Source organism: Macaca thibetana, chromosome 7 (assembly GCF_024542745.1).
Source record: "Macaca thibetana thibetana isolate TM-01 chromosome 7, ASM2454274v1, whole genome shotgun sequence".
In the NCBI taxonomy this organism is placed as follows: Eukaryota; Metazoa; Chordata; class Mammalia; order Primates; family Cercopithecidae; genus Macaca; species Macaca thibetana.
Window position 1 is genome coordinate 96047782 of NC_065584.1, and position 576716 is coordinate 96624497.

Consider the following 576716-nt stretch of genomic DNA (forward strand, 5'->3'; position numbering starts at 1 on the left):
TATAGCAGGGAGGGCCTTACAAAGTTATAATCACACAGTTGACTCAACATTTTTTTCTCTTTATCAATGTATAACAAGATAGGGAGAAAGCATACAGGAAGAATAAGTATTTGCAAAATGGAAATGGCAAATAGTCAAGTGGGTAAGAATTAGCAAATTACTGTGTTTCAATGAGTTGACTTGGGGATCAGGTAGATACAGAGGCGAGAGTGATTAAAGTATGAGATGAAATAAGAACAGGAGAGATCAAGGATCAAGTTAAAATGATTGTCAGAGTGCAGTACTGTCCCCACATGTTTGGTCACCCTTTCCCTGTAAGAGAATTATACTTTCTTGTTTGTTGCTGTTTGTCTGGCAGTGCACTACCCCTCCCCATCTGTGAGAGTGTACAGTCCCATGCTATTGACTTTGGGCCTGGCCATGTGACTTAATTTGGCCAGCGTAAAGTGAGCAGGCCTAACCTATGTCACATCCCAGAAGAAGACGCAAAAACCTTTGTTCAATCAGATTTTGTGTTTCTGTCTGCCATGAGAATGGTCTATACCAGGGCATAATCCAGATAGGGGCTGCCTGTCAAACTGGACCCTGGAATAAGTCATGTGAAACAGACCTAGAGCAACCCACAGTCAACAAAAAATGAGGACTTTATTTTATTTATTTATTTTTGAGACAAAGTCTCACTGTCACTAGGCTGGAGTGCAGTGGCACCATCTCAGCTCACTGCAACCTCCGCCTCCCGAGTTCAAGCAATTCTGCTGCCTCAGCCTCCCAAATAGCTGGGACAACAGGTGCACACCAACACGCTCAGCTAATTTTTGTATTTTTAGTAGAGACGGGGTTTCATATGTTGGCCAGGATGATCTCCATCTCTTGACCTCATGATCTGCCCACCTCAGCCTCCCAAGGACTTAACATTTTAAAATAATTGGATCCATGAAAATGGGCTGCCTCTTCAGGCTGGAAACTGGACTGAAGATATATAAAACAGAGGTTAGTTATATAAGATAGAAGTTAGAAGATATATAAAACAGAACCACAGTTAACCTAAAATGAGGACTGGAACTCTTTTTATGATTGGATCCAAAAATGTGGAGAACACAAATGTCTTTAATAATAACAGTTTTCATGCTGTAGCAAGGGTAGAAGCAGACTTTAGCAGATCACAAAATGATAAAGAGCTGTTGGTATGGCGTGTCATATATAAAACATTCTTGAGAAATATGGCAAGAAAGGTGAGTAAAATGAAGTAGTGATAGCTGGATGATGTGGATCCAAGGAGAGCTTCCAGGTTTCATGCTTTTTTTTCAAAAGAACAACAACAAAAAAAAACTTTTCTCAAAAAGAGAATATCTAGTAAGCTTGTATACTGATGAGAAGGATGGAGAAGTGATGACAAAGATTTAAGATATTGGGCAGAATGCGAAAAACAAGCTAGTGAATTCTTGGGAGCCAGTGCAGAGGCAGATGGATCTTCCTTTGATAGAACAGATAGGGATGAGCTGATGAGAGAAATTGAATGTTTGCTAGACTTTAATGAGTGCCCAGCTGAAGCAGGTGATTAAAAGATTATGAATTCATAATGATTCTAATCTGCCTAATTATGTTATTTTTCCCCCTAGTCAGGCTCATCTTTTAGGACGGATGTGAGATGGTGGATGCAAGTAATTGGGTTCACCCTAGATTGGGATTTAGCTCATGCTGAATGCTCAAAGTGGTAGCAGAGTTAAGCATGTTTGCAAAAGAGTGCTTGACTCAATGGAGCAGGCACTCTAACCTGCATTCACATCCACTGAGTAAAGGAGAGACTGATTGGTGGAGCAATAGGGGGAGATGAAGATGGGAGCTTCAGGTTGGATAAAGTATTCTAATAGAGAAACTTGAGCAGAGGACCTGGGAGAGCAAAGAGGCTCCCTTGGGAGAATTAGCTGTTTCCACTGGCGATTTCAGAAATGCTGTGGTTACAGCTAATTGCTTCAAGATGTGAGAATGGAAACGGGTGAAATGGAGTGAATAAGAAGGTCATTGGAGAAAATGAGGTCAAGGAAGAGAGGCCAGGATTTCCACTGGTTAATAGGAAGAAGCTGAAATGGACAGAAAGACTACAGACTAGATGCCAAAGTATTCAGTGAATAAGGATAAGTGACAAGGACAACAATACATGTCTGAAATGGAGAGGAAGTGAGGGAGGTATAGGCAAGCAGAGAGTATGAGCCTGAAAGGATCAAGGGTTTGGAGGGAAGGAGGGAGAAAATGGTGTGGAGGTAGCAATAGACAACAAGGATGACTCACACCGACTTCAGACCCTGATGTCTGTGGGGCGGAAGAATGCACAGTAACTGCTTTGGCCACTGCTCTTCTCTGGTGTGTTCTGCATTCCCAAGGAAATTTAAAAGTCCCCTAAATTCCCCTCCTTGAGGCAAATGTGATAGATGGCTCTGTTCTCCTGTTCATTCACTGCTGAGGACTTGTTTCATCTTCAGGACAGTGGATTGTAAAACCGTGAATGGAAAATCCAGAACTGTTGTTTCTAGCCCTTTGAATCTGCTTCTCGGATTTGGTACCTGAGCACAAAGTGGCTTGAAACGGGGGCTTTCTTGATCTTCAGTGTGCTTAAAAGGATCAAATTAGTTGCTGATTAAAGCATAGATTTCTAGAGACTGATATTCAAAAGGCTAAGTACAAAGGAGAATTGGTATTTTTAACCAGCACCTGCAACGATTTTGAACAGGGGCACATGAACCACATTTTGATAAAATCTGAACTAGGGAAGAAGAAAATGTGAACTTCCAGTTTGGGCATCTGCCAGCTGCTGAGGCTGAATGACCATGGGTGAGTCACATCACCTCTCTAAGTCTTCTCGTATACACAACTGCCATGTATCGGTTACTAATAGATGATGCTTCTTATAAGAGTAAACTCCAAACAATGATTCTTAGATTAGACAGAGCTTTATTTCTCACACCATGAAAGACTGGGAGAAGGCAATGTACAATTGTTGTGGTAGCTCTGTGATTAGCAGTGGGGACTTCAGCCCTTCAAGCTTTCTTTTGGACTATTGAATTCCAGAATAATTAGAAAAGTAGATTTTAAAAAAGACAAAACCTCTTCTCCCTTTCTTTTAAGGAATCTCTCTAAAGTCCCCACAACTCACCATACATGTTATTGGCGTAGCTGCAAAGAAGGCTGGGAAATACAGGCATTACTTCCAGTGGCAATGTCTCAGTCAAAAGTGTAAATTCTTTTACTAAGAAACTTGGCTGGGCATGATGGCTCATGCCTGTAATCCCAGCACTTTGGGAGGCCAAGGTGGGCAGATTACCCAAGGTGAGGATTTTGAGACAGCCTGGCCGACATGGTAAAACCTCATCTCTACTAAAAGTACAAAAATTTAGTCAGGCATGGTGGCTCGCACCTGTAGTTCCAGTTACACAGGAGGCTGAGGAAAGAGAATCGCTTGAACCCAGGAAGCAGAGGCTGCAGTGATCCAAGATCCCACCATTGCACTCCAGCCTGGGTGATGAGGGAAACTTCATCTCAGAGGGGGGAAAAATAGAGGCTGGATATTGACAGACTAATCATATTTGCCACATGGATATGATACTTACAGTATTCATTTGCTAGGGCTGCCATAACAAAGTACCACAAACTACATGGCTCAAACAACAGAAATGTATTGTCTCTCAGTTCCAGAGGCTGGAAGTCTGAGAAATCAAGGTGTCAGTGTGCTTAGTTCCTTCTGAGGGATCTAAAGAAGAAACTGTTCCACACCTCTCTCCTAAGTCTGGGGGTTTCCTGGCAATTTCTGGCATTCCTTGACTTGTACATGCATCAGCCCAATCTCCGCCTTCATCTGCATATGGATATGGTTTGGCTGTGTCCCCACCCAAATCTCATCTTGAATTGTAGCTCCCATAATTCCCACCAGTTGTGGGAGGGACCCAGTTGGAGATAATTGAATCATGGGAGGGTTTCCCCTATACTGTTCTCGTGATAGTCAATAGGTCTCACAAGAACTGATGGTTTTATAAGAGGAAACACCTTTCGCTTGGCTTTCTCATTCTCTTGCCATTGTCGTGTAAGAAGTGCCTTTCACCTTCTGCCATGATTGTGAGGCCTCCCCAGCCATGTGGAACTATGAGTTGATTAAACCTCTTTTTCTTTATAGATTATCCAGTCTCAGATATGTCTTCCTCAGCAGCGTGAAAATAGACGTATACAGAGACCCTAAGACTACCATTGCTACGCAGAATATTTTTTAACCTAAAAAAAGCTCTCACTTGAAATTTAAAAAAAAAAAAAAAAAAAGTATTCAACCTTGGCTACTCACATTGCAGCCAGAGTGAATTACATTGTTTCAAATGGCAAAAGATGGCAGCAGGCAAGGATTAAGAAGCCAGTGCCCTCCTCAGAAGTCCAGACCCGCCTTTGATTCACACAATTTCTGGAAATAAGGAAATGAGAGCAAAACAGGGCAACCATGAGAGTCTATGAGGGAAGAAGTGGCTCTAAATTAAATATTTCTCAAAGTTTTCCAGGAGGCATGGGTAGCTTGTTAAATATTAAGCAGAGAAATCTCCATGTGACTGTTACAGGAGTATTGCAACAGGAGCAGAGGCTGGTTTTACAATCTCTGACATGGTGGGAGGGGGATAAGGAGCCACAGAGCTGGGATAATTTATCAGAAAAAAAAAAAAAAAAATAGTGGCTTCCAGCAAAAGGTTCACAGATGCTGCCTTCTAATTAAAATTTTTTTAATTTTAGAATACAATTTTACGGACTCTATACCTGCAAATGAATGCCTCACACCACATGGTGTCTCCCAGTACATCATGAAGGGAAAAGCCAGGGCAGCCTTTAATGACTTATGCGTCACTCCATGCCCCTGGATCTTTTGCTTTGTATTCCCAGAAACCAAAGACGGGGAAACTTAAAACACTAGGTGTCCTGTATGTGATTTAGCATCGTCTGGGTCAGGAAATGATATTGTGTTCTTTTTTTTTCTTTTTTTGAGATGGAGTCTCACTCTGTCACCCAGACTGGAATGCAGTGGCATGATCTCCGCTCTTTGCAACCTCCGCCTCCCAGGCTCAAACAATTCTCCTGTCCCAGCCTCCTGAGTAGCTGGGATTACAGGCATATATACCACCATGCCCGGCTAATTTTTGCATTTTTAGTAAAGACGGGGTTTTACCATGTTGGTCAGGCTGGTCTCGAACTCCTGACCTCATGATCCACCCGCCTTGCCTTGGCTTTGGCCTCCCAAAGTGCTGGGATTACAGGCATAAGCCACCGCACCTGGCTGACATTGTGTTCTTTAAGAAGGCAGAAGTGAGCTTTACAGGCTCTCTCTGTTACTTCTGAGAAATGAGAAGTCAGTAAATTCAGGGGGACTCTGGGCCATGAGCCCACGGAGTTATCGAGTATGGTGGTGTCAACCTCATCCAGAGGGGGGTTGTTTGGAACATGAACAAGAAGGAAAATTAGAAAATTCATAGCAGCTATCACCCTTGACCAAGATACTCTTTTTCATTGAGCCCAGATATAACTTTAGTGATCTCATGACTACATTCCACCAGCTGCTAACAGTTGGTCAGAATTCACCACTTAGATTGAATGCATTTACCATGCTTTGTCTACAGTGGTAGTTTTACTGGGAGACGAAGCTGGTTAGATCTCTTTATATTAGACCCAGAGGATTTGAAATGTGAAGGGATCATACCACCTTTCCTTATGACATAAAATAAGGGTTATTCCTTTTGAGGTAAGGAATTCCTGTTCATTAAAGTAAGAATGCTGAATTGTTTTCATCCTGACCATCAAACCACTGCTACTTGAAACATACATGATGGCTTGAGAAATAGCACTGGAGATGATCTGGGGAGAAAAATCAGTATCTTGATTTATCAGTGCGATCTATGTGGGCTTGAAGGAGGTGAATGGTCCTTGTCTCAAAGGAGTATTTTTAAATTTGGTGCAACACAAGAAAAGTGGGAGCTCAAATTAGGTTTTAGACTGAGGATTTCAGAATAACAGCAAAAGTCAGAAAGTCTTAGGCTCTGGATTTCTGCTAGTATCAGAGGCTGGAAACCCCATCTATAAAACTTCATACTTGTGAAGGGGCTAAATCCAAAGAAATTAGATTTCCTCACTGTAGCCCCTGACTTAGCATCCTTGCTCTATTAGGACTAATAGGAAAAGGCAAGTTCCTACACTGGGTCATATCATGGGCTAAAGGCTGATGGATGTTGGAACTTGGGATTATTATAGAAGCGCCATGTTAGCCAGTGGCCCCAGTGCCCTAGTAATGCCCTCTATCAGCTGGCTCTTTTAACCCAAGTCAGTTTTTCTCTAAACTGGAGCCAACTGTTATAACACTGTTTCCTCCATTGAACATGGAAACTTCATTGCTCCATTTTTGTATCACAGATGTTCAACTTGAGCCTATGAAGCATCCACAAGATTTAAGCTGTCTTAAATATCCCAGGCTCTATTTTAGGCACTGAAACTCCAAGAGAGAATAAGATAAAGGCCCAGGCTTTATGAACCTCACATTCCTGAGGGTGGAGAAAGTGAAGTCAGAGTCGGGACAGAGCCCTGATTAAGTGAAACCTCAAAGACTATGGTGTGGAGTTTGGATTTTCAGCACAGTGGGAAGCCACTTGAGAGTGAAAGGCATGGGACAACATGATCTGATTCACAACTTTTAAAAGATGACTCTGGTTGCTGTGTGGAAATGGGTGATGAGAAAGTGGGAGGATGGAGCCCGGGTAATGTGGCAGTGATATGGACAAATTGATGGCACTTGGAGTAAGAGGATACAGGTGAAGAGGTGAGGAATGGGATGCATTTTAAAGGTGGAGTTTAAACATCCTTTCCAATGATTTAGATGTGCAGGTGAAGGAACAAGGCATCCCTAAGCATTTCCAACAAACTGGTAGGCCTTTTCTAAAAGTGGGCACGAGGGAGTGGAAGTGTCAAGAGGAAGTCAATTTGTGGGAGAGGAAACCAGAATATGGTGGAAACACCCTAAGGTGACCCCCCCAGTGAATGTTACCTTTGCATGATCCCCTTCCTTTGAGTGTGGACAGACATATTTCTTCTAATTAGAGGTCATGCCGTGTCACTCCTGTGTTTATGTTACATTATGAGAGATTCCATATGAGCAGACTGGAGTGAGATTCTCCTGCTGGCCTCAAAGAAATAAACAGTTGTGTTATGAACAGCCCTTGGAGAGGGCCACTAGGTAGGAGCTGTGGGCAGCCTCAAGGATCTGACGCACCCTTCAGGCAACAGCCAGTAAGAAGATAGATGCAACTCTTGGTGAAACAGTCAGAAGGAAATGAATTCTGACCATAACTTGAAAGAGCTTGAGAGCAGATTCTTCTCCACTGTAGTCTTAAGTGAACGCAGTTTGGCTGACACCTTGACTGCAGCCTTGTAAGACCCTGGGCAGAGGACCCAGCTAAGCTATGCCTGAACTCCTAACCCATGGAAACTGTGTGATAATAGGTGTATGTTACTTTTAAACTGCTACTGGTAATTTTTTAAGTATCAGTATAAAATCTGAACAATGATAAACCACACAGTCTTAGCCCTCAAAGAAGAGAGGGAGTCAACATTCAGTGTGATGTGGCTCACAAAGGTTGGTTTCCTGGCCTACGATTCACAGAAGTCTACCAGTCGTAACAGGCAGGGGGAGGAGGATGAAGCTATAGATTAAAATTGAAAGAGTTGTTTGAGAATCATCCTCCTCACTCTATAGCATAAAGAGTATAGCTGGTATCTCAGGGCCTCCAATGCACCAGTAAGGCCCAGTGAACATACTGGAACCCAGAAGAAAAAGGCAGGAGGAATGTTCCCAGCAGAGGTGTCCACCAGCTTCCCAGTGCCCAGCACCCAACTGGAGAAGTCAGAGATACACTTCACCATGAAGGTGGTGGCCCACTTCCTAGTGGTAATGCCCAGGGGAGAGGGAATCCAACTGAAATGCAATCATAAATGAGGTTACCAACAAATGAGGTTACCTCTGGACTGGAAACCAGAGGTAACCAGTTTATTATTAATAAATGGGCCAGACTCAATGTAGTGTACACAGGATGCAATTTTATTTTTCTCTGACCATTTTCTTCAAGCAAACTGCAAGAGATCCTTTGTCCTTGCTCAGTGATATCTCAGACTGAGTTTCTGAGTATAGAAGATTCTTATTCAAGATATTAGGCCCAGTCTAATTTAAGTCATCAGGTGAGGCATTTATCAAATTCAAGTTCATCCCTCCTAATTCAAGCTTGACTCAAGGCTCAGGAAACAGCAGTGGGGAAAGAGGACGAGGTCTGTTTATGAGATCTACACTCCCTTGCCTACTCAGTCTGCCCTTTTTGTCTCTTCCAGGGCTGGAGAAAGAAGGAAGGAAATTAGAGAAAATAAGTAAAATGTTACTTGAATAAGTGGTTTTATAATCTGGAACCGGCATCCTCTGGATGGCAGCAGCTCAATTGTTAGCTCATTCTCTTGAGGATAGGGCATTTGTGGGTTCTTTGGAGAACCCCCACAGTGAACTCCTTTGGGTATAGTACCCTGATGAAGGTGCTGTATGCTCTGGCTGGCCTCTGGCATATACCCTAGGCTCTTGTTTCTGTAGCATACTGGTAGAATGGTCACATCCTGGCAGGCAGTTCTCTCAGGAAGTGGGCTTTTCTTTTTTCTTTTCTTTTTCTTTTTTTTTTTTTTTTTGAGACAGAGTCTCACTCTGTCACCCAGGCTGGAGTACAGTGGCACGTTCTCAGCTCACTGCAACCTCCACCTCCTGGGTTCAAGTGATTCTCCTGCCTCAGCCTCCCAAGTAGCTTGGACTACAAGTGCACACCTGGCTAATTTTTGGAATTTTAGTAGAGATGGGGTTTCACCATTATTAGTCAGGCTGGTCTCAAACTCCTGACCTCAGATGGTCCACCTGTCTTGGCTTCCCAGAGTGCTGGGATTACAGACATGAGCCGCTGAGCCTGGCCGGAAGTGACCTTTTCATAGGACATAAGCCCAGCTACTTTCTTTAGTATCTGTTGGTCCATAGGAAAACCTGTGCAGCCTTGTTCCGCCAAACTCTGAAAGTGTGACACCCCTCATGGAGCTCCTGCCAGCTGCTCTGCTGCTTGGTGGCTGCACAAAAGGAGCCACCAAGACCTGTGGTTTGCACTTCTCAGCCAGAGTCCTTCTGTGGATGGCGGAACAAACTGATCTCCCCAACTAATATGCAACCATGAGCTCAATGAATGGTTCTGGTCCTTGCCATGATGCACCTTGAGGTTGGGTGGGGGAGGGGAAGTTTGCTCACTCTACCCTTTACTCACTCTTCTTAGAGATTTAACTTAAAGAATTTTATTTGATCAATCAGACACTTTGTTTTGAAAGTTGTTTCAGGGTCTTTAGATGCCTCTGGTCATCCTTGGGTATAACTATAACTTTCGAATTGGTCATTAAGGTATGAAAAGCAGTTTTTGTTTGTTTTCTTGAGACAGAGTCTTGCTCTGTTGCCCAGGCTGGAGTGCAATGGCATGATCTCGGCTCACTGCAACCTCTGCCTACTGGGTATAAGTGATTCTCATGCCTCAGCCTCCTGAGCAGCTGGGATTACAGGTGCGCGCTACCACACCCGGCTAATTTTTTTGTATTTTTTGTAGAGATGGGGGTTTCTCCATGTTTCCCAGGCTGGTCTCGAACTCCTGACCTCGTGATCTGCCTGCCTTGGCCTCCAAAATTGCTGGGATTACAGGCGTGAGCCACCACAAAGGCACTTTTTAAATACCCACGTCTCCCAAATGTTTCAATATTCAGTCAACATGAGAAAAAGAAACTTCATTTCTGTACCCCACAGGGGAGTAGAAGCGTTAATCCTCCATTTCAAGGTGCCAGCCTTCTCTGAGCAACAAAGCTCATAATCTCTGATGGAAGGGTGGACATCTGTATAACAAACATATACTAAATAACACAACAAACAGTTTTTAGAGAGTAGACTATAAAAATTTGGAGAAATAAGTTAATTGGCTTTAGAACAAGTCATATCTTATAAATTGTCTACGTAATTGAAAAGCTAAGTATATATTTCACACACCCCAGAGGGAATTGTTGGAGCATAAAAATTAATTTGACTCGCTCTTTTTACTGATAAAACAAAATCAGGTAGGAAGGGTATATATCCTACCACTATAAATGTTAGTGAATAAAATTTCTTAATAATTTTTAAGTGAGAAATCAGTTAAGACAGACTCAAATGTTGCTCACTACATGAAAATAGCAAGAAAATACTCTACCTCTCTCTCACCTAGATAAGCAGAGCATGAATCTCCTAAATTGATAGATTATGTGCTACTCATTAAAAATTCAGAATGAAATGGCAGGTATGATACCTATTTTGATGGCAGTTAAAAGACATACTGACCAACCTTTCTCAAAAGATCCTTCATTTTAATTTTACTGATTTGCTAATCAAGCTAACATAGTGCATTACAGTTTGTTTTGACTTTATGTATTTTCTATTAAGAGCTTCATGTTTTCCCTCTATGATAAGAAGTAAGGATCAAGTAAATTCCTAGAGGGAAATCAACATATGAACATGTTTCAAACTATCCTGTCATAAGCTCAGATATCTCTTTATTTTCATGCTCTCTTTAATGATTTCTACCATTCTGCCCCTGAGGAATCCAATAATTGTGCTGAGATATGGAAACTGTTAGATTCTACCTCTATTCATATTTTAATAAAAATAAGGCTTGACCCTCTAAAGGATGAGAATATACCTACAAGTTATCGTCTTAGGTAAATTGAAAGCTAAATGCATTGTTTTATATGTCTTATGTAATTATATACATATTATTTATGTATACGTCATTATATATACTTTTAAAAATTATTGCTTAGAGTTTATCAACTAGGTTTTCAAAGACCAGCCATTCTAAAAAGCTTACTCACAGTTTTGAGATACAGCTGGCCTGCCTTACATGACTAAAAGACCCAGAGGCTGCAAGCAGGAAGGACAGGAGACCCAATCAATCTGGACATTTCAATGCCAAGTTGTTCTAATCATCACATGGCCATGCCTACTGAGTTCCCAGTCCACACTTCAGGATGCTAGGCCCAGGGGTCCCTCTAGAGACCCCATGTGGACCAACAGGAGAAATCCATTTACCAGAAATTCCTCAGTGCAAGACAAGAGATATTGAGGAGATGACCAATTAATTTCAGTGTTCTCCTAAGTTGAGTTAGGTATAAGCCACATTATTTTTTAAAGTATCCCACTATCTGGAAATTCCAGGGGCATACATGAGATAACTAGCTTCATGTACATTTTTTGCATATATAGGTATAAAACTGTATAACCATGTGATATCCTATATACAGTTTTAAATATAGATTTGTATTAAAATGTTTATGCTTTAAAAATTCTTTAATTTTAGTGGTGTATGACCTTTCTCTTTAAGGACATAGCATCATTTAATCCTTCATTCTCAATAAATATGTATTGAGTACCTACTATATGCCAGTATGAGTGCTAGGAATATAGCCATTTCCAAAGCAGACATGCTATCTGCATATGTGGATATTATATATTCCTCACTAAACAGTAAGAAAGATATACATTGTCAATGGCTCAAACGTGTAAATAGACATTTATAACTCACAGGTATAAAATAGTAAAGGTACACTGGAATATAAAAACACACAAATAGGGGAATTGACCTGGTTAGGGAAGTCACTGAATGAGGAAAAGATTGAGCTGAGATCTGAAGGCATAAATAAAGTGAAGTGGGTGAAAAAGATGGAGCAGATTGAGAAAGACTGTTCCAGGCATAAGGAATAGCATGTGCAAAGCCAGTTGACAAGAAAGATGGGCATATTGGCAGAACTCTACAAAAGACAATATAACTGAAACCCAAAGGCTAAGAGTAAAGGATGGAAGAAAAGGTGGCTGCAAAGGAAGGTAGGGTTCACATCAATTAGGGAATGTAGACCCCCGCTAAGAGTTTCTTTTCATTCTGCAAAGTGTTTTCAGCTTCCAAAGGCAGCCATGCGGGGAGGGATGGCAATGAGTGTGAGCAGATTTGAGTTTCAGAAAGACCATTCTGACTGTACTGAAGAGGATGGCTGAGCACATAAGTGGATGCAGGAGGGTCAACTAGAAGCCAATTTCAGGGGTGCATGCAAGAGGCTGGTGTCCAAGATGCTTGCATTACCATGGTGACAGGGAACTCTTAATAACTAGAAAGTGGGAGAGAGATGGTCGAGGGTTAGGGATTTGTCAGACACTGGAATGGTAAAAATACAGAGGCAGTAGAGTGGAGAGTAATGGGAAAATTCCATTAAAATCATGAGCCACAGAATCTAACTGAAATGGTGAGAGACCGAAGACAGACAGGACTAGTCAGGATTAATACCTTATTGTCAGATACTTAGGTTCTTTCCAGTTTGTTTTTACTTACTAGTCCTGCAACAAACTCCTTAGGTAGAAATCATTTTCACGTCTGGTTAATTTCTTAAGGTATATCTCTTAAAATGGAATTTTTAAAGATTACATGCATGTTGCCAGGTTGACCCTGTAAAAGTCATATTTTGCCTGAAATTTGTGCAGGTGTGCTTCGCTCACAGTTTCAGCACATTAGTTTTTTCTTTAAAGTCTTCACCATTTTTGATAAAAACGACCTTTAATTGCTCTACTTAGCACTTCTTTGGTTAGTAATCTGGTTGATATATTGACAGTGAGGTTTTTGAAAAATACATATATTTCTTGCAAATTATATGTTCATTTCCCTTGCCCATATTTTTCTTAATATTTTAGTTTCCTTATTAATTGAAAATATTAATTTACCTGTGATCAACTCTATATGATAATTATAAAATATCTTTCCTGTTTAATATTTTCTTATGAAGTTTTTTTATATTCTTTACACAGAACCTAGAAATTTATATGGTCAACTATATTGATATTTTCCAATTTTTATTTCTATTCTAGAACATCTCCTTCTATCTGAAGACCCAATCTTTAGAAACCAGCTCTTCTCTTCCAATGATGGACATGGTCTGGTTCCTGCTGACCTCTTTATCTGATAGTACTCACTTCCTCCACCAGTGCCTTCTAGCCACACTGTCTTGCTTTCTGCTCCAAGTTTTGAAGACTTTTTCACTAGCTATTCCCTCTTCACAGGATGGTTTTCTCCCTGATTTATGCACGACTGCTTTTTGTAATTAATGGCTCAGCCTAAATGTCATCTCAGTGTCCACGCGGTTCGTGTAACCCACCCAGTATCTATCACATCTCCCTGTTTCTAATTTTATCTTTGCCTGTTGTTTGCCTCTGCCTTGCCCCCATTAGAGACTAAGCTCTGTGAGAGTAGAAAACCTGCCATTGTTTTTTGCATTTATGTACCTAGAATAGTGCTTGGCACAAAGCAGGCATTTGATAAGAAATATTTTTTGAATGAGTGCATGGATACCGATCCTTGTAATGAAAGTATTTGTTATGAAAATAGGTTTCTTCTTTATAAATACAAAATTCCCAAGAGGAAAAAGAATTATCTTTTCTCTCTTGTTTAATTTCTGCTACTTTTGTTTTACCTTTTATCTTATTCACTCTAGAAATTTTTTTTGATGGTTCATGCTGTCAGGATCTGACATTTTTTCCCAATAATTTTTCTCTAGTGGGTATCCCTGGGATTATCTGTCTGGCACCCTCTGCCCCTTTCACTGAGGAACTTCTAATTCTACTCTGCTGTCACCAAACCACATGGCTACTTCAGTGTTTTCATATTCTCACATAGCCCAGCCCTCCACTGGCCACAGCTAATCAGTCAAGGAGTAAGCCATTCAGAATCTATCACTGAGATTTTTCAAACTGAAACTGGGAAACCAAGTCATTCCTGATTTGGTGGTGAAACTTTTGCAGTGTAGAACATGGAGCTGCCAGTGGCCTTGTGAAGAAAGCTTGTGGTAAGAATAAGTGAAACATACAGAGAAGGAGAAATGAGGGTGTAGACAGGGTTCTGGCACTAAACTGGTACCAGTGTATTGGTGTATTGCTACAGATATGTCTATTGATTGACGAAAAAGTAATTGTAGTTTTGGTCACTAAGTTTGGCCATTAAAAGTAATGGCCATTTGATAAAAAGCCATTGACTTTTGCCAACGGCAAAACCATTATTTAAATAAGCCATTATTTGCACCAATCTAATAAGTCTCCCTGCTACTCACACCTTCCATAAATCTATAATCCTAATTTTCTTCGAACAAATTTGCCTAGTTTGTTTGGCTTCCATTTCCAGAAGCATTCTTCTACTTGTTAGTGTGTGTGTGTTGGGGCGGGAGGTGGGGGGGAATTTATGATTGTTTAACACTTTCTTGCGTTCTTCCACTTGACTTCATTTCTTTATGTATCAGTTATGTTTTTCCTATTCCCTAAGGTAATTCTCCTTCTGAAATGCCATTTTAATGCTTTTTAGCTTTTCATATGAATTCCCTTCTAGGCTTGTAGCATGTAAGTAATCCTTTGTGTTTATGATTCAAGTTTGAATGGAGAGTCCTTTTTATCTGGACCTGTTCAAAAATGAGAGGCAAGTGATGGGGTTGGACCATCTGGACAAATGGTGTTTGGCATCTCAAAATATTTTTTATTTTAATCTTCTGTGTCTTCTGTCCTCAGAATATACCACAGCCCCTCAGCCCATTAGGTTTAGTGAGTCACCTGAGCATCTGTGTCTGAGCTCACAGATCTTTGTTAGATAATTTATCATGAACTAATAGTGTCTGACCTGGTGGATACTCATGAAATACCTGTTGGATAAATATATGGGTGAATAGTTTCACTCATGTAGAAGAGTAGTTGGTTCTAGAAGATTTAGAATAAATGCTTGCATGTTTAGCCATGTAACTTCAGAGCTCTAGTGTCCTTATCTGCAAAATAAGGATAAACATGACTTCCCTGCCCAAATTATTGAATTATATTACAGATTACAAGATGCTCCAGTGTGAGTACTTTGCAAATTATATAATGGTATATAAAGATGAATTGCTTATAGAACACTAACTTCATTTTCACTCAATCATTGGTTGGAGCAGCTTGCAGGAAATGTGGCCTGGGTGCAAACAGGGCAATAATTTTCAAAGGATAGCAGCTAGGGCCCTGGCTAATTAAGATCCATGAAGTCAGATGTCAGAAAAGTACATTCTCAATGGCCACACAATTACTAAAAGTATTTATTGATACTTTTGACTAATTGCTATGGGCCAGCAGAATCGGTGTATTGGGCTGGGTCAATTTTTTAAACCTAAATTTTTTAACAAAAAATGCCAGACTTATGTTTAATTTTCATACAAAAAATTTTATAAGGTTAAAGTTTTTGGTGTAAACAATTCTATGAACACTCAGTCAATGGCTTTTGCTATAATTGTGCCTCAAAAATGTATTCCTGTTATTTTTGTTTGTTTGTTTGGAGACGGAGTCTCGCTCTGTCGCCCGGGCTGGAGTGCAGTGGCCGAATCTCAGCTCACTGCAAGCTCCGCCTCCCGGGTTGACGCCATTCTCCTGCCTCAGCCTCCCGAGTAGCTGGGACTACAGGCGCCCGCCACCTCGCCCGGCTAGTTTTTTGTATTTTTTAGTAGAGACAGGGTTTCACCATGATAGCCAGGATGCTCTCGATCTTCTGACCTCGTGATCCGCCCGTCTCGGCCTCCCAAAGTGCTGGGATTACAGGCTTGAGCCACCGCGCCCGGCCTGTATTGCTGTTATTGATATCTCATCACTAATACCAAGAGTAGATCTATTGCAATAGATACAAAGGAGAACTTAAATAGAAAAACAGAAAATTACAAAATATTGGCAAAAATAAGTCTGTTGGCTTTAGGTTGTACCAAGAACTGGATTTCTTCTTATAAATTCTCTGCTTCATCAAAAATGTTACATATTTAATAATTTTATTGATGTCCACAAAGAAATGTTGGAAAAACCATGAAAAGTGAGGTGAGCTTTCTGAAGTTCTAGGAAAAAAAAAAAAAAAAATCTGTGATTAACATTCCTATAAAGTTAATAAAAGTCCACATTGCCTTGCCTTCAACTCATTAAAATAGTTAATTAGGAATGTACTGAAGCTTCAGGTGAAGCTGACTTTCAGGTTTGCGGCTGGTCTTTGCACAGCATCACAGCAGGGTCCTCCAGTTTACCTGTATTGTGTTCTCACAGAGAATAGCTAATGGAAATTCTGTTTCAATTTTACCCCAAACCTCAGACTAAACCTGATAATCCTGAACACAAAGACTGAAGAAGAGTTGAAGAGTACGGAGAAAGTAGATAGGGTTGGCCTCCCAATATGCTCCCAAACTGCCAGAAAGATGGCAATTTAAAGTGAAACCAGGACACGGTCGCTTCAATCCACACCCCCTCACAAAGGAAGATCAAGTCCAAACATCAGTAATATGGCTCCGATATGGTAATTATAGTCCACATTAAGTAGCTCCAACAAGGACTTGTTTGTAACAAGTCAAATTTAGAAAAGACTAAACCTTTTATTTTTTTTTAATTGATGACAACAGTTCCTTCTTCCTGAAGGCACCAACTTCTTATTTTCTCTTCATGCTTTCCACAAAAGACCCCGTATAAATAATTTCTCCTTTAAAAATATATGAAAAACTTCCAACTATGCAACTTAATTTCCCCTCAATAGATCTTCCACATTTGGAAACTAAAAAAAAAAATTTAAAAAGAGGATAAAGAAGAAAAGGATGAAGAAAATACAGAAGGGAAGAGAAAAACACACAGAAAAAGCTGCCTTTAAGAAACTTCTAGTATTTATACCACTTTGTTTTTCATTCACACGAGGGAAATAACAAGAGGTCCTCTGATGAATGTTGCAGATCGCCATGGTTACGGTTCAGAGATGCAGCAAAAAGCAATTATGGTGGAAGAGAAGAAAGAAATGCACCTCTTTGTCAGAATTTCATAACAGCTGTAATAACACTAGAGGACCCAAATGAATGTAAAATAACTGAAATATTGTGGCATGTTAAATGCCAGCACATTAAAAAATTGTATTTCAATGTCATATTATTTAAAACGACAGGAAGCATTAAAGCATTAATTTCAGCTGCACCAAGGAGCTTGTTAAGAGATACAGGGTGGGGGATATAAACCAGCATTCACACAGGGAAGAGATCTTAATACGATGTATAAAATACAATACTGTTTGGAGAAGGGAAAAAAAGAATGTAGAAGACCAATTTTAATCTGATACTCAGAATTACTTCCATTGTACATTAGAGCTTAGCCCCCATACCCCTGCCAAAGCTTCTTCATCAGTAAAACAATTGCCTAATCCTTTCCTTGCACTGTGAGCTCCAAATATTTATATTAAAAGTTTCCAAATGAGGAATGCTATCTCCATTTCATAGCAGAACCAAATGAGGTAGTATGACCAGATTATTGTTTATACTTTATACTTAGGAGCTGGATTTGAAGAAGTCTTCTGTAGTCAGGAAAGCTTACGAATGCCATTAGTTCTCCGTTGAGGGAGAATTTTTCTCTTTCAACTTAGCTCAAAGTTCCTGGTTTTAAAATGTTGGCGACAGAAAATGTAGGATATAACAATCATGAAATACCATCTCTCTATTCAGTATTCTATGAATATCATCCTCCTTGGCATGAAAAATTGAGGTGGCACCTCAGTCACAAGTGCAGATGGCTCTATTCTGTTGACTTTCAGTCATCTTCCTCAAACTAGAACGTGTATTCACTTTGCAGCTCAAATACTGTCACTCAAAGCAGACTCAAGATGGACCATGAGCAATGCCTCATATGCTAATTGTGTATAATGGCTCTTCTCAATTGTCCAGTGGTTCTGGATGTTCCTGTGTCTCTCATCCTTTCAACTTGAGCTAGAAGACAAGCAATTGTCAACAGGATCAGCATAAAATTATCTTCACCAAAAAGAAAGCATAACCCTTAATAAGAGTTGCTACCTCTATAGTGTCTTATAGTTTAAAGTGTTTTCATGAATGTTGTTATTCTTGTAACAGCTCTGTCTATGTTAGGGAAGGTGTTGGAGTTCCTCTCCTGGTAAATGATGCAACTACAGCTGCATCTACATCCACATATTGTGTCAGGACCCATGCTTTCTGATATCCAGTGCCCATGACATACCCATTCCATATTCCAAGTGGCCAGGGCTAATTCTTGCTCATATGAAAAGAGTCTAGCTACTTTTAATTAAACTTTGATTTCCTTAAGCTCCTCTTCCGGTAGTGTCCCTGCATAAGAAAACTACTCCCAAACTTACTGATATAACCATTTTATTAGACTTGGGGATTCTGTGGGCCAGGAATTCAGCAAGGGCCAGTTGAATGACTTGTCTGTGTTCCTCAATGACTAGGGCCTTAGCTGGGATGACTTGAAGCCTAAGAGGGGGTGACTTACTGGCTAGGGCTGGAGTCACCTGAAGGCTCCTTCATTTATACCTGGTGTTTGGGCTGGAATCACTCAGACTGAAGCACTTCCATGTGGTGTCTCCATATGGCCTGGCTCTCTCATAGCGTAGTGGTCTCAGGGTAGTTAATCTTCCTACATGTCAGCTCAGGACTCCAAGCCCATGCATTCCAATGAAATAGGAGCTGCCTCACTTCTGATGAATCAGCTTCAGAACTCACACAGTACTGTACTGGTCTAAGGATCATAAGCCCACTCATATTCAACAGATGGTACAATAGCCCCAACTTCTAAATGGAAGAAGATGTCAAAGAGTCTTGGAGCCATGTTTTAAAGCTACCACAGCAGCTAACCAAAATCCACTACCTCATCTTTAGATACATGACTTTGACAAAAATTCTATAGAGATTTCCAAATTATTACTCTTTGAATAATTAAACCAAAGATCATAGAGTGTGTGGTGGCTAAAGATGTTTATAGTTGCTTCAGATGCAGGTAGAATGATTGTTGGAGTATAGAGAACTATGCAAAATTATAGAGGAGGAGATTTACTGTTATTGCCTCTACAAATAAGAGGCTAAAGGTTATGGGGGGTTCATTTGATCTAAGCTGGTCATGTTTACTCAGCCCTACTCTTCACCCATTTTAATGGGAAGAACTTCAACAGCACTTCCATACATCTGCTAGCTTTCAAGGAGGTAAATATCTTATGATCTCCTTTTTCATAAATAAGGACCAGCAAGAGAGTCAAGTGGCTTGTGACAGGACCCAAAGTCTCCCTTGAACCCAACCATTAATCTGATTTTCTAAGGGTTTTCCAAGACTGCTATTTCCCATGACCCTAGTAAGGTTGGAAGAAATACAATTTTTTTAACACTCAACTACATTACTCTTGAAGTTCAGACAAGGCTAATAATCTCCTAAGGAAAAACTGAAACATAATAAAAGACACAGCCAAGAAGCAAACAGTTTGATGCTTTTTCACCTAGGGAACACAAGTTTAACCAGCCCTTATGTCAAGGAAAAAAACTTGATCAGAACCTTTCCCCAGGTCTCCTTTCCCCCTTGAGTTGTTAGATATTATAGAATCTTTGTGGCTTGGATTCCTTATAGACTATTACAATGTTTGCAAGACTTATCTAACTTCCTAACTTTTTCCTTAAAATTCCTTGACCTCTTTATATTTGGTGTTTATTAAATTTTATTGCTTACCAAAATTGAGTGATTACTAAATGACTAATGTTTATTTGACAATTCAACACTGTGATTTCTGTTTTCCCTCTTAAAATGAGTGGTTACGCAGAGAGGATTACACTGTCAGGATCAAATGCCAGGTCTAAGATTCTTCTCAAGTATCTAATTGTCTGTATGCTTTTGAGCAAGTCACTTCATCTTTTTTTTTTTTTTTTCTCTTAATATTCTCTTTAGGAAACCTGGTATAGAAACATATAATCCCCAAGATTCTTTTGCTCACTGGAACCCTCTGCTTTTAAACTATTCATACTAATTCCACATCATTGTACATTTATGCCTTTCTTTAAAAATAGTCATATATCTCAAGCTCACTCTCAAAGAAGACTACTAATCTGGAAAACAATCCTCCAGTAAAGTCAGAATATCTGCAAATTACATTTAAAATGTAGGTGCTTGCCTGTTTGTCAAATGTACAAGCGTTCATCTATTTCTGAGTGACTGCAAAATAAAAATAAATAAAAATGCTGTTCATCTGGGCAAATGCAGCAGTGTCAATACAATGGCTGAATGGCTTACTCCTTAGAGTGATTTCCCTTCTCCCTTCAGCAGAATACATGGGGAGAGGAAGCAATTTGAGCAGCAGCCACTGTGGCATCTGCTGGAGCCAGGGAAAGGATTGTCAAGGCTTTCTTTGTGCTCTAGGTAATGGGAATTTCAACAGGGAGGGGATAGAAGACTGGATTTTAGAACAAAGGTTTCATTTCAGAGTGGTGGTGCCTCATCATTTTACTGTTTGCTGAGTCCTCAAGTCAGATAAGTGTGTTTACAAAATACCTTAATTAGAATTGAGGATGAGGCTGGGCCAGAATCCACTGGACAGAAGGCCAAGCTGGAGGGGGCAGAAAACACAGCCTCACCCCCATCATGATACTGGGAAGACATTAGAATTTTACTGGGTAAATGAACTTTAAGCAGCACAGATTTCTTCTGGGTTTTACTTATCCTTCCAGAATCTATTAATAATTATCTCTTCTTTGATATCTGAAGGGAAGAGAATGATCATTGTTTTTGCTTGATCGTTTTCAAGAAGAAATTTGAAGACCTTAGAAGACAAGTATATGATTCCAGAAGCAGTAAATTAAGCCAACTGGAGGCAATATATGTGAACTAGTTGCAAAATATTGCGTTGTTGGTATCTCAAATTGTCATTTGGAATTTTCTCTGGATCCTGTTGCTTCTCCCTAGTAACACTACAAGTATTTATTGATAAAGTGTTTCCATCATGTCTATCATCCTCATCAAAACATAGGCTGCGGAAGAGAAGGATCCTGTCTTTCTGGTTCTCCACTACATTTCTTTCATTTTTTTTTTTGTTTTGTTTTACATTTCCTTTTTTTTATTATACTTTAAGTTCTAGGGTACATGTGCACAATGCGCAGGTTTGTTACATATGTATACATTCGCCATGTTGGTGTGCTGCACCCGTTAACTCGTCATGTACATTAGGTATATCTCCTAATGCTATCCCTCCCCCCTCCCCCCATGCCACTACGGGCCTTGGTTCTAGTACCCAGAACATTGGTCATCTTTGATATCATGACACTTTGGGTAAGAAATGTTCTCTGCATCTAGTGCCACTCCATACTTTAATAATTTATTTATATTGGTTGAGACCAACCCTGCAGGTCTAAAAAGAAACACTTTATTATTTCCTGAGCAAGTTTGTCATGTGCTTATCTGAGTAAGGGTATTCATAGAGATAATACCTGAGGGTGCTCTATAGAGGGACTTTCTTAGATGAACCAAGATATTGGTTGATGCCTCATTTTGGGACTACTCCTAAAATATCTTTGAAAAGACACCACTAAGTTCTGCTTTCATCTTACAAATGAACTTTGGTAGTCTTGCTTTTGTGTTGAACAATAAAAGCTTCCAAGATCTTCATATGTGGATTAATTCTTGTCTCTGGGTAGTAATTATTGAGAGAAGTGAGAGTTGGAAGCCAGATTAGAGAGTAAGATTAAGTAGGTTTTACAACAGTAGTGGTGGCTTGGAGAAACAAAAATTGTTGAGTTGAAACACTGGGGAGCTTGTATGTGACTTCTGTCAGTTCAAGGAGAAGAGGCAAGATGTGGATGAGGGTCTACTGGCTTTATGTCAGAGGGTTCTTCAGATCGCTTTTCTGCACTGCTCTGCAGTAGAGAAGGAATGGGTTTATTAGAGACACACCCAAGTGTGTGTAAGTCTAGTGAGTTCGCATCTCCCTCCCTCCTTCCTTCACTTCTATATCCTCATCACATTCATATTATGATTTTGTTTCCACATAAACCTGGACAGAGAGGCTGTAAAAGAAGAAACCATTCTATAAATAGCTCCAGAGTCGACACCAGATTCTGATATAGAGAACTCAGCAAGATTTGATGAAATCTGGTGAAATTTGATGAAAGCTGGTGGCTGCTCAATTTGATACAGGGAAGTTAAATCTCAGGGAGCAAAGGACATGACATCTTATGTTAAATGCAAATAATTCTATTAATAGCTACCCCCAAGTAAATAAACTTGCCTAAAACCTATAGAATATCATCAAGTTAGTCTGTTTTCTGTAGTCCTAGACTTCACATTATTGCTCCTTAGAATGGACAGCCATGCAACATTGGACAAAGAGACAGAGCTATGTTCTCAGTGGCTGTAGGCTACTGTGGTTTCTTCCTTCCATGAACAGGTACTTAAAAGACACATTCGTACTTGTTCGTACTCACACTGCAATTCAAATACATTGTTGAAGTAAGTACCCTATTAAACAATTTCTATAAAACCATGAGTGGGAGGAAGCTGTTTCTGGCTCAAGCTTTCAGTAGTTAACAGACTGGTCAAGGTTTAGTGTTGAAGCAAAGATAATTGTGTTCTTACTACTGACCTTTCCTTCCACAAGAAGAGAGCTATTTAACAAAGCAAAACTGGGTCTGACTCCTCAGGTCTCTAATCCCTCTCTTGACCAAGGACACACACAAGAGCTGAACGGTCCCTGAGAACCACGCCAGTCGGTCTTAACAATGTGAACTTGGGCTTTTGACAAAAGGAACACTATGAATAGCAACATCAAACATTTTTCTTCTTAAATTTTCCTTTAACTTGTGTACAAACACTGCCTTTATAGCCTTTGGTTAGAAGGGCTAAGAGAGTTTGAACATTGATAATTGGTCAATTTAGTTTGCATTTCTGGATACAATATTGTCTCTAAAACGCATTTTCAAACCTTATGCTAGTATTTGTAGACTTACAATACTCCAGATAACATTCATATCTCATATCGAATTTTTCCAGTTTTAAAAATAATTATCATTTTTAACAATCTTCAATTTTCAGCCCTTATTTCATTACTCACAAAGAACACTGGTTATGTGCCTGAAACCATGTGATGGTGTCTGTTTAAGCACTTACTATAAATAGCAATTGTTTATGCTTGTTCCTCATGAATAGTCTTGAAAATGGGACAGAAGATGTAAGACAAAATTTTTAAAAAGGGGAGGATGTCAAAATCCACTTGGTTATCACTTCTGAGGTAAGAAAATGAATATGTTTCAATTAATAAAACAATAATTTATAAAAATCAATTAAAATTTCTAGCCATAAGTATTCCAAATCCCACCTAGCCCTGTAGACATCTCAGTATCTTAGTAAGTCAGGTCATGTATGATTGTTACTAAAAAGGTCTCCTTTAAACTTATATATTTTTTTCCAGGAAGAGAAAAAAATATTTTAAAAACTCCAAAGAGTGAAGGAGATCTAATAGCTATGTGAGAAATTGATAGTGACAGAAATATTGATTACTGACACAACATAAAGACGATCCTACTTTCCAGTGATGTAAAGAACTGCCTGTGACTGCCCTCAGTGAAATGCATGTTGTCCATTAGGTCTCAGTCTGGATCCTTTGGGTCTCAGTCTGGATCCTTTGTTGATGAAAGAACTGGAGCAGACACTGCCATGCTCCACCCATGGCTACTCTACTATCCCCATTACAGTGTATGCCAATGGTGTCTTTCTCCAAACACCAATGCCCAGGATTCTTCCCAAGAACATTGTCCCAGCATGCATTGAAGGCAGGCCAGAAGTTCTGGGAGTGTCACACCCCTTGGGAGTAGCTCCCAGCCAATGAGGGATGGAAGTTAGAGTAAAAATACCCATTTTCTCACTCATCGCCCCAGGTTTCCAGCAAGATGAAGCTTCAGGTTTGCAGCAATAAATTCACCAGCTCATTAATGCACTTTGGTCAATTTAGTTTGCATTTCTGGATACAATATTGTCTCCACATTTTCAATCCTCATGCTAATATTTGTAGACTTACAATACTCCAGATAACATTCATGTCTCATATCGAATTTGAAGCAAAGATAATTGTGTTCTTACTACTGACCTTTGTGTTGAAGCAAAGGTCTTCCTCCTCTAGTCCTGGTCTCACTATTCCAGTACGCTACCTGTGCCCTTGGGAAACCTCACGATCATTGTCTCAGGGTTTGGTTCTGGCAGAACTGAGCCTGAGACAGTGACCAAGGAGCCCTCTTAGTTCCTTTCTTAACACCTCTGATTTCTTACCAAGTGAGTTATTTGCCCAAGTAGGACATGACCCCAAGTAGCACTGAGGTAATGGAAATAGATTGAGTTGATTTCCTCTACTGTCAGCCTTTCTAGCCAGCTTTTGAGGTGATAGATATAACACTACAAACAGTTCCATGGTGATGGCAGAATCATAAAATCACATGTGCCTCTTGATCTCCCTGGTTCCTCTCATCCTTCAGTGGAAGTTAATTAAGGGCTAAAAAAGACAGGGAATTATAGAGACCTCTTCATAGTCACCAAACTATAAATGGATTAGTCAGTGTACAAATTTTGTATTTAAAAGTGGCAAATCTAATGAGAAATACAGAAAGAAGACTGCGTGATCTCTGTCTTTAGTGAGCCAGAAATCTACAGAAGCAAGAATCAAATAAACGGACAATCACTTATCTGCTTTTTGGCTAAGATCAAATATAGAAAAAAAAACTAATGGACTACAAAGAATGTGCTGTGGGGAACTTATTACTTCATCGGCTCTTAGCTATGTTTCCAAAGTCCACTCTTGTTCTCTAAGATGACCCAAAATGCTGTTAACGTCAAACATAACCTTCACAGAAAAAGTTATGGCATTATAGAGAATTTTATTTTTTAATTTTGCTTCCTTATATTTTCTTATTCCTTTGGCACCTACTACTTGTTCATTCTAAACTTACAAATAGCAGGGATTCTTATTTAGCATTCTTTCTTCATTCAACAATTATTTCTACAGTGCTTGCTACCTATGAGACATTGTTTAAGACAAAAGGCTATAATGGTCAACAAAACCGATGACGTCCCTACTCTTACGGAGTATTCATTGTGTGATGCAAAATGTTAGATAAGCAGATTAATAAATGAGCAAATATCCTGTTAAACAGTGGAAACTGCTGTAGAGAAAAAAGTGGTTTAAGGTAATATAGAGAATGACTAAGGGTGATGGTAATTTAAATTGGATCATTATGGAAAGCCTCAATGAAGAGTATTTAAGAAACAAATGACTAGAAGACAACCATGTGAGGATCTAGGGACAGGTATCTTAGTTCTAAAATAGAACTAAGACATCATTGAGCTTGATGTGTTCTAAGAACATCATGAAGACTTCACTATCTAAAGTTTAATGAGTAACAGGATATGTTTCAGAATCCAAGTCTAAGAAGAGTCCTGCCCTGACACTGCTACAAAGCTACTTCTGTAGCAGAGAAAGGTCTCAGGTGGGGAAAGGCTGGGAGTAGAATTGTGATGAGAAGATCGGTAGCCACATGCCACAGCAAGAACTCCAGGATTTAGGGCTATTCAAAGCATGCCTGTGAACTGTAGCCTCATCCACTCTTAGAGTTTGTCAGAAATGGAGCATCCCAGGCCGTACCTCATACCTCCTGAGTCAGAACCTGCATTCTACAAGGCATTGAGGTTATTTCTATGTGCATAAAAGTTACAGAATTGGCCTGTAATCTATGAGCTGACTCTGAGAGGCAAACCAATTTACAGTGGTCAAAATAGATCCTCAAAAGGAAACAGTTCAAGTAGAAAAACACTGATTTGAACTTAGTACCTGCCAATCAGCGGAAGACTCATCTCCTGAGCTGCTCTCTGGATTCTATCACATCTTCCCATCTCCCTTTAGCTTTGCTTTTTATTCTTATCCCTTTCAAAGTATGTAAACACATTTAAGACTCACTCCATATCTTTAAAACATTACCCCTTGGTTACATTCCTCTTGCAGGTTCCTTCTAGTCCTCAGCTTCCCTTCTCAAAGCTCTTTAAACAATTGCGTATATTTGCTGACTCTACTCTCATTCTCACTCAGTCCTCAGCTCCCTGACTTCCACCCCCATCATCCCACCCCTACTGCCCTATTCACAGTTATCCATCACCTCCAGGTCAGAAAAACCCTTCAACTCCTGCTCTTTTCTTCCTACCTTTCCACTGCAATACCTATCTTTCCTCCACATTATCTTCTTCCAAGGCCCGTTCCTTAAAAAAAAAAAAAAAAAGATATTCTCCAGGGTTCCTCACCAGGTCAGCCTCCTTATCTCATTCTCTGCATTATTCACCAGGAATCTCCTATCTATGCTAATGGCTCCCTTATGTCTCCAGCCCGGACCTTACTCTTGTCCACTAGAGATTTCCACTTGGTTGTTGCTCTTGTTCCTCCAAGCAATGGGTCCAAAGTTACTCACTTTCTTTGTATATCCCATCCACCCCAAACCTAGCCTACCTCTGATGTCCCCTAAGTTAGTGATTTACACCATCCATCTATTGCACAATCTTTCAATCTGGAGCTAGCTTGGAGCCTTCCTTCCTTGTTACCCATATCTAGTCAGTCACTAAATTTTTATGTTTCTATTCCTGAAAAATGTTTTAACTATATCTTCTTATCTGCATCATTACCTCTCAAGATACTGTCACCCATTAACTTGCTTGCTGCAACAGTTACCTTACTAGAATCCCTTAGTTGTGTGTGTGTGTGTGTACGTACATGCTGCTATAACATAATGCCTGAGACTGGGTACTTTATAATGAGTAGAAATATATTTGGTTCATGGCTTTGGAGGCTGAGAAGTCCAAGATCAAGAGGCTGCATCTGGTGAGAGCCTTCTTGCTGCATTATAGCATGGTGGAAGGCATCACACGGGCAAGAGGAAGACAGGAAGGGAGAAGGCTGAACTTATCCTTTTATTAGGGACCTACTCCCATGATAACGGCATTAATTCTTCCATGAGAACAGAGCCCTCATAATTCAATCACTTCTTAAAGGTCCTACTCTCAACAGTTGTGTGAGAAATTAAGTTTCCACCACATGAACTTTGGGGGATGAATAGAGACAAATAGTCCATATTTTGCAGGGGACAGAAAGACTATTTGTCTCCCAAAAATATATAGACTATTGGTCTCTCCAATACCTATAAGAGAAAGCCTAAACTCCTTGATATTGTCTCCAAAGTCAACCGTGACCTGGCCTTTTGAGCCACATTCTGAGCTTTCCCCCATTATAACTTGAAAGAAGACATTCTGTCCTTGCTCTTTCTCCATCCCTCTCCCTTACTCTCCCTCCCTTCCTCCCTCATTTTCATCTGTCATACTTTCCCTCAATATTCATATACTTTATCTCTACTGGCAGTATTCTGCCCTCTTTTTGGTTCTTGGCTAATTCCTATTCACCTGTCATATTTCAGTTTAAAGTATATTCTCTCTGAAAAGTTCCCCTGATCCCCCAATATTAACTTAGTGCTTCTTTAACATTGTGGTTTTCCTATTAAACTTTCATAACACCGCTTTTGTTATTGTATGTTAAATTGTCTCCGTGTAGGCAAAGATTGTGTCCAAGTTGCTCACTGTTTCATCTAATTACCCAACACAGTTTCTGATACACACTCATATATTTAATTATATTAAGATTTGACACTTGTTTTGTGCTTATCGTGTGCCTGTGAGTCCCCTAAATACATTATGTGAATTAACTCATTTAATCTCACAAGGCATTGTCATAGTCACTGGTATTATCCCCATTTAGAGAAAGGCAAACTAAGGCACAGAGAGGCTAAGTAATGTGTACAAAAGCTGGTAAGTGACACATTCAGGATTCAAGTCTAGACATTCTGGTTCCACAGACCATGCTTTTATTGTTGGTTAACCAAAGAATGAGAATAAGCTGAGGTACAGGAGCTTGGATGAAACTTAGAGAGGTCAAATTCATTTCCCTATCTCACATAGCTAGGAAGTGCTGGAGCTAAGGATTCACTCTGTATCTTCTCACTCCACATTTTATGCATTTAGTGACTGTTCTTCTCTGCCCCTTATTTTTAATTGTTTTAAAAGCAAATGTATTTTGCTCTCTGTGGACACAGTTTTAATAAGCCTGTTTAAATATTCATAATTCAAATGCAAATTCCCCTGCTGCAGCCTTCTATGATTCACAGACTTCAGTAAGTGGCCTCTGCTCTTGGTGATGAGGACCTGGTGAACTGACTGGCCCCACGTTTATCCTACTTCCTGAATGATCAGACGCTCAGAACAGACTGCTGAGCCAGGAGGTTAGAATACTCTGTCATTGCTTCCAAAATATTAATTGGATAGTAATATTTTTGCTCTATAGGCAGCTGGTTCATAACCTCTCTGGGAAAGTGCAAAACGGTGATAAAAAGTGTCTCAATTCTGGGAGAAATAATAGTGTTTCAGAATGTCTCAGGAGTTAACTGAGATGGCCATGTTTTTTCTTAATTCTCCCAAATTCACATTAACTGAGCATCATTAAACTATGCAGTAAGATATTTAAACCGAAAACTGATTATCTGGCATTTCTCAGTGTTCTGTATCCCTATCAAAATCAAATGCTGAAGTCTTGGGGTATATTTTTATCAAAACTTTCCTTAACTACCTGAAGTTTGCAAACAAATTTTATATGCTCAGTGCTTAAATTAATTAAATTAAAATAATTCTGAATAAATGCTCCTTTAATGAATGAATCCACAAATTAGTTCTTTTAAGGTTTCATTTTACCCTATTTTAAGCAGAGATTGATAAATATTTGGTTTGGAGCATAAAGTTTTCCACTATGGTCCCTACATGTGTTTGCATGGCATATCAGGAGAAGGCATGATGATCTTTATGAAATACCATAAAATTCAAAATATATTCAAAATGTAGGTGTATCAAGAACATACATTTTTTGATCCTCCCACATTGTTGGCTACTCCTCATTGCTCTTCTTGCCTAGTTCCTTCCTCTCTATTCCACCTACCTTCCATTATGGGAGTGTCCCTATTACTGTCTCCTTCTCTTCTTTCATCTTGCACCATGGTTTAAACATCCTGTACATATCGATGACTTGCAAATTTTTGTCTTCAGCCCTGACCTGTCCAAGTAGAACAAATTCATTCATTTAACTTACTGAAAACTCTTCTAGTCTTCACGATATCAGTAAGTGACCATTACTGAGGCCACAATCCTAGGACTAACATTGCCAATAAAACATAGGACAGTAAGTATTCTGTAAGTGCACAGATGGTAGTTTTGGCAGGAGTGTTGCACACAGGGAAGGCAAATCCATATGCAGAATAAGTGCCTATTCCAGTAAGAGCAGAGCACTGTCCTTTCCGTGATGGGAGAGATCCAATATAATCAACCTGCCATGCAGTCACTTTGGGCTTTTCATGCTTCTGAATCAATAGGCAAAGCAGGGGGTTCCTGTGCTGGCTAGGGTGATAGATCCTGATTAGCAAGTATAAATTGGGCTGCCACTACACAGTGGATCTAAGAAGACTGTCTGGAATACAGGAGATCCCTTCGGGTATCTCTTATTATTACCCAGTCCTGTGACTAAAGTCAACTGGAAACTACAACAACCCAAATCAGGAAGGATTGCTAACAGCTCAGACTCTGCAGGAACGAATATTTGGATCACTCTACCAGGCAAAGAACCATGACTATCTGAGGTTCTTACTGAGGACAAAGGTGATGTGGAATGGAGAGTAGAAGAAGGTAGTTATGAATACCAGCTATGACCACATGATCTGTTGTAGAAATGAGGACCTTAGTTTTAAATATTGCTTACTTTATTATTTAAGGTGTTTGTACATACATTAGATAAATATTTTTATTTTCTCCCAACTCTTATTCCCACATCATCTTAAATAAGATGTATTAATGATATTTAATATTACAACATTTTAAGTAATAGGCTATCAAAAGAGAAGAGTGAACATCCCCATGTTTATCCTTCTGGGGAAAGGTAAACATGTTTTTGGTTGTAGGTAGGATAGTTTTATCAGTATAACATTATAATTGTTTTTTTGTTTTGTTTTTTTTTTTTGATTTTTTGTTTTTTTTTTTTTTGAGATTGAGTATGGTTTAAAAAGATGTGTATGGATGCCAGGTTGATAAGGGGTATAAAGTGATGATCTTTTTGGTATGTCGATTTGACTAGTCAAAATCGACTAATCACTAATTCAGCCAAAGCACTAATCTTATGTTGCCATGAAGGTATTTTTTAGATGTGATTGAAGTCCTTAATTAGTTGACCTGAAGTGAGTGAGATTACCTTCGATAAGTTGTTTTCTAGATATTATAATTTTGGTGGGCCTGACACAATTGTTTGAAAGGGCTTAAAAGCATATCTTAGGTTTCTCTGGGGGAAGAAATACTGCCTGTTGTGTAGAGCTTTTGCTCTTGCCAAAGGTGTCAACCTCCCCATCCCGATGGCCAGTCCTATGAAAGTCATACTCTCCTAGCCAGCCCCCACAATTGTGTAAGCCAATTCCTGGAAATATATTTCTTAATATAAATTTTCCACTGATTTTCCTCTGGTTGAACCCTGACTGATAGACTAAATCTGACAACCCTACATTGAAGTCAGCTTGAATTCTGTCTTTTCATCGTCTACCTCTTCATAGAATGCATCTGTAAGTCTTGTGGTTGCTATCTTCAAAACATACAATAATTTCTATCATGAATCAACATCTCTACCAATAATAATTTGGTCTAAACCAAGCCAGTCTTCTATTTAAAATTATTGAATGACTTCTCACTTCACTTTGAGTAAAATGTAGACTTTTTACTACAGAGTCATGGATGTAGACCCAATTTTTTATCTCAGGACCAAATTTTACATTCTTAAAAATTGAGAAATGTGAAGAACTTTTGTTTATTTGGAATGTATCTATCCATATTTACTGTATTAGACGTTGAAATGGAGAAATTTTTAAAGTTGCTGTTAATTTATTTAAAATAACATCTTGTTAGCATACCATCTTTGTTTATGTTAACTATTTTCAAATAACTAATGAGAAAAGTAGTATTGTTTTAAAATTGCAAATCTTTTTAATGTCTGACTTAATAGACACTCGGGGTCTTTTATCTGCTTCTATATTTAGCATATTACAATATATTGCTTTTTTTCAAGTATATGAAGAAAGCCTGACTTTACTCAGTATGCAGTTAGGAAAGAGAAGAATATTTTAATAGCCTGTTTGATAAGCATGTACCAAAACTTGACAGGTGTTAGTTTTTTAAAGTTGTGATATAGAATCTGAAACTATATGAATTAACATTAAAACCCACTACTTTGTCTTTTAGTTTAATATTTTACCATTTAATGATTTTATAACATTTTTACTTTGGTCTGTGGGAAAATATTGGTTCACTGAGTTAGACAAAACTTCCAAAGCTTGACATGTTTCAGATAGAATAACAATTATATTCATTTAATGTATCTACAGATCTCATAAGACAGCTATTAGGCTCTCAATGGTAGATGTAAGTTTTGTAAAATTTCAATTTTATTTTAAAAGTTTACATTTTATTATTTACAACAAATACTGTCAATTGTTTCCCACTAAGTGACAGGCTCACTTGGTTCACTTTCAAGAAAATGTCGGCCAAGTACCCAAGTCTGAATAATTATTTGTCAGTTCTTTCAAGTAAAAATAGTGTTCTATGAAAAAAACGTGGCTAGTTTGATTAGCAACTCAAATAACTACCACAAGTGCTTTTCCTTGTGATAACCATTATACTTTGCTATAGAACAGAAGCACTTCATATGAACTTCCCATCCTATCACAACAAAAGATAAAATTAAGAATTTTTATAGCTCTCTCAAGGACATTCCTAAATGAAACTGGCTTTTATTTCTTTGCAAGCACATGGTGATAAACAGTGTTCAGTGGCATTTTATTGATTTCTGCTAAGGTGTATCAGTTTAACTCACATCGCTTTTGGTCTATCAGTGTCAATCTCAACACAGTAAAACAGGCCAAGAATATATTAGTATCATCATGACAATTTTGACGTTGTATACCCCCGAAAGGGTCTCAGAGATCCCCTTTCTCAACAAAAGGACAAAGACCATACTTTGAGAACCTGTTATAAGCGATGGATCCTCATTGTTCCCACCCCTACCCCGCGTTAACTTGAATTCCATGGAAAATCCAGCCATTTAGAAATCCTAACAGGCAGATGTCATGATGATCCCTTTAATCTACAAAAATCTGAATGCCTAAAGATTGTCTCCCCTTTACTGAGCATAGATAAATAATGTGTTCTTCCATGGAATACTTTCTGTACATTTCATCTGCATGGCTGCACTGGGTTGGATCATGTATTAGTCAGGGTTCCCAAAGAAACAATCAATATGATGTGTGCACATGAATAAAGGGAGAGTGGTGTATTAAGGGATTGATTTACATGATTATGGAGGCTGGCTAGTCCAAAATCCGCAGGATGAGCCAGCAAAGAAGATCTGATGTTGCAACTCAAATCTCCGACCTCTACTCCCTGCTGGCAGAATTTCCTCTTGCTCAGTGGAGGTCAGTCTCTGTTCTAGTAAAGACTTAGACTCATTGAGTGAGTCCCTCCCACATTGGAGAGGGCAGTCTGCTTTACTCCAAGTCTATTGATTTATTTATGACAACCTCATCCAAAAACTCTCATAGAAGCATCCAGAATAATCTTTGACCACATATCTGAGCACCATTGCCCAGCCAGGTAGACACATACATCACAGACAGTACCCACTAAAATTCATTTCTTTGTCAGGACCTCAGAATGGGGTGGAAGTTGGGAATAAGCCCATTGAAGATGTAATTAGTTAATATGAAATCATACTGGAGTAGAGTGGCCTTTTAATACAATGTAATGTGCGTGCTCATAAGAGAAGCTGCATACAGACAGAGACACACAGAGAGAATGCCATTTGGTGATGGAGGCAAAGATTGGTGTCTGCAAGCCAAGAAAAGCCAGGGATTGCCAGTAACACAAGAAGCCAAGTGAATGGCACAGAACAGATTGTCCTCCAGAGCCTTTGGAGAGAGCACGGCCCTGCCCATTCCTTGATTTTAGACTTGTAGCCTCCAGAACAGGGGGAGAGAATACATTTCTGTTGTTTTAAGTCCCCCAATTTGTAGTAATTTGTTATGACAGCCCTGGAAAATGAGTAGAATTCTGTATTACTATGTGGCTTAAAGTGTGTAAAAGTAGAAACAGAAATCTCCTCTTGGGTAAGAATAGAGAAATAGTTGGACTTTCTCTCAAAATGATGGGGAAAGCAAGGACAAGACCCCTGACTCGGCTCTACTGAGTGACCTGACGTGTGGAAAGAGAGAGACAAAGCTAGGGATTGAGCAAAGTGCCTGGCAGAAAAGAGAGGACAGTGGTGATATTGAACAGAGTCAGCTGGAGACATCTGCAAAATGAAGGATGCCAATCAAGGGCACAGGGTGGAAGGGTCAGAAAGGTTTCAGTCATTTTCTTCTTTGATACAGGTATCTATCCTGGAGAGCTTTTCAGAACGATATCTAAAAGTCACTTAGAGGACCCCAGCTTTGCCTTCTGCAAAATTAGGAGTAAGAAAGAAACGAGAAGAGGAGAGCCAGAGGGGTTGAGGGAAGAGACAGGCCTGCTGTCTCTCTAGAAGGGAAAAGAAATTGTCAGATCGCTGCTGGTAAATAAGATGTTACAGCAAAGCTTGAAAAGCCGGGTTCTTTCTCCTTTGTAGAGGCTCTACCTGCATAACATGCAGGGGCTCAGTGACAGACACATTAAAACACCATTAAACTGTGAAATAGAACACAGTGTGAAAATAGATTTAACCTTCACAGCGTATCGATCTCTACCCCGCGCCGTGCCCAAGTTTTTGGACAACTGTTTTATAATAGGTTTTACTTCTTTTCCTGTTGCTATTCTGACTTCCTCAGAGGAGGGTGTTATTTCTAAAAGCTCCTGACAGCTGAGAGAAGCAGGCTTGCTTCTCAGGGAGTGCCTGGCCTTGAAATGTTCCTGCCAGCTGCTCCATAAACAGAAATCAGTTTTGTGAAAGTGAGGAATGAGTTTGTGGTGGCCACTGGGATGACAGACACTCAAGGATGAGGAGAACGTTGCCAGTTTCTCAGGGACTGGGAAGGAGAGAAGGTTAGGTCCATACAGCTCCAGATGATGGCAGTCATCTGGTGTCTATGACTCTTACAACTTCATTTAGGCACCTAAGGACGGGGAGATATTGCACTGTTATAGAATGGCTCTTGCATTTTATCTTCAAAGTGTACATACACATGCAATCAGAAGTCTTCATAATAAGCAACAAGAGTTTCAGTTTCCTAAAAATGATCACAAAAGGGTAACTCTCCAAATAATTTTCGGAAGAAGTTTTTAACCCACATTGAGCAGACTCACAAAAAGTAACATAAAACTAAATTATTTACTTTTCATGGAAACATCCTTATTTAATTCTACAATGGCTTAAAGAATGGTGCAAATTGGAAGATATATTTGTATATCAGGAAAAAAAATAATGAGGCTAAGAATCCCTGATATGTGGAACTTAACACTATTTTCTTTGGCTCATTTTATTTTAAAAATGAACACCTAAGAAACAGCCCCTTCCTAAACTCTGGCAGAGTCAGAGAAAATTTATAATGAAGAGAGCAGTGGATGGTAAAGCAACCAATAGACCAAGGAACTTGCAAAGTTCCTTGAAAGTCCTTGAAGGACTTGTAGGCCTTGAAAAGTCAATGAGGTCAATACTTCAAGTTCATTGTTAAAGGTGGGGCAAGTGCTCCTGATGGTGCTCAGATTTGAACTCACAGCATTGTTTTCCCAATCATATTTCTTATAGTTCATCGTGTTAGAGAGTCAAATACATCTGATAAAATCAAATGCCACTTTTATAGAAAACTTAGTAAAAGAAGATAAAAATTCTTTTTAAACATGATAATAAATATATTCCAGTCTAGTAACTGCATCATGCTTAGTGATAAAAAACTAAATTTTAAACCTAAAGGTTTATATTTATATTATATTTTTATGAAATATATATAATATCTAAAGTATAAAATTTATATATTTATATTTATATTATTATATTTAAATTATAATGAAAATATTAAATAATTACTGATGAAATAAAATACAATTGAACGATAGCTTTAATAATGAAAGGGATAAAGAAAAATGGTCTTTTTAGTCATATGATTGCCTACCTAGAAAATTCAGTAAGATCTGATTAAAATAATTTACTTAAGTATATATGCTGATTGAAAACTATATGTAAAATACCAGTAACTCCCTGTATTATATATACTTCTAAAATAGAAAAAGAAAAGATCCCTCTCTTTCCAAACTATTGTACCCAGTTGCAACCAAAACCATAAAATAAGTGGGAATAGTCCTTACAGGAAATATGTAGAACCTATGTAAATAAAATATAAAGTATTGTTATATCATGACACATGTTAAGAGAGTTAATGTTGTGAAGATAGCGAGTTGTCCCAAAATAATTTATGAATGTAATGAAGTCCCAGTGGGATATTTTTAGAGCATGAAAAAAAAATTCCTAAAGTGTTTGTAGAAGAGTAAGCTGATTTAGATAGTTGAGACTTTTTAAAATCAAAATTGATAGTAGACAACGTGACCAGCCAGATAGTAGTCATTCATGAAGGAAATACTTGAGAACTTATATTGTGCACCCTGCTTATAGCAGAGGTCGAGGTGAATAGACACAGATCCTCCCCTCAGGGAGCTTACAATCCAGCAGAAGAGAAGGATATTAAAGAGTAATAACAAACATAAATAATTACCAATGATAATAAGTGTTTTCTAAGAAAGCTACAGGTTATGGAGAAGCATTGTCTGGTGATCTGAGTTATCTGCCCCAATTAGAGGACACCACACACATTGATGCCACACAAATGTCACTGGACCTGTGTGCCACACACCAGCACCCATTTGCTTAGGGGAGTGACATTCAAACTGGAATCAGGATAGGAAGGGTAACACAGTTCCCAGTAGAAGAGAAATAGGTGTGAAGGCCCCTAGGAAGATCGACGAAGATCTTGCCACAGTCAAGAAACAAAGGAGGGCCGGGCGCGGTGGCTCAAGCCTGTAATCCCAGCACTTTGGGAGGCCGAGACAGGCGGATCACGAGGTCAGGAGATCGAGACCATCCTGGCTAACACGGTGAAACCCCGTCTCTACTAAAAAAAAAAAAAAAAAAAAACTAGCCGGGTGAGGTGGCGGCACCTGTAGTCCCAGCTACTCGGGAGGCTGAGGCAGGAGAATGGCGTCAACCCGGGAGGCGGAGCTTGCAGTGAGCTGAGATCCGGCCACTGCACTCCAGCCTGGGCGACAGAGTGAAACACCGTCTCAAAAAAAAAAAAAAAAAAAAGAAAGGAGCCCCGTATGGACAAAGGATAGATGCCAGAGAGGGATGTAGGGTGAGAAGAGAGAGACATGTATGAAGTGGCCACAGGCAGACCTTGCAAAATTGAATTGATTTTATCTAAGTACAGGGAAATTTTCCTATAAGTTCTGAGCAGGGAAGTAACATAAACTAATGGTTCCAGTTAATTTTTTTATTGTGTGAATAATTGTTTGGAATGAATTAAGAATGAACATAGGGAGATTAAATATGAGCTATGCAGTACTGTGATTAACCAGGCTAGGGACACTGGAAATGAAAAGTGGAAGGATTTGAGAAATATTTTAAAGGTAGAATTCATGAGACTCGGTGGTTGAGTGAGTAGGAAGTCAGAAGACCTATATAAAGGTAATATAATTTAAATAGTTTTCCATGGGTATAAGAAAAGGCAGACTGCTCATGCCATAAACACACACACCAAAAATCCAGCAATAGGTCCATATATGTTTTTATTGGCAATTTAAAATAGTGAGAAAGAACAGATTACCCATGAAACATCTATAATGGATACATTAATTTAATCAGGTAATAGGCTCAATATTTTGAGTGGTGAGAGAGAAAACAATAAGGTCAATACCTTTCCCACAACTTACAGATAAAAATAAAGCGTTAAAAGTACTAGAAGATGATCACTTTGGGAGACCAAGGTGGGTGAATCACAAGGTCAGGAGATCGAGACCATCCTGGCCAACATGGTGAAGCCCTGTCTCTACTAAAATACAAAAAATTAGCCAGGTTTGGTGGTGCGTGCTTGTAGTCCCAGCTAATTGGGAGGTTGAGGCAGGGGAATAGCTTGAAAACAGGAGGCGGAGGTTGCAGTGAGATGAGATCGCACCACTGCACTCCAGCCTGGCAACAGAGCAAGACTCCATCTCAAAAAAAAAAAAAAAAAAGTACTAGAAGGTGATATAGGTTGATATTCTTTCTTTGCTGTTGGACCTTAGAAACAGACATAATACAAAATACTTCCAGCTCATGGCTCAGTATTGTTCATTGGTCAGTATAACATGCCCTGTAGTCTTTGCATTTGATTTTCTCCCTAGCATTACTACTACTCTACCTTTCTGACTTTGTACCCTGCAACCCCAACAAGCACCTATGATAATGTTCTAAATAATATTACTACTTAGGGTTAATGAAAAGTTTACAGGTAAAAACATGGGGGTGCCCTTTGTAGAATACATAGCATTTTGTAATATTAAGTTCATTATTAATTTGTTCCATCAGAGAATATAGCATATCTCTTCATTTAATCAAGTCTTCCTTTATGTACTGTGTAATTGTTTTAAGATTCTCTCCATAAATACTTGTGCGTTCCTTGTTAGGTTAAACTCCAGTGACTTTACAGATTTTACTGTTATTTCAAAGGAATTTTATTTTCTATTTGCTTTTCTGAATGCCCAGTACAGAAGAATGATATTGATTTTTAAATTTTATTTTGCATACTGAGTTTTTAAAAATAATCTTGGAGTAGGGAGTGTTTTCAAAGCAGAATGCCAAAAGCAGAATGCCTAAGAAAAACATTTGTCTGTTTTCCTGTCGAAGGCAAAAGACAAATGACAATCTGGGCAACAATATTTGCTACCTATATGACAGAAAAGGAGGTAGTATCCCAAATATATAAAAAGTTATTACAAAACAAAAAATTGTCAAATATGGGCAAAGACCATAAAGACAAAATTAGAAGAAATAGAAATATACTGCCAACAAGAATAAATATTTGATACTATATGTAAATCAAAGACCTGTAAATTAGAAGAAAGTATTTCTTTGCACTATAAAATACGAGAGGGGATTTCTATTGTAGTGATAGAAGCCCAACATCATGTAAATATGCAGAAAGGAAAGTTATTGGATCAGTTAATTGGGATATCTCTGGATAGTTCTTGCTTCAGTCCCAGGTCGGTCCAGGAACTCACATCTCAGTTTTTGTCTTTCTTGGATTTTATTTTTCATGCTGATTTTGTCCACTTGGCAGACAAGATAGCTGACAGCCAGTAGCTTCTTCCAGCCTAACAAACTGAGATAAAATCTAACAGCTCTTTATAATTTCTGTGTATGAAACCTAGGAAAGACTTCTCTTGTTGGGGCACTTGCTTATACTGATCCAACAACTGTAGCTGAGAGTTTGATACATTAGGATAGCTGAGCCTAGATCACGCAACTAACCTTGTGGCTGGGTTCAGCCCTTTGCTTGACAATCTCACTGGACCCATGGAGTTGAGAAAGGAGGGCTGCTTTTTTTTCCAGAGTAATGCGTACACAAACAATTTTATATTCCCAGTCATTTGGAACAACCAACCAGTTCACATTATCAGTAGAAATAAAGAGGAACATTGCACAGGTAGAAGAAAGAATGAAGGGGTCGTATTTTTCAATTCATCAAAATTTTAAAAACTGTGAATCATTATGGGCAAACAAAATCAATAAACTGTTTGACTGGGAGAAGGTCCCATCTGAAGTTAAAGAGTTTCCAAGGATATACTTGGTCTCCTTGTAATTTTCTTTTGGGCCCTAGTGGCAGCAAGACCTCATTACACTGAAAGTGACCTCCCAAACCACTACAGGGTACTTGTGAGCTAAAGTGGCTTGCTTTCAACATTATATATTCTAGTCCTTGGAGAAAAAGGGGGCTTACAATTCCAACTTAAGGGACAAAAGCAAGCACGGGAGAAGGCTGAGACGGGGAGAGGAAAGAGACAGTTGATCTAAAGTATAAAAATAGATCTCTCAGTGAACAGTGTGCTCTGTGCTGAAGGTTAGGTACAAATACAATCTCAAGCATGGGAGAGGCACACTAACTTATTTTTTCTCCCAGCTAAATTGATAGGTTGGCAGGTTTTGAGGCCTGTGGCCTTTAGAAATCCCTCTGCAGAGCTCGAAGGCTTAATACAAGCTGGAGAGGCAATAAACAGAATGAAGGTCATTTATAGCTTCTACTATGAAGGGAAAATGTTTTGTTTTATGAAAAACACAAAATGCAGAGAAAATTGAGCCTACAAGGGGATGATGGGAAGACTGCAGAGAAAAAAAATAATGAAATTCTATATTCCCATAGAACTTTACAGAAAATTTGAATTCTTTTTGACAACAATCTGCCATCTTCCAGATTTAAATGCCTTTAAATGGTAAATGGCACTTTTGAAGTTCTGCATGGAGAAGTGAGGCCAGTACAGGGTTTAGGGAAGTTGTTCTGGCTATAGAGTTATATGCCTCCTTCTCTGGATTTATAGAGATCTAAGTAGGAGAGGGGGTGAGAAACTGGTTGGACCCTGCCCAGTCACAAAAGGAGAGGAGCCCTAGGTCCAATTTCCCTTTACTTGTTTACCCTGGATTTGGGATTCTATGAAGAGTGTCATTATTACCTTAATTCCAAGTCATTTAATACTATTAATAAATGTCAGATATGATTACAAAGTATTAGATACTGTTTTCAATTTTCCTATGTTAAAGATAGTGAAATGGCCTTTGCAAAGATTATGACAGAGAAATCTAATATAGCGGGTTCCATCTTGCTTGTAGCCTCACAAGCTAGCTATCTTCACACATTCCTGGGCATAGGCCAACTTTACCATGAGAGAAATTTAGTTTATAGTTTATATAAACTATATAGTTTATATTAACTAAATTTAGTTTATAGTTTATATAAATTTAGTTTATAGTTTATTTAGTTTATAGTTTAACATAAACTACTTAGGCAAGGATAATAGTCCCTCCCTAAAACTAACTTTTTCCTTCCTCAGGGATGGAAAATTAATAAAACCACAAAATTAGGATTATGGGAGTGGCTTGAATTATGCTAAAATGTAGGCATAGTTTATATAATCCCTTACTGCTCAGGAGCCATGTGGCCAGAGGTCATGAGATTTGTGACTTTCCCAAATGCTTCTGTAGATAACATCAATATCATAGAACCTAAGATTGGTATTTTAGGTTTTTTCGAGACTTTTTCATTCTGGCAATTGACTGGCCTCACCTGGACTCTGAACTCATGACTCAAGGGGTCCTGTGGCCCCACCCAGAGGCAGACAGCTCAGGAAGACCGTTTTCCACACCCCTATGATTGCATCCCCAACCAATTAGCAGCACTCATTTAGTTCCCCAACAGCGAAACTATCCTTGGAAAAACCCTAACCTCCCTCCAAGCCTTCAGGGAAATCGATTTGAGTAATACCTTTATCTTTTACCAGGTTAGCCTTGTGTTAATTAAACTGTTTCTTTACTGCAATACCACAGTCTCAGTGAATAGGTTTTGTCTGTTCAGTGTGCAGGAATAGCCAGCCCATCAGGCAACTACAGCGGAACTACGTTGTACTTCCTTTTTGTTTTCATCATACTTAGAAACAACACGTGGCACATAGCAGCCTCTCGTAAGTTTTGACTGAATAACCAACCAAATGAACAAATGGATATAAATGAAGGAAATACATCTAGGCAATGCTCACTTTTTGGAGTGCTTCTTTCCATTTAATATACTTATTGTATGTCCGTGTGCAAGGCCTTTGAGTCAGATCTTAGGCAACATTTAGAGATGAGAATGCCACAGTTCAAGAAGGGATGAAATGGTCATGCACATTCTTCTGAGAGTGAAGAAGGTTACAACTGTTAGAGCAGAGTAAGTAGTTAGGCAGACATAAGCAGGGCAGGAAAGCCCCCCCACCCCCACGCCCCCACTCCAGGAATGTCAGGCGACCCTCAGGTGATGGTCATGCGGTTGTTAAACTTTCTCTCTAAAACAATGATTGGTTGCAGCTGGCACCAGGGACATGCAGTCTCCAAATAAATACCTGAAGCTGGTGATCGGCAGCTTCCCGACAAGATCTCAGGAGTTGTGTGAGGGTGCAAGCATGTTCACTAAGGGGCAAAATGGCAGAGTTTAACAGGCATATAACCTTCCTCTAGGAACCCTCAACTGGTAAGGGAAAATGCCTCAAATGAGCATGTGTATGATTTCAGTCAACACACTATGCATGTGGCCCCTCCAAAAAGGTATATACAAACTTAAAAGCAAGAAAAGTTATGCATAGTCATGGGGATCAAAAACTGTTTCTTGGCTGGGAGCAGTGGCTCCCGCCTGTAATCCCAGCACTTAGGGAGGCCCAGGCGGGTGGATCACAAGGTCAGGATTTCGAGACCAGCCTGGCCAAAATGGTGAAACCCCGTCTCTACTAAAAATACAAGAACTAGCCAGGCATGGTGTGCACCTATAATCCCAGCTACTCAGGAGGCTGAGGCAGAAGAATCCCTAGAACTCGGGAGGTGGAGGTTGCAGTGAGCCGAGATCAGCCACTACACTCCATCATGGGCAATAGAGCAAGACTCTGCCCCCCCAAAAAAAAATTTAAAAAAATAGCCTGTAATCCCAACTCTTTGGGAGGCTGAGGCAGGCAGATCACAAGGTCAGGAGATTGAGACAATCCTGGGTAACATGGTGAAACCCCATCTCCACTAAAAATAAAAAAAATTAGCCAGGCATGGTGGTGGGTGCTTGTAATCCCAGTTACTCAGGAGGCTGAGGCAGGAGAATGGCATGAACCCAGGAGGCAGAGCTTGCAGTGAGCTGAGATCGCACCACTGCACTCCAGCCTGGACAACAGAGCGAGACTCCATCTCAAAAAAATAAATAAAAAGAAAAATAACTTTCTTAAACAGATGCGACATGGAAAAGCACTGAAAAATGGAGACAATTTGACACTGGGAGAAAAAGGTCAAGGCAAGTGTATGTATTTAGGATTGAAGAGTAGTGGAATGTGACTGAAATCCAAATTTCTGAGACAGTAGTGATACATAGGACTGGAAAGCTAGGTTGGGGCCAGATACTTACCATGTAGTTGAGGGAAATCAAAATATTTTACCCCAAAATATATTTTATTTGACACATTTGGAAATGGCTGCCGCAGAGCCAGCAGACCAAAGTGGGGAAAATTTACATCCATAGAGAATCATCATTAATGCAACCAGGACTTTCCTTTCTAGGCATTTCTTGGTGTAGGAGAGATTTACTGAGTCTGATACCTTTAAAGATCTGATAAGAGACATTTGCTGCCTATGCCTTCTGTTCTCTTGGAGGACTGCTACCAATGAGGCTTCGTCTACATAACAAGACCACCTTAGCTAGATAGACCTCTTCATTTCTCCTTCTCATAACCTGTCTTGCCACTAAACCTGAATTACCAGCACAACCTATTTGGGGCCATGCTCTGAGCCCACATTCTTTCTATAACCTCAAGATGGTCTATAAGCTTCTATGCCCTATTGTCTTCATTCTGAAGGCTCCTGTGTACACACTTTAAACAAATTTGTGTCACCTATTAATCTGCCTTTTGCGAGTTGAGTTTTCAGTGAAACTTCAGAGGTCCAAGGGCTGTAGCCCCTACCAAGTTCAAGATGCTCCACTTACTGGAAAAGAAAGTTGGTCACGTATTATTATTGCTGGTATAGTGCTCTGTTTCTAATACTGGATGGTAAGTTTTTTGAAGGCATTGACTCTATCTGGTTTCTGCCTGCCAGGAATATATATGTGTGTGTCTCCTATTAGGAAGGGTCCTTTGCCATGGGCTACTACTCAAGAAGCTGCTATGAAGGAAGTGATGCTAGGGGTGACCCTGATGACCTACCTTCAGTGCCCCCATCAACTCACCACCTCATGCAGAAGGAAGTAGGCAAGCATTCTCAGTCCCATTCCCTCACTTTCTCTTTGAAGTAGGCGTTTTTCTCTGCACCTCTTTGCCCTAAGTCTTACAGCAGCAGGTTATGCTCCCTGAAGGTGAGGCTTGTGGTAGTCAACACTCACTGTGCCTGGCTGAATAAGTCTCATCCCACAGTTGAGTATTAGGAAGCCCACTTGTCCTTATTTTTCAATAGCAGTAACAAAGATGTATTTTCATCCCCATTAGTTTGAATTTACCTCCTGGTTGTTTCTGAACTCAGGTCAACAAAGAATTATTCTGGCCTTTTAAAATCCCATCAAACCCTAAGAGTAGGCATTCAGTAAGTGTATGTTGAATGAAAGAATGAATGGGTGATTTAATTATCAAACTCATGGGGGCAAGAAACACCAACATTGCCCTCCTATCACTTACTGCTTTGTGACAGCCCAGCTGTGACTGGGTACACCTGATAATGGGATCTTACAATGTGGTCATTTTGTGTCAGCATTAGTAGATCACTTTCTCCTGCCTGTTTTTGGAATAATTAATATTCTTTTCTGCTTTTCGGAAAAATCTATTTCTCAATGCTTAGAAATGTTTCTATTCCCTCTTACTCTTTGGACACAATGTCTCTTTCCCTACCATCACTATCTCTTGTAGCTGTGGCCTCACTAGTTTCTAGTCTTTATTTCTGCATCCAGGAATGTTAATAATCCTTGAATTTGGGAGTATTGGTCATCTTATGTCATGCAGCTCCTTCTGCATGGGGATACATCTCTTAGGATATGATGCTTGTAGACTCCAAACTTAGTATGTGTTTTTCTTCTTCTTTCGCATATCCCTCACCAGGTTGTTATACACAGTTGATTGAAGAACAAGAGGATTTTTAAATTTGAGTTTGATTTAGATTTTGTTTCATTTTAGAATACACTGATACCTCTAGAAACCAGGTACTATAATTTTTTCATGAGCATGCCAACTGAAGCAAGAAGTCCACCTGCAGTTCAAAGCTAGCATTTCAATATTCACATAGCTTTGGGAAATGGCCACCACTAGTTCCAAAGTATCTTTGAAAATGGTAAAACCTAGAGATCACTGGGACTAAATGAAGTTGCAGTTTGGGGATACAACTGAAAAAGTAGATGGGATTGAACATTCAGCTCCCACAGACCTCTGGACAGAAGTGTCTGAGCATCAGTATAGAATTAGAAAAAAAGAAGGGGGTAGTAGAGCCCACTGAAAATGGAAAAACAATTAAAAATATATTGAAAGTAGAAAGAAAAAGAGAAATCAGTCCTAATTAATTCTGGTGCCCTCCTCAACCCCAGCCTCTTTGTAATCCTACTGGGAACATCTTTATTGATCTGGGGGTCCTGCAGCATGCTTCTGATGCTTATCTCAGCATAAAAACAGACTCTTGTGATGAGCAGTGATTTAATTACATGACAATCACCGTTAACAATGCATGGCGAATACCAAAAAAATATGCAGAGCAAGACTAGCATTGATAAATGCAAAGAGGTGGCATTGACTTTCAGTAAAGTTTCTGCTTAAACCTCTACTGCTACTTCTGTCATAGAAAAAAATAGTATTCAGTTACTTGAAATGTCTGAGAACTGACCATTGCTTCACATTCAGATAATAATAAGGAAGTTTACAGTTTAAAGTGTCAATATTTAATAGATTATTAGAACCCATTTCTAGAACCTGAGAAATGTACCTAGCATTAAGCTTTTCAACCAAAATTGTGAGACATTTACAAAGCAAAATGGTAACATCTTTACAAAGAGACCTTCACTTGTCTTAGGTGTTCAAGACTCACTCCATGCTTATGCCAAGGTTAGTATTGGAAAATTACGGAGTAAACTTGTGGAAATTGGATATACTCTCCCAATAAGAGCCTTTCAGAATAAAACCTCAAGTGCCTTCATACATGTTATTATGCCTAGGCTTTTATATATGACAAAGTACATTTTTAAGTTTAGACATATGGAAAACAATAAAATAAGTTCCTATCTTTATCACTAGACTAAGTTGGATAAATCAAAGTTAATCACTAATTTAGAAAGATGATGTTAGGATGTTAATTAACACAGATTGCTTAAAAAACATTTGAGAAGGTAAATATGTGAATCGGGGCTACAACTTGTGCTTGAGTTTCTTAAATATGGTTAATTGAACATGGTAGGATGGCCCTTCTGTTATGGGGGACCGACAAAAATGAAAGGATGACACAAGAGAGAATAAATCCATGTGAATTAAGGGAGTGGAAGAAAGTGAAGGAAGAATCATCCTACACAAGAGCTATAGAGAAGTGCATGGATTAATGGAACATGGTAGTGTCCCAGGAGGGGTGGTGCCAAATTAGAGATCACACCGGAAGAGTAGAAAATGGAGCTGCTTTGTCCTTGCTAATCTTCAAAAAGCTCAGCTTGTAGTTGGCAGCATGAGAACAGGGAGAGTCACAGTTTTTACGGAGGCACATAGACAGTATGGTCTCAGTACAAAAAACCAGAAGACTTTTCTTTCAAGAACATCAGTGAAATACCTGAAGAAAGTCAAGGTAGAGTATGTAATTGTCAAGGACACCAGGCCAGACTGGCTGCATTCAGGGCTCAGCTCTGTTACTTACCAACCGTGGGACCTTGGGCAATTTCCTTAACCATCTGTGCCTCAGTTTCCTCATCTGCAAAATGGGAAATAATCACATTACCTCACATATTTGTTTTGGGGACTAAATAATTATTATTTTTAGCTTTAGTGAGGTATAATTAAAAAGTAAATACTATATATATATTCAAGATATACAATGTGATGTTTTGATATACATTGTGAAGTGATCCCCACAATTAGGTTAATTAACATATCCATAATTTCACACAGTTGCCTTTCCTGGATGTGTGTTGAGGCTACTTAAAATCTATTTTCTTAACAAATTTCAAGTTTACAATCTATTTGTAGCAACTGTAGTCAGCATGCTGTACATTAGGTCTCCAGAAGGTATTCCTTTTATAAGTGAAATTTTGTTCCCTTTCACCAACATATCCTCCACTCCCACCAACTCCACCACACACAACCTTGGTAACTATCATTCTACTCTGTTTCTATGAATTTGAGTTTTTTAGAGTCTACATATAAGTGAGATCATACAATATTTATCTTTGCATGTCTGGCTTATTTTACTTTGCATAAAGTCCTCCAGGTTTATCTATGTTATTGCAAGTGACAGAATTTTCTTATTTTCTAAGGCTGACTAATATTCAATTACGTGTGTGCGTGTGTGTGTGTGTGTGTGTGTGTGTGTGTGTGTATAACAGTTTATCCATTTATCTGTCAAGAAACACGTTGTTTCCATATCTTGGCTATTATGAAGAATGTGTCAGTGAACAAGGGAGGGCAGATATCTCTTCAACAAACATTTCATTTCCTTTGGATATATACTCACATGTAGGATTCCTAGATTACATGGTGGTTATATTTGTAATTTCTTGAAACCTCCATACTGGTCTCCATAATGGTTGTACCAGTTTATATACCCACCAACAATGTATAAGGTTGCTCCACATCCTTATCAACGTTTGGTATCTTTTGACTTCTTGTTAACAGTCATTCTAGCAGGTGTCAGGTGTTATCTCATTGTGGTTTTGATTTGCATTTCCCAGATGATTATTGATGTTAAGTACTTTTTTATACACTTCATGGCCATTTGCTTGTCTTCTGTGGAAAAAATGTCTATTCAGGTTCTGTTTTCATTTTTAAATCAGATTACTTGCATTTCTTTGCGATTCATACAATTGAATTGTATGAATTCCTCATATATTTTGAATATTAACTTATTATCAGATATAAGGTTAACAAATATTTTCTCCCATTCTGTGGATTACCTTTTCTTTTCGTTGATTGTTTCCTTTTCTGTGTAGAAACTTTTTAGTTTGTTGTAGTTTAATTATGTTTATTTAATTATAATTAATTTTGCTTAATTTAGCTTGTTTGATTTTAAGTTGTTTAATCCTACTTTTAGTTGCCTGTGTTTTTGGTGTCTTAGCCAAAATTCATTGCCAAGTTCAGTGTCATGGGGCTTCCCCTGATGTTTTCTTTGAGACATTTTACAGTTTTAGGTCTTACGTTTAAATCTTTAATTCATTTTAAGTTGATGTTTGTGTATGGCATAAGATAATGATTCAGTGTCATTGTTTTGCATGCAGATGGCCAGTTTTCCTAGCTCCTTTGATTAAAGAGACTATCATTTCCCATTGTGTATACCCAGTGAATTCTTCCTCAGAGACTAGTTGATCACATGTGTAGGTTTATATATGGGCTTTCTATTATGTTCCATTGGTCCATGTGTCTCTCTTTATGCTAGTACCATATCATTTCAATTACTATAGCTTTGCAATATAATTTAAAATTGAGAAGCCTTCAGCTCTTATTCTTGCTCAAGTGACTTCAGCTATTTAGAACATTTTGTGCTTGCATACAAATTTATGACTTGTTTTTTATTTCTGTGAAAAATGCTGTTGGAAATTTGATAGACATTGCATTGATTCTGTAGATCACTTTGAGTTGTATAGGCATTTTGACAATATTCTTTTGATCCTTGAACACAGTATATCTTTCCATTTATTTGTATCATCTGTCAATTTCTCTCATCATTGTTTTATAGTTTTCAGTGTACAGATAGCTCATGTTCTTGATTAAATTTATTTTTTAAGGATTTCTTTTTGATATTGTGAAAGTATTAATGTTTTTCAAATAGTTAATTATTAGTGTATAGAATTACAACTGATTTTTGTATGTTGATTTCACAACTTGCAATTTTACTGAATTTATCAGTTTTCACATTTTTTCGATTGAGTCATTAGAGCATTATATATAGGATTATGTCATCTGCAAGTGGAAACAACCTCTTCCTTTCCAATGTGGATGTCTTTTATTTCTATTGCTTGCCTATTCAACCTGGCTAAGACTTCCAGTACTATGTTGAGTAGAAATGGCAAGAATGGGCATCCTTCTCTTGTCTTGATATGAGGAGATAAGCTTTCAGCTTTTTATTATGATTTTAGCTATGGGCTTGTCATATATGGCCTTTATTGTGTTAAACAATAAAATCCATTCTTTCTATATCTAGTTTGATAAGAATTTTTATTGTAAAAGATGGCAAATTTTCTCAAATGTTCCTTCTGTACTTATTGAGATGATTATATGATTTTTATCCTTCACTATGTTAATGGGGTATATCACATTTATTGATTTGCATATGAAAAATATTAAACCATTATATCCCTAAATAGATTTTGTTTTCTTTTCTCTCTCTCCTCTTTCTAAAACTTCTGTAATGTGAATGTTAGCTCTCTCAATGGTGTCCCATAAATCCTTTAGGCTTTCTTCATTGTTCTTAATTGTTTTTGTTTTTTCTCCTCTGACTGAATATTTTTAATGAACTGTCTTTAAGTTCACTAGGTCTTTCTTCTGCTTGATCCATTCTGCTGTTGATGCTTTCTGTAGCATTTTTTATTTTATTTATTATACCCTTCAGCTCCAGAACTTCTGTGGTTTTTAGTGATTACTCTTCTAAACTTCTCATTTTTTGTGTGTATTGTCTTCCTGATTTCAATGAGTTGTGTCTCTGTTCTCTTGTAGCTCTTTGACCTTCCTTAAAGTAAATTACTTTTCATTTTCTGTCAGGCAACTTGTAGACCTCCATTTATTTGAGGTCAGTTGCTGGAAAATTATTGTATTCCTTTGGGATTCCTTGTCTTTTCCTTTATGTTATTTTCCTTGTTTTCTTGTTTTTCTTTCATATTACTTGTTGCTTTGCAGTGATGTCTGTGCATTTGATAGAGCAGTTATTTCTTCCAGACTTTATGGAATGGTTCTGACAGAGACAGATCTTCATCTACTGGTGGCTGTGCAGACCCCATCTGGGTGAGATTCAGCAATCCTTGCTCCTTTGAAGGTGCGGCATTATAGTTTATCTGAAGCTCTGTCAGTCGAAGTCAGTGTTGTAAAGATTACAGGAGTACACAGCAGCCAAGGCTGAGTGTATCTGCAGTGATAGTGAGGGCCATTAGGGTCTCTGGCAGTGAAAGGTGCTGGAGTCCTCCTGATCTCGTTTTTCTCCCGTGGGAAAGTTTGGCCATGGATATTATTCTTGGTGCCAGATTCACCTTGAAGGCACATTAGCAGTAGCAGTGGCACCAGTTTCCAATGCATAGTGGTTTTCACACAGCCATAATGCCTGATTCTGGAGTCCAGGCACACATAGAAGAATCATGGCTGTGGGGTGCTGACACTGGTGCCTGGGGTGCAGGTGCCCCTGCTGCCATGTTGGTAACAATGTGTGAGATGCAGGTGCTTGTGGAGAAACTAGAAATCTGGCATCCCAAGAACAGGAAAACACAGAGCTATAGCATTTCCAGAATCTAGGGCACCGATTCCTCCACTGCAATGGGGCTCCAATGTACCAGGTGTGAGTGCTTGTGTATCTGCTGCAGAGCTGGGGTTGAGAGTGCAGGTGTATGCAGAGGTATTGGTATTCCAGGAATTGACACAGGGTTGTGTCTGCTGCAGCAGTGGCTCCAGTTTTCAAGGTTTTAACTGTGTCTTTGAATCCACCCAAGGCTCTTTCTGTTTGTGGTTGACTTTATAATTTTTTTGTGGGGGAGGAGGATAAAGGCTGATATCTCATATCCCTCATATCCCACCATCTAATTGACATCACTTGGGGATTAAATAGAAGTTCTTTGAACAGTACCTGGTAAGTTATGTGTTAGCTGTTATTAATATTAACATTTATAGTGTGATATTGGCAACTGTAAAACAAAGCTTTCCTTATTCTAACATTTGGAAGGACACATGACCCAGAACTGACTTTCTGTACACTCTGTATCAAGCACATACTGCCAGTGGCACATCCCTCTCACATTGACAGAGATCTCCTTCCAAAGACAGGCTTCTTAGGAAGGAGACCTACTTACACATTAGCAGAGGAAACCTATCGCTCTTGCCTAGAACAGTCAATACAATTCATTTCAAAACAGAATCAGTAATGGGTCCACTGACTTTTGTGGAGAATAGACAAGATAAAAGAACTGATGTGAAAGAAATAGATGATTCAGAAAGACAAAAAATTTTTTTAAAAAAACACTCTATCTTCAGATTTGAGAAGATATTAAAGGAATGGACTGTAGTGGAAAACATAGCTTAGAAATTTAAAATATATTTGATCAAATTAAATGATTGAAAGATTGATAGAAAAGGCAAATAAATTTTCCAGCATGTAGAGAAAAAGAAAAAAATATAAGAAAAGAAAAAGACAAAAGATTATTCAAGGATGTCTTACTTCTGTCTATAGTCATCTCAGTAAAAGAGATGAGAAAATGTAAGAAAGGAAACTATAGCTTAAGTAATGGACAACAATTTTCTATACCTGATTTAGATAGTATAGTTTAGCATGATAGAGTTCACTTTAGCTTGAATGGCAACCAGAATGAAATGAAAAAGAATGATGTGGATCTAGATAAATCTTTAGGAAATTTCAAACCAAAGATAAAGAGAAAATTTATCTTTAAAAGATAATGAGAAAGAGAAAAAGGTTGCCAAAAATAAAGAAAGCAGAATTAGATTGTTCGTCAAACTCTCATCAGCCATTGGACACACCACCTTCAGAGCTCCAAGGAAAAATTATTGTTGAAACTAACGCTGAACTTTAACCTTTGAATCATAGATAAGTATGAGGACTAAATAAATATATTTTCTGGCATTAAAAAGGCTCAAATACTCTATGTTCTACGTATTCTTTCTAAAGATAATCTTCATAAATGTACTTTAGCATAATCAGAAAAAAATCAAGCAAGAGGAAGACGTGTGGTCCAGGACCCCGCAGATCTGACTCAAGTGGGTAAGGAAGGGATGCCCCAGGTACAAGGGAGTAAGAGAATAGGAGGAGGTATGGTGGGGAATGGGTGGGACAGTGGCTTCTAGATCTAAACACTGATTGAAATTAAGCCGAGGGAAAAGAAATTTCATACATAACCTAGAATTATTTCGTTATATAGGAGTCTTTTTTTTAAAAACTGTATAAATGTAAGGGGTACGAGTGCAATTTTGTTAAATGGATATATTGAGTAATGATGAAGTGTGGGCTTTTATTGTGTCCACCACCCAAACAGTGTACATTGTACCCATTAAGTAATTTCTAATTATCCACCCTCTCCCACCATTCCCAGTCTCCAATGTCTATCATTCCATGCTCTGTGTCCATTATGCATTCATTGTTTAGCTCCCACTTATAAGTGAGAATATGTGGTCTTTGCCTTTCTGTTACTGAGTTGTTTCACTTAAGCTAATGGCCTTCAGTTCCATCCATGTTGCTACAAAAGACATGATTTCATTCTTTTTATGAATAAAAAGTATTTCATTGTGCATATATGCCACATTTTCTTTAATCTTCCATTGATGGACACTTAGGTTGATATGCAGTAGTGGGATTGCTGGATTGAATGGTAGTTCTATTTTTAGTTCTTTGGGAAATCTCTGTACTGTTTTCCATAGATGTTGTACTAATTTACAGTCCCAATAGCAGTATATAATGTTTCCTTTTTTTCTGCATTCTCCCCCCATATCTGTTATTTTTTATGTTTTAATAATAGTCATGCTGAGTAGGTGAGGTGATTTTTCACTGTGGTTTTAATTTGTGACAAATCTATGCATAAAGCAAGATAGATTATCCTAAATTGTTACCTGTATACTTTTCTTTTTAGTGAGCAACACTAAGAGATAAAGAGAGAATGTATGTGTGGTATGTTCTCTATGTTAAATAAAAGCAAAATGTATCCATTCTAATAATGATCAAAATGCCTTGTACTTTATCAATATACTTGAGCAATAACTGATCCCTCTCCCTCCCTCTCCCTCTCTCTCCCTCTCTCTCCCTCTCTCTCCCTCTCTCTCCCTCTCTCTCCCTCTCTCTCCCTCTCTCCCTCTCTCTCCCTCTCTCTCCCTCTCTCTCCCTCTCTCTCCCTCTCTCCCTCTCTCCCTCCCCCTGTGTGTGTGTGTGTGTGTGTGTGTGTGTGTGTGTCTTTCTCTCATCTCTTTGTATCTAAATGAACATGTTAGATTTTATCCACATAAGAATCCCTATTTGGCAGATCTGAAAACCACGGCTCTGTAAGATTAATTGACTTAAGATTACACAGCTAGGAAGTTAACTTTTTGTCCAGCACTAAAAAGTTCTCTACAAAACTAAGTCTAAGGAAATTTATGTCCTAAAAGATAGTAGGTGGCAGAAGTGGATGCCAACAGTGGAACTTTTATTCATCAAGTATTAAAATGCAAAACTAATGTCCACCTTAGGGACTCACCTTAGGGACATGGATTCACCATGGCGAATAATGACTAACAATGCAGTCCTCCACGTCAATATGACAAACTTATCAATAAATATAATGAATTCCTCAGGCGAACACTTCTCATTAGCCTGACCTGTTGTATATTTGCTGAAAAGCATATGGGCATCCCCAAATGTGCATACCTAATGTCTTCTTAACCAATTGAGTTCTGTGCAGCTCACTGGTATCAATAGAATTAAATTCATAAGCAAGAGAAACGTTGCTAGTTGTTGTTTTAAGTTTGGGCAAAGATACAAATTTGCATCTGCAACTAACAGCTTAACTGGTATGTCTGCCTTAATGATTTCTAGTTTTGACAAAATTTCCTAGTGTGAGTTAAAAATAATGAAACATTATGGTTAAAATGTAAGTATACTGTTAAGATGATTAATTACTTCAATCTAATAATGGCCCAAATCCAAAAAGAAATTTATCTAACCCAATCAATTTAAAGGGATTGAATATTTAGTTTTAGGCTCTATTTTTGAGTGGTTATTCAAAAAGAATTATGTAATTATTGCTAATTTGTGATTTTCTGAAATAAAAGAAGACAAATACAACATGGACAATTGAAACCCAGAATTGAAAAAATAAAAGCCCAAACTATCTGATGATCAATTTCAACATCCACTTTTATTGAACATTGAGGCAGTATTGTTACAGAACCAAATGAAATAATTCAAAGGCAATATCTCCAGAGATACAAAGATTTTATGCACTATGCTAATGTTTAGAGTTCTATTCCAAAATATTTTATCCTATTAATACTTACTGGAGAAACTGAGGTAAGGTATGTCAAAAGTTTGTACTCAACCTCTCAAAGTTAGTGATGACATCAAGGATCTGAACTTTGGAACCTGGCTTTTCTCAGCCGAGATGAGCCTCCTGACCAGAACCAACTACAAAAAAGCATTTCGTTGTCTATTAAAATTAAACTAAGGATGTTCCACTTTCCGACCTTCACCCCCTGAAGATGACCACAAGTTCATCTTGCGATTCCTAAATGGAGTTTTAATGGTGGCGAACACCTTTGAGATAAATAAATGCCCATGACTCTCTACACAGTTCTTTCAAGTACTATTATTACTAATATTTTACCTGAAATTTTATGAAAGGGCAGATTGAAATTGAGAACAGAGAATTTTTGATTCCCAGTTGGTCGTTCTTTATACATACGCTTCATTTCAGCTTTTAACAAGAATGTTTCCCCATATAAATAGGATGTGTTTCTTCATTTATTAATGATTTTAGGGATGCTCTGAATACATTAGGAGCAGTTATGTGTGTATGTTTGCATGTGCATACACGTGTGAATGTAGGGTTATATCACATGCAAGTATAAGGAATTCTGCATTGCAACTAAGTATTTATGACAATCTACAAATCAAAAAATATAGAAATGTACTCCTGCCAACACTGGCCAACTTTTAAATTAGAAAAATCCTAGTAGGTGTTACGTAAGCAGAGTGATGTCTCACCAAGGATGGCTACATTGTAATACCCAGAACCTGTGAACATGTTAGGTCACTTGCCAAAGAGGAAAAAGGTTGCAGATGGATTTAAAGTTACTAATCAGCTGACTTTAAAATACAGAGGGTTTATCTTGGATTATCCAAGTGGGGCCAGTATAATCACAAAAGTCCTTAAAAATGAAAGAGATGGCCGGGTGCGGTGGCTCACGCCTGTAATCCCAGAACTTTGGGAAGTCGAGGCAGGTGGATCAGGAGTTCAAGACCAGCCCGACCAACATGGTGAAACCCCACCTCTGCTAAAAGTACAAAAATTAGCCAGGCGTGGTGGTGGGTGCCTGTGATCCCAGCTACTGGGGAGGCTGAGGGAAGAGAATCTCTTGGACCCGAGAGATGGAGGTTGCAGTGAGCTGAGATCATGCCACTGCACTCCAGCCTCGGTGACAGAAGCTCTGTCTCAAAAAAGAAGAAATTGGAAAAGACAACCAAGAGAAACAGTCAAGTGAGAAGCACTCTGCCCAAGGTTGCTGATTTTAAAGGAGGAGGAAGAGACCATGAACCAAGGAATGAAGGTAGCCTTTAGAAGCTGGAAAAGGTATAAAAACAATTGTTCCCTAGAGCCTCCAGAAGGAATGCAACACTGTTAACCCTTTCATTATAGCCAAGTGAGATGTTTTGGACTTCTGCTCCAGAATGGCAAGAGATATTTGTGTTTTTGTAAGCCATGAACTTTGTGGGTTTCTTTCATTGACACATAATAATTGTACTTATTTATGGGGTACATGGTAATGTTTTGATAATGTATAGTGATCAAATCTGGATAGAGAAGCATATCCATCATCTCAAACAATTATCCTTTGTTTGAGCTGAGAATATAAAAAATCCCCTTTTCATGAAACATAAACTATTATTAAAGTTAGACTATAGTGCTATAAGATGCTAGAACTTATTTCTCATCTAGCTATATTTTTGAATCCTTTAACCAATCTCTTCCTATCTCTCCTTTGCCCCACTTTTCCTAACTTGTCATAACCACTATTCTATGCTCTACTTCTATGAGATCAACTTTCTTAGCTTCTGCGCATGGGTGAAAACATGTAATATTTACCTTTATGTTCCTGGCTTATTTCACTTAATATTCCCCAGACTCATCTCTATTGCCACAAATGATAGAATTTCATTCTCTTTTTATGGTTGAGTAGTATTCTATTGTGTATGCATATCACATTTTCCTTATCCATCCACATATTGATGGGCACAGGTTGACTCCTTATTTTGGCTATGTGAATAGTGCTGCAATAAACATGGGGGTACATATATCTCTTCAATATGCTGATTTACTTTCCTTTGGCTATATCCCAGTTGTGGGATTGCTGTAATATAAGGTAGTTCTATTTGGACTTTTTCTGAAGAAAATCCATACTGTTTTCCATGATGGCTGTACTAGTTTACATCCCCACCAACAGTATATAAAAGTTCCCCTTTATCAAATCCTCACCAGCATTTATTATATTTTATCTCTTTGATAATAGCTGCTCTAACTAGAGTCTGTTGATATTTCACTGTGGTTTTTATTTGCATTTCTTTGATGATTAGTGATGTTGAGGTTTTTTAAATACATTTGTTGGCCATTTGTATGTATTATGAGAAATGTCTGTTCATGTCCTTTGCCCACTTTTTAATGAGATTATTTAGGCTTTTTGCTGTTGAGTTCCTTGTATATTTTGGATATTAATCCCTTGTCAGATGAGTAGTTTGCATATATTTTCTTATGTTGTATTTTCACTCTGTTGACTGTCTTCTTTGCTGTGCAAAAGCGTCTCAGTTTTATAATCCCATTTGTCTGTATTTACTTTTGTTGCTAGTGCTTTTGAGTCTTATTCACAAAATATTTTTCAATGTTTCAAAGCATTTCCTCTGTGTTTTCTTCTAGTAGTTTTATAGTTACAGGCCTGATATTTAAGTCTTCGATTCATGTTTAATTGATTTTTGTTTAAGGAGAGAAATAAGACTCTAGTTTCATTGCTCTGCCTGTGAATATTCAGTTTCCCTAGCACCATTTATTAAAAAGAGTCTTTTCCCCAGTGAATGTTCTTTGTGCCTTTGTCAAAAACCAGTTGGTTTTAAATGCATGGGTTCATTTCTGGGTTCTCTGTTCTGTTCCATTGGTGTGTCTGTTTTTATGCAGTACCATGTTGTTTTTATTAGTATAACGTTGTATTATGTTTTGAAATCTGGTAGTGTGATGCTTCCAGCTTTTTTCTTTTTGCTCAGGATTGCCTTGGCTATTCAGGGTCTTGTTGGTTTATAGCAATTTCTAGAATTTTTTGGTTTTCTTTTTGTGAATAATGTTATTTGTATTTTGACAGGGATTACATTAAATTTGTAGATTGTTTTGGATAGCATGTGAATTTTAACAATATTCTTCCAGTCCATAAAAATGGAATGTCTTTCCATTTTTCGTGTTCTTTTCCATTTTTTTTCCATCAGTTTCATTGTTTTCCTTATAGAGATCTTTTACCTCTGTGGCTACATTTATTACTAGGTAAAAGTTTTGTAGCTATTGTAAGTATAATTGTTTTCTTGATTTTTTTTCCAGCTAGTTTATTTTTGATGTGTAGATTTCTGTATGTTGCTTTTGTATCCTGCCACTTTACCAAATTTATCAGCTGTAAGAGTTTTTTTTCTGCGTGCATGAACTCTTTAGGTTTTTCCTCATGTAAGATTATATCTTCTGCAAGGAAGAACAATTTGACTTCCTCCTTTCCACTGTAGATCCCCTTTATTTCTTTCTCTTGCCTAATTGCTCTGACTAGAACTTCTGGTAATGTTAAATAAGAGAGGTGAGAGTGGAAATCCTTGTCTTGTTCCAGTTCTGTATGATCTTAACTTTGAGTTTGTCATATATGGCCTTCATTGTGTTGTGGTACATTCCTTTTATACTTAATTTGTTGAAAAGATTTTTAACCATGAAAGGATATTGAATTTTATCAAATGCTTTTTCTGCAACTGATGAGATGATTATACGGTTTTTGTCTGTCATTCTATTGATGTAATCTATCATATTTACTGATTTATGCATGTTGAACTATCCTTACATCCCTGGCATAAATCTCACTTGATGATGGTGTATAATCATTTTGATGTGTTGTTGGATTCAGTTTGATAATATTTTGCTGAGGATATTTGCATGTATGTTCATTAGGAATATTGGTTTGTAGATTTTTGTTGTTGATAATGTTTTAGCCTTTTCTGACTTCAGTAAAAGTGTAATCATGGCCTTGTAGAATGAGTTTGGAAGAATTCCCTTTCCTTCAAATTCTGGAAGAGTTTGAGAATAATTGGAATTAGCTCTTTTTTAAAATTTTGGGAGAATTCAATCATGACACCGTCTAGTCCTGGGCTCTGCTTTGATGGGAGACTTTTTATTATTGATTCAATCTTGCCATTCGTTCTTGGTCTGTTCAGGTTTTATTTCTTCTTGGTTTAGTCTTGTAGTTTGTATTATGTAGCCAGAAATGTATCCATTTCTTCTAGATTTACCAGTTTGTTGGTATGTCTGTGTTCATAATAGTCTCCAGTGATCCTTGTGTTCTTGTGGGATCAGTTGTGACAGCTCCTTTTTTGTTTCTGATTTTGTTTATTTGGATCTTCTTTCTTTTTTCTTAGTCTGTTTAATTGTTGTTGAATTTTTTTTTTTGCCTTTTCCAAAAAAAACAAAAAACAAAAAACAAAAAACAAAAACAATGATTAGTTTTGTTGATTTTTTTTTTTGAGTTACAGTTTTGCTTATCTCTGCTCTGATCTTTGTTTTCTTTCCTTCTACAAATTTGGGGTTTGGTTTGCTCTTGCTTTTCTAGTTTCTTGAGGTTTATCACTATATTCATTATTTGAAATCTTTCTATTTTTTAATATAGTATTTTTTTGGCAGTGAATTTGCCTCTTAATACTGCTTTTCCTGTGTTCCATAGGTTTGGTACATTGTGTTTATTTTAATTTGTTTCAAGAATCTTTTTGATTACCCCTTGAATTTCCTCCTTGACCCTCTGGTCATTTGGAGCATGTTGTCTAATTTCTATGTATTTGTATAGCTTCAAATGTTCCTCTTTTCTTCACTTCTAGTTTTATTTCATTGTGGACGGAAAACATACCTGATAGGATTTCAATATTTTTAAACTTTTGAAACTTACTTTGTGTCCTCGTGAAATGGTATATGTGGTCAATCCTGAAGAATGTTTCATGTGCTGAAGAAAAAAAAATGTATGGTCTTCACCTGTGAAGTGAAATGTTCTGTATAGGTCTGTTAGGACCATTTCATTTGTGTTGCAGTATAAATTCCATGTTTTCTTCATTGATTATTTGTCTAGATGATCTTTCTAATGCTGAGAATCAAGTATTGAAGTCCCCAGCTATTACTCTTTTGGAGTCTAACTATCCCTTAAGAACTAATAACATGTGCTTTATATATCTGAGTGCTTCAATGTTGGTTGTATACATATTTATAATTATGTCTTCTAGCAAAGTTAATCCCTTTATTATGTAATGCTCTTTGTCTCTTTTTGCTATTTTTAACTCAAAGTATATTTCACTTTTGGTTTCCATTTGTGTTAAATATCTTTTTCAATTCCTTCATTTTTAGTCTATGTGTGTTTTTACAGGTGAACTTAGTTTCTTATAGGCACCATGTAGTTGGGTCTTGGTTTTTTTTCCATCCATTCAGCCAGTGTCTATCTTTCAATTGTGGAATTTAATCTGTTTATAATGAAGGCTGTTATTGATAAGTAAGGACTTATTCCTGTCATTTATTAATTGTTTTCTGGTTGTTTGTATATTCTTTATTCCCTTCTTCCTCTCTTATTGTTTATTTTTGCAGTTTGGTGACTTTCTCTAGTAATAAGAAAGTTTGATTCCTTTTTCTCCTTCGTTTGATCTACTAGTTTTATAATTTTACATGTTTTCATGATGGTAGCTATCATCTTTCCCCTTTTGGAAGTAGGACTCCTTTAAGCTTTTCTTGTCAGTCTCGTGGTGATAAATTCCTTAGTTTTTGCTTATCTGGGGAATACTTTATTTCTCCTTCATTTTCAAGGGATAACTTTACTGAGTACAGTATTCTTGACTTTTTTTTTAAATTTTAGCACTTTGAACGTATCATTTCATCCATTCCATTCTTTTCTGTTGAGAAATCTGTTGTTAGTCCAGTGGGAGATTCCTTTCATGTGACTTAATGTTTTTCTCTTGCTGTTTTTAAAATTCTCACTTTGTCTTTTTTTTTTTTTTTTTTTTTTTTTTTTTTTTTTTTTTTTGAGACAAAGTTTTCTTGTATCACTTTGGCTGGAGTACAATGGCATGATCACAGCTCACCATAGCCTCAAACTCCCGGGCTCAGTTAATCCTCCCACCTAAGCCTCCTGAGTAGCTGAAACTATAGGAACATGCCACCACACCTGGTTCTTTTTTTCTTTTTCTTTTTCTTTTCTTGTGGAGATGGCATTTCACTATGTTGCCCAGACTGGTCTTGAATTCCTGGGCTCAAGCAATCCTCCCACTTTGTCTTCCCAAAGTGCTGGGATTACAGGCGTGAGTCACTGTGCTCAGTCCTCCCTTCGTCTTTTACCTTTGACAATATCAATATTATGTACCTCACAGAAGACCTGTTTTATTGAATCTATTTGAGGGTTTCTGAGCTTCCTGGATCTGAATGTCCATCTCTCTCCCAAGACTTGAATGTTTTCAAGTGTTATTTCATTAAATATATTTTCTATGTTTTTCCCTTCTATTCCCATTCTGGAATTCCCATAACACAATTTTAAAAAATTTAATGGTGTCCTGTAAGTCCTGCAGGCTCTCCTCATTTTTTAAAATTCTTTTCCTGTTTGCCTAGGTTATTTCAAAAGAATCGTCTTGAAATTTTTTCCTGCTTGAAGTTCTCAATTATGTTTTTCATTTTATTCAATTCCTCATCTCTAAAATACCTGTTTTATTTTTAAATACATATAATATCTCTTTGATGTATTTCTCATTCAGATCATGAATTGTCTTTCTGATTTTATTGAACCATTTATCTGTATTCTTTTGTATCTTGTTGAGTTTCCTTAAGATGATTATTTTGAATTCATTTTCTGGCATTTTGTATATTTTCTTTTGGAGTCTGTTACTGGAGGATTATTGTATTCCTTTGTAGGTGTCATGTTTTCTTGCCTTTTCATGTTCCTTGTGTCTCTATATCAATACTTATGCATCTGGTGAAACAGTTGTCTCTTCCAATTTTCTGGGGTAGGTTTTGCAGGGAAAGATTTATTCCTATCGTTGGATGGGGTGTATTGGCTTTGGTCCTAGATGGACACAGTAGTGTAGTCTCCATAGTGTTTTTTCATAACGTAATACACATTAGCAATGTTTGCAAGCTTCTCAGTGGACTGGGTCTTGGGATTTTGTGGCAGTGATAGCACAGCTTTGCTAAAGATGAGCTTCCTGAACTGCTTCTCAGACTGGGAGCATGCCCATGGACATCCTGGGTTGGCCAGCTCAGAAACCAGCTCATTTGTGTTGATACTGCCAAGCTATTACTCCAGCCAGGGGTGCAGGCTATGGCTGCTCAGTCAGCTCAGGGGTGAGTCTGCCAGGCTGTTTCTCTGGCCAACGGTATAGGCTTATGGCTGTCTGGCCGGCTTGAGACTGATACCACCAATGCTGGGCCCACTGGGAAGTTTATCTGGCTAGCAGTATGGCTCTGCAGAAGCTTGACTTCCTTTGGGGCCTATCTGCTGGGGGCACATTTGCTATTTCTCTGGCCAGAGGTATGGGTATGCTGGCCTGGGGCTAATGGCCCTGCTTTTCAGGGCCAAAGTCACACCTACTTCTGGCTCTGAGCACCTGGGGTCATGGTGTTGCAGCCACTTGTGTAGGATGGAGTGAAATGACAGTAGAGTCCCAAGGCCAGAGAGGTACAGTGGCTGCTGGCTCCTAGAGCAGGGAATATTCCAGCAGTGGCTCTAGTTTCAAGATTCCACCATGCTGCAGCAGCTGGAGTCACAAAAACGTGGCAGGGAGAGGTGGAGGAAGGCAGTAAACTTGTCCTAATCTGGAGCACTACAGCTGCATGAATTCTAGGCAGCTCTCCAAACTAGGCTCGGGGCTTGTGAAGACTCTGGCATTCTCCCTTAGGAAGGACATAGGTGTCCTAAGGGGGCTTGAAGTCTTCTTGCCTTTTTCCCCACAAATGGAAGTCCCTCCTGACTCGGGGCTAATCCTGGCAGAGGAGAAGGAGTGGCAGAGGCAAAGTCCCTCAATTCCCTTTCCGTGTTGTCATCCTGGACTTCTGAGCACCACAGGGACCACACCACTCCCTTGCTGCACTCCAGTGCTCTCCCTCCAACACTCCAGTTGAATTTTAGTTTTTTATGTGTTGTCTTGGTCATTGCTTGTTGAGGGAGACAAATGCCAGTATCCTCTAGTCAGTCATCTTGCTGACGTCTCTCACCCTTACAGCAGCAATAGAAACTAATAGGGCTCTCTTTAGTGCAGCGTATAGTTTTTGACCTAAAAAGGAGATACCACATCAAAACTAAACCTCACTGAATATTTCTGCTTATTAATTTGACTTTTATTTTTTAATGATTCTGGACTTTATAGTTCCAGAAATTGTCAATGTAGTTCTCTTTATTATACTCTTAACCAATGGTGAAGGAAGGGAGAAAAATACTAAGGCATGCAATGTTGAGCCAATTTCCATCAAATGTTTGTTTCTCTAAATAGTCGTTGTTTTTCCAATTCAGCTAATGTGATATGAAAACTCAGTAATTTGTGTGTTCTGTTACATATGAAATCTGGATATCTACAGCATCAGAATCCACAATATGAAAGCAGTTGTTTATAATTTCTCATGTATTCTGATCGTCTTTCCTCATATGATAACAACTGGCTATTATAAAGAAGATGAAAATGATTCTTTGTTTTCTAAGATTCTGATTCTTTCACATAACTAGTACTCAAACATCTTTTACATAATTTAACACACAATGATTTACTGTATCTTTCAAAAAAATGTGCATGCTTAGAAGTTGGAGTGTTTTGAGTACCCCCTAATAATTGTAGTTTTATTTATGAATTATATATTTTTACATGTCTATTACAGTGATATTATGTCTGTTATGAAGCATGCCAGAGGGAGACTTTTTTTAATGAGATAAAAACAACTACAGGCTATAGAATAGCACAAGTTAACTACTGATATAAACTGAATGTGTCCCTCCAGAATTCATATGTTAAAACCTAACCCCAATTTGGTATTTGGTGTTAGGGCCTTTGGGAGGCAGTTAGGTCATGAGGGAGAGTCTTTAATACCTTTACAAAGAGACCTCAAAACCTCCCTCTTGAATATTCTAACACCTTGATTCATGTGTGCATTATATGTAAAGAAGTTCTACAAGTTAATGAAAGAAAACCAGTATGATTCACTTAGGGAAAAAAAAAATGGAAAAATAGTTGAATAAACACTCCACCAAAAAAAAAAAAAAAAGTATCTTAATGGTCAGGAAATAGGAAAAATTTCCCAACTCTTGTAGCCATCAGAAAAGGCAAATTAAAACCACAATGAAATACTACTGCACAGGTATCCAAAGGGTTAGAACAAAATGAATGGAGATATCAAGTGTTGGGGAGGATGTGGAGCCATCAGAATTCTCATGTGATGCTGGCTGAAATGCAAATAGGTATAACCACTTTGGAAAACTGTTTAGATGTTTCTACTAAAGCTTGAATGTATGTGTGTCCTATGACTCAGCATTTCTACTCCTAGAATATACTCAGTAGATCCTGTATATTGACTTGAAACTACATTTTGAAAGGACACATTATGTACCTGGGAGAGTTAAAAAGATCAACATGGAGACGTTTTTCTAGTAAAACTACTGGATAATAGGTCACTTAAGTAATAGAAAATAAGACCAAAATGAGATTTTGACAGAAACCTCCATGACAGAAGAAAACAAAACAGAAATTTAAAGATGTAAATGAAAATCAAGTATTAGAGCAAAACAAAATAAATAGAAAACATAGGTTCCTCTATGACCTATGAATGATGAAAACTTCCTTCTTAATGAATTAAAATTGAGTAGCAAGATGGAAAACTGTAGATAAAATAATTTTATAGGAAAAGAAATATACAAATTAAAACAAAAACACATTTGTTTTTACAAGGGGCACAGTTATTAGGGTTTAAAAATAATGAAGTTTGAAAAATATTTACAGCTTAAATCACATAGGGTTAATATTCTCATATAATTAGTTTCTAAAAATAAAGAAAATACAAGAATGCCTATATAAAAAATAAATGGGCTAGAGAAATGAATAGACAATTCATAGTAAAAGAAATATCCATGGATTTTTACATACAAAAATCATTCACTCTCTCATAATAAGGAAACTACAAAGTAAAGCTATACAAAAGTACAATTTCTTGCCAATCGTGTTGGAAAAAAAACCAAAAGTTCATTAACCTACTAGGATGATAAAGCTAGGGAAAATAGACATTCTCAAAAATAGCTGGTGAAAATACAAACTTGTAAAAGCTCTATGAAGAACACTTTAGTGACATCTAGCAAACTCTCATAAATTTATCTGTTGACCAAAAAATTCATCCTTTAGGAATCTACTCGGAGGAATGACTAGTAAAATTATAAAAAAAGATATATGTGCAAAATAATTCATTTTAGCATCATTTGTAAAACAATAAAAAGAACTAAATATCTACTGCTTGGCACATGTTAGTCTGTTCTCACACTGCTAATAAAGAAATACCCAAGACTGGGTAATTTATAAAGGAAAAAAAGTGGCTTAATGGACTGACTCACAGTTCTGCATGGTTGGGGAGGCCTCAAAATTATGGCAGAAGGCAAAGGAAGAGCAGAGTCACATCTTACATGGTGGCAGGCAAGAGAGCATGTGCAGGAGAACTTCCCTTTATAAAACCATCAGATCTCACGAGACTTATTCACTATCACAAGAACAGCACAGGATAAATCCACCCCATGATTCAATTATCTCCCACCAGGTCCCTCCCATGACACATGAGAATTATAGGAGCTACAGTTCAAGATGAGATTTGGGTGGGGACACAACCAAACCATATCAGTACATCTACAGCTACTAAGCAGAATGACTCTAAAGACTACTGTGGAGTGCTCTCCGGAACATACAAAACATATTGCCTACTTCTGTCTATTGAAAAGAGATGAAAACAATGACAAAATAAGTAATGTTGAGCACTCCTAGCTCCCATATTGTGGTCTAGAAATACAATTTCCCTTTAAAGGAACCAGGGCCCTTGGAAGAAATGGCTGATTCTAGGTCTGCAGTAAAATATGTGCAAGATAAATTTTGGAACACTTTGTCAGATATCAAAGAAACTGTTAAAAACTGCTATGCTTATGTCAAAAGGAATCAGAAGCCAACTTCAAAAGATCTCCATTGACCAAGAATTAAAACAAATTATATATATGATGATAACAATGGCAGTAATTTGAAATGTGAAATTGTTTAAATCCCCTTTTATACTGTTAGAAGGAATGTAGATTGTGCAGCCATTATGAAAGACAGTATGGAGTTTCCTAAAGAAATTAACAGTAGAGCTATCACACAACTCAGCAATTCCCCTTCTAGCTATGTGTCCAAAGGAAATGAAATCACCCCTTTGTCAAAATATCTGTACTGTCATGTTCATTGCAGCATTATGCATATTAGCCATGATATGGAAACAATTGAAGTGTCCATCAGTGGGTGAATGGAGAAAGAAATTGTGGCATATATATATATACAGTGGAATATTATTCAGCTGTAAAAAAGGATATACCACTATTTGCAACAACATGGATAGATCAAAAGGACACTATGTTAAATGAAATTATTCAGACACAGAAATAAAGCATATGTATGTGGAATCTTTAAAAAAGTTGAATACATAGAGACAGAGTAGAACCATTGTTTCCAGGGGCGAGAGCAGAGGGAGAGAGTAGGGAGAGGAGGAAAGGAAGATGTCAGTCAAAGGGTAAAAAGTTGCAGTTGTATAGGATGCATAAGGCTAGAGATCTAATGTATATTATTAGGATTATGGTTAAAAATATTGTATTGTATATCTATAATTTGCCAAGAGAATAAATTTTAGGCACTCTTACCACAAAGGGGAAAAAAAAGGTAACTATATGTGACAATGCATATGCTAATTTACTAGACTGTAATAATCAATGTACTATATATATTCAAGATAAGTATATTAAAATATATAGTATACCTTACAATATACTTTTAAAAGTTTCTGTGTTCCTAATGAGATAAAAGTCTAGTTGATCAACTTTAGATACCATTGAACAAATTATTTTAGAAATTGATAAATAAAAGGATATAATCTTGGATATTCATAAAATTTTTATCATTATGTAGCCAAGTAGTAGAATGGGATATTCCATTTTTTGAAGTTTAAGCTAATAAACACAGGAGAAATACTAGATTTAAAATATTTTTATATTGTAATACCAATGAATTAATAATCTAGGCTTTAATAATTATTGACATTATATGCCTCTTGATGTAGGATACACCAGCACCTATGAAATAGTATTTACAAAGTATCCAAACTGTATCTAAGGATACCTCTTTCCAACTACCAATTTACAGAAAATAATACAAAAGAAAACATTAAATGACACCATGAGGGATAAAATCAGCAAAATTAAGATTGTCAAAAGCAATACAGAACAAAAAAAAGTTTCTCCTTTAAAATTGCAAGAAAAAAAGCTTGAATTATATTTATTTAGAGACACATCAACAATCACAATATGTGAACTTATAACTTATTTGGAATCAGATTAAAACAAATTATAAGCAAGAACATTCATTGCAAAACAATAATAATTCTTAACTTGTACAGATCAAGGAAATATACATCTTATTTTCAGCTGCATCTGCCACTGATATGTTCAGAATTGTTAATATATTAATGTGGTGTATTAGTCCAATTTCATGCTGCTGATAAAGACATACCTTAGACTGGGCAATTTACAAAGAAAGGTTTAATTGAATGTGCAGTTCCATGTGGCTGGGAAAGCCTCACAATCATGGTGGGAGGCAAGGAGGAACAAGTCATGTCTTACATGGATGGCAGCAGGCAAAGAGAGAATGAGGAAGATGCAAAAGTGGAAACCCCTGATAAAACTGTCATATCTCATGAGACTTAACTATTATGAGAACAGTATGGGGGAACTGCTCCTATGATTCAAATATCTCCCACCGGGTCTCTCCCACCACACAGAATTATGGGAGTACAATTTAAGAAGAGATTTGGGTGGGTACACAGAATCAAACCATATAATTCCGGGCCTGACCCCTGCCAAATCTCATGTTCTCACCTTTCAAAACCAATTATGCCTTCTCATCAGTCCCCAAAGTCTTAACCCATATCAGCATTAACTCAAGAGTCCACAGTCCAGTCTCATTTGAGACAAGGCAAGCCCCTTCTGCCTATGAGCCTGTAAAATCAAAAGAAAGTTAGTTACTTCGTAGATACAATAAGGGACTGACCTTGGATAAATACAGCCATTCCAAAGGGGAGACTTGGCCAAAACAAAGGGGCTACAGGTCCTATGCAAGTCCAAAATCCAGTGGGGCAGTCAAATCTTAAAGCTCCAAAATGATCTCCTTTGACTCCATGTCTCATATCTGGGTCACGCGCTGATGCGAGAGGTGGGTTCCCATGGTCTTGGGCAACTCCACCCTTGTGACTTTGCAGGGTACAACCCACCTCCTGGCTGCTTTCACAGGCTGGCATTGAGTGTCTGTGGTTTTTCCAAGCACACAGTGCAAGCTGTTGGTGGATATACCATTCTGGGATCTGGAGGATGATGGCCCTCTTCTCACAACTACACTAGGTGGTGCCCCAGTAGGGACTCTGTGGGAGGGCTCTGACCCCACATTTCCCTTCCGCACTGCCCTAGCAGAGGTTCTAGATGAGGGCTCTGCCCCTGCAGCAAACTTCTGCCTGGACATCTGGTTGTTTCTACATATCTTCTGAAGTCTAGGAGGTGGTTCCCACACCTCAATTCTTGGCTTCTGTGCACCCACATGCTCAACACCATGTGGATGCTGGCAAGGCTTGGCACTTCCACCCTCTGAAGCAACAGCCCAAGCTGTACCTTTGCCCCTTTTAGTCATGGCTGGAGTGACTAGGATGCAGGGCACCAAGTTGCTAGACTGCACATAGCACAATGACTCTGGGCCCTGCCCAGGAAACCATTTTCTCCTAGACCTCCAGGCCTGTGATGGGAGGGACTGCTGTGAAGACCTCTGACATGCCCTGGAGAGATTTTTCCCCATTGTCTTTGGGGTTAACATTTGGCTCTGTTACTTATGCAAATTTCTGCAGCCCACTTGAATTTCTCCTCAGAATATGAGTTTTTCTTTTCCACCACATTGTCAGACTGCAAATTTTCTATGCTCTGCTTCCCTTATAAAACTGAATACGTTTAACAGCATGCAAGTTACCTCTTATGCTTTGCTGCTTAGAAATTTCTTTGGCCAAATACTCTAAATAATCCCTCTCAAGTTCAAAGTTCCACAAATCCCTATGACAGGGGTAAAATGCTGCCAGTCTCTTTGCTAAAATGTAGCAAGAGTCACCTTTGCTCCAGTTCCTAACAAGTTCCTCATTTCCATCTGAGACCTCCTCAGCTTGTACTTTATTGTCCATATTGCTATCATGCTTTTGGTCAAAGCCATTCAACAAGTCTCCAGGAAGTTCCAAACTTTCCCACATTTTTCTGTCTTCTTCTAAGCCCTTCAAACTGTTCCAGCCTCTGCCTGTTACCCAGTTCCAAAGTTGTTTCCACATTTCCAGGTATCTTTTCAGGAGTGCCCCACTCTGCTGGTACCAATTGACTTATAAGTCCATTTTCACACTGCTGATAAAGACATACCTGAGACTGGGCAATTTATGAAGAAAGGCTTAATCGGACTTACAGTTCCACATGGATGGGGAAACCTCAAAATCACGGTAGAAGGCAAAGAGGAGCAAGTTATGTCTTACATGTCATGTCTTACATGGATGGCAGCAGGCAAAGAGAATGAGGAAGATGCAAAACTGGAAACCACTGATAAAACCATCAGATCTCATGAGACTTATTCACTACCATGAGAACAGTATGGGAGAACTGCTCCCATGATTCAATTATCTCCCACCAGGTCCTTCCCACAACATGTGGGAATTATGGGAGTACAATTCAATATGAGATTTGGGTGGGGACACAGAGCCAAACCATATCATGCAGGCTGCAAGTTACTTCAAATATTTTTTCAGTAAAGGCTAGACAGAAATAATTATTCAAAACAAACTGGAGATGTACTGCCAATAGTTTTTGATAGTGTGTGAACCAATTTGTACTTCCACTAGTAAGGGATAATAAAAGCTACGGAAAAATGGCATGAGAAGCAATATATTTGCATCTCTAGGTCCAGGGATGACCTGGATTTCAGGACTACTGGGCAATGAACCCACTCGATAGTAGATTGTACTCAGAAGTTTCTCTCAACAGCAGCTACTGCTGGTAAGTCACCACAGAGGAGAGGAAATGGACAAGACTAAGTGATAGTCACATAGGGGGCACCGTTTGTCTTTTAGGTTCTAGTTGCATAAAAAAGAGTATATACTAGTATTCTCCACTGGGGACAACTTTGCCTACTACCGCATTAACCCCTGGGAATATTCAGCAATATCTAGAAACTTTATTTATTGTCATGACTTGGTGGAGAGGGTACTACTGGCCTCTAGTCGGTAGAGATCAGGGATGCTGCTAAACATCTCTACAACCTTGTTGTCCCATTACTCCACAACAAAGAATTGCCTGGCCCAAGATGTCAACAATGCCAAGTTTAAGAAACTGATATTACCTTTGAGGGTTAGTATCTTAGTCCATTTAGGGAGCTAGAAAAAATAAAATAGACTGGGTGGCTTACAAATAACAAAGTTATTTCTCACAGTTTTGGAGGCTGGGGAGTCTAAGATCAAGGCACCGGCATATTAGTTATCTGGTAAGGGCTTTCTTCCTCTTAGAAAGCTGCCTTCTCATTCTAACCTCATGTTGGGGAAGAATTTAAGGGGCCTCTCTCAGACCTCTTTCATAAAGGATCTATTTCCATTCGTAAGGATTCCACTCCCATAACCTAATTACTTCTCAAAGACTCCACCTCCTAGTACCATCACCTTGGGGGTTAGAATTTCAGCATATGAATTTGGGGGACACAAACAGATCATAGCAGGTAGTAACTTGCAAGGAGTACAGGAGTGACTTCTGGGGTGCTGGTAAAATTAAGTTTCTTGATCTAGGTGCTAGTTTCATGAGAACATTCAATCTATGAAAATTTATTAGGGTGCACAATTATGACATGTATATTTTTCTCTGTGTATATCTATAATTGAAGACAGTATATATAATTATATATCTATTATATATAGTTAAAAGAATATGTTATACACACAGATACATATATATATATACGTACTATAAATCAATAAAAGGGAGCAGAATGTGCACGACACAGTGCTGAATATTTGTAATCTTTATTCAAAACCCCCATAATTTAGGTGCTATTATTTCCACCCTAGAAATGAAGAAAATGGGACTCCAGGATGGTAAGTGGGTCACCCAGAGGCAGTAAGTTAGTACCATAGTATCAAAGTTTAAACTCTAAACTCTATTTTTTCTGGTTCCAAGTCATTGTACTCACCAAACTCCAAGCAAGTAACAAACGCTAAGGAAAGGCTGTTGACGAAAGAACTGGTCTTCATTTCCACAGTGTCTAAAGTTGAGATCAACCAGAACTCTGAGTTTTGCTGTCTTTTCAAATGCATCTTATAAAACATGTAAAAGTTTCGTTGCCTCTGAAGTAGAAAATAGAAGTTGAAAAAGAAAGTGGGTGAAACAGATCAACTAAGGTTGCAATTTTATAGCTTACCAGGGCATTGGGAGAGAAGTATGAAGTTACTAAAGTTTATCACTTAATGGGAAGTTTTAAGACACATAGAATTGCATTCATGCATATTCCCACCAAACTATGAATAACCTAAATCTAGACGAAAAATAAGGGTTAGGAGGAAAGGGCATTAATTATTAAAATGAATGAGACACTATTTGGGAAATCTTTCACAGGAGCAGCCAGTTTAAATGCTAGATACAAATGGACAGTGTGAACAAATAACTGTTTATAAGAAGCAAGGGAAAAGACTGTCAGAAAACCTCCTCATTCAAAAATCAGTCATTCGAAAATTGCCCAAACCTGAGAGTATTCTGGCAACCCCTGCAATCATGACTCTTTTGAAGTGGTTCATGTACAATCAAGAATTAGAGCACACATCAAAACCTTAAACCCAGATAGACCATGTTAATTATGCAAAATATTTTTAATTGACTGAAACTGTGATTTAAAAGTGCCTTAAATACAAATGGTCACAATAAATGGTGGCAACTGGCATGTTTGTAACAGGGCCCCAAGTATTATAAGCAAATATACTGCTATCAATTAGGAAGCTTAAACTTACGACTCTTTGCATGACCAGAGAACCTTTGCCCGGCCATTGCTGTCTAACTCTGTCTTCCACTTATACCGGATCCTAGTCCAGTACCTCCAATTTCTTCCTGAGCCGAGCCCAACATGAAGTACACATTAAATGCAGATTATCCATGCCTCTGCTTTCTGCTTTAACTGAGCCTAGAATGTTCCATTTATCTCTGTTAACTTTACTGAACTACTTCTCCCGCTTGTGCAGGCCTTTTGGGGGTGAAAAACAAAAAGAACCACCAGTGTTTTGGGAGGCTGAGGTGGGAGGATTCTTTGAGGCCAGGAATTTGAGACCAGCCTGGGCAACATAACAAGAACTTATCTTTACAAAAAAAGATTACAAAAAAAGAGAAAAAAAAGCCAGGTGTGGTTGCATGCACTTGTAGTCCCAACTGTTTGGAAAGCTGAGGTGAGAGGATCACTTGAGCCCAGGAGTTTGAAGCTGTAGTGAGTCATGATCATGCCAGTGCACTACAGCCTCAGGGATAAAGCAAGACCCTATCTCAAACAACCAACCAAACATAAACATGTCAAGGATTTAAAACTATTTAAATCGTAAGTTATCTGGTGGATGCATGCTAAGTCAGTTATGCCAGCTACTTATTATGCAGCTAAACAAATGATTCATTTGCTTTTACCTTTCCAACCAGTTATTTTGTCCTAATAATGAGAATAGGTAAGAAGAGAAACTTGTATGTATTATCATAATAAATTAAAGGAATGAAAAACTGAAATCTGAGAATTTCTCAGCCATAAAGAATATTATAATAAAACCTTCCCAGAGAAAAGCTGAACTGACTGACGGATTAATTGAATTCTGGCATTGAGAAGGCTACTGACATTGGGTTCCTAGCAAAATACATTCTTCACATGGAGAATTCCAATGCAGCAAGAGGAAAACTAACTATTTCTCCTGAAAACGCAGGTTATTGGGTTTTTAATTGGAGTCTATGAATTGATTTTTAGAAATATCTGAAGTTATACAGAAACATATGAATATATATGTAAGAGTGTGTGTGTGTGTGTGTGTGTGTGTGTCTGTATCTCCTCCTCTCTGTTTTCCTATGGCAGAAAAAAAATACGTGGCCTTCCTCAGATACTCAAATATCCTATGACCTTTTTGCTCTACAAGCTTTAATGTATGAAAAGGAAAAAAAACTTACTCCTCTGAGAGATGTAGTTTCGGGGTGCCACACTAGTGAACATCAGTATAACCTGTAAAAACAATAAAACTTTCTGGACCATCAGGTTCTGAGATTTTATGAGCCAGTTTGCTCTTGTAAAGCAATGTTATTATGATTATTGTTATTATTTTTGTAAAACAATGTTTTAATGCTTCAGTAGGCAATCAGTTACAGGAAGTCATTTTACTACTCCTGATAATAAGAATCTTTAAAAAATGGTGAATGACTCGTGTGAAAATGAGGATCGAATACTCAAATGCAAAAACATTATGTAAGAACTTTCTGCATTGGGTTTGTTGTTTAAAATGGCTCTCAACCCTTCGAGAAAATCTAAATGTTTGTATGATTTTTGGAAATAGGTTTAAAATGTAAAAGCGGTAATTGGATCATTGTTTTCATGTATAAATACTGCCAGTTGATTAGATAGGTCCCACCCTGATTGAGGGTGGGTCTGCCTCTCCCAGCCCACTGACTCAAATGTTAATCTCCTCTGGCAACACCCTCACAGACACACCCAGGAACAATACTTTGCATTCTTCAATCCAATCAAGTTGACACTCAACCATCACAAGCCCACCCCTTGTCAACTTGAACCCATACATATCTCCTGAAATCATTCATTATCTTCAATAAAAGACAATAATAAAGTTATAATTACACCTAACATAATACAGCTATCCTTTATACAACTGGAAGCGCACTAATCCTTAACCTAAATGCTATTACATAAAGCTAACAACACTTAAATGCTGATATGAAATCAATAAATCTTGTGTAACATGATAAAGGAAAAAGAAAGGAAATAAAACGAAGATGTTTTCTTAGTACAAATGTATACATGCACAAACAAGTTCTTAACAAAATAAGGAGGAAATCTAAATACTAATGACAATTAGAGTTCTCTTTTCTGCAACTGGTCAAGTGGTCATAGCTGGTATTGATGACTACCTTCTTCTACTACTCATTCTGTATTCCCTTTGCCTTCAACAAGCACCTTGGTGGGTCATGGTGTTTTTTACCTGGTGGAGTGACCCAAACCTTTATTCCTGAAGGGTCTGGGCTATTTATAGTCCTTCCTGGACTGGGTTGTTGTAGTTTCCCATTAACCTTAATCACAGGGCATGATAATACTAAGAGACACCCGAAGGGATCTCCTTTATTCCACACACACTCTTCCTTACTTTCATTGTGGAGTAGTAGACTGATTTCATCTTGATAGTCCAGGTCAGTCACCCCAGCCAACGCTGTAACTCCATTCTTAGCCTGTAGACTTAGAGGTGGGGGAGCCCAAAGTGTCCAGGTAACAATGTTAACTTCCAGTTTAATGGAATCATTATGTCTCCTAGTAGCAGCATTCCTCCCTCTAGAACTAAGACCTCTAGGCCAGCAGAACACAATGTCGGGGTAACAGGAAGCAAGAATTTTGCCAGTGGGTCACTAGGGGTGATGGTGAGTGGTGCCACTTTCACTTCCACCCCTTGATTCCTGGACCTGTGAATCCTTGCTATGGGAGAAACAGTACCATATGTTGGATGCTGATTCAGGGCATACAGGGCCTTCTGGAGAACTTTGCCCCGGCCCTGCAAAGTGTTGTCAGCTAGTTGGCTAATTGTGTAGTTAGCTAATTGTGACTTCAAATGGCCATTCCACCATTCTGTCAATCCAGCTGCTTCAGGATGATGGGGAACATGGTAAAACCAGTGAATTCTAGGAGCACGAGCCCACTGCCGCACCTCTTAAGCTTTAAAGTGAGTGACTTCGTCAGAGGCAATGCTGTGTGGAACATCATGGTCATGGATAAGGCATTCTGTTAGTCCACGATGGTAGTCTTGGAAGAAGCACAGTGTGCAGGATATGCAAACTTATACCTGGAGTAGGTATCTATTCTGGTGAGGAATACAGCACAGTTTTCCAAAAAGGTCTTTTCCCTTGCACTGCAAATATGTTACCTTTGATATGAATTAAGGTTATAGTTTGCCAAATATGTGTGGGTCTGCTTCTGGTCTTTTCTACCTTCTATGATCTGTCTATCCTTGTGTCAATACCACATTGTCTTAGTTATAATAGCTTTATAATACATCTTAATATCTTAATGTTAATCCTTTGCAATATTTCTTTGGCTATTCTTAGACTTTTACATTTCCACATAATTTTAGAATCAGTGAATCAATTTCTACAAAGAAACCTTATAATTTATATTGGGATTACATAAAATCTATTCACATTTTCATATACTGAATTTTCTAATTCATGAATCCCTTCACTTATTTATCTTCTTTCATTAATTACAAAAGTTATCCAACTAAGGTACACAGAACACTATTTTTTATTGATACAAAAAATTTTTTACATGGGATCCATGTGATATTTTGTTACATGATAGACTGAAAAAAAGATTAAGTCAGGCTGTTTGGTGTGTCTGGCACCTCAAATATTTATCATTGAACAACTCAAGTCTTCTAGCTATTTTGAAATGTACAATACATTGTTGATTATAGTCGTCCTACTCAGCTATCAAACATTATAACTTATTTAATCTGTGTAACTGTATGTTTGTACCCATTAAGCAACATCTCTTGATTTCCATTCCCTCTCCCACAGACCCATTCCAGCCTCTGGTACCTATCATTTATTCTCTAGCTCGATGAGATAACCTTTTTTTAGCTCCCACATATGAGTGAGAACATAGGATATATGTCTTTTTGTGCTTGACTTATTTCACTTAACATAATGACCTCTAGTTCCATCTATGTTGCTGCTGATGACATGATCTTATTCTTTTATATGGCTGAGTAGTATTCCATTGTGCATATATACCACATCTTCCTTATCAATTTATCTGTTGATGAACACTTAGGTTGATTCCATATCTTCGCTATTGTGAATTGTGCTGCAATAAACATTAAATTGCAGGTATCTCTTTTGATATATTGATTTCTTTTCCTTTGGATAAATACCCAATAGAGGGATTACTGGATCATATGGTAGCTTTATTTTTAGTTTTCTGTTAAATCTCCATACTGTTTTCCATAGTGACTGTACTAATTTACACTCCCACTAACAGTGTATGGGCTTCCTTTACTCTGCATCCTTACCAGCATCTGTTACAATTTTTTGTCTTTTACATAAAAGCCAATCTAAGTAGAGTACAATGATGTCTCCTTATAGTTTTATTTGAATTTCCCTCATAATTAGTGCTGTTGAGCATTTTTCATATACCTGTTGGTAAATGAAAATATCACTTGTGTATCTTCCTTTGAGAAATGTCTGTTCATTTCCTTTGTCTACTTTGTAATGAGATATTTTGTTTGTTTGTTTGTTTGCTGTTGAATTGTTTGAGATTCTTGTATATTCTGGATATTAGTCCCCTGTTGGATGAAGAAATTGCAAATACTTGTTTGTTTGTTTGTTTTGTTTTGTTGTTGTTGTTTTGAGACAGGATCTTGCTTCATCTCCCAGGCTGAAGTGCAGTGGCATGATCTCAGCTCATTGCAACCCAGGCCTCCCAAGCTCAAGTGATCCTCCTGCCTCAGCCTCCCAAGTAGCCAGGATTACAGGTGTGCACCACCACACCTGGCTAACTTTTGTATTTTTCATAGATAGGAGATGTCTTTATGTTGCCCAGGCTGGTCTCGAACTCCTGGGCTCAAGCGATCCTCTCACCTCAGCCTCACAAAGTGCTTTGATTATAGGTGTGAGCCATGGCACCTGGCTGAAGTTGCAAATATTTTCTCTCATTCAACACATTGTCTCTTCAGTCTGTTATTGTTTTCTTTGTTGTAAAAAAGTTTTTTGGTTTAATGTAATCTCATTTGTCTATTTTGTTTTTGTTGCCTGTGCTTTTGAGGCTTTAGTCACAAAATATTTGCCTTAACCAATGTCCTAAAGTGTTTTTACTACATTTTCTTCTAGCAGTTTTACAGTTTCAGGTCTTACACTTAAGTCTTTCATTCATATTGATTTTTGTATATATGTTGAGAGATAGGGGTCTAGTTTTATTATTTTACATATAGATATCCAATTTTCCCAGCACCATTTATTGGAAAAGTTGTCCACTCCCTAATGTATGTTCTTGGTGCCTTTAAAAAAAAAAATCAGTTGGCTGTGAATGCCTGAATTTACTTCTGGGTTCTCTATTCTGCTACGTTGGTCTATCTGTCTGTTATGATAGTAACACCATGCTGTTATAGTTACTTTAGTCTCGTAATACGTTTTGAAGTTCAGGTAGAGTCATGCTTTCATCTTTGTTCTTTTTGCTCAGGATTGTTTTTATTATTTGTGGTTCCATATAAATACTAGGGTTGTTTTTTCTATCTCTGTAAAAAATGACATTAGTACTTTGATAGGGGTTGCATTCAATCTGTAGTTTGCTTTGGGCAGAATGGTCATTTTAATGATATTAACTTTTTGAATTTGTTGAGCATAGGGTGTCTTTCTATTTGTTTGTGTACGCTTCAATTTCTTTTATCAGTGTTTTAGAGTTTTCCTTATAGAAGTCTTTCAACTCTTGGATTACATTTATTCTAGATTTTTTTGGGGTAGCTATTGCAAATGGGATTGCCTTCTTAATTTCTTTAGCAGGCAGTTCATTCTTGGTTCGTAGAAATGCTACTAATTTTTGTATGTTGATTTTGCATCCTGCAAGTTTACTGAATTTATTTATCATATCTAAGCGTTTTTTGGTAGAGTCTTCAAGGCTTCCTTGATATAAAATCAAATCATCAGCAAAGAGGGATAATTTGACTTTTCTTTTCCAATTTGGATGATTTTTGTTTCTCTTGCCAGATTTCTCTGGCAAGAATTTCCAGAATTATGTTAAATAGAAGTGCTGAAAGTGGTATCCTTGTCTTGTTCCAGTTCTTATGGAGAAGGTTTTCAACTTTTTCCCATTCATTATAACATTAGCAGTGGGTGTATCATATATGGCCTTTCTTATGTTCAGACATGATCCTTAAATGCCTAATTCATTGAGAGTTTTTATCAAATGTTGCAAAATCTCAACATTCAACAAGGAATGTTGTATGTTATCAAATGCTTTTTCTGCATCTAATGAGATAATAATATGGTTTCTGTCCTTCAATCTGTTGATGTATCACATGTATTGATTCGCTGATGTTGAACCATTCATGCTTCCCTCAGATAAATTCTGCTTGATCATGGTGTATTATCTTTCTGCTGTGCTGTTAGGTTTGTTTTGGTAGTATTTTGTTGAAGATTTTTGCATCTATGTTCTTCATAGATATTGGTCTGCAGTTTTGTACCAGGTTAATACTGGCCTCATAGAATGAGTTGGGGAGAATATGCTCCTCTTCAATTTTTTTTGGAATAGCTTCAGGAGGATTAGTATTAGCTCTTCTTTGAAAATTTGGTAGAATTTGGCAGTGAGGTAAGGCAGACCTGGAATTTGTTGGGAAATTTTGTATTACTGAGTCAATCTCATTAATCCTTTTGGTTTATTTGGGTTGTCTATTTCTTCTGGATTGAATCTTGGAACGTCATGTGTCCCGAAATTTTTAAATGTTCTCTAGGCTTTTTAGATTGTTAATGTATAGTTGTTCATAATAGTCTCTGATGATTTTTATTTCTGTGGTATCAGTTATAATGTCTCCATTTTCATTTCTGATTTGATTTATTTGGGTCTTTTTTTCTTGGTCGGTCTAGCTAGTGGTTAATTTTGTTTATCTTTTCAAAAACCGAACTTATGGTTTTCTAGTCCTTTGTATTTTTTGGTCTCAATTTCATTTATTTCTGCTCTAATCTTTACAAATTTTTTTCCTTCTATTAATTTTGAGTTTAGTTTGTTATTACTTTTCTAGTTCTTTGATGGGTATTATTAAACCATTTATTTGGAATATTTCTTCTTGTTTTTATGTAGGTGATTATTGCTATAAGCGTTCTTCTTAGCAATGCTTTTGCTGTATCCCATAGATTTCGGTATGTTGTGTTTCAATTTTCCTTTATTTCTATTTTTTTCCTTAATTTCTTCCTTAACCAAGTGGCCATTCAAGAGCATGTTTTTAAAGTATTATGTATTTGTAGTTACCTAAGTTTTTCCTGTTATTGATTTCTAGTTTTATTTTGTTGTGGTCTGAAAAGATACTTGATATACTTATGAGTTTTAAAAATGTGTGAGATTTGTTTTTTTTGTGTGTCCCAATCTATGATCTATTCTGAAAGAATGTTCCAGGTGCTGATGAGAAGAATGTGTATTCTGTGGCTGTTGTGTAAAATGTCCTGTAAATGTCTGTTAGGTATATTTGTTCAAATGTGCATTTTAAATTCACCGTTTCTTTGTTAGTTTCCTGTCTAGTGCTGTAAGTGGGGTATTAAAATCCTGAACTACTTTTCTATTGAAGTGTATCTCTCCCTTTAGATCTAATAATATTTACTTTATATATCTTGGTGCTCTGGTGTTGTGTACATATAATTATTTAGAATTGTTATTTTCTTTTGCTGAATTGATTCCTTGATCATTATATAATCACCATTGTCTCCTTTAATACATTTGTATTAAAGTCTGTTTTATATAATGTAAGTATAGGCAATCCTTTTGGTTTGCATGGCATGTCTTTTTCTATCCCTTTACTTTCAGTCTGTATGTGTCTTAACAGTTGAGATAGATTTCTTATAGCAGCGTCTTTTAAAAAATACATTCTGCCAGTTTATATCCTTTAAGTGTAAAGTTTAATCTATTTACATTCAAATATATTACTGATATGTGAGGGCTTATTCCTGTTATTTATTGATTACTGATTGTTTGGTATATCATTTGTTCCTTTTTTTCTCCCTTAATGTTTATTATTGTCTGTAGTGGTAATATTTGTGTCCTTTCTCTTCTTTATTTTTGTGTTTGTGCTAGCATTTAGTTCTGTACTTTCATATGTTTTCATGATTGTAGATGGCATCTCTTTCTTCCCAGGGAGGACTCCTTTCAGCATTTCTTGCCAGGCCATTCTAGGGTGATGATTTCTCTCACCTTTTGCTTAGTTTGGAAAGATTATTAGCACTTCATTTATGAAGGGTAACTTTACTGGGTATAGTATCATTGGCTTGCAGGGGTTTTTTATTTTCCCCCCCCAGCACTTTGAATAGATCATCTCATTCTCTCCTGGACTGTTAAATTTCTGAGGAAAAAACTCAATGTTAGTTTGATGAGGTTTCCTTTATGAGTGACTTGATGCTTTTCTCTTGCTGGTTTTTTGTTTTGTTTTGTTTTGTTTTGTTTTTTTGAGACGGAGTTTCACTCTTGTTGCCCAGGCTGGAATGCAATGGCGTGATCTCAGCTCACTGCAACCTCCACCTCCCAGGTTCAAGCAATTCTCCTGCCTCAGCCTCCCGAGTAGCTGGGACTCTTGCTGTTTTTAAGAATACTCTCTTGATCTTTGACTTACTACAATTTGATTATAATGTGCTGAGGAGAAGACTTTTTTGCATTGTGTTTGGGAATCTCTAAGCATTCTGTATCTGGATGTTTAAATCTCTTCCTAGACTTAGGATGTTTTCAGCTATTATTTCATTAAATAGGTTTTCTAACTTTTTAATTTTCTCTTTGTCTTGTGGAACACCAAAAAGTTTGGTCCCTATAAGGTATCTCATATGTCATGTAGGCTTTGCTCAATTTTTTTTTTGTCTGCCTGTGTTATTTTAAAAGACATGTCTTCAAGTTTTGAAATTCTTTCTTCTTGAGCTAGTCTATTGTTGAGCTATTGAAAGTATTTTGTATTTTACTTAATAAATCATTCAGTTCAATTTGTTTTGTGCTTTTTGAAATCTCTAGAAAATTTCTCATTCATATACTAACTTATTTTTCTGATTTATTTGTATTGTTTTTCTGTATTCTCTTTTATCTTATTGAGCTTCTTTAATATTGGTATTTTGAATTCTTTATCCAGGATTTCATAGATTTCTTTTTTTAGTTAATCTGTTGCCAGAGAATTATGTCCCTTTGGAAGTACTATCTTTGTGGTGTTTTTTTTTTTTTTTTTTTTTTTTTTTTTTTTTTCCATGTTTCTTATATCCTTACATTGATATCTGAACATCTGTCATGACAATCACTTCTTTCCACTTTTTAACTTGCCTTCCTATGGGAGGACTTTTTCCTGAAGATGTGTGTGTGGTGTTTGTTGGGTATGGTACTTTGGCTTTGATTCTGGGTGCATGCTGTAGTGTAGCTTTCATGATTTCTTTGGCTCTAAATAGCTTCATTGAAGTCTGTGATTTTCCTCAGTGGCCTAGGTTGTGGTTATTAGGGAAGGCTGTGGTGAACTTGTGCTTGTGACAGGGACACCAGATGGGCCTGTCCTTGGGCCCCAGTGGTAGCAGCAGCATGCTAAGCATATCTGTCCTTGGGCCCTAGGACAGTGTATGCTGGCACTGTATTAGCAGACCCAAGCAAGCCAATTCTTGGGCCTCTAGGCAGCTTGTTTGGGTGATGGTAGTGGCCGTCATGGATGGTAGTGAGTGTGTCCTCGGGCACTTGGGCAGTTTGCATGGCGTAGGTGATAGCAGTAGTAGTGGTGGGACTAACCTCTGAGTCCCGAGAGCTCCACAGTGGTGGTGGCAGTGGTTGTGACTGGCTGGGCAGGCCAGTCCCCAGACTCACAGGTGACACGTGTGTGTGTGTGTTGGGGGGGTGCCCATTGTGATGGTAGTGGCAGGTTGGGTGGCTCCAACTTCAGGGCCCTTGTTGGAGTGCTCAGGTGCCAATATTTGTGGACTGGCCTGGGTACTCCCCAGGCCTCCGGATGCCAGGATTGGGTACTAAGGGGTGGGGGTCAGAGCCAGGCCCAGTGGACTCATCCTCACATCCTTCAGTAGTGCTTGCAGATACTGACTATGGAAGGCAGGGGTAGTGTGACCCCAGGCCCCAGAATGTTCATGTTGGGGTGGCAGCAGCCATACTGCACTCCTGGTACGGGGGAGAATAGAGTCAGTTTCAATGGCAGCAGTGGTACGCAAGTGACTGGGAAGTGTACATTTCACTTGCCCTTTGGCCCCAGTTGAGGCAGCCTACTGCTGTGGCTGTCACCTGGTGGATCTGTTGTCCTTAGGGTGATTAAAAATGCACAGCAGCTTCACAGTTGGGAGCAGTGTGGTAGCTGCCAACGGCTCACACTTCAGCCCTAAAGGTAGCGGGCAGCTGGAGTTGTGGCTGCAGGTGGAGCATGTCATTAAGGTTCCAGGGATATGAAGATGCAGGGGCTGTTGGGCCCGGGGCAGAATGCAGTCTGGTGAGGGCTGAGATATCAAAGCGACAACTTGCTGTAGCTGCTTAGGACTTGCGGGTGTGTGGGAACACGTGTGCTCCCTCTCTGGGGCAATGTCATCACATGGTCTTCAGGTAGCTCCCTATGTCAGTCTTGGGGCTCACAATAGTCAAGGGGAATTCCTATGGCTGGAATGTGGGAGTCTGTAGTGGAAATGTTGATCACTAGGAGTCACCCACTTACTCTTTTCTCATCTGGAGAGCCTTTCCTGGCTCCTAGCCTATCCTACCTGAACAGACTGTATTGCTCTCTTCCCCTTCCTTGCTTCAGGTATTTCCTGTCACTCTCTGTAGAATTCCAGTGTTCTTTCTTATATGATATATGTGAACTGTGATTATCCACTCATTTTTTTTGGTTCTTCTTCGTGGAAGAGAATACAAGATGTCTGGTCAGGCATCTGGAAGCCTCACTGATGTTTTCAGTGAAAGACTTTCATATAGCTTTCACAATTTTGTATCTGTCTTCATAAGGGATTTTGTTAAGTAGTTTTCCACTCTTTGTAGGACTTGGTTTTGAAGGAGAGTTATGTTGGCCTCATAAAATGCTTAAGATAGTGTTTTCTTTTTTCTTTTGTTATTGTCTAGAGGAGCTTGTATAAGAGTGACAGGTTTTTGTTTTTTTTTCCTCTGTAAGTGTTTGGAGAAATTTCAATTTTTAGAATTATTTTGAATGAGCGATTATATCTAAAACACTTAGAAAGTAACTGGCATTTGATAAATGCTATAAAATATTAGTATTCTTGTGTGCTTGAATATCCATTTTCCTGTGTAAATCATTACATTAAAATGCTAGGACAGAACAGCTGTGGGCTTTACACAAGGGTAACATACTTGAAGCCATTCCTTTAGAAGTTATCCTTCGGGATTTCAGTATTTATTCAATTATCAATTACCACTCAGTGCATTTTCAGAAGATTTTTATTTTAGTTTTTCAACTGTTCTGCTGCCATAAGATTCCTAATACATAAATGAGAGGCAGGTTTTGATAGAACATAGGTTTTTTTTAAAGTTCAGGGATACCTGTGCAGGTTTGTTACATAGGTAAACTGTGTCAGAGGGGTTTGTTGTACAGATTATTTCATCACCCATGTATTAAGCCTCGTACTCGTTATTTTTCCTGATCCTCTTCCTCCTTTCACCCTTCACCCTCCAATAGCCCCAAGTGTATTTTGTTCCCTTCTGTGTATCCATGTGTCCTCATCATTTAGCTCCTACTTATAAATGAGAACATGTGGTATTTGGTTTTCTGTTGCTGCATTAGTTTGCTAAGGATAATGGCCTCCAGCTGTATCCATGTTCCTGCAAATGACATGATCTCATTCTTTTTTATGGCTGCATAGTATTCCATGGTATACATCTACCACATTTTCTTTATCCATTCTATCAATGATGGGCATTTAGATTGATCCAGTGTCTTTGCTATTGTAAATAGTGTTGCAGTGAATATGTGTGTGCATGTGTTTTTATAGTAGAACAATTTATATTCCTTTGCGTATATACCCAGTTATGGGATTGCTGGGTCAAACAGTATTTCTCTCTTTAGGTTTTTGAGGAAACACCCACCCTGTCTTCCACAGTGGTTGAGCTAATTTACACTTCAACCAACAATGTGTAAGTGCAGAACATAGTTTTAAATAATGAATATGGCTAACTCCATCTCATGTCCATGAAGAATTTTTTTGCAGCTATTAGATTTACACTGAGGTCATGACACATCTGTTTTCTTACTAAAATAATCCCAAATATCTCCTTTCATTCCAAATTCCAGCCCTCTCTCTCCTTTCTCCTCCACAGTGGAATTTTTCAAGGGTTACCTCCATTCAGAGACCCCATATTTTCACATCCACTCACTTCTCAACCCAAACATGGTTTCCATTTCTACCATTCCACTGAAATGACATGTTGCCAGGGTGCTTCCAAACTGTCACATTAAGGTCATGATTCTGTACTTACGTGATCTCTGCAGCATTTGATGTTATTGACCACATCAGCTTTCTTGAAGTATGCTCTGCCACTGAATTCTAGGGTGGTCCATGCTTACTGTTCTTCTCCTCTGTATTTACCCCTGTTTCTATTTACACTCTTAACTGACTTGCCTTTATATATATGACATCGACTGTTGAGTTCTTCAAGGTTTAATTTCTTGAAGCATTTAGTTTCAATCACTTTGATATGCAGTGTTTGCCCTTAACTTGTGTACATATCAAGTACAGTGTGTTACTTCTCTGAGAACTAAATCCATATATTCCATTATCTTGCTGACATTCCCATTTGGATGCTTTTCAGGCACCTGAGATTCAGCGCTAAAACTGGACTCCTGTGGTCCTCTCACAGCAGTTCTTACAGTTCTCTCCCTTAGTGAAAGGTAACACCATCTTCCTAGACCTGGAGACAGGGTGACTGAGAGCCATCCTTGACTCTACTCTCCCTCATCCCATAGCCCAGCAATTGTCAAGTCCTGCTCACTTTATCTCTTCACCGTCTCTCAATTCTACTTATTTTTTTTTCCAGTGCCACTATTTGAAAGTCTGGGGTGTTATTCATTTATCAGGAGTACTCCAAAAGACTAATATTAATAACTCTTCTCTAAACTTTGAAAATTGCTAGGCTATGCATTGCAGCCAGAATATTTTTCAAACTTAAATCTGAGCATGGCATGCTGTTTCTCGAAAGTATCTGTTTAATGTCTGGCTCTACCAAGGGGATGCAGTCTGTTTCGTTCCAGAAAATTATCAGCATTCAATATGGACTTGTTAAATGATAATTTACAAGAAAAAAAGAATCAAAAGACTGTTTTACTACCTGGAAATAAACATTATATTTTCCTCTGATATGTAGGTAAGAACTTCAAATATAAGACATAATTTAAAAGGTTATAATTGACATAGCCAGGGATTATAAATAATATCACACAAAATAAGCTCTTAATGCAAGAAATTAATCTCCAGGATAGATCATACTAATCTGTCCAACCCAGTCCTCTGTTCTGAAAACAGCACATGAAAAGGCAGAGAAAGAAAAATAATCTCTCTGATCTGGCCTCTTAAACAAGTATTTATTTCCTGAGTAACTATTAGGTGCTAGCTATAATGGGCTATTCAGTGGAGGACAGTGGTCAAAGCCTCTTATGATGTACGGCAGATGCCAGAAAGATATGAAAGATGTGAAGGTACAAAAAAGGAAGTTGGAGTCACATCCAGCCACAGGACCAAGCCTCTTTGGGGCAGGAGACTTGGAAGTGTTGAAGGAGAGTAGAATCTATTCAGAAAGAAATTGGGGGGAGGTCCTTCCAGTCTGAATGAAGATTAACTAGGCATAATGTAACTGGCATCATGGCCGTGACATCTGAGAGGTTATGAAGGCCTCCACTTGGGTAGTGGCAATCAGAACAGAAGTGGTCAACGCATTGACACTGGACCTACTAGGCTTTCTGAGTTGGGAGACGAGAACAACAGCACGAGGAGCAAAAAAGAGGATGACCGAGAAATTCTGAGCCCAGAAAATGCCAGTCCCAGCAAGGCAAACAAAGAAGCTGGAAGGAGATTATGAGGGTCGGGGTTCTGAAGACAGGGAGAGACAGATGATGTTTAGTTTCTGACCTGCTGAGGTGTAGATGCCTATTAGATCGAGAGACAGGACTAGAAATGGGAGGATAAAGTTTGAGAAGAGAACCAGGAAAACTTGGCAAGACTTCAGCATCCCTACTTAATTATCATACTGTGAATCTATAATCCATAAATTTTATTGAAAGCATCCTGGAATCTTTCCTAAAAGTTTTTGACAATTTGTATAAATCTTAACATGTCACTTACAACTAACATTCCTTTTTAACATCCAGTGTCTACTTAATTAACTAACAATTGTTTTCTATATACAGTTTATTCAAGGTTGATTCGGTCCTGCTCTTACATCCCAGCTGGTGTTTGGGTCCTAAACTTAACACTGAGAATTTCAGTCGGGCTACAGAGGAAAGAAGTCTAACTAATGATGCCTTCTTGTCGGGCAAATAATTTCATTTTGAAATTCTATAGCAAAAGAACAACAATAAAGTATTGGTTCCACTTTTAAATAAATAAGGGGTTATTTTGCTGCTGAAAGTTTTCATTCAAATGACTGATCAGATCTCACATGTCTGTTTAAAAATGTCTGACTTAGGTCGTTACAAAATGACAGACAGTGATAAACTAGATGATAGTTAGAAGCAAGACAATGAGGCATTGTTTACACAGAAGATTGAGTAACTGGTTTGACAAAAGAGGTTCTTGGGTATCTATTGTATGTACAACTACGAGATTTACTGGAGCTTTTATAATTTCTGCAAGGCTCTTTTCCAGCCAGCTTCATTAACTTGAAGTAAATCAAATCATGCAGAAATCTGGCTCAGCCAGAAAGCAACCCAGTGAGATACAACATGAAGAAAAACAGACACTGGATGATAAGATTTAGAATCTTTGGCATTTTTCGTAAACATTTTGTTTGAAGATTATTAAATTACAACCCAGAGACAAAAAAAATAAAATAGGGAACTCACTATTAAATGAGATCTTTTTACCTTAACTTTTCTTTATAATACATACATATATAAAAACTGCACAAAGTATGTGTCAACAAAATACAATCTTTAAAACTTAAATATCATTTAAACAGTTAACTGCATACATTTTATATATGCACAAAGTCAGGATTTTTACCTGGCAGGGAAATACTGTGGAATGATGAGGTCTGCAGAAACAGATGCTGTCAAAGGAGGACTCTGGGGTGGTATTTTCTAGAAATGGGGTTCTGAAATAAATTTTTATTGTTTGTAGCTTATTTTACTTCTAAGAGGAACAAAAGATACATTTGGGCAGCTGAAGTATTTCTACTTTCTGCTTAAAACATTCAGGCAAATGAAATGATTATAATAATTAGGTAAGCAGCCTTATTAGTCTCTTGGTCTTCAGTTCCTTATCTTCTAAATACCTAGAGAATTCATTCATTCATTTCTCCCCTACCCCCACCTGCCTTTCTGAAATTGTATGTTGACATTTTATAATATTTTGAAAATATGCAAAAAGTAAAGTCAGGAGAAGTGGTAGCAGAAAGCAACCAAATACTTTCACGGAAGCCTCATTTTTCAAGTGAGTGATCTCTAGGGACCTTCCTGGGGCATCCATGGCCAGCAATGGACCACGCTGCAGGTTGACCATCCAGCACCGAGAGGTTTCCCAAAAATTCACATACATATCCTTAATAATCATGGCTGAAAGATCCCTAAAGGTTCGAACTAATTCTGGTAATTATTAAAAATGTCTTTCAATAATATACCGTATTTGGACAGATGATGGCTACCGAAGACTTGTTAACTCGGAGAAGAGACTTACGCCCATGAACAATAATCTGAAAGGAGTGTGGGGATGGGGAGTGGAAATAACTGAATCTTAATGAGAGTCTGTTGGAGGTGTGAAAACAAGTTCAAAGTCACTCTCGAATCCAAGTGGGCTCCTGGCTGTTCTCAAGGAAGGTGGTGTTCAGACCCATGGCTGCAGCCTTGTTGTCTCCTATTTCAGAATGGATGTTAGTCTTTCCCAGTCTCAGGATTGTTGCTTTTTGCTGGGCTGACCCTCTATGCAACTAGGACACCCATGCATGGGGGTGTGTGCACATGCATGTATGTCTGTGCACGTGAAGGAGGAGGAAGAATACAGAGGGTGCCACAGGGCATGCATTTCAGAAGGACACGTTGGGTACCACAGAAACAGCCATAATGTTGGTCTAATCAACCAAACACAATATTGGGTGCTGCTGTCCAAAGTCAGCGTGTGCCCTAGAGAGCGCTGCGCTTCTTCCGCAGGGGGCTGTGGCCGCTGCAGAGTTTCAACTCCGCGTACTGCACCTGTGAAAACAAACAGCCGTGATGCTGGCGGTTAGGTAACCCTAGCTCACCACAGTGTGTGCTAATGGCTCCCCAAGGACAACCTAAGGCAAAGGAAGGAAGGTTCAAAGGTAATGAATCATTTTCTAAACACAGGAACATGGAGGGATTAATTGCAGGAAGGATTTGAGAAGTCATGCATCATTTCTTGAAACCAAAATATTAAAAGCAGATTTTTCTAATGAGATGCGTGGGTTTCTACCTTCTCTGGGCACTGCAAGATGATGTTCGTTTTGTGTGTGCCAGTTTTCAACCATAAGTAAGCTTAATAACTGCCTCTTGGGAATGTTTATCTTAGTATATGATACAGCAACTTAGGATTATTCATTCAAAAATATCTAAAATCTTGGGGAACACATCTCAGAAAATTATATACATTTACTTTGCCTGAGAGGAAAAAATGCTGAAATTGATACCCCAAGCCTTTTATATAGATTTCTCTTAGAAATTAATTTCATTTGCAATGTAATGGCTAAAACATCTGTGATAAATATGAGTACTCAGGAGTCCCCAGTGGCAAACTGTCACTGTGTTATTAGAAAGCGCCCTTGGCGAAACAGGGAGGATCTTACTCGCATACTGTATATCTTCCTGGAATGCTCTTTTGTCGCATCTCTCTGTGTTCATGCCAACTGCAACTGGAATGGCCACTTTGAGGGCTAGTGCCTGGACTGTGCACAGAGAATCCTTGGGGGCTCGATGGAAATTTCTATTCTTCAAGGATACAGCATGAACTCACACTGCGACCCAAGTGATGGTACGCTGCAAACGTATTGCTTTAGTGTATGGGCTTTGATAGGCTGCTGGTGGAATGGCTTTATTTAAAATATTGTATTACAGACCACATGTGCTCCCTATTTTTAGCATTTGTGCCAAATTCCCCAAGGACATTATGCCTGATCACAGAAGTCAGGCTGTACTGTGTCAGAGGCAGATAAATGAAGAAAATACCCCATTCCTTATGGTGTTTTGCGAAAGTGCCCTAAGGGAGCAGAGGATGACATACCTGTCAATCTTCAATGCAAAACAAACAGGGGCCCAGTGATTACTTTTTAATTAAGTAATACAAATGTTAAAGAGTAAATTCATCTTTATAGAATGTGTTTTCACAGCTAATTATAAAATGAAGTTTAAAGAAAGATAGCACCACAGAGTCCATTTTAATTTCTAGAACTGCGAATGAAGGGGGAAGAAACTCTAAGGCCTATCTGCCCCAGATCTTTGCAATCCCCCCTTAGCTGCCAGGGAACCAATTATGCTACAGTGACTCAAATATGAAAATCGATATTTGATTTGGGATTCTCTAAGATATTAAAGGATTGTGTCTTTGATCATCTTGATGATATTTCACGCCATGGTCTCCCCATCTACCTATTCAGTGATCTCTATTCTCCACTAGAGAAATTGCCGCCTGCCCTCCTTCCTCTGGATTTATAGCAGGCTGATCCACAGGGGCCAGGATCGAGCTACTCTACATGACTTTCTAGTATGTTGCCTTCGTTAATCTCTGTGTATCCACAGAAACAGGACGCTGCTGGACTAAGTGACCATTATCTGTGAATAATACTTTGGATTGATCTCACATTATTTCACACTGTCTCTGCCTCTCTGTGTATTAGAGTAAATGGGGGCTGCACCCTCAGCATCCGTAAGTCTTCAGAGGGAAGGGGATAGAAGGGAGGCCTAGGAGATATATCAGGGCAAATGAGAATAAAAAGAATAATCCTCTTGTCCCCTGCTTCCCCTAAAATGCTTACCACCCAGAAGAAGAAGAAGAAAATAAGCAAAACTCCCCGGCTTTGAATCTCATGCAATTCTACTCACTGAGCCCATTTTATCCTCTTTAGGGAGGCAAGCAATCGAAAGGGGACAAGCGTCAGTGCACAGTAGCCACACAGTGTGAGTTTCAGATCATTCTTAAGTAGCTCTTTTTCAAAACAATTTCCCCCAATCACCTCATGCTTTGGACAAAGATTTTTCTGCCACTTCCCTGCAAGCCAGGCCTCTTTAAGGATTTTCTGGTTCCTTATCTCAATTACTCACACAAGTGAAGCCTTGTGCTCCTCTGGCTCCAGGGCTGGCCAGATTTCAGGTCGGGGCCACTGTTGGTGGTGACCATTCATTACATACCTTTTGAACATCAGATGGCACTCTAGAGAGGAAGTCTAGTAGCTCGTTATTGTCGATGGAATAGGGATTTCGAAGCTTCTTAGTAAATTTATTTATGCCTGAAAAATAGAAACACAGGAGATCTCTTTATCAATCAATCGATCATCTATCTATCTAGCATCTATCTTCAAAAACTTGCCTGACTGGGGGGAGAGGGGATATTCACAAGTAAAAATTAGTGTGAAAACAATTACCAGACCTCAAGTCATGCACATGTTGCTGTCATGTGGAATCATTCACAAATGCCTTTTCCTGAAGGCAGGAAGCAGGGGCTGGTGAAGAGGGGCTCTGCCTTCTTCAGCTGTGAAAATCCCATTACAATCCCAGCAGCAGGGCGACAGAAACACACACTCAAACTGGGGAGCACGTTGGCTCTTTTGGAATACGCTGATTAACAGCCTCCTCTGCTATGAAAACAAATGTCCCAGATGGGAAAAGGCCTTCATTAGCCCAAACAAGTCCCTGCTTGGAGGCTCTGGACCAAACATAGCAGTGGGAGGCAGAGGGCGGGAGATGTTTTTTTGTTGTTACAGAGAAAACTGCAGTCATCCGTCTTTCCCCACCTCCAACTCATTTTCACAGGTTTCTCTCCTCTCACAGCAGAACAGAACCTGACATGTTGATTGTACTTTGATGCTGCAGGAAACTGTGAAAAGTTATTATTGGAAAATTATCTTACTATGGTTGCTAACTTAATTTATGGATCACAACGTCGGCGCGTGGGTCTGTCTGGGCAATGGAGAACATGCTAATTTAGGACAAGGACAATGATAATTAGAAACGGGTTCAACGTTTAAGACGTCGACATCCTATAGACTGTCCCTCTGTGGTGGTGGCACCTTGGGCTCCCCCACATATCCAGGACACGCTCTGCCCCTGGCTAACTCTTTAGAGGGGAGTTCCTCTCAACCACGTTTTGTCTTCTACTCTGCTCTTTGGAGCTGCTTTGACTATATCCGGAGCTCATAAGCTGTAGTCTTTTCACCAAATGTCAACCTGCTTTTCATGTTGAGTTTTAGAAGCAGAAAGACTAGGTGGCCTTCTGAAGTTTTGCCACAGGGTGCTTGTTTAACAAGGATCATATCTGAAGGGCTGTCAGTCCCAATGATGCTGAATGAATTCTTAGCTTCGTTGTACTCTGAATGGCTCCTACTCAGAAGTCAAGGTAACATTTAACTGTTCACTAGTCCCCAACACACAAAGGGTTTGATTTTTTTTTGTTGTTGTTCATTAAATATTATTTTGCTTTCATCTGAGGACTAGGCTTCCTGCATGGCATTATACCTGACACAATGCCAACCTCCAGTCATTTCTTTGGAGGGTCAGATTTACATCTGCTTTGCAAATGGGAGCCAGCCATTGTGCCCAAGTAAATGGTGGCTTGGCGGTTGGGCTGGTGAAGATTCCTAGCAAACGATCCCCTTTCCCTCAAGTCAAAGCTGCACTCTGCCTTTTTTCCCTCTACCCCCACAGCAAGCTTCATGTTTCTAGCTAAAATTTCCCCCAGTGTTCCTTTACATTAAAATACTCTCACTGTGTTATTCTAAAGACATTTAATTGTAGCATGGGCTTTTTGGCAAAAGAAAACAGACAAGGCAAAATGATGAAGGGAGACAAAGACGTATTGAGAACAGATATATCTTCTATTGTTAATTATATATGGTGTGCGCATCTGGAGTCTTTACAATGAACACCAAGGCAGGGATAATATCACAGCTGATCAAAACACTGCATTCTTAGTCACTGAGAAGATTATAAACCTGCACAGTAGCTCAAATGCACCAATAAGGGCAAAAGTATTCCACAATGCACTGAGACTATCTATGTTCGAAAAAAACCAGAATACAAATTATAGGGCACTCAGACTGCATGTTTTAAAGGCACACCTTATTTATGAAGGTGTCCAAGATCAAACGTTCCAATAATTCTGCCCTATTAACAACTGTGTGAGACTGACTGTCAACAGGAAATCATAGACTCCTTGGTTATTTTTTGTTTTAAGAGACGGGGTTTCGCCATGTTGATCAGGCTGGTCTTGAACCCCTGACCTCAGGTGATCCACCCACCTCAGCCTCCCAAAGTGCTGGGATTACAGGATGAGCCACCACACGCGGCCACCTTGGTCATTCTTTAAGGGACAAGAAAACAAAGGTTATGATGTAGGAATACCTGGGCCCCAGTTTTGGCTTCATCATGTATTAGCTGTGTAATTTTAGAAAAATCACCTTCCTGTACCTTACATTTCTTACATTAACATTTGAATAATAAAGACCTCCTTATAGAGTTTCTTGGGTAGATGGGAGAATCACGTTGGGCAGTACAGGCAAAATGATACTGTAATCTGAAATTCTACAACAATGCAGAGGACTACCATCATTACTGTAGATGCAAACAAGCAAAGGAGACAAAGGAAGTGAGGATGGAAAAGAGCCTTTAATACTATTAAAGTCAGCTATGATGACATAGACACATTTAGAAATTGTGGCTTCATCTATTGGCATGCTAAACATACCTTAGATTTTTTTTAACCTAAATGGTACAGATGGAGAGTATATCTGTTGTAAAGTTACTTTTAGCAAAAAAAAAAAAAAAAAAAAAAGGAAAAGAAAAAAGGAAAAGAAAATAGAAAAAAAAACAAGTGGGATAAAATACTGAAGAAAAACATTTTGTTGGGAAAGATGCTATGTATTGGTCCCGGATCATAGACTGAATTGATCAGTGGGGTGGAATGAGCCCTACAGTTAAAAAAATATATATCACTTGGAGAAAATCAGAAGAGATGAAAAATTGCATGGCTGCTTTGCACATTTGCTCACTTGAGAATAACCACTTGAAACACAATTATAACACCATTTTTCAGATAGTTACATGAGTGACCAGCAGGTAGCTCCAACTGTAATACATTGGTTGGGGTGAGGCAGGGGTTCCTTGCCTGTTCGTTTATCAAATTCTGAGTGTCTTCCATGTAGAGATATTGTGCTATCAAATGAAGATACAAACTTAAGGAATAGGTCCTTCTTGCAAAAAACTAAAAATTTAGCTTACAGAATTAATATCTACCTGAAAAAACAGAAGTGGTTTCAACTAGAACTGAAAAAGTATAATTAAAACCTCTACGAATAGAAGGAATATGGGAAATCTCTCAAAAGGAAACCCACATGGGATCTAATCCTAAGAAATGCTCTGCCTTCTGGAAATACATACTTCATGTAAGTGACTAAAATATAGTAGATAATGTTTGCTAAAGAAAACTTCAGATATCCTTAAAATCTACTTCTCACTTAATTTTCAAAAATCACACTCCTACACAAGCGAGGTCATGGGCCTAACAAAATGTCATCTATATAGAGCACAGGTATTAAGCTTGCAGGCTCATTCATTCAGAAAAATATTTAAATACTCATTAAAGGTCTATTACATAAATGTGGCTACACTAAGAATTATAGGGCTAAAGAGGAAATAAAATATCTCACCTATCAAAATAATTTTGGTGTGTCCAAAAATATTCCCCATAGCTAATATGAAATTAGACTGTTTTTATGTGCTTATGTGAAATGATTCTAATACTTATACAAAAATATGACTTGAGGATATAGAACATGGAAATCTAGCATATACAGTTAAATTTTTTCAAAAAATTCAAAACATAGAACAAAACATTTAAGGATATTCACCATTTTAGCACTCAATAAAAAACGAATAAGTAACTTAGAATAAGAAAGTCTTCTGATCCTTAAAGTTAGAAAAACCACTAAAACTTTAAGACATATACATTTATCTCCTTTGTGAGAAAAAAATTGCTTCAAATGATGCAGTCATGTAAGAAATCTGCAAAACAATGTCCTGGCCTATGCTAGCTAGGAACTAATTTGTCTTAGGATAAGTCCTAACAGAATTTCAGAATATATTCTAGGATGGCATAGCAGTTTTTACATAATGAGAAGAGGCAATAGATCACGTGGTAATTGTCAAGGCTTGTGACTACATTCACTATGGTAAGCTCATCAATAAACTATGAGCTCCTGTTTAAAATGTAAAACTGAAGAACCAGACATAGAGTACAAAGCTCAGAGGGTTACTATCGGCCCAAGAGAGCATAATAAACTCCATACCATTTAATAACTTTATCCATAAAATGAAAAATAGAGCAATATTTCACTAAGTAGATGCAGAAAGTTGTTGGAAAGCTGCCAAGATCTCGGAGGATAAGATCAGAAGTCAAAGTGATCTAGGTATAGAGAAAGAGGGACTGGAATCTCAAAACTGATGATCAAATGAGAAAATACAGTATTCGGTTTTGTTTGTTTGTTTGTCTGTTTGTTTGTTTTTGGAGATGGAGGCTTGCTCTGTTGCCCAGGCTGGAGTGCAGTGGCTTGATCTCAGTTCCCTGCAACCTCCGCCTCCCAGGTTCAAGCGATTCTCATGCCTCAGCCTCCCACGTAGGTAACTGGGATTACAGGTGCCTGCCATCACCCTGGCTTATGAAACAGGGTTTCACCATATTGGCTAGGCTGGTCTCAAACTCCTGACCTCAGGTGAACCGCCCGCTTCTGCCTCCCAAAGTGCTGGGATTACAGGCGTGAGCCACTGTATCCAGCCAGTATTAGTCTTCTTTGTGGAAGGAAAGATGCATAGAAACAGAACAAGCAAGCACCAGGATGATGAGGAAATCAAGAAGAAGCAGTGTTTAACAGCTGACCATGGCACTCAACTTACATGAACTTAAAAGTGAACAAACCACTAGCCAAATGATTGCAATTTTTAATCACATTCTGGTTAGGGTCAGACAACAATCTTAAGATCTATGTTCTAAACATTATCAGTAAATAAGACAGTAGTACTCATGAAAACATAATTGAAAAATAAGATACCCAGTTGATGTGAATAACATTCAGTATATAAATTATTCAGGAAAATACTTTTTTAATTTTTTTTTTTTTTTCAGAATATGACTTCTTAATCAGTGGCCCTGAGGAGCTCTATGTTCTTTCTTAAGGATCAATTTGCTATTATTGTTGCCAAGTAAACAAAAAATACCAACAAGAACTAAGCACAGATTAGACTTTCCTCCAAGAATCAGGATCATCAAGTATTAAAATAGATCCCTGAACAGTTTAGAGAATAATTGGATTATACTCTCTCAAAATCTCTAAATCATTCTACTTCTGTAACTGTATAAGCTATTCTATTTTTTCCATGACTTTTTTCCTATTGCCCAAGTTTGGCTTTTCTTAACAGCAGGATTCTACCTTTGTTGGATGGTCTTTGAAAAAAATCTATATTTAATGGTTTTTAGAACGGTTGTAGCTTTCATCCAGCATTTGCAGGCTCTCAGCTTTTGCTTGAGAATGAATGCATCTCAACACAGTCTCTTCTCTTTGTGATTTCCCCAAACATCTTAACATCTGAAGATCCCTGGAAGTGATGACCATTGAGAACTCAGTGGCAGTCATAGCTAAGTCATGGAAAACCAGGATTGGCAGATCCTTTACGGAGAAGGGCTAACTGCTTCTCCAACATTTAAGTTACTGCAATTCCCTCTCCTTATATCAACTCAGAGCCCACCCAGGAACAGAAACAAATGTTCACCAAGCTGCTTGCATTTTGTCCAGTCGCTAGTTTGAGTATTAAATCAAGTCATGACATTTATTTCCAGTTTGCCAGTTTTGTTTCTACTTTCTTTTTAAAGCAGCTAAACTTTATATCGGCACACCATTTCCCCTGGTAAATAATAACTTCCTCTCTGTTCAGGCACTGGTTAGGTATTCACAGAATGCCCCCTCCCCTCCCCTCCCTCTCCCTGCTTCTGGATTTAAGAATGGGGTTAGGTGAATTTTTTCCTCCAAGAGAGATGAAGTGTCAGAAGCAACCTGGTAGTGGTCAGATCCACTTTTATATAATATAAAGGGCATGATGCAGGTGTTTGCTCGCTATTTGAACAGTGTTTCCTTAAAGTTACCTGAGTACAGCAATATATTATTCAAGAGGATTTATGATTAGGAAAGCCCAAAGGGAAATGGCATGTACAATCACATTTTTATTTGATTGCAATTATGCAAGAGGCCTATAAATATCTACGCTGATCATTCAAGCAACTGGCCTTTTCAGGGAGGTCCTGGTAGTTTTTGTTCCCTAAATGCTTTCCTTAATCTCATGTTTAATTGCCAACAAGAGCACATTTAAAGTTAATAGTCGTACTTTAAAAATGAGTAATTGGTTCTTACCTGGAATTGATTGCTAGCAAAAGGACCATGCCAAACTTACCCCAGATTAAAATGATGTACCGCAGTGGAATGAAATACAAAATGATGGTGGCTGCTGCCAGAATCAAACAGGCCAGAGATGAAAGGAAGGGGACCGTCCAGTTAAATGTGCTGTAGACAAACCACATAAATATGATTTCCTCTGATGTTTGACAACTGCCACTGAGTCAACTTGTCATGTTTATTTCATGTTCATAGTTATAGAAGTCTACTGGAAAAATTTTGTTACAAACCTCGAGATGAGAGTCTGCCAAAATGATTGGGTACCAGAAAGACATTCTTAAAGAGACAGTCACAAACCAATTGCCATTCAATTTGTCAGAATATTGGTGACTTTATCTCCCTGGAACCTTTAGTTCCTGAGAAGACCTTTGGCTCTCAAAAGTGATTAAAAACTGCAGTGTTACCAGGATGGCTCTGCATGGAGATCTTCAAAACTAAGGATTAGGTCACTTCTAAGTCAATAACCGTCTCAATAAACACATGATTACTAGTAATTATGGTAACCTTTCCTTTACCAGAAAAGAGAGGATTTTTTTTTCTTTTTTTTTCTGTCTTTTTTGAGACAGGATCTTGCTCTGTTATCCAGGCTGTAGTGCAATGATGCAGTCATAGCTCACTGCAGCCTCGACCTCCCAGCCTCAAACGATCCTCCTGCTTTAGCCTCCTTAGTAGCTGGGACTACAGGCAAGAGACACCACAGTCAGCTAATTTTAATTTTGAAAATTTTTGTAGAGCTCTGGCCTCCCTATGTCACCCCAGGCTAGTCTCAAACTCCTGAGGTCAAGCAATCCTCCTGCCTTGACCTCCCAAAGTGCTGGGATTATAGGTGTGAGCCACTGTGCCCCATGGGGAGGATATTATCACATGCCATTGGTGCTTTTGTGTTTACTAATAACTTATATTTAGAATTTCCAGGCTTGTTTACACCAGAAATCTAACAGTGCCTTGAAATAAATGGGGAAGCATTTGACTATAAATTATCACACCACCATTGATAGATACTGTAGGTGATTACACTATGTATTATTTTCACAGAGCTCCTGGCTCCTTTTGTTGTATCTATTGCCTGCTTTGACTGGCATGGAAATGGAGATCTACAAGATGGGACATGGACTTGGATATATTGTAGATGTTCACGTGCACTCCTAGAGATCGAAAGCCCTACTGAGGTACCTAGAGTATTTCTTCTTAATGGTCTTCATCTTCACATACAGATTTAAGCGTAGAGCCTCTTTGCCTTGTGCTAGGAATACAGAATGGTAAAATGTTTTTTATGGGAGGCGGGTGAGAATGGAGGTGGATTTTAGAGGGAATAGCACAAAGTTATTAAGCATTTTCTATGTGCCAGGCATTGTGCTAACATTGTTCACATATTTAGAGTGTAACGTTGTCACTGCCCCATTTTATAGATGAGCAAATTAAGGCTGACAGAGATTGTCTAACTTGTCCAAATAATCACAATTCTATCAACAGTATAGGAGAACTACAGTAATCTCATCCTCTGGTTAAGACTGAGGCTGGGTGTAGTGGCTCATGTCTGTAATCCCAGCACTATGGGAGGACGAAGTGGGCAGATCACTTGAGGTCAGGAGTTCAAGGCCAGCCTGGTCAACATGGTGAAATCTCATCTCTACTCAAATATAAAAATCAGCTGGGCGTGGTGGTATGCCCTGTAATCTCAGCTACTTGAGAGGCTGAGGCAGAAGAATCACTTGAACCCGGGAAGCGGAGGTTGCAGTGAACCGAGATTGCATCATTGCACTCCAGCCTGGGCAACAAAGCAAGACTCCCTCTCAAAAACAAACAAAAGACTGAGTGTTATTGTTTTTAATCTTTGCCTATTATGATGTAAAATATTATATATATATGTCTTTAATTTTTCAATTCTTTAAATTATAAGCAAATTTGAATACCATTTAATATGCCCATGGGTCATTTTAATTTCTCTATGATTTCTAATCTTTTTTTTTTTTTTTTTGGCCTGGGGCTATTATTTAGGAAAGTGCTTCAGAAAATTGATTCATAAGCAAAAACTGACTTGGGTTCAAGTTCAAGCTTTAGCTCAAGTTAAGTAACTCCCAGGCATTGAATCAGTCTGAACCATAATTTCGTCTGTAAAACTGGAATAATAATACCTATATCATAGATTCTGCTAGAATTAAAAAGAACTTGCAGAATAGTTAGCTCAGTGTCTGGCACATTGTAAAAACTCAAAAAGAGTTACTATTTGCTAGTTTTCTCCTGAGCTGTTTTGCTTAACTTTTTCCTCAGTGATTTCCAATATCAGTTTGGATAGTAGAAAACTCAGACATTTGTCATGTTTGTTATATATAACATTTTTTCAGTTTTTTCCTTTATTTTGTTTATAATTAACATAAAAATTATAAACTTTCACATGAACAAATCTATCAGTTTTTCCTTGTCAATGTCTAGATTTGGCCAGGCTTACCAAAGCCCTCCCTGATCCAGTGATGTGACTCCACCAACTGATCAATCACTATATTTCCCCCTTCTTTATTATGCGATCTTTGTTATTCTGAATTTCTACATTTGCATAGCTCCATTCCCGACTTCTCTACTCCAGAGTAGAACTTGTATCAGAACTTTTTGGAGGGCAATTTTACAATATGTGTTGAAATGCTATCTGAACTCCACAACGGATCCAGTTCAGCATGGCAAGAAATTTAACTTGCAGCTTTCCTTGCCCGAAGGCACAGGGGCAGTACATAAATGTCTTCTCCAGGCTGGTTGGTAGTATTTAAATAAACTCAGCAAAATAAATATTGAAAAATCTCGAAATGAAGAAAAATTAATGAGATTTATACTCTGCAATACTATGCAGCTTAAAAAAAAGATGAGAATACACTAAAAACACTCACACTATCCCCCCCACCCTGTGGGCTCAAAGCTACATACAGTAAAAAACTAAACTGTAGAAATAATGTACATATATACAATAAGAAAAGACTTTATATTTCATTGGTTGTATTTGATTATTTTTATAATTGATATATTTATAATAAAAGTAACAACTGTATCAGGTACAACAAATAACTAAAATAAATAAGGAAAAAGAAATTTGTCCCCTTTCCAACTTTTTAAAGTGGAGACACAGTGGATGACAGATCCTGGACATAAATCCATAGCTAGCTGGCAACAAAACCCACTCTTTTTTTTACCCCAGAAGATTACTTATTAACTTTGTAGCCTATAATGTAAAAACAATTCCTGTGCAACTTTTTGTTAGCTGTGTGGCCTTAAGTAATTTACTCCACCTCTCTGTGCTTTTGTTTTCCCATCTGTAAAATGGGAATAATAACTGCATCTACTTTATAGAGCTGCTGAGGGGATTCCATAATTTTATACATATAAATTATTTATAAAAATATATGGCACATAGTCATTATTTAATAAGTGTTAGCTACCCTCATTTTTCTCATTGTTATTGCCCAAAACACACAATACAGAAAGAAAGTTTTTGATATCAGGTAGAGTTGTGAAAATAATAGCTACAAACACGAATAAAATTACTTTTTAAAAACGAATATACTTTATCATTCCTTTTCTAGCAATACCATTCCACTTTGAAGAGAAAGTAAAATACTAATCAACAGAAAAAAAAAGCCATTATTAGGTTGACATGAAAATAGAAATAGAGTATAAAAATAAAATAAATTGGAAGAACTCTTGGAGGGAACTAAGCTCCAATGTCAATTTTCACTCTAATATTTTCTGCCAAATATTGGGATTTTGAGCTTCTTTCTGTTGTCTGCATGGTACAATGGGAGGTTGGGGGCAGAAAAGGAAGCCTAGGAACTCCCCATGGGGAGATTTTAATATGAGACCATCGCATAAAGCTTACATATTCAGGGTAAGAATAAGGAAGGAGGGACATATTGTACCATACAAGAGTGGACATAAATCATGACCTTGGTGCTAAGTGGAGATATTTATCATCTGAGTTGATGCTACCGGTGTTGTTTGAAAAGCCTCAAGCAAAAGAATTTAAGGAAGGACCTAGATTGGTAGGTCCTGGGATTGGCAGTATCCCAAGGTGACTTAAACAGTACTCCTCTCCAAGGAAATACATCATCAACTATGATGTTTGAGTATTCTCCACGTGAAAGTCCAAGGAATATAAGTGTATACTTAAAAATCCAAACCACAAAAGGACACATGACACCATGAGTAAGAGCCAACAAAATCTGAAAGATTTCAGATTTTGAAATCTAATCCAATATATTAAATCATAATGTTTAATATGTTAAAAATCATGTAAGAGACACTTGAAGATATAATCCAAAAGAAAATGAAAAAGAAGAAAAATTGATAAAGCAAATAGAATTTTGAAAAATGAAAACTACAATAATTGAAGTTAAAAACCCAATGAATGAATTGGACAGGATTTTAAACTGCAGAGAACTAATACAGTTCATGATTTTCCAAAGAAAGTATTTAGAAGGCATCCCAAAGAAGAAAAAGATGGCAGATATCAAAGAGATGTGGAACATAGATTAAGAAGGTTCCTGCACTGACTGGGAAGGCATTAAAAGTGACAATATTGGACTGTGGCAAATAAAGCTGTTAACTCTAAGATGACAACTAAAAGAATAGCAAGAGTATTTCAATTCCTAGCAAGTGGAGGAAAGTTATAGAAGAAATAAAAAGACACAGAACAAACAAGTAAACACTACTATTAATAAATTACAGATTTAAATCTAAATGCAATTGCAAATGTCATTAATTTTGCAGGGATTACATGTACATTGAAATGATAGTGATAGTGAGATACAAGAGAAACATTTGAAACAAAAAGACAGGTTGAAAGAAAAGTACAGAAAAGGAGACAAAAAAGGTGAGACAGCAGTCACCCCTTATCTGCAGTTTGGTTTTCTGTGGTTTCAGTTAGTTGGAGTTCCAAAATATTACATACAATAAGATATCTTAAAAGAGAGGGGAACACCACATTCACATAACTTTTATTACATTATCTTACCATAATTGTTCTATTTCATTATTATTGTTAATCCATTACTGTGCCTAATTTATAAAGTAAACTTTATCATAGGTCATGCACGTATAAGAAAAAGCATAGTATATACAGAGATCAGTACTATCTATGATTTCAGACACCCACTGGGGGTCTGAGAACATATCGCCCATAGATAATAGGGGACTACTGTATAGCCATACCAATATTGATCAACAAGGTATTTAGGAAAAAACTGTATTAGCAAGAATAGGTTGCTTCATATTAATGCTCCAATCAACCAAGATAGTATAATAATTTTAACATCTACAAACCAAATAAGGTAGCTTCAAAATATAGAAAGCAAAAAATGACAAAATTCAAGGGGGGATTAGACAAATGTACAACAATAGTGAAAAGTTTTAACACATCTAAGTAATTGATAGAACAAGCCAAACAAAAACAAAAATCAGTACAAATGCTGATTAAATATGGCTTGAATATGATGAGCAAATTTAATCTAATGAATATATAGAGAGAACAATGCATCCAATGATCTACTTTTCAAGCTCACATGGAAAATTGACAAAAGTAGTCCATTGCTGGATCAATATTTTCTAACCATAAAGCAATTAAGCTAGAAATCAGAAATGAAAAGATGACTAGAAAATCTCCATATACTTGGGAATTTAGCAATACATATCTTAGCCAAGGAAGAAATCAAAAGAGAAATCAGAAAATAGCTTTAACTAAATTTGAATGATAATGAGAATATTACATGCCAGAATGTTTGGCATGGAGCTAGAGTTGTGTTTAGAGCCTTAAATGTTTATGTTAAGAAAGAAGAAAGATTGAAAATAAGTGATCTAATTATCCATCTTAAAGAGTTAGAAAAATATAAGAGTAGTAATTAATGAAAAAACAAGCAGGAAATAGAGAAGATTAGTAAAGGCAAATGATGTTTATTTCTAAAGACTAATATAATTGATAAATCCCCGTCAAGAAGAAAGAAGATAAAAAACAATATCAAGCATAGAAGAGTAGACAATGCAACAGATCTTACTGACATTAAATAAGAGGATGTTATAAACAACTTTAAATCAACAAGTAGAAAATTTATATGAAAGGGACAAACTCTTTGAAAATTACAATTTACAGAAACAGAGATGAGAAATAATAGAATGGCTGACTATATATATATATATCTCCAGAATATTCCATCCAAAATCATCTCCAAAGGAAAACTTCAGGCCTGGATGCTTCAGCAGCTAATTCTATAAATCTTAAAGGAAGTAATATCATACTCCCATAAACTCTTCCAGAAAAAAAGACAGAGAACCTACCTGACCTTGTATTATGAGTTTAGAATAACCTAGCCACAAGAAAATTTCAAGAACAGAAAATAAGTCAATCTCACTGATGATCATAACTTCGAAAATCCCAAGCAAAAACAAGTAAATAAAATCCAGCCAGATAAAAAGGGACTATATAACAGCAATGCTGGGTTTATTCCAAGAATGTAAGATCAGTTTACCATTTGAAAACCAATCAAAATAATTCACCACATAAAGCAAAATAAAGCAGAAAAATAACATCATTTCAATGAATGCAGGCAAAAATGTTAGGGAAAGAAAAGCTCAACTCATGTTCAAAATAAAAACTCACAGCAAACTAGGAATAAAAAGTGAACTTCTTTTATCTGATAAAGCATATTTACAATAACCTACAGCAAACATCATTCTTGAGGGTGAAATGTTGAAAGCTTTCTTTCTGAGATCCCAAGAGGAAAGAATGCCTCAAAATACCAATTCTAATCCACATTGTATGACAGCTAATAGCCAGTACAGCAAGTCAAGAAAATGAAATGTGTAAGGGATGGAAAAATGAAGAAAAAATTATTCTTACATGATACATTTATCTAAGAAAAAAATTCCAGAATAATAATCTTCACATAAAAATAAGATAACTAAGTTTACCACGGCTATTAGAAACAAAGCAGAAAAATTAATTTCATGTCTATATGTGAGTAACAGGTAGAAAATGAAATGTGAAAAAAGATGCCATTTAAACTGACACCACACTATCAAGTACTCAGGAATATATTTCACAAAAAAATGTCAGACTTCTATACAGAAAACTCTAAAATAATAATGAGATAAGTTAAAGACAATCTAAAGAGATATTACACTGGGATATAACAAGCTCATCTATTAGAAAACTTAAACATGTATTGGGATATCAATTCTTTCCCAATTAATGCAGTCCTAATAAAGATCCCAACAGTTGTGTGTGTACAAGTGTATTGTGTGTCATGTGCTTTCTAGAAATGGGGTTGGGCGACACACTCACTCTCCCACATAGCCTGTCAGATTTGCCTTCTAAGAGCCAGGTCAGTTGACTAATGCATTTTCCCCTCAGCAACCCACAAGTTTAGATTTCTCAAAAATTTGGCACCTCAGAAGTACAACTTCTGTGTTAAAATGGTTTAGAAGGAGGGCAGGGGACATTCACTGGATTTATTTAAGACACAGAGGAAGAAAGTCAAGTCAGTGGCCAAAAAATAATACTCACAATAATTAATATTTTTATGTGATTACTACCTGTCATCCACTGGTCTAAACTCTTTATATGTACTAATTCATTTAAATTTTATGAAGCAAAACTCATTATTGTTATTCCCATCCTACAGATGAGGACCCTGAGTCCTAAAAGTTAAATAAGTTGCCTAAGATCATTCACTTCCAGTGACAAAACTGGGATTTGAACTCAGAAAATTGGCTTACGATCCCATCTTCACTGCTTCTGTAGTAGGCACTTTAAAAAAATGTAAATAAGCCCATGTTATTCATGTGATCTAGCTGAATATTCCTGTTTATAATGTTGAGGATTTAATTCAAAGACACTCAGTAGCAATACCCCTAACACTTAAAACCTTACTAGACTCTTTCCCCGTGTATTATAGAACATCTTCCATAGAAAATCCGAAGTTGAAGAAGCTTGGTAAATCAAAGCTTTCCCATCTCAAGATAAGACACTTTGTAAAACAACATTTTCATAGATTTCCCCAGTTTTCCTGACTTGAGAGCTCCCTAAATCCTCAGAGGTAATCCCTGACTTGGGCCCTTATGAAACAAATGACTTTAACTTCTCAATTAATGAAAAAACTCAAGGAATCCTCTTCATTCATTCAACCACATGGGCTCACTAATATGGAAGAACATCGTTTTCTAAATCCTCAGCCTCCCGAGTTGCTGGGATTACAGGCATGTTGATTTTGTTGAAAATGTTGTTTTACAAAGTGTCTTATTGTGATTATGACCACATCCCAAAATGTGGGTGCAGGTATATTCTCTGAGTTGCCCCCAACTGGCTGCCCCACTGCACTGACCTTGTGTCAATGAGATTATTTCCTTGTTTCCAGGGCTTAGATAAGTGAGGTCCTCTGACTCTTCTTCCCAGGGAAATGAAAACTACTGGTCATATTCTGCTGTAGGTTCTTATTGTGTCCTGTCTTCTACTAAAGTCTTTCCTTCACATATGCATGGTTCTACATTAGCCTGTGATTGCTTTCCTCACACCTGGCCCCCTCCTTGATCTTTCTGTCCTCACTCTTTGTCCCTTTTGATATGTCACTCTTGAATTAAACACAAAATGCATCTGTCTCTCATTCCCCATGGCCCCATCAGGATTCCAGCCCTGTTTAACCTGGATTCCAACCACTTAACTGGAATCAAATCTGGATTCCAACCCCACTTAACCTCAGGATTGCAAGCACTTAACTTAACCTGCTTGCCCATCTTCTGCTTAGTATTTTTCACATCATTCCTACCCAGGGAAGTTGTACTTCTTATGAATGTAGCTTCTAAGTTTTACCCTGGAACATTTGTAGGAATAACTTGCCTATTTTAGGTCTACCTTAATCTCAGTATCTCCTCTGTGGAGATTTCCCTAGCCACTCAAGGATGCAAGGGTTAGAGCCCTCACGCCATAATGATAGAACATATGATACGCTTCACTCTCCTGCACTGCTCTGCCTACTGTCTAGCATAAATGTTGCATGGTTTTTGTTTTTTTGTTTGTTTTTTGAGACAGAGCCCCACTCTGTTGCCCAGGCTGTAGTGTGGTGGTGCCATCTCGGCTCACTGCAACCTCCGCCTCCCAGGTTCAAGTGATTTTCCTGCCTCAGCCTCCTGAGTTGCTGGGATTACAGGCATGTGCCACCATGCCCATCTAATTTTTGTATTTTTAGTAGAGATGGGGTTTCACCATGTTGACCAGGCTGGTCTCTAACTCCTGACCTCAGGTGATCTGCCCACCTCAGCCTTCCAAAGTGCTGGAATTACAGATGTGAGCCACCGTGCCCAGCCAAATGCTACATGTTGAGTAAAATATTTTGGCTTCATACATACATTCATTTAAAATTTGTGTAACATTAGGGAAGGTGACTAGAGAAGAGTAGGAAAAAAGGAATACAGTTCATTCCACATAAATGCAACACCATTGGGGTCCCCCCTCATCAGTATCAGGGAAGCCTTGCTCTGAGAGTTTTATGTATTTCTATATTTTTGCCAGTTGCCAAGAGTTGAATAAAAGTTTTCCTGGTTCTTAAGCACTGAGTTACAATGGAATTCCAACAGGGTTACACATGACATCCCACTTGAATGCCCAGCAGGGACTTTAAGGTCACTGTAATAATGAATGGCCAAGAATTAATAGGATTTGAGCCTTAGAAAGCCTTCCTGTGTTGCAGCTGGGCAGAACAGTACTCTGTTCATGGGCTGAAGACACATCTCAGACATGGCCACTACAGCTGTGCTGGGCACAACTGCCCCTCAAAGCACTGGAGGGTTGGGAGCCTGTTTAAATCACTCTGCCCTCTTCTCTCCTCAGACACATTTCCTTTTACATTATCAACTGCACAACAGCCACATTTGTCTTTTAGAGATGTTCGAGAATGGAGACAGTTTTACCAAACAACATGATCTTCCTTCCCGGGTCTTGACCCCACTCTGTGTCCTCTTATCCTCCTTGCTGCCAATACGTCCCTCACTGAACTTTCTTCCATTGACTTTTGCCGTCTCCTCAAGGTCTGCATGACATGCCTCATCTCTAGGCATTGCCAACCGCACCTCCATGGCATGGACACACTAAATCCCTTACATCTCCCTGTATCTCCCACACAGTCTTGAGCTTTGAGCATTGGCACAAGGGCTGTCCACTCCTGAATCCCTCATTCATCAATTCTTTGCCCAGCTATCTCTTCCTATTCTCAGAGATGCTGATAAGTTTCTTCTGCTTCAGAATTGCCCGCGGTCTGTCTTTCTCCTACATCTCTTCCTGGGCTGATCAGATCTCTCCCAGAATTCTCTCTTACCGCTCCCTACGACTAATGCTACTGAATTCGAATTGGCTATTACTCTGTTTCTCCCTCATTGAAATAGAGATTCCTTGAGGATAATGACATTATAGTGTAGTAATGAGGAGGACAGGTTCCAATCCAAGCTACATAGCTACTAGTTGTGTGATCTTGGACTACAAATTTAATCACTCTGTGATTCAGTTTCCTCATCTGTAAAATGAGGATATTAACAACCCTTACTTTATAGGGTTGTTTGAATGATGTAATCCTACTCCTTTAAGTAGCTCTTCAAAGTAGCTAGTCTGTTTAAAGGGCTTAGAAGAGTGCCTGGCTGGCATGCGATAACAGTCGGTGTTGCTATCACTATTGTAATTATGGATGTATTTCTCATTCTTAGACCATGTCAGTGTCTGAAACTCAAAAACTGATAGTTGAGTGAGGAAATGAATAAAGAATTATGATACCCTCCTCATTTTACTATTCATGTTTACTTCCAAATATGTTTATAGTAAACATTTTGAGGGTAAATGCAAGAATCTTTTGCCAATTGATATGAAACCTACAAGAATAAAGCATATAGGCATCATATCTGTGAGCAAAACTTCTGTTGTTTTTTCTTAAGATATTAATAATTGGTATAACTGTGTAAATTCAATAAAAATTCATCAACTTTGTTTAAAAGTAGTTTATAACTTATTTTTTAAACATACATGTTAACTATGCTTATAATAAATGGGCATTCAAGGGCAATTTCATTGACTGCAACTAAGAACATTAGTATTTACATAAAGTTGCATATTAACTACTTATATTTTCTGATGTTAATATCATTTATGGATTCCTTGCATTTTAATGCATAAGACTTTCACTTGTTTTTTAGCACCACTTTTAATCTGTTTACCCATGCAATTCCAAAACAATACATTCTTTACTTAAAGAAACTAGAATGATCCACGTAGACACGACCAACAAAGTAAGAATTAATCCTTAGAAAGAACATGGTTGACACCATTCTAGATTAAAGGGGGAAGTAAGTTAATAATTCAAAGGAAAAAAAATTAAAAACCTTCCATTTATTGGTGCCAAATGAAAACTAAGTAATGCAGAGTTGATAATGTATAAAACAAAACAAACAAAACATATGAATCTACAGTCTAATCTTAACTGGAGTTCCATTAGACAGTTTAGCTATCACATCCTAAGATGGGGGTGGCAAGCTGTGGGTAGACTGTGAATCAAATCCAGCATGTTACCTGTTTTTATAAATAAAGTTTTATTGGAAAGCATATCATACCCATTCATTTACCTATTAACTGTTACTCCTTTTACACTTTAACAACAGAGTTGAGTAGTCAGGACAGAGACCATATGTCCCACAAAGCTGAAAATATTGCCAACTTTCTCTAAAAAAGGCCAGAGAGTAGTATCCTGTCCTAAGACATCCATATATGTGGTGAACTAACTTCACATTTATCCATCTATGATGGTACTAGATATGTATCTTTCTTTGGAGAATTGGAGAGAAAAGTTACTCAAGGCATTTACTAAGTTCCGTGGTTCAGATAGAAAAGGCTCCTTTTTAGCGCATTTGCTTCTCTTTTTATTTCTGAATAGGGTAACATTTTAAATATCTATAAGTTATCACCCAAACTGATATATTTTTGAGTGAAAAGGGACACTGTTAATATTTATGCTGGGGTGACTGGAATAAACTAGGCCTTATGGTCACCCCAGTTGTGAGGTACCACCCAACTGTGAAGTTAAGAAGTCAACCGAAGTCAGACAGGCTAACCCAAGAGTGTTGCTTTAGTTCATGTTTGTATTTTCTGACCTCCCTTTCTCCCACCCCACTGCCATAACCCCGCTGTCATTGTGGATAGCAGGTCTACTTCAAACATCACAACACAAATTTAGAACTTACTTTTTAATCCTTTCTCCAAAAGAAGCTATTTCCTCCAAGATGTTTTGAACAGTTGAAACAATATCCTGTACCATATAGATTCTTTCGATCAACCCCTTTTTCTCCGATTCCTGGAAAACATAAAAGCAAGACTTAACTGTGACTTCATTTTTTAACATGCCGACACAGAAAGTATTATACCATGTTATAATAACAAGCTTTTTACCAATAGAGTGACTACAAGAGATAAATCATTGTTTTACAACTTAAATATGGACTCCCCCGCCCCCAGAAAAATCTGTTCACTCACTCAGATGCTACCACTCCTAATGTGCAAGCCTCAGTTGCTACCTCATTGTCATGAAGTGATGAAGGAAAGCCTCACAGAACCAAGCACTTCACTTTTCTGTGGAGGCTGCTGCATCCCTCACAGAACTCCGCAATCCCGTCAGTCTGGCTAACTCTGACGTCCTCTCTGTCTCCACAGGTTTTCTGCAAGATCACCCTATATTCCTCTCCTATCAGAAATGTTCCTGGCATGTTGGAGACAGAGGTAGTATGATTCCTAGTACTGGAACATCTTAGTCAAACTCTGCTGCATTTTTAAGCATGTTTTAAATATATTGCTAGCCTGATAACATTTCATCCATCCTTTGGCAACCACTTCAGAAACAAAGCAAGCAGCTGTGGACATGCTACAAAGTAATCCTACAGTGTACTATTGGGGCGGCAGCCTACCCAGATTATTCCCTTCCAGGATGATCAGCAATTGATTGTGATCTCCTCATGACATTGGAAGCACATATACACTCATCTTCCTTAATCTCCAATGCTTCATGTGAAATGGAATTCAGCTTTCTAACAATATTATCCTTACTTTGTTTATAGAAAACCTTACATGTGTTTTACCATGCCAGGTAACTAACAGTAATGCAGGTTACTCAGAAATCACTCAAATGTCAGAAGATTCCCTAAAGAGTAGTATTTTTACACTATTTTTAATATTCTGATGCTATGTTCTAGCTCTCCTGTGGACTTTGCTGTAATTGGGATGTAGTCAATGAGCTCTCAACTCCTGTCTCTCTGGGTCATTGTAGCCACTACACCTATTGTATGAAACCTAAAACCTCAAACAGCTCTTACAAAACTTTTTTCCCACATAGAATTTTAGTTGGGTGACAATTGTACTAAACTATGAAGCAAACACTTCTAAATTTAAGAGGACATTCCTATAATACCATCTGTGCTGCAAAAGGAAAAAATAAAATCATTTTCATCTTGTATCCTTTGTTCCATCAAATTGGAGCCATGGATGGAGTGAAAGAGAACCCACTGCCAATAGGGATTGCAGGTAAAAGCACCAATATGGCACAAATCTTGAAAAGCACAAATCTCCCTTCTTGCATCTGCCTTTATGAAACTACTTGGCTGAAACAAAGGAAGAACACAGGCTGGAATGCCTCACTGCCGCCCCCTCTCCAGTAAAGGGTACTGCAATGGTTTGAATAAATTCTTACCAACAAGACTACTCCTTTATCCATTCATTCTGTGCAGAAGGAAAACCAGGTTCATTGCTTCCTTTTGCAACATCAAACTTTCAAGATACTTGTACTTGTTTATCCTAATTTGAATTTTTTTCCCTTACTCTAATTCCTCAAGCAGTTTGTGTCAAAAATTAGATATGCTGCCAGAGCGTACTAATTCATGAGTCCACTGACATCTATTAATGGGCACAATGGTGAAAACCCAGCTCTGTCTGCCACATAAGTATTCATGTTTATAAAGGAACATTTGAAAGAACGAGGGAGTTTGACCCAAAGGCCAAAAGTGGCTTCCTCTTTTTGGCAGCATCCAGTTTAGGTCAAAACAATTTCTTGGAAAATGACTCAAGTTTCCATGTCACTCAATTTAATCAAAACTTCCTATTTCAATTTTTTTCCCCCTATGAAACACCCAAATAGTGAGGTTCTGGTTGTGAAGAAAGCATGAGTTAGTATGCCAAAATAACGATGCTCACGAGTCCTGTTACTTTATAATGAATTTGATGTTTGGAGTATTAAATATCCAAAGACTAGGCTAAAGAGTCTTACTATATCTTGAGTACCAGAAGAACTTATCATCTGGACTTGTTTTTTAAGAGTAGAAGTAAACAATTAATTTTTGAAATATGGATGAACTGATAACTTGGTTTTATTATATTGGTGGACCTACAAAACTATTCCATTTTTATTTCACAAATACATTATTTTCAAATAAATAGAATTTTGTGCATTAAATTTGTTGATCATCTGGATATTTTAAAATGACACAAGAAGGAGGATTATTTGTGATATACATTCATATATTTTAGTCAGTTACTAGCTACAACTGTCTACCCACGTCAGGATTACTTTTCAAAAGAACGTACTTTTTAGTGGCATCTTTTTATTTCTAATATTCCATGAAATTGTTATCAATCACCTTCAGAGGTGTCATCAAATTGACACCTTAATTGACTCCACTGTAGACCATAATTTTAATGAATAATACACAGTGGCTCACGCCTGTAATCCCAGCACTTTGGGAAGCCAAGGCGGGCGGATGATGAGGTCAGGAGATGGAGACCATTCTGGCCAACATGGTGAAGCCCCGTCTCTACTAAAAATACAAAAATTAGCTGGGTGTGGTGGCGCGTGCTTGCAGTTAAAGCTGAGGCAGGATTATTGCTTGAACCAGGGAGTCAGAGGTTGCAGTGAGCCGAGATGGCACCACTGCACTCCAGCCTGGCGACAGAGCAAGACTGTCTAAAAAAAATAACACTTTCTACGAGCACTTAAGTACCTTGAAAACTCACAACAAAAATGTGGTACATGGACAATATTCTCGATCTATTTTTAAAATATTGAAATCTGTATATACTTCATCCCAAATATTTTCAAAGGCACTGTATTTTTGTATTCATTCACAGGAACTTTTCCTGTCAAACATTTTTTCAAGACAATATGTTAGAACATTTAACAAAATGTATGCTGAAAAATAAATGCCTTCTAAATTTCTTTCCATTAATGGTCAGAATGTCTATTTATTGTATTAAAAATCACAAGAATTCTTCCCATAAAACAATCTAGGCCAGGAGCTGCAATCCCAGCACTTTGGGAGGCCATGGCGGACAGATCACTTGAGGTTGGGAGTTCGAGACCAGCCTGGCCAACATGGTAAAACTCCGTCTTTACTAAAAATATAAAACATTAGCCTGTTGTGGTGGCACACGCCTGTAATCCCAGTTACTAGGGAGGCGGAGGCAGGAGAATTGCTTGAACCTGGGAGGCAGAGGTTGCGGTGAGGCAAGATCGCGGCACTGTACTCCAGCCTGGGCCACAGAGCGAGACTCCACCTAATAAAATAATAATAAAAATAACCTAAAGTATAACTTCAGAATTGAAAAATTGAATCATGCACAGTATTTGACCTTTTATATGTTGCTTTCATAGAAAAATGAAGTGATTTTTGGCCACTTAAAAAAAAAAATTCACTTCCATTCAGAAAAAGCTTCCAAAAATAGAAGTTAGTACTTCAGTCATAAAAAATTTTGAATAAAACTTTCCAACTGATTATGACCATAATTTAGAGGAGGTTATTTTTTCCACAAAAGAGTCCAATTTTGGAGAATGTTTAAGTTAACTGAGGTATCTTCAAAGGTTCAAACCTTCCTAAAATGATAATGGGTAAAGAAGAAGTACATACTGCCATGCTGATGTTTATTTTTATATGTGATGTATCTTTATCACACAACCTTGTTGATATCCCAACTGTGTATATAAAAAAAATTATAAGTGTGGACACTAGAACTTTGCAAGTGGTGGAAAATTATCACTTGTCTTGATGCAATTAATGAATAATTAGTGCATCACAGCCAACACCAAGTACATTTCTGCCTCATATTTCTTCATTTTGGAGGAATATCTTATTAGTTGCAATATTTGCTCCATCAAAATTTGCATTCATATTATCATTGTAAAGTTAAATAATTCTCGATAATAAATGTTTAAATTTATAGTGGCATTTCTGATATTAGAAATTACAGTATTTGTAGAGTTAACTTGCAAAGGTTTATTTTGTTTTCATATATTAGGTTAAAAAATGAAAATAATTTCACAAAGTTCTCTGATACTGTGCTTGCATCCTTTAGCAGGAAGATTAACAGCTACCTGGTCATTTTTCATATATGTACAATGAAATCTTGAAATGGAAAATGATATAAATTAATGCAGAAGAAATAGTCATTTGATCTAAATGAAAAGTCATGCTCCACAGAGAGAGATATCAACGCACATTTTTAGCTGTATGCATTAAAATAATGTTTTCAGAAACGATTTTCTTAGATACTTCCTCCTGAAGTAGCTGTTGAGGCCTCTTCGGCAGGTTTGTGACTTAGGTTTTTACATGTCAGTGACATGATCAAGTCAAGGCCCCAGGGTAGAGAAGAAATGTAAACATTTATCTACAACTGTTTGAGAAATGTACTATCTCTACATGATTATTCATTAAATATGTAATCTGTGTTTTTATTTACATATTGAAAAAGTAAAAAAGTGCACATTTACTCACTACAGTGAGTAAAATAGTATATTCTAAGAGTGTTCAGCCTACTTTTTATTCTCTTAGTAGGAAGGCTTAAATTATGCAAATATTTAACATACACCTACCCTATTTCTTATCTCCCTTACTAACCATTCTGAATAGGCAATTTGAAAGCTTCCTGAATCTTACAGGCCCTGTGGCAGTGGCCACAGCTTAATGGGCCCGTAGATATCACATGCTTTCTACCACTGCCAGAAGCAAGAAGGGATTAGCTCATGTGAGAGCACTTTGTTTTATTATGGACCATGCAAAAGCTTTCCTTTAAAGCTGGATGTTAGTCACTCAGCCCCTGAAAAGAGTCAGGAAAATAGAGATGGGTCATTCCTGGTTGTTACAGTTAACCTGGTGTTAGTCTTTGAGAACTCTGGTCACAGTGCATGCATCTCATGGGCTACTAGTAATGACCACAGAAACAGCTGAAAGCTTAAATTGAAAGCCTAAGCAACACATCCCACCTTGTTATAGTGGATATATTAAATACAATAGTTTAAAAATGAGGATAATTAGTAAATGAAAACTTTCTGGGAAAACAGGGATCTGTGGTGAACCTGAATTACTTTCCCTTAAATTATTTAGTAAAGAAAAGAACCAATTATTTCCAGAGTATCTTCTAGACAGGGAGAAAGAAGAACAACAACAAAAAAACACGTTTTTTCATGTGTTTCCACCCCTTCCTTAAAATGCCTGAACTAGGCATTTGCTACTCATGTGAGAGAGGGAAAATTTCCATCTGAGTTCAGGTATCTTTATGGTTAGCAGTAAATGTAGTTTTTGCTCTCTGAAAGGCTTTAAAAATGGCCTTTGGACAATGTGTGTTTATCAAGATATGGTAGATTCTATGCTACAAGAAGATTATATTTTTGTAGCTTGGATGCTTCATTAATATCTTCCATTACCCTCTTTTTGGCTATACCCTGCTGGAACTGGGGGATCAACAGATAAGACCAGGCTGTTTTATCTGATCCTGTGTTCTTAGCACCAACAATTGTGGTGGGTCCATCCTCAGTGCTGCTACAGTGCTTGTTTGATGGAGAAATAAATGGATGCAAGACAAAAATAGTTTATCAGGTTTATAGTAGTATTAAATAATTATTTACATCAACCCAAGAAATAAGCAAATGCTTGCAGTTTGAGAGAAGATTCTAGGCCTTATAAATATAGCAGAATGACTGAAAGGCCTAACTCAAGCTTGATGGCTTTTGTGAATCCTCTTCCTAAGGATGCCGGTCTATGCTGACTACTGTCTTTGTTCTCTCAATTTGCATTATACCTCTATCATTTTAATCATCCTAATAGCAAATGTTCTTTTCACTCTCTGTACTGCAAAATTTATCTCTTTTAAAATAAGATACTACTGATTTTATGGGTCTTTTCTCTTTATATCTAGCAATATACCAATGGACATATCACAGGATGTATTACATAGCCGTTAGTATTAGTATTTCTATGTATAGGAAACTGAAGTCCAGGGAAGTTAAATGATGTTATATACAGCAGACCATGGAGTCAGAGAACAGGGTTCAACTCTGGTCCTGTCATGTCATCTACTAGCCTGGTGATCATGGCAAATTCTTTACCCTTTCTGAATTTCAAGTTCAGTATCTGGAAAATGTAGATCATTGTCATTACTCTGATTGGAGTGTGGAGAAAATTAAATATTGTCACATATGTAAATTACCTAGTATATTCCAGGTGCTTCATAAACACAAGTTACTTCCCTTCAAGAAGGCAAAGCTACAAAAGAAGGAACAACCTTTTGTCTAGTTTAAAGAATACTGGGATTAATTTAAGTTTCAAAGAAAATGATCTTCCAGGACAAGTCTACTCATGTTGCCCTGAGTTGTATGAAAGATCATCTGCAGTTCCATCTGCATCATGCTGGCTTTATTTACACGTTTCAGATTGAACCACGGAATGTGGTGATAACACAGTTTAGCAAACACAACATTACATCTGCTGTTGCTACCAAACTGCCTAGGAAGAGTAACAGTGATTCATTCAGAAAGACAGAACTGCTGTCACATGTGCTTCTGTTTTCCCTTAACATATAAGGCTTCCAATTTACAGAGGGAAATGTGTAATAAAAATAGTGAAGGCCACTGGTGTGATTAAATAAATGAACAAGATTATTATGGCTAAATACATAGTTTTAGATTCCTACATTTGAAAAAGAGGAGTATCACTTCTCATTACAAATGTGAAAAAATGTGGAAGCATAAGTAAAATGCACATGCTTTAGGGGTCTACTTTGTGAGCAAGTCTGCATGACCAAATAATGAAGAGATGAAAGCATGGATTTTTTCAAATTTCATAAGGTTTCCTTGTTGTTGTTGTTTTTTTAACACACAATAAAGAGTGGCATTCATTGTGAGAAAAATAACAAACTAACTTGGTAACTTAAAAATATGCATCATATGAAGACGAATACAAGCCCACCATTTTTCATTATTCATTTATAAAACGTTAAAAGGATTGAGTATTTTTGCTAACTTCTGTAAGCAGTTGAACTGAGAACAAATAATGTGTCTGTGTTGTAACACAATTGTTCTTTTTTAAAAAAGAAAAAACATTTTAAAAATCAGAGGGCAAATCTTTCCTTCCTTAAGGCCTTATTGACGTTGTGTCTCCAATGAGTATAGCACTGTAGGTGCAATAAACTAGCTTCGAGCCTCTGGCAGAGAATTAACACCATCAAAATGAATTTACAACTAAGAATTAATTATATAATCAGGGTGTTACTTTAAATCTCTCCTACATGTTCTGATTTAGAAAACTTCTCATTTCTCTATTAATTCCCCAAGCAAAACTAGAGACAGAGTCCTGAAAATTGACCATGTCAGAAAAAATCCTTTTGACATTTTTAAAAACTGAGTAGTAGTTGTCACAGGATGAACAGAATTCTCAGAAGAGATTAACGCAAAAATTTTTATCTCAAAATCCCCCCAGTAATTTCAATCATCTAGACTAAAGATGCAAAAATATACCTTTAGACTTTAAGCAAGAATATGTTTGGTCTGTTTCATCCCACTGAATATTAAAAGGCTATAATTTGAAAACTTAGAAAATTATAAACATTAGAAATAGATTGAGTGGCGTTTAGCATGAAAAAAAGCTTAGCATCTGTCATAACAAAGAACAAGCAGCAATATTTCTGATACATGAAATTAAAAATTATTCTTTGGGAATCCCAGCAATGCACCAGGAACTGTCATTAAGAATTTCTTCCCATGAGGCACTTTTGTGGGCATGCAGGGACGCGGATGTGGACTCGAGTGCGCGCGCGCGCACACACACACACACACACACACACACGACAGTTAACTCCACAGCTCATGCTATCAAAATGGAGTGGGGAGATCTGTACTCTTTCTGGAGTGTACTTCTTTCTCAAGTAGTTCTTTTGCTTTGGGAAATGAATATAAAACAGTATTTGGATTTTGAATCAATATCATTTCTAAGTGGTTTTATATTGCTCTATCTGTTCATTACATAAAGCACTTACACACTGTACTGGTATTTACCAACACTTTTTTTTGTATGTGTGGCCTGCAACATGGATCTCATCTAGTATCAAATAATAGGGTTGAAAAGGTAAAAGGAATAAACAATCAGCTCAATAGGAAGATACTCATAAAATACAACTGAAAAATTGGCAACAGATTAGGGAAAAAAATATTTGGAACCTAGACCCTTGAAAGATTGATTTCATTAAAAGTCACTCTGCACTAAGTGACAGAACGCCATGCCACCACAAGGTAAACAGGGCTAATGGTTTTCTATAACTGTAACTATTGTAGATAAATATACCAGGAGCGGCAGTTGCTGGTTTAGCTGTGTGAATCCTTTAGTTTTCTCCCAGGTACAGTAAAGGAGTGGGTATAAGATAATATATTTATGTGATTCGGCAATGGAACAAGTTAAGTAATTATTATTACTTTAAGATTCAGCTCAAACATCACCTCCTTTTAGCAGTCCTGCCTCACCTAGCATTTCTCCTCTCTTTCCCAACATAGCATTTACAACAACATTACAAACCTTGATGAAGGCAGTAATCTTAGGGCATTGGGGTTATTTACTATGAACACCTTTGTTATGGTTGTAATTTTTGTATTCATAGAGACTCTGGTACAAAGACATCAATAAATGTTGGCAAAATAATGCAGAAAAATGAACCAATAAATTAATGACAGGTTTCCTTCACAACAATGGAGCATGGTCAAAAATAAGATTTAGACCAGAAGAGATGGGTTTGAGTGTTGCCACTATCCTGGCTGAGAAATCTGATATGCTACTGAAATTCTCTTAGCCTTGGTTTGTTCATTTGTAGACAAGAGAATATACTATGAAACTTAATATTTTGTTTTGAGTACTGACAGAGCTACTGCATATAAAAGCAGTCTGCAAATTGTAAACACTCTAAAATATTAATATTTTTATAAATCTAATTGCTTAAATAATTCTTACTTGAAATGGCCTTGTTTTATTATTCTTGTTTTATTTAATATTTTATTCCAGTGATTATTTTTCCCTTGAAGAAAAAAGTGGTATTCCCCCCTTTCTATATCAATTATCTCATAAACTCATTGGATAATTGGGTGAGTCACAGTAAAACGGATGAGGGATTTATTTATTTTGAGATGGAGTCTCACTGTCACCAGGCTGGAGTGCAGTGGCGCGATCTCGGCTCACTGCAACCTCTGCCTCCTGGTTCAAGCAATTCTCCTGCCTCAGCCTCCTGAGTAGCTGGGACTATAGGTGTGTGCCACCATGCCCAGACAATTTTTGTATTTTTAGTAGAGATGCGGTTTCACCATGTTGACCAGGATGGTCTCAATTGGATTTATTTTTAAATACAAAAGACATAGCTACTATTTTCAGAAAACCAATCACTTGTGGATAATCAGGATGCAATGTCCAATGTCTTCTACCTCCTCATGATGTGACAATTCTAAGTAATGGGAAAGAAATATCTAGATGCAATACAGGTTTAGTATCCTTTATCCAAAATGCTTGGAACCGGAAGTGTTCTGGATTTTGGATTGTTTTGGGATTTGGGAATATATGCATCATGCTGGTAGATCATCCCTAATTTAAAAATCAGAAATCCAAAATGTTCCAGTGATCATTTCCTTTGATAATTAGAGTTTAAAAGTTTCAAATTTGGCGGCATTTTGGATTTCAAGTATTTATAATAGGGATACTCAATCTATATAAACTACGAAAAAATCAGAGCCTCTGACGATATTTGGTCAGACAATTGCACATTCGCTAAGAGAAGGATAGGTAATTCATCCGAGTCTAGCATATCACATTTCATAATATTTGAGAATAACATACTATAATCCTTAGAAATCAGAAAGATCTACTTGTACTAGGAATATTAGTGAGCTTGATAATAAGAAGGATGCTCTGAATAATGTTCAAAAAGGCCAGATTGATAATATTTCTGGATGACTTCTAAAGGTTATGAGGTCAAAACATTTTTAAGAATGAGAGTTTGATTTTTAAAAAGAGTATCTGAGCAAGTAGATTTGCCAAAGGACTACAGGAAATTGGGAAGGCAACCCCCTCTCATCCAAAACATGCATAAACTGATAATTAAGAATTGGCTGGAATCCACTTCACTATAAAAGGTTTGAAAGATAGTATGATAAAAATGTTAGCAATTAAGTCACTTCATCACTAAAAACCATATTAAATCAAATTAAAAGGACTTAAATTAGAATGCCCATACACTTTATTCCCCTGAAAATCATCCATAACCAGGTCTTTTACAATATGCCCTGTATATAAATTGTATATCCCTGAAGGTGAGTGTGTGCACGTGTAACTATTGTTAACCATTCAAAGATACTCTCTGGCTTTTTATTTTCTTAAAAATACAACACTTTATCATTGTAAGTATCACTGCTCATGTCATAGTTTTAAAAATTACTAATCTAACCAATTTACTATGTTTTAGACATTCTGAAGAAAGCACAAACAGGCCTGGCATGGTGGCTTATGCCTGTAATCACAGAACTTTGGGAGGCCGTGGTAGGCGGATCACACGAGGCCAGGAGTTTCAGACCAGCCTGGCCAACGTGGTAAAACCCTATCTCTAATGCAAATCTTAGCCCAGTGTGGTGGCACATGCCTGTAGTCCCAGCTACTCCAGAGGCTGAGGCACTAGAATCACTTGATCGTGGGAGGCAGAGGTTGCATTGAGCCGAAATGGCACCACTGCACTCCTGCCTGGGCGACAGAGCGAGACTCTGTCTCAAAAAAAAAAAAAAAAAAACAAACAAAAGCACAAATGAATTATAGACAAAACTACTCTTGTTGTTAGATTGTAAGAAGACCTCCATGAACAAGAGTTTTCTCTGATTAGGATATTATAGATTATCTCCTTTCTCTCTCTGGCACAAGGAAACAGGGAACGAGGCACGGTGGACTTAACCACATCATCCAAAGGACTCTACAGGTTAATTCACAGTGAGAACTCCTTCTAGATACATGCCATGTGCTTCTCTCACTAAGAAGGCCCTGTCTGGGCAATGAGGAAGGGACTGGCTAATCAATTTAGAGGACGGAAAATCATTTTAAACACTGAAATTGATAGTTTAAACTGTACTTAAATTTTAATGACAAACTAATTTGTGAAAATAGAATATAGATACAATATCCATTTGCATCCTTCCATTATAATATGCTCCTCAATCAATCAACAAAAATGGATGTTTCTTATTTCCTTAAAGGAAAATGTCCATATCTGTTTTTCATCTACAACTGATATAAAAGGGTCATATTGTTTTTCATAAACACTGTCAGGCAATTGTGACTTCATTGATGATCCTAAAAGGACAGATCATTCAAGTTCTATTTCTGACAACCTAGTTATGAACAAACCAACCCACAATGCAAGCCTTAGAGCACTGTTTCTTTTTGATAGCATTAAGCAGGGCTTTTTTTCTTTTATTACATGCCCTTATGATTCCTTCTTCCTGATGTTAATAGAAAATGCTGAAATATTCTATGTAAGTGATTGTTGGGCTGGAAAAAGAAAGAAACTCTAATGCAAGTATTTATACCTTCTGTAATGAAAACAAGATATTATTGTCTTGCATGACCTTTCCTAAGTATGGGATACAGCATTTTACACAATAGTTTCTTGGTTCATGCTTCAATTACTGACCTTTACTGTGTAGAAAATTAATGCAATTTTCATTGTAATCCATCCGTACAAATAAGGTCCACATGGAAGGATTCCACATATGGAATCTAATACAAATAGGAAATGTCAACTGATTGCTGTTGGCTGAACTTAGCTATTATCTGTTTGTTCTGGAGTCCCTAGAAAACTAGACTTGTAACAAGCAATTTCTTACATGAGCCATCAGGTATTAGAAAGGAGGGATTTCCTCTCTTCAAAGTTTAGCTTGTACATTTCATCTCCTAAAAGGCAAAAACCTAGTTACCTGAAAGTTCTATGTTACCACTGAAAGTCCACAAAAGAAAAGGCAAAACTGTGAAGTCTAATCTGGTTTCTAATACAAGTTACTACCACGAACTTTTCATAATGCTAAGGAACAAGGGGTTACAGTGATGTCATTTTACAATAATCCCTGTTCCAGACAATAAAAGAATGACAGACCCCAGACAGTGTCCTGGTCTGTGCATGAGAGACAGGCAGAACATGGCAAAGCATTCATCTCCCGAGGAAGTTGTGCCAACAGGCCCCGGCACGCTTTTATCTTCCACAGTCGTCCGTGATGGTATTTGGTGGGAAGGAGCACTGGCAATTAAAGAGTGTCACCTTCAAGATGGATGGTTTGGGTAGAAAGGAGTTTCTCTCCTCTTCTGGTTTTGAACAAAATGGCTGTGTGTTTATAATTTGTAAACAGTTCATCTCTCACTGAGTGTGTTACAGTTCCCAGAAGCATGGTCTGTCATGTCTAACACACAACAGAAGCCAGAAGGGCTCAGTGGATGAGACCTTTCTTCCAGCTCACTATGATGGGGAGTCACCCAGTGACTGTATGTCCTGGTCTATGACAAGCACATCTCAGTGGTAGAAGCTGATCTACACAGAGAAGAAACCAAGTGCTGTAATACATATGTGGAGGTGCACTCAAAAAGTCTGAAAGTTGAAGATCCCTTTAGTTTACCAATCCCTTACAGAAGGAAGAATGAAAAGAGATGGACAAGGATGGAAAAATTTGCCCGTCTTTCCTAACAATAGAAGGGTTGTGTTAAGCAGGAGAGACATAAACAGAAGTCAAAATATCATTTTAGATTTATTCCTCTAGAAGATTTCATAGAAATATAAAATTGGGAAAGCAAAACCACCATGGTTATACTTGTCTATTAAAAAGTGCTATTAAAATACTATAATAAAAACATGTTAAGAATAAATTTTCCCTGGGGGGACTGAGGAAAACCCTAGTGCCAGTGCCCTCAACGTGGGACAGGTGGGCTCAACTGGTATGGGTTGGGCCATGCTGAGATGAATGCAACAGCTCCCAGGCTTATCCCTGTGGATGCTGCCGTTCCAACTCCTTGTTCAGTCATCCTTGCCCAGAAAGGTTTAAAGCACAGACCAAAGGGCTGTCTCTCCAGACCTTTAGGTAGCTCTTGAGGTACATATCAGTGGCAGACTAGACCTTGACAACCACTGGTCTTGACTATGACCTGATTTTGTTGCTTGGCAGTCACTGAATACCATGTTTCCATTCATCTTCTTGTTGGATACTCTCCTTTATTAGATGGGCCAAAGACACATGGTCACAGTTATTCCTAAAGGGTAGAGGACATCCTCTTCTACTGGTGGTTCATTTAAACAGGCTTGGCCAAACAGGAAGAAATCTTCCTTTCATCCAGGCCTGGTTTATAAATATTTAGATTTTTGCCTAATGTGATGTTGTAATATAATAAGAAATGTATGTTTGTTCTTTGTCCCTGGTTCCTGGCACAAAGCTCCTAAAATTCCTGGAGTTTCCTAAGTGATAAGAGAGATATGAACATCTTTGCTATAATACTTGGTTTTGTCCTCACTTGCTAAAATAGCTCGAGCTAGAAAGGTGAGAGGAGCATCTTTTGCTATTCATAACAAGCCCCTTTCAACCACACCTGGATTTCTGTTAATGAGGTGACTTTTGGAAAGCCTCTAATGATGGGGGAGCTGGTGGCTAGGGGAACCAAACATGTGATTAGAAGGTTAGAACTTTCAGTCCTCCCCAGCTCTGGCCTGCAGGGAAGGAAGAGGGGGCCAGAGATTGACGTGAACACCAATGCCCAAAGATTCAGCCAATTATGCCTATGTAATGAAGCCTCCATAGAAACAAAAATACCATATTCTGGAAGCTTCTGGGTTGGTGAACACAAGGAGGTGCTCTAGGGTGTGCCCAGAGAGGGTGTGGAGGTTTCACACCCATTCCCCCATCCATTGCCCTGTGCATTTCTTCCAATTGGCTGTTCCTGAGTTGTGTCCTTTGTAATAATCAGTAAATATAAGTAAATATTTCCTTAAATTTTGTGAGTCATTCTAGAAATTCATTGAATCCAAGAAAGGGGTTGTGGGAACCCCCACCTGATAGCTGGCCAGTCTGAAGAACAGGAGGCCTGATAACATGAAGAACATGTTATCACCTCATACAGGTTTAAAATAATTTCATTAATACTTCTGTTTTTTTGGTAAAACATCCCATTATAAACCTTATTAACTTAGCTTTCCTTTGACAATATTCAATGATTTAATCATTCAGTAACTGCTAACATGAAGATATCAAGAAGAAACTTGCGTCTGTGCAACCCCTTTTCTGAAAAAGGTCATTTTTCCTTTAAAAGTATTATAGTTGATTTTATTATTTTGCTATTAATGATCCTCTTAACACAACAAATAAGATTTACTTTGTAATCCACTCCATTTGCTTCAAATGGGCAAAACCATCTGGTCCACTCAATTAATTTTAAGGCTCTTTGTATCATAGAGCCAGTGTCTTTGAATACATTTCTATTCAATGGGCATTTACCCGGGATACTTACTCTCAAGGTTTCCCCTTTTGCCCTTTTCTCTCCACAAGCCTCCTACATGTTACCATCCCTCGCCCCAGATACCCACAGGTTAAGGAGACTGGAAGTCCATTAAGCTAGTAGCATTTCATTTGGCATTTCACTTGTTTCATTTTATTCCAGAAGGTTTGTCTGAAAGCGTAATGACAACAAAAGCAGCAGATTTGAGAGATTCTCCCAGGAGAAGGAAAAGGACAGATGTACACAGACATATAGCTGAAAACACTGCCAGGAACAGCTGGGAAAATGACAGGCACGGAAGTGGGTGACCACCCCACAGAGTGCAGACATGAGCCGAAAGAAACAGCAATTTCACTTGATTTACTTTTGACTTCCTAGGCTACCTTTTATCTCTGAAGGGGAAGGCTAATCTTGGCTTGCATCCAATAAAAGGCCTCCTATAGTTATGCTTTTTATAACATTTCAATTATTCCTTCTATTTTACCCTTTTCAACGTCACTTTAAAAAATCTTAAAAATGGATATCCTTTTAAAAAGTTACAATAATATTACTATACTGGTAACTCTATAATACAAAAAGTGGGGGGAGAGAGATTCGACCTGGAGGAATGCTATCTGTTGACAACACTAGTGTATTTTTGTGTTCTTTCTTGAACATACGCACCTTGTCATCTTCATCCTCCTCGTCATCTATGTCTGTGCTCTCCTGAAAGGAAATCCCACAACGTGTTTATAAAAACATCAACTGAAATTAACAAATGCAAATTAGACACATTTTAAAGCTTGCCTACAGACTTTAAGCATTCATATTTTTGAAATGCATTATAACCTCTTAAAAAATAACTCTTTTAAAGTTCAGGGACACTGTGGCAGGACTCTAAATAATAAGCATAATCTACATACAACTGTTGACTATAAATAAACTATTAGGCCAGTGCCCTTTGAAGGCAGCCAGCTTTAAAAATGCATTGCTGAGTTGTACTTTCTGTAAACAGTGTTGTTCTTATTCTGACAAATGAACCAACTGCTACGTTAAGGCTGAGAATACCATACTCCACTAGTGCTAGGCTCATTGTTATTATAATGACTGCTGTCTCCCTTTGGGGCCATTACTGAAACATTAGGCAGTATAGAATGCATTAGTCTGAATATAATCAATCTTAAAAATAAGTTACAGGTTTCACTGTGGCATTATTATTTTGCTCTGGGTTTAGGGTTAGAAGGGGCAGGTGAGGGAAGGAAACTCAAGGCTAAGAGCTGGACTAAAGGGTGCCTGGCTTTAGCTCAGGTGCCACAGCACCAGCTGTACTGCTAATGGGCTTGTTTAATGTAAAAATCTTGGCTATTTAATGGCCAGAGTTTGATCATAGCACCACAATGTTTAAAAACTAATATCTGTTGGTACATAATAAAATAGGGTCAGTAGTTTGGAAAGAAAGCTCAGTATTAGACAACAGGTTCTATTTTCAGCTTGAACACTTGCATTTCTGCTTAACCTTGCAAAGGTCAGGCATGCTGTTCAGATGTCATTGTTCCAATAGTAAAGAGAATTGACAATATCATGCTCTTAAAAAGGACTAACTCTGAAGTATCCAGAAAATACTCTGCTACATTCCATAAAACCACGGAGCAATCATCAAGAAATTTCTTCAGGGCCAGTATAGCCCTACCTTCTAGAATTCTCACAAGATGCAGTCAGCAGTTTGTATGGTACTCATGGGTCATCTGGGGAACTAACCTATTCACAATTGGCAGCAAACATGTCTCATGAAAGCCAGTGGATAAACAGGAAGGTAATGAAAACAGGCTATGGGAGGGAAAAAACGCCATATTTAGGAGAAGTCTTTAGCTTGGGACAGGGTTTCAATAGTTTTTGCTTTGTGACTTTAAGCAAATCACTTTATCATATGCACTGTAGTTTCATAAGACATAAAATGAAAATAGTTCTTGCCTCTTTCATAGTTGTGTTATAGAACTAAATTAGGTAATTATTTTCAATGTTTGATAAATAAAGGCTTTATACATACATACACACTTATGTGCACATAGGTATATTAATATGCACATGTATGCTAGTATATGTACATGCTCACACATACCTGCACACATATGCACATACTCTAAACACATATACACAGTGGGCACATAAAACCTGCATAAGCATTGTAAAAATATTTGTTGACAACACAGATATTAGAGATGTTTCTTTGCAAAAATTTCCATTATCTATAACTCTGTGAAACCTAGTCCTTAAATGGATCTATTAAAGTCATTCATTTATTAGCTGGTTCTATTTTCTCACTGATATGTGTTCATGCCTATTGCATTAAATAATTAAAACATTAAAAATCAAACAGAATAGAATTTTGAAATTGCCTCAAAGTAAATTTTGAAATTTTCCTCTTGCCACAGTACTCATTTTTCCCACTTTCCTTCCTTCCTAAGTGAAACCAGAAACCTCCCTTAAGTCCATTATGAGGACATAAGGAAAAATAAACAAAAACAGTCAGGATTTGATTGACTCTTGGGAAACCAAATGTGAAGTTGATCTATCTAGAAAGGAAATTAATCAAGGTTCTTGAATCTGGAATGCCTAGATTACATCATTAAAGAAAAAAAAAAAGCCTACAAATACAAGTTCCTGGCCACCTAGAGCAGAAAAAGATCTTATAGGGTGCAGTGAGGGGGCCAGGGGCAGGAGAGTCAGAATGGAAGTGGGATGAGTAGATGCGGAGTGATGTCTTTGAGAAAGGGTCTTGCTTTCTTCAACAAGACAGGAAGTTTGGGAATTTCCAGACAAATGTGGGCACCTGCAAATAGATGGGTCTAAGCCTACCCGCTCTCTGATTGCCCTGGGAGTTGACAAGCCTCTGGGAATCTCCTGAGCCTTCAAGCCAGAGAGAACACTGCATAAGATACCTTCATGGAAAGGCCAGAGTTAGCCCTGCAGAGCTCTCTGCATGCCCAGCAACGGCCCACAGAGGCAGCAAAGGTCTCGTTGGTGATTGAGGAGATTGTTCACAGGAACTCTACAGAGAATCACATGAGCACACAGACATATGCTACCAGCATGGAAATAATAACCATGAACCAGAGGCTCCCCTCAAGCAGGCCAAGACTCAGGAACATAAGATGCCACAGAAAGAAGACTCCAGATTACACATGATAGAAGACCTCCACTGCAAAATGAGTGCATCTGTAGGACTGCCTCACATCTCAAACGAAATGGACTTGGGCCATGATTTGGTGGTGGTGGTAGTTTGTTGTTGTTAACACATTTCTCGCAGTCAAATGTCAGAACTCCAAATGCTTGCTTACCTGGCTGTCCTGGATGCTGCTGACCTTGCCTTTCACAGGTCTGATGAAATTGTAGACAAACATCAGCAACAATGCCAAAGGGATCATATATAGCTCAAAATTCCAGACAGTGATCAAAAATACCTGATTGAAAGACAAATAAGAACATATGACTGCTTGATAAAACACTAGGGGAGCAATCAAATTCCTACACATTGACATAAGGAGATTCAATTGGGCTATCTCTAGTCACTTTCAGAAACATTTTCAAACAGGTACACACACACAAACACACACACACACAATGATCAACTCAGTTTTAGAACTGGTAGTATAGAAAGAGCTAGTTAGTCACGCTCTGGAATAGACAGATACAGTAGCTTCATACCTGAAAAGCCCATGGATTTTAGTGTGCCAGAATTTATGGAAAGTAGTATGGAAAAAGTCCAAGGTCACAAAGAGGCAGGCCACAGGCCAAATTTGGCCAAAAGTGAGGTTTATTTGAACAGGAGAAAGCCATTACTTTTTCAATTGGCTGCCAATATTGAAAAATCCAAATATTTCAGAGAAAGACTTTGGATTTCCAAACTTTTGTTAAAATCCTTAAAATCTACCAATTTTGAGACTCTATGGACACAAGAAAATGATTGGCTAGCATTGTCTACATCAGAAAAGGTATTCTTTTAGCTGCCCAATTTCTGTCAACCTCTGAAATTTGTGACTCCTCACATAGAAAGGCAAGTGACAATTTCAGACTGAGTCCAACTGCCTATGCTACAATGGTTACTAGAGACATGAATGCAAATGAGATGGTTCTACCTCCAAGAAACACACTAATTAGGATAAATAAGGTGAGAACACCTTTTAATTATGAGGCAGGAGTGAAATCTTGGGTAAATTACTTCAAAATTTGAGTTTTGCTTTCTTTTCAAACTCACAGGGAGTCTAGAAGATGAAATAAGATAATTTGTGGTTATCAGCTGTCTGTAAGTGCTTGAAAAAGTCACTGCTATAACATATCAACTTAGAAAAGGCAAATTACTGCATCTTAAATATGAAATCTTCCTTTCCAAAAGCAATACTGTTTTATTGCTAAAAACTTTTTCTAACATTTAAAAATTTTCTCTTTGTGGCTATCATATATTGCTTTTATATTTTTGGTGCCCATTGTAAATAAAATCACTTCTTCCATTATGTTTTTCAAACTTGTCATTATTTACATATAAAAGCAAATAATTTATATATATGTTTTTAACATTAGCAGCCTTACTGAATATTCTTTATTGTATCAAATAGTTTATTTCATTCCTGTGAGGTTTCTAAGAATATAGTCACATAATCTACAAATAAGGATCCTCTTCTGTTTTCTTTCTTTTATTTTTACCTTTGTTTTTTTCTGCTTGATTTTGTTACTCCTACAAAAAATTGTTAAACTGTTCAGAAGGATATCATTGTTTAATTCTTGGCTTTAATGAAAATACTTCTAGAGTGATAAATCATATCACATTAAGAACACACACACAAACCATTTTTAATACCAGAAAATTTACACATAGGTGATCATTATTCTTTATATCTTTGAAATGTTTTATAAATACTCTTTCATATCTGTTCCAAACCTAATAAAAACATGTTTTAAACAAAAATTTGTCCAGCAATTTTAACAAGGGTATAATTTTTAAAATCAAGAATGGTTGGTAGCTAACTGTTCTTTCAGTATCCTCTGAGATAAGGATGGTTCTATCCTTTTCATTTAAAGACACCAATATGGTGATGTGTTGTATTTATAATTTCATAATTTGAAGCAATCTTGTATTTCTGGGAGAAACTCCTTCACTGAGGTAAAACCGTGTTGTTGTATTTTATTTTCTAACACTTAAAGATGTTTTGCACAGACACTCATTTTTGTCAACCTTCCTCAGTCCTATTCTTCTCACTTCTAAAGGCAACCTTGTCCTAAATTTGATGTGAATTTTTCCCACCTGAGGGCACCTTAGGTATATATTAGGAATAACAAACAAAATAAAAATGTTCCTATTGTTCTGCAAATATTTTAACCAATAGTATATTTTATAGTTCTTTTCATGGTGTATACATAAATCAAGTACATTTATTTTAACTAATATAGTTCCCATTCAAATGAATGCTTTGCAAGTTGTCAACTCTACTCCCTCATCAATGCAAACATGGGCTGAAATAGCGGTTTTATGTAATCAAATATATTAGTATTTTACATGAGGATTTGTGCCTTTAATGTTCAGTGTTCTACTTAAGAAATCATATTCTACCTTGAGTTAATACAGCTATTTCCTTGTGTTTTCTTCTAAAAGATAACCGTGTATGATCTTTATTCTGTCTCAATTTTGGTTTTGCTTTCATTTTTTCTTTACCTCAGGCAATTCAATGTCAACTTTTTCCTTATAGCCATCTTTTACAGCTAAATTCCTGTAACGATCCCCATTTTTCTCGTTAACCTACATTGCTACTTCTGTCAATATACCAAGTTCCCACATGAATGTGTCTATTGTTTCTGAGCCCTCTCAATTCTCCATTGATATATTTTCCTATATTTTACCAAGACCACATTTTTAAACTATAATTTAGTAACCATACAATATCTGAGTGGCCAAGTCTCTTATTACACACTCAAAATGATCTTGGATATTTTTTCACCCTTTACTCTTCCACATGTATTTCAGAATTAATTTGTAAATTTCTAAACAACTCAGAAAAATTAAGACTGAGATTGTCTTTATAATTTAAAGATAATTGGTATCTTGATATTGACATTTCATAATGATTATTTCTCTACATTCAGAACTTCTTTCAGGTATCTCAAAATATTTTATTATTTTCACTGTACTAATTTTCCATGTTTTTTTTAAGTAACTTGGAGTTTAACACTATTATAAACAGCAATGGAACAATTTTAAAGTTTATCATTTAATTGGTTAATGCTGGGTACAGAAATACTAATTTTTATACATTGTTCACTTTCTTTCGGAGCCCTCTTATTAGCTGTAAGAGACTGCAAATACATTCTTTTGTAGATCTGATGTAGAAAATCATATAAACTGTAAATCATGATGATTTTCCTTCACCTTCTTCCATTCTGTACTTTTCTCCTAGTGCTAAACTTTTTTTTTTTGATGTGTAAGTGTGAAATTTTGAAATACTTTTTGGATCAATGAAAAAAATCAAACCACACTGATTTCCTCCAGTGTGACTTGCTCCATCAACTTTCCTTTATTTAAAATTTTATAATATCAAATATATAATCTTTTCCTATATTTTTCTATCTTTTCAAATGTTTCTTTTTTTATAAAATAAAACATAGCAAAAAGTAGAGCCAACAGTAATTTCTTTATTAGGTAAAGCTAGAAATTTTCCTATTTGTTACCTATTTCCCTTTCCCTATTAAATTTTTTTTTGGGAATTGAGGGTTTTAACTATATACTAAATGGTGGTTATTTCTAAATGCCTGTCTACTGGGTAAATGGACTTTATTATTATTTTAAATTGCTAAATGTAACTTCAAGTAAAAAGAGGCTGACATAAAGCTATGGAGAAAAATCAGGACACATCATTTTAAATTTGCTTTCTTCATTTTAAAACTAAATATGTCTTTGAAAAAATTACTTGAACAGCTACCAGTATTAAGGAGATGGTTGTTTTAGGTAAACACCTCATTTGCCATAGCATTTGCCTCTATCAGGAATACTTAAGCAATCCTAGAAATGTTTTACAACAAAAATTGAGTTATATTTAAATATCACATTCAAATAACCTAAAACCCTTTTAGAGTGAGACCTTAGTGCCTTTAGATATATTTTTTAAATAAATGCATAATTCCCATTTCTGTAGTAAAGAACTGATTTCCTAACAAACATATCTTTCAGGAAAAGCAAATATAAACCCTAGAAAAACATTTTATTTTAGAAAAAAGCGTAATTATCTGAGCATCTTCAAAGAAAGAAAGAGAGTTGTAACTTTGAAAGAAGGGATCAGATCTGCATGGAATTAATTAAAAATGTTTGTATCTTTGATCCAAGGGCAGCTGCAGTCACTCTGATAGTACCAGTTATATAAAACTCCAATGAACATTTGACCATTACTTCTGAATGGAGGAAACAGGAATGCACTCAAGGACAACCAAGACCACTGGAGAGTGCAGAGGTACACTGAAAGGAGAGTGTAAGCAAAGGTTAACCCCAAATTCAGTATGTGAATGCCGCTAAAGTTGCTGGCATACATGCAGAGCACACTCAAAGCAGTCTAAGATCAAAGCTATCACCATAAGACATGTGATAAAGTTTGCATTTTGAGTCTAATAAAATTAAATGCCTTCCTTTTTAAAAAAAAAAAAAAAAAAAAAAAAAGTTGTTTAGAAGAATGTAGCAGAATTTAGAGTCTCCACAACATAGAACTGCTGATATCTAAGATACAATTCAAACACCACTCAACATACAAAGAGTCAAGAAAATGGAAACTATTTTCCAGCAAGAGACAATCAAAAGATACCAACTCTAAGGTGAACTTTATGTTGAAATTATCAGAAATGAACTTTAAAACACCTATAAAAATCATGCTCAGTGAGGCAATGGAAAATAAACTCACCATGGGTAAAACAGTAAATATAAGCATAAAATGGAAACATTAAAAAATAATTGCTCAACTAAAAAATACAACATTAAACATTTTAAAAATCAATGGATATTTTTAGTAGCAAAATTAAGAATGAAAAAGTCAGTGACTATAAAGATATCAAGAGAAACCATCAAATATAAAAGACAGAAAATAATAGAAAAAAATTAATAGAAGGTCTGGAGACCGTCAAAATTTCAAAAGTTCTAACACGGGTATTTGGAATTTCAGAAAAAAAGAATGGGTAGAAAAATATTTAAAGAAGAATTGGCTGAATACTTTTCAAATCTAGGAAAAGACAAAATGTACAGATTAAAGAAGTCCAGAGGACCTCAAGAGGAGTAAATTTAAAGAAATCCAGCTTTGGGGATAAATAGCATCACCATATTTCTGGAAAATAAAGATAATAAGAAAATGTTGATAAAAACTAGAGAGAAATGACATTATCATAAACACAACAATTTGAATCACCATAGATTTGTCATCAGAACCCACGGAGGCAAGGGGATAATACAATAGCATTTTTAAAGTACAAAACGAAAACAAAACCAAAAACTTTAGACTCGGAATTCTATATCCAGTAAAAATATCCTATAAGAATGAAAGTTAAAGATTTAGATATGAGAAAATTAAAAGAATTTTTTATCAGTAGATATCTGCACATCACTAAATACTAAAGGAATTCTTCAAGGTGAGGAAAAAATGATACCAGATGGAAATGCAAACTTCAGGAAGAAATAAGTATCAGAAGTGGTAGATACATAAGTAAATAGAAAATATTATTTCTTTTATTTTTCAGAATGTTTATAAATGGTTAAAGCAAAGCTTATAACATTATCCTGGTGAGGTATATAATGTATTTAGGTGTGAAACACAGGGAAACTAATATAAATGAGGTTAGAGGTAGATGGACATTTAGACTTAGATGACATGTAATGCTTCTATGTTTTAGATGAAGTTATACAATATTAATCTTAAATTGACTGTGAAAAGTTAAGGGGAAAATACACACACATACACCTTAATACTCAGAGCAACTACATAAAAAAGGCAGGGAGAAATAAATTGTAAAAGTAAACAGATAAATGGAAATCTAAAAGTCAAAAGAAGAGAAACAGAGTAAGAAAGAGGTAAATATAAAATAATTAAAATCCAACAATACAAAAAATACATTAAATATTAATGAAATAAAACACTATAAACAAAAAAGACAGAGATAAAATACAATGAATAACTGTGGCAAAAAAAAAAAAACAAAAACAAAAACAAAGGAAAAAATGGTAAAATACAACCTAATAGAACTGAACAATATATAAGTTGAATTATTTATCGAAAATGTCTGCGCTAAGAGAAATTTAGGGGCAAATGGTTTCACTGTTGAATTCTACTCAACATTGAGAAAAGAAAGAGTATCACTTTGGAAAGAATACTTACCAACTATTTTATGAGGCCAGTATTACCCTAATATCAAAATCTGACAAAACTGTTACAAAGAAATAAAAATACAGACAAATGACCAAATATGAACTTAGATGCAAAAATCTTCAAGAAAATAGTAGTCAATTAAATCAAGAAATATATGAAACTAAATTATAACCAAGTAGAATATGTTCCAAGAATGAAAAATTGATATCATATTCAAAAATCAATGTAATTCACAATATTGACAGAATAAAGGAGAACAGGTATGTGATTATTTCAACAGATACAGAAAAAGCTTTTGACAAAAATTCAACACCCTTCTACTCTTAACAAATAATAATTGGAAGGAATTTCATCAATTTGTTCAAGGACATCTGTAAAAATTTTGTAGCTACCATATTTGATCATACTTGGCAGGGGTTTACTGTACATAAATTGTACCTTGAGAAGTTGATTAAAAAGACAAATACAAGTTAAAAAAGAAATGACTCATGCATGCAACCACATGAATCTTAAAAACACATGAGTGGTAAAAGCCTTCTACAAAATAGTACCTACTGTTTGATTCCATTTATATCAAGTTCTAGAACAGACAAAATTATTTTACAATGGGAAAACTTGCATGCACCCCTTAAATTAGAAATTAGGCAAGCATGTCTGCTTTTGCTACTTCTATTCGGTATTTAATGGAATGTGTTAGCCATTACAATAAAGTCAAACAATGAAACAAAAGGCGTAAATGTAAGAAAAAAGGTACAACTTTTTTTAGCAGATGACATAATTTTTTAAATGTAGAAAATCCTAAGGAATCTACAAAGCAAATCCTAGAAATCACAATTAAATTCAGCAAAGTCCATGATACAAAATTATTATTAAAATATCAAAATCATTTTTAGATATTAATACTAGCAGCAAAACATTAAAAAATGAAATTTTAAAATTTCCATTTATAGTAGCACCACAAAAGCAACACAATATTTTGGAATAAAATTTATAAAACATGAGCAAGATATCCTCACTGGAAACTATGAAATATTGTTGAGAAACATTACAGAATACGTAAATAAGAAAATAAATATGCCTAGTTCACGGAGTGGAAGATTCGGTATTGTTAAGGTGGCAGTTATTCACAAATTGACCTACCGATTCAAGCAATCCTTATTTTATAGAAATGGACAACCTGATTCTAAACACTAAATGAAAATGCAGGCCGGGCGTGGTGGCTCATGTCTGTAACCCTAGCACTTTGGGAGACCAACACAGGTGGATCACCTGAGGTCAAGAGTTCAGGACCAGCTTGGCCAACATGGTGAAACCCTGTCTCTACTCAAAATAGAAAAATTAGCCAGGTTTGGTGGCACATGGCTGTAATCCCAGCTACTCGGGGGGGCTGAGGCAGGAGAATCACTTGAATCCAGGAAGCGGGGGCTGCAGTGAGCTGAGATTGCACCACTTCACCCCAGCCTGGGTGAAAGAGCGAAACTCCGTCTCAAGAAAAAAAAAAAAAGGAAGAAAGAAAAAGAAAATGCAAATGACATACAATAGTCAAAACAATTTTACCAAATAACACACTAGCTGACTTCACAAGTTATTATGAAGCTGTAGCAAAAATAGAAGTAGTGCTGGTGAAAAGACAGACTTATACATCAATGGAATAGAAGACAGAGTCCAGAAATAGATCCACATAAAAGTGGTTGATTTTTAAGAAAGTTGCCAATGTAATTCAATGGAAAATAATTGGATTTTTTTTAAACAGTGGCACTAGAAAAACCGGATATATGTATGGGGAAAAAATCACCTACTCTTACCACATAACATACCAAATTTAACTCTAAATGGATTATACATCTAAATGTAAATTCTAAAATTTTAAGACTTCTAAGAAAAAAGGATAGGAGAAAAACTTGCCATCTTAGAGTGGGCAAAGATTTCTTAGGATACAAAAAATATGAAGAGTAACATAAAAATAGAAAAAAAAAATAGGCTGGGAGTGGTGGCTCACCCCTATAATCTCAGCACTTTGTGAGGCCAAACTGGGAGGTCTGTTTGAGGCCAGGAGTTTGAGACCAGCCTGGGCAACATCACAAAAATGAGCTGGGTATGATGGCATGTGCCTGTAAGTCTCAGTTACTCAGGAGGCTGAGGCAAAGAAATCACTCAAGCCCAGAGGCTACAGGCTGCAGTGACCCATGATTGCACCATCGTATTCCAGCCTGGGTAACAGAGTCAGACAGCAACCCCCCCACCACACACACACACACACACACACACACACACACACACACACACACACACAAAAGACTTCATCAAAATATACTCCCCTTTTGCTCTTTGGAAGGAAAGGAAAGGGCAAATCACAAAATGAAGAAAATATTTTCACTACATATACTGAAAGGGAACTTGTTTCCAGAAGACAAAAAAATTCTTACAATTTAATAAGATGACTCAATACAAATGGGCAAAATATTTGACCAAATCCTTCAAACACAAAAAGCCATATGAATACCTACAAACACATAGGAAGATATCCAACATGATTATGCATTAGGAAATCACAAATTAAAACCACTACAAAATCTGATTTCACATGTATTAGAAGGGCTAAAATTTAAAGCATTGGAAATATAAAGTGTTGACAAAAATGTGGAACAACTGCAGCTCTCACACATCCTTGGTAAAAACACAAAATGGTACATCCAATTTGAAAAACTGTATGGCAGTTTCTCAAAACATTGAACATATATTTATCATAATACAGCTTTTCTACTTCTGTATAATATGTCTCACAAAAGTCTTGTCCACAAATGTTCATAGCACAGCAGCATTATTCTAAATAACCAAACTGGAAATGGCCCAAATGTCAACCAAAAAGTGAATATATCCATACAGTAGAACAATACTCAGAAACACAACAGAAAAATCACGTATGTTAGGACCATTGCTTGAAGCTTGGTTTCTCTGGCACCAAGGAAACTTCTTACTCTACCATGCATGTCTTCCCAGTATGTTCCATGACACAGGTGCAGAGGTGACCAGAAAGTGTAATTTCAAAATACTGCCTTAAATTTTCAGCTGCAAATATTTATTCACTTTGTATCCTAAAATTTATCTGCAATAGTTTTTATGAAAATATATACATGCTAAATCTCAGATAGGAGAAAGTGACTCTGAAAAGATTATTTTTTTCCTGAGGAAAACCCTAAAGATCAAAATACCTTCAAGAGTCTGTAGCTCCAAGATAGCTGTGACTGAAGAACTTAGCTAGCATTGCCATAGACACTTGAACAAATCTAACAAATCCTCTATGTATTGTTTCTTTAACGAGAAGGATGTTATCTCATGTCACAAAAATTTTAAAAGAACAAATCAGGTTATGTCTATCAGGTTTCATGATGAAGTGGTGATGAATTGGTCTGTAACCAATTAAGTAATCAACCAAGCTATTAACTATCTTCTAAACATTCAAGAGAATGCCTCTACTAAAAAGTAGTTAACTTCAGATACCAAGTTCAATGAATGACAGGGCTGTTCCCCTAAATACTCTGGGATCTCATTTGAAATTATCTTAAGATTCTGTCCTTTTGTCCTTCAAGAGTGAATTTGAGATTAGGAAACAGCCAAATTACAAGAAGCCGAGTCTCTGAATAATTCTCAAAAACACTGCTTTTGTTGAAACAAAGCAAAATATGATTATAGAGATTAGAGTGTGCATCTTATGGCTTACACACTGTCCATGAAAGTAGTGTTTTAAAAAACTGAAAAATGAAATCAAGAGCCTCATTTGAATAAATATATTTCATTATGGTTGTTCACACAAAATCATGGGTTGCTTTATACTTCTATTTTGTAAATAGCTAGGCATGCCACAGACGTTTGGGAATCTAGCCAACATGGCCATTATATAGCATAGAACTTTGACCCAAAATTGGTCAAAGTAACCAGGTAATCTTAAATTGCTCTTCTGTTTTGTAGTCACCTAAGATGACATAAGTACATTAAGTATGTAATAATAAAATTAAGTGTTCTTTTGTGGTAGGAAATCATAAGAGAAGTCTATATGTTCTCTATATTTGCCATCATATAAATTAAGTTTCAGCTAATGAAAAATCTACTTTCTGTTATGTTACCCATTCCTACACCACAAAACAAATATAAGAAAAAGAATAGATGGACCCAACATCCACCTTCCTTCCCACCGACCCAAACTCTCCAACCTTACTAAACTCCTGGGTTAAAATTGAAACAAGAACAACATCCCAGGAAGTCCAAGGAAGGGCTAGTTGATTTCTTCTGGTGTAAGGTACTGCTAATTCAAAATCTAATGATTCTGTATGAATACTTAAGAGGGTTAGAAGCTGGTTCATCTGAAAAGTACTGAAGAAGGTTCTAAATTTCTTTTAAAAACCACGGGAGTGGTCCTTCAGACAAGAAAATAAGAAAGGGCAGCAAACAGACACAGATACTCTTCAGAATATTTTGTACATCAAATCATTTGTCATAATAAAGATAAAATCTAGATATTTGAAACAGTATATCTTTAAATAATCATACAATATTTATGAAAAATCATCCTATTGTACAGGGCATAATTTAGAGGGGGAAATCACATAAGTAAGATTATTTTAGTATAAACATATTGGGTAAAGGTGAAACAAAGCTGTGTTAATTCTGTTCAAAAAAAATCCAGGGTTAAATTTTTAAAAAATTTTAATTTGACCAGGTACACATTCATTTCTAAGGTAACAGATCAAGCCCCTTCTCAAGAAGTTGTAACTGCCTTTTTTTTGTTAAAGCAGGAAAAACATGTCTTACATATCATTATACCAAAGCAAAACAACAACAAAACACGACTAGGTGTTATCATGTGCATCGAACTGATTAAAATATTCCATTTTTCCCTAGCCAACATTAAGACATCCAGACCTCATAATTTAACAGTTAAGACCTTTCATTAACTGGCTCAGACTTGGTTGTACATAATAATCCAACTGCACCATACATTCTAGGTTCCTAATCACACTGCACCATTTGCAAACCCTAAGATATAAAACGATGTTCAGGACTTTGCTTTTGAACATACACCTTTCTCTAATTTAGAAAGCTATTTTCTCAACTGCTTGACTATTTCTTCACTTATAATGTTCTATCCCTGGACCATACAAACTAAACTCATCTTCCTGTCACTACTTTATTTCCTGGATAAATTTATTACTCATTTTTTCTTCAGTACTGATTTGTTAAACACCTACATTGACTTAGACACAAGAATAAACAAAAACAAACTAAAAGCAGCCTTTATGTAGCTTACATTGTATATGAGGGTTGAAGATGAGATAGAAAAATAAACTATGTATATATATCAGGCGGTAAAAGATCCACCATGAGAAAACAAAACAAAGAAAAGGAAGGGAAGGAATATCAGGCAGTGGGGTTGGGTTTGCAATTACAAGTAAGGTAATTAGGGAAGACATCACTGAGAGGGCAATAAGTGAGCAAAGACCTTGGAGGAGGTGTGGGTATCTAGGTGAATAATGTTTCCAGGCAGAAGAAATAGCAAACGCAAAGGCCCAAAATTGGGAGTATGCCTTCTTCCAGTGTTTTGTTTATTTTATTTTTTAGTTTTGAGATGGAGTCTCGCTCTGTCACCCAGGCTGGAGTGCAGAAGCATGACCTCAGCTCACTCACTGCAATCTCCACCTCCCAGGTTCCAGTGATTCTCCTGCCTCAGCCTCCAAAGTAGCTGCAATTAAAGGTGCCCACCACCATGCTTGGCCAATTTTTTTTTTTCATATTTTTAGTAGAGACTGGTTTTCACTATGTTGGCCAGGCTGATTTCGAACTCCTGACCTCAACTTATCCTCCCACCTCGACCTCCCAAAGTGTTAGGATTACAGGCATGAGCATAATCCTCCAGTGTGTGTGTGTGTGTGTGTGTGTGTGTGTGTGTGTGTGTGTGTGTTTTTTAAAAAAGGCAGCATGGACTCCTTGTGTCTGAAACAAAGTGAGCAAGAAGATTGGAAAGAGAAGTGTGGAAGGAACAGGAGTTGGCCACAAGGGGCCTGGTTGATGGCTGTAAGGTCCTTGCCTTTTATTCTAAGGGATTTGTTAGGCTGGCAAGAGGGCAGGAAGCAGAATAACATAATTTGACTCATATTTAAGAAGAATCACTGTGGTTGCATAATGAGAACAAATCATGAAGAGACAACACGTATTTCACGATTGAAAAGACCAGGTTAGAGTTAATTGTGTCCTATAATTAAGGTGATGGCAGTGGAATTAGTGGGAAGTGACCATGTTTTGACTAGTTAGAAACTAGGGACAGAGGAGTTGCAAACAGTTTAGATGAGAAGATAAAAAGGGAATGATTGAGAATGATTCCAAGATTAAGAGCTTGAAAAACTTGGATGAATGGATTTGTCCATGCAATGAGACAAAGTCTGTAGGAAGAGCAGGTTTGGGGAGGGGAGTAAGAGGTGCCCATTGGATGTCCATGTGGAGACACAGAGTAAACCTTAGATACATGGTTTGGAATTCAGGGTAGAGGTTATGGTTAGACACATAAATTTGTGGATTATCAGACTCCAGATGGCATTTAAAGATATCAGACTGGATAATCTTAGCAAGAAAGCAACTAGAAAGAAATGGCCCAGAATTGATTTCGACAAAAGTCCAAATTTAGAGTTTGAAAAGACAGGGGGTCAGAAAAAGAGCCTGAGGAAATGCCAGAAAAAGAGACAAAGAGATACATTAGGAGATGGCTGTATTCTTGAAAATAGATAAAGTATTTTAAAGAGGACGGACACAATATACTTACAAGTAAGATACTGAGATATGGTCATTGGTGACTTGAAATGAGCAGTTTAGTAAAATGATGAGGCAAATATTAGACAAGAGTGAGTTTAAGAGAATGGGGAAAATTGTAGACAGGAGACATAACTCTTTGAAAGGGTTTATTACAATGAAGAGCAGAGAAATAGGGTGATAGCTAGAAGGGACTGTAGCAATAAATGAGGAGAGAGAGAGAAATAAAATTATGAGGCAGGAGATGGGAAATAACAGTTGGAGCACTACTTTTGAATCAGTGTTAAGGGTGGAATCCACTGTAAAATGGAGGGTTGGTCTTGGCAACAATTCAGGTCATCCATAGCTACAGAAGGAAAAGCAGATGACACAGGCATAGATGTTGGTAGGGGGATAGCAGTAGAGGGGCACTTAGATGTTGGTAGAGGGTAGCAGTAGAGGGGCACTTATGTCAATCATGGTCATTCTGTGAGAGTGAGGATAAGCAAAAGAACTATTAAAAGTTCAAGGCAGAAGAGAAATTATGAAATAGTCTAAAGAGTGAATAGTCTAGAAGAGTAAAAAGGAGAGTAGATTATAGAAGTGCAATGGAATTGTCAGGATGTACGAAATACGTGGTTTTTTTGGGCGGGGGAGGGGGGGGAACCAAGCTTACTTGAGGTTCTGGTAATCAAGTCTAATGAAAGTAGAGAAGGCAAGGAAATTATTTTAAAGATAGACTATGTGATCTGAGATATTGGTGAGGAATGGTATAAAGGAGAGAAAATAAAATGTAAACACAATGGGTACACTAACAGATTAAAAGGAGCTGAACAGAAAATTAGTGAACTGAGAGATAATTCCAAAGAAATTGAGGACACAGACCATAGAAGCAAGGTTATAGATATACAGGTGAGGTTAAGACACACGGAAGGTAGAAATGAGAAGGTCTGATAGGTGTCTGGGGTAGAGAGAGGGGTTAAACAGAGAATGGAGAAGAAGCAATATATAAAGAAAAAATGCCTGAGGATTTTCCAGAAATGCTGAAAGATTAATATAGGAAACCCCCTTCCCCTAAAAATTCCTTGTCAGGATAAATTAAGAATGATCTATATCTAAAACTATCATAGTAGAACTGAAAAAACAACTGGGAAACGAGGAACACTTAAAAGCAGCTAGAGAAAAAATAGTTCAACTACAAAGGAAAAGTAATTTGAGTGACTTTATTCCTCAAGGCAACAGGGAAAGCAAGACGACAGCAGAATAATTTAACATATATATTCTTTCAGTCTTTCAATTTAGAATCCTGTATGTCACAAATTATCTGTAAAGGAGAGTAAAGCAGAGACATTTTCAGAAAAACATGAGCTAGGAGTGCTTCTCACCAGAAGACCCACATGAACTTAAATATCAAAGATATACTTGAAACAGAAGGACAACTGCCCCAAATATAAAGGCAAAATGCAAAAATGTATGGTGCTGAAAAACAATGGTAAATGTGTATACCAGTGTAAATAAACATTGACTTACAAAAGTGAAGTATAATTTGTAATGAGACTGTCCAGAATTTAAATAGGGTAAAGCAAAAGCCTACAAATTGGGAGAGGTATGGTTTGATTTAAATAATTCCGATACTATTGTTGTTAAGCTGGCATGTTAAGTACAAGATAAACTTCAGCTTTTCAGTATGGAGAAAATTTTTCTCAATATTCCTTTAAAAAAAAAAGCTGTGAAAACTGCTTAATATACACAAACCAACAATTTGAAGATATCTGAGAATAATCAAGGCTTCTAGGACCTGAGGAGACAGGATCAAAAACAAATACACTCCCTTAGTTTGCTATTGCTTCATCTCTTTCGGGGTTGGTTTCATTCCTATTTGTTTGTTTCCTTGTTGATATGGTTTGGCTCTGTGTCCCCACCCAAATCTCATGTCCAATTGTGATCCCCACGTGTCAGGGGAGGGGCCTGGTAGGAGTTGATTAAATCATGTGGGTGAACCTCCCAGTTGCTGTTCTCATGACAGTGAGTTCTCATGAGATCTGGTTGTTAGAAATTGTGTGGCACTTTTCTCTTCCTTGCTGTGTCTCTCCAGCCCCACCATGGTAAGACATGTTGCTTCCCCTTTGCCTTCCAGCATGATTGTAAGTTTCCTGGGGCCTCCCAGTCATGCTTCCTGTTAAGTCTGCAGAGGTGTGAGTTCATTAAACCTCTTGTCTTCATAAATCACCCAGTCTCAGGTATGTCTTCATGTCAGCGAGAGAATGGACGAATACACTTGTTTTTGTCAATTCCCTGTGCAGGACACAGCAATCAACAGAGTACAAAGTACTAACCTAGAGTTTGCTTCAATCATAAAAATCTGGGGAGGCAAAAATGGAGTGCATGCATGGTAACTGTAGCAGCTAGGACTTAAAAAACAAAAATAAAGAGGATAAAAAAAGAATAGCAGAGAGTCAAGCTAGACAGTCTACATTCATTTCTCCTCAAAACAGTTACTAATTCTTAAGCCATGCATGCTTAGGATGAAGGTTGAGACCAAGCAGAAAGTAGCTGCTAAAATCTTCTGGCAATGTCACAGGGTTGAGAGACAAAATTAGAGGTGAGGGACTATTTAAAAAGAAGGGCCCTAGTAAATACTGTATAGTTTTGTTGAGAATCCTAAATGGCTACATACTAGGCATGGGGTAAAACTAGAAATAGACACATCCTTAAGATGCCTGGAATCCTACCTTGGATCATCTCCATCTATGATGGGATCAGAGTGACTTGCTATATTCTAAATGCCTACTCTATATATTCTCTGGTAGAAGATAACATAGTCCACGCCCCCCTTTAAAATGTTCTAATAAAAATAATCAGGTATAGACAGAAGGAAAAAACAATGACCAAAAATCAAAAGAAAAATGATAACCAGAATAAATGGGTGATTTAGATATTAGAGTTATAGGATATGGATTTTAAAATAATTATAATCCATATGTTCATGGAAACTGGTGAAAACAATACCAGCAGAGAATTGAGATCTGTAAGAGTCAAATGAGCACCTAGAACTTCATAAACAAAATGAAGAGCTCAATAAATGAATTTAATAGAGGACCAGATAAAGCAAAAGAGAGAATTTGTGATTTGGAGTAGGGAATTAAATTAATAATTTGGAGTATTAGTAGAAAATATCTACACTTCAAGTAGAGATAGATATGGTAAAACTAGAAATAGAATAAGAAGAAGTATGGCAGACTAAGAAAGGTTTACTTTATATGTAAAAATTTGACATCCAGAAAGAGAAAGAGAGACTAGGAAAAAGCTATAAGTGATACTGGATGAGAATCTTCCAAAATTTATAAAAGACATGAAGTCATAAAGTTAAGGAATGCCAAATAGGATGACTAAAGAAACACACACATATTCTCTCTCTCCTCTCTCTCTCTCTCTCTCTGGCATATCAGAGTAAAACTGAAAATAATCAATCATCAAAAGCAAGTTTGAAAGGCAGGCACAGGAGTAAAAAAGACACATTGCCTTCCATGGAGCAATAATGAAATTGACAATTGACATGTCCAAAAAATAGTAATAGCCAGAAGAAAAAAAAATGAAAAGTTTGTATAAGATTTACCTAATCCATTAATGTTTGGTAAAACTTGCCTCTAAAGTTGCCTGAGCCTTAGGTTTAGCTTTCTGGGATGACATCAAATTATGGATTCAATTATTTAATGGGTTTAGTACTATTTAAGTCTCTTTTGCAACTCTGATAAGTTGTTGTATAAGCTTTATTTATTTCATGTAGTTTCAACATTTTAAGTTTAAAATTGGTCATAATATCCTGTTATGTTTAATCTCTGCTTCATCTGAATAATCTCCCCTTTCAATGCCTGTTTGTGTCTTTTCTCTTTGTACATTGAAAACTCTGAGAAAAGAATAATCAGTTCTCTAAGTGTTTCAAAAAGATAACGTTTAATTTTGTTTTTTCTGTTGATTTTACACATGATTTTTGTTCTTTTTTTACTCCTCCTAATCAACTTGGTTTCATTCTTCTGTTCTTTTTATAATGTATTCATTTTGAAAGTTAATAAGTTTGCATCTGACTTACTTTCAATATTGGTCTTGTCCTGCTTTTGTGGAACACAAAAAGTGAATTCTACTTCTTGGATGGAAGAGCAAAGAGCCAAGCTTTCTTACCAAGACATTATTGAAGAAGAAAAGGAAATTGGGAAGAACTGTGCTAAACCTAAGTATTTGTGTGATACGGGTACAGGAATAGACAAGAGACCAATGAAGAAGCCAATGTATGTATGTAAACTTGATTTATGACTTCGTGGAAATTGCAGATCATTGAGAAAAGGCAGAATATTCAATAAATGATACCCAGTCATTCGGATACTACCCAGAACACAAAAATGAAATTAAAACATGAGTAGATTTAAAGATGTAATGTAGAATTTAAAAAAAATTTAAAGAATATTTTTATGACTTTGGGCATAAGAAAGGATTCTTCAAACATGTCATGAAATGCACCAACCACAGGAAAAAAAATGAGTAAGTTTGATATTAAAGATTATGTTCATCAAAAGATAAAACAAAAAGAATGAAAAAATAGAAACTTCTAGAAGATATTTTAAGTACAAAGAATGTGTATCTAGATTAAATACTTCTACAAAAAACCAAAAAATGTAGGGGGAGAAGAAAATTAGACAAATTAGGCAAAGATAGAGCAAAGAAGGAGGGATCCAAGTACCCCCAAACATATGAAATGTGTTAGTATTATAATAAAAAATGCAAATTAAGACCTCACCAAAGTACCCCTTCAGAACACACCAGACTGACAAAATTAAGAAGTCAGATAATGCCAAGAGTTTTCTAAGATGCAAAATCATAACTTTCATTTGATGCTGATAGTTCAATAATCACTTGGGAAGTGGTTAGCTTAACTAATTAAGCAGAAAGTGTATATCCCAAAACCTAGGAGTCCTACTCCTAGGTATATATCCTAGAGCAACAGATCTCAAACTTGAGCCTGTATGAGAAGCACCTGGAGGCCTTATTTAAACAAGATTGCTAAGTCCCATCCCCAGAGTTCCTGATTCCGCAGATTTGGAGTGGGGCTCGAGAAACTGCATTCCTGAAAAGTTTTTAGATGCTGCTGTCCAGGCACCCCACTGGGAACTATTGCTCTAAATTCTTACATGTGTCCACCAGATGATATGTATAATGATGTTTACAAGAGAACTTTTGATAATGGCAAAAAAACTCAAAAAACAAAATGAAAATATCCAAATATGTAATCAATTCAAAGGTCTATCTAAAATAGAATGGATAATTTACTCATAGAGCTATATACTATACAGAATGTAAATGAACTACATAGATGAACATCAAAAATGATACTAAGTAAATAAATGCAAGTCACAGAATAAGACTTTTTTATGATTTCTAAAACCTTCAAAAATCAGACAAAATTGAATACATTGTTGAAAGATAGATACAAAGATGGCAAAACCACAATTGACAGTGAGTGACATGCAACATTCAGTATTACCATTACTCCTGGGGACAAAGCAGGAAGAAGGATTCAATTACAAAGAAGTAGAGAAAGAACTTCAAAAAATGTTCAGTTTGTAAGTGGGGCAGTAGGTACACAGATGTTTTACCTTATCAACTTTCTTTAAACTGCATATATGTGTGCATACATCGTTTTACAAACTCCTTTGTACATGTGACATATTTTGTATTTGTTTTCCCTTACAGTAGATCACGTACCACTGGAAACACTGAGTGTGATTCTGCACTGGCCTAGGAATGCTTTCAAAACCCATGATTTCAGGGTTCCCAAGCAGCTACCGTTTGGTTAACAATTGCCATGAAGGACAACGTGCTGATTTTGAAAGTGATAAAGGCCAGGGTGAGGAAGAAAGTAGAAAAGGACAACAGCTACTAACCAAACAACACACACACATCCCAGGTTATGATGGTAACAAAATTGTGGAGAGATGCTGAGGTCCTGACCTTCAGTTCTCACTGTATTTTGTTCCTCTTCACTGATGGACATGGAAAAGGGCAACAGTCTTCTGTCTTCCTGACAGCCCCACCCTTCAGCTGCTGACACCTCCACCCCATACCTGTACAAAAATCCTTTGCAGTCAAAAGCACTTGAAAAGTAATCCATGCCTAATAAATTTATAGACATTGCATAAACATAATAGGGCATGCTACATTTGTGTGTGTGTGTGTGTGTGTGTGTGTGTGTGTGTGTGTGTGTGAGAGAGAGAGAGAGAGAGAGAGAGAGAGAGAGAGAGAGAGAGAGAGAGAGATGTAGTCTCATTCTGTCACTGGGCTGGAGTGCAGTGGTGCAATCTTGGCTCACTGCAACTTCTGCCTCCCAGATTCAGGCCATTCTCCTGCCTCAGCCTCCCAAGTAGCTGGGAGTACAGGCAGCTACATTTTTTTAAAATAATAATGTCACATCCTACTCTTTGAGACTTTGTATTCTGAACTTACCTGAGAAAGGGATACCATTTCTTTTCTCCATCACATACAGCAACCTATGAAACACTGATCATCTTATATCCATTTCAGAAATGTTAGCCACTGCCAAGAACTGCAAATTAAAATGCTTCAAGGGTCAAGTAGTTGAAACGTAGCCCAGGTGGAAGACTATAGGGTGTGGTGGGGACCATGGTAAGCTCAGATTTCATCCCTTCTCCAAGGGGTCTATTTCTTACTGTTTCTTACTCAGTTTCAGCTGACTGTTTCAGGCAAAACTAGATCTGACATTACCCAGGCTTATCGTTTTTCAAGAGTTCACAATAGGAATGAACTATTAATGCACACAACTTGGACGGATCTGAAGGCCATTATGCTACATGCAAAAAGCCCATCTCAAGGGTTACATACGGCATGATTCTTTTTTGTATGACATTCTCGACAGAATTACAGTGAAGAAAAATAGTTAAGTGGTCGCCAGGGTTAGGGTTAAGGATGTGTGAATATTAAGGAGCAACACAAGTGAAGTTCTTTGTGATGACAGAACAATTCTGTATCTCGACTGTGGTGATGTTTATCTGAATGTACATACCGCCACCACTGAAATGCATGTAAAAGCTGATTAAATGTGAATCAGGTCCATACCTGAGTTAATAGTATTGCGCCACTATGAATTTCCTGGTTTTGAAAATGTACTATGGATATGTAAGATATTTATTGGGAGAAACTGGCTGAAGGGGGCATGGGAACTCTTTGCACTATTTCTTTTTTAACTTCTTGTGAGTTTTAACCTATTTTCAAATGAAATGATTTTTTACATTTCGCGATGTGAACCCCTTCCATTTTTAAACACGGAGAACAAATTCAATCACTTTACGATAATTTGTTTACTCTTTCTCCTTCCCCCAAACACACCCACATACACCTCGAGCTGGCCAAATGTGGCTCCACAATTATTTGCAGCCAAGACCCAGATTATTTGAACACACTTCGAATTTGTACAATGCTCATCATACTTTGCTCCAGTGTCTGTCCATTCACACCAGGGTCAAAGGAATCACTCAAAGCAGAGGTCTCATCTCAGTGTTCTTGTGCTCAAGGTCTTTTATTTTTTCCCACTCTCTACAGGCAGTGTAAAACTATCAGTTTGCAATTCCCGGCCCATCAAATCAAAATATGTCTGACCTTCACATATGCAATATGCAATTCTTTCTCACTCTGTTCCTACCATAATTCTTAAATTCCAGGCATATAAATTTGCCATTCTTAAAAACTGCTTCTGTTTTTCTTCTGAATACCTTAAAGTGTCTCTAGGAATGTTCATTTTTCTCCTTTACTGGTCCACCTGGTTGGAGCAAACCATTCTTTCTATAAGATACATGGCATATATTTTGCCTGGCATAATGGTTAATTTTGTTCATATCTATTGAATTCACCAGAATTATTTTGCTCTTTGAAATCCAGAATCATATATAATTCATCTCTATATTTCTTATAAAACATAGTATAAAGTTTTATATGATATAAATACTCAAACATTTGTTGAATTGAAACTGAAGTCAAAATTCAAGCATTTAAAGAAAGGTCTAACCAAATCCCACTTATTGTTATCCAACATTGTAGTTGAGTAATGTCACAGTGAGGCAGCGTGTAGAATATAGTGGCCCAGGAGGAAGACCCTTAAATCAGAATCCAAACTATGGCTTTGGATAATACAAATGCAAGAGGACAGAGCTTGAGAGTCTCCTGAATGCACAATCCCATACATTTCCCTAATGCATCCTCAGTGTGCACATTTGTGAGTGGCTTGGAAAGCCTGAACGTGGAAAAGTTCTGGGGAAGGTTTATTTCCATTCTATACTCTACATCAATGCCCAGAAAGCCAAGGTGATCAAATATATCACAGTTTTTGAATCAACTAAACCCACTGAATTAATCAACCAACTAAAACATTTTTTCTGCATGCACACGTATGTTTATTGCAGCACTGTTCACAATAGCAGAGACTTGGAACCAACCCAAAAGACCCTCAATGATAGACTGGATAAAGAAAATGTGGAACATATATGCCATGGAATACTATGCAGTCATAAAAAAAGGATGAGTTCATGTTCTTTGCAGTGACATGAATGAAGCTGGAAACTATCATTCTCAGCAAACTAACACAGGAACTGAAACCTAAACACCACATGTTCTCACTCATAAGTGAGAGTTGAACAATGAGAACACACGGACACAGGGAGGGGGACATCATACACTGGCGCCTGTCTGGGGGTGGGGGTTTAGGGGAGGGATAGCATTAGGAGAAATACCTATTGTAGATAACAGGTTGATGGGTGCAGCAAACCACCACGGCACATGTATACCTATGTAACAAACCTGCACATTCTGCACATATATCTCAGGACTTAAAGTATAATAATAATAATAAATTATTTCAACCAACATTATGAAACTTTTGCTACATCTGAGGCACTGTGCTGCTAAACTCAGTTTCTTCTAAACTGAGTAAGTGAATAAGACACATTTTTATCAATCACTGCCCTACAGTGAATAAGGCATGGTTTTATTATCCAGCAGCTGCCAGTATGAACTCTGAAATACACATGCACCTATGCGCGCACACATGTCTAAATTCAAGTTCCCATTTTGCCTTATTTAAATGCAGTCTTAAGTACAAATATCAGGGTACCTCATTAGATATGATTCCATAGTAGTCAAATGAATATTTCTTTTTAAATAAGGACATAAAATCATTACTGTTTCACTTCTCATTAAATGTGAATCAGGTCCATACCTGAGTTAATAGTATTGTGCCAGTATGAATTTCCTGGTTTTGAAAATGTACTATGGATATGTAAGATATTTATTGGGAGAAACTGGCTGAAGGGGGCACGGGAACTCTTTGCACTATTTCTTTTTTAACTTCTTGTGACTTTTAACCTATTTTCAAATGAAATGATTTTTTATATTTCGCGATGTGAACTCCTTCCATTTTTAAACATGGAGAACAAGAGGACAGAGCTTGAGAGTCTCCTGAATGCACAATCCCATACATTTCCCTAATGCATCCTCAGTGTGCACATTTGTGAGTGGCTTGGAAAGCTTGAACGTGGAAAAGTTCTGGGGAAGGTTTATTTCCATTCTATACTCTACATCAATGCCCAGAAAGCCAAGGGGATCAAATATATCACAGTTTCTGAATCAACTAAAACTACTGAATTAATCAACCAACTAAAACATTTTTTCTGCATGTTTTAGTTGAATATGGAGTCAAATGCTTTTAACTAATCTGTTGTACTTTTCCCTTTTGTGTTATACCCAACAGTTCTGAAGCAATTAAATTTTCTAACAGTAAATATTTATTTACAGGTGTGTAGAAAATATTCAGTTTGGATCTAAATCATGGCTCTACAGTACTAGCTGTGTGATCTTGGAAACATTACCAAACATTTTTCTTCTGTGAAATGGGAATGGTAATATCTGCCTCAAGGGCTCTTGAGAGGATTAAATTCAAGGATGAACTTGAATGGTTGCCATTATGTTTTTATCAATTGGATAAGTGGTTACATCCAAGTGAAAGGACAGAGATATAATCGTGAAGAAAATCACTTGGAAGACAAAGTTTGTTAGGCTCTATTTCACCAATTATTTTTGTAGAAAAGCACTCAGATAATTCACTGGTTACTACTTTGTCTTAGGCTCAATGCTAGATAATGAAAGTGCTTAGTTAAGACTGACAGTTTAGCCTAGGTGTCATGGCTCATGCCTGTAATCCCAGCACTTTGGGAGGCCAAAGCAGGAGGACCCTTGGAGTTAGAGGCCAGCCTGGGCAACATCATAGTGAAACCCCATCTTTACAAAAACAAAAACAAAAAAACAAAAACAACAGATGATGATTGATAGTAGTAAAAATTTAAAAAGGTTTCACATGCTTGGAGATGGTAAGACATCCAACAGCGCTGGTTCATAGAGCAATGGCTAGCAATAAGGTTGGAGAACTCGGTGGGGACCAGGTCATGGAAAATCCTGTATGTCACAGTCGGAAGTTGAGAATGTGATTTGAAATGAAATAAGAATAATGGATTTCTAAACAAAGAAATGATATGATCAAATGTTTAACTAGATACATCAGGTGACATGGTACCCTAAATTATGAAAATGGGCAAGGGAAATGGGAAACTGGAAAAAAAAATAGAAAGAGTTTCACTGTGACAGCTGCTAGGAAAGGACAAGATTGCTTTTGGCTGGGATGCTAAAGGATGTTTTACAGAGAATATAGGACTTTACTCACTTTCAAAATGTGGCTTGAAGTTTGACTAACTGTGTAGAGTCATGTGGGGAAACACCATGGATGTAGTACCCCTTTTATTCACCCACTCACTAGGAATTATTTCTGAGTCCTGCACAACCCTCAAAGTTATTCTCTATCCTCTTTTCCTTTTTGGTTGGCCCCTGGAACTAGCCCATCCATTCCTCTCCCCATGAAAGCTTGCATGCCCAAGACCCATGGTGTGAACAGGTACACAGCTTCCTCCCAGACTTCCTGCCCTCCAGCCATATACTAGCAGTCATGGAGAAAGGAGACTGAACACACCAAGTGTCAAAGATCTTTCATGTTGCCCACAACATGTGACTTCTACATATTTCAAACTGCTGTCCTCCCACCCACTCTCAGATTAAAATGTCTATAGTACATAACCTCCTCCCTTTTCCCAAATTTAAGCCTCTCACTGAAACACTTCCTATGCAAGAAACCAGAACTTGCTTTAGAAATCCTTATCCTTCAGGAAGCCACATGAATGGAAGACAGGAATGCATGACCTCATTGTGGGAGGCAGAATAATGGCACCCCAAATAGGCACCCACATCCTATTTCCCAGAACCCGTTATGTTTTGGGACAAAGGGAGTTAAGGTTGCAGATGAAGCTAAGTTTCCTAATCATCTGACCTTAAAATAGGGAGATGATCCAAATTACCTGAGTGGGACAAATACAATCCCAAGGGTTCTTAAAAGTTGAAGAGAGAAGCAGAAGAAAGCCCAGAAAAGACATGAGGGCAGAAACAAGGTCAGAGTCATGTGACAGGAGAACTCAACAATCTTCCCTTGCTGGATCTGAAGATGGAGGAATGGCCATGAGCCAAGGGATGTGGGGACAGCCTTCAGAAGTTGAAAAGCAAAGGAAATGGATTCTCCCCAGATCCTCTAGAAGGAATCAGAGCCCTTCCTTAATTTTAGCCCAGTGAGAACAGTGTTAGACTTCCAACCTCCAGCACCACAAAATAATATATTTGTGGCCGGGCGCGGTGGCTCAAGCCTGTAATCCCAGCACTTTGGGAGGCCGAGGCGGGCGGATCACAAGGTCAGGAGATCGAGACCATCCTGGCTAACACCATGAAACCCCGTCTCTACTAAAAAAAATACAAAAAACTAGCCGGGCGTGGTGGTGGGCGCCTGTAGTCCCAGCTACTTGGGAGGCTGAGGCAGGAGAATGGCGTGAACCCGGGGGGCGGAGCTTGCAGTGAGCCGAGATCGCGCCACTGCACTGCAGCCTGGGGCACAGAGCAAGACTCCGTCTCAAAAAAAAAAAAAAAAAAAAAAAGGTAATATATTTGTGTCCTCTTAAGCCACTTATGTCTTTGATCATTTGTTACAGTAGCAAAGTAAAATTAATAAAATTGCACAGGCATGCATCTGAGAACTTGTGAGTTTGGTTCTAGACAACCACAATGAAGCAAAAATCACAATAAAATGAGTCACACAATTTTTTGGGTTTCCCAGTACATAATAAAGGTTATGTTTACACTGTGCTACAGTCTAGTACAGTGTACAGCAACATATGCAATGGTAAGTTGCACCATTACGTTTGCAACAGCATATGTCTAAAAAGGTGAAGTAAATATACTTGAATTAAAAATAGTTCATTGCTTAAAAAAAATACTATCATCTGAGCCTTCAGTGAGTTATAATCTTTTTGCTGGTGGAGGGTCTTGCCTCAATGTTGATGGCTGCTGATGATCAGGGTGGTGGTTGCTGAAGGCTGGAGTGGCTTTGGCAATTTCTTACAATAAGACAGCAATGAAGTCTATCACATCAATTGACTCTTGCTTTCATGAAATATTTCTCTATAGCATGTGATGCTGTTTGATAGCATCTTAACCATAGTAGAACTTCTTTCAAAATTGGGGTCAACATTCTCCAACCCTTCCACTGTTTTATTAACCGAGATATGGAATATTCTAAGTCCTTTGTTATTTCAACAATGTCCACAGCATCTTCACCAGGAGTAGATTCCATCTCTAGAATCCACTATCTTGGCTCATTCACAAGAAGAAACTTCTCATATGTTCAAGTTTTATCATGAAATTATAGCAATTCAGTCATATTTTCAGGCTCTACTTCTAATTCTATTCTTGCTATTTCTGCCACATCTAAACTTACTTCTTCCACTGAAGTTTTGAACCCTTCAAAGTCAACTGTGAAAGCTGCAATTGACTCCTTCCAAACTCATGTTAATATTGATATTTTAACCTCCTCCCATGAATCACAAATGTTCTTAATGGCATCTAGAATGGTGAATCCTTTCAAGAAGGTTCTTATTTTGTCCAGATCCATCAGAAAAATTCATAATCAATGACAGCTATCATTTTGCAAAATATATTTATTTAATAAGATCTGAAAGTTGAAATTACTCCTTGATCCATGGGCTACAGAATAGATGTTATGTTAGCCGGCATGAAAACAACATTAATCTCATTGTATATCTCCATCAGAGCTATTGAGCCACTAGATACATTTTCAATGAGCAGTGATATTTTGAAAAAAAAAAAAAATCATTTTTTTCTGAGAAGTAGATCTCAACAGTGGGTTTAAAATATTCAGTAAATGATCCTGCAAACAGATGTGCTGTCATCCAAGCTTTGTTGTTCCATTTATAGAGCACAGGCAGAGTAGATTTTGTAGAATTCTTAAGGGCCCAGGATTTCTAAAATGCTAAATGAGTATTGGCTTCAATTTAAGGTTACCAGCTGTATTAACCCCTAACAAGAGAGTCAGCCTGTCCTTTGAAGCTTTAAAGTAAAGCATTCTCTGTAGCTATGGAGGCCCTAGATGGCATTTTCTTCCAATAGAATGTTGTTTCTTCTACATTGAAAATCCACTGTTTAGTGTAGCCACCTTTATCAATTATCTCAGCTAGAACTTCTGGATAACTTGCTTTTTTGGAGAAATGGTGCCAATAAACTGGTTAGATGTAGGTTTGCACAAATTTTCAATTTGTAAACAAACAAACAAACAAAACAATATGTGCAAAGTGCAATAAAGTGAAGCCTGATAAAAGGAGGTCTGCCTACATAACGTAAAAGGGGTGAAGGGAAACTAGGAAAGGCTGTTTAGACTGACCAGAAAACCAATTCTACACTTTTGGAAGAAACCAGTGGGTGTAGGAGGGGGCATGTTCTTCCCAATCAAGGTCCTATGTAGAGAAGGGGAAAGGGAAAGAGACATCAATAATGGAAGAATGGCCTTGGCAAATCTCCGCTTCTTGAAGCTCCAGAATCAAAATGTCCTTTCCTGCCCTGACCCTCCCTTTTCTTCCCTGCCCTCTAATAAAACCTTCATATTTCCACCTGTACCTCTAAGTCATGCTCTCGGTGCCATGATATAAAGAAAGGTTACCAAATCAAAATTCTTTAACCATTTGTTTTCCTAAGATCCATGAGCAGTGAAATGTACTATTTCTGGTGTTTATTTGACATTGTCTTTGACTAATTCTGTGTGTCATAGAGTGACCTGGTCAGTTAATTAGGGGAACATCAGACTTGGTGTCTTGCTCTTAGAGACACATTTCCATCAAGTAGTTCTAGTTTGGTGTGGGTATAACCCCATCTGGCCATTTATTCCCAATGCTTTTGTAGGTAGACATCTCGATTATAATGTTTCTCACTTTTACTATCCTCTATGACCATTTAAATAAACAATGCATATCATTTTCAAACTGTCAGTTTCACAATACCACTATACTGAACATTTCTATGAAGACTATGCCTGATCCATTCTAATTTTAAAGAAAGTACATATGATATATAAAATATATTATCTTAATGTTAAATATAAGTTAGAGGCTTTTAGACTCCATTCTTCTAGACATGAAGTTTTCACTGACTTTTATTTTCCCCTTTAGAATATATTAACGGACTTTTTTAAACAGGGGGAAAAGAAGGCTTCTAACCTATATCATACATTCACTTCTTATTAAATAGTTTTTCTTCCCTTAAATGTGAAGCATTTATTAAAATTCGATCCCTTTAATGTTTGCATCATGCTACTGGCCACACTATAGTCTACATTTTGTGATGATTTTATATAAATGGAAAAAAGTCTAACAATCACTTATGGCCCAAGAAAAATCCCCACACCACTCATACAGGCAGAAAAAGTAGTTTAAAAAGTAGAAAAGCACTGAACTAAATGAAAGGAAAAAAGCATCTAATGTGCTGCACTATTGGCTTTTTCCCCCTAGAATGATCATAATTTCAGGTCTAGAATCAGACAATAAATTTCTCATTATGCGTCTTTGCAGAAGGTGGTAATTGAGCAGTCGAAAGTCTGATTTTGGTAAATACATCTTTCAAAGCCATCAGCAAATCTCTGCTCTGATTAAAGGAAGAGAGGAAAAAAAATCTTCACACATTTATTTATTCTCCATAAAGGTGGGTAGATGAAGAGGTCAAGAACAAAATTCCATTAAATGTATCGATAAGTGTCTTACTCATTTCAGAAGCGTAATTTTTGGCACTGTGGGGCCCTCCATGGTAGAAGTCCAATGGGATTCTAATTGGACTGTAAGTGGACAAAGCATTCTCTAAGAATGTTCTCTGACTTTGCTCACATGAACGTTAGGCTGCAATTGTGACTAAAAGCTTAAACATAACACTTACGACTTACTCCTTCATGACTTACTCCTTTATGTTCATAGAAAGATTAGATCAGAATGAACACAGAAAAAAATGCTCTGGGTAATAAAGCAAGTGTATCTAATTAGCATTAGTGCAGTGATAGAGTAAAGCAGTTCACTGTATTAAGTTACTCCACTTGCAGCTTTATTTCTGGCACTAAAAGAAGCAGGCTTGCAGTAAGTTCACATTAAGCCTGCAATAGCTTTGTACATATTCGATGTGCTTAAAACCGACTAAGGTGCCCTAATTCAGGAACCCTCCAATAATGATTAGTGAGTGATGCTATTTATAGCAAAGTACAATTCCTAAAGGAATGTCTTGGATGGTCTCCCGTTACTCAGACAGACTACCTATTTGCTTAATTGAAAAGCAAAATTGTGCTTGTATCAGAGCCACACATACTTGCCACTAAAAACAAGAATGATGCCAAGGCTTGGATCCTCCTTTCCCTTAGAAATGCTGTTAGGAGTCTTGAATTTATTCTGATCAAGAGGAGTTCAAGGAGCTTTTTTACAATGCTGAAACATCACCAGAGCTCAGGAATAAATCCAAAATATGGTCGTAAAACATGTGTGTGCACACACACAAGTACATGTACTCACTCAAACAATCTTTTGTGCACCAAGATAAAAGTTCAAATCAAAACCCAGCAACTACAAATTCAATTTTTGACCTGTTACATTGGAAATCTGTCGCATCTTGTACATGAATGTGCTCTAAAGAAAACTACTGAAGTAATGATTATCCCATTTAAAGATACTTCTAAATTTCAGTGTCTTTAACATCAGATAAAAATAACAAATTTGATGGCATAAATAGAAAATAAAGTCTTTCTTAGCTATTTTAGGATCAGACCCTTTTAAGCACACAATGAAAATATTTTTTAAAGCCCTTTAAAAACCAGGAGGCAGATGTTCAGGTAAAACCAAAGCCAAGGGATTGTTTATTTTAATAAAGCTATTATATGTGTAGCCCCAAATTAGGAGTGGCACTCAGGCCAGGAGATGTCTAAACCATCACCACCTGTTTGCCCTGAAAAATCAATTAAAGTCACACTTTCATAGCAGCCCCCTTCTAAACAATAAAACTTTGCTTCATCATGGGACTTGAGGCGCTCAGAGGGAACACGTTTGAAACCTAAATCCTTAGTCTCACATTACTTATAAACTAACCACAGTAAAAACAGCCTTCGGGGCAGTGGTAGAAATGGGAGGGAGAAGGAGATGACAAAGACGAGGAAGGGGAGAAATCCCTACTTCCATTTGTTTCATACTGAGAATCATACCTCCTTTTGGTGAATTCCAATAATTTCTTCAAAGGCTCTATTTTTTTATTTTCTTTTTTTCTCCTTCACAACAGAATCCTGCTCTATATTTTCTGTGCAATAGAAGAGATCCAACTTTGCAAGTTGAAAGCAAGGGCACTAAAGCCATCGCAAGTGTTTTAGTAATTAAACGAATATGCATAATGAACCATATGCCCAAAGGGCCTGTTCTTCATGTGGGCCAGATTTTTGTTTGAATTTTTAATTTTTATATACAGATGAAACATTCAGTGTAATCTACCAACAGGGTGAGATAACATGCAATCAGAGAAAGTGTGAGGGACAGTCCACGCAGAAGCAGGAACAGGAGACACTACAGAAATGCTCTTCTGAAGATTTCGATTCCAATGTGTTTTCCCCCTCCAGCAATTGTTCTCCTCATCTGCTCAGAGTCTTCAAGAGACACATATAATGAATACACTGACAGCTTTATACAGGATGAGTAAAATACAGCGCTGTCAGCCGAAAAGTGTGAACATCTCATGGGACAAACAAAGATTTCTTTAAAAAAAAAAAAAATTCTTCTACACCCATCAGTCAGACTACCATCTTGAATTACAGGGAATCCTCCCAGGTCCCTTTCGGAAGCTACATAAATATTATATTGCAGGCTGTAGGACACATATATTAGCAATTTGAACTGATCTAAGAGGAATTCTTACTCCTCAATGACGCAACTGTGCATAGCGGGGAGAAAATGCTCGAGGCGGAATGCAAGCTTGCACTCCCCACTCCTTCCTACAGCAACACAGACTATGAATTTAAGGAGTTCATTATGCCCTTTGCAAACAGACAGCTCCCCGATATTTCCTAAACTGCCATTGGGAAAGAACTAGTAAAACCTTTCTTTAAGCTTTTCAGTGTCATTTAGGAAACCCTGAGTTATAATCAAAGCAATATAAAAGATACAGAGTCTGATAAAATTGCTATATCAGCTCTCAGATACACAAGTTTGAGTTAGGATTCTCCAATGCAGAGAGGAGACCTTTTTTCAAATGTGTCTGTGTATCATCTGAAGTTTACAATGATGATCTGGACAAAGTTGTCAGGTCCTAAATGTGGTTGGTCTTGCATATGCCTAATTCAGGGGAAACGTTTCAGAATGGGGGTGTCTTTGGGGGGGGGTGAGGTTGGGGAGATGCACAGAGGAAATCCTAAAGGTCACCTATTTTCTACATATTTAGCTGAAATAACCTAAATACAGAATGCTGCACGGGGTGTTACAGCACTGCGAAAAGATTATGAAAATAAATCTGATCAAAAGTCAAAGTGAAGCCTTGGACCCTTTTCAGCCCCCCTTTGGAACACAGAGATGCTGTCATTTTCACTATGTAAACACCAGAAATGGAATGCAGAGCATTTAAAGAGCAAGTAACAATGGTACGGTAAATAACATCTCTTATTGCTTTCACTCCTAATTCAGAGTTTATGCCTTTGACACCGTCTAGGTTACTTGATCTAGTGGTCTCAGTGGAAAGACAGATAAACTTCAACTGCAGGCAGAAGACAAAAATTGACAAGGAGCATCACCTTTCCTGACTGTTTAAATCCTTTAAGGAAGTGTCTGAGCAATTAGAGAGGGAGTGTAATCTTTGCAGAGTGCATTAACACTCTCCGACCTCCCAGACAATAGATCAGACCTCAGACACATAATGCTTCCCTAAGGCTTTTTAGCCAGTGTATTTGATCTCTTAGTCACTCCTGTGTTACTGTAGGTATCATCCACGTAGAAGGCATTATTCATGAGCGCTACTGTCCACTGACTCTGAGGCGGGACTGCAGTCAAGCAAAAAGCAGAAAAGACACCATAATTCTCTGCAGCATTTCCTGTATCTTTAAGATGGAAGCTGGGGGTAGGTCCAGATCTCTGGAAAATATTCTTTCACATTTATCTTGAAGCTACAAAGTCGGTAATGTAAAAGTGTATTAGTAACATTAATACCCACAGGTCATTAGATGATCACGGGGTGTGAACGGAACCAACCCCCAAGACATGCCATACTTTTTGTTTGTAAAAGGAACTTCATAAGAGAGTCATTGGGAAAAATACCATGAGTGATAAACAACACTGGAATATGCAAAAGAAAGCAAAGGGGGAAAATCAAATAAAATCCTTGCACTGCAAGCTTTTAAATCTTCATCTATCCTGCAGGTTACTCTGCAGGACACACTAGTCAGGCAATAATCTATCTCCTGATGAACACATCCTGTTCCAACTGCTAATCTCACAGTGGAAGCTTGGCTTTTACCATTTATTATAAACATTTTCAAGAACTGCTTACCACGATATATTTTTTAATGGATTAGATTTTGGTCAGCTGCTAACAGAGCAGAGAACTGAATATTTTTTATATGAAGGCTGCAAAATAGGTTTTCAGAGTGTCTGACTTGCATTCCACTCCTCTCCCTCATGAGTAATTGGAAGAACAATTGAAACAGAATATAAGAAGGCCAGAGGTTTCTTTTCTTTCTTTTTCTGCCTCTTCTATTATATCATAAAAAATTCTGGATCCAAGGGTACAGCATATAAGACATTACTGGTTTGAACTTTACTGTAAGAATTAGTGAAATGTTCAGAGGAAAGGCAGAGACTGCAATTCACATAATTTGCTCAAGACCATCACAGTTGTCTGTTGATGACACTCAACATCTAAAGCCTAAAGTGTTTAAACCAAAATAATTACATTTTCTTAGAATCAAGGCAGCTCCCCCTTGAAAATGTACACTGCAAAGGTTTTCTAAATGAGACTATAAGAAAATAGGAAAGCTGAAAATTAGTTTTATCCTTTAGAGTTTACATTTTCAGACTCAAACTTAAAAAACCATAAATGAATATAAACAGTCACAAAAAGCAATTTAAAAACTCTTGAACCTTAACTAGCAGAAAAGAAAGATCTCCTATATTCCAAACGCTTTCACTTTGCTTTGACAATGCCTCATGTCCAAAATAACCAAAAGAATTGAAAAAATGTTATCATATTCACTATGGATTTTCTAATGTTAAAAATATACATATTTAGCCGGGTGCGGTGGCTCACGCCTGTAATCCCAGCACTTTGGGAGGCTGAGACAGGCGGATCACGAGGTCAGGAGATCGAGACCATCCTGGCTAACACGGTGAAACCCTGTCTCTACTAAAAATACAAAAATTAGCCGGGCGCGGTGGTGTGCGCCTGTAGTCCCAGCTACACAGGAGGCTGAGGCAGGAGAATGGCGTGAACCTGGGAGGTGGAGTTTGCAGTGAGTGGAGATCACGCCACTGCACTCCAGCCTGGGCGACAGAGCGAGACTCCGTCTCAAAAAAAAAAAAAAAAAAAAAAAAAACATATTTATGTTTTGTTTTTATCCCTGGATAAAATAGCTTTCAAGAAATTTGTGATCCTAGGCACATTAAAACTAACTGGAAACACGTAGCTAAGGGAGGAAATGGCCTCTGGAAGCAACTAGATTTGATATTATGATTTGAAGGAATGTCTCTGTGAACACACACACACTCTCAGTGTCGCGCCTAAGCCACGTCACACCCAAGAGCAAAGGCCTTCACAGAAGCTAAACCTAGCCAATGGCATAAACATCAAATTTTAGCTGCAGGTTAAAGAAAGTAAAAATAAAACTTAAAAAAGAAGCCTTCAAATGGTTATTTTCCTAATGAAATCTGTACCAACTGGGCAGTAATCTGGATCTTATTTCTTCTGCATAAGGAAGAATGTGCTACAGAATATTCAAGAGAATTATTATAAAAACAGAGCAAAGTACACAACATGAAAATTTGAAATTTTTTTTACTAATGTAATAATTTCTGCTTGTAGACGACTGTATCAAATTAAAAATAAATTGCTGAAATTAAAATCCCCAAGAAGTAGCCCACAGAAATTTACCTTAGGATTTTATCATTTATGAGTTTCTATCGCCACCTGCAGGACTATCTTTAAGTAAACCCAAGCAGTTGTCAAGCTATTTGTTATTTTTCTTTCCTTTTCCTTTTTTCTCTACCTCCTCTTATTCCCCAATCCTGTTTTTGATTAACTTTCTAGGAAACCAATTTTTTGAAAACATGTAGATTATTAAAAATGTACAAATCACCAATGAAATGCAAAATCAAATTTGCCAAAAGAGGTGCAGCTAATGAGGCCACAGTCAGCTAATTTTTTTTAACAGCTAAATGCACTATGCATTTTCCTATTGTGAAAAGTAGAATTTTGGGATGGGGGGTAATGAATTAGCTTATAGAAGTTTCCTTACAAAAAAATCGAGGGTCTCGGTGATTTCCAAGGAAAACTGCTCTTGCTATGGGACACAATATGTTTATAACTGCATGTACCTAGCTTAATCCAGAGCAGAAGCAATGTGGCTATTAACAAAGGCATACTTACTTTAAGCAGCAATACTCTATTCCTTCTTAAAGAGAAGGCAATATAAGACAAGGCTTCACTAAAAGTGTCACTAACGCATAATAAAGTAAGAGCAAGTTTTTATCGCAGAAGTCAAAACTTAAACACCTCCCAAACACAAAAGCACCGTTCATCAACATCATCATCCTTGTCATCATCGTTATCATCTTCATTACTGTCATCACTATGGATACAAAATTCTGATGAGGAAAATTCACCTGTTCTAACAGAAGAGTCAGTCAAGTGAGCACAAGGTAACAGGTAACAATACAGATTTACATCTCCCTACGGTGTGTTGCCACTCCGAATAGCAACTCCACAGACTCACAAACCATTTTTACTCAAATGTAAGACCTGAGGAAAAATGTACCTAAAAATAAAAAAAAGCAGAGTCCAAGGATCCTGTATATATGCAGTTTATACTCATGAACTAAAACCATAATTTCAAAGTTTATGACTATGCAAGCCGCGCATTATAAAAGTAGTATAGGGCTGAGAATCCCCTGTTCAAACAAATGAGGAGGCCTTGGAAAAATCACATGCCCGAAGCCTGCAGCTTTCTTCTTCCCCTCAGACCGACCACGAAAGCCCCTCCTACCTTATTCTATGGCTCCATCTTTTCTAGATTAAAACAACAGCTGTTAGGTCTTGCCTAACACCAATGGGGCCCAGAAGTATATTTCTGTTTTGTTTTGGGTTTTTTGCCTCGACAAAATGAAGCATCCCAGACAATGAATTAAAACAGAAACTTTAAAGAGCTTGGGAAGCAATAGAAAAGTCATTTTAAAAGGCCAAAACCAATATGGATTTAGGTAATAAGAGAATCCCAGGGAGACTAAAACAGTCAGTAAACACTGTGCAAGAGCAAGCTTAGATGATTATACATTGAACCTGATTTTGATTAAATATCAGAATCTTTTCCTTTTGTGTAAGTGAGATGTGGATGATCAGACTAACAAAAATCTTCCTCTAAAATGCATCTGTTATTTAAAAAGCCAATGACACAACCCCAAGAGAAAGGGAGCAGTAACAAAACACACCTTTCTAAATCATAAATCAAATGGCAAAAGTACAACATGCTGTAGTAAACCCTAACCAGACCACAAAGAAGGTTTCTCTCCATAAACATCAGATCAGGCAGCTAGAATGATTACTCGGCTCTCTAGTAACTGTCACCTGTGGTGGGTCTAATTACAGGCTACCCCAGCAAGCACGCCCACATCGCACAGCAATAAAAGGGCCCTCCGCTTGCCAAGCACAGCCAGACAATGGCGAGCACACGCCACCTGATGAGGAGCCCCAAAAGATCAGCCAGAGAGACTAATAAAAATGACAGCTTAGAAACAAATGACAAAGCTCAGACTGAAAAAAAAAAAAAAAGGCAGTATCAAATTAGCCAGATATCTAAGTGCTGAGCATGGCTCTTCAACAGGTCAAAACCTACATAGGGAAGTGGTTATAACTGTTTTCACACACACCAGGTCCCCCTATTTCTAAATATTCTTTTCTGTTTTTGCATCACGCAAAATGTTTGCACATCCAGGTGTCACATATAGAAACAAATGAGAGGGGAGAAAAGGCATTCAGTTCTGAAAATATCAAGAATGGAATATTCTCAGATTCAGGGGCTGTGATGGCACTTAGAGATTTGCCAGCTCTCTTCCTCGTCCTGACTGCCTTTTGGCCATTTTGCTACTAATTAGCACAATCCCTGGATGGGCAGGATCAAGAAAAAGTCAGAAAAATGCGTATCAGACAAGAATATGATGAAGTTGCTAGCTTGTTTTTGGATTTTAGCTACTGATGCAGCCACAGGCTGTTATGATCAGGGGAGATGTAAGAATAAAAAGAAAGCAACATCTGGTAACAGACGGTTTTCACTAGTTCTAGCACCCTTCAAAGCAGCATTGATTAGATGCCTACTGCATACCCAACATTATCCTAAGCAGTAAGGATATGCGCAAAGATGAAAGACTGGGCCTTTGCCTTTCTGCAGGTTACAATATTCTAAAACAATCCTTCAATCATGAGGCTGTGTTATACTGCATAACTATATAACACATGACATTAACCTGAAGTATTAAGTCATTGAAATAAAATACCTCTCTTTCTTTCTTTCTTTTTTTTCTTTTTTTGAGACGGGGTCTCACTCTGTTGCCCAGGCTGGCCTCAAACTCTGCCTGTGTCTCTCAAAGTGCTGGAACTACAGGCATAAGCGATCTATTTTTGACATGAACTGAATGTATTAGGTCAAGCATGAAGAGAATTATCATAGCCTTGAGATAGAACTCTGCTTTGGCATCTGGTGGTTAAATAGACATTAAGTAGTCCTGGAAACGGTCGACTCCTGAACATTAACCACAGCACACAATACCAAGCTCTGCATTTCCACCCTGTCATTGAACAGCTTCTCAACAAGTCCAGGTCCACAAAAACACTTTGCAATGAAATAGCACATGAGTGCGTGTGTGTTTTAATGAGGCCTTTCTCTGATTTTGAAGAATACCATCACCCAACTATAACCAATAGTTATATCAGATAGTAATTCCTACCCATACTTGTAACCCATTCCATGTTTTTAAAATACTTCCATGCTTATGACCTAATTTAATTCCCAAAAAGCACATTTTTCTTATGATATGCCTGAATAATCAAAACACTACCTTTTGTTTTCAAATATAAGGGAGGATGATAGAAGAAAGTTGGGGGAATAAAGTAGGGAAGCCAAGGAGGTGAGGAGGGCTGCTGGAGAGAGGCAGAGGAGAGGGGATAAATGGGGTGAGGAGGAAGGAGAGAGAGAGGGAGGGAGCGGGAAAGGAAGGGTGAGTGGCCGGGCGCGGTGGCTCAAGCCTGCAATCCTAGCACTTTGGGAGGCCGAGACGGGCGGATCACGAGGTCAGGAGATCGAGACCATCCTGGCTAACACAGTGAAACCCCATCTCTACTAAAAAAATACAAAAAACTAGCCGGGTGTGGTGGCGGGTGCCTATAGTCCCAGCTACTCAGGAGGCTGAGGCAGGAGAATGGCATAAACCCAGGAAGCGGAGCTTGAAGTGAGCTGAGATTCGGCCACTACACTCCAGCCTGGGTGACAGAGCGAGACTCTGTCTCAAAAAAAAAAAAAAAAAAAAAGGAAGGGTGAGTGGAAAATATGGGAGGAGGGTAGACAGACTTATGAGTGCTCAGTATGAAAATTCATTTTTGTATTTCCATATCTAGCAGTGTATTAGATACTCAAAACCATCACTGCTTGTGGAAAGGGGAAGGAGAAAAGGGAAGAGAGAAGAGGAAAGAGGGAGGATTGAGAAGGAGCAAGCCTGAAGAAGGGGTAGTCAAGCATCAGTTGCATTAAGGAGCTACATGACCTCTGGAGTCTTTAAGATTAAAGATCCTAAAATCTGGATCAAGTTCAGCAGGGTATCTCTGGAAAACAGAGTGAACTAGACTGCACTACTTGGAATCTGTAAAAGACAAGGAATCCGTATTAGTCAGGGTTATCTAGAGAGATGGAACTAATGGAATATATATATATGCATTTATTAAGTATTATCTCACACAATCACAAGGTCCCACCATAGGCCATCTGCAGGCTGAGAAGCAAGGAGAGAGCCGGTCCGAGTTCCTCAGCTGAAGAACTTGGAGTCCGATATTCAAGGGCAGGAGGCATCCAGCACGGGAGAAAGGTGTAGGCTGGGAGGTTAGGCCAGTCTCTCTCTTCACATTTTTCTGCCTGCTTATATTCTAGTTGCACTGGCAGCTGATTAGATAATGCCCACCCAGATTAAGGGTGGGTCTGCCTTTCCCAGCCCACTGACTCAAATCTCCTTTGGCAACACCCTCACAGACACACCCAGGATCAATACTTTGTATCCTTCAATGCAATCAAGCTGACACTCAGTATTAACCATCACAGAATCCTAAACAGAAAATTCAGAGAAGGCAGAAAATGTGTGCTTGCAAGTGCACACCAACGGAAAGCTCGGAAAAGGCAGTGGTAGTGACGCAGGGTCCCACACAGAGCCTGGACCTATACACAAAAGGGGGAGTTAATCATTTATATCTAACAGGCTATGTGAATATGGCTGTGCTATGATTACAATAATTGAGATCTAATGTTTACTAGTCAAAATTGAAATGCTCCAAAATAATGATAAGTGATTTCAGTCAGTCTATCTATGATTCTGTCTGAAATCACAACTCACAAAATTGAACATATAAACATGAAAATATGCTAAAATAGTTAATAGTGTCCTTTTAAATTTTTAACAGATAATCTTTTTAATGCAATTACTGTAATTTTATTAAATTGCATAATTAGTTAATGCCTGAGAACCTGCCAATAGAAGGTGCAATTATGTTGTAAACATTATACTCACAATATGCAATGATGGATTGTTCCTATTTTTAAAAAGTGCTGAAAAAACTTTAAAATATTTTGAAAGTATATTATATAGTCCTTCATGAAAAGGAAGACTAGGGAAACTATATTACATATGTTAAAACAAATAATAAGATGCCAAATATTTTAAGCATTTAATATAGCTATACATTTTGCATATATATGTATATGGATATGTGTGTGCACTTATATATACACACTTAGATGTCTAAAAACCCCTCTTCTTCTGGTTATTGTAACTGTGAAATTTCGTTTTTCCAGCTTTACAGAAATACTTATAATTTTTGAGCACCAACTGCACACACACCTAGCAAATGGGCGGCGATGTCTGCTCTGCACATCCAGTTGTGACTTCTGGTGGATGTCACAGCCAATGAAAGAGCTTAATCAAATGCAGGTGCGTTTGGTTGTGAGTAAACTGGTGACAGAATTTAAAGTAAATCTTTTAGACACAGTTGACACATAAATATCGAAAGCATCAAAAAGACATTTGACCAGCATTATTTAAAGAGTCTAATCTCAAAACAATGTTGTAATTGCATTTGTCATTTGTACCAAAGCAAAATGAATCTGAATGTTTTTTGGTCCACAGAGAAATCATGGAAAACAGCAGTCCTCAAGGCCTTGCCTTTGGTTTTTACTAAACTGCTTTCACAAAACATTCAACAGAGCAACTTTTAATTTCCCAAATGTCCTCTACTTCTTCGTGTTTATGCATGTGTGTGCGTGTGTGTGCACAAGTACGTGTGTGTTGGAAGGGCTGACTTTATTACTGCTACTGTTGTTTTTAAGTTCTATGTGAAATTACTTCACATTTTCTCAATATTCTAGGATCTCTAAAAGCTAAGAATTCTATATATGTTAAATATGGGATATCACCAAACAAGTGGACAGTTGTATTTTTTAACTTTATTGAGGGAGAGGTTGATTGATGCTTTAATCTGTGTATCATATTTCAATCCTTGTCAACTCTGAAAAGTAAATTCTTTATTTCCCTACACTCAAAAAATCAGAAAAAAGTCACAGATGTTAAAATCATAGCTTTATGAAGATACTCATTGATATATGGTAGATTCAGATTAGTTTTTAAGATCAAACGTCCAAGTAAAAATTTAATAAAACAAAGAATCCATCAATGCCCCACAGACTTGCCTCCCTTGATACAATAGGTGTGTGCCTGAAAGATTGGTGGAAAAACGAAACTGCATAAATGCAATTCTACGTCAAAAGCATCAGGAGAACTTTGCTGTTTAAAATCACCTTCTGATGATGTCATCTGTCAAGTAAATAATATTCTATCATATGAAAAATGCATTTATATAATAATATAACTTTAGGACTTTTAATAGACAGACAACATTGGGATTTATAAGTATGTCATAACAAAACACCCATACGTGATTGGATTTACCAATATAAATATCACAATGCAAAGTTATCTTTTGAGAACAAATTTATCGTCATTATGATCAAATAATATATTTGCACTGAGACATTGGATATATAAAATAGAGATCCCCACTAGAAATGTGGGCCTCTTTTATAGCTATTATTTCAAGATATTTTAAAGGAACATAAGGGATGGTATTCTCTTCTACCCCATCCCTTTTTTGAACAACTTGGAATACTAAAAAAAAAAAAAAAAACTGAAAAGTACAAATGGTTTCCATGAACCCTTCCACTAGTTGTTTTCTGTTTTTACTTTCTTCTCCCCTTGAAAATCCCTCTACATCATCTAAAAGCATTCCTCAAAGGTTGGGAAAAACTAAGTCAGACTCTAATTTGGGACTCAGTCTAGAAGCAAGGCTCTAGGGCTTTTCAGATCATCCAACTGGATCCCAAGGATGCCAAAGGCATGTGACGCCCAGCCACCTTTGGCTTCTTCAATTTTGGTCTCATTATCACTTGTGAATAAAATGTCTGAGCTAAAGAATTATTCCCACCCATGTAATGAGGGTTTCTTTCCTCTATAGCATCACAGCTTGGAACAGGCTTAATCCCCACACATAATATCTAAATACAGATCAGAAATGATCAGTATGGTTGCTCCTGGTGTCATTATCTAAATACAATGACAACAAGCATTGCATCGTGGGCATCAGTGAGAAGCAGAATAGCTGAAGGGTTAAGCCTGCATAGGCTAAAGCAAGATGGCCTGGGTTTCAATTCCACCTCCACCTCATACACACACACACACACGAGCTCTGTCACTGTACTTGACCTCTATAGGCTTATTTTTCTCCTCTGTAAAAAGAAGATAGTAATCACCATCTACATCACCAGGTTGTTGTGAGAACTAAATTTATAAAATCCTTGGGACAGTGTCTAAGCACTGAAATAACATGAACTATGAATAATAGTACAAATAGTCAAAATCTGTGTGGGAATGGCCATGTACACGTCTTGTGTATGTATGTACATGTGTATAAAATACCACATATATTTACAAATCTATTCATAGGGAAATATAGAGGTGCACTTACTTCAAGGCAAAATATTTTAGTTCTATTTGGCCTCGTTCACTAAGTCGACATCTCATATTAATTTGTTTTTCAAATGGGAAAGTCAAGAATGTTACTTTTTGAAGGAAGGAAAAGAAAAAATATCTACTTAATTTAAAACAACTAAGCAAACCTTAGAAAAGGCAAGATACCAAAATGTCTAGAAAACCTAGGGGAAGGAGAAAGACTGAAAAGACAAAATGAGAAAGATTTTCAATGTTCATCCTAACAAGAAGAACTCAGTCTGTAGAAACTTGATTTGGAATGGTCTGACCACCCTACAAAAGCCCATGTTTAATTTCTTATAACAATAAATTCAACACTATGCAGCAACATTAACATAGCAGGCGCCAGTGAATTACTGATAACTTTCTTCTCTCATGTTGGGAATACAACCACCCCTGTAAGTGTAGCAGTGAAAAATCGCATGGTAGAGGAAGCTGACGCTTGGGTCATCTAGCAAGGTGAGTTCTCTCACGTTTGTCCATCCACTGCTGATGAGACACCACGTGGACCTAGATCTTAACAGCCTGCTCTTTTGTATCTGCTGCTTTCAACAGGATATGATTATGTTCATGCACATGTATATAGGCATCCATGGAAAACATATGGTTTGCTTTCATAAAGTCTTAAAATTGACACTGGGAATAAATTAAACATGATTCTACAATGTTCATGCTTGTATCACCTGGAAATAGAGTCCAGAACATAAAGTTAGTATTTTACGTTTTCTCACAAAACAGAAGAAAAACACATCCCTTCGGTTCTGCCCTTAGTTTGTTGTGTTAGCATCACTTCCTGTACTGTCACAGGAAGAAAAGCCCTACCAGGGACTGGTTCAACTAAAATAGCTCCTTTCACATCTGTGCAGTGAACCCTCAACTATCACATACGCTAATTTCAGTTAGAGGACCTGACTACAGGTCATTTAACAAATCCTTGACTTAAAAACCTTGCTTCAGACACCACCACTGTTCTGCCCTGTAATGCCAAGCCAAGCAGCTGGAACATGAACAAAGTGACGAATAAAGACACCAAGCAGCATTCTGTCTTCAACAGATCACAGGAGAACATCCGTCAGTGTGTCACCTCTGACAGATATGGCAGTTGCATAGTGAAGAAAGGCAGAGGAGAGCCTGGCAGGTTGAGGATCCAACATTTTGCCGAAAGACAACCCATCATGAAGCCCCACAGACTCGAGGACACAGCACTACAGCCAGGGTGGCACCCAGGTGTGCACCCCCACCCCCACCAACCCAGTCCCCTACAGACAGCTAACAGGTCTACAGGCAAGGTACATGAATGAAACGCGTTTTCAAAGAAAAGGAAATGAAGGCTTGGCTACCCATAATCTTAATAAAAGAAGAATGAAAGAAGATGAAACTGAGGCCAGGTGTGGTGGCTCAAGCCCATAATCCTAGCACTTTGGGTGGACGAAGTGGGTGGATCACAAGGTCGGAAGTTCAAGACCAGCCTGACCAATATGGTGAAACCCCGTCCCTACTAAAAATACAAAAATTAGCTGGGCATGGTGGTGTGCGCCTATAGTCTAAGTTACTTGGGAGGCTGAGGCAGAAGAATCGCTTTAACCCAGGAGGCAGGGGTTGCAGTGAGCCAAGATCACATCACTGCACTCCAGCCTGGGTAAAGAGTGAGACTCCGTCTCAAAAACAATAACAAAAAAACCTAAATACATTTTTTATTCTGTCCCAGGAAAGCACTTTCTGTATAGCCTCTCACTTTAATAGCAGAAATCGTTTTGGAATAATCACAACAGGAATAACAAAAACAATTTTTAATAAAATTACACTTCGTCAACTTAGGGAGCAGAAGTATCCACTACGTTACGGCTGTGATATTTCTGAGAATCACTAAGGCCAGTCAACATACACATGGTCTAAATTTTTGAAAGCAGAGTTTTAAATTAAAACTGAAAATGAGTTTAAGTGAGCACTTTTATTCCAGTACTTTCAGGACAATCAAATGATAGGCTGTAGGTATATAGCATATCTAACGGTTCTGCATTTTTTTCAATGGTGTCCAGTGAGAAACGTCCCTATACACACAGTCACATAAACCCACGTATCCTTGCAAAATCATACTTTGGAAAACCAGCAAGAACACCACCATCTTGATCTTCCTTGCTGTGGGCCTCAGAGATTTGAGAGTACAACATGGCAGCCTGCATTCTCCAGTCTGGGGGTGGGCTCTGCTCCGAGGCATGAAGCCCAGCAGGGAGGAATCCCTCAGAGAAAAGGCAGTGGAGAAGTGGCTCCATTTCCAAGGCTCCCTTCCTGTTTAGAAGTCCCCTCTATTAGACAACGTATTTCTATTCATCTGTTCTAATCTTTCTTCAGATCAAGCCAGCAGCCCATTAATCATTTCTGTCATCTCCCTACAGAATCCAGGGCAACAGATCTCTGTTTTTCTAAAATCACAGTGCCAGAAACTAAACTCGAGAAAGAGGAAATCCTCTCCTCCTCACAGCGGCTGTCTGGGTGCTGAGTGGAAGAAGCCACCAATTGTGTTCACTTTCCTCTTTTGCCCAGAATTGCACAGAACATTCCATGGAAAGTTTTGAAAGGGAATTCGGGTGGGAGGTGGAGCTGGGGAGGTTGAAGAGGAACCCAACGCATGAAGCCACCAGCTGAGGAGAACGTGAGAAAGGGAAGTAGATAAACAAATGCTGAGACAATGACGGATACAGATTAATAAAACCTTTATTAGTGTTTTTATTAAGGCCAAATGTTTTAGCAACTTCAGACAGCAGAAAAAGTATATGAAAGGTCAAGCCTGCTGGCAGCATGGGTCCTCTACACTGAAGCAGTGGAGAACTAAAATAAACTACACCAAACAAAATACTCCCCAATGGCAAAGGAAAAGCCTCTTTTGGAGCTGATGTACTTGATTGCATAAAGATGTTGGGAGTGACCTGAGCCCATTCACATCTTGGGCTAAATATGTTTTTCCCCCATTTTTTAAATGAGGCTATGCCTGTTGGCTAAGAGAGAACATGGAGCATATGTTGGCAGTAGAAAACAGAAAGAACCACATAACATTCAGAAACCAGATTCACCAATGATCATGACTGATATTCACACTCTTAGAACACTCATACCTCATATTAGTTTTTAATAGTGATCTTTGCACAGGACAGAAATGAATGGCATGATACTAAATATACAGAGATTTGCAGCTGGGAGCCTTGATTTCTCCTCCCATGGCTGACATTACCAATTTGATCAAGGACAAGTCCCTTTACAAATGAGAGAGGATGCCCTGAGATATAAAGGCATGAGGCCAGCTGTGAAGTCCTTCCAAGATTCTTGGGCTCTCAGTGGTAGACTTAGGTGGTTTAAAGATCTCTTGTAGCGCTTTGATTCTGTGATTTTATTATGCTCATAAGGATGAGCCAATGTCACCAGAGAAAAGGGTACATTTCATATAAAGGGGTGGTTCCTCTTTGTGGTACTGAATGAAATTCTAATGTGTAATGATCAGTATGTCCCAACTGGCTTGAAATGAATAAACATCTTTAATACCAAAGTTCAGGAATAATTTACTTAAAATGTAAATTGAACAATTCAGTTATTATTCAGTCACGTGATTCTTCAGATGCAATTTTTCAAAAATTACGGGCAGTCACTGGCACAGAAAGAAAAAAAATAAACACAATGCAGGGCTATACAAATGTAGCTATAGTAACAACTGGAGAAACATTTAAACATATGTATACAACAGTGGTGCTCTTAAATGTACCAAGAGACCGTATATGACTAAGATTTGGGTAATTTAAGGGGTTTCCCAGGGTAAATTTGACCTAAGTACTGTCTTAGACAACCCTCACATAATCACCTATGCTGTAATATATTTCAGAAAGATGAATAGATGTAAATAAGCAGCAAATAATTTGAACATAAGAAAGGAAGCTTACCGCGAATGCTATCGTACTTCTTAATGTAGATTCCCACTGGAAGCAGCTTTTAAGGAATTGCATTGTATTCCATATTGCCATAGTGATTCTTTTCACACGGTCCACATCTCTTGATAAGATCTGATTTTAAAAAATGACAAACAGGAAACGAGATTTAAATACTACAAATATTCCATCTAGATCAGGTACCCTGATCATTTAAAGTATATTCTATATAGATCCCAATTTTAAAAAATGATAATAATAGAAAGGAGAAGGCCTGACACTTCTAAAAGAATTTTTAAAATATGATCATTCACAGAGGAAAAGAGAATCAAATGCATTTTAGCGCTCATCTGAAAAAGAACAGCCTGTTTCAACAGTGTTCAGAACAAAAATGGAAATGGTGAAACTACAGAAGCCAGGTATTTAATGCTGGTGAATTTGTGCGAGAAAGACACATACAGAGGCAGAGAGAGAACTAGAAAGAGAAAGACAGAGAGAGAGAGAAAGAGAGATACAGAGAATGAATGTCTATGTTGTTTAGTTTGGAAGCAAATGAATAGATTTACAATAAAAACATACAAGTATTATAGCTTATCTAGTCCAGAGGTCTACAGAAAAGTATAGCTCTGGGAAGGGGTTGAAGTTCACCTTGGGCAAGTTACTTAATTTCTTTCTTATAAAATAGGGTTGATATTAGTGCTAATCTTACAAGTTGTTGAGAGGATGAAAAAGCTTAGAAAAGTGCCTGTCACAGAGTAAATGCTTTCAAGTATTTGTATCCTAAGGAAATGTTTCAAGTTTATCAAAATTTGGGGGTCTAAGTAGCAAGAGGCACGTGGGGAGGGTCCTAGCACACCCCAGGATTTCAGCCCCAAGTTCCCCGGTGCTCTCAGAGCCCAAAGTCACCCCACATGGAGGTCTTGTTTTGCAAAGGAAATGTCTCTCTCCCAGTTGTAGGCAGATTCATTTCAATGTGCTTGCAAAGCAGCTACCCCACCCACCTCAACCCAGGTTTTAGCTTTCAAGTAAACAGAGTGAAAGGCAATAATAATAATAAAATAAGACATTTACTCAGATTACACAAAATAAATATTACACTCAATGTTATGGCAGACCAAAATGAAATATTTGGAGGCTTCCCCTCAGAAGACGTTTAAGGCCTTTCCCAAGTATGCCCAGAAGTTCATGGGAAACAAAAGGATGATAAGATGTCTTTATATTTAACTGCTTTATGTAATCCACAGCTGCTCACCCCAAAGGAAGTGGTGGAAGTAATAAACTCTTGAAAAAGGGGACACTTTGTTCTTTGTTATACAATTGAAGAGGGATGATAGGTACAAAGTGAAATCCTGAGCTGTGGAGAGTACAACAGGGAGGGACTCTGAAAAAGAAATGTAAAGGTCACAAAAAAAAAAAAAAAAAAAAAAAAAAAGTGAAACTTCCTACCGGGCCCTGAACTTCACCTTTTGTTGAACTAAATGAGAGAGGAATTAAGGGCAATAAGCAGAGGGAGAGAACTTGCATTCAGCATGGGGTGAAATGCCAACACATCCCAAATTTAGACCACACCGAAGTGGTAGGAGCAGTCATGAGCGAAGCCCGGGCTAGAAGTCTCTGAAGATCTGCTGGGTTAATTCTGTTACTGACTCCACACACTGCGCCTCCCTGAAACTTCTCTAAAGGGCAGAGGACGAAATGGCTATGATTAAAGGACGGGTACGCAGAACAAGACATTGACAGTCTTGATGCGAGGAATTTTTGTTTATACAATGAATCAGGAGAATAATGGGGTCTGAGAACTTCTGTTTAATCCAAGAATTATGTTCTAAGTCTTGTCCTTCTTATGGGAGCTGACCGACCTCCTTATTTTAGGAGAAAAGGGGACAAGGAGAAAGAAGTGGAAAGACGGGACAAGAGGGAGAAAGGAGGAATAAGAGGGAGGAAAAGATTCAAGGAAGAAATTATAGGCAAGTGTTAATACTTCAGGTGCTGAGTGTACCAATTAACAAGCCATCTACTGTACCGACCCACCTTTTTGGACAGCTTGCGGCTGTCTTCAACAAAGCGCTTTTCCCTGGGAGTAAACGTCCTAATACTTGCTTTGACCTAGAAAGACATCATTGTTTAAAAAGGGCAGCATTTATAGGGACTTCATCCATCTAGTTTTCTTAATGACTGGGAAAATCATGCAAACCAATAGCTTCTGACTCCGACCTTAGCAGGGAGCAAAGAAATGGTGGATACTCCTGTGCCCTGTATATGTTTCTGGGGGTCTCATTTGATGAAAGTCCCTGGTATGGGTCAGATTGAGTCTAGAATGGTACTGTCTCTACTTGGCTCATCTCTGGGGGTATTTTAAACCACTGCAGAGATTGATGTTCATGAATTTTTCAAACTAACGTCTGTAAAAGATAAAACTTCCTTCTGAAATCCTTTTAAGTTAACCTTCTACCAAAAATGAATAACCATTTCCAGTTTATGAAAACACACTTTTCACAGAGAATCTTATTTCCTTTCAATGACCTGGAAAAATAAGTCAATGAGCCATTTTAACCCTGTTTTACAGGCAATAAACTGAGGCTCAGAGGGACTTATGCACTTGTTCAAACCAGCAGACTGAGTAAGACCCCAAAGAATCAGATTCAAGTCCTTCTCCACATCACATGAACTGTAAAATCCCTTAACCGAAATATTTTCTCTTCAAGTCTGTACTCCACTTTTCCCTTAAACTCAGGTTTTACCAGTATACATACTCTATATACAAACGTTTTCCAGAAGAAAGGAGGAGATGAGGGTGACCTGCTTATAAAATGCACATACGATTTCCTTGAAGGGAAAGGGAAGGAAATGGGAAGCAGCAGCAACACATCCTTATACTGGAGACTGTGCCCAGAGTTCTAGTATTATTGAGAATGTGAGAAATATATATATATATATATATCTTTAATTTACATAATATAGCATTTTATATACTATATGTTATACAATTATATATTACATAGGTTATATTATATACATTTTATATAAAATTTTATAATAAAGAGATTATATAAAAATAATTTTCCTGTTTTTTTAATTTTTTCCCTGACAATTTAGATTTACTGAGAATTAAACAACATCAATTCTGCTGATTCAACAGGGTTAATACCACTTGAGAGCTGGGATGTCCAGCACATTTTATGACTCAGCTTTAAAACACTATTCTTTCCTCTCTCTAGCTGCAAAAATTCTGAAACATCTTACATTGATTTGAGCCTGCAAAAGCTGGTCACCTTCTATTTTAGGTATGGGAAAGCCGGGAAGTATGACCCAGTTAGACTTACCGGATTATATATAAGGTCCATCTCTAAGTAAATAACTCCTTTAAAAGCTTGTTCTAAATCTTTATTCTTCAGTACATAACAATTTGGTTGTCCATCTCTAATCTGTCACAAACAAAAATTAAAAAACACATTGGTGCAAAGTTACTATGTGGTTTAAAGTAAATAACCAAAACTAATTTTGGCAAAATTGGGGATGCAGAATGATCACAGATGAAGCAAACATTAAACAAATATTAATTCTATGATAAATCACCTTTTACTTTTAGAATGCTGTTATAACACGCTCTAGACAGGAAGATAAAGTGACCATCGCCAGGCTGAAACTGATGTGTGGGTGAAAAACATTGGTGCAAATCATAAGTTACGTATTTCCATTTACTCAAAAATGATGAATATTCTACAAAATTCCTGGCCAATACTCTTCAAGACTGTAAAGGTCATGGGAAAAAGGAAAGACTAGGAAACTGTCATCGATTAGAAGAGACTAAGGAGATAAGATGACTAAATGCCATGTGGTATTCTGGATTGGGTCCTTAAGCAGAAAAAAGATACTGGTGCAAACACTGGTGAAATCCAAATAAGGATCAGAGTTTAATTGCAATGTAACAATGTTAGTTATTTTCAGTTTTAACAAATGTATTATGGCAATATATGACGTCAACATTAGAATAAACTGGATAAGGTATGTATGGGGAACCCTGTATTCTCTTTGAACTTCTCTGTAAATCTAAAATTATTCCCCCCAAAAGGTTATTTTTAACAGAAATGAATAAAGGAGCTGGTTTTAATAGTGTTTTACTAGCCACGAAACAATGCAAATTAAGTAAATAAATCAGTTTAAAGTTGAGGTCAAAATCCAAAAACACTCAAAATGTACAATGCCAATAAATCTTCAAAACAAACAAGTTTCTCTGCTGTCCTCTCTTGGCTGGCATGTCGCATCAGTTCCATACACTAGTCTACCTGTGGACCCTACATATAAGTTATCTAAGTAAAACATCTTCAGTATCATTTTGGAAACTAATTGGCTCCCATGAAAGACAAGTTAATTAGCATGATTTAATCATTCTCTTTTCAGATGTGATAGCAGTCATGATTTTTACATAGTAGTAGTATATGTAACTGATTAAACTTCAGGCTTCTAAGAAGCATACCTGTTAACTCTAAAAGGGCCTCAGCAAAACTCAAGTTAATCAAAAGCTCTATTTGAGATTGTAATGATCAAAAATGTAAATAGCATAGGAAATCTAACAGCATGAAATTTGAGCCATATTTTAAATGACTATTGCTGTCGCTACAAGCATTCACACAAGTGTTCTTATAAACAGTGGTGGAAATGAGTTGAATAAGTCATGGGGGAAACAGAGCAATTCCACTTTACAAGGGAGAGGTCATCTTCCTTCCCAAAGTCACCCCACCTCTTTCTGATTGAATAGGTTTGATACAGAAGGATGGTCTTCCTGGCCAGCAGCTAAGAGGAAGGGGGTGCCCCATAAAGACCTGGTTTCCTTCCTAAACGGTGTCCAAACAGGATTCTGAGCTTCCGCTTTGATACACAGTCTCACTTAATAAATTGTGGATGTTAAAGTTGAAAGAAATAAATACAAAAACAGCCTGACAATTTGCCAAGCTGACTTGGGTCCAGTTTAGCTTTGCTTCAACCCACAGTCATTGTACTGTTATCTTAAAATTTCCATGATTTCTTAAGGGCTGGCGAAGGATAACAGAAGAACAAGAGGTATCAGAATAAAGAGAAATATTTTATAGCAAAGGGATTTTTTTTTAAATTTGGTAAATGACCATTTCCTGTTTCCTAACGTCCCTCACATTGTGTCAGCAAAATCAGAACCCACCTAAGGACATGAAAGCAGGCATCAAAGCCTGAGATAGAATTAAACCTATGCATGTTTGGTACTTAACTATCTTAAAAAATAGAATATAAGTTTAAAAACTGCAAAAAGTTTAAAAATTGCTGGAAAAACTGAAGTCCCTTTGAACTTCCACCAACACCAAATTCCGTTCCCTAAACATAAATTAGATAGGAATTTGGCATGCACCCTTTCTAAGTTTTATTGAGATTTTGTATTCATAAAAATAGCCTTGACAGACAAATGTTTTTAAAATTATTTGCCTAAGTGACAAATTGTATGTATTTCGCAATTTTGTTTTGTATCTATCAACATGACTTGGTAATTTGTTTATATTAGTATCTAGGTCTGGTTCATTTTTTATACTGCTATATAATCTTTAAAAAGTGAATAAACTGTAATTTATTAATTCTCCTATTGATGAACATTTAGTTGCTTCCACTTTTGTAGTTTGTCTGCTACAAGGAATATCTTTAGAGAAAAGATAAAAGGTAAAGGAAAGAAGAAACATGCTAGTTTGTATTTGGAATATGTTTGGGTTAAGAACAGGTGAACACATTTGAATAGTGTTATAATTAACATTGAGATAGTAACAGAAGAGACTACTTTTAAAAATATTTTCATTTTCCTCTCTGATTATATAACTGAACTTCTAAAACAAAAATATCAAATAAAAAGTTCCATATCCTCCAACTTGCCTACATGAGAGCATTTATATAATAGGAGATGAAAACCGAAGACACACACACACACACACACACACACACACACACACACACACACTCCATGTCTAAACTAAATTTATTATTTATATTTAAAAGTCTGAAAATTATTTCTACATTTATAACTTTAAAGCTTCCATTAAATAATTAAACAGACATAATTAAAACACAGTCAAAAGAAAATTTAGAGGAGAGAATCTATATATACTTTTCATTAATTTTGAGTTCTCTGTCAGCAAAGGCAAAAAGGAACAATACAGCTTTCAATTTCTGACAAAAAGACAACGCAATTCATTTGGAGAGATCTCCTGAGCTGACATTTGGGAGGACTTCACTCAAAAACGAGTCTTGGATAAAATAATGATGTCTTCAACTTCAGTTTTCCAGGATAAACTCTTCAAATTGACTTACTACACATTTTTGTATACTTGCCTTTTGATGGCCAAATAATGCATAATATTAGGTAATAAGTTGAAGAAACCATCTACGCAGGACAGTAATAACAGATTTAACTCGAGAATGCAAACACCCCTAATCAGGAAAATTGACATTTTCATGTCCCTTATATTATTTTCAGAAATATATCACAAAGCTTTTATAGAGCATGCTAACAGTTGATTCCTGGTTCAATTAGTCAGTAAATAGAAGTACAAGAATTCTGTTTCTGAGTAATAATTCAGGATTTTGGAGCCAGAGCCAAGTTACTGAAGATAGTCTTGCTTAAAATGTTTAATTTGCCCCACACTCATGCTTAAGCTATTTAACTTTTTTTATACATAAAAGAATATTAAATATATCTACCAAGCTGTAAGCACAGTAAATATAATCAATTTTTAGAAGTTGGTTGATAAAACTATTTTTTGCGTCAAATAAATGGTACACTCAATATATTAGAAAACTAAACTATTTTATAATCAGCATATAACAGAGGTGAGCATGCGAGAACCGAGAAAAAAGTTTCTCATCCTGAACTCTTTTAAGAAAACAATAATTATTATGCTTTCCTACTATAAAGATCTTTGATGCAATGAGTTGCCAACTTATTCAATAGCAAGGTTAATCAGAATCAGTATGAAGGAATAAAACCATCAATGGCTTTATAGAGGAAAGATACACACTTAAGATCAAAATCCAAACTAAAGAGTCATATTGACTCCCCATTGTTTGACCTTCCAGTTAGAAACTGAGGTTGTTGCGTATAAATGGCATTGTTCTTTCAGCCATTATTCACTCTGCATAAAAGGGAAAATAACGTGACAACACCATGACATATTAGTTGGTACCAGCTGATGCACATGGAAAGTAGCTCTCCAATAAAATGTGACGAGGACAGACACGTGGCTGGGCAAGAGGAAAATCCATACACTTTACTTGGTATCCATTCACATTCTTGTCGCCACTTGGAATCAGGCCTTGTTCCCATGATGTGAGTTATACAAACAGTACGAGAAAGACCTACTAGGTCACGGTTTGCCTGCACAGAAGCTCAGCTACCAGCTAGTAGAGGCAACATGGAATTCATCACCCTAGACCTCCTCCATTTCTACTTCACTTCTTCCTTCTTGAGACAATCCATTCATCCACTGCCTGAAACTCAAACCAGCTATCCCTAAAATATGAGCTGCTCCTTCAAAATCAATACACATTAATTCCAAAAATCGTGTAAAATTTACAAGAAGTGTTGAATAGAAAAAACATAATGTTAGTATAACTTTTTTTGTTTTTGAGACAGAGTCTCGCTCTGTCACCCAGGCTGGAGTGCAGTGGCGCAATCTTGGTTTACTGCAACCTCTGCCTCCGGGGTTCAAGCGATTCCGCTGCCTCAGCCTCCCAAGTAGCTGGGACTACAGGCACATGCCATCACACCTGGCTAATGTTTTGTATTTTTAGTAGAAACAGGGTTTCACCATGTTAGCCAGGATGGTCTCGATCTCCCGACCTCATGATCCACCCGCCTCAGCCTCCAAAGTGCTGGGATTACAGGCATGAGCCACTGCACCCAGTCACAATGTCAATATTAACATTTTTAAACAAACACTCATATGAAGTTTTTAAGGCATATTCATATTTGATCATTTCAATTGCTAAAACAATGCAGATGAAGGCAATGCCAGCTTACACTATAAGTGCTCACTGCGTGCCAGGGAATGTTGTGCCCATCTCACACTTAACTCTGATCTTCACCATACACCTCCAATACAAGTAGAAGGATACATATCTTCACTCCAGCAACAAAGAAATGCAGACAGATAGGTTAAGTAACTTGTCAAAAATCACACAGCTAGTTTAAGGGAGGAGTCAGGATGTCAACCTAGGTAGTCTGGCTATAGCAGCATTTGCATTCTTGAACATCATGATCACAGTTGAATAAATCATGAGCCATTCATATGTGTTCAGCTATCATGTTTTTTTACTTTTTTTTTTTTTTTTGAGGTGGAGTTTTGCTCTATTGCCTAGGCTGGAATGCCATGGTGCAATCTTGGCTCACTGCAACCTCCGCCTTCCGAGTTCAAGTGATTCTCTTGCCTCAGCCTCCTGAGCAGCTGGGATTATAGCAGCACGCCACCACGCCCAGCTAATTTTTGTATTTTTAGTAGAGACGAGGTTTCACCATGTTGGCCAGGCGGGCCTCAAACTCCTGACCTCAGGTGATCCACCCACCTTAGCCTCCCAAAGTTCTAGGATTACAGGTGTGACCCACCGTGCCTGGCCAATTTCGACTTCTTTGAATGAAGTTTTCTGCTAGGTTGACTTGTATTTTCCTTATTTATTAAAGAAAATGTATATACTGTACTAGTGATATTATCCATTTGTTTAGATACTGCCAGTAACTTTTACCAGTCTATCCTTTGTCTTCAATTTCTGATGGTGATTTTTGTTTTGGCCATACTGACATCTTAAGATTTTTTCTCTCTTATTATTCCTGCTTCTCAGTTTACTTACATAGGATTTCCCCACTATTTTGACATTTTTAATGAAGTTTGTTTCAAGTGTTTGATCTTTAACTCATCTTGAAATTGTTGTGTTTGCTGTCATACACCGACACATTTTCCCCAATGAATAAGCAACCAAATTCCCAGAATTGCTTATTAAGTAGTTTATCATTTACCAGTGACTTCATCCTTCAAGTTTATTATAAATTAAATGATTTCCAATTAGTCTTCTCTCAAGCCCTTCAGTACAGTTCTAGAATTTCTTCACATAAATCTTAGACATTATAATTTTTTGTTTTGTTTTCTGTTACAGTCTTGGATTCTTTTTCACTTTTTAAAAATGTTTTCCCATTGTGTATAGTCATGAATCTCATTTTCATAATGCTGATCTTACTGACATTTTATTCATTCCAAATGTTTTCTATTTTCTTTATGTTCAAGATTAATACATGTTATTATCAGATAGACTATTTATAGATAATATGTTATCAGATAGATAGTATTTGCAAAATATTTCCTTTATTAAAATGTGCATAATTTCATATTTAATTTTGTATTGCTCAAAACTGACATAAAAGGCTTAATTTTTAATTGCTAATTCATAAACATATAAGCTCATTAGATTTTTCAAACAATCCTATGCAATAGGAACTATTATCAATTTAAAGATGAGATAATAGAGGGAACAGCTCTATTTTTTCTCCAAGTTTTTCATTTTCTCATGTTCCTAATAAACGTAATCTAAGAATGGCTTGTCCCTTTAAAGGTTGAAAAATACTTGTTCATAAAATAATTTGGATTTGTTATTTTCTTATTGGGGGGGCGGGGTGGATGCAGGGAGAAAAGGCTGAAATAATTTCATAAATTTTCCTAGTCTTTGGGTAATTATTTTCACTAAACTGTACATCCAAATTGCTACAGTTATACTTTTTGAAGACAATTTTCTTTACTTTTTTATAAACATTTTCCCAAACATGGAATTGTATTATGTTTATCGTTCATACGGAGAGATTTTATACCTTTACAGTACCCAAGTTCTCCCAGGACATGTCGCTATAACTATTCATGTTTTCTCTCAGACTCCTCAGGGAAGTTGAGTGTTCTTTACAGTTCTTTCCTCATCCTTAATCTATTTTTTTCTTTTTCTCCATGAACCCTTTAAATGGTTTGTCTCATTTGTTTTTTGGGGAATATTTGAGTTTATCATATCTGCTATTCACATATTTTCCAGATTATTGCTCTCTGCCTTTATCTCAATTCAAGTTTTCTTTCTTCTATTAACTTGAGTTTTTTGTTATTGTTGTTGTTCAGATGTTTAATTGATTTTCAACATTTCTTGTTTAATGCTAAAACCATTCAAGGTAAGAATTTCCTCTGAATAACACTTTTGGCCTTTATCCATAGTTTTTATGTATAATATTTAATTGTCCATTTCTAAGTAGTTTATAATTGCAGTTTTGGTATCTACCTTAGCTATTTGGGATTTTTTTTTTCTGCCAGCAAATAGCTTGATATGTCTATTACCAATTTCTATTTTTATAATACTGTAAACAAGTATAATTTCTGCTTTTTGTGAATTTACTGAAGTATTTTAGACCCAGAACATGATCAGTGTTTGAGTATGTTAAATGGGTACTGGAACAGAATATTTTCTATTTTTTATGTGTATGTACACATACACATCTATTAGATCAAGTTTATTGCTTATCTTCTCCAAAATTTGAGAACCACCACCTTAGTATGCTTAGAAATCATCTGCGAATTAGTTTTTTTAAAAAAGTGAGAGAGAGAGAGAGAGAGAGAGAGTCCAGAATCTCCTGCTGAGAAATGCAGTGTTTGCAGAGGAATGTGCAGGATCTTCACTGCTAACACTTCCTGGATCTTCCCAAATTAGGGCCTTCAAGAGGCATCCATTCTCAGCCTTTTTTGTTTCTAATTTTTGTTTTTGTTTTTTTTTTTTTTTTTTTGAGGTGAAGTCTCACTCTGTCACCCAGGCTGGAGTGCAGTGGCGTGATCTTGGCTCACTGCAACCTCTGTTTCCCAGGTTCAAGCGATACTCCTGCCCCAGCCTCCTGAGTAGCTGGGATTACAGGCGCATGCCACCATGCCCGGCTAATTTTTGTATTTTTAGTAGAAAACGGGGTTTCACCATGTTGGTCAGACTGGTCTCGAACTCCTGACCTTGTGATTCACCTGGCTCAGCCTCCCAAAATGCTGGGATTACAGGTGTGAGCCACTGTGCCCAGCCTGTTTCTGATTTTTTAAATGCTGAATACATAATATATATTGTTTGACAATTCTAGTTTTATTATTTTCCCTGTTTAATATGCATATCTATTTCTATGCAAAGTTATCCACTTAAAGGTTTATATTTATAATAACCTTTTATTTATTTATTTATTTTGAGATGGAGTCTCACTCTGTCACCCAGGCTGGAGTGCAGTGGCGCGATCTCTGCTCACTGCAACCTCCGCTGCCCGAGTTCACGCCATTCTCCTGCATCAGCCTCCCGAGTAGCTGGGACTACAGGTGCCCGTCCCCATGCCCAGCTAATTTTTTGTATTTTTTAGTGGAGATGGCGTTTCACCGTGTTAGCCAGGATGGTCTTGATCTCCTAACCTCGTGATCCACCCACCTTGGCCTCTCAAAGTGTTGGGATTACAGGTATGAGCCACTGCACCCAGTCTTATTGTTAATTCAATCTTTTTTTTTTTTTTTTTACCCCTAAAACCTGTATCAAGTTTTTGGCCTACCTTTTACTTACATTTGTGTAGGATACTTTCGTTCATCCATTTGTGTATTACTGTGTTTTAGGTGTCTCAAAGAAGCAGCAGTTAGATTTTACTCTTTGAATCCATGTAAGAGGTTTTTCCACTTAATAGAAAAGTTGAACTGATTTAACATCTACCACCATGTGTGATTCACCCAGCTTTCTACTTGCCATCAGGAGACTCCTACAGTCATTCTTTCTCTCTTAGCCTGTCTGTCCTAATCAAATACCTATAGTGTCTACTGCATGGGGCTCAGGATCTATCCAGCATGTTAAACGTATTCTTGCCTAGTTTCTAGGACCAATAGGAAATTTGCGTTATTTTGTCTTCATTTATTTATTTCAATGGACACATTGGACCAGGAGTAGACAATGAGAAGAGTTGAAAGTTTCCGTTCAACGTGACCATTTTCGCCCCGTATTGGGACTCAAGTTTTGTCTTTATCAAATTATTTCCCAGGTGATACATCCCTCTCTCCTTTTCACCCATGTACACTGCCCCTCTACCCTATGGCAGCAACTTGACTCACATGGAATTTCCCGACCAAATCTGTGCCCTGGAAAACCAAATCTTGGCAACAGATTACTTTTACTTTTTTTTAAAGTTTAATTATAAATCAATATTATTTATTTTAATGGCCAAAAATTTCTGTATTAACCTAAAATAACCTAGGATTGTTCAAGTCCATTTCAATGCACAAACCCATCACAGGTGAAACTTGGGCAATTGAGTTAATTGAAAATGCAAATGGAGATATACGTGGCATTTATTTGGTACAAGCCATTATAGAAAATTTGTCCCATAAAACTAATTAAGTGAAGCTGTTATTGGTGCAGCCAGCTATCAGGTGGGCATGGATTCACAGAGAACGCTGGGAATTTAGAAGGGCAGCATAAAGACCCATGCTTCTGATTATACAGTCATGTGTGACATTGGCCTGGCTCACACAAAAGGACTCACATTTGATTCAAATCAATCAGGTCTTCAGCCAGGCATGGTGGCTCACGCCTGTAATCTCAGCACTTTGGGAGGCTGAGGTGGGCAGAACACCTGAGGTCAGTAGTTTGAGACCAGCCGGGCCAACATGGTGAAACCCTGTCTCTACCAAAAATACAAAAATTAGCCGGGCGTGGTGGTGGGCACCTGTAATTCCCAGCTACTCAGGAGGCTGAGTCAGGAGAATTGCTTGAGCCTGGGAGGTGGAGGCTGCAGCGAGCCAAGATGGAGCCACTGTACTCCATCCTGGGTAACAGAGAAAGACTCCATCTCAAAACAACAACAACAAAATTGCAGGTATTCATCAAGCTGCAGACGACTTCTTATTTATTATTAGGAAATACCAATATATGCATGCTTTTCCCATTTTACAGATTGCCATGAAAGCTGATTTTCAGTCTCCTAAAATGGGTCCATTGGGTAATTTTGAGAGGGTAAATGTGTGATTCAATAAAAACGAATGGCCTAGAGGAGAAGAATTGAAGAATCCAGCCTGATTTTCAGGACAGAATTAAGATCACTTAATTGAGGATAAAAATATTAAATAAGTCTTTTGAATCAGTGAATTATCAGAAGATAGTGTCTACCGCCTGACATGTTTTTAGATTCTAAGGTGTGCTTAGTGTTCTCTAATGCACACTTACTATGTTACTGTTTAGAAGATTAGAGAAGCAATGTGAAAATGAGTAAATATTAGAAGTCTTCAGATTATAACACATTCCAATCTCAATTTTCTACTGTTTTGCCCATGAATATTTTATTAAAACATATTATATATCCATATAAATAACTATTTTTTCTGAAAAAGATTGAAGACAAATGAAATATATGGAAGGATAGCCCATTGGCCTGTATTCTTTCAATTATGATAAACATCTAAGCATATATCTATACATATATAAGCCTTGAACAATTCACCATCAATAATGAATATATTTATATGGATTTTAAATGAGCCAGTAGTCAGTTAGCACATTCACCCTGATTAAAAAGATATAATGAATTTAGAACAGGCTCTTTATTTACCAGGCTTAAATGCACTTAGCACATTACCATTTTGAGTGAGATTAAAAATTGAAGTATATTCTATACTTTATACTTAGACATTTAAAAATATAGTTTGTATTTTCTCTAAAAGTATAAATCACGTTATGGTTTATGACCTGATTAGAGATAATGAATTCTCAAAAAATTTATTCACATTCGTCTTCAAGAAACACAATTTCTGTTTTTAAACCTAAAATAAGGTATTATTGATTATGGCTCCATAGCCTATAAAGATCAGAGTGAAACACCAACAAATCAATTTTTATGATTCTCTCTCATGTTAAAAAACAAAACAAAACAGAGAAACAAGTCCTTGTCCTAAGAAGCACACAATATGAAATCTAAGGGTGTTCTTTGATGCTTAATTCTGAGAGTTTCAACCAAGTCTTCTGGGAAGAGTCTTCTGTCTCACTAATTTGCTTCATACTAGAGCCAAAACTTTCTTCCTAGTCAACTGCTCCAATATCTCTACCTCCAGGTCAAAACTCTTCAGTGACTCCCTGCTAAAATAGTAACTGAGACCTCCCTCAACCTTTCCTGGACTGCCCTCAGTGTGTCCCACTTCCCCTCCATGCCCACCCTGAGTTCCTGGAAGCTGGGTCCCTCCTCGTTCCCCGACATGGCCTTTCCCCTAAACCTCTGCTTCCCTCATTCTCTCCCTGGACCCTCTGTTTGGAATGACCTTTATTCTTCACCCACCATACACTATCAACATGCCACTCATCCCTGATCCAGCTCAAACTCCCTGCTTCCTAAGTCTTCCTGAACTTAAACCCATCCCTCCTACTTCCCACTGCCCTTTCTCATTCCCGTGGAACTTATATGTTTATTTGGGTCTTATGTGTTTATTGCACAGATGCCTTCCTGCAGCATATGCAACTCTTCAAGTCTGCGTCCCTCCTGCCACCCACCAACCCTGACCCTGACCGCACATAGCACAGTGGTTACACAAAATGGCCTCTTGATTCTTGCTTTGGGGATGATATATACTTAATAGTTACTCACTGTGGCAATATAACAAACTCTTAGGAGCTCAGGCTTTAGTATGATACCACCTAAATTCAAATCCTGTCTCCATTACTTACTAGCTACAGGATCCTTTCGGTGCTTCAGTATCCGTATTTGTAAATGGGCATAGTATAAAGCCTGCCTCATCCAGTCTTTAGAGAACTGATGATTCAGCACATGCTAAGTGCACGGCACAGAACTTGCTAGTTCACTATTCTATTGTAAGCATCACTCAAGAGAGATTAAAGAAAAAAAAAAACTAGATCTAAATAAGTAGGTTAAAACACATCCTCTAAATCACAAGTTAGAATTATTTGAAAATAGAATGATTCATGAAACAACTTACAGCTTATACTTTGCAAGTTAAATTGAGGGTTACGGCAATTTTAAGATCATATTTATAACTAATATTAGACAGAGAATCAATTCATTTGGAGAGGGAATGTAGCAGGTGGATCACTGAATTTCAGGAAGAGACCACATAGACGCACTAGAAGATGTGATCACTTCCCCAAATTATCAGTCAGGAATTGGAGATGAATCTGGATGGAAACAGAGTGAACAGCAGCAACCGAAGCACCTTATTGAGTGTACCATGCCAGGGACCCCCGAAGTCCTTGAGAGGAGTGGACCAGGCTGTGCTGCTTTACAAGGTGGAGACCTTGCAGATCAGGGGTTATTCCTGGAAGTACACAGCACTCTTATATTAGAAACCAACACATCATGTGGAACAAATCAAGCACTTCCTGGCCTGAAACGCTTTGTGGCTTTCCATTCCTCACTATGAAAAAGTCAAAGTACTTCAATCTTTTTCACTTTCACATCCGCCAGGGTCCTCTCCAGCTCCACCCTACCCCTGTGTCCTTTCCTGTTCGCCACCAGGCACACTTGATCAATCTATACTGGCTGCCCGGCCATCGCTGGAATTTGACAGTCAAGGTCCTGCCTCACAGCCCTTGAACTTGAGAATTTCCTGCCTGGGAGGGATTTCTCAGATATCCACAAGGCTCTCTCCCTTACCTCCTTAAGTTCTCACTCAAATGCCCCCTTTTTCATGAGGCCCTCCCTGGCTAGCAGCTGGAAAAAAGTGCTCTTCCCCACACATATTCCCGGCAATCCTCTCCCTCTTTAGTTTTCACCATCTAACATTCTGTACATTGCTTTTGTTTTGTTTATGCATTGTTTCCTGCTATTTTAATAAAAGCTCCAAGTGAGAAGGGAGCCTCCCTCTGGTCATTATTAGAGCTCTATCACCTAAAGCACTGCCTGGCACAAAGTGGACACTTGATGAACATCTGTGGAACAAATGAATGAACAACAGATCATAAGGCAGCTTATGACCAATCTGAAAAAAGTCCCAATGGAGGACTCCTTGCATTTAAGCCAGGTCGTTCATGAGACATTCTACCTTGTATTTTGAAAGATATGTTTTGAAAAATGCATTAGTTTAGGTCAGCGGTTCTTGACTGGAAGTGATCTCTACACCCTCAGAATATCTGGCAACATCTACATACATATTTGGCTGTTACAGCAGGAATGTGGGCAGGCATTACTGTTATCTAGTGTGTGGGGGTCAGGGAGACAGCTGGACACACTACAATGCACAGGGCAGCTCCATATAACAAAGACTGTCCTGGCTCAAAGTATCAATAGTGCCAAGATTGAGAAACTCTGATTAAGCTGGAGGTAATTTCTTAGATCTTCTGGGGAAGGAAGGAGAGACGGAAGGAGAGAGAAGGAGGAAGGGAAGGAGGACAGGGGAAGGAGGAAGGAGGAAGGGAGGAGAGGAAGGAGAGAAAAAGGAAGAACCACTAACCTAAGCTAATGCTTTTTACAAACCAGATCCTTCAAAATACAAGGTAGAATGTTTTGTGAAAGCCTACTTTAAATGCAAGCCACCACACACCTTGACTTTCTTTAGGTTGGCTACAAGGGGGGAAGAGGAGAAAGACAAAAGCAGGGAAGGGTTTGGGGAAAGGCAGGCAGGCAGGCAAGCTAAGTCAATTGTTGGTACTATAGAAAGACCAAACACACAAAACTTTTGTGTACAAAACAGAGGGCAGTTTAAAAAAAAAAAAAAAGAAAAAGAAAAAAAAAAAGGTCATGTTCACCAAGCAAGGAATAAAAAAAGTGAGATGAGAAAACTGTCAAGGAGAGCCTTTGCTTCTAGTCCCCCAGACCTCTCTAAAGTGTCCCCCACATTCTGGTTACATGTATTCTCACGGGAATAACTGACAAAGTTGTAATAAAAAAGCAGGGGAAATCCCAAATTGCCATCTCCTCTCTGAGAGCTGCTCGACTGGTGCCGATGGCTCAGAGCATGTGGCAGGAGCCAGCCGTACCAGGGAGCAGATGCTCCAGACAGGCTCTCTGAGTAACATCAGGGATATGAAAACTCGGGGAGAAATTAACCAAGCCCGCAAACACAAAAGAAAAGATATTAAGAAGTACAGCATTCCTCCCTCTGCAAACATCATGCAAGTTAGGCTAATCTCATGGTTAAATTACAGAGTGCTCCATCCACAAAAATCCACAGAGAGCTTGGGAAAAATAAGTCTTTGGGAAGAATAGAGTCTCATTGGCTGATAAAGTCATAATAAGCCTAAAACAAATTGTGTTAATGGTTGGATGAAAAACTGGAATTCTTGCTTCTCAAAGAGTACATTTGGTACACATGTTGCTGTCTAATTAAGAGATGAATTCACTCTCCCGTTCCCCACCGCACCCCCCCACCCCATGTAAAGGCATTCTTTGGTGCTTTCTCTTCTGAATTTTGTATTTTTTCCTTCACTGACCCTGGTGCATTATCTTTTAGTTGGACTGCCAAAACACTTTTCCTTCTCCAAGAAAGGCTCTCTGCTTTCTTCCACAGAGCTTTTTTTAATTTTGAAACCGAAAGCAAACATGACTACTAAAAAGACAAATAGAACTTTGGGGAAAATGGTCTTTAGAAGAACTGAGAACAAATGTGCAGTTACCAACAATTAATCTTTGAAGAAATGTACAGTCAGAAGGTATAAAGAAATACATGTGTGTTTTTCATTAATAAATAGAAATTCAGTCATTGATCTATATTTCTTATAACCAAAGACAAATTCCTACCTTAAGATGGAAAGAATGAAAATGAATTGAAAAACTAGTCAAAATGTTTTGGTTGGTTAAATCAATATTGGACTGAAACAGAAAAAAATCATATCCCTGTATATCTGAAACTACTGAAAATATCAGATAAGAATGAGGAATAAAACAGTCGTTTCCTGCTATAGTTAGGAGGATTTTTTCCCCCAGGTTGACAAAGATAAAGCAACTCTAGACCATAGAAATTCATCAACTATAAAATGACTCACAAATTGTTTATTAATAAAGGAAACTTACGGACAGCAAGGGAATGGCAACTTTTCCAAGAAAATCTGGGGGTTTATCTCCATCTTCATCAAACACTGTCACTTCCAAAACATCATGGATATCTTTAATGGGACTGTAACAAAAATACCATGTATTATACACAAAAACACACAAGTGAAGTCTGTTCCATGAAGATCTGGAAACACTGTTTCACTAATTAAGTCTGTATGTCCTTAGAGTATAAAACTACCATTTAATTAAATTCCAAAAATTAAATCAAACTGACTGTATTCCCAAACCTTCCATCATAGAAGATTCAGACATCCATATGAAAAAAAGAAGTCAACTTTTTTACTATGACATTTTTTCAAACAGTATACCTGTACTCAAGGGTAGGACTTTCAAAGAAACTAAAGAAAGGATAGGGAGAAAGCATTAGCAGTGTCCAACCAAAGTGATTTTTAAAAAGCTTCCAAATGAAAGTAGTTAACATTTTTTAAAATTAAGAATTACCTTTAAAATAAAACGGTGATAAAAAATCACTATTTGCTGAAATGCATAGAAAGCCTCTGTTGTTGAAACACAAAATACTACAAATATTTTTAAACTTTTTTTTTTTAAATATTTACCAGAAGCCAGATACCAGGGATAATGAAAAATGGAGCCATGGTGATTGGCAATGAGTTAGGGAAATGAGAGACTCTTACACCGGGCCATTGGCAAAGGTGTAGCAGAGTTAATCCACTTTTCATAGAGCCTTGGGAACTTTCTACTAATAGCATTAATTCCACTCAAAATGAACTTTATTTTTTCACTTATAAGCACAGGACAGAGCACTGATTTAGCTTCGTGGGGGCAGTATATCACCATTTCACCCAAATTCAACAGGGGCCTCCCCTCAATGTTCAGGTGCCTTGAAATCTAAAGCAAACTAAGATCTTAAATATATCCAGCCTCCTAAATGCCTGGGTTTGATAGTGCGGGCAGAGAATCACTGTGGGATGGGTCACTCATATAAACTGGAATATAAGGAACCTTTGGGAGTCTCTAAGGAGTCACCAGAAAATCTGCATTTTCCTAAAGATTTTGGCAGAATACAAGGCTCTGGCATTAACATGATTTTAGAACACATAAGATCCTTGAATTTAAGGCAGGTCTCCATTTCCTTAACCCAAGAATGAATTAATCTAGAAATATGGAAGCTTCCATTTACTCATAGATTAATTTAGTCACTAAAAGATCTACTTTAGAAATGCCTCCTATAACAGTCCCTTGCAGTTCCAAACGGTCTCTTCTATTATTAACACCACACACTATAAAATGAAAGGATAAAATGTTTTCAAAAGAAAAAACAATAAAATTTACTCTTTGCCCATAAAAGTGGACAGAAAATTCCACTCAAGAGCCCCAGACTACCTTCCAAGCATAGCAGAAATAATTTCAGAGGTTAAAGCACTTACAATGTAAAAACTTTGTTCCATTCAGGGTTGAGGTTTTTGTAGACGGTATGCGTCTGAAGTCGGTCATTGCCTAACTCCAGCAAGCAAAATGGGTCACTCTTCCCTGGAAAGGTAACATACACATTGGTCAAAGACAACTGAATCTCAGAAGGGACCAGGGCAAGGTGAACAAGAGTCAGATAAAGTTGTGCTTGCTGCAAGAAGGAACAAAAGACTCCTTTTCCAACGAGTCATGGAGGCCCCGTGTGGGAATCCAGGAGACAGGCAGAGGCTACAAGTGTTGTACCTTTAGCATACTTAACGGGTTAGAACACACCACCTGATATGGTCTGGTTGTGTCCCCACCCGAATCTCATCTTGAATTGTAGCTCCCATAATTCCCATGTGCTGTGGGAGGGACCTGGTGGGAGGTAATTGAATTATGGGGGCGGTTCCCCCATACTGTTCTCGTGGTAGTAAGTAAGTCTCACGAGATCTGATGGTTTTAGAAGTGGTTCTTCTTTCACTTGGTTCTCATTCCCTTTCGCCCGCTGCCATGTAAGACATGATTTCGCTTTCTGCCATGATTGTGAGGCCTCCCCAGCCGTGTGGAACTGTTTTATAACTTACCCAGCCTCAGGTATACCTTTATCGGCAACGTGAAAACAGACAAAGATCAGGCCTTGAAAGCCAGTGGCCACACACATTTCACAGGAGTGGGAATCCGTTTGGCATGAGAGCCCATTTCTTTGTTGTTAAAATGAAGTTCATCTCTGTTTCCTTCCGAAATTCTAAGTCAATCTGTATAATTACAATTCTATAACTGGAAACCTATAACTTACAGGCTTCTACATGGCTATAAGAGGAAGTGAGAAAAAGTGTAAAACTGGTTCTTCAGGAGTTAAGCTCTGCTCCTAAGCAAATGGCCACAAACACTCATGATCCTGTATACTCAGTACATTATGAGAAGACATGAGTTACATTTTTGGTGTCATAAAACAAACAAACAAAAAAGTATAACTCAATAAAGGTCAGAGTTTTTAACTTAACAAAAAAACTAAGCTCATCTTTCACTTCTCACCTCTTCTCTTTCCACTCTATCTCCCATATTTGCACACCAAAAAAGGTAAGAAATTTCCAAATCCAAAGTTAGACCTACAGTGTTACGAAGCAAAAAACTCACTTCCCTTTTGTTGTGTTTGGCGGAAGGATGTGGAATTGGAACTGTCAGAGAAAGAATGAATGGCTCCATAATGTTCATAGGACATTAATGCATTGCCGGCCTCTGCAGCACACTGGCACTTTACAAAGCAGCGCTTGCTAAATTAATTGGGGGCACAAGGACAGATGCTGTTCCAACAAATGGCCAAGGAGTCCCAGACCAGGGCCTAAGCCAGAGAGTGCTCAGGCCTCTTGACCTGCTGGCCTACCATTCAGGTCACTGAACCTCCATCTAATTCGCTTAATAACCAGGCGCTCTGAGGTACAGCACATCAATAGAGAAACTGATACGTGCAGGAGCCTGCATGAAGATTATTGCTTAAAAAGGGAGGAGGAGAAGAGCAGACACATGGGTGATGATTTGTATTAAACAGGAGATTCCGCTCAACTGACTAGTGGCCTGGACACTTAGATCCCTGGCCAAAGCTTTTAAGTCAATGCTACTATTTCAGTTACTAGCAGACAATGATCAAGCCAGACATAAAGGAATGAGTGTGGGTTTTCGACTGTAAACAATGGAAATGGTCCCTGTCTACATGTAGCAGAAAAGAAATTTATAAAATAATATCAAAAAGCATTCAGAATTCCTACAAAGTTTGGAGAATCAGGCTAAAAAATATCACTATAAACCAAAGAATACTTCAGCACAAGAAACTCAGCCCATATCTCACACCCAGGAAAAGTCTGTTGTGGCCTCTGCTTCCCCAGAATACTGCCGCCACAATTCACTTCCAATATGAATTCTCTACTCCTGCTTCTTTGCCTCACTTAAGGCCAATGCAAGGGCCTCCGGAGCCTGTCTTTCATAGCCAAGTACCCAGACCTGAAAGGCCAGAATCACAAAGGGAATACTGCATTTGTAGCCTCTGTGAATGAAAGTGGGCTTTGACCTCTTCTTCAACATAGACAATGGGAAATGATTCAAACACGGAAGGGGTTTCAGATGCTGGGGAGTTAAAATCAAACTAACATAAAAATTCATCTGCACCCACAAAAAGTCTTGTTTATTGAAAGACAGTTTACTCTGGCCATGTGGTTTGCAGGGGAAGAGGCTGGAGTTAGCAGGGAAAAAGCCTACCAATATAGAACAACACCATTTCCCCTTCAGCAATTGTGAACAAGAAGATACCACGTACTTTTGGCTTAATGCTCAGGTATACCATGCTTGATTTCTCAACCCAGGCTGAAACAGCTACTTAACCGTTTGTCAGACTATTAGTAGGTGTCAGCGCTGCTCCTCTGGAGACACCAGCATGACACGCCATCAGCAGTTGCTCCAGGGAAACCGTCTGACACTTTTAATGAAAACCCTGGGGTTACTCCACAGCAGGGCAGAGATGCTGCCTGGTCCTGTTGAGGCACAGGTGGGCTCGTTCTGTGGCTCCCGCTCTCTCAAGCAAGCACGCTCTTAGCTGTCCCAGCTAATGAGGAACAGACTTTCCTTCAGAAACCAGGAACTTCAGTTATGTGTCTCCAAGGGACACATTGTACCAACTCTCTCAAGATAATTCAGTCAAAGCTCATTAAAATGCTGCATTTATTAATATTACAGAATAAACAGAGAGAAGCAAGAAGAAACAAAGACATTAAAATGTTTACAGAGTAATTTACGCACACTTTAAGGATTTCTCTTAAAAAGTTTCAGATGCATGGGGACTTTGAGTAAAATTTAAATAACAAATACTCTTATTTGAGATAACAAGTATCTTTCATGATAAAGGAAATGTCCAAATGCTCACCAATGGTACTGAGAGAAAAGGACAAGGCAGAGTGACATACATGCATTTGAGGCTGTACTTTTCCTCTTTGTATCACGCATTTCACAGGAAAAACATCTAGAAGACCTCCTCTGTGTCCAGATGCCACATCACCTTGACACATTTATGCCACCGACAATTCAGTTTCAAATTGAGGTTTAGCACTTTGCACTCAATAGCCTTTGCTATTTTCCAACATTGCTTTAAAATTTATTTGTATTTCTTGAATGGCAAGTAAGGAAGGTTCACTTAAACAGCTTTACCTTTGTATCAATTACAGAAGTTGAATGACAAATAATAAATGTGTTGCAATAGTCATATCATTCATTTGATAACTTTTTTTTTTTTTTTTTTTTTTTTTTTTTTTTTTAATGGAGTCTCTCTCTGTTGCCTAGGCTAGAGTGAAGTGGTGTGATTTGGTTCACTGCAGTCTCTGCTTCCTAGGTTCCAGCAGTTCTCCCTCCTCAGCCTCCTGGGTAGCTGGGATTATAGGCATGCGCCACCACGCCCAGCTAATTTTTGTCTTTTTAGTGGAGACAGGGTTTCACCATGTTGGCCAGGCTGGTCTCAAACTCCTGACCTCAGGTGATCCACCCGCCTCAGCCTCCCAAAGTGCTAGAATTACAGGCATTAGCCACCATGCCCAGCCCATTTGATAACTATTTATTAAGCATATAGCTTAATAAATGTTCCTAGCACTAAACTGACCCTGACATACAATGATCACCTAAGCTATTACCTGCAAGGGACTCTCATAACGGTCTCTGCTATTCTGAAAATGCTGCCTTTTCCAAGAAAACTTTCCTCACTCTCATCCCACAGCAGACTGAGTTGTTTCCATTTCAGATCTCCAATTGTGTATTGCCCTTACTTCTCTTATATCCCACATTTGTAAATTTCCACTCCACAGTCAAGATGTGTATTCACTTAAGGGTCCTGATGCAGGCACACCCAATATATGAATGCTCTTACCATCCCCCAAGAAGAGTGCCATGGCCTAGTGACAGAGGGCAGCGGTGAAATGCAGATGAGAATATGAAAGTTCAGAGAAATGTAATTCGGTTCAGAAAAGTTCAGAAAGATTTCTTAGTGGGGGTGATTCTTAATCGAGGTTTACAAGGGGAGTGTTTGATAAGCAGAAATGGATAAGTCCTTCTTGTGGAGATGGGACAGGTCAAAGCATTAAATTTATTAGGAAGATATATATCTCATATATATATATATATCTTCCTAATAAAAAATGAGATACATATGTATCTCATATATATGATATATATGTAAGTCTCATATGTCTCATATATATGAGATATATATGTATCTCATATATATGAGATATATATGTATCAATCATAGCTCATGGTACTGTAACTTCGAATTCCTGGGATCAAGCAATCCTCCTACCTCAGCTTCTACGACTAGCTAGGACTACAAGGACATGCCACCACTGTTGGTTAATTTAATTTTTTTTTTTTTTTTGGTAGATACCAGGTTTCATCATGTTGACCAGTCTGGTCTGGAACCCCTGGGCTCAAGCAATCCTCCCTCCTTGTCCTCTTAAAGTGTTGAAATTACGGGTGCGAGTCACTGTGCTTGGCCCTAAATGTTTTCTTCTTCTAACTCCACTTCCCCGCCACTTCTCAAGCCCCCCAACAATATCATCATTCACTGATCTTGTCTAACATCTTCCCATTTTCACTCTCCCCTCAAAACCTTTGCTCCTCACAGCTGCCAGAATAAACCTTTGTAAGTTTATATCAGATCATATCATTCCCTTAATAGTTTTCCAAATTTGTTCACCTGGCCCCAAAGTTCCTAGGTTACCCAGTCCCGCCTAAGACATGAACATCCTCTCCCCTGAGAGGTCCCTTTTGCTTTCTGTCTTCTAGTCCTGCTTGCTTTCTTCCAGACCTCTGAAAAAGCTGGGCAGGCCCTGGAACATTGCTGTTTTCTCATTTTCAAGTGCCTTTCCTTCATCTCTGCAGTGCCACCTGTTTCTCATGTCTCTATTTGACATCTCTGCTAGAACATCACTTCCTGCAGAATCTCCAGTCAGGCATCCCTTCCACAAGAATTAACACCATGTTCTTGACCTTAGCAGTATAATTGAAATTAGACAGCCACTGGTTAAATCAGTCACTTCATATGAGGTCAGGGACCAATTCCTCTTTTCTACCATGTCACCAGGAAAAATCATAAGGTATCACACAGAATAGAAAAGGCATATTTGCTAAATAAATGTGAATGTTACTAAGAACCCACCCATTACTATAGAAGCAATTCCTGTTAATTCATGGAATGTCACAAATGAGCTGAATTCGTTCACCCTCATGGTGCCATTAAGTTATAAACCACTAAGTCATCCATATATTCCCGAACTTTGCATTGACTACAGTCCATTTCTTTGGCAGGTCGTTGAAGCAGACGGCCTGCCAGAGACAGATTTATGTAGTTTTTAATGTGTTTTTCAAAAGTTGGTCTTGATTTGGGCTTAGCTATCCATGAGGATCTCACGAAAATTAAAAACATTCAATCACGACTACTGAGCTTTCTAGAAATTGCAATTATAGTTATCGCTTTGAAAACAGGGCATCTTTAAGAGATGAGGTATTGCTATGGATACAGCTTCAAGAGACAGACAATTAAATGAAAGCATAATATGGGCATGTGGTTTAAAACTCAGTGAACAATAACTGTGAGACTATTCCTTTTCTGACACAAGCAGTCTTATGTTTCAAAACAAAAACAGCAATATAAAAAATCTTGTAGTCACTATTATAGTTTACAGAAACAACTCAAAAGACAGTATTATAGTACACAACAGAAGTATTTTTACTCTATAATGTGGGGTCTAAGTGCCCTATTTTGGTCAACAGTTTAACAACAACAACACAAAGATGAACACACCAAGCTATTTTATATTAATAAAACTATCATCCAGATTATCAAAATGTAAAATTCAAGCACTAAAGTAGTTCAGTATGAGAATTCCTCTACCATGAAGCATATTTTTGTCTTCTTTTTAAGCACTCAATAGAAATAGAAACAAAAAGAAACATCTTAGAGTAGTAACTAGATTTCTAAAAGTGGCTGAAGAGATAAAAGTAGTTATCAGCTTATACGTCTAACATGATCAAAAATTAGGGAAATTATAAACAATAAGTGAACAAAACAACCTATACAATTCTTCATGTATCAAATATACTCTAATAAAATCATTTAATAAAGAATGGGAAAAACAATTACTAAGCACAAAATATGTATCAGGCATGTTCATTTAGGATTTGATTTAACCCTTAAAATACCCACGAGGACATAGAGGCTTAGGGGGAGCCTAAGGCCAGTATGTGGGAGAACTGAGATTAACACATGGGTCTCTGCTTCTGTATGGCTTCTATGTCATTATACATAGGGATTAAAATGAGAGGCAGCTACCACACAAACAAAAGGCAAAAACATAGGCACTAATTTTTATCTTCAATGAATACATCATTGAACTGGACGCTGATTTAGTTAAGGCTGAATCCAGGGCCCACGGAAAAGGCTCATGCACTTACCCAAGGAATGGAATATTTCACCACAGTTACAGCTCAGATCTGTGTGGGGGACAGACCAAGAGCTCCTCCTAATGGCATAGCCAAGGAACCAGTGAACTGGAAATGCAACCCCCGATTTTGAAGAAGGTCTCCATCTATTTCAAAGGTACACACGACCTTCTACACCTGATGTCCTGCAGTACAGGAGCGAAGGCACGGTGAAGACTGAGTCTTCTCTTAGGGATCACAAGCTCTCTAAGGGTGTGTCTGTTAACCAAGTGTGGTGCTCGATGAATATCCGTTGTCAGTTACCAGAACTGCCCCCAAGCTGACTTTCCTGAAGTTGAGAAATATTTAAAAAGTGCTAGAGGAAGCTATATTGGGTTCCCTGGAAAGAAACAGGGGTTCTGGAATTAAATGTATCTTTATTCTCCTGTATCAGGCAATTGTTATGGTCCCTAACATTCCTATTTATCAAATAAGGATACTTTATAATAACCTGGATTTCTTGTCTGGAAACATATGTTTATTTCTCCTCTGATAGATATTTTGAGATCATGCTAATTTGGGAGTTATTTCATTTATTAACAGTGGAAAGAGAAAAGGGTCCGACTGACACCTTTATTACCAAGATACCAAGAGGATCCAGATATATTTGGAAACTTTTCATGATTGATGGCTGGTTTTGTGTTTTTGTTTTAATGGCAAAGAGTGCCAAAAAGTCTCAAGGGTGAAATAAAAATCCCCAGGAGAATTCTGGAAGGCAAGCAACTCCAAATTGTGAGTCAAGATGATATTTCCAGTTTTGTCCCTCCATTGTCTCCTGATAATTCCCTAGCTTCTCATCATAATATATAGATTATTAGAATAATGGAAACATGAAAAATGAAGATGAGTGATATGGTTTGGATCTATGTCCCTACCCAAATCTCAGATCCAGGTGTTATCCCCCAGTGGTGGAGGTGGGGCCCAGCAGGAAGTGATTAGATTATGGGGGTGAATCCTGCATGAATGGTGTAGCACTATTCTCTTGGTGCTGTCTCCCGATAGAGTTCTCATGAGATCTGGTTATTGAAAAGTGTGTAGCATCCCCTACCCCACTGGTCCTGCCCCTGCCATGTAAGACTCCTGCTTCACTGCTCCTGCTTTGCCTTCCGTCAAGAGTAAAAGCTCCCTGAGGACTCCCAAGAAGCAGAAGTCGTCATGCTTCTTGTACGGCCTGCAGAACTGTGAGCCAATTAAACCTCTTGTTTTATAAATAATCCAGTCACAGGAATTTCTTTATAGCCACATGCGAACAGATTAAACAATGGGATTGTGCCATAAAAAGAGAGGATATTGAAGCCTATACTGCATTTTCTGTTGTGCTGTTATGTCACTTCATATCCTCCCACACTGAGCTATGCGTGGAGGGCTGCTCTGATTGCTTTGTTGCTACTCTTGGCATGGTGAGTTAAAGAAAACTCCCTGAAGTTTCTAGTTCCCCTATTATGCCAGGATTCTGAGTGGGTAGGGGGCATACTAGGAGGAACAGGGTAAGGGCCATGAGTATGAAGCAGAGGGAGACTGAAGAATGGCCTCTTGCCTTTGGAACATCCTTTATGGGGAAGGAGGTCTCTTACAAGAATTATTTTAGAGAATAAAACTAATAAAGAGAAAGCTTAAGTAACAGGAAGGTACCTGTATGAACTACATTTTGATTTTAAGAATGTTACGGAAGAATCATTGATTTGGTGTGGAATACTTGACATACGCATCATGCCAATGGTGGCCATGATGTTTCAATTCCTAGTGCTGAATTAACCCTAACACATTATAATCCTGGCAGCTTCTCAGCAGCATCCTATCAATTATAATAAGGCTATCCTGAATAATCTGCACACATGTGCTGAGCATACCAAGACAGTTTCCTACTCTTCATTGGCTGATCTCTCTCAATGGGTAAGATTGCTGTTGTCATGTATACTGAAAGGTGATACAGTCTGGACTGAAAAACATTTCAGTTCTCTAACAATTTTCCCATTAGCCCATTGTTTACTATATTACCTTTTTACAGTTTATGAGATTAAGTTTGTATTTTCTTACAACAGTATTAATTTATGATCAGATGTGCCCCTGGGCAGCATATACCATGACTTTCTGTCTGGGCCTCTACTGTAGATATGAAACCTGTTATACTGTCCATTTCTCAGCATTGTCCAGAATAAAATGTTTCTCTTTCTCAGTTAATCATTCGAATGTGAGTTATTTTCTTCTTAAAATACCTGCATTTTAAGACTAGCAGTAGCTTCGTGAAGTATGTTGGTCTCGTCAAACATTACACACAGCTATTCACCTTGAGCCTCCAAGTACAATTTATCATTTGTTTCATGAATCAAGGCTGTGGCCTAGTTTACCACAAAAGTAATGACATCAGGCTGCATCACCTATCACTTAAAAATGTTAGGTTATGCTGGGCACAAGGAATTTGTGAAGCAAATTCTTTAAAAAATATTTGACAGGCTTTTCTACTAGAATAACTGCTTATGGCTATCCATGTCTAACATTGGCATAGACCTGAGAAAAAACAGCTTTTACCAATTTTAGAGATAGGCTCCAAAGAAGATAGATTACTTAAGATTCTTTGAATAAAGTCTTCCCTCATACACAAATGTCAGAAACGCTAAAAAATGCCAAGATAAATATATATTTAAATTTATTAACAGATAGCTTCAATCACAACAAAATAGCATATTTATTAAAAAGGCACAATTTAAAAACAATAAATATATCTTTTTATACATTAGAGAATTAAAGCCTTTGCCAACTGTAAATATCATAATACTGCTAATATACACAGATTTAGGCTTATTCATATATTTTAACACATTTGAAAATGTATACACTATTTTCCTTTACAGATAAAACAACTTTATGAGAAATAAATTCACCTTAGTATATATATTTTATTCTAATGTTCTAAAATACTAACATAGTAATGAGTATTCAATTTTTCCAAAGTTGAATTTCTTGTTATGCCTATATAATCATAACATCAATAGAAATATCCTTCTAATTTGATCCCAGTGGCTTGAATGACCTATATTTTCTTTTTCTAATGGTTATTCGAAAAGAGGTGGATGGCTTTAAAATTAGGAAACTACTGAGCATAGAGTTTACCGTATGCATTCATTCACTCCTCCAGGACATGCAATCCCTTTGCTCCCAGAACGGTAACTATAACCTCTGCATGGACTACTGCCAAGACTAATCCCTATAGACTTTTGCTTTATCAGGATTCCTGAACTTTAGGTGAAACTAAACTGAAGCATCAATTATTGTGGTTACTTCATGTTGTTTTTAGAAACATGCAATTACCACAAAATAAAAACATATGATAAAAGAAAAGCTGAAAGAACGAAAGGTTCCCTTTTGCACCGTGTCTAAAATGACCATCATTCTTTAGAGAATGTCCCCGGTTATCTGGAGTAAATGCATTTTTTTCAATTTGTGGGTGAATGCTTTACTCCCCTAGCAACTGCAATAAATGAACGCTGATTTATAAAGTAAGGTGACTGGAAAATGAAGGGTATAGAGTAGGAATGGTTACGAATAGTTACTTAATTTCTTAAATGTTCCTGGCACTGACAAAAATGGGTGGTTTCTCTGATCCTGATCCAATGACACTGCTGAGGTCTGTTTTATTTTTTATGTACTATTCAAAGTAACAATAACAATAACAGCAATAACTCCTGATCCCCACTATAGGCCACGATCGCTAACCTCTTAGAGGTATTCATTGCTACCTCACTGTAATCTGAATCCACTTATTTTTTCACACAGAAAAGTTAAATTACAACTATCTGGAATAAGTCCACTTTGTAGCCCTAAAGCAGTGCCTTGGTTGGAACACTCTGGGGGATTCACACAGGAGCCTGACAATGTATAAACATAGACTGTGAAATTCAGTTCTAAAACAAAAACCATTACGGTCTAAACACATGTTTAGCCAATGACAAATCACTTTTCCTCAATTCACAATAGCAATAATTTTCTCATAAATACAGAAATAGTAAAACACCAGGGCATTTAGTCAAACCACACAGCATTATTTCATTTCTAACTACAGTTATTGTTATTGGAATTTGTTGGTACTTACCTTCATCTAGCCCAAAACTATCTACTGAATACCTTGAATGTAAAACAACAAAATGAAAACATTTCTCCCAAAATTATTCTTCCATAGAAAGGGTCTTTACAAAGACTCTTTCTTCAGGTATCCTCTCCTATTCACTTCATTTTAATAGTTAAAATACTCTTTGGAGATGATACACTGGCCTGAAACAATCTTTATATAAACTAGTTTTGGGGGTTTTATATGGAGGTTACTTGATAAGACAGGTTAAATAAATTAAGTTTTTCAAAAGTGTTTCCATTAGCCAGGTGTGGTGGCAGGTATCTGTTACAAACTCAGCTACTGGGATAAGAAGCTACTGAGGCAGAAGAATTGCTTGAAACCAGTAGGCGGAGGTTACAGTGAGCCAAGATGGCGCCATTGCACTCCAGCCTGGGCCACAGAGCAGGACTCCATCTCAAGGAAAAAAAAAAGAAACAAAGGGTTTCCACATAGGGATGTTGTTGTACACAAGCCTTCAAAAAATACTCTTCATGCATTACAATTAGTCACTGGAGATTCAAAAATATATATATGCAAGTTACAGGAAGAATTTTTTTAAATGCTAGAGGCATAAATGAGTTCTTGGGGCTGGAGACATTTCCTGAGAGAACAACAATTGTGCATTCAAAAAGTGCTGTATGTAAACAATTAGACAGAAGTAAAAATAATTTTCTCTGGGAAACTCATAGGCAATTCTAAATGTGCTTTAGGGATGACAGAACCACTAATGTCAAAGGCACATGTGAAATGTTGACTGTTTTCATAAAATATAAGTAAAAAGAAAAGTGTCTTAATTAACATGAGATTACAAACATTTGCAAAAATACTAGTGAATATTAAGAGTAATCATCTGAGTACTTCACCTACAAACATCAAAAATTATATCTTCTATTTGGCCCAAAAACCATTTTTGGATCTTCTCACTAATCAGGATCATCTTATAGAGTAATCATTTCTATTGTTTCATTTTTGAGCAGGGTGAGGAGAATTTTTTTTTTTCAACTAAGTTTATATTTCCTAAAATGTCTGTAATATAATGTGCTGAAAATTAAAGTTCTCTTTTCCAATGGTTGAACTTCCTCAAACTCAGTCTCAGAAATTTAAAGGCTGTACAAATATAGTGAAATTGTTCCTGTCTGGAAGGAAGAAAAACAGTAGCCCACATTTTAAAAATACGGGATATATATTTTTAAAAACCATGCAATCCTGAATCAATAGATAGAACCATGCTGTAGAATACTCTTTGTATTCATCAATTTACTTGGTAAATAGCATCTGTCATGTAGGCGGCTAAATTGTTAGTCAGCACAAGGGGGTAATTTGGCAATGAGTGGGGAGCCGCTGTCAGACACTGGCGTGTCTGGATTACTCTACGTGCGGCAGAGCATAATTCAGCACAAAGCATGTCTGCTTTGGCCTCTTTCTAAAAGTTCAAGTTACAGAAGCACCAACAGAAACTTCCTATAAGACAATGTCAACTGCAAAGTGGTCCCAGGGCCTAGACTCTGGTCATTGTTACAATGAGGTGCCAGCCAGATCTGACTTCAAGCTCAGATTTATGAACCATGTGAACGATTCAGACAGAGAGCAGCGAAAGGCAAGAAGTCGAATCGCTGTCATTTGAGGTTACACAGAAAAGCTTGACCAACAACTTAATTTAACAAATAAAGAAGTCGTGACTCATAATCCACAAATATTTTTGAAGCTCAATAGATCTGAATATTGCTGAATCAGCATAAAATCATTTGGAAAGAAATGTGTAAAAAAGGTGCATTATGTGAAAGAAATTGCTCAAGTCTGCCTCTTTTTTGCTATGACTCTATTTGAAGGTGCATGAATGTTATATTCATACTTCTACTTATTAAGCATTTTGCTTTGCTAGGAGATTGCTTCAAAGCAGGAAATAAAGATAAATTAGAAAACGAAAGTGTCCCGTACCTGAGAAATCTGCCGCTAAGAGATCTGCTGCCTTTAAAACCTTCACTTGTAAAATGCCGACGTCTTTCATATCTTTCAGGGAGTTCCGTAAGCACTGAGGGTTGAAAAGGTGATAACAAGTGAAAACAGCTTTTTAACATACTATTTAATGTCATAAAGTCCCATAGGAAGTGCATCCTAGATTTATCTTCCTTTCTCTCATGAAATCTTAAAAAAAAAATCCCCCAAAATGTATTATGTAAGTTAACAGGACAGTTAGGCGCTTATAGCAGCCAAATTAAAAGAAAAGTGGCTGAGAATTAATTAACTACACATTTAAAATAAACCAATTAGAAGCACATATAATCTACTTTTAACATTGCCCCCTGGTGATAGCATAGATACCCCACCGGGAAAATGTGTGGGTAGAATTACATTGATACTCTTTTTCCCCCCTTCTTTCTCATTAATGCAACTTTTAAATCACTCTGAAACACAACATTATTCTGACCTCGTTAGTACAAACTTTATAGATACCAGAGGACTAAACTTGGACCCATCACAGATACTTATTACCACTGGAAAGAGAGTTGGGGTGGAAACAGAGTAAATTTTCTGGTCTATGTTTTAGCTAGCTCATTCAATTAGAGATTAAGCATCTAGTATCACCCTAGATTCATATTTACTTTAGCCTTGAGTTTGTACGAGCCAAAGTCTGAATCTACATCCACTGCTCATTCTTAAGCACATATAGCAATATTTGGATGTTTATATACATGGCATCCTTAAGAAATCATGCATGAAAGAGGCCAGCAGATAAACTCTCTTCTCATGCCTCCAGAACACACCTACTGAAAAAGACACTGCCTTAAAACCGTTGGATATGCTATTTGTCATCATTAGATAGCTAAAAATCTGTGATAAACAGATCCCAAGGATTTACGAAAGGCTATTAAAATACTTGTTATTTAGGCATTTCAGATAGAATAACACAAGCTTAATAACAGTTTGCCTAACTTAATATGCATCATTCCTAAAAACATTTGAAAGTTGTTTCTCCTCTCTATTTTCAACCTAAACAAACAAACAAAGCAATTAGTTTTTAAACTAAGAGAACACATTTGAAATGAAGTGCTTTTACAATTTAGAAGTGGAAATGCCTTTAAAGATGATCTGTTCTTACAACCTGAAAAACAAATCCGGGGGCTGTAACTTGTGCTTTGAAACAGCATTCGTTCCCTCTAACATGCTGGCCAGCTTGCTAGCTGAAGAAGCACTCAGTATTTCTATTTTGATCATAGCCTCTTCAAACCTCTTTTTGATTACTACTCCTCAAATCCTAAAGCATTATTCAAAGCAGGCATTACTTTATCCACTTTACACCTAGATGTAGATGGTATCTAATGTTACTTTATAAATACACAAAACTCCTCATGAATTTGGTAAATTTGTCAACTTATCCATTGAAAAGCTTGGGGAAAAGTTGTATCCTTCACCATTAAATTTTCATTTGCTTACCTAATCAGAGAGAATGTTAATAGTGAGTTGTGTCAAACCTTCTTCACAGTATGCCAAGCTCACATGCACAATCTGCATTGACAATGAGCTATGTGGCTAGGTCTTGTACTCCCAAAGATAAAGAATTATTCAATTAATCAATACATCTACACAGTGAAGGATCCTGGTGACACTAAAGTTTATGCTGAGAATGATAGTACCATTGAATAGGGATTCATCTTTGCTTCATTTTCAGGCCACTTTCCTAAAACATGCCTTCCCTGTGTGGCACTAAAATAAATATATTGATTTATAAAGAAGATAGGATAAAAGCAGAATGCAAATAAAGGCACCTAGAAAGCCAGAGTACAGAAAATAAATGAAGAGGACACAGCCATTTCATTTAAAAATGCTGAGTGGACTGTTAAGCACACTGTAACTACTTAGAGAGAAATCACACACTGCTCTTATCCAGAGTAGTTCAGAACAGCAGTCCTTCGTGTCCAGCTAGTGTCATTGCTTTACAAGGCACGAGCAGGTTCTCACTTGATCCTAAGAAGTTCTGCAAAGGTATCCATAACATTGCAAACATTAATGGCTGGTAAAGTTATTTGTGAACTTATATTAAAAGTCCTATTTACACACACAGACAGGCTAAGCAGGAGTCTGCTTCCCTGGGGATTTCAACATTCCCTAAAGACTTGCTAAAAGCTAAAAATTCAGAGTATCTTTTTGCCTTTTCAAATAGCAAAACCAACTCTTAATTCTACTGTCACCTTTTCACTAATGCATTAACCCCTAAGTCTGATGTCTTGTTTTATGACGTACAATGAAACTTGGGACAAAGATTTCTTTTGATGTAGTTTTTCAATTCAGGGACTTTGTTTCAATAAAGACTTTGTTTTAAAAGAGAAGGGAGGAGGGCGAGTGTACAATAAGGCAAAACACTCACATATCGCTGGGTAATCTGCTTTCTTTCACTGGGGTCTGCTAAGGGGCAGACACACAGATCAGAGATGGAGACCCCCGCACAGGGTGTAAGTGTGACCAACATAAGGAGAGCCCCCAGACAGCTGTCCAGCGGCAGCTCCAGGCAGTTGGCTTGCTTCAGAGGGAGTGCCGAGATATCCACTTTACACCTAGAAAAGTTTCAGGAATCAGAGAAAGAAAAGTTATTAATTCAAGGCCATTGTGGTACCTCCAAAGCACCTGGCTTTGATTTCATCATCCCCCAAAACTCACTCTGTCTGGTCTTAGGTTTATTGAACAGCGAAGGTTGCCCCAATTCATAATGCTCACTCCCAGCCTAACACATCCTAAAATTAAGGAGAGGAAGAGGTCCAGAAAATCAAAAAGAAGGCAGCATTGGCAGATGGAAAATGAAAACAGGATTAGGATCTTTGCCAAATAAGGTTTGTAGAAAGATAAGATCAAAAATTAGGGAGAAAAAAGTTTGAAAGTTTAAGCCTTATGAGTAATGCTGTATGGCTTCCCTGGGCTGTGTCTCCTATGATTAAAGAGAATAAAGGATCATGGTTCAAAACATGAAGGAAAAAAAAAAAAGATAAGAGAAAGGCAAGTGGGAGAGGGTTAATGGAGAAACCGTTTTCTTCCTGATTAATGCCAACTGGCGAATTTTTATCTTAAACAACACGTTAAGGTGTTTTCCTAATAGGCACAGTGCCACAGGGTTTCCCCAGGTGGGTTTCTTTCGGACAAATGAAGCATGAAGTGCTGTTGATTGATCCCATTTCAGCAGCACTGCCAGGAAAGGCTGTACCCATCTGCTATAAATTGCATGTTTTCCGCCTCTTAACAGCCAATGTTCTGGGGATGTTGAAAACCTCAAACACATTTAAATACAGAAGCAAACACCAAAAAAGGGGACTGAGGTGCTAAGCCATTTATTTGCCTTAACACTGACAACTCTGGGTTTTCCTGGACCACACCTGCTCTGTTTATGTATGCAGGTGGGTGAAGTAGGTGGGGTGGAGTAAAGTGGGGTATGGTATTCCCAGACATCATTTTTATTTTTTACATTCTCCTTTACCCTCCATAATTATAGAATAAGATGAATATTCAAGACTTCAGAAAAGGATGGAAGCACTGCTCCCCAGAATGAACAATAAAGATAGATTCTTTTCCTAAGCCGTCAATGGACTTTGTACATTTGCCGTTAATTACAAATAGGTAAACTTACATACTATATAAAGCGATGGCAATTTTGAGCCATATGGCTATGTGGACGAAAACTTCCACTTTAAGAAATTTGAGAGAAAGGTTGCAATCATGTTTCCAAATAAATATGACATTAAAAGACTCTACTAGACTTTATTACAATATTTTAAAATATTTTACATATCAATATGTGTCCATATAATTAATTTAGGTGGGCATTTATTTCCTATTTGTTTCCTATTTATCAAAAGTGACCCCAATTACAGGAGGGAGTGGCCATTAGAGTTTTTGCATGTAATAAATCCATCAAATATTTCTATAGGAGACAGATTACAAAAAATGTATTTTTAAATAACCCTCTGATTTGAATCAAAACAATTTTTCCGTATCAATAGGGAAGCTTTTAAAGTTAAATTGCATTACTATCTATGAAAAAATATGTTATTAAATATTTTTATTTCATAAGCATGATGTAAGTGGGAAATCAAATTTGCTTGGAAAGAAAGAAATGTCAAGTGCTTTAGACCATTTATTTCTAGAAAAGTAGGTCCCCACAAATTCTTAACCAATATTGCAATAATATTTCTATTTAGGAATAGTTTGCTAAGCATTATTTTACACTGTTACATACACTTTCATTTAATAAAGCTCTTTCTTATGGAAAGGTAAATAATCCAAATTTCTAGAAATTTTCTCTGCTAATCACACTGTTACTAATTAACAATAGCCTATTGATGGCACATTCTTTTTAATACCATTAATAATGGCAATTTAGTTTTGTCCTTTAAACGTTTGCCTTCTTTGTTGGGATGGTAGTTTTGTTGGTTCTTTGAGCAGCCAAAATTTATTTAGATACAAGTGCTCTGACAGCTAATAATATTTGAGGGTCAGAAATAATATATAAGTAAGCTCTAATAAAATTTTTCTTGGATAATTCAAAATGAACCTGATATTAATTCTAGAGTAATCTAATAACGCTGTGAGCAGTATTACCACAATTGGAATAACTGAAAATTTTCCTAGTGACTGTTTAAGTGCTCAACTTATTGGAACAGAGCAGTTTATCAATTTTAAGTAAAAGCTGAACCACATACCAGATGAAATGCAAATTAAATATTGGGTTTCTTCTCAAAATTACACATTTTCACAAGCTTTTCACTCATTTCTGTCTACTGCGAATGTTTTCCACTTATGTGATTAAAAAAAATTAGTCCCTTCACTAGAATGAACACTTTCATGAAAAATAGCCATTTCTAGTTTAGATATTAGAGTCCTATAAGCAACAGGTTGAAGATTCAGGCATCAGCTTAATGGATTCTACATTCTTTGATAACTAACGAGTGAATCCAGCCAAATATTTACTTGTACTTTCTCAGTGACTAGAAGAAACAAGCTAAACTGATATATTAGCATCATGATATTAGCATCATGTCAATCAAAATTAAAACTTAGTCTTTCTGGACATGGGTTATGACCCATCCTCTTAGAGGTCCTGACCCACCACATGAACCGGTATGTTAAGAATTAATTTAAAGCTACCATAGTAGCCCCCCTTTAACAATGACTTTTTATAAACATTCTGCAACTCTTCTACCCACGTCGTGTCCCCATTTATTTCCACATTCTAGAAGGAGGAGGAAAGATGGGAGACAGAAAAAATGTATTTCATACAAAACCTTCTTCAGGCCTCACGGTTAACCTATTTCAACTCCAGCTTATACTGCTCCAGTTTTGTCATAAAGTTTGAAGGAGAACCAGAAGCTCTGGACATTAGCCAGAGACTGAGAGAATTATTTTCATTAACCTCAACCTAGTAAGAGGTTACTGCATTATCAGAAAAGCAGCAGAATATTTTTTTAACAAAAAGACTTTTTTCCCTTCAAATTGCAAATACTGTTAACCACAATACTCATCCAACCTTCCAAAAGAGAAATATCAAATGACCAAAATGGCTTTTTGCATTTTTTCTCAAGTTCAAAGACAAGTCTTTAAGATGTAAACATTCTATAATACATTCATCCAAGACATCTGCAATACGAAAAATCTCCAAAGAAGAAACTAGGCTTCTTCTTTTTCATTATTGTACTGGATTCTTCTCTGAAAAAAATACTAAATAATTTGGTTGGGCTCTTATGTCTTTCTAGTCACTGCTGAAGACCCGTAAATCTTGCTCTTTTCTGTCCTCTCTTTGGCTACATCTTATTGGCAGGGTACAGGATTAGCCTTTCCCTGTTATGGGCAGGTGTGAGGGGCTAATAACTATTTTTGGTTTGTGGGCTATAAGTTTTGTCTAGCAACTACTAAAATCAGCCCTTGTACCATAAAAGCAGTAATAGACAATGTAAACAAAGTTTTTTCCAAAAAAAACTTTATTTACAAAAACAGGCAGCCATATGGATTTCACCTATAAGCCCTGGTTTGCTGACCCCTGAACTACTGAAACACTTGTAATTTAGTGGTGGTGAATTACACGTCTTTTTTTTTTTTTTAATGTAAATTTTTTTAACTCACGACAGCCCAAGAAACTCTGGTCAAAATATCCAATGATCTGTTAGTTAATAAAAATGGATAAAGCAATAAAACCTATAAAAATTGTTCCCTTCTGTCTGATAGAAACAATATGGAAAATACACACTCAGAGCATCTATATAAGGAATTCAATTAATGAGCATGAACCAGTTAGGTCTGCTCCAGTGGCATCACATACGACTTCACACACAAGGGGACTAAATGTCTTTGGACAGTCATTCAGAAGGTACAACACACCGGGCCCTTAGGTAACCAGGAAATTTTTATTCCAACGTCAGCTTTTTAAAAATGTAATTAATAGGAGCTCCATTGCAACAAGATTTACATTATAGAAATCAAAATAGCCAAGTCGCTGCTGTGTTAGTGTCTAAGAAGGACCACCCATTGTTCATCTGCAAGAGATGGAATCCAACGGCTTTGTGCCTTCACCCCTGCCCTCTTCTCTAGCCTTATCATGTGACACCATTGATCTTTCCACTCCATCAAGGTTCTCAGAGGGAATGTGCTCTCTCCCCTCTCCAGGCCTTTGCCTATGTTATGCTGTCTTCCTGGAAAGCTCTTCTTTCTGTCTCCTTGTTAACTACCACTATTCCTACAAGTCTCAGCTTAGACCGCTGTTCTTCAAGGAAGCCTCCTCTTTCATTCTAAGCCCAAATTGGCATCCATGATGCCAGGACCTGCAGTCCTCATTCCACCTACTGCCACTGCCTGCTTACTTGTAGTAGCCCAAGGACAGCAGCCTTTTCTGTATCATTGTCCACTGAATCCTCAAGTATTTTGCCTTCTGCCCAACATACGATGTGCTCTGGATTTGAATAAATTGAATGCACGAAAGAATGAATGTCAGCATTGTCACAAAACTCATGAAGTCAAAAACTCCAAATTACAGTGTTTTTTTGTGAAATAACTAAATCTTCTGCAGCCTCTGTTTCTTCCCCTATGTAGGAAAGGAATTGAAATAAATGTATTTACTAGGTGCCTCTCAGATTTAAAATGCCGTTGTTCTACTCACCTGAAGAAAAGAGACTAAATTACTTTTTTTTTTTTTCCTACAATAGGCATATATTAAAGCCACCCTCTCTAACCCACAGGCAGTTAATGTGCTGATTTAGCATTGTTTCTGACCTCCCATTCTTGTCTTTCTCCATTAATCCCACAGCATTTTAATGTTTTAATTCAACACATAATTTTACCATATCAGTCAGACAAACCTGCTCAAGTTTTACTTGCCATGATAGCTTTTAACCTCTTATTCATTACCATAATTCTATGTTTTATATTACAGACTGGTCAGCTTTTAACTTAAAGGCAAGGGGCAAAAAAGAGTGCTAGAGTTTTAAAAGCTGTAAATCTCAGCGGCTAAGGAAGCCAGGGAACAGGAGGAAAATGGTGAATGTGTCAAGCCTGGTTGTAAAAGCAGATCAACGACATGGGGTGCAATTTGTCCAGAGAAATACTCCAGCCCAGATTTTTCACTGCCTCAGAGCCACTAATAAACTGGTAGAATGTCAGAGCCGCTTATCCAGCACCATCTGGGACTGAGGAGGGACTCTGAGGCAGGCTAGTCCGAATTGGCTTGTGGGTTCCCATTCTCAACGTTTCCAAACTAAATTAAGTCTAGAAAATTCTATAATGAGTTAATCTGTAGAATCCCCTTGAAATATAAAATATACTTTAAGAAATTGGTATGATTACTTTGAAATGGCTCAAAATGGAATAATCTATATTACTCTATATTCATACTCTTGACATTTTGTTTAAAAGTTGGAGCCAGTTAAACTCAGCTTTATGTCTTACTCTCCCCTAAAAGCTCACTGTTTCTATCTAAGATCAGATGCTTTTTTGCTGGTTTTGCCTGTGAACAAACACTGGAGTTGGCAGGCAACACAGTTTCAGGGGATGATGGCTCTTACCTGAGCACCTTCATCTCACCAACCCCAGTGTTTTTAGGAGTTACTTGTGGCTCAGGCGGAACCTGAAGGTAGGTGGATTATGGAAAAAGGGGAAGTCAGCAAGTTCCACATGACTCAGGAGAGCCTGGAGGAGGGGCCTAATGGGCAGGTCCACATTGTAACCATCACCAAGCTAACAACCTACCCATGCCATTGTGATTTCTCTACACATAAGCAACCACTACCCCAGCCTTGTCATATATGGTTACAAAACTTCAGTATTGTTCAGGCTGACCTACACTGCCCAACCCTTCCATCAATGGATGTCCCTCCTACCATGTCCTTGATGATGGTCACTGCTCACTTTTACCAAAAAATATCAAAAAATTCTATGCTGTTTTGGAGGAAAAAAAATACATTGAATTTTACTAGTCATACTTTATTTTCTTAAATTGCATAATTTGAGTTGCCAAGGTGTGAGGACCTACAGTTTACATGCAGAAAAATCTCAAAATTAATAATAAGTAATACCTACCATCAGAGTGCGCAAGGGAATAAACAATGTGAAGTAGATGTTGTTACTGTTAGCCATGATGACCCTGCCAGTTGGCCAGTGAGCCCATTATATAGATACAGAGCCAGACTCCACAGGGAATCCACCATCCAAGTCCCACAGTGAGCAGACAAAGTGATGACCAGCAAGCTCAGGATGTGTGACCCCAGAGCTAATGTTCCTTCCCTCCCACTGAACTGCCTACACAGCTTCCCTGAAGAGAATTTTCCCAGAGTCTATCTAGATTTTTAATTGTAACGTTCAGTTATGAATATCAAGGTTTTATCCAAAAACAAAGCATGAGACAGGCTGTGGAGAGGAGACAGTTAAGATACATTTGCACAGCAGAGAGCCTCCTGATGCAAAAAGGTTTTTCCCAACAGTTGGAAAATAAAATAGCTGGGTCTTAGAATGAAGATCACAAAGAAAAGCAAATATGTTAAAAAAAAAAAAAAAAAAAAAAAAAAAAAAAAAAACACCTTGAAATATTTAAACAATAGCCAGGAAGAAGGAACCATAAGTAGCATGTCAGTGATGTACATATGCTAGCACAATCTTTCAGTCTGAGAAGCAGTCGATATTTTATCATAGATTTCCCCCACCTGCAAGTTCGCTGCAGGGTAAAGCAGTAGCACCAGCTCCCAAGAGATACTTTTGTTATCTTTTGTACTACAGGAGAGGAAAAAGGAAAAGGATACCAAAAAAAAAAAAAATTATTTAAAATTCATGAAGAGGAAGAACAGAATGACCACCAAGACAGGTATATGTCTCAGTTACAAACAGGAAATAGCTAAAATAATAAATGAACACCCAAATGACAAAACATGGATTACAAGGGACATCTTAAATTACTTTTATTGTCTCTGTGAGCAACCCAACACTCATTTGGAAAAGCATTTCCTATTATGTGAAGGAAGCATGACAGTACAATGACTTGTGAAATGCAGCGGCATTATTCTTTGCACCTACTAAAACAACATGCTGGCCATTCATCACAGAAGGACCCTGTTCCCGCTGTTCAGAAAACACTTTGGGACACAGAGTTCTCTACATTTGTGTAAGTGATCTTTGCTCTTTGGGCTAGCACAAAATTTCGAATCCTACTACCATCCGTATTGGCAGGGTCCTGGTATATCAGAGCAGTGACAACATCAGAGATACTGAGAAGTACCTGAGCCTGAGCTATCTCAGTTACCCTGTGTGAGTGGAGAAGAGAGAGACAAGGTCACAGAAGTCATCCGACAGGCCATGTCTGTAAAAGACTGGACCACAGGAAGTGGGTTTGCTCCTAAATGCAAACCTGGCTGGGAGATGGCCATGGAAGAAATGATTGCATTCTAAAAGATAAGCATAGAATTGGGGATGTGCAGATGGTGCAAAAAAAAAAAAGTAGCTTCAAAACAATTATTCTCAAAAGAAAATACTGCAGATTTGTCTGTGGTTTGTTTTTTACTCTTATGCTTAGTTCTGTATACGTGTGAATGCCATTATTTTGAAACCTAAGTGCATTAAAATATTGATGGGAAAAAAAAAAAAAGTAATGCAACCAGAGATGTGGAGGGTGAGGTCAGAAGTCTTAAGTGGGCGCAGTGCTGGTCCTCTAGGGGTGTTTGCATACATGTTATGGAACAAAGGGGTGCTGGGTGTGCATGTGTGTGCATACATATGCTTGTATGTTTTTCACACAACAATCAAGGGAAGTTACTGGTATCAGGTGAGAGCCAGGTTTGCTAAACATATTGCAACATGCCAGACAGTCCCATGCAACAGGGTACTCGTATTGAGAGACACTGGAGCAACATTCCGCAGGTACTGAACCCCTCACACATCTATCTCAGGATTCTGAGGTGGGATGAGCCAATGACAACAAGCAGTCAGACACTGTGCTAAGCATTTGACTGAGAAAAAGCCCTGCACAGGTATTGGGTTAGCTGGGTCTGAACCTGTTTATGCCTCTAAACACCTTACTGATGAAAAAAACATTTCACCTCCTTGGGCCTCCGCATTTCCTTGTTTGTAAAATGAAGGGGTTTTTACTAGATAAATGGTTTTCAATCTTTAGTTTTCAGCAACAAAACCCTTTCTTCAAATGGAATCCCAATATAGAGCACAGGCAAAAGCTGAGATGCTCTGGCCACAGAGGAGAGATGCAAGGAGGCCCTCGCATTCCTCAAGGGGTGACCCTAAGGCATCTCCCTGAACCCAAGATCCAGCTTCGAGAAAGACACACCATAGTGGTTGGGATCCCTTTCAACATCTGTGTTCTAAATTTAAGATCTGCGTACAAACAATATGTATACAGAATGAACACAAGGCAAGTGATTTGATGGAGAAAACTACTTGGTCTTTGAAAACACAAAATCCTGACTCTGGAGCTCATGACTAAGTCCAAGGCCAAGTAATGTGTAAACTTCTGAAGCTGCACTTCATCATTTATAGAATTAGCATGATACCAGTAACTCAAAGGGCTTTTCTGAAGCTCAAAGATGATCTGTGCTTCTGCCAGCATCCCTTTTTTGCTTACTGTATGCTGGTTACAGCACCTATGCTGCTTCATTTCATTCTATTTTTCACTACAACCCTAGGAAGAAGCAATAATATTGATATTATTGTTCATTACACATGTGAGGATCTCAATTGAGAGGGTCCAAAAGTAAAGAAATAAAATAAAATAGATTTGGCCTCAAACTCCATTCCTTGGTGTGCTATAAAGTACATCAAGGACAGTGAAATGCTTCCATCATGGGAACACCTAGCCTTAGATCTTTACTAAATTATATAACATTTCACTAGGTAGCAAAACTAAAATTACAGGGTATGTTGGAAATTTATATAAAATGTTTTGAATAGTCTGAGATAGCAGGTTAACTTTCTTTAGATAATTTCTTACACACATTATTTTAATCAAGACTGAATGACATTTCCCAATTAAACAAACAAAAATGAAAAGCAATCTTTCCCCCAGTTAGGACTGGCCATCCAGCTCACTGCTGGCACTCTGGGGTGAGGGATGCAAGGTAGTGCCCTCAGCCCTAACACACAGAGATCACCTCTCAGAACCAGCCCCATGCAGAAACATGCTCCCGCCACTGGAAAGCAGAGGGGACTCACGTGCCCAGACGCTCCTCATGCTTTTTGCTGTCCTTTCCCCACACTTCAATGTCCAAAATGCCCATCCTGTCAGAGAAGTAGTGAAAGTCAAACTGTTCCTGCCACTGCGGATTTGCACTCTTACACAGTGTCTAGAAAACATGCAGTTATAATATTTATTTTCTTAAAATGTCATTCATTGCTACAGAAGCTACACATTAATTTCATCATTAAACTGCAGGGAGTCAAGATGACGGACCTCACCCCTTATAAAGGAAAACTTCCCTTTTTAGAATGAATGAAAGGGACTTGGTGGGTTCAAGAATTGGCAAAACATTACTACTCTCTTAGCTGCCCCCCAGATCCAATAATTTATCCACCAAGTTACAAAGAATACTGTTACCTCACAAGAAACCATAAATTATGTATACACACACATACACAGTGGACATATATCAAAACAGACACCTTCCAATTGTCTCTCTTATAGGAGATCGTACTAATTGCTCAATTGAATGCAAGTAACAGTTTTGTTGGCATATCCATTCTATGCTAGCTTACCAACTATATACATTAACAGTTTGGGGTCTTAAGTAACATCTGTCAGATGCATTAAATGAGAAACCCATGATTTATATATTGCCACCTATTTTTAAATCCAAAGTTAGTGAATCCAGTCACTAGGATTGGAGGAAGACTAGGAAATTCCACTGCAGCCAAACCTAAAAATTCACAAGAGTGACATGAAAACTCCACAAGTGTTTCTGTGTTCTTCAAAAGTGATTCAAACTGCTTCTATGTTTGGTTCATTGGCAGGATTTTCGTTTTTGTTTCCTTTACATAGAGATTAAATTTGTGAATACAAAGTAAGCAAGAATGTTGGTCCCAGAGTATTAGGCTCTAGGGGTGCAGTGTCATGTATTAAATCCCGGTACCAACTATTCTTGCATAAGAAAAACATAGAGAACTCAGACCTCGGCTGTAGCCAATGTCATGTAAAATTATTTCAGTTGTTTTTCACATCAGGCTTAATATACTGGATCACAAAATTTAGAAACCAGAGAGAGAGAAAAATAAAAAGGAAAACCCTGTTAGACCACAAATTAAATGCAGTATTCCCCAAGGGTGAATGTAGCAGATACTGAACTAATTCTACACTTCAGTCCGAAGGGCTAAGTGTGCTTAGTGATGAATAATTTTTCCATAAATCCTTAGCCCGACCCTGGCAAGCTAAAGGAATCTTAGTAGAGAGATATGGTTATTCTGGATACCCTCACTGTGAGGCAAAGCCTGAAATTACCTGGTTAAAATAATTATCTGCATACTTCCGTCTTAACGCGCCCTCAACTTTCACATTTTTTATAAACTATTCTTCAACATGAGCCTCAATTCTCTACTTTGTGCTAGAGTAAATGACATCTAATATTTGATTCTGTACTGAAAACTGTGCAGTGCGCACAACCTCTTGCCTCCCTAAATCATTTTCCAACTTGTCTATATCTGCTATGTCCTCGATGCTAGAAATATCCTCGGTTATATTTTCAAAAGTGTCCACTGATTTTTTTTCCTATGTGACTGTTGGCAAGTGATGTAACTTTCAAGTACACCAGAGCTCCTTCAATCCATAAAACATAGGAAATATTCCTGTCTGACAGTTATGTAAAACTAATTAATTATCATGGTTTAGGGACTATAGTTTTTGAAATAAAATCCACACCAAATTACTAAGATTAAAAATTAAATGGAATTTGGATCAGCAGAATAAGATGAATTACTTTTAAAGACAGTTAAAAATGCCATTGTGGTTGTTTCAAATAAATCACTTTTCATACTTTGGATAGTTTATTATTTTTAATCACAGCAAAAAACAGCAGCACTAGATACTATTTTTGGTGTGAAGACTAGCAAGCAAGAGAAAGCAAATATTTTTAATTATCTCACATTTTTAACCCAAATATCATGTATTATGCTATTCTATTTTTGTAGCATTTTGAAAACTCTTACTTATCCTTTTCCCGCATTCTATGAAACATAATTTTCTTATTTTCAAAATGAAAATAAGTCACACATTCAAATCTATGATTTAATAAGCTTTCTCTAGCGCTGAGTTACTAAATTAAAATAAACTATACTAAGCAATTAATACAATACCCACATTAATTGACTGCATCTATACAATTATTTTGTTTTCTGCTCCTTAATATAGTTAGGAGGGCTAAACATAAATTACTTCTACTTTAGTAAAATTTAAAGTGGGAAACAATTTTTAATTTTTTTATTTTAAATGTATTGTTCTCCTTATGGAAAGATAGAACTTACCTTACTTTTATACCTCTGATGTCCCAGTTTTAACTGGACAAACATCTCTGTCATGCTTCCTCCTGAGACATTCTTCCCTTCCAACAAAGTTATACTTATAATCCCGTTCCAGAGTTGGTTCTTTTTCAAGGACTCAGAGAGCCGCAGGTTGCGTATCAAAGAGGACTAAAGCAAAAAATAAAGATGACATGTAAACTTGCTTCTAATTCCTAAGAGTGACTTTGCTGGTCATAGGAATTCCAACTTTCAATATTTGATTACAAAAAAAAAATTCCTCCCTGCGTGGTGAAAAGTGTTATTTTTCATTGGTTTTGAAAAGCTGCTGTCACAGTTATGTGACTTCCTTCTCAAGCTTTGGAGTTGTAATAATATAGTGAAGGATGAGTATATGCAACACTTTGATTTGGCACTGGCCTGTACTCCCACCCAGATGCGCTCTTTGGAGGGACTCCTTCAACTGGGCCTTTAGCTATTTTAATAGTGTGAGAGGAAGAAAGGCATTCTGGGAAACAGATATTATACAAGAACAAGGCATTGCTTTTCAAGGAAGCAAAATATCTCTGGGCATTCAGAAATAATGACTTTGAATTTATCTTTCACATTTGAATCTGTCTCCACTTCTCTTTATTCCTTGGGGTACTGCCAAAAGCCCCAGACCACGTAAGATTCACTACTCCAAATAGAGCCTTCAGTGGCCTAGCTGGCCAAATGAGCTTTGCAGACCTGGGGTGGGGGTGGGAGGGAAGGGAGTATATAAAGTACATCTCACTGCACCTGGGACCCAGGAGGGGTTCAATAACTTAACTCTTATTACCTTTGCTAAATTATATTACAACCACTCATACATACCTTAGAGGAAAAAGGCAAATGTCCTGTTATAAGTTGTAAATAGAGTAGTCACACTTCATTTTTTAATTTCCACTATGTAAATGTTCAAACATACACAAAGGTAAAGAGAAGAGTATAATAAATCTCCATGTACTTAATCACCAGATTCACTGTCTTGCAAATGTTATTTTACCTATACCTTCATTCTTTTCCAGTTGAAATATCTTAAAGCAAAATCCACATTTGTTTTTACGTAACAATCCCGCTATGATCACACTCAATGGCATTAACCATAAGTTGTCTAGCATGTTAAATACACAGTGCATATTCACATTTCCCTGATGGTCTCAACCATGCCTTTTTATGGCTAGTTTGTCTGAATTGGGATCCCCACATGATCCACACGCTGCATTTAGTTAGCAGAGTTCATTTACGTTGTCCGTTCAATAAGTGAAATAACACAAGCATAGGCTTCTTTATTGAAGGAGAAACAAATGGGCTGAAGAATGTAAATGGTGCTGAGCATCATCGCCGAGCAATGAATTTCTAACACTATATATTCATTCCTGTCGTCACTCGCTATATCTTCCAGATCATTTAGACACCAATTTGCTCGGACACCAGTTAGTCACAATTTATCACAACAAATGGTATGTCAGTACCATAGTCATTATAGACCAGCTTACCTCATCGAACCCAGGCCACTCCAAGACTCTTAATAAATGACGCAACAATGCCACACTAGGTATTTTGACCATTTATGACAACCTTAAACAAAATACATTTAAGAAAACACATATTCCCAAACTTCATATCTGTATTAGTTCATTTTCATGCCGCTATAAAAAACTGCCTGGTCGGTAATTTATAAGGGAAAGAGGTTTAATTGACTCAGTGCAGCGTGGCTAGGGAGGCCTCAGGAAACTTAATCACAGTGGTAGGTGAAGGGGAAGCAAGGCACCTTCTTCACAAGGTGGCAGGAAGGAGAAGTACCAAGTGAAGTGGAAAGAGTCACTTATAAAGCCATCAGATCTCATGAGAACACACTATCATGAGAACAGCACTGGGAAACCACCCCCATAATTCAGTTACTTCCACCTGGTCTTTCCCTTGACAAGTGGGGATTACGGGGATTACAATTCAAGATGAGATTTGGGTAGGGACACAAAGTCTAACCATATAAATATCCATGTGACTTTTCTCTTAAAACATACACACAAACACACACACACACACACACACACACACACACACACACACAGGTTTTGCAGGTGGTGAGATAGAACAGAAGGAGCAAATGAGGAAATAATTTTGAAAAGAAAGAAATATCCTCTTCTCTGGTGAACAGGAGTAATTCCTTCTTACTTCATATATATATATATACACACACACACATATATATGGGAATATATGTATAGGAATATTTTAACTATTTCATAAACCTTTATTATTGAATATATTCCATCCAGAATAATATATGATCATTATTATTGTTATTATATATAAAAATAACATATTCCGGATATAACATACTCAATAAAGGTTTATGAAACAGTTAAAATTAGGTAATTTTTGTATTGTTCATAAACACATACCATCACAACATATAAATAGATATATCTGCATATATGCACATATATCTATAGATATTTATATAGATATTGATATACTTAATACATTTTCTAGCTTATTAGATATATGGGCTAAAAACTTCTACCTTTAAAACAAAAATGAGATTTTGATTCATATATCCTGCTGCAATTCCTCCTTTTGCTTTTTTTCTTCTTAAAGTTTGATTTGCCAACCAACAAGCTAAAGCATGACCTGTCCCACGGCCATGCTTCAAAGTTCCGACAGATATATTCCTCCCTAAACACTGCAACTATTTCAAAATCCTTTTTATAAAAAAGGGAGTAATGTCCACAAAGGATCAAAGGGCATCCTACAGTCTGGCAATTGCTTAAGAAAAATGGCAGCACTTCCATGAAATATGCCCTAAAATAATTTTGCGGCTTGGTATGTCCTAATTTCAAATTGGATGTTTATCTTGGAAAGGCTTCTATCTAACTTGTCCATAAAGCAGCTCCACTTAGCTCTATGAGCTCTGTGAAAATGGAATCCAAAGCTGGTTATTAAGGGGGCCTAGAGATCGGTTCCATATGGCGGAACAGCATGGGAGGGCAAGGCTGAGGACTGTATCAGGCGCGACTTGGCTGGAGCTCCTGATCTATCCACGGACACTCGTTGCATTACACCATAACATCTGGATTATTGCTTGTAATGTCCCTGGGAAATATCCACTTTCCATCAAAGCTTTTATCTATCTCAGTCGGACTTTGAACATTTTAGTATTTAACGCAGTCATGTTTGATCTGATGGACTTGCTCTCTGCTGTCCAAGATTTTTTTCTCCCCCCTCCTAAAGGGAGGGCAGGAGAAGTATTTATTGCAGAGTTCACAGATAGAAAAGAACACAAGACCTTTATTCTACTTATTACACCCCAAATATTTCTGCAAACCGCTATAAGGTTATTTCTCAAATAAAGTTTCATCTGTGATCCACACATTCTGGAGGAGGTGTGTGTACTTTAAAGAAGTCTCTTAATTACTTTAACATTTCTCTTCCATACTTGATAGGTTTGATGAGGCCTCAGACCAGGGAGTCTGGGGTCTGGGGTAGGGCCTGGGCTATCTAATGTGTGCTTCCTTGCAGAGCTGGGCTCGCAAAAGTCTTTTGTGCTCTTCAAACACCCCTTTTTCCCCCACAATAAATCAACTCATCTGCACTCACTCAGCTGAATAGCTTAGGTTTTCATGCCTGTGCCTGAGCCTATACATGAAATTTGTCATCTTAATGCAGCCTGGAATGTGAAAGGAGAGGAGGAAATGACCCATCACAGGGGAAACCCACCCCACCTGAACTGAAACAGACACCAAGAGATAGTGAAAAGTTTCGGGGCCCTGACCCTAATTTCTCAGCAGATATAATGGATACAATACAGTACATCAGGGTTTTGTTATTTTTCTCCTTCCTCCCAAAGGATCAGACCTTTCGCTATTCCTATGTTGATTCATTCATCTGCTCTCTCTTTCTCAGCCCCCACCTCACAGAATCCCCACCCATTCTTCTAAAACAGAAAAGTGACTTCCATCTGAGGCACACTGGCTAGTTATTAATAGCGAAAACAAGGTGTGCTGTGCCACTTAGAAACATATTAACTTCTGTAAAAGAGTTTTGAACACACTAATATACTCCTTCATGACCATCGCAAGGCAGGAAGGGGAGAAACTTTGGAGTGAGACTAAAATTGTACCCAGTGGATTCAAACAGGTAGGGAATCCTCATAAGTTTCTGATCTAGGAACAAACTCTAAAAACAGTGAATGTACTGTCATTGCTGGAATACACGAAATGGACTACAGTTTGGTGGCATGCATTATTTGATGTTTTGGGCCTGGGGACAGGCTGGGGAGATAGTGATATGAATTCCAGTATCCCAAAAGGGGAAACTTTGGCACGGCTGCAAAGGAAACTGAAGGAGGATGGACAGGTCAGCTTGGTGCCTCTTATCTGTCCCAGGCCAGGAAGAGTGGCAGAGAGGTCAGGAGGAAAGAAATCCTAAAAGGAGGGCATGAAGTCAGGAACTGGAGCCACAGCCTGTGGCCATCAAAAGCAAGATTACATTCAACTAGGTGGCACTCCAGAACTGACCATGCCAAGTAATACCCCAAAATACTCTCTTGCACATAACAAAAAACCAATGAATCAATCAATAAAGAGGACAGTAAGAAAAGGCACTGGCCAGAGCATACCTGCCAGGTGTCAAATAACGTACTGGTACTCCATACATAGTCTCACAGACAGAAGTATAAACATATCAGTGGTCCCATGGTGCCAATAAATCCCATTTTGACTCTCATTAATTGTTTTTCCTAAGTCATTATGGGAAAGAAAGTAGCCAATGGAAACAAATGCATTTAAAAAAATCAACTTCGTAAGAAAAATGAGTAAAGTCAGATTCCAACTATGTTGACCACTGCTTTGAAAACTAAAGAGAAAACATTGAGCCTATAAAATGTTTCAGTGAAATATTCCTTTCAAGCTTTTTCAACATGTAAAACTACTGTTCCTTGTCAACAGCTTTTATTGCATGACATGAGAAGATCCATACATCCATGGAACAGGCTTCCAGGGAAAATTCTTCTCTGCAGCTCCTCTCTATCATCTGAAGAGGATACTGGACCCATAAATTGTCCTAGAACTATACAGAAATCCTTGCATGAGAATATAAAGAAAACCTTTTAAATTTCCCACATGTAAAAAGTCCACAGAAGTTGCAATTTATACTTGTAGATAAAAATGGTATCAGTTCCAGAGACATAAATAATCTGTGCACAATATATTAGCTATAAAAGCTTTGCATTAAATTTAATATTTTTAAATTATAAGATAAAATTGTCACTCAATTTTTGTACTTAAAAATAAAAATTGGATTAAGAGAAGATTTTAAAAAATAGTTAAAGACTGCACATACCCAATGACTCTCAGATTTTAGGACCAGGGAAATGCTTCTAATGCATTTCCTACTACTAAAAAAAAAAAACAAGAGACAAAACAACACAACAACAAAGGCCATGTGATTCAACAAGATTTTCTTTTTTCCCTGACCTGCAGGAAGCTCAAAGTTAAATGTTGGACTCATGTGCAATAGTATTAATCGTCTTGTATTTCTTGAATTACTTGTATAATCCTGCTAGCCTTCACTTCTCTACTGTTCTATATCTCTTACTTAAAATACTTTATAAGCACCCCTATCCAGGGATGGGTATAGTGTGAAGCAGTGAGGTACAGGGCTCATCCTCCAGGTCCTGCAAGTGCAGGGCTGGTGCATCAGCCTGGATGCCTTTTATTTTATTATTATTACTATTTTTGAGAGAGAGTCTCACTCTGTCACTCAGGCTGGGGTGCAGTGGCGTGATCTCGGCTCACTGTGACCTCTGCCTCCCAGGTTCAAGCAATTCTCCTGCCTCAGCCTGCCAAGTAGCTGGGACTACAGGAGTATTTTTTGTATTTTCAGTAAAGACAGGGTTTCACCATGTTGGCCAGGCTGGTCTCGGACTCCTGACCTCAAGTGATCCACCTGACTCAGCCTCCCAAAGTGCTGGGATTACAGGTGTGAGCCACCGTGCCCTGTCCCGGATGCCCTTTTATGTTTTGCACCCAGAGTACCTCTCTTGCCTTACCTTAATCCCAGCCCACCTCCATCACCTTCTGGTTAGGAGCCAGAGGCATGGCCTCCAAGGCCTGCCCTTCCTTACATCACTTGCTTTTTCTCCTACAATTCACAGCATCTTTCTTTATATCCTAGTTCTTTCCAGTGCTTCTCAAACTTGAAGGTGCTTCACAGTCACCTGGAGGGCTTGTTCAAAGATGACTGCGCCTCATTCGCAGAGTTTCTGATTGAAGAAGTCTAAGATGGGAGCCAGGACATTGGATTTCTAACCATTACCAGCTGCGGCTGGTCCAGGGGACACACTGAAAAGCAAGCTGTTTGGAGCCCTACAATAAATAGTTTGGAGATCTTATCATATTTCATATTATTTTATCCTGAAATGTTTCCATTCATTTCATCCTCCTTCTACTTTGGGGAGGGGGAGAGGGGGAAGGTGAAAAGGTGGGGGAGAGGGGGAAGGGGAGAAGCGGGGAGAGGGGGAAGGGGAAGGGGAGAAAGGGGGGAGAGGGGGAGGGTCAGAGGGGGAGAGGGGAAGGGTAAAGGGGAGAGGGGAAGAGGGGAAGAGGGGAGGGGGATGGGGGATGCAGATGGAGAGGGAGGGGGAAGAGAGGGAAGGGGAAGAGGGGGAGAGGGGAGGGGGAAGAGGGGGAGAGGGGAGGGGGAAGAGGGGGAGAGGGAAAGGGGGAAGGGGAGGAGGAAGGGGGAAGGGGAGAGGGACGAGGGGGAAGGGGAGAGGGACGAGGGGGATGGGGAGAGGGAGACAGGGGAGGAGGATGAAGAGGGAGGGGGAAGGGGAAGAGGGGGAGGGGGAGGGGGAAGAGGGGGAAGGGAGGGGGGTGGGAAGAGGGGACAAGGGACAGGTGAGGGGGATGGAGAGGGAGGGGGATGGAGAGGGAGGGGGAAGAGGGGGAGGGGGAAGAGGGGGAGGGGGAAGAGGGAGGGGAGAAGAGAAGAGGGGGAGGGGGAGGGGGAGGGGAGAAGAGGGGGAGGGGAAGGGGGGAAGAGGGAGGGGAGAAGAGGGGGAGGGGAAGGGGGAGGGGGAAGGGGAAAAAGGTAGAGGGAGAGGTAGACAGAGAGGTGGAGATGAAGAGGGGGTCAGAGAGGGAGAGAGGAGAGGCAGAGAGGAGAGGGAGAGGGGAAGGGAGATTGATTCCCTCCAAATGCTATGACTGTCCTCTCAGTGTACGTAGCCAGGTGGAGGCCAGCTGATAGGAGTGCCTAGAGAATGTATCTTGCAGAGGTCAGCCTTTGCAATAACAGACAGGAACCAAAATAAAAGAATATAAAACCAAACAGGCCAACAATTGGCACTACTAGTCAATTAATTTCATGCAGAAAAAAAAAATTACGCTAGTCTAAGTCATGTTTCTTACTTTAGACAGCAGACATAGTAATATATACAACAGAGAGTCAAAAGAGAGGCTATGTAAGAGTACGTAATTATCTCAGTGAAAATTCATCTAAAGTAAAGATAATCCATAACTAAATAGCCATTGTAGTCAGACGTTAACACCTATAGACACCCAAATAATCGCAGGGGTTGTGTGGGGTGCGTGTGTGTGTGTGTGTGTGTGTGTGTGTGAGAGAGAGAGAGAGAAACAGAATATGTGCAGTTTCTGAACACAATCAGTAATTTGTCAAAGCCATTTTTATCATTGCTTTTTTGTCTTTATATTAGACTATTTGATGTAAGGTAAATAACCACTGTTAATATTTTTTAGTTCTCGAATTGTTACACAAATTAGAAAAGAGGGAAATAAGGCTTGGAAACAAATCTGGTCACACCAAAGATTGTATATAGTAAATACATAAAGAGAACTAGGTGTCTAACTCATCTCTACTAAATCAAATTCCCAATTCTTATTTAAATGCCCATTTTAAAAGGCTTTTGCGTGAAACCTGAACCTATTTTTAAAGGCAATCTCCTTGTATTTACTATACTGAAATCCAGGGCCAAATAGTAAGAAAACAGTTGAAAAAAAGAATCTACAAAGACCATTCAGGAACCTTTTGGATGATGCAAAATTATAGATGTATGGCATTAAGAAGAAATTATCTAAATAAAGTTATTATAAGGAAAAGATTCAGGTGAAAAAGCCAATGATATTTTTAGGTAGTACATTACTTAGGACTAGTAAAATTTTTAATACTCAAAGCCAAGTAATCTTCTTTATGTTAAATTATTACATAATATTAAATACAATGTGGAAATCCTAAAATAGAACCTTATAATTTAAAAATACCAAAAGATAGGCCGACCAGGGTATTTTAACTACTTTTACAGATTGCTAATCAAGTGTCTATAAAGTCTCCATGTGACTAATTTCCATAAGCCAAATCAGACACTACCTGACTTTTCTCTTTAAAACTGTACATTCTCAGAAGCAAAAAGTCAACATAATTGAAATTTCTCAGCAAAATACAACTTGCATGCCTTGAATAAGAGGATAGTAGCTTTCAAAAATTAATAAAGTGAACTTTTTTTATCTAGAATTTTATTAAACATGTATACTCAGGATGGGCGTGTATTATATCCCTGAGCCCAGTGCACTGAAGTCAAATTCGAGAAACTACCGTGATGGGAAAAAAGCAAAAAAAGACAAACAGCTCAGTTCTAAGACACAACTCTGAAGTATACATATAAATACTGCTCTCCGGGATCTTCTGCTTGCTTCATATTTTTGATAACTTTATCCAGGTCGTCAACATTTTTTCTATCCCCCCTCATTCCTTTGGCCATTCTTCCATAACCTCTCCTGTCCTCCCTAGACTCCAATATTCCCCAAGCTCACAATTTTTCTTTCTAGCCTTTATGTTCTTCCACAAACTGCCAGTGCTCTTCCACAGACCAAAGCTCCCTAACTAAAGATGGTTATTGATGTACAGTACCAGTGTTTTAGTGCAGGAGCAGAATCAATAAACGAGAAAATACTGCTTTGTCAGGCTTCCCCAAAGCATTCTGGGAAACTTTACTGCTTTGGGTGGTTACAGAAACTCTTAATATGGGAGAGTGAGAGCTGGGCTTTGTCCTGTGGTGAGAAATGATGTTCTTCTACCCTCTAGTGACTATAAAGGAATAAGGCAAACGTTGAAGGAATTTTTGAGATGGCTCCATGTTATTATTTCTTGAATATTAATTTTATTACTAAAAAGAAACAGAGTCTTGGGAACCAAGTGAACTCATATGGCAACAAAACACCTTATGAGAATTATTTAAAGTGTTCAAAATGCAAAGGTATATATTTTAGTAAGTATGAGTCAGAACTTTGTTTCCTGCATATTTTCAAAAGCAAAATTTAAAGTTTGCTTACTTCTTAAGTGACTAGTAAAAGTCAGTTTAAAATTCTCTCTCTCTCTCTCTCTCTCTCACGGTCTCTCATCTGCATCCAAACTCCAGCCTTTGAGCTGGAAGTGCCCCCAGTTTCAAACTCCTTATTATGTAGAGAAATAAGCAACTGAGGTACAGTGACATTAGAAATCAGAGCTGGCATATCTGTATGCACATGTATGTGTGTGTGCAAATACAGGCATTCACTGAGATCATCTGTACATCTTCCGATCACACACACCACCACCACCACAATTCAGAAACTGAAGGAATAGTCTCAAAATTGCATCACTTCATAGGAATTATTTTGTTGTTATTTCTCCTTACAAAGTAGCAGTGCTGCTAAATTAAGTTATAAATACTTTTTTGTTGTGTTGATTTTTACACTAATTTTCACATTTAGTCATTTATGTTACAATTGGCTATTTTAATAACTTCATAAATTAATAATGCATTCTTGCACCTTTTATAAATCAGACAGAATTGTATAATTGCTTAAAAAGATTCTAGCAATGTAAAAAATTAAAAATCAGCAATTCATGAGAAAGCTTTAAAGGAAATTTTACTGAAGATATAAATGGCTTTTTCAAAAGACATTAAAGAGACTTAAAAAGTATACTACATATTTCTTTCAATCTTTACATTGCTCCTACAACACCGATGCTAGTTTCCATCTCATGGCAAATAACTTCCTAAAGGGACTAAATCTAACCATGCTAAACTCTAAATAATCCAAGCTTAATGAAGTGTAACACTCTAACATGGCCAGTACATATAAAATGTCACCACTAAAACAAGAGTCAGCTCAAACATCTGGCAACACCCTTATTAAATAAAATTTTTAAAGGAAGGTTGTTTTCTTATTCATAACAGCAGAAAGAGGAAAATAATTCTGTTCGACGTAAAGGCTGGGTAATATCTATCATGTAGTCATTTGTGTTTGCTACAAAGACAAAGTTTTTAACCAAATGATCTAAAGAAAAAAAAAGTATATTTACCTTGCTGGCACTTAATCGCTTCCGATTTGACCAACGCTAAAGATTGTGTCCGTGGAATGGTGAAAATGGCAAAATAAAACAGAAGAAAATAGAATCATTATCAATGTAATTATATTATGTTAGATGGTCCAGGTTACATTCAGATAATTAATATTCAAGTTCTGAGGTTACAGAGAAAGCACATATGAGGAAGAAAATAGAAACAACATCAAAAATCACATGTATGTGTTTTGTTATATCATTTTCTCTAAATATTCAGTATGAAAAAGCAATGACATAAAAATGCTGTTCAATCTTTGGAAGTACATTTTTAAAAATTATCTTAAAACAACATATTTTTCTCTCTAAAAAAATAGAAAGGTTTCTTCTGCTTGAAATACTCAGATATTATAAAAATGTTTAAGAAATTCATGACTACTAATAGTTGATGTTTAGGTTTCCATAGTTTTAGATGCTAGAAAAAAATAATTCCATTTACTTTGAGTAAATCTCAGGATTCAAAACAATAGAAAAAATATGAATAAGTATTGCATAATTAAGAAAATGTGCTAATGCAGTATCTAAGGAAAAGGAAAAAAATTTCTAAATAGCAAGAAACTTCACCACTGTTCTCTTTTGATCTCTCTTCTGTCATGCTAAGGCTGCTGAATTTTGTCTACAAATTCTCTCCAAGCAAAACTGTCTCATTACTCCTATCACCATTCAGTACTGCAAAGCTCTACTCTGGCTGGTTAACCAGCTAACTGTTTGTTACAAGTTGGATCCATTTGGGAGATTACAACTCAGTTATAAACCTAATTGAGCAGATCACATTTACTATTTTTCTTAAGAAAAAAATACCTTTAGGTAAATGACCAGTCCACTTTGCCAATATGTCTTCCCAATACATTAGAAACCAGAAAATTAATAGTCTTCAGGGGAAATCCACTTACATTGCATTGACCAGCAACTAGAAATGTTGGTACAGAAATGACTGAAAAATATTCTTCATTAATTACATGTCCCCCAGTGAAATTGTGAGTTCAAAATTCAGCATACAACAGAGTTATAGGTACTATTATCTGGATATTAATATTGGGGGTTTTTTTTTGTATTTTCCTGAAATAGTGACAGATATTTTCACCCAAACCAACCACCAAAATTAATTACCATCTTTTAGGTACACAGGACTATTTAGGCCCTTTGACATACAGGAACTCATTTGATTTTTTTTTAACAATTATATAAAACAAAGCATGTAAATAAATTAATGGAAAATGACTATTATTATTCACTTCCTACAATACTACCAAATACCATATATTGAGTGTCTCTACCCAATTCCAAGCACCATATTTGATAATTTTGATCTTAACCCTATAAAACACTCTTTTTATCCTTGTTTCACATATGAGGAAACTATAGCTTAGAGAGATTAAATAATTCTTTGAATTAACCAGACCACTGGTGGATCTAGGATTCAAACCCAGGCAGTCTGAGAACAGAGCCCAAAATTTTAGCTACTACATTTTTTCCTGTTTTTGCCGTGAAAAAGAACACAGAGCATGTTTGTCAGCCTTCTAGCCAATGTCTTCCCTTCTGCCTGCACCATTCTCATATACATTTAAGTCCCTGGACACAAGAGTAAATTCATAAACATTTTGTACATACTGAGATTTTTGTCAGCTTGGTTCTAAAGCAACAAAGGCTACCTCAAAGATGACTGGAAGAAAAACGGGTTAAAAAACTGAGACTTTAAACTGAAATCTCTCCACCAGAGTTTAAATTAAAATGGAAATTTATGAACAAATTATCTCACTTAAATAATCTATTGATTTCCAGTCCCAAATGCTAGTCATTCTCACTTAAAATCCCAATATAAAAAATCTCTTTAAATATTAACTCAAACTCAATGAAAAGAACAAAGATTCTGATAATCTATGTTACCCTAAGGGCTCCCAATATGCACCGTTAGCTGAATAATCACACATGGCCCAGAATAAATTATTCCTCAATTAATTTTCTTTGATCAAATATATAAATGGAAAAAAACTATCAATCAGAAGAAAGTAGGCAGTTTTCTATTTTCCATTATATATATGTTATATATACGCATATTTATCTCCATATGTACATGTATATATTCATATATGTGTATATGTATATATGGATCCATATATATGTGTATATAGGTGTGTATATACATGTATTCACATATATACACACACATATATATCTCCATATCCATAAATATGGATATAAAAATTCACAAAGGTAGCTATATGAATATGCAGCTATTTTCACGGAGAAATCAACTACCTTTACAAATCCAACTTGAATAAATATGGATATGGAGATAAATATATATGTGTGTGTGTATATATATGGAGATATATATGCATTTATAAATATATATGCGTATATATGGGGATAAATATATGTATGTGTATATATATGGAGATAAATGTATGTGTATATATGGAGATAAATTCGTGTATATATGGAGATAAATATATATTCGTGTATATACAAGATAAATATATGTGTGTGTGTACATATATATGGGAATAAAAATATATTTGTGTGTGTATATATAATCAATATATTGTACACTAGGCTTCTGCCAGACAAAGACAAAAGAAAATAAGGAAGCACATGAGTGAGAGGACAGACATTCTGACAAAGTCTTCAACATGGGAGGTGGGGAGTCAGAGGAAACCAGGCCTACACTGAGAGGAAACTGTGGCTATTCTTAAGCCCTGAAAAGATCGTCTCTTTGAGATCTTTTACAAAAACAACTCCAAGCTGTGTCTAGTATTAACTGTTCTGCAATTTAAAATAAATTGAAACTAAAATGGCGTTATGTTAAAACTCAAAATTCTGACAATATTAAATATCTTTTAAGTGCCAATATTACTGCGGAACATAATCTAATGTGCTATAGAAAAATTCACAAAGGCAGTCATTTGGATATGCAGCTATTTTCACGGAGAAATCAACTACCTTTATAAACCCCACTAGAATATATAAGAAAATTTTTGAAGATAGCAGCTGGCAAGTTGTCAACCATGTGACAAATAACTATTTACATTACATGCTATAACCTGGCCCCCAGCTCAAGTCACCGGTCACCTACTGTATCACTGACACTGAACCCAGAGTCACAGATGCAGCAGCAATGCTGTGAAGATGAAGAAGAAACTAAAGAAAATCCCTACTTCTTTAGGTGGGGTGAGAAAAAATACTTTTATTTTCAACATTAATTTAAGACATTTTAACATTAAAATCTCTCTTTTATTGAGGTCCCAAGTGCCAACAGTGCCACTTTTGAAAAAGAAGTAATAAAAGGAATTCAAATTAAAAATAGCAGATATTTAGTTGAATCTTTGAAAAGGCAACCGAAAAGGCACATTACAGTTTTCTTACTGCTTTAAACTATCTTCTACAAGTTTACTAGTAAATCAATCATGATTTTCATCACAAAAAACTACAACTAAAAGCATAAGTGATATCAAAAGAAAAATATTCTCCTCCCCTACCCCACTGCCTCAATTCAAGAAGCATTACTGGAGACCTAATTATAAATAGGCTTCATATTTTTATATTGGATTATAAACATGCTAAATGATAACACATCTTAAAAAACAGGTATTTTAATTGGCTTTAAAAATACTTTTCAAATAAGTCATAATCCAAGATGCTTTTGTTCTAATATAGCCTTAGATATAATCCCAAATAAAATAAGATTATGATTTGTATCCACATTTTTGCTTGTAAGAAGAGTCCCAATCATACTGTGACAAAATCTAATGCTTCACTGATGTAACAGACCTCTTTGATAGGTACTATATCAACTAGAAATTTGCAGGTACTAGACCAGAGAACATTAACATTTGTATCTTCCCAAAAGAACTCCCAATGGAAAACTTGGTAGCTAAAAGTGAAAGAAGAAAGCAAAATGCTGCAAATGTAAGCCTGATCATCTTAATAACATAAAAGAAATAATTCCTTAACCAATTTCCTTGCCGGTGCCTCAAAGAGCATTGTATTAAAAAACAGATATTTTAAGATTCCATAAAATGTTGAACCCTCCTAAAATAATGGCAAATATATCAGTCATCTGCTAGCTATCAAGGGACAATTGCAATGAGCCACTTCAAAAGGACAAAATGAGCGGTTTCAAAAGAACAAAAGGTCCCACTTACATGTCTCTTGAAATCACCCTGTTTTACCACTAGGTTCAAATTTAAGACGATCACTCCCATGTCATCTTCTAAACTGTTTGGATCTTCCAGTTTTAAAATATGTTCAGTTGTTCTACAACCAAAAAGCAACAAACAATGCTACCACTTATTGACAGGACTATATTGACCTACACGCAACAAGAGCTTATGGCAAAAGTCTCCTACCTCTGAATAAGGATTAGACACAATGTTAAGAAAGCACAAAATTTAATGAAAATAAAACAGTTATATTCAGAGTAGAGAACCTGGCATTGCTTAATTCAACAGTTGGTTAAATGATCCCCCTCCCCTAACACCCAAATAAAATGTAAACACTTGTTTTAATTTTAAGTTACGTTAATGAAACTGAATACTAACAAATCAAAGTATGAAATTCAATATACACTTTAGAATGCATTATAAAATATTTAACATCTGACTAATATATTTGGCACCCAGAAAGCAAAAATCCTTAAAAATACACTGAGAGTTATAACACTTTAAAGTTCTCTTTCATTTGTTTAGATATGTTGTTGTTGTCATTTGACCTCAACAAGCACCATTTAACATTATCGTGAGTTCCCTCTAAAATTCATCAATAACAATTTAAAAGTAAAAATACGGTACCTGTTAAGCTCAAGATCACTGAGAATTACAAATGCAGACCCCATGAAATCAGATGTGGTTAAATCTCGATCATACACCTACAAAGAGGACAGAGGTCAATTAACACATTATTATGGTAAACCAATCAAGTTTATCAAATTATTAACAAACGCAATAGGTTGGAAATTTTGAAATCAGTCTTTCAGATCTTGAAATACTTTGCATAGTATATTTAAAGAGAAATTTAGTCAAGCCAACGCAGAGAACAAAATTATTCAATCTTGTCCATTTTGCCTGCTATGATCAAAATAACAGCAATAATTTCTTTTAAGGCAGTATTTATATCCACTGAAATGTTATGCACAATGGACCACTCTCTGTAGTTTAAATAGTCTGTCATTAAAATTTAGTATTTTCCACAGTGAGCAGATCTGCCAATTAAATAGAAATTTGCTAAATTTTCTATAGCAATCTCATCCTGCACTCAACTCATGCAGTTTTAACCCAGATGTTGTAGCAATTGATGCTTACAACTGGTGGCTTGAAGCTCTATTAAGTATAAAGATATTCCTAATGAGAAAGGCTTTAGTACTTGTCGCCACTGCAGTACCAGTAATAATTCTTCCACATTTGGTAGACTGAAATACAATCAATGTAGATATTATTTTCACTCTAATTTTCACTGGAGTGTATCTCATTGATCGAAGAGAAACATACAGTTTCAACAAATAGTATAAGGAATTTCTTCTATATTATTTTAATCTGTCCTAATAAAAGAATTAATTTGGCAAGTTCACATCTAAGAGGACATGAGAAATTGCTGAGAAATGTCTTTAATAAAGGAGCATATTTGAAAGCCATCTGTGATTACCTTCACACGTAGCTTTTGATCAAGGCTTTGTATTGGCAATACCACTATCTCATCCCATACTGGGTTCAAGTTCTTATATATGACTTTACTTTTGTACAGCGTCTTCCCATTCAGCTTAAATTTCACATAAGGATCACTTGTGCCTTTAAAAGAAAAAGAAAACAAGACAGAATTTTAAAATACATGTAAAAGCCTGAGACCTTCACTAAATAAAGATCGTTTCCCCACTCCCCAGGCTAATGTCTCCCTGCACAGAGATTAAAGGCCTCGGAGGTGGAGGACAGAGGGAGATATGAAACAGTTTGGGATAAATGAATAATACTTTTTTCCCTTTAGTGGTAGAATATAAACGGGCTCCTTGAGTAGTTTTTGTTTCATTTCTTTGTTCGTAGGTCACCCCTATACTAGTCACAAAAATTCAAGAAGTAAAATCTACCAGCACCAGCTAACAGGGTCAGAAGTCCTAGGGGGAAGCCCACCCCCTCGTAGGAACCGCAGCAAGTCAGTGCAAAATGAAAGAAATCAGTTTCAAACATTTAGCCAGATGGCTGATTCAACAGAATCCTGTACTTGAAAATATAATCATAATAAATAAATCTCTGGAATCACTGGCTCAAAAGATGGCACGTTGGGGCTACAAGTGAAACTGCAGGCGTAAGAGATTAAATTGACAAAGTTGCCATTCTTTGCTGCCTCCCCGCACCTGCACTAAAGCAGCCAACATTGTCTGAGCCAGGCCAGCTGAACTCCACACCAGCCAGGCCCTCAGCTGGCCTCAGCGCTGACACCGCTGACCTGCCCAGCTCCTCCCCGGGAGCTTTGAAACAGACGCCAAAAGAAATGAATAATGTCCCTCCAGTCACTCTGCCCAAAGCAAAAAGAAGGGCTGATGGCAGACCCTCCTCCACACTTTTCAGATCAATGCAAGTAAAAAAAAAAAAAAAATGCCTGCAAAACATAATACATGAGTTATGTATTGTGCGTGTGTTACATGCATGTGCGTCTCATGATACAACGCTTGGAATACACTTGTTCATTACTACCTAGTAAGTGGTGGATGAAGAAGGCACAAATGAATGAGCAACCAATGAGGAGCTAAATGAAGGCCAGCTGATAACGCTACAAAGAAAGAAAATCTGATTTGGGGAGTTATGATTCTATAGCTAATTTTGAAACACAGCAGTGAATAAGCATACAAAGACCAACAGCCCGGTCTGTTCACTGGGATCTCCCCTGTGCCTTGGACAGTACCCAAGACAGGCCCCCAGAATATTTATTGAAATGAAGTGCTGATATCAACATCAAGCCAATATAGTCTAGGAATATCACATCAAAAATTAATTAGGCTACTCTATCACAACATTTATCAAATCATTAATATCCATCATGCATTACACTTCATTCTTTTCTTTTTTCAGCTCCTTTTATTATTTCCATTTAACTCCAGTACTAAAAATTATGGAAAATGGAATGCACTCCATTTCCCAGCTATTTGAACTGAAATAAACATCGCTACGAAGTAAAATAGCAGCCATGGTTTAAAAGCCTTACTAGATTAAGTAAGGCACGATTTTGAGAAGTCAGCCTTGCAGTATTGCCAGGGTAGTAACTTTAAACAAAAATTAAATTAGCTGCAAATATATACATATACATAGTCAAATCTCACATTTTAAGTTTGGTAACATAGGAGTGGAAGCCCATCAGTCTTTATTTTAAACTTGGGCATGCACATGCACATGCATGCGCACACACGCACAGACACGCACACACACCGTGTTCAGGGGCAGTTCTGAGAACAGCAAAAATGAATGCATTCACAGCCATTCAGAGAAATGCTCACTAGTGAGAGTGCAATCGCCCACCCCCTCCCTCCTACAGCAGAAGAGAACACCTCTGGCGAGGCAGACTTTAACAATCATTCTGATATATATATATAAAAAAGTGGGGGAAAACTATAATAAAAAGAGGCCTTTAATTAAATGAAATTGCCACTCTGGGATCAGGCCTTCATGCTTGTCAGCGTACTCTCAAAATAAACATCTCAAAACTAGGCCTCAGTGGTGTCAGTTTCTCACAGGCAAGGCATACTGGGTAATCCCCAGGCATCTTGACAGCTACATAATGTTCAAACTGTTTCACGGGTGAATGGCGGCAGTTGCGTGAAAGAAAATATTAATGTCTGGAATTAATAGAAAAAGGGACCGGGGTTTACAAAGCCAAACAAGGAAAGAGGGTGTCAAGTTAGTGCCGCATTAATTGTTAGGGAAAATTTGAGAGAAGGGGGAGCACATTGTGATTTTTCTCTCTGAGCCTAAGTGCCTCACTGTCAGGGAAGTGACATCTCAACTAGGCAGCTTCTGAAAAGGGGTCGGCCACTCAGGAATGCAACTCCCAGATTATACAAATGATGAGATGACACCTGAATGGGTGGACTTTAACCTTGTTCACTGGGAGCTTCAGACACAATGAGGCTCTTGTGGTAGTGTGGTATTCGGCGAGGAGAATGAAGCCAGGAGTCCAAAGACGGTGCCTCCATTCTGGGACCGTCACCAGTTCTGCCATGTGGACCTGATGGAGTCCCTCAGCCTCAAACGTAGACTGACTATCAGGATGTTAAGCATTCATGGCCCTAGTGTCCTGCTCCATTCCAAACACACAGCAGTACATATATATACACATACATGTATCTATATACATACATATATATGCGCATATATATATGTTAAGCAAAACTAACAGCCAGTCATCAGTCCTCTAAAAATGCTGCACCCACTTCCCTTCCTAACGACCACATGTGACAGCCCTTGTTTCTACTCCTGCCCACTGACACTACGGGTCATCATGTCTCCCTCGATGCTGCATCTGTCAGGCATGCTAATGAGCCACAAACAGCTTCCAGCCATTTCCGAGTGTGGCTCTGTGCTGAGCACTCCAGGAGGTTACAAGGTGCATCCAACCCAGATCTTGCTCTTCTTCACCTAAGGGGCAGCAGGCAACCCAGATATATAAAACAAAGTTCAAGAAGGAAGTGTCCCAACAGAAGTGAACCTGGGAATGATAATGGCTCATAGGTGGGGAAGATTAGTTCTAGCTGGAGTACCAGTGGAGGCTGCAATAAAGAAGATGGGAGTGGAAATATGGGTGGATCAGAACAGGCAGAGAAGGAGGTCATTCCAGTAGGAGGCATCTGCTCTAAAAGCGAAGGAGGAAAGGAGACTCAAAATGACTAGAGTGGTGTGGTGCCGAGCATGCATTTCAATCTATCCAGAGATTAAGGGAAGAACATACAATGAGAAATAAAGTTGTAAAAAACAGATGAGTCAGAGGCCCAAGTAGCCTATAAAGGCAAAATAAGGAGTTTAGTTTATAATCTGTAATAAATACAGGTGTTTGTACTCTTTTCTTTTTTTTTTTAATTTTTAAGAAAAGTAATAGACGCACACAACTCTGAAAGGGATGAAAAGTAAAATCTCTACTCTAGTACTCTTCATTGATTCTCACTTGTCTAATATACCCACCATATATAGTTTCTTGGGCATTTTACAGGAAAAAAAAATGGAATTGTTTTTAGTGGACTCATGCTTTCACAGTTACCATTCCTTGGAGCTCTGCTCATACCAGCAATATAGATCAACTGTTTTTTAAAAAACTAACCGAATATATTTTCATGGTATTGTGTTAGTTTATGTAATTAGTTACTAAATAATGGATATTAATATCTTTTCCAATTTTATTAACTAGTATAAACAATACTGCAATAGGCATCCTTCTATAATTATCTTGGAGTCCGTAAGCGATTATATTCAGAGGAAAATTTTAACAATGAAACTGCTGGAGAAATGAATATGAATGGCCCACGGTTTTGTCTTTTGCTTATGGATTTAAATGAGCCCCTTCATTATGGAAATCAATCAACCATTGACTATAAGTCTCGTCAGAATTTGTTTAGACTTACGTGATTTCTGGCAATAGGTGATTTTCATTTTTATTTCATCAAATTTACCTAAGTTGTATTTATGGCTTTGTAGTTTAACATCCTGTTTAGAAGCAATGTTGTACAAAATTTTAAATTAATTCAGCTATGTTTTCTTCCACTGATTTTATAGTCTTTTTTTTTTTTTTTTTTTTTCCTCACCACTTAAGCCTTTAGCTCATCTGGAATTATTTTAATACGAAGAGGGAAGGAAATTCAGGTTCACTCACGAGCAGCAGGCTAAAGTGTTCAGAGCCAAGATTTAGAAATATAAATCTGACAGCAGCTTATAATTTAGAAGAAAGAAGAAAGAGGGTAAAGCTAGGAAACCTGGTAGCTGAGAAAATATAGCAACAGAGAGTTGAGGACTGAGGAGAAAGCTGGGACCAGACCACAAGAAGGACCTACTCACGGTTTCAGAAAATGCCCTAAAAGCACTTCCATAGAACTTCATCTCGAGGGACACTCCACGGATGGGAGAGGGTATGTGATCTAAACCATTTTAAAAAGCTGCTTACTATTTCCTAGCCTACAACTTTCATAATATAGAGTAAAATATTAAACTATGTTAAGAAATGAAGTACAAATAACAGGCTGGATACAGTGACTCATGCTTATAATCCCAGTACTCTGAGAGGCCAAGGCGGGAGGATCACTTGAGGCCAGGAGTTTGAGACCAGCCTGAGTGACACAGTAAGACCCCATCTCCACCGGGAAAAAAAAAAAAAAAAAATTAGCTGGTTGCGGTTGCATGTGCCTGTGGTCCTAGCTACTCAGGAAGCTGAAGCAGGAGAATTGCTAGAGCCCAAGATTTAGAGTTTACCATGAGCTAGGATTATGCCACTGCACTATAACCTGGCTAACAGAGCAAGACCCTGTCTCTCTAAACAAACAAAATCAAAAAACACCTTAAACTTTTCTATTCCATATTTTACAAACATATTTAAATATAGAAAACATTATTTGGACCACCTGTGAGTATATTATGAAATTTCTCTAAATCAAAGCTCCTTTGGAAGGTAAGATTAATGACCAGAGGTGCCTAATATGCCTGGTAGATGGATTATACTTATGTGATGAATGAATGAATAAATTTTGAAGTTAGATGGACATGGTGAATTAAAGTCTCAGACCTTCCTTTTACTAACTATATAACTGAGGGCCATTTACTCAGTTTCCTTATGCTGTAATATCTTCACTTGTGAGATAGAAAACTATCAACTTCAAGGGATCATTTTGAGAACTGAATGATCCAATATACTTCAATGATAGCAGGCTTCGGCCATTTGCTGAGAATGCCTCATGAGTGCTATTTTTAGTATTACTACTGAAGTTATAAAGGGGAAGAGTGTATGGCAATGCATGTAGCAGTAATTAAATATTCATTTATTTTACTTTAATTTTCCAAGTTAATGTACACTAATTTGTTTCTATAGTATTTCTTCTATTGCCACCTCTAAAGGTGTGAAATTTATATCATCTTCTCTTAAGTTTGACAGAAAATTCCTTATCTTACTTCTCGCAGGGATTCTGTGTGATTTGGGAACATTTCTATAAAATAATCTGAGCTGTCCTAGAAGGAAAGAGCTGTATAAAAACTAAAAATCACTAAGTCCTCATAAGGACTGGCTACTTCCTTTCCTACTGCTGTATTCACTGAGGATTTCAGAGCACTTTGGAGACACAATTGATAAAAATAACAGGCAGCTCAGTAAGGACCCATGGCAACTCAAGTCATCATCAGGAAACAGTCACCTGGAACTATAGAATTTGAAGATTTTGTTCTCCCCTTGGTTTTTCTTATCATTTTTAGAAACTCTTGCCACCTTGAGAGTGCTATTGAAGAACATGGCTGGTGCCAATACAAATGGTGAATAGAAACAGTCAATATCACATTAAATGGCTCAAGAACAATTGTAATATGCAAATAAAATGAACCTCTAAAATTCAGCTCTAATTACAAACAACTTCTCTTTGCTTTTTTTTGATATAACTCATGGCAATGGTAAAAAAAAAAAAAAAAAAAGAAAGAAAGAAAGAAAGTTTTTAAAAAAGAAAAAAAATTCGGCCGGGCGTAGTGGCTCACGCCTGTAATCCCAGCACTTTGGGAGGCCGAGACGGGCGGATCAAGAGGTCAGGAGATCGAGACCATCCTGGCTAACACGGTGAAACCCCGTCTCTACTAAAAAAAATACAAAAATCTAGCCAGGCGAGGTGGCGGGCGCCTGTAGTCCCAGCTACTCGGGAGGCTGAGGCAGGAGAATGGCGTAAACCCGGGAGGCGGAGCTTGCAGTGAGCTGAGATCCGGCCACTGCACTCCAGCCTGGGCGACAGAGCGAGACTCCGACTCAAAAAAAAAAAAAAAAAAAAGAAAAAAATTCCCATCTACAAAAGCTTAATATGCTGATATGTACTTAGACTTTACATGCTTACATGTACATACACACACACTTATCACAAAAAGGGATCAGTCTTTATACAATATCATTTACCTGCTTTCTTCAATTAGTAAGACATCAGAATCCTTATACACCTTTTTCTGAGAGGGAGTCTTGCTCTGTCGCTCAGGCTGGAGTGCAGTGGCAAGATCTCAGCTCACTGCAACCTCCTCCACCTCCTGGTTTCAAGCAGTTCTCCTGCCTCAGCCTCCCAAGTAGCTAGGATTAAAGGTGCCCACCACCAGGCCCAGCTAATTTTTGTATTTTTAGTAGAGATGAGGTTTCACCAAGTCGGCCAGGCTGGTCTCAGACTTCTGACCTCGTGATCTGCCCATCTCGGCATCCCAAAGTGCTGGGATTATAGGCATGAGCCACCACGCCTGGCCCATAAATATATTTCTATGATTCAGTTTAATGTTCACTTTATCTGTATGTCTGTGCATATATATGTATAAACTTACTATGTAACATTTTTTTAAAAAACTAGTATTCCTAATTTGGACTAAAAATACACTGTGTGGAATACAAAAGCATTATTTGTAGGAAAAGTTTACTTACTTGCTATCAGCAAAGCACGCTTGCCAAGTTATAAAATTTAGCCATGCAATTTATCCAAAAGAAATGTCTTTAGCTTGAAAAATTTTCTAATCAAATATATTTCCCGAAGTAGTTGTTTGCTCATGAAAGGAAATTATCACTATATTTTAACACTAACTTCACATTTTGGAACATCTGATAACTTTCTTTGGGTGAGCTTAAGATTTCAAATTCAAGTCAATAATTAAATTATTTACTAGCTCTTTAGGGACACTGAGCTATATATATAAAACTCCAATGACAAAAATAGTATTTGGACACATACAAAAAGTATATATTTTAAATTTTTTATCTAATAGAGTAAGAGTAATAAGTGACTATTCTATTTATACACATCCATTTATAGTCTTCTGAATATATACGCATATTTAGGATCTTCTCTTTTTCTTGGGAAAAGAATCATGCCTGAGCTTCTTTTAGATGGAATCTGTAAGTTCTGACTTTGACACCAGAAAATATAAAAATAAAAAAGTTGTTTCTAAGTTTTGAACAGGTGCTGCTGGCCTCTCACAGTAGAGCTGAGCTATCAGCCTCGTGCGGCACTTTTAATTGACCTCTTCAGAAACCCTAATGGACGTTATGGAAATTTACAGGACATTTTTCCTCAGCCATCTGAGAAAGAAGGAACTTCTCCTGTGCAGAGAAAAATCTATACTACTTCAGATAGTGGTAGATTCAAAGCTAGCAGAATTCCAAGCCAGTGGTTTTATCCACCAAAATAAACAGAACATGCACATTCCCAGGTTTATCATGGCCCATTATCTTTCTTTTGCAGATAAGGGCCACATGCTTCTCACAGCCGTTTTTTATACCAACCATAGAACAGTTGCTTCCCCAATCTTCTACTGGCCTTCCTGTCTGTTTTTCCATTTAGCACACTCTGATTGAACTATTCCTGAACTTCTCTTCCAAATACGATTGACTTCCTTCCTCTAAATGGACCCGCCACGTATTGGCACCGTGGGCAAGGTCTGCCCACTGACAGACCCTGAGTTGCAATAGCTCCAGGCAATTTACCTAAGTCCAATTTACTGAAAGAATTTCCAATGACCAATATACAGTAAAATCAATGACCTGAAATTCTCAACGTTACAAAAGTTTGTTTAATTTTAAAGTTTATAGCAACTCACAGAGGATAAACAATGAGACATAGGGCAGGTCTAAGAACTGGGGAAGGAGGTCCTCCTGGGTCTTCAGATTCTTCCCAGCACCACAGCCCCCATGAACTCCCTCAGTCCCACCCCATACCATCCCAGACCTCCACATACCTCCCCTGCCTTCCCCTACTCTCAGTCCCTCCCCCACCTCTTCCCCTAACACCTTCCCTTTTTCTCTCCTTACACTTGCCCTTTGTGGGTCTGCAGCTTAAGCTATGAGATATTCAGTCTCTTCTATCATTTACTCTTTTGACTTGACACAAATTAAATATTGCTTAAAATGCTGTTTTGGTTTTGTCTTTATAACCCATCAAATAAGATGACCCAGAGACCTTCAAAAGCTATTTTTAAAAGTCCCCATCCAATATTTTTAAGAATATCAATAGCTATAACTTTATAAATAGAAGAAGAAAAGCATTGTCAATATATTAACATGATGAATTCAGTAATTTCAGTGAATTGGTCATTTGGTTGAATACATGATTGAACTAATTGGCTTTTGGCAAACTGGTCATTAAAAACATATGCCTGCACTGGGTGTGGTGACTCATGCCTGTAATCCTAGCACTTTGGGAGGCTGAGGCAGGTGGATTGCTTGAGCTCAGGAATTCAAGACCAGCCTGGGCAACATGGTAAAATTCCACCTCTACAAAAAATACAGAAATTAGCCAGGCATGGTGGTGCATAGCTTTTGTCCCAGCTAATTGGGAGGCTGACGTGGGAGGACTGCTTGAGCCTGGGAGGCAGAGGTTGCAGTGAGCCAGGATTGTACCACTGCACTCCAACCTGGGCAACAGAGTGAGACCTTGTCTCAAAACAAACAAGCAAACACATACACACACACTCCCATATGCCTGTATCCCTATTCTTGGTCACCCAAAAAAGGGCGTGAATTTCGGCTTAGAGACCTCATACATGGTTGTCCCTGCAACACGAAAAAATGAGGGCCCCATGTAAAGTTAGAATAAGGCATGACAACATAGAAAAAAGGGACAGGAGAGGCAGCAGCTAGAATACTGCAATAAAAAGAGACTAGAAAGGTTTAGAGGAGAAAAAAATATAAGAAAGGAATAAGCCAGAGAATCAATGAATACAGTTGCTTAGAATCTCTATAAAGTGTGAAATCTACAACGCCTATATGCGTATTAGTAATCTGTGTTCCAGAAATTCATTATTACCAAAGCGTACATGATTTTTGATACTCTCGCATTCTCCTTATTAAAAATTACTAGAAATAATCCCCCACCCAAGCTACTATTTAAGCACAAATCTAAGTCTAAGTAAATGGACACCAGCCTTTATAGAAAAAAAATAGAGCAGGACCAAAATTCAAGAGTAACATTAACATGGGAATGATCTCCTTTAATCCTACAAAAGGAGATATACATGCTTTACACTGCTTCTTTAAGGATGAGGAATACTTCTCAGTCTTATAAAAGGAGATCCTGCCATTTGCAATGACATGAATAAACCTGGAGGACATTATGCTAAGTGAAATAAGCCAGGCGTAGAAAAAACATGCCACATGGTCTTCTTTCATATGTGGCATCTAAAAAGAAATCGAATACACACAAACAAAAAGTAGAAGACTTCTTCCCAAGTGAAGGGGAGCAAAGAAACAGGGTGAAGTAGGTCAAAGGCACCGAGGTGCAGTTATGTAAGATGAGTAAGTCTTGGAGATCTACCATACGATGAGGACTCCAGGTAATGGAAGGGTATTATATATGAAAAATTTATTAAGAGAATAGATTTTAAGTGCTCTTACCACACACAAAAAACTAACTATGTGATGATGGATATGTTAATTGGCTTCACTGTAGGAAGCATTTCACTATGTGATATGGTCTGCATGTGTGTCCCCATCCACACCTCATACTGAGATGTAATCCCTAATGTTGCAGGTGGGGCCTGTTGGGAGGTCATTTGGTCATGGTGGTGGATTTCTGATGAATGGCTCTGCATCATCCCTCTTGGTACTGTCTTCACGACAGTGAGTGAATTCTCAAGAGATCTGGTGGTTTAAAAGTATGTGGCACCTCCCTGCTCTCTGCCTTGCTCCTGCTCTCATGTGACATGCTTGCTCCCTGGAAGCCATGATTGTAAGCTCCTCAGAAGCCAGCATCATGCTTCCTGTACAGCCTGTGGAACCATGAGTCAATTAAGTCTCTTATCTTTATAAATTATCCAGCCTCAGGTATTTATAGCAATGCAAGAACAGACTACTACTACACTATGGATATCAAAATATCATGTTGTGCCTTAAATATAGGTAATAAAAAAATGTTTTAAAGGATGAGGAAAGTTAGAAAGTTCAGAGCTGAGCCTTGAACCCAGATTGTTTTCACTCTAAAGGCTTCAGAACTACAGTAATTTTACAAAATAGCCCCCGAATTCTGTGGTACTTAATAAAAAAGTAGGGTATCTGTCCCCACTCCTCTTAAATTGGGTGACTGCTTCAACCGTTGTGGTGCGGTGTTCCTTCCAAGGCCGCGCCCTAAAAGGTGATGCAGCTTCTGCCTTGTGCTGGGACCCTTGTGCCTGGAGCCCTGAGCTTCCACATAAAAAGCTTGAAGACTCTGAAGCTGCCATGTCACGAGGAAGACATGCTACATGGAGAGGCCTCATGTGGAACCATCTTCATCTTCCAGACGCCTGATTCCATACACACAATATGGGAATCAACAGACCTTCAAGTCTTCCAAAGATAGGTTCCCAATAGCCAACTCTTCACAACCTTCAAGTCTTCCCAGGTGAAGCCCCAGACAGTGTACAGCAAAAACAGACCATCTCCACTGGGCTTTGTCCAAATTTACACTCCCAGAACTCATGAACACACGGCTGTTGCTGAGATTCAAGGTAATTTGTTACATAGAGAGAGACTCAAGAATAACACCCTTCACCACGACAGGCCACACTCCCCATCTCAAATTTAGCAAGGCGTGATGGTGTGATAGGACTAACTGTCGCTGAAATCAAAACTCAGCCATGAGTAAATCATGGATATGTGGGAATACACAAACACACATCAATGTGCGCACAGGCAGAATTCCTCTTATCAACTTTACAAACAATGAAACAAATACATTAAAAGAATGACTTGAAACACAGCATGTACTGTTGTGGTATAGAAATAAACACTTGATAGGCTGGGCGCGGTGGCTCACGCCTGTAAACCCAGCACTTTGGGAGGCCGAGGCGGGCGGATCACGAGGTCAGGAGATCGAGACCATCCTGGCTAACACAGTGAAACCCCATCTCTACTAAAAATACAAAAAATTAGCCAGGCATGGTGGCGGGCACCTATAATCCCAGCTACTCAGGAGGCTGAGGTAGGACAATGGCATGAACCCGGGAGGCGGAGCTTGTAGTGAGCGGAGATCGCCCCACTGCACTCCAGCCAGTGCGACAGAGCGAGACTCAATGTCAAAAAAAAAAAAAAGAAGAAGAAAAAGAAATAAACACTTGATAAAAACCACCCCCTCTAGAGAAGTCCCAATCAAGCAAATAGAAGACATGCCACATTTAATTCAAACCAATGATGTTTGGTTTGGTGTAAGGCAATTTTCTTACGTGCAGCAGGAATAGAAAATATCCTACAATTTTGCTCCAAGGCACTTCATAGGAATTGAGATGGGATTCCACAGAAACAGAAAAACTGACTCTACAAAGCAGCAGAGTATCAGGACGTTCTGATCAATCCACAAGTCCACACAGATTCCCAAAACAAAACCATACAACAAAAATCTTCAGAGGAAAGGGTTCAGTTGTGGGAATACATTAAAGGCTGTTGAAACAAACACGTCCAGTGATGCTCTGTACCAAGTGGCAAAGGAATAAACAGAAACCAATTTTAAAACTCAGCTCCAATCACTTACTGCAGGACATCCGCAAGCTACCAAAACTCAAAGAGTGAAGAAAAACCACTCCTGTGTTACCGAATGGGTGTCTGAATCTTTGAAAGGTTCACATTTGCTCTTGAATGACAATTTTTCTGATACACTGGCCCAGATGTGGCCAATGATCTCATGCCATCTGGCGTTCAGAGAAGGTACTCCAATGAGAAGCAAATCCCAAATGTTGCAAAATAAAAAGGACTGAATTTTCCATACAGTAAAACTCTGGTGTGGAGCTGATGCCAAACAAGAGAAAAACATCAACAGGAATCAAAGAGAAATTGTTGAAGCAGACTCCAATATGTGTTGTAATTTAATGTATATTTAAAAAGTGACCGTCACATCATTAGGAAAAGAAATATTTAGTCCTAGTTAGTTAGATAGCTATTTGGTTACAGTAAAACTAAGCTCCTGCTTTGGGCCAGAAACTAAGTAAACTTGACACAGATCAAAGAGATAAATGTAAAACTAGATAGAAAAGAGAATAAATGTAGGTCAATGTACGTGTCTCTCAAGAAGCTTTCTAGATAAAAAAAATGAAGACACTTTCCAGAAAAGAATTGTAAGACTAAAAATATTTTTGCAACAAAAACTTTATAAACAAAATCTAAAGGCAAGTGACATATTTAAAAAAAAAATGCACGTAAACATGCCCAGGAGACAGAATGAATAACAGTGATGCATGGAACAGACTATGCAGAGAAGCAAATATCTCATTAACCAAACATATTTAAAGGTACACATTGATGAATACAATTTAAAGAAAAAAACAAGGCAACACTTTCCTTCTATCAAAATCACAAAGATCTGACTGGGCACGGTGGCTCACACCTGTAATCCCAGCACTTCGGGAGGCTGAGGTGGGGGGATCACCTGAGGTCAAGAGTTCGAGACCAGCCTGGCCAATATGGCAAAACCCCGTAAAAACACAAAAATTAGTTGGGTGTGGTGGCACATGCCTGTAATCCCAGCTACTCAGGAGGCTGAGGCAGGGGAATCGCTTGAACCCAAGGCAGAGGTTGCAGTAAGCCAGGATCACGCCACTGCACTCCAGCCTGGGCGACAGAGCGAGACTCAGTCTCAAACAACAACAACAACAACAACAACAATATTCTACATACAAGGTAGGTGAGAAACAAAAAGCGGCCCATTTTCACATACCAGTAGGTCAACAAAATAGGTCTTTCTCAACAGTAAATTGGCAATTTTGTAATGAGAATCTTGAAATGCTCAAATCATGTAACAGAAAAATACAATCCAACTGAATAAATATAACTTACTTGCAGATATATGAAAAAGTAAGTTGTACACACAGATTTAGGCATAAGCATGTTTGTTGTGGCATTATTCCTAATAGCAAAAATTGTGAACAAAATTCCAAATGTCGATTGAATAAAGTATGATGCCCCTACTAAGTTTTTAATTTCTTCTCCAAAACAAAGTTTTTATAATACAGAGAAAAATGTGTAGAGAGAAAACACCAGGTAACTAAACATTCAAAAGCCAGATTCTCTTTCACTTTAGAAAGAAAAATAGATTTTTTAAATTGCGGTGGGCCAGGTATGAAGGCTTACGACTGTAATCCCAGCAATTTGGGAGGCTGAGGTAGGTGGATCACGAGGTCAGGAGATCGAGACCATCCTGGCCAATGTGGTGAAATCCCATCTCTACTAAAAACTAAATTAGCTGGGCGTGGTGGGGCACGCCTGTAATCCCAGCTACTCAGGAGGCTGAGACAGGAGAATCACTTGAACCAGGGCGTTGGAGGTTGCAGTGAGCTGAGATGACGTCACTATACTCCAGCCTGGTGACAGACCAAGACTCCATCTCAAAAAAAAAAAAAAAAAAAAAAAAAAAAAATGGGGCAATTGAGTAGAGTATGTTCAGAATTTCGGTAAGGCCTAGGGGTGTGCCTTCATCAACGCCAGTTTTACTCATGTCTGTCACTATAATATCTGAAGGGGCATTTTCTAGGTCAAATTTATAACAGAGAAAATAAAACCTCAATCCATGACAGTCTTTATTCAAATAAGGTGCCTTTTAAAAGAGTCTCTCATTTCTCCTGTTTCACAGAAAATAAGACCTGACCTCAGAAAACACCTTTCACAACCCTCACACCACCCAGGTTAGAGGTGGTGGTGGTGGCAGGGGGAGGAACATCTATCTCAAAAGAAGTAAAAGACACACAAAATATTCAAACACTGATGAGGAAACTGGGAAGACAGGCCCACAATAAAAACGATGGGAAAATTACAAAGTCATTCCTGTTCCCACAGGCAAAATGCAAAAGCAAAACCCAAACTAGAATAACTATTCCAAGAATAATTATGACAATTCACACGGCCATAAAAATAGCTAATATTTATTGCATATTACCGTTTCAGCTCCACCCACCCCACGGCCCCGCCTCACCACCACCACCAAGTCTCCACAAGCACACGCACCAGATTAATTGTACCATAAGCCTAGCAGGCTCATGGCTAGACCACGTCTGAGCTAGAATCCAAACTCTGGTGGTGCACGTCTAAAGCCTATGCATGACTCTCACCTACCATCCAGCACTCTTCAACACGTCACATCATGGCACAAAAAGAAAATGATGTCTGTAGGGCACAGCAGAGTTTACGGAAGAGACTGCTGAGGGGCTGGCCCAAGCCTAACAGAGGTGCCCAGAGGGCTACCAGAATGAATACTCCAGCACATCCCATTCAGAACACACCTGTTGGGAAGTTATACCGCTGCTCAGTATACAATAGAGTTCTAGCAACATCATAAAAATTAGCCTGCTAAATAGCAAAAGAAAACCAGGACTCAAATCAGTCATTTTAACTTTTTGAACTTTTTGGTAACAATTCAGTAATTTATTAAACAACAATAATTTAATAACATAATAATAAACAATAATTATTTAATATTAAAAATTATGCTGTGTAACACCGATTACATAGCACAGTTTTCACCATATCAAGAGATCTTTAAACTTTTTCTCTGAACTACTCCTTTTAAATACGAACATGACTTACGTAGTACATTTTTTTCCATTATCTGCAAATAAAGCTGCCATTGCTCTAAAAACGACTGTCAGATATCTACCTGTGCTGGAAATTGAGAAAGAGAGCAGTTTTCTGAATGAGTGTTTATGAATTTTCATCCACTAAAACTTGCATCAAAAAAGAAAACCATCAAGCCTCAACTGACAGCTGAAGGGATGATGTTCACGGCCGTAGTAATGTGACAGCAAACTTCAACTGACTTTTCTTTTACTTTTGCAACACTGCAGAGTGGCCACAAGAGGGCACCGGCAACACAGTAAAAACTACTACAACTGCCTAACATTACAGAAAAACATAGGGTTTTAATGCGAGGGCTATTGTTTTCCACCTATTAGTGTTCTAGGAGCCAGCAGAGTATGAGCTAAGCATTTTGCACAGGACGAGAGACATGCCCATATCACAAGGCTAAAGTTCAAGCCCGGCCTGGGGCATAGCACCAGCTCTAAGACGCCAGAACACCTCCTTCTCGGCCACCTTCCTTCTGATGGGAAATTGACCCAGGGTTCAATTTCCTCCACGCATCAACCAAATCATGAAGCAGTTGGAATTAAAAGCGACTGCTCACATATTTCTTCTGCTTTACCAATCTCAAAGTTTAAGACTGCCAAGAGCTACTCAGATCAAGAAGTTAAAACAAGTGTAAGTACTATTTGGTCAAAAACAATACATCTTGTATAACATCCTGGAAAATAATAAAAAGGAAAAGGGGACTATAAGGAAATAAAAGGAAAACATTTGCATGAAGAAAAGGAGAGTAGAACGAGCAAAGAAAGATGAGAGAAATAGAAGAGGGGACAGGGAGAGTCAGATGAACACAACACACAGGCAATGGCTGAGACAGAAGAGAGGCAGGAAGATGGCGGCCATTCCTCTTCCGGGGATTGCTAACAAAGGTGAGCTCAACGCCTCGCCTGGCCCATTGACAGCATCTGAGTAAGACTCGATCTTAGACCACTACAGAGCCAAAGTCATCCAACAAGAAATAATAACAGTAATAATAACAGGGCTGCTTAGTTTACTCCTGAGTTCCCCAATACCAGACCTAGTCTTGTCAAGGTTGAAGGCCCACATGCCAAAGATTCAAAGGAAATTCTTGAAGAACTGGTAAACCACCTGCAAGGAACAATCTTCTAAATGTGGCCACACTTCCAGAGCTACCTAATCCAAACTTCTCAGCCTCCCATGATAATCTTCTGTGTCCATGATTATTCATGGGTATTAAGCATGCTTAAGACGGGGAGTTCTTAGTCTCCCACCAACTTCATTTTTAATTACCCATAGGTTTTTGTTTTTTTAAGTATGCACACACAGACACACAGAGAGGTGGACAGCTAAAGACCCTGAGGTGTCCTGGTGGCAATTATACAACATTACCCCTTTCCCGACACCATTGCTAAACCTGCCCATTGTTCTGAAGCCAGACTTCCTCATGAGTCTTTCTAAAGAACAATTAACAATGGTGTAGTTGAGCAATCTTCACCAAAACTCCCCAAAAAAGCTCAAAATCCTGCCTTGATAGCCTGCTTAACAAACCAGCTCTGTGTCTGAACCAGGGAAGGGAGTGATTCAGATAAAACCTCATAGCTCTTTATGCCAATGAAGCCTACTTCCCAGCCTCTGGCTGATGGCATCACAGCAGAGACAGGGAACTCGGGTATCTGAGAGTCCTCTTCTGTATGTGTTTCCTCATGGGCAAAGTCACCGAAAACTTCCTATGCTTAATCACAAACCCTTTAAGCACTTTTTAATACTCTTTCTTGGGGTTTGTGAGCTGTCTTTTCCTAAGGGACATACCATATTCTTCCACTCAACTGCTCAGTTAAATAGCAAGAAAATGATTTTTTATTACTCAACATCTCCGGATTTTTCTGCATTATTTCATGTCGTATTTCCAAGACGCTTCTGCTGAAAGCATTAGCCTCAACTCTTGATGACTGCCTAATTAGATTATACCATCTTTGTTGTAGATAATGGTTTTAGAGCAGTTTTTAAAAGCAAGAATCCAAAAATCAGACCATGATATTCTAGGCAGAGGTCAACAAACTTTGGCCCATCAGTTAAATCCAGACCACTGCCTGTTTTTGTAAATAAATATTTATTGGAAAACAACTATGTTCATTTGTTTATTGTCTATGGCTGCTTTCTCACTATGTCAAGAGTTAATTTTCAGTTATGGCCCACAAAGGCATAAAAAGTTTACTAATCCATGTTCCAGTCAGAAAGTAACATAGACAGTAATGATTACGTAACAATCCGAAGAAAATGCAGAACTCCTTCCTTAGCAAAGAGTGATTCATCAAAAATAGTTTTTCTCCCTAAAAAATTTCAAAAACAGAGACTGTGCAATTGGAATTAAAGGTTCTGAAGCTACTGCTCCTCCACAGTCAAGCTTGCAACATATTTGAATACCTTTGAAGGAGCCTCTGTCATAATAAAAAATATGTGATTGATTAGATCTGTGTATTTTTTACTTAAAATTAAATGCATGATTCCACATAGGAAAATAAAATACAGTTGACTCTTGACAACATGAGTTTGAACAACTGCAAGGGTTCACTTATACAGGATTTTCTTCCTCTTCTGCAACTCCTCAGACACCAAGACCAAACCCTGGTCTTTCACCTCCTCCTCAGCCAGCTGGATGTGAAGACAATGAGGGTGAAGGCTTTTATGATGATCCACTTTGACTTAACGAATAGTAAATCTATTTTCTCCCTTTTATGATTTTCTTAACACTTTTTCTCTAGCTTACCTTGTTATAAGAATACAGCATAAAACACATATACAAAATACGTGCCAATGGACTGTTCATGTTATCAGTAAGGCTTCCAGTGAAGAGTAGGACATTAGCAGTTGTGTTTTGGGAATTCAAAAGTTATATGTGGATGTCTGACTGCATGAGGGTTTGGCAACCCTAACGTCCTGCATTGTTTATTGATGAGCTGTATTTTAAAAACCCTACGCTGAAGACAGATCATAGAGAGAGCACAGAGAAATTGGCAAACTGACACAAGTTAAGGATCAAGCATCCAAGTTCAATGATGGGGGAGCTGACATGGAACACAGCAATGAGTTCTGTGCTGGGAGTCAAGAACATGGCCAACTTGTATTATGATCATTCATTAATTACTATAACAACATATCTATTGCCTATTTCTACATGTAGGCCATTATATCATCTATACTTCTTTATTAACACACAATAATAGTACATATTTATGGGGCACATGTAATATTTTGATACATGCATACAATGTGTAATGATCAAATCAGCATAACTGAAATATGCATCACCTCAAACACATCATTTCTTTGTGTTGGGAACATGCCAAATCTTCTATTTTGAAATATACAATAAATTATTATTAACTAGAGTCACCCTACTGAGCCATTGAACACTATAACTTATTCTAACTGTATTTTTGTACCCCTTAACCAATCCTTCTTCGTTTCCCCCATTCCCACCCTTCCCACCCTCTGGTAGTAAGCATTCTCCTCTCTACCTCCATGGATCAACTTTCCAGCTCACACATGAGTGAGAACATGGGATATTTGTCTTTTTGTGCCTGACTTATTTTACCTAACATTCTGTCCCCCAGCCTCATCTGTAGTGTTTTAATTTTTCAGTCCTTACAATCACATTATGAGGCAAGTCACATCACACCCATTTTAGAGAGGTTATGTAAAGTTGTACAGTGAGATCACAAAGCCAAGTAGTAGACCAAATCCAAATCCTCTTCTTGTCCCACTGAACCACCCTATCTGCCCTGAATCTTGCCTCCCAATGTGACCTTCAACAAGTCAGTTAATTTTTGTGCTTCCATTTCCTGAATTAAAGCTTCCATTAAATCAGCAGCTGGACCAGGTGATCTGTATGAAAGTCATCTTTTATCTTGGAAATCATATAAATCCTTTTTGCTGACTTTAATCACCAAGCCCCAGAAGAGTACCAGTGTAGTGCTCATTTCATTGAGGAAACCCAAGACATGCTTGTTGAATAAGGGAGTAAGTGACTAAATCCTGTTCATTCTGCAAAGATACTTTCCCTTTTATAATAGGCCTCAATGCTCCTTAACTCCAGCACTGAAGTTGGATTTCTTCAATGAAGAACTAAAATTAATTAAAAATACTCTGTGTATAAACCATCAAGTATATCACAGGAGGGCATGCAAAGATTAATAAACTATTCTTCCTCCTAATATAGCACTAAGATTGTAATAGGGCAGATCAGTCATTTACCCAATTAAGGATAAAGGTGTATGTTTTATAAAGGTAAAATCTGTATACGATTGAGGTGAGAGAGAGCTTATGCCTGTGAAAAACATAAAAGACTGCATAGGAGAAGTGCCATCTGAGTCTGTATTGTTGCAATACTTCCTATTGCAACAATAAGCTATTGGTTTAGTATCTACAGAACTGGAGAACATGTTATAAAGACTAAATATTGTAAATGCATAGATAAGCCAAAAACATTTTATAGTTAGTACTTTAGCATATCACACAGTTTCTTGAACCTAATTATTTTAATTGGGTTAATACTAAATTAAATTATATTCCAAGAATACAAATTAAGTAAAGCTGAGACCAGTGATAGCAAACAGGTAATGAGAACAAGCTCCAGGAACATACAATGTCGTGGCTAACATAACCAAGAATTGAAACTCTACCTCAAGGAAAAGCATGGGTTTCTTCTCATGTGCCAACATCCACCTGTGACGGGGACTGCCTAGAGTAAAGGTTCTCAAAGTGTGGTTCCTGGGCCAGCAGCATCAGCCTCACCTGGGAACTTGTTAGAAATGCAAATTCCCTGGCCCCACCCCAGACACACTGAATCAGAGAATCTGTGTGTGGGGCTCAGAGATGTACATTTTCATTAGTTCCCAAGATTCTTCTGAGGCCCATTCAATTATGAGAACTATTGGTCCAAAGGATTGTGTTAGATAAAAATTCTGAGTCTTGGTCGGGTTTCGTAGAAAATAATGCTGTATTGATAAGTGACGTTGTTCCTAGGCAAAGGAGGCAGGAGTGAGGGAGCACACGTATTAGTAATGAGGACCCCCTCTTGAACCCACAGTAGACCCTCAAATGCTGTCTTGCCCTGAGCAGGCTCAAGGTCATACCTTCATCACTAATTTAATACTTGTGATAATCAAACAGAAATTAACAATAATAACATAGGAAGCCATACTATACATCCCCAAGGTATAAAACATGAACTTGTTGAAAGAGTAGGGTATTTTCTTAATAGATAATGATAAAGTGTTCCCCAAAATGAAAGAAAAAAAAAAAAAAGAACAATTCTACTGGTTTCAAAAGAAATAGGGACTGAAACAGCACAGTTTATGACCTAGACTCCTTACTGGGTATTTACACTTGGATTATATTAGGTTTGCACAAATTAAAAGCCAAATTCTCACATGATGTTTTAACTGTGATAAACTCTGCAGAGAGATATGACAATGGCTGGGGTTAGAGCAGACTTTGGTCTTCAAACAGCAAGATATGGAGCAAGTGCACGTAAGCCCTATTGTATCATTTTCTGATGTGTGCAATGACTTCATTATCTAATCAGTGCACTGACCATCTACTAGGAATCTGCTGTAACTGCATCAGTTTGATAGAGAAGTATAGTGTTGCCTGACACCAGTGAGGGAGAAAGAACAAAAAAAAAAAAAAAAAAAAATGGAGAAAGCTAGAAAAGGAGTAGTTAGCCCACAGAAGAGGTCCAGGGACTGTATATGTCCCGAAACTTAAAAACTATTGGCAGGGCATGGTGGCTCACGCCTGAAATCCCAGCACTTTGGGAGGTTGAGGTGGGCAGATCACAAGGTCAGGAGTTCGAGACCAGCCTGGCGAAACCCCATCTCTACTAAAAATACAAAAATTAGCTGGACATTGTGGTGCATGCCTGTAATCCCAGCTATTCGGGAGGCTGAGGCAGAAGAATCCCTTGAACCCGGGAGGCGGAGGTTGCAGTGAGCTGAGATTGCACCATTGCGCTCGAGCCTGGTGACAGAGCTAGACTCCGTCTAATAAAAATAAATAAATAAATAAATAAATAAATAAATAACAAAAAAAATTGAAGAAATTCCATAAATTTAAAACAGGACAGGTAGCTTGAGAACATTTTCTTCCTAGTAATGTAAAAAACACACTCTCTAGAACACTCTTCTGATCACCAGAGAAACTGTCACAAAATGAATTTGATAACAATCATTTTTGACAAAAGTAACCACTGGACACTATGTCGGATCAGGACAAGAATCAGGATATTTGTGGGAAGCCCCCCCTACATTGGTTTATTATTACATCTTTTAGATATTATTTCAGGCATCAAATGCTATCTGCCCCAAACCATTAAAAAGAACATAAGAGATGCAGCTGTAAACATACATACATTTATAATAATAATAGAAATGAGAAAGGACACACTTGATACAGAAAGTATGATTTTGATTTAAAAAAACTATTTGCCAACAAGTAGGCAATAATTTTTTCACTATTTTAAAATGCTACATCTGAAAAAACATGAGCAAGAGAGACAGAAGAGAAATTCTGATTCAGAAAAAAAAAGGCCATACTTCATCCAGTTCTGAAAGATGAAAGCCAGGTGAGATCAGTTCATGGAAGAAGCCATATCCAGAGACATGAGCAGTAGAGAGTCATAGCAAAGATATTTCCGGGTAGTGGTGGAGTGGGAGGGTAGGAGGGTGGAAGGGTGTGTGGCAGTGAGCCAGGAATGCTCCAGGCTTGGAGGCAGCAGGTAAGATGGCCAGTGCAACTCAGTGTGACTGGTGGGTTCAGTACAGAAAGAGAGCTGGATGGGCCAACACTGTCCTATGCCTTGAGGCTGAGCAATGTCCAGCAAAGGCATCTGAAGATAAGCAGAAGCAGATAGCACAGGCATATGCAGACAGAAAAGCTTTAAGTGGCAAGTGATAACCAGGAGGAATGGGAAGAACCCAGCCTGAACTACCGGCTCACCCTGTCCTGCAGCATGCCCAGGTCTCCTCATCATCACTGATTGCAGGACACAGTAAGCAAAAATAACATCCACAGATGCGGGAACAGAAACACACAAATAAAATGATAAGCAACCCGCTTCAGAGAATCAAACAGGTAAAAGAAAATAACGTCCTAAATGAGAGACAGTCAATACATTAAACTGACATCCAAGAAACACCGCAGCAAGCAGGATATTTTAAATGAATACTTACTATTCTCAAAAAGAGATGGGATCATCAAACAAAACAGGTTATAAAAATGAAAACCATAACTGGTAAACAGAAGAGTACAATGTAAACAATGACAAGAAAATGAGCAAGCTGAAGATCAAGCTGAAGAATTCTTCCCGAGAGGAAAACGTCATGGGAAAAATTAAAAAGAAAACCTAAGAGACATAGAAGACAGATCTAAGAGTCAATAGACCCTTCCTTTATTGAAAAGATGTTCCAAAACACCATAGAGAACCATATGGTCTCACCATAGAGACCAGCAGAAACTGTCTAAGAACTGAAGCAAGAAAAAGAACTCTTTAGAATAAAAGGGCCTCAACTACTAAACCAAATGAATAAATAAAGATCATAAAGAAAAAACAGATATATTTGCCTACAATGAAATGAAAAACTTCTGAAGGACAAAAGAGGTCATACAATTAAGGATAAGCAACAGACTGGGAGAAAAATATTTGCAACACATAACAAATGTCAATGCTGAAAATTATGAAGAATTATAAAAATTTAGAAGAAAAAACTCAATAGAAAACTAGACATTATATAAGTTAATTCCTGCCACCTTCCCAATAGCCTATAAGGTAGGTTAACCTTACTATCCGTTTTACAAATGAACAACCCAAGGCATCAAGTGGTCAAGCAACATTTCTCACATAAAACAGCAATGAACAGAGACACCAAGATCTGAGCCCAGGCAGTCTGGCTCCACTGTCTGCTCTTAAACACACGCCATTTTAATATAAGGTTTAGCCTTATCTGTGCACAGAAACATATATGATATGTTCATTACAGCATCATTTATAGTGCAGAGACAGAAGGAAAAAAATAGCTACCATCAGTAGAGAAACAGATAAACAAAACATCATACTATGGAATAAATATAGTATTTAAAATAAAGGCAATATATGTACATGGAAAAGCATGGTCAATTTTGAAGACCTGTACATTTTTTTTAAAAAGTTCATTGCAGAACAATATGGACATTATAGACCCATGTTAATTTAAAAATGCACAGGTATATATTTATGGCTAGGTACAGAGACTTGTAAAAGGTAAATAAAACAAGCACAGGCAGACACTAGCTATTAGAGGGAGTCCAGTGAGATTTCAAAGCAGAAGGCAGGTGTTTCAAAGGCGTTTCTGTCAATGTGTACATTGGATGGCCTTATACTAAGGATGGGCTCACATTTTTCTCATGAATAATTAAAGTAGGATTGAGGAAACATTTTCTTGAACAGTTGCTATATGCCAGGCATAATGCTATCAGAGTTATCTCATTCCATTCTAAAACAACTTCATGTGATTATTAGTATCATTATATAGTATCGCTTAATAATAAAGAAGAATAGTAAGGCTTGGTGTGTTTAAATAATTCACTGCAAATGTCTTATACCTGGAGAGACTTGGATTTGAGCTACTGTCTATCCTAAACCATGCTGTGATGTCAAAGCCTGACTGACAGTATTGATACAAGGACAGAGAGAAAGAAGTTTCCAGCCTGCATCCACTATAACAGACCCAGGTCTTACCACAGCGATCTCGGACAACCAGGTTCCGGCCTTCCTTCAGGTGTATGGTGAGGAGGTACGCAAAAGGGCTGGAGAGGTTACTCAAGCCATCACTGGCTTCCCCCAGTACCTGCACAGATGGAGAAGGCAGTTAAGACAGTATGTCTTGGGCCCAAGCAAGAGAATTTCAGAAATACTTCTTAATTTTGGAGGGAAAAAAGAAAGGCCACTATGAAGATCAACTGTCATCCCCAACTCCTCCTCACAACGACAACTCAGTTACCCTGCTTTATTAACAAGTCCCTTACATTGCTCCCCAGTGTGATTTTATCAGAATTCAGAAGCAAATATGATTACATCTTTGCAAGGTTAACCTTCCAAGAATGAGATAACCAACCTCTGAAATACCCTCATTAAATTACTGCAGGATCCCTTGTTATAAAACTCAGGGTACAGTCCCAAGAGAGGCAACAGGAGGAAGAAGTGCCGCTGCAGGGCTGGTTCCCAAGAACATGTGCCCCGACTTCTGAGTTCAGATGTAAAATGCCCCATCGTGTTCTCCACCCTTCCCACCAACCCCCTTTACCTCTGTAGACCTCCTCCACGTGCAGTAAAATTTCAGTTCTGGGGACTCAGCTGATCCCCCCGCAAGCCCACATGTCCACCTGACACATGCTCCTTCCCTGGGTTGCCAAGGGACATTGTCTCTGTCCAGTGCTCTCCCGGCTTTTCCACCCTTCTTTTTCATTCTCTGGCACTCACTCTTAGTGTCTCTTACTCTAATCCCCACAGTCTCACCTCCCTGCAACTCAGTCACTTCCTCCTCCGGAAATGCATCAACTCCTGCAGGCCATATTGTAGAATTCAAGTCTGTTTTTGAATATTTATTACATGAACCCAATTAAATTTTTGAGCCATTTCAAACTTTTGACTGTCCTTAAAGGGAAAGGGCAGATAAGATCATTTATCATTCACTTATTGGACATTCAATTAATCGATCTTGTGGCTAAGCCACCCTTGACAGCCTTCCTTTGAAAGCTTCAAAGCACTTCAGAATGGCTTTATCTCCCTTACTATCTCACTCAATTTCATAGTTACTCTGTATTTTTAGAAGAATCTATCCCAGTCTGCCTAATCAATAGACAGTGAATTAATCTCCTCCAGCCAAAATTTGCAAGGCCTGTTTTTGTAAGTGGATACGGTTTGGCTTTTTTTTTTTTTTTTTTTTTTTTAGCAATAAAAGAGGCAAAGAAATACAAACCCAAACATTTGATGAGAAATATCTATAACATTTAATGTTTCTTTTTAAGGAATGCCACTCACAGATTGTTCTTCAAAACGCTGAGATGTCATAGAAGCATTCAGGTCACTGCTTCCACATAGCTTCTGTGAAGAAAAAGAAAAAAAAAATCTGCTTTATAAAAGCAAATTAATACCAACTCAGGAAGATACCCTCTATCAGGTCTTTCCCTTTGGAAATCTGATATTTGCATATGCAGCTTCAGTGAGGGCTGCCTTCAGGTTTGTGTGGCAAGGAGGAGACGTGGATTCAGAGGTGTCAATCCAGCTGTGTCCCCTGCCACCTAAGTCACTGGATAAGAGGAACTGCACGCACCTGCTGGGGCACTGGCATCCCTAGTTCACCCAGGTGTTTAGCATGCAAATAACTTTGTTCCCAGGGAAAGCAGTGGGGCAGCAGAGCCACTATGCCAGATCCCTCCCAAGTGGGCTAGCCTGGCTCCCAGCCTCCGACGTGAAACGGGCAGCTCAGGATCCTGAGAACTGAGCATGTCTATTAGGAAGAAAACGTTTCAAAGTGTGATCTGTGAGACCCTCCTCAAGCCATGCCTTCATGGGGCTAGCAAACTGTTCAATCACCAAACCAAAACTGGGAAATGCAAATTCTGAACAGATGACCTCAGAATGAGAAGTGTCTATGTTTCCCAGTTATTTTTGTTTGTTTGTTTGTTTTAAGACAGAGTCTCACTCTGTCACCCAGGCTGGAGTACAATGGCATGATCTCAGCTCACTGCAACCTCCGCCTCCCAGGTTCATGCCATTCTCCTGCCTCAGCCTCCCGAGTAGCTGGGATTACAGGCACCCGTAACAACACCTGGATAATTTTTGTACTTTTAGTAGAGACAGGGTTTCACCATATTGGCCAGGCTGGTCTGACTCCTGATCTTGTGATCTGCCTGCCTCGCCTTCCCAAAGTGCTGGGATTACAGGCGTGAGCCACCGTGCCCAGCACCTATGTTTCCCAATTTTAAAATGCTTCTCATACCCCGGAAATGAGTCCACAGGGCGATGACACCTGCATCATGCAGCAGTTAGTATGGGGCACAGATTCCTCAGTTGTATCAGCTTTTATATGCACAAAGAAGATTTTGTCTGTTTCTGGAACTTTAACAGAGTTTCTGGGCTAAATGTGAGGACAGCTGCCTGCAATGAGAGGCAGAGTGGAGGGGACATGAGCAAATGGCCTCCCAGCAATTTGAGGATGTTCCTGTTTGGCACATTAGCCAGGACTGACTGCGTCCATGAAACACATGGGGATTTCCCCTCCAAAGATGACTGCATAACTTCACTGCTATGGGCCAATTAGGAGATGAGAGGCAGCCCTGGAGACACTGCTTAGGAAACCATGAGCCACTGGGGGTAGGGGCACTGATGATATTAGTCATTTCCATGCACAGTGACCACCAGGAACCACCTGGACATGACTCAGAGATCCAGCTTGATGGCAGGCTACCTTCCAAGACACACATTCGCTCTCTCCAAGTGGAGCCTCAAGAAGCCACAAAACATCCAGACGGCGGAGGCAAATCTTCAGCACCCACGAGAAATGGTGAGGAGCTGCAAACAAGGATGGGCTTTCTGGCCCACTGCCTCTGCATGCAGTGACATCGAGAAAGGCTGCAACCGGGCAGAAACGAGCCCTCAGCACAAGAAGGCATGGAGCCTCATGGGGCTAGGACAAACAGAGGCCCTGAGGTTCTTGTAATCTGTGGTTCTTACCCTTGCCTCTTTCCCCATCAGTCCCAGGTTTAATGTCCCTAGACTGTGAATACATTGTGTTCAGTTCAGGTTAATTCACACAGGATCAAGAGTGATTTCAGACCCAGGCTTTTTCTAGGACCCTGGCACTTCAGCCACTATATGCCTCTGACCCAGAAAGTACCACCAAGGCCTAGGCAGGAAAACAGCCCTAACTCTCAATGTGGCTTGATGATGGACAAGAAAAGAGGCCACAGGTCCTTTGCCAAAAAACCTCTCCTTTAGTTCTTGGTATCTCCTGCACGTGTTATGTATAAAAGGACCCCCAGGTGAGTTGGGCAGTACTCTCTGAAATCCACTTGATGACAATAATCAGAACCTTATTCAACTTACTGACTTTCCCAATATCAATAGATTTCTATATGTTTTATATCATATACTATCATTTCCCAGAAATGCAATCAAATGCAATCATTCTGCCTGATTTCTGGTACCAATAACCATGCCTTCACATGCAGAGCCAAGAGTAACTGGTGCTGATGCTCTGAAGCCTGAAAATCACATGCTATGGTCTCCAGTTCTATTAATTGAATCAATGCTCCACTTAACCAATCCCATTTTGAAGATAATTCCACAAAACTATTGGGATCTCCTGAAGTGGATAATAATACTTTTGATTAAAGTATTATGTCATTAGCCAAGGATAATGATGGTCTTGTATCTTCTACTTTCGAGTGGAGGAGTGAACAGAGGTACGATTAAACCATATCACCCCTCAGACTGGACCATATATATTCTCCCAAGTTGGCCTCACTGTACTGAATGACGATGTTAATTAAATGACAAAATTAATCCACCTAACCACCATCATTAACATGCTATCAAAAATGAAAACGGAGCTTTTATTCAAATATGTGATAAGTCTTCCACTTATAACAACAAGGAAATTCAATGTGAGGAATGACATTAATTCAACATTATGGCTGGTTTTACTCACAGAAAAGTCACAGAACTTAAAGTTATGGTTCCCACAGCCACCATAACTGTCACACACCATATATAAACACCAAGATAGGAAAGTGATTACCATAAAGAACAGCAAAATGTTCCATATGCACAGGAGGATGGAGTTACAGCCGCTAGGGGACACATAACTTTGGATATTCGCCCACACTCTTGCATAGTGCCTATGGTATTACTCATTGAGTAGAAGTTGCTTTATTTTCACCTGTTTTGTAAACCTAGAAACTATATCAGTAACTTACTTTTTCATTAAGAAGAGCAAAATTAATATTTATTTCATCAGGAATACCCCAGAATACCACAACTATTAGATTTTTTAAAAATGTTCCCTAGGTTGGACATAGAGGCTCATGCCTGTAATCCCAGCACTTTGGGAGGCCAAGGTGGGTGGATCACCTGAGGTCAGGAGTTCGAGACCAGCCTGGCCAACATGGCAAAACACCCCCCCCCGCCAATCTCTAATAAAAATACAAAAATTAGCCAGGTGTGGTGGTGTGCACCTGTAATCCCAGTTTCTCTGGAGGCTGAGGCAGGAGAGTCACCTGAACCCAGGAGGTGGAGGTTGCAGTAAGCCAAGATCATACCACTGTACTCCATGCTGGGCAAGAGAGTGAAACTCCATCTCAAGAAAAAAAAAAAGTTCCGTATAAATGTAACCAAGTACTGTGGGTTGTCTTTCTTTGTTTTGAGGTGTTTTGTTGTTTCTTTTTTTTTCTGAGACAAGGTCTCCCTCTGTCACCCAGGCTGGAGTACACTGCTGACATGTTCATAGCTCACTGCAGCCTCAACCTCCTGGGACTTTAAGCCAATCTCCTGCCTCAGCCTCCTGAGTAGCTGAGATTACAAGTGTACACCATCACACTTGGCTAAGTTTTGTTTTACTTTATAAATATTTTAGAATATAAAAATTTTAAAATAGGTATATTTTATAGTATTATATATTATGCTATAAAATATTTTATAAAATAATTTATTTTATAAATTTTATTACAAAATTTAATTTTATAGAGATGCCTTCCCACAGCCACCATAATTGTCACACACCAGCCCAGGCTGGTCTCTATCTCCTGGCCTTAAGTGATCTTCCCACCTTGGCCTCCCACAAAGCACTAGGATTACAGATATGAGCTACTATGCTTGGCCTTTCTCAAAAAAAAATTTTACTCAAAAAAATTAACACACTGTAAAATTGACATTTTCCATGTGTACACTGCCATAGTTTTAAACACCTATATATATTTGTATAACTCCCACCACAATCAGAATATAGAAGAGTTCTACCACCCAAAAAATGCCTCTGTGCTATCCCACTTTGACCCCCATCTGTAGTCAAATCTTCCAACTCTAGACCCACGGCAAGTAATTGTATATTTTCATCATATAGTTTTATCTTTTCTAGAATATCATATCATTGGAATCATACAGTATTTAAATGTTTGAGACTGGAATCTTTTACCCAACTTAATGCATTTGAAATCCATAAAGGTTGTCATCTGCGTCATTCTTTTTTATTGCTGAGTAGTATTCCATTCTAGAGATGTACTGTCTATTGATTGTTTACCTAATAAGCATCATTTCAACATTTCAAACAAATTTTGTACAAGTACATACACAGGAAGAGAAATAATTTTAAATATTATCAAAGCTAATACATCTCAATATGACAAAACTGTCTAATTACATTCTACCATTCAGAAACACAGTCTTAACATCTTGGAATGAGCGCTATTACGAGATTAGACTTCCCTTGCATAGCTCTCACTATTGCCTTTCAGATAAGTGTTTTTCATTAGTGTTTTTTAAATAAAAGCAAGTTTGCATTGATATTTCCCTTCTGCCTTGCTAAACTGAAATTTATGGGAAGGTAATACATACTTTGCATTCCCTTTAGATGTGGATTTTCCATCCATAAGGATGCAAATAATATTAAAATTCAGCAGGATATGGGGAGATACTGGAATGGCAGATCAATTATTTTAAAAGAAAATCTCTAATCACCAAGGACTTTGATATTGAGGGCAAGACACTGTTGTGAATAAACATTTTCCTTTCAATATACACTAAATGTGATCCTGTACAAATACCACCTCCCATGCGGCTGTCTGAAGGATCTTACTGCGAGGCACACACAGGAAGCCAAATTAAAAATTATGTAAGCAGTCACTGTTTGTTTAAATTTCAGAGGAAGAAAACATAAACCCACATCCAGAAAAGCTAAATAAGAGTACAAAGTTGGCTGAACAAATCAATAGAATTCTCTTTATAAACTGCCCCATTAAAGTATATAAATGTATACATACTGCATATTTAATCTGTAACCCATATCTTGTCTATTTACAATACATATATTTAAGAATACAGGAGTCACAAACACAAACACCTAGAGGAAAAAGGAAGTTACAAAATAAGCCAAAGGAATCAGACGGCTCCACTAACCATGAAGCAGCAACTGGACACAGTGATACAATGAAAAGTGAGTTACATGGCAATGAGAGGTCAAAACTGGAAGGTATTTTCAGAAGACAATCAAGCCTACCAAAAGGCCAAGTCTGTTCTTATTTTTTATACCACTTTTCAGGAGGTTATGGATCATGCAATCAAGGTGTATAAATTTAATTCTCTCTCATCTCCAAGACTGGTCTCTAAAAGTGATTACCCTGCAATATTGACTGTCTAATCTAATAGCAAAATTTTTTTTTTTTTTTTTTATTTTTTAAATTTATTTATTACTATTATACTTTAAGTTGTAGGGTACATGTGCATAATGTGCAGGTTTGTTACATATGTATACTTGTGCCATGTTGCTGTGCTGCACCCATCAACTCGTCGTTTACATCAGGTATAACTCCCAATGCAATCCCTCCCCCCTCCCCCCTCCCCATGATAGGCCCCGGTGTGTGATGTTCCCCTTCCTGAGTCCGAGTGATCTCATTGTTCAGTTCCCACCTATGAGTGAGAACATGCGGTGTTTGGTTTTCTGTTCTTGTGATAGTTTGCTAAGAATGATGGATTCCAGCTGCATCCAAGTCCCTACAAAGGACTCAAACTCATCCTTTTTGATGGCTGCATAGTATTCCATGGTGTATATGTGCCACATTTTCTTAATCCAATCTGTCACTGATGGACATTTGGGTTGATTCCAAGTCTTTGCTATTGTGAATAGTGCTGCAATAAACATACGTGTGCATGTGTCTTTTGAATCGTGTATGTGTGTCCATATACCTTGCTCAAGTATATGATGGTATAAAACAGTCAGTAAATTACATCCCATGAGACAAACCAGCCCGCCGCTTGCTTTTACAAATAAAGTTTGACTGAAATACACTGCTGTCTACTTGTTCCTGTGTTGTCTATGGCTAATGTCATGTGACCTCACCTTGAGTAGTTGTGACAGAGACCTGTGGCCTACAAAGCTCTGGCCCTTTATAAAAACAAAAGTTTACCAAGCCCTGTTGAAATACTCTAAAACTTTGCATATTCAGCAATATTTGTCCACTGACCTGCTATAAGTTTTTTGCATGTTTATTAACAGGAGATACTTTAAAAAATGGTTGCTTGTACATTGCTGAGCACTTTTCTAATGTAAAATTTATACTCATCGTAACTTCTTAAAACAAGTCCACAGGCTATCATTAGTCTCCCCAATTGGCAAAGAGGAAAGCAGAGCCCGGTGGCTAAATGGCCATCACAGGAAAGCTGGAGAGTTAGGCCTTGGCGAGCACTCTGGATTAGGCTTCCTCTGAGTTACCTGGGTATGCTGCTCTTTTCACTGTACCACACCTGTGCCAACAGAATACAAAAACAGCACACCTCACCTGACCAGGAGGCAGCTGTACATGGTAGTGAACAAGGCTCTGGAATCCAAAAGATCAGTACCAACTCTGCTACTTTTTTTTATTATTATTATACTTTAAGTTCTAGGGCACATGTGCACAACCTGCAGGTTTGTTACATATGTATACATGTGCCATGTTGGTGTGCTGCACCCATTAACTCGTCATTTACATTAGGTATATCTCCTAATACTATTCCTCCCCACTCCCCCCACTCCACAAGAGGCCTCGCTGTGTCATGTTCCCCTTCCTGTGTCCAAGTGTTCTCATTGTTCAATTCCCACCTATGAGTGAGAACATACGGGGTTTTGTTTTCTATTCTTGTGATAGTTTGCTGAGAATGATGGTTTCCAGCTGCATCCATGTCCCTGCAAAGGACATGAACTCATCCCTTTTATGGCTGCATAGTATTCCATGGTGTGTATGTGCCACATTTTCTTAATCCAGTCTATCATTGATGGACATTTGGGTTGGTTTCAAGTCTTTGCTATTGTGAATAGTGCTGCAATAAACATACGTGTGCATGTGTCTTTATAGCAGCATGATTTATAATCCTTTGGGTATATTCCCAGTAATGGGATGGCTGGGTCAAATGGTATTTCTAGTTCTAGATCCTTGAGGAACCGCCATACTGTCTTCCACAATGGTTGAACTAGTTTACAGTACCACCAACAGTGTAAAAGTGTTCCTATTTCTCCACATCCTCCCCAGTACCTGTTGTTTCCTGACTTTTTAATGATTGCCATTCTAACTGGTGTGAGATGGTATCTCATTGTGGTTTTGATTTGCATTTCTCTGATGGCTAGTGATGATGAGCATTTTTTCATGTGTCTGTTGGCTGCATAAATATCTTATTTTGAGAAGTGTCTGTTCATATCCTTTGCCCACTTTTTGATGGGGTTTTTCTTGTAAATTTGTTTGAGTTATTTGTAGGTTCTGGATATTAGCCCTTTGTCAGATGAGTAGATTGCAAAAATTTTCTCCCATTCTATAGGTTGTCTGTTCACTCTGATGGTAGTTTCTTTTGCTGTGCAGAAGCTCTTTAGTTTATTTAGATCCCATTTGTCAATTCTGGCTTTTGTTGTCATTGCTTTTGGTGCTTTAGACATGAAGTCCTTGCCCATGCCTATGTCCTGATTGGTATTGCCTAGGTTTTCTGCAAGGCTGGTTCAACATATGCAAATCAATAAATGTAATCCAGCATATAAACAGAACCAAAGACAAAAACCACATGATTATCTCAATAGATGCAGAAAAGGCCTTTGACAAAATTCAACAGCCCTTCAAGATAAAAACTTTCAATAAATTTGGCATTGATGGAACATATCTCAAAATAATAAGAGCTATTTATGATAAACCCACAGCCAATATCATACTGAATGGGCAAAAACTGGAAGCATTCCCTTTGAAAACTGGCACAAGACGGGGATGCCCTCTCTCACCACTCCTATTTAACATAGTGTTGGAAGTTCTGGCCAGGGCAATCAGGCATGAGAAAGAAATAAAGGGTATTCAATTAGGAAAAGAGGAAGTCAAATTGTCCCTGTTTGCAGATGACATGATTGCATGTTTAGAAAACCCCATCGTCTCAGCCCAAAATCTCCTTAAGCTGATAAGCAACTTCAGCAAAGTCTCAGGATACACAATCAATGTGCAAAAATCACAAGCATTCTTACACACCAATAACAGACAAACAGCCAAATCATGAGTGAACTCCCATTCACAATTGCTTCAAAGAGAATAAAATACCTAGGAATCCAACTTACAATGGATGTAAAGGACCTCTTCAAGGAGAACTACAAACCACTCCTCAGTGAAATAAAAGAAGGCACAAACAAATGCAAGAACATTCCATGCTCATGGATAGGAAGAATCAATATCGTGAAAATGGCCATACTGCCCAAGGTAATTTATAGATTCAATGCCATCCCCATTAAGCTCCCAATGACTTTCTTCACAGAATTGGGAAAAAACTACTTTAAAGTTCATATGGAACCAAAAAAGAGCCTGCATTGCCAAGACAGTCCTAAGCCAAAAGAACAAAGCTGGAGGCATCATGCTACCTGACTTCAAACTATACTACAAGGCTACAGTAACCAAAACAGCATGGTACTGGTACCAAAACAGAGATATAGACCAATGGAACAGAACAGAGCCCTCAGATGTAATACCACACATCTACAACCATCTGATCTTTGACAAACCTGAGAAAAACAAGAAATGGGGAAAGAATTCCCTATTTAATAAATGGGTGCTGGGAAAACTGGCTAGCCATAAGTAGAAAGCTGAAACTGGATCCCTTCCTTACATCCTATACAAAAATAAATTCAAGATGGATTAGAGACTTAAATGTTAGATCTAAAACCATAAAAACCTCTGCTACTTTCTAGCTTTCTGTCCTTGAAAAATATACCTAAAATTCAAGATATGGGAACATCTCTCAATGGGTCAAAACAGATTCTTACAGGTTGTTAGAATAATTAAATCACTCAATGGGTATTCACTGAAAGCCTTTTCTCAGACAGACACTGTGCGAGGGCTCTTTGTATATAGAGGAAACCAAATAGATGTGGTCTGATAATATTTATACAGAAATTAGCAGAGTTCCTTACACATAAACCCTCAGTAAGTAGTATTAGATTGGTGTTGCTATTCTATTATTTATTATTATTAATTATATTAGTAATAGTCATAAAACAGCCTATGTGTTTGGGAAGAATGGATGAAAAGAATTTGATGAAGGTGGTCAGTAATCTGACTCCCTTTCTTAGCTCCCTCCAACATTCCCCACCGAAAGTGACCAGGACAAAGTCAGAGACTGGCTGACAAAGCCTCGGGATGGTACCATTTTCCCTCTGCACACAGCCCAGCAGCCTGTGCGCCATTTCTCCATACCTTTTGTCCAAGGCAAAGCTTGGACTTACTGCCATACCCAGTGTCTACAGCAGGCACAGCAAGCACTGCCCGTGTGTTGCCGATTCCTTCTGCCCTATGAGCGATGCAGCATTGAGCCCATGGGGTTCCTGTGCATCCCACTCATTCAGTGCACTAAGCAGTTGCGATGGTCAGCTAGAGCTGCCTGGCAGGATACATGATGCCCTACATGATGTGGTTTCTGTTCACTTCTCTGCCATCTCCTCCCATTGCCCCCTCACTGCCTCTTCTCCAGCCTTACTGCTTCCTTGCTCTTCCTGAAACATCAGGGACACTCTTGCTATCCTGGGGCCTTTATGCTTGCTGTTTCTCTTTTTCCGGAAGGCTTTTCTTTAGCTATGCACGCAATCCACTTCCTCACCTCCTCCATATCTTTGAGTGCAGGTTATCTTCTCGGAAGAGGTCCTTCCTGACCACTCTGTACAAAATGATAACACCTCCCACCCCCAGCACCTACTCTGCTTTCTTTCTCTCCATGACACTTTATGTTCTGATTATATCTATAGCATGCCACCTTTCCTAGTGGAAACTCCATGAGGGAGGCAACTTTTTTCTATTTTGTTGACTACTGTCTCCCTAGCGTCTAGATCTGCATCAACACAAGCAGGCATTTAACAGGTGCAAAGGAAAGAAGGGAAGGAAGAAGAACAGGGAGACTGAGCCCATGATGGACCCTGGGATGTGGCTGACACACCATCACATGTTGAGGTACGACTTTCAAGATCACAGAAAAATAGTAAAAATTACGTCATTGAAGTGTAGAGAAACTGACGTACTTGTTTAATTTTGCAACCTGGAGGTCCTTTCCTCTCCTCTGTGGTTTTTCACTCTGCTTCTCTGTGATCACTAACCTGAAACTATGCAGCTGCCAAGCAATTTCTGGAAATATCTCACTGGGGAACTTCTCTAAATCACTCAACTCACCCACGTAAGCGCGCGCCAAAGCTAGTTATTCACAACTCCAACTGCCAAATGAAATGTCAGGGAAGGACATACCCCATTGTGGAATTACATGGATTATGGGAAGGGAGAATGATCCTTTCTTTCATAATTATTAGTTATTGACCATGACAATGAGCCCATTCAATCTTGATAATTATCCTTGTGTTTAAAAGGACACAGAGGACACAGAAAAATAAATGTCTTCCTTTTGTGATCAACTTTTTTTGATCTCCAGTTCTGAGTTCTCCCATTTGCAGAATTGTACTTCCAAACTCATGTTATACACATAGTTCTGTGCACAGTCCCAGGATTCGGACAGTCCTGGAGTTAGATCCTGTCTCTGACACTTACTAGCTGGATGACATTAAACAAGTCACTAAAATTCCCCAAACTTCTATGTCATTCTGAAAAATAAGCAATGTTAAAAATAATTATAAACACTAATGAATACAACCATAATCATGGCAGTGAGCACTTGTTAGGTGCTTGTGACTGCCAGGTACTAGGCTAAGGCCTTCATATTTTTTGAGCCCCATAGACAAACTTAACTAATCTGTATTATTCTCTGCCTATCTGAGTCTTACTCATTCTCAAAAGGAGTTCTCTTCAAGCCTTTCCTGACCACCCTGCTCAGAATAACCTCCCCCACTTATCTCAACTGGTTATCTAGCACTGAGTAGAGAGTGGTTGGTATTGCTGGTCATTTTTTCCAGTGTCTGTGTCTAATCCCAGTTTCCCCATCAGCACCTACAGCAAGAACCAGAATAGACCATATGCATTTTCTAAATACTTAGCTAATTTTACAACGCATGTTAAAAGCGTCTTGTAAAATAAGTACTAGGAGAATGCTGACTAGAGGAGAAAATGAGGAGGAAAAAACCAGATAAGAAAAAAAATAAAAAATAAGTTCCTCTTCCTCCGAGTTCCCTTAACTTTAGCTTCATCACATTTAGTCTGACGCTTGGAAACTCCTTTCTTTAGGGCCCTAACCACCTAGGGACTCCATGTATCACCCTTCCCCAATGCAACTAAATTTGTCATGACTTTTCGAGCCTTTGGCAATGGTTGGAAAGTCAACTACAGTGATAATATGAATCAATATACATGCATACCATATAAACAAGGTTTGCAGAAAGGCTGAGAGAAGAAGAAAAATGACATTTCTACTCTTCAAGAGCTTATACTCTAACAAGAGAGACTGACTGCTAAACAACTGGGTGTGTATACACAAACACCTATATAAAGGTATATATATATATACACACACACACACACTCCCATACATATATATCCACATGTGTGTGTATGTGTGTGGAGATATTGGTATGTGGCAGTAGTCTATGGTGCTCTCACCTCCTCTTTAGCCACAAGTCTTGGTGAAGAGCAATGAGATCGTCCTCTGAGGCTAAAAGAGTTAAAAGACCAGAGTTAGTCAGCTCAGGCGACTATAACAAAACACCACTGACTAGGTGGCTTAAACAATAGAAACCCACTTCCTGCCTTGCAGATGACTCCTTTCTCACTGTGTCCTCACATGGTAGAGAATGAGAGACCTCCAGTGTCTCTTTCTCTTGTATGAGGACACCAGTTCCATTGGATCAGGGCTCCACGCTTCTGACCTTACTTATCCTTAATCGCCTCCTAAAGGCCGTATCTTCAATAGTCATGTAAAGGTTAGGGATTCAACATAAGAACTTGGTCTGGGGGACACAACTCAATCTAAGCAATGACTCTTTATCCATCAGCATCCAGACATACAAAGTCACCTAAAGGAGACGATATGGGTGCCAGGCCACCATGATAAGATATCAGCCTTACTGAAGTGATAACATACAATTAATGAAATAGTGTATCAATCAGAAAAAGGGAGAGGTCATGCCAGCAAGCCTCAATAAAAGTTTGGACTTGTTCAGAAGGAAGGAGAGAGAGCCTATGCCACAGGACGTTAAAATCCAGGCTTCCTGGACTAAGTGGGCTCACAGAGAGAGATGGATAAAGGTGGCCCTAGCAGACAAAGTGCGAGTATGTCAAGTTCTAATTTGTGGCTCAGTACTTATTGTGAGATGGATGGTGTATGAAATGCCATTCAGCAGGGAGCCCATGCATTCTCCCTGCAGTGTGCCAATCCCTGCACCAATTTTCCCAATTCTCATGTGACTTCTCCTAAAGGCTGACTGTGGGGAGGAAATGCATTTCAAGTATTTCCAGGCCCTGAGATAATAATTTCTCCTAACTGGTTAATGAAGTAGGCATTAATTATGATTGGACTTTCTGTGTGATTTGACAACAATGAAGAATGAGCTGTTTACATCAAAAGAACATTAGAGTATTTAGTTTTTTATTATTATTTGAGATGGCATCTTGCCCTGTCACTTATGCTGGAATGCATGGGCACAATCACAGCCCACTGCAATCTCCGCCTCCCAGGTTCAAGCAATTGTCATGCCTCAGCCTCCTGAGTAGCTAGGACCACAGGCATGTGCCACCATGCCCAGCTAATTTGCATATTTTAGTAGAGACAGGATTTCACCAGGTTGGCAAGGCTGGTCTTGAACTTCTGACCTCAAGTGATCCACCCGCATTGGCCTCCCAAAGTGCTGGGATTACAGGCATGAGCCACCACATCCAGCCTAGTCTTTAAAGTATTTAATTCTCATGGCAAATTAGTTGTGATTATCATTTATAGCTCAGACTCATAACCATTTGGTTATCATGAGTCAGTCCTCTGAGCTAGATGACCACTGGACAGTGAGTACATGCATGCAGACTTTCTCAAGGACTTACTCAGTGACACCCTTGCCCAGGACCAGTTTGCCTTCCCCTCTCTACCTCCTCCTCCTGTTGTAATCCCTTCTCTCTACAGATTTCTCCACAAAACAGACTGAGGTTAGTGCTCAGAGTAAAAATGACATGCTATGAAAATGAAGGCAGGCTGATTATTGCATTCATCACACAGTTGGAAAAAGCACCACAGAGAAGGTTTCCACTAGGCCTTGAAGAATGGGAAGGATTTCAGTAGAACAGAATGAATATGAGGTAGATGATATGTTTGGCTCTGTGTCTCCACCCAAATCTTATCTTATAGCTCCCATAATTCCCACATGTTGTGAGAGGGACCCATGGGAGATGACTGAATCATGGGGCGGCTCTTTCCCATGCTGTTCTTATGATAGTGAATGGGTCTCATGAGATCTGATGGTTTTATGAGGGGAAGTGTGATAGTTAATACTGAGTGTCAGCTTGATTAGATTGAAGGATATAAAGTATTGATCCTGGGTGTGTCCGTGAAGGTGTCGCTAAAGGAGATTAACATTTGACTCAGTGGGCTGGGAAAGGCAGACCTACCCTTAATCTGGGTGGGCACAATCTAATCACCTGCCAGTGTGGCTAGAATATAAGCAAGCAGAAAAATGTGAAAACAGAGACTGGCCTAGCCACCCAGCCTACACCTTTCCCCCATGCTGGATGCTTCCTGCCCTCGAACATCCGACTCCAAATTCTTCAGTTCTGGAACCTGGTCCGCTTGCTCCTCAGCCTGTAGATGGCCTATTGTGGGACCTTGTGATCATGTGAGATAATATTTAATAAACTCATATATATATATATAGAATATATATATGTGTATATTCCATTAGTTCTGTCCCTCTAGAGAACCGTAATACAGGGAGTTTTCTTGCACGAGCTCTCTCCCTTTGCCTGCTGCCATCCATGTAAGACATGACTTACTCCTCCTTGCCTTCTGCCATGATTGTGAGGCTTCCCCAGCCACGTGGAACTGTAAGTCGTCCAGATTAAACCTCTTTTGTAATTTGCCCAGTCTCACTATGTCTTTATCAGCAGCATGAAAATGGACTAATACGGTAGGTAAGAGAGGAGGAAACATGTGAGTTGACAAATTATGACCCCACAGAACATGAAAAGCAGGGAAAGTAAGAGTCTACCATTATTCACAGGTGTTTGGCTTGAACGACTAGGTGAATAATGGTGATACTGCCAAGAAATCATGGTCTCTGTTTGAGGTGGTTCTTCAGGCAGACAGTGAATTCTGTCAAGACAAGTTGAAAGCAGGTTCCTATGAGACATCCAGTAGGGTGTGGATCCAGAGCTCAAGTCTGGCTAAATCCTCTTCCAGCAATGTATCCTTTCTTCTAAGCGTACATTCTCACCTTTTGGTTTCACAGCTGGATTTGGCACTTGCAATATTTTAGGCTCTGCCTGTCCTGTTTCTCACATTCCTTCTTCCTTGCCCCTCATCCTTACTTTCCTCTTTTGCCCCATCATTCCATTTCCCCCATAACAGTAGACGAACACTTCACTTTCTTTGCTGATGCTGGTGAGCCTGGAGGTGACTGTAGAATTCAGACATTGCTGATATTTGAGGTCCTGTCCCACTGCCACAGGCTTAACCTGGCACCAGAGCAGCATTGGTACACAACAGAGGAGGCAAAGTCCTAGGGGTCCCTCAGGCCACAGATGCTCACTCCTTGCTTGACCCCTCTGGAAAGCTAAAAGCAAAGTAAGTTAAACTGAGAACACTGGACAAAAATCTGATTATCCTTGCTCTACACCAGGCTTGCCACATGCCAGCTCCTTCCTTCTTCTTCATTTCTTCCCCATTCCACAAAAGGTATAGAAAGTCACTGGCTATTAACTAGGAAGAAACAGATAAGCCAGATCTATAATACAGAAGAACCAATTCCCAAACTCTCAGGTGACATGAATTCTGCAGGAATTCCCTCTTCATTAAAAAGAAAAAAAAAAAACCAGAAATGATAAATTCAGAGTTAAAATCAACATCAAATTTCAACTAAAAAGTTTACACCTGCCTGAACCTCTAATTTCAATTATCATATATAATGAAGTTGAGTTTTTCAAAAACCACAAATGTTGATTTTAATTAAATCATAAACCAAAGAAAACTCACAGGAAAAACAGGAACAAATACCCAAGTAACCTGAATGCACACGTTGCTATCATTGTTTTTGTATTAAACAAATAACAGCTGAGCACACGCTATGTGCTATGTGCAAGGCATGAAGCTAGACTCTTAGAAGACAAAGACAAATGTGTCTCCCCAGCCACGCCAATCCTCCAGATTAACACAGCCTAGTGGAGAAGGTAAGTAAGGGAGCCCCTCTTCTGTACCATGTGATAAACTGGCAGTGGGACAGGCCCTTAAATATCGGACTCCAAGTTCTTCACTTTTGGAACTCAGACTGGGTAGTGGGACAGGCCCAGCTCAAACAGGCAGGACTGAGGGGAGGAGCCACTGAGGAGGGAGGTGGGTAGGCAGACCTAGACTGCAAGGGATCCTAGGGGTCTGATCAGCAGCACTCGTGTCCCTCTGTCCTCTGCAAGCATGTCACACCCAGCAAATCTACGGCACTCAAGTAGTGAGAACCTCAACCCTGAACGGTAGAATCAGTCTTGGTCTTTGTTTTGTACTTTGTAGGTCAGAAAAAGAGGAGCAAAAGATTCATTTTTGAGAACAAAGGTTAAAAAAATGGTTGCATTAAAAGGGAAAATCAAATGACCAGAATAACCTATTCTTGAAGGAATCTGCCTATTCTAAGCTTTCTGGATTTAGCCTGCAGAAGATAAAACAGCCAACCCATCAACCCCTCATCTACTATCATGGACCAGCCCACCCTTCCAGACACACATCACACCACAAAGCTCCCAGAGCCTCCAATCCAGGTAGAGCAAAACACTCATCACCCCAACAGCACCCATCCACACTTCAGGCCTGTGATCACCAGCTTTCATCACCTGGCAAGCACACTATCCTCTGTGCCAACTTGGACACTGCTCCACAGATAACATGCTTTCATTTTCCACACACTGATCCCCTCCTTCCAATGAGCTGCCAGGAGACCAGGCTGAAACGTTTTGCAGGTACAGCTCTGATATCCAGTTGGCTCTTATGCTCTGCTTTGTAGTGTATGATCTCCCAGAAAATCATAGTTGGAGGGTAGAGTCACTTTCTTACCCACCTCTATTTCCAATAGCAACTTTCACACTGCCTGGCCTAGAGTAGCAATCAAATATTTCTGTTTGGTCAACAAAGACAATAAAAGTTATTATTAAATTATTTTTATTATTTTTATTTTTTATTATTTTTTTGAGACAGAATCTCACTCTGTCACCCAGGCTGGAGTACAGTGGTGCGATCTTGGCTCACTGCAAGCTCCGCCTCCCGGGTTCGTGCCATTCTCCCACCTCAGACTCCCGAGTAGCTGGGACTACAGGCACCCGCCACCACGCCCGGCTAATTTTTTTGTATTTTTAGTAGAGACGGGGTTTCACCATGTTAGCCAGGATGGTCTCAATCTCCTGACCTCATGATCCGCCCGCCTTGGCCTCCCAAAGTGCTGAGATTACAGGCATGAGCCACCGTGCCCAGCCATGACAATAAAAGTTCTAAATCGTTTAACAGCAGTTGCTTCAAAAAAATTCCTTCTGAGTATGAAAATGTTAGCATATCAAAGCCAAGAAGCCCACTTGTATTTTCTGGTCAGGAAAACATAGATGAAGATTAACTTTATTATATAATTCAACATGTTACCTTCTGTATACTGACCTGATTTAATGATCTACTTCATTTGCATATTGTTTAGTAGAAACATGTATTTCAAATTTATAAATAACTATAAAGTCAAAAAAAGTTTACCAAATGGATTTTATAAAATGTAATGCCAAATAAAAAAACAGTTAAAGTCATTTATGAGTAGTGGTGTCTTAATACAGTAATGCTTGCTAACACATAAGGCCATGATAGCCTCCAAACATCCATGGTCCCTTCTCCAGTGAAACCCCAATATATGGAATAAGCAATTAGTTTTGTTTCTAAAAGTGAAACTAAAAATCCAAGTTGAACAACCAGTTTCCTATGCAATTGTAACACTAACCTGGAACACAGAAAAAGTAACCCCTTACTTCAACATGGAAACCTACTTCAGTGTCAGTAATGACAGACTTTTTTAAAAAAATTAATTACATCAGTCACTTAAATCATGAGTTGGTAATCTGGGGATTTAATTTAAATTATACTCACCTTTGAAATAGAATATTTGTGTCACTATATTTGGTTAATTTATTGAAATACTAAAGTTTTGTTAACTTTTTTTAAAAGAATGCATATGAAGTCCTTCACAGGTAAGTGCACACACACGTGTAAAACAGAAGGAAATTCAAATCCTTAGGCAGTCAAATGGGGACGTACATTCATACACTTCTTAGGAGTAATCATATGCACGGTTTGTCTACAGGTATGACTGGGCAACAGTGTAGTGAGAGAGACAAACATACACTTAAAAAAAAAATTCCAGGAAAAGTTATGCACTTAATTTCTTTGCCAGGAGACAGATAAAAGAGAATTCATCCAATATGGCTTTTAATGTCCTAAAGTATTCTGGAAGAGTTATTTGTAATAGCTTTAAAATGCCCAGAGGTCAATCCTAAAACTAATGGGAACACCGGGTCCAATCAATATTGCATTAATTTAAATTCCTGTAAACAACATTCTCCCCATCTGAGCTAACCATGAAAATAACTCCTAACCAAATTTTCCAAGGGGAGGGGAAGGGGAAGGGGAAGAGGGAGGGGGAAGGCGAGAGGGAGGGAGAGAGAGAAAGGGAGAGAGGGAGGGTGAGGGAGAGAGGGAGGGAGACAGGGAGAGAGGGAGAGAGACAGGGAGAGAGGGAGAGAGGGAGGGAGACAGGGATAGAGGGAGGGAGACAGGGAGAGAGAGAGGGAGACAGGAAAAGAGGGAGGGAGACAGGGAGAGAAAGGGAGAGGGAGGGAGAGAGAGACAGAGTGAGGTGGGGAGAGAAGGGGGGAGAGGGAGAAGGGGGTAGAGGGAGAGGGAGAGACAGGGAGAGAAGGAGAGGGAAAGGGAGAGAGAGGGAGAAAGAGAGAGGGAGAAAGAGAGAGGGAGAGAGGGAGAGAGAGAGAGGGAAAGAGAGAAAAAGAGAGAGAGATAGGGAGAGAAAGAGAAAAAAAATGAGAGCCCAGCTCTGTTCTCACCTCTGGTTCTTCTGGTGCATCCCCTCCAAGGGAAGTTTTCTGAAGATCAAAGATGCCGTTGCTGGACACCCGCCTCTGCTCAGGAGAGGCATAGGCCTCCTCCGAGTCTGTTTCCACCACATGGAGGTGGCTGGCTTCTTCCTGGCTCCAATCCAATTCTTCTTCAGACTGTTTCAAGGAGCTACTGCTGCTCTTGGGAAAGATCCCTGCAGTGGACAGACTGCTGGGCACCGAGGTGTAGGAAGACTGTGGCCCGGAGTAAGGCCGGCCCTCTGGAGCCAAGGCCTCAGCCTCCAGGAGATCAGGCACCGAGAGGCTTAGGCGGCGGTCCAAGTGATGCCTTGCCCTTAGATCTGGGGGCTTACTTGGGTTCTTTTTCACCTTCTTCTTGCTCAAGTTGATCAACAATGGCCTGGTCCGCTGTTTTAATGAGCCCCAAACAGATGGTTTTTCCAGATCCATGGCTGCATGAAGACCCAAGAAGCCACTTCTCAAGAATACGCCTCAGTGACTCCTAGAAAACAGAATATATTTTAAAAAAAAAAAAAAAAAAAAAAGAACGTTCATGGTGGCAGTAAGGCACATCAAAGTGGGAAATATGACTCAAAAATCTTAGTTTCCAAAAAGTGATTAAGACTGCAACATTTGATTGGTAACTTGTATAAATATTGGGAAAAGCATTTTTAAAGAACTTTTTAAAAGAATTTTATCAGAGCAATTGTAGAAACATTAAAACGACGAATGAGATTATAAGGTTGGCACCAAAAACAAATGCTTCATGAAAAGATAACTTTCTTGTTTCCTCCCCAGAGAAGGCAGAGCTAAAGACATTCACGAGAACACTAACAGCAGCTGTTCTTCAGTATGATCAAGGGGTGGGGACTTTCTACTTCTCTAAACCGGAGGTCAACAAACAGTCCCAGTGCAGAGCCAGTTATTAAATATTTCAGACTTTGTGGGCCAGATGGTCTCTGTCGCTACTACTCAACTCTGCTGTGTGACATCAAAGGAGACAGACACAATACCCAAATGAAAGAATATGGCTGTGTTGTAACAAAACTTCGCAAACCTAGCAGACTGTGGATTGCAGATCCCTTCTTTAACCATGTCAACTTCCTTCCCAGAATTAAGCGTACATTTTGAAGAACAAAACCATGGCCTTATCAACTGGGATTCCATCTAGTATCTTTCAAATTTACATTCACATACAGGTGATTAGAGCAATAAACATTTATAAAAATGTGAGCTTTGTTCGTATTCAGAAGAAATGACAAACTTCCTATAACGAAGCCCTTTAAAAAAGCAAGCTTCCAAGATTTAGCCTGAGAATGCGAATGAGAGAGTGTCACTCGCTAACAGTTGGTTATGAGAGATAAGGATGCTCCACACATACAGTAAATACGTAATTACAGAGTAGCATAAATGCTGTGGAGGAAAGTGGTGATTTGGGATATTACAGGTTGAACTCATCAGGGATCAAATCAAAATCAAATTTGCAGAAATAACCCTTATTTTATGTGCCACATGCCTCATAATAAATCCTTTCAGTATGAAAAAGAACAGGATGGGTAGTCACTGAAACCTGGCCTGTTTGTATTTTGCCACGTTTGGCTGAGGCCAAAAGAGGCCAAGAGCTTCCACAAAACACGTTTTCTAAAATCAAGGACCCTGGCTGTTGTGCCCCACCCCAGTTCCTTCCAGGAGAGGACAGTTTATCATTGTGAAGAACGATCCAGAAAGCCAGAGATGAGGGTGCGTGCAGCCATTTGCCTGCTGAAAGTCAGGACTTTGTCTCTATAACCCTTGCCTAATGACCAGCGCATGGCAAGAGCTTCTCCCAGGATGAACTTGATATCTTCAGTAGATAAAGTAAAGATTAAGAGCTTGGCTTCTCAAAACAGACTCCATGGGTTAAAATTCTGATCTGCTGTGTTCTACTTAGATGTATGATCAGGTGCACGTCACTTCACTAAGCCTCCATTGCCTCACCTACCCATTGGGGATAGATTACCTAATTTACAGATACGATGAGATAAAGTAGAAAGCACAGTGTCTGAGGCTTTAAAGCACTCAGTCATAGAAAGCTGTCTCTATCATTATTATCATCATTTGTTGTTTGGATAATCTTAATCAAGTTACGTGAGAGCTCTGTGTCTCATTATTATTCCATGTTACAGATGAGTTTAACAATAAGTATCTCAGGAGGCTGTGGTGAGGACTGAATGAGCTAATACACAGAAAGTGCTTTGGTACCTAGAACAGTGCTAGGTACGGAGTAAATGTTTAATACAATGTTAGCTACTTTTAAAATTGTTTCAATTACTTCATATTGGGTCATTTTGGCTTTAAATGTTTAAAATATTTTACAACTTTTTTGCAGCTTTTAAAAACGTTATCGTAAACAGAAACTTGAATTTCACATTAGCAATACACAAGTACATTCAATTCACACCTCACAGCTTGACTTGCAAATATGATAAAAGGCATTGCCTCTATTTTCATATAGCAATATTTTCCTTCAAATAGCACCTAATGAAGGAGAACAGGGTAGCATTCTATGGAGACACGGGAGGAATCTGTAGGAAATGGGAAATGTCAAACCAACTAATACAACCAGAGGACCCACAATGTGACGGGTACTATGAGAGAGACTCGGGACAGAGAGCAGAGTCTTGAAAAAATTTATCGTGTATGTGGAAATCAAAACAACGCAACTGAAACATCTGAGAAAAAGAATTTATACAAATTCCACACTAATTACAACCAGACAGAATTTTTTTTTTTTTTTTTTTTTTTTTTTTTTTTTTTGTCAGGGTCTCATTCCAGTTGCCCAGGCTGGACTGCAATGGCACGATCACAGCTCACTGCGGCCTCGAACTCCTGGGCTCAAGCGACCCTCCCATTTTAGCCTCCGAAATAGCTGGGACTACAGACGCATGCCACCATGCCTGGCTATTTTTTTGTACAGATAGAATTTTTGACAGAAGAAACATTTAAATGAACTAAAAATCTAAAGCTGAAAGAAAAAGAAAATAATTTAAATAACTGAAAAGTCTGTTGTAAAGAAAGTAATATATATGGAAAACATAAAAATGGAGAAGGTGGCCAGTAACTTCTCAGCAAAAACAATGAGACTGAAGTTTGGGAATGACACATATGTCATGCAGTGGCTGCTGATGAAGACTCAGCACATGTGTGAAATAAAGTGTATCTGAGCACAGCCCAGAGAAGCAGCACTGTGATTTCCGTGGCAGCAGCAAGACTTCAGATGCGCCCACACAGTGGGATACTGTACAATGCTTAAAACAGTCAGGTGAAGCCAGATGTGTTTCAACACAAGTAATGAGAGCTATCGAGACGGAGATAGACAGACAGACAAAGTACAAGTTTAAATTCCTGACTCTATAGATTTTCTCAAAGAGGTTCCCTACAGCACCCCAAACAGACTCATCAAAAGAGTGTCTTTAAAAATACCCAGTCCCAGTCAGGTGTGGTGGCTCATACCTGTAATCCCAGCACTTTGGGAGGCCAAGGCGGGTGGATCACTTGAGGTCAGGAGTTCAAGACCAGCCTGGCCAATATGGCAGAATCCCATCTCTACTAAAAATAAAAATAATTAGCCAGTAATGCCAGCAACTGAGAGGTGGAGGCACAAGAATTGCTCGAACCGAGGAGGCGGAGGTTGCAGTGAGTTGAGATTGTGCCACTGCACTCCAGCCTGGGTGATGGAGTGAGACTCTATCTCAAAAAAAAAAAAAAAAAAAAAAAAAAGGGAAAAAGAAAGAAAAACAAGTTTCAAAATAAATAAATATAAAAGTAGACAATCCTGGGCTCCACCACAGAAAATGAACCTGAGTCCCAAGAATCTGCCTTCCAACAAATCTCCCTGGTCTTACTATGCAGATCAAAGCTTAGGAATCCTAGGGGAGAGGCTTACATTCCCCTCTGAGAGAAATTTCCTATTTTGAAGGGAGACTGGGAATGGGAATCAACCTCTTATGAAATGAAGAGGTTTATTTCCAAGCAAACCAAAAACATCTCCAAAAAAAATGAGAAAAGGAGTTGGTATAAACAAAGTTGCATTGCTAAAGAATGTGTGTAAGTTTTAAAATGTTTATTTTCTCCACGCACTACACTGTCCTGTGCCAAGAGAGAGTTTCTCTCCTTTATTTGAGGGGGTGAAGCTGGTAGGAATGCACGTATTACTGGTACATTATAATATATTCAAGAGCAATTCCAAGTAGAAAGCAGGGATATACCTAACCCCTGGACACTGGAACCAACAGTTTCACCATCTTTGTTTTGTTAAGAAATGACTTCTTCCACTTTATTTTTGAAATCATTCTAAAACAAAATTGGCTTTTGTCTTGCTTTTGGTGCACAGTTCTATAATTTTAACACATTTACAGATTTATGTTCACACCATCACAATCGGGACACAGAGGGGTCTGTCTATCCCCATAGGATCACGCGCTCCCAGGCCCCCACTTCCTTCCTCTGGAAACCACCGTTCTATTCTCTGTCATTATTGTTTTGTCTTTCAGGGAATGTTTTCTAAACAGAATCATGCAGTATGTAACTTTTAAAGACAGGCTTCTTCCACTCAGCATGTTACCTTTGAGATTCATCCAGTTGCCTCACATGTCAGTAGTTCAACTTTTTGTTGCAGATAGTTGTAGTCCATTGTGTGGATGTACCACAATTTATCTATTTACCCCTTGAAGGACATTTGGGTTGTTTCCAATTTGGAATTCTTACAAATAAAGCTGCTATAATCATTTGTGTATAGGATTTTTGTGTATGACTATATGTTTTCACTTCTCTGGGATAAATGCCAAAGAGTGAGATTGCTGGGTCATCTGGTAAGGGAATGTTTAACTTTATAAAGAACTTGACAACTCTTTGCCAGACTTTAACAGTAGCAATTTGCATTTCTGCCAACAATTATGAGAATTCCAGTTGTCTATGTCCTACTCAGGACTTAGTACTATCAGGACTTTTAATTTTAGCCATTCTAATAGGTATGTACCTAGTATTATCAACATCTGGGTTTTTAACTTTCATTTTCCTAATGTGTGATGTTGAAAACCTTTTTATGCATTTCCTGTCTTTTTATCTACTTTGATACGCTGTCTATTCAAGATTTTTACACAATTTTTAGAAATTGGGTTATTTTCTTATTGTTGAGTTATGAGAGTTCTTTAAATATTTTGGATATTAGTCCTTTGTTGAACACATAATTCGAAAATATTTCCCCTACTGTGTAGCTTGTCTTCTCATTCTTAGTAGTGTCTTTTGCACAGTAAAAGTTTTTAATTTTGATATAGTCTAACAAGTCATCTTTTAAAATTTTATGTTATGTACTTTTGGTGTCATGTATAAGAACTCCTTGTCTAATCGCAATTAACAAAGGTTTTCTCCCATGTTTTCTAATAGTAATATAGTTTTACATTTTACACTTAGATTTATAATTTATTTTAGATAACTTTTGTATAGTGTTATATTTAGTTTAAGGTTCATTTTTCACATGTGAATAATTTTTTCCAATGTCATTGTTTTAAAAGACTGTAATATCTCCACTGAATTGCTTTTGTACTTTCATTGAAAATTGATGGTACATCTTTGTAGGTATATAACATTGACTCATTATTCATTTCCATTGATCTATGTAACTATTCCAATACCATTTTGATTACTGAAGCATGATAGTCTTCTAATTGGGTAGTGTGACCTCTCCAAATTTGTTTAGCTATTCTAGATTTCTGTATTTCTATATAAATTTCAGAATTAGTTACTCTCTATAAAAAATATACTGCTAACATTTTGATTAGTACTGTTTTTAATAAATAGAGCAGTTTGGAGAGTGCTGATATATTTACTATGTTTAGTCTCCAATACAAGAACATGGCAGGCCTCTCCATTTATTTAGGTCTTCCTTGGTTTCTTTCATCAGCATTCTCTGATTTTAACACACATACCCAGTACATGTTTTATTAGGTTTATTTGTATTTCATTTTTGTTGAAGCTATTGTAAATGGCTTTTCATTTTTGTTTCCAATTGTGTATTTTCAGCATAAACATAAACAATTTAATTTTTTTATATTGGCTTTGTACCCTGTAACTTCCAAAATTTACTTATTGGTTTTATTATATTCCTTTAGGTCTTCTACATAGAAAATCATGTTGGGCATTTTTATTTCTTCCTCTCCATATGCTATGCCTTTTCTTTTTCTTGCCTTATTAAACTAAGACTTCAAATAAGATAGTGAATAGTATTAGTGAGAATGAATATTCTTTTTTTTTCCCCTCAGTCTTAAAAAGCATTCAATCTTTCTCCAGTAAGTATAGTGCTAGAGGTTTATTAATTTTATGGATTATTTTTTCAAAGGACCAGATTTTGGTTTTTAATTTTCATTGTTTTATTATTTCAATATCATACATTTCTACTCTTGTCTTTATGATTTATTTCTCTCTTCTTGATTTAGGTTTAATTTGGTCTTACTTTTTTTATTTTCTTAAGGTGGTGGCTAAATCAGAGGGTGGTAATCCACAGGTCAAATCCATACAACCACCTGTTTTTATACATAAAGTTTTATTGAATGTAGCCACACTGATGTGTTTACATATTGGCCATGACTGCTTTTGCACAATGGCAGGGTTTAATAGTTGTGGCAGATACCATATGGCCCATAAAGCCTAAAATATTTACTGTCCAAACATACACAGAGAAAGTTTGCCAACCATTGGCCTAGATTATGGCCTTGAGCATTTTCTTTGTTTTAAAAATAAGGTTTAAGGCTACATATTAGCTGCATGCCACAAGATGTGAAACGTCGTATTTTCATTTTTTTCCTGTTTAAAATATTTTCTAATTTATCTTGAAACTTCTTCTTTGGGCCATTTATTATGTAAAATTATGTTTTATTTTTCATTTTTTTTTTTTTTTTTTTTTTTTTTTGAGATGGAGTTTCACTCTTGTAGCCCAGGCTGGAGTGTAATGGCATGATCTCAGCTCACTGCAACCTCCACCTCCCTGGTTCAAGCAATTCTCCTGCAGCAGCCTCCCAAATACCTGGGATTACAGGCATGTGCCACCATGCTTGGCAATTTTGTATTTTTAGTAGAGACAGGGTTTCATCATGTTGGTCAGGCTGGTCTTGAACTTCTGACCTCAAGTGATCCACCCACCTCAGCCTCCCAAAGTGCTGAGATTACAGGTGTGAGCCACCATTCCTGGTCTCACTTTCATTATTTTTTATTTTTCTTGAAATTTCCTCTTTAGGTCATGGTTAAGTCAAAAGCATATTGGTAATTTCTAAGTATCTGAAGATTTTTCTATCTATATTTTTATTAATTTCCAGTTTAACTCAATTATGACCAGAAGTCATTCTCTATATGATTTTAATTCTTTTAATATCTTAAGGTTTGACTTTGACCCCTCAATGTGGTCTGTCTTGGCAAATGTTCCAGTGCATTTGAAAAGACGGTATATACTACTATGGTTGAGTGGAGTATCGTATAAATGTCCATTAGATTTTGTTGGTTGATAGTTCAGTTCTTCTGTATCCTTGCTGATCTTCTATTACTGAGAGAGGAGTAATTTTTCAATTATAGTTGTCAATTTCTCTATTTCTCCTTTCAGTTACATCAGTTTTTGCTTCTGTATTTTGAAGCTCTGTTGTTGCACACACATGTATGATTGTTATAGCTTCTTCCTGAACTAACCCTTCAATCAATATGTAATGTCTATCTTTATCCCTGATGATTTTCTAGTTCTGAAGCCTATCTTGTTTGATTTTAACATAGTCATGCTAATTTACTTTTGGTTTGTGTTTGTGTGGGTTTTATTTCCCTCTGTTCTTTCTGCTTTTCAGCTTACAACAACAATATATTTGAAGTGAGTTTCTTACAGAAAGCACATAGCTAGGACATTTTTAAAAACAGAGTCTGACAATCTCTAGCTCTTAGTTGGTTTGTTTAGACCACTTATATTTAACGTATAATTGATAGGTCTGGATTTAGGTCTGCCATTTTATTATTTCTTTCTTGTTCTGTTTTTCATTTTTTCTGTTCCCCTTTTTCTTCATTTGTTGAGGTTATAGTGTTCTATTTTAATTTATCAATTATGATTTTGACTATATCTCTGTATAAATTTTCAGTGATTATTCTAGGGGTTACCGGTATGTATAGTTAATTTTCCACATTTTATGTAGAATTAATATTTTACTGTTTCAACTGGAGCAGAGAAACCAGATCACCTGCATTTGTTTTGTATTGTTCCTATAACAAATAACTAAAAACTTAGTGGCTTAAAAAGATAAATGTATTATTTTTCAGTTCTGAGAAAGTCTGAGATGGGTCTTGTCCGGCTAAAATCAAAGTGCTGACAAGAATGCATTTTTTTTTTTTTTGGAGGTTATAGTTGAGAATCCATTTCTTTATCTTTCTCAGCCTTAGCAAAATTCCATTTTTAAAAAATTTTCATTGACAGCCATGTTTAGCTGATTAGTCAGCTAAGGACTGTTTTAGAGGCTGCCCACATTCTCTGACCCCTTTCTCCATCTTCAAAGCCAGAGACAGTGAGTTAAGTCTCTCTCATTGATGTATCCCACTATTTTGTTTTCCTCTTCCACTTTTAAGGACTCATGTTACTTGATTGGGCCCACCAGGAAAACAAAGGTTATTCTGTCTTAAAGTCTGTTAGATCCATCTACAAGTCCTTTGTGCCACATAAGGTAACATATTCACAGGATCCTGGGATAAGGATGTGGGTATCTGGGGTTAGGGAAGGGAGATTATCCTGTCTACCATACCAGCATATAGGTATCTCCTCCCATAATATAATACTACATATGCTGTCTTATATATTACATCTAAATACAGTGAAAATTTGTATCAGACCATGTTTAACTTTTGATTTCAACCATAAGCCATACTTAAATTCAAGAGAAACAAATAGAAAGAAAGGCTATTATATTTTTATAATATAATAAAAAATAGAAAGGCTATTATATTTTTCATTTGCATTTCCTTGTTTCTGATATTCCATATTTCCTTCTTGTACCATTTCTCATCTGCTTAAGAAGTTTTCTTGTTATTTTATGGCAGGTCTGCTGCCTCCAAATTCTCTTAGTTTTTCCCAATCTCAGAATATACTTTTCGCCTTCATTTCTGAAGGATATTTTAGCTAGATATTAAATTCTATACTTTTCTTTCAACACTTGAAAAACAGATGTGCCATTTTCTCCTGGCCGCCATGATTTCTGATGAGAAATCTCAGCCATTTGAACCATTGTTCTTCCATATATCAGTTATCATTGCTCTGACCGACTTCAATATTTTTTTCTTTAAGTTTTTAGCAGTTTATGATGTGTCTGGGTATGTGTTTATTTGGATTCATCCCATTTGGGGTTAGCTTAGCTTCTTGAATCTATCAATGTTTCAGCCATCATTTCTTTGAATACTTGTTGAGCCTCACTCTCTCCCTTCTTTCTGGAACTCCAGTGATACAAATATTATGCCTTTTGTGATTGTTCTATAATCCTGGAGACTCTGTTTATTATTTTCAATCTTCTTTTTCTTTCTTCAGATTGGGTACCCTTTACTGATTTATCTTCAGTTTTACTGACTCTTTCCTCTGTCATCCCCATTCTGCTATTGAATCCATACAGTGAGGTTTATTTTTTGATGGGGGGGAGAATGGGTGGGGCAGGCAGCTATTGTATTTTTCAGTTCTGGTTTCCACTGGTGCTACTTCACATCTTTCCTTGCTTATAGTTTCTATCTTAAATTTTATCTCAAGGCTCATGATTATTCTTTTGAGCATTCTACAATAGCTCCTTTAAAGTCATATTTTCATTTTCATCTGTTAATTGCCTTTCCCATATGAGTTAACATTTTTACATTTCTTCATAAACCAATCTAAATTATACCTTGGACATTTTGAATGTTATAAAACTCTCTGTTTTATTTAAGTCTACAAAGATGCTGATATCATTGTTTATGCAAGCACTTGATCTGGTTAGCTTCTAGCCACAAATTTCAGCCCACCTTCTGTTGGCTATGGTTCCAATATCAGTTTAGTTTTCAATAGCTATGCAGGTTCATTTAGATATTCCCTGCTTGTATAGGATGCAGAGGTCAGTCAGGGACTTGAGTGGACTTCTACCCATGAACCCCGTTCTCAAAGTCATTGGTATGCTAATAAGTGTCAGATCCATGTGTGTTCAGGCTATGGGTGAGTCCAAGGGTTCACAATGTATTTGATCACTTCCCAAGCCCTTCCTTCTCAGCTGTCTCCTGTGATACTTTCTGGCATCCTAGAACTCACCCTTTTTCATTTAACAATTGGGAACAACCTACATCTATGGGTTGTGGCAAAGACAGAGAGATTTAAAAAACAAAACAAATTTTAAAACCCAATTGGCCCTGCCACTACGAGCTACCAAATAGCTCTATTTTACCAAATAGAAAGCACATACTCCTAACCCATTATTTTTGCTTCTGCAGTTTCCTACTACCAGTTGCTTTTGCTGCCACTGCCTCCACCACAAGACTGTTGGGGAGCCCGGGCATGACAAAAGTGAGATAAAGGAGACACACAAGGTAGGGGATTTCCCCCTCCCTCTTAGCTTCAGGACTTCCCTTTTCTCCTTGGGCCACAGCTAGAGGTCATCTCTTTCTCTTTCTCCCTGAGATCCCACTGCTAACGTCTGGATCTGGGGCTGCATTAAATTCACACTGGAGAAATAGTCCAATTTTGTCATGACCCAGCTCCCAGGCGATCTATGAATAGAGATAGTAAGCAGTTGGCAATGGTAAACTGCAGGAGCCAATCTGATGAATGAGGAGAATGGCTTTCCTATTTGTTGAAGCTGTAGCTTTACTTTTCTGAGACTTCAACTAGCTTTACCATACATTTCATTCAGATTTCGTATTTGTGTTCAGTGGAAGAAAAACGCTGAAGTGTTTTTATTCTATCTTATTCAGAACCAGAACTCATTTAGGTTTTGCAAAGCATGCTGACCATAATTTCGCCAAGTATGTGAGTAGTACACAACCATGTGCAGAAAATTATAAACATATAAACACAAAAAGATATGCCCAGAGAAAATAAGGATTCTTAAGGTGTGTAAAGCTAATACACCCTTGGACTCTTTAGTACCTGAAAATGTCACTTCTCCAATAAACAGTGTATTTTCCAGAACAATATATTTTCCAAAATAAGCAACAACAGCATAAAATACAGAATAAAATAACAGAATAAACAATCATATATAAAGAATTACAAACATATAAACATAAAAAGATGTGTCCAGAAAAAAAAAAAGTGTTCTTAAAGTATGTAAAGGTAATGGTCTCTTTTATACCTGAAAATGTTACTTCTCCAATGAACAATGTATTTTCCAGACAAAGCAAAAAGTAAAGAAATAATAAATCTAAGAGTCAGGTTTAGAAAGGCTGCTGAGACAAATTCAACTATCTGAATATTATATTGTTTGCTTCCTCTAGAAGGATATTTAAAAATAAACATATTTCTTCCACTTTCTACCATGAGGCAAGTTCATAGGTTATTGTCATAAATACTCAAAGGGCTACAAGTTAAAATGTAACCCTTGAAGAGCAGGATCTCTTCACAAAACATGATACCTATGCTCTCCTACCTGGTAATCTTCAGCTTTCATTTATTGAACAAAAATATGCATTTTGCTTCTGCAAACCACTAACGGCAGAGCAAGATCTTTACAGGAAATGGCCCCAAGCCTAGGAGCCTAATGGAAGCTTCATTTATTATGGTTTTAAGCCAGACATCCTCCCCAGCTGGCCGCTAGCAATTGGCCAAGTGGAAAAAAATAAAAAAATAAAAAAATAAAAAACCTTTTTAATACCAACTCTCAAATTTCTGATTGAGCTCATACTGCAACATTACCTGAATAAGAACCGCAAGGTAGGAAAGAGGTTCTCAGAACGAAACAGAATAATTTTACGGGGCATTTTAGAGCTATTCAGTAACACTGACTCAAATTGTTTCCTGAACTTCTTTTTTAATATAAATGTGACAAAAAGGTCTTGCTTTCACAATCTAAGTGTCAATCCAAATAACAGAGTAGCAAGCAGTCACTAGTCAGAATGTGTCATTACTGGAGTATCTTTTTAATTAACCATCAATATTTTTTTTCTTACCAGTAGAAAGGAAATTTCATATCAAGTCATTTGAACATGAGGGAAAAAGAATAAAAATAGGGTCAATAATACTAAAATATCTGATGGTGTATGCCTACCTTATGATAAAGATAAAGGCAAATGTAATTATATAGACAGATTATTCTGTACTTTAATAGAACTGGGAAAAGAATCTATATATCTTAGTGCATTTAATTATGCTTGTAGCTAAAACAACTCTCTCCTCTTTTCTAAAGGAAATTATCCTTCATAAAAAGCTCTCTCTAGATCATTTCCAGAGGATGAACAAACCATTCCCCTGCTTTTAAGATAAATTTGGCTTTTTTCTTCCAAAACACAGATTCCCTATCTACCATTTCAACTTTTTATTAAATGTGTAATCTAATTGCAGGTGGAGAATCATTTCATATACTAGACATACTATTAAAATTATACCACATGGACAGAAACCCCTTCAAAATTAAGATCAATTAAAAGAACTGGATGAAATTTTCAGTCCCACCATCCATGTTCTTGGAAGGAAACATAATGTATTAATAGAGAAGTAGATCCTATCTCCTCTGGTTAATGTCATACCCTGCCCCACTTCTAGTCACCTAGAAATCTCAGTCATTGCAAAAGGCCCTAAAACTGCTTACCTCTTTTTCAATCATTCCAAATTAATATAGTATGCTTGGAGAAGTTTGGAGAAGAGAAAAGGGAGGAAGGAGTTAGGGTTTCTGAAACATTCAGACACTTGTATGTCCACTTTAATTCCAATCTCTGATGAGATATTTAGTTACTATCTTGCCCTGAAATGACTAGTACGAATTCAATAAATGTGTGACTTTTAAGTGAGCCCTGACCAAGTTAATATACCATTCAACAAAAAAATAAATTGTGAAGCAAAGCATAATTCACTAGTCTGAAGTTGCTATGTTTTTAAAGGCCTGCCTGCAAGGTTGGCCTTTACCTGGCATTAGTAACTTGGATTTTGGGAGATTTCCCACCACGCTAAGTGATAAGAGTGGCTCACTGTGCACAAACTGTATGCAAACAACTTGGTTTAGGCTAATTATATGCCTTCCTTCTGAGAGTCTAGAATTTTAGCTCATGTTAGGCAGAGGTGCCTTTGTGACCAGCCCCCAATAAAAAGTTCCCTAAGGAACTTCCCTGGTGGAAAACATTTCACACATGTTGTCAAACTCACTGATGCAGGAATTAAACATGTCCTATGTTTAACAGGGACATGTTTAAACAGAGAGGGAACTCTTGAAAGTATATGCCTGGGTTCTTCCAGATTCCCCCATCTACCTTTCTCTTTGCCAATATTATTTTTTCCCTCCTATTCCTGTGGTAAATCATCATTGTATGAGGAAAGGTTGAGTCCTCCTAGAGAATTACCAAATCTGAGTGTGGTCTTAGGGACCTGAACCCTGAAATATTAATCAAAATTTTAAAATTTCAACAAAAATAAAAAGTGGGCTTCAACGCTATAGTACCTGTCTTAACTGAGATCTTATCTAATCTTTGTAAAACTTTTTTTTACTCTAAATGGTTGTAAAGGCCTTTTAGTGTTCTAACCCTGCTATTTTTCATATACCTCAGCCCATAATCATTTTCAGATCCCTGGGCCAATAAGCTCCATAAGATTCTTAGCATTGGCTATGCATTCTCATATGCACTTCTGTGCAGTCACACCTCCTATGTACATCTCTGTGAAGACTTTCCCACTATTCCCTAGCAGAAGACACCACTGTTCTAAAATTGAATTTACTGCATCCATGTATTCTATCATATATTATTTAGGGATAAACATATTTTTAATAAACTTTACATAAGTCGTATATGACTACATGCTTTTCAATCAGCATTACCTTCAGGAATTTTACCCATAGTGATAAATGTAGCTTCATTAAAGCCATTTTAATAGTTGTATATGATTGCATTATGGGAAGATCTATAATATATTGATTAATGTTCCACAGATGGTTACTTAAGATGCTTAACTCTATTATACCACTATAAAAGGATTTAAAGAAGATTCTTGGACTTGTCTTTTGATGTATATGTCAGTTTCTCTCACGGTTTTTCAACCAAGTATAAACTTCCAGTTAGAAGTGATTAGTAATGGGTGAAGAATATTTGGTTGTTCTAATTACCATGGTAGGGAATATAACTCATAGTGTGCACAGATTAAGGATATACAAAATATTCCACAAGAGAGACTTATCCTGCCCAAATAACCAATAAGGTCCCATTGAGAAACACCATACCTCAGAGTAGAATTATTGTTTTGTAGGTTGTGTATATTTTAAACTTGACTAGCTAGGTATTGCCAAACTGTTCACCAAAGTAGGCATATTAATTTATATTCCTGATGCAGCTAATGAGTTCCCATTGTGCAACATCCTTGCCTGCACCTATAATTGCAAGACTATATATTTGCCAATCTGAAATTATGAAAGGGGATCTAATAAGTAGCTTTTTAAAAAACGTTATATGGTGCCAAGAGTTATTTAGAAAGAAAATCTGGTGAGTTCAATATATCAATTTTTTAATGTATTGTGTTTTGGGGTTAGAATATGTGTGATGGGTATGGTTTTAAAATACTCAAGGTGGGGACCAGCCAAGATGGCTGACTAAATGCAGCCAGGAATAGCTTCTGCCACTAATGGAGAGCAGACTATCAATTAGACTGGCATATTCTGAACAGATCTTCAGAAAGAAGGTATTGAGAGGGGACAGAGGGAAGATGTAGACCTCGAGTTGAAAGGTAAGAAGCTAGGAACCCTACATGGGGTTGCCAAGCAGTAAGACTCATTCCTAGCCCCAAGCAGCTCCTAGGAAAGGAGTGAATGAAATAGGCATAGAGTGGTCCACTTTCACCACAGACCTTTGAGATCCCAGCTGCAGGATATCCTGCAACCCCCACAGATATTTAAGGTGGCAGGGAGATCTTCCCTGAGAGTTAGCAGAGACAGAACTCCAGCCTGTGCAAAGTCCAGGGGGGTTGGCATGGGAATATCTGTCATGGAGCATGGCCATGAAAGCCCACCCCCCTAGGCTTGGCATACTCCTCTAGGCAGCGTTAGCCTTTGTTAGCTGTTGGACCTCGACAGAGCAAGGATGTCTTGCTGTGGGACAGAAACAATCTGATCTGAGTGTTCCACCTGTCTGCTGGCCTCTCCCAGGGTCCCTGCCTGGCCATATAACTTATAGCACACCCTCAGCTGCCCAGCCAAAGCACTTACAAGCAGCCACTGCTACATGTTTTTCAACAGCAGACAACACCTACCTGTCAGAGCACTTTTGCAGAAAGACCTCTGCTGGTGTGCAACCATCCACAGCCTTCTCCTGCCTGGTGTACCCACCCACAGCCTCCTCCCACTGCCTCACTAGTGCACACACATATAACGACACACCACTGCCCCACTGGATCACTTTTATTGGCAGCCCTCATCACAGTGTTGCTGCTAGTGGACTGTGAACACTTCAGCTCCTCCAGCACAGCGGGTGCTTAACCTTGAGGGGCCAGAGAACAAAGCTGCTGGCCTGTTCCCAGCCCCCAGTGATAAGGGCATGCAGGTCAGGAGTGCTGAACTGAGCCTTGGTTCCCTGAAAGCATCCAAAAATGAAGCCAGTTGGCTAAACCTAATTTGCACCACAGTCAAACCCTCAAGGGGATCAAAGAGTATAAAAGCAAAAAGCTCCATCAAAAAGACAGTGACTTAAAAGATTAAAGGAACATCAGCCCATACAGATGAGAAAGAACTAGTGCAAGAACTCTGGCAACTCTAAAAGCCAGAGTATCTTCTGACCTCCAAATGACCACACTAGCTCTCCAGCAATGATGCTTAACCATACTAAAATGGTTGAAATGACAGACATATAATTCAGAATCCAGATAACAAGGAAGGTAACTCATCAAGATATAGGAGAAGGTTGAAATTCAATCCAAGGAAAATAGTAAAATGGCCCAGAAGCTGAAAGATGTCATAGTCATTTTACAAAAGAATCAATTGAACTTCTGGAAAAGAATCACTCACAACAGAAATTGGATTACAATTGGAAGCATTACTAACAAAAGAGAGAAAGCTGATAAAAGAATCTCAGAATTCAAAAACAACTTCTTTGAATCAATGCAGGCAGACAAAGATAAAGAAAGAAGAATTATAAAAAATAAACAAAACCTCAAAGAAATATGAGATTATGTAGAAGACCACACCTATGACTCACTGGCATTCCTGAAAGACATAGAGTTAGAAAGCAACTGGGAAAACATATTTGAGGATATAAGAATATTATCCATGAAAATTCCCAGACCTCACTAAAGAGGTCAACCTGCAAATTCAGGAAATTCATAGAACCCCTGCAAGATACTGTACAAGATGACTTTCACCAACGTATAGAGTCTTCAGTTTCTTTGAAATCATTGCAAAAGAAAAATTCTCAAAGGCAGTTAGAGAGAAAGAGCAGGTCATGTACAAAGGGAATCCCATCAGGCAAACATGGGCCTTACAGTAGAAATAATTGGGGGCCTATATTCAGTATCTTTAAAAAAATAATTCCAACCAAGAATGTCATATCCAGCCAAACTAAGCTTCAAAAGTGAAGGAGATATTAAATCCTTTTCAGACAAGAAAATGCTAGGGGAATGTGTTACCACTAGACCAGCCTTATAAGAGGTCCTTATGGGAATGCTAAACATGGAAATGAAAGACTGTTACTGGACATCACAAAAACACACTGAAGTACATAGCACACTGACACTATAAAACAACTACACAATCAAGACTATATAACAAACAGCGAACATCACAATGACAAGATCAAACCTGCATATATCAATATTAACCTTGAATGTAAATAAGCTAAATACCCCACTTAAAAGACCCAGAGTGAAGCTGGATAAAGAAGAAAGACCCAACAGCATGTTGTCTTCAAGAGACCCATCTCAATTGCAACAACATCTATAGCTTCAAACTAAAGGGATTAAGAAAGATCTATTAAGCAAATAGAAAACAAAAGAAGCAGGGGTTGCTATTTTTTTCCAGACAAAACAGACTACGCTAACAATAATCGAAAAGGACAAAGAAGGACATTCCATAATGATAAAGGGTTCAATTCAACAAGAAGAATCAACTATCCTAAATTTCTATGTACCCAACACTGGAGCACCCAGATTCATAAAACGAGCTTGTAAAGGTCTACAATTAGATAACCACACAATACTAGGGGGAGACTTCAAAACCCCACTGACATTGTTAGGTCAAACTTTGTTAGTATTCAAAACTAACAAAGATATTTGAAACCTAAACTCAACACTTGACCAAATGGACCTAACAGACTTCTACAGAATACTCCACCCAACAGTAACAGAATATACATTCTCATCTGCATGTGGCACATACCCTAAGATCTGCCATATGTTTGGTCATAAAGCAATTCTCAACAAGTTAAAAAATATATACTAACCACACTCTCAATAAAAACAAAAACGAAAACAAAAAAGACCTCTCAAAACTACACAATAAGATGGAAATTAAACAACCTGCTTTTAAATGACTTTTGGGTAAATAATGAAATTAAGGCAGATTTCAAGAAATTCTTTGAAACTAATGAAAACTAAGATACAACATATCAGAATCCCTGGGACACAGTTGGAGTTTAAGAGGAAAGCGTGTAATGCTAAATGTCTACATCAAGAAGTTAGAAAGATCTCAGATTAACAATCTAACATCACACTTAGAGGAATTAGAATAACGAGCCAATCAAACCCAATGTTAGCAGAAGAAAAATAACAAAAGTCGGAGTTGAACTGAATCAAATTGAGACACAAAAACCCATACAAAAGGTCAATGAAACCAAAAGTTTGTTATTTGAAAGAATAAGATTGATAGTGAGATTAATGAAGAAAAAAAAAAGAGAGAAAATCCAAATCAACCCAATCAGAAACTAACAAAGCGGACTTTACCCACGACCCCACAGAAATTAAAAAAAAAAAAAAAAACCTCGAACTAACAGACGCCTCTATGCACATTAGAAAACATACAAGAAATGGATAAAGGGAAACATACAGCCTCCTAAGACTGAACCAAGAAGAAATTGAAATATTCTGATCTGACCAACAGTAAGTACTGAAATTGAATCACAAAAAACAAACAAACAAACAAACAACAACAATAACAACAAACCTACGAAAAAGGAAAAGCCCTGGCATAGAAAAACTTACAGCCAAATACTACCAGACATATAAGGAAGGGCTGGTACCAAACCTATTGAAATTATTTTTTAAAAAATCAAGGAGGAGTGATTCCTCCCTAACTCATTCTATGAGGCTAGCATCATTCTGATACCAATACCTGGCACAGACACAACAACAACAAAAACTTCAGGTCAAGAACACGGGTGTAAAAATTCCCAGCAAAATACAAGCAAACTGAACCCAGCAGCGCACCTCAAAAAGCTAAGCCACCATGATATAGTACTATTTTTGGAATGCAAGCTTGGTTCAAAGTATGCAAATCAATAAATGTGATTCATCACATAAATAGAACTAAAAGCAAAAACCACATGATTATCTCAACAGATGCAGAAAAGGCTTTTGATAAAATCCAAAATCCTTAATGTTGAAAACCCTCAAAAAACTAGACATCAAAGGAACATAATAAATGATAAGAGAGCAGCAAACCCACAGCCAACATCATAGTGAACAGGCAAAACCTGGAAGCATTCTCCTTGAGAACCAGAACAAGATAAGGATGCCCACTCTCACCACTCCTATTCAGCACAGTACTGGAAGTCCTAGCCATAACAATAAAGCAAGAGAAAGAAATGAAAGGCATCCAAATAGGAAGAGAGGAAATCAAACTATCTCTCTTCAAAGATTATACAATTCTTTACCTAGAAAACCCCATAGTTCCTGCTCAAAGGCTCCTAGAATTGATAAACGAGTAAATTTTCAGGATACAAAATCAATGTAAAAAAATCAGTAACATTTCTATACATCATAATGTACAAGTCAAGTGCCAAATCAAGAACACAATCCCATTCACAATAACCACAAAAAGAATAAAATGCCTAGGAATGAGCTAAACAGGGAGGTGAAAGATCTCTACAACAAGAATTACAAAACACTGCTGAAAGAAGTCAGAGATGACACCAACAAATGGAAAAGCATTCCATGATCATGAATTGGAGTAATCACTATCGTTAAAAATGACCACACTGCCCAAAGCAATTTACAGATTCAGTGCTATTCCTATTAACTACCACTGATTTTTCACCGATTTAGAAAAAAAAAAACTATTCTAAAATTCATATGAAACCAAAAAAGAGACCAAATAACCAAAGCAATTCTAAGCAAAAAGAACAAAGTCAGAGGTATCACACCACCCAACTTCAAACTATACTACAAGTCTACAGCAAATAAAACAGCATGGTACTGGTACAAAAACAAACACATAGACCAATGGAACAGGTTATATAACCCAGCTGATCTTCAACAAACTTTGACAATAACAAGCAATTCAGAAAGGACTCCCTATTCAATAATAGTGGAGGGAGCTGTAGGCCATTATCCTAAGTGAGTTAACAAAGGAACAGGAAACCAAATACTGCAAGTTCTCACTTACAAATGGCAGCTAAACACTGAGTACATACAGACACAAAGAAGGGAATGACAGACACCACGGCCTACTTGAGGGTAGAGGGAGAGGGGGATTGTCAAAAAAACTACCTGTTAGGTACTATGCTCACTGCCTAAAATCATTTGTACATCAAACCCCAATGACATGCAATTTGCTCATGTAACAAATCTGTATATGTACCTCCCTGAAACTAAAACAACAGTTGAAAAATAAAAATCAAATGAAATCCTCAAGGCCATAAATATATTATCATATGTCTTCCTAGGAAAACTCTAAAGTTTCACAACCAGTCATTTACTCTATCCTGAATTGTTTATGGTTTTAGATGGGGGTGACATTTATTTATCCATTTGGATAATCAAATTTTAAAACACTTTTACTGCAAAGACCAACCCCAGCCCTTAATGATTTGCTATGCCATCCCTATCAGGTACAAAGTTTCCATAGGTGAGGACTATACCTTGTTATCTATACCTGTGTCAATACCATATAATAATAAATTGCTATTGGTTTACCATAAGTGTTGATACTGAGTTGAGCAAGCAGTCCACCTTGTAGTCCTTCAAATTGGTTCCTATTTTCTTTGCTCTTCTATTTAAATTTTAGAATCCATTTGTCTGGGTATCTGTAACTCCAAATAAAAGCAGCAGACATTCTGATTGGCAATTAATTTACAAATTAATATTAGGGCATTTGACAGCTTCATGATATTGTCATCTCCCCAGCCATGAATATACTTTCTATATATCTTTTTTTTTGTAATGAACTATGTTTAGAGCAGTTTTAGATTTACAGAGACATCATGTAGAAAGTATAGCGATTTCCTATATACTCCCTCTGTCCCTCCTTTTTAACACACATTTCTTCGCTGTTATTTAATTCCTGTATTAGTGTGATACATTTGTCATAATACAATTGTTGAACCAATATTTACATATGATTAACAACTAAATCCATAGTGTAAATTAAGGTTGGCTTTTTGTGTTGTACAGTTCTATGGGCTTTGACAAACATAAAATGTCCTGAATCTACCCTTATAGTATTATACAGAGTAGTTTCTGTATGTCATAAAAAATCCCGTGCTTTGTCCATTCATCTCTCTCTTACCTCCCCCTGAACCTCTGGTAGCCAATGATTGCATTATAGTCTCTATAGTTCTATCTTTCCCAGAATGCCTGTGCATAAAGGTTTTCTTGAAAATAGTTATTTAACTGGTGATTGAATTGAATTTTTCATTGGTTTAAAACTCATTTAGGTTTTTTAGATCTTGTATTAGTTTAATAAGTTATATATTTTTTAGAAAAGTATAGATTTTTATCTAGGATTTTAAACATGCCAACATAAAATTTCATTATGTTGCTGTTTTAATCTCTGTCCTGTTTATGAATATGTCCCTATTATTTTTAATATTATTTTTTCTGGCATAGAATACAAAGAATTAATGAAGCCAAAGTTGTTTCTTTAAAAATGCTTATAAAGGCCAGGCGTGATGGCTCACACCTGTAATTCCAGCACTTTGGGAGGCCAAGGTGGGTGGATCACGAGGTCAGGAGATCAAGACCATCCTGGCTAACACGGTGAAACCCCATCTCTACTAAAAATACAAAAATTAGCTGGGCGTTGTGGCACGTGCCTGTCCCAGCTACTCAGGAGGCTAAGGCAGGAGAATTGCTTGAACCAGGGAGGCAGAGGTTGCAGTGAGCCAAGATCGTGCCACTGCACTCCAGCCTGGGAAACAGAGCGAGACTCCATCTCAAAAATAAATAAATAAATAAGTAAATATGCTTATAAAACAGAATATCATTTCTTGTTTGCTAAATCTTAGCAATCTTTTTCATCTATGTTTTTTCTACTTTATTATCATCTGCTCTTATCTTTCTTACAAGTTGATTTAAGAAATGTTAAATTTATTTAAGTTGAGTTAAGATTAAATAAAGCTTCCATGTTTTTGAAATGTAAAGGGTCCAGAACAGGCAAGATATAATCAAGATTATCAGAGAGCTGCAATAAATATGACATTGATTTTGTGGTCTACAAATGCACAAATAGATGATGTAATAGAAAAAAATAGACCATGGAGAAAATGTAAAGATATGGAAAACAGAATCTTTAATTCACTTTAAAATTTACCTCAATTATTGTATAAGGTGTAAGGAAGGGATCCAGTTTCAGCTTTCTACTTATGGCTAGCCAGTTTTCCCAGCACCATTTATTAAATAGGGAATTCTTTCCCCATTTCTTGTTTTTGTCAGATTTGTAAAAGATCAGATGGTTGTAGATGTGTGGTATTATTTCTGAGGGCTCTGTTCTGTTCCATTGGTCTATATTTCTGTTTTGGTACCAGTACCATGCTGTTTTGGTTACTGTAGCCTTGTAGTATAGTTTGAAGTCAGGTAGCGTGATGACTCCAGCTTTGTTCTTTTGGTTTAGGACTGTCTTGGCAATGTGGGCTCTTTTGTGGTTCCATATGAACTTTAAAGTAGTTTTTTCCAATTCTGTGAAGAAAGTCATTGGGAGCTTAATGGGGATGGCATTGAATCTATAAGTTACCTTGGGCAGTATGGCCATTTTCACAATATTGATTCTTCCTATCCATGAGCATGGAATGTTCTTCCATTTGTTTGTGTCTTCTTTTATTTTCATTGAGGAGTGGTTTGTAGTTCTCCTTGAAGAGGTCCTGTACATCCCTTGTAAGTTGGATTCCTAGGTATTTTATTCTCTTTGAAGCAATTGTAAATGGGAGTTGACTCATGATTTGGCTCTCTGTCTGTTATTGGTGTATGAGAATGCTAGTGACTTTTGCACACTGATTGTGTATCCTGAGACTTTGCTAAAGTTGCTTATCAGCTTAAGGAGATTTTGGGCTGAGATGATGGGGTTTTCTAAATATACAATCATGTCATCTGCAAACAGGGACAATTTGACTTCTTCTTTTCCTAACTGAATATCCTTTATTTCTTTCTCATGCCTGATTGCCCTGGCCAGAACTTCCAACACTATGTTGAATAGGAGTGATGAGAGAGGGCATCCCTGTCTTATGCTAGTTTTCAAGGGGAATGCTTCCAGTTTTTGCCCTTTCAGTATCATATTGGCTGTGGGTTTGTCATAAATAGCTCTTACTATTTTGAGATATGTTCCATCAATACCGAATTTATTGAGCGTTTTTAGCGTGAAGGGCTGTTGAATTTTGTCAAAGGCCTTTTCTGCATCTATTGAGATAATCATGTGGTTTTTTTCTGTGGTTCTGTTTATATGCTGGATTACGTTTATTGATTTGCGTGTGTTGAACCAGCCTTGCATCCCAGTGATGAAGTCCACTTGATCATGGTGGACAAGCTTCTTGATGTGCTGCTGGATTCGGTTTGCCAGTATTTTATTCAGGATGTTTGCATCGATGTTCATCAGGGATATTGGTCTAAAATTCTCTTTTTTTGTTGTGTCTCTGCCAGGCTTTGGTATCAGGATGATGTTGGCCTCATAAAATGAATTAGAGAGGATTCCCTCTTTTTCTATTGATTGGAATAATTTCAGAAGGAATGGTACCAGCTCCTCCTTGTGGCAATTCCTCAAGGATCTAGAACTAGAAATACCATTTGACCCAGCCATCCCATTACTGGGTATATACCCAAAGGATTATAAATCATGCTGCTATAAAGACATATGCACACGTATGTTTATTGTGGCACTATTTACAAGAGCAAAGACTTGGAACCAACCCAAATGTCCATCAGTGATAGACTGGATTAAGAAAATGTGGCACATATACACCATGGAATACTATGCAGCCATAAAAAAGGATGAGTTCATGTCCTTTGTAGGGCCGTGGATGCAGCTGGAAACCATCATTCTCAGGAAACTGTGGCAAGAACAGAAAACCAAACACTCCATGTTCTCACTCATAGGTGGGAATTGAACAATGAGAACACTTGCTCACAGGAAGGGGAACATCACACAGCAGGGCCTCTTGTGGGGTGGGGGTAGAGGGGAGGGGTAGCATTAGGAGATATACCTAATATAAATGACGAGTTAATGGGTGCAGCACACCAACATGGCACATGTATACATATGTAACAAACCTGTACGTTGTACACATGTAACCTAGAACTTAAAGTATAATAATAATTAAATAAATAAAAATAAATAAATAAAAATAAAAAGTAAAATTTACCTCAATTATCTTTTGAAATTTTCTGTATAGACATTTTTCATGTCTTTTGGAAGAAGAATTAGAATGCTAGTATAAATGATATCATTTTTAATTTTTCTTTATTACCAGTATATAAAAGTAAAATTTAACTGTAAATACTGATCTTGATGACTTCTTTTATTCCTTCTAACATATTTTTGGTAACTATTTTCAGATTTTGTACCTGTACAACCTGATCACCTGTGACTAATACTAATTTTATATTTTTTCCTAATTTTTATGACTTGTTAATTCTGTTATTTAATAGAAATAAGGGGCACCCTTCAGTTGTGAACACTCTCAAAAGAATCTTAAATATTTCATCATTTAATTATGATGTTTTCTGTAGGCTTTCTAAGATAAATACTCATCAAGTTGAGAAAATTCTATTTCTACTTTGATAAAATTTCTATAAGTAGCATTCACTATATCAATTGCTTCTTCTGCAACCGTCAAAGCAATCACATGATTTCCTCCTTTTCTGTTAATATGAGAAATTATACTGATTTGCAAGTATTTACTCATCCTTTCACTGCTGAAATAAATTCCACTGGGGTAACACTTTTACATGTCAGACTAAATTCTACTTGCTAAGTGTCTTAGGATTTTCACACCTATGTTCATGAAAGAGAGTAGTCATAATTTTCTATTCCTGTGATGTTTTGGTAGAAACCATAGAGTTGGAAAGCATGATTTCCTTCCCTTTCCATTTTCTTAAAAAGTTTGTGTAAAATTGGTGATATTTTTTTTAAAAGGATGCATCAGTAAAGCTCTCTGGCATGCATGTGTATATATGTGAAGATTTTTAATAATAAATTTAAGTTATTTAATAGACATCAATTCATTCATATTTTCTATTTCCTCTTTTGTCAGTTTTGTTATGTTTGTTGTTGTGGGGAGGGGGAATTTGTCCGTGTTAAAGTATTTAGTTTATTGGACTAGAGTTGTTCATAATATCCTATGTTTTTCATTTCTATATCATGTTTAGTTTTAAAATAACCCTTTTTATTGCTCATATTGGTAATATGCTTTCTTTCTTATTTTCCTGAACAATCTTGCAAGTTTATTAATACCTTCTAAAATTAATTTTTCCTCTGTTGATTTTATTTATTGATTTTTGTTTTCGACTATTTCCTTTTTGCTACACCTATACCCTTTGGGTTTCATTTACTATTCTTTTCCTAAATTATTGACATTGAAAATTAGATATTGATTTTGAGACCATACCTTTTGCTTGTTTATGCATTTAATGCTATAAATTTCCCTCTAAGCACTGAATTAGCTGCATTCCACAAGTTGTAATATGTCACATTTTCATTACCATTCAGTTCAATATATTTCCTGATTTCTTTTTTTTGGAAGCATTTCCCATTTTCATTCATAAAATTACCAATCAAAATTCCAAAAGTAGATTCACTGAACCACTGGTAACAAAATAAGAAATGAAATGTTCCAGAGACATTTTGATAAGCTCCACAGAAACACATGCTAGGCTAAAAATCTCCAGTTAAACCATGGTTGCACAACAAGTTATATTCATTCCTGCATTTTCTCAGTAAGTTCTTCCTTATATTTGCCTGTCTCTTTTCCAACTTGTCAAGACTTGCCTTTGCATTCAAGAAATTTTTTTCTGATCCTTGTCCAGTTTTGGCCTGGTGAGGGCCACCTTGCTCAAGTGAATGCCCACAGGGATGGTTGTGCCATTGGCCCTCTCACGCTGTACCCACTCGATGTAGAGGACATATTGCTTTCTAAATAATGGACACAAGAAAGCGTGTGTGGGTGTGCATGCATTGGGAAATGATGGATACACCTTGACTTTCTTTCTGTACACCTTGACTCCTTGCCAATGTGCTAACCTCTGTAGTGTCCTCAAACCACCTGGACCTCATGATCCTTGCGGATAGTCATGGAGTAGACATTGTATTTCTGCTCAGCTACTTGGAAAGTGGGGACGACATGACCTTCCTGCATACCTGCAAGGGGGCAGTGAAGTGACATTTGTGGTTTTTGCTGTGGTCCCAGGTCACCAAAGGATTGAACTTCATGGTGACTGTCTGGCTCCTATATATTTCCGGATTTCTATCTTATTCTATGACATACTGAATTTAGAAATATAGTGCTTGATTTCTATATGGGGTTTGTCTAGTTATGTTTGTGTAATTGACTTCTAGCCTAATTTCTGAGGATTAAGTCAGAAAGCAAATCAGTATGTTTTCAGTCTTCTGAAATTAGAGGCTTCCTTTGTGGCCCAGCACATGGTTAATTCTGCAGTTGCTGGGTTCTATACATGCCATTTAGTTAAAGGTAGTTGGCTGCGTTGTTTAGATCTATGTTCTTTTGATTTGTTCATCTTCTTGTTCTATCAGTAAAGATGACAGGTATTGAGAAAGCGATGTTGTTGCATTGATGGCACTCACTAAAGGGGATGAGAGACAGTATGTCAAGATTGAATCCAGTCCTATTAGAGAGTTCTAGGGTAATTCGCTGAGAAGTACAGGTTTTGAAGGTATATCCTGAGATCAGTCTTGACTTTGTTGTGTTTTATTAGTCCAGCTGGAAAAGTCACATTGGCAGCTGGACACATGATTGTGGAGCAAAGAGAGAGGGCACCTCTAGAGAAAGATGTTGAAGAGATTGGCAATTCAGATGACAATTGGAGGCATGGTAATGGATGACATTACCAAGAAAAATATAAAGGCCTTATATTATACGGACTAGCCTTAAAGAACTCCAACACTTAATGGTTTCTCAGAGCAGTGTAAACTTGCAAAGGAAACTAGAAAGACATAGCCAGAGAGGGGGAAAAAAATACATGGTGTCATCTTATGACAAATAGAACCCAAAATAGAAAAGCCAAAGGAAGGGTGTTTTATAGAGGAAGTGGTCAACAGCCTCAAGTGCTGTTTGGAGATCCAGTAACAATAATCTTGAAAGTATCTATTTAGTGGAGTGAAGATTACTGACAATCTTGATTTGCATTGTTTTGATGGCAGAATGGGGAAGAAAACCTGCCTAAAGTAGGTTCAGAAGACAGTGGGAAAGAAGGAAATGAAAGCAACAGAATGGATAACTAAAAAAATTGGGCTGAAGGTCGAGCAGAAGAGGTTGGATCACAGAGGCAGACAGATGCAACACTCATGCTAAACACACATGCTTTTCTGGCTATAGTGTTCAATCAGTAATTACTCATTGATTGGACTCCTACCCCTCATTTTCCAATGCATGCACACCCACACACACTTCCTTGATTCCCTTAGAAGAGTAGTTATTATCTGCCATGCAGCTATAGACCCAAGTTTTGAAATTAAGCAACATCCAATAAAGAAATAAAGAAATAAATAACATTGTCCTAACCATTACATACCAAATGTAAGAGAAGGCAATTCACTTCTTCACAAATTGAGTTTATTGGCCCTATATTAAACCACACAGATGGATCTCTTAAACAGTTCCTACATTAGAACACAACCATTAAACATCAAAGGTCCTGCCTAACATTATCACCACATTTAAAGGTTTTCCTTGTCTAATAATTACCTGCAGAAACAGAACACCTGAACTATCTTTAGAACTTCACTGGCAGAAGGATAGTAGGAGGCAAAGGTATTAATTTCCAGTATAAAATCTTGCCCAGCTTAGGTAAAGAAGTTATTTTAGGATGGTGTAATTGAAAGGTTAACCCAAAAGAAACACTAATTTAGAACAACAGAAACTTTATGCATATGTTCCACAGCCAATTCTGGTGTGAAAAAGAATACGTTTCACAAATGGTGCATATTTTTAAGCCACCAAATCAAGACAAATTTTTCAGAAACAAAGCAAAATATTTTAAAGAAGTCATCACATCTACCAAAGAGCAAGAAAGAAAATTTAAACTCAAATACCTACCTTTCAAATAAGTATATTACACCATTTATCTTTCTCTTGCTTCCAAAACATCAAGCCAGTAGTTTCTTTCCTAACATAACCATTCAAAGCATGTCCCCAGCTCCTACCCATATTAACAGAAACAGCAAACACCTATTGTCTATCCAAAGAGCAATTACACCTTCTCCAAGCAGACAAGAAAACTCATTAATTCTAACATGCTATAAGTAGTTTTATTGATAACCTCTAGAGATTTGCAACCAATTTCAAAATACATACCCAAATATAATCACATCATGATGCCCTTAAGGTAGTCTCATGTAAGAATACAGGTATCATCCTTCCTTCAATTAAAAGTGATGAGAGAATCATATAATTGGAAGAGCAGTGAGTAGAGAAATCCAGTTTTTAGACAACCTAATGTGTGGTATATCTTGCAAAGCTTATCAAAATTGTTCAGATGGGGAGTTTCCTGTAAATTATTAATTCCATTATCTGGATTTAAAACTATGTAACTAGTAGAAAGGATAACTTTTTTATGCACACACACTGTCTTCTCACATACCTACACACAAATAGCATATGAAGTACTGTTGTGATTGACTGGTAATACAACGAAGTGTTACCAGTCAATTACAACTTCTTTGCCACTGCTGTTTTAAAATGCTAATCCAGTCATCTGATACACATATTGACACCTAAGTAACAATGGGATATTCCAGCCACTTTGTTCAGTGAACAAAGCAGAGTTCCTGCTTACATGAAAGTTATATACTACTTGGAAGAGACAGACAATAATTTCATATGTTGGGTGATGGTAAGGGAAGAGAAATAAGCAAGTGGAAAGGAAGAGTAGCTGTGGACAGCCAAGCAGCCATTTTTCTATCATGCATCAGGAAAACACCCCTCAGATGAAATAAGCAGACTGTGCAAGGAAGTGTAGGAGAGCACCACAGGGAGACATGTAGCCAAAGAGCCTCTTACACAGCAGAAAGAGCAAGTGCAGAAGGCAAGGAGAGAAGGGTAGGGGGTAGTCAGTCCACCGAGAGAGATGAAGAAAGAGCAAGGAGGTCCAGTGTGGTTGGAGCAGAGCCGGGGAGGGGGACCACCAGGAGATGACCTCAAAGCGGAGTAGGAGATCGGATTGGGCAGGTCCTTGTAGGCCACTCTGTGGACACCAGCTTTTACTGCGAGTGGGCTGGGAAACCACTAGAGGTTAAAAATGGTGTCAAACAATTCTTCTACTAGTTCCTACTAAGTATCTGGTCCTGTGTTCACTGCTTTACATACATCATCAGAAATCCTTAAAATGATCTTATACAATAGGTAATTTTACCTCCAACTTTACTGATGAAGAAAATGCAAAATGTTCAAGTTCACAGTGCCAGAAATTGAAGCCTCTCTATCTCAGTGTTGCTCAACAAGGGGTACTACTGGCACTTGGGGTGGAAACATTCTTTGTTATATGGGACTGTTCTGTACATTGTAAGATGGTAGCTATCATAGTCCCCATCTCCTATGTGTCAGCAATGTCCCTGTCAGCATGACCAAAAAAACCCATCATACACTTTTCAAAAGTCCCCAACAGGAACATAATGTCCACTAGCTGGAACCACAAGCAAGGTCCCTGAATACCCCACCACTTTGCCCTGCCTCTGTTATTTTATTCTGCTCATAGAAAGGGGGCAACTGGAAAAAATTATTATAATATAGATGGATGAGTGAAACACTTTAGAGTTGAACCTTTTTTTTAAAAAGATAGCTTCCCTTAAACTCTGAAACAATATCATTGCTAAATATCAAAGTTGGAACACAATTATCAAGCCCAGAGAATAATATAATATTCTTTAGCTAGAGAATTGAGCCCAGAGAGTCCTTAAGTAATAAAACAACTTTTTGTGAACTCGGGAATATAATAGGATCTGCGGAAAATATTAAGAGGCAAGAAGGTCTTCCTCAGAACCTTGGTTATGTTAAAATGTATTTGTTGAGTATTTCCTAACATGAAATACCAGGAAACTGTCTACAGCAATGGTTAATAACATATATGTGAGCCTGATAAATTTAACCCTTATAAAAGCTGCTATGTCCACATGAGAGAGCTTATACAAGACACACTGAAAATTAACACTGAGATAACAGTTTTCAATAATCCTCATAAGGCAATTATTGAAAACATATGACTCCAGATACCTGGAGTTGTAAAGACAAATCTACATTATTATCTGTCTAAAACATCAATTATTCTATCAATTATTCTTACTCCTAAATTCTATCAATTATTCTTACACCTAAAGCTTAAATATTAGAAGAATTTGAAACTCTGGCCAAATCTTTGTAAGGCAATTACTGAAAAAGATCACTTAAAATAATCAAAGTTTTAAGAATAAATCTATATTATTTGTGTAACTCATGATTCATACTTAGAAGTGAACTTGAACAGAGCTTGAAAACTGGCAGAATTTGAAACCCAAACTAGCCAATCTCAGTGTGTCAACATGAGATACTTCAATGGGCCCTTTATAAATATCACGAAGTGCTAAGCGTGGAAGACAAACTAACACTGTTGGAGCAATTAAAAAGCCTTATACTAATCATTTAAACAATATTATTAAAATACTATAATGCTAAGTGAAGAAGATACTAACATTGTTGGAGCAATTAAAAAACCCTTATGCTAATCGTTTAAAAATAATGTTATTAAAGTATTCCATCAATCCATCCCCCATTCAGAAGTGGAAATCCGGCAAACACACTTTCCTTAGATCCTAAAAACTACCAATAATATACAAAAAGATTAAAAATAAGAATCACTTAAAAAGTAGTCATCTCAGAGCTGACTCTATTCTTCCTTATCCCCTCAAAAAAAAAAAAAAAAAAAAAAAAGTCAGTGTATAAATATTACCTGAGTTATCTACTGGTTCTTACAAGAGTGGCACAAAACCTGGCCACAAGAAGTTTATGATCTACTGGTAAGAATTCATGGATAACAAGGCAGTGTGGAACATATACTACGAATATACAGAAATCGAAGTTCTGACGGTATTTAATGAGGTGTTAATCACATAATATATAGGAAGGAAGCCAGCCAAGGGAGAAAACAAGAAGGGGAGACTTTCCCAAGAAAATGAGGACAACAAAATAAAGACTGGAAAAGAAGAAAAGGAAAGTGGCCAGGCCCGGTAGCTCATGCCTGTAGTCCCAGCACTTTGGGAGGCTGAGGCGGATGGATCACCTGAGGTCAGGAGTTCAAGACCAAACCTGACCAACATGGTGAAACCCCGTCTCTACTAAAAATACAAAAAAAAAAAAAAAAAATAGCCAGGCGTGGTGGTGGGTGCCTGTAATCCTAGCTACTCAGGAGGCTGAAGCAGGAAAACTGCTTGAACCCAGGAGGCGGAGGTTGCGGTGAGCCGAGATCGTTCCAGTGCACTTCAGCCTGGGCGACAAGAGCGAAACTATATCTCAAAAAAGAAAAGAAAGAAGGAAAGGAAGGAAAGAAAGAATTTGGGCCAGGTGCAGTGGCTCACACCTATAATCCCAGCACTTTGGAAGGTAGAGGTGGGCGGATCACGAGGTCAGAAGATGGAGACCATCCTGGCTAACACGGTGAAACTGTGTCTCTACTAAAAGTACAAAAAATTAGCTGGGTGTGGTGGCGGGCGCCTGTAGTCCCAGCCACTTGGGAGGCTGAGGCAGGAGAATGGCGTGAACCCGGGAGGCAGAGCTTGCAGCGAGATCGCGCCACTGCACTCCAACCTGGGCGACAGAGCAAGACTCCATCTCAAAAAAAAAAAAAAAAAAAAAAAAAAAAAAAAAAAAAAAAAAGGTAAAGTAATCCAGACCCAAGCCATGACATTTAAAACTAAACCAACTGCCTTCTAGAATGGCTAAAAATAAGCAAGCAGGCAAACAAAAACAAATAAACCAAAAATCCTGACAATACAAGGTGCTGTGAAGATGAGGAGAAAGTGGAATTCTCATGCATTGATTATAAGAATGTAAACTGGAACAGACACTTTGGAAAACAGCTTGAAAGTTTCTTCTATAATCAAAGTATAAATTTCTTGTTTAATTAAATGTGACAGTTTCTTGTATGATCCACCAATCTCACAGGAATTTAAGAGAAATTAAAACAGATCTCCACACAAAGACTTGTACATGAACATTTCTAAAAACTCTTCAAAGTTGTCAGAAACCTTAAAAAATCCATCTTTCCATTAACTCGTGAATGGATTTTTTAAAATATGATGTATCCATACAATGGAATACTACTCACCAATAAAAAGAAATGTACTTCTAATACACAAAACAGCATAGCATAATGCTCATAAATGCATCTAAGTGAAAGAATTCGTACATAAAAGGCAAACGTACTGTATGATATCATTCTTACGATATTCTGGAAAAGGGAAAACTATATGGATAGAAATAAGATAAATGGTTGCTAAAGGGAAGGGGAGGGAATTGACTGCAACAGGGACAGGGAAACTTTTGAAGAGGTGATAGAAACCACCTACATTGTGGTTGCGGCAGTGGTGACAATACTGCACGTATCTCTCAAACTCCAACGGCCATATATCTAAGAAGGATAGATAGGCGGAGCTTGCAGTGAGCCGAGATCACGCCACTGCACTCTAGCCTGGGTGACAGAGCGAGACTCCGTATCAAAAAAAAAAAAAAAAAAAAAAAAAAAAGGATAGATTTTACTATATGTAAATTATTCAAAAAGCAAACAGAAACTGAGTCAATTGGATTTCAGTTACATTACAAAGCAGTTCTTCAAAACATAACTGAATAGGTGCAATTCCCCTGAATACTTCCTGTCTTCGCTAGCCCAGTCAATGTGAACAAGTCACAAGTCACAGTACCACTCTTAAATGTCTTCCAAGTCCTTCAATCATCACCAGCAGCCCTCTTGCACAAAATTGCAAAAATGTTTTACATTGTTCTGAATCAAGTTTTACATTTATCTGCTTCATTTTCTGACTAAACTCTTCATTCCTTTCCTTTTATACAGCAAGACAGGTAAGGTAGGTCTGACCCAAATGTCAAATGCCAGAAAAGTGAGTCTGGCCTTTCAATGAAACATTCTCTATGGGCTCTCTGCCTTGCCTCTGATACCCTTCATTTCCTTCTCTGCTGTTTGCCTACCGCCCAACCACAGCAATGGTCTCCAAAATTGAGTGTGAGTACCTCAATGTGGGCAGGAAGAAAATATCAGAACTTCAGAGTATATTTATTTTCATTTTAAAATTGAGGGAAATGTGTTGTTGCTAAAATTTAATACAGAAATTGATTTACTTATTTGGCAATATTTGTTGAGCCAAGAATTTGTGCCAAGAGATAGTCAAAGTGCTGAGAATGCAACAGTGAACAAAACAGACTGAGTTCCTGATCTTCTGAAGCATACATCTTGGAGGAGTAAACAGACTCTTGGAGGAGTAAACAGACAAATAATTATAATAATAAAAATACAAACAAGTCAAAAAAATATTTGCATGCAATTCACATAGTAAAAGGTGCTAATGAATAATGCAGCACCAGGAAATGGAAGAGGCCATGGTCCCCTCACGTAATCCATAGATCAGTGACTCACAAGCTATTTGGAGCTGCTCTGATGTAAGAATGTAATGTTCATAGTGCAGCAACACAGATCCCAGGCCACGCACTCTCAGGGTCATCCAGTGTGTGCATATTGAGACTGTGGAGTGTGTGTGCGTGCACACGTGTATGTGTTCAGCACAGCTAGCTACAGAGATTTAAAGATGTGATCTTGTCTTACTAAAAAAGAATCTTGCAAAGCAACTATTGACTGAAGACAATAGTCATAATGAAACACAGACAAAAATACTGAAATCGTGGTAATTACGTGGTAATGTAAGCTTTCTGAAATAATTTAAAATGTTGATGATATGTTTAATTACATTGCTTCTACTAAAAATGAGTATTATTAATAAATTAGTGAGATCAAAAGCCTTCTTATACTTTATAATAAGTTTTTAAATGTTAATATACTGCTTATTTCATCTTTGTTTTATTCTTCCTTTTTAAAAAGTCTTCATTAAGACAATTTATATAATATACAATTTACCCATTTTAGGTGTACAACTGAATAATATTTAGTAAAGTTATTGAGTTACATAATATCTCTATGATCTACTTTTAGAACAGTCATTTTAATATCTCAATGCAAACAGTAGTGTATATCTTATATAAGCTATTTAATATCTCAATGCAAACAGTAGTGTGTATCTTATATAAGCTCTGAACTATGTATATACAATTTACAGGTAAGTAAGTGCATACACATGGAATATATACTTTAAAATATTTAATAATAGAGTTCCATGAACTAAAAGCATGGAGATCTTGGCTTTAAGGTCCCAGCCACAATGTCCAAGTCCACATGATCCTTTGGACAAAGTACACTGGACACAGTCCCTTCATCTGCCTCTGTCTGCTGTTACCATTTTCATATAACATCTAATGCCTTTTTCTGCACTTAGAGTTATGTATAAGTGACCCATGATAAAATCAGAGGAAGGGCAAACACAGAGTTCTTGTAGAGTCAAGTGTCCTGGCAATCCCATCATCAAAAGCAGGAGTCCTTGGCAGAGTTATTGTCTTATAGGTAGGCCTGGAGATGGAAGTTAAGTGAAATGATGCCAAATCTCCAAGATTCTAAGCGTAATGAGACACATATGTATACACAAACATATCACAAATCAGCACAACAGACATATGCACATCAAGGTGCCCTATAATGAGGAAAAAATAATTATTCAGTTCCAGAAATAAATGTGTGCTCCCTGAAAAAATATATATTTTTTTTATTTAAAAGATAGTGAGAATCAGGCTTTCCTTATTGGGACTGGTCAGATCTCAGGATCAAATTGAGAGTTTATATCTTCCAAACCTCCTAGTTTGTTCTAATGTTACCTCAGTTTTATCTTTTCATACACGAGTATCTTTTACTCTAATTCCTCCCCTTATTTTGTTTTTGTTAGTGGTGCATAATCAAATTCTTAAGATGGCTTAAAAAATTACATATAAGTAACTAAGTGAATTAATAGTTTATATTTGAGGGCTTATGTGCCAACCTATCTTAAATACCTTAAATATATACTATCTTATCAATTACTGACATTTCAAGTAGGCAATATTATTATACCCATTGTACAGATGGGAAAACAATGCCCGCCAGTCCAAGGGCACAAAAATAGTAAGTGATAGAGCAGGATTTAATCCTTGGCCATATGAAGCCAGAGCCCACTTTCTTCATCACTGCACTGTAATACTTCCCATTTCAGGACATATGACAGCATGTGTAAGCTAACCAGGATCCCAGGGAGGAGGCAAAAGTGATCCACTTGTTCAAGGGGAAGTAGGGACTATGACCAGGAAGAAGCGAGAGACATCTAAGAGGTCTCAAGTGTCAGCACCAAGTAAGAGGAGTGCCAGAGAAAGAAGCTAGGCCTTCCAGGTAAAAGAAGAATTTGAATCTACTCATATCCACCAAACTAAGCTCTTGGGAAAAAAGGGTTTAGCTGTTCAACCGATAATTTGAAAGCCTTAAAAATTTACTCTAGTCTGACTACAGATGATTCTCATTTGTGAACTGGTATACTCGCTAAAGTTTCTTTATAACCCCACAGCACTTTTGTGGTCATTCACAGACACGTGCAAAAAAATGTGAATCACTCTACATGCCTATTCCCAGAGGAGGCTGAATAAGGCAATGTTCTGCCTTCTTGTTTCAGCTCTCAAACCGTAACTCTTTTCTGTGGTCTACTTAATGCTGTGTTTTTCATATCTTTGTGCTTTTGGTTGGTGACTTCACTGTTTAAAATGGTTCCCTAGCATAAAGCTGTAGTGTTGTCTGGTGTTCCTAAGTACAGAAGGCTGTGATGTGTCTTACAGAGAAGACACATGTTTTAGATAAACTTCATTCAGGCATAAGTCATAATGCTGTTGGCTATGAGTTCAGAGTTAATGAGTCAACAATATGTGTTGAATGACATGTCCTTAAACAGAAACACATATACAATAACATTATCTGTTAACAGGGTGGCAAAAATATTGTGGCCAGAGGCTGAAAGGAAGCTAACTTTGTATTTCCCCTACAAGCAATGGTCCAGTGTTTGCTATTTCAGTGTTTGTTTTGACTTGATAGAACATAACTACATGAACAATGAGACTCAGCTGTATGTATCTCTCAGAAGACACAATGCCCATTCACTATTTAGCCGAAAACCAAACTGGATAATGCATCCTTCTCTGCTTAATAAACACATTTATGGACACAAAGTCATGAGTCTATATTCTGCTATGAAGTCAAGAGTCTATTTTCTACTATAAAGTCGTGAGTCTGACTCTCCTTCTCTAACCTCTGTCCTCTACAGTCTCTCATTTATACAACCAGAGCAGTGATCTTTTCAAAGCAGAGATGAAATCACCTTTAATGACTACTGCAGTATATTTTCTACTACAAAGCAGAAGTAAGGCCAGGTGCAGTGGCTCACACCTGTAATCCCAGCACTTTGGGAAGCCGAGATGGGCAGATCACAGGAAGCCAGGAGTTCGAGACCAGCCTGGCCAACATGGCAAAACCCCGCCTCCACTAAAAATACAAAAATTAGACGGGCATTGTGGTAGGTGGCTGTAATCCCAGCTACTCGGGAGGCTGAGGCGTGAGAATTGCTTGAACTCGGGAGGCAGAGGTTGCAGTGAGCCGAGATTGCTCCATTGCACTCCAGCCTGGGTAACAGAGCAAGACTCTGTCTCCTCCACCCACCCCTGCAAAAAAAAAAAGAAATAGAGGTTTTTCCATAGAGAGTTATATGCCCAACTCCCTATATATTTATTTCACTATTAATATAACACATACCTTCTAAAATATGTTTTGAGAAGCAATATTTTAAATGCATACTAAATTGAAAATATAGACGTTGCAGTTATAACTTTCATATATCTTGTAATCACTGTTAGATTTGCTTTAACAATTAAAGTTAACATTAAAAGTGAGTTTACAAATCATGATTTTGAAAAATGGACCTGGGCTAATATAGTTTCAGCAACGTCTTACTCATCTTCCAAAAGAAATAGTTCGCTTTATAAATTGCTAAAAAATGGACTACGAAAAACACACACATCACAAATTAAAACTGCAATCTTCAAACACTTTCCAAATGAAGCTCAATTAACAAACATTATGCATATTAAAAGGTATCATGAAATGTCATATTTAATAACTGTGCAATAAGGCTATTATAAAGTTTCATTTATTGGTACTTAAAACAATAAAATAGTTTATGTGCCCAACTAAAAGCTTTTTAAATTTATTTTTTAATTACTCAAAACTAAGTTAGCCTGAATAAAAGACCACAGTAGATTATATTACTGTAATGTGTAAAGACAATAATTAGAAGGGAAGGAAATAAAACATTAGTTTTCCAAAAGTACTTGAATATTTGTCTAATTAGATTAATTGACATATATAAGAAATTAACGTTTTTTCAAAAGTCCTGAAATATAGTTTCCTAATCAACAAAATAATACAACCTCACATAGACCACACAGTTTTAAGTGAGATCTTCAGTCCAATGCATAATGAGAAACACTTGAGTTCATCACGAGTTTTAAACTATGACATGAATTCATTCTGAATCAGCATAAATATCAGCCAAGCAGGGGTTTTGGATAGCTTAAAACATGGTTAGAAAAACATTATTTCGTGGCACATATACACCATGGAATACTATGCAGCCATAAAAAAGGATGAGTTTGGGTCCTTTGTAGGGACATGGATGCAGCTGGAAACCATCATTTTTAGCAAACTATCACAAGAACAGAAAACCAAACACCGCATGTTCTCACTCATAGGTGGGAACTGAACAATAAGATCACTTGGACTCAGGAAGGGGAACATCACACACCAGGACCTATCATGGGGAGGGGGGAGGGGGGAGGGATTGCACTGGGAGTTATACCTGATGTAAATGACGAGTTGATGGGTGCAGCACACCAACATGGCACAAGTATAAATATGTAACAAACCTGCACGTTATGCACATGTACCCTACAACTTAAAGTATAATAATAATAAATAAATTAAAAAATAAAAATAAAAAAGAAAAATAAACTTTGACTCAAAAAAAAAAAAAGAAAAACATTATTTCTTTTATTAGCATGATCTAATGAACACTACCTTTGCCAATTAAAAGCAACACTATCTGGAATATAAAAACATCAACTTCATATGCCCGGATTTCAAAGTTCAGACCTCAGTGCAAGTATCTCATGGTGTGAGGGAAACTAAATAGCAACCTTTACTGAACAGGTACTATATTCCTGGTACTCAGTCACATGTTACCGATGTAATTTATGTAATACTCAGAAGCACCTGCAAGAATTATGAATAGGCATAAAAGCCCCTACTTTATACATTAAAGCCTGCCTGGCCACCGGCTGGTTTTTGATGGTAGAGTTGTTATTAAGACTCACAGCTGCCTAACACAGAATCCATGTGCTTTCCACTCCAAGTGTGTTTTACCAATAAGGTGGTAGTGTAAACCCAAAAAGTGTCTGAGACAGGTCTCAATCAATTTAGAAAGTTTATTTTGCCAAGGTTAAAGATGCGCCTATGACAGTCTCAGAAGGTCCTGATGACATGTGCCCAAGGGGGTTGGAGGTACAACTTGGTTTCACACATTTTAGGGAGACATGAGACATATCAATCAATACATGAAAGATATATATTGATTTGGTCCAGAAAGGTGGGACAACTTGAAGCAGGGGTGGGTGATGGGGAGGTAGGGGACTTCCCGGTCATAGGTAGACTTTAAAGTTCCCTGACTGACAATTGGTAAAAGAGTCATCAATAGAAAGGAGGGTCTGGGTCATGATAAAAGGTTGTGGAGACCAAGGTTTTATCGTACCGATGAAGCTTCCAGGTAGCAGGCTTCAGAGAGAATAGATTATAGCAGGCTTCAGAGAGAATAGGTTGTAAATGTTTCTTATCAGACCTAAAGAATCTGTTCTATCAGTAATTCCAAAAAGGAGGAGGGTGTAATGAGGCATGTCTGGCTCTCCCCTCCCATCATGGCCTGAAGTCGTTTTTTCAGGTTAACATCGGAATGCCGTTGGCTAAGAAGAGGGGTCCATTCAGATGGTTGGAGGGTCTTAGAATTTTATTTTTGGTTTACCACAGTCAAATTAACATTTTGAAACTGAAATGAAATAAAGGATATCTGAGAGTTTACTCTGACCCTCTACTCCCCTTCTGTCACCTCTCTCCTCTACAATCTCTCATTTATATCCAGAGCAACAGTCTTTTCAAAGTAGAGATGGAATCATCTTTAATGGCTCCTGCAGATAAACTTTGTAAAAGTTCAAAGTCCTTAATATGGTGTTGGAAGCCCCATTTACTATCTGACCACAACCTGTATTCCCAGCCATTCTGTGACCCATGAGAGAAGATGAGAGGGCAGAAAGAAGAGGAGAGCTGACACTGTCAGTCTGGAAAGAATGCCAGCCTATCAATGAGGACTGCACCCTCCAATCATGAGATGATGCCAAAGCTGAACAAGAAAGTTGAGTGGGCTAGACTCAGGGGGATAGACTACAGCCCAGAAAGGAATGAAAAAGAGATGGCAGAGCCTCTGGGGTTGAATACACCACGGGAAGCCTACTGGATCCTGAGTCAGGAAGGAACTTTCACATACCCTTATGGCCCCTAAGGAACAGGAGAAGTTTCAGTGACGAGAATCCCCAGGAAAGGCACTCAAGGTTCCTTGGGTAGAGAAAACAAAAGTGAGAAAACAGTATGAGAGGTAGAGGTGGAGCCTTTTCATATATTCCAGAGATAAAGCAAATGACTTTACTGGTGAACAGCCAAAGGGGAAGAGAAAGTGTTTGAAGGAGATTAAGAACAGGGCAGAGATCAGAAGGTTCCTCACCCAATGTATGATCTGGAAAGGACAATCACATGGTGATGTGGAGGGCATTAGGTGCACAAGGGTGAGACTAAGCCATCTGCTATTCCTGTCCAAACAATAACAATATTTTACAAATGACTAAATCAGGACAGGTGCACTCTTCCCTACAGTAGAGTCCTAGGGAAGCCTTTACAAGTAATCACGTCCATCAAAAAGCAGTATCCTTTACCAAATGATCGTACAGCAATAACCCGAACAAAAGGGCAACAAGCTTCAAAGTAGAAAGAATCATCACAAGTCAAACCAACCTTGGGCCAGGTTTGTTTTCGGAATTCATAAATTTAAGAATTTAGAGAGTGTATCATATATTACACAATACCCTATATGGTTTGGAGACAGCATTTCATCATCAAATATATCACAATCCAAACTTAATGGGATATATAATTACTATATAGACCATAAATAATTACACAAGAGTCCAAGTCAGAGTTTGCTACCAAACTCTGCTAAGGATTCTTACAAACAAAATTCTTTCCATTTTCAAAAGTTTCTGAATTGTGAATTTTTAGATAAAAGATTTATGAACTAGCAGTTAACAGCTGCAGTAACAGAATAGCAGCAGAAATAGGAGGAGAACATCAATTTCCCCTTCCTGATCACCACTCTGCCCCAGGTGTCATGCTGTGCACTGTAACATGTTCTCTTTAAAGATGAAGAATTTAGAGTTCAGTGAGCTTTATTCAGGACCTTTAGCAAAATTTTCTCCTCTTAGCCTCCCTAGGCAGAGTTTGAGTACCTTTAATGGTGCATTTTTATTCAGGTCCTGCAATCCCATGACCTGGACTAGGCTGGGTAGGCTGAGGGGGGTCCTCAGAGTGAACTGAGTGAGCATGGCCCAGGGAGAATCCAGCATAGCCTAAGAGTGTAGGAAGAAAATATTGGAACTTCCATTCACACTGACTTAATGGGTTCTTTTAATCTCTATTTTTGTGTATTCTGAATAATATATGTATTATCAGCACCATAGTATGTGTACATAATTTATAAGTAAATATGTAAACTTATATATTGGGTGTGTCTGCTCAAAAAGTACCTGTTGATAGGGTGTATGATCAAAAGAATATGCAGAGAACATTTCTAGAGCATCTGAATAATTAAATCCTTTAATCTGTTGGAAAACAAATAACAAAATTGCAATACCAGGAAAAGAATTTGTTTTTCCCCTTTAGGCAATAACTATTTTCAGAACTGTATCTCTCCATTTAGAAAGAAGAATCAGATAACAAACATAATGCAAACCAGACAAGATTAAATAGACAAGATATTTTTTGTTTTTTTGGTTTTTAAATTTTTTAAGGCAAGTGTGATTTAAATAGGGTTTTTGGTAACTACCATTGTTACCTCTACTAAATGGTGTTTCTCTTGGGAAAATTCATTAACTATTAATTTCAATAAAGGATCTCATCTGTTTCAAGTTCACTCTTACATTTACAAACTACATCATGCATGCACTACTTCCTTTTGACTTACTCTGGCACATTCAAATAATTTGCATTTTCAAAAGTAGACTCAGATGCTTTTTTGTGGACCCAGGTGATGGGGCAGAGGCAGGATAAAAAGATTTGCATGTCCTTTGAGAGAGGAGTCACTTATAATTAGAAAAGAAATTCAAACTCACAATATAGAAATAAATCTATTTACTATAACCTGGGCTTAGAGAAATCTGAATAACTGGAGCATTCATTTAGTTGTGACATCATAAGTAACACAGGAATTAGAAACCCTCCTCGGATTTGAGCACATGAAAGTTCAATATGTGGCCAGGCACAGTGGCTCATGCCTGTAATCCCAGCACTTTGGGAGGATGAGGCGGGCAGGTCACTTGAGTTCAGGGGTTCAAGACCAGCCTAGCTAACATGGTAAAACCTCATCTCTACTGGAAAAAAAAAATAATAATAATTGGCATGGTGGCAGGTGCCTGTAATCCCAGCTACTCAGGAGGCTGAGACAAGAGAGTTGCTTGAACTCAGGAGATAGAGGTTGCAGTGAGCCCTGAGAAGATTGCACCACCACACCCCAGCCTGGGTGGCAGAGCATAATTCTGTCTTAAAAAAAAAAAAGAAAATGGGCCAGGCACGTTGGCTCATGCCTGTAATCCCAACACTTTGGGAGGCTGAGGCAGGCAGATCACGAGGTTAAGAGTTCAAGACCAGCTTGGCCAACATGGTAAAACCTCATCTCTATGGTGGTAGGTGCCTGTAATCCTAGCTACTCAGGAGGCTGACACAAGAGAGTTGCTTGAACTCAGGAGATGGAGGTTGCAGTGAGCCCTGAGAAGATGGCACCACTGCACCCCAGCCTAGGTGGCAGAGCATAATTCCGTCTCAAAAAAAAAAAAAAAAAAAAAAAAAACAGAAAAGAAAAAGAAAAAAGAAAATGGACCAGGCACAGTGGCTCACGCCTGTAATCCCAACACTTTGGGAGGCCGAGGTGGGCGGATCACGAGGTTAAGAGTTCAAGACCAGCCTGGCCAACATGGTGAAACCCTGTCTCTACTAAAAATACAAAAATTAGTCGGGTGTGGTGGCACACACCTGTAATCCCAGCTACTCAGGAGGCTGAGGCAGGAGAATCGCTCGAACCTGGGAGGTTGCATTGAGCCGAGATCACGCCACTGCACTCCAGCCTGGGTGACAGAGCAAGACTCCATCTCAAAAAAAAAAAAAAATGACAACAAATATTTTTAAAATGTGATAGTTCCAAAAAGCCCAAACAACTTTTCTCTGTAATGCTACCAGGGTATTGTAGTGAACATACACCACTGTTACTAGATGCAAAACGCATAGGAGATAGGGTTGAATTTTGTCTAATCTAGCATCTACCTTCAAGGTTCCTCCTTTCAATGAATGCTATGAATCTGCTTTCAAAGTCTGACTTGGCTTCTTACAAATTCATCAACTCAGTGGTCAAATCAGACAAGGGTCCTGCCTTTGGGAAGCTAGTGTTCCCATGAGGATATATATGTTTGGAGAGGGATGAAGCTATCCCACAGAGGATGAGGGAGCATGTGAGCAGAGACTAAGTGACAAGAATGAGAAACACTATTTGAGAAAGAGGATTCCAAAAATAGGAATGGAGCCATGCAAAGTCCCAAAGCCAGAACACGTTCATTGCTTCCAACAGCAAAAAGGTCAACAGAGCCAGATCTGCCTGATCTATCAGTGACAGGATGAGATGATGTCAGAGAAGGGATGAGGGCCAGCAAAGACCTGGGGTTTAACTTTAAGTGAATTGGGAAGTCAGGGCCAGGAGGGGAGGTGAAGGTTGGTCAGAGGATTGATTTGACTTGTCATGGATTTTCAAAGGATCACAGTGTCTGCTGTGTGGAATATGTTTCATGCAGGGCGAGTCCACGCAAGACGACCAGTGGAAGGGAAAGTATCAAAGGTTCTTTGATTTACAATTTGTTTCTTCATTTTTAGCTTTCTGGTTATTCAGATTTCAGCATTGCTGGAAATACAAAACTACACACCATATCTCACATTAACCACTGCCTGTTGGGTCCACTCACGAAAGAGGAACATGGGCAAGTTGTGCTTATCTTCAGAAAGGTCCCTACTTCTCTAAGTCTCATGCTCACAGAAAAGACCCAATCCGTGTGATGGTCTGCCTTCCTAATATTCACTCGTGACATCAAAATAGCCTTTCAATTTAAACAACATCATGCAAAGTTTTGCAACTATGTACTGGGACTTGCTATCTGAAAGGAGTCCCATATTTTGTAGGAGAACAGCTTAAGGACAAAGTTTAGTATATCATCAATAAAAGTTGTTATTCATCCAACAGACATGGGGAGGAGGGTGGTACATTTTATTACTACTACTGGTTGAGTATCCCTTATTCAAAATGCTTGGGACCAGAGTGTTTCTGATTTCAGATTTTTGTAGATTTTGGAATATTTGCACATACATAATGAGATATCTTGGCAATGGACCCAAGTCTAAACACTAAATTAATTTATGTTTCATACACACTTTATATACATAGCCTAAAGGTAATTTTATACAATATTTCAATAATTTTGCACATGAAACAAAGTTTTGGCTGCATTTTGACTGTGACTCATCACACTGGGTCAGGTGTGGAATTTTCCACCCATGTCATTATGTCGGCACTCAAAAGCTTTTGGATTTTGCAACATTTTGTATTTCAGGTTTTTGCATTTGGGATTTTCAACATACAGATATCAAGAAAATTCTTCTGAGCACCAAAATGCAGCTGTGAGAAAAAGGCAAAAGTTTTTATGGGACATCTGAGTAAATAAAAGTCATCCCTGCTAAAAATCAGATTGTGCTTCATTAACAGAAGTAAGTACAACTGTAAAGTCAACAAAAAACTATTTCCCTAAGAGCATTCCACAGTTGTCAAACAATGTAATAACCCCCTACTGTTGAATGTTTTTTTTTTCATTCCTACCAACTTTTCTAACTCTACTTCATTTCCCCTGCTTCCTGAGCAAAGATCACTAGGATACCGAGTTATGACACTGCCTCAGCTTCAGAATACCACCCAGTACAGAGTTGACCACGGCTTCCCCTGATTCATCCTTAACAACACGCAGCATAAGCCCAAAGCCCTCCTCTACTCTCTCCCACCAAACATCCCAGGATTCTTCACGAGATGCAGTGTCCCTTCCTTGGCCTACAGGCATGTTTTTAGAGGCCTTTATGTAAATAGGATTTATCACTACTCAAGAAAGGCAAGTATGCATAAAATTAATTATTAAAATGCTTATTATGTCAGATAGTCATAAGTGCTGACAAAAAAAACTGCTGAAACATTAACTATCTAGCCATCTATATCTAAATGGTTAATATCATAGATCTCATTTACACAGAATAAAACCGTCTCTCTAGATTCCAACCTATATTACATTCCTTCTATAGTCAATCGAAATTCTTTCTATATTAGGTCTCTAAAGCACCTGTCAGATCAAGTCGGAAACTTAGCCGTCTTCCCTAAAAATATATTTGAAATCATTTATGCCCCAATTAGGTGGGTCATCTCGCAAAAATACTGGGGTATAGTTATATGATCAAAATGTTAAGGACTATTTCTCAAAATTATTAACTGACGTTACCTCCTAAATTTTGTCTTTAGAAAAAGGAAGGAGAACAGGTCTGATCTTCCAAAAGAAGACATCCAAAAAAATTGTGTCTCCATAAATCCCAGTTTTGTCAAGCCCTGTGTCACATTCATCGACCTTTCCCAAGCATAACATACCTTTTATTAAAATGTCAGATAAAAAGAAACACATCTGAAAACTTCAAGCTTTAGAGGAATAATACAATGACATTGTTTAAATTCTAAGCTAACTGACAGTTTGGAAATTCTCTTTTGTGAAGTCATTAGTTTCCAAGTACTCATCAATCATTTAAGGTTGTAATCAATGACAAATTAATGCTTACTCTCATAAGGACAAGTATAAAATTTAAATTCACTAATTCATTCACAGCAAGTATGTCTCCAACTCAGTATTTATCAGAACATAAAATGTGTGTCTTCTTAAGTGTTAGATAGCTGAATTGCACTGATCTCAATTTCATCCACATATGAATTAATTGCTGCAAAAAATCAAACGAGTGGCCACATTTGTGATATTTCCAAATGAATTGGATAATTCAGGGATGATAAATAGTGGCCCTTTATTTGGTGGTGACTAAGTGCAGGCACTGTCTTCCCGTCCATGAGTTTTCGAAATCCTCACAAATGTTAACAGAGCTGAGTAAAAATGTCAATCCTATGTAAGAAGAAATCAAGGATTATAAACATGAAGCATCTTGTCAGCCAGCAAGTATTAGTGCCATGATTTGAACCAGGTTCCCTCTGACCACAACATCTGTGCTTATACCTTAGGCTAGATTGCCATCCCTACGTAACTGTGATCACCAAATCTCTACTCTGGGCAAAGCGGTCATGATTCTAAAATAAGAATTTAAAAACCTGAAGAAACACTGTATAACAATTATTAGTGTATCACAACGGGAAATGGTAAAGAAAATTACAAAGGCTGATCAGAAAGTGATAGAATTCAAATATGCTATGAAATAAGTAGCAATAATATATGTGCTGCCGAAGCGAGCACATAAGTAGCAATAATAAACAGAAGCAATCAAGTACATTCCAATGTTCTTGCTGTTGCCAATCAAATATCGAGGTATTCACAGTTTTCTAACATGTCACCCACCACAGTCTCATCCTCTTTGTACACACATATGCAACCTTGATTTATACCATTTGAAATTAGAGTCATTGAAGGCAAAAGTAAACAGTGTGCTCTGGAGCATCAAGGACCATGTAAAAAAGAGATGTTTGTTTCAACCCACCATTGAGCTATACTACCACCAGATTTTTTTTTTAAGCTGATGAGAAAACTATGTTTCAGTCTCTGGAGTTTAACGGTTACACCTGTGTGATACTGCAATAGCATTAGGTCTGTCACCCACAAAGATGTGGAACTTACATTTTGTTCATTAAAAAAAAGAGAGACTATTACAGTATCCTTTAGTTTCTCTAGGCATTAGCTCAAGGAATAAAATACACACCCCATTTATTCTCTTGAGGCACTCAGAGTACAGTAGGAGAGACAGATAGCAAAGCAGTTCCAACAGTGGGGTTATCTAGGAGGTGTTAAGAATGAGATGCTAATGCAGTTCCTAGTTGATGCATTAATCCAGTGTGATAAAGGCTAGACCACAAAAAATGTAACTAGAATGACAGTGAAGGGACTGAGAAGCTGAATTTTGTAATTTGCTGATTATATGTGTTGGGGAGGAGTAGGGAGGAGGCAGCAGCAGGTGTTTAAGTTGCCTAGATAGGCCAGAGGTAATATGGTAGAACCACCGATTAACACAGGGAAAGGGGAGCAAGAGCCATTTACAGAAGGTAAGGTGGAAGACTGATAAGTTATCAAAGTTGAGACATACTATATAGTCCAACCAGATATTCAAGGTGGAAGTTCAGAGCAAAATCTGGGATGGAAATGTGGAAGACAGGAACCATCTCCCCTCAAACAAGTGTATAAAGTGAAAAGCAAACAAGGCTGGGAGCTGAACCACAGGAATAATTAACTTTTAGTGGCAGCACAGAGGAAAGAGAACTCATAATGAAAACCGAGAGAGAATGGCCAGGGAAGCACAGGAGAGCCGGGTTGGGGGAAGAGAACAGGACTAAGGAAGCTGAGAGAGGAAGTTTCAAGGAGTAAGCAACAATTGCAAGTATTGCAGAAAAGTCAGTTGAGGGAAGCGGAGGTGCCCCCATCTTGTTTGGTTACTAGGGAGGGCAGTAGACACCTCGGGGACACAGAAGCCAGACTGTAATGAGCTGGGAAGCCAGAAAAGCAAGGTATGACAAGAGACAAGATAAAATAAACGATATTTAATTAAGATACACTAATTTTTAAATCAAACTTTGATAAGTGGAAATTGCAAATAAGGTTCAGATAACAACCACAGATTCTCCAAACATTTCAAAATTACCTGTTTCCCTTACATCATACTTTTCATGTCTTATTTTGATGGCTGGTAACCCTACCTAGGTCTGAAGAGACTCTAGGTTACTCTTTCAACTTTAGGCGACAGATTACAAACTTTAGAATTAGAAAAATTTAAGCTGTGATACCTTTGAGGCCAAAAAAAAAAAAATCTGTAAACCAGAGGCATGAATAAAAAAGTGATGATTTATTTTTCTCTACTCTGTGTCACCTAACCTAGTGAGGTGATCAGCACTTAGCACAGGCCTAATTAACTGTTGTCAAACAGAATTGAAGGTCAAATGGCTAACTAGAGATGGAGACATGACTAGAATCCAGATCTTTTGATCTGCCAGGTAATTTTCTTACAATGACAATTCAAAAGGTCATGTCTTACAACTGCAGTAAGCTCTGTAAAAATGTTATACTCAATATCACTAATTATCAGGGAAATGTACATGAAAATTGTGAGACACACTTTAAACTCACTAGAATGGCTATCAACAACAACAACAAAACAGAAAATGGCAAGTGTTAGCAAGATTCTAGAGATTGGAACCCTAGTGCACTGTTGGTGGAAATGTAAAATGGTACAGCTGCTATGGAAAAACGCTGTAGCAGTTCTTCGAGAAAATAACCATAGAATTATCATATAATCCAGCAATTCCACTTTTGGGTATATGCCCAAAAGAAATGAAAGCATGGACTTAAACAATTGTACACCGATGTTCCTAGCAGCACTATTTGCAATGGGCAGTGTCTACAAATGAACAAAATGCGATAAATACATACAACATATTATTATTCAGCCTTTAAGAAGAAGGAAATTCTGACAACTGCTACAACGTGGATGAACCTTGAGGACATTATGCTAAGAGAAATAAGCCAGTCACAAATGGACAAATACTATAGGAGTCCACTTATGGGAGATACTTAGAGTAGTCAAATTCGTGGAGACAGAAAGTAGAATGATGGTTTTCAGGGGCAGAGGGAGAGGACAATGAGACAGTGTTTAATGGACACAGTTTCGGTTACACAAAATGAAGAGTTCAGGAGATGGATGGAGGTGACAGTTGTGCAACAATATAAACATAACGTCACTGAACCGTATACTTAAAAATGATAATTGCAGCCGGGTGCGGTGGCTCACACCTGTAATCCCAGCACTTTGGGAGGCCGAGGTGGGTGGATCACCTGAGGTCGGGAGTTCGAGACCAGCCTAACATGGAGAAACCCCCATCTCTACTAAAAATACAAAAAATTAGCCAGGAGTGGTGGCGCATGCCTGTAATCCCAGCTACTTGGGGGGCTGAAGCAGGAGAATTGCTTGAACCCAGGAGGCAGAGGTTGCAGTGAGCTGAGATCACTCCATTGCACTCTAGCCTGGGCAATAAGAGCAAATCTCCGTCTCAAAAAAAAACAGATAAATGCATGTTAGGTTATGTGTATTTTAGGATTAAGAAAACAAAAATGACAAAATTAATTTTAAGCCAAGTTGGAATGAATGTACAGATCTAGAAACCGATACATTTTAGGAGATGAATTTAGTAAAGGAAAAAGATATACTTATTTGCCAGGGTCAAAGTCCCAGGTGACCATGGGTGCTATCTTCACTGTGGCTATAGACAACTCTGCAGGAATGCAGCCTGACTCACCTCACACTCAGATCTTTCAAGAGATGCTCTCAGCCCAAATATTTATGTGAAATTACTACATTTTATATACTGCCAATCAAACAGAAGTCATGAAGTCAACCAAGGGCCAATATTATCTAATCATCTTCCACAGTCATGCTACTTACATCAGTATAAATATCAATGTATTGCTTCTCATTTAGATAAGACATTTTCTTAAACTTGACTATGAGGACATTTTCTGCTGCCTCTCACTCTATAAATACTCAACACCAATTCACATTTCATAATACAATGAAGACAGCTTTTTCCCAGAGCAGATAATTTCTGTACTAAAATTGTTGGGCTCTGCTGTCAATTTTGCTAGCTCCATCACACTGAACTCTATAAGTAGCACAAAAATCAAAATGTATTATTTCAGGCCACATTTCTCTTAATGTTATGATTGTTCTCTGCATGATTTCACCTTGCACAGCTCATGTCATTTCATATAACAGAGATAAAGACTGTTGTTCAGCTAATAGAAAAAAAAATAGATAACTCTCAGTCCCTGTAGTAAGGTATAAACTCACTTAGCTAAATTTTGTTTTCTAGGTAATTTCATGGTGTTAGCTCTTTGAGGAGCCAGGTGCTTTGCCTTAATGTGTTTTTAGATTTAGAGTATATTAGAGAAAATCCATAGAAAAATACAGGGTTCATAGGCTTCTACAGTAATTCCCAATACGTGCTCATGAAATGAAATTTTAAATTACTCCATCAGCACAGGTGAGGGATAGAATGTCTTGCACAGTTTGCACAAGGTGACAACTGAGTTACTACAAACTATAAATGTTCTACAAGCCTAGGGAATTCAGCACAGAATGCATATTAAGTGACGTGTTTTTAGATACACACATACATCAGGAACAGAAATATGAGTCACTCATTTTCATCCATGCAGCCATTAAAAATTAATTCTCCAATGCTATGTAGTCATCTGGAAAATAATTCATGGTACAATTTTAAAAGAAAAACACAAACTATAAAATTCTATCAAAACTATGTTTATGGCTCTGTGAAGTGATGTACAAGTATGACTTACACTGGAAAAAACAAAAACATGAAAAAAATACTGATGCCTGATTTTTTCCCAAGGCAGATAATATTTGGGTTTTTTTGTTTTTTTGTTTTACTTTTTATTCCTTCTACTATTGACATGTTTTGTAATAAGTGAATGTAAAAATAAAAGTAATGTTTGCAGTGATATTTTGTGTATGTGCTTTCAGACAAGAGAAAGAAAAAGTTTAATCAAAAACATTCTTGGATGACAACTAGATTTCTGGTGACCAGCTCAGATCAACTCATGACAGCTACCTGAAGAGCTATTATTAAAAAACTATTCTGGCCGGTCGCGGTGGCTCACGCCTGTAATCCCAGCACTTTGGGAGGCCCAGGCGGGAGGATCACGAGGTCAGGAGATTGAGACCATCCTGGCTAACACGGTGAAACTCCGTCTCTACTAAAAATACAAAAAAATTAGCCAGGCGTGGTGGCGGGCGCCTGTAGTCCCAGCTACTCGGGAGGCTGAGGCTGGAGAATGGCGTGAACCCGGGAGGCGGAGGTTGTGGTGAGCCAAAATAGTGCCACTGCACTCCAGCCTGGGTGACAGAGTGAGATTCCGTCTCAAAAAGAATAAAGATTCTGAGACTCAGTGGGAAATGTGATGTCATCCACTTGAACATCGGCCTTGGGCTTGGGAAAGGGAAGCAATGGTTCTAGGCCGGTATTACCATCTCCATCTCAGCACAAATATCAGAAACATAGATCCTACGGAAGGACCAGAAATATCCTACAACTTTCTTTAAGACAATTCAAGAGGCCGTGGTAACTCAAGATATAGTACAGCTAATAAGTTCTTATTCAAAAGCCAATATAGAAAAGTCCACATATACTTTTAGAATATTCTAAATAACACAGTGCTCTGCAAAATAAAGGAAACCACTTCACACAGTACAGGCATATTACAGGAAATCAAGACAGATATCTATTTAATGTGTTTATTCCTAGGTTGTTAACTCCTACTCATGTGCAGTAAAATATTATCATGTTTATCATCTCTGCACAGAACAGAAGCTCCAGAGAGAGAACAATCAGTACAGGCATCTATCTGCACAACACAAGTGCTTGAAGAGCATCTAAGCTCGAGTTTAACATTTAATTTAATAAATATCTGCTTTTCTATAAAGGTATAATTCTGTATTACCATTTCTTCCGACTCTCAGGACCCAAAGCATACTGTTCTATACTGAGTTATTCAACAAGAAGCACAGAGAACCTGTGTAAGCTACCACAGCAGGGTTTACACCACTGGGTAAGTTTCCACGGACCGAGCAGGGAAGGTTCTTGATTAAGACACTTGCACCTTTGCAAAGCCTCACTGTCTATTTCGGCTCATTGATCACCAAACAATTCAAATTTCATAAATCATATAAAAATCCAGTGTCGAAAAGATTCAGACTAAAAGTAGAGGAAGCTCTAATTTCCAGTAAGTATCTTGACACAAGCGGGCAGAATCTTGACAGCCTGAGAATGACAGGACAGTGCGGCATTTCCAGAGAGCTAAAAGCAACAAATGAAACAGCATATTTTAGGCATGAAAAGAAAGTTAAAGCAAGCCTGGCCACAGCTCTAGACTTACCTAACCGGCCAATGTAATTGGAAAGTAGACACAGGAGCTCTCACTAGGAGCAAAGTTCGGCCAACTTGGTTTGTGTGAAGAAAGGGAGGCTCTACTGAGCCACAGTCAAGTCCTTGCCTGGAAGAGGCCTATTATTTCGAGATGGTTCAGTTCTACTTGGTGGAAGGGCAATGCCTGTGTGAAGTATAATGCTAGAGACCTAGCATAAGGAGAAAATGGGTACATCGAACACTTGGGGTGGAAGTGTAGGGATTTTGTTTCCTTATTCAAGGCTGTTATTAGTTGTATAATGTGACCTTTGCACAGATCAAAAACCTGGCTCTTTCAGGTCCCACATCAGGAATTACCTCCTTAATAAGTTCTACCCCAAGCCTGACTCTAATCCTGACCTTCTAGTGTGAAGCAGCACCTCCATGTCATAATCTCATCACACCTCACATTGTTGATGACCCTAAGGGTCCAATATTATCTTGTTAGTTTATTTACTTAATCTCCTAATCTACTCCTCAGTACCATCCTGCAATACTGTAAGTGCCCTGAGGGGAAGAGACTGGATTTGCCTAGTCCACATCAATACCTGGCACATTGCAGGTAAGTTTTGATGGAGTAAACAAATGAATGAATTCAGAAAAGGATTTGTTTTATTAATATCATGACTGAATATTTACTAGAAATCCAAGCCTGTCTAGAGACAGTTCATCAACCTAAAGAGCCTCATAACTGTTAAGCTTTTCGGAAAAACATGTTGTGTAATACATATTTATTGCTCTATGATAAGGCACAGGGCAGCTTTTTACAGAGGCATTAAATTAGTAATGACCATCAGTCTTACTGATTGGAGGTCAGGGAGTAAACTATGGTGAGGATGCACTTGTTTTATCTGCTTGGACATCCCATCTGGTTTTTCCCAATCATTTCATAATGGAATGACTCATGCCTCTTAACATCTTTACAAAATCACTATCAACAGGTTGACAATGAAGCCCCTGAACTCCACAACAGAGTAAGGCCCACATAAGTGATGTCAGACACTATCAACCAAGAATTGAAGCATCCTAGAACTGGGCATGGTGGCAGAAGTCTAAAGCCCAGCCCACTGTCCCCTCTTTCCATTAACATTTGGATCTCAGTAGGCAGAGATCCTTTTCAATCCTGAGGATCCTGGAGATAGCTGGAATTCCTCAGCATGTTGGGACTAAGAAAGGGCAGCAGGTGAGGCACCCAGGAAGCACTCATGAGGAACTGACTGATGTGCATGCAATGCCCTCTGAACTGATCCAAATGTTTCAATCAAAGGAGAAAAAACTGCTGCAGATGAATTAAAAGGAATCACATGCACTCACGCACACACATACACACACCTCCTGAGCCCTTTTTCGGCCTGTGAATCTACAAAGGTTTTTAAATATAAATTAATAAACTCTTCCTACACTCTTGTGAAGCATGATTTAATGAATATATTTCTCAACCTGTGTGGGACGCCTTAACGTGACATTTGCCCAGATCATGGGAGTTTGTCTCAAAATACTCAAAGGGGTTACTCACTATCAAAGATGGCAGTCAGCACTCATTAGTATTTATAAGGCATTCCATTATAGCAGCATCTCTCAAATGAAAAGGTAAAGAACACTTATCAATATTAAAACCATCATCTTTTAAAAAGGTTGTATTGATTTTTCTCCACCACTCGGATTCCATCAATGCCAGTGTCAGTGCGATGAAGTGGACATTATCATGTAACAGCTTAAACTGATAATTCCCAAATGAACTTTCCCTGGTTTTCTATCATTTCTCAGTCTGTGGATTTTGCAAACCATTTCATAGAGCCTCAGCTAGAACAAAGGCTTAGAATGATTAAAAACATCCAAATCAATCTTCCCACCAAGCTAAAATACTGCAAATGAGTTTTTAAATATGAAGTAATTATTAGGTTCTATTAAGGGAGGTAAACATGACACATTATAGGGCATTAAAGTTCAATGAGTCTCTCCACCATCAATATTACCAAACAACAAGGGCAGCAGCCACTGCAGCTGCTTCTTAAGGAGAGGCCATGGTGCCTCAGGTGACAGGTACTAAGCACTTTAGAAATACTATCTTATAATCCTCATAACTCTATAAGGTAGGTACTATTAGAAGCCTTATTTCACTGACAAATAAACTGAGGCACAGAAAGCTTATGTAACTTTCCCAGTGACACAAAGTTACTACATAGTAGAGCTGAGATCCAGGCCCATCGGCTCAGCTCCACATGCTTGACCTCTAAGCCACCTGTCCTTCAGTCTCTGATACCTCATTTCCTGCATGTGAGTGTTTCAGTGTCCATTCCTAATATGTGTAGCATTGCAAAGGGTCCTTCAGCAAAGTTCCAAGAGGCTACACAAGGTGAGAGGAACAGAGATAAGAGTGACAACCTCTCCCCAAGCCTTTGATAGCCAGTCCCTCCGATTCTTCCAGACTCGTCACATTTTTCCTCCCCACTCTCAGCCTACACAGACCTTTTCTGCCTTTAAAAATCCTCTCTGCTCCCAAGTGGTTACCACTAATAATCTTTTCATGAAGATGAAGCTTGACACTCCAAGGAGATAAGTTTTTAAAACTAGAAAACATTTCCATTTTCTCTATTGTCCCGTTTAAACATGAAATCATAGCGAACCCATATTTTTGGCTGGGGTGGGAGCAATCAGAAATGTAGGTATGTGCTCCAATGAAGCCATTGACTGGGTTTCATCTTCCAAAGCTTTCAAAGGTACTCTTTTGTCAATATATATATCTATATATTTAGGAAACACTGTCAGCTAACCCCAGAAGTGACCAGGCTTTCATCAAATTATATGGTAATTACCAAGAAACCACTAAACCCAGCACTGGCAATACGACATGTGCACGTCCAATACTCACTTTCTGACCTCAAAACTTAGTTAAAAATGCAAAAGGGAAAAACATCTTTAAAACGAAAATAAAAACCTAAAGTTTAAAAAAATCTTTCAGCGTCTATTGTCTCATCTCTAAAAATAACAGCCTCAAGTTGGGTAAATAGATTAGATTTTTAAAATTGTTACTGGCCCAAAAATGTGCCTCCTGTTTTCTTCTTTTAATACTGTAATTTAGTACCAGGTCCTACCATCCTTTCTCATCCTTATCCTGGTTAGAAGGCAATGTAGAAAAAAACCTCAGCAGTGCACAGATGTCTGATCTCTGAGAAAGCTGCCATAACATCGTAGGCACACACTTACCGAAACCTCTGTAGGTTTGCTTATTACGAAGAATCCAGACTCCCTCTTTCCCTTGAATAATAGAAATTCATGAAGTATCTATTATGTGCAAGGCAGTCTGCATCTATTATTACTAATATCCACAGGCATCTCAAAGTATTTTCATCTCCATTTTACAAATGAGAAAACTGAGTTTCAGAGATGTCAAAGTCCTACAGCTAATATATGGCAGAACTAATATTTGCGCTGGGGTTTGTCTGAATTCAAAACCCAGACTTTCCCCAGTAGCAAGGTGGTTTGAGAGAGCCATAAGGTACGCCTTCATAACTTGCTCACTGGAGTGGAAATTTCTTAAGTGGTTCCACTCTACACCTACCTCATCAGAAATGGCCTATAGGAAGTCCTGTTGAATGGAGATAATAACTTGGAACCTTTTCTTTCCTTAATCATTCCAACAACCATACACAGTAGTGCTAATTCTCCTGATCTCAAAATAGCTAATAATAAACACCAGACTTTTAAAAATCTCTAAAATATTAAACAAATTCAAAGTCTGTTTAATATTCTCAGGTCCAAGGATAATTTTTTAAATGACATTTTCAAGACAAAAATAAAAAGCCCTGTTATCTCACCACTGAATTAAACCTGGTAACTTTTTTTTTTAAGGTGGGTATGCCTTAGGAAACTGTAATTGTGCCTAGAGGCACAGGATGAAAAGTGACTTAGCTCAAACTAGACCATCTTCACAAAGGAACCACGAACCACTAGTAAGTTTCTAGTACTCATTTCCAGAAAAAAAAAAATATATATCTGTATTCATATGCCAGCACATAATATTGTTCTATACTATTTTATCCTATGCTTAATCACATAATTTAAAAAGCAACAATAATACAAATGCTTTGTAAGTACTAAGTCAGTCAGCTCTGACCCACAGCCACCAGCAAAAAAATATCGACAGGCAAGAGTTGGTTTTCCAACTGGCCAGATTTAGGATATTACTACAAACCATGGAAATGACCAAAATCGCACAAACAAGACATCCAGAATTGGTCAGCAAAATTTACATTAGAAAATAGCTTAAACAAAAATACAAAATTACCATTCATAACCTATAGTAAAATGGCTTCTTATTGAAATGAATATAAACAACAGTGATGAGTGTTCTCAAAAGCAGATGAGGCTGTGCCCGGGACATCAGATTATAGGGTTCCAGGGAGTATTAGTTACATTCTTCCACCACTTTCCACTGCCATTTACACCAGCCTCGGCATCTGCTCTTACATCCTAGAAAGCCACAGACTCCACGTGAAACTAAAGGAGGATCCCTAGGAGATATCTCAGAAGCTCTGCTGGGGATAAGTGGAGTATTCAGAGAAGTAACCCCAGCTTCTCGAAGACCACGATAACCAAAACATCCACCACATTTGTATACTCTGGATCCTGAAAAGATCTTATTTGATAAGTGTGTCTTAATGCTACTAATAAATACATACCAAAAAAAGTATCTTGATCTAATCAATAGCACCACAAGAATTTTCCTGGGTTTTGAAATGCCAACATCTGTATATATTTAAAAGGTTACCTCATTCAAAAACATAAAAACACAATGAAGTTGTTCTCACGTGAACACTTAGGAATTAAGTGTAGTAATATTTAGATGTGATTGCTAGCTTTGTTACACAAATCTACCAACCCTGTTTACAGTATCACTTGGATCAGATAAAGGATAGGGACTTTTCCAGATTACCCAGCTTCATATATACACAGTCATCTGGCAGGAAATTGCTCTAAAATGACATACTCATCAAGACCTTGCTGCGTTTATCTTCACAACAGGGTTCAGCGGGATTCCAGGTCTACATGGAAGTGGTTTTAAAGCCTCCCCTGTCATGAAGGATTTCACCTTTGCACTGAGCCTGGGAATGCACAGAACAGCTACTTCCAAACTCAGGAGGTAGAGGAATTTCTGAAATCTTAGTTGGAATGGGTCTTGGAACCCCTCAAGTCTTGTGGTGAAATAATTTCCCTGGGATACAAAACAGAGTGCAATGGTTGAAATGGTTGAAACAGCACTAGCTTGAAACCAAATAACAGGGGTGGAAAGTAAAAAAAGACATAGGCCAGATGTCCAACCCAGTTGGGTGACCTTGTGCAAGTTCTAGGTTTCTCTGAGTTTCAGTGTTGCCTTCAATAAAACGGAGATGATTTCTACCTAGTAGAGTTCCTAAGAGGATTAGCATAACTAAGATAATGCTACCACTGAGTAGAGGCTCAGAAATATCAGGTAGTTGGCACACAAAATAAAATATACAGCAGCTAAATCTGTATGTCCTGTAAACTAGGAAAGCAAAAACTCCTACAAAAAAAAAAAAAAAAAAAAAAAAAAAAACCTACCAATGAAAAGGCACAGCCTGACAACTGAACACAAAAACAATAAAGTAATAATTCTGGATCTTGGGCTCATAGTGACAATGCTAGAAACTGACACATGGCTTTGAAAGGAAATTGGAGAGGAAGTAGTTAATAAAAGGACCAAATACCAGTCTGTTATTACTGATCAGGGCCACACCTATCTGATCAAACATAATTTGGGGGCACACAAATAGTTCATGACATTTAAAAACAATTCATCAAATACTTTCCAAGCCTCACCATGTCTTTTGGTTCAAATATTAACAGAGAAAACTTCCCTAGAACCTTCTTTCTCATTCTTTGCCAAAGCTACACGTCTCTTGCCAACTCACATGAGGCTTAAGGGAGTGAAAGAAATGTCAGATAAATTCTACCTGTTTAGACAGGCCTAAAATGCTGAAGGCAACTTCCGCCAAGGACTCCTACAGAATTCAAAACATAGCACGATGTCAGAAAAAGTAGATGATAAACATGCCAACGAGGAGATAAGGAAGACAGGGGAGGGAGCTCATGTAAGTGAAGACTTAGAGGAGATGGAGATAATTATTTACTGGGCCTGTTCCAACAACAAACAAGAAGCCTTCAAGTGAAGCATTGTTGCTGTAGGACAAGGAACTCAGGACAGATTCTACCCAACAGATGTTGTCACCAATTGACCCAGTGAAAATAATAATTGAGCCTGCAGCACTCCTGAGCCCCAGGTTATTCATGAAGGGGCAACTGGAGGTGGAACAGCTGATCCCAAAGGTCATTTCCAGACTGTAACCCGAGGAAGCATATATACATCTTTTACGTTGAGCGAGATTATTATAGCAATAATGGTTATTGTAGTCCAAGAAATATAATGTTCTTTTTTGACATATTACCCAAGTTCTCAGACTAAATCCAAACATGTTTCATAATGCTAAAAGTAGTTCCCCAACCATCACCTTAAAAAAAGCATTACACAATCATTATTTTTGTTTTTGATTTTGGTGTTTTTGTTTTTTAATTTGGGTGTTTTTGTTTTTAGGTTTTCTTTTTTTTTTTTTTTTTTTTTTTTTTTTTTGCACTGTCAACTCCATTGTATCTTGGATTCTTCAAAACCCTTCACACAACATGAGCATGATCACACAGATAGGTTTAATACCTCCTTTTTAGTTTTCCCCATCAGTTCACAGACCTCTCATGAATATTCCCACTTATTATTTTCATTAACTTTTCATTAACAAAGCTTAAACAGACTAGCCTAGGCTTTCAGTTCCTCAAAAGCATCCATCAACTGATTTCTCAAAACACTCCCTCTGTGCTTCTCCATCTCCTTCCTGCCAGGCCTAGGTGGCACTGCCACTGGAAGTGGCCTTTACCACCTGCTCTCATAGCGCCCTGTTCCTTACCCTTAATGAACAGCACACTTCATTGTAATCACTTGTGAAATTGTCTGGCTTCCCCTCTAAACTATAAGCTCTGAGAGGATGAGGATCTATTTGTTTTATTCACAAAATTTCAGCACATAACATGTATAGCACATGTTCAGTGAATACTTTTTGGATAAAAGAATTTTTTTTTCTCTTACCTACTTTTTAACAGTTTTTAAAAAGTCTTCTACTTGGAGCACCTAAGAAAACCTATCTATTCTATATAAAAATATTCTAACATCTGGCCAATCTATACAATATACAAAATGATATGATTCATTTATGATACATATGATATATATAAAAATGTGTTTTTATAACAGAAAATAACAAGTTAAGAGAATATATAAATGTTTTACCTCATAAAAATAATATGGGCTCAAATTCTGAACAGTAGCTTTCAACGACCTCCTTGTTTACTCCTCACTCCACTGTGTCAACAAAAAGAGGAAAATATTTTAAGAGATTTATTCCAAGCCAAGTATGAGTGACCATGGCTCGTGACCCAGCCCTCAGGGGGTCCTGAGAACATGTGCCCAAGGTGGTCAGGGTGCAGCTTGGTTTTACACATTTTAGAGAGGCGTAAGACATCAATGAAATATGTTTAAGAAATACATTGGCTTGGTTCAAAAGGGTGGGACAACTCGAACTGGGTGGGGCAGGGGGTGGCTTCCAGGCTATAGATAAATGTAAACATTTTCTGATTGACAATTGGTTGAGTTTGTCTAAAAACCTCGGATCAATAGAAAGGAAATGTTCAGGTTAAGATAAAAAATTGTGGAGACCAAGAGTCTTTTGAAGTCTTAGAGTGGCTGCCCTTAGAGATAATAGATGACAAATGTTTCCTATTCAGACCTTAAAAGGTGCTAGACTCTTAATCTCTTCAAGATAGGGAGGGCCTGGAAGAAAAAGATCTAGCTTTAATAGAGATTCTTTACAGATGCACATGTTCCCCCCACAAAGGACATCTTTACAGGACCATTTCAAAATATGGCAAAGAAACATACTTTTGCGGTAAAATATTTCCACTTTCTTCTTTGTCAGGCAATGTTATGCCAGAGTCAGACGGGAAAGTAAGTCATGATATATATGGTTAAATAAAACTCATTTGATAAGAATTTATAGTTTGTAGGACATGACTCCCCAGACCCCTTAGATAAGAATTTGGGCAGCATTGAAAAAAAAAAAAAAATCAGAGTTTAGTCCTGTCCCCAACTGCTTTCAATGGCTCTTGTTTGCTTTTCCACATTGAGGACCTCCTTCCACCTCCACCTCTCAAACATGGCTCTCAAATATCTCAAAGGCCAAAGGGAGTGGAGGATTCGTCTCCACCCTCTAAAGAATGAGTTCAGTTGATTGAATTATTCAGTTGTTATAGCAACTGCATTATTCAATCAGTTGATAATTAGTCAATTATTCAATTACCATCCAAAGACCAGTTCTTTCAAATCTCTACATTGCCAACCTCTTTCCTGGAGTGCAGACCTTTATCCTATCCAATTATCCACCTAAAATCTCTACCTTGGGGTCATCCAGACATTTCAGACTCAGTGTCCATGAAGGTCATAATTCTCTGAAAAGAGGCTTTTCCTCCTCTAGTACTGACTTATGTTATTGGCACCAAGCCAGCAGCCCAAGGCTCAAACCTGATCCGCAGGCCCAGCACCTCCCTCTTTTTCATCACCCACTTCCACCTGGTCACGTGTGTAATCTTCCTAGTTATCTCTCAAATCCTGCCATACCTCCACTTCCCTAAAGCTTTAAGTCCAATAACCTACCTCCCTCCTGAGCTACAATAACTTCTGAGTGCCTTTCCTGCTGACTCACTGCCAGAGGGAGGGTATCTATTCTGTTCTTCCATAACATTACATATAAGGACTTCTATTCCGGTCCATGGGGATCATGTCTGTTTTGGTCACACTGTATCTCTTCTGGTGCCTAACATAATATTTAGCACAACTAGGCAGGCAACCAGTGATCACATGAATGAAATGACTGCATAGATGACACAGCTGGCATTCTCAGAATTAGATTCTGCTGCCTACCATAAACTCAAATTAATGTTTGTGTAAACATTTTTTTCCAGAGGGGAGGTAAAGGCACAGCAATCTTAGGTTTATACCCAAGAGTAAACCATCACTCTACACACTCGCACGCATATCCATGCCAGTATCTGCACATTCTTACTCACGCTGCCTGACACCATGGGGCTATATGATAAAAAAAACAAAAACAGGATAGAATCATGGGCAACAGTTTTTTGTTTTGTTTTGTTTTGTTTAACCAGAAAAAAAAAAAAAAACTGTAATAGAACAAGGCACAGCTCTTCTGAATATCTTCCAAAACATAATGAACAAACACAACATCACCTTCAAGTCCTCTGTGGCCTGGGGAGGTGCTTGGCCTCTAGGAGACAAGCCTCTGTCTAATAATCAGATCAAATCCCCAGCATTCCTAAACAAGGAAACAAGGCCACCTTCCATAATCACCAGCATCACTCCCCACTGGGAAATCCATGAGCCCTTAATAATGACGCTATGGGAAGTGGTATTTCCATGTGATGTAATCATTTATATGGAATCATGTCTATTCACTCATGAAATTGTAAAAGTCTGCACTAGGAGTAAATGACAGTAAAGTTCTTCCTCCCTAGTTTGGAAATGTGTCTGTAATGAAAAATTTCTTAACCACAGTAGTCAGCAAATGACTAGAATTGTTAAATAGGTGCATCCCAAGCAATCCCAGGCATGCCTCTCGGCCAGCGCCAACACACAACAGTGGCATCAATGAAAATTCTCCCAGGCAAGACAAAAGAGAAGGAAGGTTCCAACACCAGACAGCTTGTGCTTGAATCCTGGCTGAACCACTTTCCAGCTGTGTGACTATGGACAATTTCCTACTTCTCTCTCTTTCAGTTTTCTCACATTTAAATCCAGGTGATCATAGCCCTGCCTTATCCAGGGTTTGTACTGAAGATTAAGAGTTGATATTTCTTCACAAAATGCCTGGCACAAACTGAGTGCTCAATAAATGTTAGTGACAGTAATACAAATTACTATATTACAACACTAATATATTACTATTATTAATTTCAATTCCCTCCCAGTGATCTCCATAAGGGATTCCATGCCCTATCTGTTCTCTTAAATATTAAGACCAGTGGTTTTCAGATTTTAGCATGCACCAGAATCATCCAGAGGGCTTCTTAAAACACAGATTACTGTGCCCTAGATGCAGAGATCCTAATGTGGGGTGCCTGAGAATGTGCATTTCTAACAAGTTAATCTCAGGTACATAGGTGCTGCTGGACTAGAAGAATATCAGTGGAGGAGAATGCATGGGGTCTAAACCACCAGGGCTTTTAATTATTTATTTATTTATTTTATTTTTGAGACGGAGTTTCGTTCTTGTCGCCCAGGCTGGAATGCAATGGTGCAATCTTGGCTCACTGCTGCAACCTCCGCCTCCCAGATTCAAGTCATTCTCCTACCTCAGCCTCCCAATTAGCTAGGATTATAGGTGCTGCCACCACGCCGGGCTAATTTTTGTATTTTTAGTAGAGACAGGGTTTTGCCCTGTTGGCCAGGCTGGTCTTGAACTCCTGACCTCAGGTGATCTACCCAACTCGGCCTCCCAAAGTGCTGGGATTACAGGCGTGAGCCACTGTGCCCAAGCACCATTTTAATGGCCCTCTGCTCACTTAGAATGGCCCTCCTGGACTCCATCGCAGTAACTCCAAACTCAGCTCAAGCATCAGGAACCCTCCAGGGCTCCCGTGGCATCTCTATGCAAGCCTATAACCAAAGCACTGTGATCAATGAAATCAGCTCCATGAGACTGGGAGTTCTTGACAATCAGGACCTCACCTTACTCAGGACTTGGGACATTAGAAAACTCCCAATAAATGGTGACTGATAGTTGGAAAAGCCAATGGCCAAAGGCATCCCTGAGAAACAAACCAACCTGCAAAGTTCTCAGAACTTTGAGACCAGCTCTCAGAATTGTTCGTTGGACATGAGTGTCCAGAGTGTCTCTGCCGTCCCATCCAGCAGTCTCTTTGCTCAATGGAGCATGAGTCCTTTGCCTTTAACCACAACTTTCCCTCTCACTTTTGAGCTTCAACTTTGGGCTTCTCACTCCCAGGGCCCCCTCGTGGGTGTGACAAGCTGCTGGGAGATGCTGAGTGTTCTCAAGGAGAGGGGAAGCCACGTTGCAATCAGCACGCCTATTTTTGTAAGCATTTCTGGTACGTTGCCCAAGATCTCCACAGAAACAGGCGGAAATCTCCAGCAAATTATCATCTCTTTTTCTCATTTTAAATACATATTCACTTTCACACCAAATTTTCTTAAACAGAGTCTCCAAATTGTTTACCTTTCAGGCCTCACAAAACTTGGATCTGCCCCTGCTTCACATCCTCTATATATTCTGCTCCTTCATCACCCACTCTGGCTCCCCCTAAGAACACCTTACCAAGTCAAGTACGCTTTTATAAGTACCTCCTAGGAAGGATTTAACGGCTCTGCTCCTAAAGAGGAGTTTAAGGCGTCCCACTGGTTTCACCTTCAGGTGAAGATAGAGTAAAAAAAAAAAAAAAAAAAAAAAAAAAAAAAAAAAAAAAAAATCTGTGCCAAGATTGATACAGGCAAAATATTCTACCTGATCCTCCCATCACAGGCAAAGCCTTTTCTCAACAGTTAACTGGCAACAATTCAAGGTAATTTAAATATAAACCCCCTCCATTCGTGTGTAATTACCAACAATTACAAGAAAAGTTTTAAGAAAACAAGTGTTCTCCATGACAAGAAATATTATTTGAATTCAGAGTACTATTTTTCACTCACTTTCCTTTCTCCACAGTATAATACTTTTAATTTGAAAAGTACTTTCCTGGTTTACATGCACTTAAAGAAATTGTCAGTTGTTATAAATCCTTTACTCAAAAGTCAAATAAGGAACTTGATTCCTCGCCAGATCATCACATTGTAGTACTCTACACTTCTGGAAATAGGTTTAAGGAAAAATGTATATTCGTGTGTGAGCACAGATTTACACAAACACAAAGTTCTTTCCAGGTGACAAGAGACCTCTAATCATCTTGCAGCTATAAGAAGAAATCAAGCTGAAATTGATTTCAAAGCCCACCCAGCTGAGAAACTCACTTCTGCAGGAGTCCATAGTAAAGCACACGAATAATATGAAAATCAGCTGTTCCTTCCATGTGTAACAGAGGGAATATATATGCGATTTTATTAATTGGCCATGTTTGGATATATCAGGCCTTTCAAAATATGTTAAGACACATAATAAATTTTATCTTTTAAAGGTAGCTGTTCATCTACTTGTCACAGGTAGGTTATAGTTTAACCACACAAGTGCAATGAAAACAGTGCTCACTTTATTCCTGAGGACTACTTTAACTCCATTAATCCCCAGGAGATAGGATCTATGAATATAAATTTGAATTCTTATATTAAATCTGCAGGATTTACACTCTCCATCTTAGAGGCAGCATGGAATAGTGAAAAAGTATGAGTTCTGCACTCAAATAGCCACATGCAATTTCTGAATTCACCACTGACCTTGTACAAATTCCTGGACTCCTCTCTGCCTCAGTTCCTCATCTGCACAGGGGAATAGTATCTACTTTGTAGATTGCATAGACAAGATAAAGTGCCTAGCATGGTGCTTGGCACAGAGTTAATTCTTAATAATCTTATTTTAAGCATGATTTTGACAATTCGTATTGTTTTGGAATGACTGATCAGGTTAATGACAGATACTCTTCAAAGATTTACATTCTCCCTGCATTTAAATACTTATAACCAGCGATTTGCACAGGTGCTGCTGAGGTAAAGCGCAGCGCCATAGGTCTCTTTCTAAACACCCACTTGTGAGGAATAAGTGCCTTAAAATTCCCCTTTGTATTAATATCAACACCTGTGCTACCCCACAGCACACCAGCCCGGCTCTCAGAGGTCTGCCCTTTAACAAGTGTACAACAAATATTTGTTGAATTGAAATGCTACTGACTCAAGCAAAAAATGAATGCTAATGGAAATCATAATCCATACAAATCCTTCAATAAGTGGTGTCCGAATTCTGTGCGTCCTGAAGCAGGTGTTCTAACGTCTCACGGTTCACTGAGAAGCTGCTTTGCTACCTTAAGTGTTCGCACCCATGTACCTTCCAGACCAAGCTCTTGTAAGACTCTAGAGGAGGCTGAAACCCTCAGTCAGCATCGCACAGTTCATTCAGACTAGAGAAAACCTCTTTTATAGCAACCCAATCATTTAAAAAAGCCGTCAGCAACCATTTGCTTAACAAATGGACAGAGCAGTGGGGAACTAATTGCGGAAACTAATCGCCTCTCTAGTTCACCACCAACATCACCGTCTTTATTTTTAACTTACTTTAGTGGGATTGAGACACTGTTACCACGCAATTATCCCAAGGATTTCTGCTCTTGTGTCGCTCGGCAAATGTCAGCGCAAAGAATTAAAGTTGAACCTCCGGGTCTCTACGAAGAGAGCGCATCAAAGCCCACCCAGCTGAGGAACTGACCTCTGTGGAAGGAGCCCTGAACGCGGCGGTGACTAACTCCGTAGCGCCCCGGGGAGACTGAATGTGTGGCCTTTAAAGTGCAAAGAAATCCTGGGGCAGGCTGCCCTCCCCTAGCGCGCCTTCCAGTACGCCACGCCTGGATTTCTATCTCCAGTCCTCAGGACACCTTTCTGATCTCTGAACCACAAGCAGCTCCGGGGTAGTAGCTCCACTGAATTCTCATCCTGGACCCTCCAGGTCCCCAACTCCCAGCTTTGGTTGAGAGAAGACGCCCACCCCAGGAAAGAGCAGGCGGCGACCCTGCTGCCCGGCCCACGCGCGCTGCCAGGTGAACCCGGCACCGCCCTCACCTGTGCGAGGCCGCGTTCGGGGGCTGCAAAGCTGGGCCGGCGCGCGCCCCTCACCTGCGCGGGACCGGCAGTCACCACTCGGGAGCGCAGGGAGCAACCCTGGCGCGGCAGGGGCGGGGGCATCACCGAGGGCCCCCGGACTTCCTTGGCCCCCCCGGCCCTTGCGAGCCCCGCCTTAAAGGGGAGGAGGCGGCCGCGCGTCACCTTAGAGCAGCCTCCGACCCAAGCTCCTGCGCTGCCGCCCGGAGCTCAGCCGGGTGTTGCAAGGAGGCGCTGTGCTTGGTGCTGGGCACTGGCTGGGCGTAGAGAAGGCGATTACTTGTAACTCATTCGTCTGGGTTGGCTCACAGGAAAAGGAAGGTGTGTCCAAAAAGTCCGAAGTGAGGAAATAGGACGAGGATGGCTTGCAAACTCATAAAGTCTTAATAAGCCGTCTTCGCTGATATTCAGAAGGGTTCTCTTCGCTGCTGTAGGTCCCTAATAGATTCATGGGAAGACAGCAGCCTCCCTTTGTAACGCCCTGACCCTGGGAAGAGGTGCCCGAGCCAGACAGCCTATTAAACCTATTCCACGTGTGCGCGACTGTGGGTGGAAGGTGCCCGCCCAGATCCACAGAACTGTTTCCTGAGCCTTGGTGCCTTATGTATGAGATAAGGCCGGCGTACTGCTCAGTTAGCCGTCCCGAGTACTCAGCAGAGAACCCTAAAGATCCTCCCATGCGATTGTTGGCACTCAGTGAATATTTGCCGTTTGTTCCCCCTTTCCCTTACTTTCTTTTTCTACTTTTTTTTTTTTATCCCGCTTTCCTGCTGTAGTTGTCTTATTGTACTTTGTTTGCTCGGTTTCACTGCCTGGTCAGTTTCTTTTCCCGTCTATTAATGAGCCTAAGTCTGTGCGCTGCGGGAATTTGGGTGGATTAGGAAAAGAAATGTATGGTATGATCCATGCCTTCAGGGAGATCAGGGACTCATCTCCTGGGAAATAGCATTTTTGAAATTAAATACAAGAGAGTTACAGAAAATAACCTTAAAACGGGAATGGGACCTTTGGGAATAGGCGGGCTGTGAAACGAAGCGTTTAGTTGGTGTAATTGGTGATTAAGAGCTCTGGTTTTGGAGTCAGACCTCAAATCAAATTCTGCCTGGGCAACTAATTGTGTAAATAAACGAGTTCCCTTAACCTGTCTAAATTTTGACTTCAACGAACTGGTTATTTAAGCTATGAAATAGCTTAAAATAATAGCTATCTCATACTTTCTGAGAAATTAATTAGGTAATTCACATAAAGTCCTCATTACAGTGTCCTCAGCCATGATAACCACTTAATAAAAGTTAGCTAATAACAATGCTAAGATAGGAAATGGGAGAAAGAGGGATACAAATTTAGAAAACATGAGGACATGATAGAAAACAGCTGCCATTGTCATGCAATTCCTACTTACAACAATAGCTACCACTGAGGAACACAACTTCGCACCAGTTTCTGTGATTGGCATGTAACACGTGATCATATTGAATTTTCACAAACCGGGAGACAGTTAATAAAATCGCTGATTCAAGATGAGGAAAATAAGCATCAGAACCATGAAATAACCTGCCTGAAGCTATGAGTCAAGTTAGTAGCCGAGTCAGAGCAAGCTGAGGCCTATGGCAAAATTGGCTTTTCCCACTGTGCCGAAGGTTACATGCCCTACCAGAGAACACAGGGTAAAACGGCATAAAAAGAAGAGAAAGAGCAGTAGGTAGAAGAAGCAACCATACCTTTAAAGCTGACTAAAAATACAAATGAATTAAAATAGTAAATGAACCCACACAAAAAGCTTTTTGCCTTTAACTCCTGCCCCAGTGGAGTTCCTGTTCTGTGGTTCCGGCAGTCCAACCGCATTTTTCAATCATTAAATGGTATAGAAAGTGAAACAACTAAAGATACAGAAATCTAAGGTCACAACTTCCCCTTCCCACCACAATACACTCATCTGCCCAGCTTCCTGGGTTTTTTGTTTTTAATTGTTCAAACACATTACCTGTCTCCTTTTCTATGTTCCACCCAGGAAATGCCCCATCCAGGGAATAATATTGTTGCTTATACCAATTTAACTTTACTACATAATCACAACAGCATTTAGAATGGCAACTGGACTCGTAGTTGATAAAATTTTTAACACACTTTTGTTATATTGACTTTCTCTAAACAGATTTTGAACCAGGTCTTACATTATGGGCACTGGTCAGTGATGTCATAATTATACTTAAAAAAAAAATAAAATAAAATCTCCTGCACGTGTCATAGGCAGCTTTCTCTCTCTCTTGGGAACAACCAGATATTTGGCCTCTGAAGAAATGCCCCTATTGTTAATCTGATAATTGAGGTGGAGATTTCCCACTTTTAGATACAATTGCTTTTATATCTTAGACAATGTATGCTTGGTTGCATGACAATCTAACCTCTTCTTTTAAATTGTAAATGGAAAATGTGTCTTCTGAAGGCCCAGTGTACTCCTTGACTATCACAGCTATACTACCTATGGTACATGCAGAAGCACTGTTAAATGCATGCAAAGACTGGATAATAATTAGTGCCGTTATCTAGCAATGTCCCTGTGCCTTTTTGAATGAGCCAGAGTATTTCAAATGGAACAAGTGAAAATTGCTATAGCCAACTAGCATCTCTGACAATGAGGGTTAAAGCAGTCTTCTCTAAAGAAGGCAAGACCCTGTCTGTAAATGCATGAGATCTAGAGTTCCATATCTTCTCTGCTCAGTGGGAGCCTCCTTGGGTCATCCTATCAGAGTTGGCCATGCCGTCAACACAATCTGGCTCCAACTGGAGGACACAGGGCTAATCTTGCCGGAACAAGTCCCTTGATGTCAAAGAGAAAGCTTTCTGAGATCTGCTAGCAGTAAGGTAAGGGCTTGACACCTAGCTTCCCTCACATTTTCCTTCATTGGTGCTTCTTGTCATTTCTGGGTCAATAAGAGCAGAAGTAGAAAAATGACTGAGACATAAACATGTCAATCTAGATCTACCAGGGGTTAAAATGAATATAATGATTAAAGCAAAATTTAGTCTATTGTCCAAGTAACAAATGTTTATTTTAGTGTGTGCTTTGAGGAAGTACATACACCCTGTTACGTGGCACTGAGAAATGGTATTTCTTTTATTGTTAGTGTAAATAGTCTTTATTATTATATGTACTCATTATGTACTCAATAATATATGTACATATTATTATATGTATTTTTCCTTTGGTATAATTGTCATGTTATCCCCTTTTTATAGGCAGGTGTGGAGAGACCAAATTTAGTGACTCAGTCCAGACCTAGCTCTGCCACTTACTAGCTATGAGTTTTTCCTGTAGGCTTTACTTTCTTGAACAAAAGAATGGCCCTAACAGAAAATGAGTCTTATTCTCTAATTATTCAGAAAGGCTTGTTATAAAATGTCTTTGGAAACCAACATCAGCATTGAATTGTCTTAATGATGATTTTATGTATCAAGTTCTTTCAAATACCTAAACATGTATTTAACACAAGCTGATTAGCTGGAAATGTTTGTGAACGTTACTACCTATGGGTAGTAAAGATAGACTTTTGTGGATGTTATACTTTTACTGGGTGAGAATTTTTTTGGCCAAAATGAACATCTGGTAGTGGTTGCTTCTGAAAAAGTTAAAATTATTAGAGGCTTAGAGTTAACTCTTAAGAGACTTAGTCTACCATTCATCAGATGGGTAAAGCAAAACCAAATTTCCTTCTTCAGATGAAGGTTAACTTTGCCTAAGATTACTACCTCAGTACCAACATTTTTGTCTGACAATTTGAATTTCATTCAGTTAATTGCTTAAACCTCCCCCCAGGCCAGGGGAGGGGTTCATACTGTACAGAATTTCTGTGGCTCCAATTCACTTTTATTGAATTGTTCTCTAGTGTGTTGTCATTGGCAATAGTGGGGGGGGGTATATTCTTAATCATCAAACTTGGAAAATATGTTGTTGAACATGCATTTGGAATGTTGGTCAGGGTCACTGTTTTTTAAAATTACACTGCCTGTTTTAAGATGATCCAAGGTGGAAGTTACCACTCATCTCAGATACAAAAATCTTGGGCTTTTCCACAGCAAATGGTTTGTTTGCATCCTATGGGTTCTGCAAATAACACAGCTGAATTTGTTTTCCTCTCTAATTGAGCCACTAGAATGTACAGAGTGGCCCACCTTGGGCAAGTATTCAGAAATGCTTATTTGTACATTGCATATTACAGTTATCTGTTTTTCTACCTTTAGTTTCCAAAATGGGAGAAGAAACTAGGGGAATTTTTAGGACAAGAATATTTAGAAAACAATCAATTCTCCATGCAAAATAAGAAGTACATTCATTGATATATTCGTTCACATAATTAGCATGTATTCCTCATCTACGACCAGGACCACAAACTAGGGTGCCTACATGGGCGAGACTGGTGAAATAGAGATTGACTGTGGTCACATTTAAGAAGATAAAGACTGTGGCAAATAGCAGAGGGTAGGCCCACCTAAAGACCTTCTAATTTACTTGTTGTTAACCCTGTGCTGGCCAAATAATACAGGTGGCCAAGAGCCTGGCAACCAGTTTGAATCCCCTGATCCATATATTAAGCCCTGCGATAAACACTGTGGATATAATGCAAATATGATAGCTTCTGCCCTCCAATGGCTCACATTTTTGCTAGAAGATGTGTAAACAGATAAACACAATAGAGTGTCAGAGTGAAGAGGCCTTGATAGCAACACCTGCAGAGCCCAGCAAGTGGTATAAAAAGCCAGATAGAAAATACACCAGAGAATCAGCAGAAACTGGGACCCCAGTCTGTCCCAAGTGATGAAAAAGGGAGTCTTCATGGGTGAAACCTGGCTTACACCATTGAGCTAAGTACAGACTCAACTGGCAGACAAAGATCACTTCAATAAATGAAGCCAGCCATCTAGCAGTATTTCCATAATCTACTCAATCAGAAAATCAAAATATAGATAACATGTGGAGAAAGAATAACTATGTCTATGGCTGAGGACATTAACAAATTTTGGACTTGACATCTCCGGTCTGTCTTTGTGATTGGTTGGGATGTATAATTTGTGTAAGTTTTCATTCATCCAGTCTCCAATTACTGCCTGTAATGATGACCTACAAAGAAAGTACAAAACCACTAATTAATGGATTGAAAAGTAGTCAGGAAATAGATGGGGTCTTATTAAGTACATTAAGAACAACATTTGCAAACCAACCTGGTATGCATTTACCTGCTTTACTGATTTTTTTTTAAGCACATCTTTATAGTGACAGTTGTCGCCACTTTCTGAAAAAATCCAAAATAGAAAATAAGATAGTAAGTAATGTGACCTTAAGACTAAGTGAATTTCTTAATTTCAAATATGTGCTAAAGTTTTTCATTTTTCCTATTGAGAAATACCCAACTATAATGAAAAAGTATACCTTTTCTAAAGGGCTTGTTCTTTTAAAAAGTAAACTTTGCTTAGGTTGAACTTCCTATTCAGCTGATTTTAAAATGGAGAAGAATAAGGAAAACCCAATTCAGTCAGCACAAAAATATATTTTAGATATTTTAACGGGAAAGGAGTGGCTTCATTTATTAATATCAGACATCTTCTCAGTTGTAGTTTAGAACTTTCTACAGTGAATTTGCATCCACCTTCAGTGTGGGGTGTGACCTGCCTCCTTATCCCTGATGGTTTTTGGTGAAAGTGAGTCCTACTTGATCACTTTGCAAAATGTAGTTCTATTCCAGCACCTCTCATCTGAAAACCCCAGCTTTATATTTCAAACTTTGTGTACTGCTTTCATACACATTCATTGGCAAAATATGCTCAAGAAATCCACAAAACTAAAAAGAGAATCCCGGCTATGTGTTCATATAGCAGATTAAACTATTCTGGGTCTTTGTTAAGTTTTGTGTCTGTAATGCCTCATTTCTAGAAGACTATCTTCTCCAGCAGTGAAAACCAATCACTTATCTTGAGAACCAACCAAATCCCAACATCATATTGTTGCACCTGAACATATTATACGTATTTTAGTACATCACTGAAATACAATTTTGTTAAGCAATATTTCTTTGACAGCTGGAAGTAAAGTGACAAGGAGTAGGCTCAGAGATCCACATTTAAAATGCATGTGGAGACATTATCCTGCTGACTGCCCATGTTCTAGGTAGCTCTAAAGTGCATATTTTAGCGAGGTGTGCTCAGGGAGGCTCGTGTCCTCTGCAAGATAGAAACTTCCATAGTCACTTAATGATGAAACATGGCAGGCAAGTAAAAGGCAGAATTAGCAGCACCATGAAAAGTGTGACTGGAAGTCAGAAGGGTGGAAATTAAAAATGGAAAATCAAGTGATCAATGAACAGTGGGGGGAAGCAAGCTGGAATTTAAATTGGCAAGGCAAAACTACTATGGACCATCTGGACAAGAACACCAAAAAGTGTGAAGATAAATAAGGTAGACAAGTCAAAAGGAACGGTCTGATTATATAAGTAATGATGATAATGAGCCCAATATAATCGAAGTTTGTACTATCTATAGCTGTAATGTAAGTCAGACAAGAAAATTGATTTTTTTCTTTGGAATCACACTTTCCTCAAGGTGTGGCTATCACTGCAGTTTTTTGAAATACAGCAATACTCTGCTTAATGAATTACCATTGTACCTTATCTGATTATATTATTCTCTGAGAATATAAAAACTCATTAGCTCATTCCTATAAATGTAACTCAGGTGAATGCATATGCCTATTGTTATTAAGAAGAGTATAGTGTTAAAAAGTTATTTGCAAGAATTAATATTGTGTTTTAATATGTAGCATCTACCTAACATGAGCTCTCAAAACAAAATTTGCAATTCTATCTGTAGAAAATATATTTTTTAATCTCCATTAATATCTTTGTTCTTTTCTCACCTTGCCTTCTGCTCATGGCTTCCTATACATAACCTTTGATTTACCATCTTTCCTACCACCGCATTTATTCTTTCATTTTCGAGTATCTGGCTAGATTCACTGTCAGTAACATGTATCCAAATTCTATCTCCTCCAAAGCCCGCATAAATTACTGTCTCCTCCACAAAGAATCCCCTCATTCCTCAACCAGAAAAGATCTCTCTCTCCCTCAAGAATACCCATAGCGGCCGCGCGCTGTGGCTCATACCTGTAATCCCAGCATTTGGGAAGGCTGAGGCGGGTGGATCATGAGGTCAGGAGTTCAAGACCAACCTGACCAAGATGGTGAAACCCCGTCTCTACTAAAAATACAAAAATTAGCCTAGGTGCCTGTAACCCCAGCTACTCAGGAGACTGAGGCAAAGAATTGCCTGAACCCAGGAAGCAGAGGTTGCAGTGAGCCGAGATCACACCACTGCACTCCAGCCTGGGAGACAGAGCAAGACTCCATCTCAAAAAAAAGAAAAAAGAAAAAAAAAAAAGAATTCCTTTAGCAATATTACCAGTTTAAAAATGCTTCATTCAAGAACAACTGCATCCATCTTTATAAAATATTTATTTGGAATATCTGTCTTATCTTTCAAATATTTGTTTCAGAAGTATTTCTGGAATACTCTATGCTAGACAGTCTAGGCAGAATGCAAGCTTTCTGATTTCACACACTTATCAACATATTAGTTATCTAGTGTTGTGTAACAAATAACCCAAAAACTTAGCTGTTTAAAGCAACAAGCATTTATTATCTGAGTTTTGGTGGGACAGGAATGCTGGTCTAGCTTAGATGGGTGCTTCTGTCTCAGGATCTCTCATGAGGTCACAGTCAAGCTGTCCACCAGGGCTGCAATCATCTCAATGGCCACCTGGATCCAGAGTGTTTCAAATCTCACTCATGGTTGTTGGTAGAACTCACTCAGTTCCTTGACAAATGGACCTCTACATAGGTGGCCTCATGTTATGTGTCCTCATATTATGGCAACAAGTAATGAAAGAGAAAGAGATTGTGAGAGAGAGAGAGACCAAGATGAAAGCTACCATCATTTTATAACCTAATCTTGGAAATGATGTCCTATAACTTCTGCCATATTTTATTCGCTAGATAAAAATTAATAAGTTCATCGAAAATGCAGTGAAAGGGAATTGCATAAGGGCATTAACATCAGGAGGATGGGATCAATGGGGGCCAATTTAGAAACTGTCAATGACATCTAATTAGCACAACAGATATATTATAAATGTCTGATTAAAAAACTGTTTAGAGTTTGTTGAGTTTCTTGAATCTATGCATTTATAGTTTTCAAAATTTGATGAAAAATGTTTTAGCCATTATTTCTTCAAAATTTTTATATCCCCACTTCACCCCCATTTTTCTTTTTTTGGGTGCCTAGGTTCGGTTGTAACCTAACCTTACAGATAGGTTAGCCCATTTGACATTGTCCTACTGTTCACTAATACTTTGTTCATTTTTTCTCTTTTCTTCAAGCCTCTTTTCTCTGTGTGTTTCGTTTTTGGATAGTTTCTATGTGTTCAAGTTGATTAATTTTTTTTTCTGTAATGTCTTATCTCTACTAATCCAATACATTTTTCATCTGAGACATTGTATTTTTCTTTTTTAGGATTTTTACTTGTATCTTTTATATAGCTGTATAGCTTTTATTTTTCTCCTTCTTATGTTTATATTTTCCTCTGCTGAAAGTAAAGAAAACATTAATAATATCATTTTATCCTCTTTGTCTACTAATTCTATCCTCTTTGTCTACTAATTCTATTATCAGTTTTATTTTTATATCTGGGTTTCTTTATATTGATTTTTTTCTTACTTGTAATGGGTCTTTTTCCTCTCTACGTCCCTAGTAAATTTTAATTAAGTGTCATACAATGTGAATTTTATTAGATGTAAAATTTTTAGAATTATTATTTATTTAAATATTAGGGGGATTTTTTTTTTCTTGAATGTAGGTAAGTTACTTGGAAATAATTTGATTTTCTTGAGACTTGTTTTTAAGCTTGGTTGGGTGGATCCAGAACAATCTTTAGTCCAGGTTATAACTTTTGAGGATTCTACTACATGTGCTAGCTCTTTCCTTACTGCGTTATGGGAACTTGAACCTGTATGAACCTCAAGGATTGTTCCACCTGCTTCTTTCTGGTGGTTTCCTTAAATACATTAGCTAATTGGTATTAATCTAAACATTGAGATAAATTCCTTTTTGATAGATCTGTTTCTCTCTCTCTGGGGAGGGCTGCAGGTGTTTCCTCTCTATACTCTCTCCCACAAATGATGGCCACGTTGGCCTTTCTAATCTCTCCTCAACTCAGAAAAGCCAGCAGGATTTTCTGGATGTTCCTATTCTTGAGCCATGCTCTGGAAACTCTGCAGTCAGCTGAAGATACTGTAGGACTCATTTCATTTATTTCCCTAGTCTTAAACTTCACAGTACTGCATTGTCTGTTGTTTAATACCTGAAAATGCTATTGTTTTATATATTTGGGTTGGTTCTTGTTGTTGTTAAATGTAGGAAGACAAATCCAGCCCCTTTTAGCCCATCATGGTCAGTAGCTGAAGTCTAATCCTATAGACATTTGGCTCAATTTCAAACATTTAGCCTTCCAGTGACCTGTATGCCATTTATTCTTTGTGAGAGAAGAGACTTGACTAAACTTTTTATAGCTGACAGAGACATGTACTAGGAGTCAGAATATCTGAGTTCATAACTTGGCTCTTCAGAAAAGTATAGTGGCATTTTTCAGGCAATTTCCTGAAGAGACTAGACTAGATCAAAGATTCTTAGTATTTTAATTCAAGAAATTTACTGTATTACTATTATTATTTTCAATTTGGCTACATTGAATATCTTACTGGCAGCTCAGATAAGTTGGTCCAGCCCCAAAATTCTTATAATTCCACAGCCAGTCAGGGGTCCGATGGCTATAACATCTGTGTTGATTCACCGAGTTTATTCAATTCCAGCCAAAAGCAAAGCAGCAGCATGTTAGAAAGCCTAGCAGTCTTATTATGGGAAATTGTCTACTTCCATACTCCCATTAAGAGTAAGCCTTTATAGGTCTAGCACCTAAATTTTATAAATCTTTTCCTCAATACTAAATAGTATCTTTGCAAAAGAAGTAATAACATTATGACTGCACACAGGGATCACCACTCTCAATATTGACAAATCTTTTTGAATGTCAACCAGGCAGGTTTCCAGTTCTCAATGATGCCAAGCAAAATTTCTCTGTCAAGACACTGCTTCTGATTCTCTTTGAAATATGCCAAGGATGAACTGATTTTTCCTTAAGACACTTGGACAAGATCTCATTGCATTCTAGATTAATATAACCTGAAGTAATTTGGAAATGAGGCTACCAAGCATAAAGTCGCTGAGCAACTTTATCTTTCAAGGTAACTGGCAAACAATCAAAGATATAGCTCATGATCCAAAGTGCTCTTATGCATCTTTCATTTGTAAGTGGAAAAAAGGTACAACAACAGCATCAAAGGGCTTCTCAAAAGTGGCAGGTTCTCTATTACTATGCTCAGATGAGTAACTTCATTACCTGCAAGTTGGCTTTGACTGACCGTGTTCCTGTTCATTCCAAATCCAGCTCAGTGTCTCCTATTATATAATAGGACCTTACCGCTTCTAGAACCACCTGCAGGATAAACAAAATCAGCCATGTAAATTTCCATTTCAAATTAGCTCTCCTTCCTAATTTATCTGTATATTTTAATGGAATCACTTTAATGGGATTTAAACGTTGGCTGATCATTTCTTTTTCTACTTACCTAATGTATTCTATCATCCGAACAATAGTGTTAAAAATTTGAGTGTCTAGAAACTTATACTAGGCTTTGTTTGCTTTTTGACCAAAAAATGGGGAGCTAAATGGTCATGTTGAGAACTTAAGCAAAAACAAGTAAATAAACTAATAGAACCTACTTCGTAGAGTGTATGTGCTCAAGCTACTTACTCACTGAGGATGACCTTAAGCAATTTAACATCCCTTATATGTGACTTGGAAAGATTGTCTACATCAAAGGATTAGTGTGAGGATAATACCCATTTTGAGTATATCTAAGCCAAGTCAGATTCTCAAGAAATTGAACTGGTGGATATGGTAGTGATGATAATGGTGATGATGATGGTAAAGTTCATGCATGTAAGTAACCCTTATCTCCTTTATTGAGGTTTTCTTCAGCGTTTTATTATGAAGAAAATCTCAAATATACAGCAAACATCGAAGACTTACCATGCAAACCTGTATATCCACCACCTAAATTCTACTACACATTTTGTTGCATGCCTATTCAACCATCTAGCCCTCTATCCATCAGCCTGTTTAATTTTGAAAGATTGAAAAGTAAACTGCAGACATTATTACACACACTGCATGCACAGAATTAACTACAGTTCAGTATTTTTCTTTCAGTATAAATGTTATACACATTCACACGATCATACATGGAAATTCACTGTTTTGATGAAATAATGTACTTATAGTATCAAGATACAGGACATTATCTTCACCCCCACCCCCAAAGTTACTTTAAAGCCCTTACCCTGGCAATACCCCTCCATACATACATATTCACACAAACACACACAGCAGCCTCACTTCTGACTTTTTATTTCATCACAGATTAGTTTTGCCTGTTCTGGAATTTCAAATAAATCTACTCTTTTGTGTAAGGTTTTCTTTTTTTCACATCATTTAATGTTATTGAGATTCATTCATTTTGCTGTGTATGTCAGTAGTTTGTACTTTTTTGCCAAGCAATAGTTTATTGTATGACTATATCACAGTTTGTTTATCCGATTCATGAACACCTGGTTGTGCTCATTTTGGGGATGTTAGGAATAACATTACTAAGCACACTTTTTAAAAAAAAATTTTGCTTGAAGTTCTGGGATACATGTGCAGAACATGCAGGCTTTTTTTTTTTTTTTTTTTTTTTTTTTTTTTTTTTTTTTTTTTTTTTAATGGCAGAGTTGCTTTGTCGCCTAGGCTAGAGTGCAGTGGCGTGATTGTATATATGTGCCATGGTGGTTTGCTGCACTTATCAACCTGTCATCTAGGTTTTTAGCTCCGCATGCATTAGGTATTTGTCGGAATGCTCTCACTCCCCATGCCCCCGACTCTAAGACAGGCCCTGGTGTAGGATGCTCCCCTCCCTGTGTCCATGTGTTCTCATGGTTCAGCTCCTACTTAAGAGTGAGCACATGTGGTGTTTGGTTTTCTGTTCCTGTGTTAGTTTGCTGAGAATGATGGCTTCCAGCTTCATCCATGTTCCTGCGAAGGACATGAACTCATTCTTTTCTATGGCTGCATAGTATTTCATGGTGTATATGCACCACATTTTCTTTATCCAGTCTATCATTGATGGACATTTGGGTTGGTTCCAAGTGTTTCTTATTGTAAATAGTGCTGCTAGTGTAGATATACTTGTGCATTTGTCTTTATAGTAGTCTGATTTATAATCCTTTGAGTATATACCCAGTAATAGGATTGCTGGGTCAAATGGTATTTCTGGTTCTAGATCCTTGAGGAATTGCCACTCTGTCTTCCACAATGGTTGAATTAATTTACACTCCCACCAACAGTGTAAAAGCATTCCTATTTCTCCACAGCCCCGCCAGCATCTGTTATTTCCTGACTTTTTAATAATTGCCATTCTAACTGGTGTGAGATGGTATCTCATTGTGGTTTTCATTTGCATTTTTCTAATGACCAGTGATGATGAGCTTTTTTTCATGTTTCTTGGCCTCATAAATGCCTTCCTTTGAGAAGTGTCTGTTCATATCCTTTGCCCACTTTTTGATGAGGTTGTTTTTTTCTTGTAAAGTTAAGTTCCTTGTAGATTTTGGATATTAGCCCTTTGTCAGATGGGTAGATTGCAAACATTTTCTCCCATTCCGTAGGTTGCCTGTTTACTCTAATGACAGTTTCTTTTGCTGTGCAGAAGCTCTTTAGTTTGATTAGATCCCATTTGTCAATTTTGGCTTCTGTCGCAATTGCTTTTGGTGTTTCAGTCATGAAGTCTTTGCCCATGCCTATGTCCTGAATCATTTTGCCTAGGTTTTCTTCTAGGGTTCTTATGGTTTAAGGTTTTGCGTTTTAAGTCTTTAATCTATCTTGAGTTAATTTTTGTATAAGGCGTAAGGAAGGGGTCCAGTTTCTGTTTTCTGTATATGACTAGCCAGTTTTCCCAGCACCATTTATTAAATAGGGACTCTTTTGCCCATTGCTTGTGTTTGTCATGTTGAAGATCAGATGGTTGTAGATGTGTGGTGTTCTTTCTGAGGTCTCTGTTCTGTTCCATTGGTCTATATGTCGGTTTTGTTACCATTACCATGCTGTTTTGGTTACTGTAGCCTTGTAGTACAGTTTGAAGTCAGGTAGTGTGATGCCTCCAGCTTTGTTATTTTTGCGTAGGATTGTCTTGGCTATACAGGCTCTTTTTTGATTCCATCAGTTCATCCAGTTTAAAGTAGTTTTTTCTAATTCTGTAAAGAAAGTCAATGGTAGCTTAATGGGAATAGCACTGAATCTATAAATTGCTTTGGGCAGTGTGGCCATTTTCACAATATTGATTCTTCCTATCCATAAGCATGGAATTTGTTTCCGTTTGTTTGTGTCCTCTCTTATTTCCCTGAGCAGTAGTTTGTAGTTCTCCTTGAAGAGGTCCTTCACATCCCTTGTAAGTTGTGTTCCTAGATATTTTATTCTCTTTGTAGCAATTGTGAATGGGAGTTCACTCATTATTTGGATCTCTGCTTGTCTATTGTTGGTATATAGGAATGTTTGTGATTTTTGCACATTGATTTTGTATCTTGAGACTTTGCTGAAGTTGCTTATCAGCTTAAGGAGTTTTTGGGCTGAGACAATGGGGTTTTCTAAATATACAATCATGTCATCCGCAAACAGAAACAATTTGACTTCCTCTCTTCCTATTTGAATATGCTTTATTTCTTTCTCTTGCCTGATTGCCCTGGTCAGAACTTCCAATACTATGTTGAATAGGAGGGGTGACAGCGGGCATCCTTGTCTCGTATGCACACTTTTAAACAGGTATTTTCATGGACTTTTTAAAAATCAGGTGTGAGATCATAGAGTTGATTATCTTCCCTTTCTTTTTTTAATTTTTTAAATTTTTGTGAGTACATAGTAAGTATATATATTCATGAGGTACGTGAGATACTTTGATACAGGCATGCAATGTGTAATAATCACATCAGGGTAAATGGGGTATCCATGACCTCAAGCCTTTATCCTTTGTATTAAAAATGCTCCAACTATACTATACTCTTTTAGTTATTTTAAAATGTACAATTAAATAATTATTGAGTATAATCACCTTGTTGTGCTATCAAAACTAGATATTATTCATTCTTTCTAACTACTTTTTTGTACTCATTAACTGTCCCTAATTCCGTCCCACTCCCCTGCCACCCTTCCCAGCCTCTGGTAACCATCATTCTACTCTCTATCTCCATGAGTTCAATTCTTTTAATTTTTAGCTCCCACAAATCAGTGAGAACATGTGAAGTTTGTCTTTCTCTGCCTGGCTTAACATAATGACCTCCAGTTCCATCCACATAGTTGCTAATGACAGGATCTCATATTTCTGATGGCTGACTAGTACTCCATTGTGTATATATACCATATTTCCTTTATGCGTTGATAGACAGATGGCTTCCAAATCTTGGCTATTGTGAATAGTACTGAAAGAAACATGGGAGTAGAGATATCTTTCCAATATACTGATTTCCTTTCTTTTGGGTATATACCTAGCAGTGGGATTGCTGTATCATATGGTAGCTGTATTTTTAGTTTTTTGAGGAACCTCCTAACTGTTCTTCATAGTGGTTGTACTAATTTGCATTCTCACCAACAGTGTACAAGGGTTCTCTTTTCTTCAATTCCTCGCCAGCGTTTGTTATTGCCTGTCTTTTTGGTAAAAGCCATTTTAACTGGAGTGAGGTGATATCTAACTGTAGTTTTCATTTGCATTTCTTTGATGATCAACATTGAATACCTTTTCATATACCTGTTTGCCATTTGTATGTCTTCTTTTGAGAAATGTCTGTTCAGATAGCCCATTTTTAAGTTGGATTATTAGATTTTCTTTCCTATAGATTTGTTTGAGCTCCTTATGTATCCTGGTTATTACTCACCTGTCAGAGGGGTAGTTTGCAAGTATTTTTTCACATTCTGTGGGTTGTTTCTTCACTTTGTTGACTGTTTCTTTTGCTGTGCAGAAGCTTTTTAATTTGATGTGATCTCATTTGTCCATTTTTGCTTTGGTTGCCTATAACTGTGGGTTATTACTCAAAAAATCTTTGCTTACTCCAATATCCTGTAAAGTTTCCCCAAACTTGCTTTTAGTAGTTTCATAGTTTGAGGATTTAGATGTAAGTCTTTAATCCATTTTGATTTCATTTTTTATATGATGAGAGAGATAAAAGTCAAGCTTCATTATTTTTCATATGGATATTCAGTTTTCCCAGTATCATTTACTGCAGAGACTGTCCTCTTTCCAATGTACATTCTTGGTACCTTCGTTGAACATGAGTTCACTGTAGGCATGTGGATTTATTTCTTTGTTCTCTATTCCCTTCCATTGATCTATGTGTCTGTTTTAATGCCAGCACCATACTGTTTTGATTATATAGCTCTGTGGTATAACTTGAAGTCAGGTAATATGATTCCTTTAGTTTTGTTTTTTTTTTCTTAAGATAGCTTTGGTTATTCTAGAAATAGCTTTTGGCTTTTGTGGTTTCATGTAAGTTTTAGGAATTTTTTTCTATTTCTGTGAAGAATGTCATTGGTGTTTCTATAGGGATTACATTAAATCTGAAGACTTTTGGATAGTAGGGACATTTTAGCAATGTTTATTCTTTCAATTCATAAACATGGAATATCTTTCCATTTTTTGTGTCATCTTCAATTTCTTTCATCAGTGTTCTAGGGCTTTCATTGTAGAGATCTTTCACTTCTTTGGTTAATTCCTACATATCTAATGTTATTTTTAGCTATAGTAAATAGAATTACTTTTTATTTCTTTTTCACATTGTTCACTGTTAGCATATAGAAATGCTACTGATTTTCACATGTTTATTTTGTATCCTGCAACTTTACTGAATTTGTTTGTTAGCTCTAATAGACTTTTTGTGGAGTGTATAGGTTTTTCTAGTGTGAGATCATATCATCTGGAAGCAAGGATAATTCAACTTCTTCCTTTCCAATTTGGATGCCCTTTATTATTTTTTTTTTTCTCTTGTCTGATTGCTCTAGCTAGAACTTCCAGTACCATGTTGAATAACAGTGGGAAAAGTGGGCATCCTTGTCGTGTTTCAGATCTTAGAGGAAAATGTTTCAGTTTATCCCCATTCAGTATGATTCTAGCTGTGGGTTCGTCATATATGGGTTTTATTTTGCTGAGGTGTGTTCCTTCTATACCAAGTTTTTTGAGAATTTTTATTGTGAAGGAGTGTTGAATTTTATCAAAGGCTTTCTCAGTATCAGTTGAAATGATTGTATTTTATTGTATTTTTTTGTCCTTCATTCCATTGTAGGATGTATTCCATTGATTTATTTATGTATATTGAACTACTTTTGCATCCTAGGGATAAATTCCACTTGGTCATGATAAATTATCTTTTTTTTTTTTTTTTTTTTTTTTTTTTAGATGGAATCTCACTCTGTCTCCCAGCCTGGAGTGCAGTGGCACAATCTCGGCTCACTGCAACCTCCACCTCCCTGATTCAAGCGATTCTCCTGCCTCAGCCTCCCAAGTAACTGGAACTACAGGCGCATGCCACCACACCCACCTAATGTTTTGTATTTTTTGGTAGAGACGGGGTTTCACCATGTTAGCCAGGATGGTCTCCATCTCCTGAACTTGTGATCCTCCCACCTCGGTCTCCAAAGTGCTGGGATTACAGGCATGAACCACTGCACCCAGCTGAATTATCTTTTTAATGTGTTGTTCAATGCAGTTTGCTAGTATTTTGTTAAGGAATTTTGCACCAATATTTATCAGAGATATTGGCCTGTAGTTTTCTTTTTTGATATGCCTTTTCTGGTTTTAGTTAAAGGGTAATACTGGCCTTGTAGAGTGAGTTTGAAAGTATTTGTCCTCCTCTATTTTTCAGAATACTTTGGGTAGGATTGGTGTTAATTCTTCTATAAGTGTTTGCTAGAATTCAGCAATGAAACCATCAGGTCTTGGGCTTTTCTTTGCTGGGAAGCTATTTATTATGGCTTCAATCACATTACTTGTTATTTGTCTATTCAGGTTGTAAATTTCTTCCTGGTTCAATCTTGGTAGGTTTTATGTGTCTAGGAATTTGTCAGTTTCTTCTACATTTTCCAATTTATTGACATATATTTGCTCATAGTAGCCACTATTAATCTTTTGAATACCTGCATTATTGGTTGTAATGTCTCTTTTTTCATCTCTAATTTTATGTATTTGTATCTTCTTTATTTTTATTGTTAGTCTGGCTAAAGGTCTGTCAATTTGTTTATCTTTCCATAAAAACAACTTTTCATTTCATTGATCATTTTATTGTAGGCCTCGTTTCAATTTCATTTATATGTGTTCTGATCTTTATTATTTCTTTTCTTCTACTAATTTAGGGTTTGGCTTGCTTTTATTTGTCTAGTTCTTTAAGATGCCTCAGTTTGTTTATCTGAATTTTTTTTTACTTTTTTAAACATAGGGGCTTACAGCTATAAAATCCCCTCTTAGTACTGCTTTTGCACACACACATACACATTTAATTGTAAGTTTACTCAAATAAACAAGGAAAGGTTATCAGTTATTTTGCATTTTTCTTGAGAGAAAACTTGTTATGTGCTAACTTTTATACAGTTGTCAGTCTTCTTTTCCATAATTTTGTGGAAAAAATTACTGTTTTAATTCTGGAATGAACTGAGATCATAGTTGCATTTTTCACCCACTTTGTTGAACATGATAATCTTGTATCATTGCTTAGTGATAAGTTTCACAAAAATAGCTGGCTGATGAGTCAATAATTCAGTGATCAAAGACAGTTAAGGTCTAAGTAGCATTATGCAAAATTCTAGAGACCTCAGGTCCAGGGTCCTGGTCTCAGGTACACTGATAATTGCACCTAGACCCTCCTGTCCCGCTATGTTTCATTGTGTTTTTTCTTTCTTTCTTTAAAGTGGCTTGATGGGCTGTTTGAAGAAGGTTGCTCTTCTGCTGCCATTCAGTTGAGAACTGGACTTGGTGCAATATTTCAGAAAGAGCACTACTGCACATCAGACAGTGGGGGAATTAAGTCCTAGTATGGCCCTCACCAGGCACTCATCATTACACTTTGCAAAACCCTTCAATGACCTGTAATGGCATCAGCGTTTCAGTAGTATAATGAGGAAATGGAACTACATGATCATTAAACTATAATTGTGACTAATGAGGGCAATTTTAGAATATTAAATCAAGTGAAACAACTAGAGTCTATGTTGTCTTCCCTTTTGAACTTCCTTAGAATTCTTGAACCCTTGTTACTTTACCTCAAATCGCCAATAATTGTAAGGGTTACTTTTATTGAATGATACTGTATGCTCGACCCAGCTTCCTAGGCAAGCAAATAACTCTCAGTTCCAAGTTCATGCAGCCAGTATGTGCTGGGATTTGAACCTAGCATAGTCTGAATCTAAAATCTGTGATCTTCAGCATTCCACATGGACCTTTGAATATGGCTTGTGCTCTCTGACTATTTGCCGGGAGTTTGCAGGTAAACATTAAGAATTACTGCTGCTGATGCTAAACCACCTCCGCCTGGAGCCACTTTAGCATTCTATAAGTGGCAAAGATTGCTTCTGGCTGTGCAGCCACGAAGTAGCTGCATTTCCTCCTAAGCGAGAGGCGGGCAGTGCCACTGGGTTCAGCCCTTAATGGCTAAGGCCACAGCTGCATCTCATAGTAAGATGCTGCTGATTTTACACTGGAACTTTCTTTCCTTCTCTACAGCTCATTTAAGATCTTCAATAGGCAGCCCAGTGTCTTTCTAGAATTTTATCTTATAGATTTATAGATTGCAAGATTAACTTCTTCTGACTGGTCACATATTTGAAATCCTGGATCAATTCTATTAATTAACATTTACTACATGTCTTATTATCAGGATAGGAATATAAAGTATAAAAATGAATAAAATAATATTTATGTTCAAGAAGTAAAATATGGCTATTATAGAGATGTAAAATGGACATGTGTTAGATATTTTAATTTGTTATTAATGAGAGGACCATTGAAATGTTACAACCAATTCAAAGGGAGGAAGCCAAAGAAACACAAATGCATATGGAGAAACTAGATTTTGAAACGAACTTGCAAATTAATGCAAAATTGCCTTCTCCAATGGAGGGAGATCTGTCTCTCCACTGCACATAACTAATTGGTATATTTATAGACTAGAATCATTTTGCCTTGCTATTACATATCTAAAATTTACCAAGTTATAATATAATTCAAAGATAATGAAAGGCTAGAGTCAGATAATCTGGACCAGTGTGCTATAGACGATAGTTTTCCCTGGAAACGCGATTTTTTAATACCTTAAGAGCAAAAAGATATTAACACGTACTGGATGCCTATTAAACACTATGAGATCCTCCTAGACACCCTGGAAGTTATATTACTAGTACCTACTTTTATGATTAAAAATATAGCTTTAAGAAATGTGTTGCAATGTTTAGAGTTACCTTAATAATTACTTGGGGAGGCCGGATGCGGTGGCTCACACGTTCAATCCCAGCACTTTGGGAGGCCAAGGCGGGCAGATCACCTGAGATCAGGAGTTTGAGATCGGCCTGGCCAACATGGTGAATCCCCATCTCTACTGAAAATACAAAAATTGGCCAGGGATGGTGGTGCATGCCTGTAGTCCTAGCTACTCAGGAGGCTGAGGCAGGAGAATTGCTAGAACCCAGGAGGTGGAGGTTGCAGTAAGCCAAGATCATGCCATTGCACTCCAGCCTGGGTGACAGAATGAGACTCTGTCTCAAAAAACAAAACAAAACAAAAGACATTAATTAATAATTACTTGGGGAGCTGGGATTTATTTATATTTATATCTAATGATTCCAAAGACTACTTTTCTACCTCACAAAGAAATCAAGATGTGGGGCAGGGACAGATGTGTCAATAATAATTACATGCTGTGTTCCATGTCAATGGCTGTTTGCACAAGAGGGGCACAAAAAAAATATCCGATGTGATCTCCTCACTTGTATGGCCTTTTGTGTCACACAGACATACAAATTTATGTTTCTCTAAAGACTTAAAAATTTTTTTTAACTATAATTACTTGTTAGTTTAAACTAACTTTTTGAGCTGGGGAGCTAGGGGCAAGAGAACAATGGAACTCAGAACACAGAGGCAATAATTTAGAACATCATCTGCTTAGATAACTTTATTTCATTTATTCAGGCACCATTCTTGTGAGCTTCAAATTTTCATTTTAGACATTTAAGTTGCAACAAGCTACAAACATTCTTTCTCAAAATTATTTTTCAGTTTTTAAAATCATTTTTTAAATTTCAGCGTAATTTTAGATTGACAGAAAAGTTGCAAAGATGGTACACAGAGTTCCTGCATATCCTTCATCTAGTTTCCCCCATGGAACCTAGATGTATTTTACCATTGTAAAATGCAATGGTACATTTATCACAACTAAGAAACAGATGCTGGTGTTTATTTGGATTTCAACTCTGGGCTTTATTTGGATTTCATCAGTTTTTCCATTAGCATCCATTTTGTGCTCCAGGATTCAGTCCAGGGCACCACATTGCATTTAGTTTGCATGGCTTCCCAGGCTCCTCTGCTCTGTGACAGTTTCTCTGTCTTCCTTATTTTTCATTACCTTAACAGTATTGAGAAGTACTGTCCAGGAATACTGTAGAATACCTCCCCATGTGGGCTGGTCTGTCATTTTGTCTTATGATTAGACTGGAGTCTACATTTTTGGAAGAGTATCACATAGGTGAAGTGTCTTCATTGTCACATCATATTGTGGGGAGGGGCTACATGACATCAGTGGTAATGTTAACCTTCATCACACTATAATTTCTCAGAATTTTTAAGAGTAATTTTGGCTCTTGTTTGGTTGTTTCATCATAAGTGTGGAGATGAGAAGTTTAGAAGGTGGGTATCGTTCTCTGCTCTGCTGACAGCCTCTACTGTTCATGAGTCAGTGCCTTGGCTTTCTCTACTGTCAATGTCCTTCTCCAAACAGGAAAGGACAAGAAAAACCACCAACCCTGTTAAGTGGTGTTTGGTTTATTCCTGCACAAGCCAGAGCAGGAGGAACACGTTGGCTTCCAGGAATTCACGAAGAAGTTCTGCTAAGTCATTCCTCGCCCCTCCTGTAGCAAACCCTGTAAAGCATAAGAGCATTTCCTGGGCAAATAATACATGGCCCCTTTGCAATGATGTACAGTGCCTGTGTAAGTTTTGAAATTAAGGAGACCCTGTTCAGTCTCAGAGAGATTCAGGCTCTCCCAGCCTTTCAGACTCTTCTAGTGGTCATTGGTAGGTTTAGGAGAAGTCTCTGTTGCCCTCTTTCTTTTCTTTTTTTTTTTTTTTTTTTTTTTTTTTTTTTTTTTTTTTTTGAGACGGAGTCTCGCTCTGTCGCCCAGGCTGGAGTGCAGTGGTGCGATCTTGGCTCACTGCAAGCTCCGCCTCCCGGGTTTACGCCATTCTCCTGCCTCAGCCTCCGGAGTAGCTGGGACTACAGGCCCCGCCACCCAGCCCGGGGAATTTTTTGTATTTTTAGTAGAGACGGGGTTTCACTGTGTTAGCCGGGATGGTCTCCATCTCCTGAGCTGGTGATCCGCCCGCCTCGGCCTCCCAAAGTGCTGGGATTACAGGCGTGAGCCACCGCGCCCTGCCTCTGTTGCCCTTCTTTTGAGAATAAAAGGATCACACCTCAGACTCTCTTACATGAATTCATGTGGTAGAGGTATTTTCTAAATACATGTACAATGGACTAAAAATAACAATCTCTTTCTTTTTAAGTTATTTTTTCACTTCACTTACACAGTCTATATAGAGGCAGTTTTTCTTTATAGAGATGCCAGATTTTAAGGGGGAAAAAAATCCCTGCATGCATAGATCTTTTCGTATAAAACAAAACTCATTTTTAGGTTAGTTTGGGAAGGGATCAAGAACAAAGGAAAATGAAAACAATTCTTTATTTGCTTATTTTCTTGGAGGCTTAAAATGGGCTATGCCTACTTTCTTTTTGGAAAAATACTACAGGAAGCAGACTGTCCCATGTTAAAGGAATATGCTAGAACAAATAAAGTGAGTTTGGCATCAGGCTGGCTGTCTCTTACACCAGCTTCTCCCAGCCTGAAGCTAACGGGAAAGAGGGGTCCATGTATATGCAAATTGCAGGGATTTGCGGTAGGAATTACTTCATTGAATGACGCATTTCCTAGTGGTATCTATAGATGGACATTTATTGTGTTTGAGGTTTTAAGTGAAGAGTAGGAATACTTGCACAGATAGAACCGTTTAACTCAATCTAAACATTAAAAAAATAGCCTATTAACTGGTTGAATTCAGTTTCAGTTAGACTAATTTAGAGGGAATTGTCAAAGAACTCTTTTACAAACCACTGTAAACACTAAAATCAATATCGAGTTCAAGGGTATTGAAGAGACAGACTCCCATTTAAATACGTTGTATTAGAAAGGGATCCTCCACTTGTATTTGTTGTAACTCTTACTTTAAAAAAATTGAGTTATAGTTGACATAATTAAGTGTATGTATGTATATATGTATATATGTGTCCAATTTAATAAGTTTGACATATTTCTGCAGCAATGAAACCATCACTACAATTAAGGAAGGGATTACAAAGAGGCATATGAAAGCTTTTCAGAATGATAAATATGTTCTCTGTCTTGATTGTAGTGATGTTTGTTATTTACTTTCCAAATTTTAGGAGTTTTCAAGAGATCATTCTGGTTTTGAATTCTAATTTCAGTCTAAATTTGTCAAACACACACTGCACAATATGAATAATTTAAAGTTTATTGAGGGTTGTTTTCTTTCTCAGATTATAGTATTTGTAAATGTTCCATGTATAGTACAAAAAATGTATATTCTGGTGTTTGGGGATGGGTTATTCTATAATGTCAAAACAGTCAAGTTTGTTTATACATTTGTTCAGTTTTCCTATATCCTAGGAAAGTCATAAAGTCTACTTATTCTATTTTATATTTCTCCCAAAATAGTTGGATATATTATTGGGAAATATATATATATATAATAAAAATAATAAAAATAATTGGGATATATTATTGGTAAATAATATATCTATTTTTGTGATTTTTGTCTTTTTCCTCACAGTTCTAGCAGATTTTGCTTTATAAATTTTGAAGTAATTTTATGCAGAACATACACATTTTGGATTCTTTTGTCCTCCTGACTAGTTGACATTTTTATTAACATGAAATTACCTTGTTTATCACTAGTAATATTCTTTGTTTGAGATCTACTTTGCAGGATATTAATATAGCTATTACACTTATTTTTAGTTATAGCATGGTGTATGTCTTTCATCCTTTTATTTATTTTTTAAAAAGACTTCATTTTTAAAGAGCAGTTTTAGGTTCACAGCAAAACTGGGAAAAAAGTACAGAGGATTTTTGTGTAGACCTTGCCCCCACACATGCATAGACCCACACAATGTCAACATCCTCCACAAAAGTGGCATCTGTGTTACAACTGATGAGCCTACAATGATGCATCACTAGCATTCAAAGACCATAGTTTACATTAGGGTTTAGTTTTGGGGCTACACATTCTATGGATTTGGACAAATGTATAATGCATACAGTTAGAGTATCATACAGAGTAGTTTCAGTGCCCTAAAAATCCTCTATGTTCTACCTCTTCATCTCTCCCTCTTCCCTATTTCCAGGAAACTACAATCCTTTTACTGTTTCCATGGTTTTGCTTTTTCCAGAATGTCATATAGTTGGAATTATACAGCATGTAGCTTCTTCAGATTTTCATTTCTGTGATGACATATGATGTGGAACATACTTTCCTATGCTTATTTACTATCTATATTTCTTATTTGGTGAGGTGTCTGTGAAGGTCTTTGACCCATATTTTAATCAGGTATTTGTTTTCGTATTGTTGAGTTTTAAGAGTTCTTTGCATATTTTGGATTACTTGTGAGAAACACACTCACCCATCCAAACCCAAAGAATGGACTTAGAGGCATGAAGAACAGCAGAAGTGAGACTTTTAATAACGGTCTTGCAAGATCAGGTGTCTGATAGGCAGGCACATCCTGGGCAGTCACAACAGGTAATTTATCTCCTAGCATGCAAGTCCCTCTCCCAATTCCTCATTGGTCAAGTACTATGGTATTACAATCTTCCCGGACGTTACCTAAGTTTTATTATTTCTCTTATAAGGTTATATCCCGTCCCAGTCCCCGGTTAAGTTTTGATTTCCCAATAATGAAACTTTCTTCCCTTTTATGGGCTGACCCCTCCTCTACATTCTGTTCACTTATCGTGACCTTCTAGGTTCATGAGCCGTGCGATTTGTTACATTTGCAGGCTGGCTGCCAGTACTTAGATTTATCATGCCTTGAAAGTGGACCATTTAAAATGTTTTCTCACATACTGTCCTTTAATCCGATTTTATCTTTTGCAAATATTTTCTCCCAGTCTGTGGCTTACCTTTTCTTTCCCTTGTCAATGTCTTTTGCAGAGCAGAAATCTTTACTTTTCATGAAATTCAGCTTAACAGCTTTTTGTCATGGAATATGTCTTTGACGCCGTACCTAAAAAGTTTTCTCCGATGTTGTCCTCTAGGTGTTTTATAATTTTGCATTCTACGTTTAGGTCTGTGGATTATTTTGGGTAATTTTTGTTAAGGGTATTAGGTCTGTATCTCAATTTTTGGGGTTTTTGTTTGTTCATTTTGGTTTGGTTTTTTGCTTCTGTGCATTTGGATGTCCAGTTGTTCCAGTGCCACTTGCTGAAAAAAACGATCTTTGCTCCATTGTATTATTGTTCCTTTGTCAATCATCAGTGGATTATATTAATGTGAGTCTATTTCTGGCCTCTGTCTTCTGTTCAATGGATCTATTTTTCTGTTCTTTCACCAATACCACACTGTCTTAATTACTCTAGCTTTAAAGTAAGTCTTGAAGCCAGGTAGTGTCAGTCCTCTAAGTTTGTTCTTCTCCTTCAGTATTATGTTGAATATTCTGGGTCTGTTGCCCATACTTTTTATTTTTAATATTTTTGTGTCTTTATCAAGTTTTTTTTTAGGCAGCATGTAGGTAGCTCCTGCATTTTTATCCAACTTTACATTTTAATTTTTAATTGGTGTCTCTGACAATTTATATTTAATGTGATTATTGATTTTATTAGGTTTCAATATATCATCTTTCTACTTACTTCCTACTTGTCCTCTCTGTTCCTTGTTTCCGTTTCTTCTTTTTCTACCTTCTTTGGAATTAGTTGAGAGTGTGTGTGTGTGTGTGTGTGTGTGTGTGTGTGTGTGTATATTTTTGAGACGGAGTCTCGCTGTCACCCAGGCTGGAGTGCAGTGGCACAATCTTGGCTCACTGCAACCTCTGCCTCCCAAGTTCAAGCAATTCTCCTGCCTCAGCGTCCCGAGTAGCTGAGACTACAGGTGCCTGCCACCATGCCCGTCTAATTTTTATGTTTTTAGTAGAAACAGGGTTTCACCATATTGACCAGGCTGGTCTCGAACTCCTGACCTTGTGATCCATCCATCTGAGCCTCCCAAAGTGCTGGGATTACAAGCGTGAGCCACTGCTCTCAGCCAATCATAAAAAAAATCATTTTTTTATGATTTCATTTTGTCTTCTTTTTGATTAATTAGTTATACTTTTTTTATTTCAGTCATTTTATAGAATGTGTCTTGAACTTAATACAGTCTACCTTCAAGTGATATTATATCACTTTATATAGGTATAGAAGTTTTGTAATAATTTTCTATTTCTCACCTCCTAATTTTTGTGCTATTGTTCTGTATTTTAAGAATAAAACTGAACAAAGGTAAAGGAAGGAAGAAAATAAAGGAAGCAAGAGAAGAAAGAGAAAACAGAATAGAACTGTAATTCCTTAATTGCAATTCAGAAATACAACAAGCTCTGAAAAAAACATAAGAATTTGATGACACAGTTTACAGGGATAATTGACACAATCTGAGTTAGTTTGGTGGCAAAGCCTGACCTAACATGTCGTGAGGCAAGTTCTAGTCTTCATTTATATCTCTCAGTATAGTTAGTTATTCACTATTTCTCTATAGAAGGTTGTGTCAAAAATTAACCTAACAGGCCTGAAACTGTTACTGTTAGAAAGGCCTGCTTACATGATTGGCCCTTGACTGGCGTTGGGGAACTTGGATTTTAGGAGGGTCGTGACCATTTCTTAAGATATAAGAGTAACTCACTGTCCCTAAACAGTTCATCCAAACAATGTGGCTTATGCTGAAAAATTATTTTTCTTCTGGGAGTCTGGAGTTTCGGTAAGTGCTAGGCAGAGTGTATTTATACGCCTAGTCCCCCCAAAAAACACAGAGTACTGAGTCCCTGATGACCTTTTCTGGTGGGCAACACTTCACATGGCTTGCAACAACTTGTTGCCAGAGAAATTGAGCGCATCCTGCGTGACTCCTGGGGGAGAGGGCTCTTGGAATCTTATTGCTGCTTTCCTCTGGATTTCACTGCGTTAACCTGTTTCCCTTTGCTGATTTTTCATTGTGTCCTTTTGTGATAATAAATCATAGCAAAAATATGAATATATGCTGAGTCTCATGGGTCTTCCTAACAAATCACCAGATCTGGAAGTGGTCTTGGGGACCCTGGACACAAAACTGCATGTAACTGATTATAGGCTGTTGCTCCAAAACATGCTGGGATTACTGTGTAGCATGTGCTGCACAGCACATTTGTATGTCCTCTCTAAAATCCCAAATTCTGAATTTCAAAACACATCTAACCTGTGATTTTGGATAAAGGAACATGGAACCATGTTTACAAACAAATAGACGATAGAATGTGAATTGTTTGCAGAAATAAGGAGTGGAGGGTTTTCATTGATTACTGATCCTTTTCAGGTAGGATAAAGGGTGATACCTTAGACCAGGATGATGACGATAAAGATGGCAGTAGTCGTGATGATAATAATAATAATAATAGTCATAATAATAGTTAAAACTTCTTCACATCTCATGCTCAGCACTAGGAACTATTTACAACCTCCACCACAATTCTTTGAAGTAAATATTAGTTTTCATTTTTTGTTGAAAATAAACTGAGGCTCAAAGAAGTTTTGCAACTTGACCAACATCAATAAGTTCACAGGAGTTGGAGACCAGATTCAAACTCAAGTTCATATAGCTAAATGATTGAGCCTTATGCAATGCCACAAGAAGTGACTGCTCTGCACATAGCCCATTTTTCTATTTTCTATCATCAGCTCTGTCTCCATTGTGCACAGATTCACTCTGGGATTTTCACTAGTCTGTGCCTCGGACTTATTTACAGCATATCATACAGAACTGTCTGCTGCTCTCAGTTAGCGCTGCTGGTTGGCAGAAGAAAAGGTGCTTTTGTGTTCCTTCCGTGAGCTTTTGTTCCTTTACCATTTAATCTGTACCATATATTGATTTTCTTTCATGCAAGTGATCTTGCATTAAATACTTTTTGAGTGCAGATAAAGGCAAACTTTATTAGTCTCACTCTATAGTAAGAAAAACCAAGTCACAGAAGAAAGGAAAAAATATAAGGAAGTCAGGATGGAATCTAGAACTTGTATCTCAAAAAAGACAAGGACTAGGCAGGCCAAAAAGGTGGGTCTGACATTTGATTTATCTGCATGTAACATGTGCTGAATGTCCCAGGCTCAAAGCTCTCTGAGAAAGCTATACTTTGAAGGTCATTTGCAGCCAGTAGCAAAATATGACACAGGACGTAAAGGGTAAGGCTCACAGAAGGAAGAACACTCAACCAAGAGTCAAGGGGTCTGGGTCCCATCAATGTACTTCTGCTTCCTTATGGTGCAACATTGAGCACATTGCTTAGCTTTACTGAGCCTCAGTCACCACTGAAAATAAAACAGGATTGTTCAAAATTACCCCCAAAGTTCCCTTTAACTCAAAATTCTGTGACCTTTCAAAATAAATTTTCTGAGTCAAAACAGGTGTCACAAGAGGCACCTGAGAAAAAAAGAACTATTCTGTCAGTTAAATATTCACCTTAAAGAAGTGTTTCAGGACTAAGTCAGTATCTGTGGTAGGATTCTTAAGGGCTTCCCTCACCCCATTTCCTAAGGCTTGTGTTTACCTTAAAATGTCCTCTCATCTGTATGAGGTTTCAGAGGTTTTGAGAGAACAATGTCAGAGTCATAGTGTTCTAAGGTCCAGCAGGTTCTATGTGAATGAATTTAATTTTATCTTTATTTTTTGGTCAATAAATACTTTTGCCCTTCATATGGAGAAATTGGGTAATATTTCAACATTCAATATTACATAACACTTTTTGTTTTATGACTGTACTGGGGATTATCCCAAAAGACACACAAGGAAATACAGTAGAGCTAAGAAAGCTGTGGACTTAGCAAAAAAAAAAAAAAAAAAAGAAGAAGAAGAGGCTGACTTGGATGCTCACATCATTGACTATGTGACCTCTGGTGGTAACTTACCTCCCTGGGTGACTGTGCTACTAAGTGAAGTCAGAGTACAATCACCAGCTCTGCCTTTCTCACTGAACTGTTGAGATGAATGAAATGGTATGCTACCTGGAACCCATATGTAAGTGTAGCCCATTGGGTGGGTCCCAGGAGATTAAATGTACATATCTTCCATCAAATGCTGCTCAAAAAAAAACTTGTGAGGACAGGAATTATCACCACATTCATGTCTCTGCTCAGTAGGTTACACATTTTAGCTTGATCACCAAACTGGAAGCAAAAGTCCAGAATAATCAGCCAAGTCATGATTCCAGGAGTTATTAATAACGTTGACGTTAATCATAGCAGGTTAAATGTATTGAATGTTTACGATGAACACTCTGATGCTTAGTACTTTTCCTATGTTAAGTCTTTTAACCTATTATAGTAACCTGTGAAGTAAGTACTACTATTATCTGCATTGAACAGATGTTCAATTCTGGGGTACCCAAGATCCAATTGTAGAGTCCATTTTGATATAAAACAGGCAACCAGTATCATAGCAGAAACAGATAGGGAAAGCAGTCATCTCTGGAAATATGTAACAAACTTGACACTTAAAAAAAATTTCAAGCATTGACAGTTTCTACAGCTCTACAAACCATCCTAATATTAAACAGCTAAATCCCAGGGCAAAGAGAACATAGATAAAAAGGAGAATTTATATAGGATGTTAATTTTAGACAGCAGCTATTCTCTTGGTCTTTCTTGTTAAAAGTTATTATTGTCTTCTTATTTAGGAGTAAATGGATATCCATATCACAACTTCACTATATAAAACCATTTTATGGCTGTCAATGATGTAATAAAATATGTATGGGTCTTAGTGCAGAATGTGGGTTTCGTCCCCATTGGTGAATCTTTTAGCTATCTTTGCACAGCTTGTCTTCAAGATCTTCAGCTAAAGTATAGATCAGATGTGCAAACATTTTTATAAGGGGGCAGATAGTAAATATGTTCAACTTTCCAGGTCATAGCCTCTCTCACAACTACTCAATCTGCCAGGATAACAAGAAATCACCCATAAGCACTATATGTAAATTGGCATAGCTGTGTTGCAACAAAATTTTATTTGCAAAAATAGTCACTAGGTCATTTGCCCACCTCTATTATGTGCCTGGGTATTTTTATTAGGGAGTGTGCAACTCATCTCTTTTTATCTGGGACTTTTTCAGGTTTAGCAGTTGAAAGGCCTATGTCCCTGAAATCCCTCATTCCAAACTGGGAAGATGGTTTATCATAGACTGTTAGGTGGGTTTTATTTGTAATGTCCAATAGTCTTGAAACATAGAGCACACCAAGCATGATAAGAATCACCCACTCTCCCTTAAAATTACTTTGGCTAAATTCTGGGAAGATGGTTTATCATAGACTATTAGGTGGGTTTTATTTGTAATTTCCAATAGTCTTGAAACATAGAGCACACCAAGCATGATAAGAATCATCCACTCTCCCTTAAAATTGCTTTGGCTAGATTTTATATGTCAGCATAAAGTTATACATGACAAATATATTCTGTAAACCCTTAAGTGTTACGCACAAATAAGGCAATGGTGAATGGTGCTAGATCACAATTTTCCTTTTCTACACCTGCTTCCATAGAGGGTCCTCTCCCTCTCTCTCACAATTGGCCCTGTCTTTAGATAAAGCTACAAACTGAATGTTGGAAGGTGTCTGAACATCTCACAAGATTAACGTCAAGTTATAATAGAATTGTCATTCTTGGACTAATTATTACCATGTTTGAGTGAGCCCCAGAGAGTTCGCTGAATTTCAGTTGATAAACCAAAGTCAGAATCTTCAGGGACTAAGGTAGTATAGCAAAAAGCAACCTCAAACAGAACACTAATTGAATGTTTTTTCTTGGCAGCTTGAGCTAGCTCCTGTGTGGATTTTCAGAATGAAGTGTTTGGAATTACTGAAAGCATCAGCATGTGATTTCTCTACTGTCATAAAGGCCCCAGCACAGCAGACCTGCAAAGAATAAGCAGAAGTTCAGGGTACTTAGAATCAGAAAATGGGCACCTACCATTGCTACCCACTGTAGCCTAGGACAAATCCCTGAAGACTTGAGGACTTCATGTCTTCATTTTCCAAACAGTAATAATACCAAGCACTTCATAAAGTTGTGATAAGAGTGAAAGATGATGGTCCATGGAATTGGAATTTGCCAGAATACATTCTTGTACAAATGCTTTGACTTTCAATGGCACCACAGCCTCTTGTGAGATTGCAAATCCAGGAGACCTAACCCTGTCTTGGTGAGTCATGAAAGGCATCCTAAAAACAACTACTTTTTCTGTTAAAAGCTAAAGGATGATTAATATTTATTTAAATAAAGGAAAAGGGAAAGAGAGGCACAAGTGGGCTTGGAAGAGGGAAAAGCCTTTGTGAAGATAGAGCGGTGAAAGAAAGCTAACACAAGAAAAGAACAGAGAGAGAGAGAGAGAAACAAAAGTTCAATGAAGTAAAAGAAATCACATAAACTGGAGGGGAAGGGACCCATGCGGGAGAATGGAGACAGCCCTGCCCAGATCGGGCAGAAGAGATTTTTTAAAATTTCTAATTTTAAAGCATATTGGATGTCAAATGTTAATATTTGCTGCTGCTTAGCCACTCAATATCCATTTGCCTTACTTCCAAAACTGGACTCCTACATCCACATTCATAGACTCTCAGGCCCTGTGCTTCTGATGGCATTGATTCCATCCCTGGCTACAGGGGAGGACGAGCAGCTTGCACTTTGCTCAATACTGCCATTAGATCTGGGCAAGAAGGTCCTGCCCTGCGCCCTATGCTCAGAGGGCCTTGCTTTGCCCTTCTTCCATCATATTCGTTTCCATAGCGTAGAGCGCCCACTGGGCCAAGCTGCTGTGCCCAACTGTAGCCCCCACTTCGTGTTATAGTAAATGTTCTAGATCTAGGTGTCTAGGCTTCCAAAATTACCTACCTAGACATCCTCACCTCCTTATAAGCGATGTGGTAGTCTCTTCCACCGTCTGAAGGCAGATTCTTCAGCTAGCATGCTTATGCTTACATTTGGCTCAGGAGTGGGCAAGAGGTGGTTTTCTGTGGTTGTGTGGACCAAACATGGTTGTGTAGGCAGGGGTGTCGACATATGTGCATGTGAGGCCCCTTCTGCTGTAGAGCAGAGCCAGGGAAGGAAAGAGAATGAGTCAGGCTTTGTGCTACCTTCCCCTGTGATGCTGCATTCCAGAGCAAGACCCCAGTAGTCTGGGAATTCCAAATGCAAAATGTTATTATGAAGATATATTGCCAAGGTAAGAGAACAGAGCATATTTGACTTAGATAATTTGTTTTATAACTTTAAAATATTTCAACATATGGTATCTAGGTCTCCATCTGTAATCTTGCTCTGGCCCCCACTAAGAGTTAGGAGTGGGACTAGCCTGACCATTCAAAGCAGAATGTTACACTGGCCATGGTGACAGGTCAAGGTTTGGCCATGGGCTCCAGGCAAAGATAAAGAGAAACACTGAAGGCTTTACTGGACTCCTAGGCAAGATGCTCTTCCTCTTACCACTTGGCTTGAAGCTGAGAAGGTGAGGGTCCCAGAGCAGCAGCATCCCTCTTGTCACCATGTGGCATCTGAGAAGGAACCTGAATCATTTATGCAGGAATGGGTTTTGAAAAATAGAGAAAAAACAAGCCCTAGCCATTGATCTCTTGATTAATTAGTAGTTAAACTCAGATTGATTCCTGAACTTTTTCCATTAGGTAATCCAATACATTTCATGTGAAATGCATCAGTTTGGGCTGAGATTTCCATCACTTCTGTCAATCAATGCATAGTAGCAAATTAAAAAAGCGTAATAATAGATAATTTTAATCCACCCCTTTTAATCAAACAATTCCATCTCACCCATTCATTATCTCTTACCTCTATCCGGACATTAATTTACTGAGATACTTCTCATCATGCACAGGAGGTAAGATAGCATAATTATTAGGGAGAAGTCAAATAAACCTTAAAAACTCATGACTTGGTCACACTGAAGCCAACTGGATGTTCTTGTTTGCAATTTAGATCCCTGGAAAGGTGTTCCTGTCCTATATAGTGGCAGCTGAGATATTATTTATGGCAGCATGGTAGCATCAAGAATCCTACAGCAATTATGTTGATGTCTATTGATGATGCTGCTGGCAGAGATACCCTGACCAGATGGTCCCTGTAGAGGAAACCACCTGGACTACATTTCCTTTTGTCTGGTCTCTCTCATCTCAATTCATTCTCTAAGCTTAGTTCTTTAGCTTCCCATCAATTCTAGAAGTTACTGGGTCTCCTCTTAAGACAGCCTTCCTTAGGCAGAAGTGGACTTTATTGTATATAACCAGGCATCCTTCCAGACAGAGACATCTACTGTATAGGATGCAAGAGTGTCTTAAAGGCCATATACCCTAAGACGCATGGTAGAGGATAGATAGCAGCATTGGTCTGGGATTGACTGTTGAGTTTAGTTGGGGCTGAAGATAATTTTAAAATTCTTTACATTAAAGAATAGGATTCTGGAAGCCACATTCAAATAAATATTTTCTCATGATGAAATGATTAAATGACTGCATACGGTCACCAGGAAAAAAAAAGTGTTCACTGAGGGCCAGGGGGGAGACCAAGATATCACTAAAATTAAAAGGTTTGTTGGGCATAGGATCTTCAAGGAAGAGAGAATGAGGTAGCTGCCTTTCATACCGCTGGACAGTATAAACAAAGAAGAAAAGGAGACTTACACTTCTGAAGTTTTGATTCACACAGTTTATAACCTTTCAGTGTTGGCTTTTTTCAAAGCATAAAATTTTTAGAAATTCATTCATGTTGAGGCATGTATCTATTGTTTATAACCTTTTAGTGCTGAGCAGTAGCATTCCATGGTATGGATGTACCACATATGTGTAATCATTTTTCCACTAAAGGATATCTGGATTCTTTCCAGTTTGGGGCTACTGTGAGTAAAACTGCTATATTTATTTACATGCAAATTCCCTGTGAATGTAAATTTTTATTTCTCTATGATAAATGCTTGGTAATACAAATATTGGGTCATATAAGAGTTGCAGATTTTCTTTTTTTGAGATGGAATTTCGCTCTTGTTGCCCATCCTGGAGTGCAGTGGCGCAATCTTGGCTCACTGCAACCTCCACCTCCCAGGTTCAAGCAATTCTCCTGCGTCAGCCTCCCGAGTGACTGGAATTACAGGTATGCACCATCGTGTTTGGCCAATTTTGTATTTTTAGTAGAGATGGAGTTTCTCCATGTTGGTCAAGCTGGTCTGGAACTCCAGACCTCAGGTAATCCACCTGCCTTGGCCTCCCAAAGTGCTGGGATTACAAGCGTGAGTCACTGCACCGGGCTGCAGATTTTGTTTTTTAAGAAACCATCAAAAAGTGTTTTCCAGGGGAGTGATACCATTTTACATTTCTAGCAGCAGCGTATGAGCGATCCAGTTTCTCTGCATCCTTACTAGCATGTGGTGTTGATGCTATTTTTTATTTTAGACATTCCATTTGGTGTGTAGTAATATCTCACTGTGGCTTTAATATGTATTTTCTTAATGGCTAATGACATTGTTCAATTACTTTGTCAGCTGTATATCCTTTTCATTGAAATGTCTCTTTATGTTTTTTGCCCAGTTCCTAGTTGGATTTTTTCTTCATTTTACTGCTGAGCTTTGAGAATTCTTTATATGTTCTAGATACTAGCTTTTTGTTCAGATTTGTGGTATGCAAATACTTTCTCCCACTCTTTCTCTAAGAGGAATGGGATCTTTTGTAGAGTAAAAGTTTTCAATTTCAATGCAGTCCAATTTAAAAAGTTTTCCTTTTATGGAACATGCTTATGGTGTTAAGCCTAATAATTTTTTGTTTAGGCCTAGATAACAATGATTTTCTTCTCTGTTGTTTTTTAGTAATTTTATATTTTATATTTAAGTCTGTGATCCATTTTGACTTAAGTTTTATGTAACGTGTGAGGTTTAGACCATGGTTCTTTTTTTTCCCTTAAGAATGTCCAATTGTTTCATCATGATTTGTTGAACAGGCTGTCCATAAATTTGCTTTTGGACTTTTGTCAGAAATGAATTGAATTTATTTCTGGGTTGTCTATTTTGTTTATTTAATCTACATGTCGGTCCTTTTACTGATATTATACAGTTTTGTCTCATGTTATATACTAAGTCTTGCATTAGGTAGACTGATTTATCCCACTTTATTCTTCTTTATCAAAATTGCTTTAGCTATTGGTATGTCTCTCCATTTATTTAGGTCTTTCTTTGATTTATTGCATTAGTGTTGTTTTCATTTTTAGCATTCATATCTTGTCCATATTTTGTTAGATTGATACCTAAGAATATCATTTTTAGATACTGTAAATTACATTGTATTTTTAATTTTGGCATATTCATATTTTCATTGCTGGTATGTAGAAATACAATTGATTTTCTTATGTTTTTTGTGTACCCTACAATGCTACTGAACTCATTAGTTTATAAGTTTTTATAGTTTTTATCTATTTTTTCTAAATACATGGTCATGTCATTTTTAAAGAGAGAGTTTTATTTCTTCCTTTCTGATCTGTATACTTTTCATTTCCTTTTCTTGATTTATTGCGCTGGATAGAACTTTCAGAACGATGTTGAACAAGAGTGTTGTGAGTTGACATCTTTGTTTTGTTCCCATAGTAAGAGAAAAGCATTTAATCTTCTCTCATTAATTGCAATGTTAACTGTAGGTTTTGTGGTAGATGCACTTTATCAAGGTGAGAAAGTTTCTATTTCTATTTTTGTGAGTTTTTTTTTTAAATCCTGAACAGGTGTTGAATTTTATTAAGTGATTTTTCTTCATGAATTGATATGATTATAAATTACTTCTTTAGCTTTTTTACATGCTGGATTGTATTTATTGTTTTCCATATATTGAGCCAGGTTTGCATCTCTGAAATAAATTATATTTGGCTACAGTATATGATTCTTTCTATATATTGTTGAATTCTGTATGCTAATATTTGGTTAATGATTTTGCATCTATGTTTATGAGGAACATCAGTCTATAGTTTTCTTTCTTCTCTCCCTCCCTCCTTTTGTCTCCCTCTTCCCCCGCCCCTCTCTTTTGTTTTATATTCAGTTTGCATGGTTTTGGTTTCAGGGTAATACAAGTTTCAAAAAATGAAACTGCTTCTATTTTCTGGAAAAGATTGTATAGAATCAGAATTCATTTTCCTTTAAATCTTTGGTAAAATTCTCTGGTAAAACAATCTTGACCACAGGAGATTTTTTGGGGGGAAGTTTTAAAATTATGAACTTAATTTTCTCATTAGTTATGGCTATTCGAATAATCTATTTCATATTAGGTGAGGAGTGCTAGTTTCTGTAATTTAAGGAATTAAACAATTTTATCTATGTTATTAAATTTATGTGGATAGAGTTGTTCATAATATTCATAATCCTTTTGTTGTCTGAAAGCATAGTAATGGTATCCTCTGTTTCATTCCTGATATTGGTAATTTATGCCTTCTATTTTTTTCTTTCTTAGTCTTCCTTAAAGCTTTGTCAATTTTATTGATCTTTTCAAAGAACCAGATATTTGCTTTATTAATTTTCTCTCTTATTTTTCCGGTTTTGATGTCATTGTTTTCTGATTTTTATCTTTTTTCCTTTCTTTACCTTGCTTTGGGTTTAGGTTGATCATCATTTTCTCTTTAGGTGGAAGTGTTTAGCTTATTCATTTGAGACTTGTTCCTCTTTTCTTGTCTTTGGTCTAAATTGAAAGTTTTTAAAAACCTTTTTGTGGGTACAGAGTAGGTGTGTGTGTATATATATGGGACATATGACATGTTTTGATACAGGCATGCAATGTGAAATAAGCACATCGTGGAGAATGGGGTATTCATCCCCTCAAGCATTTATCCTTTGTGTTACAAACAATTCAAATATACTCTTTAAGTTACTTTAAATTACCCAATTTAGTTATTATTGGCTATAGTCACCCTGTTGTGCTATCAAATAGTAGGGCTTATTCATTCTTTCTATTTTTTTGTACCTATTAACCATCCCCACCTCCTCCCAACCCTCCCACTACCCTTCTCAGCCTCTGATAAACATCCTTCTACTCTCTATGTCCATAAGTTCAATTGATTTAATTTCTAGATTCCCCAAATTAGTGAGAGCATGTGATATTTGTCTTTCTGTGCCTGACTTTTTCCACTTAACATAATAATCTCCAGTTCCATTCATGATGTTGCAAACAACTGGATCTCATTTTTTGTTTATGGCTGAATCTCTATTGTGTGTATGTACCACATTTTCTTTATCCATTCATCTGTTGATGGACACTTAGATTACTTCCAGATCATAGCTATTATAAATAAACAGTGCCACAACAAACACAGGAGTGCCGATATCTCTTCAATGTACTGGTTTCCTTTCTTTTCCATATAAACCTAGCAGTGGGATTGATGGATCATATGGTAGCCCAATTTTTAAGTTTTTGAGGAACTTCCATACTGTTCTCCACAGTGGATGTACTAATTTATGTTCTCATGAATAGTGTACAAGAGTACTCTTTTCTCCACATCTTTGCCAGCATTTGTTATTGCCTGTCTTTGGATAAAAGTCATTTTAGCTGGGGTGAGATGATATCTCATTGTAGTTTTCATTTGCATTTCTCTGATGATCAGTGATGTTGAGCACCTTTTCATTTGCCTGTTTGCCATTTGAATATCTTCTCTTGAGAAATGTCTATTAAAACTTTTTGCCTATCTTTTTGATCGGATTATTAGATTTTTTTTTCTATAGAGTTCTTTGAGCTCCTTAAATATTCTGGTTATTAATCCCTCGTCAAATGGGTAGTTTGCAAATATTTTCTCCCATTCTGTGGATTGTTTCTTCACTTTGTTGACTATATCATTTGCTGTGCGGAAGCTTTTTAATTTGATGTGATTCTATTTGTCAATTTTTGCTTTGGCTGCCTATACTTATACGGTGTTGTTCAAGAAATCTTTGCCCAGACCAATGTCCTGGAGATTTTTCCCAATGTTTTCCTGTGGTAGTTTCAGTTTGAGGTCTTAAATATAAGTCTTTAATCCATTTTGACTTGATTTTTGCATATGACGATAGGTAGAGTCTAGTTCATTCTTCTGAATATGGATATCCAGTTTTCCCAGCACCATTTATTGAAGAGACTGTCTTTTCCTCAGTGTGTGCTCTTGACACCTTTGTCAAAAATGAGTTCACTGTAGGCTTATGCATTTTTTTCTGGGTTCTCTATTCTGTTCCATTGGTCTATGTGTCTGTTTTTATGCCAGTACAGTGCTCTTTTGGTTATTATAGCTCTGTAGTATAATTTGAAGTAACATAATGTGATTCCTCCAATTTGGTTCTTTTTTCTTAGGATAGCTTTGGGTATTCTAGGTCTTTTGTGTTTTGATATAAATTTTAGGATTTTTAAAATATTTCTGTAAAGAATGTCATTGGTATTTTGATAGGGATTGCATTGAATCTGTAGATTGCTTTTGGTAGTATGGATATTTTAACAATATTGATTCTTTCAATCCATGAATATAAATTATTTTTCTATTTTTTGGTGTCCCCTCCTCTTTGATTTCTTTCATCAATGTTTTATAGTTTTCATTATAGAGATCTTTCACTTCCTTGGTTAAGTTAATTCCTGATATGTTATTTTTAGCTACTGAAAATGGAATTACTTTCTTGATTTCTTTTTAAGATTGTTTACTTGAAATAGAGAAATACTACTGGTTTTTGTATGTTGACTTTGTATCCTGAAACTATACTGCATTTGCTTATGAGTTCTAATAGTTTTTATGTGGAGTGTTTAGGTTTTTTTAAATATAACATTATATCATCTGCAAACAAGGCTACTTTTACTTATTCCTTTCCAATTCTTATGCCCTTTATTTTTTTCTCTTGTCTGATTGCTCTAGCTAGGATTTCCAGGACTTACATAGAATAACATAGTGAAAGCTGGCATCCTTGTCATGTTCCAGATCTCAGAGAAAAGGCTTTCAGTTTTTCCCCGTTTAGTATGATACTAGATATGGGTCTGTCACGTATGGCTTTTATTTTGTTAAGGTATATTTTCAAAGTTTTTATTATGAAGGGACATTAAATTTTATCAAATGTTTTTTCAGCATCAATTGACATAATGATATGCTTTTTATCTTTCATTTTGTTGATATGATGTATCACGTTGATTTGCATATATTGAGCCATTCTTCCATCTCTGGAATAACTCCCACTTGGTTATGATGAATGATCTTTCTAATGTATTGTTGAATTTGGTTTGCTAGCATTTTGTCGAGTATTTTTACATCAGAATTCATCAGGGATATTGGCCTGTAGTTTTCTTTTTTTTGATGTGTCTCTGGTTTTGGTATCAGGGTAATACTGGTCTCATAGAATAAATTTGGAAGTATTCCCTTCTCCCCTATTTTTCAGAAAAGTTTGAGTAGGACTGGTATTTGTTCTTTAAATGTCTATTAGAATTCAGCATGGAAACCATCAGGTCTCAGGCTTTTCTTTACTGGGAGACTTTTTATTATGGCTCCAATCTCAGTACTCACTATTGATTTGTTCAGGTTTCAGATTTCTTCATGGTTTAATTTTGGTAGTTTGTATGTTTCTGGGAATTTGTTAATTTCTTCTAGGTTTTCCAATTTATTGGCATGTAGTTGCTCATAGTAGCCACTGATAATCCTTTTAATTTCTGTAGTATCAGTTGTAATGTCTTCCTTTCCATTTCTGATTTTATTGATTTAGACCTCCTCTCTTTATTTCTTAGTTAGTCTGGCTAAAGATTTGTCCACTTTGTTTAACTTTTCAAAAAAAATTTTTTTGTTTCATTGATTTTTTATATTTTTTTAATTTCAATGTTATTTATTTCTGCTCTGATACTTATTGTTTCTTTTCTTTCCCTAATTTTGAATTTGCTTTGCTCTTGCTTTACTAGTTTTTAAAATTTATTTATTTATTTTTATTTAAGTTCTGGGATACATGTGTAGAACATGCAGGTTTGTTACCTAAGTATGCATGTGACATGGTGGTTTGCTGCACCTATCAACCCATCATCTAGGTTTTAAGCACCACATGCATTAGGTATTTGTCCTAATGCTCTTTCTCCCCTTGACCCTCACCCCCTGATAGGCGCTGGTGTGTGGTGTTCCACTTCCTGTGTCTATATCCTTGGCCCAGTTTTTGATGGGGTTGTTTGGTTTTTTTCTCGTAAATTTAAGTTCCTTGTAGATTCTGGATATTAGACATTTGTCAGATGGGGAGATTGCAAAAAATTTCAGTGCCCCATCCTGCTGTGACTGAGCTGGTATCCTAGATGCCAAAGTACTCCCCAGGAGGTCTCTTTTGGAGCCACAAACTGTGTAGTCTGGGGTTAGGGGAGGGGTGATGACAGCACTCTCTTGGCTACCCCAGCCAGCATCTCAGCAGGTCGCAAGCTCCACCCCTACAGTCCACTGTCTCTGGACCTATTTCAGCCCTAGGGCTTGCCTAAGAGTTTCAGTCCTTGTGGGCTAGACTGCCTTTCAAGTTTACTTGGAGACACAAAGTGCTGTAGCCCTTGGTGGCTAGGTTTGCAGGCACTCAAGTTCGAACCACTATGAGATTCCCTTCTGACTATGGCTGTTTTAAATGTTTCTCCATGGGCGAGCATCAGCTGAGTTTGGCCTGGTTTTTCTTTCTGCTCTAACAGGACAACACTGAGTTCAATTCCTCACAATTTCTGTTAGGAACCAGGCCACATAACAGGAGGTGAGGTGCAGGCAAGAGAGTGAAGCTCCATCTCTATTTACAACTGTTTCTCATTGCTTGCATTATCACCTGAGTTTGCCTCCTGTTAGATCAGTGGTGGCATTAGTTTCTCATAGGAGCACAAACCCTGCTGTAAACTGTGTATGTGAAGGATCTAGATTGTGTGCTCCTTATGACAGTCTAATCCCTGAAGATCTGAGGTGGAGCTGAGGTGGTGATGCTAGTGCTGGGGAGCAGCTGCAAATACAGATTAACATTAGCAGAGAGGTTCGACTGCACAGAGACCATAATAAATCAATTGCCTGCAGATTCATTTCAAAACCCTATCAGCAAGTGGCAAGTGACCATTAAGCTGCTTCCAGTGGCAGGCTTTATAGTAGCAAGTGAAGTGAGTTGACGTACTTCCATTGTATGGTTACATCTGGTGGCAGGCCTGAAATCAGAATCCAACACTTATTTTAGTTCACATGTGGCCCATAGATTATTGTATTTACCGCTTTCATCTGTGCCTCTTTTCCTCACTGCATACTTATCTCAGTCACAGTTTTGGTAACCCAACAAGCTAACCCTAGCCAAAACGAGTAAAAAGCGAACATCACTGGAGAGCTTCTTTGAAAAGGGGGAAAGACCCAATGGTGAGACAGCAGAAGACTCTGAGACCGCCAACAAAAAGAAAGCTGTGTTTAAAAGAAAATACCAATAGTCCTACTTAAAGTTCAGGTTCATTGCAACAGGTGATTCACATTCTTCAAGCCCGCTTTGTATAATATATGGTGACTAGCCATCCAACAAAGCCATAAAACCTGCAAAACTGCTTCACCACATGGAGACTAGGCACCCTGCATTAAAAGACCAGCCTTTGGAGTTTTTCAAAATAAAAAAAAATGTGAACAGGAATAACAGATGCAATTATTGAAGGCCACCACTTCATCAAATGTGTCTGCACTGACAGCAACATTCTTAGTGGCTGATCTCTTTGCTAACACCAAGAAGCCCTTTACTAATGGTGAAGAGTTGATCCTGCCTGCTGCTAAGGACATTTGTCATGAAATTTTAGAAGAGAGGATGACCGGGCACGGTGGGTCACGCCTATAATCTCAGCAACTTGGGAGGCCGAGGCGGGTGGATCACGAGGTCAGGAGATCAAGACCATCCTGGCTAACACATGAAACCCCGTCTTTACTAAAAATACAAAAAATTAGCTGGGCATGGTGGCGGGCACCTGTGGTCCCAGCTACTTGGGAGGCTGAGGCAGGAGAATTGCTGGAACCCAGATGGCGGAGGTTGCAGTGAGCTGAGATCTTGCCACTGCACTCCAGCCTGGGCAACAGAGCGAGACTCTGTCTCAAAAAAAAAAAAAAAGAAAAGAAAAGAAATTTTAGAAGAGGCTGTAGTACAAAAGGGGACACGTGCTCCTCTTTTGGCTGGCACTGTAACTAGATGAATTAATGAAATAGCAGAGGATATTGAGGCACAATTGTTAGAGAGGATTAATGAATCACCATGATACACAATCCAGGTTGACGGGTCTACTGATGTTGACAAAAAGGCAAAAAACGGATCATTTTTGTGTTATACATTTTCAGGTGGATGCGCATGAGGATGTTATGTGCACTTTTGTTACAGACAAACACCAAAGCTGCAGAACTATTCAAGTCTTTGAATGATTACATATCAGGAAAACTGAATTGGTCATTTTGTATCAGTATATGCACAGATGGAGTGGCTGCCATGACCGGACAGCTTTCTGATTTCACTACTCGGGTCAAAGAGGTCACTTCTGAATGTGAATCTATGCACTGTGTCAGCCATACAGAAATGCTGGCTAGCTGAAAAATGTCACTGAACTTAAAAATGTTTTGCAGGATGTGATTAAAATTATCAACCACATTAAAGTACATGCCCTTAACTCACATCTGTTCACACAGCTCTGTGAGGAGATGGACGCAGAGCACACACAGGTGTTCTCTTATGCACAGACGTGAGATGGCTTTCTAAAGGTAGATCACTGGCCAGAGTTTTTAAATTATGAAAGCCATTCCAGAGATTTCTTTTAGAAAAACAGTTACCACTAGCAGCACATTTCAGTGACACAGAATAGGTCTCAAAACTTGCTTCCTTGTGTGATATATTCAACCTGCTAAACAAACTCAATCTGTCACTTCAGGGGAGAATGACAACTGTGTTCATTTTGGTAGATAAAGTGGGTGCATTCAAAGTCAAACTGGAATTCTGGGGGCAATGAGCGAGCCTTGGGGTTTCTGACATGTTGTAAACATTAGCCCAGATTTTGAAAGTGATGGAGCCAGGGCCTTCTTGCACCACCATTGCTTCCCACCACAAAAGACCCCCAGACTGGGAAGGAATGGATCCGTGACCCATCTGTGAATAAGCCAGGTGAATTGACGGTGTCCATGCTAGAAGAGGATAAACTGTTTGACAATGCAAATGACGATGGCCTTAAAAGTATGCTTGAGACTACTTCAAATCTCCATAGGTTCTGGATTAAAGTCAAAGTGAAATATCCTGAGATGGCCACAAAAGCACTGAAAAGCCTGCTTCCATTTCCAGCATCCTGTCTTTGGGCAGCAGGGTTTTCTGCAGTGACAGCAACCAAAACAAGATTACTGAGTAGACTGGACATAAGCAACACACTTCGGGTGTCACTGTCTTCGATCACACCCAGATGGGATCGTCTAGTTGCAGGAAGACAAGTTTAGGACTCCCACTGGTTCTACGTTATGGTGAGTTATATAATTATTTCATTATATATTACAATGTAATAATAAAAGAAATAAAGTGCACAATAAATGGAATGCTCTTGAATTTTGAATCATCCCAAAACCATCCCCCACCCTCAGTCCATGGAAAAAATTGTCTTCAACGAACTCAGTCCTTGATGCAGAAAAGACTGGAGGCTGCTGCATTTAGAGCTGCAAATTTAACTCTCAGCACTACTTCATCTATGTGCCACACATTTTGGTATGTTGTATTTTTATTTTTATGCAAGTTAAATATTTTATATTTCCTTTGAGACATCCTCTTTGATTCATATATTATTTAGAAGTGTGGTTTGAGTTTCTAAGTGTTTGAAGAGTTTCCTGTCATCTTTCTGTTAATGAATTCTAGTTTTATTCTCCTGTGGTCAGGCAACACACTATAATGATTTCAGTTATTTTAAATTTTCTGAGGTTTAATGGCCCAGTATATGGTCTAATTTTGTATATGTTTTATGGGCAATTTAAAAGAATGTGTATTCTGTTATTATGGGGTGGATTGTTTTATAAATGTCAATTAGATCCCTTTCGTTGATGGAATGTTAAATTCTTCTACACACTTGCTGATTTTCTGTCCAGTTATTTTATCCGTTGTTGAGAGAGGGGTGTTGCGGTCTCCATCTGTACTTGTAGATTTGTCTGTTTCTTCTATAATATCTACAAGTTTTATTTCACATGTTTTGGAGATGTGTTTTGTATTTAGTGTTACTATGGTTTTTTGGTTGATTGATCCTTTTATCATTATATAATGTACCTTTGTGTTTCGGTTAATTTTATTTGCTCTGATGTGCACTTTATCTGATATTAACATAGCCATACTTGCTTGCTTTTGATTTCACGATGTATCTTTTTATATCCTTTTACCTTCAACCTGTCTGTATTACTATATTTGAAGTGAATTTCTTATAGTATTGGGTAACATTTTTAGATCCACTCTGCCAATCTTTGTCTTTAAATCAGTTTATTAGGACCATTTATATTTATGTAAATATTAATATGTTAGGCTTATGTCTACCATTTTATTATTTGCTTTTTGTTATCCCTATTTTTCATTTCTGTTTTCCTTTCCTGACTTTCTGTGAGTCACTTGAACATTTTTTTGAATTCCATTTTGGTTTATCTATAGTGATTTTTTTTTTCTCTTTTTGTGGAGATGAGGTTTCACTATGTTGCCCAAGCTGGTCTCAGACTCCTGGTCTTAAGCAATCCTTCTGCCTTTGCCTCCCTAAGTGCTGGGATTAGAGGCTTGAGCCGCTGCACTCAGTCCTATAGTGTTTCTGAGTGTATCTCTGTGTGGTTCTTTGAGTGGCAATTCTAGGTATTACATCATATATAAAATATACATGTATGTTTACATTTATGTGTACACATATACATTGTATATATCAAATGTATGTAGGTATATGATGTATATCTTATTACAGTCTACAGATGTCATCAGTTTACCAGTTCAAATGAGATATAGAAAACTTATCTCTCTGTATGTCCCTTTACTTTCTCCTGCTCATAATATAATTTTCTTAAACATGTTCTTCATACATTTAGAGCCACATCAGAGAATGGTATAATTTTTACTTCAACTCTGATTAAAAATCGAGAGAAGGAAAGGCTATTGTATTTACCCATATTTGTTGCTTCCTATCCTTTCTTTTCCTGATATTCCAAGGTTTCTTTTTTCATTATTTCCTTTATGTTTGGAGGACAGCCCTTGCCATTCTTTCAGGATAGGTCAGCTGGTGACTGCTTCTCTTAGTTTTCCTTCATCTGAGAATTTTTATTTCCCCTCCATTCCTAGAGGTTATTTTCACTGGTGTAGATAGAATTCTGTTAAAACTATCCATGGAGGTGCTTTTTAAATTTGTTTTGTGGGTTTTTGGTTTTGGTTTTGTTTTTTTTGTTTGTTTTTGTTTGTTTGTTTTGTTTTTTTGCTATTGTATTTTTCACCTCAAATTTTTTTTTTTTTTTGAGATGGAGTCTTGCTCTGCTGTCCAGACTGAAGTGGAGTGGTGCCATCTGGGCTCACTACAACCGCCACCTCCTGAGTCAGTGATTGTCCTGCCTCAGCCTCCTGAGTAGCTGGAACTACAGGCTCCTGCCACCATGTCTGGTTAATTTGTTTATTTTTGGTAGAGACTAGGTTTCACCATGTTGGCCAGGCTGGTCTCGAACTCCTTCCTCAAGTGATCTGCCCACTTTGGCCTCCCAAAGTGCTGGGATTACAGATGTGAGTCACTGCACCCAGCCATAAAAGTCTTCATTTGGGCCGGGTGCGGTGGCTCACGCCTGTAATCCCAGCACTTTGCGAGGCCAGAGCAGGCAGATCATGAGGTAAGAAGGCCGAGACCATCTTGGCTAACACGGTGAAACCCGGTCTCTACAAAAAAATTAGCCGGGCCTGGTGGTGGGCGCCTCTAGTCCCAGCTACTTGGGAGGCTGAGGCAGGAGAATGGCATGAACCCGGGAGACTGAGCTTGCAGTGAGCTGAGATCACGCCACTGCACTCCAACCTGGGGGACAGAGCGAGACTCCATCTCAAAAAAAAAAAAAAAAAAAAAAGTCTTCATTTGGTTCTTATTTATATCTTCCGTTTTTTGCTGAGATTTTCTAGTTTTGTATCTGATTCAACTGTATTCATAATTGCTCACTGAAGCAATTGTGTGATGGCTGCTTTAGATTCTTCATCGGATAATTCTAATATTTCTATCACCTCTGTGTTGGCATCTATTGATTGTCCTTTATCATTCTGTTTGAGATCTTCCTGGATCTAGTTGAGATAACTGATTTTTGGTTGAACCTGGACATTTAGATTATATATGTTCTGAGACTCTGGATGCCATTTAAGCTTTCTGTTTTGGCTAGCTTCCTCTAACACCACTCCAGCAGGAAACAGGGGACTCTAGTAGGCGGTACAAGTCCAGTTCCCTACTAAGCCTAGGTTGTTACCCTAGCAGAGAATGTCTTTATCACTGATGGGCAGAGGTGGGAATTCCAGCTCCATACTAGGCCTTCACTGTTACATCCCCATCTAAGAGAGGTAGGAATGCCTCAAGACTATTCACCAGATAACCTTCACTGATGCCGCAGGGCAGGGAGTGGCCTCCTTAACACTGAGGGATGATGAAAGTCCTGACTCTAAACTAAGTCTTCTCTGATATCAACTCTGCTGGCAGGGTGAAATCCAGGTTCCCTGTGTGGTCTCCATTTTTACTGCAGGAAGAGGGGACATATTATTACCAAGTACAGGGATGAAATTAATTCTCAGTTTTCTATTCTATCTTCTGTAACATCACCCTGTGATATAGAAGTTAGACATCTCCTTACAGCCTGGCAAGGGTAAAGTCTAGGGTCCCCATCTGGTCTCAGCTGTTATGAGGGGTAGGATAGGGCTATAGTTCTTTTTGTGGCTTTCTGCCAGAGTAGTTATTGTCTAAATGTTTTCTGTCTTACTAGGTTTTTCTTTTTCTAGTCCTTTGGCTAAGGAGACCAAGCTATGTGCTGGAACTCTTTTTTTTTTTTTTTTTTTTTTTTGGTCTGTGCCCATTGGAGTCCAGATCCTTCTGCTCCAATCTTAAGAAATATGAGGCAAAGAGAAAATCCAAGGAACTCACCATAGTGTCATTCCTTAGGTCCTGAGACCCTAGTCAGTCTTTCTTCTTCTCTTTAGGTTTCAGCATCTTATTGTTTGTTTTATATGATGATGTCCAGAATTTTAGTAAAAAATTAAAAATGTATATATTAAATATATACAATATGTTTTGGCATACATACACATGGTGGCTGAATACTATAGTCAAGTTAATTAACATGTCCATCTCTTCACAGTTACCATTTTGTGTGTGTGTGTGTGTGTGTGTGTGTATGTATGTATGTATGTATGTATGTAGTAAGAGCATATAAGATGTGTCTTAGCACATTTCAAGTGTATGAGTATATATTAATACAATATAGTAATCATACTGTACATTAGATCTCTAAAACCTATTTATCCTATATAACTGAAACTATTATAGACTTTGACCAACATCTTCCCATTTCTGCTACACTCTGCCTGTGATAATCAGTATTCTACTCTGTGTTTTTATTAATTATACATTTTTAGATTCAATTATTTTAAATATGAGATTATGCATTATTTCTCTTTCTGTGTCTGGCTTGCTTCACTTAGCATCGTGTCATCCAGATTTATGCATGTTATTTCAAATGGCAGGATTTTCTTTTCATTTAAAACTGAGTAATATTCCCCTGTGTTTGTACATATATATTATATTTCTTTTTCCTTTCATCTATCAGTGGAAACTTAGGTTGTTTTCATATTTTGGCTGTTGTAGGTAATGCTGCAATGAATATGAAGTGCAGATATCTCTTCAAGATACTGATTTCATTTCCTTTGGCTCAATACCCAGCAGTGGGACTGCTGAATCAAATGTTAGTTCTAATTTTAATTTTGTGAGGGACCTCCATAGTGTTTCCCATAGCAATTATACCAATTTATATTCCCACCAACAGTATACAGGGGTTCCCTTTTATCCACATCTTTACAAACATTTATCTTTTGTCTTTTTGATAATTGCCATTATAATAAGTGTGAGATGACATTTTTATTCTGATTTTGATTTGCATTTCCTTGATGATTGGTGATATCGAGCACTTTTTCACATACCCATTGGCCATTTGCATGTCATCTTGAAAAATATCTATTAAAGTTCTTTGTTCATTTTAAAATCATATTATTTGTTTTTTGCTATTGCGTTTTTTGTTTTTTGCTATTGCGTTATATAAGTTTCTTATAGATCTTGCATATTAACCCCTTTTTAGATATACGTTTTCCAAATATTTTCTCCCAATTCATCTCAATCCAGGTTGCTTTTTCATTTTGTTGATTGTTTCCTTTACTACACAGAAGCTTTTGAGTTTGGTGTGATCCAGCTGATTTCTTTTTGCTTTTGTTGCCTGTGCTTTTGGTGTTATAGCTGAAAAAAAATGATAGCCAAGAACAATGCCAAACGGTTTTTCCTTTTGTCTTTTTCAAGTTTTATGATATCACATCTTACCATTATTTAATTCATTTGGAGTATATTTTTGTGTATGGTATAAAGTAAGGGTTAAAAGTAATTGTTTTGTTTGAGGATATCCTGTTTTTCTAGTTTTATTTATTCATTTATTGTATTTTATTTTTTTGAGATGGAGTCTCACGCTGTCGCCCAGGCCAGAGTGCAGTGGCATGATCTCAGCTCTCCGCAACCTCCGCCTCCTGGGTTCATGCCATTCTCCTGCCTCAGCCTCCTGAGTAGCTGGGACTACAGGCATGTGCCACCACGCCTGGCTAATTTTTTTGTATTTTTAGTAGAGACAGGGTTTCACCATGTTAGCCAGGATGGTCTCAATCTCCTGACCTCATGATCCACCCACCTTGGCCTCCCAAAGTGCTGTGATTACAGGCATGAGCCACCATGCCCAGCCCAGTATCATTTATTGAAAAAACTATTCTTTCCTTTTTGTGTATTGGCATAAAGCCCAGAACCTCTGAACATGACCTGATATAGGAAAAGAACGTTTGGAGGTAAAATTCAGTATCTTGAGATGAGGTCATCCTGGATTTAGAGTGGTCACTAAATCCAATGATAGTTGTCCTTATAAGAAAACAGGACTGAGAGAGGAAGGCAATGTGAAAATGGAGGCTGAGATTGAAGTGCTGCCAGTATAAGACAAGGGAGGCTAAGGATTGCTGACAGCCAGAAGCTTGGAGAGAAATGCATGAAGCGAATTCTCCCTTGGAGACCTCACTAGGAGTCAACTCTGCTAATGCCTTGAGAAACATTTGGCCTTCAGGACTGTGAGAAAATAAATTACTGTTGTTTTAAGCTATTGAGTTTGTGGTGATTTATTATGGCAATGCTGGGACATAAATACAACTTCCTAATTTGAATGAGGCCCAGAACAAAAGGAGGATCCCTAGATGGTCCAGGTTGCAGTTCAGGCACATCCAGTAAGTGCTACTTAAAGTTTTGGGGGTAGCTCAAGATACTATACGAATGAAACTATGATAAACCCCAACAGGAGAATCTCAGACTACTGGAGTTTTGAGAAAAGTTATGCCTTCTTCAGTAGGAACTTATTCCTCTTTATAGAAAAGAGTTGATGGTTTAATTATGGGCCGTGATAAAAACGCCTGGTGATGGAAAGCTGGCTGATCATAGGATCTCAGTTACCTATTGTCTTAGTCCATTGTATGCTGCTATAACAGAAGAGCGGAGACTGCATAATTTATAATGCATAGAAATGTATTTCTCACAATTCTGGTGACTGGAAAGTTCAAAACTGATGGAAGTGAGGGACTTCTTGTTATGTCATAACATGGCAAAAAGCATCAAATGGCAGAGATGCAAACAAAGTCAGGAGATTGTATTAGTTTTCACACTTTTATAAAGAACTACCTAAGACTGGGTAATTTATAAAGAGGTTTAATTGACTCACAGTTCTGCATGACTGGGGAGGCCTCAGGAAACTCCCAATTATGGCAGAACAGGGAGTAGGCATGTTTTAAATGGTGGCAGGCAAGACAGAATGTGTGAAGGAGAAACTGTCAAACACTTATAAAACCACCAGATCTCCTGAGAACTCACTATCACGAGAACAGCCTGGGGAAACTGCCCCGATTATCTAATCACCTCCCTCCCTCAACATGTGGGGATTACAGGTTCCTTTTCTGACATGTGAGGATTACAATTTGAGATGAGATTTGGATGGGGACACAGAACTAAACCCTAGCAGAGGTAAAGGGAGAGAGAGAGAACCTCAAACATGTCCTTTTATAAAAATCCCACTTCCTGGATACCAGCATTAATCCATTCAGGGGATCAGAGCCCTTATGACCTAATTACCTGTTAAAGGGCTCGCCTTCCAACACTTCTGCACTGGAGATCACGTTTCTAAAACATAAACTTTGGGGAAAATATTCAAATCATAGGACCCATTATGAACTGCATGGTCTAATCCATGTAGCAAAACATCATGAGGAAGTGATATATAGATATGAGGCCTGAGCAAGTCCTAAAGACACAAATAAGTTACATCAACAAATGACTTACATTTGTTGCAAGCCTACTCCCACCAAGGGTATCATGAAAGATTCTCAATTACTCTGTATATGCCAAGAGAGCAAGTGACTTCTTCAGATTGCTAAATGTTTCCATCCAAGACTGTGATAGAGTCATGGAAATAAATCCTAATTCAGTCCAAACTGAAGTGGCAGGAAAAAGGAGGTATTCTCCTGAGTCACTGGGGAAAAGTCCATGATACTGTTCTTGATTATAAACCAGATTATGATAAAGATGCCATAAAAATGCTGAAAGAAATTCAACAAAGATTCCAGAGAAATGCAGAATATCAGAGTATAAGTGAAAAATATGATGAGGGAAAGAGATCAAAGGAAAGGGAGAAAAGGTGAAGAAGGCTTGAAAACAAAGTGGAAGAGCCCAATGGGAGCAAGAAAACAGATGAATTTCCAGAGCTCAGGTAACTTTATCTAGGTGGCTTTCCTGGGGAATGCCTGGTCATTTTTCTGAAGGAATTCCTGAAATAGGAGGGGGTGTGGTAGAAATGATAGGAGTGTCTGAGCTTAATGACAACTTGGATGCTGAAGGTCTCAAAGCTACACAGGCTCCAGAAGTTACGGTGGCTTTCTAGCATATGGCACAGGACCTAACAGATAAGTTGAAGTAACAGAACAATCCAACATTTACCATGGTGTTTAATATTGGTACTCCAGCCAGCTCTCCATGGGTTCTCCTTATTCTATTTTTAGAGCCCCAGACCTTTGAGGAACTTTTGGTCTCAAGAGCCAGCGTATGCAGTTCTTATTGCAGAGGACTGTTCATGGCAGAGTCTGAGAATTTACTTTCTCCTAAACCAGTGATGGATTTGGAAGTTTGATAATCCTGTAACCCTTACCAAGGGACAGCACAGTGGTGAGTTCAACAGACACTCCTGTGGGAGAAACTGAAGAAACTCCCTGAAAAACTTTACCTGAAATCTTGCTCCTGCCTGGCCTCCTCATTCTTTCAAAGGTTTCCCTTGGGATTCCTTTCTTTGTAGTTTACCTGTACAACATTCCCCATCTTAAAGTCTGCTTTGGGGGAGGTGGCTTCTAACACTTATCAAGCTCATCAATAAACAGTTAAACTTTCAAATTTAACTATTTAATAGGGCTTTCACTGGCTTAGAGATGGCCGCCTTCTTGCTGTGTTCCCACATGGTCTCTTCTCTGCATGCCTGCGTCCTGGTGCCTTTTGGTGTGTCCAAATTTCTTTTAAGGGCGTCAGTCAGATTGAAGTAGGACCTACCCCGAAGGCCTCATTTTAATTTAATTACAACTTTAGAGGACCTGTCTCCAAATACAGTCACATTCTGAGAGACTGGCTGTTAGGGCTTCAACATAGAAGTTGGTAGGGGACACAATTCAATCCATGGCAGTTGCCTATGGGATAACAATTTCAAGTGTGAAATAGTTCGTGCTCTAGTTTGAATAGGAAATGACTTAATCAGAAAGAGGTGAATATTAATCATTGTTTACACAAATAAAGTTAGAGTTTGGTTAAAAGCTACTGAGGTATTTTGATTTGTTTTTAAACTGTCATGTGTTTAAAAAGATTTATTTTGATAAAATGTTTGGAGTCACTTGTATAGGATTAGGGTAGGGACTTGAATTGCCTGGTAGGGAAACAGCTCTCTTTTTATAATCTTATATAACATAAGCCCCCGTGAAAAAATTAAAAATTGACTGACTGAAGAGAATTAAAATCTTGAAATGTAATGAAGAGCATCATTGTGTAATTGTACAAGAGGGTTGATTTATCATCAGGTAATCTCGTTTCTGCTTTTGTCCAATATATAACTGAAATATTTTTTAAACATAAAGTTAGTAAAAGACAGTTGAAAGCGTATTGCAACTATGTACATACACGACCAGCCAGGCATAGTGGCTCAGACCTGTAATCCCAGAACTTTGGGAGTCCTAGGCGGGCGGATCACCTGAGGTTGGGAGTTCGAGACCAGCCTGGCCAACACGGTGAAACCCTGTCTCTACTAAAAACTCAAAAAATTAGTCAGACACGGTGGTGTGCACCTGTAATCCCAGCTACTTGGGATGTTGAGGCAAGAGAATCACTTGAACCTGGGAGGCAGAGGTTGCAGTGAGCTGAGATCGAACCACTGTACTCCAGCCTGGGCACAACAGAGCGAGACTCCATCTCAAAACAAAACAAACAAACAAAAAACAGGACCACCAAAGGCTGAAATACTCATGTATGACATTTTGGGTCACCCCGCTGATTAAGCACTCCAACGGCTGAAGTGCTGGCAGGAGGCAAAGTATCCATGGAGTGAGCCATAGAGCCAGTAAGCCATCAATATCCTGCACAGGCATGGGACCTGTGCGGAGAAGATGACTAAAGCCATTACTCAGAATTTCCTTCCTTTTTGTGGCATGTAAATATTTTAACTAACTTCCCTATTTGTGTGGCTTTCCACAAAGATTGCATATGCATTCGTATCATCTAACTTTATAATTATTTTGTGGTTTGAAATAGAATAGAATTGCTACAAAACTGAAAAAAGAAATATATGTTAGTCAGAGGTCTTAGGCTTGAAGTTTGAAGAAAGTGGAGAGAGTGCAGTGGCTTCCTTTTGGAAGTGGGATATGTTCAGTAGAATAAGGGTGAGCTTGTTTGTCTTTGGTAGGAGTCTTTTTTATTGTGTGTTACCTTTTGTTTATGTCTAGACAATGGTGGGGTATGGTGTGGTGGGTATGCATGTTTTATTCTAGCAACTCATGATCATAAGAGCGTTACTTTTTGAAGGAATTCCTGCATTGTGTGTCCTGGTGGGACACTGTGACTTGGCTGTTTCCCAAAGCAGGAGAGCAGGTACTCTTGAAAGTCATAGTGTGGAGGAGTGGGAAGGTGATGAAGATTTGGCCAGTAAGACATGCACGGCCAAACTCTGGAATTTTGGGGAGCGGTTGACAGATTCACAGCTTTAAGTTGGCACCAGCAGTAGCCTAAAGCCACCAGTGTTATCAACGTTAGTGTCCAGCAGCAATAGTACCAGTGCCCATGACTTAACCTCAGCTCATCCTGTGGTTTGAACTTGCCTGTCCTTTTGGATCCCAGTCTTTGTCGATTCAGCTCTGGTTATCTGGTCTTCCTGTGAATTTTGAGAGTTAACCCAAGACCCCCCCAAATACACTCTTTTGCTTGAGTTAACCAAATTCTTTTGCTGTGGTTTATAGTATTAAATTCTGATTAATACATTCTTTCTACATTCATTCTCTCATTTTTCCCTCCTAATTTTCCAAGGCTAATTCTGCCATCTGGGGTTGGAAACCTTTTCTATTCTGACTTTTCTGAAATGTTCCCACTTTGGGTATCATTTTTCCCATAAATATCTGCAGTACAGAACAACGCTAACCAACACCCACTACTAGCACTTTCTTCTGCCCTCTGCTACAGAGCATCCTCCTGGCCCACCAGCTCTTTGTTCTCTTACGCCTCCGTCTTATTCCTCTTTCCTGTTTACATCCCTCTCTGGGTCTCTTCTTCCTTATTCACAAACTTCCTTTTTCACTGAACTGTAATACCTAAGGCACCAAATGCAATGACTTTGACTAACTGTAGCTGTACCCCAAGAACTCCCACTCTTCTCTCTCTTAAAGCACTCTATCTAACATAATTTATCATCTTAACAATTTTAAATTGTACAGTTTGGTAGTGTTAACTGTATTCACATAGCTGTGCAACAGATGTCTAGAAATTTTAATTGTGCACTGAAACTTTAGACTCATTGAACAAAACTTCCCTGCTTTCTGCCCCCAGCAACCACAATTTTACTTTCTATGAGTCTGACTATTCATATACCTCATATAAGTAGAATCACACATTTTTTGTCTTTTTTGACTGTTTTATTTCACTTAGCGTAATGTCCTCAAGGGTCAATCATGTTGTAGCATGTGACAAGTTTCTCTTCCTTTTTAAGGCTGAATTATATTCCATTGTATGTGAAGAACACATTTTCTTTATTTATCCATTCATGAACGTTTTGGTTGCTTCCAAATGTTGACTGTTGTGAATGGTGCTGCTATGAACGTAGGTGTGCAAAGATCTCTTGAATTTCCTGCTTTTAATTTTTTGGACATATATTCAGAAATGGCATTACTGGATCATATGGTAATTCTATTTTTACGTTTTTGAGGAAACTGCATACTGTTTTCTATAGTAGGTGCACCGTTTTACACTCCCACTAAGGGGTGTCCAAGGTCTCCAATTTCTTTACATCCTTGCCAGTACTTGTTTTCTGGTTTTGTTTTTATTTTTTAAATAATAGTCACCCTAATGGGTGTGAGATGATATCTGATTGTGGTTTTGATTTGCATTTCTCTGTTGTTTAGTGATATTAAACATCTTTTCATGTGTTTGTTGGCCAATTGGAGAAGTGTCTAGATGAGTTATTTGCCCATTTTTGAACTATTTGTTTTTCATTATTGAGTTGTAAGAGGTCTACCTATATTCTCGATACAAACTTATCAGATAGACGATTTGCGGGTATTTTCTCCCATTCCATAGGTTGCCTTTTCACTGTTGACTTTTTTGATAGATGCCAAATAGTAACTTTTATGTAGTCTCATTTGTCTATTTTGTTTTTGTTTCCTGTACTTTTGGTGTCATATTGAAGAAATGAATGCCAATTCCAACTTCAAAGTCATGAAGTCTTTCCCCTATGTTTTCTTTGCAGAGTTTTAAACTTTTAAGTCTTACATTTAGGCCTTTGATTCACTTTGAGTTAGCTTTAGTATATGGTTTAAGGTAAGAATCCAACTTTATTCTTTGGAATGTGAATATCTAGTTTTCCCAATACCATTTATTTAGGAAGCTCTCCTTTCCCTATTCTGTGACTGTGACTCCCTTGTTGACAATGATTTTACCATGTAAGCAAGAGTTTATTTCTGGGCTGCCTATTCTGTTTTATTGGTCTATATGTCTCTCTTTATGCTATTACCATGCTCTTTTGATTACTGTAGATTTGTATTATATTTTGAATTCAGGAAGTATGAGACCTCCAACTTTGGTCTTCTTTTTGAAGATTGTTTTGACTATTCACAGTCCTCTGAGATTCCCTATCAATTTCAGGATGGTTTTTGTCTATTTCAACAAAAATTGCCATTGAGATTTTGATAGGAATTACAATGAATCTATAGATTTTTTGGGTACTATAAACATTGTAATAGAATTAAGTTTTTCAATCATGAGCATAGGATGTCTTTCCATTTATTTGTATCTTCTTTGATTTTTTCAATAATGTTTTATAATCTTCAGTGTACAATATTTTTGCCTCCTTATGTTTATTCCTTAATTCCAATATTTTAGCATAAAGAAAAGATAAATATTTATGGTGATGGATATCCCAGTTACCCTGATATTACATGAATGTATCAAATTATCACAGGTACCCCCAAAATAGGCACATCTGTTATATATCACTAAAAAATAAAATGAAATAAATTTAAAAAATGAAAAACAAAAACAAAACCACAACAAAACTTTATTCCTAAGTATTTTATTCTTCTTTTTTTTTTATGTATTTGTAATGCTTTCAGTTCTTAAAAAATGTTCCCAGGTTTATTAAGTTATAATTGACAAAGAAAAATTTATGTATTTGTGGTGTGCACTGTGATGTTATGGTATATTTATACATTATTAAATGATTAAATCAAAATAATTAACTATCACCTCACATGCATATATATTTTTGTGGTAAGAACAGGTAAGATTTACACTCTGAACAATTCAAGTATTTATTAGGTTGATGCAAAATTAGTTGTGGTTTTTGCAAATACTTATTACTATTATTTTTTGTTTTGATGGAGTCTCGCTCTGTTGCCAGGCTGGAGTGCAGTGGTGCAGTGGCAAAAAACGCAATGACTTTTGCACCAACTTAATAATACATTATTATTAACTATAGTGGCCATGCTTTACAAAAGAACACTACATCCTTCAGCAGCAGGATACTATTCTTTTCAAGTACACATAGAACATTCTCCAGGATAGACTATATGTTAGGACACAAAATAAGTTTTAACAAATTCAAGAAGGTTGAAATCATGCCAAGTATCTTTTCCAATCACAGTGGTATGAAACTATAAACTTATCACAGGAAGAAAATGGGAAAACACATGAATAGGTAAAAATTAAACAACGTACTTCTGAGCAACCAATGGTCAAAGAAGAAATCAAAAGGAAAATTAAAAAATATCTTGAGACAATTGAAAATAGAAACACAACTTAGGGGATGCAGCAAAAGTAGACCTAAGAGGGAAGTTCACAGTGGTAAGTACCTTCATTATTCTACATTATCCTTTTTGATGGTATTGTAAAAGGGATTGTTGACTTAATTTCCTTTTGGGGTTTTCTATTGTTCGTGTAGAGAAACACACTGAGTTTTGAGTGTTGGTTTTGCATCCTGCAACATTACTGGATTCGTTTATTCTAATGTTGTTTTTGTGGACCAAACTTTTACCTTCTTCAATGAACCTCCTGCCCTTTCTCCTCAGGTTTTTATTTATTCTTTGCTCTCTCATTTACTATTTTTGAATCGAACAATGAGTTGACAATTGAGTTAAAATTAGAAAATTGGAGTTGGTGAGTGTTTGAAAGAAAGTTTATAGGGATTCATCTTCCTAGAAATATGTCCCTAAGAGCCTTTCCCTTAGTAATTGGCCCTCCTGATGGGGAGGATGAGAGACAGAAACATAAGGAAAGGAATAGAATAAGGATTGTGAACAATTCTGGGGGAAAAGGACTATAAAAAATACTTATGGGGCCAGGTGCAGTGGCTCATGCCTGTAATCCCAGAACTTTAGGAGGCCAAGAGGGGTGGATCATTTGAGGTCAGGAGTTTGAGACTAGTCTGGCCAACATGGTGAAATCTCGTCTCTACTAAAAATACAAAAATTAGCCAGGCATGGTGGTGAACACTTGCAGTCCCAGCTACTCAGGAGGCTGAGGCAGGAGAATCACTGGAACTCAGGAGGTGGAGGTTGCAGTGAGCCCAGATCGCACCATTCCAGCCTGGGTACAGAGCGAGACTCTGTCTAAAAGAAAAAGAAAAAGAAAAAATTTGGGTAATTAGGATAGGGGATGCTTTTGAAAGCATAGTCTCAGTTGTGACCATTATGACTCAACGACTTTGTTCACTAACACATTCTGCCTTTTCATAGCCTCATCCCAGTGATTCCTTCTGAGTTACTAAAAGTGATTGTTATGCCCAGACTGTTTGTTCCCCAAAGAAGACCACCAGAGTCCAGAGTCAAAGCCAAGCGGCAAGCATCTTTACTACAAGTTCGAACCTGGTCCCTCCTTTACACAGTATACAAGAGGGCCCCGAACAATGCGAGCGTTTGCTTTTTATAGCCCGAAAGTTGCAGGGGAACAAAGAAATTCTTTTGGCTCCTGCGCTTTCAGTAACCTTGAATGGCTGTCCCCTTATCGGAGACTTTCCAGGTGGTGTTTGTACTGGGCTCAGGGAGTTTGAGAGATATATGGTGGTGGGATGGGAGGATGGGATGTGTTTGTGCTAGGCTCAGGGAGTTTTGAGCCCGGGGCTGAGGAATGTGCCCAGCTCCTTTCATGATTATTTGTAACTCTATTTTAAAATAAGATTTCATTGATTTAAGCATTGAACTAATTATCCTTAAAGAATATATCTGTTGGACAGGCAGGTAGAGGAGAGCTCTCATGATTCATGGTCATCACCATGCTTCCATCCTATTCTATGCCTTTATTACAATACTGCCCTATGTAGGATGAAATTTATCTTCCTGACCATGAACATTTCTCCTGAGACTGATGTGATTGCTGAAGGCATGCTTGCTGACCAGTTTTTAAAAAATAGTTTAATGTATTTTAATAGCAAACTTACAGAAACAACACAAAAGAAAGACAACATTAAAAAACGTACTGCATGTAGGACAATTCAGTGAGAAAAGTCTGATGAATGGATGGTATCTGTTGTTTGATAAAAATGCTACTAACACCATTTAGTTGCTGTCATAAAACATTTGCTTATTTTTTTTAAAAAAATCCAAATGCTAGCATTGTTCAGAAAAAAACTAACAGATTTCTTAAAATTGTTGTAAAGTTTAACCACTGAACTTGTTCACTGAAATGTTTGACTTACATTAATGCTTTATGTCCCTGCATTTATACTAACAATACACACACAAGTGAAAACAGAAAAAGTATCAATATCTGGTTTCTGTCCTCTATGTTTTCACTGGCAATCATATACTTAGTTACCTTTTGACTCCATGGGAAAAAAAAATCTAACATTCAGAACCACCAATAACAAGAAGAGAATTTTTCCTCAGAATGAAATGTTCCCATCATAGGAGATTCTTAAGGACCTTCCCAACGTATGAGACGTGCTAGCTGGATGTCTTTTGGCATAATTGTTACACATTTGGCGTGGATAGTACACAAGTTGGTGTCTTCAAAAAGGCCAACCAGATAGCCCTCACTCACTTGCCTCTTGCAAAGTACCAGCAGCTGTGCTCTAAAAGCGCAGATGTTTTCAAGTCCTGAGCAATTATGTGCATTAGATGGTGGAAGGAAAGTTTGCAAATCAGAAGTTTGGAGGACTTCTGATAAGATCTGATATCATGGAGTGTCACAGTAACCAGACCTGTAATTATGAGTTTTCGTCACCCTTCCAGGAGGGGGCGCACTGTTGCAAGCAGGTTCCACAGCCGGTTGCTTCCTGGGGGCTTTGCCACTGGTTGATCTGTGGGCAGTCGGCAGACCAGCCATGGTCTTAAAAACCTCCTTACTTATCGCCTTCTCCTTCAGCTGGGGCTCAGCGAGCTACAGGTGGTGCTGGCACTAGAGAGGTTTTATGACTGAGGTGTACTGTTTTGAAAATAGAATCTCAGGTTTGCTTTGTCGGATAGGCCACATCTATTTAATCTGGTTGTAGCATCCATACCCGTTCTTCAACATACTTTAAAACTAGTTATTAACAGAGGTACGCAGGTAAAAAGGTCTTTCTATTAGTACCCTTGAGAGAAAATGTGCACACACACACACACACACACACACAATACAGTTTAGTTCATGGAGGACTGCGTTGGCCACCTCCTGTCTTATTGCCTTGGGTAATGCAATCATAACATCTAAACTTAGCTACTTCACTGATTTATGTATTGTAGATATGGTTCTTCTTGATGGCGAGCAAGCAGGGGCCCTGGCTTGATTAAGAGGAAAGCAGAGGCCTTACCTATCTCCTTCCACTGTTCTGCTTCCCAAAGCCTAGCGAAAATGACAATGTGAATAATGACTCTAAGAATTCAGACCATAGGTTTAGAACCAAGGGTGTGAGTTTAAGAGTTTTACCATCTTAGAATAAAACTTCCTCTCCAATCCTGTGAGTGTTGAAACTGTACCCCTTTTTAAAGCCTTGAGGGAAAAATAAAGAGAGAAAGCCCTTATGTGTATACCACTCCAAATGAGCAGGAAACGGCATAATTATTTAATGTGTGTGTTAGTCTGTTCTCACACTGCTAATAAAGACATACCTGAGACTGGGCAATTTATAAAGGAAAGAGGTTTAATGGACTTTACTTTATTATTTGTGTGTGTGTGTGAGACGGAGTATCGCTCTGTTGCTCAGCCTGGAGTGCAGTGACACTATCTCAGCTCACTGCAACCTCCACCTCCCAGGTTCAAGCGATTCTCCTGCCTCAGCCTTCCGAATAGTTGGGATTACAGGCACGTGCCACCACACCAGCTAATTTTTGTATTTTTAGTAGAGACGGGGTTTCACTATGTTGGCCAGGCTGGTCTCAAACTCCTGACCTCAGGGGATGCACCCACCTCAACCTCCCAAAGGCCTATTGAGAGGTGAAGACAGCCAGACCTCCTGGGTCGAGTGGGGACTTGGAGAACTTTTCTGCCTTACAAGAGGTTTATACATTCACCAATCAGTGCTCTGTAAAAATGCAGCAATTAGCACTCTGTAGCTAGCTAGAGGTTTGTAAAATGCACCAATCAGTGATCTGTAAAAATGCACCAACCAGTACTCTGTAGCTAGCTAGAGGTTTGTAAAATGGACCAATTGGCACTTTGTAAAATGGACCAATCAGTGCTCTGTAAAATGGATCAATCAGCATGACATGAGCGAGGACAACTGAAGAAATAAAAGCTGGCCACCCCAGCCAGCAGCAGCAACCCGCTAGGGTCCTCTGGCTCGTTGGGGAGGGTTTGTTCTTTCACTCTTCATAATAAATCTTACTGCTGCTGACTCTTGCGTCAGGGTCACCTTGAAGAGCTGTAACAGTCACCGCAAAGGTTCGCCGCTTCATTCTTGAAGTCAGCCAGACCAGGAACCTACCGGAAGGAACCAACTCCCGACACACTGGGATTACAGGCATGGCGGAACCAACTCCGGACACAACGGGATTACAGGCGTGAGCCACGCCATGCTGAGGCAGCGGTTCGTACACTGTAGTATGCATTGACTAAACGGTCTCTTGAAATACGGATTGTTACCCTCCGTCCCCCACCCCCACCCCCGCCACTACTCCCAAACTCCTCAGCCATTTCTACCTTTGTGGTTTTGGGTGAGCCCTAAAAATCTGACTTTACAATGAAAGGTTGATAGGTCTGGCTTTGGGACCACATTTTGTAAATCACTGCAAGGGCAGTAATTCTCAGCCTTGGTTGCATCTTGAAATCCGGAGAACTTTCAAAGATGCTCATGCCTGGGCCACATCCACAGAAGTTCTGATTTCATTGGTCTGGGGTGGGTTCTGTTTATGAGGAGTTTCAAGAGCTTTCCAGGTGACCCAAGTGTGTACAAGTTAAAGATAACTCACTTAGGATATATCAGAAGTAGTATATTTCAGAAAAGAGGCATTCGATTATGAATTCAATAAATATGAATTGAGTACCTACCATCATTCCAGCCCTGTGCTAGGCAATGGGAAAACAGATGTAAATAACACAGAAAGGGGAAGATTGCCACATTGATAGCTGCTAGAGTGACAGCATGCCAATGAGCTTGTGCACAGAAGGCTGCTAAGATGGTGGGATGTATGTGGAAGGCTGTGAAGTTCAAGCGAGAGAAGCTTTCACTAAGGAACTTAAACTTACTTTTGAGGGATGAGTGAGCATGATGTTTTGTGAGCAAAGAATCAGGGAAGAACATTTCAGAGAGAAGGCAGCCATAAGTGAAGGCCCAGAGTTGGGAATGGACACAGTATGTGTTCACGGGCTGCAACCTCGTGTGGTGGTGCAGAACAGGGTAGAAGAAACAGGCTAAAATCGATTTTTCATGCTTATACTTATCCTATGGGATTTGTGGGGGTATTTGAGGGTTTTAGTAGGAAAGTGATAGAAATAGATTTCATCATCAAGTACATCAAGAGGTAGGAAGATCTACCTAAGAAACATTCTCCAGATAAATGGGCACATAAAATAATCAGGACACCAGCTTCCTCCCCTTTAGCTAATCCCTCAACGTCTGATTAGAAGTGCAAGGAAAAAGGGAACGCATTTATTTTCACTTACCAAGTACAGCTGTTTCAAACTTTGGGAATCTTGGGAGAAAAAGAGTTAATGGGGAGAAAGAAGACATCAGAGAGGAGAAAAAGGAGAAGGAAAGCGCTACAGAAATGACACTGTGATTCAAATCAGTTCAGAAACAGCAAATAAAAATAAAAGATGTGAGAACAATTTTCTGCAACTGCCCCCATCCTCTGAAACCCTTTCCCAGTGAGGCCAAAGGCCACATGCAGTAGCCTGCACTGCCACCTGCAGGAATAATACAGAAACAGCAATGATCGAATCTGGATTTCATTCTCAGCTTTGGAGAAAGCAAGAGGTAACCAGAATGTTCCTTGTGTATCATCAGTCTGCCCTCCAGCTAGGCCTGTATATTACTTTTTTACTGTTTACATTTAAGCCTAATTTTTTTAATTACTATTTTTGCTGTTTACATGTAAGCCTAGTTTTCTAATTACCATTTTTGTTGTTTACGTTTAAGCCTAGTTTTTTAATTACCATTTTTCATGGCTCTTTAAAAATACTTTTTTCTTCACATTTTACATCTGAAATTAGAATGTGTCTTGGAATCAGTTTAATTGACAAGTGTTTTGTCTTTATGATACATGACAGAGCATCTTACAACTGATGGCATCTTAGATTTGGCAATATTTATTTTGCGTATGTCAGAGGTGTGGCCTGCTGGAAAACGAATGATGTTTTTGAGTAAGATACATCTGCTGTCGCCTTGACTCTGATATCCCTTCTTACCTAAATTTTGGCTCTCCATTACTTACCAGCTATTTGATTTTCAGCAAGTTAATTATCTCTCTGAGTCTTGATTTCTTCGTCTTTAATGCTACTTACAAGATTTTGTATGAGTTAAATGAAATTCTACCTGCAGTCCTTGAACAGGCCTCACCTAGCACATTAAAGGATCCAAATAAGTGATAGCTATTATTATTTCCAAATTAAAAGTCTCAAAAACAGATAGCTTCTCCTGCTACTAACTGAGTGAAAAGCATTCAGACAAAACTACCCGCTCTTTATCCGAACCTGCTGTTGAATCCCAAATGCAATCTGTGTGGATTAATCCTTGGAATTTATGAGAGCTCCTGCTGAGAGGCTTGCTTTATGTTGATCAGAAAAGACATGAGGGTTCAGATGGAGTCCGTGGGGGCATTTATTTTAAATGCACCTATTTGGATGCTTAAATTCTTAAGCAGAACCCAGCTATCTTTACCCACTATAGTTCAAAGCCTCCTGTCTCCAAACAGTGTTTATTTTTTTTTCCTGTGCCCTTAAAACTCTCCAGCTTGGTTCCTGCTTTATTCTGATAAACCTGGAAGTGCAGGGCCCAGCTTTTAAGTAAAACTGCTATTCCAGTATTTAAGGCGGTTGAACATAAATGAAATAGAAAATGACAATGATAACAGGTAATGCTATCGCTGCCTGCTGGATGCTGTTTGTAGCTCTCCCTAGCAATCACAGGATAAAATAAAGCCCATGTTGAAGGGCAGTTTCTCTAATTGCTGCCAAGGGATATAAGCAGTGTGGACTTGAAGCCTCTGTTAGCTCTGCAGGGGGCAGCTCTCAGGAGCACCTGGCTGAAAATGGGACTTATAAAGATGTTCTGAAGCAAGCTTTCGTGTTTGCCAAGTGGCTGCCCCTTGAACTCCCTAATATTCCTTTTTTTCTTAAGTATATGAAATCATACAGTTCAAGTTCTTAGCATGAGTCCCAAGGAGAGAGAAGCAGCAATAGAAAAAGGAGGAAATCAAAGCTTCTCGTGGTGGCTGCTGCATGCTTTCTTGGTAGCATCATTGCATTTCTGGGACTTATGGTGGGACAAAGAGCTGAAGGGGCACAGAAGGAGGTCTTCAAATGATTGTTCTGCCCAGGCCCTGCCCCTCTATGCCAATCGGTTTCAATTGCTGAGCATTCAAAAATTTTACATGACAACTCTCTTAAGTAGGTATTAAGTTCATTTTATACATAGGGGTTCCAAATAGATTAAGAATCTTACTGGTATGTGATAAAGTAATGGTTTTAACCCAGGTTGATGTGACATTATTGCCTGTGTTTTTTCCTATGAAACAGTATAGTTTCCCAACGTTCCTTCATCCCAAGCAGAAACTACACCTGAATTCATATTCATCTACTCTGACAGATCTTGTTGCATATAGTATTATGTCTGTACTACTTATGTATTGGATATGTGAACATCTGCTTATTTATTTATGCTTCAAAATAGCCTGATGAGATAAAAACCATTGGGGTAATTTATAAATGAGAAATAATGGGCCTCATGTATAAATGAGAAATCATAGGGCTTATATATATGTATATATACGTATATATGTATATACGTATATATACACCCATGTGTTTGTTTATCTCTCTGAATGTTTTCTTCACCTTTATAACAATTATAAAAATGGTTAAGGCACTCCATGTGCTTTTAATCTAACAGGTCTCCAGGGTCTTGTGTGGCTCTGTTATCTTTCTGTTATGATAATGAAAGAATAGAAACAGCAAGAAAATTTAATACACACACACACACACACACACACACACACACACAAATACATGCATATGTACACCCAGGGCAAAAGGCAGTCAGGGACAGGTAAGGCTTTTTATGTTTTGTTTGATTTATTGCAGAAAAAACAAAGCCAAATTGCTCTGGGATTTCCTCTTTCTTGGACTGTGTGGGTTCTTGGAAATGAGCCTCAGAGATTTCTGCAACAAAAAAGACAAAGTGGCAGATCCTCGGGAGAACATGGACCTCTGAGTTCTGGGGACCCCTGGGCAACATGGGCATGGGACACGAATTCTGTGTTTCCCGACACCAAGACGCTAAGACGCTGCTGAGTGGAGAGTGGGTTCCCTGAGGCTGGAGTTCTCAGTAGCAGAGAGGCTTCCCCAGGTGCCTCAGTGGGAGGTGGGCAAATTTTATTCTACTCCACTAGCCCCACTGGGAGCAACTGCATCATCTCCCATCTCTGACAGAATCTTCATCACATGATGATTCCAAAGGCAGTACCTGAGTCACAAATCCTAGAGCAGAAACGTAGCCATCCAAGGAGCACAACAGCCAGAGGGAAAACGACTAGGAGGAATAGAAAGAATCCAAGTTGAAAATAAATTGCAGCTAAATTAAACATTTGAAGATAAAGACGAATTAAAAACCCAGCAGATTTAGGGGGAAGCTACTGGAACTTCAGCGGCAGGCCCTCACTTAAAGTTAACCCCCCTGCTTGCCTGGGTCACTAATTAATACCCTAGGAAGAGCTTCAGCAGTGCGTCCACAGGTTATACATTTATAAAAAGTTGCCAAGTTTTACCACCAATGGCTAAGACTACTGTCTCTTTTTCCTAGAATGAGCCTTCCTGGTGTGTTTAGGACTGAGAGAATTCCCAGGATGTGGGACATTCATTCCTAAAACCAGCAATGTCTCTGGCAAGCCTACTGGGAAAGTAGAACTCATCTTTTCCTTCCCATGTCTCTCTTCACAGAATGCACTGGAACACCACCAGGGCTTATGGGCTCTGGCAATAGAAAGGTTGAAAAAGAGATCCATTTAGTTTGGGCTGATTAAGGTATATGGGCTTTGTAGTGGTTTTGTGTTTAATTACTGGTAACCACCCTAGGGTAGGAATGGCCTCCAGAATGTTAGGACTGCTTACATTGTTGACCCAACTCAGCATTCTCTCATGAAGATACAGGACCTTGCTTGTACCATACTCTGATCACGTCCTGCTGCAACTGGCCCCAGAAGCACAAGGATAGTGGAAGAGAAACAAGATTTGGCATATATCAAACCAGAAGTCAATTTGTGGAAATGTCTTCAAATAATCAAATGTACACAATTGATGGAAGAATTGATGGAATTCCCATTGATATTTAGTCAAAATAACCCTCTCAAGAATAAACTTGAGAATACAGTGTATACAATTATAAATGCATCATATATATTTTTCTTTGTTTCTGGGAATTGAGTGTAAACTAATTTTTCAGATTTCCTGCTTGAAAGACACAACTGTGCCATGAGCCTAAAACAGTGATTGTGTGTGTGCCCAAACTCCTGTGGTTTATTCATCCTGATTATCAATAATAAAACAAATTTGGATAAACTCTGCTAGAGGAGAGACTAACTTATCTCTTTATTCTCTGTGTGGAAAATATTCTAAAATTGCAATTATATGGAGAGAGAAAAAATGTAAAGCTGAAAACTACAGGAAGATAAAAGCACTGGGGGCCAGGGTCATGCCGTTATTTAGTAAAGGTATACCATCTTTCTAGATTTACTGGATGTTGGAGGTATTTGTCAACATTAAAATTTGCATTCTGTTGTGATTCTTTTTCACATTCTAAGCTAATATTCACTTTTGTACCCAATTTTGCATTTCTGTTTGCATTTTTTTCTTGAGAAGTCTTTTAATATATGAAATGGTATAAAATTTATTTTCCAAACCTGAATCTTACCTTAAAAAAATGTCCAAAAATTCTACAAGAATGTATAGAAGTCTCTGTACATTTAAGGTGGTAGAGGTGGCTTGAGCAACATGGAATCCTATGAGCGTTAAAAAAAAACACTAGGCAAATTTCATTCTGTATATATTAGACATAAACTTTCATACAGTAAAAGATGATTTCAAAAAATCAATAGAAAATAGCAGATTTGGAAGAGTACATTTGCAACCCTGACAACAGAGAAACTGTTAATTTCTAAACTGTACAAAAGACCTTGAAATTGATGAGAAGGAGACACACAAACCACTAGAAAAAAGTGACACAGGATACAAAGAGGCAGTATTTCTCTCAAGCACACACAATAGACCAGAAACCAAATTTTAGCAGCTACTACAGCATTAATATAATGTAGACCCTGATATATAATAACAATAAATTAGAAAATAATAATAATAAAACTATTCACATGAAAAGATGAAACATCTAAATAACTCACAGGTCAAAGAAGAATTCATCAGAGAAATCAAGCAATTGTTTAGAAATGGACAATAATAGAAATACTTCCTTTCAAAGTTGTGGGATACATTTAAAGCTAGAGTCTTAAATATTTGCATTGGAAAAGAAAGAATAAATGGGTTAGTGTCCACCTCAAGAACTTTTTTTGGCAAAGATACTGTACCCAAAGAAGGCAGTAGAAAGAAAAAATGAGCACAGGTCGGGTGCGGTGGCTTATGCCTGTAATCCTAGCAATTTGGAAGGCTGAAGTAGGAGGATCACTTGAAGTGAGCAGTTGGAGACCAGCCTGGGCAACACAGCAAGGACCCAGTCTCTGCAAAATGTAAAAATCAGCTAGTTGTGGTGACACGTGTCTGTAGTCCTAGCTACTTGGGAAGCCGAGGCAGGAAGGTGTTTTGAGCCCAGGCATCTGAGGTTACAGTGAACTATGATCACACCACTGCACTCCATCCTGGGCAGCAGAGCAAGACCTGTCTCTAAAACAAAGAAAAAAAATTAAAAATAGGACTAACTAATAAACTAGAACACAAAGATTTAAAACAAACAAACAAACAAACAAACGCAGACAAAAATCAAAGGTGCGGCTGGGAATGGTGGCTCATGCCTGTAATCCCAGCACTTTGGGAGGCCAAGGCAGGCATATCATGAGGTCAGGAGTTCAAGACCATCCTGGCCAACATGGGGAAACTCCGTCTTTACTAAAAATACCAAAAGTTAGCTGGGCGTGGTGATGCATGCCTGTAATCCCAGCTACTTGGGAGGCTGAGGCAGGAGAATCACTTGAACCTGGGAGGTGGAGGTTGCAGTGAGCCAAGACTGTGCCACTGCACTCCAACCTGGGCAACAGAGCGAGACTCCGTCTCAAAAAAAAAAAAAAAAAAAAATTAAAGATGCTTGCTTAATTTGCATTGATTACTAGTTAAAATTCTGATGAAATTGAGAAAGAAAAGGCATAAATAAACCTATGAACTGAAAAGGGGATACAATTTGAGATATAATGCAGGTATAAGAAGAGAAAAGTATGAATACATTTATACCATTTACTTTAAAACAGACAAATGAATACATTTCTGGAAGTTATTTCTGGCTATATTTATCCAATTTTCTAATTACAACTTACGAAAAATGTGACTCTAGAAGAAATAGAAACCAGGATTGACCTTTAACCATTAAAATATTAAATCAGTAAATAAAAGTCTATCCCTCAAATTTACTGTTGGGTCAGATGTTTTAGGATCTAATTCTTCCAAAAATCAATAAATACATCATCCTTAATGTTATGAAAATATTAGGATATACATAATATTTTCTCAGTTCATAGTACTCTTATTGTCTCAATTATTTTTCCTGGCATCTCAGGCTGAAAAAAGCTCCAAGGTTCTCTTTATTAAGCACTGTTACTGGTGGGTCTTTGTTGTTAGAGCTCCCAAGATGGTGTCGGGCTGCTCCCAAGATGGCAGTAAGCCTTTTGTTCTCTGACCTGGGGTTCTTGGCCTCACTGATTCCAAGGAATGGAACCTTGGGCCATGCGGTGAGTGTTATAGCTTTATTAGAAGCCGTGGGTCACGGAAGAGAACCAAGGAACCCAGCGACTAGTGTTCAGCTCGATTAGGACGAACCCAGGCACTTAGCCATGCAGGAACAATGGCGAGCCTCTAGCCCGATCAGGAGCAGCAATGGGTGCCTCGCTGGATCAGAAAGGCAGCGGACACCCTGCCGGATCTGGAGGGGTGGAAGTCAGCGGCGGGTCTGCCACTACAGCTTTCAGCAGTGGTGGACAGCCTGCGAAAGCTCAGCTCGAGCTGGAACAAACACAGACCCGAAGAGTGTGCAGTTGCAAGATTTAATAGAGTGAAAACAGAGGTTCCATACAAGGGGAAGGGACCCAAATGGGGTTGCCCACTCCCTGCTGGAATGTCTGGGGTTTATATCCCAATCATTGTCCCTCCCCCTGTGCTCTCAGAGGATAGATGATTTAACTATTTATTTATCTCCTGCTTTTAGCCTAATTAGTATTTTAGTGAGCCCTCTTTACTACCTGATTGGTCAGGTGTGAGCTAAAGGTGGGTGAGGTCACCTTCCCCAGCTAGTCTTAGGAATTCTTAGTCAGCCTAGGAAATCCAGCTAGTCCTGTCTCTCAGCACTATAGTTAGACTTTCAACAAAAATAAATATATAGTGTATATGAAGATGTTAAGTACAATGGAAAAAAACTAAAGAGGGAGTATGTATATGCTGGGACAACTGCAATTAACTAGGATTGAAAACTAGGGTGTGAATATCAGAGTAATCAAATGGACTTTGGTTAGGCAATGCATTCAGAAATGGAATGGGCATACACTTGAACCCCTCATCCTTTTCTGTCTTGCATGATCTCTCTACTACTCAGTAAATTTTCATTGCCTCTCAGGTGTCTGGAGTAAGGGGAGGCACCTCTCCATCACTACATAAACTAGTATGCACAATGTCTGGTCATTGTTTAGAAGGTCCACACATTCTAATCAATTAAAGAACACATGAACAAAAACTCAGCAATCAAATATTAATACCTATTTCCTAGATGCCCAGATATGCACGTGCAGTGTTGTAATCTCATTAGACTAACACAATTAGGGAAAGTCTCCCAGGAAATAACCTGATTACACAGGAGACCACATATGGCTTCATGCCATACCCAAAGAACCACAGAGAAATCCAGCGAAGGGCTGAAATGCAAGGTAGTGTAAGCCAAATCCAAACTTCAGAGTTCTTGAGTGGGAGAGAAGTTGAGACATGTTCTCAAATTAAAGGAAATAGAACAAGAGGAACTGTTCTCCCCAAACAGAATAGACAATATGAAAAATGAGGCCCTCACATTCAGCAGTTGCTCTTGGGATTTATTTAATTTGAGTAAAGTGTCATTAACTTTTACCGTTGCTTTCTTGAGCTAACATTTTGCCTAGCTCAAACAGTACATGTACACAAAGCCTCAAAGAAATTTTTGTCAATGAAAAATTATCTTCCCTATCAAGGTCATGTTGAGAATTCTAGGAATAAATGTTTAAATGAGGTAAAATAATATTTTCAAAAGCAAAGGGTGAATACAAATAGATCATGCAATATAAACAAAATGGTGAACTTCTGAAGGGAAAGAAGACAAAAAAATTGTCTTCTCTATCAAGGTCACATTGAGAATTCCAGGAGTAAATGTTTAAATGAGGTAAAATAATCTTTTCAAAAGCAAAGGGTGAATACAAATATATAGTTTTGTAGTTGGAATTTAACAGATTGCTTTTTGTAATGGGCTTCTTTGTGATTTAGTATTTTGAGTTCATGGCTAACTTATTAAAACATATAAGTGAAAATGTCCACAATAATTCTATGCTGTTTAGATGGCAATGATAAGAGTTTAAATGGAGACTGTTTTCATCTCCAGTTTTCTGACTACCAGTCGAGTGGACACTTCATCAAAGTTGACCTAAATAACTAAAAATAAGATAGTTGTCCCATCAAATATACCTATTGGTAGGTATGTTCTTTTACCCAATTAGGATGTCACAATCTTCTTTGATCTCTACAATGATCATGCAATATGAACAAAATGGTGAGCTTCAGAAGGGAAAGTGATTTGTCTTGCCTAAAAGGCAAGTTCATGGAATTGTCATGTATTTAACAAAGAAACTGCTGGGATCAGAGCTGAGGTCTGCTGGTTGCTTTGTGCCTGTATGGACAGAAGGCTCTATTCCATCAGCTGATGCCACTGCTCCCAAGAACAGAGATGCAAAATGTTATATGCCCATGTTGAATCTGTGATAAAATAAGAGGAAAAGGGGTAATGTAGTGAGTTTTACTTAAAGCTAACATTCATTTTTTTAAAAAACTGTCCTTTATTCTGAGATTTGTATCATGTAATTAATAGTTGATGGTGGATTTTATGTGAGTGTACCTGACACAATTTGAATCTGCACTTTATCTTATTTTTAAAATTATCTAAAAAATGTATTTTACTGATTGAAATCTAAAATTTGGGTACAACTGACCTAAAAATGTTTATATGATTATTTGTTCTCTTCTCAAGAACTACACTGGACTATCACTATGAATTATCTAAATTTTGCAGAATGCACAAAAAGAAATTTTCACAGAATGAAAAAATGAAATAACACATCAAGAACTCCAGTTGTATCCATGTGTCAATCAGAGGTCAAAAGAGTTTGATTTACTGTCATTGATAGGAGCATTTTTCCCCCGTGTGTGGTTATAGGGCAAGCTTGAAATTCACAGCTTGGCAGAAAAAGTAAAAGATCTGTGGGGAAATGGTGAGAAATTTGTCATTGCTCAAATCTGGTGCTCAGCCTTGGACTGAGTTTAATATTAATCTTGATAGAGGAATGTTTGTACTGGGACAGAGAATCAAAGAAATGCACCTAAAATTTATTGAGCATGTGGTAAAAATCCATTTTTGTAGGGCCATTTTTCTTCTGCAATAAATGATTAGGAGAGGAAAAGAGGAAAAGCTTAAAATTGGTGTCAAGCTCTTTATTTCATCCATTTGGGATTAGTTGGAAGATAAATACGTCTGTTTATAATGTATCACTTCTGATGAAGTTGAAAAGATGGAGGGGAGAAAAATATCAACCAGGCAGGGGCTTGGGACGATTTAGCTAAAGTCCTTACAGTAGAATTTGTCAAGTAGTAATGGACTATCAATGAGTTTTTATTGACTGAATCTGATACAAAAACTGAGTATAGTACTTAACCAATTCTATGAGGAAATAAATGTTACAAAATGAGAATGTATTACTCTTTCCTGCCTAAGATTTACAGATAAAGGCATTTTTCTCTTCTGTTAACAAAGCATATAATAACCTAACACATTGATCCTTGTCAAATTTGGGAGCCTGTATTAAATTGCAATTGCACAATTGGGCCAGTGAGCTACGTGTCCCTGTTTCCACATTAGTTGAAGTGAGACAACTTGTATTCATGCCATCCGCATTTTTTAAAGACAGAGGTGTCAATATAGTTTCTCAAAAATTGTCCATTATTTAACCAAGCACAGAGTTGAATCAAGAGGTATAATTTGAGACAAGATGGCAGCCCTAATGATATTCCTTTTTCAACCTCATTTGTAATTCTCCTCAGGATGCTCCCCTTCATGTTGTTAGTTGGGGTGTCTAGTACTTATCTCTTTACTTTACACATGTTAAATGGCTACTTGTCTCAGATAAAACTATGCATTCCATCTTGGTAAACTTCTAACAAAGAATTTATAAGAGAAAAGGAAAGTACTACACTGTAAAATATGTGTGTGTGGTTTTGTGCAGTCCTAGGTGTTATGGATGTATTTCTGGTAATATTTCTCACCCACCTAAAAATTTCAGTTTATGATTGTTATGGTTTGGCTGTGTCCCCACCCAAATCTCATCTTGAATTGTAACTCCCATAATTCCCACGTGTCATGGGAGGGACCTGGTGGGAGGTAATTGAATCATGGGGACAGGTCTTTCCCATGCTGTTCTTGTGATAGTCTCAGGAGATCTGATGGTTTTATAGAGGGGAACTCTCCTTTATAAAGGGGAGTTTATAGTTCCCCTACATAAATTCTTGCCCTCTGCCATTAAAGGCATCCCTTTACTCTTTCTTCATCTTCTGTCATGATTGTGAGGCCTCCCCAGGCATGTGGAACTGTGAGTTCATTAAACTTCTTTCCTTTGTAAATTACCCAGTCTCAGGTATGTCTTTATTAGCAGCATGAGAATGGACTAATACAATGAAAAACCAGTAGACCAGATATATGACATTATAAATGATGTCAGCTAATTTTACCTTCTTGTAGTATTCGTAGTAGGAAAGACTTGAAATTTGCTATCTCTGTGAGGACATTTTTTATATCCGTGGTTACCTTCTTGCAGTACTCATAGTAGGAAAGACTTGAAATTTGCCATCTCCATGAGGTCATTTATTATAACCATGGGTTTTCTTCATATGACTGCTTTTTGTTTGCACAAATGTTATTATCAACTCTTTATTTTGATAATCTGTCCTGTATAGTATCTATAACAGAGTCCTTTGCATCATATAAGCATCCAAACTGAACTGATAGTGGCTAGTTTTCCACCACATCCCAATGGTTTAATTTTCCATTTGGTTCTAAGTATTGTTTCCAGATTTACCAGAGAATTGTCTTTAAGGGGAAGATGTTATATGTTTCACTATCACGCTTCAAACCAAAGTCTTTGGAAGTCTGAAGAACCGTTTAGAAAATAGTTGTCAGCTGAGGTCTACATTAAGTAAGTCTATAACTTTAAGGACTCAGACTGTTACACATTTATTTACTTCTACTCTTCCAGGCTAAGTCAGACTAGCCTGAATGGTACCTAATTACAAGATCACTGAGTTGGCATGCAATAGGCTGGGTCACTGAACAAAGCAGTTCATTGTTAGTACATTGACATCCTTGGGAGCTATGGTTAAAGCCCATGGAATTGGTGGACTCCTTCCTAATCATTCAACTAGTCAAATTCAAACACGATCCACATCCTGTAGAGAGTAATATATGCTACAGACAGTAATATATGCTACATTCCCAGGAGTGTTAGTGTCCGGCAGAGACTAGACTATTGGGGCCCCTATTTTTAAAAATCAAGAGTTCCTTTTTAACGTAAAATGTTTCACATGATTGAAGCAATTGTTTAAGAAGTTTATCAGTTTCTAAGATAATATGTTTTTCTAGTTCTAAAATTTAAAACATTTCATTCAGTTTATATACTCTGAAGACATTTCTAGGAGCAATAGATTACATAACTCCCTCCCCCTACCCCCAACACACACACGCACATGCGCTTTAAAAAACTCTCCTATTAGGTTGGTGCCAATACTTTCAATGGTGAAACACAAATAGTTCTGCACTAACCTAATAGATTCTAAGAACTGTTCCAGGAAGGAACCTCACTGAATTGTTTCTGAATTCTACAGTAAATATAGCTAAACTTACCTGAGTCCAGCAACTGGTATTAAAAGGTTGGAAGAAGATGAGCTATGCATCAGGAGTCTTACAGTAGGGAAGGTGGGGGAGAAACAAGAGACAGCAATACTAGTAAAAGGAATGTTCCCCACTTACAGTTACTGTGGTGCTTTGGATTGCTACTTGGTCATATTCCAAGTTTTCTCTCAATTATGGGTAGTGATTTGAGATTATTAAACCTATCATAATCTGGCTCACAATTCCATCTCTGGCCTTTCCTATCTTCTCCTGTCTCCTGATGGGGTCATAGCAGCAGGGCAGGGAAAAGTGAATCACTTTGCTCCTGCTGCCTGCTTCTCCCACAAAGAGGCTGGCACCTTCCTCCCAGTTCTTTAGGTTCCAGGGAAAAATATTCTTGAAATACTTTCTGAGCCGAGAGACCCACACAAGATCAATAGGGTGTCTGGGTGGGCTTTCTCTGGTCTTCCTTCTGCTTATATATCATGTCCCCATCTGCCACTTGAATTGTTCCCCACATTCCCAAGACTGGCAGGACAGAGTTTCTGGACTGGCCTTTAGGGCATAAGCATCATTCCCTGGTCACAGCTGGTCTTTTACCTAAACCTGTTAACTGAATGACAATCCAGAAATTCAACAGGTGTTTTGGGAATATTATTTATTCAAATGACTACTTGAAACTTATAAATCATTGTAGGGTAGAAGAAAAACTAGAAAAGTGCAGACAAGTAAGAGTATGTTCATAGGATTTCATGGAAGTGCTCTTTAGGGACTGGGCTAAATTTATATCTGTGCCTACATACAAAGCATTCACTGTCTGATAATCTTTTGCCATCCATTCATTTGGAATCAAGGAATAAATTACAAAGAAGGAACACATTGTAAAGAGATAGCTGGCCTAAATTATCAGCCTTTCTATTTTCAAAATTTATATAAATAACATTAGAACTAAAAGCCAGATTATGTCAACCTGTATGTCCACCAGCCCTGGTGGTATATCTTGACATGAGCATCAAGACTTGTTTTGTAAGTAAGTGTGATATTTAGCCCTTGCAAGATTGCAGTCTTCAGGTTAAGGATCTACTCTACTCATTACTAACTTTCATATAATTCAAATGTCTTATTTTAAAACATATACATTTATATTAAATTTGTACTGTAAGTCTAGCATTGAAAAGTCGACACTGAAAATTAATTTATTTCTATAACCAAATGTAAATAAAATTTTATAAAAATGTAGAACAATGATATTCATAGACATTAATTTCTTGAAATAAATCATTTTTTTGCCCCATTTTTGCTTACCTTGCCCTCGCCTCCTTCTCCCACATCAGCATACTTTCATCTTTTCTTCCCATCTTCCTGCCTTCACTCCAGGGAACGTACATTAACATAATATATGCCCCTCCATGGTTTCCTCGATGTAATATATAAAATGTGTAGACACATCGGAACATTTACAGAATGTAAAAATTACATTCACATATCTGCATCTTTATTTTCTCACTTATTATCTAAAAACAAGCCCTCAAAATCAAGTGGCATAGCTACTCTTTTTCATGGCTGCAAACTAGTTCATGGTATGAATATGCCATAATTTATTCAGCCATAAGCCTACTGAAAGATAGTTACTCTGTTTGAAAAATTTTGTCCCTATGGACAATGCTACTATAAACATCTTAATGTGTGTATCATAGCAACAACTCAGAAAAAGAATAATTATTGATATTCTAAAAAGAGGAAGCTACAGCTAAGAAAACTTAACTAACATTCAAATGATGACATCATTGGTTCTGTTTGACTCTAATTAATATTGCATGACACCGTATTTTTTCTTATTCTAATTGGTTATTAAATGGAAACATGTGAGTCTTTCTAAGTCAATGCATAGATCAAGTACCTGACAGTGGAGATCAAATACAGCTTTGAAATTTAAGAAGAAAAAATGATTTTACATTTATTTTTATAGGTGGGTCTCTTCAAGTACCAAAGTTTATTACAAATTTAGGCCTTTCAGGAGAAATATGGCAAATTAGAATTTTAAAGAAATGCCTCCCAAAAAAAGATATTTCAAATTGCCAGATAATACATAAGGAAAATCACATAATTCTGGTTACGGGACATATGGATTGGCTTGGCTAAGACTAAACTTTCCACTGACAACTATGTATGGAACAACTCTTGTAAGTAATTGAAGGTAAATTAACAGAGGTGGGCTTATACAACTCTGGTCCCCGAGAAGAGAGAAGCAGAGAGAGCACTCTATGTTTATCTTGGATTTTTTCATGATTTTCTAATTTTCTATGGAGGAAAACTAAAATGAAGCAAAAAGTGGTTGCCTTACTGCAATAAAGATACCAAAGCCAGTATTCCAAGCTGTGACAATGGCTGGGATATGAGGGGTAAAATCACAGAGAATAGGGAAGTACTGAGAAGTAAATGCTGAAATCTCTGATCTAATTTCTTTAAAGTCTTTGGCTGATTCCTAAGCTAAATGCAGCAGACTAAGAGTTCAAAAGTTCAGCAGACTACAACATCTCGGGGGCCAAACAGAAGAGCTGAGATTGCAGCAGTTGTGTGTTGCTGGGAAAACTATGATTGAAGTTCAATTTCTGACAAGCTGGACGTTTTTTGAAATATATCCCAGACTTTCTGTTGAATTTCAAAAAGGACCATGAATTAGAAATAACGGCTACAAACTTGTAATAGGGACCACATCTTAGAAGACAGAACCATGGCTTAGCAGTAATCACAAAATGGAAATAAATTAACCCCAAACACTAAAATCAAACATCCATTAGATTATGGGAATCCGTACTTCCTAGTTGCTCCCAAGAGAAAACCTAACCCTTTGTCTTAGTCCGTTTAGCGTTGCTATAAAGAAATACCTGAGGCTGGGTAATTTATAAGGAAAAGAGATTTATTTAGCTCACAGTACTGCAGGCTGTACAAGAAGCGTGATGCAGACATCTGCTCAGCTGCTTGTGAGGGCCTCAGGTTCCTTCCACTCATGGTGGAAGGCAAAGGGAAGCTGGTTTATGGAGATATCACATAGCAAGAGAGGAAGCAAGTGGGTGGGGGAGATGCCAGGCTTTTTTTAACAATCAGCTCTTGTGGGAACTAATAGAGTGGAAACTCACTTACTCCTGAGAAGGAGCATTAATCTAGTCATGAGGGAATCAGCTCCCGTGACCCAAACACGTCCATTAGGACCCATGTTTAACACTGAGAACAAAATTTTAACATGAGGTTGGAGGGGAGAAACATCCAAAGTATAGCACTTTTGTTGGAGGAGGATGTTAAAACCCATAACCTCTATAATAAGTCATCTTGAATTTGGGGTTTCTGATAAAAATTACTAAGAGAATTGAAACACTGGAGCAACTGACCAAAATAAAATTTTTAGAAAACCATAGAAAAGACCCACAGGCGATCCAGATAGTCAAGTTAAAATAATTATGATAAAAAATGCTTTTAAAAGTGGAGGAAAATATGATAAAGTTTTTTGAGGACAGGGATCTGTAAATTGAAACTTAAGAACTGACAACACTATATCTGACAGTAAGAAATTAATTTATAGGTTTAATAGAAGATTAGACACAACAGAACAGATAACTGGTGAGCTACAAGTCATTGCAAAAAAAAAAAAAAAACAAAACTGAAAGACAAAATGACATCAAAAGATGAAAAGAAAACTCAAAAGACAAGGCATATGTGCCTAACAGCATGATCTAATTGAAATATAATGGGAGCATCAACTGGGAATAACACTTTTCCAGAAACACAAAATGTATAAAATTTTATCACCAGAAGGACTGCATTATTAGAAATGTTAATAGACATTCTTCAGGCAGAAGAAAAAAACACAAGAGAGAAATGTCAATCTACAAAAGTGAATAAAGAACACCAAAAAGTTGTCTGTAAATGTAAATATATAAAACTTAAATATATTTTAATCCTTTAAAAGATAATAGACTGCTTAAATAAGGTAACAGCAATGTAGTGTGGAAGTTTAAAATACATGTAGAAGTACAATATATAAAAACGATAACAATAAAGTTGAGGGGAAAAATGAAGGTACAATGTTATAAGTTTCTTATACTACATGCAAAGGGGTATAATATCACTTGAAGTAAGATGGTAACTAAATAAAAATGTATACTATAAGTCCTAAAAGATCCATTAAAATAACAAAACAATGAGTCATGGCTAATAAGTCAAGAAAGGAGATAAAGTAGAACCATAAAAAAATCATTTAATTCCAAGTTATGCAGAAAAACGGGAATAAGAACACAAATAATAGATGATTAGAAAACAAATAACAAGATGGTAGGTTTAAGCCTACCATTTTAACAATTACTTTACATATAAAATGTCTAAATACCTCAATTATAGGTCAGAAGTTGTCAGATGGATAAAATAAGCAAGACTTGTCTATATGCTATTTATAAGAAACATGCTTTAATTACAAAGGCACAAATAGGTTAAAATGATAGAAAAAGATATTCCACGCCAACCCTAATCAAAATAATGCTGGAATGACTATACTAATACATGACAAACTACATTACAGAGCAAAGATATATCCAAAGGGATATATGAAGTCACTTCATAATAATAAAAAGCTCAATTTATCAAGAAGATATAACAATTATGAATGTTTATGCACCTAATAATGGAGTTTCAAAAATACATGAAACAAAAATGGATGAAACTGGAAACAGAAACAGACAATTACACAATTAGATCTCTCTCTCTCTCTCTCTCTCTCTCTGTTTCCTCTCTCTAACTCACTATAACAGCAATAAAGAATGCCTATGAAGAGCTCACTGGTAGACTAGGTATAGCTGAGAAAAGAGCCAATATTCTTGAATATAAGTAAAAAAAAAAAAAAAAAAAAATATCCTAAACAGAAATGCAAAAACTGAAAAAGAAAGGAAGGAAAAAAGAAGGAAGGAGTGAAGGGAGGAAGGAAGGAAACAAGGAAGGAAAGAGAGGGAGAATAACACAGAGAGAAACAGAAAAGAAAGAGAAAGAGAGGAGAGAAGAAAACAATCAAAAACTGTAGGGACAATTTCCAAATGTGCAACGTAAACACAATTGGAATGCTAGAAAGAAAAAAGAGAAAGCCAGAAGAAAAGAAAGGGGAGAGAATATTTGAGTGATATTGTTATTTGAGTGGTAATAACCAAGAATTTTGAGAGACACAAAATCAGAAATACAGGAAGCTCAGAGAGCACCAATCAGAATAAATACCAAAATAATACAGCTAGGCATATACTATTTAAACTGTAGAAAACCAAAGACAAGATGAAAATGTAGAAAGAGACCAGAAGGGAAAAAAATGCCTTATCAGTAGAGAACAAATGTTAAGAACTACAGTTGACTTCTCATCAAAAACCATGCAAGTAAGAAGAGTAGAATAAAATATTTAAAGTGTTGAAAGACAAAAAAAGCCAAAGTAGAAATTTATAGTCATCAGCATTGTCCTTCAAAAGTTAAGAATAAAGACTTTCTCAGACAAACCAACCTGAGAGAATTTATTGTCATCAGGCCTGCCCTTCAAGAGATGTTCAAAAACATCTTCAGGTAGAAAGAAAAGAAAATAATGTAAGTCAGAAAGTAAGATCTACATAAAGGAAGAAAGAATATCAGACAAGGAAAAAATGTAGATAAAATAATGTCTTTTATTTTTCTTGTACTTATTCAAGATAGTAGTGTAAATTAATAAAAGTTACCAAGTATTGGGAGATTACAGCATATGTGTAAGTGAAATGAATGACAGCAATGTCATAGGCATAGGAAAAAAAAATTGGGTACATTATGTTATAAGGTACGTGCACTATACATAAAGTGGAATAGTGCTATTTGAAGAAAGGCTTAGATCGGTCTAAATGTATATTTTGAACTCCAAGACAACTATTAGTTTTTTAAACAAAGTATAATTGATATGCTAAGAGAGAATATAAAATAGAATGATATCAATGTTCAATTAAAATCAGAAAAGATAGAAAAGGTGGTGGGAAACAAAGTAAATGAAGAGAAAGCTTTTAAAAACATGGTAGATATTAATCCAACTACATAAATAATTACTTTGAATTTGAATGGTCTAAATAAGACAAATAGATGAAATTATCAGAGTGGATCTAGAAAATAAAACCCAACTATATTTTAGCCTACCAGAAACCCACTTTAAATATAAAGACATGCATAGGTTAAGACATGCATAGTAAAGGGATAAAGAAAGAAATACTATGCTAACATTAATCACAAGAAAGCTACAGTAGCTATATTAATCTGAGAGAAAGCAGACTGCAGAATAAGAAAATGTATCGTGAATGAAGAGGGACATTGCACAATGCAACAATTTCTTCAAAAAGACATAGCCATCCTAAATATATGTGCAACTAACAACAGAGCTTCAAATTATGTGAGGCAAAAACTTGGAAAACTGAAGGGAGAAATAGAAAACCCCACTATGAAGGCTGGAGATTTCAACACTAGATCAAGCTAGCAGAAAATTATTAAAAATACAGTTGATATGAACAGTACTATCAATCAGCTTGGTCTAATTGGCATTTAGAAAATATTCAGCAACAGCACAGAATGTATAGTCTTCTCAAGCTCACATGGACCACTTACCAAGATAGACCGCATTATGGACCATAAAGACACCTTACGAAATATGAAAGATATAAATCATACAAAGTATTGTCTCAGATCACAGTAAAATCAACCAAAAAATCAATAACAGAAGATAGCTGGATAATATGCTTCTAAATAACACATGGGTCAAATAAAAATCTCAAGAAATATTAATAATATTTTGAACTAAATAAAAATGAATATACAGTTTACCAAAATTTGTAAAATGTAGTGGAGGCAGTGCATAGAGAGAAATTTATACCATTAAATGCATATATTAGAAAGGAGGAAATATCTAAAATCAATAATCTAAGTATCTAACTTAGAAAACTCAAGAAAAATCAGTTAATCTCAAAGAAAGAAAAAAATAAAAATTGGAATAAAAATGAAAGATATTTAAAACAGGAAATTATACAGACAATAAAAAAAGTTTCTTTGAAAAGGTTAATAAATTTGATAAATCTCTAAATAGGTTAACTATAAATAAGAGAGAAGACACAAATTACCAATATGTGAAATGGAGGAGAGTCATCACTACAATCCCGTGAACATTGAAAGGATAATAAAACAATCCTACGAACAATTGAATGACTACAAGTTTCATAAGTTAGATGAATTCAACCATTTCTTGAAAGACACAAACTACCAAATCTCGTGCAAGAAAAAAACAGACATTCTTAATAGACCTATATATTTTTAATTGAATAAATAACCTTAAAATATCAGACCTAGATAGTTTTTCAAATTGTTTTAGTGATATATTCCACTAAACCTCTAAAGAATACATGATACAAATTCTCTACATTCTTCAGCAGAATAAAGTCTTATTAACTTATCCAAGGGGCCAGCAAAACCTTAATAACAAACCAGGTAGACATTAAAATTTAAAAAAAAAAAAAATAGACAGTTATCTCTCAATCAACTGAGATTTACTCCAGGAATGCAAGGCTCTACAATCAAATCTTGGGCTAATTCATTCATGGCCCCATTACGTACACATTGAAGTGGCTGAAGATAGAGACTGGTTTATGTCTGTTGGATGAATCATCTGTCAACCTATTTGTTTAATGTTTTTCTGCAGTGGATGCTCTCTGGTGAACCTTAACCTTATCACACATAGATCCTCACACTTTGTGCATACTCCCATTCATATCCCTCTTTCTCAGACTTCTTTGTGACTAACCTTTCAATCTATTTCTTTCTTGGTCCAAATGAATGAGGTAAACCCTTTGCCACTGTTCATAAATCCCTGTAAATTCTTACTTTAGGCTATTCTTTTCTTCACACAAAGTGGGCAAGCAGGTGTTCCACAACAGCTCTGCACAGTGGAAGATTTCCTCTCACCACTTTCTTTTAGGCTACTCCTGAGTGGGGATGAAGAGTATCATCAATAAATGTTCAGCTCATACCAACATAATAAGAAAACATATCTAAAACAAGGCACAGATTTCCCCCCAGAGGTTATATGTACCTAAAAAATAGAAACAAAACAAAACAGATGCAACAAATATAAAACAAGGAGCAAGCGACTGATTGAATTTAACCACTAAGCAATTACATAAAGTAAAAACAGTATAAATACTCCAAATAAAATGTAGAGATTGTCAGATTGAGTTAAAAAGCATGACAAATATATGATCTTTTACATAAAGGCACTTTATCTATAAAGATAGACATAGATTAAAAGTCAAAAGATGAAATAAGACATATACAATGTAACTAGCAATCAAAAGAAAGTTGAATGTCCCTGCCATAAGGCTTTTGTAGTATCTGTTTCCTCTGCCTAGAAGGCTCATAACCAAAGTTCCCATGGGTCACCCTCTCACTTCTTTAAAACTTTTCTCAAATATCATCTGCTCAGTGAGGACCACCATGGTCATTCCTTTGTTTAAAAGTGAAAAACAAATCACCACCTCCCTGCTCCCCATAGCTGTGTTCTCAATCTTCTTATTCTTTTCTGTGTTATTTTTTATAGTGCTGATTACCTCACAACATATTATTTACTGAAATACTATGATGACTGTTCATTGTTTCTCTTTCTGGAAAGGAGGTAAGTTTTACAAGGACAAAAGTCTTTGTTTTATTCTCTAACATCGTCCCTGTACCTAGTTCCCAGTTCTGAGTCAGGCATGCAACTAATAATTGTTGAATACTCGCCAAATTAAAGTAAAATGTGCAAGAATTGGAAAAAAAGAAAAATTGAAATGGCTATATTAACATTAGTTAAAAACTTCCAGAAAAAGGTGACAAACAGAAATAAAAAGGAACACCAGATATAATGATAAAAGAGTCATGATATCAAGGAAACATAATAATCTTATATGTATATGCATAATAGAAGAGCTTCAAAATACATAAAACAAACCTATACATAAAATAGGCATATCTACAATATAGCTGGAGATTTTTACAGTTCTCTCTTGGTAATTGATAAAATAAATAGACAGAAATCAATAAGGATATAAAGGATTTTAAAAATCTGACATATAGAGAACACTACAACCAACAAATTCAAACCCTAATGAGATACCACTGGACATTAATTAGGATGGCTAAAATTAAAAACCAAACAAAACCTTGCCAAAAACTGTTGGTGAGGATGTTAAACAACTAGGACTCTTAGGTTTAATTATTGAGAATGCAAAATGGTACAACTGATATGGTTTGGCTGTGTCCTCACCCAAAATCTCATCTTGAATTGGAATCTTCATGATCCCCATGATCCCCACTCATCAAGGGAGAGATCAGGTAGAGGTAACTGAATCATAGGGGTGGTGAGCCCTATCGTGTTCTCATGATAGTGAATGAGTTCTCTCAAGATCCCATGGTTTTATAAGTGTTTGGTGGTTCCTCCTGCATTCATTCTCTTTCTTGATACCCTGTGAAGAAGGTGCCTGCCTCCCCTTCAACTTCTGCCACGAATGTAAGTTTCCTGAGGCCTCTCCAGACATATGGAATTGTGAGTCTATTAAACGTCTTTCATTTAATAAATTACCCAGTTTCAGGAAGTTCTTTATAGCTATATGAAAACAGACTAACACAACAACCAATTTAGAAATTACTTTGTCAGTTCTTATAAAGTTAAACATAGATATAGCATATGATCCAGTATTCAATACTTACTTATTTACTCAAGGAAATGAAAATCCATGTCCACACAAAGATTTGTACATAATTTTTCATAAATTAATGGTTCATGCATCATAAGCCAAAGCTGGAGTATTAAAATGTCCAATAGCAAGGGAATAAACTGTTACATTCACATAGTTGAAATGTTATTCAGAAATAAAACAACAGATTACTGATACACACAAAAACATAAACAAACCTGAAACACATGCAGAGCCAGAGAAGTCAGACACAAAAGAGTACAGAATATATGTTTCTATTTACATGCAATTCTATAAATGACCAAGCTAAGCTATACCTAAAGAAAAATTGCTGACCAGTATGTGCCTGGGAGTGGATGTATCTGTGGGGAATGAAGAAATATTTTTGTTATTATGAAGTATCTCGTCTCTTGATAGTGGTGGTGTTCCCACCAGTATATATACTTGTCACAGCCCATTGAACTGTACACTTAAAACGAGTATGGTTTATTGAATTAAAATTAATACTCAATAAAAAGAATGGCAAAAGAGTCATCATGAAGAGAATGTAAAATTAAAATGTGGTATACTCACACAAATGAGCCCTGTGTATTAATGAGTATCAATGACCACAATTACACACAATACTATTGATGAATTTCACAAACAAAATATTGAGAGATAGAAGCCAGACAAAGCAGAGCTTGTATTTTATTATTTCAGCTACATACAGTTCAAAACATTTACATTGAATCTCTACTATTAGAAGTTAGGATGCTATTCACCTTTGAGTGTAGAACTGTAATAGAAAGAGCCCCAAAGAGGGCTTCTAGGGTGCTGGAGCTGTTCTCTACCTTGATCTGCAGTGTCACACAGTGATATAAAACAGAGTATGGCAAAAGTTCTGTTGAGAATGAAGAGCAACGGGAACCCATAAACATTGCTGATGGAGATGCAGACATGGTATAGCCACTCTGGAAACCATTTCATGGTTTCTGAAAAGCTAACATACACTCATGCGAGCCACACATCACACTTCTGGGTATGTATCCTACAGAAAGGAAACATGTCATTCAAAACCTGTGCATGCAGGTTTACAGCAGCATTATTCATAGTTGTTCACACCTGGAAACAATCCAAATGTTTTTCAGGGGTAAATAGGTAAGTAAATTGTGGTACATCCACACGATGGAATGCCACTCAGCAATAAAATTAACTATTGAAGCATACAACAATATGAATGCATCTCAAGTACATTGTGCTAAGTTAAGGTTTCTCAACAGCAGGGCTCTTGACTTTTTTGGGCCGAATGACTTGTAGGGCATCCTGTGCACTGTAGGGTTTTGTTGTATCCTTGAGCTTTATCCACTAAATGACAGTAATGCTCTTCCCTGACAAGTTAACTAACGAGGTCTCCAGACATTGACAAATATCCCTGATTCTCACTGTGCTAAGTGAAAGAACCTAGTCTCAAAAAGTTACATTTTATATGGTTGTATTTATATGACATTATGGAAAAGTAAAAAAGTGTAAGACAGAAAATTGATCAGTGATTGTTACGGATTAGGAAACAGGAGACTCTGAATACAAAGGGACAGAAAAAGAGAATTATTCAGGGTGTTAGAGTTGTTCCGTATCCTGTCTGTCATGAATACAGACCGATACATACTGATCGATGCATGTGTAAGAATACACATAATTCTCTGTAAGCATAGTACAATACAACATGTAATGCTTTAAAAATTAAAGTAATAAAAGCAAACAAAACAAAACTAAGTGGTATTTAAAGCTGAAAAATATAACTGTAGTATAAGTGGAAAAGAATCTTTTGACTCTCCAATTAAGAGGTGGTCTTAGCAGAAGGGTTTTGGTGAGGTTGGTAAGGGTGGCAAAGTTGAGCCAGTTCTCTAGGATGTGTAGTGAGCTCAAGTTAAGGACAGTGAAAGTTAAGGACAGTGAAACTAGGACCTGTCCTGCCCTTTCTGGAGTATATAATACTATCCTAGATCTTTGATTTATAGGAAGACTATAGAGGATAAGTAGAGACATAAAGCAGCCCTCCTAACAAGGCCGAAGACGGAGTAGAATAGGTAAATGGCTTTGTGCTGAAGAAGTCAGCCCAGTGTGGATCCTGGGTTAGCCAATGGAGGACATTCCCCATGGCAAAGGCAATCAGAAGAATTCATGCTGTACACATAGTACAATGCATGCTCTAGTCTCTCTCAGGCATCTGTTGTGCAGCCCCAGGAAGGGACTCTAAGACACGGTTATCAGGTTGTGGATTACCAAGCTGTATTTTTCAGAGGTGCATTCTTAGGTGGTCTCCATAGATCCCATAACTCCCATTTTAGGGCTCTTTCCATGAAGCCATTTGGTTGCCCTGCTCCCTAAGTATTACAGAGGCTGGAATTGTTCTTGAAGCTTCTGTGATCTGTTGTCTGGAGATAATCATGTTTGTTCCAGGGACTTTCTAAAGGATTTTAAGCTAGGGTGGATCGTACCAGAGAAATGAGTCAGCCTTTTCCAGGATCATGGGTTCATCACTGGGTTAATTGCTGTCCTAGGTTTATCATATTCTGTATTCCATTCCTTTTCTAGGAGACCACTTGGAGACACATAGGACAGATGACCAACAAATCACACATGAAGTCAGGAGGTTAAAAACAGAGATTGTGCTTTGCAGAGGATGGAAGTATCAAAGGTAACCTAGATCTTCTATTAAAGGGCTACAAGTCAAAAAACTAGGCTGAGGAATGAATCAAGCCAAGTGTGAGGAGTAGTGGGGGAATGAATATAAGGCATGGTCCTGATCAATTTTGGAGATAAAATTCCATTTCCAAGATTGGGTCTTTTTGAGCCCCATTCTTCATCAGCCTGGGGAAAGCAAATCATTTAGAGATTCGTGAATGAGACAGATGCAAACAGCTGGGAGTATGGATGGTGAACTAAAAAATTCCAATGGCACCATTCACATAATATTTATATAAATGACACCTCTGCAGTGATGTTTCAGTTGTGTAATACTCCCCTCTCAGTAGATGCATTTCAAGAACATATGAGTAGTCAAGGCAAGAAATACAGAAGCAGGAGAAGAGAGAGTGAGGACACTTAAGTAATACTGTAATCGAACAGTTTATTGTCAAACTAGATCATTTTTTCAAGGAAAAGAAAAACTATTATAACTACACAAGAACAACATTTAAAACAGGGCTGTACTGCACAACCGCCTACCTCAGCTGTCCCCACTAAACAGGGCCTGCCTTCTGTGTCAGGCCACTCTACTCCTGTGTGTGCATTTTGGTTATGACCAGGCATTCTCCTGAGAACTCAGCTCCCTAAGTGCCCCTGCCACCCCCTGGGGCACGGAGGGAGCAGAGAAAACTGGGCACCTTTGTGTGCCCCCAACAGTGAAATCCACCATTGGTCTTGCAGGAGGGAAGTACAAACAGACCACCCACCCCATCCATGGCTGCCAGCCTCCATTGCTCCAGCTGAGGAGTTCTGCCTTCCCCAGTGAAAGGCCATCAGCACAGATGCCCTAGTTTCGTTTGACTGGACTTGCTGATGGGCTCTAGTAGCAGCTACTAGAGCCCATCAGCAAGTCCAGTCCCCACAGGCCTGTAATCTGCCCTGAGGCTCCGACCACGTGAGCATTCTGCTGCTGTCTATGTGTTCTGCCGGCTCCCTCCTGAGAGTTCTGTGGGTGACCCAGGGACCAGACCGACCCTCCCTATCACAGCTAGCACCTGAATTCTGGGGACCTGAAAACAAGTCTACTGACCCACTCCTGGTCCAGTGCCCTGAGGACTTGTATACTGTCTAGTGGGCCATCTAGGGGCCTGGAGATTGGAGGTTTGCCTAGCCCAGTCCACCATGGCGGGCATCTGACCTCTCCCTTCTGGATCTGAGCTCAGGCTGACCCAACCAGCTGACACCCACTTACATGTGCCCAAAGGTGGAGCCTCTCTTCCTCTTTAGAAAAACAGCAGTGTAACTGCATTGGAGAACAGGCGAGCCACAAAAGATGTCTGTATTGGAATGAGTGAGGAGGTTGAACCCCAAAACCACTCTCACAGAGAACTGTGGGACAGGCATGTTCTGTGGCTCTCAGCTACACTGTGGCTTAGAGATGGATGACAGTGTGCATCTGTCGTGAGTCGTGAGTTCTGGGACAGGGATGTGATAGGGAAACAAATGAAGTTTTGCCTGTGTAGGACATAGAGTTAGTGCAGCATCCTCACCCCCTGAAGAGACCTTGGTGCTTTTCACCAGGAAGTCCTCCAGCCACCCCTGTGAAGGCTGATACCTGTGCTCATCATTGGGGTATTTATGGGCAAGTCAGCCTGTCCAACTCTGTCCAGCTGTGTGTACCCTTCTCCCTGCTGAACAAGAAGTTCAGAGCACCACGCATTCTACTTTCCAGCCCATTATCTGAAACAACAGAGAGTGTCTCATAGTGAACAAAGATCAAGTGCGTACCCACCTACTTTTGCCATGGCTGGCTCTTACCCATAGACACTACCTACTGGCCTGTAGGTCAAACTGCACAACCCAGTATAAAACCTAAAGTACACAGGGTTACAGAAGCAAAGCTGGAAGACGCAACCCAACACACTCTATAGCCACACTCTCAAGGATGGGGTGGGAAAGCCCATCCAAATGAAAATAAATTCAAAAGTAAGAAGTGACAGCTTGGGTTGGGCATGGTGGCTCATGCCTGTAATCCCAACACTTTGGGAGGCCATGGCGGGTGGATTACCTGAAGTTAGGAGTTCGAGACCAGCTTGGCCAACACGGTAAAACCCCATCTCTACTAAAAATACAAAAATTAGCCAGGCATGGCGGCATGAAATTCTAATCCCAGTTACTCAGGAGGCTGAGGCAGGAGAATCACTTGAACCTAGGTGGCAAAGGTCGCAATGAGTCAAGATCGTACCATGGCACTCCAGCCTGGGTGACAGAGAGTGACTCCACCTCAAAAAAAAAAAAAAAACAAAAAAAAAAAAAATTAAAAAAAAAAAAACAGAGTGACAGTTTCTACAAACGAGAAGAAACAAACACAAGAACTCCAGCACCTTGAAGAAACAGAATACTATCCTAGCCAGAATGAAAATTTTGAAATGACAGATAAAGAATTCAAAATATAGATTGTAAGGAAGCTCAATGATATCCAAGAGAAAGCTGAAAATCAACATACATACACACAAAAACCAGAAAAACAGTCCAGGAGATACAAGATGATGTAGATTTATTTAAAAACAGCAACAACAACAAAACCCCCAGAAATGAAATATTCACTAAAGGAACTTCAAAACACAGTTGAAAGTTGTAACAAGAGATGAGACCAAGAAGAAGAAAGAATTTCAAAGCTTGAAGACTAGTATTTTAAATTAACAAAGTCAGATAAAAATAAAGAATAAATTTTTGGAAAATGAACAAAGCCTTTGAGAAATATGGGATTATGTAAAGCAACAAAACCTATGACTTACAGGCATTCTTAGGGAAAAAAAGAAAAAGTAAGAAGTTTGGAAAATATATTTGAGGGAATAATTCAGGAAACTGTCCCCAATATTTTTAGAGACATAGACATCAAGATACAAGGAATTCAGAGAACAGCTAGAAAATAAGATGCAAAACAAACATCATCAAAGCATATAGTCACCAGACTATCCAAGGTTAATGTGAAGGGGCAACTCTTAAAAGCAGTGAGAGAGAAGTATCAAATCACCTATAACAGAAATCCCATCAGGCTAACAGTGGACTTCTCAGAAACCTTGCAAGCTAGAAGACATTAGGGGCCAACTTTTAGCCTCCTTAAAGAAAAAAGTCTAAGCCAAGAATTTTATATCCTGTCAAATAAAGCTTCATACATGAAGGAGAAATAAAGTAAGTTCAAGAGAAGCAAATGCTAAAGGAATTCATTGCCACTAGACAAGACCTATGAGAAATGCTCAAAGTAGTTCTATACATGGACATGAAAAGATGATACTCAATGTCATAAAAGCACACATAAGTAGAAAGCATACAGATCCTATAAAGCCTTGTTAGCTGGTTGCCTTGAAGTCTCAAATACACAACTGAGACTTCAAGACAATCAGCTAACAAGACTATGATAGGAACAAAACCTCACACATCAATATTAACATTGAACATCAAAAGCCTAAATGCTCCACATAAAAGATATATACTGGTCAATTGAATAATAAAAAAACAAGAGCCAATCATCTTCGGCTTACAAGAGACCCACCTATTGGCTAAAGACATGTACCGACTCAAATAAAGGGATGGAAAAATATGTATCTTGAAATGGAAAGCAAAAGCAAGCAGGAGTAGCCATTCTTATACCAGATAAACCAGATTTTATTTTATTTTTTATTTTTTTTTTTGAGACAGAGTCTTGCTCTGTCAAACAATAGTTTAAAAGAAAAAGATACAGAAGGGCATTACATAACGATAAAGGGTTCAATACAACGTAAAGATTTAACTATCCTGAATATATATGCGCCTAACACTAGAGCACCAAGATTCATAAAACAAATGCTACTAGATCGAAGAAAATAGACTAACAGCAATGTAACAATAGTAGGGGACCTCAACACCCCACTGATAACACAGAAAGTCAACAAAGAAACTCTGGACCGTAACTAGACTTTAGAACAAATAGACCTAGTAGACATGTACAGAGCATTCCATTCAAAACCCACAACATACACATTTTTCTCATCTGCAAAAAGAACATTCTCAAAAATGACCACATGCTTGGTGATAAAACAAATATGTACAAATTTTAAAAATTAAAATTATGTCAAACATCTTCTCTGACTGCCATGGAATAAAATTAGAAATCAATACCAAGAGGAACTCTCAAAACTACAAAAGTCCATGGAAATTAAATATCTTGATCCTGAATGATTTTTGGGTAACCAATGAAATTAAGACAGAAATCAAAAAATTTTTGAAACAAATGAAAATAGAGACAAAACATACCAAAATATCTTGGATATAGCAATAGCAGTGTTAAGAGAAAACTTTACAGTGTTAAATGCCTACATCAAAAATAAAGTTATCAAATTAACAAGCTAACATCACACTTCAAGGAACTAGAAAAACCAAGAACAAACCAAATCCAAAGCTAGCAGAAGAAAAGAAATCACAAAGATCAGCATAGAACCAAAGGGGATTATGAACAACAACAAAAACAAAAACAATGATACAAAGTATCAACAAAACAAAAAGCTGGTTCTTTACAAAGATAAACAAAATTGATAGAACACTAGCCAGTTTAAGTAAAAAGGGGAGATGATTCAAGTAAGCACGATCAGAAATGATAAAGGTGATATTAAAATTGATACCATAGAAATGCAAAAGATCATCAGGGTTCATGATGAACATCCCTACATCCACAAACTAGAAAACCTAGAAAAAATGGATAAATTCCTGAAAATATACCTCCCAAAATTGAACCAGGAACAAACTAGGCATCAAAGGATTATAACTCAAAATAATAAGAACCATATATGAAAAATTATAACCGTTATCATACCGAATAGAGAAAAGTTGAAAGCATTCTCCCCTATGAACTTGAATAAGACAAAGATGTGCACTCTCACTACTCCAGTTCAGCATACTACCAGAGGTCCTAGCCAGAGCATTCAGGCAAGAGACAGAAATGAAAGACATCCAAATTGAAAAAGAGGAAATCAAATTATCTGTATACACTGATTACATGTTCATATACCTAGAAAATTCAAAAGACTTCTCCAAAAGATTCCTAGACTTGATAAACAACTTCATAAAATTTCAGGATACAAAATTTACATACAAAATCAGTAGCATTTCTATACACCAATAACATTCAAGCTGAGAACCAAATCAAAAGTTCAATCCCATTACAATAGCCACACACACAAACACACACACACACACACACACACACACACACACAAACATACCTAGGAATACATTTAACCAAGGAGGTGGAAGATCTCTACCAGGAGAACTACAAAACACTGAATAAAGAAACCATAGATGACACATACAAATGGAAAAACATCCCATGCTCATGATTTGGAAGATCAGTATCATTATGACCATACTGTCCATAGCAATCTTTAGATTCAACACAATTTCTATCAAATTACCAACACAATTATTTGCAGAATTAGAAAAAAGAAAACCTAAATTCATATAGAACCAAAAAGGATACTGTATAGCTGAAGCAATTTTAAGTAAAAAGAACAAAGCTGGAGGCATCGCATTATCTGACTTCAAATTATGTTACAAGGCTAAAAATAAAGTTATCAAAAAACAAAAACAGCATTATACTGATGTTTTAAAAAAGACACATAAACCAATGGAATGGAGTAGAGCACCCAAAAATAAAGCCACATACCCACAACCAGCTGATCTTCAACAAAGTTGCCAAAAATAAGTAAATAAATAAATAAAATAAAAGGGAAGAGGACACCTGTTCAATAAACAGGACTGGGAAAATTGGCTGGCCATTTGCAGAAACATGAAATTGGATCCCTATTTCTCACCATATACAAAAATTAACACAAGGCAGATTAAAGACTTTAATGTAAGACCTTAATGTATAAAGGTCCTATAAGAAAACCTAGGAAAAACTCTTCTGGACATTGACATAAGTGAAAAATTTATGACTAAGGCCTCAAAATCAAATGCAACAAAACCCCAAACAGACATATGGGGCTTAATTAAACTTAAAGCTTCTACACAGAAAAATAAATAATCAACAGAGTAAACAGACAAAGTACAGAATGGGAGAACATATTTGCTAATGATGCCTCCAACAAAGGACTAATATCCCGGATCTACAAGGAACTGAAACAGCAAGAAAAAAAATTAACAAGTGGGTAAAAGACATGAACAATTTCTCAAAACATACAAGTGGCCAAAATAAGTATGAAAAAAATGTTCGACCTCACTAATCATCTGGATATTGCAAATTAAAACCACAATGAGATAATCATCTTACATAAATCAGACAGCTATTATTAAAACGTCAAAAAATAACAGATGTTGGCAAGAATGCAGAGAAAAGGGAACACTTACACACTGTCAGTAGGCATGGAAATTAGTACAACCTTAACGGAAAAGAGTATGGAGATTTCTCAAAGAACTAAAAATAGACCTACCATCCAACCCAGCAATCCCACTACTGGGCATCTATCTAAAGGGAAAAAAAGTATTACATTAAAAACTTACCGGCCGGGCGCAGTGGCTCACACCTGTAATCCCAGCACTTTGGAAGGCTGAGGCAGGCGGATCACCTGAGGTCAGGAGTGCGAGACCAGCCTGACCAACATGGAGAAACCCCATGTCTACTAAAAATACAAAATCAGCCAGGCATGGTAGTGCATGCCTGTAATCCCAGCTACGCGGGAGGCTGAGTCAGGAGAATTGCTTGAACCTGGGAGGCAGAAGTTGCAGTGAGCCGAGATTGAGACATTGCACTCCAGCCTGGGCAACAAGAGCTAAACTCTGTCTCATTAAAACAAACAAACAAAAAAAAATTGCCTGCACTCATATGTTTATTGCAGCACTATCCACAATAGCAAAGTCATGGAATCAAACTGTGTCCATCAATGAATGAATGGATACAGAAAACATGGTATATATACACTATGGAATACTACTCAGTTATAAAAATGAATGAAATCATGTCCTTTGGAGCAACCCGGATGGAGCTGGAGGTCACTATCCTAATTAGAATAATACAGAAGCAGAAAATCAAATACAGCTTGTTCTTCCTCTTATGTGAGAGCTAATAATGGGTACAAATGAATATCAAGGTCAAGATACCAGGGACTCCAAAAGTCAGAGTATGGGGTGGGTTTGAGGATTAAAAAATTACCTGCCAGGCATGGTGGCGCGCACCTGTAATCCCAGCTACTCGGGAGGCTGAGGCAGGAGAATTGCTTGAACCTGGGAGGCACAGGTTGCAGTGAGTTGAGATCAATCACTGTACTCCAGCCTGGCTGACAGAGCGAGACTCCTTCTCAAAAAAACAAAAAAAACAAAACAAAAAAACAAAATTACCTGCTGGGTATGTGTGAACTATTTGGGTGATGGGTACACACCAAGCCCAAATCTCACCATTATGCATTATATCCATGTAACAAACCTGCACATATACCCCCTCCATCAAAAATAAAAAATAAAAAGTAAAATAAAATGAAACAGGATTGCTCTGGGCAAACAGTAATTGCAGAAAAATGTTTTCTGTGCTGCATCTGGCCCAGAAGATATTTTTTTTGCTACTTATCACCACAGAAGGTTATAAAATGTCATTCAAAGCAGCAGCAGGACTGGGTGCGGTGGCTCACACCTATAATCCCAGCACTCTGGGAGGTCGAGGCGGGCAGATCACCTGAGGTCAGGAGTTTGAGACCAGCCTGGCCAACATGGCGAAACCCCATCTCTACTAAATATACAAAAGTTAGCCAGGTGTGGTGGCACGTGCCTGTAATCCCAACTACTTGGGAGGCTGAGGCAGGGAAATTGCTTGAACCCAAGAGTTGGAGGTTGCAGTGAGCCGAGATCGTGCCTTTGCACTCCAGACTAAACGACAGCTTAAAAAAAAAAAAAAAAAAAAAAAGAAGCAGATGGCATCTGAGAAGCATTGCAAGGACATGACTAGAATCCTCAGTTCTTGTTCTTTCTGCACTGCACATGTGAGCCCGAGTGATTCACTCTTCTCCTCATTTCTCATAGGTGTGGTTTGCAGATCTTCCACTATCCCCTCACTACTGGGACGAGCTGTAATTTAGCAAGGCTAGTAAAAGTCTGATGCCCAGAATATGTGTCCTTGATTGTCCCTCCCAGGCTCAACCACAAATGGATTCTCATCTCTAACCCTGGGATGCTTAACCTCATTATGAAGAATTGGTGATACTTTTGCCATCACTTCTCTTTTCTGACGTTTTTAAAATTGGGATTTATAACTGGCAAACAGGTTTGTTCTTAATGACTTAATCATTCCAATGCTGTTTTGGCTCAGGATACTTCCCAGTAGGTGATAACCAGGGCTGTCTTTATTTACGGGATCAACCAAATGTTGTTTTAATTTAATGTGACTCTTGCATGCAGCATTTTACTAAATACATGTCAACTGACTGGCATATCATAGGGACTTAATAAAGGTTGCTTGTCATCTGACATGTGATAGGGCTCAGCTGGCTTTAGATTTAAAGTGCCTACTTACCGGCAGGTGAGAGCCATCGAAATCATGTGTGAGGTGCTGAACAAATTAGGGCAGTGGCTCTCCAATTTGAGCGTGTATCTGCATCACCTGGAGGGCTTGTTAAACCATAGATTTCTGAACCCCTGCTCCCAGAGATCCTGATTTATTAATTCTGAAAACGGACTTAGGATTTTGCATTTCTAACTGGTTCCCAGGTGAAACGAATGCTGCCATTCTAGGGAACCCTACTTTGAAAACCACTCTCTTAGAATTGATGATTCAATAACAGCATCACTTGCCCAGTGTGACCACAGCAATTTTTTTCCTCATTTTGAAAATAATCAGCAGTCATTTTGTTTGAAGACAGCAAACTAAATGATGAGTTAAACGTATTATTTACTATAGTATCAGTTTAGTAGTGGCACCAACATTCTGCAATATCATGCAATTTCTGCCAGGTTAGTTACTTCATGAATGAAATAAAAAAGCTGAATGGGCAAATTAAAGTCAATTCGAATATTTGAGAGCTTACTCTGAGCAAGGCACTGTGGTATGAACCCAGAAAGAAGTAAGACCCTGTTTGCTCTTAGGAAAACTTACAGTGTGGAGACCTTACCTTATGGGTCCTCTGAGAGTCACACTAGTAAAATCCTCACCCAATGGATGGGATTCACACCAGCCGTAGGAGGAAACCAAGAGATCATTCAGGACCAAAGGGGCAAAGAGTTTGAGAACATTTGACACTGAATCAGTATGATACGTTAGCAAAGGAGACAGGTGATAATATAGAAAGTAATGCCCTGATCCACTGTATAATCTTCTGTTGGGAGAAAGAACACATGGACAGAAGAAAGATGGCCAGCACAGACAAGGAAGTTCAACAACACTGACTTCCTAACTCCGCCCACAGTAGGGTCTTCTCTGCCTCTGACAGATAAGGCCCTAGAGTAGAGATGGATCAATTTGAGGAGCCTTTGCTAATGCTAGTAATACATTTTGTTAATTTACCTAGTAATTCCCATCTCTACTCTTGATTCATGCAGACTTCTGAGCATACTAGTGTCTGAGCATGCCAGTGTATAATTTATTAATAACTTGCCATTCTGCTCACCTTTTAAAACTTGGTGGAATTGACTGTCATCAGAAAGCATCCTTAAGAACTATGTGGTCTAGAGTACTTAGAAAATTCATTTCCTGGGCCTCTGAGGCTAAGAACCAGAGTCTAGAATGTGGTGACCTAGCTCAGTGTGCAGAGGTGGCAGGTAGACTCAGGTGGCAAGTTGGCAGCTGGCCTGCAGACTGATAATGTCCCAACCTGCCTTATGCTTCTTGAAAATGAAACCCTATTCATAAATAGAAGACACAGACACAAATAGTGATAAGCATCATAATGGATGTTTACAAGTAAGTGATACAGGGGCTCAATAGGAGATTCAATTGTTTCAGAGTACCTGCAAAGACTTCCCATAGAAGATAGCATTTGAGATGTACTGAAAAGGACACAACAACTCTCTATAGGCAAAGATGGAGCTGTTAAGTTCCCAGACAGAGGGACCAGTCGAGCTCTTATAATTCCATTTGCATACTACTTGGTTAGTACAAATGGTTATTTGGCCAGTGTCACACTATGTTCTGGAGGACTTGGAAAGCTTTCTGCTTGAGGGCTACTGGTTTTATCATGAATGATCTCAAGGGGTCTTTTTGAATACCTGTATTTTTCCTTGATCACGCCTCACTCCAGCATGATTTGGAGTGAGGCAGAGAAGGAGAATCTACCAAGAAACTAAAAATTATACAACTCAACTGAGTCATTTAGGAAATTGCAGCCACATTCCAGGAAGTAGATATAACAGGAAAGATTTTAACTAGGAACAGATGCAGATGTTCGTTCTTTATTATATTTCCAACTACAGGAGTTCAACTATGATGATAGGTCCCTGGAGGTTTGTGTCAACTTAGAGAAAGCACAAAACCATTCATTAAATTTCTCTGGCTTAATTTTTAAGAAATTTGGGGACCTCAGCTTGGATCTGTGTTAAAACCAAGACTTGAGGTGTGGGATTCGTTGGAGAAACAATTTCCAAACTGAATGAAATTCTCAAATACTTAAAGGATCTTCTGAACATTTTATTTGGCATCTTTCATCATTTCTAGAAGAAAGTAGTGTAGACCAATGGTTAAAAACCTGTACTTGGGAGTCATACTATCTTGGGTTTAAAACCTTGCTCTACCACTTTTTGGTTGTGTATACTTGAGCAATTTTCATAACCTTTATGAGCCTTGCTTTCCTTATCTATAAAGTGCGATCATAATAGTACCTCCCTCAAAGGGTTGTCAAATTAGTTAGGGTCCTCTATATCTATTAATAGCTATAGTAATTATCTGGGGGAGAGGGAAGACAGCTTGAGATGTCTGTGTGATTTTGAGAAAGTTATAGATATAGGCTTGCTAGAGCTGACAAGGAGCCAAGGAAGCTTTTGGTTCTAAACCTTCAATTTACAGATAACGAAATGAAGTTCAAGAGATAGTCAAGGTCATAGAGATTCTTTATAGCTGGGTGAAGACCAAGATCATAGTACTGAGCAGGATTCTCTTAATTGCTCAGTACCCATTTTGTTAATAGCCTACCTCTTCTAGAAAAAATGCTTGGGCTTTTTAACACTACTATGCAAATTAACTTGGTGCAGATTGATACTGTAACTGCCCCAGGGTGCATAAAGACCGACCATGGCATTTTAGTGGAGAAAGAGTTTAATAGACACAAGGCCATCCACGCCACATGGGAGATAGAGTTCGTACTCTAATCATGTTGTTCAAAGCTTGTAGGTTAGAGGTTTTTTAATGGCAGTTTGGGAGAAGGGGTGGGAATGGCCAGGTAACAGGTGCTTACTGCTGATTGGCTGAGGCAGAGATGAAATCATAGGGGGTTGATGCTGTCTTCCTGCAGGCTGAATTTCTTCTGGGTGAGGCCACAGGAGTGGGGTTGTCAGTCCAGGTGCAGCTATTGGGTCCAGGTGGAATCATGGGGGTCAGACATGCAAAAAATCTGGAAAGATATCTCAAAAGGCCAATCTACAATAGCGGTGTTATTTACAGGAGTAATTGAAGGAAGTTGCATATCTTATAACCTCTGAATAATGTCTGCATTTTAGCAGGACCCAGGCTCCTCTCCTCCCCTCAGCCTGGAGGCCTCCTATTAGTTTTACAAAAGCAGTTGAGTTTTGGGCAAGGCGTGTTATCATTTAAACTCTAGCCTAAATGTCTTTCAAAGTTAGCTTGGCCCTGTAGCCCAGGAACAGTTAAGGAAAAGGCAAGATGAAGGGTGGGTTAGCTTAGCTTACTGTTATAATTTTCTCACTAATATAACTTTTGCAAAGGCTGTTTCAATACCCTAAAAAGCCACAACCCTTGTCGTGTTCCCTTTCAGAGCCCTTCAATTGCTATCTTGAAACTTACATCTCTTCCTCCCACCCACCCTGAGCATCTAGTTGTGCTTCTAGTGTGTATTTCACACACACATACAAAATGCTCAAGCCATGAAACCTTTAACTTTATGGCCTTTTCATAAACTATTCTGCACTGGTTTTCCTCTTTGCCTCTTCTCTTTTTGCCTCATTTGCCTTTCTGAACTTTTCATCTCTTTTCCATGAAGGAGGAGGGAGTAGACAATAGGGTCCGATACTGGAGCGAGGATCTAAAAACTAAATATTGGCTGTTGGCTTTTGTGTTCTGGAAGTCTTAATTTGGTACTCAATTTCTTTATCTTATTTATTCGGCCACCGTCAGAGGCTTTTGAACCAGAGTGACTCCATCTTGAATAGGGGCTGGGTAAAATGAGGCTGAGACCTACTGGACTGCATTCCTAGGTAGTTAGGCAGTCTTAGTCACAGAATGAGATAGGAGGTCAACACAAGATATAGGTCACTTTTATCAAACCTTGCTAATAAAACAGCTTGCAGTAAAGAAGCCAGCCAAAGCCCACCAAAGCAAAGATGGTGATGAAAGTGACCTCTGGTTGTCTTCACTGCTCATTATATGCTAATTATAATACATTAGCATGCTAAAAGACACGCCCACCAGCGCCATGACAGGTTACAAATGTCATGGCAATGTTTGGACCTTACCCTAAATGGTCTTAAAAGGGGAGGAACCCTCAGTTCCAGAAATTGCCCACCCCTTTCCGGGAAACTCATGAATAAGCCACCCCTTGTTTAGCATACAGTCAAGAAATAACCATAAAAATAGCCAGCCAGCAGCCTTCAGGGCTGCTCTGTTTATAGAGTAGCCATTCTTTTATTTTTTTTTGTTTCCTAATAAACTTGTTTTCTCTTTATGAACTCCCCGGAATTCTTTCATGAGCAAGGTCCAAGAACCCTCTGTTGCCGTCTAGATCAGGACCCCTTTCCAGTAACACCACTAACAACTGCGCTTGCTAAACCGTGGTGTTACCTCTGCAATCTTACAAACACTTCCTCATCTGAGTAGACTACTCTGAAACATTTGATGCTGTTGGCAACCCCTGCTTCTCTAAAGTCCTCTTCCCACTTCATCGGTTCTGTTTTCTTCTTACTTCTCTGACTGCTTGTTTTCCATATCAGCAATAAGGCTGTTTTCCTTTTTATCATTCCTGTGTTCACTGGAATAGCACTATTCATTTCCTCCAGTAACTTTTCTTTGCGTTCACAACTTGGCTAACTGTTTGGCACAAGAGACCTATCATTTGGCCTGTCTTTGCTTTCGACATGCCTTCCTTAGTAAGCTTAATCAATTCATGGAATACTATGCAGCCATAGAAAGGAACGAGATCATGTCCTTTACAGGGACATGGATGGAGCTGGAAGCTATTATCCTCAGCAAACTAATACAGGAACAGAAAACCAAACACCACATGTTCTCACTTTTAAGAGAGAGCTGAGCAATGAGAACACATGGACACAGAGAGGGGAACAACACTTACTGGGGCCTGTCAGGGGAGGGTAGGGGGTAGGAAGGGCATTAAGAAAAAGAGCTAATGGATGCCTGGCTTAATACCTAGGTGATGGGTTGATAGGTGCAGCAAACCACCATGGCACACGTTTACCTATGTAACAAACCTGCACATCCTGCACATGTACCCCAGAACTGAAAAAGAAAATAGAGGTGTGGTATTCTTCCTTTCGCTTGAACACTTAATTGGCCTAATTCCAATATTGTTATATCTCAAGGAAGTAGGACACCTGCCTGGGAAGAGGGAGACAGAGGGGGCAACAACCCCCATTATAATATGCACACCATTCATCATTCACCTTTGCTGTCTTATATAGGCATGGTTCGTGGCACCTAAAAACAACTGCAATAGTAACATCAAAAGTCAGTGATCATAGATCACCATAATGGATACAATAATAACGAAGAAGGTTGAAATATTGTGAGAATTGCCAAAATATGACACAAAGACATGAAGTGGGCAAACGCTATTAGAAAATGGTGCCAATGAACTTTCTCAATAGAGGGTTCCAACAAACCTTTAATTTGTAAAACACACACACACACATACACACAATATCTGCGAAGCAAAATAAAGCGATGTCCAATAGAGCAAGATATGTTTGTAGTCATTTTAAACACAAGTTGGATATTGTCTCTCTCTGTGCAAATGCCCCGTGGCTCCTTTACATGATGAAATGTCCACTTTTTGGCAAAGTCTACAAGCCTATGGATGTGGTTCCTTGCTCCTTTGGGCTGTTTCCATTTTTGTTCACCAAAAACATAGTAGTCCCTATAGATTCTCAGAAATAACATGGTCCTGCATCCCTTGGTACAATTTTGCATTTATTTTCTTTACTTAGAATGATATTTGCCTTCCATTCCCACATGTCTGCCTTGCAAGTACCTGGATCTTTATATACTGTTGACTCTTGAACAATGCAGGGGTTTAGGGGCACCAAACCCCTCGCAGTTGAAAATCTGCATATAATTTTTGATTCCTCAAAAACGTAAATACTGTTGACCAAAAGCCTTTCCAATAACATAAACCGTTGATTAACAAATATTTTGTGTATGTGTTATATACTGTATTCTTACAATAAAGTATGTTAGAGGAAAAAAATGTTATTAAGACAATCATAAGGAAGAGAAAATATATTTGCTGTTCATTAAGTGGAAGTGGATGTGGATCATTATAAAAATTATCCTCTTCATTTTCATATTGAGTAGGCTGAGAAGGAGGAAGAAGAGGGGTTGGTTTTATTGTATCAGGAGTAGCAGAGGTGAAAAGAAAATCCACAGATAAGTGGATCCATGTAATTCAAACCTGTGTTGTCAAGGGTCAACTGCACGTCCCTTGAAAGCCACTGTGTTCTCACTGGAGAAAACTTGTGGAGATCCCTCTTCTGCTACCCTTTGGACACTCTCTCATAATCCAAGTTGCCTTTCTTACTTTAATTGCATGCTTGTGTCTCCTCATTTAAGAGTGCACATCTTGAAGCAATGAGAGCTGTTTAATTTGAAATCAAAACTAACTCAGCACACTGCACCTAAACACTCAGCAAATTTTGAACACACAAATGAATATAATCTAGTGCCACTGGCTGGCATGTTACCCAGGTTCATGAATCAGAGTGCTCACCAAGTCACCAAATGGGTTCTTAAAAATACAGATATTGGAGATCATCCCGAGACACACATAATCAGAATTTCTGAGCTGGAATCCAAGACACGGGTTTCTGACAAGCACCTCCGTTGATTCTCAAGTCGCCAGGAAAAAACATTTGAGAATCATTAACCCAAACCATTTCAGATGCATGACTGCGTTCTCTTATTCTCGAAGATAACTGGTTCTCAACTCTCTTGGGTAAAAATCTGCATTTGTTTGTAGCATCAAGATTCTATGACATCATAGACATTGAACTGGTAATGTTGCAGCTATCCATAGATAATTAGCCACTGTTAGCAGTCACATGTGAACCATTTGGTGGATATTTCCATAGTTAAGTTTCGGGCCTTTGAGCTCTTTGGTACACGTCATGCAGTCTTAGAATAGCCCACAAGATGGCAACATAATTTCATGAAATGGTGCTGGGGCTAGTTCATGGATTTAACCACCAGGTGACAGCATTGCACGGTGTTCTGAATTGACTAGACGGCTCCAAAAACTACTTAAAGACTGTTTTTTCTAGTTGAAAAAGCCTCATAACCCAAGTTGATTTAAAAGCAAGCTTTACTTTCTCAGAATTTGCTAAAGGTGACTGTTTAAAAGATCACATCCACTATGGGATTTGTGTTGTTTCAGGTAAAATAGTATGTCTCTTGACAGGTTAGTACCTGAAATGTGAGCAGAAATGTTTTTACAGGTTTGCTTTCTCATAAAATGAAAAATTTCCATAAATAGGATGACACAATCCATCTTTGTCAATGGTTAATGACTTCAGATGAGGGCTAGATGCAGGCTTTGAAAGGTTTGTAAGGTTTGTAACAATTTGTAAGGCACAAATCCATTCCCCCAGGGTGCAGTCCATCAGGGGACCCCCATACCACGAGCTGGAGGCCTCCTGTAAAGCAGCCAGCAGCTCTTGCCCAGGGCTCTGACTATTCCCAGGCAAGACTATGGGTCAGCCCTACCAGAGTCTCCAGATTTTTAAGAAGACTGGATATTTTCTTGTGGAGTCTCCCAAATCTCCAATATTGGCAACTAACACCAGTAATTTACAGCAGGACAAACAAAATACTACTGTGAGCCAAATTCAACCTCAGCCTGCCAGCTAGCAGCTCCTGTGTTCCTGGAAGAGTTAGGAAGACCAGAAGTTGGGCTGGAAGGGGTCAGAAGGGGATGACTGGGGGCCAGGACAGCAACAGTTTGCCTTTGGTTTTATCCCGGGAAAAGTACGTTTAAATAATCTCTCAAACATTCATCACCATAAGATAACACAGATTTTAATGAATGTATTATTTTATTCAAAGGAGTCTGCAAAAGAAGTATCCACTATTTGAATTTTAAAATAGTATTAAAACATCTCCTTAGATTATTTTCCTTGGCTTTACTGTTGGGGGAATCATGCTTCTACTTGTGCCATAGAAATATTTTCATAAGTAATAATTGCCTTAATATTTCTATGTGACTCATTTAATTTATTGTCTGTATTGGAAATTTGTCATTTTTCCTGATTATGAAAGTAATACACGTCCCTTGAGGACAGGAAGTGGGGGGATCTCAGAGAATATGTAAATACTTTACAAACAATAAAAAGTAATTAATATTCCTTTGCAGTGCTCCCCCTCTCTCATCATGGTAACAAGTTTGTGTGTGATTTTTCAGATTTTTTTCTGTGCATATAAAAAACACATCAATATGAGATAAATACGCAAATCTAAGTTTTCATAGTTTTGGGGTTTTGTTACAAAGCATATAATACTGGTTTTTAATCTGTCTTTTCACAAAATGGTATCATTAATGAATTGATTGATATATTGATTTGATTCTTCTTGGAAATCATTATCCACAATAGACAGAACAGATCAGTGTTCAGATTGGAGCCCTACCATTTACTGGTAGTGTTAGATGAAATCCTCACCTAGTTTGTATCTGTAATGTAAATACTTCTGATATTTCACAATTAAACATAAGGCTGGCTTTGGTTTAATATGTATAATATTTTTAACATGTTGAGTAAGTGTTCACCTATCTCTATAGAAATAAAATGATTAATTTAATTTTAAATTGTGCATGACCATAACTCATTAAATGCCATCTTGATGTCTGTTGATTTATTTATGACTTTTTCTTGAACTTTCAATATGGTGACTTCTTTTAAGAGATTTCCTGTTAAGAATCTATTCTTGCATCTTGGTACAAACTTTTCTTCATGGTAGCATATTTTTCGTATAATGTTCTGCTCAATACTTTGATAGGATATGAGACTGCACCAAGTTTTATTTCTTCAGTTTTTATACAGACCTTCTATGATTTGGTATGATTATTATGCTGGCCTTACAAAAATGATTTTGGATGTTTTTTCTTTTACAATGAAACATTTAAAATGGCATCAGCATAACCTTTTCTTTAATAATGTGAAAGGAATTTGTATCAGTGGGCCTGGTGCTTTTTAGGAGATGAAGCTCTTAGACAGCTTTCTTAATTTTTTAAAGAAATTTCTTATAGAAGTCATCTTAAGCTTTGGGGCATATTGCAATCACTTAGAGATTTATTTCAAAAATCCTTATGCTGAAGCTCAACATAAACAGTTAAATTAGAATATCTGGGGGCATGTGCGTACACTAGTTTAGTTTGGTTAAGCTTTTGTTTTTAAATGAACCTCCTCCTACTTCCATAATTCTAATGTGCAGCCAGGATTGAGAAATGCTACTTAGATCTCTATCTCTTTTGAGTCAATTTTAATAAACAAAGACTTCATCTACATCATCTATGTTTAGTGGCTGTTTTTTTATGCGTACTGCTGAATATATACATGTATGTGTTATATTTGTATTGCAGATTTTCTTTCCAAGTTAGATTTGTCGGTAATTGATCTGGTTCTAAAGATAGAACCAAGCTGGGCATGGTGGCTCACACCTGTAATCCCAGTGCTTTGAGAGGCCAAGGCAGGAGGAGTTCAAGACCAGTTTGGGCAACATAGCATGATCCTGTCTCTAAAATAATAAAAATAAAAATAAATTAGCCAGGTATGGTGGCATGCCCTGTAGTCCCAGCTACTTGGGAGGCTGAGGCAGGATTACCCCTTGAATCCAGGAGGTCAAGGCTACAGTAAGAGATGATTGTACCACTGCACTCTAGCCTGAGTGACAGAGCAAAACCCTGTCTCTGAAAAATACATAAATAAAAATAGAGCCAGCTCTAGGATTGATTTATTCTTTTTACTTTTTAAAATCTAATTTATTATGTACCCCAATCTTAGATTTTTCCTTCTCCTTTTCTTATATTTATTTTTTGTCTTTTTCTTTTTGAGCTGGATATTTAGTTCATTTACTTTTTCACATTCTTATTCAATAATGTCAGTGTCTAAGAAAAATTTGCCTCTCCACACAGCTTTAGTCATATTCTGGTGTTGTCATTTTTATTTTCGTGATATTTTGGAATTTGAGGTTTAACATTCTTATTTCTTATTACCTGAGATAAAAATCAATTTTTAAAATTAATGGTTCAAAATATTTTGTTGCATTTAAAAAATTGTATTCAAATTTTATATTACTTGGATAATTTGTTCCATGGTTCTCCTTTTAATAATTTTCTGTTCACTAATATGGTCAGTTTTTATAAATTTTCCATGGATACATAGAAAAATATTATATTGTCGGTTTGCTATGCACTATAATTGTGTTATTTCTCTTTCATAGCAAGTGCTTTTTCTATTTCTCCTTTTATTTATATCCTATAGACATTGTCTCAGGTATTGTGATGTTTTTGTAACTTGGTACTTAAAGACTCATGTTCAACATACTTGTGCTATATATTAAATAGTTTATCATTATAAAATGTACTTGTATGGTTTACTTTTTCTTATCTGATAATAGTGTTGAGATTCTTTCTTCCTTTCATTTTTTTTTAAGCCTTCACTTATGTGGAGTATCCACTTATTGTTATGTTTTCAACATTTCTCATTTGTTTTAATTTACCTATGTTTTATTTAATTTAATGTATTTAATTTAATTTATTTTTTTGAGACAGGGTCTCACTCTGTCACCCAGGCTGGAGTGCAGTGGCACGATCTCAGCTCACTGCAACCTCCACCTGCCAGGTTCAAGCAATTCTCCTGCCTCAGCCTCTCAAGTAGCTGGGACTACAGGCATGCGCTACCAGGCCCGGCTAATTTTTTTGTATTTTTAGTAGAGACAGAGTTTCACCGTGTTGACCAGGCTGGTCTTGACCTCCTGACCTCAAGTGATCCTCCTGCCTCAGCCTCCCAAAGTGCTGGGATTATGGGCATAAGCCACTACGCCTGACCTTTTACTTTCTTATTTATATATATATTGGGATATAAGTGCAGATTTCTTACATGCATATATTGTGTAGTGGTGAAGTCTGGGCTTTTAGCGTACCCATAACTCAAATAGTGAACATTGTACCCAGTAGATAATTTTTCAAATGTCCCACCTTTCTGAGTCTCCAAGGTCTATTATTCCACCCTGTAGGTCCATTTGCACCCATTGTTTAGCTTCCACTTAAAAGTGAGAACGTGCAGCATTTCACTCTGTGTTTCTGAGTTATTTCAATTAAGATCATGGCCACCATGTCCAAACATGTTGCTGCAAAAGACATGATTTCATTCTTATTCCTGACTGAATAGTATTCCTTGATGTATATATAACACACTTTCTTTATCTTTATCCAGTCAACCACTGATTGACACTTAGTCTAATTTCATGACTTTGCTATTGTGAATAGTGCTGCAATAAATATATGCATGCAGGTATCTTTTTGATGTAGTGATTTCTTTCTCTTGGGTAGATGCCAGTAGTGTAATTGTTGGGTCAAATGGTAGTTCTATTTTTAGTTATTTGAGAAATTTCTGTACTGTTTTCCATTAAGGTTGTAGTAATTTCCATTTCCACCAACAGCGTATAAGAGTTTTCTTTTCTCCATATTCTTGCTAACATCTATTGTTTTTTGACTTTTAGTAGTGGCCTTTCTGACTGGTGTAAGATGATATCTCATTATGGTTTTAATTTGCATTTCCCTGATGATTAGTAATGTTCAGCATTTTTTCATATGTTTGTTGGCCGTTTTTCTGTCTTTCCTTGAAAAATGTCTCTTAATGTCTTTTGTCCACATTTGCATGGAGTTATTTGAGTTTTTTTGCTGAGTTGTTTGAGTTCTTTGTAGATCCTGGATATTAGCCCTTTGTTGGATGCTTAGTTTGTAAATATTTGTCCTCATCTGTACATTGTTTGTTCTGTTGATTATTTCTTTTATTTTGCTCCGCAGAAGTTTTTTAGCTTAATTAAGTCTCATCTGTTTATTTTTTTTTTATTGTGTTTCCTTTTGAATAAATTATTTGCTTAGGTCAATGTCCAGAAGAGTTTTTTCCTAGGTTTTCTTCTATGGTCTTTATAGTTTCATATGTTACTTTTAGGTCTTTAATCCATCTTGAATTATTTTTTGTGTATAGTGAGAAGTACAAGTCCAGTTTCATTCTTCTGTATGTGGCTATCCAATTATCCCAGCACCATTTATTGAATAAGATGTCCTTTCTCCAGCGTATATTTTTGTTTACTTTGTCAAAGATCAGTTGGTTGTAGGTATGTGGCTTTATTTCTGGTTCCCTAGTCTGTTCCACTGATATATGTTTCTATTTTTATACCAATACTGTTTTGGCTACCATAGCCTTGTGGTATAATTTGAAGTCAGGTAACAGGATACCTTGAACTTTTTTTCTTCTTTGAATTGCTTTTGTTGTTCATGCTTTGTTTTGGTCTTACATGAATTTTAGAATTTTTTTCTAATTCTTTGAAAATTATGTTGGTAATTCAATAGAAATTATGTCAAATCTTTAGATTGCTTTGGGCAGTATGGTCATCTTAATGATATGGATTCTTCCAATTTATGAATATGTGATCTTTTTCCATTAGTTTGTGTCATCTACAACTTCTTTCATCAGTGTTTTGGAGTGCTGCTTGTAGAGATCTTTTGCATCCTTGGTTAATACATTCTATTTTTTTGTAGCTATTATAAATGGGATTGCCTTGTTGAGTTGGTCCTCAACTAGATTGTTATTGGTGTATTAAAATGCTACTGATTTCTCTACATTGATTTTGTATGTTGAAACTTTACTGAATTCATTTATGAAATCTAAGGATTTTTTTTTTTTGGCAGAGTCTTTAGGGTTTTCTAGATATAAGATCATTAAGATGGAAACTTTAAAAACGTCTAAAATGAATGAAAATGAAATCTTAACATACTCAGACCTGTGAGATATAGAAAAAGCAGTGTTAAGAGGTTAGTTCATGCCATTCAATACCTACATCATGAAAGTAGAAAGATCACAAATTGACAACTTAATGTTGAACCTCAAGAATCTAGAAAACAAGAACAAACCAAATCCAAAATTAGCAGAATAAAAGAAATGACAAAGATCAGATCAGGACTAAATGAAATAGAGATTTATAAAACAATAGAAAAGATGGATGAAACAAAAAGTTGAGGTCATTAAAAAAGATAAACAAAATTGATAAACCACTAGCCAGACTAACCAAGAAAAGAAAAGAGAAGATCCAGTAAACACAATCAGAGATGAAAAAGGTAATATTACAACTGATACCACAGAAATACAAAAGATCATCAGAGACTACTATGAACAACTATGTGTTCACAAGCTAGAAAACCTAGCAGAAATGGATACATTCCTGGAAACAGACAACCTCCTGAGATTGAAGCAGAAAGAAATAAAACTGAACAGACCAATATTGAGTAGCAAGATTGAATTAGTAATAAAAAAACTCCCGACAAAATAAAAACCCAGGACTAGATGGATTCACAGATGAATTCTACAAAACAAACAGATAAGAGGTGATACCAATCCTTCTGAAACTATTCAAAAAATTGAAGAGAGAGAATTCTCCCTATCTCATTCTACAAGACTGGTATCACCCTGACACCAAGCCCAGACAAGGACACAACACAAAAAAAACTACAGAACTACAGATCAATACCCCTGACGAACACAGACCCAAAATCCTCATCCAAATACTAGCAAATTAAATCCAACAGCATATCAAAAATATAATACACCGTGATCATGTGGGATTTATCCCAGGGATGTAAGGATTGTTCAACATATGCAAATTAATAAATGTGATACATCACATAAACAGAATTAAGGACAAATACCATATGATCATTTTGATATATGCAGAAATCACCATTCAATAAAATTTAGCATCCTTCATGATAAAAATCCTCAACAAACTAGGTATAGAAGAAACATATCTCAATATAATAAAGGCAATATACAATAAATCCACAGCCAATATTACACTTAATGGGGAAAAGTTGAAAGCATTCCCTTTGAGAACTAGAACAAGATAAGGATGCTTATTTTTCACCATTCTTTTTCAACATAGTACTAGAATCCTCACCAGAACAATCAGACAAATGAAGGAAATAAAAGGCATCCAAATTGGAAAAGAAGAAATCAAATTATCCATGTTCACTGATAATGATCTTGCACAATTTAAATAATTTGGTTTTAATTGTAGATAAAATCTGAAGAATTGTAAAAACTGTTCAACAAATTTTATTTAATGATTTAATAGATATTCTTGATCTGAATAAAAGAAGATAGTGATTATAAATTTTTATGTTATTTAGAAAATAACAGCAATGAGATACATTCAGGTGATTATAAATTTTTATAAATGTTATTTAGAAAATAACAGCAATGAGATACATTTAGAGGATAAGTTACATTCTTAAATGCTTTCATTCTTATCATGACAGAATGAAATGCAATGAATTAGGTAATCATCACAAGTGCTTCATCAAACCTACAAAGTAAATGTAAGGAGAGCAGGATGAAGGAAATGATAAAGATAATGGCAGAATTTTGAATTGTTAGATGGTTTAGGGGTGAAGTGCACAGGCTCTGAGGCAGGCTGCTTGACTTGAAGCTCATCTTTATTGTCTACTCTTGAGAAAATTACTTTTGCTACCTAATGGCTGTGTACCTCAGTTCCCTCATCTATAATATGGGGATGAAAATAGTACCTAGCGCACAGAAATCTCTGGAGAATTATATATTATTTTTATTAGGTTAAGAGTTCTTTGAAAAAAATTATAAGAAGACAATAAAAACACAAATATTTTTGTTGACAAATGAGAAAAACTATAATACAATATGGAAAAGTTTCTTTTAGTTAAAGGCATAATTTTTAAACAAAATTAATGTAACATTATCAAGAAAACAATCCTACATAAAGCAAAGAGAGTTGAAAAACAGTTGAAAATTTTGTCAAAATATTATCTGTAATAAAGTTTTCCATCTAACTGCTCCTCCCCATACTTCCCTGCTCTCATATCTGCAAAATACTTTCTTGTTTGTACATTTCCATCACATGTGTTGCCTCACTGCCCTCACAAACATGTTGGCAGTCAGGCAAGTAAGTGTATTTCTCATTTTACTAAGAGGAAAGCAGAGGATTGAGAAATTAAATAATTTGTCAACTATCACACAGCCGAGAAATCTCTGAGCCTAAACTGTTTGAGCTCTTAACATACTGCTTTCAGTAGAACGATACCAATTTAGACTTGAATTGTCACAAGAGGTTAAGTTTATGTTTTAAATGCTGTGTGTAAGGAAGGCAGCAAAATGCCCATACCACCTTAGAAAAATCTTAGGTAAAAGTTTATAAGCACTTAACACTTGCAGTGTTAATTGAACTAAATCTGGGACAATTCAGTTACTGGAAACTATTCAAGTTTAACTTCATCCAATAACATTTTCAGGGAGAGGGGCTGAATGGTTAACTTATATTTCTGACAGTTACAAATTATACTTAAATGATTTAAAACTCTGATTCACTAGGCCTATCATTTCATGCTTGTTGGATAAGGTAAATTAAATAATTCTCAGTTATTTTAGACCAGTAGAAAATGTTGTAGCTGTACTCATAAGTTGTAGTGAGCAATCAACTCAGACCTGGTGTAAAATCTGGGCTAAGGAAGATGTTCATTATGTTTTACTCTTTTGATTTTCATGAAGTAAGACCATTTTTGCCTTTAAAGTCTTATGTGTTTCTCATTCTCTACTTGTCAGTGTTCTGACTTGCCTAAATCAAGCAAAAGCTTCTGCATCTACAAAACCAAGCAAGCCCCAACCATGTTTACATTCTTTTCTGCATATTTCTTTGCCCAGCAGCACCTCAGCACTGAAGAGTGTTCAAGAGTAAACATCATTCTTTATATAGACTCCAAGAAGAGGTAACCCAAGCAAATATCATGTGACTAGAAGTCTTTGAAAAATAATATTTAGTAACCTCTTGTGTTCTTCACTTTCAAAATATTTGTCTCTGGAAATAATGTGAGAACGAGTTTGTCAAGGGGAAGTCAAAGTGGACAAAACTCAAATATTTCCCTCTATGGTGCCTAAGTAGGGGCTGTGAGTTGAACAGATCAAAGAGACTACCTATAGCACCTGTGGTTCTTTTGCAAAGAACAAAGACTGTAATCCGAGATTCAAACTCTATACCTCAGTCACGTTTGGTAGAGGAAGAAAACCTTAGGGTTTTAGTTTGGGGAATTTTAGAAATTTGAGGAGATAAAATTATGTGACATCAAGACAAAAGTACACTTTGCCAAATTTAATTACAATTTTGGTATTTAAGTTCAATATTTTAAAAGTAAAAAGAAACCTTTTGATAATAATAAAAATAGACACTTGCTGTCAGACTTGTTTTTAGGCAGTGAAATGTTGAATGTTGAATGTTTAAATAAAGCAAAAACATTACATTTACATCAAAATTTAAATAACTTTTTAAAATGGATGATAGAATAAGTTTAATAGAACACATTATTTAAAGCAAATTAAGGACTCATTAAAGGATTATTAAAGTCTGCTTACCTAGATGGTTGACAAATTCAGAATTACAACCAGATATAGACAGGTGGTCAATTATTTGAATTGCAAACTGAATTGAAACCCATTTATATTATTATTCCTGATGGTAAAGAACAAATGTTACTTACATTTTTGAGAGGAGAGTTAAATTTATCTTCCCAATGTAAATGACGAGTTAATGGGTGCAGCACACCAACATGGCACATGTATACATATGTAACAAACCTGCACGTTGTGCACATGTACCCTAGAACTTAAAGTATAATAAAAAAAATTATCTTCCCAAACTTAATACAAGTTTAAAAATCAAAAATAAATCCAGGCCGGGCGCGGTGGCTCAAGCCTGTAATCCCAGCACTTTGGGAGGCCGAGACGGGCGGATCACGAGGTCAGGAGATCGAGACCATCCTGGCTAACACGGTGAAACCCCGTCTCTACTAAAAAATACAAAAAACTAGCCGGGCGAGGTGGCGGGCGCCTGTAGTCCCAGCTACTCGGGAGGCTGAGGCAGGAGAATGGTCTAAACCCGGGAGGCAGAGCTTGCAGTGAGCTGAGATCCGGCCACTGCACCCCAGCCTGGGCGACAGAGCAAGACTCTGTCTCAAAATAAATAAATAAATAAATAAATAAATAAATAAATAAATCCAATCTAAATACATACTTATTATTACCACTAGAGATATAAATCATTAACTAGTACTTTGTAACTCAATAATTCACAATAATTCATTCACTCAACTGATCTTTAATGAGCACCTACTATATGTCAGATTCAGTGCAAGGGGCATGGGTAGCATGTTGAATGAAGAATATAAAATCCATTTTCTCCTGGAGTTGGGAGTCTAGCTGGGGAGGAACAAATAAGCAGAGAGCCACAAGACAGAGAGTTAAATGCTATGATGAGAGAAAGACTGAGTTTACTGAGGATACCCAACCCATCCTGTAGAGTCAGAGAAGTGGCAGACTAGTGAACTGTTTGGGTCTGTGGGTTGTCAGGAGGTAACCAAGTGAAGGGGAAAATGTTTCCATGCTTTATGTCCTTTGGAAGGGCTAACACCAGCCTCATCATTAAGTGAGCTCTGTGAATTAGTAAAACGGCCTTCTCTTAGTCAGGAACTTGGTGCTGATACACTATGGCTCTGCTTTTGACCAAGAAGCTTATTTAGATTTAAGCAAGAAGAGAGGGTGCAAAGAGAGATGTAGTTGGGTCCTCAAATGCCTGGAGTTAGAGGGATCTGTATCCTCAAAGTCTCCTCTCCAGGCATGGAAAGTAGGCTATATTCCAGATGTTCATGTTCAAAGGGGCTTGGAGAATTCTGTCTGATATGTAATGAGATGATAGTAACAAAGAAGCATATTTATCTTGGCTTCAGTGAAACTCAACAAAAAGAGTCTATTGAACAGGTGCAGTCAGCAACTGGGAGACGTGAAGCATTGATTGTAGGGAGAAGGTAGAAAGTTCTAGACTGTATAGAAAGGAGATTATCAAGAGCTGTACAAATATCCTTGTAACAATAACCTTACAAGGGTTCAGTGGATTCCTCTGTCTAGCCCAGAAAAAGTCAGCCACCAAGGATCATTTAAGAGCCCTTGGGAATCTTTGGTGGGCTTGGGGAAGGAAGAGAAGATGGGACAAATCAGAGGGAAGCTGCTCAACTTTGTTCTATTTTCGTTGTGTTTTTGCTTACGCTTCATTGAGCAAAAGCTGATTTGGCTTTAAAATTTTTTGAAAGCCTCAAATGGTTTTCCAGGCATATCTCTTAGCTTGGTTATCTAGTAGCTGTGAATCCTTGGGGAATGTAACCTCTCTGTGCTTAGTGTTCTCTTTTGAGAATTTAGATAATAATGCCTACCTGAATGTGGTTATTGTGAGGATTATATGAGCAAAGCCAGGTAAATTGTTTCACAAATGCTAGGAATGCTACCAGGTGTGGTTGTGTAGATTGGGCACCGTAAAACTCTGGGAGGAGTCTGTCTGAGGGTGCCTTGCTGAATTCTGAAGTTCAAAATCTGCATATCTGTGTATGTTGGCTCTGGCAGGCATGTAGTAGGAAGGTGATAACTGGTACCCATTGTGAGGATGACAGGCAGAAACCTGTTATAGAGTAGAGTAAGCATAGAGAAAAGATAGAAGACAGCTATAATTGGGTGGTAGGTAGTAAAATGATGGCTGGGGCACAACCCACCCACACCAATACTGAGCTAGGCTGAAAAATGAAACCCAAGCCTCATGGGTTGGTGTATCTGAGCCCAGCTCGAGAGTGATATAGAACAGAGCTGTTCCGGCAATGCTATGTACTCAGAGGCCTCAGTGCTTGCTTCTAGGTAACTTTCTGCTAATCTTCCCTTGGGAAAAGCTGTGACACATATGAATGATTTCTTTCTTTCTTTTTCTTTCTTTCTTTTTTCTTTTTTTGAAACAGAGTTTTGCTCTTGTTGCCCAGGCTGGAGTGCAGTGGCACAATTTTGTCTCACTGCAACTTCTGCCCTCCCAGGTTCAAGCAATTCTCCTGCCTTAGTCTCCCAGGTAGCTGGGATTACAGGCACCTGCCACCACCTCCAGCTAATTTTTGTATTTTTAGTAGAGATGAGGTTTCACCATGTTGGCCAGGCTGGTCTCGAACTCCTGACCTCAGGTGATCCACCTGCCTCGGCCTCCCAATGCGCTGGGATTACAGGCGTGATCCACCGCGCCCGGCCAATATGAATAATTTCCATTGAGCTTTGAAACCTTAATAGACAAGGGTTCTATGGAATTGAAAGCTGGAGCAGTGGCGTTTTTGATGTTGTGGGGGAAACCAAGACATGAAAGGTGACCCTTCTGAATTCAGTGTCAGCAGGCTAGCATGGCTATCCAGATCACAGGTATCAGAAAGCCACTGCCATGATGAGCACTTTGTGGTTTACACTGGCAGGTTACCAAGGCCACTGGTAGCAGATGCATTAGGTCTTTGACTAATGACCTGGCTTCTTTTGCAGGAATCAGCAAACTTTCTCTTGCAAAGTTTCTATTTCAACAAATTATTTCACTCCCAGAACAAGTTCACAACAAGAGTGAGGGGAAAAGATTAAAAGTAAGGAAATTTTCAACAGGGATTAAACTCGCAGGCTGTTTTCCATGTATTTGGATTAAAGAAAATGCATTTACAATTAATCTGAGATGGTAGAAGAAGAAATAAGATATATGTGTTGCTTCAATCACAGCTCGGTTTTCCTCCTCATATCACCTTCCACTTTACTGGGCTTTCCCACAAAAAATTAGAAATGAAACATCACTCTTGTGGAGATACTGATACTTTAAATTTGTGCGTGCCTGTGTTTAAAATGCCAACCAGCAGTGATCATTTGAAAGCAAGCATGACCTTCTGAGATTACAAGACCTTGAAGAGCAGAATCTTCACAAGATTGGTCTTTAAAAAAAAGAAATAATCATTTTATTTTTGTTGCCACGAAATGACCTTAAATTTGATCCAGTTTAATACCTTTATTTAAAGATATGAAAATATAAGATCCAGGAACGGGAAGTAATTTCTGTAAAGTTCAGACCTAAGACCTGCTAGAAGACAATCTTGCCTGGGTACTTTGCATTTTTGCACATCTTGTGAGAAGAAACATTGAGTGTCTTCCTTTTGTATTATTATTGAAAGGATGTTTGTTCAGCCTTAGAAGAAAGAGATAGTAACTTTTCACAAGCAAAGGACACACATTCTTACTCCTCATTATAAAAAACGTAGGTATCTCCAGCTCAGGGTTTCTTTCCTGTGATAAGAGCACCTTATGTGCATGAAGCTATCTGGTCTTGTTTACACTGCCCCATGGGACTTGGTGGACAAGGGAAACTGATGCAAATAATCCTGCTGATGATGATGCTTGCTGTGCTGTGAGTTAAATAGTCTTTGTTTCTGACCCAGGAATCTTGTGTTTTCTGTCAACATCCATGAAACTGTGTAGGCTAATTTGTTAGCTTTCAAGTAGGATAAAATCTCAGACCCTTCACAATTATTGCTCGGAGTAAAGGCCTAGAGCAGGAATTCTTATTCATGACTGGTGCTGTGGTGTTCGCTATTTGATATGCGACTTGCAAATTGATGTTTTTACTGAAGAATATTTTCTAAATGAGTGAAACATGCCCACCCCCAAAACACACAGGAACATTCAAACCTAAAACAGGACACAGATTACGTGATTCTATGAAGAAATAAAGATATTTTGAAACTCATTCTAGTGTCTTAGGTTGCAAACCAAGAAAGAAATGGAGATCCTGGTAGTGTTTCCAGGATTTCCTCATTGGAATTGAAGTCAGGAGCCTGTACTACTTCCTCTTCCTTCATACCAACAGCACTGGTATACTTTATTTCGATGGAGAGAGTCTATGGTTTATTTCTCTTTTCCCCATCCCTCCACCAGAAACTCATTCTCATGTATATTCAATTCAAATTCTTTTCAGGTCACTTTTTGCTCCTAAGAACATATTTATCTCCTCCATTGTTCCACCTAGCAGTGTTCATTCTGGGTTTTTCTTCGTTTTCATTGTTGACCCCAATGCTGCTGCCACTACCATTGCTGCCCTGAGTAAGAAATCTCCTCCTCCTGATTGCTATTCTCCTGAGCACACCTGTCATAAATCCTGTGGACTTCATTTGCCTTTGATCCTCTCTGACTTCCTGCTTGGTATTCAGAGCAGCAGAAGTGATGCCTTTCTATTTCATCACCTTCATCCTGTCTGCTCAAATAGGAACGCACCCTTTTATCAACATGCCTCACAGCTTGCCCCGACTCTGTCATTTCAGGGAAGAGATCTGACTCGTGACAGAATAAGGAAATCAGAGCTGCTGGGCTGAGAAAAACAAGAGCTCTTGAGGTGATTGTAAGGATCTTCTAGGAATAATGAGGGAAGATTGGATTGTGCACAGGCGACTGTTCTCCTTGGCATTCAAGAAACATCTTAGTCAGGGAACATGCACCCGCCCAGGCTAATAAACGCTTAAGTGTCAGTTTCAAGGACAGACAATAATTCAGGCTCTTGTACCCAAAAGCAAAATCATACTGATCATTAGTTTTGGAATTTCTTCCTCTCTTTCAAACCCATTTTTGAACAAGTGCACACGTTTAGCTTTTCTGTATCTCCTGGCTCTGTTAAGAGCTATGAACATTTAATAAACAGACAGAAAACTCAGGATTGCAGATGATGTTAGGGCATGGTCACTGATACCTCAAAATACATTTTTACATGAGCCAGGAATATTCCATGGGAAACAAAGGCAACTACTTTTTTACGTGTGGTAGTAATTTTATTCATTTTACATGGAACTTTTCTCTCCAAAAGAATATATCACTCTCCTTGCCAAAAAGAATGGATAATCCTTTTGTAGAGAAGAGTTACATATAAAATGTGATTTTACATGTATACATTAAATATATATTACTGCTATCTCCTTTTGCAAAAAGGAAGTTCAATAGATGTTGCTAGCCTGGATGACACCACAAGGTACAGTTCAGGGTTTTCCAGGGTATCCCTGACCAAGTATATTGAGGGGCATTTTGCTTGCCCCTTAAGGCATCCCCCACTTTCTCTTTTATTCAATAGATAAAATGTTTCTGGGAAAGCATGGCAATGGAATCCACCAAGGATTGCACACAGAAATACCCCTCAAGACACAGGCCTCCTAGAACTGCAGATTATCCTGTTGAGACCAGATTCTCTGAGATTCTCACTACAACTCAACTGCCTGAGCTACCCATAACTTGTAAGTAGCCAACCCTGCTCCATAGGGTCACAGTTCTATGCTATATCCTTTCTGCTTTCAGTCATAACACTGTCACACACATCAGGATCATCTTGCAATATGTGCATTGATGCTTACCTAGAAGATCCAGCCCTCCCTCTTCCTCCTGTGCCTTCCTACCAGCAAAAGGAGTATGTAAGAATTTTGAGTTTTTGTATTACTCCTTTCTCATGCTACTACAAAGACATATCTGAGACTGGATAATTTATAAAGGAAAGAAAGGTTTAATGGACTCAGTTCCACATGACTCGGGAGGCCTCACAGTCATGGTGGAAGGTGAAGGAGGAGCAAAGGCATGTCTTACATGGTGGCAGGCAAGAGAGCATGTGCAGGGGAGCTCCCCTTTATAAAACCATCAGATCTCATGAGACTTATCTACTATCACGGGAACACCACAGGAAAGACCCACCCTCATGATTCAATTATCTCCCACTGGGTTCCTCCAACAACACATGGGGATTACAGGAGCTACAATTCAAGATGAGATTTGGGTAGGGATACAGCCAAACCATATTAGGGATGCTCCCATTATCTGTCTATCTGTCTTCCTATCCTCCATCTTCAACACACACAGAGACACACAGACACACAGACACACACACACACACACACACACGCAGAGTGTGCTATTGAATTCCAGGCATTCTGAGGACAAGGCTGAGGTTATTCAGGACCCTGGTACATAGACTGTGCTTGTGATTTATGGCTTCTCTTCCTCACACTTCCTGTTGAAAACCTCTTATACACCATCTTACAGAATCATCTGTTTGAAAAGAAATGCAAACAGTTCTGATTTATTTTATTTATTCCTCTCTTTCCAGATGAGGAATGGTTTAAGCTGCATCTCATGTGATCTCATGGGACACAGCATCATCTCTAGAAGTTGCTTTAAAGAAAGGGGATTATGCTGGAATTATCTACTTTCTTAGAACCCTTGAGCTGGAATCCTATCATGTCACAAACAATGCTGAAGGAATGTGCAAACTTCAAGAAATTAATCCCTAATAGATGGTCTGCATTTCATCCAGATAACCTCCTAAGTTATACCTAAGGCACCCAGGAACATGGGGCAGTATCAGTTTTTTGTTTTTTTGATGAAGAAATTCTCCCTTGGCTTAACCCAGTCTCTTCCACCACCAAACACCATTTCTCCTGTTCTAGACATCCTGGCAATAGAGGATGACAGGTCTGCCTTCTCTTCTTAGAAGTCATTGAACTTGTGAAGTAGGGCTTTTTCTGTCTTTGTGCAATTCCGATTCTTCCTTTGATTACCACACCATGGGCATGAGCTCCACGTCCAGAATTCAGCATCTGGGTCCATTTTCTAGAGATCGAGAACGTGTCTAGTGTCAGGGAGAGGAGTTCATCACAAAGAAACTCTGCTGGAGACTTTAGATGTGATTCACAGGCAAAAGAAAGAAAAAGAAAGAAAAGAAAGAGAGAGAGAAAGGAAGGAAAGAAGGAAGGAAGGAAGGAAGGAAGGAAGGAAGGAAGGAAGGAAGGAAGGAAGGAAGGAAGGAAGGAAGGAAGGAAGTGAGGGAGGGAGGGAGGGAGGGAGGGAGGAAGGAAGGAAGGGAGTGAGTGGGAATTTCAACAGCAATTCTTAGAACCATTCCAAAAACAGTCTCCTCAGATAAATTATGCACAATTAGTCCCCTAAGCATACACACAAGGCATCTCTGTGAACTGTGCCTTTTTGGCTTCCATCCTACTTGCATGCATGCCTGCTAATGGAAATCAATATTGCAATTAAATTGAGGAAGGGCACCTTCCCTCTAACCCTGTCAGCAATCATAGAACTTTGTTTATTCGCTACTTTTTCTTCTTGATTCCTCTTTAGTATTCATGTATAATAATGATTAGAGGGGCTTCTGCCTGCCCCACTGATGGTCATGCTTTACACTAGACTACCTTTCTTTCTTCTTAGAGTTGATCCTTTAAGATCCAGTTCATTCATTATCCTTTGCATCATGTTATTCGCCCAGCAGACAGTATTTTGCTTTAACACTTCTAGTGATAGAAGATCTCCTGTTTCCTTAATGTGTCTTTTCACTATATTCTTAGAAAGGTTCCTATATGTTCAGCCATATTTAGACCTCCCTATATCTTATGCATATTGATTCTGATTCTACTCTTCTTGTTTCACAGGTTTATTTGTTCTGGAACCAATAGCACAGCTTTGTGTTGAGTATGGTTTTATTTCCTTCATTAGATTCAGCTACATAACCAAGAGTCAAATTTTTCTCCCTAATCCATGTCATTGGCAAGTTTGCTCAACATAAAGTCAACTTATTTATTTTGTCATGAATAAAAATGCTGATCAATGCAAGTCTGAGAGCTGGATTGGGGGTAGGTTTGGAGTTGTTCAGCATTGCTGGAATCCAGTGAGAAAGAATGTTCATTACATACAGACACCTGTAATGAGAGTTAAAGAACTATGCTAAGCATAGTGGTATGACAGCATCTAAGGGAATGAGACTTCTGAGTGAGTGACCCTGGAATAATTGAAGGAAGTCTTTTTCCCATGATTTCATAAATGGTTGAGTGGAAATTATTCAAAATCGGCAGCACACCAGTTAGATTCTAGGAGGCGTTTGTTTGATGATTCTTAAAGCCATATTAACTGAAACCTAGCACTTTCCAAAGTGTGCTTAATGGATTCAATACAAATTCCCTGCAAAAAACAAAAACAAAAAAATCAGCCAAAATTTTGTAAAGCGCTGGCTTAGGCAAAGTTAAGCAGATTGCTTTCATTACTAGACTTCTTAAAGTTTAAATAGAGAGTTTTGACAAGTAAGTTTCTTAATGGTGTATAATTTATGTAACATTTCTTAAATTTATTTGCTGAGAGGACTTATTTTTTTCTCAGAGTGACTTGAAGGGTTATTGTTCTCTCGGGAAATTCTACACTAATCAAGGTGGGACTAGGGTGAGGCAAGTGAGACGCTAGCACCTGCACAACGTGAGAGCAAGCACCTCCTTAAATTGCACACCCTGGGTGCTTCATGGCTTGTACTTGTTCCAAACCTGGCTCTAAACCATGGGCAGTGGCACAGCCTAGCCAGGGAGAGACTTTTGGGTTTATGCATGAAGATATACCACAACATGTCTGCTGCAACCACCCAGCTACTCAAACATTTCCTGAACAAATGAATTAAAACTAAAATGAAGAGGTATTGTCCCTGACTACCGGGATCAATAAACAAACTGATATCATGGAACAGAGCACTGTGAAACAGTTACCAGTCCTAGGGAAAGACTCCAAATACATGGAGAATAGCGAAGATCATCAACACTATGCCAACCACCAGGAATAAACATCCAAACACTTCTGTCCATTGCATTTTGGTACTGACATTGCCAAGGAAAACAAAGCAGTCAAGCACCAGATGGAACAACACTTTACTGACACAGAGAAGAGACCGAGCCAGATCAGCTTCAATGGCATGTCAGTCCTCCATGGCCAGCAGGTTCCAACCCCACAACCTCTGGCGTACAAGTAGAGCAATTTACCTAAACACATTCCTTTCCCATCACAACAGAAAGACTCTGACCCCTACCCCCAAGGAATATACAATACAGAAAACTGGAGACATGACTGAGCGTCATTGACATATATACTTAAGCCGAGCTAAGGAATACTCATTGAACCTGAAACAGGGAAAAATAGTCCCACACTTGGTAAGAAGTGTTCCAGGCTCATGGCCCATTCTTATGTGGCCAAGCAGGGTCAGAAGACTGTACACATGAGATTGACTTTCTCACAGATATCAACATAGTTATTCTGTGACTAAGCCCTTTTAAATCATCCTGTGGTGTGTGCATAAGTACATATACACACACACCATCTAGAATACGAAATTGCAGGCTTTCCTTGGTCCAGCACAGTCATGCGTGACTCTTCCTGGCTAAATACTGATGAACCTAAAGGGAGCATGGCTCATTCCCCACAGGGCCCCTGTTATATGCCAAGACTTGAGGAATGATTAGAACCCTGAATTCAAGCTGAGAGGAAGTTGCCCTCTTCTCTAGAACATGCCCTTGGCTTCTACATCCCCATGGATGGAAGGTAAGTCCTCAAGAGGGTGCCACTTCAGGACCAGGAGACCTTGTATCTGGGAGAGGCTGCACTCCACAGTTCCCCACCACTCCTACCTCTATGTGGCCTATCCATTCTTTTTCTTTCCTTCGCCTCCAGTGGAAATATCCCCCTGAGAGTTAAACATCATGATCTTAAGCAAGGTGCAAAAATGGCACTCCATGTTTACCCTACCATGGCTGAAAGTTCTCTCTGCTCACCAGTTTCTCATTCCTCCACTTCCTTTAACTTGTTCCCCTTCCTAATTCCTTTAGCAGATTTGACTTGTTTTATCATTCCTAAGGATTTGCACATTTCCAAGTGAATATTGTAAGTAACAAAAGTGGTGAATGTGTGTGTACATAGAGTATATATCTTTCCTATTTGAAATAGATATATGATCAAGATATAGATTTGCATCTTCAGAAAGCTGTAATTGACTATTTCTGTCCTGGTCAGAGTATCACATTTTCCTGGGCACCATGTAAGATTGCTTGATTCTGTATTTTAAGCCCTGTGGTGGAACAGGGACTCTTTAAGATGCCACAGGAAACTGAGAAGGGAAATTGCGAAGGAAAAACCCCGACTCCTTCTGAGTTTGGCTATTGGAGTCTTTATTGCCATTCTGCATCCTGTAGTGCCAGCTGTTAAACACCAAATAAGGGATATGCTCTCTGAACCCTGAGTGCCAGTGATCAGGCTGACAGCCCTTAAATTCCAAGCAAATAGATTAAATAAAAGCCTTGCGTAGAGTGATATACACTCAAAGGGATGCTATCAAAAAGACCAAAATTAATGCGAGACTTCTCAAAAGACTCAGCCAAAACAAACTCAACGCAGAAATCCTGGCTTGCCAAAAGACTGTAAATGTGTCCTCAGAATAAAAATGATGGGAAACAAAAATTTTGCTCAACTAATTCAATGGGGACAAAACAGTACTGGGATAAATGTTTTCAGTCGTTGTTTCTGCGTTTCCAGGGTACCACAAGGAGATGCTGAAGAGAAAGAGACCAGTGATCAATACTGGAATCTTCTAAATAGGCCTCATTAAATTGAGCTGAAAATGTGTCCCACAAGTTTCTAGGGTAGGAGTCTTTGGGTACAATCCTTACTGGATTTAGCCCAATAAATTTCATCAATGTGTTCTTGGTTATACTAACAAGAAGTGGATAGACTTGATATTTGATGTTACGTACTAGTACTAGTTCTGATTCTGGTCAGTGTCTTCATTGCAAGTTTCATAGAAATGGTTAGAATATAAATAGTACTCAACTGACTCTTAGAGCATGTAAGTGTAACTGAAAACAAATGAGGTACATTGTAGGAACAGAATATCACTCAGCTGGGAATCTAAATATAAGAACCATTTATACAAAGGAAGCGTGAGCCAACAATCGGGTCTGTGATGTCAAAATCCCTTAGTCATTATGATATGAACTTGGGGATTTAGGGTTACTTCATGTTGTGAATATTTCATAAATTTTGTGTTTCAAAACACATATATAGCAGAAACAAACAGATGGTAGAACTTATGAAGAGTGATCATTTATGTACTTCTTTTGTTTGTACAGATCAAACTGCTTCATTAACTGTACATCAACAAGAATTTTCTTAATTGCAGAGTAATCTGTTGGTCACAATTAAGGCAATGTGTTTATTTTATAAATTCAGATATTCTGACTGAAGATTTCCAGTTATACACTAATTTTTATGTAGCTAAATACTAAGATTTATGTAATATGTTATATCTCAATTTTCAGAAAAATCAATCAGAAAAAATAATGATAGGTCTTCAGTACATTATCTGGTTTATTTATACGATTTATTTTTATTCAATGACTATTTTAAAAATACATATTTTATAAATCTTATATAGATATTATTACATTTTATACCCCATCTTCTGGACTATGTATTCCCTCAAAATCCCTGTTTTTTTTTACCCTGTCCTTCCGTGGTTTGTATATATACATTCTAGACATATCATTAATCAGGCAAAGCTTAGAGTCTGGAACTTGTTAAGAGGTTTAGTCAGGTTGTAGCAGAAAACTGTTGATACACTCAAAATGTGTAACATTCAGAGAGCTTAATGAAAAGACTATTTATGAAGATATGGGCAAGGCATAGGAAAACCACAAAAGATAGTGCAGCATCCTAGTGCAGGTACCGTCTGGAAGCCATTACCCCTTTAGACCTGCATTCTACAAGTATGTCATCATAGGATGTGGAGAGAGGGAGAAAATGGGTTCAGGAGAGGAACTGAAGGATCAAGAGTTGTGGCAAGACCATGCACCTTTTGGAGAAAGAGCCAAGTGAATATTTGACTAGTTTTTATTCTCCTCGCCCCCTCCAGTCATTCTTTGGTGCTCCCCATTGGCAAAACCAATGGTAAGCTAAAGTTGATGCACTCCATAGAGGTCAGCCTCCCAGATTATGCCACAGGCTGGAGTGATGTGAAGACTGATCTAGAAACATAAAAATGAAGTTCTCTGTAACATCATATAAATAGTCTTCTGTTATCTTAAACTTTTTGCTGCTAAATACTTATCTAAACATTGTTTGAGATTGTATGAAGGGTTGACAATTCGTCCATTCCTCCTCTGATCTGTGTTCTTTATTGTTGAATGTGCATAGGAATCTCATTGTGAGCTTTGTCAAATCTCCGCTCCTTTTATCAGACTTCTGATTTGGGAATTTGACTTACTGAGTCTGAGTGTCTTAGGATAGCTCTGATATACATCTCAATTAAGAATCATTGATTTGGACCTTCTTATATATGTGCTTAGATTAAGTCTCCTATAACCAAGATCCATTTATGGATACAATATTTTAACATCTCCCCTTCCACCTCAATTCCTACCCATCACTCATCCTCTTAAAGAAATATTGCTGGCCGGGCGCGGTGGCTCAAGCCTGTAATCCCAGCACTTTGGGAGGCCGAGATGGGCAGATCACGAGGTCAGGAGATCGAGACCATCCTGACTAACGCGGTGAAACCCCGTCTCTACCAAAAAAACACAAAAAACTAGCCGGGCGAGGTGGCGGGCGCCTGTAGTCCCAGCTACTCGGGAGGCCGAGGCATGAGAATGGCGTAAACCCGGGAGGCGGAGCTTGCAGTGAGCTGAGATCCGGCCACTGCACTCCAGCCTGGGCGACAGAGACTCCATCTCAAAAAAAAAAAAAAAAAAAAAAAGAAAAAGAAAAAGAAATATTGCTTCTACTGTTTTGTGTTTTGGTACTTAAGAAACAATATAAAAATAGTCCTATGAAAATCTGTGACTGTTTTTACTGTAAAGATATTGTTGTAGACATTGCTCAATAGTGACTTCTTAAATGACCCATGTAAGAAATGCCTCTTTATCTTAATTTAAGAAATAGGTTTCTCTTGAGCCTCATTGATTTTTGTCATATAGATCCTGTGAATTATTGTGATGATTGCACATAATTTTCATTATTTTTGTTAATTAGAGGAAATTCTTACAGCATTTTGGCACACTGTAGCTATCCCTGTCTACTTTTTTCTAAACACCTTTATAACATTCACTCCATTGAAATACAATTAATTTTTATGTTTCGCTGGTGTTTTGTGAGTATATTTTAAATATCCCTTAAACCCAATTAAATGCAACTAGTTTAACTTAATCAATTAAAATACTGAAAAAGAGTAATGTTGAATAAAGAGAGGGTGGTAATCCTTTGCTTTCTATACTCTTTAAAACTGATTTGCATACACTAACCCTTCCTTATCAAGAGTTATTTAATATTTTTTCTTTGGATTTTCCTGTTGATATCTCACTGTGTTTTAACAATCATATTCTTGATGTGTACAGTTAGAATCCACAAAGTACCTTTCCATCTATTTTTGCATTTGACCATCACGACATTCTGAAATAGGCAGGATGGTTCATTATCTTAATAATAAAGAAGAAATATCATGATAAAATGTCTACTTGGAGTATTAAGAACTGTTAATTTCCTTCTTATTTCCCTGTTACAAAATTTCAATTATTTTTATTCTACCAACTTTCAACCAGACTAATGGCAAGGTTCAGAAATGATTCTCTGTTTTCATGTTGTTGTATATTTCTTCTGGTCCTACATGATTTTGGTGAGAAATATTCTAACATCATGAATTATTATAAGATGAGAGATCAAGGCCCTCCTTGGTTGTACATATATTTATTACCAAAGTCTCTTCTAGGTAGGTAGAAAGCCATGTTAATATATTCTGCACAATCTCCTACTGCCCAAGACAAGTCATTCTAAGATATATGTTTCAACTCATGCACACCAATGTTGCACAAATGTTTCTGATTCAAAGGGGACAAGTCTCTTCTAACTTGAAGTAACTTTAACTTTGATTCTAAAAATAAGCTGTCAACCAGAAAAAGAACACACAAAATATTTCATAATCTATACAACTAAATTATTTGATTCAGGAATCTTGGGGCTAATGAATAGTGCATTAGTAGAAATAGGTAATAATTCAGAGCGAGGGAGTTAGCTAATTTTCAGCAACTTTATTTCTTGGCAGGCAAATTGTTGATAGTAATTTTTGCAGGTGATCTCCCTCATACTTGCCTCCTGCCTCTCTGTTTTAGATGAATCCAAGTCAGAACATGCCATTGGACAAAGTTACTAAAGGAGCTTTCGTTTATGGGAATCATCCATTATATTTATGATATCCTGTGGCTGTTACTGCATGCTCATTTGCAGATGTCATTGAATGTGATCACTGTTATCTCAATGAGACTAATTAATTCATCTTGCAAGAGGAAAAAGTGAAAATAAATCAAATTAGAAGCACGATAAGCACATCAGCTGTTTAGATTAAGATGAGAAAGGGTGAATTAGTGAAGATGTCAATTATAAGTGTTTTGAAAGAGAAATTTACTGTTATGGAAGATGGAATCTACTTGTTTCTTTAACCAAGGACAGACTGCTAAATATGTTTTAAGAAACTGTTGAAAAAATTACACTTGAAGCTATTGTTAGGATATACATGGTTGTTTTTAAAACATTTAAAAATAGTTTGAACTCTTGTGGAATTTAGGTATTTTCTCTTTCACATTTTTGCATTATTCTATTGCTTATCTTTTCTTGTTTTTGTTTTTGTTTTTGTTTTGTTTTGTTTTAAAGATAGTACAAGAGAAAATTGAGTAGAAAGCCTTACTACTCAAATAGTGGTCCATAGGCCAATGGCATCAATCTTAGCTAGAAACTTGTTAGAAATGTTGAACCTTGGCCGGGCACAGTGGCTCATGCCTGTAATCCCAGCACTTTGGGAGGCCAAGGCAGGAGGATCATGAGGTCAGGAGTTTGAGACCAGCCTAGCCAATATGGTGACACCCTGTCTCTACTAAAAATATCAAAAAATTAGCCAAGCATGGTGACACGCACCTGTAGTTCCAGCTACTTTGCGAGATTGAGGCAGGAGAATCACTTGAACCCAGGAGGTGGAGGTTGCAGTGAGTTGAGATTGTGCTACTGCACTTCAGCCTGGGCAACAGAGTGAGACTCCATCTCAAAAAAAAAAAAAATTGAATCTTGAGTCTCACACTAGATTATAGAATCATTATTTTTCTTTTCTCCTTTTATTTTTTGTTCTTCAGGTAAGATAATCTGCACTGATTTATCTTCAAGTTTGCTGATGATTTCTTCTGTCATCTTAAAGATGCTGTTGAGACCCTCTAGTAAATTTTTATTTCATTTATAGTACTTTTCATTTCTAAAATTTTCATTTGTTTTTAAAATAATTTCTATCTCTTTATTGACATTCTTTATCTAATATATCATTGCTATCATACATTCTTTCAATGTGTTAAAGGATGATTTCATTTTAGTTCTTTAAGCATATTTATATGCACTTCTTTGAAATATTTGTTTGATAAGTCTAATATCTGGGTGCCCTCAGAGATGGTTTTTATTGATGAATGACCTTTTCCTATTTCTTTACATGTCTTGTAATTTTTGCTGAAAACTAGACATTTTAAATAATTAATTACAGCAACTCTGGATTTTGATCTCTCCCTTCTAACCCTTTCCCAACTACCTCCTTGGGCTGTGGTCACTTGTTTGCTTATTTTATTGACTTACCTAAATTAATTCTATGGAGCCTTTTTTTCTCACAGTGTGTGGCCTCTACTGTCTCTGCTCAATATTTTTTATTCCAGTTTTTATTTTGTAAGACTAGCTTTCAGGAGTTTTCTCTAGCTTGGTGGTCAGCCAATGACTAATCAGAAGTTGTGCTTAAACACCTTGAGCCAGTAAATCTTCCACCCTTTGCTATTAGATCTGTGTGGCTTTGTATATTAGTGATCTATTGTTGTGTAACAATATTACCACAAACCCAGGAACTTAAAACAACACACATTTATTATCTCAAAGTTTCTGTGAGTCAGGAGTTTGGATTTGGCTTGGCTATATTTTCTGCTTTAGAAACTCATAAATTTACAATCAATGTGTTGGCTAGGGCAGAAGTCTCACCTCAAGGCTCAAGTGGGGAAAGATGCACTTCTAAGTCGACACAGTTGTTGGCAGAATTCAGTTCCTTATGGGTTGCAAGACTGATGGCTTCAGTTTGTTGCTAACTAAAAGCTAGAAGCCTTACTCAGTTCCTTGCTACACGGGCCTTTGTACAGGGCAGTGTACAACACAGAAACTTATTCCATCAAAACCAGAAAGGGAGAGAGTTTCCTAGCAGTATAGACATTAAAATGTTATGTAACATAATCAAGGGAGTGACATTCTGTCATTTTTGCAATAGTCTATATGTTAGAAGCAATTCACAAGTCATACTCATACTCAAGGGAGTGGATCACATAAGAATGTGAATACTGGAAGTTAGGGAGAATTGGGGCCATCTTGGGGAATGTTTTCAAAGTTGAGGGAGCTTACAAATATGCCTTGGTTTATATGTTCTGCATTTGCAAGGTCTTATTTTAAGCCAGTGGTAGGTAGCTCACTAGAGCCTTCTGTTGTTTCTCCTAAGCAGGCAAACACAGCTTTGTGCATGTGTATAGCCTTCCAGATGACCAGGTGTTAAGTGGAATCTCAACAGGGTTCCTTTTGTCTATCTCATTTCGCTAAATCTTCCTGTTACGTTTGTGGCTGGTATGCTCTTCTGTTAAATCTCCTAACTAGGATGGACCTGAGGCTTATGTTATCCTTCCCTGTTTATGTTATGTTTGCCACTCGTAGCTTTCTTGTTTTCAACAAGAGGATTTTCCACTATCTGCTCCAAATGCTGCAAGTTCTCCTCTGGTAGGGAGCAGAGCTTCCAGGCATTATGATCTGTCCTGCCTGTCTGGATAGAACGTCTGCTCCATACTATTGGTGAGTGGGGGTGCAGAGATGGGAAAAATTCCTAGCTAAAATGTCACAGTAGATTTTCTTAGATAAGTGCTTCTAAATTTTGTTGTATGTTCTTTGGTCAATTTCCAAAGTCTTTAAATAGTAATTTTTGGTAAATTGTTTCAGTTTTAACACTGCTTTATGCAACAGTTTTTCAACCTTATCACTCAGCCATTCTGAAATTCCTGTCTCCAGACCTACAGAATCAGAAACCACATTTTAAAAATAGTTTCATGTGATTTGTATGCATAATAAGGTTGAGAAACAGTAGTCTAGGTGACTTTCAGAAATTCTAAATGAGAAGCATTCAAATATGTACTAATATCCAACATTCTCAGTTTGGAGGTTTTAGTACTATTTATTGTGGGATTAAGAAAAATTGAAAACACAATGACTTGTTTCTAGAATATTAACTAGAAAAGTGTAACTATTTTCCCCGTATATTAGAAAAAATACTGTGCATATAACACTTATCCCAAATACGTAAAAATAATAATTTATAGTTATAAGTGGGATATAAAGGAGTATAATCCTGTCACCATAGGGGATAAAGTACATCAACTCATAGTCCAGTGCAGTATCCTGAAAATGAAAACAATAGCACTGTAACGATAGGAGTCCAATAAGAACCGCACTGATTGAATGTTTACCCAATTCGTTAGAAAATTCTATTGACTCTACCTTTAAAAGCGATCTTGAATTTGTGGATACAATTGGCGTATCCATCTAGTTGCCATTTGGTTGGATACACCAGAAAGGCAACATGGTGGAGCCAATCAAATTACAATTGACCCTTGAACAGCATGGGGATTAGGGGTGCCAACACCCCTTGTAATTGATAATCTATGTATAATTGTTTTTACTTCCCCGAAACTTAACTACTAATAGCCTCCTGTTGACTGGAAGCCTTACTGATAATATAAACAGTTCATTAACACACATTTTGTATTTTATATGTATCACATACTGTATTCTTTAAAAAAGTAAGCTAGAGAAAAAATGTCATTAAGAAAATTATAAAATTTCCTAGCTCTCCGTGTTCAGTTCGTGCAGCAGCACCCAGTGGGGACCTGTTAGAAAAAGGACCTGGTGTGCGCACGTGCCCAGCAGGAAAAACTTCATCTTCAGGTCGGCGCTGCTGTCCGGGAAAGGCCCTGGAGCCTCATGCCGTCGAGGCTGCTCCCAGGTGCTGCGTGTCGCCAGTGGCCCCCGTCGCCTGCCGAGCCCAGGGCGTCTGTTCGGGGTGGGCCTTGTGCTGTGGGGGCACCAGGAGGGCCCGGGTGCTGCGGGCAGAGTTCGACGTGGGGCTTGTCCACCCTCCCTTAGCTCTGGCTCAGTGCATCCTACTGTGGGGACATCTCGTGGGGGACACGAAGTGACTGACCTCACCCTTTCCCAGTATTCGGAGCTGTGAACCCGTGTGGCGCAGGACTGGCCTGTGTCTGTTATTTTGGTTGTAAATCATTCTCCTGTGGAATTGGCAAAAGCTACATATTTACTGTCCTTACCAGGAACGGTTCGCGTCGTCACATGCTGTGAGTGTGGGCTGTGGTGTGTCCGTGTGTGTACATATGTGTATATGTATATATCACACAGCAAGCGTGTCATTTGTGCTGCTGTCCCGTGGTGAAGACACAAGTACAATTTAAGGTGGCTCTGAAACGGCCTTTGGTTTCTTGGGAGTCGGGCAGGGACCTGCAAGAGGCTTTCCTGGCAGGTGCACAGAAGGAAGCGCTGAGCCCACTGTGTGCAGAGGATGTGTGCCCAGGGCACTGCCACGGCCCCCACCGGTGTTGGCCTCTGCTTTGCAGAGTTGGGTGCCCATCCTGGGGGCTCCGTGTCACGCCCACCTGACCCAGGTGTGGGTCCCGGTGTGAAATCTAGGAGGTGACTGGAAACCCTTCCCTCCCTTGAAACATTAAAGCCGATTTTCTAAGCAACACATACAATCAGTGGCAAAGCTGCATCTGAAGGGCAGCCTGGGGAGGGGCCCCGTCCTGGCCCCAGGTCCGCCCCAGAGGAGGATACACAGCAGCACCTCCAGAAGGGGCTGGGCCGGGTCCTGCAGGCGGCACCTTTTGGTAGATATTGTTTCTCTGGAAAATGGGGAAAATGTTTCAAACCAGGTGAGGGGGGGAAGTTAACACTGAAATATGTCTTGTTTTTAAAAATCAAACGCAAACGCATGGAAGCTGCTTGTCCATGCACTGGTTTTTTCACTGGCGTCCTGGAGTCCGACGGTGTTGGGGTGCAGGCGCTGTCAGACTCCGGCTGATCCTGGCTCGAGCACACACATCTGAGGGCCAGGCTGGTTCCGCATGGTGATCTCCGTCTTGTATGTCTGAATGTTGACCTAAAATAAAGATTACTGTTGTAAAATAAATGTTTTCACTGCAGAAAAAAAAAAAAAAGAAAATTATAAAAAAGAGAAAATATATTTACTTTTCATTTAGTGGAAGTGGATCATCATAAAGGTCTTCATCCTTGTCTTCACACTGAGTAGGCTGAGGAGGAGGAGGAAGTGGGGGGTTGGTTTTACTGTTTCAGGGGTGGCAGAAGCAGAGGGAAATCTACATACAAGTGGATCTGTGTAGTTCAAACAAATGTTCTTCAAGGACCAACTGTGGTTGGCATCGAATCACCTTTATTCTTTCTAGCTTTGAGCAAGTTAGTAACTTCTCCATGTTTGTGTCCTCATTTATATAATGAGAATAAAAGTATTTCACTTATAGGGAAGCTGTGGGAATTAAATGAGTTAATATGTAAAAGGTTAAAACAGGGTCTAGCCCTCAGAAACACTATGTAGGCATTTGCTTTTATTACTCTCCATTGTTACCACTATAGCATGAGCCACTTTGATTTATTGTCTGTATTATTTAACGGCACACTGTCTACCTGGGCTTTCTGCTTCTACTTTTGCTTCCTTATGGTCTATTATCCATCCTGTTTTCATAGTGATCTTTTTAAAAATGTATAGGCCGGGCATGGTGGCTCACGCCTGTAATCCCAGCACTTTAGGAGACCAAGACAAGCAGACCACTTGAGGTCAGGAGTTCGAGAGCAATCTGGCCAACGGGGTGAAACCCCATCTCTACTAAAAATACAAAAATTAGTCGGGCATGGTGGTGCAAACCTGTAGTCCCAGCTACTCGGGAGGCTGCAGTGGGAGAATTGCTTCAACCCAGGAGGCAGAGGTTGCAGTGAGGCGAGATCGTGCCATTGCACTCCAGCCTGGGCGACAGAGTGAGACTCTGTCTAAAAAAAAAAAAAAAAAAAAAAAAAAAAAAAAAAAAAATTTATATACCTCTTTTTACTTTCTTGTGGCTGTGATGTGCTACAACTCTTTTTACTTTCTTGTGGCTGCGACGTGCTACAGCTGGCTAGCGCTGACGTGGGAGAGAGCCAATGGTGTGCATCTCTTACTAACCACGCCTCCAGTGACTTCACTTTAGTATATTGAAATTGGCCATGGTAGGATATACACACCACCGAGTTTGGCAAATGCTACAATCACTTTCTTTTCCTTGGAAAGCTGTTTTTAAAACATTTACCAGCATACCACGACTGATACCCTCCAAGGCTTCTCACAACACTTCCAATAAGATCTGAATTCCATCCTCTGTCCTACAAGGCCCTGAATGTTCTGAACCCTGCCAACGTCTCAAACTTTATTTCCTTTCTCTTTGCCTTGCTAAACGGTCTCTAGGAAAATGGTTCTTGATCCCATCCCATCCCATCCCAGGGCTTGAAAGCCTCCTCCTCATTCTCAGGGATTTTTTTTTTTTTTTTTTTTTTTTCAAGTTTCTCCTCAAATATCTATCCTTTGAAAAGTCTTCCCTGACCATTTTACCTAAAGTAATACCTCTGTCACTCTCTGTCTCCATATTCTTTGTTTTTCTTTATAACTCTTATAATTCTTTTATTATATTACCTATGTAAACATTTATTTACTACCCATTAGAATATAAGCATGGTGGTTCACCCCCATAATCTCAGAACTTTGGGAGACTGAGGTAGGTGGATACCTTGGGCTCAGGAGTTCCAGACCAGCCTGGGCAACATGGTAAAACCCTTTCTCTACAAAAAACATCAAATATTAGCCTGACATTGTGGCTCGTGTCTGTAGTCCCAGTTACTTGGAAGGCTGAGGTGGGAGAATTCCCTGAGCCCAGGAGGCTGAGGCTGCACTGAGCCGAGATCATGCTACTGCCCTCCAGCCTGAGTGATGGAGTGAGACCTTGTCTCAAAAAAAAAAAAAAAAAATTATAAGATCGAGTACTTCATCCGTTTGTTCACTGTTCGCTATGGACCACTCACTGTTCAGAGGAGTCCCTGTTGCATGCAAGTTACCCAATAAATCATCATTGAATAAATGAATAAATTAGTGCTTCAGTATAAATGTATGGGTTTGTTTAAGACCTAGCACACTAGGAGAATATTTCCCCTTACTCTCACCAACAATAGTAAGCTTTTAATGTTTGCATGAGCAACAGAAAATGCTAAATGGCACTTACCATAGGCTGGGTACTGTTATAGGTGCCACATATATGTAAACTTATTTCATCCTTACAACAATCCTTTTACTGATGACAAAACAGAGAGGCTGAATAACTTGCTAATGGCCCATGTAGCTAGTACATGGTAGAATGAAGTTGCAAACCTTAAGCCCATGTTCTTAACCATTTTACTTTACGACTTCATTATTTCATTAAAAATGCTACCTATGACCAGGCATGGTGGCTTACGCCTGTAGCCCCAGCACTTTGAGAGGTGGAGGCGGATGGATCGCTTGAGGTCGGGAGTTCGAGACCAGCCTGGCCAACATGGAGAAACCCTGTCTCTACTAAAAATACAAAAAACAGCTCGGTATAGTGACAGGCTCCTGTAATCCCAGCTACTCATGAGGGTGAGGCAGGAGAATCCCTTGAACCTGGGAGGCGGAGGTTGCAGTGAGCTGAGATCGCACCATTGCACTCCAACCTGGGCAACAAGAGCAAAACTCCATCTCAGAAAAAAATGCTACCTATTGTTTGCATTGCTTCTACTACAGTTGTGTGTGTGTGTGTGTGTGTGTGTAAGAGACTTTTGTATATTTAATGACCATTTGTGTATTTTAATATAAAATACAACTGCAGGTTCTTTGCTCTCCATTTTTTTTCCAACGTAACTTGGGATTTTAATCTTCCCCTGATTTATTCATAAGAATCTTTTTTTTTTTTTTTTTTTGAGACGGAGTCGCCCAGGCTGGAGTGCAGTGGCGCGATCTCAGCTCACTGCAAGCTCCGCCTCCCGGGTTCACGCCATTCTCCTGCCTCAGCCTCCCAAGTAGCTGGAACTACAGGTGCCCGCCACCATGCCTGGCTAACTTTTTGCATTTTTAGTAGAGGCAGGGTTTTCACCGTGTTAACCAGGATGGTCTCCATCTCCTGACCTTGTGATCCTCCCGCCTTGGCCTCCCAAAGTGCTGAGATTACAGGAAGAATCTTTTATATTTATGTTTCAGGGCTTCTAAATATTTGTCAGTGGTCATTTTTCTTTGACAAATAAAACAATTTTTATATAGTCAAATTGAGCAATTTTTTTTCTTTTAGACTTTCAGGCTTTAACGATATGTTAGCAAATGCTTCCCTATAATTTAATTTTTATGTGATAATTTCATTTTTAAAATAATCCTTTGCCTTTAAAAAATCTATAATGTGACTTTTATCAGACTGACTATCCCAGCAGTCTCCACTGCGGCTGTATGTTAGCATCTCCCATGTGTCTGAGTCAGATCCTGAACCAATTGAATCAGAATTTCTGGAGTTAGATCCTGCATAGCTTTACATTTCAGATGTGAACCCCGACGATATATCTTTCTTTCTGATGTTTCTTTTTTGTATACCAGTAAAATAATCACCCAATCAGGGATATGATGTACTTTAACCTTTCTTCACCTGACAATATATATTATGTTTTGTTATCAGCATTACTGTGTTGTTGTTAAAGTTGTCTGGAAGTTTTCTTCTTCTGCTACCTCCTGGAACAATTTAAGTTGTAAAATGATTTATTTTACTCTTATTCATCTCTACACTTAAAAATATCTCTTGTGTTAATTCTGGTAATTTGTATTTCTATATAGAAATTTTCTCCATTAAAACTTTAAAATATAGTTCTATATTTTTTGATTCCCCCAGTATTTTTGGTTTTCAGTTAGAGCTCTAGCAAGTCTATATAAAATACACTGAGGATGGTAATCTGATAGGGCTATAGTAGGAGCTATTCTTAGACTTGTATGGAAGCTCTGTTTGCATAGCATTTTATCTGAATTTGAAGAAATATCCATTGTCTGTGTCAAATATTAATATTCCAGAGATGTACACAAAGCAGATTTTCATGTATTCACTGTCTCCTTTCAAGGATATGGCTTCGCCGCCCGCATAACTCCTAGATAGGATCTGGAAAGGAATACAATTCTAGTCCCTTAACAGCATTAAAAATAGGAAGAAAGATGTTTCAAAGTGAATGAGTCATGTAATGCTTGCCATTGTTTTTACCCTCACTTTCTATAATACATACCATAAATCTCTATTTCACTTCGAGATGAATTGTGTCTTCTATACATTCTTTCCTGAATAAAGAAATGCCTGTCTTATTAGCACAGATTGGCTCTTTGTGTTGTTGAACCTTTGCAAAAAAGAAAAAAAAAAGAATCTGTAAGACTCCTTTTAACTATTATTTATATGCAAATAAATACCTACAATTACTCCTGCAAGATATAAGGTGAAGAGTGTTAACAAGCATAGGACCATAAAACTCAGGTTTTCAATGCGGAAATTGGGATAATCTGATCCTGGGAAGACTGAGTGACACTATTAACCAGATATGATGAAAGTGCAAACCAATTGCAATAAGCCACACAATTCGTGCAAGATAGAATAGCAAGGCCAGGCGCGGCGGCTCATGCCTGTAATCCCAGCACTTTGGGAGGCTGAGGTGGGCGAATCACCTGAGGTCGGGAGTTCAAGACCAGTCTAACATGGAGAAACCCTGTCTCTACTAAAAAATACAAAATTAGCTGGGCGTGCTGGCACATGCCTGCAATCCCAGCTACTAGGGAGGCTGAGGCAGGAGAATCGCTTGAACCTGGGAGGCGGAGGTCGCAGTGAGCCGAGATCGCATCATTGCACTCCAGCCTAGGCAACAAGAGCGAAACTCCATCTCAAAAAAAAAAAAAAAAAAAAAGAACAACAAATTATATATCTGATAGGAAGTTAATATCATATATATATGGTATTTATATATATATATAATCTGAGATATAATGTGTGAGAGAGATATATATCTCAAACAACTCAGTAGCAAAAATAAAATAAAATAATCCCAATTAAAAAATTGACTAAGGACCTGAATAGACATTCTTCAAAGAAAACATGCAAATGGCCAGCAGGTATATAAAAAGGTGCTCTACATCACTAATCATCACAGAAACACAAATCAAAACCACAATGAGATACCATCCCACACCTGTTAGATAGGGGTTATCAGAAAGACAAAGACAAAAGGTAAGTATTGGTGAGGATGTGGAGGAAAAGGAACCCTAGTACACTGTTGGTGGGACTATTAAAGTACAGAGTCAATATAGAAAACAGTATGGAGGTTCCTCACAAAATGAAAACTAGAACTACCACATGATCCAGCAGTCCCACTTCTGGGTATATTTCCAAAGGAAATAAAATCAGTAAGTCAAAGATATACTTGCACTCCTGTGTTCATGGAAGCATTATTTACAAAGTACAGAGGCAACCTAAATGTCCAGAAGTAGATGAATGGATAAAGAAATTGAAATTGCAGTACTGTGTGTGTGTGTGTGTGTGTGTGTGTGTGTGTGTGTGTACTGATTAACCTTGAAATAAAAAAGGGAATCTTGCCATTTGCAGTAACATGGATGAACCTGGAGGACATTATGCTAAGTGAAATAAGGCAGAAACCGAAAGACAAATACTACATGATCTCACTTATATGTAGAATCTAAAAAAGTCAAACTTACAAAAGCAGAGAATAGAATTGTGGTTGCTAGGGTGTGGAAGAAGGGGTAAGTGGTGGAGGTATTGGTCAAATGATACAAAGATTCAATTACTAGAGATGAATAAGTTGTGGAGATCTAATGTACAGCATGGCATCTTGAGTTAATGATACTGTATTGCATACTTGAAATTTGCTAAGAAAGTTGATCTTAAGTGTCTTCACCACTAAAGAAAAAAAAAAAACAAACTATTTGAGGTTGATAGATGTGTTAATTTGCTTGATGTGATAATTATTTCACAATATGTACATATATCAAAGCATCACATTGTATACTTAAATATATACAATTTTTGTTTCTAGAGTATACATCAATAAAGCTGAAAGAAACATCAAAGATAGAATACTCAGTATTGTAACTTTCCGTAGCATTAGTGCATGATTCTTTCTTCTCACTGAGGCTCTAGTATCACCCCTTCCCATGTCATATGTTCAAGGATGCCATGATGTCTTATTTTATCCTCCCAGGGTTGTAAGATGTGGTTACTTTAGTATTTATAAGTAGAAAGCTTTTTGAAGTACATAGCCTTCCTCTATCGATTATGGAGTATAATATGAGGATTGACCGTAGCACTCATCCTTACCAATACTTATCTTTTGTCTTTTGTCTTTTTGATAACATCTAGGTATTTCTAGTGCCTAGCAAAGGAGAAAAGAATGAATAATCCAAATAAATGTAATCATTTTTGTTGTTGTAGGATACAGGTTGTTATTATGTGCGTGACTTTAACCATGCAACAAGGATACCTTCAGTGTCTCTAATTATCCATCTCTCATTGAATAGACTCAGCCAATGATGATTAAAAGTAAAACCACCAACCATAAGAATAGCTATGTCAGTTTTCATAATAATTGAAAAGTAAAAATTACCTAGAATGGTGTCCCCAAACAGGAGGTGGTTTTGACTAAATTATATCACAATAAGTAGTGAAATATATCCATAAAAATTGATATGGGAGACTATGTAACGTCATGAAAAGATGCTCGCAATATGTAGTATAGGGGGAAGAAGGATGAAGTACAACATATTCTTTCAGTATTGTAAAAACACAAGAGAAAAAGAGAGAATAAGACCAAACCATAAATACCAACATGAAGAACAACGACCAACATGCTAAATTACCTCCAAGTGTCACGACTGAGAAGTAAGCTTGAATTTATTTTTAGTTTACATTTACCTGTTTTCTAAATTTCTAACTAGACATATTTCCTTTTAAAGAAAAGAGTTCTTGTGAGCACTTCTAATGGTTTTCCTCTGCCTTCCATTTTCATCAGCTTGATGACATCACATTCTCCTTCTCATTGTCTTTTGTAGCTCCTTTCAATTTACTAGCTCACCAGCACACCCAGTCAGCAAACACTCATTGAACTCTTGGTAATCTGTGTATGCAAGAAATAGAGCTTTGCTCAGGTGATGTATAGAGAAATTAGACATAATCTCAAACCTCAAGGGGTTCACTGTTCATGCCATGGTGCAGATTAATAGTTAAACATAGCTCTACAATGAGTGCTCATGGAAGAGACCATATGCTTAGAGTACAGGGCAAGGGCCCAGGTGTGTGTCAATAAGCAGGAATCAGAGACTTGCTTTATTAGAATTGTGCCTAAAATGAAAAGGAACACACACAGGGTCCTCCTATGCAGGGCCTCCGTGGTATACTATAGGGACAATGGGGTATCTGTGCATCCACCTTAGAGAAAATGCTTTACTTGCTTTAGCGTGATTGAATCTTTTGCTTAAATGGCACTATGATGCTGTTGGGTGTTACCAGAGTTTTGCTGTATGGTCCTTCTGCTGATCTTTGCCTTTTTCGGGGAGGAAGAGCTGTTTTCACCACAGCTTTTCCTCTTCAAATTAAAGGGAAATAAATACAAGTATAGAATGAACCCAGAAGAGGATTTGTGAATTCTTAATTTTAGAAATACATACTTTTTAGGATAGAGTTAGTAAAAACATAAAAATGAGAGAATTCTTTTTAAACAGTTAGAATTATTTCTTGTATTTTAAGGCACAAATGTAACCCTTTAACCATCTTACGAGATGTCATATAATCTATGTTTCAGCTTTAATTAAAACATTAAGTGATATATCTTTTTGATAATGCTACAAGTTACCTTTCCCCACAATAGTTACTCCTTTTCAGTCTTTACTTTTCTGATCGTGCTAATACAGTAAACCCCTGAAATGTCTACTCCATTTTTCAGTTTGGATTGATTTCTTATCAATGCTTGGCAAATACCTCTTTTCTATTGCCTGTTTTTCTGTGAGGCCAACCTTGAAGAACACGTAGATCTTTCTTTGAAAGTGGTTGATCAGAACTCTGCATCTTTGTAAGTTCACTTGTTTCACCTTTATACCATATGTAGAATGCTATTAAAAGATGTTAATAAATTTGATGACTGTTGGATGTGTTTTCTGGTTGATGTGAAAAATAATACTGTTGAGGAACGTGAACGTTCATTGATGAGTATTTATTAAAGTCTCAGACCCACCAAGCCTTTAGCTTAAGAGGTCAATCTTGGCTGCAAAAGTTGAAGAGAACCCAATTTGCTGATAACTAACAATATTTTATTATTGCATCAGTATAACAGGTACCAGGAAACTGGCATACTCACATGCTACACAGTATTTTGTGCTTTAAAAATCTCTGACATGGTTTTCTTATTTTAATCATTTTTTTTTTGGTGTCTAGAAAAATATGAATGTGTGTTTTTGCTGCAAACTTAAGGTGTGTTTAACTGAGCTATCTTTCTTAAAAGAGAAGGTGGCCATTTTCCTTCATTTAGTGTTGTGTAGTATACAGTTTCCTGAACTGCTAGCCCTCGAAATGTTACATTTGACAGAAGCCAAAAGAACATGCTCTGAAAACAATATCCAAGTAATTGGGCACTTACATTTGAAATACACAAGCACAGCTATGATGGCCATGGTGAGGAAGGATAACATGCTATTAAAGGTGACAGGTGCTGGGGCCACACTTGGGTTCAAGTCTTAATTCTCTCACGACTATGTACTTGGGGAAAAATCCTTTATCCTCTATAAGAGTTCATTTTCTCATCAGGGACATAGAGATTATGAATATTATCTCACTGTGATAGTGAAGATTAAATGATATGCCTATATATAATGCTTGTAGCCTAGAGCGAGGCACATTGTCAACAACCCTGATAACAGTTGGCAAATATTGTTTTATAAAGGAAACTATGTAGTAAGTAGTTCTGCAGCTCTATCTTGTTTTATTCTGGTTCTGTCCCTTACTAGTTTGTATGCTTTGGGGCATGTCACTTCACCTTATTGCTCTTTAATTTTTTATTAAAATGATGTAGATACCTAAGCCTAACTAGCCTACGTCAGTTTCCAGGTTTACTTGCAAGCTCCTATCAAATCTGTGTGAAAAGTGACTTTCTCAAAAAGATCCAGAGGCTGGGAGCCGAGGTAGACATGGAGACGCATTGCCCTGGTCCTATCCAAGCTGCTCAGCCACCAGGGTTGTAGTTACCCGAGAGCTGAGGCCTTGCTATTCTCAGGTGTCCCTGGTCAATGACCCAGCAAGGCGGGGATAGCCAAGGGGAGATCCTTTGCAGGTGATTCCCAACCAATGCATGAGGAAGTCATGATGCAAGGGGCTGTCCAATTCCATTTATGCCCCTCAGGAAATTTCAGTCTTTGCTTGAAGATGCTTCAAGGCTGGTGGAGACCTGCCCAATGCTCTGAGAGCCCCACCCACCCAATCCGGCTTCCACCCTTTTCTTTTCATAGGTATTCTTCCCCAATAAACCTTTCTCACACCTACTTTAGTCTTGGTGTCTGTGTCCTAGAGAACTCCACCTCAGACAGGAGCCAAGAGTAAAATAAATCAAGAACATCCAGCCATCATCAGAATCAGACAGGGTGACCAGGCAGACCCTGATAAGCATTGAGGCAAAGAGGTTCCAGCTAGACCCAAGCACCAATGCTCAGCTGAGGCTGTGCAGAGCAGGGAGATGAGCATCAAAGCACCTAACTAATGTAAAACTGCCATCTAAACTCCTAAAGCACTGTTCAAATGTCAGCATTTTTTCATCTGTGTGGCAATGCATTGTTTTGTGCCTTGCAGCATCGGGACACCTACCTAATAAGGCTTCTGGGGTGTTGAGCACTGACTGCAGTCTTCTTTCAATTGGCAAAGTTGGTGTTATTTTAAAAAGCAGTTCTGTACTCAGAGGGCTGAGGCAGAGTTAATGTGACAGCAATAAAATTCAGGATGTGTGGAATGAACACAGGACCTTTGAGGCCGATGAAGTTCAGGATTTTTCTCTGGGCTGCCAGCTCCAGATTCTTACCTTAAGGGAAAACATGCTTCTGTTGAGGATTTTGATGACCTGTGTTTAGGCAACATAAGATAAGAATATGGAATTGTGAGAATTTGCTTTCAATAATCCCAGCTCTCTATATTGGACCTTTATAAAGAAGTTTGTTGTTGAAAAATAAATGGATAAATTGTTAATTATAGCGCAAGAATGGAATGGATTTATGGCATTCAGCACACATTTTAATGGACATTTGGTAAAGGGTGTACAGGGAAAACTGCACTGCTAAGTTCATTGCTTTTGTGCCCTTAGGATGGAGGCATTCTCTTCAAGCTACATAAGTATCTTGGTTTCACAGTATCTGTAATAATAAATTCACCTGCACTTTTTTTTTTTATTTTTTGGCCAGAATTCCTTTATATGACCAAATTTTATAGAACTTCTTGGTTTAAATGTGTAGCAGGACAAATTGGCTGTAAAGGTGTGCCACATATTCACGGTGCCATGTTTTCCACTATAAAGATATACCTCAACACTTTCCACTAAGCACCTAAAACATATAGAAATGTTCAAGTGATGAGGGCAAAGAAAATCTGTATTTTCAATCTTGAGAAGTTTGGAAAACATGACGAAATGGTAAAAACTATTGTGTTCTCTAGTTAGAAATGTAGAAGTTGTAAAATTTGGTTTCCTTACTAATATTGGGCATATGGAATTTAGAAGTATAACTATGTTTCAATATATTGTTGTTTATTGTAGTATAGCTTTTCCAAGTGAACTAACTTTTCATTAGATTTCATTTTTGTTACGCTGGAAGCCTCAGTCATATTCTGCGAATCAAAACTGAATTGTAGAGGCTGGGCACAGTGGCTCACGCCTGCAATTCCAGCACTTTGGGAGGCCAAGGTGGGTAGATCACCTGAGGTCAGGAATTCAAGACCAGCCTGGCCAACATGGCAAAACCTGTCTCTACTAAAAATACAAATATTAGCCAGGTGTGGTGGCATGTGCCTGTAATCCCAGCTACTCGGGAGGCTGAGGCAGGAGAATTGCTTGAATCCAGGAGGCAAAGGTTGCGGTGAGCCGAGATCACGCCATTGCACTCCAGCTTGAGCGACAAAGTGAGACTCTGTCTCAAAAAAACAAAAAACAAATACAAACAAACAAACAAAAAAACTGAATTGTAGAATATGTCTGGGGCATCGTAGTTTAAGTAACAGTAAAGTACTCTGAGCTCTGACCTTTTCTCTTCAGTGTTGTGTAGATGTGTAAAACACCTTTGAGTAACAAAATAAAGTTTAAAAAAGAAGGAAAAGTATATAAACTTAAGCCACCTTTGCCTAATCAGCTTGAATTTTTAGCTATTGCTATCGAAGTTTCTGTTTGATGCATCTTTGCAATTTTTATCGATTTCTGATGTACAGTGTTTTATTTGATAGAGGCAAGGTACACAGAAGCTTTCTGTGAGGGGAGACACCTGGAATCTAGTTCTATACCAGTGGGTTCTGTGACCTGAGCCCATCCCTAAAGCTGAGAACTCTTGGTCTCCTTATGTTCAAATGGAGGCGCTACATCTAGATAGGCTGAAAAAGTCTCTCTTACTCTAACCTTTAATTATCTACTCTTCCCCATGCTTGTTATTTCTTAATTTTGCACTTTCACAAACACAAATAAAAATTTTGCATGAAACAGAAACTGGAGGTCTCTGAAGTAAAGTAGAAAAGGAACCCAAGACAATTATTAGGTAAAATCTCTGCTATCCCGGGCCAGCTGCTTTCCTGGGTAGACCCCTTAGAAGTGTCTAACAGTTGTTAACCTTTGAAAGTAACTTTCACAGCATCAGATCCTGAAAGGTCCTGCCTGTTCATAATCCCTTCAAAGGTGGTAGAAGTGGAGGCTCACTTTCATTACTTCGTGCCTTGAATCCAAGAGATTTGCAGCAGTATGAATTTTCTGACAGCAAAATTATTCTCTTTTCCTAATAGGCTTTTTACATGGTTTTGCTTTGTACTTGTAAAAAGAGATGCACTTGGATTAGCTGGGTCATTTGGGGAAGAATGTCTGCCAGATGTACACTCTATGATTCAGATATTGTTATTGCTGAAGACATACCATTTTTTTTCATCTTCAGGAAGTTGGACAGTTGAATCCAAACACATTGTAATTGATTGCAGTGTTTGTTATATTTCCATATACTTTAAGAATCCCAATGATTACAGTTTCATGAAGAAAGTTTTTTTTTCTTTAGTAAGCACCTGCCCTCCCCCAGCCAGTGTGACTCTTCCCCAAGGAGTTCCTATAGAGTTTGAGTGATGGTGAACGCTCACCTTGTTATTTTCTTGCCCATTCTTGAAGACAACTGCTAGAAAAAGCATCCAATAGAAGTTCACAAACCAGAAAAAAACTGGATTTTTTCTTCTGGTTTCTCAAGTGAAAAATTCAGTACTCCCCAAAGACCAAAATTTGTTCTGCTTTTGATATTAAAAATAATATTTTTTTCTGTTCATCTTCTACCTTGGAATTATATTAACCTATTGCCATACATAATTTTACAATCACATGGGGCCATGGTATGATTGATATATATGACATAAACATGTATTATGGAAATTGCACGAATACTAAAGAAGAAGGACACTGATTCACTGTGGGACATTTGGGAAGCAGCTAGCTAACCTCTTGGAGACTCCAATCCCTCATCGGTGCAGGAGGCTCTACTGCCCTCACAATGTTCCTGTAAGAATGAGGGAATGCATGTGCATTGCAGCATAGCACAGTGCCTGGCAAATAGTACACTCAACAAATTACATGACAATTTATTTTCTCCTGGAGAAAGATATTTTCAATTTCTGAATCATATTAACCACTTTAAATAATATTTTATAATCTAACTTAATAAATGCTTGTAAGTGGGGAAGAAAAGTTTGACACAATATATTGCTCTGGGAACTTTCCTCTTTATTCTGGGAAACTACACACATTTATGACCAACTGATGAGTGAATTCGGTACAGGTCATTGGAAATGCCTTTCTCCACGCCCCCCATTCTTGGTAAAGAACATACGGTTATGACATTAAGAGACATTTTAAACTGCTTCCTTCTTTTCTTTTTAAGCATCTTAAAGGCAGGTGGTCTAGATTTACTCATTAATATTTGCAAATTGTCATGTAAATGCTTATTACCAGTACAATTATGGCTTATCACATTGACAATAAACTGAAGAAAAAAACAAAATATCTAAATCAAGTAGCAAAGATAAGAGCCTCCTTCTATGGATGACTCCAGGGAAAATACTTACATACTAAATAGAAAGAGATATTAGTTTAAGAATTAAAAACATCAAGGCATACTGTTAGAGCTGATGCGGATCAAATATTACCAGAATCTGTGACTTTTTAATCACTCCAAAACACAAGTAACATACTTTCACTTTCATAGAGCTGGAGAATTTTAGAAAAGCTAAATTGGTCTTTATGGGTAAACTTTTTCAGGTTTACAAAGTTTTAGTCAATAATAAAGCTTGAAGGATTATGAGATAACCAACACCCTGCAACCATTCCTAGAATACTGTCTCTCTGCCAAATGTCACTTGATTATGTGCTTAAGGTGGACAGAGAGTTCATGTGTTTGACTTACGGATCAGAGTTGCCATAGTGCTGGCTCCCAGGTGAGTCCATGGCATGACAAGGGCAGCTTTTATGGGGTATACAAAGCAAAGATTCATTTCAGGGGAGTGATTATGAAAATAAAGATATTTTAAAGTAACCCTAGTCCCTGACAGAAATTGGAAACTTAGGGCAAGAGGTGGCTAATGCCCAGAAGTGCTTTGGGTAAAGGCTAAACAATTGGCTTTTAGAGAGGATAGGCGAGAGGCCAATTTCTGTGGTGTAGAACCCACCATGGCTGATTTCAAGGTACCAGCATGAAAGTACTGAACACATAGACGGGTAGAGATACTAAGAATTGGCTCTTGCAAGATGGGCTCCAGCACACCACTGACTCTCTCAGTATGGCTGGCTCATCTCTGCCTTATTTTCTTGTTGGCTTATCATAAAATGGAAAGTCTTACTGTGGTTAATCAGGTTTTAAAAATATTTTCTTTCATTTTCTTACAAGGGACATAAGAATAAATTTGATCAAAGTACATAAGGAGAAACTGGATAAAGGTGGCCCGTGGTATAACCTGGAGGGTGTCATTTATGCCATAGTTTATGTGGATGGTGCCTCCAGGAGTTGTGCAGGACAGAGCCTGCACAGTTATATGTGGTGGCCCTGCCACACCTTCATCTGCTTGACTTCACTACCTGTCACACATACACAGGTGCACACACACACACACACACACAGACACACACACGCACATGCCTAGCAACTTATGATGGATTACATCATATCTCCTACTCTGTGCTAGGCAGCTATTATTCCAGCTCATTCCCTTCCTCCAATCTAAACTTGACCTGTGACTATTTCGGCTCCTTCTGATGGTTCTCCTCACAGGATACCGGAGCAAGCCTAGAGTGGAATCAGGAAGATGGAAACGGGGACCTCTGAAAGCAGTGTTCATCAGTTTTGTGCTGATGTGTTTCAGAACACAGTCTGGGAGGAAAGGGTAGAGAAGGCGCAGGATTACCCACAGTTCTGTCACTAGCCCAGGAGCACTTAGGCACAGTGTTCATTATCTGGAAGAGGAAAAAGAATAAATCAGTGCTTCTACATTCAGCTAAATTACCCTTAAAAGACCTTGCCACTCAGTTGGCTTCCCCAGCTGAGTCATGGCTTCCTGAGCAGCCAGGGGGCCTAAGGAAGACTCTGTGGGTGGCTCTGAATGGGGCAATAACACAGTGCTAATCCCACCAACTTGGACATGAGCTTTTAAAAAAGAACAACAAGCCCAGTTGATTGATGGTGTTATTTTGGATTTTTGTGGGAAGGAGTTTACTTTGGGAGTATAGGGAAACAGACACTTGTGCTGCTCAGAGCTTTCAAAATGCAGGGAGGATTTTGGAGGAGAGAATGTCATGTTCCCAGACTTTTAGGGCACACCTGAGAGCATCATCTGGCAGACCAGGACTCAAGGGACTTGGCAGCAGGCACAGTCGGGCTCTGCCTAGGCACAGCTCTAAGCATGGTCTATGGCTGTGTGCACAATACTGGTGAACTGGTGCCCTCCTCCCCCACATACACACTTACACATGCTCATCACTTCTTCCAATCCCAAAATAAATAAAAATAAATCTGGCTACCATGTTCTTTGCTGCCAAAAATAACTAATAAAGCAGTCATTTTAATTTTTTTAGGATATAATGGATCTTTCCAACAGAATGCCAAACTATAGAGATGTGTGGAATACGAGCACAATATATACTATGTGAGTGAAGAAGTTACAGGCTGCGGGTAATAGGAGAACTACTTCAAGGCAGCTATGGGAAAGCTAAAAGGAGTTAGAAGTAGGGGAAGGTTATTAGAAGGTCATTAGGCCATTTCACGGAACCCAGTAGCAGAAAGGCCATGGATGTATGGACTGGAACCTGGATTGGAGCATGGGGGAGCCCTGCATGGATTGGTGACTTTTTCCCCAGAGTGTGGGTTCATGACTCTAGCTGCAGATCAGTACTCTGTACATAGGTCTACAGGACAGAAAAGGATGGCCAAGAGCTCCTGAATTTTACATCTTCCAGACCAGGGACTAAAGAGATTTCTCTTTCCAACCCAGGTGACAAAATTGATGAGGAAGAAACAGGAGTTTCCCCAGGTCAGGTGTGACCCCTGATCCATCAATTGTGGATGGGCATAGAGTCTGGGGAAAGATTTTGATTCACCGGGCTCAGGTCTTCTCTGCCTGCAGAAGTGAATACTATTTTGCCTCCTTCTGGAATCCCTCTCCATCCATGAAAATACACAATAGATCAGCAGGGTCAGGGATTTGGAGTCAGGCAAATCTGAGTATCAGACCTCACTGTCTCACTTATTAGTTGTGCGGCTGCGGACGAATCACTTAATCTCTTCAAAATTCAACATCCTCATCTATAAAACTGGACTAAAACTATCGGCCATGCAGCATTGTCAATCTAAAAGGATGCTGGGTGGGACTTTTCCTCATGCCCAAAAATGAGGCCAAAAAGAACTGTGAAGAAATTGACATTCTCTGGCACAGTGGTTCTCAAAGTGAGACCTGGGACCACCATCATCAACCTCACCTGAGAACTTGTCGGAAATGCAAAATCTTGAACTCTAGCCTAGACTTACTGCATCCGAAACGTTGGACACAGCAACCAGTGATCTGTGTTCTAACAAGTCCTCCAGAGGATGCATGCCGCAGGTTGAGAACTTCTGCTCTATGGACCTAGAAGGAACCTCCAAAGAGCCCTCCAAAGTGGACCACAAACTCCTGGTGGCGGCCAATTGAATCTACTCCTCCCAGGCACCCTCTTCTCAGACAACAGTCTACAATGCAGGCTATGGGGAGGACAGGCACAGGAGGGAATCTCTAGGGTCCAAAGTGTTTGGGATATCGAGGGTCTAGTGTGGTTTACATGGGAAGAAATAAGGTTTCTCTACTCTAAGCCAAGTGAAGATTAAAGATTGGGGGTGTTTTGAAACAATGGGAAATTAAGTCTCCCCTGGCCAGGTGCTGTATAGCTGTGGAAAATTGTAGACCTGCTTTGATGCCAGCACTGTTGGAAGAAGTTCTTGGGAGACTATTTCTCCTCTCTGAGAGCTTCTAGACCCTGAAGAGAGAGGGGAAGCAAAGGGAACTAGCAGACCATGTCTCCTCCTCACTGAAGGATAGGCCAACCAGATAGGCAGGGGAGGGTAGGAGACTGTGGCTTTAAATGGGAGGAGCTAAGCCTGGCATACTGTAAAAACACTGTTCCAATAACTGGAGGTAAACAGGTGCCATAGGATGTGATCCATATGGCACTGCATCATTGCAAAGAGTGATTTTAAAAAAGAGCTGTGTTGAAGGCAATTAGGAGAAAATAAATTTTAAAAAGTACTTAAGATGCTGTTTGGAAAACACATAAGTGTCCAGGATGGTTAATAAAGCATTGTCATTTATTGAGGGCCTCCATGGTCCAGACTCTTTGTTAAGCAACTAAAAAAAAGAATCACGTTACATTTTTATAACAACATTGTGTGGTGGTTATTATAATTCCCACATTACAGAGAAGAAAACTGAGGTCCAGAGGAGGGGAGACAAGTTGCCAAAAGCACACGGTGAGTCAGCAGAACCCAGCTCCGGCCACCATGCACCTCTCCCTGACACTGAAGCCTCATTGTAACCATTGCTTGTTTAGGGTGGCTTTTTAAATAACACATTAATCCCTAAATCGGGGATGTTACTCATTTCCTTCTGGAATGGAATCCCTGAGCATTCCAATTGCAGATCAGGGTAGAGAGACTGTCTCTCTGTGCTTCACTAGTTCTTGTGGATCCCCACACAGGGGTCCTGGCCAGGGAGAGTCTCAACGCTGCTATTTCAGAACCAGGAGTCGGCTTTTCAGAGCTGGTATGTATTAGGTTGGTGCAAAAGTCATTGCGGTTTTTGCCATTACTTTTAGTGCCAAAAATCGCAATTACTTTTATACCAACTTAATACATGACTCTGTTTTGCAACTTAAAACTCAAGGCAAAGATAGTCCAAGTGCTAACTTTAGTTTCTCAGACAAAGCTCTAGATAATGCCTATGAAAGGGCTCTTTAAATCGTGAAAGGACCAACCAGTGTGCAGCCTCACTGTGGAGTCACCTGGACTCCACTCAGAAAGACTGCAAAAGTCTTTTACTTTGAGAGTGGCAAACGGTGCTTTCCGGCATCTTCCAGCCCTGAAAGTAAAATCGAAGCCATTCAATGCCTGTTTCTCCCTTGCACACACACCCGTTTATGAGCATGAATCACAGATTTCCAAATAACAAATATGAACTTTAAAAAAAAAAAAAAGAAAAGAAAACACCCACTGCATAGCCCAGAGCCTTCCAACACCCCCTTTCCAGCTGTCCATCAAGGCAGATTCTGACTAGCCCAGGAGGAGGGGGTGGGGAGGGGGGAGCTATTAAATCAGGCCCCAGGAGGTTCAATACTTGCAGCAATTTGTAGTGAAATTACCAGCTGAACTTGGTTTAGAACCTGGCTGGAGCCCTCCCTGAAGGGTGTGGTGTCAGAGCTGAGCAATTTGCTGTGGGTGAAAGCTTTGTGGTTGATTACTGAGCTAAGGAACAGGTCACCGAAAACCACAGGAGCCGGAGGGTGTACCAGAAAAGCTTCCAGCTGCAAGAAGCCATGCTAAGGTCATTTTCATTCTTTTCTAAGCATCTAGAAATACACTGCTGTTAATTCTAATGAAACTTCAGCAGGTCTTCAAATAACATCTTTTCGTTCAACGTCTTTTGATAACATGGATGAGAAAAAAATAAAAAATATCAATTCCTGGCCAGGGCTACCATCTGTGTTTGCAAGTCCCATTTCTGCCTGGGTTTTCTCTGGGTACTTTAGTTTCCTCCCACATTTCAAAGATGTGCATGTTAGATCAGTCTAAATGGCCCCAGTGTGAGGGAGCGTGGGTATGAAGTGTGAGTCCGCCCTGTGATGGGACGGTGTCCTGGCTAGGGCTGGCTTCCACCTTGAGCCCTGAGCTGCAGGGATAGACTCCAGCCACCTGAGACCCTGAACTGGGATAGTTGGGTAATCAATCATCATGCTTGTGTTTATTAATCTTTCATCAGTGTATGTATAGCTCGCATGTATTTCAGTGTTGAATATTATAAGTGTTGTAGTCTTTATTTAGAAGTTTGGGGATGTTTTTGTGACCTGAAATACGCTGTAGAGACTTAACTCTTGTTTATATCATTTAGCCTAGGGTAAAACTGGTTTTGTTACACATGATTTTGCTTAATGCTGTGGTTTCCAAGAACCAACAGATGACATTAAGTGACAGCTTTATTAGATACGCAAGCTGACTGGCTTGCAAAAGAGCTCCAACAACATCCTATGTGGAATGGAGACCAGTCTCACAAGGCAAATCTATAGGAGCTTAGCTGTTGAGGAGTCAGCTCTTCCTTCTAAAGACCTGCCTCTCCTTGTCCAGAGAGCCTATGCCACCCAAAGGGACTGTGTCCTGACAGAAAGGCAGGCTGCCTGCCAGAATAAGGATTAAAGCGCAGAAACTCAGGATCCCTCCCCCAACTTTATGTGGCTCACACAATATGAACTGATGCTCACACTTTATACTTGTAATTGTGTCTCTACATTTATTATTGATAAAGTACTATCTTAGGTATGATCTCATATAATATTTACAACTAACCTGGGTGTGGTGCTTTTAAGCCTCATTTGACAAAAAAGCAAAAGAAAACATCCAAGTGTTTGTGCCAGCAGGCATAGTAATGAATGGCATAAAAATCAATGTTGAGAGATTTGTCCAGTATGTTTATCCATACCCCCTAGAATATACTTCATGTTAGATCTTTTAGGAATTTGTGCGCAGAAAAAAATCCTACAAGAAATCATCTGTTCTTCAGAGTCAGGGTTCCTGTCTCTAATGATTACGGGTCATAGAGCTCCTCAAGCTCTCCTTTTTCTCTAGGCTTCCAGGACGACCAGAACAACCAACAGAGGGCAATTCGTGCAACTCTGTGAGCCTTCATGCATGGTATATTGCCTTTCTCTTTTCTTTGAGCTAGTTTTTCTTTTCTTCTAATTAACTTGTCTATATACAGAAACTTTAGATTCTTTAGGAACTGAGGACAGCCATAAATGAATACATAAATATAATAGAAACAAGCAAAAGCATGAGTGACAGAGCCGGCCTCCAAGACAGACCTCCTGATTGCAAATTCATTTCCACATCACCATGTGGTCTCTTCTGGCATTTCCACTAGAGGATCCTTGGGACAAGGTGCGTGTGGCTTCTGGAGGGATGATATATTAGTCCATTATTACATTGCTATAAAGAAATATCTGAGACTGAGTAATTTATAAAGAAAAGAGATTTAACTGGCTCATAGTTTTGCAGGTTGTTCAGGAAGCAATAGTGCTGGCGTTTGCCTCTGGGGAGGCCTCAGGAAGCTTGCAATCATAGCAGAAGGCAAAGGGGGAGCAGGTGCCTTACATGGCAGGGGCAGGAGCAAGAGAACATGTGGGGAGATGTCACATGCTTTTAAATAACCAGATCTCACGAGAACTCACTCACTATTGTAAGAACAGAACCAAGGGGATGGTGCTAAACCATTCATGAGAAATCCACCTCCATGATCCAATTACCTCCCACCAGGCCCCACATCCAACATTGGGGATTACAATTCTACGTGAGATTCAGGTGGGGACAAAGACCCAGACTGTATCAGATGGGAAGGTAAGGGATACGGAACACTGCAACCACATTACTATGCCCTCACCTGTCTGGGCAGCTGGGATCTCAGGCCTCATCAGAATAAAATGGTCTAGAAGTTGCTGGCCACATGCCACTGATTTTCTCTCCCAGGAGCAACCCAGCAGGCTTTCCTTGAGGGGGAAATTTAATTACAAGAAATTTGCAAACATATTTGTGAAGAAAGGTAGGGCAGTTATCCTTTAATTAGATAGAGGCTGGTTTTAATTGCCTTCCTGGCAGTGTGTCCCCTTGGGGAGTCTGGTGCTTGTGCAAATGAAGACTTGAGCAGAGAATTAGAAAAGGAGCTTTGGTTTGGACATTCCTCACTATTGGACTGGCTACCACATTCAGTCCTGATAGAGCTATTTTCAGATTTCTTTAGATGGAAACTTACTTCCATCAATGTGATGTTGCTACCAGTCTGCTGGAGCCGAGGGGCAATAGTAGAGCAGATTATTTGGTCTGCAATGACCCTAGGTCAGAGCAAGGCATGCTCAACAGTCTTCTGCTAGAAAATTCCAAACTCCTCAGACCCACTTTCCATATAAGGAGTCTGAATGTAAGTGTGTGTGTTCCAGAGTATTTGTACATGGAAGTGAGAGTGTGTATGAGTAAGCGTGTGTTTGTGTGAGTGTGTAAGTCCATGAAGGTGGGTGAGTGTGTAGGCATGTGTGTGTATGCATGAAGAAATATGTGTTTGTGTGTGTGTTTATCAGAGTGAGTCAATGTATGTGTGCATGAGTGAGCATGTGAGTGTGAGTGTGTGTATGAGTGTATAAACATGCATGTGCATGTCTGTGTATGCATGCCTAAGTGTGTATGAGTGTGAATTGCATGAGTGTTTGAATGAGAATGTGAGTGAACTTTTGAGTGTGCATGTGAGTTTGCTATGGTCTCTCTAGTTGCATTAGGAGGAGGAATGGGGGGAAAGAGAATGAAACCAGAATGGGCAGATTGCTCGACCTCGCCCTGACCTGAGGGAGACAAAAGCACACAGCTAAAACTTTTGGCTATATGAAAACACAGCTTATCTCCCTCTCACACCTAACCATCCTTAAATAAGTAAGGGAAAGGAGACAAACAAGATTCCCTAGAAAACAAGATAATGAAGTAATCTTCCCATTCGGCTTCCCACACAGGGTCCACAGAGAGACAGGCGTGTGGAACAGCCTGCAGGCGGGTTCACAACACATTCTATGTCCACCCAAGCTTGTTCTGAATTGCACAGATGGGATGCTCGAGCCAGAGTGATTTTAGCGAGCAGCAGAACCAATGACATCATTTTGGCTGTAAGACAGTGGAGTCCCTAAGGAGGTCTTGTTTCCCTCATTTACTGAAAACACAGAACGCATCAAGGGCAGAACTGGGGCCAAACCCCAGCGTTCTTGATGTGCATTTAGAAGATAATTTATCCTGGTTGCCTCAGAGATGCCTGCTTACGCACATATTGTCCAGTCTTCATACTAATCCCTTCTTCCCATCCTGTCAGATGCCGTCTAGCTCATGTCTGGGATATTTATGCTCTTTTATCACTGGTCTCCTTTTTCACCCCATTCTATAAATCACTGCCTCTTAATCAACTTTAAAATTGCCATGAGGATGTCACTCCCTTGTTCAGAGATATTTGCTGGCTCCCCATTAACTAGAAAATAAAACCTGAGATATTGAGTTTGCAGCCAAGATTCAGTGCAATCTAATTCTCACCTTATTTTTGACATAGCTTCTTCCACTTTATCAAAACTTGTCTACTAATTGCATAAGTAACACACTCTATTTATTCATTCTTTTATTCAAAAAAAAAATATTAAGCACTTTTCATGTCCCAGTCAGCACACTAGAGACCATATAACATGATGCTTAATAAGCACCTGCTATGAGCAGCTATGCTACTAGATTCTCTGTAGGAAATATTAATATACAGGGCTTCTGTGTGTACCACTTCAGGGGTGCCATATACAGAGACGACGATATGATGATGCCTTTTGGATTTTGTAGCATGTCACCCCTATGTGTAATTTTTACAGCCTTGAAAGGGGAGTGGTTATATTACATTCATTGTATGGTTGAAAAAACTAAGGCACAGTGTGGGCTTTGAAACCAAGGGACCTGGATTCAAAACCATTATATATAATTAACATTGTTCTCTTCTGCAGGTTCTCCCAGAAGATCCATGATCATACACTTTTCTGCTTTTAATTTTTGTTTTCATATGCTAGAGTTGATGAAAGAATTAACCAATCAACCTTCATCAAGGCAGGTTTGCATTTTCTATTTCTTCTGTAGCTGCATCAGCCTATCTAAATTCTAGACTAGAGTCAATGTGCTGTCATTGAATGAGCATGAGTTTTGGGATCTGACTATTCTTAATTCAAATTCCGGCTCTGTTTATTAGCCTAGGTAATATTTACCAAATTAGTTAACCCTATGAATAAATTTATCATTCATTAAAAGGTTATATTATAGATATTAAAAAACATACATATACATATATGTATGTTGCAGAATTTGTAGGTAGATTGAAATACAATGGAAAGCAGAGCCTTTAATATAGTACCTGCTATACAATCTAGTACTCAGTGAACGTTAGCCATTGCTTTCCCATCATGGTACTCAGATTAGGGGTAGGGAGAGGCTGCCATTCCTGCTATGAGAGTCTTCTCTGGGATGAATGCTTGAAACAATTCTCTGCCATTCTCAGGGAAATAAGGTAAGAAGTATACTCTCAAAGGTGTGCCCCTCATGCCTCTGTCAAACCAGATTATTTCTGGGTCAGCTCTGAAACACACTTCCACAAATTATTTCTAAGCCTTTGCTTGTAGACAGTTTTGAACGACAATCCAGGGATCTAAGAGGGAAATTATGTCCTCCAATGCCTGTATTCCTGGGAAGGAACTTTCTATACTTTTCCTATTTCTGTCTGTGTAACTTTCCACACCCTACCAAGGGCAGTAGGACGGGGTCTGAGGATTGCAGGGTGCTGCCCAGTATGCAATTGAGATACATCACAAGTGCAGAGTTTCTATCACACAGTCACACTGCATGTGATAACTGCCAAATGGTCTCTTTCTGTTGCTCCAATCAGCAAGTACGCTTTTAAGCCTGAAGACTTGGAGGTTATGAATTTCATGTTGATTCTATGCCTGATGCCAAATTAGATTAGATTCTACTTTTGGCCTAAAAAAAAAAAAAGCTTTTCTTTGGTAAAAAAAATATTTTTTGTCCAATTTATATCTTAGGTTTACCATGGAGGCTTTAGTTTAAAGTTGTTCTCATTGGAGATTCTTGATTGGCTGGAAGCCCCTGTGCTGTGCTTGTAAGAAGTGGCTGAATAACAGTGGAATGATACCAATAGTAGTACTGGGTAATATATTTAAGCATCATGTTCGTTGTTTTGCATTTATTATGTCACTGCCAATGACTCCAGACCACATACCAGACACACTAAAGGAGCCTTTCCTAAAATACAGATTTCCAGGCCACAGCCCGTACCTCAGAACCTAGTGTAAAATTCTGTATTTTAAAAAATATTTTATTAGTGATTCTAGTGCATAGAAATACAGCAAAAGTGTAAAAACTCCCAGGGGTGATAACTACTATCAATGACCGGAGTAAGAAAAGTCATTTCCCAAGGTCATTTAGGAAGTGGTAAAATTGTAGACTGGAACTCAATCCATCCTGATCTCAGAGCTTGAAAACATAACCCGTACTTTGTGTGAAAATGGTCCAAGAGCGCAGACCAATCCTGTGGGATGCTGAGGGTCGCTACCTGTGTACTCTGACTCAGTGGGTCTGAGAAAAGGCCCAGGAATCTACATTTTACAGAGCCCTCTGTTACCCTACATGATTTTGATGCAGGTGACCTGAGAACCATATTTTTGTAAAACTGCTCTACTTTCTCCAATCTAAAGAAAAAAATGCAAACATGCTTTCTCCTAATTACTTGGCCTATTTCTTAGCTTACCTAGTCAAATCAGCTGTTTCCACTGACATGTCATGAGACCCTTTTTGTTTTTCCATTTCTCAATCTTTCTTATCTTCCTATGAGCAGATTACCAAATAATAGATCTGTTAATTCTGGAGTCTAGAGTTCTGAGACCTTCATGTTTCCTTTTTTTCTTTTTTTTTTTTTTTCCAGACAGAGTCTCACACTGTCACGCAGGCTGGAGTGCAATGGTGCAATCTTTGCTTACTGCAACCTCCCCCTCCCGGGTTCAAGCAATTCTCCTGCCTCAGCCTCCTGAGTAGGTGGGACTACAGGCATGTGTGACCATGCCCGGCTACTTTTTTTTTTTTTTTTTTGCATTTTTAGTAGAGATGGGGTTTCACCATATTGGCCATCATTCCCACTCTGTACTAGATCCAATCTTCTCACTTCAGTCGAAATTTCTGTTCACAATTTTTCGTAGGATCTATACATGTTTACCTAATCTGTGCCCTCCCTAAGTCATTTTCTAGCACTCTTGCTCCCATTTGCTAAGATGACTACACTGGCCTTATTCTGTACGTATTACATGTGGAGAGTTCTCAGGCAATTTATTTAAAAGGTCTTTCCATGCACAAAGGGAAACTTCTCCCTTATGTGAGAGGCTGTATGAGGAAGTGGAAGGTGTTGGGCGTGCACTTATCATGACTATTAAGAACCGAGCCATGGAGTGGACCTGACAATGTGAGAATTCTAACTTTGCCAGGCAGTAGCCACAGCATCTTAAACAAGTTACTTAATCTTTTGGGGATCTCAATGTCATTATCCATAAAATGAAGATAATATCAGGACTATAACAAGAATTAAATGACAACACATGTAAATGTCAATTAGAATTACATTTAAAGTCAGACAGACTTAGATTTGAATTCTCCTCTGCCACATGCTTGAAGTTAACCTCAGCAAGTCTAGGGTGATAAAATAAATTTAAAATTATCTACCTCATGGGGTGTGGTGGGGAGTGAGTGCAAATGCTAATGTTTAGAAAATTCCCAGAACATTTCCTGGCACATAGGAAATGCTTCATAAAAGTTAGTTATTATCCTCAGCTCCACTCCCAGAGGCCTGTTCAAAGAATCCACATTGCTAACAGGCCCAGATCATGTTAACTCATAGAACCCCTGATGTTCCAGGTACCTACAGTGAGTACCACAGAGAATGGGCTCAATACAAGGGGGGAAGCCTGAAGAGTCTTCATCTTCATCTAAAGGGCTGACTATGGGGGTCCCAGACCCTGCAGTCACATTACAGGAAGTTTTTCCTTTTAAATTCAAGAAACTGCCTATAACACGTTTCAGAAAAATGACCCTCAACCATGGCTGTCTCCACTCTCATGTTCCCACTGAGGTTGCAGATGCACAGTGCCTGTGTCCACCCCACTGCATATCATTCTTTAGGCTGAGTCTGTTAGCTGTGGTCTCAGAATCCTTCTTAACATGGCATGCACGTTGAAACCTTATTTGCTCTCTCTTCAAGAAAAGATCCCTGAGCTGAGCTTAAACTTCATTCCATCACATACCCTGCTCTGAGCCTGTCATCTCAGAGCAGTGACTCTTGACTTTTTTTGGCTTCACATCTATCATATCTGTAGTGATTTTATCACAGTTACTATTAACTTTGCATCAGCCCAAAGGGCTCCACAGGTCCAGATGAACCAGAAGTATTTTGCCCCTTTATTTTCTTCAAACCTTTTTCTAAGAATAGTAACAAAACCAGAAAGCCCTGGAGCCTTCATCCTCATTTATTTTACTGCCTGGATATAATTTAAGGAGATGCACTAAAAATGTCAAAAGTGAACAAATTGAAAAGAGTGTTTCAATCCTCCAGGCATGAGACAAACTCTCCAGGAAACTAATCTTTAAAATATTTGGAACTGACCAAAGGTTAATTTTAAACCCTTAAGTGAAAAGTGATGATTTTTGTCCTCATCTGCTGGGTACAATACTGCACACTGAGGTACCGTGGGAAGACTGTCCCTCTTTTCTGTTCCCACCACCCAAGGCAGGGTCCCCCACAGCAGAGGCATCTCTGCTTCCTGTTTGCACCATTTCAAGGAATGGCGCTCCCATCTCTTTAAGCTGCCGCTCTTCCAGCTGGGCGGGGCTGATTAGGAAGATGCAGTTCCTGACCACTGATGCTTTGCTATGCTAAGCTGGAAAATGTCTCCCTCTGCCCTTGAGAAGGGGGTCTGAATGTTTTGTGAGACTAACACCCCAGCAACATCTCTGTGCGTTGTTTCACGCTGCTGCCTCCTGTTTCCCTTGAAGTTTTCACCAGACCCTGGATTTCTTTTTCACTTCCTGTTCTGAGCCATTGCTGGGCACTCATTTCCCACCAGCTGTGGTCCAGCTGCTGCATTCTACACTAGAGGTGGTGCCCTGCACCTGGTGGGTGAGTCATTCCCCTTCTGCCTGCTAGCACAGTGCATTAAGCCTTCCGGGTCTTTGTTTGGAAAGCAGCTCTATAAATGTCAAGTATTACTAACTGTCCAGGAGAGAGGTGGGAAAACCAAAGGGCTTGGGAAGACTGAAGAATTGAGTAAAACCTTGTTTGTTTGTTTACTTTTTTTTCCCTCCTGTTCTTTTCTTTCTCATCTGCCACTCTACTTTGGATTTCCAGACTAGCCAAAGGATTGAAATGACCATCCCCATAAATATGTAAATTGACACAAATCTGGAAATACCAATCATTTTAAAATAAAACCGAGATCAGTAGTGTTGTTCACATTTGTAATAACTTTGGCACATAAGATAGAAATGTAGGCAAATCAGGCTTATTATCTTATCCATAAAAAGCTTTCAGTCTAATACAATGAAAGACAATATGCACAATAAGTGTGTGTCGATGAGAGATCGGGAAATAGTTGTTTCCTCGGAGACAGCAAAGTGTGCCGGGGCGTAGGTATCCCATCTTGGTAGCTACTGGGGCTGTTTTTACAACCTTTTAACTCTGCTTGTTTTTTGTCTCACTCCTTCTGATATATCCTCTCATTAGCAGGCCGAGTGATCTTTCTTAGATGCCAGTCTTATCAGCCTTTTTCTTATTGCTTTTGTTAAAATCCTTAGAGACGACTGTGGAAAGAGCAAAGGCAACCCACTCAAGTGTAAGAGAAAATCTTCCTAAATTCATCCTTTCAATAGCTAAAAAATTACCCCTCACAAGCCTTTTTTTAAAAAACTGTGATAACTTACCTACTATTGTTTTGAATGGGGTGGTATGATAAAGATGTATATCCCAAGATAGAAATTTTTCAAGAAACTATTTATATAATGACCTACTCTTAAATAAGATTTTTGACTTTTGGAAGAGATTTTGTTAGTGTATGCATCTCCAAAGATCTATTGTCATTGATTAATATCCAGGATATCAAGCTTAGAAAATGTTATTTTCCTGATGTGTTGACTTTCTTAGGATGTAAATACTCAGCACACCAAACCCAAGTCAGTATTAGCAAGTAGAAGCTTACAAAGTGAAAGACATCAAATGAGCACTTGATTATTTAGTTTATTTAGCTGAGTCTTACAACCCATTGGGGCTCTTTCCTCTCATTGAGTTAGACAAAACTCTTTGGGGGTTCTTGCTGGATTCAAAGCCTACTGAATTATGAGCAGGCTCAGGCTTCTCCCAAAGGGAAAACTGTCCATTAAACTAAGAATTATTTCCCTCATACTAATGTCAAAATGTATTTTCAAAACTGATTCCAATAAATGCCATACTCTGAGGTATGATTCATAGTTGAATAAGAACTTATATTACATAGGCTTATCATATTAGTTTCCTACTGCTGATGTAACAAATCACACAAATGTAGTGGCTTAACACAGCACTAACTTACTATCTAACAGTTACAGAGGTCAGTTTCAAAATGGGTCTCACTGGGCTAAAATTAAAGTGTCAACAGAGCTGTGTCCCTTTTGGAGGCTCTTTGGGATAATCTGTTTCCTTGTCTTTCCCAGCTTTAAGAAGCTACCTGCATTCCTTGGCTTGTGGCCCCTTCCTCCATCCTCAAAGTTGGCAATTTTGGATGGAGTCGTTTTTCCATGCTGCTATCTCTCTGGGTCTTGTTTCTGATTTCCTCTTTCACTTTAGGGATCCTTGTGATTACACTGGGTCTACTGGGATAATTCAGGATAATCTTTCTATATTAAGGTCAGCAAAATAGCACTCTTAATTCCACCTGCAACCTTAAATCCTCTTTGTCATAGAAGGGAACATATTCAACATACACTGAAAAGGATTTTTCTTAAAAAAGAAAGAGGCTTTATTTCATCGAGCAGTTTGCTTATGAGGAGATGCAGCCTTCCACATAAAACCAAAGTGTGTTCTGAGAGAACAAAAAGAGGGGGTGTCTTTTACAGAGAGAGTTCCCACCCAGGTTTCCACTCTGGTCCACCATGCAAATGAAGGATGCAAGCTTGTTTAGTTCAGATTGGTTGATGCTTGTTTTGTTCTGATTGGTTGAAGCAGGTCACAGTCTATTAGTTAGGTCCAGGTGATGAGATGGGGCTTTTTGGCTGCCATTGATTCAGGTGACATAAACAGGAACAGACAGGTATAAAAGTCCCAAAGTTACAAGAGCGTGTGGTTTCTTCAGGAGCCAGAGTATGTGTGTGACCTCTAGTCAGAAATTGGCTACTTGGCTCCATTTTAAATTCAGGCCCAGTTAGTCACTCAGGATCCATCTTGTGGGGTGGGCTCTTTCAGCTTTGCACACTGGGCCTACTGGTATGACCCAGAATAATTTTCCTATCCGAAGGTCAGTTAACGCAGTCTTACTTCTACCTGCAGTCCTTTGCCATGTAAGGGAACACATTCCTAGGTTTCAGGCATTGAGATATAGACTGCTTGGGGTCAATATTCTGCCTATTATGTGTAGTAATAGACATTTGCGGTTTTAATGCAACGAGTTGGTGGGGGAAAGTGAATATTTAAGCGAAATTCAACAAAAAATTAGAATGAAGACTTTAGTGCTCTATGAAGTCTCAGATCCTATTCTGGGAGCTATGCTGTTGGATGTTTATGAGCAAGCACCTACTCAGTAACAGACACTATCAAATCTGCAAGTGTTAAAAAACAAATAGGAAAGTCCCCAGCTGCCCTCCGGTAGCTTGCCACTGGGAGAGAAAGGCAAGCATATTCACAGCATAAGAGGCAGATACTGACTGCTATGGTGCAGAGAAAAAACTGTTTCATCCTGGAGATGACATTTGGAAAGACTAAAACAATCAAGACCCCTCCCCCCGCCCCGGAGGCTTGCCGCCACAAAGATATGATAGTCTTAACCAACTAAAATGAATTTTCCTCATATTGACACATTTAAACACTTACAAGACCCTCTGACCACATTCCTATGGCTTCTCCTAGAGCCTAGGAAGGGGCCAGTGTGAGAACACTGAAGTGTAAGGTTCATTTGTTTCTTCTCTGACAGTTGGACTTTGTTCTGCTGATTAGATCAACTCCCACAAATGTCTTCATCCCTTGAACAGAGTGTCTCACATAAAGCAAGCTATATTTTTATTTCTCTCATAAGCCTGAGATGCAGGGACTTTCAGGGTTAGCACAAATCATGGGTTTCCCTAAATACGTTTACACCATTAAGGTCAATTTCAAAAGACTACCATAGGCAGCCTGACAAGAGAAAAGAAGTTAGAAGATGACAGCCTGGAGCTTGAGGTTGGGAGAATGGAAGTCTAAAAGCAAGCCTCATCTTGCAGTCTACTTTGTGACTCTATACCTCAGATCTCGTTTTGGATATCATGGCATAGGCTGCTAATTTCCCCCCAGAATCCATTGTCCTGACTTTTTTATAATAGAAGCTTCCTCCTATAAACAACGTGTGACTTTTATCAGAGCACTTGGCTTTCAGGCTGAACTAACATTTCACAGCCTCCCTTGCAGCTAGATGTATGATCAAGTTCTTGCCAATGGAATGTGAGCAGAAGTGATATGTCTAATTTTAGTGTAATTTCTTTTAAAGATATTTCTTGTTTTCCACTTTTTCTCCCTTTCATTTCCTTTTGGTGAAGAAATGAAGAGAATCAGAGTACCCAGCTTGGATTCTGACATGAAAGCCATGCATTTAGGATAAAAGAGCTATTCCATCAGCCCTGGAAACATCACTTGCTGGTGAACTCTTAGGTGAAGGTGAGAGAGAAAAATAAACTATTTTATTTAATCCACTGAATTTTGAAGGCTGTTTGTTACAACTACTTAGACTGACATTTAACATAGTAAAATAAGTAGTTAAAGAACCATCTTCATTGAGGGAAATGTTCTTCCTCCAACAATGAATACATTATTGCCCAGACACTTTCTGAAAAATGACCCATAACCCAGGTTGAAATCATCCAGAAAGTTCACTTGTGTTTCTGTGCTCTGGCCTGGCCTTTGTAGTCCCTAACTACAGAAAGTAGCTGCCCTTTCAGCAACATCTTTTGAATGTGAAGAAAATATGAGCATGATTATTTCATTCCTGTTGTGTCCTCTTTGCAAATATGTAAGACTGAGTGCTTTGCCTGTGAAATTCTTACAGTGGGGACCTCTGCACTTTTCTCCTATTCACCTGCTTTTTCATTCAAACCTGTAGTGGGAGAAAACCTGTCAGCGTGTGTGGGTGACAAGAGTGAGTGAGAACTGGATGTATGGTCTGAGGTTACAGGAAAAGGTTGTTTATGTAGCCCCATTGGTACTCAGGAGATTGCAAAATGAAGCATTAAATTCAAATTTTCTGACTCACTATCCCCTTGACAGAAGGACTTCAGAAAACACAGGTGTGCAGTCTACTGAGATGGTGGTTTCCTTTACAGTGGATTTCTGTGGAAATAAACTTTGACATTCTATCCCAGGGGTTGCCTCTCAGAGAGACCCCTCGGGTGATGTGTATTTTGGAAACCTCGACAGGAATTTGTATTTAGGCGAGATTCACCTTTCGTAACGTCACTTACTCCCGATTTTCCTCCTCCCTCCCTGGATGGTGCTTCCTGGCTGCACCCCCCTCCCTTTCTTTTCCTCTGGCTCCTTCTTTTCTTCTGACTCCTAAGTGGTGACTGCTCCTGGTTTAACCCTGCGTTACCATCTCTTAACTATAAACTTGTCCCATGGGTGTAAATATCATCTAGGTTCCAGTGACTTCCAAATTTCCACCCCTGACGTCCCCCTGGAACCCTGGACTTAGACACGGCAAGTGCTTATGTGGCTTTATGCTTGTCTGACATCTAGAACTTACCATGAAAAAACACAAAGGAAAACAGCACACACTTCTGCCTCTTCCCCAAAATGCTCCACATCCCATGTGTTAATGAAGGAAATTTCAGTTAATATCAAGATGTAAAAACCCCCAAATATATGATGGCTATAACACAGTCACACACAATAACAGTGTATTTCTCACTCATTTCGAATTAAAAATGGGTATCCCTGATCAGCAGGGGCTCTTCTCCCTGTGGCATTTCAGGGACCTGAGTTCTATAGCTGTTGTTCTACTATCTTGAACATATCGTTTCCAAGATCACCATTCACGTCCCAATTAGTGCGCAAGAAAGCATGGAGGATCATCCACGAGAGTGGCCCATGGACAGTTTTAGAGGTGATGCACGTCACTTTTTATTACATTTTACAGCTAAACTTCACACCAGACTGCGAGAGAGTCTAAGAATGAAGAGAAAACTGCTTTGGCAAACAACTACCTAGTCTCTGACACAGTCCACCCTTTTGGTCAGCCAATATCCAGCTCTGCCTGGTCTTCTTACACAAAGCCCAGGCAAAGTCCAGGATTGCTAACTATTGTACAAACCTGTTGGCCGGGCCTAGATGGAAGCTTTCAACCCTATTTCAAGTCAGCTGGCTTATCCAACCCTGAAAGGTCTGTGATCTCTCAGTTCTTTCTATAAACAGGCCTCTGCTTGCAAACAGCCAATTCTTGCCTGAGCTCATCTCTTTCTTGTAATACTTCATGAAAGGCAGCCAATAGTAACCAATGCATAATTTTTTCCAGCCAACTGGCCCAAAGGTCAGTAGACCTTTTTACCAAATGTTTTGCAATGTATAGCGTGAATCTCCATCTTTTTCCTCTCTGTTGTCAGGTTCCTCAATGCCCAACCATTATGTCAATGCCTTTTACCTTAATTTTTTTCTTATGGCAACATTTTCTTCTGGAATAATTTCTGTACTGTAGCAAATGCCCCTAAACTATGTAAAACAGTTTTGAAGACACTAACTTTTTTCTATTTTCATCATTTGTGCCTCGGTCTACTCAATAGTCTCCCTGCTTAAAACTCCCCCAGTGATTTTCTGTTGGATTTAAAATAGAGTCTAAACTCTTTACCATGGATTACAAACTTCTCTGTTAACGAGTTGTAACCTGCATTTTCAGCCTCCTCTGGCACCACTTTTGTCCCACCCACTATACCACATTTTCTTTGGGACATTTTCTGCTTCTTGAACTTGCCCAGCTCCAGGCTGTTTGCTGGTCCCTTTGCCTGTGATGATCTGCCTTCCTAACATCACTTTAACTGCAAAAAAAAAACAAAACAAAACAAAAAAACAAAATCCTGTGTGTTATTTACATCTAGAAGTTTAAATGTAATCTCCTTAAATAGACTTTCTCTGACTTCATACGCCCTATTTTAATTCTCTGCATAGCACTTATTACTATCTGATTTCTTCTTCTCTCTCCTTCCTTCCTTCTTTTTTTTTCTGTCTTTCCATTCTTCTTTCCTTCGTCCTTCTTTCCCCCCCCTCCCTCCCTCCCTCCCTCCCTCCCTCCCTTCCTTCCTTCCTTCCTTCCTTCCTTCCTTCCTTCCTTCCTTCCTTCCTTCCGTCCTTCCTTCCTTCCTTCCTTCCTTCCTTCCTTCCTTCCTTCCTTCCTTCCTTCTCTCTCCTATTAGGATAGAAGCTCCATGAGACCAAAAATCTGTTCAATTTTATTGCATGACTGTTACATCAAAACAATTAACAATGCCTAAGCCTTTGTAATTGCCTAATAAATATTTGTTAGCTGAGTGAATGAACTCATCTTCTCAAGGAATTTATAGTACTAAATTTTACAACGAATCCAAAAAAGTCTAAAACTGGAAGATACTTTATTGATAATTAAATATATTCAATTTCCCAATTTCATAGATAAATAATTGAGTAACAGAAGTTGCAAGTTCTGGGGATATCTGAAACATCATCTCTTCTACCGGTAAGTTTTATGATTATAAATTGTATGATCCAAGTATATAGCTAGTTTATCTTGGATACTAAGAATTACCATATTTTTATTCATTTGCAGTCAGTGACCAAGTGACCTAGGTTACAATGGTCACTGTGTACCAGGCATTCTCTTTGCTCTAATGGGTCAGTCAATGCAATCAGAGATAAATTTATATATCACAATGGTAACTCTCAGAGGGTTTCCCTCAATAATTTGATTCTAAGGGGAGACAGATCTTTTTCCATGCTGTTGAACATTAAGCTTTGCAGCTAATAAACCAGAGGTAGACAAACTACAGCCCATGAACTCAGCCTGGTCTACCACCTATGTTTGTCAATAAATGTGTTTGTTTGTTTGTTTGTTTGTTTGTTTGTTTTTTTGAGACGGAGTCTTGCTCTGTTGCCAGGCTGGAGTGCAGTGGCACAATCTCTGCTCACTGAAACCTCCACCTCCCAGATTCAAGCAATTCTCCTGCCTCAGCCTGCCGAGTAGCTGGGACTATAAGTGCCCACCACCACACCCAGCTAATTTTTGTATTTTTAGTAGAGATGGGGTTTCACCATGTTGGCCAGGATGGTCTCGATCTCTTGACTTCATGATCCGCCCTCCTTGGCCTCCCAAAGTGCTGGGATTACAGGCATGAGCCACCATGCCAGTCCGTCAATGAAGTTTTAAGGAGCTCAATAATATTCATTTATGTGCTATCTATGGCTGCTTTTATACTACAATGGCAGAGTCAAGTAGTTGCATCAGAGATGGAATATCGCTTGAAGCCTAAAATATTTACTATCTGGCCCTTTACAATGAAGCCTGTCAACTCCTGTAGTAAGCTATTTTCTCTGCAACCTCTCCTTCCACCCCCTATCCCACAAAACACCTTCTTCAGTTTCTTAAAATGTAGGACTTTCTCACTGAGAAAGCTTTAAAATATATACTACCTATTATCTAACTGTAGAGCAAGTGTGCTTCCTTTTTAAATTGTAATACAATTTTAGAATTGAATTGTATCTAAGGCAAAGTGTTCTACTCTTTCTTTGAAGGAGGTTTCTGGCATGTAAAAGTGTCTCAAGATATCAACAAAATAATATTCAGAAAAGTAGAGATTCAATGATAGGTCATGGGTAACCATCTACAGGTTGTCTTTCCTATTCATACTTAATTTTTCCTTTAGTAATAAAAGTTATGGGTTTTAGCTGGTCATGTAGACACCTGCTGAAATTGTATTTTTCCAACCTCTTTTGAAGCTTAGTGTGGCGACATCCTTATGTTGTAACCAACGATGTGCATACAGAGGGGATGTGAACAATTTCTGGACCTGTTTTCACCTTTCCCTTTCTACTTCTCACTGACAGGAATGCATGTATGGTGGTGGAATCTGGCCAGTCACCTTAGACTATGAGATCAAAGCTTCATATCAGGTTGACAGAACAAGAGAGAAAGTGTGGGGAGCCCACCACCGAGGAGTTGTCACGTTGGTTGAAACTGTTGACCCTTAGACTAACAGGGTGAATTAGTTCGTTCTCACATTGCTATAAAGAAGTATCTGAGACCAGGTAATTTATAAAGACAAAAGGTTTAATTAGCCCATGACTCCTCAGGCTGTACAGGAAGCGTGGTGGCTGCTGGAGAGACCTCAGGAAACTTTCAATCATGGTGGAAGGTGAAGTAGAGGCAGGCGAGCTTTACATGGCCAGAGCAGGAGGAAGAGGGTCGGGGGAGATGCTACACACTTTTAAATGACCATATCTCACAAAAACTCACCACTATATAGTACCAAGGGGAGGAGGTACTAAATCATTAGAAACTGCCCCCATCATCCAATCACCTCCCACAAGGCCCCACCTCCAACACTGGGGATTACAATTCTACCTGAGATTTGGGCAGGGACACAGATCTAAACCATATCTTACTGTGACAGGAAAATAAATGATTATTTAAGGCACTGTTTTTTTTTTTTTTCCCACTCTTTGTTCCCATACATGAATCTGTATGCTATCACTGATAATAATGATAGTATTAATAATTCTCATTCATTTATAAAGCACTGAATAGTGTATAAAGTACTCCATATTGAATGTAAGCATCTTACACATTTTACAGGAAGAAACCTGGATTTAGAGAGGAAAGTGCCCAGAACACTGCATGATCTGGATAGAACTTGTGATTAATTCCAAAGCAGAGTGTGGGGCAGATGCACTACAATCCTAAACCAAAGACAACAAGAAAAAGAAGATATAGGCAGTTTGGCAACTTTTGGGATTTGATTTTATTTTTGGTCACTGTTCATTTCATTAGCATTCCCAACATCCCACTTTTGAATTGAAGAAAACAAGGCTAACAGCAACCGAGTTACTGGGGAGATGCATTCACTCAGCAGGTGTGAGTGAAATTTATTATACATCTAATTTTTGTTTACTCCTAAGATTGTAACCTTTGCATTCAGTTCTGGCACTTCCACATTGTCAGTTTTCTGCTATGTCAATACCCTCTAAAGTGTTTTGAAAACTCTTTCTTAGTTTTTCTTCCTGAGAAAGTTCAAAGTCAGTTACCTCAGAGTTCTCCAGGTCAGAGGTTGATGTGGCCACTCTGACTCAACCCCTATGTCTTTGGATTACACAGTCATCAAGCCATGATGTCTTTTATTAAGAATTAATTCTGACTAACCTGATTCTTAAAGAGATAAACAACATAATCTCACATAAATGTGGAAATTATAGTAATTAACCAAAGATGGGAGGTAGGTTTTTGTTGATCTTATCTTCTAGAATGGGAAAGACAGGAGAAGAGAGGTCAATAAACTTTCTCAAGTTTACAAAGGAAGCCTGTAGTCAGAGCCCCTGTTCAGATCAAAGTCATTGTGCTCCTGGTGATAGATTGCTACTTTATGAGCCACATCTTCTGATATCCACATTCCTGTGTAGTTTCCTTCTATGTTGATTCTGGGTGTGGTCATACAATTAGCTTTGTGTAATGTTAATTGTCATAGTCCATTTGTATTGCTGTGAAAATACCTGAGGCTGGGTAATTTATAAAGAAAAGAGGTTTATTTGGCTCATGGTTCTGCAGGCTTCCCAAGAAGGATGGGGACAGCATCTGCTTCCAGTGAGGGCTTCAGGAAACTTCCATTAATGGTGGAAGTTGAGGAGGAGCCAGCATGTGCAGATATTTTATAGCAAGAGAGGAAGCAAGAGAGAGCATTGGGAAGTGCCAGGCTCTTTTTAACAACTGGCTTTTGTGAAAATTAAAAGAATGAGAACTCACTCACTACCTCCAGTACGACACAAAACTGTGAAGGATCTGCCTCCATGACTCAATCACCACCCATTAGGCTCCTACCTCCAACATTGAGATTAAATGTCAACATGAAGTTTGGAGGGGACAAACACCCAAACTATAGCACTAATGTAAAGTACGCTGGGGCTTGATAAGTGTTTGCACATTGTGTCATGTTTTTATGGATTGTTAGCTCTTGGAACAGTCTCTCTCTCAGAACCCAGCCACCATGCTGAGAGAAGCCCACCTTACCATATTGGGAGGCTATGTGGGGGAAAATCTAGACACAGGGTGACAGCCCCAACAGAGCACCCACGTGACAGCCAGCACTAACTTGCCATGTGCACGAGACATCTAAGGTGGATCTCCTGGCCACAATCAAACTGTCCCATCTGATACCATGAGAGACACTTTTAATGGCAAAATCTCCAATTACTTTTGCACCAACCTAATAGTATCTTATGTACCATTTACAAAGGTATGCTCTTGTAGAATTGATCAGCTGACTAAGGTCTATAGTATATGCCACAGGGACAAATTTATCTTTTTAAAGTTCAAGCTCTATGTGATCCTAGACTTTGTGACCAGGTCATATAAACATCATCCACTGATAACTAAGGCAAAAGATGCATAAGTTATTCCAGAAACAGAGAGAAAGAGAAACCAGTATTGCCAGTGAAACTTTTGGCTTCCTCATTGCATACCATGACCCCCTGAAACTTTGGAGCTGAAAAATATGAAAGTAAAATTGGTGACATCTCTTAAAAAGCATTTTTTCCCCTCAATTTCTCCTGCCCTGTCAATTCCATTATGGCATGGTTCAGCTCTCACAATATGCAAATTATTTTCTCATCCTCTCTGCAGTGCTGCTGATAGAGGAACACTTTGGGAATGAAATCCTAGAAGAGGTTTGAGATTCATGAAGGGGATAAAGATGTTGCTGGAGAATGGTGTAGTATTTGTGGACAGAGACGCCGGGGTGTCTCAGAAAGGAGTAGGAAGTCATCGGTGATAGTGTGAGGAAAGTTTGTAATTCCCTTTGCAAAGAGCCCCTTCTCTTTTTAAATTCTTTGTATTTAGAGAAGTGCCCTCTCCCTTTACCAGAGAAGTTTAGGAAGGAAATGCAGCAAAGTCAAAATAGTCAATGCACACCTCACAGTGTGAAATGCAAGGTAATGATTGACATATGACAGCCCTCACATGTCAGTTTCCCCTCTGTGATACTGACTTGCAACCTGTGAAGGAGACCCTACTTCAGATGCTCGTGGATCAGAGCACAAAGAAAAAAAAATGTGTGTGATGTTTTCTTTGAAGAAGGGAACTTTAGTTCAACTTCTATGGCAGGCAAGAAGAAAGCAGGAAGTCGAACATTAAATGTTGAAACGTTGATGACAGCCTGGGGTGAGTCTAAAAAATGCAGCACATCTGGAGAGCTTATTCTAACTATTAGCTGGTTTGTCTGATTCCTCCTCCTTTGTTCCTCACCACTTTATGAGCAGGTTTGAATCTGCTCTACCTTTATTAGGTTAAACCTAGGCACATCTTGTTTGTTTGCACGTGTTCACTGTTTTATTCTGGGTTTGGAGGGGAGTGAGATATCTTACTGGAAAGTTTGTGCTGAAATTTGCTGAGGTCATCTGAGACCCAGAGTGAGGAAGGCACATGGAGACTGTTTCTCCTAAAGAGGCTTTGGAGGAGACTTCTGCTTCTTGTGCCAAATAGTCCAAATCAGTCAGTGACTGATTTGGGAGGAAACATTAAAAGGATATTTCCCAGTGTTTTGGAAGACTCAAGAATTTGAGACCAACCTGGGCAACATAGTGAGATTCCATCTCTACAAAAAAAAAAAAAAAAACCACAAAAGTTCACTAGGCATAGTGCCACATGCCTATAGTCTCAGCTACTTGGTGGCTAAGGTGGAGGATCGTTTGAACCCAGGAGTTTGAAGCTGCAGTGAGCCATGATCACACAACTGCACTCCAGCCTGGGTGACGGAGCAAGACCCTGACTCTTAAAAACAAAAACAAAAGAATACCACTAGTTACTAAATTCAAATAGGTTCACAGAACATGAATTCAGCATAGTGTAACACATGCTTGGAGGGAGAAGTGATGTGGCAGTTTCTTGGGCTACTACTTTTTTCAACTTGCAAGAAAGCAGCTTACAAATTATAATTTAATCTAAAATACAGAATTCTGAGTCTTTGTTAGTTCATGTTGGATTAGTATTTCATTGCAGTAAATTTCAAAGTAAATCGAACTCAATTTAATATGTCTTTATTGAGTACCTACCAAGTACTTAGCACTAGGATCAGCTCAAGGAATACAAGGACGGATGTATCGCAACCCCAAGATCAGAGGTTTTTCTGGCTTTACATGTAAGTCCAGATGAGGCATGTTAATATTGAACTGGATTGTGACTCTACCTGCATTCACCAGACTGTATCTAGTGTAAAATTCCTTTCAATCATGTATTTCTGTGTAATCCCATGAGGTGGTTCACCTGAGCTTAGGAGCAAGTCTATGCCCAGGCTTCAATGGCATCCTCCTGCCTACCATTGCCCCTGCTGCAAAAGACTCTAGCACCTTCCTGATGCTGTCACTGCTACCCTCATGGGCAGCACCATCAATGCCCTACACCTCAGCATACCAGTGTGTCCCAGGCACTGTGACCAAGTAGAAGAACGTAGGAGAATGCCTCCCTTGTGTTTAGAGAGGGTTCTAAGTAGGACGATTTATGCCTCAACAATTAAATAGAACATCATCACTAGGTTTTACTTTTTGCACTGCTCCATCATCCTCTTACCACCATTCTCTCCTACTCCATGACCCAACATGGATCCTCAAGGCCAGACTAATGACGTATTAATCCACCAGAAACCACATTGTATTCAGAATCACTAATTCCCTCCAGCAACTCAGCTCTGAAACTGATCTCTTCCTGCCAAGCTGTTCCTTCCCTTTGAAAAGGTTTCCCTCAATGTTCCTCTATCCCAGTTCTTGAATGAATGTATTCCTGGCAGATCCACTGACCAGACTTTCAGATATGCTTAGACATGGGTAAGTTGCCTAGGCATGTTTGAATTGCTCATACACAGCAATGTGTACTTTATTTGGGTCCTGCATGGAGTCTTATGTAGCAGGACTCTTTCTAGCATCTACTTCTCTATGACCCCTGCCCCTCTTGTCAGATATCATTTCTCAATGCTTGTCCACATGCCTCTTACCTTCTGTCCAACTTTGTGGAGTTATGGAGGTGCCTGTCTGTGCTGTGTACTGTCTTACCTCTGTATATTTGCACATGATGTTTTCCTTGATCACATGTCTTCTCCTTCTGTACTTGACAAGCACTTGTTTATTCATACAGACTCTTCTGAAATTCTTCTTACTCTCTCATACTTGTTTCATCAGAGACAATCTGATTTTTGCTTTCATAGTACCTCGTGCCCACATTTATGTATCACTGAGGCCATTACAGTCTAAGTGTATTTTTACTTGCTTATACTCTTCTTTGAATTCTGAACTTCTCAAGGGCAAAAACAAAAACAAAAACAAAAAACCTGTCTTATTGTTTTATTCCCAATACCTGGCACAAAAGTTGACACGATGAAAATGTGGTCAATGGTTGTCAAATAGATTTCAAGATAGATGTTCATGTTTATATCAAAAAACAATAACAATAAATGTACCTGGAATCATTAGTGATACATGTTGAAAGAAATTGTCCCTCTCTCCTCTGGGAGCTGCATGAATGAACATGAATGTGGAAATGCACGTTTGGACTTTTGATTTTAACTCAGATAGAGGCTAATATCCAGAATCAGGGGCCTTATTCTAACACCCTCAAGGATGGCAGGGCAAAAATTGAACGTAGGTATCTGCCTTTTTAGACTATCTCCTCTTTGAAGCTCTATAAAAACTACGCAAATCCCTCTTAGCAAATTATATTTTATTGTTAACCACTTTGTGTAAATAAACTCAGAATAGAAGCAGACATGGGGTATGTTGAAATAATCACAAGAAACTTCATTGAAACCTCTTGGAGAAGTGACCACAACTGGTGAAAAAACAAATAAAACCAACCACAAAAATGATAAGTCAAAACAAAACAGAATAAAACAAGACAAACTGAAAGCAACGCTTTAATGGCATTTTCACAAGAAGTAAGGTTTCACTAAGGCTATCACTTATAATAATATCAGATTATAATGGCTGTTGGGATTTTCCTTTTCCGATAGTGGGAATTTGAGGTTCTGGGAAACTCATTTCTCCAAGATACAGTCTAGAAAACATGGTGCTATCTTCAGTCTGTTTGGTGTTGGAAGTCAAATTTCCAAACCTAAACTCCCAAATACATTGACACTTACAGCTCTTAACAAAGGCTGGCTATGCATTTTTACATATTTCTACACATTCCTCCTGTCTTCAAATGGTGTTATTTATATCAGTCAAATTTATATTCTCAAATCCCAGATGATGCAATTTTGCTCAAGTTCTTTAGAGAACTCATTATATCGTATGCCCTTTAAAAGAAAAATAAAGGCACATCAGTTGCTCATTTTGTTGCTGAACTTAAGTTGGAATAAGACAATTCTTTTTGATAAATGTGTGAATCATGATATCTGTTAATCCTAAAACATGTTCTGCAAAAAATGACATTCTGTATCTATGTAAAGAAATGGTGTCACATAAAGGATTACTTTATTTTTAACTTTTTATTATGGAAACTTTCCAACATACGTAAGAGAAGACATAGTAGTAAAAATAAATTTGCATATAACCATCAGCCAGCCTCAAGAAGTATCAACTCATAACCAATCTAGTTTCATCTCTATCCCTGCTTACTATTCCCCTCACACATACATTATTTTGAAGCAAATCTAAGACATATGTTTCATGCATAAATATGGGTAAGTATAAATAATTACTTTAAATATTATGAATTCAGTTTTTTTTCAGTTCACCTAGACTTAAAGGAGAGGGAAAAGTTTTGGTCCAAATTACTTGAGTTAACTTGTTTACTTCTTGTCAATAATATAGGAAGTCTATTTCTATTTCTATTGATGTTTTCATTCCATTTGATGTATCAACCAATATAAAAAAAGAGTTCTACAATGAATAACAAACCTTACATAATGCCTTAGTTTTCTTCATGTTGCTATAAAGGAGTACCTGAGACTAGGTAATTTATAAAGAAAAGAGGTTTATTTGACTATGGCTCTTCAGGCTGTTCAGCAAGCACGGCACCAATATTTGCTTATGGTAGGGGCCACAGGAAGCTTTCACTAATGGTGCAATGCAAAGGGGAGCCTGCCTGTACAGAGATCACATGGCAAGAGGGAAAGCAAGAAAGAGAGAAGGGGGAGATGTCAGGTTCTTTTAACAACCAGTTCTCCTGAGAACTGTATTAGTCTGTTCTCACGCTACTAATAAAGACATACCAACTCTGGGTAATTTATAAAGAAGAAGATATTTAATGGACTCACAGTTCCACATGACTGGGGAGGCCTCACAATCATGGTGGGAGGCGAAAGGCACTACTTGCATGGCAGCAGACAAGAGAGAATGAGAGTCGAGCAAAAGGGGAAACCCCTTATAAAACCATCAGCTCTCATGAGACTTATTCACTACCACAAGAACAGTACAGGGGAAACCCTCCCATGATTCAGTTTTCTCCCACTGGGTCCCTCCCACAACATGTGGGAATTATGGGAGCTACAATTCAAGATGAGATTTGGGTGGGGACACAGCCAAACCGTATCAGGAACGAATGGAGCAAGAACACACTCACTCTCTCCTCCCCAGGGAGGGTATTAATCTATTCATGAAAGATCCTCCCCCATGACCCAAACATCCAAGCATTCTCCCCTGGCCCCCCAAATCTCGTTCTTCTCACATGACAAAATACAATCATTCCTTCCTAATAGTTCCTAAAATTCTTAACTTGTTCTAGCATCAACCTAAAAGTCCAAAGTCCGATGTCTCATCTAAGACTCAAGGCAAATTTCTTATGGCTCTGAGCCTGTAAAATCAAAAACAAATTATTTACTTCCAAGATACAACAGTTACACAAGCATTGAGTAAACATGTCCATTTCAACTTTAGGTCAGTTTTCTTGCCACTGTATCTAATTATTGGCTGTTAAAAGCAGTCACACCACTTATTGATGGCTTTGCTGTTTAAAAATTTATTCCGTCGTATACTCTAGGTCACCTCTCTTACTTTAGCCTTCCATGGAGCCCTAGGTTATGAACACAATGCAGCCAAGGTTTTTGCTATGATGTAACAATGTTAACCTTTGCTCCAGTTTCCAATAATTTCCTCATTTCCATCTAAAATCTCATCAGAATGGCCTTTACTATCTCTGTTTCTATCAGCATTTTGATTGTAACCAACCACTTAACCAGTTTCTAAAAAGTTTCAAATTTCCCTCATCTTCCTGTGTTCTTCTGAGCCCTCCAAACTCTTCCAGACTCTGCTTCCACATTTTCAGGTATCTTTATAGCAACACCCCAATCCTCCATACAAATTTTCTGTCCTAGTCTGTTTACTGTTGTTATAAAGGAATACCCGAGGCTGGGTAATTTGTAAAGAAAAGAGGTTTATTTAGCTCATGGTTCTACAGGCTCTGCAAAAGTTATGGCACTAGCATCTACTGATGAGGACCTCAGGAAGCTTTCACGTATGATGGAGAGTGAAAGGGAGCCAGTGTGTGCAGAGATCACATGTCTAGAGAGGAAGCATGAGACAAGGGAGGGAGGTGCCAGATTCTTTTAACAACCAGCTCTCATGGAAACTAATAGAGTGAGAACTCACTCACTTCCTCCTACCCCAAGGGAGGGCATTAATCTATTCATGAAGGATCCAGTCCCACGATTCAAACACCCCATCTTGGCCAGGTTGGTCTTGCGCTCCTGACCTCGTGATCCACCTGCCTCGGCCTTCCAAAGTGCTGGATTACAGGCGTGAGCCACCATGCCTGGCCTCCTTTTCTATTGTGAAATCTTTGCCTTTTTCTTAGACTTCTTATTAGTTTTCTCTACTTTATTTTCAAACATTCTATAAAATCTTAAAATTTTTATTTCCTTATTTTCATTCTTGTTGGTTGAGAATTCCTTGAAAAATTATTTTCTTGATTCAAGCAATTTTCTCTTATCTCCCTGATCATATGTGTGGGAGTGCATGTATTTAATTTTTCATGCTACACATTGCCTTGTTCCTTCTGAGTTCTTTCTCTGTTTTTTGTTTGTTTGTTTTTTGTTCTTGTTTTGTTTTGTTTTTGTTTTTGTTTTGCCTTTTGATTTATTGCGGGGATTTCCACAAATACCAAGTGATCCACTATTCATTCCTAAATAAGAAGCGTTACTAACATGTTGAGTATAAGCCACGTCCGTAGGAGGATTTGTGAAATGGTAAACTGAATTGCAGGCAAATTGAGCAGAGATCCAGAAGCTATTCTGGGGGCTGCCAGAATGCTAATATCCCTAGGTCTTCTCTCTCTGATCACTCTACTTAGCCAATTTAGAATGTATCACCTTCCCTTGGGGTTTTGAGCCTATACTTTGGAACTAAGTGGGAGAGGAGAATAAGGGAATTTACTATTCCATAAATACATAATTGTTTACTGAATTCTCCTGTTTGTGATTTGAATGGCACTACCCCCCACCCTCACCTGGGCATGGCATCTGGGCATACAAAACTTTAAAAGGCTCTTTTTCCTCAGAATAATCTTTATCTTCTGCTGTAGTTGAAGGAATGAGAGAAGAAAGGAGGAAACCTGGAATTTAGCTCCTCCTTGCAGAGAGTCTCAATTATTTTCTCTGCTTTTAAGATCCATTCCTCACTTTGCTTTCAGAAATACAGGGTGTTTCCAATTCCTAAGCTTTCTGCATTCCATTTCATTGATCATTTTGCTTATTTTTAGAAGTCCTTTTCTTTATAGCATTTAGAGCTCTTTATCTGTGGTCATCTTGTCATTGTTTTCTGTGTTCTTTTAGGTAGCTTTCTGTGTAGAAAAGAAATAGACACATGGTGATAGTTACCATATTTAAACAAAAATCTTTTTGATACATTTCCAAATCTCCATATTATTTTATTATCTTATTCCTTTTCAAGTGTTCTCCGGTGTAGCGTACACTATTCATTTCTGCATCTTTCACATACTGATTTCTTAGTCACTTTTCTCAAACTCGCTGCATTAGACCAATCAACTTGCTGCTCTCACAATAGTTTGCTTCTGTGCTTTGCTTATGCTTCGTCTGTTGACTTCTGAGACGAGTCAACATGGGTACTGCTTTTTATAAGTAGATTTTGGGGGAGTTAGTTTCAAGCTTGCTTCTTTTGGGGTCCTCCTTGTTTCTAAACCAGTTTTTATGTTAGTTTTTAGCTAAGAGTCTTCTCCACATTGTTAGAATTCCAGTTGCCTGCAGGGCCTCTAGGTTCACCTAAGCCTAGGCATGTGGTTTAATTGCAGGGCATATGGCTGTTTGGAGAATGCAGATTTTGTGTACTGGACAACTTTTCCCAGATTCCAAGCTTTGTGCACAGAGTATGTTTTTAGCTGCCAGCCCCCTCCACTTCATCCAGCACAGGGTCTGGGGCTTTGACACCCAGAAAGTGGACAAGGGCGATATACACCAAGCTCCTAAGGTGCACATGTAGACTCCTTGCCTCCTCAATCACTGGGCTTCAACTCTGACTTACTGCTTGAGGTATGAATTTGCTCTTCTATGGCATCTGGACAGTATCTTTCCTGTGCTTTCAAACTCAGATACTTTTTTCTCATATTTTATCTAGCTTTTTTACATTGTGAAAGAGAGGAAGAACAAGAGGGAGGGAGAACCCAGAGCCCTCATTTTATAACTATTGAGCTACTCAGTGTGTGTGCTGCATGCATGTGTGTGTACATACACACACAATTTCTTTCCGTGCTTTGAGGCATTTCACCTGGTGGCTCCTAAGCCTAAAGAAGCTTTAAGACAGCTCACAGGATTTTTAAGTGGGAGGGAGAAAGTACTCCCACGTCAGGGTCAAGTGATCACATCAAGGCACCCTGAGCACAAGAGAAAGTGGGCATGTCTATTACTAACACAAATAGAGGCTCACAGAAGTTCCCCTAACAATATACCTTCCCCCTAGGCTACTCACACTATGAAATCCCGCTCAGATTGAGTCTTCTTTTATTTCTGAAGGCAGCTACTTTTAATCTGATGTCTCTCACTAGATAGACTTTAGGGGGTCCGTAAAAGTCCTGAAGTGTTATGCCAAACTATATGGATATGGGATTTATTTCAGGTGAAATAATCTAGAGTGTTTATCTTCTGATAGTATACAAATCATCATAGTGATGAAATATACTTAGGCTTATTTATCATTTTTATGCTTTGATTTTTCAAACATCTCAAGAGGGGTAGTGAGCTCCCAGGGACAGGAACAGGATCTGCTGTCTCTTTATCCCCATTCTAACACAGGATCTGGCACTGCTTCAATGAATAGTAAGTATCTGTTGAATGAATGCATGAAAAGAAAAGTGGTAGAGTGCTAGAAAGTGGCACTGCTTCGAAAGGGGTATGTTGGATGGAGTGGCCCAGAGGGGAAACTCAATAACTGGGATTTTAGAGATAAATCCATTTGTCTTTACAATATGTCACTTGACTGAAAACAGTTAACCAAAGAACAAAAGAAAATTAATTATTAAAATCCCTAGCTGAGTAACTTTTCATAAATATTTCGAAAACATAAACAATGACAAAACGTCTATGTTCTTATGCAGTAGAGGTAATAGAGATTAATACAGATCTAAATTGTGTGCTATTGAGCATCAGAGCAGGAAAAGAAGCCAGAGATATTCCACACATGGCCTCCTCTATTAACCCATTTAAAAATAATGGGGCAAAAAATTTGATCACAATTTTCAGATCAACTTCCCACCAGGCCTCCAGGGAGCCTCCAATTTTATCCCATCTCCATTATGCTTTGTAGAAAGACACATGACTTCTTTGTCTCTCAAAATAAGAACCAGGCTTCTTGGACAGATGATGCAAGAAGGCAATTATGGGCACACCAATTGCTTCCACAGCTTGGAAGAGAAGTCCCTGATACACAAACATGCTGCTCTGCTCTTCAAAAGGCCTCTCAATCTGGAAGGAAGATCACTTGAGCCTGGGTGTTCAAGGCTGCAGTGGGTTACGCTGTTGCCACTGCACTCCATCCTGGGTGGCAGACCGAGATTCTGTCTCAGTCAATCAATCAATCAATTATCAATGCCTCTCAATTTGGACTATGATTGCATAAGCCCTTTCCCAATCTCCAACAGATTTTATAGGTAGAAGGGAAGGGACATTTGAACAGATATTGGGACAAATTAAAGCAGGATTTTTGAGAAAATGCAGTTATAACTTTAGTATAATATCCTCCCTGCCAATCTAGTGGGGGCACAGTAAAAATAGATGAAGTGGCCTGCGCAGTGCTAAGTGGCTTCAGTCCCTCGTGTTTTTTCAAATATTTATACCAGGTTTCCAGAGCAGTGTCTGCTGCCAATCACAGCGGTTCACTGAGGAGGAACTCTGAAAGAGAAAGTAAATTAAATGCTAATTATCTTAGTTGGAGATAGGTGGGGAAAGGAAGGCATGGCAGGGAGGGTCAAGGGAATATATTAATAAATAAATAAATTTCCTAAAAAGTAAAATATGTCTTTTGAAAGCTTCCAGACTAGATTATCTGTAGAGATTTCTAGAATGCCCCTGCCCCTGTGGAATATTCTACCATTTCTCTAACATCCTTATTTCCTATAGTAAATTCATAAAACAGAAGTTCATCTCTGAAATGAAGTCAGCATTCAGAGCAAAGAAACCCCAAAGCTGCTTAAAATTGTCCGGAACTTTGGAAACACACCCAGAACTACTCAGGAAAATACAAGTCATTGTTCCCATCTTGCCGGTTTTGCAAAATGGCTCATGTTCCTCCAGCATCTTAAATTGTCTTTCCAGTAAGGGTGCTGGTCAAGTAGTACAAGTCAAAGACAAAGGGCTGGTCACAAGCACATTTTGAAACAGGTTAAGCTTGCTTCCGGAGTAGTCTCTTTTTTCTGTGGAGCTCTGACCTCACTGGGTTCCTGAGCCTCTGCTTTCCATAACCTAACTGGTAGCCTTGTCTTCCTCCCCTTCAGTCCCACTCCAGCTCACCAAACCTGGGCTGCCTTGGGCCAATCTCACATTCACAACATTAGTGATGTATATTTCTAGGGTTCAGTGATACTTACATTTCTGCATTTAAGATTTCAGACTCTTTGGGAGGCCAAAGTGGGTGGATCACTTGAGGTCAGGAGTTCTGAGACCAGCCTGGCCAACACGGCGAAACCCAGTCTCTACTAAAAATACAAAAACTAGCCGGTTGTGCTGGTGTGCACCTGTAAGGTGCATGGGAGGCTGAAGCTAATAATTGCTTGAACCTGGGAAATGGAGGTTGGAGTGAGCTGAAATCACATCGATGCACTTCAGCATGGGTGATGGGGTGAGACTCTGTTTCAAAATAAAATAGAATAAAATAAAATAAAGATCTCAGACTCTATTTGGCTCCCAACCCTTCAATCAATTATAATTTATTAGTTCTGTGATCTTGGGGGTAACCACGAAGCTTCAATAAGTCACGTTTTCTTACCTGCAAAATGCAGATTATAACTATATTTCTGGAAATTACCTTGAAAATTAATTGCACAAATGTGTGAGGTATGAAATGTTGTTCTAATGCATGGTCAATACTCAATAAATATGAGAGGTCTTCAAGAAGTTCATGGAAAATGTGTATTATGGAAAAAACTATCCATTGGCCCAAAAATTTTTGCACCAAAATAATCTCATTCTAACTTGTTATAACACGTCTAAATAGAACCTAGATTGAGGCACTAAGAAGGATAAGACATCACTTTGAAAAGAGCTTCTCTCAGAACAACATGAATTCGGCTATAATTGAAGCAAGAACAAACATCATATTTATGATGAAGCATGGGTGGAAGAATGGTGAAATAATTGATGCTTTAAAAAAAGTTTATGGGACAATGTCCCAATGAAACCAACAGTTTACAAATGAATAACTTGTTTTAAGAAGGGACAAGACCACTTTGGGAGGACGAGACGGGCGGATCACGAGGTCAGGAGATTGAGACCATCCTGGCTAACACAGTGAAACCCCGTCTCTACTAAAAAAATACAAAAAACTAGCCGGGCGAGGTGGTGGGCGCCTGTAGTCCCAGCTACTCGGGAGGCTGAGGCAGGAGAATGGTGTAAACCCAGGAGGCGGAGCTTGCAGTGAGCTGAGATCAGGCCACTGCACTCCAGCCTGGGTGACAGAGCGAGACTCCGTCTCAAAAAAAAAAAAAAAAAAAAAAGGAAGGGACAAAACAATGTTAAAGATGAAGCCTGCAGCGGCAAACCATCCACAACAATTTTTGAGGAAAAAAATGAATCCTGTTCATGCCTGAATTGAGGAGAAACAATGATTAACAGCAGAAACAATAGCCAAGGCCACAGACATCTCGATTGGTTCAGGTTACACAATTCTGACTGAAAAATTAAAGTTGAGCAAACTTTCCATTCAGTGGGTGCCAAAACTATGCACCCAGATGAGCTGCAGACAAGAGCAGAGCTTTCAATGGAAGTTTTAAGCAAGCAGGATCAAGATCCTGGAGAATTTCTTTGAAGAATTGTAGCAGCAGATGGAATATGGCTTTACCAGTATGATCCCGAAGACTAAGCACAATCAGAGCAATGGCTACCAAGAGGTAGAAGTGGCCCAGCCACAGCAAAAGTGGACCAGTCAAGAGCAAAGGTCACGGCAACCATTTTGTGGGATGCTCAAAGCATTTTGCTTGTTGACTTTCTGGAGGGCCAAAGAATGATAGCATCTCCTTATTATGAGAATGTTTTAAGAAAGCCAAAGTTTTAGCAGAAAAATGTCCAAGAAAGTTTCAACAGAGGATCCTTCATGACCACAACAATGCTCCTGCTCATTTCTCCCACCAAAAAGGGGCAATTTTGTGAGAGTTTCTATGGGAAATCATAAGGCAGCCACCTTACAGCCTGATTTGGCTCCTTCTGACTTCTTTTGGTTTCCTAATCTTAAAAATATCTTTAAAGGGAACTCATTTTTCTTTAGTTAATTATGTTTAAAAGATTGCATTGACATGGTTAAATTCCCAGGACCTTCTGTGCTTTAGGAATGGACTAAGTGACTGGCATCATTGCTTACAAAAGTATCTTGAACTTGATGGAGTTTACATTGAAAACTAAAGTTTATATTTTTAATTTCATTATTCACTCAAATTTTCCACAAAATTTTTGAAGGCCCTTTATAGTGCTATTATTACTGTTGTTATGGTCTAAATAGTCTAAATAATATTTAACCGAAATAAGAGATTTCATAATGATAGGTCCTTATAAATCATTAAGAGAAACAGGATGGAAAAAAATTTTGTCATAGGTTAACTCTGTTTTTCTATCTATCTATCTATCTATCTATCTATCTATCTATCTTCATCATCATCATCATCATCATCATCATCATCATCATCATCATCTATATGTCTATATTTACAATAGGGGCACATGAGAAGATAATGGGTAAGATTTAAAGTTGAAAATGTCTCCATTTCTAGGGTGCATGATTTTCAGCAATATGAACAACATTACCTATATGAGCCATGGGTGTGCATTTGTAGTATCTCCAATTCTAATGACTTTAGTCATTGAATTCATTTATTCACCCCATCATTCAATCAATATTTAATGAGAGCCACTAAGTGCCAGGGCTTGGTTTAGATGATGGAGTCATAGGAAATAATAGCCTATGGTTCTTGACTTTAAGAAATTCATGGTTCCACTATGAAGCCAACAACTCAATAAAAAAATTCAAGATGAGTCCAGTATTAAATGAACTTGTTAATGCTTGTTAACATCTTTCTATGTAGAATCTGACCCACTCCCAATGGCCTCACAAATAATTCTTGAGAAGATATTCTTGTTAAGTGGCTCAGTCTCCCCAAAGGGATGTTAACAAAACATTTCTCACTGGGGCCTACGACTACTTGTAGTAGCCCCACACACATCTGTAAGGAATAAAGGTTCATTCAAGAGAATTGTTTAAAAAGCACATAGACTATGAATTCTAATAGTTTTCTAAAATCTATTCTTTATTTGAGCCTGATCGACAGAGAATGAGGAATATGGACTCCATCACTGTCATTATCAATAAGTTCTAAACCCTTAATATTTGTTCTTGCTCTGGTATCACTGGCCCTCACTTATGGATGTGATTTAAAAAATCCTAGCAAAACCGTTATTAGATCAATTAAAAAATATATTGAGGTTGCACCTTGGACTATTCTCTTTTTGCTACAATTTCAGTATTGTATCATGCCTTTCAGTGTGCAAACATCCATCTTTAAAAAAATAAATATGCTCCCTTGTTACATATCACTCTCCAGATCTAGTACTCTTTGGAGCATCTTTTAACCAATTCCATCTCATACAGTCTGGCTTTTAGTCCTACCACTAAATGGAAAGACATGATTTAAAGCATCAGTTAAATCATTTATGTTACTCACTCTCTTATGTTATGTATTCACTCACTCTCTTCCTCTTGAAACACCCTCTTGTCTCCGCTCTTGGCCTTCCTGGTAGCTCTCTCCTCTTTCCCCTCCGTTGTTGGTCTCCATTTTTGGGGTTTGTCCCTCTACCTGACCTCTTTACTGATTGCTGGGGACTCAGTCCTTGATCTCTTCTAATGTTACCCTTCTCACTAGGTGATCTCATCTATTCCCATGGATTTAAGCACTGTATTCAATGATTTCTTTTTAAAAAACTAAATGTATGTCTGCAACTTGGAATTCTCTCCGAACTTTAGATACTTATCTCACTCCCTCGCACACACCATCAACATTTAAATGGCTCTTGAATGTCTCACACTTAAGCAGCTCTAAAATAATTATTTATTTCCCCTTTATCAGATATACATATTTTTAAACATCCTGGCTTCCCTGTCTTGGTAAATGATTCCACCATTTTCTTCATTACCCAAACCATAAACCCAGTAGTTACTCTTGATTCCTTCTTTTCTCTCCATTTTATTCCTAATTTATCAGGCGTATTTTATGGACTCTACTTCCAACATACAGGGCACATTGGTCTACTCCTTTGACTCTCCAATGCCAGCAGAGGGGTCAGAACTCATCGACTCCCAAATGGAGTCCCACAACTGGACGCTGCTTCCAATCGGCTTCTTCTTAATACACTCCCTACAAAGCAGATGTGTTCTTAAAAGAATTGAATCTTATCACTGTTACCAAGTGAAGAATGACTCGGTTTATAAACTTAGAAAAAAGGGCTTGATGACTCATAAAGGGTTGTAGCCTGCAGGGTGGTCATTCTAACAGGCTGGGACACATAGCCTCCAGCTAGAAGGCAAAAACAGACACTTTGAGGGAGAGGAAATGGGGAGAAATTTATGCTGAGTGGGGTAGCCAAATATACATATTCAAAAAGCTGGGAGGAGTCATGAATATTTATGAAAGGAGAAATATGTGAATGTGCAATTTGGCTTCATGTCCCTTCGTGGGTCCCATGTTCAAAAAAATGGCAGCATTAGCATGATCCGAGAGTGGAGTTTTCTGGCCTCTGACATCAAAAGATGAAGCAGAGGACATTAAAACCCTTACTGCGCGTTCTCCCTAGACTGCCTAGAGCCACTCACTGGTCTCTTATTATCAGGCAAAAAGGAGGGGCAGTGTCAAGCAGTTGGTTAGTATCAGTAGTGGAGCCTTTTGAAAGGGCTCGTTTCTGTTGGACCCTTAGGAGAGAAAGGCTAACCATTGTTAGAGAAAGAGGGGATATCAGGAGGGGGATCCGACCTACCATTTTGCCATGGCTTAGAAATCAGTTTTCAAGGTTACTCTAGGATGTCCTTGACCAAGGATTGTTCATTCAGTCAGTTGTGGGGCTTAGGATCTTATTTTTAGTTTACACTCTACTCCTTAAATATTCTAATAGTTCCTGTCCTTTTGGCATAACCTCTGAGTATTTTATCTTGGCCTACAATGCCATGAATGATTTCTCTTCAGCCTTATCTTGATCTATTCCAGTCTTTTAATTCCTCTGGCTGACCCAGTACTTTCCTGCCTTCAGCTTTTGCAGAAGCTCCCATCTATGCCTGAAATGTTCTCACCCTGACTCTTCACATCTTTTGCGTATCAACTCAAATGCCACCTTTCATAGAGGCACTTCATCAGTACCTATCTAAAAAGAGCCCACGTTATTCCTTATTCCACCCATTCTTTATGTCTGAATCATCGTTCTGAACATTCAGTGGATTTTTTTTACTGATAACTCAATCTTTTCTTTCACTCTTGAAAATTGTTGTTTCTTTCATTATTTCCTTTCCTCAGTATTTCCTCAATATTTCTGTTCTTTCTGAAGTTTTATTGAATAGATATTATACTTCCTACACTTATCTTTCTTAACATTTAATTTTCCTCATGCTAGCACTTGGTGTTTTTTCTCTTTTTAATCTGTTTTGAGAAATTTTCTGGGCCCTATGTTTTAGACAAAAATTTAGTTTCTGGCAATTTCTATTTTACTATTTTCTTATTTTTTTGTAACTATATTTTTAATAGTGTCAATAGCTTTTCCTTATTTTTAATTCTCTTTCATAACACTGTGTTCTTACTTTCTGTATTAAATAGTTTTTTAAACCTTTCTCTATTTTTTTTCATTTTCAACTCTTATTTTAGGTTCGGGGGTACATATGCAGTATATGGTTAAATTGCATGTCGCTAGAGTTTGGTGTACAAATCACTTTGTCACCCAGGTAGTAAGCATACCCTTACACTCCCACAGCCCTCCACCCTCAAGTAGACCCCAGTGTCTGTTGTTTGCTTCTTGGTGGCCATGTGTTCTCAGTGTTTAGCTCCCACTTATAAGTGAGAATATGTTATATTTGGTTTTCTGTTCCTGCATTAATTTGCTTAGGATAATGGCCTCCAACTGCATCTATGTTGCTACAAAGGGCGTGATTTCATTTTTTATGACTGTACAGTAGTCCATGTTGTATATGTACCACATTTTCTTTACTCAGTCCACCATTGATGGGCATTGATTTCGTGTCTCTGCTATTGTGAATTGTGCTACAATGAATATGCAAGTGAATGTGTCTTTTTGGTAGAACAATTTATTTTCCTTTGGGTATATATCCAGTAATGGAATTGCTGGGTCAAATGGTAATTCTGTTTTTTAAGTTTTTTGAGAAATCTCCAAACTGCTTTCCACAGTTGCTGAACAAATTAACATTCCCACTAGCAGAGAATGTGTTCCCTTTTCTCTGAAACCTTGCAACAGCTGTTATTTTTTAACTTTTTAATAATAGCCATCCTGACGGGTGTGAGATGGTATCCCATTGTGGTTTTGATTTGCATTTCTTTAGTGATTAATGATGTTGAACATTTTTTCATATGTTTGTTGGCCATGTGTATGTCTCCTTTTAAGAAGTGTTTATTCATGTCATTTGGCTATTTTTTAGTAAGGTTATTTGGTTTTTGCTTGTTTTTTTTTTTGTTGTTGTCGTTGTTGTTGTTTTTTAGATGGAGTCTCACTGTCTCCCAGGCTGGAGTGCAGTGACATAATCTCAGCTCACTGCAACCACTGCCTCCCAGGTTTAAGCAATTCTCCTGCCTCAGCCTCCTATGTAGCTGGGATTACAGGGTTTACCATGTTGGCCAGGCTGGTCTCAAACTCCTGACCTTAGGCGATCTACACACCTTGGCCTCCCAAAGTGCTGGGATTACAGGCGTGAGCCTGTTTTTTGCTTGTTAATTTGCTTTAGTTCCTTATAGATTCTGGATACTAGACCTTTGTCCAATGCATAGATAGCAAATATTTTCTCCCATTCTATAGTTTGTCTGTTTACTGATAGTTTATTTTGCTGTGCACAAGCTCCTTAGTTTAATTAGGTCCTATTTGTCTATTTTTGTTCTCATTGCAATTGCTTTTAGAGACTTCTTCATGAAATACTTGCCAAGGCCTATATCGAGAATGGTAGTTTCTAGATTTTCTTCTAGGTTTTTTGTAGTTTTCGACTTTACATTTAAGTCTTTAATCCATCTTGAGTTGATTTTCGTATGTGACATAAGGAAGGGGTCCAGTGTCAATCTTCTGCATATGACTAGCCAGTTATTCCAGCATCATTTATTGAATGGGGAGTTCTCTCCCCAATGCTTGTTATTGGCAACTTTGTCAAAGATCAGATTGTTGTAGGTGGGTTCTCTATTCTGTTCCCAATACTGTGGTAATTTGGTTACTGTAGCCTTGCAGTATAGTCTGAAGTTGAGTAGTGTGATGCTTCTGACTTTGTTCTTTTTGCTTAGAATTACTTTGGCTCTTTGGGCTCTTTTTGGGTTCCATATAAATTTTAGAATTGTTTTTCTAATCCTGTTAAAAGTGACAGTGGTAATTTGATAGGAATAGCATTGAATCAATAAATTGCCTTGGGTAGTATGGCCATTTTAACAACATTGTTTCTTCCTATCTTTGAACATGAAATGTTTTTTCCATTTGTTTGTGTCATCTCTAATTTCTTTCAGTGGTGTTTTGTGATTCTCATTGTGGAGACCTTTCATCTTCCTGGTTAGCTGTGTGCCTAGGTATTTCATTCTTTTTGTGGCTACTGTGAATGGGATTGCATTCTTGATTTGGCTCTCAGCTTGAATGTTATTGGTAAATAGAAATGCTACTCATTTTTGTACATTAATTTTGTATCCTGAAACTTTATTAATATTGTTTATCAGATCTAGGAGCCTTTGGGCAGAGACTATGGGGATTTTCTAGGAATAGAATAATATAATCTGTAAAAATTGTTAGTTTGACACCCTCTCTTTCTGTTTGGATGCCTTTCATTTCTCTTACCTGATTCCTGCGGCTAGGACTTCTAGAAGCAGAAATCTTCTGGATAGAAGTGGTGATATGTTGGATAAGAGTGGTGAGAATGGGCATTCTCATCTTGTTTTAGTTCTCAAAGGGAATGCTTCCAGTTTTTGACCATTTAGTGTGATGTTGGCCATAGGTTTGTCATAGAAGGCTCTTATTATTTTGAGGTATGTCCCTTCAGTGCCTAGTTTGTTGAGGGTTTTTAATATGAAGGGATATTGAATTTTATCAAAAGCCTTTCCTGCATCTATTGAAATGATCACATGTTTTTCATTTTTAGTTCTGTTTATGTGATAAATCATATTTCTTAATTTGTTTACACTGAACCAATTTTGCATCCCAAGGATAAAACCTACTTGATCACAGTAGATTTGCTTTTTGATGTACTGCTGGATTTGATTTGCTAGTATTTTTTTGAGTGTTTTTGTGTCTATGTTCATCAGGGATTGATACGGTTTGGCTGTGCTCCCACCCAAATCTCAACTTGAATTGCATCTCCCAGAATTTTCACGTGTTGTGGGAGGGACCTAGTGGGAGGTAATTGAATCACGGGGACTGGTCTTTCCCATGCTATTCTTGTGATAGTGAATAAGTCTCATGAGATCTGATGTGTTTATCAGGGGTTTCCACTTTTGCTTCTTCCTCATTCTCTCTTGCCACCACCATGTAAGAAGTGCCTTTCGTCCTCCACCATGACTGTGAAAACTTCCCCAGCCATGTGGAACTGTAAGTCTAATTAAACCTCTTTTTGTTCCCAGTTTCAGATATGTCTTTATCAGCAGCATGAAAACAAACTAATACATGGATATCGGTATGAAGTTTTCTTTTTTCATTGTGTCTCTGTCAAATTTTAGTATCAGAATAATGCTGGTCTCACAGAATGAGTTAGGGAGAAGATCCTCCTCAATTTTTTGAAATAATTTCATTAATCTTGGTACCAGGTAGAATTTGGCTGTGAAGCCATCTGGTCCAGAGCTTTTTTTGGTTGGTAGGTTTTTTAGTACCAATTCGATTTTGGAACTTGTTATTGATCTGTTTAGGATATCAGTTTCTTCCTGGTTCAATCTTGGAGGTTGTATGTTTCTAGGAATTTGTTCATCTCTTCTAGGTTTCTAGTTTGTGTGCATAGGGGATCATAAGAGTCTTGGAAATTTTTTTTTTGCATTTTTCTGGGGCTGTACACCTTTCTTTGGATACTGATTAGATTTTTGTTGTTGATATTTAGTTCTCTAAGGACTCTTTTTCTTTTTTTTTTAAATTAATTTATTATTATTATACTTTAAGTTGTAGGGTACATGTGCATAACGTGCAGGTTTGTTACATATGTATACTTGTGCCATGTTGGTGTGCTGCACCCATCAACTCGTCATTTACATCAGGTATAACTCCCAATGCAATCCCTCCCCCCTCCCCCCTCCCCATGATAGGCCCCGGTGTGTGATGTTCCCCTTCCTGAGTCCAAGTTGATCTCATTGTTCAGTTCCCACCTATGAGTGAGAACATGCGGTGTTTGGTTTTCTGTTCTCTAAGGACTCTTTTTCTTTTTAACTACATAAAATATTCTTGTGCAAGCTCTTGATTTTCCTCTAATGCTTTGTGACTTTTGGCTATTTGGGTGTGTTTAGAAGTAAAGAACTAGCTTAATTAGTATGCTAGATACAGTATTTTTTCTATCATATGTCTCCTAAATGGGCCCCTCTCCTGAATAGGAGAAATAAATGTGAGTTTTGTAGATTTTAATTGCATCTGTCAGAGAGGTTCACTTCTGCATTTTGTACATGGGCAGGAAACAGGCAGGTAGCTGAGAAGCAAGTAAATTGCCTGGGTAATGAGACTGACTCTCAGGTGGGAATATTTAATATGCATCTTTCTGGATGTCCAGATCTTATTTTAATTTAATCTGGATTCCCTTTTATGATCTTTAATTATCTAAAGACTTTCCCTGTTTCCCTCTTAGACTTCAACATCTATACTAGGAGTCTTCTCTAAGATAATATTTCTAGTTATTTAGAAAATAGTTCATAGAATTCTATCTAGTGAGCAAATGCCTCTCCAGCTGCTCTGTATATGTCAGTGACAGAGAGGAGCTGGCTTACCTAGCTGATCTGGAAACAGTGCTTTAACCTTGAACTTGGATGATTGCCTCTAGCCCTCATTTACTGTGTGTATTTGTTAACCCCAGTGGGGTGTCCCTCAGACCTCTGTCGGAACTTCTCTTTGCAGCAGCCTTTACCTGTGGGTACTTGGAGTTGTGGATTTTTCTATGTTGGTTGTGCTCCCATTCAACCTCTTCTAATTTCTACTATTAAGAAATAGCGGCCGGGTGCGGTGGCTCAAGCCTGTAATCCCAGCACTTTGGGAAGCCGAGACGGGCGAATCACGAGGTCAGGAGATTGAGACCATCCTGGCTAACACAGTGAAACCCCGTCTCTGCTAAAAAATACAAAAAACTAGCCGGGCGAGGTGGCGGGCGCCTGTAGTCCCAGCTACTCGGGAGGCTGAGGCAGGAGAATGGCGTAAACCCGGGAGGCGGAGCTTGCAGTGAGCTGAGATCAGGCCACTGCACTCCAGCCTGGGCTACAGAGCGAGACTCCGCCTCAAAAAAAAAAAAAAAAAAAAAAAAAAAAAGCTCACAATTTCAGATCCACTAATAATATCCATTTCAGATCCACTAATAATATTCATTTGTGTTTTTAGCACAAATGTTTATCACATATTTTAAAGAATCTTTAACATCATTTATGTGGGAATTTGGGAGGGATGGGAAGTAAATAGATGAGCTCAATGCTATCATTATTTATTGGAAGTTCCTCCACATCTGCAGCATTTTTATCTCCTTTCCTAACCCTAACCATTTCTTTCTAGCCCTGGGGTCCAAGATTCTTGTTTCACAGGCCTATCTTACCATGTTTAGTACAGCCTTGTAAGTCATCATAATACATGTGGCATGGTGTAAGATATTAGTGAGTTAAATAAAATACATATGGGAAGCTCCAAGAGAGTCAGATATGAATGATCTGTGGGCAAAAGGGTCAGTGTGACTAGGTGGAGTCATGGATGGGCACAGAGGAGCCAACACAATAGTCTTCAGAGTAGGTAATTGAGCTCACTCTTGAAAGGAAAGAAGGGATTCAGGAAGGAGATGACCCCATGCAGAGAGGACAGAATTATCTGGGCATAAGGTGTTAAAGTATTACACAGGATGGGAGCCCAGTGTGCAGCGGATGAGACAGGATGCAAAATCAGGAGCCAGATCCTGAAAGGCTTGTGTGTATCAAGCTAAACAATTTGGAATTTACCCTACAGGCAGAAGTGACCCATTGAAGGATTTTAAATGTGGACATAACGTGATGAATAAATGCTAACATTTAGTCAGCTCTTAGGATGCACCAGGCAGTGCTCAAAGTTCATCCAGGGGTTAAGTCATTTAATCATCATGATGACCTCATAAGGCCAATGTGTGGAATATCCTCACTTTCTACTGAAGATAATGACTCCCAAACATAAGTTTCCTGAGGTCAGATTCTTCATCCATTCACAGATGGGCCCTGGGTTTCTAGCTCTGGGCCAGCATGATGAATGTATGCAGAATGAATGAATGAATGAGGCTCACAGGTTACACACACAGGGAAGGACTGAGCTAGGACCTGAAGAGGGGTGGCCTTACCCCAAAGCCTACACATTTAACCACTATCATCGTTTCTACGTTAAAAAGGTAAAAAAGATAATTCTGGGTAGGTGAAGAGATTGGAATGTGATCTGACTGGCAGGAGACTAACAATAAAATTACATGCATTGGAGTGTAACTCAAAGTATAATCACTGAATATTGATTTGAAAAAGAGCATTGTGGAAAAAAGTAAATACTACATATTTACTTGTTTAATTTTTTGACTTTTTCCACTAGAATCTGCTCTCCATGAGGTCAAAGATTTGTCTACTTTGTTTATTGTTGTAATCTTCAGCACCTCAAAGAATTTCAGGCATAGGATGGTTGATCAATAAATATTTGTCAACTAAATGAATGATTATGTAAGTTTGAAAATATTGTATATTGGATCTTCCTCTTCGTGATTTATAACCTATATTAGCATATTAATGGCAATTAAATACTTTGATTTTTTTAACCTAGTTTTTTAAAATTCTATTTACCCTCATACCTTTTTATTCTTAGAATTAGTGTTTTTCTTATAATTATTGTATTAGAATTAGATATACTTTGAGGAACTTCTCTTCAGGAAGTTTCTATTCAGTATATTATTATATCAAGAAGTTATTTTAAATCCTGGAAAATATCTATATTATTCATAATTACAAGTAATTAATAATTAATAATGATATCCACTCATTATTAATAAAACAAAGAAACTGTTTTAGACAATGGCATACTCAAGTAAAGCAAGCAAAGTGTGTCCTGTTTGGATTAAGTCAAGTTAGCATCTGTAGGGCTGCATGTGGTGTTTAGAGATTCAGTTTCTTTTCTTTTTTTTTTTTTTTATGAAGATGAGGTCTTGCTCTGTCACCCAGGCTGGAGTGCAATGGTGCATTCTCGGCTCACTGCAACCTATGCCTCCCGGGGTCAAGCCATTCTCCTGTCTCAGCTTCCTGAGTAGCTGGGATTAGAGGCGCTAGCCATCGCACCTGGCTAATTTTTGTATTTTTCATACAGATGGGGTTTCATCATGTTGGCCAGGCTGGTCTTGAACTCCTGACCTCAGGTGATCCACCCGCCTCGGCTTCCCAAAGTGCTGGGATTACAGATGTGAGCCACCACACCCAGCTAGAGATTGGGTTTCTAAGGATACCCAGTGTAATGTGAAAAAGGTGGATGCTTATAATTTTAGAATAAGTTTGTACCGTGCTAAGGATTAAGGAATAGGAAACTGTGGTTCCCCTAGGCCTGCTTTTTTCACTATTCCTTGCCTTTCCTCTGCTCTGCCTTGAACCATGGATGGTTAGGAGGAGGGGACATCTGCAGGCTGCATCTCCCAGACCTCTTGTCATCTGGCTTTTAGATGAATTCAGCCAATGGCAGGCACTGACAAGAGAAAGGAAGGAGATGCCAGGGCTCTTTTCTCCCCTTTTAACTGGTTCAGATGGGTCTCCAGTAGCAAGTCTATCCCTCCATTGTACAGCTACCTGCTGTGCAAGACCACGGTTCTTTTCTTTTTTTTTTTTTTTTTTTTAATGGAGATTTTTTTTTTCTTTATTGAGAAACATAAGACTTGGGTACATCAAATAAAACCAATTTCTGGGGGAAAAAACCAAAACCCACAATAGAAAAAAAAAGTTAACACTGCGCCACAGCAGAACCCAGAGAATATATTCGTATCATTGAAAAATTCTAGGCGCTTCATAATTGACCTTTCAATACAAAATGACCTATTAAATTTGCAATTTGTAGTTCTTGGTGTTGAGGTCCATAGGACAAGCTAGGAAGTCTTCAAACCTTAAGCTGAATTCCATGAGGGGTTATTTGGCTTTTGAATCGGTTTTTCCTTGTCTAAGAGGTAGCAGCAGCAACAGCGCCCACCTTCGGGGAAGCTTCTTTCTTGGCATCATGAGCCTGTAGAACTGCTACAGCTTCATCCACCTTGGAGTGGAGAGACTCGGGGCACTGTAACATATGCGGCAGCTCAGAGTTGTCGATCTCCAGCAGCATTCCCGTGATCTTCCCAGCCAGGTTTGAATGCATTGTTTGGATGAGTGGGAACAAGCGCTCTCCCAGCATCTGCTTCTGGTCCTTGAGGTGATGCTGCAGCCAGCATGGAGGCAGTCAGTGGCTCCTGCCCCTGCACATGGACCGCAGGCTGGGGTGCCTGCAGAGTCTGTATGGGAGGATGAGGGCTGCGGACACGGAAGGTGTATTTGAAGGGGTTAACAGCCTGGAGAGCAGCAGGCAACAGCTGCGTGCTGCGCTAAATTCTGCGCAGCTGTGGGAACGCCTCCAGCTTGGCAGCTGTCAGTCAGCCCTTGCTGGGCGGCACTAGCCCCACCAAAGTCCATAGCCAAGCAAGACCACAGTTCTTTAGGATGAACTCAGCGCCAGGGATATGGGAGCACCACATCATTCCTTCTCTACTGCAACCTCAGGATGGTGGCGACATCCTGATGTTACTAACTCCTGAGTTGCCTCATCGCTCCCTGTTTGGTTTCCGAGATCCTTCACTACCACTGAAAGCTGAATCCAATTCCCCCTGCTTTGAATGCTAGGAGTTACTTTTGTTTTCTTGGTCGTGGCCTAAATGATATATATGGTCAACAATAACAAATAAAGGAAAGAGTGCTGCTGGAATAATTGTTCTTATCTGCAAAATGAATGACTGCTGGAAAGATGATTTTTCGTTTTTGAAATTCAAAGATTCTATAAATGGCATTTTCTAAAGTGCTGTCTGAGGGTCATCTGCTTCAGAATTCCTAGAAAAGTTGATTTAAGATGCATGTTCCTGAACTCATCTTTAACCTGCTAACTCAGAATCTCTAGGGGATGGCAGGGGAATGTGCAATATCAATCTACTGCCTATAAGATTATTTTTGAAAAATAAAGTTTGAAATAAAATGGTCTACCCTATTTGAGCTTCTTGGGAATGTTTGGAAGAGAAGTGACACAATGTGCTTTAAGGTATCCTGATGGATTTTCCATGTACTCTATTTCAAGAGATGTCACCTGTCAAAATCGATAAATTTAGATGAGTTTGGTTAATTTTTAAATGTCACATTGTATGAATCTTCCAAAAGTAAACTACGTCCTAAGCAGTAGTAAATACGTAGCACTTACCGCTAAGAAATTTCATAATCTACAAAATAGGGAATACATAAATATAAAACTATGTACAAGCCAGATGAGTTGGCACACCCCTATATTCCTAGCTACTGAGAAGGTTGAGGCGGGAGGATCACTCGAGCTCAGGAGTTCAAAGCCAGCCCGGGGCCGGGTGTGGTGGCTCATGCTTGCAATCCCAGCACTTTGGGAGGTGGAAGTGGGCAGATCACTTGAGCTCAGGAGTTTGAGACCAGTGGGGGCAACATGGAGAAACCTCGTCTCAATAAAAAATACACAAATCACCCAGGCACAGTGGTGGACGCCTGTAGTCCCAGCTACTCAAGAGGCTGAGGCAGGAAAATCGCTTGAGCCTGGGAGGTGGAGGCTGCAGTGAGCCATGATCATGAAACTGCACTCCAGCCTGGTAGACAGTGAGATGCTGTCTCAAAACAAAACAAAACAACAGCAACAACAACAACTCAGCCTGAGTGACTTGGCAACACCTCGTCTCTATAAAAAACAAAACAAAACAAAACAAGAAACCAAAAAGAAAAAGAAAAAAAAAAAACTATTCACAGATCAAAATTCCATGGCATTCTTATTAAACTAGTGATTGCCAAACCTGTTTTATCATACCCTGAAAAAACTTATGTAAAAGGTAGTATTTTAAATACATTTCCAACCAAGTTTTAATACATTACTTAAAATATTCAATATCCAACACTTTGAAGAGAAACTAAATAGGTCGGGTGCTTCAGTGATAAAATATATGCTTGGCCTAGGCTTCAGCAAAAAGCAAAGCTTGAGGCAAGCACTGAGTGCAAGTAGTTTTTGGTGGGTGGGTGGGTGGGTGAGGACTGGGGGGAAGTGAACTCAAAGAGGAGAAGCAGGAAACTGGGAAAAGAGGAAGCCAGTCCATGAGCGCTATAGAGTTTATTGTGACTACGGGCCACTGAGGCTGGATCCCACTGGGAATACTTCAATGAGGCAAATAGCATAAGTGCACTTCAAAATCTCGCTCCAGTTACACAGAAGAGAGAACTTTTATCCCTCAGTTCTTTTCCTTTATTGGTCAGTGGTTGCCCCATGTCATGTTGACTAGTAACACTTCCAGGCATGCGTATAGGTTAGTCCCTGAATGGGACTTTGCAGTGATGGCAAAGTAATTCTAGTAAAACAAAAAAAGAAAGAAAGAGAGAAAAAACAGAAAAAGACACACGGTGGAGCTGAGACGAGCTGCTGATAGGATATACCTGCAAATATCTGGTTACAGTAATAACGGCTTCTATAAGAAAGTGAGCAAAAAAATGAAATACAGCCTAAGGGGAACCTGATACACCTTTTTGAAGATCTTTAATAATTATCAGAAATGACTTCAGGCAAAGGTGTGTGGGTTTTCTCAAATGCATGAATTATAAATATTTTATTTCTAGAAATGGTTTTTGTATTTTTAGCCTAGATTCTGTTTATGCCCCATCTCTTCTCCTCCTGGCCTGATGGGAAACATTTGTCCCTTTGTAGTTAACACGCAAAACTTGGAAAGCACCCATGAAATAAAAGCAGGTTAAAATAAATTTCCTACGACATAAAATTAACCATCATAGCTATGCCTTAGAATTGTTTATTTGGTGACTGAAAAGAGTCTTGTTGGACACTGAGCAGATTACGGAGTTGCCACCAAAAGAACTTCTAAGCATAGGTTGCTTTTAAATCATTCTGGTGATAATGTAAGCTATGACATGCTGGAAGCATTTGAAAAAGTTCACGATGTGTCTCCAGCTCTCTTCTCATAAGCACAGCGAGTCATTGTTTTCTTCTCTGGTTGGTCTCAAAATCCTCCATAGCTGTCTCTCCCCCAGCTCTCCTTCTGTGATTTTCACTGCTCCTTATCACGTTGTCTTCCATTTTGCCATTAATATTTTTACAGAAACACATTTTTTTAAATTTTCTATTCTTTCTGCCAGTGTAGATCCATTTTTATTGATCTATCTCCAACCTCAAATTCTTCCAGAAACTGTTTAGGCTGCCGGTGCTGGTTGGTACCTGGTTCTTATGTATTAGTAAGAGCATAAACCCTGGAGTTTGTCAATCCTTTGTTTGAATCTGGGCTCCACCACTTATAAACTGCATGAATCTGAAATGTGTCTTAACAATTTGAGCCTCCTGTTTTCTTCCGTGAAATGGAGATATTATTTCTCACGGGATTATTGTGAAACCCAAAGGAGGTAATAGATGAAAAAGAGTAAACTCTTTGTGTCTACATTGTGTCTGCAACATAATAAACATTTGCTAAGTGGTAATTAACATCATTATTCAGTGCTATCATCAATTTATGTTTTTCATCTGTATCCTTAGATGTTATCTTGAATTTAACAATAAATGTAAAGGCAGAATTACCGGTAACAATAATTGACATTAATCTTGTCTACCAGCTTTAAACTGATGCTCTTTGAACCACAGTGCTGATAACCAGGTGTGTAGAGATCTGTAAATAGAAACAAGTCTAATCAAATGTTATTTAAAAACAAACCTAGATGGCAGAAGCAATTCTTCAATGAAGCCTTCAAGCAACACCTCCAAACTTCTGACACATCTGGGAAGCAGTGCTGTAGAGCTGACCTACCTTGAATGAGACCTTTATATGTGAATAGTTTTTATTGACTTTCTCAGAGTCAGAAATAGCAATAGATTTTGTTGCTGCGCTTGCAATCATGTTTTTAAAAATGCAAGTTTAATATGTGAACAGTGAGGAAATGATTCTTGGTCTTACTTTGTGCTCTTCAGTCCCACCCAAAGTGCAGTCAACACCACACAGTAAAAGAAAGATGTTTCACTCAAGTGGGTGGCTCAGACAGGCAACCTGAAAACCAAAAGAATAAGAAAAGAAAGTTGATTTTTGAAATCTAACTATTAACCACACTAGCATGTATGAATTAGCTTCTGGAGTGAAGCAGAAACTTTTCTGCAAATATGAGGACCAAGAGTTTGGGAACTCCTCAAACACTTATTAAGATATCTTGGCTGTGATATCAGGAAGGTAGGATAGGACTAGGATTGGAATGGGGTGAGTAAAAACCTACCCAATGGTCTTCGACTATTTGGAGAGACTCTATACACACGGAAAAGGCTGCTCAGCTTGAAACATGAGAAAAATAATTCAGGGAGCCAGAATTTCACAGCATTTATCTAAAGGCTGCCCAGGAGAAAAGCTCACTGGCTGTAATAAGCACAAGACTGTCATCATAAAGATGCTTTCTGCTGAGAAGCAGGGCTAACCTGATCTTCATGGGTACATGATAGCATCATGGAATTCTTCGGAGATGACTATTTGAAACGGGCCCTCAAGATTGCTTGCAGGCAGAGTTATGTTTAGATCTGAGGTCTGATTACCCCACATTAAGAAATGAGGTCTTGACGTTTTTGGTAATAGTTTGTATAGCAATCTTACCTGAACACTGGCAGTCTACTTTTTTTTTTTCCCCTGAGACAGAGTCTTACTCTGTCGCCAGGCTGGAGTGCAGTGGCACAATCTCAGCTCACTGCAACCTCTGCCTCCTGGGTTCAAGCAATTCTCCTGCCTCAGCCTCACAAGTAGCTGGAATTACAGGCATGTGCCACCATGCCCAGCTAATTTTTGTATTTTTAGTAGAGACAGCTGTTCAGTATGTTGGCCCGGCTGGTCTCAAATTCCTGGCTTCAGAAGATCCACCTGCCTCAGCCTTCCAAAGTTCTGGGATTATAGGCATGAGCCACCATGCCCTGCCAAAGGTGGCGGCCTTCTTGCCCAACCAATTTTGTCCTTTACATTACTGACCCAGGTGATTTGAAGAGGGAAGATAGCTATTGGCCTCATCTCTATCTCTCTGTCCCATCCCACCACCCCTTCTTACCCCCTCTCCCTCTCTTCCCCTGTTCACCACTAGGAGCATAATAAGCCTCCTCTTCCTGAATCAGGGTGACCTCTGTGTACTGTAAGGATGCAACTCCTTCAAGATTGGTTGGACTACCCAGGCTCTGATCACAGGCTTCCTTCGCCAGTGAGCCAGCTTGCTAGTCCGTGATTCATGAGACATTTATTTAGAATTTGCTGTGTGCCAGGTAATGATAAAAAAAAAAAAAGGAATAAACTTGATCTTCCTCTTTGGTAATATGCAATTTATCTTTCAGAGTTTTTGAAGGCTGATTCTCTAACTGCAGGTCAACCCTCCTTCAAGACTCTTGACTCCCTAGTTTTCCTTCATGACTCACTGCTCAGGAGACTGCCCTTTTATTGATAATTCTGCTCCACTTCTGCTTTCAACCTGCATATTCTTCATGAGGAATCTACTTGATCCTTGATCCTATACCCACCACTTCTCCACTGGGTAACCCTTTTCTTAGGTTCATCCGTTTCCATTAGCAGCCACATTCCTCCAGACACTGCCATCGCTATGACACTCATTTGGCTTGCCTTCTGGCAACTGAAGTATGATGCCTCTTAATACAATCTTCCTATCTACTCCCTGAGGAGTGCCTGGGCACACCTGGTGTTCTGGGCTCCTGGCTGCAGAGTCATATTAGTGGACAACATTTCACTTTCTGATGCTGCTGCAGGTGGTGATGATGGTACCAGCATGCACACTTATCATTATCACATTCAGTCCCACAACAGCAACAACAGAAAGGAGGTGAGGATATCATCCACACGTTAGCAACCAGAAGACTTAGCTCCCCAAAGTAAAGTCGTTTGCCCTGTGTCACCAAGTGGAAAGTGGCAGGGATAGCTTTATCTGTTCCTGAAACCCAGGCTGTTTCTCAGGAATATCTCCTCTATGCTATATTGCTTCCCTTGCAACTGCATTCCAGAGTCTCCTGATCCCTAAAATCCAGAAATATGTCTCCAAGCAAAGCTAAATCAGTGCAGTATCAGAGAAAACGGCAAAAGTTAGTCACTGTCTGTGAAAACTCTTTCTAAACTCAAATACCATTTATGAATTCCTCTCTCTCTTCTAAAATAGATAATTCACATTTACTTAGCATTTTTGCCTAAGTTGGCTATTTGTTGATCATCCTGGGGAAATAGCACCCTATTATTTGGGCCATCTTATCCAGCTGAACATTCTGATGCATTACTAATTCCAAAACAATTTCCTACGCCTGCAATGTCCACAGTGATAGCCACTAACCACATATGGCTCTTGGGTACTTGAAGTGTGGCTAGTCTGAATTGAGATGTGGTGTAAGTGTGAAATATATACTGGAATATAAAATCTTTGTGTAAAAAATAAATGCAGTATCTCTTGAATAATTTTTTTACTGAGTACACGTAAAAAATACTATCATGTAGAAATGATAATATTTTGTATCTACTGGGTTAATTATGTTATTAAAATGCAATCACTTTTGTGCTGGAATCACTTTTGTAATGTGGCTAGTAGCAAATTGTAAATTACATATATGGCTCACCTTATGTTTCTGATGGACAGCGCTGGCCACTATAATCATAGCACTATCAGTTCAATCCATCAGCTTTGAGGTGAATTGTTCTACCTAGAGTGTATAATATTCTATTCTGTGAGATGGGCAAATGCTATCCATGTTTATTTCTGGAATTTATTTCTAGCATTGGATCTTCATGAAATTATGTCCTTTGAGAATGGTATGCAGTTCTGTGGTGGGGGACGCCCAGGCAAATCTGTAAAGGTCAGTCTTATGGTTCAGCATTGGGACTTGCTTACAACAGCACATTGTCTAAGCCAGACTTGGACTTTCTTATGTGCTTGCATTTGTAGCAGCAATTATGGTTTCCAGGGTCAGACACTTTCAGGCAGTTAATAACCAGTTTGACTAAAGGTCCATCAGCTTCCTAGCCATTCATTAAATCGTAAGAAATGCCTTACCCTAAGGTCAATACTGCTTAGCTCAGTCATACTTTATGATTGAAAGAATGCTTTCCTCTTCCATTGTCGATAGTATTGATTGGCAGTTCTTTGGGTGGCCTGGTCATTTTTATTTGTCCCCCTTTGTTTTCAACTGTTAAGGAGATGACATCATCTTTTCTCTGACAATATGGAATTATTGCAATGCTGAAAGCTGAGTACAAGGAGGTCCACTGTCAAACTTTGGACCTCACCTCTTCATTATTATTGCAGAGTGACTCACAGGGGAAAGGAAATTCAGAGGAACAAGGGGGCCCATGCCATAAACTCTACAAATCACCAGGCTGATAAACCACCATCTTTACCACCAGTCACAATGCTCCCATTAGACTCAAACAGAAGAGTAGGTATGACTAATTCTTCCCTTTGCCCGCCAAAAATAAATCACAGCACTGAGCTGGAATGAGACACAGACTTTTCCAGGATGAAGAGTTGAGTTGGAGGCTGAGACATAGGAAACATTTTGAAAAGGAGCCAGGCAGCTCGAGCAGAGGATTGCTGAACACGCTCCCCAGACCAGATCCTTCCATGAAAGCTGGGTTGTTAGAAGCAGCTGCCGGGACTTGCAGGATATGGTGGCAGGTACAGCATTTACTAGACATGAAATATGTATTGTCCTTGTCAAAAGGTTATTCCTTAATCCATTTACAGAAACCTCTGTCCGCCAAAGACTTTTACAAATCGTTCATGTTCAGGGATCATTCCATTTCTTCCCAAAAGCCATATGTTTAAAATTCACAACAGCTTATATACAAATCTTTTGTTTGCATCTGATTCGCTGATGGTCAACTGCATGACGCAAGACAAGCAGTGCCCAGGATGTAAAAGGTAACAGAAAGAACCTGAGTACTGGGATCAGGCAGATTGAACTATAATATTTTATTTTTAATTTTGGATTTCTCATCTGTAGAATGGGAGCATTTATATGATTTGGTAGAATAAAATGTATAAAAGATCTATTACAGTGCTAGTACCAGGTAACTATCATCGTAATGATTGGGGTTAATCCACAGAATGAAATGGCTGAAGTTTTTCATTACTTTTGGTAAGAATCAGTACATTTATCAAGCCGAACGATGACTTACACTGTTCTAGGAGTTACCTCCAAATGATGCTTGGTTATTTGGAAACACCAAAAAATGAATTTCTTTTGTGATTAAAATTATTTTTATACTTATCTAATCCTGACATTTTGGAATAATGTGGTATAATTTAGCATCAAAGATCTAATTTAGAAAAGTCTTTAGGAGAATGATGAAGATTTAATTCATGTAAAACTTCTTGGTGTTCACTCAGCTTATGCTTCAGTTTCATAATATACAGCCTATCACTGAGGGATGGACATCTGTCCTTTATACAGGTTGGAGAAGACAGAAATGAAAACAATATGTTCCGGAGTGACAGCTCCTTGCATATAAATCCTAGTTCTATTCCTTAACTATTGCATGACCTGTGTTAAGCACCTCTCTGTACATGGGATCCCTCACATATAAAAGAGAGTAATGGTCTCAAAGAGATACTTGCACACCCATGTTCACAGCAGCATTATTCACAATAGCCTAAAGAGGGAAGCAACCCAAATATCTATGGAGAAATGATCGGATAGACAAAATATATTATGAAATATTATTCTGCCTTAAAAGAAGAAAATTCTGACATATGCTACAACATTGATGAACCTGGAGAATATTATGCTAAGTGAAATAAACCAGTTACAAAAGGACTGATACTTGATGATCCCTCCTACATGAGGTATCTAGAGTAATCAAATTCATTGAGATGACCAAGCACAGTGGCTCACACCTGTAATCCCAACACTTTGGGAGACCAAGGTGGGCGGATCATGAGGTTAGGAGTTTGAGACCAGCCTGGCCAATATGGTGAAACCCCGTCTCTACTAAAAATACAAAAATTAGCCAGGCGTAGTGGTGCACATCTGTAATCCACCCACTCAGGAGGCTGAGGCAGGAGAATCCCTTGAACCCAGAGGTGAAGGTTGCAGTGAGTCAAGATTGCGCCGCTGCGCTCCAGCCTGGGCGACAGAGCGAGACGCTGTCAAAAACAATAATAAATAAAAATTCATAGAGACAGAAAGTAGAATGGTGGTTGCCATGATCTGGTGGGAGGGAAGAGTGGGAAGTTGTTTAGTGGGTACACAGTATCAATTTTGCAAGACAAAAAGAGTTCTGGAGATAGTTGGAGGTGATGTTTGTACAACCATGTGATCGTACTTAATGCCACTGAACTGCACACCTAAGAATAGCTAAGATGGTAAATTTTATGTTATGTTTACTTTACCACAACTGTAAAAATTAAAATAAAAAGCTAAATAACAATATTAATTTCTTTACTTTTTTGTTGTTGTGTTGATTTAATGGACTAGTGTCTTCCATAATTTAGCCCAGTGCTGGGCACATACATACAAGCCCAATAAATTGTAGGTATCAAAAAATACAAAAATAAAAACAAAACACCAAAAACTAGCAATGGATATTTTTTGGATTCACAACTCTTGGCTCTGAGCTAAGACTGTTAAGGCTGAAAACAAGCTTCAAGTTTTCCCCAAACCTGGAGTGAGACAGCAGTTCGGGGCAAGCCATGGTGAAGCCCTTAGCAAGACAGCACTCCATCTGAACCAAGGTGAGTGTGTGTTTCTTACAGTTCAGACAGAATGCAAAATAGCAAGTGGTGACAAAGAGGACAAGCGAGGTGCCTTAGGACATGCCTGAGGGGAAAGGTCAGAAGGAAGTCCTCTGGATGGTGTCCCACTGTGGCGGGAGGTCGTTGGCTGTGCCTGAAGTCCAGTCTTCAGAACACAGCCCTTGACACTCAACCAGGCAGTAAATTTCCCTCATTATAAATGCCCTTCACAGTCCTTCACTCACTTGGATATGTCTTTTCCCTGAAGCTAACAAGCTTGGCAAACTTGCTCTTTTTAATAAAGCATGGTGCCACTAGGAATATTTAAAAAAAAAAAAAGAATGTTTCCTAAGCAGCTGAGATGGTTGAGGACCCGTCAGGTTTGCAGGGGCCATCTCACACCAGGATATGCCCAAGCCCAGTTGAGGCTACCTAAGGTCGGGCAGCAGGAATCTTTCTCAAAGGGCTGGGTTAATTTGCTCTTTCAGCTCACTTGCACCATCCCTGCAAATCTGGCCACGCTTCTTCCTACTGATCTAAAATATTCCAGTTTTTAATTAGTTCCAGGCCAGTTAATGCGACTGCCCCATCTGCACAATGCATTTGTGCCAATTCAAAGTCTGAAGCCGATGAACTAATATAGCCAACTGAAGACCTGTTGAAGGAAGCAAATGGAGCCGTGCTGCTGCTGGAAAATTTGCCTGGAGTGCCTGCCAGCCCCCGGGTCCCTTTCCAAGCCAGGCCTGAACCACAGGCCTATTATGAAAGGACTGCTGAATTCAGCCCTTACCTCTCCAGAAACCAAAGGGTAATTAAAGCATGGGATGCAAATTCCCCACAATATGGGGGATGTGTCCTATGATCTATAACGTTATTGGCCCAGCACATGTTAACAGAAGTCATGAGCAAAATCCACCAAGGCCCAGCAGAATGGAGAAAAAATTAATACAGGTACAGTTCCTTCTAAATATGTAGCCTCATTTGCCCCTGAAATACAGAGCCAAGCTACTTGAGTCTACAGCTCCGTTTCACCCTTTGCTTCTGCATTGGATAGCTTTAGGGAATTTTACATCCAAAATTGCCTCTTAATAGTATTGCTTTGCACTTCTTAATTATGAAAAGGGAAAAAATTCATATATCATATATATGTGTAATGTATGCTTGTGTATATGTGTGTATATATACATAATTTGAGTTTGAATTAACATATTTAAGTTCTGTATGTTTTTTCACATTACATTTTAAAACAACATTAATGTGTAAATCATAACCCCCAAAATAAAATAATATGCATTTGATAAAATTTCTCAAGTCAGCCGGGATTATGTTTGTTACAATTCAATTCAGGTTTTGATAGACACATTGTGAATGTTAAACTTTCTCATTTTAAGTGCTCTCTAAAAACATACTTTTCATTCATTCATTCATTCATTCATTCATTCATTCATCCATCCATTTGATGCCTATTTCTTGAGTATGTGCACCCACTATGTGTCAGGCTAAACCTACTATTTAGCAGTGAACAGTAAAAAATTCGTAGCTGAAACTCCCTCGTTCATGGAACTTATATTTTCATATTATTTACCTTCCATTTATTTTCTTTTTTAAAAAATTATGTTTACAAACTCTGTGCGTGATCTTTGACTTTGACAGTTTCCTCAATGTTATTCTCATATCACAGTGGAAATGGCATTGACCCCACACCTCTGCCATCCTGCAACTCAGTGACCAATCCCACAAAGACCCTCTGGGGCTCATAATGGTTGGATCACACTTTTCATTCAGGAAGTATATACTTTCCCAGCCTGGCATGGGTACAAATTTTGGTTGAGATAGTAGGAAAAAGCATGGTCATTTTCACTGAACTGAATTAAAAAAACAGTCACAAGGTGGCTGGGTGCAAATCCCTCTCAGGGGAAAAAAATGAAACAGAGACTCCTTGTGTCCCAGTGACACTGGTGCGCCAACATCAAGGTCTCATGTCAGGTTGGCTGTACTCCTGTCCTCCTCTCACTGGCTCTTCAGCATCCGGCCGGATTGCTCGTGACACTGCTCCAGCCCAGGTTTAAGGACGAAAATGTCACATTACACTCCTGAGGATTTCTCCTGGCAACCTTCTGCTCCATACCACACCACAGTCTTACTTCCCAGTGTACAACCTAATCCCTACTCTTGCAACTTCCCCAGTAGCTTCTCCCAACCCCTGGATGTCTAGTCACTGAAGAAGAATGTCATCACAGAGCAGGAAGAGTTTATCACAGAGGATCAGGTAGAAGGACAGAAGTGTTTTGCTACGTGTCTGTTAGAAATTCTTCTTTACCAAGACAGTAAAAAACAAAAAGAAAACTGGGAAGCAGAAGATCTGGCTTCACCTAGTCGCAATGAGCTAGACTTACCTATGACCTGCAGTGTTGACCAGGCCTGTCAGTTAAAACTAAACACATTTCACAGTGGCAGCCAGCCAAAAACATAAATTCCGCCAAAAACTAAACACTGCGCAAGGTCTGCCTAGTTTCAAAACATCTATGCCAACCCCACAATACACAGTGTGTTGTGAGTGTGATTTTGCAGAACCGCTGTGGGGACAGTCTGCAGGAAGGGGTCAGCTCTGAAGGCCACCAGCTCTCTAGGTTTGGGGAAGGGTCTTGGGATTTCTCTTTACCTCCTATGACATAATAAAAGCCAGGTGTGGGGGGTATGTCTATTAAAAAGGGCCATTTGATTTGGTCATATGCCCACTAAATATCTCTAAGGAAGGAAGTTTTCAGAGAGCCTCAGGGGAAGCATGAGTAGTCTTTGTGTGTCACTTCTTTAAGATAGTTGAGGTTGCAAGTAAAAGCAAAGTATACCATTGTAAGAAGGCTTAGCTTAAGGAAATAAGGACTATTGTTTTGTTTTATTGCTTATTTTAAAATTAGATGAGTCTTAAAAAACACAATGGCATCAGACTTGTGGATTTTGCATCCCAGGCTAGGAAAGGCATGATGACATTTGGGAACCACATGGATGTATCTAATAGCTTGAGAGCGTGAGAATCCATAAATAAAGGGCATACATTGTCCAAGAATATAAATACATGTGCATATTTTACTGCCTTTGTTTAACAAATATATTTGAGAGATTTCTGTGTGCTGGGTCCTGAGGATGAAACAATGAGCTGTTCTCTGCGAGCACTTAAAAATTTTGTGGGAGATTGAAACAAGCAAGGAGGTAGCCATGGAGGGTGGGGTGAATGCTAGCAAAGGGACAAGCACAGAACTCTGTTGGGGTGGAGAGGAGGGACAGCTTACTCCATCATAGCAGGGCAGGGTGTCAAAGAAATCAAAGGACTTTCTGGAAGGATATGAAGGACTATGGGAGTCAATTTAATTGAGAAAAAAGAAAGAATTAAGAGTGAGCTTATTGGCTGGGAACAGTGGCTCATGCCTGTAATCCCAGCACTTTGGGAGCTGAGGCGGGTGGATCACCTGAGGTCAGGAGTTCGAGACCAGCCTAGCAAGCAAGGTGAAACCCTGTCTCTACTAAAAATACAAAAATTAGCTGGATGGTAGTGGTGTGCACCTGTAATCCCAGCTACTTGGGAGGCTGAGGCAGGAGAATGGCTTGAACCCAGGAGGCGGAGGTTGCAGTGAGCCGAGATTGCACCACTGCACTCCAGCCCAGGAGAAAAGAGAGAAATTCCATCTCAAAAAAAAAAAAAATTCCTCTTCAATTCCAGATTAGAATTTCACTTTTCATGCTCATCATAGTGAAGGGCCCTGAACCAAGGTCTTCTTGATGAGACATTATCATGCAGCCCCACTTCAGCTGTTTCTTTCTCACAAAGGATACTGACTTCCTTCTCCCTGCTCTGTGTCAATGACCTGAATTACCAGCCTCAGTTTGCAATTCGATTTCAAAGAGGACTTCCCTGCAACCTTCAACTCCTGTTTAAACACAACTAGCCTGGAGGAGTCTGTTCTAGTTCTCCACCCATATGAAAAGACCAATCAGAGTACTAGTGCTCTTCGGTAAATATTAAAGTGATTGCATCTCTAGAAAGCATAATTTGGATCTGCTGGGCAATCTGTGAGACACCATGCCCTGCTCCACAATCCTATATTTCAACTTCTTTCCAAAAAGCTCATGACAATCAGGTCCTATTAAGCTTTGTGATTGAAGCCATGTAAGTTAAAAGCCAGGTGTGGTGGTGTTTCTGTAGTCCAGATGCTCAGGGAGGCTGAGGGAGGAGGATCACTTGAGGCCAGCAGTTTGAGGCCATAGGGCACCATAATTGTGCCTGTGAGTAGCCATAGCACTCCAGCCTGGGCAACATAGCAAGGCTCCATCTCTAAAAATAAATAAATGAATTAAAAACTAAGTTAATTGTGAAACTTAATTCAGTGTTTGAGATTTGAAGGTGATCTGGGTTAGAGGAGACTATATGAAAAAGGTGTTTGGGATTTTAGGGTGGTAAAGTTTACCAACTAACACCTATGGACTTGTCCTCTCTTATTTCCCCACTAAAATGTGTATAAGTGCACAAGAGGAGGTGCAGAAATGGCAATTAAAGCTGAGACTACTGACTGTGGGCTCTGTCCCTATGGGAAGACTTGGTTAGGATGGCCTAACTTAGGGAGGCTGTTAACCAGGTTCTGACAACTGGAGTTACTTCAATTCCTTTGATCTTTTTTAAAAGTTAATATCTCGGGCCCGGACCAGGCCCAGTGACCCATGCCTGTAATCCCGGCACTTTGGGAGGCCAAGGCGGGCAGATTGCTTGAGGTCAGGAGTTCGAGACCAGCCTGGCCAACATGGTGAAACCCCATCACTGCTGAAAATAAAAAAATTACCCAGATGTGGTGGTGGGTGCCTGTAATCCCAGCTACCCCGGAAGCCGAGGCAGGAGAATCGCTTGGAGAATCACTTGAACCCGGGAGGCGGAGGTTGCAGTGAGCCGAGATTGTGCCATTGCACTCCAGCCTGGGCACCAAGAGCAAAACTCTGTCTCAAAAATAAAAAAAGTAATATCTCAAAATATACATTTGTCTTCCAATACGTCAAATAATCCTGTATACAAAAAATGCAGTATTTATTTCACCCATCTAGACCCCAAATTCATGTTCCTCGGTAGCAAACACATATAATTCTTTAGATTTTTCTACTGGTATATAACCAACATGCTTGATATTTTCATATAGAGAGATTATCTATTGTCTTCCACTAAAGAAGATGAATGTTTAATTGCTCTTACACTCCCACCACCTCCAGAGTAGGAGGAAGAAGAGATACATCTTCCTCTCGTCCATCATTTCCAGGCTCTCAATAGGAGAATTCTGTTTGCATTATTATGATTATACATGCTACCTAATGTTCATGCACTAAATTCTGTATTGTGCTAGGATTATATTTATTTTCTTGTACAAAACTTTGGTTTTCCGGAGGTTTTTGTTTATTTATTTATTTATTTTATTTTTGAGACGGAGTTTTGCTCTTGTCACCCAGGCTGGAGTGCAACAGCACTATCTTGGCTCACGGCAACCTCTGCCTCCGGGGTTCAAGTAGTTCTCCTGCCTCAGTCTTCTGAGTAGCTGGATTACGGGCATGTGCCACCACGCCCAGCTAATTTTGTATTTTGAGTAGAGACGGGGTTTCTGCATGTTGGTCAGGCTGGTCATGAACTCCTGACCTCAGGTGATCCACCCGCCTCAGCCTCCCAAAGTGCTGGGATTACAAGCACGAGCCACTGTGCCCAGCCGAGACTTTTATTTTTTGTTTACATGGCTTGTTATGTGTTTGTTAGCAATTCTTCTTCCACAAAAACTGGGACAGATAAGGTACAACACATCCCCAGGACGTCAGACACACCAGGTAATCTATGAGGCCCATCTTATACATGTTGCTCCCAGAACCCTCTCTCCTTCAGCTCCAACCTGGGCTCCCTAGGTATGCTGCTCGCTAGGTAACAAACAACACTAAACTCAGTGGCTTTATACCACATCCATTTTATCGTCTCTCATGGTTCTATGGGTTGCTTAGCTGAGCAATTCTGACTAGGACCTCAAGACCTCAAGACTCCCTCCATCTCGTCAGGCCTCAGGTGGCTCCACGTGGTGAGCTTGGGCCTCCTCATAGAAGAGCCATGTCAGGGTTATTAAAATGTTTGGCTTTCTCCAGTATTCAAAAGCCAAAGGTACCAGAATTTCTTAATGTTTGGACCTCAAAAGTCCCAGAATGTAATTTCTACCCAATTCTATTGTTCAAAACAGTCATAAGGCTAGTCCAGATCTAAGAGAAGAAGAAATAAGCCCCACCTCTTCCCAGAGTCATAGGAAAGCCACATTGCAAAAAAGGATGTGAGATGGGAGATTACACGATCAGCTATAGCTGTGTATCTTCTAATTCATGAAACTTCCCTCTCCCATCATTTTGATAGTTTCCTTTACCATCATCTAGAGCACATTTTCCAGTGTGGTGGCCAACAGCCACATGAAGTTATTTAAATTTAAATTATTACTATTATTTTGAGACGGAATCTCGCTCTGTTGTCAGGCTGGAGTGCAGCGGCACCATCTCAGCTCACTGCAACCTCCGCCTCCTGGGGTCAAGTGATTCTCCTGCCTCAGCCTCCTGAGTAGCTAGGACTACAAGCGCATGCCACCATGCCCAGCTAATTTTTGTATTTTTAGTAGACATGGAGTTTCACCATGTTGGTCAGGATGGTCTCAATCTCCTCACCTCGTGATCCACCCGCCTCAGCCTCCCAAAGTGCTGGGATTACAGGTATGAGCCACCATGTCTGGCCAGAAGATGTTTTTATCTCTTCTGTGATAGAATCATTATTCACTTGGTCCCACATCTTTCTCTTTATAGTTTTATTCTTTACTTTAGTGGAACATACTCATAAGTATATGTCTAAGAAATGGCATATAGGTGTCCATTTTTCAGATGTTATATGTCTGTATATGTCTTCATTATTCTTATACATAATTAAAAATATTAAACTTTTATTTTAGCTTCAAGGGTACATGTGAAGGCTTGTTGCATAGATAAACTCATGTTACGGGGGTCTGTTGTACAGATTATTTTGTCACCTAGGTATTAAGCCCAGTACTCAATAGTTACCTTTTCCGCTCCTCTCCCTCCTTCCACCCTCCTCCACCTCAGTGTCTGTTGTGTCCTTCTTCGCATTTATAAGTTATCATTTAGCTCCCACTAATAAGTGAGAACATGTGGTACTTGGTTTTCTGCTCTTGTGTTAGTTTGCTAAGGATAATAGCTTCCAGCTCCATCCATGTTCCTGCAAAAGGCATGATCTCATTTTTTTAATGGCTGCATAGTATTCCATGGTGTATATGTACCACATTTCCTTTATTCAATCTGTCCAAGATGGGCATTTAGGTTGATTTCATGTCTTTGTTATTGTGAATATGTTTCAATGAACATTCACCTGTATGTGTATTAATTGTAAAATGATTTCTATTCCTCGGGGTATATACCCAGCAATGGGATTCTGGGTATAAAAGTTCTGCTTTTAGCTCTTTCAGGAATCACCATACTGGTTTCCACAATGGTTGAACTAATTCACACTCCCACTAACAGTGAGCAAGGGTTCCCTTTTCTCTGCAACCTCACTAGCATCTGTTATTTTTTGACTTTTTAGGAATAGCCACTCTGACTGGTATGAGATGGCATTTCATTGTGATTTTTGATTTGCATTTTTTAAATGATCAATGATATCCATCAGTGATTAAAATTTTGAAAAATTTTGAAAAATTACATTTTGCGGGAAACATTTTCCCCAGGATTTTGAAGGCATTGCTCTATTCTCTTTAAGCTTGCAGTGTTGCTTTGAGAAGTTGTTAGACCTTCTGATTCCCACCCTGTGTATGTGACTCTTCTCTCTATATATCCTAAAACATTTAAGACTAGGAAAATCATCTTCATTGTTCCAAAATTTTATAAAGATGTGACCTGACAGTCATTTTTCACTTATGACATTGGATGCTCAGTGGGCCTTTTCAATCTGGACAGTCATGATCTTCAGTTCTAAAACGTGTTCTATATAATTTATTTGATAATATTCTTTTCACCATTTTCATGACAGGACCCCATATGTCAGCATCAATAGGTCTTTTTTCTTTGACACAGTATGTTTCTTTAGAAAGGTGTTAAATTTATTTAACAAGTAAACATATTTAACAAGTAAATTTAACACCTTTAAAGTAAGATGCCATTGGCCTGAGGCAGTCTCCACACCTTGAGTTTCTACTTAATGAACTGCAATCAAAGCCAGCAGACAAAGGAACCAAGACCTAACTTAGGAGTATATTTTTTGTAACACATAGTAGGGTCTCAGCCAACTACAAGAAGCCAAGTTTAGGTCAATCAAGGGCTGTCAACTGATCAAACCAGGTCCAAGGAAGACAAATGCCTAGCTGTAACCAACAAAACTATTTCTGTGTAACACTTCCATTTTCAGTCTATAAATACCATTCACGTCATGAAATGAAGCATGAAGCTCTCTGAACCACTTCTGGTTCTGGTTCTGAGTACTGCCTGATTCATGAATAGTTCTTTGCTCAAATCAACTCTTAATTTTTATATTATCTTTATTTATTTATTTATTTATTTATTTATTTATTTATTTATTTATTTTTGAGACGAAGTCTCACTCTGTCTTCCAGGCTGGAGCGCAGTGGTGCCATCTCAGCTCACTGAAACCTCCGCCTCCCAGATTCAAGCGATTCTCCTGCCTCAGAATCCTGAGTAGTTGGGATTACAGGCATGCACCACCATGCCTGGCTAGTTTTAGTATTTTCAGTAGAGACAGGGTTTCCCCATGTTGGCAAGGCTGGTCTCGAACTTCTGACCTCAGCTGGATCTGAACACCTCAACCTCCCAAAGTGCTAAGACTACAAATGTGAGCTACCGGGCCTGGCCAATTCTGTTAAATTTAACTTGTCCAACGTTTTCTTTGGTTTGTTTTGGCTTTTTGAGTTTTGCTTTAACAAAGAATAATGCCCATACTATCTTATTTGTTGCATATGCTAGTCTTGCTGGCATCCTGGGAGCACAGCCAGAGGATGGCAATTGGATTCAATAGGTAAAATTTTGTTAATTTTTCTTCTTCTTCTTCTTCTTCTTCTTCTTCTTCTTCTTCTTCTTCTTCTTCTTCTTCTTCTTCTTCTTCTTCTTCTTCTTCTTCTTCTTCTTCTTCTTTTTTTAATTCTGGAGCCCTCCGCACACCCATCCCCTTTTCCCCTCTCAACCCTTTGGCCACCTTCGCTTGTGCCTGATACTGCTGCGTCTAGAGCCTCCTGGGTTAAAACTCTTGATAGAGAAAGGGTTGTATCTTATACAGGGAAGAAGAGGAGTAACCATCTCATTCCATGGGCTGTGAAGGAAAATGGAAAATCTCGCGGATCCTTAAGTACACTTCCATCAGTTTTCTTGTGTCAGGTCAACCCCACGTCTTCCTTAAGTGGCACATCAAATTCAGGACCTCTCCAAGGTTCTGTACCATAAACGGGCATGTAAGGTTTTGGCATTCCTTCCTGCGTGTACTGAGGAACTTTCTCCGCTTTGTCCAGGCAGTTGCTAGCCATCCAAAGCCGATCTGTTGGCATCTAATGGGCTTTCAGAAGGGAGTAGAGATAAGCCTAAGTAAGAACTTGTTTTCTGAAGCATCTAATTTAAGATTTCTTTCCTTCCCCACCCCAACTTAGATTTTTGTCTTGACATCCATATGGAGACCAAAGTTCTGAGATATGTAAAACAAATAAAATAGGAAGAAATTAGGAATGATATCCTTGGATATAAAGTAAGAAAGAGGCTGAGACTGGAATAACAGATTTTGTAAAGTCTCATTTCAGATGTTGTTATTCTTTGTACACCTTTTCAGCAGAAGGATAACAACAGATTAAATTGAAAAAAAAAAAAAGGGCAGGAAGAGGCTGGGTGCAGTATCTCACGCCTGTAATCCCAGCACTTTGGGGAGGCCAAGGCAGGTGGATCACAAGGTCAGGAGATCGAGACCATGCTGGCTAACACAGTGAAACCCCATCTCTACTAAAAATACAAAAAATTAGCTTAGCCAGGCGTGGTGGTGGGCACCTGTAGTCCCAGCTACTCGGGAGGTTGAGGCAGGAGACTGGTGTGAACCTGGGAGGTGGAGCTTGCAGTGCGCCAAGATCATGCCATTGCACTCCAGCCTGGGCAACAGAGTGAGACACCGTCTCAAAAAAACCAAACCAACAACAACAACAACAACAATTAAAATTAAAAAAAGCATGAGGAAATTGATATAGTAAGAGGGCTAAGCAGTAGTACTTACTGATTCTTATTTGGTAGGCCAGAAGAAAAATACCGACTAAATATCTGCCAGTCTGTTGAAATTTAAAAGGGAATGTCTCCCAATATGCACTTCGGCTTAAGTAGGGACAGCACCACAATAACCAAAGGAAGAGGTTAAGGACCCATTTGAAGGATGAGGATCCACATGAGGACCCAAACCCAGATGAGTCTTCTGCATGTCATGTGTGTACGCATGTGTGTTAATTCCTAGGCATACATGTTAGTTCTCCTTCACATAAACTGGTCCATTGTACAGCAGAGATGAAAAGCTTCCCCTTTCATCTGTAAACGTTGTAAAACTCTCTACCAAAAACTTAAAAAGTCCCCTAAAATTAAATATAAAGTCTGATTTTACATATGTTTATAAACGTAAAAATATTAAATAAAATGGCAGAATATCAATAGCAAAATATTTAAAAGTAACCTCTGGGCAACTATAACTTATACCTTGAACTGAAACATTTTTAAGGACATTTCTCACTAATAACAGGTTATGATGTTAAATAAAAATAGACATTTGAACAAATTCACATCAATTTTTTTTTTTTTTTGAGATAAAGTCTCTCTGTTGTCCCCCAGGCTGCAGTGCAATGGCATGATCTCGGCTCACTGCAACCTCCGCTTCCTGGGTTCAAGCGATTCCCCTGCCTCAGTCTCCCGAATAGCTGGGATTATAGGCGCCTGCCACCACGCCTGGCTAATTTTTGTATTTTTAGTAGAGATGGGGTTTCACTTTGCTGGCCAGGCTGGTCTCGAACTCCTGACCTCAGGTGATCTGCCCGCCTCGGCTTCCCAAAGTGCTGAGATTACAGGCGTGAGCCACTGCACCTGGCAATTCACATCAATTTTTTAAAAATATATATCTAAAAATAAAAAAGAAAATGATTGATTCTAATATGATAAAGAACACACTATTTGGAATGTAAATAAGCACCAAATAAAGTGTGATGCCTATTTGGAAAACTGAGTTTAGGCAATAGTGTTTAAAGCATATTAAATAACATGTCAAAAGTAAACAAAGCCCGGGGCGGTGGCTCATGTCTGTAATCCCAGCACTTTGGGAGGCCGAGGCGGGTGGATCACCTGAAGTCAGGAGTTTGAGACCAGCCTGGCCAACATGGTGAAACCCTGTCTCTACTGAAAATACAAAAATTAGCCGGGTGTGGTGGCGTGCACCTGTAATCCCAGCTACTCGGGAGGCTGAGGCAGGAGAATCACTTGCATCGGGGAGGCAAAGGTTGCAGTAAGCTGAGATGGCGCCATTGCACTGCAGCCTGGGCGACAGACAGAGACTCCATCTCAAAAAGAAAAAACAAAAAAAATTCTTATTTGCAGAGCAGCTCAGAGGTTTTTATATGCTAATTATAGAATGAATTTGAATTTCAAATGTGAATTTCCAAGAAGCTATTTAATAGGCAATTTCACTATCAATCCTCTTCCCCTCCCCACCGGCATGCTTTGAGACTCATTTTTCTCATGACAAGGGTGTTAATTCTTACTGCCATAATATGAATTAACATTGTTCTGGAAGATCCAGCCAATGCAATGTTCCATGACGTTATGAGTATTGCAAAGCATGATAATAATTTATAAATTTTTGCAAGTGACTTACTTGCCTTCTCAGTAAAACTAAGTGAATCAACCAAATATCATGTATAGTGGGAAAACAATCTCTTTCCTAATAACAAAAATAACAAAATGATACTTAGGCACAAGTTGAGCAAGACCTGGATACAACAATAAGACACAGTGTAGAAGTCCTGGAGAAATAACGCAATAGAATGTTACTGGATAGGAGCGGTACACAGATGTTAGTTTTCCAGAAATAATTTTAGGTTTAACATAATAAAAGTCACAACGCAATCTAGGTGGGAGTAACAGTAGAAGGGGAAATGTTTGATTATATGGCTCCAAATAATATTTGAGGGAATAAATACTAAATAATTGCCCTTGCTCAATCATGTAAGCGGCAAGGAAAATTGATCTGCCAATCAGATATTAAAACATCTTGTAAAGCTGCTCTCTGTAAGGTTATACTGATAAAGGAGCACATAGGAAGAAAAATGAAATAGAATTGATGGTATAGAAACAGGTTTTTTCTGTATATATACTTGTGAATACTACCTTGAAACAAAATAAACCTGCTATCCCAAATAATAAACTTTGCTGGGGCAAATTGTTTCTCTTGGGAAAGGTTGAAGATACTGCCCTTCTTCACCCCTCAAACTAAAATCCATCAGATAGACTGAGTATTTAAATGTAAAAAGTGAAACCACACAAGAAATGAAAGAAAACATAGGTGAAGGTATATCTGATCTTGGAGGGAGAAGGTCTTTCTTTCTGTAACACCAAAGGAAAGAGAGAAATGACATAATTGATGGGCTTGACGCTCTAGAGAGGGGAAAATTCTTTACACCAATCGACTTCTTAAGACTAAAGGACAAAAACATAGTGGAAAAAACTGAAAAATACGAAGAGTGTTCATCAAAACGAATGACACATAAAGTAAATATAAATATGAATAAACTCATGGTGAATTTACAAAAGTGAAAATATAAATAATAAATATAAAAGCAAAACCCCAATGCAGTGATTATCAAAGAAATGCAAATTAAGATATAATGGTGATATATCATGTGCACTAACAAATTAGCGAAGATTTTTAAATGCTCAAGTTTTGTAATGGAGCAATAGTATGCACAAGCCAAATACTGCTGGTGATAGTATAAACTGGTGTGGTTTTTCTAGAAAATAACTTAGTAACACATATATTAAGAGTCCTGAAAATGTTTGTGATTTTCAACGTGGTATTTCTCCTTTCGAGAATACAACCATAAGTCAAAAACACCAACAAAGAATTATGAGTGAAATGTTAATTACATTCCTTATTTATTAATAAAAATTTATATGTATTAATGAAAATGGGAGAACGGTAATTACTCCAAACATGAAGTATAATCACATATTTTGTGGCAGGTCCAAATAATGAAATGTCATAACAACTTCAACATGTATATTTTAAAAGAATATTATTTAATAGCATCAGAAAAGGTCATGCTAAAATGTTACAGAAAGAGGCAGGGCACAAAAATGTATTGCTAGGATGATCCTGAATCATCTTCAGAGAAAACTGGAGAGAAACAAAAATATCAGTGTGATTATCAATGTGTGATTTCAAACAAATATTCAAAATTATTTTCAGCGCTCCCCTCCAGCATGCTTTGAGATTCATTTAATGAACTTTTATATGTTAAATGTTAGGTAAACACAGGACATTCTATTGTAAAAATTAGATTGGTTGAATGCATGAATGTATTCCTCCTGCAGTTTTATTTTACTTCTGGAGAGAGCCTGGGGAGTCTACCCTGAACTGTGTTTCTGACATGGCATTGCTGCTAGCCTAGAAGCTAAAGAACTGGATAAGAAGAGGACCTTGCCCGTCCAATTTTCAAGAGAGAAAAACAGAGGGACTCTAGAAAACTTTCTAGCACTAATGAAAGTATGTAAAATCAGCCATGCAAATTTAAAAGCCTACATTATATTAGTAACACTACTTTTCTGAGACAATGGCCTAAACATAGAAAATAACCATATTCAGCAAGCTAAATGAACATCTGGGAATAGATCAGTGCATAATGATGCTTCTGTCATAATTTTTAAATGTTCTATCTGCTTACTCATTAGTAAGATCTTATCATCTTTAAAAAACACAGAGTTTTCATCATTTGTTACATAATTCTCTTATTTTTCCTTCCATAGTCAAATATTTTACAGTTTGTTGGTGGTAATTTCTGGTTGTTTGTGGTTTATTCCTTAAGAAGTTACGATTTAAGGAACCAATGTGGGAGAAAAATGTATGTGTTATTATTGCTTATGAAACTTTTGAAGTTTGAGGAAGAATCAAGCAATGGTGCTGATGTTGGAACTGCCCCCTTCCTGAAATAAACGGCAATTTTAATTTTATTTAACTAGAAATAAACAGCAATTTCCTGAAATAAGCAGCAACCATTCAGAATTGGGAAAAATTAGCCACGTTATTTGGGAAAATAAGTTGAGATGCAGAACTTTTCTTGGGAGAAGGGCTATTTTCAATTACTCTAATGAACCCAGTCTTGACTGTCTTATAGAAATCACCGCACAGAACATATCTAACATCATTGACATATTCCTTGAGGTCAAACTTTCTTCTTTTTTTTCATTTATCTTGATATTTTTCGAAGAGAAGTTTCATCTAAATAAACTAAAGATGTGGTTCTCTTTTCTGATTCATTTCTATATTTTTATTTGTATGTTTCTCCTTATATGGCTCTAATCCAAATAGCTCTGAGTTTGTTCATATAGCATATAACACTCTGCTTCCAGCGAGAGTTTTAGGTAGTTTACAAGACTAATATATATATACATTTTAAAAGCTATGAAAGCAGCATTGACATCTTGAAGAATTTCTGAATTCTAGGGAGCAGCTCAGAATGCCTCACTTTATTTGTCAGGTTTGTTAGTAGGGCTGCCAGCGAGGCAGAGAGAGCCCCTGGCAGACATCTGTGTTGAAGCACAAAGACCTCTGTCTCTTTCCTCAGTGTGAGAAGGAAACATTCCATCTCCAACAAATTAAAGCTTAGAACATTGCCAAGTCTCATGGCTCAGGAAGCTGGTCACCCTTTGGTTATCTACACCAATTTCCATCCTCTATGGAACAGCTAGGTCTCCATATCCCAAAGGCAGCAAACGCAGTGTCCTCTGTCATCCTTGGCAGAGCACACAGTGGTAGGCCCAGAGAGATCCTTATAGCTCTGCTGCTCAAGTCCTTGGTTTTAAGTTACCAGGTGGGAATTGTGCATCCAGAGAAATCTCTCTGACGCTGAAACTTCAAAGACATACAGATGGTGTTACATTATTAATTTCCATCTTTCTACATTGGATAACCCTTTCCACATAAAAAAAAAAAGAAGGCTACACATTTTATAGTACTCCAAGCCTTAAGAAAAATTTATTTCCACCAATGTGTTTTCATGACTGATAACAAAGTCTAGAATCTTGTAGTTTCCTCTCTAACATCCATGCATGATCATGTCTGTCACCTAGTGTAGCTGTTTATAAGGTATATCTAGCTGCATTTGTATTTTAGTATTTACAAAGTAATTATTGCAGTGGTTGCTAGAAAAACAAACTGTCTTTTCATTTGATTAGTGTTATGTAAATTTTCTAATTTACATAATGTTATATGCTACCCTTTAGGTGAAAATACTTAACAGTTTCATATGTGTGTACAATTTGTATGTGTGTTCATGTATATGTGTATGCACACACACACACATACACACACACACATATAATTTTTTCCCTCAAGCAGGACTTACATTTTGATATCTGTCACATTAACTAAATGGAGTCCTTTACGAATCATCACACATGTTACAAGACCCCGGTCACTGCTGCTCTTTCCTTATCTCCTTGACTGTCTTGCAAAAGACTAGTCACTGGATGGAGAACCCAGGACCTAAAACAACATCATTCTTTAGTATTATAGTTTAAGTGCATCTGAAGGCAGTCTGGTGACATTTAAACAGCAACACCAGTTCTCTTCAAGTCTGTGGGCTGTGTCTTGATGTTATTAGCGAGGGTGACCGCACGTGCTTGTGGAGCCTGTCAGGGGCATTTCAATGTCACCTCTGAAGGGCTCACAGCTACTCTGCATGCATGGATCAGAGAAAACTATGCCAGCCCTCATTGCGGTTAAACATGCTACATTCCTGGTTAATTTGTATTTCCTGGATTTATAAGGTAGAGTACTGTAATACCTGATCTTAGCATATAAACTCCCTAAATTATCCAGCAGAAACTGCAGTGTGTCTTAGATTTGAGTTTTAAAATGGAAATTAATTCATAGTGCCAGGACACACTCTTTGAGGTCAAAGTTGACAGGACAGCAGAGGCATGCTTCGTCCAATAGACTTTCCAGCTGAGCGTAGATTCCACCCTGGCAGGCCAAAGTCAGCAGGGTTGGGAGTCATAAACGGGAGGTCTGGAACGGTCCCCCAAACCTTAGGCAACTGAAATCTGGCAGGGAGAGGCTGACAAGTGAGTCAAATAGTTCCCCAAACACATCTGTGCGAGTGAAGAAGGATCTAGCAGAGCCAGTCAAAACCAGCAGGGGAGTTTAGATAGGAAAGGCTGAAAATCGCCCACTTGGCAGGAAGGTTGCCTGTCAACATGTATTAAATGCCCAGGATGGGAACAAGCACTGCACCAGGTAGCTTGCCGGACCAGTGAGGTGAATATGATCCTTAGATGGTGTCTTTGGAAAAGCTCAGATTCAATTGGTTTGCAGGACAAGGGGAATCCAGGGCCACATATGTCACCTGGGACTTCCCTGTTACTCGGATCCCCCTGATCAATTTACGTTCTCATCAATAGCATGAGCTTTATGGCTTAGTTTTTGGTCAGAACATATCCCATAATAATTTGCAAATCCCAGACTCTGAGGGAGGAAGCTAAGGGAAAGTTTAAAATAAAAAGGAAAAGAGAAAATATGCTTAAAATTGGAACTGTTTGAACTAAAAAGGAGATAAAGAATTAAGGAATGAGCTCAGAACTACAATAACAAAAAACTAATAGAGGCCAGGCGCGGTGGCTCATGCCTGTAATCCCAGCACTTTGGGAGGCTGAGGCAGGTGGATCGCCTGAGGTCGGGAGCAGCCTGGCCAACGTGATGAAACCCTGTCTGTACTAAAAATACAAAAATTACCTGGGTGTGGTGAGCGTGCCTGTAAATCCAGTTCTAGCTACTGGTGCGGTTGAGGCAGGAGAATGGCTTCAACCAGGGAGGCAGAGATTGCAGTGAGCCGAGATCGCGCCATTGCACTCCAGCCTGGGCGACAGAGTGAGACTCCATCTCAAAACAAACAAACAAACAAACAAACAAACACAACCCTAATAGAATGAAATGGCCCTTTGGTGAAAAAAGAAGAGGCACAGGAGTTTTCAAAAGTGTCTTAAAGGCTGAGACTTCAGAGGGCCAGAGTAAAGAGAGGAAGGTAGACTTCAGTGGTATCTTATAGCTGGAGCTATGAGATCTAACGGCTAAATTTTCAGGAATGTTGTGACCTGGTTGTTAAATACAGCCATTATTAAACAATAAAATATACAAACAACGACTAAATAATCTTATAACAAAGCCAATAAATATTCAAAACACATCACTTTCTAACTATTCCACTACATTTTGCCCTTATCTACGCTCTTGGTGTTGCGTTGTTTTACCTACGTAGTGGAAATACTATGTAATGATGAGATACTCTGCCTCTCTTCCCAACTCTACTTTCAGTGACGTCAGATTGGCAGCCTAAAAATCCACCATGATGGGAATATTTACACCATGAAAATTGAAAAAAGCTAAAAAACACAACCTTGGTCTATTATTTTGCTGCTTGTCTAGACCTAAGAAAGTGACTATGGAGCAATTATTTATAACGTAAAATAAACTTAAAATATGTCAAGTCTGTAGCCATTACATGGTGAATTGCATAGGAAATTAAGGAAATTATATTTTGTAGTATCGGAAAACTATTATCTGACTCAACAAAAAAATGAGTAAGTGGAATTTTGACATACATCTTGATTATTTCACTTTCCTTTGATTAACTAAAGTGAAAGAACACATCAATATTCATGTTGAAACTTCACTTGGTTCATCAATTGCAGTTTTAGGTTGGCTACAGATACAGGAAGTCAGACAAAATCAACAATAGCATTCTGTGAGAAACAGCTGGTAATATGGAATTTATAATAAAGAGTACTGTATATTTCATTATTATTTATCAGTTGTTTGCCACATACCCTTTATATGGATAAAATTTATAATAAGCATGTGGTGTCCAGAGTTGGTTCCCCTGTGGGTTTGCAGTCTCGCTGAGTTCAAGAACAAAGCTGCGGACCTTCACAGTGAGTGTTATAGCTCTTAAAGGTGGCACTACCCAAAGAGTGAGCAGCAGGAAGATTTATTGTGAAAAGCGAAAGAACAAAACTTCCACAGCGTGAAATGGGACACAGCAGGTTGCTGCTGGCGGGGCTGGCCAGCTTTTATTCCCTTATTTGTCCCTTCCCCATGTCCTCTTTCTGTCCTATCAGAATGCCCTTTTCTCAATCCTCCCCCTGATTGGTTACTTTTAGAATCCTACTGATTGGTCCATCTTATAAAGTACTGATTGGTCCATTTTACAGAGCGCTAATTGGTGCATTTTACAAACCTTTTGTAAGACAGAAAAGTTCTCCAAGTCTCCACTCCACCCAGGAGGTCCAGCTGGCTTCACCTCTCAATGTGTTTACACTTTTATCTGCATTTTCCCCCAGAGAGTTGGTCATTAAACATTTATCAGCACATCATTGAGTAGAATCCAGACAATAATTTAACAGCAGAAAATGGTAGGATGTAGTTGGGAAACTTAGTGGTGGGACTGTAAGAATGGAACCTAAAATCATAATTGATTTTACCTTCTGATTGGACAGCAGATAGTCCACTTAATAAACCAAATGTGTTTGATGACAACAATGTAATAAAAGTCAGTGAATGTGGCTGGGTGTGTTGGCTCACGCCTGTAATCCTAGCACTTTGGGAGGCTGAGGCGGGTGAATCACTTGAGGTCAGGAGTACGAAACCAGACTGGCCAACATGGTGAAACCCTGTCTCTACTAAAAATACAAAAAAATTAGCCAGGTGTGGTGGCGGGTGCCTGCAATCCCAGCTACTTGGGAGGCTAGGACAGGAGAATTGCTTGAACCTGGGAGGTGGAGGTTGCAGTGAGCTGAGATTGCACCACTGCACTCCAGCCTCGGCGACAAGACAGACTCTGCCTCAAAAACAAAACAAAACAAAACAAAACAAAAGTCTTATACCCTAAGAAATACGTGTATGCAGTATTTGTGATTTATCACTTTGCAAATGTGATATGTGATAGAGATAACAAGAGGGAGTGTCCCTCTTTCTATCCCATGCACTCACTCACCTTCACCTTTTTGGGAATAAACTAAAAACACAAGGCATTGTTACTCGTATGTAAACCATGTAGGGAATATCTCTGATGTTCTGGACCAGCACACACTCTTCAGGAGTAGAGTCCAGAACTCTGAAGATGAAGGCATTATGCCCCAGAGAATAAGAATGTTGAATCTCAGCATTTCTTACAGGGGATTTAGCTACTATCAGCCTGAATGCCTCTCCAAGGTGACTCCAGAAATCCAAGGTTCTAGTGCACAGGCCCTGTCTTCCTCAGGAATGCTATTCAAATAAATCCCCTGCCCTCCTCTCAGGCCAAGCTCTGTCTTGTTGCGAACCAAGGAGGAGCAAACAGCCCAGCTACCTTCCACTCTGAGCAAACTGTGCCTCAGTGAAAACAGCAATTTCACAAGAGTTAAAGATGAGGAAACTTCTTGGCTGGGCGCAGTGGCTCATGCCTGTAATACCAGCACTTTGGGAGGCCAAGACGGGTGGATCACTTGAGGTCAGGCATTTGAGACCAGCCTGGCCAACATGGTGAAACCCCATCTCTACTAAAAATACAAAAATTGGCTGGGTGTGATGTTGTGCGCCTGTAATCCCAACTACTCAGGAGGCTGAGGCAGGAAAATTGCTTGAACCCAGGAGGTGGAGGTTGCAGTGAACTGAGATCATGTCACTACACTCCAGCCTGGACAACGGAGTGAGACTTGGTCTCAAACAAACAAACAAACAAAAAAAGATGAGGAAACTTCTTTTAAGATTCAGGCAACGGTCTGGGTCAAATGATAACCACAGTTAGTCTCTCTCTCTCATACACATGAAAGTCTACAGAAACATAGAAACAAGATCCCCTTGTTTAAACTAACTCCAAATAAGGTGATCCAAATCTGGTACCCAAACTCATGGTACAGGTGTAATAAACAGCACTTCCAAATCAGAATGTGCCTTAATGTATCTGTCCTCTATGATGGCACGATATTCCTCCTATGTGCATTTCTGGACCCTTGCTGTTGATAGCTATCTACAACAATGTTTAGAGAAGTCTGAGGAACTTTAGAAAGGCAACTGAAAGGCTATTTGGGAATAGCTTTTGAATACAAACTCTATCCATCTATCTATCTATGCCCCCCACCTCATAGAGCTAATGCGATTGAAGTATTTTTACTAGGGAGCCAGGCAGACATGACTTTTTACGAGTTGAATCGCCTGGGGTTTAAAGGTGCCTGCAAGAAGTTTGTATGGGAACAACTGGGTCTGCATGAAGAATTGTGTGGAGGGGAGGGGGCAGCAAAAGGAGAAAGGAGAATGCTGCATGGTCTATGCTTTCTGTTCAAATATGCAGCACCTGGGACATGCAACCATCATTCAACGATAACTGTATTTATTGTGTGTGTACTCTATGTCAGGCACCATTCTAGGCACCTGAGATGTATTGAAGAAATGTTTCTGAGGAGCTTATGCTCTAGTGACATGATATTTGATATAAAAAAAACATATGTATATATTTATATAAATCTAGAACATATATATGAGAATATATAACTACTATATATACTATAACGTATAACATATTCTATATACTACATATAGAATATTATATGCTGTATATACTACTATATTCTATATAGAGAACATTATATACTATATACACTACTATATTCTATATATAGAATACTATATACTATATGTACAACTATATTCTATATGCTATATAGGATATATAATTATGTGTAATATATAATGAGAATATAGTAGTTATATGTTATAGATCTATATATAGTACATATGGAATATATATTCTCATATATAATTGTATACATAATATATAATATAATACATTATATTATATTATATAAATATAATATACATTATATAACATATAGAGTATATGGTAATAATATAATATATACTAATATATATATTATATAATATAATATATATAATATTATATTATATGTCATATAATATAATATAATATATGTTATGAAAAAAGAGAGACTATATATATAATAGTATTATAATATATTATATTATATATGACATATAATATAATATTATATTATATGTTATAATATATAACATATTAGTATATATTACATATAGTATTCTATATATAGCATATAGTAGTGTATATAGTATATGATGTTCTCTATGTAGAATAAAGTAGTATATATAGCATATAATATTATATAGCATATAATATTCTATATATAGTATACAGAATATAGTGGTCATATGTTATATTATTATATTATATATAATGTAATATATAATGTAATAGTATATATAATATAATATAATATTAACATTGTATATCATATATACAATTATATATACAATTATATATAATGAGACTATATTAAATATACTATATATAGAACTATAACATATAACTACTACATTCTCATTATATATAATTATGTATGATATATTATATATTATTACATACTACTGTATAGAATATAATAGTATAGTATATAGTATTCTCTATATAGAATATAGCAGTATATAGTATTCTAGATACATACTATATATAATATATAACGAGAATATAGTAGTTAATTATACTGTTTTAAGCCACTTAGATATGTCTCTAGCCAGGGAAAAATGAGTTCATCGGTTCACTAGAGGACACATTGGTTGGTTCTCCAACATTTTTTCCTCCTTTTCCCTATAAACAAATGGTTTGTGTGGGCTGAGTAGACATCATGAATTGTCTAATCCAGTTATGGTAATGCCATCCTCCCTGACAGAGTGACTGGTTCAGGAAATAAAGCCTAGGGCAATCACTGGTCACAAGGCAGTCCAGTCAATGAAATGCTCAGGAGCATCACTGGGAGCTGCGGAACATCCATAGTCTCTCTTTTTTCATAGATGGTGTGTTGCATGGTTGAAGTAGAAATTCAGAGGTAGGAAAAGGTAAAAGATACATAAAGAAGTAGAGCTGGAGCCCTGATTTTTAAAATATATATATATATATTTAAAAATTTATATATATATAATTTAATTTTCAGGCATATATAGTATATACTATATATATAATATATACTATACTATATTATATAATATAGTACATAGTATATATACTATATATTTTTTGGCAACTAACAGAAACATCTGAGCAGTTCAAATCCAGCCCTTTTCTGTTGAAGAACAATTGCTGCTGATGTATATTAGTTGTATTTTATTGACATGTGTTTTTAATAGTAATGACGATGATGAGAAAACCCCAACAGCTGATAGCAAACAGAAAAATGCTAGTACTGACCAGGATTTTTTTTTTCCCCTAAAGCCAGGGAGTGCATTTTTGGGATGACCTGGGGTCAATCCCCATCATCAAAATCTCGCTGTTCTGAGCATTTCTCTGCTGAGTACATTTCCTTTAGTGAACAGAGAATTATTTACTTTTAAAAAACCCCCCTAAGCCTTTACTCTGAATTGCAACCACAAAGGTAGAAATGCTCTTGTTTTTGTCTGCGGCATTCCCCCCACTATCTGCTATACCTTATTAAATCATTCAGTGTCTATGTCCATATTTCATTATTCTTTTCACAGATAAAACATTTTGTCAGCTGTCAGAGACCTTGAAAAAGTGACCATGTTAAGACATCTGGCTTGGGTACTGGGGACACTGAAGCTGAGGCCTTCCAGAAGAGCAGACTTAGAAGAAAGTCTTGTTCTTAACATTGTCTTAGAAGAGGCAGTCTTTAACACCTCATCTCCAAACATCATACCATGTTTACCTCTGGCACATGCCAGCCACCCCATTATAACCCATTGCTCCAGCATGGCTCACTTGCTCAGCTGAGAAACTCAGGGCTTAGCCAGCCCTCCTATTTAGCCCAGCACTGGGGCCAGCCTGGCTCTCACTGGAAGCCACCTTCAGTTTGCATTCTGACCTGCAGCTCTCACCTTCATAAGCCGGACTTTCAGAATATAACAATAACTTGGATTAACTTAAATATTTACAAACTTTGGGGGGTTTTGTGTACTTTATGTAGGTTCATTGTAGAAAATGTCCATAAGGAAAAAATCCCCCATATCCTACATTCCAAAGATAACTACTACTAGTATTTATGTATGCATTTTCAGATTTCTTTGCAAATATTTTTCAACCTCATACACAAACATATATCCATCTATATCTATATATCTATATAGATATGGATAAATACATTTTTCAATACTCTAATGTGGATGTATATGCCAACATAATACATTAATAATTACACTATGCATATAGTTTTATAAGGTACTTTTTTATTTTCCACAAAGAAATTGTATTTTATTTTCAGTAAATACACATGTACTTTATCATTGTTAATGAGATGAGGTAGTCAATTATATTAATATGTCATGACTTACCTGTAATAAATGGACATTTTATATGATGACCCAGATTTTTATTATTAAATAAATTGGTGTTTCAGTTTTAACCAAGTTATGTCATTATCATCTAGGCACATTCTTAGAAGAGCATTTTCAATGTAATAGGATATAGATACTTTCTAAAGCTTTTGCTACCTATCTATATTTTGCCCCAGAAAAGGGGTACAAATTTATGCTTCTAGCAGTAGTGCATGAATCAGCTTAAGTTTTGACTCTATTTAAATGTTACTTCCAGGATCAATGATTGGAGGGATCGTGAAGATGACTTTTATGTTACCAGTCAGTTACTATTCAGCCAGGTCAACAGTGGTCAGTACCATTGATTATGTTACAAAGGTTGTGAAATCCTTAACGAAATGACATAATTTAGTACCAAATGACAATTGGCTTAAAGAAAATCAGACATAAGATTCATAATACATTTGCAGAGCAAAAAGCACCCTGGAAAAACCAAAAATATGTATTTCATGTAATTTTTATCACAGATACAGCATTCATATGCAATGCATTGAGATAGGGCCCCAAATAGGTAATCTTTGCCTACATTTTCTCTCTGATTCTAGGCCTGTATTTCTTTCTTAGTGCAAGATAGCTATCTTTCTTCCTTTCTTTCTTTCTTTCTTTCTTTCTTTCTTTCTTTCTTTCTTTCTTTCTTTCTTTCTTTCTTTCTTTCTTTCTTTCTTTCTTTCTTTCTTTCTTTCTTTCTTTCTTTCTTTCTTTCTTTCTTTCTTTCTTTCTTTCTTTCTTTCTTTCTTTCTTTCTTTCTTTCTTTCTTTCTTTCTTTCTTTCTTTCTTTCTTTCTTTCTTTCTTTCTTTCTCTATACAGTTATGTAATCTCATACCTCCAGAGTCCAATTTCCAACTCTTTTCCCAACTTTCTGATTTCTGTTACAAACACTGTCAATTCTCCTGCTTTCCAGGTTCAACATATCTGAACCATCTTTAGCACATCAAAATCATTGCATTTCACTGTAATATCCCTGCTTTATATTTCCACAAAACAAAATCTGGGCTTCATATCTTTCAACATTTCTGGTCTCCTTGCTACCTGGGTTTTTCCCATTTCTCATTCACTTGTTATTTTATGACTAATTTTTAAATTTTCCTGAGTTGTGACTTGGACTCAGCTACTCACCACATCAAATACTCTAAATAACTCCGGGATGCTTTCTGAAATAAACCCAAATATCATATCTGGGTATCCCAGACCTGAATACTTTCATGCCATTTGGCTGTCCCATGATGTCGCTCTCAATTCTCCCCTTCATGCATTCTCCAGTATAGCTGAACTGGAGTATTGCTGTGCTCTGAACATATTCCACACAGTTTCATTTTAAAATTCGCCCCAATTATTCCTTCTCCAGGATGCTTCTGTTCATCTACTAGTCCCATGTCTTTACTATCTACTCCACCTTTAATATTTCTTTAGAGTTTTAATTCAAAAGAGACAAGACGTCTTCCTCCAATGCACTTTTACTACATATTATTTAATCTTTGGACAGGATAGGCATTTGTTTCCTTATATCATCCCTGTGGGTAGTCAGTTTAGCTGCTTGTGAGCAAGGGCTATGACCTGTTTCTCCATGAATCTCCTTCAGTTACTGGGTGCCTCGAGTAGGACAGTTGCTCTAAAATAGCTGTTGGGTGCCATGAAGATAGGAAAGGCAAGAAGGGGAATTCGGTAGGCTAGCGAGTGTTAAAAATATGCTTTAATACTTGAAAAGATGTAAAAATGACTTTCATTCTCACGGAAACTCAAGTCATGTTAGATATTCCGAGTTACATAATACACTTTATACTTTTAGAAATCTCAGAATCTAGGAAGTGACGATGGGTTTCTCACAGATAAGTTAACTCTATGAGGGCTACTTTTATTCCAAGTGGCTGTTTTTTAAGGGCCAGTACCATAATAAGGTTTTGCTTGATCATCCTGTACAGTGATGAGGCTGTTCAGAAATTGCACTTCTCCCCTCCCAGTAACTGGCGTGCCTCACCTTATGTGAACTTTTGGTTTTTCTAAGAGAGAGAAAAAAAATCCTTCAAATTTCATTGATATTCCTTTTTTTTTTTTTTTTCTCAAGCTCTTATTTCTTGGAAACTTGTAATGCCTTATCCTTCACAACTGGCATGCTCCAAGTTGAATGGATCTATGAGGAAAAGTAACTTCCTTTATTGATAAAGTTGCTGCCCCAATCCCCAGACCCCAAAAGGATAAGGAAGACAAGACACCTAAAAGATTGATGACGTTGTTTTTGTTTTCATATTTTTACACTAATTTTGAAGAAGCATAAAAACTTGCATTTTACTGGTACCTCAATTTCTTCTTACTTCTAAATAAAATAATGTAGGCATGTGATGTCAGGCTATAACACTTGGTTTAATCCAGTAAGCAGTTAGAACTATTTATCATATTCAATATGAGGAGTAACTGAGTCAGAGCCATGACCTAGGAATAAAGGAGTAGAGTAGTAAACAGGAGCCCTCCATTAGAGGGAGATGGGCACATTCACAGCTTCACTCCTTGCATCCTTTAGAGGTTCCACTAGTCTGAATGCTGATTCTGGTACTCTAAACCCTATTCAATGCCCGTATTTGTGCATGAAACATTTCCAGGTTATTTCACCTTAAAGGGACAAATAATTCCCTTTTTAGGTATTCTACAGCACAAATTGTCTGAGAGATCATAGAAACATTCAATTTGCAATTGCTTTGCTATATATCATTGTCTTACATGATCATTTAATGGGTTTTTAATGCATATTATTTGTTTCTTTGATTGGATTATAAGTTCCTTGAGACCTGTGGTTATATTGTACACATCTTTAGAACCAAGGGGCAAGTTTATATAATGTATTTACTGTAGACATGCTATCAAAATTTGTATCAAATATTATTAATGCATAATAAAGTTTAGTTTGGGAAACGTGATTGCTCTGTTACCTCTGGCTCCCTCTAGTGATGCCCAAAATATAACATCTAGCTGCACATTTCAGTTTCATCCCATTTGTTGGAATTTTACAACTATCAGATGTGATGCAGAGAACAAATTCAGCTACAAGCAAAAATATATATGTAATTATGATGTATAATATCATATATTAAATGATTATGTGAGACAGTGATCATATGACAATGATATATAGCAAAGCAATAGCAAATTGAACACATCTACGATTGCACAGCAAATTTGTGCTATAGAGTATCTGAAAAGGGAATAATTTGTTCCTTTAAGGTGAAAGGGACAATAAATTATTGTTATATTATTTTATGCTTGATTAATAATATCATAATTATTACAGCCAAAGTGCATCAATCTCCTATTTCATGCCAAGGGCTGCTGAAGACAATGATACGTATTTTCTCACCTAACCTGCATGAGAATCATGTGAGATAGCTATTATTGTCTTCCAGCATTGACTGGTGAGGAGACCAAGACACAGCAATGTTTAGGGACTTGCCTAAGGACACACAATGGGATATCCCTCATTCTACTGTGGACAGATTGGAGCATGTGAATGGATACCTTGAAACTCTGGAATAATTGGGCTATTGGCTGGTGTGCTTTACCCCTAAATCTTAATCAAGAATGTATAGTTCTGACAAACACATGTGCACAGCAGGCAGTACTTAGTTTATTTTGAAAAGAATTGAACAACTGCATATGGCAATGGAAATAAAGGAGGCTTGTTCAAATGGCCAGTCTATGCTCAAATTTCTAAATGAGGTAACTATTTCAGCATAAGCCTCATTTTGTATTGTTGTGCCTATGAATTGACCTAATTAAAAATTAAGTAATTTGCATAGTAATAACACATGTACCTTCTCATCTGTTAGTATCACAAGTCAAATGGAATTAAAATAAAAAATGTCATATAAAGTGGGAAAATAGTATCTAATGTTAACATTAGTATTGATCTCTTATTGTATGAAAGAGAGAATCATATCACTAAATAAAGAACAAAGTGCGTAAATTAAAAAGAAAAGTCTCTTTCACACTCTATGTTATCTTCTTGCAGGGAGGTAAATAATGTAGGTAGGTCTTACCTGAATAATGGTAGATTTTCAATACAAATCTGTATTTCAATATGAATATACATTTTTCAATACAAATCTATATTTCAATACAAATATATATTTTTAAGTATAAATCATACATTCTCCCTTCCTAGGCAGCACTAATATTTTTAAAAAAACAAAACTTAAAATCTCTCTCTCTCTCTTTTCCTGAGCATACATTATTATTAACAAGAGGCATCTGGTTCCCATTAATATTGAGAGAAGAAATCTATCTTAGGAATTATGGTTTAAGTTGAACTGTAGGGCAGGAGAATTAGCCATCCGTCCTGCTTCACGTGCATTTGTAGTCATGCTAATCACCAGCAGGAATCAAGTCAGTCTCTCTCTCTCTCAAAATGAATTAAATAATGTAAAATCTATGTCACTGTATTTAGGGCAAGTGAGCCATATGTGCATGTGAGATTGAGAGCATGAATGTGTGTGTGGGGTGTGTGTGTGTGTGTATGTGTGTGTGTATGAGGAGACAGGGAAAGGGGGAGAGCAAGAGAGGAAAGTCCATGGAAAAAAGCCATCAAGTTGCCATTCATAGCAAATACTCCATCTACTACAAGAAAAACATCAGGTCTTACAATTTCTCCATGGGTTTATGAGAACTACTTTTAGGGGTTATCCAGGTACTTGGAAAGGTAGTCAAAAAATAAATGATTTCTCATTAAAAAATAATAAAATGGAATTTGCAGAGCCGAATGAGAAGTCTCCAGGAGTGAACAATGGCTTGTGGCAGCCAAAAGACGTAATGTGAGAGAAAAGCAGGGCTGCTTAATGCCCAGAACCTTCAAGTCTAAGCAGATAGAATTAGGTTTGCAGCCTCTGCCTGCCAATCATTTGCTCTGTGACCCTGGAAAAATTGCTCAACTTTTCTGAGCCTCCTTTTCTTCACCTGTAAGTGAAATGAATGGCATTTATGTCGCAGGACTGTGGTAAGGACTAAACTAAATAAGACCTTCTCTTTGAAATTCTTTTAAGGACCACAGTGTAGTTGAAGCTCCCAATAATACTTAGATCCTCTTTCATCTTACCTTGGGAAGGCCGGTCGCCAGTCTGTCACCTGCTTGAAATATCTGCATGTAGCTAAGCTAGTCTCACATAATGGCAGATTCTGATTACCTTAGATGAAGTAAGATAAACAGATCAGAAGCTTCAGTTCTGCCGGGACTAATTAAATAATGGCTTGTTCATCTACATTTTGGCCCCCAGCCAGATGGGAGTCAAGTATGTCGACCTTGACATTGCCCATGAAGATGCATGCTTCCCTTCTTTGCCAAAGAAAAAAAAGTCAAGTTTGAGTGACAGTTTCTATTTCTTAAAAAGTATTTGGGTGTGCATGTATACCTTCTTCTTTTGCTTTTCTTTCCTCCCTTCCTTTTCTCTCTGTCAACCCTTTCCCCCATTAAAAAAAAAAAGGGTTTGATTGTAGAAAATGTCAACTGAGTTTCTCATTTTAATAAAATAAGCACCTAACTTAAGTGTGGGGAAAAAGCATTTTGTGAAAATAGGTCTCTCTTGCTTATGAAGTTGAAGTCTTGAAGCGTTTGTCATGGCTAAAATTTGACACAAAGCACTGAATGTCCTTTGAATGATGATATTAAGATAGAGGTCAAAAGAAGAAGAAAATTGTTCCACAGAAAGTCATTAGATATTCCCATAGGAAAAGTACTATAATGGTCCCATAACTATACACTGTTGAAACCACTGGCTCACAAAATGCAGAGTAATGAAATGAGGCTTGTTTTATACTCTTGCTTCATTAGATTTCAGGTTCAGAAGTGAAGGGTTATAATATGTGGCCAGATGGGCTAGGAAAGCAGTTGGAAGAATAAAAGAGGCATCAAGGAGAGGTCAGATGTTCCAGAGTAAGAAACTTCTCATAAAGCAAATGGAAATGTAAATTAAGCCATGGTAATATGTCACAGGGGCATAATAAACCTTGACATTTCCGCAATGTGTGAGAACTGTTATACCCTGTGCTCTGCAGATCATATTTGTGAGATATTCTCTTGGATGAGGGCCATTGACAAGTGTTATCTTTAGAAATTGTCTTCAGTAGTCCAGAAATGAGAAGCAAACACTCAAATCGAGTTGTGGGGAAAAGAAAACTTATCATCATTGACTGAATGCCAATTGCCTGCCAAGTACTATGCTAAGTGCTTTCCATTTTGCTCAGTCCTCAACAAAAGCTTTATGCTTGTGAGATTGTTACCACCTTCTTGCAGATGAGATAACATAGTACTGGTACTACTAAATAATATGTCCCAGTCAACATGGCTAATGAGTGATAGCACTGAAATTTTACCCGAACCTTGATGAGTTTAGTAATGTTTATTTCTTCCCATTACAGCAAGTCTGCCATAAAGAAAAGAAGTAATTTATTTATCTGGAATCTGAGATGACTTTTCTAATCCAGCACTCCCAAAATGTGCTAAAGGGGACACTAGCCTTGGGATTATTTCCCAAAAAAATTATTGTTAAATGTGTGTGTGTCCTTATATATTCTTTGGTGTCTTTTCAAAGATTCAAATGCATATTATCTTACTTAAATTTCTGACAACCCCTATGCTAAAAGAAGTAAAACTGTTTAGAAAGGGGAACATCACACACTGGGGCCTGTTGTGGGGTGGGGGAGGGAGGAGGGATAGCATTAGGAGATATACCTAATGCAAATGACGAGTTAATGGGTGCAGCACACCAACATGGCACATGTATATATATGTAACAAACCTGCATGTTGTGCACATGTACCCTAGAACTCAAAGTATAATAATGAGAAAAAAATCACAGAAAGCAAGATAAGAAGAAAATATAGCTGTATTTCTACCACTTTTACACACACACACACGTGCACGAGTGCATGCCAGAGTTAGTTTTGTTTTATGGAATCACATTTATACTATATGTGAAGCTTTGTATCTTGTTCTTTTGTTATTTTTATGGTTGTACAGTCAATTCTCATCAAGTGACCAAATGACCTTTCACTAATAATTTCTTCTAGATTTTTAAAGGTCTTCTTCCTTACATTTGCCTTTTTAATATACCTGAAATAAAATTTTATTATATGATGGAAAAAAAAATAGAAGTAAAGCTGTTTAGCTTCATTTAACTGAACTTCAAAATTTTCTTTTGATCACAACACCTTTAAATCTCTGATTGAATCAGTGCTCAACATAATATTCTTTAAGAAATGTCATTCCAAAAACCAACACGACATTCCTAATCTTCCTCTTGTCTGGTTGTTTCCACTGGCAATGGATTAACAAACATGCAGGATTGAAAACTTATGGCCAGTAGGAGAAGGACCTCTTTCATTAAAAAAGAAGAAGTCAGGGTACACGGAGCAGACCAATGTAGAACATATTTAGTTTCGGGTTTGATAAACAGAGTTCAAATCTAACCACCGCCTCTTCTTGGATAGGCAACCTTGGACAAGATTTAATCTCTCTGAGCCCTGGTTTCCTCATCTGTATGATGAGAATCCTAAATCCTACTTAACAAGACGGTTATAAGGAGAAGATACAATAATAATAATTCCTATAAAATGTTCTGTAAACCATGAAGAGTTAAGTGACATTATTTCAACCTTGCTATTTCTTTAAGTAGTCTCATTATTTCTTCATGGGTCTTGTCTTTTATTATTGTAAAATCAATTGCAAGACATAAACATGAATGTTCTGAGACCTCAGGATTATACCAGTTGTGTGAGTAGTTAGGAGAGGAAGTAAAGTCAGCAACAACTTTCCATGGACTTTTACTGTGAAATTATAATTATGGACTGCCTTAATGTGATATGTAGTATTTGTCTAAAACCATGACTTACCATGATATCTAAGGCCGAAACAGTGGGCTCTAGGAAATCTCACTTAAAATGCCACGATATTCTTATTACTCCTATTAATTGATTTTGTTCAGAAAATTCTAGACAACACATAATTTAAATCATATAAAATTGTTTTCATAGGTCAAGAGTGGGTGAATAAAGGACCTGAATAGACATTTCTCAAAAGAAGGTAGACAAATGGCCAATAAACATAGGGAAAAATGCTCAGCATCACTAGTCATCAGGGAAATGGAAATTAAAAGCACAATGCGATACTACCTTACTCCTACAAGAATGACTATTAATAAAAAGTCAAAACAACAGGTATTGGCAGGATATGAGGGAAAGGGAATGCTTATGCACTGCCAGTAGGAATCTTAACTAGAACAATCACCATGGAAAACAGGGTGGAGATTCCTTGAAGGGCTAAACGTAGATCTACCATTTGATCCAGCAATTCCACTACTGGGTATCTACCTCAAGGAAAAGAACTCATTGCATGAAAAATACACTTGAACTTGTATGTTTATAGCAGCATAATTAACAATTGCAGAGATGTAGAACCAACCTCAATGCCCATCAACTATTTAGCAAATAAAGAAAATGTGATATATATATACTTTTTTTTCTTTTACATTCCATAGTACATGGAATACTACTCAGCCATTAAAAGGAACGAAATAATGTCTTTTGCAGCAACGTGGATGGAGCTGGAAGTCATTATTCCAAGTGCAGTAACACAGGAGTGGAAAACCAAAAACTGTATATTCTCCCTTATAAGTGGGAGCTAAACTGTAAGTAAGCAGAGGCACACAGAGTGATACAATGGACTTTAGAGACTAAGAAGGGAGAGGAAGGTGGGGGAGTAAGGATCAAAAACCTACACATTAAGTACAAGGTACACCACTCAGGTGATGGGTGCACTAAAACCTCAGAATTCACCACTACATAATTCACCCATGTAACAAAAAACCACTTGTACCCCAAAAGCCTATATGAAATAAAAATTTTGAAAAAATGAGTGGGCCAGGCATAGTGGCTCACGCCTATAATCCCAGCACTTTGGGAGGCCAAGGTGGGTGGATCACAAGGTCAGGAGTTCAGGACTAGCCTGGACAACATGGTAAAACCCCGTCTCTACCAAAAAATATACAAAAAAATAAAATTAGCGAGGCGTGGTGGCACATGCCTGTAATCCCAGCTACATGGGAGGCTGAGGCAGGAGAATCGTTTGAACTTGGGAAGCAGGGGTTGCAGTGAGCTGAGATCGCGCCATTGCACTCCAGCCTGGGTACAGAGTAAGACGCTGTTTCAAAAAAGAAAAAAAGAGTGGGTGAATATTAATGATTTCCTATGGCTCCACCTAAAATATGTCTGAATATCTACAAGAAATAATTCTAAATGCCCT

General features: G+C 38.2%; 1 protein-coding gene and 1 pseudogene across 3 annotated transcripts; both read right to left on the bottom strand.

Annotated features, from left to right (window-relative positions):
- Positions 1-81893: 81893 nt before the first annotated feature.
- MCTP2 (multiple C2 and transmembrane domain containing 2) lies at positions 81894-341792 on the bottom strand. Of its 3 annotated transcripts, none has more exons than XM_050799764.1 (23): positions 341675-341792; positions 276080-276593; positions 257649-257711; positions 256347-256455; positions 232475-232617; positions 231625-231701; positions 230980-231091; positions 226796-226831; positions 216410-216574; positions 214112-214242; positions 204801-204987; positions 202373-202466; positions 189789-189891; positions 188359-188461; positions 173639-173740; positions 172347-172421; positions 170331-170450; positions 125519-125641; positions 122865-122906; positions 107592-107701; positions 95341-95450; positions 89038-89135; positions 81894-86868 (listed from the first exon to the last, which is right to left on the bottom strand). In XM_050799764.1, the coding sequence occupies exons 2-23, from the start codon at positions 276539-276541 to the stop codon at positions 86800-86802; spliced, it is 2634 nt and encodes an 877-aa protein (XP_050655721.1). In that variant the 5' UTR covers positions 276542-276593; positions 341675-341792; the 3' UTR covers positions 81894-86799. The 3 variants fall into 3 exon arrangements, with proteins under 3 accessions (XP_050655721.1, XP_050655724.1, XP_050655723.1); XM_050799767.1 differs by lacking the exon at positions 341675-341792 and adding an exon at positions 269408-269467 and having other exon boundaries at positions 276082-276201; XM_050799766.1 differs by lacking the exons at positions 226796-226831; positions 230980-231091; positions 231625-231701; ... (3 more) ...; positions 276080-276593; positions 341675-341792 and having other exon boundaries at positions 214112-214177; positions 216410-218584.
- A 192001-nt stretch (positions 341793-533793) lies between these two features.
- On the bottom strand, positions 533794-539569 carry LOC126959229 (polyadenylate-binding protein 4-like; annotated as a pseudogene).
- Between the last annotated feature and the right edge of the window lie 37147 nt (positions 539570-576716).

Bases quoted from the DNA above. Each gene is read 5' to 3' on its own strand.
- MCTP2 (XM_050799764.1), bottom strand. From the start codon at position 276,541: ATGGATCTGGAAAAACCATCTGTTTGGGGCTCATTAAAACAGCGGACC. The intron at 231,702-232,474 runs GTAATCACAGAT...TCCTCTTTGTAG, and splicing joins ATCAAAAGCTACGTGTGAAG to GTGTATGATCGAGATTTAAC. The intron at 204,988-214,111 runs GTGAGTCCCCTC...AAACTTTTCTAG, and splicing joins CATGAGGAGCGTCTGGGCAC to GTGTAAAGTGGATATCTCGG.